General features: G+C 39.0%; 18 protein-coding genes and 2 non-coding genes across 48 annotated transcripts; 12 read left to right on the forward strand and 8 right to left on the reverse strand.

Annotated features, from left to right (window-relative positions):
- Window positions 1-10,919: 10,919 nt before the first annotated feature.
- swap70b (switching B cell complex subunit SWAP70b) lies at window positions 10,920-44,105 on the reverse strand. Its single transcript, XM_006642494.3, has 12 exons — window positions 43,876-44,105; window positions 36,270-36,410; window positions 31,485-31,658; window positions 28,911-29,138; window positions 25,057-25,203; window positions 24,348-24,456; window positions 23,597-23,778; window positions 18,483-18,590; window positions 17,019-17,185; window positions 14,178-14,376; window positions 12,956-13,052; window positions 10,920-12,345 (listed from the first exon to the last, which is right to left on the reverse strand). The coding sequence occupies exons 1-12, from the start codon at window positions 43,969-43,971 to the stop codon at window positions 12,227-12,229; spliced, it is 1,767 nt and encodes a 588-aa protein (XP_006642557.1). The 5' UTR covers window positions 43,972-44,105; the 3' UTR covers window positions 10,920-12,226.
- Window positions 44,106-46,743: 2,638 nt separating this feature from the next.
- Window positions 46,744-53,103, reverse strand: wee1 (WEE1 G2 checkpoint kinase). The gene is made up of 10 exons (XM_006642610.3): window positions 51,990-53,103; window positions 50,988-51,199; window positions 50,575-50,641; window positions 50,317-50,489; window positions 49,957-50,225; window positions 49,761-49,850; window positions 49,448-49,533; window positions 48,414-48,584; window positions 48,051-48,196; window positions 46,744-47,612 (listed from the first exon to the last, which is right to left on the reverse strand). The coding sequence occupies exons 1-10, from the start codon at window positions 52,452-52,454 to the stop codon at window positions 47,453-47,455; spliced, it is 1,839 nt and encodes a 612-aa protein (XP_006642673.3). The 5' UTR covers window positions 52,455-53,103; the 3' UTR covers window positions 46,744-47,452.
- A 2,283-nt stretch (window positions 53,104-55,386) lies between these two features.
- znf143b (zinc finger protein 143b) lies at window positions 55,387-69,544 on the reverse strand. Of its 4 annotated transcripts, none has more exons than XM_006642609.3 (16): window positions 69,455-69,544; window positions 66,292-66,410; window positions 65,951-66,043; window positions 65,455-65,538; window positions 64,957-65,040; window positions 64,546-64,739; window positions 64,053-64,127; window positions 62,841-62,963; window positions 62,316-62,391; window positions 61,715-61,840; window positions 60,956-61,135; window positions 59,826-60,053; window positions 58,543-58,691; window positions 57,712-57,870; window positions 57,151-57,297; window positions 55,387-55,605 (listed from the first exon to the last, which is right to left on the reverse strand). In XM_006642609.3, the coding sequence occupies exons 2-16, from the start codon at window positions 66,401-66,403 to the stop codon at window positions 55,522-55,524; spliced, it is 1,914 nt and encodes a 637-aa protein (XP_006642672.1). In that variant the 5' UTR covers window positions 66,404-66,410; window positions 69,455-69,544; the 3' UTR covers window positions 55,387-55,521. The 4 variants fall into 4 exon arrangements, with proteins under 4 accessions (XP_006642672.1, XP_015193502.1, XP_015193503.1 ...); XM_015338016.2 differs by having other exon boundaries at window positions 64,957-65,064; XM_015338017.2 differs by having other exon boundaries at window positions 65,455-65,550.
- Window positions 69,545-71,921: 2,377 nt separating this feature from the next.
- On the reverse strand, window positions 71,922-95,797 carry ipo7 (importin 7). 3 transcript variants are annotated; one of them, XM_006642493.3, is made up of 25 exons: window positions 95,510-95,797; window positions 91,521-91,602; window positions 88,556-88,709; window positions 87,807-87,962; window positions 87,360-87,516; window positions 86,739-86,828; window positions 86,447-86,541; window positions 86,151-86,235; window positions 85,932-86,066; window positions 84,882-84,981; window positions 84,393-84,469; window positions 83,363-83,479; window positions 83,143-83,232; window positions 82,370-82,535; window positions 81,266-81,426; window positions 80,635-80,763; window positions 79,536-79,602; window positions 79,252-79,377; window positions 78,497-78,594; window positions 78,292-78,387; window positions 77,607-77,827; window positions 76,798-77,003; window positions 76,198-76,401; window positions 75,010-75,126; window positions 71,922-74,499 (listed from the first exon to the last, which is right to left on the reverse strand). In XM_006642493.3, the coding sequence occupies exons 1-25, from the start codon at window positions 95,591-95,593 to the stop codon at window positions 74,402-74,404; spliced, it is 3,111 nt and encodes a 1,036-aa protein (XP_006642556.1). In that variant the 5' UTR covers window positions 95,594-95,797; the 3' UTR covers window positions 71,922-74,401. The 3 variants fall into 3 exon arrangements, with proteins under 3 accessions (XP_006642556.1, XP_006642555.1, XP_069037868.1); XM_006642492.3 differs by having other exon boundaries at window positions 76,198-76,404; XM_069181767.1 differs by lacking the exons at window positions 83,363-83,479; window positions 84,393-84,469; window positions 84,882-84,981 and having other exon boundaries at window positions 76,198-76,404; window positions 86,055-86,066.
- LOC138224469 (small nucleolar RNA SNORA23) lies at window positions 83,696-83,876 on the reverse strand. The gene has a single exon (XR_011182956.1). It is a non-coding gene; the product is annotated as a small nucleolar RNA SNORA23 (small nucleolar RNA).
- Window positions 85,077-85,257, reverse strand: LOC138224468 (small nucleolar RNA SNORA23). Its single transcript, XR_011182955.1, has one exon. It is a non-coding gene; the product is annotated as a small nucleolar RNA SNORA23 (small nucleolar RNA).
- A 598-nt stretch (window positions 95,798-96,395) lies between the features above and the next one.
- On the forward strand, window positions 96,396-111,788 carry tmem41b (transmembrane protein 41B). Of its 2 annotated transcripts, none has more exons than XM_006642608.3 (7): window positions 96,396-96,659; window positions 98,751-98,868; window positions 99,314-99,442; window positions 105,507-105,600; window positions 106,356-106,460; window positions 106,986-107,124; window positions 108,539-111,788. In XM_006642608.3, the coding sequence occupies exons 1-7, from the start codon at window positions 96,560-96,562 to the stop codon at window positions 108,706-108,708; spliced, it is 855 nt and encodes a 284-aa protein (XP_006642671.2). In that variant the 5' UTR covers window positions 96,396-96,559; the 3' UTR covers window positions 108,709-111,788. The 2 variants fall into 2 exon arrangements, with proteins under 2 accessions (XP_006642671.2, XP_015193683.1); XM_015338197.2 differs by lacking the exon at window positions 96,396-96,659 and adding an exon at window positions 96,718-97,090.
- A 2,039-nt stretch (window positions 111,789-113,827) lies between these two features.
- dennd5a (DENN/MADD domain containing 5A) lies at window positions 113,828-172,408 on the forward strand. 4 transcript variants are annotated; one of them, XM_069181881.1, is made up of 24 exons: window positions 113,828-114,135; window positions 135,552-135,623; window positions 136,459-136,568; window positions 137,308-137,983; window positions 142,447-142,634; window positions 145,489-145,806; window positions 149,021-149,236; window positions 149,788-150,022; window positions 150,567-150,656; window positions 152,549-152,699; window positions 153,842-153,935; window positions 155,070-155,201; window positions 155,620-155,772; window positions 157,203-157,290; window positions 158,084-158,168; window positions 161,019-161,147; window positions 162,876-162,997; window positions 163,552-163,697; window positions 163,793-163,911; window positions 164,729-164,910; window positions 165,531-165,613; window positions 166,365-166,488; window positions 167,007-167,175; window positions 169,275-172,408. In XM_069181881.1, exons 1-24 carry the CDS (start codon window positions 114,036-114,038, stop codon window positions 169,456-169,458), a joined length of 3,966 nt encoding a protein of 1,321 aa, XP_069037982.1. In that variant the 5' UTR covers window positions 113,828-114,035; the 3' UTR covers window positions 169,459-172,408. The 4 variants fall into 4 exon arrangements, with proteins under 4 accessions (XP_069037982.1, XP_069037984.1, XP_069037983.1 ...); XM_069181883.1 differs by lacking the exon at window positions 150,567-150,656; XM_069181882.1 differs by lacking the exon at window positions 135,552-135,623.
- A 1,448-nt stretch (window positions 172,409-173,856) lies between these two features.
- On the forward strand, window positions 173,857-181,618 carry sinhcafl (SIN3-HDAC complex associated factor, like). Of its 2 annotated transcripts, none has more exons than XM_015338482.2 (6): window positions 173,857-174,008; window positions 175,377-175,524; window positions 176,146-176,245; window positions 176,455-176,566; window positions 176,908-177,058; window positions 177,490-181,618. In XM_015338482.2, the coding sequence occupies exons 2-6, from the start codon at window positions 175,397-175,399 to the stop codon at window positions 177,650-177,652; spliced, it is 654 nt and encodes a 217-aa protein (XP_015193968.1). In that variant the 5' UTR covers window positions 173,857-174,008; window positions 175,377-175,396; the 3' UTR covers window positions 177,653-181,618. The 2 variants fall into 2 exon arrangements, with proteins under 2 accessions (XP_015193968.1, XP_015193967.1); XM_015338481.2 differs by lacking the exon at window positions 173,857-174,008 and adding an exon at window positions 174,052-174,787.
- A 2,778-nt stretch (window positions 181,619-184,396) lies between these two features.
- scube2 (signal peptide, CUB domain, EGF-like 2) lies at window positions 184,397-211,234 on the forward strand. 2 transcript variants are annotated; one of them, XM_015338018.2, is made up of 23 exons: window positions 184,397-184,725; window positions 185,495-185,617; window positions 186,601-186,726; window positions 188,125-188,259; window positions 191,198-191,323; window positions 191,481-191,597; window positions 192,985-193,074; window positions 194,576-194,692; window positions 194,964-195,086; window positions 195,935-196,051; window positions 196,537-196,659; window positions 197,032-197,148; window positions 197,253-197,342; window positions 197,605-197,727; window positions 198,935-199,102; window positions 199,384-199,587; window positions 203,629-203,799; window positions 205,537-205,704; window positions 206,616-206,777; window positions 207,004-207,201; window positions 207,719-207,871; window positions 207,983-208,062; window positions 208,316-211,234. In XM_015338018.2, exons 1-23 carry the CDS (start codon window positions 184,638-184,640, stop codon window positions 208,460-208,462), a joined length of 3,066 nt encoding a protein of 1,021 aa, XP_015193504.2. In that variant the 5' UTR covers window positions 184,397-184,637; the 3' UTR covers window positions 208,463-211,234. The 2 variants fall into 2 exon arrangements, with proteins under 2 accessions (XP_015193504.2, XP_006642554.3); XM_006642491.3 differs by lacking the exons at window positions 197,032-197,148; window positions 197,253-197,342; window positions 197,605-197,727; window positions 198,935-199,102 and having other exon boundaries at window positions 184,398-184,725.
- Window positions 211,235-211,334: 100 nt separating this feature from the next.
- On the forward strand, window positions 211,335-219,207 carry LOC138224441 (forkhead box protein M1-like). Its single transcript, XM_069181759.1, has 8 exons — window positions 211,335-212,126; window positions 212,818-213,078; window positions 213,308-213,420; window positions 213,785-213,958; window positions 214,635-214,763; window positions 215,329-215,365; window positions 216,252-216,412; window positions 217,117-219,207. Exons 2-8 carry the CDS (start codon window positions 213,057-213,059, stop codon window positions 217,819-217,821), a joined length of 1,341 nt encoding a protein of 446 aa, XP_069037860.1. The 5' UTR covers window positions 211,335-212,126; window positions 212,818-213,056; the 3' UTR covers window positions 217,822-219,207.
- A 945-nt stretch (window positions 219,208-220,152) lies between these two features.
- On the forward strand, window positions 220,153-228,552 carry LOC102696810 (nuclear receptor-interacting protein 3). Its single transcript, XM_015338087.2, has 7 exons — window positions 220,153-220,654; window positions 224,013-224,195; window positions 224,969-225,051; window positions 226,000-226,139; window positions 226,374-226,426; window positions 226,977-227,074; window positions 227,386-228,552. Exons 1-7 carry the CDS (start codon window positions 220,481-220,483, stop codon window positions 227,399-227,401), a joined length of 747 nt encoding a protein of 248 aa, XP_015193573.1. The 5' UTR covers window positions 220,153-220,480; the 3' UTR covers window positions 227,402-228,552.
- A 6,831-nt stretch (window positions 228,553-235,383) lies between these two features.
- On the forward strand, window positions 235,384-240,159 carry tmem9b (TMEM9 domain family, member B). 3 transcript variants are annotated; one of them, XM_015338023.2, is made up of 5 exons: window positions 235,384-235,637; window positions 236,399-236,490; window positions 236,705-236,813; window positions 237,582-237,710; window positions 238,311-240,159. In XM_015338023.2, exons 1-5 carry the CDS (start codon window positions 235,542-235,544, stop codon window positions 238,464-238,466), a joined length of 582 nt encoding a protein of 193 aa, XP_015193509.1. In that variant the 5' UTR covers window positions 235,384-235,541; the 3' UTR covers window positions 238,467-240,159. The 3 variants fall into 3 exon arrangements, with proteins under 3 accessions (XP_015193509.1, XP_006642667.1, XP_015193510.1); XM_006642604.3 differs by having other exon boundaries at window positions 235,386-235,637; window positions 237,582-237,716; XM_015338024.2 differs by lacking the exon at window positions 236,399-236,490 and having other exon boundaries at window positions 235,550-235,637; window positions 237,582-237,716.
- A 911-nt stretch (window positions 240,160-241,070) lies between these two features.
- lg27h11orf16 (linkage group 27 C11orf16 homolog) lies at window positions 241,071-246,843 on the forward strand. Its single transcript, XM_015338490.2, has 9 exons — window positions 241,071-241,175; window positions 241,564-241,794; window positions 242,094-242,450; window positions 243,193-243,371; window positions 243,768-243,936; window positions 244,091-244,319; window positions 244,616-245,272; window positions 245,828-246,009; window positions 246,246-246,843. Exons 2-9 carry the CDS (start codon window positions 241,588-241,590, stop codon window positions 246,327-246,329), a joined length of 2,064 nt encoding a protein of 687 aa, XP_015193976.2. The 5' UTR covers window positions 241,071-241,175; window positions 241,564-241,587; the 3' UTR covers window positions 246,330-246,843.
- A 411-nt stretch (window positions 246,844-247,254) lies between these two features.
- akip1 (A kinase (PRKA) interacting protein 1) lies at window positions 247,255-250,715 on the reverse strand. 7 transcript variants are annotated; one of them, XM_015338492.2, is made up of 5 exons: window positions 250,620-250,715; window positions 248,605-248,844; window positions 248,369-248,449; window positions 247,987-248,100; window positions 247,255-247,694 (listed from the first exon to the last, which is right to left on the reverse strand). In XM_015338492.2, exons 1-5 carry the CDS (start codon window positions 250,677-250,679, stop codon window positions 247,551-247,553), a joined length of 639 nt encoding a protein of 212 aa, XP_015193978.2. In that variant the 5' UTR covers window positions 250,680-250,715; the 3' UTR covers window positions 247,255-247,550. The 7 variants fall into 7 exon arrangements, with proteins under 7 accessions (XP_015193978.2, XP_015193986.2, XP_015193981.2 ...); XM_015338500.2 differs by lacking the exon at window positions 250,620-250,715 and adding an exon at window positions 249,810-249,835; XM_015338495.2 differs by lacking the exon at window positions 250,620-250,715 and adding an exon at window positions 249,667-249,803.
- Window positions 250,716-252,086: 1,371 nt separating this feature from the next.
- On the forward strand, window positions 252,087-328,942 carry dennd2b (DENN domain containing 2B). Of its 4 annotated transcripts, none has more exons than XM_069181756.1 (20): window positions 252,087-252,457; window positions 278,722-278,826; window positions 289,036-290,280; window positions 293,590-293,735; window positions 301,196-301,338; window positions 301,941-302,135; window positions 304,937-305,033; window positions 305,522-305,566; window positions 306,658-306,842; window positions 307,874-307,983; window positions 308,691-308,760; window positions 311,058-311,135; window positions 312,477-312,617; window positions 313,240-313,388; window positions 321,561-321,738; window positions 323,752-323,793; window positions 324,680-324,791; window positions 325,937-326,176; window positions 327,752-327,838; window positions 328,268-328,942. In XM_069181756.1, exons 2-20 carry the CDS (start codon window positions 278,753-278,755, stop codon window positions 328,300-328,302), a joined length of 3,372 nt encoding a protein of 1,123 aa, XP_069037857.1. In that variant the 5' UTR covers window positions 252,087-252,457; window positions 278,722-278,752; the 3' UTR covers window positions 328,303-328,942. The 4 variants fall into 4 exon arrangements, with proteins under 4 accessions (XP_069037857.1, XP_015193730.1, XP_015193731.1 ...); XM_015338244.2 differs by lacking the exon at window positions 252,087-252,457 and adding an exon at window positions 252,472-252,578; XM_015338245.2 differs by lacking the exon at window positions 252,087-252,457 and adding an exon at window positions 263,545-263,772 and having other exon boundaries at window positions 293,590-293,657.
- A 272-nt stretch (window positions 328,943-329,214) lies between these two features.
- On the reverse strand, window positions 329,215-334,111 carry rpl27a (ribosomal protein L27a). The gene is made up of 5 exons (XM_015338246.2): window positions 334,069-334,111; window positions 333,177-333,240; window positions 332,989-333,064; window positions 331,699-331,873; window positions 329,215-329,386 (listed from the first exon to the last, which is right to left on the reverse strand). The coding sequence occupies exons 1-5, from the start codon at window positions 334,069-334,071 to the stop codon at window positions 329,258-329,260; spliced, it is 447 nt and encodes a 148-aa protein (XP_015193732.1). The 5' UTR covers window positions 334,072-334,111; the 3' UTR covers window positions 329,215-329,257.
- On the forward strand, window positions 333,121-356,955 carry trim66 (tripartite motif containing 66). 4 transcript variants are annotated; one of them, XM_015338243.2, is made up of 18 exons: window positions 333,121-333,474; window positions 337,552-337,677; window positions 339,809-339,959; window positions 341,492-341,621; window positions 341,821-341,937; window positions 343,061-343,175; window positions 343,480-343,626; window positions 345,187-345,304; window positions 346,058-346,962; window positions 348,592-348,849; window positions 350,864-351,008; window positions 351,640-351,700; window positions 352,386-352,575; window positions 352,994-353,352; window positions 354,152-354,284; window positions 354,744-354,818; window positions 355,052-355,204; window positions 355,916-356,955. In XM_015338243.2, exons 2-18 carry the CDS (start codon window positions 337,669-337,671, stop codon window positions 356,153-356,155), a joined length of 3,306 nt encoding a protein of 1,101 aa, XP_015193729.2. In that variant the 5' UTR covers window positions 333,121-333,474; window positions 337,552-337,668; the 3' UTR covers window positions 356,156-356,955. The 4 variants fall into 4 exon arrangements, with proteins under 4 accessions (XP_015193729.2, XP_015193728.2, XP_069037859.1 ...); XM_015338242.2 differs by lacking the exon at window positions 333,121-333,474 and adding an exon at window positions 336,105-336,350; XM_069181758.1 differs by lacking the exon at window positions 333,121-333,474 and adding an exon at window positions 336,105-336,350 and having other exon boundaries at window positions 346,058-346,791.
- Window positions 356,956-364,743: 7,788 nt separating this feature from the next.
- On the forward strand, window positions 364,744-370,192 carry rerglb (RERG/RAS-like b). The gene is made up of 5 exons (XM_006642490.3): window positions 364,744-365,004; window positions 366,415-366,471; window positions 367,254-367,327; window positions 367,748-367,896; window positions 369,002-370,192. Exons 1-5 carry the CDS (start codon window positions 364,953-364,955, stop codon window positions 369,285-369,287), a joined length of 618 nt encoding a protein of 205 aa, XP_006642553.1. The 5' UTR covers window positions 364,744-364,952; the 3' UTR covers window positions 369,288-370,192.
- Window positions 370,193-378,052: 7,860 nt separating this feature from the next.
- Window positions 378,053-401,060, forward strand: stk33 (serine/threonine kinase 33). 4 transcript variants are annotated; one of them, XM_015338043.2, is made up of 14 exons: window positions 378,054-378,195; window positions 386,345-386,394; window positions 389,404-389,517; window positions 389,794-389,907; window positions 390,183-390,287; window positions 390,713-390,851; window positions 393,079-393,167; window positions 393,856-393,943; window positions 394,691-394,766; window positions 395,059-395,171; window positions 396,635-396,720; window positions 397,049-397,312; window positions 398,250-398,333; window positions 399,562-401,060. In XM_015338043.2, exons 3-14 carry the CDS (start codon window positions 389,437-389,439, stop codon window positions 399,778-399,780), a joined length of 1,458 nt encoding a protein of 485 aa, XP_015193529.1. In that variant the 5' UTR covers window positions 378,054-378,195; window positions 386,345-386,394; window positions 389,404-389,436; the 3' UTR covers window positions 399,781-401,060. The 4 variants fall into 4 exon arrangements, with proteins under 4 accessions (XP_015193532.1, XP_015193529.1, XP_015193530.1 ...); XM_015338044.2 differs by lacking the exon at window positions 378,054-378,195 and adding an exon at window positions 378,323-378,503; XM_015338045.2 differs by lacking the exon at window positions 378,054-378,195 and adding an exon at window positions 378,898-378,986.
- The last annotated feature ends 106,036 nt before the right edge of the window (window positions 401,061-507,096 follow it).

Below are 507,096 nucleotides of genomic sequence, written 5' to 3' on the forward strand. Positions count from 1 at the left end.
CATGCCTGTGATCTTTCCCCACAATAGCGTCACAGAAGTATTTCTGAAACGTCACAAACTTGAGAGATTTGAAGTCCCGCAGAGTTAAATAGCTGCTGCAGCTACCTTGATTAAGGAATTCCAAAATTACAATTACAAAAATTGCAAAAGCACTTTTTTCTTTTTACTTGTTTTTTCTTTGTTTTGTTTTTTTTTTTTGCAAAAGATTGTTTTGCAAATCTCCTTTTGCATGGATCCCTACCTGGAAGGTGATCTTTTTGGAATCTTTGCATCTCTCTTCCTGTTTACAGCTAATGATCCTTCACGGTGCATGTCACTGCAATTTTCTTTCCTGAAACTAACTCAGAGCGCTCCTGGAACATTACTGAATCCAGAAATGTAAACTAATAATAATGAGAATTAATTACATTTTTTCATCCCAAAGGATCCCAAAAGGTTTCATATTTAGGACGTCACCACTGACGTGTAGCCCTTATCTCAGTAGAAGCCATTCTCAACCACTACAGTCCCACTCCACAACACATCTGGGGAGGAGTAAGAAAGAGTGCGCTACTACTAAGATTAAGGATGAATTTTCTAGACGGCCAGACTGTATAAGCCTGATGCAGGTTTATATGTGTGGAAATTGGCCAGCTCGTTGGAATTAATGCCCTTGCTCTAAAGGTATCTTTTCATAAACAAGCACTCAGGATCTTGGTTATCATCTCATCTGGTGTTGAACACCTACACCCTACTCCTGTTACCATACAGGAGCCACATACAGCAGCAGCTTGGATACTGACCAGGGCCTGCTTTGCTTAGCTTTGGACATGTAAGAGAACTATTTTATTCCCCATAGAGTTTTCTTAATTAAGTCAAGTGAACCTTTAATTTCACTGCAAAGGAACAAGTAATAGGTTTATTCCATGCTGAAAAAAAAAGAAGAAAGAGAACACAACGTTTCGGCCGTGGAGCCTTCTTCAGGTCTCACTGTTTTTTAATTTCACTGTTTAGAAAGGGTCATGAAATCCAGTGCCACATGCTGAATTTAGAACTTTGCCTCTTTTTTTAAATGATTGACGGAGTTTCATTTAACCAATGAGTCTGAGTCCATTGACACATTGTGTTGACAACAGAAGGAGCCCACTTCCTTTGTTGCTAAAGGATGGACAGTCTGACCACGGCAAATCAGGCGAAGAGGTGAGAAATGTTATGCTTCTATATATCATAAATTGACAATTAAAAGTAGTTGCTTTGAAAGCGGTAGAAAAGGAATAATTCTAACCATTTGCTGGCTAAATATTTGTTTTGTACGAAAAAGAGATGTTAGTATGTTTTAAGAATGCTTCCTTTGATAAATAAATAATTCACATAATTTTTCATTATTGTATCATAATATTTCAAGGCAGTGGGACCTAGAAGTTCCAACATGTCTTTTTGAACCATGTTGAATATTGTGATGTTATAAGGTGGTCAAATGATGGTGTGTTTATATTATGACACCACAAAATCAGTTTTACACATTTTTATTGGATATTTTAATGGTCCAGTAATTTAAAAAATATTTAAAACTAATATGTTTTAAAACTTATTAAAAACTCAGTTGGAACAGAAACCAGAAGACGGAGAGATACTCTGAGACCAGGGTCTGGGAACACTTATTAAGAACATGGACTCTGGACCTGAATTGATACAATTCAAATATTTTCGCACAACCACCACTGTGATATCTTCACGGTAAAAGTACCGTCAAAACCCAAATCCATGCGTCAATGTGGAGCCACATTCTGGTATGGAAGACAGCAGCAAACTGAAGTTCCACCTGTCTTAAAGAATAAGGAAAAGCTTTAGATGAAATTCCGGTGTCAGAAACATGTGGTTTTCCTCATGTTCAGCTTGCTGGTATAGGGAGCAGGTGCAATGCTATACTGACATCTGGAAAGTTTGTGGCTAGCAGTCATTTCCAAATTTAGCTGGCTTTCCAAGCTGTGGATTAGCACCCACCCCCAGGAGGGAAGGTGCAGAGGAAGTGGGATTCCTGATGGATTTACTGGGGTTGCACTGGAAGGCACGCCACCAGCCGTGTGTGGAGTTCTCCTGAGGAGAACTGGAGCTTTCAGCCTGCAACAAAAATGAGGAAAACAAAAAGCCCTAGTACTGACACAAAGCAAAACCTACAACAGCTGTAAATGCATGGAATAAAAGTTGATGTTTAAAGCACTGCTCTTCACCAGTCCTTTCGGAAGACCTCTTGAGAGATAAAGTGTCTGTCTGTCCCTACAGAAACTCCGACTGTTCCAGCACCTTGAAGACTTTATTAATTATCTAAAACAAGAAACTTCTTAGCATTGCTGCCTAGCAGTGCTGGAGCCCTGCGTTCAGTTCCAGACCTGAAGAGGATGCTGTCTGCGTGGAGTTTGTATATTCTCCCCATGTTTGCATAGGTTTTCTCCAGGTGCTCCAGTTTCCTTCCACAGTCCAAAGACATACTGGTGGGTTAATTGGCTTCTGGGAAAATTGACCCTGGTGTGTCCGTGTCCGTGTCCGTGTCAGTGTCCCGGCAGTGGATTGGCCTCTCATCCAGGGAGTATCATGCCTTGTGCCCGTTGCTTGCTGGGATAGGCTCCAGCTCCCCCCGTGACCCTGTATTGGATAAAGCAGTAAAAAATGGATGAAGAGAAGTCTTTTGCTTTCCACCTTTGCTTATCCCATGGCTCTTTGCACTAAATAGTTGTCAGTTTTATTAATCAAGATCCTAGAAAACTGGCTGCATGGTGAACACTGGATGTGCACTACTGAACCAGGGCAATTCTGCGTAAAAACAGTATTACTTGATCAGCTCATTGTGGTTCATTTGATTTCACAATATTAGATCTCTCATCTATTTTTAATTTATATTTCCTGGAAATCTAGAATCTAGAGAACCTTAGGGAATAGCACATCATGATGTGTTTGCTTTTGTTAGTTCACTGGAACATCTGTGATGATCAGTTTATTGTTAATACTGGACAATTCAAGCACTCTGTTCCAAATTGCACTCATTCTAAACAGGAGATTCTTTAACCATGATCTAAAAATATTCTTTAAGGTCCCTCTGGTAGATTTGTTTTGACTTGTTTGTACCTTGTTTTATCTCTGGAGAAAATCAGCCTTTTCTCTGAATGTGTTCCTTCTTTTGTCCATCCCACTAAAAATGCTTTCCCACTGACTGCGTCCACTGATACAGCCCAGAAACAATCCAGGCAATGTCCCCCATGATACTCTGATTCACATTTCAGCTAGCATCTGTGAGCCTGTTTGTGCCCTCCAAAAAGCCACCTCTTACAGCAGAGATGAGTGTAGTTCCTATATTTTCAATACTCACAACTGGCAAACTGCAGTCTATTTCAGTTTCAGTGAATGAAATGCCTTTTAAACAAAACACTTCACTGTAGTCCACGATTTTACAGTTTCCTAAAGTAAAATCACATAAAAGAAGATCGTCTTCTCTTTTCTGCTTTTCAAATCTTTCAATTCAATCACTCAATTCATATTTTTCCCCAGAATTAATGTTACTGACATGTTGTGACAGAGAGCTTTAGAAAAATCATAGCATTCATTTTTGTCTTTACTCACTCATTTAATAAATATGGCTCCATAAAGCGAAAATACTCCTTGCAGCAATATATTTGACAGGATCAAGAACCAGAACTTTACAAATGAGAATGTCAGGAATTCCAATCAGAAATTGGAAGGACATCATATTATTGGCCGTTATTATTGCATCATGTCTAGAAGAAATAAAAAAAGCTGTCACTATTCTGAATCATATAGGATGGGTGACTTCAGAGTTAACTACGTGCACCAATCTGAATGTCCTCCACAGGACTGCCTTAGAAGGACTACATCAGCCAGGAAGATTTCAATATATATAACATATTAATAGCCATTTTTAACATCATGCCACTCTAGATACTAAACGAAGTTATTTTGCGAGATGCTGTTTCCAAGGTAACAGTAAACAAAACAAAAGTTGCTTGCTATACTGTGCTGTACAGACCAAAAGAAGTGGTTGCCATAGTTACTTGTGTCATATTTGATGTAATTCATACCAGGCTATTCTGCACTTGTCATCACGCAAGTATAGTCTGCCACCTTTACCACAGGATTTTAATCGGGAGTGCTATAGACAATGCTATGAAGTCACCTCGGGAAGATATTTTGGCCAGAAACATGGCCAACTAAAACCACAGCTGTGAGAGATTTATTCATTATCAGACAGTCAGAAAGAATGTTCCCGATCCAAATCTGTTTAAATGAAAATCTCCTGGAGAAGATTCAAATAAACTGGTCACGGACATTAAGAAGCCTAGACCACATGTGGCCACAGGCAGAGGAGAAGGTATTTTTGCCTTATTATGGAATGTTAGAGTTTGTGCAATTAATTCCTGGAGACGTGACCTTGATACATTAACGATTAGGACTCAGAAGAGTTTAAATCAAACTTTGCGAAAATGCGTTTGAGATATTAATGCCTCCTTTGAGGGGCAGGCGGATGAGCTTACGTTCAAATCTTCTGCTTCTTTGCCGTGGAATTCTTTGCAGGAGGGAACCTGTGTCCATTAGGACCAATAAGGGGACTGATCCTTACAGACAGAAATTGAGATTTGATTTTAAATATTGAGTTTAGCTGGTGAAAGTATATTTTTAAAAGTGTTATTTTGAAAGAAATGGTATTTGTGACTTAACACAATCTCATATGAAAATATATGAAAATGTAGTGAGGAGTAGACAAGTTTATGCCTGGAAAGATATTGGTAATGCCTCTTGGTCCAATTAATAATGGGTAGGGCTGCTTTTCTTTAATAGTTTCCATGAGTCACTCAGGTGGGAGCTGTGCCTTATTGTTGATGAGGTGGGTCCCTCCCATATGTATTTTGAGATCATTTGGGATGACACGTCTGTATTACAGTAAGTATCACATTAGAAAAACAGTGTGTGTTGCATGAAAGGAAGTATTTTGCATAAACAGTACATTATTTACACAAAGTAAGTATTTAAATGCATTTTTTGTGTTCTTTTCATTATGCACATTTTGTCTTAACCTGTTGAATTTCGCTGCTGTTAACTAATCAGAACAAAATTGTCGACTGTACACAATTGGAGCAGGTATGGAAGAAGCAGGCAAACCATGACTTCATTATTGTGCAAGTAGATGCCGTGAGGTACAGTCGAACAGTTGGGCTACGTCCAGCTGAGCAAACAAACAACGCCATAAAAGGAATGTATTTTTGATTTGTCACATTATTTTGGATGTGCCACATTCCAATCCGATGCTGACATGTTGATCACGTTTAGAGCACTTGCAAGAATTTCACAACAGTCATTGCACACAGTTGACGGTATTGCTAAGCTTTCTGTTTGTCTAACAGCTCTTATTAGCCATGACAATAAAGCTGCCAGCTGAAACAGGTTAGCGCATGTAATTTAATGTTATCTCAAATGGCACTCTTTTGGCCTTGGGTTGAACTGTAAATTCTACACTGTCTCTGCCCCATCCTAATTTGGTTAACACTGGCTCTGCTTGCTCGTGATGTAATGGCCCGCATGACTTTGCAGTGTTTTTTTTCATGCCCATAGATTCTAATTTGGGGTTGCTAAAAACCCCTTTTGTTCTTTTTTGGGGGCGTTTGCTGAAATAAGAGGGACAGCAGGAAGGGCAGATATGCAAAGTCTCTCGGCCTGTTGCACTGAACACGGAGGCATTGTTAAAAGATTATTACTCACTGTCCCGTCTTGTCTTCACTCTGTGCTGAGGCTGGATTTCACCTGCTCCAGCGTGCCTTAAGTAATGCACAAACAATGTGTTTTAAAAAATATACTGTTTCATAATTCTTAGTGGCAAAGGTTCCAGCTGAGGGCACCAGTTTGACAGCCCTTCTTGTTTCTATGTCCATGAAATTGCAGGCCCGGTTACAGCGACTATTAATTTTGTACTTATTATAGCATAGATCACATTTTAACCATAAAGGTAGCAAGCTTATGCAGTCTCATTTTCATAATGTTTTTTCAGGTCGTGACTTGCACAGATGGGCATCTATGTAACACGTTTTTCTTTTACATGAACAAAATTGCCTACAAAACTAAACGAATTTGCATAATCAAAGATGAATGTTGCACTTCTGTAATGGCAGGAAGAGAACAAGGCAATTTATTGTGTTGAGAGATATCGGAAATTTGTGTATTGGAGGACACAGAGACCCTGTGATGCTTAGATGTTACCTAATTTCATACTTATCTTTGAAATTCATTTGCATGGATCCTGGCAGTTATCAACCCTGATAAATGAGTTTCACAATCAAAATCAGCAACAGTGAAATTGCTAGAAAAATGTAATTATCAAGCCCAGCTAAATGGAGTTTGTGCCAGACGTTTGGGAAGAAGGTTAGATCCTGCTCTCACCCACTTCCTCCCTCTTAAGTGTCTACACACATCTCACATCCAGTGCTTCCCTTCACACATCTTTCCTTCCTCTCCCACCACCTCATCTATACCTCTGCAGCAGCTCTCTAGCTTTTTCCTTGCAGTCATGAGGGGAAATTCAGGCAGCCTCCTCCTGGGGGCTAGTCAGCCATTCCCTCGGCCGGGATAGTTAAACCAAACGTGCGCTATACATTTCCCCTCCCTGTTGCTTTCCTCAGCATCTGACCCGGCTGCTGAAATGAAGACAGGTTGCTGTGGGACAGGGATTCTGCAACAGACCAAGAGGCCGAAAATGAGCAGGCGCTAAAAGATCGAGCAGTTTAGCCTCTACGTGTTGCAGGGCCTGACGCAGACACCTGGCCTTTATTTCATGGATACAGAGGTACTGTGGAAACGTGGGGCATTTTTGTACTCTTGTTTAAGTTATGATAGGGGCTTCACAGCAAAAAGGTTCATCAATGGGAAGTCTAAGATTAAACTGAGTTATTTTGCGAAAAACTCACACAACGGTCCGTGTGTGTCCATAGTGATGCTGCTCTGGATTCCTTTAAAAGCAGTGGTTAATTCCAAGAATAAGAAAGCTGCAAAGCTCCCAGATGCAGGGAGGGGAGAGAACACAAAGACCTGGGATTCCTCCAGGGCAGAGTGAAAGATTTACATTTCTGGTTGGGAAAGTAAGAATTGCACTTGATGAGCTAGAGTGAATTCAAGGGTGTGGAAGCAAATAATGTCAGTCAGTGTTTAATAATCGCTGGGGTTTCAAATTCCTAGCTGGATGACTCAAAGAACGAAAATAACTTGCTCAGTGCATTCTTTAATTCATCCTTAACTAACTTTGGATTTCTAAAGAAAATAAAAGGCTTTTGTAACTTAAACTTCAAGCCAGAAACTGAAGGAAAAAAAATCTTAAATCTCTCAAGCAGAGGTTGGAAAAGTACCTTCTGGCATTTTTGAACATTGCACAGATTTGTGCAGTACAGCCAGCAGGATGGAATATCAAGTGTATTCCAGCAATTACACAAGCTATGTAGCTCTGAAATTAAATTAAGCAAATACATTATTATGTTAATTGCGTCCGGTATTTGAGTCCCAATAACACTAGATAAGTAATCTTACAGAAATTATTTCATCACTCTATGGAAGACAATACTACAGTAATGCAGGACAAAGGGTTGTCTTTACACATCCTTTTTTATTTGAATGGCATAAAAGACTTGTAACAAAAAAAACACTACTTTTGGTCATGCTGTAGAGATTTGTTGTTTTAGCTCATAGTATAACAAAAATAAGGTGCTTCAATACAGTCTCAGAGAACATGTTCGGGGGGAAAGTGTTAACTAAAGATTATTTCATTTTTCTCTGACATTCAGAAGCTGCATTGACACCATTGAAACTTTATGTGAGTAGAAACTGTAGCAGGTGTGAAGCTTTGAACCTACCACAAATTAAGAAGTTACTAATTTTCATTATAAAATTAGATGCGTGCTAGTATTTACATGCAACATGTGGGGAATGAGAGAAAAACATGGATCTGAAAAATCAGTAGAATGATTTCAAGGACTGATCAGATTTCCTACAACCAGGATCTTCCTGGTTAAAACTCAAGCCTGTGGTTCTGACAAATGTGTCCCTGCAACTATCCTGACTTTATAAGGTTGTCTCTGCAAAAATTAATAGTGGGAGGCAGAGTGGGAGTGTGAGATCTTGGCATTTAATTGTCAGCACTAAGAGCAGAACTTGAAGACCCTGGTTAGGGGAGTGCAGGTGCCATGCTAGGAAACTGGGTTTCTACAGACTCATCGAGATGCAAAGTCACTCTGAACAAGGGCACAACAGCTCTGTGGCGCTCGACAGCAGAGGAAGAGAAGATCTTCTGGGGTCGTTATCTTCTCTGTAGGTATCTGTGCAGAAGACCTTCCTCCTTTCAGCCTAAAAGAAGGTATTCTGGAGGGCTTAGATGAATCTATAATTTTAGAATTTATGTAACAGTGAATTGACCCATGAGAAGTAGATATTAGAACAATAATAGTAAACCCCTTTTTTCCGTAAAACACCTAGAATGTGCATTAATACTATTACTTTACTTTAGATTAATATATTGGAGAATCTTAATATAGAGAACTACTTCAGTGTGCAAAAGGGGAGGAACAGATTGTAGTTTTTAAATGCAGCCCTGCCACCTAGTGTCCATACATTCCCCTACCATTTTTAATTCCACTGCAACGGAATTCTAAACCTTTTTTATTTTGCAAAAATATAAACAGGAAGTCATGGGGGGAAAAAATGTAACTTGAGCACCCCTAAAAACATTAATTGGGCTCATGTCCTAGTTGCATGAAAATAATATTTATACTTTACCCTTAATTAGGTTACCAGCATCAGTGTGTTTGACTTCTGTGTGCAAAGTCTTTAAACTTAAATTAAAACAAAGCAGAGGTCTTGCATTAAACCTTTTCACTTATTCACAGGGAGAGTATTATTATCAAACTACTATTAAATTAAAATATTATGAACTTTGAGCTATTGAAAGGCACAAAAATCTCCCAATCATTGTAAAGAAGTAGATTTTGTTAATTTATAAAAATGTTATAAAATTTGTAGAGGGGTTGTGTTTAATGAGACTTTTTTGCACCCCTTACTGTGTAGCTGACCTCACGACTAATTCTCAGTGGAAATAAATACCTGACCTTTGAATTTCAGCAGTGTATATTAAAGATGTGAATTCCTTACAGGCCCGGTCAGTTTCTCTGTGAACAATTTGCCTGACATCTAACCCCAAAGAACTGAAAAAGTAATGCCAAAGAAATACAAACTACAGATCTGGTCCTGAAAGGGGATTTTCATTCTGTTGATAGTCCAGTGATAGGAGTCCTCTGCAAGTACAAATTTGATCTATTTATGCAGAAATGCCAGCAGCAAAGGTTGTCCTATATTGTCTATGCATATGGTCACCAGAAGCCTCATTCTTTGTGAAGTTGCTCTGGTTTGTTGCAAGCCCTTCATCTGCTATGTGCTGAAAAACAAGACAAGCGAAACAAAAAGAAATAAATGACACTAAATTAAAACAAACAAATGGAACTGTACTATGAACTAAAGTGATTCTGGAGTGAGGAAGGATGAAGAAACTACAAATGGCAAGTATACAGCTGACAAAAAAATTAACAAAACCTGACATAATTCTGTTTTTTCTGGCTTGGACAGCACAAGTTATGGAAAGAATGTTTTTGTGCCAAAGCCTTGAAGCACAAGTGCTGGCCCATTTTGGCAAAACTCGAAGCTACTGATGGCTTCCAGGTTTCTAGAGTCCCTGTAACTTAGTATGTGAGCATTTCAATTGTAAACTAGTTACATATAACAAGTGCAATTGCCTTTTGAATATGTGCTGATTAATCTGGGGAATGTTAAGTTCACAGATCAGAGCTCTTCTACAGCAAAATTAAAGGTGCATACTGTTAAGGGTGAGCTTGACAAATATGATAATTAGAGCTAACTCTTTGTTCTGTCACTCAAGTACAAACTATGTGTTTCATTTCAAATTCTCAGTTTGAGGGTATACCGCCAAAAAGCTGGATACCATTAAAAATGTCACGGCAATGTTAGTTTTTTTAACTGGAAAATTTTTTAGATCTGTTTTTTTCCCCTCTGGAAATGACTTGTTAAATGATGTATTGATGGTGACAGAGAGGGCGACTAGATTTAAAACACCTATGATACTAGAGATTGCAGCACCAACCTGATCCTTGAGAGCTATCATCCAGCTAAGACCTGCTTCAGCCCTGCAAATCACAAGTGGCAGGGCCACTTTTCATACCCACTTGGCGAGACACACCCCTCGCCACCAGCTGCTCCTCTTCGAAGACAGTTTTGCAGAGGAATTCCCCACCTGGTAGGGATCCAGCTGAGTCAGTGTAGGTGCATAATGTAACATGGCTTTGCTGTGAGTTGCAATCCTGAGTATCCAGAGCTTCAAGCTAACTGGTGCAGCAGTTTGCAGAATAGAAATAAAATCTGAACAACTCCATCTGAACTGAAGTAAAAACAGATTTCTAAATTTGCATTCTACTTAAGACTGGGGTATTGTCCAGGTGCCTTGGAATAAAGTGTTAACATTTTCATTTTGCTACTGATTTAAATAATCTTTACACTTATATAGCTTTCTGGACACTCCAATCAAAGCTCTTTTCAGGTAATGGGAAGATGCGTCAACAGCAATAGTGCGCCAGAACGCTCAGCACACATCAGTTGATGGAGATTATTAGGAGGACATGGTTGATTAAGGCCAGGGGGAAATTGTTGAGCTCCAGGTGAATTCAGAACCCAGTCCTGTCTTATGGTGACCAGTAATTATAGGGCTTGGTAGGACCCATAACCAGGGGTCTCAAATGCTGTTCAATGATCCTATAGCCACACTACACTGCTGTAAATTGTCTGGTTGTATCCCTTAACCTAATTTTACTGCAATAAAAAAATACAATATGTATAGTCATTTCATTAACGTCTTTATTAAAGTACAGTTTCAGTTGTTTTTTTTAACCTACACTAAAACTTCCTAAATATTAAATACTGTTCAAGATGTTTGATAAACAGTAAACAAAATAGGAAGGAAGAATAACTTCAGGCTGAAATTGTACCTGAAGAAACTGTTAATAAAAATGACTTAATTAGGTCACATAACTACTGTAATTCACAGAACAGTAATCACTATGAAATTCCATGTTCCCATTTTAAGTGAAAACTGTTTAAATCTGAAAGTCAATGGATTCCATTGTTCTGGTATAAAAATTAATGATTTACTGCACATAACATGGAGCCTAAAAAAGTAGTTATTTCTAATTTGATAAAAAAATGGTAAAATAAATTTGTAGCAATGTCTTTTTTTTATCAAAACTTCAGTCTTTAGCTCTTTTTCATAGCCACGGAAATGCACACCGGTACATTCTTAAAACTCACACATTTATATTAAACAACTAACTTTTGTCTTCAATTTCAAAAAGTTTTTTTCAGGCTTTACATGGAAATGTTCAGTTAAAAATAAATACAAAAAGCTCTTTTTTTTTCAAATGTTCTCCCAGTGTCTTTTGGTTAATACATAGCATGAAAGTTTTAAAGTAAAACACTAATTTTCCTCAAAAGCAGTAACCATTATTAGAGAAATTATTGTTAATTATTGTTAAAAAACAGGCTTCATTATATAAAATATCCTAGAAAACATCTTCACAACAAAAGAACAAGATATTACTCTGTGTGATTGATTTTTTTAGCGAAGGTAATATAACTTCTGGGGTTTTATATCTAATACTACAGAAACAGCCAAAGATTTTTTGCAGGAAAAATTGTCATCTATTGTCAACAAAAACATGTTAATATTCTTTCATCCACACTTTTAGTAAATAAAAGATTTGAACTAATGCAGATTTACTCCACGTAAACAAAATAAAAAAAAACATTTGGATAATGCATGCAGTGTTTATCAAATTAAAACTGTACACTCAACAAAAAACTGGAATTCCAGGCAGACAGGTTCAACTGAAGTGATATCAAGTGCAGCAGAAAAAGTAACAGGCTACTCTAGCTGATCAGGTGCAGTTTTAGTTAAGAAACAGGAATGCTATTGAACATCACGTTCCCTTCAGATGGGACTGTAAGCTTGTTCTGCACTAGCAGCTGCAGGTGTGGTCAAGAATGTTCCAGAACCTTCTCCACATCTGTGCCAATGCCCAGGATGTCTGAGCACAGGGCTGATCAGCCCGAGATGTACGCTCTCCATGGGGTATGTCAGTCTGTTCTATTGGGCCTCAGTGGTTCTGTTCTTCTTCTCCTGCCAGCTTTTCTCTCTCAGGCTCAGCTCTGCCTCAGTGAAAGCAGCTGCTCCCCAGTTAGTGATCAGCTGCGGACCCTTGGATCCTGGAAATCGCATGTAAAAAAAATATATTAATAACCCTCTCGGAATGGAGGGATAAGTGCCTTGTCTGTAGCCTTGACCCAAGTTTGTAACCTTTTCTGGGGTTGAAGATTAGACCTTGCAAGTCTCTTTTAAGATTAAAACTGTTGTAAATGGTCTTTCTTTTTCCTGATTTTACAGAATTAGAAATGATCCTTATAATGTTTGCTAGATCACCAGTTTAACAACTTGAAGATCCATAGATAAAACACAAACATGTTTCCACTCTTTGCTGCCAGTAGAATGTATTCCAACTCTGACCAATAGATCTAAAATGATCCTAAACCAAGGGCACCTTGGTTTCTTGGCTTCTTGTTCTTTTCTTTCCATCTGAGCTGTTAAGCCCAAAGGTTTCAGATTGAACAGGCTCTTTCACCAAAAGGTCTGAAGGACTTACCATAAGCTACCCATAAACAATAAATACAAAAAGGTTGAAGGTTGAAGATGATATATTGGCTTCTTACAAGAAAAATCTGGAAAGATCATAAGCCCCCTTTAGCTACCATCATTTCAGCAAGATGGTGTGAATGGCCTCCTCTCATTTGTGACTTGCATTCTTATAGATTACACTACCTGGCTGAATTAAGCGGATCAGGCCTTCATGTTGAGCTACTTTGTCCTTCCAGCTCCTGGTCTTATTTGCTGCCTTCTCCAGTTTCTTCATCACCTCCTGTCACACAGAGAACTCAAGGGATGAGCAAGGTGGCAGGCACTCTGATGTGAAACCACAGTCCCCCGATACTCCCAATTACAACCAGAATCCACCGTCCACTACAATCTAAACCACTATGTCAGTGGGAATACTCTTGCTTCTTTAAAAAAAGCACATCCATTATATTTTGTTAGGTTTTATTTAAACTGTCCCCTATACATTCAATGGAATAATAATAAAGTTAAACTAGTTTGTAAGGTATAATCAGAGGCCAGTATATGGCAGCACCACATAAGTCCCCCAGCAGGTGGTGCTGCATAACAACATTTCACAAAGCAGAACCAAACATGACTAAAATCCTCCCAGAGGAAAAGAGAAAAAAAGCTAGCAATCACTCAGCTGAATTACATAAGCCTGACTTCTTTATGTACAAGCTTAAAGAGTATAATTTAAAATTTTCAGTGCAAAATGACTTTTTTTTAGAAATTACTTTCAAAAGAGCTAACTCAAACTCAAGAGTGCTGCTGTTACAAAATCCTTAGCGTGGCAGTGAGTGGTTGTCAGTCTTAATAATGGGTCACAGAGCACAGGAATTTGAGGGTCAAAATGCCAGTTCATTCCAGACTCCTTCACAAAAATGTGTTCAGTTTTTCAAGGAGTGGCTATCCACTATGACACAATCCGGTCTTGCAGTCCCGGGGGGGCTGTGACTCAGCTTTTTTCCCCAAGATGTCCTCTTAGATCTTTCTTTCATAAGTGTATTACAACAGAAACTGAAAATAATTGCACAGACGGCGGATAGCCAGGAAAAAAGGGAAGCCAAGTTAAGTTATCCTTTCACTTAACTGAAGTCTAAGGAAACAGTAATATGGCGCTAACCAGTTCATAGTAAGCCTGTTTCTTTTTAAAAATCCCAGAAACCTTCATATGCTAGTATGTACCACATGTATAGTACTAAAAAAAGGGATTGATTGTCTACGTAATCCCACCAAAGGTTTTCAAATGCAGGGCAGGTTGTTAACCATAATAAAACTAAATCAGGTGGTTTATTAATACAGAAACAAGCAGTTGATTTCCATTTCCTCCTGAATGAACGTCGTCACACCCATGACTCCCCCTGGTGTGCCAGAGCTCCGCGCTCACCTCATACTGCTCCAGCGCTCCTCTGCGCTCGCTCTCCAGCTGTTCCAGCTGCTGCATGGCAGCTTCCAGAGCCTGCTCCTTGGCCAGGCGCTCGTTCTCCAGCTCCTGCTTCTCCGCCTCCGTCTGGGAGATGGCCCTCTGCTGCTGCAGGTGGATCTGCTCCAGCTCGGCGCGCTTCATGGCCTCCTCTTCCAGCAGCCTGCGGGGCAAGCACAGAAGCCAGGCTTTGGAGAGCCATGCTGGGGAAGACATCCTGCGAGAACATCCATACGTTCTGCCAGCACCTCCTCACAAACAATTGTATTCTATCCTCATTTGGGTCAAGAATGTATCAGCTTAAAGCTCAAGGATCTGGCTGTGTAAAATTATTTCATATGTGTAATCTCTTATAACCAGTGATATGACAGAGATACAGCATATGACAATATGCAGTTTCTTGTGCCTTTTAAGTACAGCAGGTTCACACTCCATTATGTGCTCTTGACCAAGGCTGCAATCCGGTGTAATAAAATTACTGTCCAGCTGAAGTGACTTCTCACAGGCGGTATTAGCAAAATGCTTCTTCAAACAGAAAATCATTCATTCACAGGTGCATGAAAATACTGAGGCATTCAGAGGACTTTCCCGCTATGACTGCAAGCAATTAATGTCCAAAATAACAAACATTTGCTAAATCTTAATATATTGCTAACCTAGCATATTCAAAATAAATTACAGCCCCCCTGGTCAAGTATTAACAAAAAATCATTTTAACATTTTACAACATATAATTTACATAAAATATATATTCAAAAGGGCAAAATTACATTTGCTGTGTGTGTATATACACATCTGTGATTACATTATAATCTTGATTGTATTCTGAATCAGATTGCCTATGACAATACATATCTGATCTCGTTGGCTATTAAATGTTTTTGCCCTTGACCTATTGAACTTCCCTGTGGACAAACACTTTGAAAAGCTGTCGAAATAAAATTTCAAGCAAGGGAACGCTGGACATGTGTAAACCAGGGTGGGCCTCAATAACAGACTGGTGAGGAGGAAAGTGACTGCGTGGGTGAGTTGGCATCTATATTATAGAAAATGTCTGGACTCCATGTCTTTGTGGGGACAAGATACAGTATAGGGACATCCTCCTCACCAAGTTAATAACTTATTGGATCCATTTATTTCCAGCCTTATTTTACAAAATGAACTGTATTTTCTGGCAAATGTCAAAAGCCAGAAACCTGTTTGGGGTCATTTTCCACTCTGTGTGGAAAATGCATTGCAATGGAGTATAGAGTAGTAAATTAAAACAGGTTGAGAGGCAATGGGAAGTCCCCACAGATACAGGAATCCAAATGTGTCTGTGTGTTTGGCTGTGTGTGTCACAGTGCATCCTGTTTCTGCAAGTCTCCTGTGTGCCGCATCTCTCTGCTACAGCAGAAACAGGACCACCCAGTAGCTACTGGTACAGTATCTCTAATGTATACATATCATATTGGTTTCTCTGTCTACACTTTCACACGGAAATGTCTGCACCTGCACATCACATCAGATCTTGGTTGTTCTGCACACCCTTATGTAATCCTTTGCTTCCGTAGTGTTGTGATCATGCTAGCCTTGATGACCTTTGCTGTGAAACCTTTAAAAAAAAAAATGTAGCTTTCAGCTACACGTTAGTTCTGCTCCTGTTTTACCAACATGACAAAAGAGGAGCTGAGGCTCTGAAAGGTGTGAATAGAGGGTTAACAAGTTAAACTGGCCTCTGTCAGGGGGAGCACTTGCTCTAGATTAGCCTTTCACAATATTAAAGCCACCGATCTGATGGCAATAACTGTTTTCACTCTATTAATCTGCCCTGCTTCAGAGACATGCAATTAACCTACAGCACCCTACTGCAGAGCTTGGTTATTGTCACATTTATATTATTAAATGTTTCTATAAATGTAGTTTATATAAAGTTTATAAATGGCATTTGCAACCCCAATCTAAAGTGTTACTGAAATATCAGCTGTACAAATGTATCACAATGTATCCCTGGCATCCTGAAAAAAACATCTGGATGAGATACTTTGAATCTTGATCCTTTTTCTCATAAAGCGATGAAGAACCACATGGCTGCCTCTCCTTTGTCACCTTTTCTTGCGTTCTTATTGTAACTGTGTACAAGTGAATATCCTGCTATCGAAAACGCCATTAACCCCTACCAAGTATACAAACTCAAAGGCTGACCTGCAGCTTTTTGTCTCCGACAATACTTCGCATTAATTGCGAATTAAATGTAATGCAGAAATAAGAAAGTCTTTAAATTAAGTTCATAGAAGTTGTACCACTCACTCACTCAAAATGAAAGTTTAATGCTCTTATGCGTCAGTGTTTTCCATGTGTGTATGATATGTAATTAAAAAATGGTTGACACAGAGATGAGGGGTGTCGATACTGCGAGTATACCATTCTCATGGAAAGCAAAATAAATCTAAGAAATATTATATGGACATTAAGACACAGTGCCACCGGACAAGTCTTTACACATCATGCTTGTCCCCTTTCTACTTTAATAGCTCAGATTTTTATTTGCAGCTCACTGCCGCACAGGCACGTTAGCGCTCTGGTGCAAAAACAACCCAGCGCTACAACTCAGGACTCTCGATTAACGCCATGCCTGCTGCGTTCTTCATTACACAAAGGCTGGGGATGAAAGTGCAGTCAGAGGCGTTTCGAGGTTCCCTCCTCGTGGCGGACGCCTCGACTGTACGTGGCGTTTCAGCAGCCCTCTCTCTGGGTGGGCGGGTGTGTGTGTGCGCGCGTGTGCGTTCGGTGCCCGGCTGCGTGTCCCCCCGCTGTGCTGCTGACCTGGCCTGCAGCTTCCGGACGGCCTCTTCGTCCTGCCGGGCCTGCCTCTCGTCCTCCAGGGCCTCCTCCAGCCGCCGGTACATGTCCTCCAGCTCGTGCACCCGCTGCAGGTACTGCTCCACCTCTGAGGACTTCTGAGCCACCTCCTCCTCCATCTGCTGCCTGACCTGGCAACGGCACCCACACACACACGCTACTCACTGGCACACAGGCTGCCTGCTGGCGATTCTCCTCTACGATGAATGACACTGTCCAACGTGGACAACCCCCTTCTAAATGCTGATCCACATTTCTGCTACCTGAGGAAGACTTACATATTATAAAATGGGGAATATATATATATAAATGCAGAGGACTAAAGGCATTTAGAAATACAATTTACAGGCAACATCACACCATTCAATTCCCTCATGTAAAAGGAAGAAGTGCTCAAACCAGTTCTGGGGTAAATGGTACAGCATACCACTGTACATCATGTTTGACATGTGCAAGATAAAACTATACTGGAAAAACAGCTCTGATACAAGCTAAGTTCCTTTTTGAATGAGATGCAACGAATCACATTCCTAACACAGGGCAGTTCTGTTTATTTTCAGTACATAGAGAAGGTTCCTGACTTTGACAAGTGTGTGCAAACTTGCATGGTCTTGCTACATTATTACTACATTGCAATAAGGAATTAATCTCAATTAAGATTAAAATAAAGAATACTGGTGATGGTGGTCACGGACCTTAATACCAGGGATCTTAAATAACTCAGGATTCAGTATAGATGTACAAATTGTAACAAAAGATTCAGTTTTGTAGTTCACTGTTCAGTAGACACACCAGTGCCCAAATCATGTGGTAGATTAAATCAAACTGTTTCTTTTCCAAGAATTATAATAGCAGAAGTAGGTATCTCAAAAGTCCCTCCCCTGCTTCCTAAAAATACATTGAATTAAAAAAAAAGAGAACAAACAATTCTATTTGCTTTTCACCTTCCACTTCAGGAAAACCTTCTGTTGAAATTGAGATTTCTTTGCTAGTGTGTTAATGAAGTTGGTGCGTAAACAGCATTAGTCCGTGAAGGTTCCACAGGTCAACAATGAAAACAGATTAAACAAACAGAATTGTGAAGACATACGTGTTGAATTTTGCACATTCCCATAACCTGTTCCCTGCAGGTTTTTTCCCGTGTAGAAGTTCGTCAAGAACTTATCTTTTCTGAGTTTACTGAAATGATGTTTTCCTTATTTATTAATTGTGACTTCTAGGAGCAGCAATTCAAAACTGGTTATATGAAGCAAATGCAAAAAAAAAAAAGAACAAGTTACAGCTCAACAGTCTAAACTAACATCTTTTGGAAGATGCAACGCAAAAATTATTGGGTTGAGTCTGGAGCTCTGACTGCGACTCAGGGATTCCTGTGGTGACGGAGCTGCCCTACGAGGAAGAAAGGAAAGTGCCCGGCTAGGCAGTTACCATTTTTTCCCTTTCCAGGTCCATCCGGTAGCGGTCCTGCAGTTCCCTCTGCGTCTGAAGCCGTCTCCTCTCCTCTTCGGCAGCGTCGGCTGCTGCTTCCGCCAGTTTCTATGCGCGTCCGGGGAGGAAAGAGCACGTTAACCAAGAGCTGCCAGGCCGCCGCCACTCCTGGAGAAAAACCGCTCTCTCACGTCTTCTCACACAGACCAAGCAGGCCTGCGTTCACAGACAGTTCGCCCTTGCGCCGAGACAGAAAAACTCTTCTGTTGATAAAGCTGGCCGAGAGCTTTACACTTCCAACAAAGCTGCTCAAGAGGCCAAGTTCAGGGGTCTCATAACCTTTACAAAACAAAATGTCAGAAACCTTACCCCTCATGATACATTCAGGATTAGCTTGATTAATGTATTCCCGGCCAACGCATCGCCAAGCGCTTTAGGGGCGGTGCAGTGACCCTGTGGCTAAAGATCTGCACCTGTGGCTGGAAGGTTGCCGGTTCGTATCCCGCGGCCGGCAGGGGAATCCTACTCTGTTGGGCCCCTGAGCAAGGCCCTTAACCCCAGCTGCTCCAGGAGCGCTGTATAAATGGCTGACCCTGCGCTCTGACCCCCAGCTTCTCTCCCTGTCTGTGTGTCTCATGGAGAGCAAGCTGGGGTATGGGAAAAATACAAATTCCTAATCAAATTGTATATGGCCAATAAAGCGAAAAAGTATTTGTCAAACTTTACATTCTGACATAGCTTATGATGAATGTTATATTATTTAAAAGGGGAAACACGATGTTTTCCTGCAGACACACACCTTGTTTTTTTCAATGCAAAGACAGTTTATGATGTTTTTATCTGTGTCTTTATTGAGCAGCAGAAGGTACTGTACAAAAGCAGCTTTTACCTCATGCAATACATTCCCTGCTTATTTTGGAAAAGAAAAATGAAAAGATTTAAAGTCGGAATCACAAAAGTGTGGCTGTTCTGTAGCTAGTCTTTGATGAATGTGGCTCAAAGTGATATCTGTTCTAAATAAAAATATTCTTTATAGAAATTGCATCTATACCTGGAGGCTTCATAGACCAATTACAAATAACTGTTTTTGAAGTTTATTTCCCATTAGTCTTTACACACACTACATAGTAATGCAATGCTTTCATAAAAGCGCTCTTGTGGAGCAATGTTTGCCAGACAAGAGATGAAGAACAGGAACTGAAAGTACAGCAATAAATGCCTGATATAACATTGCAACAAGATGGCTACAACAGAGGCCCTGTTAACTCAGAGGAAACCCACCTGCATAAACTTCCTTTGTCACAGATGGCCCATTATTTTCTTTTTCTCATGTTTGAAAAACTTACCAAGGACTACCCAAAAATGTATGACCATAGTGTCATTCTCAATTGACAGTTTCTAAAGTATACAAAGGGTGCCTTCGCACATTCACGCTAAAACTCCCCCCAACTCAATTGAAGTGTGAGGACTTTGTGATGCAGGTATTTTGTCAGTGCTGTTGAGAATTGTAGCGGGTTACTGTTTTATTATGTATTATTATAAAAATAAACTTTAAAAAGCAGCTGCTGTTACTCTGATACACAATATTTATAAATCACCCATGCAGCACTTTTCAAGGACATGTTAAAGTAAACAAATCCTGTTTCCCAGTGCAAATGTGCCAATAACCTACAGCAAGTCCTGAACACTACCCAGCTCCAAATCTTTCGTGGCTTTCTAAAACTTCTGTCGGTGCCCGATTCAATTTCTGTTGTTCAATGTATTGTACAGAACAGAAAATATTTTCAAATGCACATATTAAAACCAGAATGACTATGAATGATTGTGTCACTGTTCAGCTGTCCACAGTGCTGTGTATTTAACCTCTCCAGCCTTCTGTACCACAGGGGTAAATGCAAGCCTCTTGATTTCCAATACATGAAGAAAGAGACTCTCATTCATGGAGGAACTGAAACCTACGTGAAAAAGTACATTTTCTCCAACAACCAACCAAACCACTACAGCTGTGTCCATCCCTTGCAACTTTAATAAACACCCATAGATCACAATGCATTACTATCACTGAAAAGCACTGGCCCAGTTTAAAATAAGCCCACAAAAAATATATAAAAAGAACCTCTTATTAGAACCTCTTATTACTATACTTGCCTACTATATAATGCTGAAACTGTATAAAAATTTCTAAGCTGCCACAGCAGAATCAACAGAAACATTGATCATATTGCTCTTTCCACTAATTACATCATTACAGGTGTGTGCCGTTCCCCAACCTCCAGACAATAAAGAGCTGCAAGAGGTAGTTTTTCTGCTAAGTGGTTTCAAAACTCAGAGCTTTCAATATATCCAGGAAAGTGCAACAAAGTAAGTCAGTCTGACACAAGAGGTCTCTTTTATCATGAAAAATACACAATTTATGAAGGCTTTATAAAATACAAGGTTATTATGCTATCAAAATGCTGAAATTACATTATAAAGCTAAAGACAAGGAGAATGTTTTAACCCTTTGTGTTTACATTACTTGGTGTGAAAGAGTGCATATTTTTTCATTAGACACCAAATGTTGCAATACAGAAACATGACATCAGACTGACAGCAACATGAGTCCTTCCTCAGTGTCCAAAAGTCACCTAACAAGTTGGTTAAAAAACAAAGAAAATCAGGTAATTTAGCAAGACCGGACTTCTATAGTCAGGAACAGGAAACATGGTAGAAGACTTGGCTTTATTCTTGACAACAGAGAGCACTGAAAGACTGAAAAAAGGTGTCCTGTATGTAAGTGTTCTCTCTTATCACAGAAAGCAACATTTGCATCTCCATGAACCAGAGTAGATCCGAGCCTTGATATCTGACATGTTCTATGGGAAATACAGTTCAATGAGAACTTTTAAATGTGACCTTTAAAGATAATCTGTACCAGCCGGTATTTAAAACTGGCAATAGATTTTGAATTTGAATGTACTCAAGACAAAAACTGAATATAAAAGGAATTTTGCTATTTCCTGTTTGTGATTCTTAATACCTTAAAGTTCATCCCTTTCAAACTATTTCAGAGTGACTCATGCAACATACAATTGGTTCAATGCATCAGAACACTGATAACAGATATCAGCCAAGAGAAAGTTTTTGTCAGAAAATGTGGAACAAACGCTAATTTATTTGATAAATACGCCACCCATTCAATTCAGTAGAACTCAACAGGTGAGTAAATGACTACTGGCTATTGGATTAGCAAGTCTCACTTTAACAGGGATGAAGACAATCCTGAAACCAACTGAACAGTGTTTGCAAGACCATTTTTATTATCAAAGAGACTTTTCTGCCATACAAATTAATATCAGATTACTAGGATTAAATATTTTCAAATCCGTGTGAATAAAAAATAAATTTCCACAGAAAAGATTAGAATTTTGGATGTAAAAAAATACCTATAGAAAACTGCCTTCTTATGTAGGGTAGCAATAGTCAACTTTTAAACCTTCTTACAATGAGGATGGCCTTTGGGGGTTTGTTATCTGTTATCATTCACATTGGTAAGAGATTATTTATAATCTATTGCTATTGTTTTATCATTTTCAGACAAATACTGTACTACAAATAGGTAACTATCCTTCATTTTGCAGAAACTTCACTGCCACAATAGAGCTGTATCTCTATCATACATTCAAGAGCTTTACTGGCAGTTTAACAGACCTTGATCAGCACTCATTTTGAACTGCCTAATGTGCTGTAAAACAAATGAGTGTGCAGCTAATCTTGATCTGCGAAACCAGCCCTTAATGCCTTGGTTGGGCACAGCACACTGCACACTGCTTATTCCTGGTAAAGGTTGTAGCACAGGACAGGCAGGACTGTACCGTGGAAAAGACACCAGTCCATCATAGAGCACAATTTACAGACACCAAAAAACCTAGCAAGCAGGCCTCAACACCCAGCAAAAATCCCCACGAATGTCCACCTGGTTTACATACTACACAGATATGTATATGGACTACATTGTTACACTCCCAAGAAAAAAAGCAGTGTGAAACTGGGCAGCCATATTTCCTGGTAAGGTAAGGAAAATGCATCACAATGCCATCGTTCCTGTCGAGCCCCTCTATGTCTAAGGGGTGTCTGTTCAACACATGAAGGAAGGGTCTTTGCAAATGAGGGATTGCATAAAAAACCAGGGGAAAACATCTGCGGACTGATTAACTGGTTCTGACCCACATTCGGTCAAAATGTAACCCATGGGAACTCAGCTACCACTAGATGGTAGCTTTCTAGTTTTACAGAAGCTCTGTTAGCACCTGGTGGAACTATACCATGATGCGCAGGGGCTTGAAATTTCATATCAGTGGCTGGTTCAAAGTCTGGTTTTATCTGGGTCTCAGCTATCTACGCCATAAAGACACGTCGCTTCCTTCATGTAACTTGTGTAAATCAGGATAAGTATGGCCAGCAAAAAAATAATTTAAAAGAATGAACATAGGCAGACATTTTTGTAAAGAATGGTAGACAAATTTCTGTCAGGTTCCAGAAGAGGATAGGGTCTCCTTTTGAACAAAAGGTTAAAGACCCTGTGAACCAAAAGCACAACCCGCATCCTAATGACGTTAGCATTCCATTAACAAACATGTGTGATGCAAATGAACATTTCTACCTTATTACATGACCTGTTCATTAGCCTGTGAAAACCTATACAGTAGAAAATGACATAGCACTTCAGATATACTCTCTTTTTTTGTTCAGAGCCATGGGGCACAGATTTCTTTGTGTATTGCAAACTGCTGTCAGCACCGGACATGCTTAAAGTTTTCCCTAAAAGGTCGTTTGACCCCAGAAAGGGCTTTACGGTGAACTGTGTCTTATCCCATAGATGTACACAGTGTTCATTTTACAGGATATAAGGTGGAATACTGTGGACTGAGGGGGGGCATTTATTTTATGTCTGGAAAATGCACTCCCATATGTGTGAAACATTTGCCAAACTCTGTTCACCACTCAGCCCTTCTTGGCCATTCCAAATAAGAAAGGCTGATTATACAACAATATAAATACTGCCACAGATGCCACAAAACGTCGAATGGCTGTGTCCTGTGGAGAGCCTGACACAAGACAGTGGCTGCATGTACCTTCCTCATGGTCTCCAGCTCCCTCTGCTTGTTCTCGTTAGCGGTCTGCAGATCCTTCATCCTCTGCTCCAGCTCCTCCTGCTCCGCCAGCAGTTTCTGCCTCAGTTCCTTCCGTTTCTGCCGGGCTTCCTTGTGCGGGGCCGGTAGGCCCAGCTTCAGCAGGCTGATGCAGGTCTGAATGGCTGGGAGGGAAACCGAGAGGACGTCAGGGCACAGCGACCCACTCCATGACTCACAGCAGCCCCCTCGACCACCCCGCCTCCTCCCCTGCCCTAAAAGTGCCCCAGACAGAACGGTGGGACAGCTCGACACATCTTTTCGCTGCACAGGCATGACAAGTCTGCCTTGTTGCCTGGATCGTGATGGACAGTTCATTCACCACATAAAAATAAAACAGTAACATTTTTTGAGCCATGGCTGTGAGGTCAATAGCTTGGCTCAGTAGTTGCACACATGCTATTCCTGTGACTCATTTATATATCCTGATACATCGTGTTAATTCTTCAAGAGCTTAGAGACCTTCCTACATTTATCTTAACACCAGCAGCCTGACAGCAACGATCTCCCTTTATAACAACTGTCACATGCCTATTCCAGACTTCGCGTGATACGGATATAACAGAATGATTTATGACATGCTGCTTCGCACTGCAACAGAAATACTACAGAATATTTAGTCAAGCCCAGGAAATGTGGCTCAATGTTAAAGATAAATGTTCAAGCTTCTATTACAAAATGTCCTGTTTCCTACCTTGAATCCATTCCTGCTTCTTCTTTTTATCAGATGCACTGATCTCAAAACTTTTGTCAGTGCATTTTATAATAAAGAGGCATTTCTTTCCCTCCTTGTCCGGTAATGACTGCAACAAGAAAATTATTGTATGTTTATTTACACCAGATTTCCTTTGGCTTAGGCCAATAAGGAATGAACAATGGTTAAAGGAAGCTGATGAACAAAGGGTGGGCAAGAATTTCAAAAACTCTGTTGATTAAGGATTGCTTATTATGAAGAAATGTAAGGGTATTACACAATGAGTAAGACCACTCCTACTTCAAATGTGCCCCAACTTCCCATAATTTATGGTCTTGTGGGAAAGAAAAGAGACCAAAGCGATTCTTAGAATACAAAAGCTGATTACTGTTTCTGATGCAATTCCTTGTGCTGAGCAAAAATATATCTCTGTTGAAGTATACCGCAGGGATGTAGTGATGTTTTTTTGTGTAAGATTCTGTGAATTAGTAAAATCACAAAGTACAGATTTGGAAGGGGAGGTCAAGAACAACAAATCCCCCAGATCGATTCCAGTCTTAATATCTCACCTGAAATCACTGAATGTTCATTAATACAGAATTTTTATATCTAGTTCTTTCGAGCTTTTTGAAGATCACTACAACTGGCCAGGCAGAAAAATGAAAAGATGGTTGTTGTTGCTCTTAGGAAAGACAAGTGAACCTCTGACCTCCACACAGCAGTTCCCATCCAGGGTAATATCCCCCTTCTTCTCCGTTAAATCTTCGCTCACGTAGTACGAAATAGCACTGGGGCGCAGCAGGAACCAGCGCTCTGTCCAGTTTTTCCGTTTGTGCCCTTTCTTCATCATGTAACCCTGCCGTGAAGAAAAAAAAAGTTTCTGGAAATATGCTCTCACCAGATTCCATCGACAGCCAATCAAAACTTCCTACTCAATGACATCCAATCCGTTGCCTATGTCAATAGATCAGCACAGGACCACTGGCAAGGTGGGGGGGATCAAAATCAATAACGATCATGTATTGGAGAGGAGAGGTGCAACTAAAAGCTGGTTTCTTCTCTGTACTGTTTCTTACATCCAAAAAATAAAATGTACTCATGTAACAGCTGCTGTCAGGTCTTGATCTGGCAGTTACAAATTGAATAATCAAGTTTGTAGCTGAGTAGGGTTAAGTCTGTACAGGTAGCTTGGCTAGCTAGAGTTTGTAAAGAGAGATTAAGATAAAAAATAGTTTTGCTACTTTAGAGATTTAGAGGGAAAACCAAACAACTAGCATTTTGCAAGCACGGAGAAGTGTCAACTGACCAGCTGTAGATTCCCAACTTGCCATAGAGTATATTACTGACAATTTCATACAGTGTCAGCTAGAACGAAAGTGCCCCACACCCAGGGGACAGGGGGTTTATCTGTGGAAGGCCACTAAAGAAAGGCTAGAGCAAGCCAAACGCATTAATGACTATATATATAGATATTAAACAGAAAAATACAGGAAGACATTCAACATGTTCTTCACGTCTGTGATTCGTGTAACACGTGAGTATCCCAAAAGAGACCTGACAGGTAAACTACAACTGTGAAAACTGCCCAAGAATCCAGTCACTCTATAAAAAACTCAAGACAATGGCGGTGGAGCAGCAGAAACCAAGAGAGCAACATGAGGCAGAGGAATGTGCAAATCCCACATTCAGGGGGAGATGCACCCTTATCAGAGCAGCAACACAGAGGAGCTGGTGGCATTTTGCTCTACTCCAGGACCTCAAAACTAACAACCAAGACTTGGAAGCTGAAGGCAGCAGCTCCCAGGACACCACCATTGTAGATACTGAAATTCAGACACCAGCCACCACGATGTCAGGCAGTGCCAGTGACAGCAAAAACACAAGAACACATGTGGTGGTTGAGAGAGACTCAAGAACAGTGCAAGTGAGTTATATAGAGAGGACCCCAAGTAAACAACATCACACTGTCCCCCAGGAGACAAGGTGGATAACATTGTCCAAGGAGTAAGCAAGAGTCTAGCACAGGCAGGAATGACCTTGTGGTTTATGTTCTGATGCGCGGTGAATCACAAACCAGAGGATGTAGTGGAAACCAGTGAGACAATGCATTTCAAACTGAGAACATGCTGCACAAAGTTGTGGGAGTCTAAGGCAAGTGACTCAGTCATGTTGTAGAAGCTGTTTTTTTTCAAGAAATATCTCATCTTGTCTAAATTAGATCCTCACACCAATTAGCTACTGCCTTCTAAAGTGGATTGATGAGCTGAATGACTTCCCCACATTTGTAACGGTTATTGTATTTTTAAATCATTAAAGAGGAAGCACTCACTGAAGGCTGTTCTGTAAAGCCTTTTTTCTTGTCTCCCATACAAAGGACCTTATTCATATTTCATTGTTCAGAGGTTAGCATTAAGGGATTGATTGAGAGGCACTATTTGAGTTTGTCTTGCCCCTCCTTCTGCAAAATAAGGTGTGGACTTTTAATTAATGCAGTAATTAGCTAGAATGTCCCAATAGTCAAAAGATATTGCATCACATCTTTATCACAAAAACAAAAATAATCAAGAGCACCTTCTAGTACGCAGTGAAATGTATGATTTTTCATCTTGAGAAAAAGCTGTGGTGAGTGGTAAAGTCCAGGAACGGTCTCTCCCTATTTGTTTCATCTAACATAGGAAACAAGTCCTGTAATTTTCTCTTTAGCCGTCTTATCTTACTACAGATTATTAGTACAGATTATTCTCCTTTGTGTTAACATTATGTACATCCAATGCATCAATACTACTATCCACCAAACAAGCATTTTATGCCACACTTTCACGGGAAGGTAATTTGTGAAAATCAACCACTAACGGAGCACCTCAAACCAAACTACATTAAATAGCATCTGCCAGGTGCTTTCTCAGTCTTGAACACTCTCGCTTGTCTAAATCTGAACTGGACATGTAAAGGGCAGAAAAATGCTGAGGGCGAGAGTCTGCAACCAACTGTGAAAGAATTATCCTGGGCCACTCTCTGGAAGTGCTTCTAACACATAGTTACTCTGCCCGCCAGATTTTCACAAAGTAGTTACTATTCCCATTATGTGAAAGTAAAGCAAGTTTTTGGAAAAGCAAACTGAAACAAGTGAGTTACTGAGCAGCTGCTCCAGGATAATAATTGACAGAAATATTAACATATCAGGTTCTTGAAACAAAATCACAGTATGTACATTTCACAGAGAAATAAAAACTATTTTTATTTTTTATGAAGAATAACCAATAGTGTCTGTGCTATGATTTACGCCAAAGAACAAATGACACTGAGCCAATCAAGATTTGTTCTTTCACTCCTCAATACGGGCCAAACGTAACCAGACCAAAGAGAAAATAATGAAGTCTGCAAATCATAAGAACCACCACATTAGTAACAGTTGTCTAATTTATACAGAGAGAATTGTGAGATTATGATGCACAACATGGACAGAATGATTCAGTTGCGTAACAACCCTGAAGTGAAGTCTAGCTGTGAATCTTTGATTATTCTGTCTGCAAATCTGCAGCTGGCAGTGTCTGGCACTGCGAACACGGGACCATTTCAACCCATCCTATTCAATCGTGGCCAAAGAAATTGAATGAAGAAGGTCTAAATGCATGCCATTCATCCAGTGTGCAGCCACAAAATCAACAGCATTGATCATACCGACATACCTCTGAAGACTTGACTGTTGCTGTGATATTCTAAATTTGACAGCGACTTCTGCTCATTAATGTTTTAAAGTGAAAGGAAGGCTACTTTTGGAGTGCAGATTTTTTGTAGAAAATGGAATTTTGAGTATTAATAAAACAGCCATATTAAAAATGAAATGGTACAGAATTCAGTGAACTGATACAGGAAAACATTTCTGTCTAGTTTTTTTTTTTCTTTGCATTCTTTTGAAATGTCCATATGCTATTAGCTGACAAGTCCTACATATCACTTGAAGGACAGCTATCACAGTTTCAATTTAATGTAACATCTCCCTGATCTTGTTAGGGGAGTATAAGTAAAGGACCTATAATTTTTCATCTTATGTTTATCATGTTAGCAACTGTGAATGACTACAAATCTGGCTTCCGTGCATCATAGTCAATAGTAACATCTCAGGCCATTATCATCGCAGTGACATCAATATTCCTCCTGAACAGTCTGAATGAACTGAACCTTCAGAAATTATTACGAGAGGACCTGTTCCAAGCTTTTCCAGCTTTCAACAGCATTACTGCTAAAAGACCGACTGGCACTTAAAAGAATATTTCTCAATCCTATGGGACTTTTTCTGGGGATAGAAATGTGTTGATGTCGAAGTGTGAACTGTACAGCTGTTCCTATGGATCCAGAAGTTAATCCATTTTAAGTCATGTAAAGAGAAATGAACAGCCCACTCTTCTAAAAACTAAGAAGCATATATGCTTCTTATATATATTCAACTTATATATATTCAATTATATATATATATTCAACTCTAATGCAACCCAAAAGCAATAGAAACATTGCTTCTAAGATAATGTTATCATTCTTGCCATGTAAAATCAAAAGACTCACTTGTTTGAGCACATCCATAATGAGCTCCTGGAAGACCTCAGTGATGCCCATGGAGAGGGTCTGCCTGTCCATTCCCTTACTGAATTGCCCTGTCCCAATCAGGTCGATCAGCTCCCAGGCCGTCAGGCACTGCTCCTTGCTGTTTAGCTGGGTCTTGTAGTCCTCAAACTTCTCCTCGATCCAACTCCCACCCATGGCATCCGTGAGCTTCCGTAGAAAGTACTCAATCTGTGTGAAGCAATGATGACAAAACACACACACACACACGTTCAAGCTTGGGAACTGTTTCAGGATCCATACTTGACTAGGCTAGAAGCTGTCTTGCCCATCTCTGCTGTCCCATTATGCACACAGCTACAGCAGGAAAGCTGCAGGTCCCAAGATCTGTCTCAAGAGCCTTTTTACTGCTAGGCTGCTAAAACCTGAACTGATTCACAGACAAATCCTGACATGCAGACTCAACCTCCTCTTGTCCCCTGTTACCAAATCCTCTTAGCCCACTCAGTGATGTTTGCACATGTAAATGCAATTAATAAAAATGAATAATTGATTGACAGATTAACTGTCCTACTGAGTAATCCCCAGGTACAGTTTATGTGGGGCAATATCTTAAAAATGGAACAGAACTACAATAGTACATGAGTATGATTAAACTCCAGGCTTGAATACAGTCTTAGGAAGGTACAAAGGAGGCTATATTAACATCTGATTTCAAAGAAGTGTTAGCAAGTGCTTCAGGAATATTTATTTTTAAATTACCATTGGTTTCTAATTAAAGGTCAGATTTCTAGATATGACTGATGTTTTTAGCTGTTGATCCCTGTGGTTGTAATGCAGAAATACAGGTCTATATATCCCCAGGGGTCACAAAACAGCAGGAAGAAGCAAACTTCCTGTTCTATTACTATTACTGAACAAAATAGCAGATTCCAGAGTGTCATTGTTGGAAACCAAAGAGCAGAACACAGGCAACGTTTAGACGTTTCTACTACATAAAAATTGTAACAAGGCTAACTGTTAAAATGTTTAAAAATAAAGCACATAGCAAATGAAAATAAATAACTCAAAACAAAACTTTTGGTACAACAGAAAGTGACTGCAGGAGCAAAATAAATACAAGCTTAATTTGTGTAGGTACTAAATTCAAAATTTCACTTCAAATTATTTCTTTCAGATATAATTTTCTTTTGAGATAAAATGAATCAACTATGCAGTGCAAACTGACAAACATTGGAGATGTTGGGTTTCAGAAACTCTGCTGCATCAGAAACAAGTATGTTTTTAAGTTGTATTTTTTTCTTGTCTGCTGCAAACTTTATGTCCCCTATTACTTGAAAGGCTCTGAGCAACTACTGTGTCCGCCATTTTGTCAACAAAAATGTCATGTGACCCATTGCATTCACAGTCCCAATCTTGTCTCCTAGCAACCTGAGTCACTTACCTCTTCTTCAGAAGACTGGGACAATGAAGGCTATTCCTGGGAGAGCCAACAAGGGGAGACCTTGTCCCTTTAAAATGGTTTTGTGTCAACACAGCTGACTGCTCTGTATCTCCCACCAGTTTATAACCCCTGCATGTTTTCCAGTTTTCAGCATTCATTCTACAATTTAGTAGGCCTATACCTGTTGTCATACTAAACCATACCAAGTTTCCTTCAGGTTTACAAAAGAATCTGATTAATGTCTTTATTTCATTATGAATCATGTTTGTCACCTGTCTCCTTGTTTTTCTAGTTGTAATGCATACTGCTGTATTGTCTAAAGCCTGAATAGTTTCAGATACAAGGAACAGTTACAAATTAACTATTTTGAGGAAGCTATTCATGAACTGGGCATCCCCCTGGAATTTCTTTACACTGACTAGAACAGTTCAGTTGCCCTTATGCGAGCAGAAGGAACAAAAATGAAAGATTAACGAGCAGATAAAGCACAGATAAAAATAGCAATACTTAATGAACATATGAGATTGTGAACAACAAAGCTGTGGAAGTGAAAATCAGATTCCAGTCAAAGGAGAACAAAATGGACTTTGTACAATGGCCTATCACCAGTAAAGAGTTTGTCATCTTTAAAACAGAATGCTGTAATCAATTGATACTTTAACATAATATAATCAGCAATAATTTTCATCTCTAGAATTTGACCCTTTATTAGAATTTATTTTAGGACAAAAACACTGCTGACATTTTTTAGATTTCACAAAGGTTTGGTAACTTTGTAAATTTACAGGAAATACACATAAACTATACAAAATAACACACACACACTTGGGGGTCTCCAATCCTAATACTGGAGGTCTCTAAAGCAGCAGCACCTGAAGAGCTGTGAAAAGCTGTTAAACTGGACCAATTAACCCAATAATGACCAAATTACCCAAGTCTGGGACCAATATTATGTATACATACCAAATAGAAAAAAACAAAGAACTGCTGTGCTTTTGGGACAATGAAGTATTTGATATTGAGTTAATCAAATATCCTGTAGGGAATGGCTCTCCTGTCGGTATTGTTCTCAGCTGTAGGTGGGTCTGTGGCTGAAAAAGGTCATTTAAGTATATACCTGCAAGAAATCTCACCTCTTCAGTGACAATAACCAGAGGGTACTTGTCTTCAGAGAGAAAGTTAAAGATGCACCAGATTTTGAAGGCATCCTCATCTGTGATAAGCAAGTAGTTTTTAATGAGGTTTTTTCTTGCGCACAGAGTCCAGCACATCTTGTTGAAATCCAAACGATCAAAATTGTCCTGGACCTAAAGAAAAGACAGAGGCATCCAAAATTCAAACAAAGAAAGCATACTAATTACTAATATTACTCAGTGTACTGGAAAGATGATCAAATCCCTGTGGCCTTCATTCTTCTTAAAAATGTATCCCTAGTCGTGATGTGGACTTAAATATTTTACTAAATACAAAAATTAAAAAAAACTTTGCTCTTTATCATTGTGGTATAACATTTACACACAGAACACACGTTTACAGTTTATACCAGCTATTCAAAATATAATGCAAATCAAAAACCTGCTGCTTTAATGGTTTAAAGAACTCTTCCATTGTAGGTTATTCTTAAAATCCAAATGGCAGGTAACAAGGTCACAATTTATTGCCCTTCTATTATATGTGAAAGCCATATAATTTCTGCCCAATGTGTATATGAAAAAAAAAACATAAAAAGGCTACTGCGTTTCGCTATTCACAAAATACAACCACTAAACCAAGTTACACTCAGCTAAAAAGGATTAAGGAGACGGATAACTCTCTATGCACAATACAATGTTTTTTTATTAGGAAAGGTGGACTCTCTATAAATAAATCACCATCTTAAAAAGCATAGTGGATTACAAACACAAGACATAGTATAGCCAAAATGCCTATTTTAAGCTTTTTTGTTTCAACCAAATTACTAGTAAGAGACTAGTAATCCCAATAATATACAGCAGACACCAACTATTACATATTTTTCTGAAATGGCAGTTTGTTGTGATCAAACTTATAGTATAATAATACAAAACAAGCACATCGAAATGCAAGGTAACTCTGGTGAAATGTGCTTAGAGTCATTCATAACAGAGTGGTCAATGGAATTCAAAACAGCTTGAACCCATGGCGGAGCATGCATAAAAGCAAGCTAAATGAAAGTGCAAGGAGGAATGTAAACACTCAGTGTTGTTATAGCTTGTTGTAGCAGGGTATAACAAAGCATGGGGGCTCTGCATGGAGATTTAACATTCATCATAAATTCCTAGATGTGTCTGGCATACAAATTTCTTTACCACATTAACGGAGGCTACTACCATGAGACAGAAACATTCTCTGCAAACAGTAAACTAATTAACATTGGTGTTTGTTATATTACCATGGAAACTCCTGGCACATTTACTGTAAAAATCCCTACAGATTAGTGGCACATCTAATGCCAAGCCAGCAGGGTGGTGAAGAAAGAACAGAAATAGCTATTGATGTTGTGATATTCAATTTAAAGTGAACTGCACTGAGACACACTCAACAGTGAGTCATTGGTTTTATCCAAAAATAACAGTATTAGGTCATTTTAGTTTGGAAACCAATGATCAGGCTGGTCCATCCTCCTCTGAGCTCAGTGAGATACTTACTTCCTTTATTCTCCCAAATGGAAAATGTACTTTGCAGGCAGGTAAAAGACAACACAATGCGAAATCAATTTAACACAACATAAACCCATTAACAAATAAGAAACATAATGCACATGCATACATTTAGAACAACACGGAGCATAACAAATCAAAACAAAAGTGAATACAAACAGGGCCAGAGTTATTTCTGTCCAGAGAATCACCTCATTGAAGCCTAAACAAAAATCTACTACACAGACTGACAGGTCTTTCTATTTTATGTTTCACAATCATTTTCTGATTATTATTTTTGGCCTGAAAATGGTGAAAAGCATGTTCAACAACCCAAAGGCCTTTTCACTGGCTTCATGTAAAGCAGGTTTTACAACTTTAAAGAAAAACACAAGAGAGAGACTCGCATACCTTTAAACCCTTAAAAACACAATCACTCTGAAAAGTGCATGTGATGCTATTCTTTACCAGAGAATTATGCAACATATACTGATGACCATAACAACTTGGAAAAGAAAGGTACTTGGTTTAAAAAAATACCACAATAAAAAAAAAACTGTGCTTGAAATTCCCGGAATAATATTCCATGTATTAGGAGACTAGGTTACATACTGATTCCACCCTTGACACCTGCTACACGTGCTGGCTCAATGAACTGAGCATTCCCCACTGCACTCCTCAACGGGGAGACAAAGAAAAAGAAATTAGGGCTACCTCTTCCTAAACGCTGGTACACAAAATAATGCAGAAATCCTAAAACGCCTTGCCTGAAATATGCAAAGATTCATATTTCACCTAATTATCGCTAGGGACAGAGAACACAACTTAAAATGCAGAAGATAGCCATAGACGTGACCATAAAAGGCTATTCTTATCTGTCTAAACCTAACAAGCTGTCCCACGAATGTTAGAAGACTGACACAGTGGTCTATTTGGACACACAAGCGCTGAGAACTAGTCGTTTACACACATACTGTGGACTGGAGAGTCTGAAAGGTGTAGAACAGTCATCTTCAGCAGTAAGGGGAGTGCGTGGGGAAGGTATAGCTGATGGGATATCCCATGTTTGTGTGAAATAATTTTTCTCACTTTTATTTTTGCAGCTTCCGTCAGCCACAAAAGCTTATCCCCCCCGCCACCACACACACACACACTCCCCTTGCTGTCCATCTGGGACTCTCTCCATCTTTCTGCACTTAAACAATGGTGGCCTTGTTAAAGACCAAGGAGTACTTTCCTGCTTTAAAGAAATATTCAGTGCCATTCACAAGAGTAATGAGAGGAGGTGCAGTATAGATGGACCCTATCAAAGCTACTAGCTGAATAAATGAGACTGATCTAGAAACCTAGGCCCTTCTTTAAGTGCAGTGAAAAATAGAAACCAGAAACCAAAAGAAGCCGAGTTCTGAATGACTAACTCACAACTCACGCCCTGGAGTTTTTTAAATATACCGGCAGACCTCAGGGGACTTGTCACAGTTTTCATATGCTAAATCAGAGGAAACAAAGGCCAAGCTCTAAACTGATTTTTCAGCAACCAAAAGAACAGTAAATGGAGTTCACAACAAACGTTCAGGAGGGGTTAGCAGCAGCCAAGTTCAGATGACCTCAGATGTGCTAAATCGTTAATCATCCCAGACGTCATTTCCTCTGTTAAACAAAACAATAAATACGACATGCAAGACCCTGTCCTCCGCCCCATCTCCACCTGCACAGCTCCCCCTTGGCCACTCAGCAGTAGAGACCCATCCTGCTCCTCCTCCAGCCAGGGGGATGGACCTCAGCAAAGCAGGTTAAACCAAATGAGATTCCTGGATGCTGTTATTCCAAGTGAATACAACATTTACTGACTATAGAAAAAAATTGAATTACTTATACATCAAGTACTACGAACCTAAATTGCTTAATAAAACGGCTTCATAAGTACCCCGCTTAAATATTATAGATCATAAAACAGTAATCTCTTAATTTCATTCACAACACTAAACAGTATTTTACAAAGTTAAATGTGTTGAGAGTGCCTGAACTTTCAATTGCTAGGTTATTAAGAGAAATCCTGCCGAACTTTAAGGGAAACAGAAATCCAAATATGTTAATGGGAATAGTATAAGGAGATATTTGATAGCTCCAAGCTGACACCATCCATAACTCAACACTGAATTACATCTTACGTCACATGGAGAACAAGGCATAGTGCATAGCAAAATAAGTTTCAAATCTTAATACATTAACCATTTCTGTTGTAAATTTAAAAAAAAAATCTAAAATAAGAATCTCAGCTCAACTAAAGCAAGAAATCCATGCTTTTCAGGCTACTGATTGGTAGGACAGGCAAACACAGGAATTCACATTCTCCTGCAGACGATTCTCAGAAATGAGAATTCTTAAAAACCAGCAGAGTATTAAAAATCGACAGACCCGGTAGTTTGTATTCTTTGCATATCACTTTCTTCTGACATGGAACCAAGAGAGGCCAGGAAGGTTGTATGTGGACAGCAATGTCCCCACATGGTCTTATCTCTAGGTACACATTTTCAGGAACTTCCTTTTTTTAAGCTGACACAGCTGCACAGCTGCCAGGCTCAAACGAGAAGGTGGCAGGCTGGGTGGTGTGTGACAATGAAGGCCCTCTTGTAAGATGTGCTGCAAGGGTATCTTCAAGAGCTGCATGGCCACCAGTTCCCACGCTCACATAAATTGCCTTTTCAAAATCTTTAGGTAATTGGAGTATTCATAACACCGACACCAAACTCTTGAGACACAAATTATAGAAAAAGAGACACAGCAGGAAATAACTGCCTCATTGGTGCTGGGAAATACATAATGCATTCCTAATGCAGAACAATAAACGACTGAAGAGATCCCTACAGAGCCAGAATTATAATGAGGTTTTGCTAAAAGAAATACAGTTACCGGACAGAGCTGCACTTATTTCTAGACACATATAGAGGAAGCCAGACATTCCTTTAAAATCCACATGGAGGTAACACCAGTTGAATTCTGGAGGTATTTTTGTTCAAGTAACTGACGATCATTTAGGGTGACTGGATGAGAAGGTTCTGCACTTGCTGACTGAACAAACAGCCAGGAAAGTCCTGTGAAGGCCAGGTGCTGTACCAAATTCTTTTAGTGCAAACTGCAAAAGCCACAGAGGTTCCTGAAAAGCGATTTTTTTATGGGCTTGCAGAAGCTATGGCAGCGCTGAGCGACAAGAAGAAGAAAGCTTCAAAAGAGCGTGTGGGTGGGGAGCTGGAACTTTACCTTATCTAGAATGAACTTATTCAGGTAGGGCATGTACCCCTGATTGGAAACAGGCCCTTCGTCATCGTCCTTGAAATGCTCCTCCAGTGCCACGGGATCATGAGGGATCTTCATCACTGTGCACAGATTGTGAGAGAGAACCTGGGAAGGAAAGAAACACAGTCAGAGAAACATCGTACCTGCAGCACCTTCAGAGTAAAGCCACTCCCACCCAGAAACGCTTCTAGCCTAGCATGCGCTCTAATGATGGCTGACCTGTCTCGATCTTCGTTACAGCACAGTAAAGAACAGCATGGCACACAAAGGGAGGCGTGGTAAGGCATGACTCCAGCTGGGAAAGCAGTCTAGCTCCAGGTTATGCCGCTGGGTAGCAGCCGAAGGACAGTTGTGGTCATTTGCGGCGCTCCTGCTCACTTCCCAGACATTCATAGGACCTCTGGGAAGGGGAGTGCCTCGTGTCGAGCATGTCTCTTTGGTAAAGAATGAATTTAAAAACTGACACCTACACTGAACCAATAAGGGGAATAAAACTCCAGGCAGACCATTAGAAAAATAATTGTATATCTGCTTTTTAAAATCTAGCTGTATTAACCATTTCTAACCATTTATGCTATCACTTCAGAAAGAGTCTATAATGAAGTGGACAATTTTAATCGGTGGATGTCCAGAATAGGACGAGTGCAAGGTTCAGCTAAAACCAGCAGTCTTGTTGCTTTAAATCCATCAATTTTGCTAAAAGCAAAAAAAAACAATGCTAAGTTCTATTCTTGAGCTAAATTTTAAATATCCAAATATGTGTGCGTGAAAAAGAAGTGTGATTTATGGATTGTAAAAAGGCTTTTTCTTATTTATTCATCATCTTTCATATTGTAGAGTAGTAGAAAGTTTTAATTAGGCTAAGTGCACTGCAGTTTCAAACTCCCCTCCTAAATGTGTGCTTGTCATCAGAGTTTAGTCATGTCCCAGAACTATTTCACGCCTGGCTTGGCAGTTCTCCTTACTGCAGAAAAGGGTCTCAACCTGATCAGTGTTGGTGCAATCAGGTGCAGCTGCCTTCAATGTATTAAATCGCAACACCATTTGCAATAATAAAACTTACAGTGACATAACAAACCAGCACCTCCGCAGCTAACAAAATAAGATTTTCACCTTCAAATTCAAACTACAGCTACCTCTTTTTTTCTTCCAGTTTCAACAATATTCACCTTTAGTGGTGCAACATTCAATTCATCCCCACAACATCGTTCCTTCAAATTGCTGAAACAAAAGCATGTTTCACAACAATTAAGACGACGCTAAGGAGACACAGCCCAGTTATTCCTTACCCTTGTGGGGAGCAGAAGACAAAAACAGACCTATAACTCCACTACTTGACTCATACAATTTTTTTTGTATGTAGATTGAATCCAAATGCAGTACACATTGTGAACGCTATTCCAAGCATGCCGTGTTGTGTGAGAGTTACGAGAAAGCTGACGAAGCAAGCTGTCTGCCCACCCCACTGCCACAGACAGCCCCTTCCTGTTTGCAGCTTTATCAAGGCTGAGCACACAGATTGCTGCGGTTCAGACTGGTGCCAGTCAGTCAGGAAAACAACTCCTATCCTCTGAAAATAAGCCCTGCTCTGCTAGTCTGACACAGGGTAAGACAGCCTTAGCGGGTCTCCATGGAGATGTAGAACATATGTTTTTTCATACTGGTGTACCATCATCACAGAGGCAAGAAAGCCTTTTAGTGTTTCTTGCTTATTTTTTAGGCATTACATAATATTGCACATTTTGAATGTTCATGTCCAACAAAGAGACACTGAAATGTCTCTAGTTATTCTAAGAGAAAATACAAACAAAATTTGGGGCTACCAGTCTGCGAAACTCCAGTCTCTCTGCCTATGTGGCTATGTGGATCATCTGTCTTCTGTGGATCCTAGCAGATCCAAGGATCTTCATCCAATAGTTTCAACAAAATATTTGGACAGCTTCTTCAAAATATAGGAGCTATGTTATCGTGTCATTATAGAAATTTACAATACATTACTGGTTTCTGTGATAATACAGGGTATAAAGGTAGCTGAAACCCTCACCTTGCGACAGCACTGAGGCTGTTTTTTGATTAAATATACTGCATATGTAACTTCAGAGTTTAGTTAATGGGAATGTTACGAAAAACATCTGCAGATCGGCAAAGCCAAGACAATAACAGCACACCAAAGCATCTATGAACGTGTAAGAAAAACCCATAAAAAATACAAAGATCAGAATTCCCATGTGTAACTACGTAATTTTTAAGGGGAAAGTGTAATGATAAAGAAATCTCATACAGTATATCAAAACTGCCAGCTACAAGCTTAGCATGTGAATTTCACTTTGAAGGTCTACTATTTACTGTGCCAGCATACTCTTTCCACAAGCCAAAGATAGTTTTCACATTACCGCAGACAAGACGCTGACACACATCTGTGTGAGAAAAGGAGAACAGCACCATAGTTTCTACGCTTTATGCACCAGCACATTACATCTATGGTTCTGCACTGTCAATAAAGATAAGAGAAACCTCAGGTTTTGCAGATATGAAGATGGACACATCAATGCATGTAGCACAAAAACAAAAGTGATTAATTTAATCAGACCTCATCTGGTTCTTAAAGGCACTGTCTATACCTAAATAAGTAGAACTATAAATTGTAGTTTCCATCTGTAAATTGAAATACACCTCTTGCTTGTGTTTTGATTAATGACGCACAAATAATGAAGCAGTGAAAACTTATCTTCGATGGATAACAGAGACAAGTATACCTATACAGCGCACATATACAGATAAAGACCATCACCCATACAGCCAAGGAAATGATGGTCTTCACATGATGCAGTTCCCTGAATCAGAACAATACCATCTCTTGCAGGCAGGCTCAACCAGCAACAGCACATGACAGATGCGACATGTGACAAAGACATCAGCACACAGTACTGTCTGTACCAAGGCACTGATCTTGGCTCAGGGGTGGATGGGAGCTCAAAGGCATTCACACTGTCTGCTGGATGTTAATGGAACTCAATGTGGGGAACTGAGCAAACACCCGATAAAGTGAGGGGAGAGGCCTGACCAACAGAACTGTATACAGTATTCCTGTATGTTCAGCTGAGGAGATCCACCTGGTCAGAAGAGCTAGTCCATCCACCCATTTTCTTAGTGCTAAAAACAGGCCCAGAACAGGGCCGCGGGTGAGACAGAGCCTATCCCAGCAAGCAACAGGCACAAGGCAGGAAACAAGTTAAACGGGACGCACGCAGATACAAACATTCACACACTAATTTCCCCAAAGCCAATTTACCTACCAGTATGTCTTTGGATTGTGGGAAAAAAACAGAGCACCCAGAGAAAACCCACATAAACAGGGACGAACATATAAACTCCATGCAGACAGCACCTCAGGAACTGATCCCAGGGCCCTGGCACTGCAAGGCAGCAATGCAGATAACTGTACCACTGCACTACACAAAAACAGCTATTATGCTACCATACACTACTCTCTTCCTGTCAGAAACTGTAGCACTAATAGACACCTGGCTCTAAATAAAATCTACACTTAGCAAAATAACACAGTTCATGAGGAACTTAATAAAGATAAATAAAGGGGGGTCAGGGAAGGGCTGGTCAGCCAGGCAGGATAGATCGCACTGAAGGGGAGCAGGCTGGACACAGGGGTGGACACAGGGGTGGACACAGGGGTGGACACAGGGGTGGAGTGCAGGCAGGGGAGCAGGCTGGACACAGGGGTGGACACAGGGGTGGACACAGGGGTGGAGTACAGGGGTGGAGTACAGGCAGGGGTGCAGGCTGGACACAGGGCTGGAGTGCAGGCAGGGGAGGACAGGGAGGACCACCAGGACCAGTAGCGGCGCTGGACTCCAGTGCTGCTGGGCCCCCGAAGCATCAACACCACAAAAGGACTGCAGGTCCGACGCAGCAGCAAACCTCACTGCCAGCACACACACACCTACAGGGCCACAGGGACGGGGGTATGCCCCCAGCGGAGTCAGGCGACAGGGAAAACCCAGGCAGGCAGGGAAACGGGATCACTGGCTGGCAGGTCCTTTGAGTGATGCGATGCTGGATTGCAAAACAGGAGCTACGCAGAGCTTCAATGAGCCGTAGCGCCCGACGCAGTGCGACGTCTCGTCACAGCCAGCTGCTCTGGGTATCTCGTGCCCTCGGCAATCTGTGCAGAGCAGGCAGGAGGGTGGAGATGTGGTCTGCAGCCACTACAGCTGGGCCCGCCCCGCCACTTCACGGCAAGGCCGAAATTACAAACAACCCCACGCAGATGGCGGCAAAATCCCTAACCCCACAGTCACCAGAGCAAAAAAAGATCAGGCCATAAACCTCTCCCCCTGCTGAAGGAAACCAAAGCCAACTAATTGTGCAGCAGCAGATTCTGCTTAAAATGACCACCAACTCAGAACCCAATCTTATTGCTATCACATGGGAGCGTAGCTCACTCGACTTGAAGACTACTGGATTTTAAAATTAGGTCTGGTTGCTCAGACTCAGAGGTCTTGAATCTAGAATCTCCAGAAGTGAGCTCAGTGCCAGTTTACCTCCATACATCAGGTCTGAAGTATTTAAGTACAGAGGGATTGTCTTTGGAAAAAACATACACACTGGCCATCAGCCTCTTTTGTGTAAACTAGCTCTTTCTGTAGACGTAGTATGCAAGATCATTATGCAAGCCTTATTTTACAGTGGTTTGTGAGGTGGTTTTTAACTCACTTCTGAGTCTGACTACACTACAGAAATGCTAAACTTAGCACAGCATGCAGAAAAGGCGAACATGATTCTTGTGTAGGTGGTCTGTGACCCACATTTTTTCATGAACAAAGAACATTGCTTTGTGTAAATCAGAGAAGACAATACGCTTCATACTAAAAAGCGTGTCTTTCCAAAATAAAAGTCTTTATGTTTTATCTGAACAGCATTACAGAATGACCTTTGATGCAAAGCTCTGCTGAAACAGCTCTCAACTGGAAGGTCAAGTATTTTTAGCCAGATCTCGCTTCCTCTTTTGTATTTTGTACTACAGCTGTATGCTGAAAGATAGGTAGCACATGCTACAAATGTGATACATTTCAAATAATTTTGAAAGTATTTTTTTATTTGTATTTGCATCTTACATTAAGTAACACATACATAGCACATCCATCTTTCCAAATAAAAGCAGATAAAACACACAATAATGTCAAGGCATGTAGGGAGAGGACTGTACAGCACCCCCATACACAGCCAATGATAAATTATTTCAGAGGGGGAACCTTCAATGTACATCCAGAGGGCTTTGCAGATCTTCCAGATTGATAAAGTTTTTAATGGTTTTAAGTCCATGCCATTACATTGAGGTTTTGTCACTGAAATTGTAGTAGGAGGACAGCTGTAAACTCGCCTCTTTCTATCCCAATAAGCCTAAACATCAGGTAGAAGTAGTTCAGGTGGAGAGCTGCATCAGCATGCGTAGGCTGCAAAGGAACAGGTAAGGTTTATTCCTAGCTGAAAAGAGAAGAGAGAAAACACAACGTTTTGGCCGTGGAGCCTTCTTCAAGTGTCACACAGGTGTCTTTTCAGCATGGAATAAACCTATTACTTGTTCCTAAACATCAGGTATCCTCACATCTTCCCCTCTCCTCACCTCACTGAGTGGACGGGCCTTTCCTTACGCCTCAGCCAGGCTGGGTAAACCAACAACACGGGTCTCATTTCATCACGTCCAGCATTCTGCCTTAATTAAACTGTTCTAGCCTTTATGCTCCATCCAACGTTTCGTTCCTTTGCTTCCTGGTATTGTAACGCATAGCACTACAGTATGTTTGTTTTTTAATTGATGTCAATTCACTGTGTGCAGTAAGTAATGAACTTTTTGGCTTAAGGTACTGCCTGTCTTGCAAGCACAAAATTAATTAAATGGAAATCTGCCTTCAATGGTGTTTGGAAAGAAATCACCATTGATTTCATCATTACTATCCACTTGATACTGTTGAGAGGTCCGTATGTATTTTTTTTTTTACAGTGTATGGCAACATGTCTTCATTTTGTCAACCAATGCAGTTCTGCTTAGAGAAGAAAGAGCCAAAATATGAATATAAGCAGTTTCCCCACCACTGGTCATGTGAAAAGCTGATGACAGTGAGAAAGGATATCTAACGAGACGTCCAGTGTACTTTATTAAAGGTACAGCACCCACATCAACTCCGACAAAACCAGTTCGTGCCTTAAGGGAGTCAATTAAGAATTCAAGAAACGTTAATATATACAGTAGCAAGAGAGGCTAATACATTTATCCCAGGCTTCTCTCCCCGTCTGTGTCTATGTGTCTCATAGAGAGCAAGCTGAGGTATGCGAGAAGACGAATTCCTAATCCAAGAAATAGTATAGGGTTAATAAAGTGATATTGTGTTATGATGTTATTTCAAAAGACTGGATTTTGTAGTCCTGTAAATCCTACACTTGCTGTAGTTTGGCATTTTAGCATAAAATGATTCCCAATTACCGTGTTACCAACACTAAGTCTGCACGATCTAACATTTTTCTTGGTAATGCAAGCAACGCAAAGACAATTTGACACGGTGCTGTAATTTCGGGTTTTATGCACATGTGCAGGCCCAGTATAGAATGTAGAAGGAAATGGATCTCGTTTAAAAAACAGGCAATTGCGTCACTCGGACCAGTAATCTCAAGAATCTCTTTCCTTTCTGAATAAATTAAAGAGGGATTATGAAATGCTCTCCGAACGGGTAGCTGGCAAACATAATTTTTAGAAGTAGTATCAGATAAAACCATATAATAAAACAGTATGTGTAAAACATGGGAAACGCTGTAAGCACTACCTTTTAATTTAAAATTGCCACAAATTGTGAGACTGGGTATCAGATGTTACTGTGAACACAATTCAAAACGTTTTCTTCCACTTCGGAGCTTCGTTTATTTACATGTACCCGACGTCAATAGTATGATGTCAAATACGTCTATAACACACTTTTATTAAATGTTTTAGTAAAAGACATGGTTGCTGTCAACTAATTATTACAACTCCGATACTGGGCAACCCGACACATCTGACTCCTTATTTTTGTTATTGGATTTACAATACGTCACCAAAGCAATCGCGACTTTAACCATTTAGGATCTGGAAAGCAATAAAGCGCAGATGGATTACGTTAACTACACCTCCCATCACTGAAAATTCGTATAGGGTTAACCATTAGTGTACAACTACTGCTTTCTTTACCCGATAAGATTTGCTCTGTCTAAAGCTTGGTGCATGTCATTTAACATTGCAAAATACATAAGATCACTTTATTGGCCATATATAATTTATTGTATTAGGAATTACAATTAGTCGAACATAAAAACGGAGCTTGTAAAACAGTTTATTTTCTTACTTGGGCTAAACCCACGTTGATTTGTTTTTTAAAAGGCAGCGACTTCACTTTAAGTAGCGTCTGATTAGTGCGCATTAGCCTGACTTCAGGTCTCTAGGAGGAAAAAAATAACTCGCCTGGAAAGGTACAAGCACGATTTCCAGCACGAACAAAAGTAACGAACTGCTTCACAACCTTACCTTTAACTGCGATTTAGATACTTTCCCGCTCCTGTCCACGTCCAAAGCCGTAAAAGCGTGCCAAATGGACTTTAAAAGCTCTTCCCGAAGTCCCATTTTGAACCGTTTTACCCAGCAGTATCAAAACACTCGCAGATCTGTGCGCCCGTAACAAAGTTTCTGTTATCTCTGCAGAGGTGCTGTACAATGGGAGCCGGTCACATGACCGACACTCCGCCGGCTCTGAGTGAAATCACTGAGCCACTGGCGCAAGCACCTCAGCGCTGCCTAGGGACGGGAGACTATTGAACATTTTCACCGTTAAAGAGCTTTTATTTTTATGTCAATAACAGTCTGATGGCTCGCTCCTGGTGACAAGTCACTGTGGTATGTGTGGATCGATATTAAAAGTCGATTCAAAGGAAACGACCCGTGAATTCACGTGTTTAGATTAATTCAATTATAATTTTCTTAGTACTCCCACGACAAATGCTATCACTTCCTTTCGTGTTTAAAATGTTTAAATGAAATGGGCATCCCCTGATCGCAATTATAATTTTTCCAATTCAGGTGTGCAAACAGTCTTAATTCACATTGAGTTGATATATATCATAATCATATGCACCCTTACGTCTTTCGAGACCCCAGATATCACTGGGTTTTGGACTAAAAGGTCATCCCGCCCTTTCAGGAAGCGAGCAGGTGTGATGTGAGCAAACGGCACAAGGCTTGCTTACTAATACTTCATTTTTCCCGCACAGAGCCTGGAGTCACTCATGCATGTCTTTTGAATGGCATGTGAGAACAGTTCTGTAAGTTTTTAATGTTTTCAATATTTTCCCAAATAAAATACATAAAATTGCAAATGTCGAGTTTTTTTTCTTCAGAACTAATATAATTTTAAATACTTAATATAAATCAATTACATTAAGTCAGAAAGACTACAGAAACCAAAATTATCCTGCGGCTAGGATCACAACTTCCCCCTTCTCTTAAAGACAGACTACTTTTCTTCTAAGTTTTCTCCATTCATTGGAGGTTTCATTTCACACCTCCCTACACCTATCCTGACTTCACACCTCTTGATTGGCCTCTCTGTCCCCTGCTCCCGCCTCTCGCTCCTCCTCTCTCCCAGCCTGTTCTCCCTTCGCTCACTGCATTGTCTTCCTCACACCCGAAGAAGGCCCCACGGCCAAAACGTTTTTATTTTCAGCATGGAATAAACCTATTACTTGTTCCTTTGCAGCCTACGCATGCTGACGCAGCTCCCCACCTGAACTAAGATCAATAGTATAAGCCTGTAGTATCAGAGCATTCATCAAGCAAAACAAGAAAATAGCATAAGAAAGGTCATAACTGAGACGATGCCGTCGATTTCATTTGGCTGCTCAATGTAGCCTGTAAATACAAGGACCTCTCTCAGATATTTCTTCCAAGATCTCAGGAAACATGAACAGCAGTTCCAATTTCATTCCTTAATGTTAGATAGCCTCAAGACACCATCCGTGTCAGCCCTCTCCTGGGATGTCTCCTACTCATGTTAAATCCCATCATCATCTCTCCTCTGTATAAGACGGCATAGGATAAGATCACTTTAATGGCCATATACAATTTCTAGCATTAGGAATTTGTCTTTTTCGCATACCCCGGTTTCCTCTCCATGAGACGCACAGACAGGTAGAAAAGCTTACGGTCAGACATTTTATAGCACCCCTGGAGCAGTTGGGGTTAAGGGCCTTGCTCAGGAGCCCGCCGGAGTAGGATTCCTCTGCCAGCTGCAGGATTTGAACCGGCAACCTTCTAGCCACAGGTGCAGATCCATCCATTGGGGATGGAATAAAATGGCTCTGGCTAAGGATTTGAGCACATAGGCTCTCTAATCCATCCCTTCATTTCCTAACCAATACATGGTATCGGGGCAGCCAGAGCCTATCCTAGCAAGCAAAAAATGCAAGTCAAAGACACCCTGGATGGGACGCCAGCCCATCACACAGCAGACAGCCACACGCTGAGGCAAGTGTTACAAACCCACAGGGACTGACGGTGGTACCTAAATCCACTGCCCAACATCCTCACGGGTCATTTTACAGAGATGAACAGAGCACAAGATGTGGAACTGAAAAAGAAACATGCACCTGCAACTCAACTCAAGATCTTCAACAGTTATTCAAGGTTAAATGGAACTGCTTAGTTGGAACAATCAGGCAAGAATACTGAAAAAAAAAAGTGAAAAGATGTGGAACATCACAGCTGTGGGGTAGTTTAACTTGGCAATCTAGTTATGCATTTGGTATTCACAGTAGAACCGAGTGTTTTGTACAGCATTTCTTTTTTTGTATGTGAAAACATCCAAAATTAAACATGCACATAACTAAAACATAATACAGATCACAATCCCCTGGCTACCATCCCTCAATTTGAACAGCATTTGGAGTGTATAGCAGCAGAAGGTAAAGACTGGCTGGTTTCCATAAAGAAAACTATCAAGACGTTCTTAAACAGCATATTCTCTTTGGAACAGATTAAAATATTTTGACAGTTGTAACTATTGACAACAGCAATTTTGAATACAATCTGCCATCTTCTGGTTCTATCCGAAACTACAAGCTTACACAGTGCACAACACAGGTATTTCATCAGTCAAAATAACATCAGCTACTTCAGAAGTGGAGATCGAAAACCTACACCATTCTCTCTGAATTGAGAAGCCATTCCATCAATTTGCTACTCATTCACTAAACTATTGGAATAGCACCCTCCATTTAAAACACTCAGCAATTAACATACTGCAGCTCTATTAAGGCATCTTTGGAACAGAGGGTAGTAGATTCAGCTCACATCCGGGTTTTCACAGGAAAAGGAGGGGAGAGAAGACCTCAGGACCACAGCTTTGAAAATCTTTATATTTACTGGATTTAGGACAGTTTGTACAAAGCTGAAAAAACTATTATACACTAGTTTAGACAGTATGATACACTGAGAAAGTATGAAACTACAGAGTATACTGCAACAAAGACAAAAATAAAATCTTATAAAAACAGCTAAAAGACAGTTGCATTATTCACATACTTAAGAAAGCCTAATAACCTGGAAGTGATTGTTTTTAATGCTACAGTTACAAACAAAACACTAATAGCAGCAGGTTTCATATGGCAAGGTCACCAAGAAAATAAATTCCAAGGCTTCATCATTGCCTACAAAGTGCTCAATTTGATATTTTTTCATAAAAACTGGTTTATCAAATATATTACCCGAGGTCAGGTATTTTCACAGGCTGTAAAAGGTGCAAATATCTACTGTTAACTTTTAATTCCCTCACAATGAGAACAAAAAGCTTCTAGTACATTATTTTGATAGTGAAGGTTTGAAGAGCACCCACATATGCTGGGGATGTTACATCCCTAAACTCTCAAGGGCAGCAATGACCGAGTGTTGAGTTTTAGTTCTAGATTCACTTAACTGCAGTTTACACGTACCCAATAGTAAGCACTACCAAAGAAAGTACAGCAGTTTTATCAAACGTACTCTGCCTTCATCCTAAGGCATTGCAGACCTTGGTCCAACACAAACTTTCCCTTTGCGGGGATTTCAGTCCACTTCAATAAATCGTAAGGCTAACCGAACGATTCATTTTCTTTCCAATTAGCCTTGAGGTCCTGTTACTAGTTGTCTGTGCTGTCGACCTGGTCATCATTCTGTCTGTGAACAACACCCGCTCTTCTGCTGCAGCTTTAGCCATCTGTGCCTTCTTCAGCTCTCTGCGAATCAAAACAAGCACATGGTACCAGTCACCACCAAATTAAGAAAACTATTCTATAGAGAATTTGCATTCAAATTGCTCCAAACAAGTACAGACTTGTGAATATTTAAATTAGAAAAGTAGTTTTAATATAAATTAAAAACTTCTTTTAAACATTAGTTATCAGTTAGCAATCTACAGCTCCATATGGACTGATATGCTTTCATAGCACTGATTAAGCGATACATCATCTTTGGAGCACAGAGTAAAAAAACAGTGCCCCCACCCTTAAGCATATTTCTGCAGAACATACATATCAAATTACTTTTAAAAGATACATTCTGCCATTAACTTCAAATAAAGTGTGAACTAATTATAATATAGAATTATGTATAATATGGAATCACACTTCTAAATTCTTCATTTCCAAACATGTTTAACATTTCCAATTACTTACTTCTGCAAAAGTGCATTTTTGAACTTTTCAGCATTGAGTTCAACTCGGAGCTGGTCTGCACTCATTCGAGCAGCAGTGAGCAGCACTGGGTGTTTGATCAGGGCTGAAGCAGAGGGTCTCCGCTCTGGATCCGGGTGGATCATCAACTGCAAGTATTAAAACAAGGAAATCACAGAATCCATTAATTGTACTGTAAGTGCTACCTACTTGTGCAGAAACACAAACATAAGTAGTTCAAAAACTAAAATAGTACAAAGTCCCACTGCAAAGAACTTAAAGCAAATTGCTAAACCCAGAGCTTCCTAAAATCATCCGCTCTGGCCAGGTGTGATCTAGCTTAGAAGAAAAGTGGCACTTTCATACCTTTAATAACTCCAAGAATTCCAAAGACAGAACTTGAGGCATTCTCGGGAGTTTTCCTTGCCGTATTTCATGCCACTTGTCACCATTAGAAGGCATTGGTTCAGCTCCTGCAGCACTTATTACAGTCAATGCCAGGGCAAAAATATCAGCTTTTGTTAAGTTGCGGTAGTCCTGAAAAAAAAGAACAAGAAAGTTCCGACACCACGATAAAAACACTGGGAGTTGCAGTTTTCAAAAAGTAAATTAGTGTTGGTAAAATGTAGCTTATGCTTTAACCTTGCATGCAAAATATTATTTTGATTTTTTCAAAATTCATTAATACCATAAATCAAATAATTGTAGAATAAACATACAATACTTGGATGAACTTGCAATATTGGAATGAAACATAGGCTTGTTACAGTTTTGAAAGGGTTGTAGCAGAACCATGCATTGTTTCCCATCCACGGCCATGAGGAATTGCAGGTGTCTAACCTGTGAAGTTTTCTGCTGAGGTCTCTTATGCAAACCAATAGGTATGTGACCCAGCTTAAAGAGATGGTTCTGTTTAAACATATGCATTCCTTAGCTGCCTGCAACCAAGATACTCTAAGTAGGACCTTAAGCAATAAACCGAATTCCCAAAGGAAAGACATGCAAATTAAAAAAAAAACTACAACAACAAAACCTATTGTAAGAACAGTTTCAACTCACACCAATCCGCATATTGTGAAAAAAAAACCTTTCAGAGAATGTGTAGTCAATATCTGTATTTCACTGGGATGAAGGTCATACAGCTAAGTATGACCCGAAGCCTAGGGGTTCACAAAATGAAATCTGATCCATGTCACTGGCTGTCCAGGGCTGGGGGAGTCCCAGAGGTAGAGCAGATCACAACCCCTTCAGTACAGGGATCAGATTAACTGGGAAGACTTCAGACTTATCATTGGTCATGGCAGCATGGTAAAGTATCACTCCACTTCCCTAAGGCTGATGCACGTTTGTAGCAGTGAGTTGATTTGAACAACACTATTTAAACATCTACAAATGGTCACCTCTTGTAGAACTTCATTCGCCAAAAATCGGCTGTCTCCCTCCTCAACCTGTGGATTGCTTATCCGTGTCACATGGCCAAGATCTCCTGAAGGATGGGATAAAAAAAAGGTTAGTATTACCCCGGTGGTGTTAAGCTGACAAGCACTAGGACCACATGAACATGTCAGATCTGACAGATCACATGGTTTAATATCTCAGAGGATATAATTGCACTGACAATGCCTGACTTAGTTAAATCAAAGCATTAACTGTGAATTAACCAGTAGTAAGGTAAATGTCAGGAAAAACCTTCCCAAAAAATAAAGTGCTTACCTATTTTGTACACAACACTTGTGGATAAACCATCATCATCATCACAGTCATCCACACATGGTACAGTCTTCCTGGATATGAAGATATTACCTGGCAAAGTTACAAAAGTAAATGATGAATTTGTTATGCAATTAACCAACAGAAAAAGATGTGGAAAAATTGGCAGGGAAATGAGCAATTCTAACGGGACACTTACTAGGTTTAATATCCATGTGTACCAGTGCTGTTGAGTGAATATATTTCAGTCCCCGGGCCACTTGCAGAAGTAAATCCTTCAAATCCATTTCAGTGAAATAGCGCATACTTCTGTAGTTCTCCATGAGGACGTCAGACAGGCTACCACCATTGCAGTATTCATTCTGGATTAGCATGTGGTCATCTTCTGCCCAGGCAGAGTAGTACCTGACCACGTGGGGATGCTGTCCAAGCACTGCATGAGCATAGACCTCCCGGAGAGCATTCTGCCTGGAAACAGAACCCAAAACTTTCTCACACTGCAATCAGAGATCTCTGCTTATTTTCAAAACACTTAACAAAAAAAAACATTTGCACTTACTCGTCAACAGAACCGGCCAGTGGCTTCTTGGAGCGTTTTATGGCATAGATACAGCCGTCCAGTCTTTTCACGCACTTGAACACCGAACCAAACTCTCCAGACCCAATCTTCTCCAGCTCATGGAACTCCGTTGCATATCTGGACTTCATGTTGCTTTCAGTTATAGTAATCCTCTGTTAAAACAAAAACTTTAAGTACCACATTCTTTTACCCCAAAGGCTAATCTGGATAATCGGTTGCTCAGGTGTATGTACCTACCTTAGACGGGGGAAAGAGCTCATCTTCAAATTCTCCATCGCTTGCTTCCATATCCTCCCCGCAGGAACTAAACCGAAAAAAAAACTCGCAGTTAGTGAGAGCAGACGGCACTAGAGGGCAGCACTTCCGCTCTGGAGAGCACGTGGTGACTCAGGCGACACGTGCTCCGGTCGTGTATTTGCCAACCGATTATAACGAAGCCCGGTACACAAAACTAACCCATGAGTCATGTTCCACACACCCCTTCAAATGGGAGACCAAGTAACTGTAAAAGCAATGATTTTCTTCCAAGTTGCAATGCACAGTGCAACTACCAGTTAACTTTTAGAGCCAAGTTTCCAAATCAAAGGCCATCGATTTCAGAATGGGCTGATGTCCGGTGAAGCTCTGTGCAGGCGCCCGGGGAGTCTTACTCGTTCCAGTGGGTCCGCTTCCTGCTGTTCTTCTGCAGGGCGGCGGACTGGATGAGCAGGGAGTCCGGCGTGAAGGGGTTGATGTTGATGTGCGGCGGCTGCTGGCTCTTGCCCCCGGAGGCGCCCTTGCTGGGGGGCTCCGCGGTCCTGAAGAGAGCCCCTCGGCGGCGCACGGACGCCGAGCCCAGGGCGCTGGCTTTGGACAGCAGGCTCTGCGAGTACAGGATAAATACAGCCAGGACATGAAACAGACCATCCCGGGGACTCGTTTCAAGACGCCCCCAAAATACAGCCCCCCGTTCACTCCTACAGACCTATCTCGTTTCTGCCCCTAAGACATGCGCTAGCCTATTAGCAGCAACCATCAAATTCCAACAGCAGTGGGTGAAAGGGGCGATTTAATAAGTCTGCAGACAGCTGTGTATTTACACTTGCTGAGACATGCCTGGGATCGCATGAATCACGCGATCGAGACCAATTTCAGCCTTTAACCGCAGATATTTATGGAGCTTTTATAACTCGCTTAAGTAGGTCACCTGGACAAGGCTGACTCGGCAAAAAAAAAACTGCAACAAAGCGAGCCTTTCACAAATGTCTGCTAGAGCTTGAATCGCGCTGGGATTCCTGAACTAACTGATGAGACCCGTGTTTGGTGCTGGTGTTAAAAACCGTCTAGCAAAAAAAAAAAAGACGACTTTAGCGAAGTAATTTCCCCCTGATGTGCCGCAGCTAGATTTTGCAGCCCCGGTCCGACACATGAAACTCTCTCGTTAGTACCCAAGTGAACAAGTCTGACTTTAAAAAAAAAAGGAGACTGAGATGTCCAAAAAAGAAAGCGTCCGACCGCTGTTAGCCAACACAGCGCGGAGCTGTGTAATCTGGGAAGTCGTCTCTCTACAGGCTGCGGGGGTCTCTTCCCGAGCCCGGGCGAGCGACAAGCCGGCCGCTCGAATCAAAACAACCGGAGCCCCCGGCCCGGCCGCTCCGCCCGAGAGCGCTCACCTTGGGCGTGTGCGGCGTGTCGAAGAGCCGCAGCTTCCTGAAGGTTTTGTGGGGAGGCGTGTCGGGACAGTCCGGGACGGGAGAGCTGGAGCCCTCTCGCTCCTCCCGGCCGTAGGCGCCCCCCGGGGAAGACCCCCGGCAGGCCGAGGAGCTCTTCCTGGGGGACGGGGACTCCATCAGGAAGGAGCCGGGGGACTTCACGGGAGACGGCGATCCCAGCCCCTCCTCGTCCCAGAAATCCTCCTCCTCCCCGTGGAGGCGTCGGGGGCTGTCCCCCGGCTCCTCGCTCCTCTTCTTCGCCGCTCTCTGCCGGGGCTGCACCGGCGAGTCCAGCTCCTGGAAAGCCGAGTCCGCCCCCGTGCTGTTGCCGTCCTCCTCCACGGGGTCGTCTTCCCCGTCGCTGGGCGAAAACTGCAGCTTCTGCCGGATGGGCCCCATCTTCGGAGAGGCAGCGCGCAAGCTCATCTCCCCCTGCACCGCGCAAAAAGGCCCGGTGGGTCTCAGCCAGGCACACAGGAGTTAAGACAAACACACAGCTGGCCGCCGATCCGAGCCGGAATGCATATGGTGGCTCACAAGAACACCGGGCCCGAGGAGACCCTCCCCGGGCGATCAGAGTCCGCGGCGCGGCTGGAAGGGGGTCTCAGCGGCGGCGCCGGGTCACCGAGCTTCCCCACACAACCGGAGCCCTGTCACCCCGAGGCACCCAGCGGACTCGGACGCGTCAGCGCGGCGCTGGTCCAGTCCCTCTTCCCCTGGGTCTCCCACCGGCGAGCCCGCAGGCGGAGCTTCGCTACCCTGCCTGGGCCGGACACGGCTAGTGGAAAATGGCTGCACGCACGGCTCCCACTCCTGCTCGCTGCGCTACACCAGGCTGTTCGAGGAAGCCTCCTCTTTTCCCTTTCGTTCTCCTCTGGAAGATAGTAAGCTGATCAGCTTTCCGGAGAACAGTCACTTGTCAAACAAAACCCCCCAAAAAAGTTGTGTGTTTTTTTTTTTGCCGCTACCCCGACATGCGTTTGTTTACTGAATTAATTCGAATCACTCCTCTCCGCAGCCCACTACGCGGCTTCCCGCGACCGTTGGTCAAATGACTCCCGTCCCAGCCAATCAGCGCCCGAGCTGCAAGTTTGAAATCTGGGCGGTGCAGCGCTTGGACACGGGCAGTTACGTCACCGACCCAGGGGCTGGACACTGCACGTCATTTTGGCGCGAACATTTCGCGATCTTGTTGGTATGTAGGGGGAGGGGGTTATTCTTGTAGTTTTGCGCAGGGTGGTTTTATTGAAGGCTGCATTTCCGATTGTAATGATGAGGATGTCCGAGCCAACGAGCCGTTGTTTCGGTTACAAGAACTGCTCTAAAATAAATTATTGAATTTATGATGTATCTGGATACTGTCTTTTAGAGCGTCATCGAAGGCTCTTCAAATCAGTCCCTTTAGGAAGTGTTAAGGAAATATTTGTAGCAGATTATATAGTTGTTGCTGGACTGGAGCAAGCTTTAAATCGATGTAGGATGTTTATTATTGATCTAATGTTCTTGCTCTTGATAGAATCACTACAGTCAATAAGAATGATCATTAGGAGTAATGTACATGAGGAGACTAATCTTGTCTCGGTGTGTAAGGACGATGAGCGTTCAAAACCTTTTCGTATGTTTTATGAGTCTAACCCTGTATGGGACTTCGTGATATGACACAAGGAAAGGTGCAATTTAAAAGAGAAAAAAAGTATTCAAACAACAACTCCCATGGAGGTTTAAATATTAATTGAAAAATATTTCAATATACTCTTGTAGTCCTCAAATTAAAATTTAAGCGTGATACGAGCAACTGCCGTAGAGCCAGATTCTTAAGACAAACGTGAAGTCATGTTACAGGAGGCTGTAAATGGAGATTTCTTTTTCAGGGACCGCCTTTTTATAAATTACTCTTGTTTTATCCTAAACGTTTTAAGATTAATTGGTAATTATCTAAAAATAACGAAACACTTAATACAATTAACCAAAGTGTAAATTTGGAAACATTTCGCGAACGTCCTTAAAAAAAAGTTCTGGGGCAATACGATGACTGGCAACTGTTTTAGTTTTTTCACAGTATAAAATACTACATTGTGTTCTGAATATTTAATTCAAATAATTGTAACTATTAAAAAAATACACAAATGAAGAGACTACTGAAAAGGGTAATTGAAGATAAAAGTCTTCTATTCACACGCCCTAATTTAGGCATTTACATTTAAGTTTCGGAAGGGCGTTGTGATTGAAATGTCTTTTGTACCTTTTTTCCGCCACAGGTGGCTCTTTAAACTATGATGTCACCGCATTACATCATCGGGCGTTTCTGCCTTGTGTCTGGCTTTCGAGCGTTCAGTTTGCTAAGGCGTTTGTTTCGACATTTATGGCCGTCTTGCCTGTGAGCGAGATAACTCGGATAAGCAGTGTTGATCTTACTATCTACTTCACTTGATTAGCTCCAACTTTTAATCGGATTTGACTTCTTAAACCCGTGTTAAATCGTATCTTCGATTCTTCTGATATTGCGCAAGTTGCGCTTAGGGAAGCCTTTTATGGTGGTGAATATGATTTAAAGGAGAGCAAAGGTAAATTCTAGTTTAAAAATTGTCGTTTTTGTAGAAGCAATTCATTTTCACAGTTTTTGAGAGGTTATTCTTACTCTCTGAAGTACAGCACAAATGTTACCAACATGTTCTCTGTTCAACCTCAAACTTTTGATTGTAAAAATGGTCAATTGCTTCCTGCCCAGCAGAAATTTAATCAAATATTAAACTTCTATACACATAATGATTTTTTAAACACACTGCAGTTTTTAACATAAATATACACACAAATGGAACAAATTATACATAAAGTGCTGCAGTGAAAAATCTAAAAAACCTGAGTTATCACAAAAAGTATAGCAAGTGCCTCTTTAGGTTTGATCTGACTTTGTGGTTTAGGGTGTTCAATTATAGTTCTCTTCTTAAGGACAATAATTCTATAAGAATTATTATTCAAACAACCTTAACTAGGAACTGACCCAAAGCAAGGTTTCAGATGGATTGTACTGCTTTAATATTGCACAACCAAGAATTTATACATAATCAAATGTAAAATAGAGAAATTTAAACCATTAGCAGGTTATATATACACAGTACAGTGACTATAACTCCCAAAACATGTAATTGAAAGAAAGTGGAAATCTGTAGCTCCAAACGCATTCATGTCCTGAGTACAATGTGGCATACAAAAGAGCACGATTTTCATAAAGAACTTCTGGGATTTAATCCATCCTTCTAGATTAGAGAATTGAACATTTCCGATCGACAGGAAAGTGATCAATTATGCCCCCCCCCCCCCTATTTAAAATATATATACACAAAATCTACAAGAGAAATTCATGGTTTTGACCTTTAATATTAATAGCGGTGAGCAAGCTAGTTGCATTTTTTGCTTTTTTAATTTTCTTCTTCCTGAACAGTCTCTGATAGCATTTTTTGTGGAAGCATTGGAAGGCAATGCAAGTTGTGTATTAATCATCCATTCCGGGATTTTCTCCTTGCTGTATTCTTGAGGCTATTCTAATGGCTTCTTCCAGTGATGGTTGTTCACTCAGCTAAAAGATAAAAAGGGTAATCATATACAAATGCTGACTTCTGAAAAGAAAGATTTCAAGTCTTATATACAAGACAGTTTGATTAAGGCTATACTTGTACTTTAGTCATTTGTTATACTTAACAAGTTTTTAAAAAATAACAAAGAAAACTAAAATATGAGCATTTTAAATATGACTGATAAGGTATAGTAGGTTTAATCTAAACTACAAAGGAACAAGTAATAGGTTTATTCCGTGCTGAAAAAAAAGAAGAAGAAAGAAAACACAACGTTTCGGCCATGGAGCCTTCTTCGGGTGTAGTTAATTTAAACTAGAAATACTGATTGTTAGGAGACAAAATATCGACACAGAAGCATCAAATAAAAAACGCAGATCACCCCTTATCTGTAAAACTTAAATTTGATAATGATAAACTGCAGCAGACTAATCTGTCTCTAGCTGAATGATCTGAATGTAACAAGACTCCATAAACAAATCTCCCCTAGGGGACAATAAAGCTTTAATTGAATTGAATAATAATCAAGTCTAGTCCTACAAGGTTTATTTACACAGGCTATTGTGTAACAGACTTCATTTGCATCAAAGAGTGATAAGTGAAAAGCTTGTAATATAGAAAAAAAATCTTTAAATTTGGTGAAACTTAATTTGATATACGTTTGGCACATTTCTTTGCAAAATGTGTTCAAAACCAGTAATATTCATAATTAGTGTTTATAAAGAAATAGTTTCTGCGCTTTACATTGGATACAGTGGAAAATGTATTCACAGATTTATACCAAAAGCAAATAATGTATCCTGTTTCCTTCATCTTCCAGCCTTTTCACTACTTTAAGATATAGCAACATCTTGTCCTGTGTGAAAACGTATTAAATGAATACATATTTTAATTCCTGTTTTTATTCGTACTGGAGACAAGAAGTTAAAAATAAGGAGATGAGTTTTCCCAGAATCTGCAAGTAACAATTAAGAAAACAACTTTAAGACTTTTCTGAAAAGTCTGCATCCGTTAAGTGTTAGTTCTTGGGCCAAGTTTAAGGGCGCATATTTCTGGGTAATGTGATAAGCTTTCCAACTTCTTGTTTGTCAGTTTTAATGTGAAGCCATGTGTTATAAATCAGTTTAATGCAAGCCATCTTGGCAAGCAGAAGGCTGTGTTGAGACCTGAACACTATCCACATGCCAGTCTGCAGGCTGTTAGAATTATGGGCCACCATAACAGTTCGGAAAACACAGGCAATTATCCTGCTTCCTCCAGACTCTTCCTGCGACAGTAGAATTGTGTGGTCTGAGCAAAGTGAAAATCATGCGCACCGTGCTTTCACACCAGAGATGAAGAGTTTAAAATCCTACTTTATTTCTCAGCAGAACAAGAATCTGTGAATTCAGTCACTCGAACTGAATGAAGTAATAATGACACCACACATTCAGGGAACAAGCTAGTTCTTCAACGTCTTGAAAATGGCATGGAATGAACAGTTGCCTGCAGTCAGGGTGCGCTCCCTTGTGGGGAGTGTTGCTGGGATGTTTTCAGTCTCTTTCTAGTACCTGAACTGCGATCTGAGTGCCGTTCGATGTTGCCAGAAGTGTGACTGGGTGAGGGCTGCCCGATACCAGATGATGCTCATGATGTTCCTGGGTCATATCAGTCTGGGACGTTTGGAATGTGGCTAAATCTGGAGTCACTATAGCAACCTGAAAATAAAAGAAAAGCTCTGAGTCGGAAAGAAATGACTAAAATACACTCCTTATCCCTCTCCCAGAAAACGATGTGGACTGCAGTATTTTGAAAACACGGAGCCAGTCAGTCCTGTTATCTCTTTCCTTCTACTGAACAATCAACCTTCTATCAGAAGAGTACACAGAGACAATGAATTTGCTCTGAAAGACACCATTGTCCATTGTCAATGGCCAATCTATTGCCCGTCTGTGTATCACATGACACTCCAAATAAGATTGTTAATGTAAGCTTAGGGTTCACAATCTGAATTCTTTCTGTATCTGCCAACTAAATATAGAACTCTGGACATGTTTCTTAGCCATATTATGTTTTTTGAGGAATACTGAAAAGTTGGAAATACGTGATAACATTAGAAAAAGAAAACTTACTTGTCCTTCTGTCCCGTCTGCAGTTACCATAGTGACAGAATGTGTGCCTCCTGAAGCCAGCACTGCTTCGTGCGCTGGGACAGTGATGGTGGTGCCATCTTGTGTTACCATTGTGATAGTGTTCCCCAGGGCCTGCATGTCTGCCTGGGAGATACTGACCTGAGAACGGTGACAGGGGGGAGAGAGGATGAAGCACAATACATGTACACCAACTGCTTTCATAGTGCATGCAGTTAAAATACTGAAGAAGGCTCCACGGCCAAAACGTTGTGTTTTCTTTCTTCTCTTTTCAGCATGGAATAAACCTATTACTTTTTCCCATACTGAGAGACAGTCTTTGCAACAAAATTGCTTCCAATACTCATCTGTTTCATTTTTAAGGCTTCTTGCTATATTGATAACATTTACTTAAAATATACTGTGGATTCAGGCTTTTAACTATTTTAATATATGATTGTAGTCCTGAAATATGCTATATCCTATTCTGCAGACATAGCAATATTTGTTTTTATTTTAAAACACAAAGACTGCTAACTATCTCCACTGTGGTCTTCTTAATACAATTTGGAATTTACCCATCTTCAATAGCAAATATTTTTTTTTCTCCATTAGTAGTTTTCATGGGGTTTGGGATTTAATTTGGTGTAGTAAAGTAGGTTAAACTGCAGGACCATTTATAAACATGGATAAACTACAAACAAAAGCAGCTGACTCACACATGCAAAAATGGGGTGGAGACGGTTTTTTAGGATAAAATCAACTCTTTACTTCCCAAGATCATGCAAAATGGAATTTCATAATAGTTATTTTTGGCTTTTTCATGATACAAACCTGTTGGGTACCATCTTGTGTGATAAGAGCCACGTGCTGCTGTCCAATTGCTTCCTGGTTCCCAGAAGTAACTTGTGCTGTCCCCGCATCCTCTCCTTCGATCCCTGGCACATAGGTTACCTGTGACTTGATCACATCTTCAATAGGCCCTAGTTGAAATAAAAACAAAGCTCACTAAACATATGTTCTCAGCTCTACCCTTTTCATACCAGTCATATTACACGGACTCATACCTTCCATGAGCTGACAAACAGAGTAAAAACATCACCCGACTACTGAAAAGGGCCGAAATGTCTTCTTTTTGCTACTCACACCTGGCAGCCCATTGAAGTTCATCAAGTGTGAGCCTGGTCAATGCCTGGATGGGAGACCTCCTGAGAAAAACTAAGTTGCTTCCAGTTGCTTCTGGAAGTGGTGTTAGTGGGGCCAGTAGGGGGGGCGCTCACCCTGTCACCTGTGTGGGTCCCAATACCCCAGTATAGGTGACACTATGCTGTAAAAAAGACATTGTCCTTCGGACTTAAAACTGAGGTCCTGATTCTCTGTGGTCATTAAAAATCCCAGGGTGCATCTCGGAAAGAGGAGGAGTGTCCCCAGTGTCATGGCTAAATTTCACTTTGACCTTTACCACTCACAGCCCCTAATAATTCTTAACTGGGGATCACTCTGTTCTCCTCCTCACTGAGAGCTGGTGTGTGGGGAGTGTACTGGTGCACTATGACTGTTGTCGCATCATCCAGGTGGGGCTGCACACTGGTGGTGGTGGAGGAGTGTCCTCATTACCTGTAAAGCGCTTTGAGTGGAGTGTCCAGAAAAGTGCTATGCAAGTGAAAGGAATAATTACTATTATTTTGTGTAATTGTTTATTTATTCCTGAGTAAAAATAATTTCACACACACTAGTCCCCCAGATACATGGTAGTAGAGTAAGCAGAAAGTGACACCAAAGAGAATATGCCATATTCATATTGAATATGAATACATGAATACTGCCATAAAGAATTAAAATGATCAACTGCCTTATAGAATTTGCATTTTTTTTCAACATAGGTTAAAAACTGCTTTTTGTATTGCACTATTTTGTATATAGAGTGTAACAGCAGAATTGATGGAACGGACTCCATGTGGTTCCACTGTTGTAATATCTAATGGCTAAGAAGTCTGGTTCCATGATGTATAAACTATTATTCATCGTCTCTGACTTTGTCCTGTGGAATGTAGGTCCAGTAGTGATGAACGCTAGAAACCGGCGCATGCAAACAACACGCAGGGGCACTGACTGACCTGCCGGGGGCTCAAAGTAGGCCTCCTGCTCCTCCTCGATGGGCTCTGTGTCGTTGTGCGCTGTGCGCTTGTGCATGGCCAGTGTGGAGATCTGCTTGTAGGTCTTCCCGCAGTGGTTGCAGTTGTAGGGTTTGGATGGCGTGTGGACCACGTGGTGCTTGTACAGACTGGAGTATTCTGTGAAGCGCTTGTCACAGCCGGGCACAGTGCACACGTAGGGCTTCTCCCCTACAGACAGAAGCAAATAAAGGAAATGATCCTGCTTCAGCATTCGACTGCCTCAATCAGGGCTTGCTGTAGGTACAGTAAGTGTTGCTCTCCTGTTTTAATACCACAAACACTTTCAGCCAAAGGATACAAACTGAAGATGAAACTGCTTACTACTTTTTAGTCTTCTCAGTGTCTTAGTGTACAGTACACGACCACTGGTTTGTTATATCCCCAGTATGTTTACAGTGCCCTCTAGGTTTTTTCATATCCCCTATGAAATGGAAACCCACAGCATAATAAAACAGAAAACTAGGTTTTATAATTTACAACAAATATTAAATCAAATGTTATATTATGATCTTAACTGTTGTTTACTGAGTCCAGAAACCTCTGGGGTCACATTCAGTGACTGAAAAGTTGACAGACTTTGCTTATTACTTCGAGTTCAAATAAACTTGTCTCCATGAGGTGTGATGTAACACTAGTAGCAAAATCCACAACATTTCATTGTCATCTCAGTTACAAATGACCTGGGCATCTCCTAAAGTAATTAAACTGGTTCTAAAAACAAAACATTGCCCAGCAAGAGCAAATAGAATTTCAAATTCAATCTCTGATCAGACCACTGAGGAAGAAAATGAAATGTTCCTGTATGTGATCATTCATTTATACTCCAGCTCCATAAAAAACACACATGAACCAAAATTAGTGAAACTTCAGGTGAATCTCACATTTATTTACCTGTACCTTTATACTCCTAATGGCAAAAACTAGCAAAGAGTGCTGATACAGACTCCTTGGTACAAATCAGCAGAGCTCACTAAACCGCTGATGGAAATTCTTGGTTTCTGTAACGTGTGCAGGGAGCGTCCTGCCAGCATGGCGTTTGTAAAGCTGTGCTGATCTGCAAGTGCTCTTGCCTGTATGGATCCTCATGTGGTTCTTGTAGTTGGTGGCGCTGGCGAAAGCTCTCCCACAGCCCGGCTCGGAGCAGTAATAGGGCCTCTCTCCAGTGTGGGTGCGGATGTGAACCTTGCGGATATTGGATGTTGTGAAGGATCGGCCACAGCCTTCGAAAGGACATTTGAATGGCCTTTCTCCTGCAAGCGAGAAGAAAGATACAGCCTCAATGCCCAATAGTAAGTAGACGTTTATTCATGACCAGATAAGATTTCACCCTGGTAAAAGCAACACAACTTGCTGCTTCAAAGCAACAGCTCCCAATAAAAGAAGTAGTGATTTTACTTGGTTTATACACTGTGTGAATAAAAAACTAAATACATTAAATAAGTTTTTATCTTAAGGAAAACAATAAAATGCACTCCGTGTCACTCCATTTATAACAGACTATTGGGCAAATCTCTTTGAAATACACCTGAAGAGAAAAATAATAAGTGTTCCTTTTCTGTCAAGCAGTCTTATACTCACAATAATGGCAAGAGTGCCTTAAGAGTATAACAAGAGGACACTGACATGCTGCGACTAGTGAATGTCTGACATTTATTCTAGTTCCTCACAAACACCGGGGCAGTTACGTGATAAAATCGTACTATTTACATATACTTTTCAAAAGAAAAAATATTTTCCCCTGCTTTAGTATACATAAACTGGGTTTAAGACTTGCTTTCTTAGCTTTCTCCAGACGGCTGAAACAGGGCAGTCAAATGCTGTGGCCGTACCTGTGTGAGTTCTGATGTGCTTCTGCAGGTCCCCCGACGTCTTGAATGACTTGTTACAGTTCATCTCCTGGCACCTGTATGGTTTCTCCCCTGTATGGGTCCGGATATGACTCTTTAACCCATAGCCTGCCAAAACAGAAGCACACCAAAACACAGACACTAGCTGTTACCTACACTGACAAAAATAATGAAACAGGAAAAAAACTGATCTTTTTCCATCTTCGGAACGAATAAAAAAAAAAAAGAGACAGAATCTCTAGGCATCAGCCGAATGACTCAGTGAAGGCCTATATACAGTAGGCTTTCACCTTGCAGTAATAGTGAGGAAATGATTATGAACATTTTTTGACAGACGACCTGAAAGAATGTAAATTCTGAATTCAATGCTGCTTTACTCCATGCTTCCGAGTAAAATTGTCCAAGGAAAAAAAAACGTGGTCTAAAATATTTGTATATATTATTCTGGATAGATACTGCAAGCAAAAATACAGGGTCAACTGAGAATACTAACTTCCAAAGGAATCTGTGCTGGACTACTGCTGCAGCTCTTCACATTGCACAGGCCCGGACGTTCCCAGCCCTGACAGGAAAGGGTCATTACCTGTGGCGAACGCCTTCCCACAGCCCAGGTGATCACACTGGTAGGGTCTGTCGCCTGTGTGGGATCGCTCATGTACCTGCGCACGAAACACAGCGTCACTGAAAGTACACCAGGGGTCTCCGCATTGGACAGGCCACTCCAAATACAAGAATCATTTCCCCCAGATTAATGAACCATAATGAACGTGTGGCAAAGCCTTTTAATAGCTTTATTAACATTAAAATACACAGCACGTCTAGAAAAGGTGCATTTTGATTTTTCGCTGTATTTGGGGATTTGTGCTTGATTTAAGGATGTTGTCATCTTTTTTTTTTAATCGACCGTCTCCCTGTCGAGACAATAGAAAAAACTGTTGTCTCCTCAGTAACAATATTATCGAAATACTCAGATCTCCGAGAAGCAGAATTTCTAAGACAGGACTATATCGACTTCCACATTTTCATTATTTTGACGTCTTTTTTATCTCAGCGCCCTGCACGGCCTGCAGAGCTCTGTGCGAGTAGCCCAAGAGTACAAGGCCCTTGCCTTCAGATGGTGGGCTGTAGTGTAGAGTTTCCCACAGCCCTCATAGTCACAGCGGAATGACTTCTCTCCAGTCTGCTGGGGCTTTGTCCCATTGCGGTTCACTGGGGCACTCTGTAGAACAATCTGGGAGGAGAAACAGACACCTGTCATGAAGACATCAAAGACTTCTCCGTTGGACTGAAAACAGCAGTCAAATAATTACTACAATAAAAAACTGCAAGATAAAGAGCACCTAAACAAGCAGAATTTAATTCCAGAGTGAAAAGTGGAACGAGGAAACACAACTTGTGGAGCCTAGAGTTGCAAGGGCACATCTTCAAAGTCCCATGAATTTGAAATGTTTATTTGAGTGTAACAGGAAAAATACACTATGAAGAATAAAATCTGGTCTTTTCATAAAGTAAGTTTTTTTATGAAATACAAATTATTTAAAGCCTTTAGCACATATTAACTCAAAAGGCAAAGCACCAGATAATGTTTTCCATTCCCAAAAATGCTGCTTTAGAAATAAAAACGTGTGCAGGCAGGCTCTAACATTTTTGTGTCAGAGCACAGCCAGACACACTGCACTCAGCCCCGAAGCTTGCTTTCTGCCTCGTGTTCCTGAATGGGAGCTGCTCGTCATCATCTGAGCCTCCTTCTTTACAGGAACTGACAGAGGTTTGCAAACACAGTTTCAGAAACTTTTGCAGCCGAGGGAATTCATGCTGCACAATCGCCCTCCATAAGAAAAAAAAGTTTTAGGAAAGGAAGGACAAGTGCGCTGTGTGTCCAGAGGTCCTTGTACTAGATTTGTGAACATACTGTACTGTTTTTTCCACTCTGACTGATGAGCAACAGTAGCTAACCCTAGTATCCCTAAACATTATGAGATCATAATGCTTAAGGGGATAAATTCACACATTTTCAAATCATTAAAAATGTGACAAGGTAAAGACAACAAAGTGGAACAGAAAAGAGAGAAATGCAAGTAACACTATTTTTTATAAATATCACTCATTATCGATAATGATCCAGCAAACCCTAAGACACCCTGATACATCTTTGTGACCTTAAATGTTTCTTAAAAAACTTCTTTCTGTTTTTTTTCTGTTTTTTTTCCAGAAGCATATTTGATCAATTTCACTATGGAAGAAAGAACTTTGAGAACGCACATATAATATATATTCCACACTTTACTTCCCAAGGTCTTTTCCGTAAAAAGCAGATTACCTGCATCGGCATGCTGGCATCGCTCTCACTTCTGCTGATCAGCCCCGTGCTGGTTACACAGTCAGAGCTTTCCACCTGAGAAAAGAGCACACTGCCTGTGACAGGGCTTCTACTGCACAGCGGCTAGAAACAGCCCCAGCGGACAGACTGCTCGGCACAGAAAGGGATCTTGAGCGTATTTTCCAATCATGAACTTCATAAATTCAACAGGTTGTACCAAATATTTATTGAAACGCCTCTAACATTTCTCTTCTCTTTTTAGATATAAAGTTTTGGCTGAAACTCATGGAACAGCCAGGGGCTTGTGGGCCACGTATCCCCCAAAGCCAAACAGGTTAGAAAGGAAAAACAAGTAAGAAGTTCAAATAAAGGGATCAGTTAGCCTTAGTGATTAAGGATCAGTTCAGGAATACAAAACAGCAGACATAGGGGTATTCCAGAAAAGCAATGTCCTGCTGGCTTCAAAAAACAATGTGTCCTTTCCTCACTTTACCTTAGTTGTGTACTGCTCTAGCACGCTGATGGTTTCAGGGTCTATGGTGCCCTCTGTGTGGATATCGGACACGGTACCATCAGCCTGGATGGCCAATATAGTGTCCGACTGCGGCACCTGTACTGTGTGCTGGATGTATGCTGTGGTGCCATCTTCTAACTGCACAGCCTGCAGTGTGCTCTGGTCATATGTTTCTAAAAACATTGCAACGAAAAAAGGTGATTAGGAATCATGCCACTGCAGTTTTGAATGAACAGATTACAATTTATACTTGATATGCTCATTTATATTTAGAAAAACTGTACATGTAAGTATGAATATATAGTTCTTCACCGATTGTACTTTAGTATCACAAACAACAGATTTAGGAGTTGCAAAATCATCGTCTGAGTTAATGCTTGAGGAAAATACCCTTTGGAGCATGGTGAATGTAGGCCGTTGTTCCATCTTCCAGTTGGACAGCCTGACCATCTTCAAGTCGCAGACTTTCTCCTCCTAAGAAATATGAGGAATTTGATCCTCAACAATGCAATTATAAAGTGAAAACATCTGCTGTGGACACAAAAATGCTTTCTTAAAGTCACCTCACAAATACATTAACTTTCAAAGGTGTAACAGCTTTGTCAGTTAAAGTGTTAAAATTTCAAAAGTCAAAATAGAACAGAGGCTTAGGCTAGGAGGCTTGAGTTAACATTAAGTAGCCCCAAATAACTATTAATTAATTCAATGTTATTTATGCTGTTAGGTGTCATCTGGGTGCACAGGTATTTATTTTATTTTTTTAAATGATAGGAAAGGCTGTGTTATCAGAATTTGAGACAACTGATTTTCAGATTTGCCTGCCATGTGCTATTGGAACACAACAGGAATCAATCACAGTTAAGACCCAAGAGATGGGAGGTAGCACACCTGTTTTTGGCACAGATACGTGCTGGACATATGCTGCAGAGCCATCTTCCAGCTGAATCACCTGGCCATCCATGAGCTTTCCATCTGAAAGAGAAACTGCATTTTTCATTACACTCTGCATCTCACACAACCAACACAAAATACTCATTATACTCTTTCAATCAACTACTAAGAGTGGACACTAACATACTGTTTAAATTCTCAGCTACCTTGAACATTCAAACAAACATCAGTCAAACGACCATTTTTAACACTAATATCTCAAATGAAGTTACTGGTATATTTAGGTTGCAAATGTAAAAAGCTTAGCAAGATAAAAAATACTAGTCAACATGATTACTGTGACTGCATAAGAAGAAACTTTCCACCAAAATATATCTAATATATAACTATTATGGGCATATGTTTGTGGGTGGCAACTTGATACATTCTAACAACTTAAACACACTGTATCTCATACTTCTTGCAGTCTGTCAGCAGGAACAAATGTCACTACCTTTGGGGTTGTGCTGTATATATGCAGTAGAGCCATCCACAAGAGTCACAGCTTGTAAACTCACAGTGTCCATGTTTTCCAACTGGTCACCATCTAAAAAAGCAGAACAGCAGTCAACATGAGAGAGAAAGGTTTCTCATTTTACTTACCTAGGCACTTCTTTGAGAAGGCACATCTAAACTAAGGGAGTGTGACCTTGAGGTGGCTTACAGGTAATTTTACTAAGTCTGAATTTTGAGTACATACAACAACAACAATAAAAAAAAGGAAATGTATCCTAAAAACAGGATTTTCCAGAACAACCCCTCCTTCACACCCAGTTTGATGCCACTTGAACACACCTGCAACAGCAACTGCCTCAGCCAGGCAGAGGGTGACGTGTTGGGCATCTCCTGCTCCGCCCTGGAACTCCGCCATGCCCTGCGAGTCTCGGTTAATCTGAGCCAACAGCATGATAGTCCTGGACATGAACACAGACTCTAATTCATCATAGTGCTGGACATGAACACAGACTCTAATTCATCATAGTGCTGGACATGAACACAGATTTAAATTCATGATAGTCCTGGACATGAACACAGACTCTAATTCATCATAGTGCTGGACATGAACACAGACTCAAATTCATGATAGTCCTGGACATGAACATCAACTCTAATTCATGATAGTGCTGGACATGAACACAGACTCTAATTCATCATACTGCTGGACATGAACACAGACTCTAATTCATGATAGCGCTGGACATGAACACAGACTCTAATTCATGATAGCGCTGGACATGAACACAGACTCTAATTCATCATAATCCTGGACATGAATGTTGACCTAATTCATGATATTTCTGGATGTGAACACAGACTCTAACTCATCATACTGCTGGACATGAACATCGACTCTAATTCATGATAGCGCTGGACATGAACACAGACTCTAATTCATCATAATCCTGGACATGAATGTTGACTCTAATTCATGATAGTGCTGGACGTGAACACCGATTCAAATTCATGATGGTCAAGTGTACACAGACTCTAATGCTGATGACAGACCTGGACATAAAAGCTTTCAGTTCTAATGCACGCAGCAGTGGTGGTGGTAGGGTATGGCTTTGGTGTACAAGAGTCCACTACCCTTGACACTAAATGGTCTGCAGCTGTATGGCAAATTCGCTAGAACTTTCTGAATATGACCCCAAGAGGTCACCAGTTACCCATTTTGAAATGAACAAGCTCATTTGAGGCTGACACAGATTTACCTTCTTGCCAGTTCAAGATGCTATCCTAAAATGCTACAAGCATTTGTGACATTTGTGAAATGTTCAGATGTTCAAAAATTGGCTCTATGCAGATTTTCAGTAATTCTGAAATCTTGTTGCTGTTTCGAGCTGATACTTGACCTGAAACCTCAGTAAGATGTAAAACCTTTAAGATCTTAAAAGCAACTGGATGGCTGAAGAGAATGACTGGCTCCAAAGCTTTCTGGCTCAATTCAAATGAAGTCAGCCTAACCTTTAATACAAATGCACTATGACTAATATAGTGTAAGCTTCATTAATAAATAAATCCTAAAACGGGTAGTGAAGAGCCGAGACAAAATAAATCCCAAAACATAAAACTTTATTGTGATATACTGTGCAAGATAATAGTTTTTTTTAAGTCAGGGCTCTGCAGTCCTGGTCCTTATGATACCAGTGGCTATTGATCTTAATTCCATTTGTACTAGAGTTTAGCTCCTAATTGAACACATAATTGTTTTCATTTTCAGGTACATAGGACACATTCCTAATAAAATGTAAGTTGATATCTTCCATCATTTTACAATTGGAAGATAGTACAATATATTGGAATTAAGCAAACCAGTAGCTCAAGAAAGGATTCAATTAAATCCTAAAGATCAGGACTGGGAAACCCAGGATAAAGGGCTCCCAACTGCAGCACAAAAAGGGGTTGAACTTTCTCTATGACATCATTGGAGTTTTTATTTCAGGAATGTTTCAATTCCAGATGAACACAGAGTTTACAGCTGCTCCTGTAAGAGGACTGATTCATCATGAAAGAAAATCATTCATCAGTAGCTCAGTCTTTACTGTTAACAAATAAAAAAGTTCACTTGTATCCCAAATGCATACAGGAAATACTGTAATACAACACAGTGGATAAGCCTGAAGGCTGTTGCAGAGAAGTGTTGATGCAATTAAAGCAAAAGACAACATTAGCTCTCTCCACTTAAATTATGCCATCATACTGTTTGGTACTGGCATATTCTGAGTCTCTTCTACTGATTAATTATACTGATGGAATCTGGAATCACCTCCATAAACCATTTTCTCTATGTAATTCTAAGGTTATTGTATATAGTATGTAGTTCCAAGAAGGGTTATTAGCTTCAAAGCGACTTTCCATTATTGGACCCTGTCTTGATTAAATTATCCTGAAAATTCAAAACGGACCTTGAAAAGTGTTAAACCGCAAACCCAAGTACCGCGCTGCTCAACGGGGCTGTACTCACACGTGGAATAAAAGCAAAGAAATACACAACGCAGGAGTAACTTTTTTTATTGACCCAATGCAGCCTTGTGGCAATTTCGTGTGTTGTTTAGGGACCTAGCACCTAATAAATGACAACCTTGCACGGGAACTGTCCAGAAAGAAAAGGGAAAACAAAATCGTGAAGACAGGCGAGAGGAAAGGGATAGGCGATAGCTAGAGAAAAAAATAAAATAAAGATGGCTGTGTGAACAAGTGATTACGAGGGCTGGACTGGTGATCAAGGGGTGTGGGTTCCCAGCCTTTCAAACTGCAAAGGCCACAGAGAAGCGGTGCAGCGATCTGTATCGCCAGCATAAGCCCTGTGCCGACTCCCCCGGCACACGTCAACTCCTAATACACATCCCCGACCTCCACATTCAAACATCCTCTCTCTCTCTGGTCACTTTCGACACAAGCCGAGCGATGCAAGAACGAGAAACATTACTTTTTAAAAAAAAAAAAAAAAAACGAACCGCGATAAAACTTAATTACCCCCGTCCCCAACAAATATGTGTAGCGTTAAGCGAAAAGGACAAAATGGGGTGTAGGGACTTCATGAAAACGACGTTGTAAACGGCTGGGTGCACATACACACCATCATACACAAATCGTGTTTTTTTTTTGTTTTACAGAAAAAAAAACCCACATGATCACGACTGAGGGAGCCTGGCGCTATTTCGAGGTAAGATTATAAACGTTTTTTGATATTCCGCAACGGTTGGCGATTACGCAGCAGGCAAATTCGGAATCGTACAAAGGAGCAAAGCAGGACCGTAGACCAGTGAGCACAAGAACGCGGAATCCATTAATTAATAATAAAACACTTTCAGGCTTCTGTCCTTAGGATGTGTTTTAATTCGGTATATTTCCCTCTCGGTTCCCCCCCTCTCCGGTCTCCAGCCGAAAGTTTTCCCCGCTGGAGATGGCTGTTTGAAATAAGGCACACTGGGTAAAAACACATTTATATACTAACCTCGAAAATTTTCCAACAATTCCTTCGTCCGACCACCATGCATCAGGGCAGGAAACGGACTACAGTAGCGCCTGCGTCCGCCGAGCCCCGGCATCTGAATGGAAACAAAAGACACGGAGGATGGGCTAAACGTGGGCTGGCCCAACCCAGGGTAAGGACGCTGATTGGTCAGCGGAACGCTCACTTCCAGCCACCCGCCCCGTGTTTGGCCCGTGGTCCCATCAATCATTATTCGCGGACGCCCCACCCCCCCGTCATACAGATTGAGGGGTGAAGACGACTGGAAGCCATTCTGGTACGCTTAGTTTTGGCAGACGCTTGATGAAACGCTTAGGGAAACATGGCGGGGTTGGCCTCGCAGCTGAAAACAGAAATGTATGTTATGCTGTGTTGCTGCGGGGGTGAATTAATGTTGTTCACAGTCTATCTCACCTCCGTTGACCTCCACGTGTAGAAATATTCTAGCATTTCCCCTTCCTCTGATGTATATTGGCAAACAGGCTGAGTTTATGGCCCTAGACGTACGGAAGTCTGCAGCAAATTTAGCCGAGTTCAGCGTATAAGTGAACTCGACCGGAAAGAAAAAACGTCACAAGTGCACGCATCCAAGAACTGAAATCCTACACGGGCAATTGCTCTTCTAGTTCTAGTATTTGTAAATTCTTTATACATTTAATATTTATTTTTTAAATCCTACACGGGCAATGTTTATTTCTTGGTCTGCTGTTTTCATGTACTGTATACGTCTTGCATTTTCTTAAATAAAATGCTAGATCTGAACTGTATAGTCGTCTATTTTGATACATTTGAGGGACTCGTGAGTTTTTTTTAGTTTTGTGTAACATTACACTTATATTTTAATATTTTCTTTTTTCTTATTCTTTTCTCCTTCGTCTATCCATTTTATTAATGATCTCTCATGTTCATTTAGCCGTATCTTTATTGTATTTGGTCTTGGTTGCTAATAATTTGAGTAGTTGTTTTTATTTTGTCTTCTTTCATTTAAGTTCCTTTAAGGGGAGACAAACACCTATTTTATGGAGTGATCATCGAAAAATGTGACATTTCAGAACAATTTGAAGGCAAGGTTAAGCTTGGTCTAAATTCCATTGTACTATATGTGCAAATTTGGATGTTGAACCTAAATATGAATCTTAAATATATGCTGATCTAAAATATTTACTTAAAAGGTATCTCTTAAGTGACATGGTAATAGAGAGAACTAAAGCAGTGATACGTAACCTGTACTGTAGTCTGCACCCTTTTGATGATCAAAATATGTTCTTGCACCCCTTACCAAATCATTTAAATTGGTTTATTCTTTACACCTAAAATATCCTAAATATAGAATGAAAGAGCTAAAATTTAGTATAGTAAAATTAAGAATGCATGAAAAGTTACTTTTCATGTTAACCTTAATTATTTTTGGATGAAACAAAGTAGTTCTTACATGCATGAAAATATATATTGCAATCATTTACATACTTTAAAAAAAAAACTGTCATTCTCATAGCCCAAGAGAGGGCAAATCGGGTTAATGTTTGGGTCCAGAGCAAAATGGTAAAACATACTTGTGTTCCCGTTTGTTCTCCGAAAATGGACTTTTCATAACCGATTACAAGTCTTTTCAAGACTTCACTCAAGTGCACGGTGACTTCTTGCTGCTCTGTACCAATGGTGCTGTGTCCCCCAGAAGTATGGAATAAGGTCACATATCCTCACCAAGTGGCAATATATACAACACCAAGGCAAAGAATCACCTTAGAAAAGTTGTACCTACATGGAAACAAATGGTCTATGTCACTGGCGTGAAAAGCGATATTAAGACTCCTTGGAGACAGAGAGGGGTGAGTGAAGACAATCAGAGGGACCATACAAACACAAAATGTAATTGCATGCAGATGAAGCATGTGAATAAAGCAGGAGGGATTCAATTACCAACAATCAAGACGGACAGTTTTTCACAAACATAAGCCCTGTCCGTCGTACATTCTGTGAATATAAGGGTGTGGTCTCACCTGATTGGATTGACAGACGACCTCTAGCTTTAGGATGAAATAGTGATAACTCAATGTGTACTTGGCTGGGCCTGAACAAGTGGCGTGTTGAGTTTAAATGTGCGTCTGGGTTCCGCGTTAACTCTTGGGAAACAAGTACTTGGCCGTGTTATAGTTACAAGTTGTTGGATGTTTAGCAGTTGTGAATAGCAGGTACAAAAGCAGGAGGAAAAAACTGACTCTTTGAAGCTGCCGTTCAATTAAGCACTTATAATTTTCACCATACTTTGAGATTGGTGGCATTTTTTTTTAACCATCAATGTCACAACCACATGGGCATTCTTACATCAGGGCACCTACATCAATTTTATGTTTTAAGTATAAAATACATTCTGTGATGGTGAAGCCTTCAAACAATGGGAAAACCCAGCATGTGCCAAAATACTAGAGAACACAAACTTACACATGACTTGGCTACACCTTGCTGCCTCTGGTTTTATTTTTCTGGGACACAAAAGAACCAAATACCACTTTGAACATTTGTCAATAGTACCCGTTTTAAACACTTGACTTCAGATTGTCTTGCATGTGGAGGAAAATATTTTCCACTGGTAAATTCAGATGAAGTAGAAAGATCTTTGAAATACCAAAGGGTACACTCCCACTGTAATACAGTAACAAAACAAGTTATTTTATTGTAGCTTTGAATAAATAATGCTAGTAACTTAAATCCATATCTTCAGTGGGTTCAGAACACTTAATGATCTTCCATCAGGTGTTTGAAGGGGGAAAGCTAGTGAAGTCCATACACCCCTTGTATGGAGTAGGGCCCACACATCAATTCCTTTCTTATTGATTAGGTTACTAGTTCATAGGTTTACTCCATTGAACCCTCATCCTCACAAGGGAAGGGGGTGGGGTATCTTCACAGACCCACAAACTACATTAACAGACGTACTTAAGTATTTGTTGTTCTATTTGAGAAGTAATCTTTTAAGCCAGCCCAAGACTGAGTCTTAATAATAATAATAATAATAATAATAATAATAATACAACAACAATAATTATAATGAGCTTAAAGACACCTAGATAGGCATCAGCTCCACAGACAGTTATACTCACAGAATAACTGAAAATAAAAGAGTAGTGAATTTGTTACCGGTATGAGGAGAGCCATGATCATGAAGAAATACAGAGAACAAACTAGAGCAATAGGCTCCACACTAGCTTCTAGAGAATCCCAACTCCAGTTAATCCTGCATCCTACTCTGTAAAGATTCAGAACACCTATTGACTAAATTGGTTGCTTAATTAAAGAATCTCTGTCATTAAGGGCTAAAGGGTATTTAGATGTTTGTTTTAAATATAAAAATGTATCCACCTTTTTAATTAATTAGGGTTCCAGTAATGACTACTAATAAAACCTGTTAGGTAAGTTCTGAGTCTCCATGAGCTGGGCTGGGCTTGTTCCTAGAGGATTTTTTCGATGATGAAACGGTCAGAAATTCAACAGATGAGAACCTAAAGCATAAGCCAATAAACATAATAAGGACAATGTGAATGAGTCCTTTAATATTAGTTTAACAGATCTCCTGATTAAGATGGCCCCCCATTAAAAATATTAGGCATCAACCCTTATGAGGATCAGTTATCAAGACCTACTTCAACATACTTATGCTTCTGCATTAAAACTGCAGGTTTTTTAAAGACATAACTTTGAGGGGGGAATATGAAGTTTTACTATTTCTCATCTTTGTGTAAGCAATGTAAACACAGATCAGAAGATATTTTTGATTACTACTTTCATGAACAGCTACACATTTCCCTCTTTCTGCACTTCCTCAGACTAAAAGATGGTTCAGCAGACCTTGAATTTCTGACACTGCTCAGTGTGCAGAGAAGTTCCTTTTTGGGATCGTATTTTAAAAAGGTACAACTAACATGTAACCCAATTTTTGTTGTTTTAATATTTTGTTGTATATAGAGATGGTTCACCCATACATCAACCAAGCGCTTGAGATAATTTCAACCCAAGAACTTCAATATCAAGTCCGATTATACATGCTTCAATGAAGTATCCAATGTACTTTCAAGTGCGTACAACACAATGTCTTGTATCCAAATTTAACACCGTTTTTTTTAAAAAAGGAAAAAAAACCCAGAGGGAGTTGCTTTTTTAGCAGCAACGAAATGCCACTGATTATTCAGCACAGTAACCATATTCATGAGACAAGCAGCCATAATCAGGTCAGAAAAGTTGCCTGCTTGTGCGAGAATGTTACAGTTTTCATTTGCCTTTTTAAATATTCTCCATTGATTTTACAAATTTGCAGTCTGATACAGAAGGCTAGGAGACCTGAACAATATGAAAGTGCTATTAATTAATTTACAGATAATCAGGCATCACATAGTGCTATAACAAGTATCCAATATGCTACATATGAATACACTTGCTTACACCTGTCAAATGCCGAAGGTTATTCTCCAAGGCTACTATAGTACCTTGGCTTATATACATTACAAACATGGGAATTTGATAATGCAAAAATCTAGACAAACACTACTGCCACAGGTATAATTTAAAGGTGGCCTTCTAGCCTATACTGTGAATTTCATGAGATACTTAGTCCTATTGTCAATGATTTTTATTTCATTTTTGTGGAAGAAAAAAAAAGCTGCCGTCTTGACATCCCCTCCCACATTCGGACTTCTTTAAGAATGTAGTTCGGAGCTTAATTTCTTCTTTTGCTTTTTCAAGTTCTTGGTTAGTTTTCCCCAGCCATAGGTGGCATTTGGTTGCTTTCCCACATCTTCTGGTGCCAAGTCCAATTCAGTACAGTCAGATTGAAGAGTGAGTGAGAAGAACCAGCTCTGGAACCACTACTTGAGGGAACAACACAAGCTTTTTTTCACTACAACCAGTCACAGAGTAAGAGAGGGAAAGGGCGACTCAATTCATTCCTGGAGCGTTGCCACCAAAGTTGAAGTTAGATGGTACCACCGGAGCTGTGAACTTGTATCCGCCATGCTTCTCAATCATTTTTGATTCTGAAAGGAAAAAAAAAGCTAGCGTTAACTTCAACGTGTTCATCAGCTGTGCTGGTAATGTTCTAGATGCCCCAGTAATTCTAAGTGCATCTACATAGGGTGGGAAGGTTTACATGCACAACTAACTCCCTTCCCTCTGTCTTATTTTCCATAAAGATACAGATCGAACATAGTGGGCTTCAATCAGATTCCCTATATTGTGTGAAACACTAAAAAGTTTAAATTGTACAAAAAGTTCCTCCTCTGGTGCTACGGGCACTGCCCAGGCTAAAAAGTGCACAGGACTCACTCTACATTTGCAGCAGAGACAAGCAATTAATAGACCATAAGTATAAATACACTTATTAAATAAGTATCACTGTATATATAAAAAATTAAAAACTATAAATATTAAACAGCTTGTTTTGGATACCAGAAAAAAACAACTAAGAGCACTAGAGATTATGCTGGAGAACTTCACTGGGAACATTCAAATCCCTCCTCTGCCGGAAAGTGAAATGTTGAACGCACCATGGGCTGCCCTTCTCTGATCGGCGAGGGTGGCGATGTCTTGAAGCTGTTTCGCCTGTTCCTCATCTAGGCCCTGTGTGAGTGCCTGGTACCACGCAGGCTCACGCGTCTGGACATCTGCCATCACACACAGAAAGGAGAACCTCAGCCACATCACCATACTCCCTTACCACACTTCCTGCCTGCTTACAAAAGGAATGTTGTATAAAAAACAATACTCCTTTGTAAACAGATTAAAAATTGGACAGAACCCCTCCTGGTTTCCACTTTAATTTGCATGTCTGCATTTAGGCACAACATATTTAAAAAACAAATAAAGGTCACACTGCATGGGTTTTGTGATCTTTCCCCATGTTCCCATTAACGCTGCAGTCCTGGAAATGTATAGGGTAGGAAATTCCATCCATTTGAAAACACTAGCTATGCAAGTAGTTCAAACATCAACATCTTCAATGCCATTGATTGCATGCCCAAAGCATGTGTAAAGAACAGGAATTAAATAAACTAAGATCTTCCATGAAGAACTGTTTTACAGTAGTTTTGTTTACTCAAGAGAAGTTGGAATAGGGTCCACGCCAGGTTCCGACAATCTCACGTTGGCAGTGTGTGAAAGAACAGGAGTGCAGTTCTAAAGATTCTCATGCACCAGAGCAACAAACAGCACTAATGAAAGTGTTAACTGTGTATGAGAGTTTGGGCACTACATTTACAGTACTCACAAAGGGGAAAAAATATTAAGAGCAAGAACTAAGTTGTTCAAAGATGACTAATACCAATATTAACACTACAAGGCCAACAGTGCATAGTTCACAAAGAAGTCATAACATATCAACATGTAAAAAGCAACATGTTTTTGCATGTAACTGGCTTGTTGTTTTAGAAGATAAGAGCCACAGATATGTTACCCCCCCTACGCTTTCCCCATGCTATTTATAAGCATGCCTGCAGAGCACAACCTGGAGCAGCTTAACTTGCATTTCCACATGTATAAACAAAATCACTGAAAAAATATCCCAACTCTAAAATAACCTCTGTTTATCACACCCCTCTGAACAGATGCAATTAATCGCTTTCTTTCTGGAACATGGAAACCTCAGACCCGCAGGCTATATTTATCCATGGCCCAAGGAAATGCTTCTGTGCCCAGGGCATAATGTGCAAAGTCATTTTACAGCAGTGAGTCCTTACTCTGCAGGATGACTTTGAAGATCTGGTACTCGTCCACAGGGTTGTCCTCATCATCCACAGCCGTGGTGTACCCCTCCAGGGCTGTCTCCTCTGCATCGTCCTCCTCCCAGTCCTCATCGTCCCCGTCCTCGCCAGCCTGCTTGGCCAACATCTCCAGATACTCCTGTCCCTCCTCATCGATGTCATCTTCATCGCTACCCAGCTCTTCTGCCAATGAAACCCCAGCCCCGTCAGGCTAAATGCCCCTCTGACACCCAGCAAGCACTTTTCTTATTGACCACAAAGATGACTACACCACCTATTATTCAAAGTATTGCTACGGTGGGCAGTTATTTTAGGTTAAGAACAATTAAACCTATAAAAGGAAGAGTTGGGGAAAAAAATAATTGATATTACTGTAGAAAAAAATGTAAGCTATCCAGTGGACATGTGTTAGGGCAGTATTTAGCATCTAGAAACTGTACAACAGAGTGATGTTGACTGATGGGTCCTCCAGTCCAAGTCTGCCTAGTGCCCTTGTGGGGTTACAGGTGAAGAGCCAATCAAGGCTAATTTTATGGTTTTAGCCGCAGCAGCTCTTGTGGCCAGTCCAGCTCTTACCGTTCTCGTCATCATCTTCCGCTTCGTCATCCTCATCTTCGTCGTTCTCGTGCTCGGCCCGGCAGGCGTACGCCCTCTTCAACCCGTTGAAGAGCAGGATGACTGCGGGGAGCAGCTGTGTGGCCACCTGGTTCACCACCTGCGGTCTCTGTTCCAAGTCCATCAGGGCACACAGGCCCAGAACACACATCTTCCGGTCATGCAGTCTGCACGCACACACAACACAGAGGATCAGCTTTACCAAGGTCACTGCCGTTTGCCCAAATCCTGAGCATCATGGGGTCCAATACGGGGAGAAATTAGGTCTCTTTTTTTTGTTAAATTCACCTAAAAACATTGAACAGCATAAGGAGTACAGACGCTCCCTGACTTGCATAAATCCGATTTTCCACAAAAAAGTTTCCAGAGTAATAAAGATTGATGTGAAATGTATTTTAGGCCTTAACGTGAGAAACTAGTCCTGTTTCTCGGGAGGTAAGAGGCAGTCATGCTGCACTTTGTGCATCACTTCCATGTGCGATGTCAGGAATAATTTCCGCCATGTTTTCGTATTGTTTTAAGTCGCGGCTGAAGAATATTTGAGTGATGCAAGAGGTGTAAATCTGTATTATTACTATAATAACAGCGCTAAATGAAAACATACCGTGTAAGAGTTTGTTCTGACATATGGAAGCTTTTGTAGAATGTAACCCATACATAATTTGGAGAGTGTCTGTTTACCTAAAACAGACACCTTCTAACGCCAATAAAATAACATTTCCCCTTTACACTCTTAAGTTGCAAACCACCGACAGGAGATCCGGGCTTACCCAAGGAAGCAGTCGATGTCGTTGAGCCACTGCGTGATGAAGTGGTTTGTGATGGGCTCGGTGTTGTTGGGGAAGCGCAGGTTCTCCAGCGTGTTCAGGAGGAGAGCAGGGCTGTAGTACAAGGCCGCGATGGCCACCTGCAGGCACATGGTCCGCAGCTCGCTCGTCTTCACCTCCCGCGTCAACCTCTCCAGTGCCGCCGCCACGAACAGGGGCACCACCTGCCAGAGCAGCACACACCGGCCTGTTACCAAGCGCCCCCAAAACTGGGACGCCCCACTTCCCTTTCACTCATTCAGTACACCACTCTTCAACAGGACAGCAGAGATGGAGCAGATTTGCAAGAACAAGTGAAAACAGCCCCATAAAACCATCCTGCCACTTGCTGCCAGGGATTATATTGCAGAATATAATTAATATACTTTTCAAAATGATGAGTCTTCCTCCAAAAGCCTGCACTTTGCCAGATGCACACTTGAGCTGATTACATTCTGCAACGATTTTGAGGTTAAAAGTGGCACTTAATACAATCTGCACCTCCTTGGGGTTTATAAATCAAGGTCCGTCGTGACCAATATACCAAAACAGGAAGAGTGAGGCGGTGCAAGTGAACGATGGTGGACTAGCCGTTAGGGGTCGCCTGTGAACACAACACCAGCCCTGCTCTGAGAGTGGCTGTACTGACCTGGTCGATGCCACGCCCTTTGCACTGCAGAATGATGACTTCTAACAGCTTTGCTGCGTGACACTCGGCATCCTCACCCGCATCTCCTGTCAGGACCTGAGACAGGAAAAACTGCCATGCTTAGCAAAAGCTACACTAAACGGAGAACTATGGGTATTCAGATTTTGCTAACACACAGGACTGTGGCTGTTCTAGAGGGCTTTACCTTTTTGCACATGCTGTAGATCATTTCAAGGTATTTGGTGTCTGACAGAAGCATATCTGTATCTACCGTGACATAGTTATGCAAAAGAGGCATCATATCTGTGGGGGGGAGAAAAAAATTTGTGACCATTGTTCATTGACCAGTTCCAGGAGGAAACTGGTTATAATCTTACACATTTCACTGCTGCAAAAAAATGAACACTTTTTGTTACATAAACCACAGAAGATAACTCCACTTAACAAGTTCTAGTTTTGTTATCTTACAAAATGTGACTCAGCATTTGATTGCAAATACACATACATGCACAACAGCACACAACAGCAATATGATTGACAGGTAGGTAGACATGACAGCTTAAGACAATCCTTTATACTTTAACGGATTACATTTAAATTGTTCCAGGTCTTTAGATCTTGATTTAGTGGCTACCTGCTGGACAGGGCTTCTACAGGAGCAGGGTGAGACCCTCCTGATCCGGACTGAGAGCTTAAATTTAGTCCTGGAAGAAGATTCTGCACAGTTTACAGCTTTGCCTACTCCTACATTTGCCCTTTTAAATTAATAAAAGATCTGCCAGCATTGTAGACAAACCTAAATAGAATTTTTACAGTACTGAAAGAGGAAAGTGAAATGGTACAAGAGGTGGTTCAAATTTACCAGAGAAAATGACAAAACAATAACATGTTTAAATGTGCAGACTCCCACGAACTCATTTCCCATTTTAAATCGCGACTCAGAGACCAGCAGTTTGGTACCTGTGAAGTAATCGAACCCATCCTGCTGGAAGACCTCAAAGACTAGTGGTAACAGCTGCCACATCTGTGGGGACACCTGCTGACACGTCAGACTGTGAGCCAGAGACAGGATCTCCTCGTAAAACTCTGAACACCAGACACAACAACAGAAACAATTCATGTTAACTTCTACTGTCAATATGGAGCTCATCCAATTTTCTGCATTATCAATTACATAACTTAATGAACAATGATAAAAAAAGCTTATTGAAAAAACACTGCACCACATGAATCTAATCACTCACCCAAAACATGCTGCTGCAGAACTGTTCCAATCACCTGCAGACAGATACCTTCTAACTGCTGAGTGATCTGAAACAGGCATCATCATAAATTTAAAAACTTTAAAATCCTGAACGAAAGGAAGAATAATCTTAGGAGAGAACAGGCATAAACACATTTAGGAAAATAAGATTTGTAAGGATTTTAACAATAAACGCACATCACTCTTCATCCATTTCAGTAACGTTAGATTCCATGATCTAGGAATATCTATCTCATGCCTTTCAAAGAAAATCAGCAAGATGAATTACACAATTACAGATTAGTGACACTGCTCCATTGCCTATTACAAACTCTAATGTATATGGTAAATACCAAAACTTATTCCAACTAAAATATGATAAATAATTTCAGATGTTTTAAGTAGGTCAAATGCAAACATGATGGACTACCTCTGTTGTCTGGGGAACAAACATTTTAAAAAATCAGCTTGTTGTAAAAAAACACTGTTAAAGAAGACCAACATAGAAAAAGCTTACATGCTAAAGAAATGATCAAATGCACATTTAACATGCTGCAGAATAAACGATTTTAAAAAGAAGGTATTACATCCCGCTCAAGAGCATTTATAAGAATTATTTCAAGTCTAGAGAATGCAAAAGCAGCTGTTCTGATGAGTAAACCCCTGTTCCTTTTATCTCAGTTTAATATAAGCAGAGCATAAGGGCTGTCTGTGCCTGTAATCTGGAGGAGGCTGTGCAGCATGTGTTGTAGACAAAAACTAAAAATAAAAACTGAGAAAATGACACAGAATTGCCTTTTTGGAAAGATGGGGGCTTTTGCTTACCTAATGCTCATTAGGTTACTCCCCCAAGAAAAAAAAAAATTGTCTTTGGCTGCCTCCGACACTCGGATACTCACAGAAATGTACACTGTTTATTCCCCTCCTTAAATGTACACAGATAATTCTCTTAAATTTCAAAGCTCTAGCCTAAGGGAGGAAATATCTATTTTCCTTTGATGTCTTTACTCCCCTTCCTCATGGATTTGTCTGGCCCAGCACTTGAGCAGGGCTGAAACCCAAGCACTGAAGCCACCTGTACGGGAAAGAGCAGCACTGACCTCCTTGTGGTCCTCCACCACACTGAGCAGAGTGTCGATTGTGTTCAGGATGCCCATGGCCGTCACCGCCTTGTCGTCACCGCCTTCCTCATCCGGACCCGTCTGGATTACCTGGTTAAATGTCATCGCCTGGTGGGCACAAGAAGAGAGAGAAGATTTGAGTCCTCAGGACATCTCCCATGGGATCTCACCACAAGAGCCACTGTGTGGCTCATTAACTGCACTGTAAGCATGGCAGATAATGAAAATGCAACTTTCTTCAAAATGTGAAGTCTCTGAATAGCCTGTTTTTTTACTCAGCCTTTCAGCTACTAACAACGCAATGAACAAATATGCTGAAGAGCCTCCTTTCATCAATCCTTCTGTGTTTAAAACCAACCACAGCACAACCACCAATCTCATACCGCACCTTTTCCCAATTTGACACCAGGGCTGAAAATCTACCAAATTTGTGGGGTTAAAAATTGCAAGGAAGTTCAGAGGAAGACAATGCCTTCGTTGAAAAACGTGCATATCTGAATAGACCAGCAACACAGGCAAATTTGTACTCATTAGGCTTCAAGGCACACCAGTTCAGTCATAAAGGAAAAGGAACAGCAGCAAGAGCAGCTGCTTCTTATTGGACACTCACCAAGTGCTGGGTCATCTCCACGGCGATGGGCGTGACCTCCTCGCTGTACTCGCAGATCATCTTCTGGATGACGTTTGTGAGGTCATCGTTCTCAGTCTCCCGCACAATGTGCAGAAGCGCCTGCATCACCGGCCTGATGAAGGGAGTGATGTACTCTTTTGCTGAAAGCACAGGGGGGGGGGGAGATGAGCTTTCACTTATCCTGTCAGGCAGCTCCCTGCTCAAGCATGCTGGAAGAGTAAAGCTGTTCTACACCACTCAGCTCAAGGCAAAGCTTATGGCAGAGACAGAACTTTTACCTTATTTAAAAAAAGCTTAATAGAATCTCCCAATATTTTGCCAGCATTTTCAATGAATGATTTCCATACAACTACAATAACAATAATAGAGTCTTCTGAACTGATGTGGGAGATCAGCAGTGAAGCACAAACCCGATGACAGAAGCAGATCCCATGTGATAATTCATTTAGAACTGAAAATAGGAAGCACTTTTAGTTTGGACAAAATGTTCCAGACCCCCCCCAGAACAAGCTATCCCTTATGTAGCTAAAGCCATTACCCTGCCTTCCTTCAAGAAACAGCTGGATAAGATACTTGGATCAACTGGCTACAAGCAATTAAATGAGCCACATGGGAGATTCCTTTGCATACATTTGTTCTGTACAAGATCTAATCAGGAAGTACAAAGAAACATTACCAGCCTCTCCGATTACATAGTTCAAAGCTGTAAATAAGGTGCAATACCTACATGTATAACCTGTTGCCAACATCACGTATACAAATCAGGAGGGTTATACGATCACCCAGTGTTCCTTGCTTTAACCGTTTGATTTATCCCTAAATCCAGTAAACTGGATATCTACATGAGAAGCACTCGAACGTGAGTGCTTTCCAATGTGTGATAAAATTAGAAACACCACCTCGCAGACTTTGAAAGAGCAACCTTCTTGATGAAGTGCACTTAAAGATCAGTTTTACCCAAACATTATCCACGTTCCTTATACTGTCAGTAGTTTTACCTTCCCTGTCCATCAACTGCAGCTCAGAATGGGTTGTTAATTAAGACAGACCAAAGCTCAGGAGGGGAATAAGCAAAAGTGACACCTTTCTCCTGGTTGCTGATGAGAACCTGCAGGGCAATAGCAGCTTCAACTTTCACCGGCATTTCATTATCATTGATCAGACAGCGTCTCGTCAGCTCAAGCGCCGTCTGCAGGTTCTGGTCGCTCTTGAACTTCACTTCACAGAAATAATGAAGAACCCAGCATGCCTGAAAAAGGGGCAGAGATCAGGAAATGTGTTACTGATATCATGCACTTCGACTACACACACTTCACATTCCCCCCCAGCACGCCATCAAGCTCATTCTGGACTGGATTCACTCCCAAAAGCAGCCTACACAAAGCCAGAGAACAAAGAACGTCAAGAACCATGAGCTCATACAGCTTGCTGAAGATGGGTGGGAGCAGAGGCCCTCAAAGAACAAACCTTTCAGAAAAAAACACCACCCCACCATCCAGAAAATAACTACAATCGATAAAGCCTCTTACCAATTAAATCAACAAGATGCACCTTTAAAAGGTGTACTCACAAATCACAGACGGTATATACATAACTGATGCTCCTTAATATAGAGTAATCATGGAGATAAAGATGTTCTGAGACCAAGTCGCGTGAATCTGAGAATTTTATGGTAAACTACATACACACAAAGCCCAGGCAGAAGTACCTCCAAGTGAGAAAAAACAACTGGAAAAACTACACTGGAGGGGTGTAGTTTGTATACTACTGTACAAATCAATGTGTCAGCTTATGCAGCTGTACTCTAAGGGGCAGATCCTGCCTGAGGACGGCATGATGAGCAGCTGCAGTCTTACCCTAGCTCTCATGTACCCCAGCTCACTGCTGAACAATGGGAAGACGTGGTTCTGCAGCATGAACTCCATCTGGTCTTTGTAGATCTTTTTCTGTTAAGAGGAAATGTGTAGAGTCTAACAGATTTTTCTGTCCTTTATGGCAGAAGGATAAAGTCATTTTTTTTAAATCGAATTAAAAGACGCTGTTAAAAACAAAGCTTCCAAGACAGAAAAAAAATACCTTCAATAAAACTTCAGCCAGGGAGCCGATCATGTGTAGAGCCCCATCCTTTTTGCGTGGGTCCACCGTGGGATCTGTGAGCATCTGGTAGCAGAAGCCCATGGTTTTCTGAAGCACCTGTTGCCGAAAAGAGCCCTTCACATGAGCACTGCTAAAAATACTTTTATCACCCTGTGAACCTCACAGTTATAAGCCGGAATTCGCCTGAATTACTAAAACATGTAGAAACACTTGAATCTTCACCAACTCAAAAGTTCAACAGTGCATCTGCATTGCAACATGACTAGTTCAGTACTATTACACAATATAAGTGTTCGAAGTGTTTACGGTAAACCATGTGGGAGAGTATGGAGGCTGGCCAGTGCTGGCGTTGTCTTGGAGACGTCACTAGACCAGTACTATGACCTCCAGTTTCTCTGTGGCTGCAGGCATTGTGTGAGCACTGCTGTCAGACTGCAGGACACAGGCGAACAGCAACACTTAACATGGACTGTCACCACGCACACAGGCTGCCCCCAGCCAGGACACCTCAGCTTTTAGAAACTGTCACCAGTTCAGTCTGTGGTGAGAGGAAAACACCACATGTAAAGCGTAAAACATTTAACCGACAACGTTATACGAGCCAATCCCAGCAATTCTGTAAGGACTTCTTTTGCCCTTTGTGACAAAGGTAACCAAGGAGAAAAGGCAATTTGAGTCACCTCGCGTGTTGAATAACTAGTGTTTAATTCACACAGAAATCTCTGACAGTTTGAGCGATTCCAAAAAGTAACATCCTTGACCAAAGCAACGCTTCTATATGTCCCGTGTCACGGCCGTGAAATAATTTAAAGTAACTTTTCAGAGAACTGACAGGTGACTCGGGTTCCAAACTATTCAGTAAACAGGCAGCCCACAGATGAAGTGACGAATGATCAACGAGCTGCACTACAGAGAAAAAGGAGGGCCTTGAAATGTGACACGATCAAAGAGGGAACATTGCAGAAAACACAAGAGGAACTGTGTTAAAACATGTTGACTAAGCACTCACTTCTTTCCTCTTGCTACACGCTGTGAAGAGAAGCGTCTGCGCAGCTGTTGTTGGGGAGATGAAATCTTCAAACACGTCTGTTCAAGAGAAACATATTGCATGCCAGTCTTGGTTACCAACAATCAACAGAGGTGCAGCAGCAACAGCCTGGGAAAGTCTCATTACATCTGCTTGATCCAATTACTTGCTATCGAGTCTTCAACTATTTCGGAATAATCAGTCCACGGTACTGGCACTGCATCCAGATGACACCATGTGGCCGAGCTACATTTTGGCTCTATTCTAAAGGAATAAGATGGCTGAAAATTTTCAGAATAATACAAGAAAAGTAGGAGAGTGACCTTCAATTAACCATGTTGATTACAGCCTATCACCTAGAGCCATTCATTCCAAAAGGCCATTCTTTACTCATGGCTCATCATACAATTCTGATTCTTCATTCACGGCTCTGATGTATTCATTAACAGGGGTGTAGAAGGGCCTTCTTACCAAACTTCATGCGGATGTACTCATAAGGATCTTCCTGCCACAGCTCTTCATCAGTGTCTGTGTAACACATCAGGGGGAAGACCACATCCTGAATGATCCCCTGTGTTATGTTAAAAATAAAAAAAGCACATGACCCTGAGCAAAAACAAATCTGAGTCAGGTAATCGCATACAGCCAGCAGAGGTAATGCACGTGAGCTGTGGGAGAGTATGGAGGCTGGCCAGTGCTGGCGCTGTCTTGGAGACGTCACTAGACCAGTACTATGATCTCCAGTTTCTCTGTGGCTGCAGGCATTGTGTGAGCACTGCTGTCAGACTGCAGGACACAGGCAAACAGCAACACTTAACATGGACTGTCACCACGCACACAGGCTGCCCCCAGCCAGGGTTCCTTAATCCCCTCACAACAGCAGCGCTGGGGTTAGTCAAATTACAGAGGTAATTAGTGTTCAGTGTCACTAACTTGTACTTTCATGCGCTGCTTAAAATACGATTACTAACGGCTGAGGTTATTAATTTGGATTTATTCAGATCAAACCAATTATGCATGGTTAAATCTGTTACAAAAAAAACAAGACTAGAGTTGATAAAAAAATCATACTACTTGGAAAAAATATTGGAATGAACCTTCTTGTGGGGGAAAAAGGCTACATTTGTATGGCACAGCTGAAGAATCATGACAAACAGCAGCACGTGAACTCGAGTGTCTGGATTTAAACAAGCCTCCCACTGCAAGCTGCAAGCAACACACTCATCACATGAGTGGCTTTTCACCCGTTAGACAAGAGGCCTCCAGCACACAGGCTGGTTTTGTTACTTGGTAAGCAGGTCCAAAATGTGATTTAATCTTAAATAAAACAATGGTCAGAAACTGCATAATAAAAGAAGAAGAATGCTGTTCAGTAGAGAATAATGTTTGTCCTGGATTATAGAATCAACATTCTGAAGAGAATCAGACAACCACCAATCCCTGGTATGTCTGACAGAACACACTGAGATAGAGAAATCTCACCTTTATGTCTCTGCAGCTACAGGTGAATTCATTACATACCTGGATATGTGGTTTGAGGTTCTTCCAAGTAAGCGCGTGTCCAACGCCCTGGTTGATGTAGTTCAGCGTCTGCTGGAGCACCCTGGGAGCTACATACTGCTTTTCCTTAAACTGATATAAGACCTTCAATAAAACCTGTAAGACAGCACAGAACAGGGTTCAGTCGGGAACAGTGGAGAGGGACGTCATGCACAACAGAGCAACGGCTCACACTACTACCTGCTGAGCAGAAACAGCATAGCCCTTGAGGAACAGCTCGGCAAACTCGGTGTACTCTTTGGAGATGTTACCTGGGCTGCCATACCTGCAAAAGCGAAAGGTTGGGTCAAAGTGGGAACCAGGGGGTGGGCAGTCTCTCCAACAGAGACCATGAGCACACAATTCCTCCCCCGAAACTAGTGTTAAACTAGCAGCTTAAAAGTGTGCATCATCTAGCAGTCAAGTGAAAAGGGGTCCTATGCTCTCCCCCTGTGAGGGGGGGGGGGATGGTACACAAAGGAGAAGAGCTGGCATGCCTTTCAAAAAGCCGAGCCAGGATGTGCAGAGCCCACTTCTTGCACTTCCACCAGGGGAGCTCAGGTCGGTCGTCCTCGTCCACCTGCAGGGTCTCCTGTGTGGGTCAGAGGTAAAGAAATAACAGAGGAGTATGGATTTTTGTGCCCTCAAACATCACTGATTAATCTCATACTTTAACATCTTCTTTCTATATTTCTATCACTTTGACGATTTGAATAGAAGGTACATTTTACATAAAGATCTAAATGTTCTTAACATTAAACAGTACAGTGGTCTCTGTGCTGTACTCACTGCAGGCACATCTCTGTCCACCACCGTCTTGAGGATTTCCATCCACTCCGTCAGGTTCTGCTGGTTAATCAGCTCCAAGGGCAGGTTGTACTGGGGGCACACGGAACCGAAGCAATCATCCTACAGAACCGTTCTGATCTCGCCTAACTGGGGCAAGCTCCACGGATGAACAGCTAAATCAAGATCCGTGGGAGTAAAATATGTCTGAACTTGAAATAAGGAAGATCTAAATCTCCCTTTGTAACAGAAATGTAAACTCTGCTTCTCTGTTGCTTTATTCACCCACGTGAGACACAGCCCATCCTCGTGATGCACAGAACAGTTTTAACAGTGAAACAGTGCTGTGCAAGACAACTTAACAGATTCCCTCCCTTTACTCAGCTCAACAGATGGCCACTCTTCATCTGCTGGCACAAGCCCCTGGTTCATAGCACAGAGATGTGCGACTCAGATATTTTCAGAGTGAAAATGATTTTAATTTTAACGTACGTCAAGCAAAAATAAACCCCCCTACACATCTGGTACAGCCTCTAACACTTCTTCTCCGATATCATCACTCAGGAAACAACTGTTGACTCCCAAGTGTCCACACTCTTCCAGAGCAAAGTACAGTATCAGTACCTGGAAAAGTGCATACAGGATCTTAAAGATCTGTTTCTGGATGAGCACAGATTGGCTGGAGGGGTCAGGGAGGAGCTGGATAAAGCGATCCTTCAGCATGGGCATGAAAATCTGCATTGCAGCTACCAGTGGACTCCGCTCATCCGGCTTCTTATACCTGAAAAACAGACACTCTTAACTCAAAGGAACTGAAAAGACCAGCAGTAAATGATTTCAGATTCAAAATGGCTTAACATACAATACAGGGGATTCTTTATTTTTAAACCCGCTGTATTTTACAACAGGGGAACGAGAAGAAGGAATTTGGAGAAAAAAAAGTAGCTAATGTATAAGTAATGTATAAACTGCTGATTAGATGACCTCAAATGCACAATATAATAAGATTTAATTAAAACTTTCATTTCCCCGCTGGTTTCTTCCAGCTGCATTACAGAAAGGACCTCTTACTCGTAGTTCTTCACCAGCTGATAGAGGCACAGGAGGATTCCCAGCCAAGCATTGCTGTCGGACTGAAGGTAGAAACCGATCTTATCCACGATCGCAGTCCACTTGCCAGGGTAGTCGTGCTTGATCATGTGATGAATGCAAGTAGTGAGCTGCACCCTGCGTGATAAACCGCAGAACAATCTTTCAGGACAAGGGCAGTTGTTTAGAGTGGCAAGGCGAGATTCATCCATCCAGTTCACTCGAAGTCAAAAACGTTTGCAAATGCAAATCTGTGCCACACCATTAACCACCAACGAATTCAATTATGATTAACAAACTTATATACACTTTAAGCTGTTCAGGGCAGGAGGGGCTCTGGAGTAGTAATAATGATACTGCTGTGGAAATACACACCTAAGCACTGCCATCACCCTCAGCCTGCTGCACAACACGAGGGTTGTTTGATTAACCATTTCAGATTTTACATGTGATGAAGACCAATATAAAAAAACTCAAACGTGATCACAGGGGACAAATATATTCTACTCTCATCCATTTAATCACTCATTCAGCGTCTCCCACAAAACAATGGTTAATCAATACAAAAGCTTACATCTGCATGTTAAGCTAAAAACTTAAAAAAATAGATCTCCCGAGTCAGGATCAGCCTTCATTCTACCCAGGAGGCACCACCTGAATAATGTTCTGCCTTATGCTGCTCAGCTGCCACTTGAGGAACGCGAGGCCGGTCAGGAACAGGACAGGCTGACCTTATGCGCTCAGGCGAGTGGATGATGGCCTCCACGATGTTGTCCCGGATGAACTGGCGGTCCTCCTCGGGGATGGTGGTGGCGGGGGCCTCTCCGCTGGTGCCCTCCCCCTCGCTCCAGTACTGCGTCACCATGTTCTTCAGGTAGATCACCCCTGAAACAGAGCGAGCTCTCGGTCAGCCCGGGGGAGCCCCTGCCCCGGCAGACCCCGCTGGTGGAAAGAGCCGCGAGGCGTGCCCCCCCATCACCCTGAAGCCCCACTTCTGTCTTTCCACACCCGGGAACCACCGAAGAGAAGCAGGCGACGTGCCTTACATCTCATTATAAAAAACGGTTGCAGTTGTTCACGAGAGGAAAAATACCTCCAACAAAAGATACAAATTTACTTTTGGCCCCTTTTAGCCTGTTTACCAACGCGCTTTTGCTCTGCAGTGCGCCAGGGAAAAGTAACACAGAATCATCGGCGCAGTGATGAGCATGCTTTCGCTGACCCTGGCTGCGCATCTCTAATTACTGTCGCTGCATGTCTGAATGATATCACCAGACAAGTCTGGGTCTTTACACACAGCAGAAGAATCCAACGTTGCGACACTAAATGTAACGGAGCCAATTACTCTGCCTCTCAAACCCACGGTTCATACAGAGTTTCAGAAATTTTATGTCACAGTCTGAGATCCGGGTCCAACGTTTTTTTTTTTTTAAACTTTCACCAGCAGTTCAGTCTCACAAATTCACAGCTATTCTCATAAGGGTGACAGCAAGCCCATTCCCCATCAGAACCAGAAGATGTTAGTGGTAAAAGCTGATGTTATCAACTCAAACCATGCTTTCTTTGAAAAATAAGTGCTGAACCACATTGAACTGGCTTCGCATGTGACCATGTCCTCCATCCTAGTAGCTGTGATCGTGGCAGGGGAGTGTAAATTGTTCAGTGGGACCACAATGAAGAGCCTCACAGATCATTGGGCCTAACAGCAGACATTAGACTGCTGACACAGATCTACATCATGGCTCCAATAATCCAGACTCAAACTACTGAGACAGCACAAACCTAGAATACAAAGCTCCACGCTTAACCGATCTGCTTCAATTGAAATAAATGAGGAAAAAAAAAGACATGTCAGTTTTATCCCCATATCCAATCAGCAACTCTAAAAGCCCTGGCATCCTTTTCTCTTCTCTAAGCTATAGATCTGAAATTTGTCATGGCAGTAAAATCTCACCCACACAGGTGATCAGAAATCTTTCCTGGACTCCAAATAATTCACTTGGCTGCGGTATGCAGTAGGGATACACTTAAAAAATAAGGCGTTTTGACCTTTCAAATGAAAGAAACAAACAATAGCTACGTCAAATTCACCATTCATTTGTTTAAAATTCTTTCAATTATATGTAACCACGGACGTCAGGAATGTCCCCTACATGGACAATGAAATGACCCCACAATCATGGTTTAGCCATAAAGGGGGCTTTTGCAATCAACATTTTGCCGATTAGGAACATGTGAAGCACAAAACACCCGAGTTCAGATCAAACCTACATCCTGAAGTGTCATTCCACTGCTGAGTCAGGGTCCACCTAAATACAGGCAGCACCTTCAACACATGATTGTTTGATGTGACCAAGCCTCATTCACAGAGGACCACCACTGACAGAGCGGCCTGCACACTCAAGGCTTGAGACAGGCCTACATAGACGCCAGCAGTACTGATGCCTACGAAGAGATTCTGCAGAGAACTCTATATGTATACAATCAATGTGAAGCAAGGATTGCTCCATTCCTGTAGAGAGAAGATATGCAAGCAATTCTGCCACAATCTGCTGTGTCACAACTTTGCGCATCATGAGGCTTAAATGCACCTGGTAAGTGCTGCTACACCAGAAGGTCAATACAAGCTTTTTTAATGCTTTGTAAAATGAAACGAGATGCACTGCTCAATAAATAGCTGTAATTGACAGAAGAGGGGAATCATAGGATTTGTACTTCTGACTCCATTGCCTACAAGGCAACTAATTTTTACACGCAAATCCATTTTTTTGTGATTTATTTATTGTTTTGGCTTTTTTGTTTAATGTTTAAATTTATTATGAATGCTTTGGAACATCAGATTGAGATAATGCATCTGATTTTTTATTTGCAATAAAGCGAATTCGGATGATCTCAGCCATCCTGTTTAGATCTTTAGCTGAAATTGTTTTCAAAAAGTATGCAACTTTAAAAACTCACAGCCTAGAGCCATGTTAAACAGTCAACAATTCACTGACAATACAGGTCTGCAATAAAGAACTCCAGACAGCACATTATCTCTTAATCCTCATGCAGGACATACAATGGAGAGTTAAAAAAATAGCATACTGAAAACAAACAAAAAAAATCAAAAATAGAAGTCCTGTTTCTAAAAGACCTGAAGCTGTTGGTCTGACTAAGCTAGCAATTCCAGAGTGCACTTCTTACCATCCTACTGTGCTGTTTGTTACAGCCACTTCCTGCATTACGGAATTTCAACAGCAGACATAAAAGGGTATCGGAACAGCTACATGCAGTGGAGCTTTCACTTTGTGAGAAACAACTGTCTTTAATAAGGTATTTTCTTAAGCATTAATTATAACACAGTTAACACGGGTTAATTCAGTCTGAAATTCAGAAATTCGGCTCAGAACCAACACCAATCACTTTTGGAGCGGTCCGGAGTTCTGCATTAGGAACTAGCAGAAACAAACCCAAGTCTGTATGAGGCTCAAAGTGTGACAGGACTTGCCCCTCTATAGCGAGAATCGTACATGGGATTGTCCCGGAGGTGTAGCGTGGTAAGGAGAAGGGTTTAAAGGAAGCAGTGCTGTGTTTCTTACTACCAGCAGCTTCCTGGAAAAGCCCATTTTGCAGGGTTTTGGAGAGGACTGCAGATTCGCACCGCAAGGCATTCAAGTCCATCAGACAGACAACAATCTAGGGCATGAAACTCACCTGCTTGTCTGACGGGCAGGTCCAGCTGTTCGGACATGGTGACCTGGAGCAGCGTGGAGACGAAATTCACCTGGCTGTGACCCTGCCGATCGAAACGAGAAGAATAAAGGTCAAGCTACTGGCCAGATGCAAGAGGCCAAGATTCATTTTCTTCTTACACAAGAGAATCGAGATGACAGACAACACACTACTTCAAAATGCAAAACAAGATCAGGTACCTATATGAGGCATTATTGCAGAGCAAGTCCCTTTACATTAACTAAAAAGACAATCTAGAGTGCCTGTGTTTTGAATGACAATGGTGGATAATGCACCAATACTCCCAACTGTCTACCTTAGAAGAACTACTGAAGAGCGGCTGTATGGAAATTAGTCACACATCATACTTTAAATATTACAGCAGCTTATGAAATAGCAATGAAATTCATTTTCATATGCCCTTCTACTGAATGTGTATAAAAGTTAAATTGAACCTTTTGATGTTGTCTCACAACACATTAAACCTGGCTGCCAATATAACAAGCTGTTTAGTTTTCATACGTGACTCAACGCTCCATAATTAATTTATGCAGAAAAGTTAAGTGACAAGGAGTCAGAAAGGGGTCAAACTGTTACATTTTATTTTAGGTTTGTGGCTGTAGAAAAGGGTTTCCTGTACTAAACCGTACACTAGTGGAGCTCTTCAACGCAATACCAGTTTTTACATCTCATTTGGACATTTTCATGCGGTATTACTGTAATCTTTAACAAAACAGCTCTCTCGGAGGACTTAAGTGTCACATTCCACATGATCTGTGTCACAGCTGCACTCTGCTCTGCTGGGACGAGACAGATGTTTGAAATAGAAAGGATTTTCTCCTACCCTGGAAGCGCCTATTTAGAATACAGGCAAAGCTGACAAATGGCTTTACATAGGTTTGTCTTTATTGCTGAAGTGCTATGTAAACCCAATCACTTATATCCTCAGAATTTAAGAACCTGAAAACACTGCTTTTCCTCTATAGAACACAAATCAAATTCTCAAAGGTGTGTTGTTTTTTTTTTTAAACAGGCCACTGCCAGACTGGTTCCTATTTGAATTCCTCACTGATTGGGATACAAATGCTTCATTCTCTTGCACGCGCCTCAGCAGAGAAAGCATGTCTAGAGAAACGTGACTTTAAAACCCAGCAGGTAGGGGCACTCAAAGTCACGTGCCAAGCCTGACAAAACCTTCAATCTTAACTATGGGTGCTTTAAAAAAAACTGAAACAATTAGAGAAAAACATCCAGTGTGAGCATTGACAGAAACCTTTTCCTTACAACATCTAACCACTGGGACTACATGAGTAAAAGCCTTCAGATGTCTTCAGGTTTTAAGGGCAGCCCGAGATTATGCAGCGTCACTGGTGTAGCTTTCCTAGGGAGAGTGTCAGCACTGAAGAATTCAGGCCTCCAGCCCCCCCGCCCCCCTGGCTGGAGGCCCGCCAGCCCCCTCTCTCGCACTTGTGTGTCCTCTCTGTTAGCATCAATCAACTGGCACGCAGTTCCCTCATGGCCTTAATGGAGTTTCCCCTCGGCGACAGAAACCACTGCCACTTGTCTTTCAGGCAGATTTCTCCATGCGGCTCCCAGCGCAGAGAGACGAGGCGAACGAAAAGGAGCACCTGTCACAGAAAGCAGTGTGTGACAAACCTTCTGACATGCATTTAGAAAAGCAAAAGGTTTGGACCGCTGACACCTGAAGAGAAGGTGTTCTTATGACTTTGGCGGTTGAAGATGTTCTGGTCATTTTAAAACAGATGCAGGCTGGCCCTTCATCTGTCAAAGGAGCAGTGATCCATGCAACTTGGCGTGAACCATTTTGTTCCGTGTAGTTACAGGTGGACTCATCTTAAGTCAGCTATTCCCTGGATACCCAAAGGCCATGAATCTTATTGTCCTTCCTGGCCCAGAAAAGCTGATCTAAAAAAGAAAAGCTATAATTCATCGAAGACAAAGTCTGTATCATTCCACTGACTTATAGAATGAATGCTGTAAATCTACCACAACATAATGCTTCCTCTGTTCTCTTTACACTGCACGTCCTGTGACTGCAGGCGGTCCAGGAGAAAAAATGATCACAAGTGTCAGTTTATCTAAAATTAAAAAACACTTAATTTTCACCATTCTGCAGAGACTAAAAACATCCATTGATCTCTCATATACACCCCCCATGTTCTACTGTTAGAATGTATTCATAAACCCTATTTATTAGTTAAACAGCCACACTACTTAGCATGCTAACATTCTTATTAATTATAGTTTGCAGTTCAATACACAGCCACGCGCAAAGATATTTTAATAAAGTCAGTCCCAACAGCTGTGCATTGAGGAGCTGTCTGGAGTTTTGCACGAGACAGTTGCTACACCATGCCCCTGTACAGTAAAGGACTAACAGTTTTCATAGGGAGAGATCAGAATGCATTTTCAGAATTTCATTTGGTCAGCATTAATGTCTGTCATTCTGATCCAACCAAAATCCAGGAAAACCAAAGTATAACAGCCACTTGAATGTCTGCTCCTTGCAAAGAACTGAAACAAAAGCAAAAACCCACCTTATCGAACCCCTGTTTACTCAGTTCTTGCAGTTAATGTTTGTGGTAACCAGGCCTCAGATCTGGAGGTGGAACTCTTAGCCTCTCTGAAGTCTATGCTCAGAAAGTCTCAGATCTATAATCACAAGCGGTGGTTACAAGCTTGTAAATCTATGAAAGCTTTCTGTGGAAGAGGTCCTTCAGGACTGCAGTTTATACTGGCAGCCTGAGCTCATCAATGGACAGAAAAAAGTGGAAGTATGTTAGCCAACCTCAGCTAAGCAAGTGAAACAGAAGACACTGTTTGTACAAGGGCTGCAGCCTGACCTATCCATAGTTTGATGCCTGGTCTTTCCAAGAGTTTTACAACTGTCTCAACAGCAACCACACGCAATATTTCTAAAGCTAGTGGTGGTATAAAGTAGTTTTTCAACATAGGGCATTTGCATCCTTTCAACAATCTGAAATGTCTCCAACATCCACCTACCTTACACGTTTGGCTAAATTAAACCAGCACCCTCATATAAACGAACGATTTGATCCTCCACAGAGGATTGCAAGTATTGATCTCCAGGTGCCCAGCTGTTAAATGGAGTTGTTTTTATTCTTTTAAACAGAATCCCGTGGATTTGCGCACCAAGCGCTGTGACTAACTGTTGGACGTTATGACCTTTCAGGCGTCCGACGCACTAAAACAGTTGTGATTCATACGTGCTGTTAAAAATATGAACGCGTTATTCTGAGCCTGAGCCCCGGGGGTCGGGAAGCTGGTAACCACGATACAGTCGAAATCAACTATCAACCGCGTCCACGACCTCTGTCCGGGGGGGGTGGGTGGAAATCAGGTCCTATGGGGGAAAAGATCCCGGTGTTGCTCAACGGATTTCCTTCAGGGACCACTGCGTTCTTCCCAGAATATTGCCACCATTCCCACTTCAACGTCACAGGGAGAAAAGTTGGGATGTTCCGACTAGATCGGGAATAAAGCCATCGAAAACGGCGAACGCAGGGCTCCGTTTCACTTTCGGCAACTTTAGTAACATCTGTCTAAAATAGGCGACGCCATCGTCAACAATCAAAGTTACGACCACACAAGAAACAGATCAGAGATGGAAACACTGCAGCTTTGTTTTTTTTTAAAAAAAAACCCGTTCAAGCAAGCGGGAGGGGTGAAAGCGAAGAATCCAGTCAATCATGCCGTGACCTGGCATTACACTAGGACGTGAAGCGTAAATGGTGTCAGCGGTGACGTTTTCAGATAACAGATTGTATTTCTAAAATGATTTGTGGTGGCTACGCCAGAAAACTCGTTCGGCCTTTCAGCCGGCGGCCAATCCCTCCCTGTCCCGTCCGCCCGGACCCTCTCCTCCCTCACAGGCAGGTCCCCGTACCGATCTCACCGTGAGGCCCGCTCCGCCGGCCCCACCGCCTTACCTCGCTCAACTGCCTCTCGGCGGCCTCCCGCAAGTTGGGGTCCATGGTACCCCGCAGGGCCTCAATCAGCGAGTTCGGATCCATGTCTAAGTTCGGTTATGGCTCGGTTTCGGTGGGTTCTGTGAACTATGAAGTCCCAATCGATGCGCACATGGACGCGCTGTTCTTCAGCTACCGGCGCGAAAGGAAGAGACGAACGTAGGACCCGGATAGATCAGCGCCAATTTGAGCACAGGACACTTCCGCTTCTGGCGCCGTGCATCCTGGGAGTTGGAGTTTTACTGCCAGCTATGGTGACGGAATAGCACATAACACTCTGGTCGGTTACACTTTTAACAAATGTCACCAACATTGAGATGTCAAGAAACTTTTAAGTCCATATTAAACGTATAAAAACCAACTGTAAATCATCGCATGACAAATCCTATTATGGATGAATACAAAACGACTTATTAAGGTACTGCACCTAAATATCACGACACAGACACCACGATTTCGTGTTCTTGAAAAACTATAACTTATCGTAGTGTTCAGAAGTTATTGTAAGATCTGAGATTGCTTACGCTTCGTTAGACAAGCCATGCGTACAATATATCATATTTTATGTTTTCCTTAATATTACCAATAATGCGACTATTAATACATGTTTTCATGATCAATCGTATAAAAATAGTATGAATGGTAGATACATTCACTAAGTTATTGATTATCTCAGTGTTTTCCTTAATGATTAACGACCGACCGCGAACCTCACCGGGAAAAGCGAGTGGAATTGGACGAGGGGATGGAGACGGGCCGGCTGGCACCTGCAGGGGGCGCTGTGTGAATTCGGCGGGGTGATTTCCGGGGGGGACTCTCTTGCCTCGATCTGAAAGATTGCTGATGACAGTGCGAAAGGTAAAAGGTCACTGATCTGTCACCGGTCAGGAGCCGGGCTGAACTTCATAGAGAGAAATTGGTTTTTTTTTTAACACGCCTCGCTGGAAACCTGATTTAGAAAAGAAAATTCAAAGCTTCCTAAGTCGTAGTGTGCTTTTTCCTTAGCCGAAAATGGCCAAGAAGCGAAGAGACAAGCCAGAGATGGACGGCAATTCGCCAGAATCATCATTGGATGAAGAAAGAAAAGAAAAACAGGGAGAAACCATTAAAGGTAGTGAAATAGAGAGGGACAGTTCACAGTGTAATTCGGTTAGCATTTGAAAATGCGCGTTTTCAAAGTCATTTCTGTATAGTGTTACGATATTCACATTTCGGACATAAGGCGATTAACATTTATCAAATCCTAATCAATTTCCATATGCTGCATGTCTTATGTTTTTTCAACTTCATGGTTTACACTGTAGAACCCAAGGGAAACGTGGGATTTTGTATTTATTTATCTGGGCGCTTAACCAGACGTTTTCAGCGTAAATCGAGAGGTTGCGAGATTACATCATAGTCCTAAATCGAGTTTTTTGTAGTAACAGATATTTGTTCTAGTATAGTGTTGAATAGAAAAATGCTTACTGCTCTGTATTTATTCACTTCTGGCAAAATGTACACCAAGACCGAAAAAAGTCACTCGTTTTTCACGTCAAGCAGGTGAGCTTTCATCTCCCAGTAACCGATGATATTGTTTAATGGTTATGTCGTGAAGGAACTGTTGGTTTAGATGACGGTAGTTACTGTAGTTGAGTTAGATATCTGGTAGGGGGCAAAGGCTCTGTTGGGAAACGCACGCTGTTATAATTTAAAGAAATGTTCGAGTATAAACCTTTATAGTTATATGCTGAGAAAACTGATAAGAGTTAGGTCTAAACGTCGGACTCACATGCAGTAGATAAATGTATCATTATCAGCACGAAAAGGAAATAATGTAATAACGTAATTAATGAATGTGGTAATAGGAAATGAAGCAACACAGCTTTGATTCCATTGGTCTGCAGTCATCCTAAACATGTGATATAACAGAAGTGTAGGAGATATCCATTAGCTGCAGCTGACGATAAAGGGTATTTTGTCTTGTGATAGTATAGAGGGAAACTATTTTTGAATGTCTGTTTTTTGTTAAATCTATAAAGGACATATTACTTGTGGAACCTGCCGGCTGGGGCAGACACAAACAGTCAGAAGCACAGTTGTTCTACAGTGGTCCCAAATTGTGCTTTTAAATAACTTCACTCATTTACTGTACCATTAATGCTGGAGTGAGCTGTTGGTGTCCTCTGGTGACAACATGTTAATGACTCCCAAAGGTGAGAGCAGGTGATGCAAAGCTCAGTAAGCTGTTGCGTTTCTATACAGCGCGCTGTGCAGAAGCACACATGCAATTATTTGGTTCAAGGTTCTTTACAGTTTTTATCTGAAGGGCACTGTGTTTATTCTTGTAATACATGTTTACCATTTATATTGTTTTATTTTAAATAACTCTAGAAAACACAAAGTATAAGCCTGCTGAAATACTTTCGGAGCGCCGCCCCAAAACAAACGTTACATTAAAATTATTCTGGAAGTTGTGGCTGTCCAGGATGATTTCAGCATGTGTAAACAATTGGGCTCGTCTGAGAACATCATCCTTTTTCAGCATCTGTATTACTATAATTGCTTTCGAAGTCACTGCAGTCACAAAGTACAGTGATGTTGAGTCATGGCCATTCCATTGTGGGTGAGCTTGGTTGCTATAATCATGTCTCTGATGCCCAGTTTTGTCAGAAAATGTAGTTGTTGTTGCTATTTGGAAGCAACCTGTCAGGCCACCCCTTAAAACTGGACAGTCCTGTTTTTGGGTCTCTGCATATGTTTGCCAAGATCTGGATAAATCGTTAGTGCTTCCCAACAGTCAACACATCACTGTGTATGCAACAAGCTTTTAATCACTGCAAAGTCACAAGATGATTTTTCGTACAATGTAGCGTATCCGTTTGGCTCAGGATGTTCTCCTATGCTGGGAAAATCGCACAGTGATAAGAAAAAGTGAAGGGACAGGATGTTGTTGTTGTGGGTATTTTATGAATTCATTGTAATATTCCCCTGAGTGTTGTGCTTCTGAAGTTGAAGAAAGCATAATGCTTTTAAGATGAGATTTGGAACAAATTCTTCAGGTGTGGAAGAAGGCTGAAGAGGGCTCCACGGCCGAAACGTTGTGTTCTCTTTCTTCTTTTTTTCAGCATGGAATAAACCAATTACTTGTTCCTTTACAGCCTACGCATGCTGACGCAGCTACCCACCTGAACTACTTCTAATAAGGTCTCTTTCTCTCCAGGACAATTGTCTTCTAAAGGGGGGTCAGCCCGCATGTCCCTCCTTATCTTAGTGTCCATCTTCCTGTGTGCTGCCTCAGTCATGTACATGGTGTACCAGAATTTCCCGGAACTGAGCGAGTAAGATTCTTTCCTTCCTCTTTTTAATGGATGACTTTCTGCATAGTCTAAAGTTCCATGTGTTGAATGTCTTTTTTTACACTATTAAAATTAAATAAATTCAGTGTGAGCATGGGACAGATCTTTGGAGAACAGATATCAAAAAGCAGTATTAAAAAAAATCTAATTTAGAGTATATGCAGCAACATACATCATTAAAATTCTGGTAGATTGTTACAGAATCACTTTTCAGCAAGTTGCCTTTTCTCATGAGGCTGTAATTTAACGTGTGTTGATGTCCTGTTGGATTATTTTGGCTCTGACACCTGTGTGTTATCCTGCTTATGCACCAAAAAGGGTTTAGGAGCAAGGCAAACAATACCAATGTTTTGTGCTCATTTGAAAATCCTTTTTACATGGTTATTGTGAGCTGCAGAGGCAGATTTCTTTTCTCTTTCCTCAACAGTGATGAGCGGGAGAAGATGAAAATCCCCAAAGACATGGATGACGCTAAAGCACTAGGAACAGTGCTGTCAAAATACAAAGACACCTACTACACTCAAGTGCTGGTAGCATATTTCGCCACTTATGTCTTGTATCCTTTGTCAGAAAGTTAACAATAAAGTAAGAGGCCCCTTAGACAAGTGGTTAGGTCTTTGAGCTTCAGCTCAGTCCCCGTTTCTTAAACCCTTGACCAACCTGCTTTCTCCTAGTTGCTCCAATTTAATAATAATAATAATAATAATAATAATTGCTTACACTTATATAGCGCTTTTTCTGGACACTCCACTCAAAGCGCTTTACAGGTAATGGGGACTCCCCTCCACCACCACCAATGTGCAGCATCCACCTGGATGATGCGACGGCAGCCATAGTGCGCCAGAACGCTCACCACACATCAGCTATCAGTGGGGAGGAGAGCAGAGTAATGAAGCCAATTCACAGAGGGGGATTGTTAGGAGGCCATGATTGATAACAGCCGATGGGGAAATTTGGCCACGATGCCGGGGTTACACCCCTACTCTTTTCAAGAAACACCCTGGGATTTTTAATGACCACAGAGAGTCAGGACCTCGGTTTTACGTCTCATCCGAAGGACGGCGCCTGTTTACAGTATAGTGTCCCCGTCACTACACTGGGGCATTAGGACCCACATGAGCAGCAGGGTGAGCGCCCCCTGTTGGCCCCACTAACACCTCTTCCAGCAGCAACCTTAGTTTTTCCCAGCAATTTTCAGCAATTTATCCAGGTAAATTGCTGAGGGGAACTTTGTGATGGACCAGCATCCCATTCCTTAGGGGGTCATGTATTCTTGGCCGGTTTAAAGCAGCAGAACCCAGGAAAAACTCTGACCCAATGAGTCACTAGCCTCAGAGATGGACTTTACCTGCCTGAGTTAAAAAGCTGTTTTAAAGTCTGTTAGATCAATCATCTAGTTTATCTGGCTAAACATTTACAGGGTGGTTACTAAGATATGCAGTGCCACTGTTCCACAACTAACAGGAAGGCAGTGAGATACCATCTGAGGCTCTACTCGAAGAAACAAGTTGTTCTCAGCCTGGCTGCCCGTGTGTAGGAGTGCAGCGTGGCCTTGACTCCCACTGTAATAAGGACACTAGTGGACACAATAGAAACGCAGTACAGAGTGTGACTTAGAGGTTGCAGCATTTGTACTTGTTGTTTCAGTACGAGATTGTTTCTGAATAGAAAGTGAGACTTTTTAAATTGTGTGATTATGGATTCTCTGCTGAATTAGCTTAATTTCTGAATGTATAAATTCACGGCACTATGACTTAATCTCAGACACCCAGCAAATGGAGATGGTTGTGTGTATTAGTGGGTTGCACTCTGGAGTAAATGAGCACCAGAGAAAGTTGTTTTTAATAAAATGCCAGACAGATGATAATAATAATAATAATAATTCAGGTGGGTAGCTGCGTCAGCATGCGTAGGCTGCAAAGGAACAAGTAATAGGTTTATTCCATGCTGAAAAAAAGAAGAAAGAGAAAACAACGTTTCGGCCGTGGAGCCTTCTTCTGCCCACTGAAGCTAAGCAGGGTTGATCCTGGTCAGTACCCAGATGTGTGACCTCCTGAGAAGCTATGGTTGCTGCTGGAAGTGGTGTTAGTGGGACCAGTGGGGGGCGCCCACCCTGCGGTCTGTGTGTGCCCTAGTGCCCTGGTATAGTGGTGGGGACACTATACTGTAGTGGGCGGTGTCTTTCAGATGAGACGTTAAACCGAGGTCCTGACTCTCTGTGGTCATTAAAGATCCCCGGGCGTTTCTCGGTAGGGAGAGTAGGGAGTTACCCCGCTGTCAGGGCCAAATTTCCCCCCTCGGCCTTTACAGTGACCTCCAAATTGTCCCCATGTATGAGTGGCTTGCACTGGCCCTGTGATGGACTGGCGCCCTGTCCAGGGTGTACCCTGCCTTGTGCTCGTTGCTTGCCGGGTAGGCTCCGGCTTCCTGCAACACCATGTGGTATAGAGCGGTTTGGCAAATGACATGACATTTAAACATATTGTTTTTTTATCTTAATTCTCTACTTAAGGGGAGATTTCTTCCTCTTAATAAAAAAAGATGATTTTCACATCTTTGAGCAAATATTTTTTTCTTCAGATTTTAGCTTCTTTATCTTTATATAACATTGTTGTCCATCCAAAAGGGTGGAAATTTGTCTTTGGCATCATTATAAAAACTTAAAAAAAAACACAACTCAACATAAAATAAATACACGTTTAAAAACAAACAATATTTCTAGCCATGCAACAAGACATGTACACATGCACACATCTCATTCTGCCCATATTGCATTATCTTTGCATTAATCTGATAACCTTGTACAGGAAACAGTCACTTAGCTGTGTTTGTTTTCACCAGTGTTCTCCTCTAATAGAAGTCCATTTACTGCAGGATGCACAATGAAAGCTATAACTAAACCGAACATTTTCTGACTAGGATTTACAAAGGAAGTGAAGATTTTAGGATTTATGAAGACTTATGAAGAAGAGGGAAGGCAGGATTTGATTTGAGTTGAGTACTGTGACAGACGAAGAAGTAGCTGGAAGATTGGCTGATGTTAGCAGTGGACGACAAGACAAGAGGCTGTGACTTCGTGAAGTGGGGAGATGCTAGCCTTGGGGCCATTAGTGAGAAGAGCAGCTCAGCAGGAGATGTGATTTAAGAAAGGCTGGGGGGAGCACTGTGGGGGATGGGTAAAGCTCAGAGCCTTTTGTTCTTTTGTGAATGCCAGTGTGGTGCTGAGTTAACCAATTGCATGATGCAAAGAGAAGATTAGTGGAACCCCCTTTCGTTGTGAGATAATCTCTTTGCAAAGAGCTACTGAACCGAAAATTAACTTCAGAGGTTCATCAGTAGTTTTTGTAACTGAGGGATTTAGTGCAGTTTCTAGAACTCTCCCCACAAAACTGTAGATGGAGGCTGAAAAAAATTCCGTTCCAAAAGGAGGGCCTTGGGGACATGTTGGTAACTAGTAGATTTGGTTTTGGTATCTGGCCTGCTTAAAAAAAACACATCCTTGTTAAAAATGTAATCATGGGTAATTCTGTGCACACGAGACAGCAGAAAGATGTTTTTGTTAAGGCTAAGATCAATTGAATTAAAAAAGACATTTTAAAATGATTTCAGTTTATTGCAGTTTAACTGCGCATTTTGAACCTTAATTTAAATGAATCATAAAAATCAATGTGATAAAGCCATGAAGCAAGCGGTTTATATGTGCAGTGCAGTTATGCATCAAAATGGATGTGTAACTAAATCTATTATTGGCAAAGATCATTTGCATTAAGCAGAATAATTTGAAATGATAATAAATTCATTGAACATCGCTCCGTAAAAGTGCATCCAGGTATATTGAACCAGGAACTGGTAAATGAAATTGTGAACACGATTTGCAGATTCACAATCACTGGCAGCACTTCTGAGAAGCATGCACATTATCTTTAAGAGGTCGGGAGAACATTGTTTCTGCACTTCACACCTTTATCACATTTTGGATAGCGTCTGCTCTTGATAATACATCATGACATGCTGCTTTGAAATTAAGAGCTGGATCCGGGGTGGTTTTTCCACAGAATGTAATGGAAAGCACTGTGGAGATGACTGCTGCATAGCCGTGTTCCATAGCTGTAAATTCTGGATCAGAAAAGTAGTCCCTTTTTGGGGTGTTAAATGTTCAGTCAAAGATTGAAGTGAGGAAGCCTGTGATTGGAATTACGAGGAAGTCTTTATTTCCCATTCCCCATGACCTGCCCTTTCTCATGAGAGGCCAATGGGATGAATGAATGAGACTGACCCTGCTGGCAAAGCCTGCAGTGACCAGCTCAATTTAAAGAAGTCAAAAGATTGTGCTGTAACCTCACAATCTGTGACACGACCAGAGGCTGCAGCAAACAGGCTATGAAAAAAACTGGGCCTGATTTCTGCTAAAATGGGACCTGTATCACAAAAGAACACAGTATATCTCTGCAGAGTACTGTGTACTACAGTTGGTTGTAGTTGATTAATTGTGGGCAGACTTGTGACTGTAGCTGTGATTGCCTGTTTTGTGTGACAGTCTCAAGGTTGGTATTGGGGATGTACTCACTCATCTTTCCTGTGTAATGCTAGTTAGTTCAAAATAAGTCGATAAATGACAACTGTACCCCTTGATCATCAGCACAGAAGTCTGTTGAAAATAACTGAACCACATTATTCAAATACAGTAAATGTAGTTTAGTCCCAAATGACGTTGTCTGAATGTGATCTGATTTTTTACACTAGATATGAACTTCTTGAAGGCAGCCTGTTCCATCATGTTTAGAAAAAATGGAAATCGGTAATTATTGTGAGAGCATTTGCCTCTCAATTATTTTATCGGAAGGTTTTATTTTCTTAGTGGTGACCATTTCAATTCCTGCAGGATGATGTCAAATTGATCTTTGGTATGTTTGTTTTAAGTTATTGCATTTGAATTATTAAAATATGATAAAATATTTAGCTGAGAACAGGCCACTTTTCTTTTTATAAAAGCCCAGAAGATGTGCATCTAATTCCAGTAATCACACTTTTTATCTCAGTCTTAAATAACCTAGCACACCAAGTTGAAGATAAAAAATATTTTTTGAAAGGGATTTTTTAAAAGAAGAAATAAATTAATCATGATTGTTTCCTAATAGTTTTATTCTGTTGCGTTTTCCATCAGAACAGGCGTGCTTCCTTTCTTCAGCTACATAGTGCCACCTGGTGATGACAATTCTCACATGTTCAGCTAACGGTGTTAAGTATAGTACTTTGGCTATATAACAGTCTTATTTTATATCCCATTTCAATATTCTTCTTTCTGTCCCCAGTCTTTAATTATATGCTTCCAAACTGTGGTATTTTCAATTGCGATAATATATTTTCATTTGGTGACAGACATCCTGTAGTCGTATTGAAGGTGTAATTCAAGTGCTTGGCTAGTCTTTTTTTTTCTGGTTGATTAGTTGTAGACAACCAAATTTATTCTTCGCGTGAATTACGCTTTCATTAATTCTGATTGTTACACCCTTGGCTGAGATGCTTAGCCTGGGAGTTGCTGGAAGTTGTTTCTCACTGTTAATCTAATTGCATTTCCCAGTAGCTTATTTGTTAATTTTATACTAACGACCTGCCCATTGTGTCTGAAGAAGGGCTTGGAGTCAGTCTAATGAATTTCCATTCGAAGCACAGAGTCTATATTTTGTATAGGTCTACAGGTGCATTGCTGAATTTTTTAAAACTTCTTTGACGTTTAAAACAGAAGTCATATAGTTGACCTCTGAATCTGACACTATTAAGTGTTGAAGTGACCAATGAAGCACGTTAAAATATATTGTTAAAAATATACTGTCTATATAACAATAGCTCATGGCATTTTTAATCACAGTTGTCCAAAATAATCATACAGCCCACAGCTGACAAACAAATCTTAGAGAGTTCTGAATTACTATGATATCTGTAGTTAGTAGTTATTTAATAATACAAGTAGGGAGCTGCATCAGCATGTGTAGGCTGCAAAGGAACAAGTGAAGACTCCACAGGCGAAACGTTGTTTCTTTTCTTCACTTTTCAGCATGGAATAAACCTTTGCTTGTTCCTTTATTAATAATAGTTCTGAGTACTGTATTTGTGAAGTGCTTTACATGTAGGAGAGGACCTTCTTCATACACAACCTACAAAGCGAGTTTTGTTCACAAGGTAAAATGTCACCTGCCACAGTTATAAAACGGGGTAATTGCTCTCGAGCTGTTTAAGAGCTGTTTAGGGGTAATGAGCTTGTGATGTTTGTTTGATTAGGGAGCCAGACCTAAGCTGAGAAATGATGTGTGAAGCGGGGTGAGACAGGAGACGGAGACCGATGGCCGCGGGGGTGGAGACGGGCCCTGGGAGTAAGTAGTGAGAGAGTGAGAATGCTTCTCAACAGGCAGGCGCTGAGCCCGTTACAGACGGAGCCGCCTGAGACTTGCCCTTTTAGTTCACGCCTCAGGGGTGGCGCTGTGACACGAAGTCACGCTCGAGTCCTGGTGTGGGCCGAGCTGCATTCATGGCACGAACGCTTTCCTTCTGTTGCAAGCAGTTGTCCAGGAATCATGCATTTCTGCTGTTTTTGAGCTGTTGCCTTGACTTTGCTGCCTCAGCCTCCAGACATTTGCTATTCCAGGATCTATTTTCCTGAGCATCCTGTCGGGATACCTCTACCCATTCCCACTGGCTCTGTTTCTGGTTTGCCTGGTAAGTGGCGCAGCAGGCATTAAACCCCCTTCACCTGCTTTTTAAATCTCAGTTATGGATGTCTGCAGATGTTCACTTGTGTGCAGTTTTGTGAAAGGCCAGTGATTTATAAACACTGTTTATACAAATAATCCAGTGGGTGAGTCAAATGTAAATTGTGTTCTTCTAATGCTTATAGCTGTTTTGTTTAAAACATTAAAGGGTAAGTATATAACGATTCTGAACTGACCATCTTTACACAGAATTTCTCGGTGAAAGAAGGGTTAAACCTAAGGGAACTCTCAAGTGGCCTAGCTGGTAAAAGCACTGGCCTGAGAGCTGGATGAGCTATTATTAGTTATTGGCTACTCCCAATCAGTAACTGGCAATTCTAAATTTTTAAAAAAGTAATGTGCAAAATTGAGTGTCCTAGCATTTTAAGCTTGTTTATTAAGATATACAAGGGATAGTGTATGCAGTGAATATTAATGTACTATTTGATTTGGGGTCTCTGAAGAACAAATACTTCCATCAAAACCCACGTATTGGAGATGTTGGTTTTCATTGAAATTAATTACAGTGAAGCTCGTAAAGTAGTGATTAAGCTTATGTCGAGGTGCAGTGGAGTCGTTTCCTTCAACCACTCCCGCTTCTGAAGCGATTTCAGGTCGGCACATGAAATTCTTGCAGCTGATTTCTGTGTTCAGTGATTTACATGATTAACAGTAATTAATACCTTGTCTGTGCGTCTGTGGCCCTGACTCTTCTCTTCCTAGTGCTCAGGCCTCGGAGCCTCTTTCTGTTACATGCTGTCGTATCTGGTGGGCAGACCGGTGGTCTACAAATATTTAACGGAAAAGGCAACTAAATGGTCCCAGCAGGTAACATTTTCTGGAATTGTTGGTTTTTTTCCCAGTTATTTTCCCAGTTGAAATGTTACAAAACAGATGTGCTTTCTAAAGCTTTGGATAAAGACTGAAAGGCTAGAGCTTCTTGCCAGGAAATCTTGGCTGCTCCTGAATCTGTGATTTCAGTGGATGAGTCAGCTAAGAGCAGGTTAATGGGGGTCGGAGCAGAAGGAGAGCATCATGCTTTCAGATGACATGGGATCATGCAGGGGCCCAGCAGAGCAGCACTGCACACACTGAGCAGCCTGCATCTGTTTACTGAGGTTTTTATTATACAGAAACGGCTTCCAAATTCCAGCGTTAGGGTAAATTATGTCAAAATGTATTGAAATGTTAAAACTTTAGATTTTCAATTTAAACTAGTAGCCTAAGGTGAAAAAACTTTGCATTAGACCCGTAATGTTGCAAGAATATAAAACATGTGACTGACAACACTTTGTTAGTTGCCAATTTTGCATCTGCAATTGCTTATTTGGGTACTTATTCTCTTTGTTGCAGGTTGACAAGCACAGAGAACATCTTATTAATTACATCATCTTCCTGAGAATCACTCCTTTCCTTCCTAACTGGTTTATTAACATCACTTCACCTGTCATCAATGTTCCTTTGGGAGTCTTTTTTGTGGGGACATTTGTTGGTAAGAGCTGAGTGCATGTTGCTTAATCTGAGCTTTATTGTGACTTAAATTAATCAACTTTTAGTTCTGTGCTCTAGGCCAATGGGTCCCAAGGAGAGACAGGGGGACTTCTGTACCAGGGCTGAGAACCACCGCTGTACTAAGGGTCCACTGTAGACTTCAGCCTGGGTCCTGGAGGCCAATGTCTCTGCAGGTTTTAAAGCACCAGTACTATAACTGGTCCAGTGAAGAATTAAGTGCTGAGTTGTATTGAAAACCAGAACAAACACTAGCCCTCCAGGACTGCTGTATCAAATTAGAAACCACAGCTTTTGTTCCCGTTGATTGAAACAGTAACTATAATAAGGGTGGGTTTATATTAAAAAGAACAAATGGTGTAACATTCCAGCTTTATCAGTACTGTAGTGTTTTTTCTCGGATGCTCGGATTCATTTGGAAAGTTAGGCTATATTCTTAGACACTGAAGACAGGGAGTGTTTTGAACAAAACCAAAAAAAGTAAGATCTTTATTTTTACATGTTTAACTCCCAGATTTATAGTCTGCTAATTTGTGTTTCATTTTGTCAATGCAAGACATGAATATTTAGAAACAGTTTGCTCAGGTTGTAGCTACTGTAGTTTTTTACAGTAATGCATGGCTCCATCTAGTGGACACTGGGGGAATCCAGCATATTGGATTAAAGTAGTAATCAAATCTTAAAATATTTATATTTATCAAGACAAAGGTGACCATCGTTCTTTTCGTGGCAGTAAATGCCTTTTAATAAGTTTTAGCTTGATTATTTAATCATTCAGGTTACGGCAACGCGTGTTGTTACTAAATTCTCTTAGCTGATTTGATTAACATTTCCCACAGAAGAGCAAGTACTCACGGGTTGGACCTGTCAGTTGTTGCACATAAAGAACTAAACAAACCTCAAGTCCATCCTGTTTGATCGATTTAAAAATGGGCTATTCTGTCACATTTCCAGAAATTCTGTCGACTCTGGGTTGCTCTGTATTTCTGAGATAAGACTGTGCTCCGTTAAACAGCATGCATTCTGTTGCAATGCACCAAGATTATGCAGTTCTCTTCCAAGGTTATACAGAGACCCTGACTTTAATGTTTGGTTTTTAAATCATGTTAAATCGTGACTCAGTTGTTATCCAAACATTCTGTCTTATTCTAGTATTTACTCTCCACTTATTTCTAATGATTGGAACTGATCACTCAATTAAGCAAGCAATCTGTTTAAGGAAACTCTGGGCCTTGAGGGCACTCTGTGGAGAGATCTGCAGGCCATCCTGCAGGGAAGGGTATTCAAATATTTACTCAATTTAACAAGCCTCCCAGGAACACAGTGCTTGGTGAGATGGTTCTGAAAGGCAGTGCGTGAAATAAAATGTTAATTATCTGCCCTCTGTTTCGCTCCAGGAGTGGCTCCTCCATCGTTCGTGGCGATAAACGCCGGGACGACTCTGTACAAGCTCACCACTGCCGGGGAGGCTGTGTCCTGGAACTCCCTGGCTGTGCTGGGGGTCCTGGCTGTCCTCTCCATCCTTCCGGTCTGCTTCCAGAAGAAGCTGCAGCAGAAGCTGGAGTAGCCCGGCCCTGGATCACCCTGTCCGTCAGCTCTCGGCTCACCTCTCAGGTCCCTCTGGAGCTTCCTGGCCGGCAGTGAGGCAAACCCGTCTCCACCGCCGCCACGAGCCGCGCAGTTCTGAAACCTCGCGTTCACCCAAAGGACGGGGCTGCTCTCTCGGTGACTCCAGACCTGTTCTTTTTTTAAAGTCTTGCTTTATTGACTCTGCGTTTAGAAGCTGCTGGGGAGGAAAAGAAAACCTCCGCCAAGCGCACGGTGAATAAAGAAAGTCAGACAGTTTAGTGGCTTGAATAAAACTCATGTTTTTATTTTTGCCGGTTAAACAGACACTCACCCCTCCGCTGCCTCCTCTTGTCTTTTCACAAAGCATTGGTCTCTCTGAAGACCTTTTGTATGTGATTTTTTTTAAATGGGATATTTTTAAATATTTATTTCAGAGACTTTTTGTCCATACTTGATTGTAAAAAAAACAACAAATTTGAGTAAACGGAAGCAATATCTTTAAAATTAGTCGTTTTACCATCATCAGTCTGTGGCAAGCACTCGTTTGCTTAATCGACAGCTGTGTGTGAAACACTGGTAGAACAAAAGGAAGATCGGTATTCATTTTTGGTGAACCTTCTTTTATTCATACTGTTGTTCTTAAATCCATACTTTCATTCAAATCTTTCCTATACTAAAGATGTAATTATACATCTCATAATTGGAAAATTAAAATCTATCTCTCTTCCCAAGCACCCTAGTAAGTCTTAGTTTTTGAAGGTGGACTAGAATTAACAGACAGACTGCTCAAGCCTCCTCAGAAATCTGTTATCATAGCAACAGGCAAGCTGGTAAAAGATCTGATCATTATTGCTGTGGCAAGAAGGTCAAAGTGGCTTACATGTGCAGAGTATGTTCTGATTTAGTATAGAAGAGCACGAATATGGGCCTCTCCCTGGATATGACTGGATTCCATCACAGGTTACCGCCTGAACAGCACAGGGGAAGTAACTGACTGGAGCCTTGAGCCTGCGAGGCTCTGAATGAGTCTAGGACCCTAACAGCTAACCCATGCTCTGGGGTTTACTCTGGGAACAAGCCATATCTTGAAATGGATTTGTCTGGGCATTATGGAAATGGTTTTGGATGTTGTTACCCCAGTCTGACATAATGTGCTACTGAGAAGAAAGAGGGAATTGAGGAGAGAGTTAATCTCCTTTGTTTCTCCTAGTATTCGATCTCTGATTGTTTTCTTCTGTTTCTTCTTTGAGTCCTTTGCAGGTGTCTGTTAAAGTCCTTTTTGACATACTGGTACTTTAAAATGAGCTGCGGGTTCGTCTCGCACACGGAAGTGTTTCCCAAGGCCTCCTTCTCCAATATTTCTCAAGTCGTTTCGTGACCAGGGGTGCTGGTCTGTTTTCCTGTTGGGGCGTCACTGTGTTCGCAGAAGCATCTTCTTGCTCGCTCCCCCGAGCTTTGTGTCCAGTAACCCGCTCTGAGAGAATTCAGAACCAAGTGCTTCAGCTCTTGGCACTTCCTGCTTCTCAGCCCTGTATCATTCAGAGGGCCTGCACACTGCTCTTGGAAACCCCATTGTCAACGTTTCATCTCTTGCTATTTTGTGCTCTGCCATGATGTGACGTACTGTATTATTTACCAGATTAGTCAAATTGATGGTCGGGTGTTTAAGTGCGCTCCATGTGTTATGATTTCAAAGACCTTTGTGGGGTTTTTTTTTTAAACATTGGCTGTCACGCTTCTTGCCAGATTCAAATTCATGGGGTGGAGGTCTATTCAAATGTTAATGTGGAACTAAAGTGAATTCTCTGGGTTTCAACAAGTGTTTTAGATTGTCTGCTGAAACTGCCCCCTTCCTGAAAGTAACAAAGAATCCACAAGAGGTGGTTTCAATTAGCACATACCTGGGGTGTTACTGTTGCTTCCTCAAACCTGACAGGCCAGGTTCTAATTATACCAAGATAAGATCTCTGTGCTGAATTGCCTTTTTCCCAGCAATGTGGTCTGGTTTCATTTTCCACTGCTGTCCCCCAGACCACTTTTTTGAAAGTTTTTCTTACAGAGTTTATTTTCTGGTCTTTGTCAACGTAAAGGAGAGTTTGTTTCAAAGATTTACATCAAAGGACAGAAATTTTGGTAAAATGTAATAGAAATATTATCTGGTAAACACAGTTACTCTTCAGTTTTACGTGTTTGTTGCAGGACTATTAAAAAACATTTTTTTTTTGCTGTAGGTATTAACCTGATAAGAGTATCATGTAGTTTATAGCTTATATATGGAATCCAAATTTAATTTAAAATTATTTTATAATTTAGTTGGAGATTCTTCTAAGGAGTTATGATATTCAGACTTTATTGTGTTGTCTTAAACTACCACACAATATTAAATTGTAGTAGATGTTGGAAAGAAACAGTCGAGGCTGTTTAGGTGGTGCTTGTTCATGTTAGAAGAGAAACTGCCTTTTCATGGAGTAACAAATATTTGCCAACATTTTAAATGTCAAAGCTGTACTATAAAAGGGAAACCTTTCCGATTTACTCGTAAACTGTTGGAACTCTTAGGGTCTGGATCATTTAGCTGGTTACCTAGAACTTATACAATTTGTTGACATTTTACACCCAACTGTATCAGTATCTGCATAGTATCTTTGTCCTCTACGTACTCTTGTAGATTTTGAAAAAACATTTTTCAAACCTTCTGAGCTTGATCTCTATCAATTAAAATGGGATACTTCATAACACATATTTGTACTATTAGAAAAATGTTTGCAGGTCAGGAATAGTAAAACACACCAGGTGAATATATCTCTAAATAGTGGTTGCAATATTCAGTTTATATTCAGTTCGTTTCCTGTACAGGCGTGTGGTGAGCAAGATGATTGAATATGTCCACTGTTCTGTTCATGTGTAAAAAGGTCCATCGGTAAACTACAGTATTAAATTGTGCTCCTGAAATATGTAATGCAGTATGATCCATATTTATAAATGCTTTCATTAAGTCTTTTTCCCCAACGTCACAAAAAAGTTTTATTATTCATATATTTATTAAAAAAACTAATAAAAATCACATTTGGAATTTAAGCTGTTGTCTTCATTGAGTCAATACTTAAATACTTTTATTACAAGAGACCCGGGATTGTGACACAGGGCACCTACATCTGTGTTAAAGAGGATGAACAAGTTCCCTTGTGTTCTTCTATATAAAAAGAAACCTCCTCCCCACTGTTTTTTTTTCACGAATCATCTGGGGAAAGTAGCCAAAGTGTGATTAACTGAATGGATATGTGGGGCTGGAGTCACGACTGAAGTTGTTTTTTCACTTCTAACTCTGAGTGCAGGCTGTGTTCCACTGAGCCGTTTTCTCAGTCTCTCCTCAATCGGAGGGAAAACTGCCGGTCTCTTCTTCCTCACTCTGCTCTTCGTGAGCGGCTCTGAATGGAGACTCGTGCACAATGCCCGACAATGCAGCTCTGCACTTGCCATTTTCCCACTAGGCTGAAACAAACTTGGTAAAACAAAGTCATTTGAAGGGAAGTATTAAATGTTGAAGTTTGCATTGCCTGCATGGCAAGTAGTTCAGACAGAAATGAAAGAAGAATGCCAGATTCTGATCTTTCATAAAACAGAAATACAGGTGTTGAGAAGAATTCATCTGAATGTTACATTTGTATTCACCTTTCAAAGATGGTAACAAGGTGAGTGTGAATTAAGGCATTTTGCAATTTATGAAGGGCAGGCTGCAAACATGGATTACAGTGCAGGGCCTTGGGAACTTGCCAAAGATAAAATGAATTCTTCCAAAAGCCTGTTTACTTCTATTTTTTCCTTCGAGTGCTTATTGAAGTACATTTATCATGGATTTTGTGGGAATGGGGGATCAAGGCAATTCATTTCCACCGGCAGTAGGAAGGCGGTGAGACATATTTTTATGGATAACATTTCATACATTTTCTGCTTTGCCAAGAACAGGGGCTCCCAGTCCAACCCGGCTCTGTTACACACGTGGACCCTTAACTGACTAAATTACAGTATTCATTTTGACTGGCTTTTAAATACGTTGAAGGTTGTCTTTTAACTGTTGCATTTCATAAAGGCATATAAAATATCAATCTTTATAGTACAAAAAACTTGCAAACATTTGAAATCAAGCAACTTACTAGTTCAATTAAAGCTGCAATTAACTTAGCCTGGCAGGAATAAATATTAGGATTGGGAACCCTTGGCTTAAAGAACTAGCTGCTTTTTCTAGTTGTCCACATTTCACGGCCCCTGGGCTTTGTACAGAACATACTGTACTGCATATTTCACATTTAATGGACTACATTAATAAAAACCTCAGTACTGTGACCTCGGTGGACTTTATCCTACAGTGCTGTGCTGGGGGGGAGTTTTTTTTGCCCTATTTTGTGTAATGTGTTTCTTCTTGTCAACTTTGAACAAGAAACAACTGTTAAATGTTTTATATTTTTTTAATGCATGGTCTTTGTAGCATGTGAGTGTTATCAGTGCATGTATTTTCTGCATACAACATCACGTCTGCCCAATTTAAAAAAACAGAACACTTCATCGTTAATGGAAAGATTTACACATCTTTTTGCTGTGTGGATATTGCGTTAGGGGTGCATGGATATTGCCAGCATCACTAACGTTTTTATTCATTAATGGCGACCTGTGTTTCTAAGGTTGGAAGGTGTGCACACCACTAAATATATTTTTACTACAACACCACAAAGATCCACGTTCTTCAATGTACTTTAAAAAGAGTTTAAAATTGTATTTCTTCTAATTCTACAGTTGTGCTCTGCTAGATTTCAAAGCATTCTAGAAGTCCCATTAGAAAATAACCTAAAGGTTTCAAGATAAATGTTTCAATTTATTTAGGAGTCCCCGGCTATTAGTCAGCTGTACTTTTTTGTAATAGTGCTGTGACACCATCACTCAGTTGCAGCACATATAGTAATTATTAGGAGAAAAAAATGACATTGGCGTATATGCATGCGGCGAAAGCTGAACTGAACCAGTGAATTGTAAACCAGTGCATGACCGCATGCACCCGAAGGGTTAAGACCATAACGTCATCCTTTTCTTCAGCATTCGGCGCAGGCGCAGTCCCACCTCGGTGGCAGCAGGGGTAGGAGGCACTCTGGCAGCTGAAAACAGCTGGATGGGGCCCCACAATGCACTGCGTCTGCGCCTCCCGGCTCTCGATTCTGGGTTTTGGGGGTTTAGTGGTGAATCCATAATGGCAGCGCGAGGTGATTCCCCAGTCCCCTGATATGCAATCAGCTGAAAAGGCGAGGAAAAGCGCACCACCGGACCAGTCTCAAAATGACCACCGGCTTCAGCTCGAACTCCTGCCGATTCGCAGACTACTTTGTCATCTGCGGACTCGACACCGAAACCGGGCTGGAACCAGACGAACTGTCCGGTAAGTGTCGTAGCCCTGTGCCGTACAGGGAGGTAATATAATGACCATTTTTATTATTGGGAGAAAAAGCCGAGTTGGATGTAGATCTAAATTATTCGATATCAGTCATAGACAAGACCAATGGATCCCCCTAACAGTAGCAGTGTGAAGATGTTTGTGAGATACAAACACGCAACAAATAAATCAGGATTTCTTTAAAGCATCACAACAGTGCAGAGTTGTGAAAACACAAGGGTACAAAGTAGAGACATCGGTTCCTTACGATCTATTAAGGGTGATTTCGTTAGAATCTTTAATCACACACCTTATAGAGTAAATTATTAGTTGAGAAACAATTTGAGTGTTTTTCGACTAGATTTACATCAGATCTTTACATCGCGTTTTAAATCTGTGTACTACTGGGCATTCACACAACGAGAACAAGCGAAATAGACAATCACGCCGACTCCTCTGTGAGATGATGTACGATAACCACAGTTCGGGTTTTTGTATTTCGGAAGATCCCCAGAATAACAAACATCTCTTGGCGCACATTATCTAAATTAAACTGCCAGAAGAATGATGCTACCAACAGGCCACCCTGTATTTACGTGCTGCTAAAATTGAATGCAGACTTGCGCTCTGAGTGGTGTTGTAATGACCGTTTGCCCATCTGTGGTAATTCTGTACATTCCGAGAGGTTTCTCCAATTTCATTCTCCAACATCTTATTTCATACACGGTGCGTGCATAATCTTGGAAAAGGCGCATTTAGGCAATGTCTGTCCACGCTTTACACAAGTAACCTCGAATCAATCATTGCAAAAGTAGCTAATAGCAGCATCGCAAATAATGTTTGTTTTATCGTATGTCATGTTACTGAAATAAAAGAGAAAATAACTGATTAAAAAGGCATGTGTATTATCATTTTGAGGTGTATCTGTGCAACGCCTGTGCAGCTGAAGAATCTTTCACGTTTTTCATTTTATGCTATCTCAAGCTGCAGTTTGAAAGAAAATGCAGAGTTCCTGTGGTTAAAGCATTTCCTCTTGTACCTTGTGCAGAGTAAATGTTTTCTTGTCGGTACAGCCGGCCTCTGTTTGACAATACCAGCCAATGTAGCGAAGGACTCAGCTTCTCTCTCTGTTCTACAGTATTGCAGATCAGCTTATGACGGCTTCATAAAAGTAAATGTTGAAATCGTATCTGCCAACGGTTTTAAAGGGTCATTAAAAATAACAAAAATATTTCCTTCCCGTTCTGTTGCAATCTTCCCAACATAACAGTTGACATGTGGTACTGTTTTGTTACTTCTCTAAGGGTTGTCTATCTCCAATCCAACAGATTTAGGTAACCATTATATCATCAGTTTCTAAAGAAATGTTATATATTGACTCAGTTTCATACATTGACACAGTTAACTTGTGAACTTTAATTTGGAGTTAAATAAAGTGATTTTGAGTTCATTTGGTATATGAAAGTTCCAAATATCTTTTAGCTCTCAAGGATCAAAGATTGTTTAGGAGCCTGGGGAAGAGATCTATGCTTTAGAATCCTAAAATATGTTATAAGGGAGTAATAATTTGCAATGACTTTTTGTAGACTTTAAGACAAGCAGTTATATCATTTAGGGATACTTTCTTCTGAATGTTGGTGTGGAGGGCTTTATCTGGTTATTTGAGTCAAATCACTGCCTGCCATTGATAGCTTCTGCTTAGATAGTGGCATCTGGTACTGCACTGTGGGCAAGAAGGGGTAGGTATGATAGACCTTGTACTCACTGTTTATCAAGAATTGAGAAAGACCTTTTTAATGTGATTCTGTTGCTCTAAGTTGACATAAATATACTGTAGGAAATGCATTTTGTAAAGGTGTTTAGTTTGAGTTTGGAATAGATGAACAGTGTGGTGTAGATCACTTTGACAAATACTGAACAGAGCCAAACTGTGCACACAGGAGTCTGCTAATTCTGTCTTCATAGGCTGTAGCCTAGGCGTTGTTTTCATAGCTTTTTAATGAAACAATTAAAGAGACCCAGAGCCGATAGTGATGAAGGGTAAAAAATCTTAATCCGCTAGAGGAGAGACTGTTATAAATCAGCATTCTGAAACTTTAATGTGTGGTGCTCCTGATGGAACCTGTTGTTCCCTTTCCCCCCTTCGCTTCGGGTTTAATTTTTGTAAATAATGCATTGCTATGGTTGGGTTGGGAACAGATTGCGCAGGAAGTATTGGAAAACAAAAGGAGGCTAGGAGCTGTCTGCCATGAGGCGGTCTCTAGGGGGCTCACACGTAGAGCACACTGAGGCTTCAGGCTCCAGGAGCAGGGTGATGTCATCGCATCTCCGGCGCGCTCCAGGAAGTCTGCGAGTGCTTTTCCAAGCCCCGGGGGAAGAGGGGAGGCCAGACCTATTGAGTGTTATTTAATAGCTAATGTAGTTACAGAGCAAGGTTTGCAGGTAGCCTGTGCTCAGTGCAATTCAGATCTCTGAATGGGGAGCCTGTTTCATTCATCTTGGCCTGGCGCTCATGCTAATGCGCGAAGAGACTGCATTGTGCCAGAGTCCTCCCACAGTCTCCGCATTGGGAAAGCTCTGAGGCTGAGGGCGGCAGTGCCGAGAGCTGGGCCTGTGTCTCTTCTCCAACACCTGCTGATCCTGAGCGGAGAGAACAGGGCTCCATTCCCTTGCAGACGAACCTTGCAGTACCCGCCCAAGGGCCACAGAAGGGCATTCTGTGCTTTATTTTTCTTTCTCACAAAAGCAGGACAGCTCTCTTTAGTTCTCCGTTGTGCTGAATCAAACATGCGTCGGTGGATGTATATGAAAGAGCCTGCACACGTCACCCACTGATGAGCCATTGCAAAGGCAGAACGAGGCGCTGTACTGTTACCTTTTATTACCTGGGCTTTGTCACTTGCAGTAGGTTCAGGAAACAAAATGAAATTGCTCATGTGTTTCTGCCAAATCACTGCCTGCCACTGAAAGCAACTTTTGATAGCTAATCTATTCTGAATTACTGAGGTTACATGAGAGGGGTAAGTGGGAAAGGCCTTGTACTCACTGTTTATCAAGAACTGAGAAAAGGCTCGTCCATCCGAATGAGTACCTAGATAATGAAAATCTCCCTGAAGCAGCTGCAAAGCGAATCAAGTCTGTGGATGTTTACATTATCTTTAATCTACGTTATAGTGTAAAACTAATCTTTTACATTGTATTCTGGGACGACTAATTGTGCACACTTAAATATACCCTGGTCTTGGATGTCCGCAGAATGTGGTTGTACTCGTATCTGTCCAGTGGCCAGATGTGTCTCTGAGCAAAACGCCAGCCCTGTGATGTATCATTCTGGATAGATGCGGGGGAATGCATTTTTCCATTTCTGTGAATATTGCATAGATCAGAAAGTATCCGCCTCGTAGACAAAGATTACTGTAGAATTAGAAAACAGAAATTTTGTGAATGCACATGGAGCTGAGCAAACAGCTGTGGGCCAGACTCGTTTCTTGATTGCGCCAGGAGTCCTGCTCAGAGGACCGAAGGTGGGTGTGCCCCACTACAGAAGCTGTCCAGAACACTGCACTTGGATAGATTGTGAACTTGCAGAAACATGCAAATGACACAGGAGTTCCCCTCTGTATTCGAAAGGTCACGCGAGGTTAATGACAGCATCTGTTAATAGGATTTTGTTGAGTCGTGTCTGCACTCCTGTGTAATTATTCATCAATTAATTTCCAGTAACTGTATGTGGATTAAAGGATTTGATAATCTGTAATCTATTTAATTTATTAGTCTAACTACCAGTTCCCTGCAATTTACTAAGTTAAAGGTAACAAGAGATAGAGCTTTTCTCTGAATCGCCCCCAAGAGTTGTTCATATTTACTCATCTCCACCAGCTAGAGCTGTCTGATGATGTCTAGACAGTCAGACGGTACACTGAGAGTCTTCTGGGTGGCTTACTGTATTAATCAATCCTGCCAGTAGTACAGTATATATTTGAGTTTTTCAGGGAAATCAAATACTTCTTATAATGCATTTATTATGCTGAAAATTGTGTTCTTCTCTTCTGCACAGTCATCGCTGTACAGTCTGTTTGCAGGACCTTTTTTATCTTAAAGCCAAACTGAAAGAAATGCATGTTGACATGTGAGGGTACCGAAAAGCCTAAAACAACTACATAAAAGAAAAAGGAAGAAAGACAGATGATAATACACTTCTGTGCTTGTGACATTACTGGTAAAAAAAAAAGTTAGTTTCACTGAATTGCAGAAACTCATTTTGAAGTGTGGGAATTTTCCTTTCTTATCTTGGTGTGTGAAAGCTTGGCAAATTCCCACAACAACAAAGTCAAACAGATACAATGTTCATTAGGCTTCGGGCAAATGCTTATGTCAGTCTGAAGCAGGGACCGGAGATTTACAAGAACTCATTGCCATTCCAGAGATTGTTTATAGGGACTGAGTGTGCTGCACTGACTTGTAACAGATGATGTCTTTTTTGAGTGTGACGCCATAATGTTGTACTCTTAAACCTGACTCACAACCTGGAATACTGAGGATTTAAAGCGATCTATTTACGCCAATATGCGAGAGACGTCAGTCTCCAAGTGTTTTAGTTAAGTGCGTGTTTGGTTGTGTGTAGTGTGTTTGCAAAGAAACTGTTACACATATTGAACAGGCTTCAAGAAAAAATCAGAAACAGGCAGAATGTTTGCCCAGTATTTTTCTTGGCATGTAGTTCTGTAGTTTAAAATACAGCAGCTGGTACGACAGGGCCTTGCACAAATCATTTCATCTCAATACGTATATTAAGTATTCTTCAGGAAGTAGAATAGTCTTTTCATGGCGTATTTTCACCAGAAAAGATAAAATATGGTTTTCTGGTGTGGAACCCCAAGCTTGCCTCCACATTGATGAAAGTTTGGAAACATGAATGAAAGTGCTAAGTAGAAAAAAATGGAAATTGTATATCGAGAACAAACTGCAATCCAAACATGTAAGAAAACTACTTATGAGCAAGTGTACACTAAATATAACTGATCTGAGGATTTCTGAAAATGACTGTGAGCACTTTTTCTGGAGCTGGCCAAACTAACTCGACCCCACGATGGGGGGAAAAAAAAGAAAACAATCTTCATCCACATACAATCCAAGAGAATTCTGCATCCAGGCTTCTCTTGTTCTTTTGTTGCGGTTTTATACAAGTGAAGCACAGAAAGGAATGGCTAAAAAATGTGAGCCCTGAACTTTCCACAAATTGCTTTCAGGCACTACCAGGGAAATGCACAGCACTGTAGATAAGTCCCTGTATGTCTTTCAGCGTTTGACCTAGGCTGCTTCTGTCGTGAAGCAAAGGGATCTGTGAAAAAGCCAAGGTAATTACTAGCATCTCTGACACATGAGCAGCCTATCTGAGGGACTTCGCGTCGACTCCCGGCCGGTCCAGGGCACCTCCTCTCGCACAGACCCGTTAGCTGCTGTAGCCACTGAGGGCAGCGTTGAAATCGGAGGCCTCTTGTGTTTTGGTGCTGGTGTTGTTCGTTCTGCATCGGCTCAGGCGTCATGGCCACCGGATCTGTGCTTCCTGTCCTCTGAAGCTGCGGATGCTGTTTGTTATTATCGGCAGGGCTGAGCGCTGAGCCCAGTGGTGTGTGTTTCTGAGACACGTTTGCCTTCTCCCCTGACTGTTAACATGCCGGTAGGTGTAGGGATGTGTGTCTCTAGGAACTGTCCAGTAGCAAAGACTGGGGAAGACAATAGTGCCTTTTTTGATATCTCAGTGGCTGTGCTGAAATGCTGTTATTTGCATACAGACAGCTGCTGGGTTTGGTATGCAGTCAAGGCATGTGCAGTATCCTGCTGCCTGAAGTTGACTGGACTCTCTGTCTCTCTTCTTTTCCATTGAAATTTTGGAGACCGGCATCACTGTTTAAATAAAAGCAGATTGTTCTTTAAGGGTAGTGCACAGAATAACTTACTACTAGCTCACAGACATCCTTTAAAGTATCATTTCTCTTCAAATGAACAGTGACACATTACACTTGATCTTAAGCTGATCCAGCTTTTACTTTATTAAGCACAGCGGTGCTGTCTGATCTCATAATTTCACACCAAAACACTTTAAAATCTCATGGGGCATCAAGTTTACTTTTGTTTTTCCAGGCAAAAGAGCTTTTGAGGGATTTTTTCACTTACTAGACATGTCAGGTTCAGTCGAGAAGGGGATTTTTGTGGTTTTTCTATGAAAAATCTGGTCTCTCAAAGGCTTTGTGGTCAGAAGGTAACTTCAGGACTCATGGGTGTGAAAGTGTGGCATGAATCAATGCTTCTTTCATGCCGTTTTTTTTTCCTAGATACATTAAGCTCGTGTTTGGCTCTTGAGCAATTTGGAGAGCAAGAGCATGGTTAGGGCGAGACTGCCAAAAAAACGGTTTGAACTTAGATCAAATTTGCCATTGGAGTATTGCTAACAAGTTGTGAGAAGGAGGCATGACTGAAACTTTCAGGTCTGATAGATAGATTGATTGATCAGATTGATAGATTGGTTTAGAAGGCTGTTATTACTGTATGCAGTACTACCGTACGAGGCAGCTTGGTAAATCCTGGCCACAGTAGACTGTTGCTACCGGGGGTCAAACCCAGAGCAGAGCTCAGTTTAGGCTCAGGCACCTTTACTGGTTGCGCCAATCGGGAATCTCTTGAGCTTCTGGCACGTTTAGCTGGTGCTTTTTGTTGTACCTCCGGGTCCTGAGGCATTCAGTAGCAGCACTAGTTCAGCAGTGATACCTTTACTTACTTCACCGCTCAGTCTGCGGATGGCTCCCCTCAAGTGCAGTGCTAAGTTTGCATCTTTATAGTCCAAATCAAGAGGGTTCCCTGTGGTCTACTCTGGGTTTGTCGTGTGTAATGGGATCCGTCATGGTGCGTAGCTGAGGAAGCTGGCGAGAACAGGTTTCCTACTGTTTGTAATCTCAGGGGCTGTGTTGCAAGTTCAAAGTGAGACGGCACCACTTCACAGAAAGCCTCCGGTAAACTTGAACATGAAAAGGCAAAGGCAAGCGTGAAAAATTCCCTGTGAGAGTGCCGTTCCACGGCAACCAGCTGATTTCATCTCTGTCTCCCTCGATTAGTTTTGCTCTTGATTATGAGTGGCAGGGCCTAGGATAGTTAGCCTAAAGCATAGAGCTCCTTTATCCAAGAGTACAATGCATTTCCTTTTGTTCTCTTACAAAGAACAAAGATAGCTATCGTCCACTGATGCTTCTTTGCCTTTTTTTGTTTTTGTACAGTTCTACAGTGCTACGATGTTATTTTTGATAACACAATTGCTTGAGTGATTATGTACTTATTTCAGCTACAATGGTACAAAGGATACCTTGAAATGAATGTATAGTTTCAACAAACAATAAACACGCCTTGGCTAGGCAGGCAACAATACTGCTTATTTTTGTAAAAGAAAAACATTGGATTTCTACTTATAATTAATTTTTAAGAATTAATTATAAGAAGGTCATTATAATAGGATTCTCTAACGCTACATTAAAAAATACAATATATTCAGAATTTGGCAGCTAGAATCATGACTAGGCTGCACAAGTGATCACATCACTCCTGTCTTGGAGTCCTTGCACTGGCTTCCAGTCAGGTTTTGAGCTGATTCTAAAAATCCTTCTGATTATGTTTCAGGCTCTACAAGGCATGACATAGCTCCCTAGTATACAGACAATAAGATGTCTGTTTTTGCCTATCCATGTGATCTCAGTCTGGTTTGCTGTGTGTTCTTTCTGTTCGCCTGCACTCTGTGGATGATGGTATCTTCTGTTGCTTCTGAAACCCATCTGAAAAGACGTTGGGGTGCCACATTTGGTGTTGTTGAGACTAACCTAATCCAGAATCAAATCCAGACCTGAGGTGCTTGTACTTTGTATGTTCTCCCTTTGTGTGTGTGGGTTTTCCCTGGGTGCTTCAGTTTCCTCAAGAAGACATACCGGTGGGTGAATTGGCTTGTGGGAAAACTGGACCTGGTGTGAGTGTGGGCGTCAGTGCGTCGGCCCTGCCTGCACCCACCCAGCGTGTACCCTGCCTTGTACTTGTTGCTTAGTGGGATAGTCTCTGGCATACCCCAACCCTGAATTGGAAGAAGCAGTTAGAAAATTGATGGAAATAAAGCAGTTAATGCAGAAACCAGAAGAGCTTCCATTTCTCTATTACACATCTTGAATAATCTCTCTCTGATCCTGCCTGTTATGTCTCATGCAGCAAATCTGGAACCTTTAGGCTTGCCTGACTCATTGTTTTTTTTTTGTGGACAGGTCCACTAATCTTGAGCGCTTCAGCTCAATTAGACCGAGCAACCACCACTGTTACGGTTATTACCGATAAACGTTTCATCAAAAACCCCCGCGCCCCTGAGGAAAGTCAGTCAGTCAGTCACTCGGTGCAGAAGCGCCTTCCTTGTGTGTTCCAGGGCTCTCTCAATGGTTGGCACAGCTGAAGGTAAATGTCAGAAAGCGACTGCGGCCCCAGCACACAGAAACCCCCAGATCGAAACGCTGACCCGTCTGGGTTTTCCCAGAGCGCAGTTCGGTGGCGTCTCACTCCACCTTTTTGTTCTCGCGATTTCTGTGCGCTTATAATGTGTGAAAATGGTAAGTGTGCTAAGCCCTGAGGTCTTGTGGTTTCCTGAAAGCTTCATACTGTTCTGATCTCAGATATTTCCTCTCACTGGCATGGGGCTATTATATTATATATTTTTTTTACATTTTACTGTTATTATACTACCAAGTAAAAAAAAAACATAATGTTGGAATTCTATAGTGATGCACACAACACATTTTATTGCACCCATCAAGGTGCAGACAACAATTTGGAACATTGTGAATGTTTTCCTTTCTGAAATAATTTCATAATTATTTAATAATTATGTTTTACAGAATTTCTCTTTGAAATGCTCCCCTACCCTTAAGTAACTCTCTGCATCCAATTCCTTTATGCACATTTTAGGTCTTGGATTTCCGAGATCCATTTGTTAGGTTTTAGTGTGCATCATTTTATCACGGTGTGTTTGAAAATAGTATTTGATGTGTTGTAAAGCTATGAAAAGACCAGAATTTGCAGGATAAGCAAAGCCTTAAATTATAAATTCATCCAGTTACATTCATGCTCTCCATTTTATGGAAGGTTTTATATTTAAAATGTTCTCCCTCAAAATCACTATTCTTACAGTATGTAAAGTGATAATCAAATAACCTATCTTGCAGTATGCCACAAATCACTTATTGCACACAAAAAAATGGTTAATTATTCAAGTAACATCTGTCTTCGCATACGTGATGAATTTAATTTCAATAGTGACTCTCAGCCAACATTCAAGAGCTCTGAGTTTGTCTCATACTATTTAAAGAGGAGATGCAAGGAAGTCTAATCCAATGTTTTGATTTTAGTACTCACTGTACATTCTAAGAGGTGCAGAAATGGAGTTCTTTAGGGACTAAAGTGACTTCAAATATACACTTTCTGTTGCAGCAGATTTTTGTTCAACTTTGGTTTAGCTTTAGTCTGCCAGATGTCAACTGAATTTCTGTGTATTTTTTCTATTGTGAGACTGTTCTAAAGCCCAAAGTATTTTGTGTCAAAATGTGATTACAGTTTTCGATTTTAAATGAATGACATAGTGTGAACTAATCGGGAAAGTTAATCACCCTGATGGGCCATGGCTTATATATGACAGTCTACGAGATATAAGACTGATTGACTCCCAGCAGTGTATTAAAGTAGTATGGAGCAATTCAAATAATGAAACCTTAAGTTGATGGGAAGTATTATGGTCTAGAAATAGAGCTGCTCAGAATTAGTATAAATGGCAGCATCACTCCAAGATCATGTCTGCTTTACATTCAAAGAGGCAATTTGCGTTGTGATCATGATAGTTATGATCAAAATAAGAATTTCTAACATCTGAAGAAGTCTTCATTTAGTAAGCTTACAGTCTTTTGCTTGATTTTGACGAAGATATGTATTCTGTGAACAACTTTTCTTTCAGTTGCAAAACTTGTACTATTTGTCATTTTTGTGAAGCCAGCAGTCCCAGCGCAGGTGTATATAATCTGGAAAATCAGCCAGTGGAGCACAAAAATAAACGATAACCAGCTCAAATGTCCAGCTGCAAGGGAAGTCAGTCAAATCATGTGGGGTGATCGGACAAAAAAACGAATTTCTGAAATTACTGTAATAACTGTATTTGAGAGATTTTAATTCCATTCTCCAAAGCTAAAAAAACAGATGAGGACATATTTGTCATCCTGTTAAGTACAGAAATTCTTTATTCCCCATCTTGGATCCTGGAAAGATACATTTATGAGTGTCATCGGTCACTATGTTCTCATATTACACTTTACATAGATCTTCAAGGAAGATCCTCAGCAGAAATAAAATGGCTCATTCCATGATAAATGAAAAGGTGACGAATGAAATATGCAAGTACATTCTTAGTACTGTCAGTACTTTTTTAATTGCATAAAGTGATAGTCTGTATATCGCAAAATACAGTGATAGTCTGTATTTTCTAAAACCACAATCTCGTAGACGAAGAGAAAAATCAGTAAATGATTAGTCTTTATTTAAAATGCCATGACTGCGTCAGTTTTTGTATGCATTATACAGTTATTTCTTCAAACATCTGTCTGTAGGATAAGAAGAAACCCAAAAGTGTTCCATCTATGAAGTGAAAGTTAACTATCTTTGGAATCTCTGAGCTTTGGAATTTCTTCTAAGTGTGGTGCACAGCTGAGCATATTTTCTCATATTTAGAGGAATCTCTTGGCGTGTGTTGGAGCCATCTGTAGTCATGGAAAGATGTGTTGGAGAATTGCTGCTGTGGCCTTTGTGTATTTCCACATTTGTTTCTAGAATTGTTGCGATGGATCAAGATTACAACATTCCCCCTGGGTAAACTGGCTGCTGTTCTGCACAAGCCAGACATGTCCATGGGCCCTAAAACTCTGTCAGAGATACAAACGATCATATTTTTTTTATTTTGAAGTAACACACGTTTGTCATAGTAGTACTCTCAACCTATCGTCTGTTGTCCTTAAGTTTTGTTTGTAAGAAAGCACGTTTAAGTGAACTTGTAATTGAACATGTAAGTTAAATTATGCTTCTGTCTTCCTGTTTGGAGATCTTTATTCACAGTTGTTCCATCATAATTCACCTAATTAATTTTATTTCAGAATTGTTAGCTTTTTATAGAAAAATATGTATTCAAGCCATTAAATATGCTTTAGCTTCTTTTATATTAGCTTCCTGTTGAAAGAACAAACAATCCTGAAAAAAGACTATTTTAAGGAGTTTGATTATTATAGAATAACTAGAAATAAACATGTCCAGAGAGAATTGGTAAATCATATCTAATACTTATCCTCGATGGTATCAGTAAAAGGTTAACAATATCATTTTATTCAGGGAGTTTGAAGTGCTGAGTCAAAGGCTGCAGGTACGTACTGTTCTATGTCTCTCATCATCAGGTTCGATAATTCTGTGTTGTGCGCAGTTCACTGACAGCCTCCTCAGCTCACTGTGTTCCCAGGCGTCCTGTAGCATGACTAAGACCAAAAAAATCGCAGGAGTGCTCATTCACCAAGCTGACATGATTCCCAAAAAGAAAGCAGATGATGTTCATTTCGGAATTGGCAGATCAACACTTTTCTCCCCCCTCTTTTTCTTCCTCTTTATACAAAGCTGTGTCCCAGAAGATGCCTCATGCAAAGTCCTCGATTTTCCAGGGAGAGAGAGAGCGGCTGTGAATTTGTTTAAAGTGGCACTTTGCATGTTGGTGACAAAAGGCCGTTTGTGAATGGGGGACCGTTCACAGCTGTTGCCTGCCATTTGCGTCGCGGCCACTCTTGCTCAAGGAGCTGTCAGCATTGGGGACGTTGCTCATCTGCTGCTTCAGCAGAAAGGACTCTATTTTCACAACTACACGCAGCGTTTCCACTGACGTGTGGCAGCAGAGAAAACACACACTCTCCACGACGTGTCACCCAATGAGTTCAACAGATCGTGACAATGTAAGCACACAGGAGAATGCACAAAAATAGCTAGAATGATGATTAGGCGCAGTAATAATCTTGAGTGTCCTGGTGAAATAAAGATGGGACAGGTGAAAATGTCATAAGCACCTGTAGTCTTTGGAAGGCTTGCAGTCTGCTGTTGGTGACAGGTTTCTTTTTATGAATGCAAGGAACTCATTTGTACAGAAAAGGATGGCCCTTTAATTGTGAATGCTCAACATTTTTGAGAATGCAAGGAGGTGTCAACTAAATGCGCCTATAATTAAAGCTCGCCAGTTCTCAGGGTTACTGAGTGATTGTCAGCTGATGCTGTTTCAGGAAGTGGTTTAGGGCCAGTGTTTACAGTACGATGAAGTGGTCTACGGCCAGTCAACATCCAGCACGAAAAACAAAGCAGTCTGCTCCAGTGCTACAGCAGAGGAGCCTCTCTTGGTGGCCTCAGACAAAGGGCTAGACTCAACCACTTTAATTGGGTTTTTCATGCGTGGGTGCAAATTCTGGGCTAGTGTAGAGACAGAGGTTTCCCACCTGGTCTGATTTCTTATTGATTACGCTGGTGTCTCCACGTTCGCTGTGACAGGTATGTTAATCACTGCCACTAATTCACTTTGACTCTAGCTCAGGCTATGGGCCACGGAGTATTGAGGTAAAGTGAAGGAAAATGGACTAGGCTCCCAGTTGTGTAGAAATTTCCCTTCGTTTTATCATGTAATTGGTCATTATTATTCTCATCATTGTTGCTAGAGCAGCGTCATTACCAACACGTTTCAGTTCATAGTGGCGCAATTCCTCCCAGTAAAGGCTTCTTTCAGAAGGAGATTACATCCAGAGATGAGAAAATATGAGGAATGTGCTCAACGGAATTATATTTGAATGTCAAATGAGGCAAGACTGCCAAACACACTCCAGCTTTGTTTCAGCATTTATGACAGGTTTGTGTGGTAAATTGTGCTCTTGTGCTGTGTTTTGTCTCAGTTGACTGTGGTAGCATTCCCAGTGTAATTTATAAAAATCCAAGAGCTGGAGGGTATTTCATTTTTCCTGACAGTAAGTGACTGTTGCAGTCAGTCCTTTAAAAACCCTGCAGCTTTAATCCACCCCCCTGGTATTGAACATCTGCAAAGATATCTTTTTTTTTTTTGAGAAGTCATATTGGTTGTCTGAAGCCGGCACTGGCTTCAGATTGGTTTCATTCTACAAAATGCTATGCATGAATTTCCAGCGAGTTTCTAAAAGAAACTGCCAGTCGGCTTTGCATTTTTTAAAAATGTTTCTCTTGGAGGTAAGAAAAAAAATTCCATCATCTTCTTACACTGCAGCGTTTACAGATAAGGCTAAGCTCGTAGCGGCCCAGTTAAAATACATTTGATTTCAAGTAATACAGCATCCTTGTTTAATTTTGTGGGGGACTGTGTCTTTAGAATATCAGGACAGAAAAAAACAGGGCTGTTGTTTCCACTTAAATCCGCATGTAGGCCAAACAGCTTAAAGGCGACGTGATTGAAGTCATTCTTCATGTTGTGTGCACCTGCTTTCCAAGGAATATGTCAGGGGTTTGTTCCTGCAAACAGTGACTGATGATAAGAGCCTTTAGCACATTTTGAGAGGACTCATCGGACGTATCCCAGCTGGCGATAGTAAATGATATATTTAACATCAAGGAGTGCCCAAGGGAAACCACAGGTTTAGTGAGGTGTGCATTTAATCAGAAAGGCCTTTTTTCTGACAAATACCATATTATCCAGAGACTCCTCCTAATTGATGCATTCTTCCAAGGCCTATAGATTTTAGTTTACCGTTCAAAGGCAGTTTCTTTCACCCTAGTGGAATGCAAACTTCATTTAAACATGTTCCACTACATGCATGGTGCCAAACTCTTCTCTTTTTTGTGAATGTAATATATCTGAGATGATTCATTTTACAGGTGCTATTATATATGTAATTATGTATTATATGCATGGTGGCACTGTCTTGCAGCTCTGGGACCCAGGGGTTCAGTTCCTGGGGTGCTGTCTGTGGGGAGTTTGCATGTTCTTCTTCATGTTCACATAGAATTCTTCCAGGAGCTCTGGTTTTCTCATTCAGTGCAAAGTCATACAGGTAGGTTAATTGGCCTCTGGGAAATGTGGCCCTGGTGTGAGTGTGTTTGTGTCCGCCTGTCTCCTGCAGTGGGCTGATGTCCTGTCCAGGGTGTACCCCTACTTTGCGCCCGTTCCTTGTCTGGATAGACTCCAGCTCCCCCGCAACCCTGCTTTGGATAGAGTGGTTAGAAACTGGATGGCTGTATAACAGTTGTTGGCTTATTGCTGGAGTCATAAAGACACACATCTCCCCCTGATGTAGACTTTTTGTTTACATTGTTCGTGAGTTTTAACTCCTTACAGCTCCTGAGGTTGGAGGAACCACACCGGATAATTGAGGTGTAATTGAGGTGGGAAGGCCTGGCAGTGCGTCTGGAAAGCCTGGCTGCAGTTGAATCTCTGTTGTCAGTCACGGTCCCCTCCCCCTTCTGCCCACAGGTGTCTGTGGGGCTGCAGCACGAAAAGGTCTTTTAGATCACTTTGGGCCGGTTGTCTCCCGCTGCGGTGTTTCGCAGTGCCGTGTTCTCCTGTCCTGGCCATGGAGGCACTGCACTGCTGGTGCTGTCAAATGATCTCTGGCTTTTTGGGTTGCCTACGAATGGAATATCTAACAAAAAGGAGGATATATTTGGTCCAGAAGATGAGAGGGACAATATGGCTCTTCTCTGTTAGTTAGAAACACTACGGCTCAGGCTGAAGTGATGACTCTACAAGTATTTGCCTGTCCTTTGATATCACCTCAGATCTGCTTACTCCGATTGACCGCGTGACGTTTTCCGCAGTGAAGTCACTGAAGATGCGTGAAGAGACATCGTGCTTGGAGACCTCGACTCAGTGTGCCGTTTACTCTTCAAGCGTCAAAGCGGACTAGTCTGCCTAGTTGCTTCTCAGTTTGCCGGTGTGTTTTTCCAGAACAGTATCCAGCGCAGTGCCACGCGTGTTTTAAGGCTTTTACCAATGGGCTTGTTAAGTAATTCTGGTTGGGCTGTCAGTTTGAATCCCGTATCTTCGCTGGCAGCAGCTAGTGCGATCAGAGGGTTGCGAATGCATGAACAGACCTCCCCCCTCTCCAGTGCGGCGGAGCTCCCTCTGAGCCACTGCGGACATCACAGACATCCCTGCGTCAAGCCAGCTCCTCATTGTTCCGCTTCTGGCTGCGGCTGGTCTCGTGTGTCCTATTGGCAAAGCCGTTACCGAAGGAGATGAGCCTGACTGAAGCCCCTTCACTGACAAAGGCTAGTTAGACAGAGCGTGTTAATTTGTTTCTTTTGAACGAAGCCCAGGTGGTTTACCAAGCACTTCTTCTGAGCCTGTTTGCTTGTAGAGTCTGTTGCGGTTATCCCCCAAGCTCTTGTACTGTACACTTGTGTCCTGAATGCACATCAGCAGCCGTGATTCTTCTCATTGTAGTTTGTTGGTGGATTTTCTGACTGTTTTACTTTTTGTCTCGATCGCCGTACTCTTGTCATTTTATTAAACGTGTGGCTAAATATCCAAAGTTAGATCTGTGTCATCTGGCCATTTGACTTTTCTGGAAAATCAGTTCGAAACGTTCACTTTCATATTGGCTTGGATATGTTAATAAATTCTCAAATCAATGTCCGTTCACGGAAGAAGCATTTGTGCGAATTTGCTAAACAGGACTCGGGTTTGGCTGCAGTTAATAACAACAAGGCCTTCAAAATGAAAGAACGTGTTGCTTTTTCCAAATACTGGTTCAATAGGGAGGAACTTTGTCAAAACACATAACATGACAACGATAGACTGGAATTGTCAACTGAGGGGGAAGAAATTCCTGCAGCTCCACTCCACAGGCTGGAGTGCCACAGCTGAGCATTTAGGAATGAGTTCCCTGGCTAGGGTGAGTAGCTGCTCATTCTTTTGAAATAACTCGAGAAAGTCATTTTCCTCTCATGGTGTCAGTGACTGAAGAATGGCAGGCATGCTTGGCTGTAGCTCTTGACTCCTGAAACCCAGGGTTTGAGGACAGCAGACCTGGTGACTGGTTTCAGTTGTGTTCTTGTTTTCCGCTTCTGGTCACAAGCTTTCAGCATGAGTGCTTGTAGTCTGGAAATACAGCTTTCTTGGTCTAGTTAAAGGAGTTGTTTAAGCTGCCTAATCAATTTCTAGAGAGACATCTCTCTTGTTCTTCCAGTTTTAACAAGTATAATAGTAGATTAGCTACTTTCCCCAAAGCACAAACGCCCTGATGCATTTACAGTAAAACCTTTTTAAAAGAGTAGACAAATCAGAGCAGCACCATAGTGTTTTTAGTTTACATAACCTTGCTATAATTTTTCCTTTTTTATCCCACATGCACAAGTACATTTAAGGATTTTCATTTTTGCTTTGCTAACTCTTTTAAGCTCTGAACGTGAAGGGGCTGATGTTTGAAAATTTTATCTTGAAAATATACTGTAAAGCCAACCAGATGAATTATATTCGTGTTCTAAACTGTGTTAACTAACTGTACAGCAAACATTTTTTGCAGTCTTTGATATTGATTTTGTGACTTGATTATAGTACCTGTTATAGTACAGTTCATATTATAAGGGATTTGTTTCTGTGAGAAAGAATCGGTACAGACATTCCTCTGGGTGATGCTGTTTCAGAAGCTGTCCTAATGATGGATAGTTTCTTGTTTTCTAAGTGCGTGCTGTCATCATTGACTTCTGGAACGCATAATCTAGTGTATCAGTCTCTGAGGTCACCATGTTGGATCCAGTCTGAAAGTCACAGTACTGCTGTAGCCAAATTAAAGTTACTTTCACATGTGCTGTGGGCCAGTCTGGACATTAGTGAAGAGACACACATCAGCTGCCATTAGGGCTATATTGTAAAGTGGAGAGCAGAATTTTTCAATTAAAAAATAAAGCAGCATAAAACAAGAGACATAAAGGCATCCTGTTTTTCCTGTGGGGCATGTCATTGTGGATTTTACCAGTGTCACTACACACTGGCATCAAAATAGCAGTTACAAAATGATATGTAAGTTTGGCACGTTGTGTGACATGATCTGTTTGTTATACTAGCTCCACAGTTAGGCAACGTGGGTACTAATGATGAAATAAATCCAAAATTTGTGTATTCAGAAGTATCTGTGTCCCAGGCTTTCCTGTCAGTTTGTAAGATAATGAGAAAGGGGTCTTTTTGTGTGTGGTAGGCTCTTGACAAATGCATATCATTGACATATAAAACAAGTTTAATTTAAAGTGCGTTGCAATGTGACCCATCCCTTGATAGCATTGATTTTTCCTCCGGAACAAACATGCATTAAGAGGGGAAGAAGAGCATCTGTTCCATTTGGCCACTTTGAATGTCAAGCCTGTCGGAGTTAGCACACTCATTGCGTTAGCCATAATGCAAGAGCTCTAACACATACACAAAATAACAAGATTAGCAGTCAGTGTTCAGGTGTTTTTTTATTTCTTTGTTTGCATGCGTCCTTGTGTTTTATAGATCAAGAAGTTTTAGCCTTAAGTTTCTGGCCAGAACAGTCAGGGATGCAAACATATACCCACTTGCAAAACACACACAATAAATGCGCATTCTGTCACAGCCTGCAATGGCATTGGATGGCTCACTGTTCTTGGCTTTGTACCTGCGAGGCCTGAAGGGGTGTTTGTTCTTTTACACCAGATGCTGACAGGTTTTGGTGGTTCTGTTGGTTCTGCTCCCTGATCTGCAGTTGCTGACTGCCCTTTAACAATACGTCCCTCTCACTGCCCCTGCTAACAGATCCATTCCTGCCTGGCCGCTGCAGGCAAGGAGTGAGACGACCTTCTCTGACTCACAGCCTCTACTTGTTCTCCTGCAGCTCTACAGTGCCAGTTAAAACTTGTCCTTTCTCAGCTTGCAGGAGTGCTACAGGCGCCGTGTGGTATTGGTGTGTTCACTCGGGCTGCAGTTCATTCCCAAGATGCTTTCAGGCGAGAGGTCAGAGTTCAGACAGACTGGGCTCTTACTCCAATAGTGAGAACTTGTGAGGCAATGCTGCTGTGTTAGGGCAGTTAATAGCAAAGGGACCCATATCCTTTAATGAAATGCGCAGTGTATTCATGCTGGGAAGTGTTTCAACAAACAGGCGAAGGTGGTTAGAAACTTTCCTTTTCCACTGTCATTGTAACAATGTCGTTTTCATGGCTTGAAGGTTGATGAAGATGTCACGTCTTTGAAGAGCTATGATGCAGTTACTGCTGTCTTTGTGTTCTGTACCCTAAGTAAGAAAAGTATAGAAGTGTATTAGCTACTACACAGAGTTACTTAAGCAATTATGAAAACTGTGTTTTTGAATAAAATTGTGCATTTTGAAACTCTCAAAATGCTTCCAGCTCTAATTTTGACTTAAAAACAGAGGCATATTTAATTTGCTGCATTTCGTTTTCATGGAATCTGACACATTAGTGGAACAGAAAAATCACAGTAATTAACAGAGGGCAGGTTCAGCAAGCGGAGATGCTATTCCTGGAATGTGCTGTCTCCAGGTTGACTTCTGCTCGGGATCGTACCTGGTAAACATGGTGAATGACATGATTTTCAGGTGCGGTATGTAAGCACACTGGAATGTTTGTGGTGGACACGTGATGGATGAGTCAGATTTGTGTCTGTGTCAGTGTTTGGTACTGAGATAGGTGATTGTATTTTTTGGTAAGGAACTTGAAGTTGACTGATGGAGCTAATTGCTTCAAGAGTGCACTGCAGAAGAAACGAAGTAATGAAGTGGCGCATGTGTCATGATATTGTTTTCATTTTGTACTATGGTTGTACCCACATTTGACATGTTGTTGCATGCTTTTACTCGACTTCACAGCACTAGGGTGCGGGAACACTTTGATTGTACCACAGTAGAAGTTTGTTTATACATGGTCCTGTATAGTAAATCCATTTGAACACGCAAATGCCTCTAGAAAGGCATTTCAAAAGCAAGGTAATGTGGAACAAGCTGCCCAGATGTGTTGTTTATGACGAAACAGAATAGAATATATGCAGTGTGTCGATATTGTTGCTTAGCAGAGATCTGTAAATCTGTACACAACAGACAAACAACACCTCAGAGACGCACAGAGGCGGCTCTGAAACCCTGCCCTCCTTACATCTCTTGCCTTGATTGCCAAGTTTCCTTGGTGGCCTGCAAAGTGGTGATTCCATTTATCCAGAAATGTACACAAAATGTCATCTATGTCACACAAAAGCTGCCGAAAAGAGACGTCCACTTCATCCTTGCTTAAAGTATTTTTTTTTTAATGCAAGAATGGCAACAGCAAATGAGCGCTTTACAGTTTGTCCAGGCTTGTTTCCTCAACTGCATTCAAATCAAGCTAGTTCTGTCTCCTGGTGTAGGAAGGAGACAGAAGGATTCCTATTGTTCTGCATATTCTTCCAGGGCAAATGGGAAAAAAAAAAACACAACTAAACCACCATATGTTGAGATGTTGTTTAAGAGTCATCGGATCTGTTTTTCTTTTGTGTCCACACTAACATTCTCATCCTGTGACTTGCATATGTCTTACCACGTGACTCCTAACACAAAGAAGCCTCTGTATTTTGCAATGTCTTACCAGATATTTGGTTTTAACCACCAAAAAGCCCAAAGCAATACTACCCATGTTACATCTAAAACCAGAGCTGAACTGATAAAGGAGCAAGTAATAGGTTTATTCCATGCTGAAAAGAGAAGAAAGAAAACACAACATTTCGGCCTTGGCACCTGAACTGAAAAATGCTTTAATGAAGGTTTGACTAAGCCTAAGAGCCAATCTTCTTTAGAAATGGTATTAATTTCATAGTTCTGTGATACTTGGGTATGCAAAGCTCTTTCTATCTCTCTTGTCTTCGGCAGGTTTCCTTTCTACCTTATGGTCATTTTATTGACTGCACGACAAAAGGAATTGACTCATTTTTTTAGCCTTTCATCATCGTGGCTCATCATCAGTCACAAATAGTGAGCCAGCAATAGCAGATATTTAAGTAGATGAGAAGCTGCAACAGTTAGTATTTTAGAGTCATTCCTAAAAATGAATATACACTTTGCCAGTGTCATTTGCCTTATTCTGCATTAGGGCCGTGTTAATTGTATTGGATTTTTGTTTGTCTTTTGCTTGTGATGTTCTGAAGCATATCAGATAACCCAGATTTTTTTTCCTTCATTACATATCGTTGACAAGGTAGATGGGTGTATTTGTTTAGGATTTGCTTTGAGGGCCGGGGTGTAGCTCTTGGCGTAAACTCCACACAAGCAGCAGTTCATTTTCAAAACAATGGACGAGAAGCCCCACAGCCCCGTTGTGCATGATTCTGGCAGAGTAGTGAGCGCACAGAGCACCTCACTCTTCCAGAGCTGGCAGGCATGTATGTGAAGCTTAAAGAACTGTGTTTCAAACCCTCACCGGTTCTGATGCATGAACATTTCTCCAACCAGATTCCTTACACTTTAGTTAACCTTCCATTTAATGTGGAGGTTAAAGCTCCATCAGAATACTGTAAATTGGACATTAATTGCTCAGCCAGTTGGGATGTTTATAACTCATTATTAATCTCCAGACTTCACTATCTCAAAATTGTTAACCAGCTGGAGCATTATATTCCTGCAACAATATTTTTATTAATGCAGTGAATTTCAGTTGAAGCATAAAGAATCCAACCTAATATAAAAATGCCAAATTAGGTATTGCTGGTTGGTGTGATTCAGGGATTAAAGTGTCTCTACTCTTTAGAATAAATATTCTTTATGAACCTCTACAAAAGCATCTCTTGGGGATATCTTTTAATGAAGCACATGGACATGATTCTTTTTGTTCACAGGTTAATGCAAATTCCAATTCCAGTAGAGATCAATTTTCCCAGATTTGGGACAGTTTTTAATCTCCCACACCTGTCAGGGCTGGCCTGTATTTTATGAACATGCAAATTTAAAGCTCCTTCACTCCTGAAATATGTCAAATGTGTGTAAGCCTGTAAATATAGTGACGCGCATTAGTTCTTAAGATTCTTTTGTCTTCCTGGTAAAAAAAAAAAGATTGTGCAACAGGTGCTTAAAATATCTGTTAGTTCTTGGAAATTCCACAGATGATCGTCAGATGATCAATTGACTGTTATGCTTACTGTCCATTTAAGAAGGAAGAAAAATGTTGGGGTGTTTTTGTAGTTCAGAAAAGTTCAAAAGTTAAATCTGGTTTCAGTGGCTGAACCCCCTTTGCTTGTGAGACCCTTCGTCGTGCTTTTTTGTTGTTGTCTTTGAAATTGAGGCAGTATTACCGCCTTGTGATTAACTGTTGTTTTATTTGTTGTATAGCATTATGCCAGTTTATACAGGCTTCTAAAATCAGAGATGGGGCCGGACGGTGCTCAGCGAGTGCGGATGAAGGTAAACCCCCCCTTCTGATGGTCCTTCTGATGTCACATCTTCTCAATACCGCTTGTGCCCCTTTAACCTTTAACCTTTAACCTGACAGGCCCTTCTTTCACAGCACTCTCGTTTTGTTTCAAAGCTGACTCTTCTGCTGCGCCGGTGGAGGGAATCTCTGGGAGTCCTCTCTTACTGCCTTCTCCTCTAAACGCCTAATGAGAGAGAGAAAGTCTGTTCTTGCAAACAATGCTGTACCTCACATGTCCAGTGCTGCTACTGATGTTGCTTGGTCAATGTTGTTTCTTCCCCTCCACGACAAATGGTTACCAGCAGATTTTTCATGCGTGTGTCACCTGTGCTACCACTGTTGTCTTTTTACATTTTTTTTTTTACTGTATTGCAATAAGGGCAGCCAGCTGCTTTAATGTTGCATACTGACATCTTCCATGTACGTGTAGGTGTTTGTATTTAACAAAAGCATTATTTGTACTATGATCTGTGTTAGCAAGGCTTTAATTCTTTTATATTGGAAGAACAAAGCAATAAATAATAGAGAATGCAGTATTAGCAAAAACATTGTCAAACTTCAGAGATGGACTCTAGGTTCGCCTTTGGAGCTAATCTCTGATATTACTAATCAGGTAACATAAATATGCAACATTAAAAGCAGCAGTGCCTTATGCAGTACACCTTTTGCCTTTCAAGACGACTGTGCCCATTGCCTTGTTTCCTGTGCAGGGCGTCTTGTGCCTCAGTCTGTTTCTGAAAGGGTGTTCCCATTCGTGTGCTCATGCTCGTGCCCAGCCCGTTGGGCAGGAACTCTCTCATTGACCCCTCTCTCTTGTGCTTCCAGGTGAGAATTTTGAGCAGAGTCCGTTACGGAGAACGTTCAAGTCCAAAGTGCTGGCCCATTACCCCGAGAACGTGGAGTGGAGCCCATTTGACCAGGATGCTGTGGGAATGGTTAGTGTCCACAGGCCGGGTCCCTGCGGCGGTTCCGCGCAGAGTGTAGGGGTCCCTAGGCTTCCTGACAGGGCTGCCTGATCTCTTGCCAGTCACACACGCTTCTGAAAACAGCGCTGCGCTTGTGACCACGGCTGTGTCGTATCAGCCACACTGCTGCGTGCCATCTTTCTGAAAGAGAGAGAGGTGACACCAGAAGAGCATGTAGGCATATAGTCTTGCCAAGGTAATCTAAAAAACTAAAAAAATATTCACTTTGCTTTTTTTTTAATTTCGGCCTGCAGTTGTCATTGGGATATTTCTCTTTCAACCTGTTTCCATGCTAAATGTTTAAATGATATCAGTCATGTTGGCAGACAAGGGGTTGGGGCGGGGGAACTACGTTATACGTGGAAACATCTTATTTACTTTTACAAAAGAACACGTTGTCCTTTGTTACCATCTGCATTTTTTTGTTTGTTGGTGTCGCTCTCAGTCTGCCAGTGCAGTATATATGGGAGCAGTTTATCGGAGAACACATAACGGTTAATCAGACATAAAACAAACTGGGAACACGGGAGGGGTGACGAACACGAGCAGGCTGTTCGGCCCGTCTCGTCGCTCCAGCTGGCTGCTAGTCCCAGCGGTCGGGTCTCGTCGGGTCCGCCCCCTTCACTTCGTGCCGGCTGGTGTCCCCACGCGGTGGTGGGGTGCCGGAGTGAACACCTAACGCCCGCCCTCTCTCCTCTTGTGTCGGAAGCTCTGCATGCCCAAGGGGCTGACGTTCAGGACGCAGGCGGACAGCCGGGAGCCACTGTTCCACTCCTTCATCATCACCCGGGAGGACGGCTCCCGCACCTACGGCTTCACCCTGACCTTCTACGAGGAGGTGACCAGCAAGCAGATCTGCAGCGCCATGCAGACCCTGTACCACATGCACAACGCCGAGCAGTACGACATCCTGCACACCACCTCCTCCTCCTCCTCCACCAACGGCAGGGACTGCGGGGGCAGCCAGGAGGAGCTCGGCGGCACCGCGCTGTCCAAGCTGCAGCGCTTCAACTCCTACGACATCAGCAGGGACACGCTGTACGTCTCCAAGTGCATCTGCCTGATCACGCCCATGGCCTTCATCCAGGCCTGCAGGAAGGTGCTGCAGCAGCTCCACCAGGCCGTGACGTCCCCCCAGCCCCCACCACTGCCCCTGGAGAGCTACATCTTCAACATCCTGTACGAGGTGCCCCTGCCGCCCTCCGGGAGGTCCCTGAAGTTCTCGGGGGTGTACGGCCCCATCGTGTGTCAGCGGCCCAGCCACAGCGAGCTGCCGCTCTTCGACTTCCCCGTCGGCGAGCTGTTCGAGCTCCTGGGCTTGGAGAACGTCATCCAGCTCTTCACCTGCGCCCTACTGGAGATCCAGATCCTGCTGTACTCCCAGCGTAAGTTCCCCTCCCTGGCGCTGTGGGTCGGCTGCTCTCGGCTCGTTCTCTATGACAGTAAGTGACAGAGAAGGCGCGGTTCGTCAGCCAAAACAGCGCCGAACTTCTGTGACGGACCCTAGATTGTGGTTTCTGTGCTTATCTCCGACACCACTAGTCAAATAAAATAAATACAACAGCCTATCCACAGAGATGCAGCAGTGCCTTATGCAGTACACCTGCATAAGGTGTTTTTCCTTTAGAGACAACGGTGCTGATCGCTCGTTTCCTGTGCAGGGTGTCTAGTCTGATTCTGAATGGGCGTTTCCACTCGTGCACTCGGGCTCATGCCTCATTGACTGCTCTCTCTTGCACGAGGACCTTCGTGACGGCTCTGACCTTGATGAAACCGTTGACTTTGTGTCGCTGCATTGCTCCAATTATGTCTCATGTAGAGATCATGACAGTCCTGCAGGGAAATATAATAAGATTGCTTACAGAGACTTCTCCATGTGCATCGTGCCCTGACACACAGAAGGTGTGGAGGACAGGTATCCCATAGGATTCTGTTTCATCCTTCTCTGCAATTGTAGACATTTTTCCCATTTAACGTAAATGCCTTCCAACAGTGAGCTGATTTTCAGTCTTCCAAGTCTTTTCAGTATCACTTCATAACAAGTGCCCTTAATTACAGTGAAATTATACATGAAGGAGCACATGGGTAGTGCAGATTATTCCCATGGTGTCTTGTATCCAGCATGAGGGGATGATGAAAGTGTGGTCAGTCTTTTTCCTGTTAGTAACACAATGCAAGGATATTATGTAAGGTTCCATAAACCTTTTAGATCGTTTAAAACAGTTTTATTTTTTTCTAAAACAGTAGGAGCTTGTTTTCCCCTATTTTATAAAGAGCAGTGTGTTGATCTTGGTGGAGTAGAAAACACTTTATTGTGGCCTCGACGATTCAAGAGGTGTGATCCATTATTAAATCATGTCGTTTCCGTGGTGCTAGACATTATCCTGTATGTTTTCCTATTTTAGTACTTTCTGTTGGCATGTGCTCATTATAAAAAGATGCAAAATGTGGTACTGCCAATCCTAATTAAAAGTGTTCAAAAATATGATTTTGACCATTTTTTAACTAAAATGAAAGGCAGGTGAGAAGGATGACACAGGATGTCTTTGAGTCCTCTCTTCGCAGTGGGGAATTTAACCCTCTTAAGTTGAGCTTTTTATAGGCGCTGCAGCCTGACAGAGCCCTTATTGTCAAGCTGGTTGAGATCTAGATGGTATTTATAGGAGACAAATCCAGGTTAATTCCGGTGAATTTGGAGACCCAATAACTGCAGTCTGAAAACATGGAAGGGCAGCGAAATAGAACTGGTGAAGAAGCTTTGACCCAGAGCAGCAAAGAAAGAGGTTTTGAGATGAATATGTCCTGAAGACTGGGTGAATGTCGTGACAAAAAGATGTAAACATCTCAGAAGTATTTTGAGAATTATTATGCATTAAAATCTTTCCATTAAATAAAGTCATGCTTGTTCCTAACCTTAGGGTGAGTGAAAGCTGGGTTGTGCAGTGCCTATTGCAGAGTTCAGGCAGTTGGTCTCCTATAGTAGCATCAAGTAATCGTCAGATTGAAAGTGGCATGCTTGTCTGGGTGAATTCCGCTGTGGAAATTGAATAAACAACCCTACTGCTTTGTAAAACCGTCTCCTTGGGTGTTCAGAAACCACGTCTTGCATAGCTTTCTTATTCCCCCTGTCAATACACATCTCCTGACTGAAAAAGGCATGAAATACAGGCCAGGTTCAGGGCTTGGATAAGTATTATCTGTTTCCTGTCAGTGGCACAAATGTTTATTTTATGGCACAATTTACTGAAATTGATTTTAAATACAGTACTATAGTAATTGCTTATCAGTATTTTTCTAACACTTACACCAAAAAAGCACAAAACATTAAACATAATTGTACTTGTACTTGTAATTGTAGAAATAGGCATTTGAGAATTTACTTTGAAGAGAACTGTCTTTTATGATCAATGACAACACCACTGCAACTTGAAAGAAATCAGAGTAATTTTTTTCTGCTTTCAGTTTGGGAATACTATTTTCTCACAAGTCTGAATTTTAGCTAAAAGTGTAAACTAAGCCTTTATTTGTGCTATATGTGAACAGAAGAAAGTAAAAAGCAGAATTAAATACTGAAGCTCTTATTAAGGCAGTTTAAAGTAAATCAGTCTACAGCAGCAGTTTGTAGCGAAAGTAGTCATTTATTTTCCTAATGCAGGAATGCAGGTGAATGTTTTGTGCCTACAGTATTATTGGAAAATGTGATATTTATTGATAATTCTAATTTTAATTGGATAATCCAAGAGTATTCTTTATTCTGTGCATGTCTAGTAATTTTTTACATTTATTGTTCAGTTAGCACTTTAAAAATTATAGGGTCTTGCCTCTGATGATGTTAAAGAATTAAATAAAGAACAAAATGTGTCAGTGTTGGGTTCCAAGGAGATATTTATTCATTAGAATTACAATAAATGCCAAATTATTAGTGGAAAACAGCAAAGCCTGTCAGGTGCATTGCTGAGGTGTTGCTAAGCAACGAGTCTCTGAAAAGGAGGATGTCAGTGATGCAGAGAAAATATGATTGGCTAGAAATTACATCATCGTTTTTTTTCTTCAGAAGTCTTAACACTGCAGATTTTTTTTTTTGCAAAGCTTTCCCAAGAATTAAGCCAACTAAATCTGAAAGGAAAAGTACTGTAATGCCATTAGATGAAGTGTCGAACGATGCTAAAATAGCCACCCTTGGTGAGCGAAAAAAATTCAACTGGCGGTTGTCTAGAAATAGTACCGTAATTCTAGTCTCTCAGACAGATGAACCCAAGGTGATGGCTTTTAGATGATGGTTTTCTTGGTAACACTTTAAATATCAACTGCAATTAAGTAATTATGTGTCTTCCGGATATATTACTCACCTCTTCACTTGACTATAATTGTAGTTCAAATGGTACCTTCATCTGTGTAGAAAGCCCTTGCAGAAAATATGCTGCACTGTGACAGGGGTGGTTATTGTATTTACACCGTACTAAATTGAAAGAAATAGTTGTCTCTTGATCTCTGTTTCAAGTGATTTACCTTTGTCAATCACTTTTATCACTTGTTTCTCAGTCTTGACAAAAGAAAATGCCAGCCTGGAACCTGCTTCTGTTTGTTTGTAGTTTAAAAATGTATTTTTGAAAAGGCCTGTTTTCTTTTTTTTCTCTGGGATGATGTGGCCAAGATGAATTTGCACTCCTGCCCCTGAGTCATCGCCCTTTTACTGGGTGATGAATTCATAACAGGAGAAGATCTGGGAAGAGCAGGAAGGGCAGGAAGAAAGGGTTTCTTTGTGTCATACAGATTGAAAAGAACATAGGCATCCTCATTCTTTTAACTGTGTAGTGAACTGTGATGAGCTAGGTAAGAGGACACTTGAAATAGAAAATAAAACTGTATCTTATATAATCTTCCATGGACATCTGAGCTGAAGTAGCAGTCGAATAATGCACATCACAAGCATTTGGAAAACAAAGAGGTCTTATTAATGTAAAATATTCAACCACAGAGCGCTGGCTTCTGTTTTGGAATCTGCATATCCATTCGATTCAGAAATGATTAAGCCGTGGGAAATAGCCTAGCTAGGCTATCTAGGAGCTTAGCTGGTTTGCTGTGTGTACATGTTACACAGGAAATAGTCTCAATTGTCTCTAAATGCTCCTGCAGGAATTTTAGAGCATTTTGCTCCCTGATGCACTGGCTGATTACATTGTCCTGATACTCAGGGATTGGTTTATCAGGTGCAGCTACAAATTACCACTGTGATTTGCAAGATGTTCTGTGTCTTAACCCACCACAGTGCTATACAGTTTGTTACAAAAACCCTTTTTACCATGTCTGGTATATAATTGGGTTGCTTTAGTGCATTATAAGTAAGGAACATAAAGGAAGACTTTGATGTTTTGATGGGTAGATGTAGGATAGAAATCTAAATCATGTTAACTCTTTATTCTTATTCCTGCAGAAATCGCAGCATCCAGCGTCCTCCAGTGTTGCTACCAAAATCTCGCTGGCTGTTGCATATTGATTCGTAAAAGTGTTTCTTGTAGGGTGGTGTCATTTAAAAAAAAAAAACCTGAGAGGAACAGCAACCACTCTGACGGTTATTTATTGTTTTCTTCTGACTTGTGTTGAAGTGCCAAAGCGAAATTAGCTTCCGTCTTCGGCAGAACCAGAAAGTCCCTCTTCATGAACACGAGTGCCAGATTAAGCCGCAGGGGGTAGATTATGCTGTCTGTTTTGAGAATAGGTTATATCTTGGGAAATGGAGTATGCGGTATTTTAGGAATGGCTTTCTTTCATTGAGCGCCTCTTCCCTGGAGCTGTTGTTTCTCTGCGCGTGTGGGCGGCGGTGACGGTGTCGGGTGATGTCTTTCAGATTACCAGAGACTGATGACGGTGGCAGAGAGCATCACGGCCTTGATGTTCCCCTTCCAGTGGCAGCACGTGTACGTGCCCATCCTGCCCGCATCCCTGCTGCACTTCCTGGACGCGCCCGTGCCGTACCTGATGGGCCTGCACTCCAACGGGCAGGACGACCGCTCCAAGCTGGAGCTTCCACAGGAGGTGAGGCGTCCCGTTGGCCCCCGCGTCGCCCCGAATCGCGCTGTCGATTTCCGCCCCGAAGGAGCCGCTGTTCCCCGTCCTGCACGTTGTACACACAGTCGGTCCGCTCGTCCATTTTCTCTCTGCTTCTTCCAGTGCAGGGTGGCAGGGGAGCCAGTGCCTATCCCAGCAAGCAATGGGCCCAAAGCAGGGTACACCCTGGATGGGACGCCAGTCCGTCACAGGGCTTCTAGCACAATGCTGACAGCCCCCATTTGCAGATTATTATATTTATGATATAGAGCCGTTTGCCAGTTTTGGTCTCGTAGATGTCGATTCATTATAGTTCAGACAGTCGCTTTAGTGTCAGAGGGAGCTGTGACATGCAGGCACTTTGATTTAAAGGTCTGAAGTATTTTGTCACATCGTTGTACCCGGAGGAAACTCACGTGAACATGGGGAGAAGATACAAGCTACCCTCAGACTGCACCCCTGGTCTGTAATTGAACCCAGGGCCCCAGCACTGCCAGGCAGCAATGCTGGCCACTGCGCCACTGTGTCACCCCCTGAACACACAGTCGAGTGTCTTAAAATATGACAGATCCCGGCAGTAGTCTGTAGTTCTGATCAGTATTAACAGCAGAATTATTGCTGCTGTTTTCTTTTTAAAAATGCCAGGATCCTCAGTGGACTGTTAAAGAGGATTATAAAAACGCTAGTCTACCATATCCACAGGAGTCCTAACCCTGAAGAGGAGATTAGACAGTTTATATAATTATCCTGATTGTTCTGGGAGTTTCTTTCTCCTTCTCTGTTTAAGTGAATGTTTGTCTTTCTTATTTTGCACTGCGTAGGCTGGGTAAAACTACTCTCGTACATCTCTGTTGCGTTTAGCAAAGGCCTATAAGTCTGATAGCAAATAATTTTTAATCTGTTTATCATCTGTTCAGTGTCTCTGCTTTGCATCTATCCTTTCTATGTATTTGCAATGCCGTTGTCTTATGCTACACATGTGATCAGTAAAAGTAAAACTAACATCCAGGTGGGGCTGCACATTGGTGGTGGTGGAGGGGAGTCCCCATTACCTGTAAAGTGCTTTGAGTGGAGTGTCCAGAAAAGCGCTATATAAGTGTAAGCAATTATTAATTAATTATGACCATGTGCTGAAGTTTTGATAAGATATACTGAAGATGAGAAATTGTTTTCACTTGCCTGACATTGGCATATGATTCTCCCAAGTTTGATTTTGATTTTTAAATTCCTCAAAATATTATACTTGAATGCTTATTTTCCAAAGTAATCTGCCTGAATGGGAGCAGTCCATATTGTATGGCACTCCTATCTGAACCATTAGATCCATCCTGTCTTGGGAGCATGTGACGAAATCTTGGAAGTTCTCAACAGTGCTAGAAATGTAGTGCTCCATGGTTCTGGGTTGTCAGTCACTGATCTATAGGATGAATTCTGAGATCTAGGCAAAGGTTTGCACCAGATCCCTACCATTCCAGGTACCCTCTGTCCAGGGGACGGCAATTCCTTGTTCGCCTATGACTCTAACCTGCCTTGCTCCTTAATCAGGCCTGCCTGCTTTCTATAATGAGCTGGATCCCACATAAAAGGGACAAGTTTGACAATTGAATGGGCATACAAGTTCTCAATTTCATTCTGTGATTGGTTTTATAATGTAACTTAACTGGGATGAATCTGCAACCCTCTCATAAGCAATATTTAGTCTTATTAAGGCCACATTTTCCAGGACAAGGGTCAGTGGAGGTAACTTGCTGGAACAGCAGAAGTGATTCATGAAACCTCAGCCTTCACTGTCCAAATTGCCCCACGCAGAAACCTTTATTTTTATATGTGTTTGCGACATACTGTTCCAAAAGCAAGCTCTTTGAGATGATGTCTTTAGTAAGAAATATATTTTTTTAGATATAAAAAGCTCATTATAGAGAGAAAATCTCAGAAATTCACATTTTGGGAGGGATTTTCTACATTTTACAGCAAAAGTGAAAAGTTAGGATTTGTGTTTAAAATCACATATCAGGGTGGAACTCATTTCTTTGACAATCCGTCCTGGTACAATTTCAGCTTTAGGGTTTTTCACCTCTCTGTTATCTCCATGGATCAAGAACAGTAATTTGTTTTGGCCTTCTGGCAGAAAATTTTAGTGAAATGCTGACAGCCCCCATCTGTGTGTTATTATATTTATGACATAGAGCTGTTTGCCAGATTTGGTCTCACAGATGTCGGTTCGTTACAGTTCAGATAGTCACTCTTGTGTCAGAGTGAGCTCTGATATGCAGGCAGGTTGATTAAATGGCCTGAAGTATTTTGTCTTTCTTTCGGCTCCATCAAACTAAATGCTGGACTGTTATCCTTAATATTGTAATGAGGCCACCTTACGTATTGTGCTTATTGTATACCTTATTGTGTTGTACTGGGATTTTAGATTTTTGTACTGATATGTACATAATAATAACAATAATTTGAGCATAAGGAAAGAAAAATTGAGAGAATTGTATGTACCTTTCCTCTGTGTGTTGCAGTGTGGCGACACCTACTGGGCAGAACTGATTTTCAGATGTGTTTTGAGCGCGAGGCTCTTTATTTTTGGTATTTGTTTGCAAACGATAGTAACTTAGTTTCTGTTGTATAAGTATATTTTTATTATTCACTTTGCAAGCTTCCACAGGCAGAAGTCAGTAAAGAGAAGGAATGTGTTGTGTTGTGGAATGTGTTGTGATCTGGCATGCGACATGATGGAGATATTGTACAAAAAACCTTTGTAGTGACGTTGAAATTGCAGCGCTGTGATTGTGGGACGTCAGTTGTCAACATCTCCAGCATAATATCGTCTTGCTCCTCCTTTCAGGCCAACCTGTGTTTTGTGGACATTGATAACCACTTCATAGAGCTGCCCGAAGACCTGCCCCAGTTCCCTAACAAGCTGGAGTTCATCCAGGAGGTGTCGGAGGTGCTGATGACGTTCGGGATCCCTCCGGAGGGCAGCCTGCACTGCAGCGAGAGCGTGTCCAAACTGAAGGGCTTCCGGGCCTGCGACGTGGCCTCCGACAAGCGCAACGGCAACCTGGCGGGCTCGCCGCTGAACTCCTACCACCTCCTGAAGGAGAACGAGACCATCGCCCGCCTGCAGGCCCTGGTCAAGAGGACAGGGGTCAGCCTGGAGAAGGTGGGTGTCTGGGGGGCTGCTTGCAGAGCTCTGCGTCTTGACCCCATTTAAGCTCAGGGTGGTCTAGAGTGGAGCAGAACCTTCTGCTTTCCAGCCAAAGCCGAATTGCGAACCTAGTTCTCCACATAAATTTCAACATAAGCCGACGAGAAGAAAACTTTCTCCCAGCAAACAAAAGGGCCTCCAGCAGGACCTGAGATTTTGAGTTTGCAGCTGGCGTGTGGATTCAGGTTTTGATTTAAATAAAATCCATATTCAGTCTGTTCTTTTCTTACAGTATGTGCCTCCATTGCAGCTGGCTAGACTTAGGCCTCAAGACCGTTTATGGGAAATTAGAATTTGTTTCCTTATAGAAAAAAGCCCTGGAAATCACCCTTTGTAAACAGAATTTTTAAAACTCCAAAGTCCTTTTATCATATAGCTTTGTATAAAGCTATTCTTAATACAGAAACAGAAAACACAGTTACTGTTGAAAGTTTCTGAATACATCCGACCCCAGTGATCGTTAGATATGACTTGACCAAGCTACCCACTCATGCGCTGTTCCTTCAGTGCCAGCGGTAAAAGGCATGAACCTGGGTTACTGTATAACGCATCCTTTAGTGTGTCACTTTGCCTGGAGTCAAGTCCAGATTATTTAAGGAAGTTGTTTTTTTTATCAGATTTTGTAAATATTTAATTTGGTTTCTGAAGCTAAAAATCAAAGTTATTGTTGCAAAAAAACCTAAATTATTAAATACCCATTTACCCGAATTACCTTTTAATGTAGGTTAATAGTTTGTTGTGTTCAGCTGTTTTGGGCAAGACCTTTGAAATCCAGGTGCTCTTCAGAGCAGTGCTGTAGGGAATTCAGGGAAATCGTGCAGAGTAAGAAACAGAGGACCTCACTGAAGGCTTTGTTTCTGCGTGTGTTTTTTACCCAAATGGCACTTTGTGAAGAAATATTTAATTGGTGTGCTGCTCAATGCCAGTCCTACAGCCTAATGGAGTGCTTGCAGCCACCTGCAGCCATAAAACACGTCTTCCTGTCTCAACCTTGGCTAATTTGTTGTTGTTTTTTTTTAAAATAATTAATCAGCCAAATTGGCAGCCACCCTTTTTTGGAAAACTGTAATCCAGCCAAGTTAAGACAGCTGTCCTAAGAACCTACAGGCACAGCCACGTCTCCGTTGCGCTGTTCCTTGCTTATTGATATAAGCATCCAGATAGTAGTGCAAATTTGTCAGGTTCTGTAGATATCATGTACTGTGTATGTTGTATAGCTGGAGTTCTAATAGGCATTGAGCCATATGCTTTATTCATACCAGTTGTGAGCTTCATTTTAAGACTTCATTTAAGCATCATTTAAAATTTTTAAATTGTGTTTAAAGATTAAGATATAACAAACTAAAAATAAAAAATGTTTTTTTTTTCATGAAATGGAAATGTGGAGTAGGACATATTACTATGGAAAAGGGTGTTCTAAAGTATGAAATGCCAAACCTTCTTCAATTCTTCAATTATTTTCTTGGATTTGATTCAGTGAAACAGGAGAGAAAATGTTCCTAGTCAGCAGAAATGTTTTCAAAGAGATGTTTTCCAGACGACATACATTTCTGTTTAAGTTTTTTTCATTGTCAGGAAAGTGCCCATGGTATTAATTTCCACAGACTAGACCAAAACACTGGACAGATTATTGCCAGATTGACAGATTAGTAATGAGTACAGTTTAGACATCCGTGGTGACCCAGAAATATAGTGTCTGTGTCCGGTTTTTGCTGGGACAGTCCTGTAATCCACCAGGAAAGCTTTGAGAGCCCCACCCAGAAATCTAGGAGCCCTGTTTTCACCTTAGGAAAACAGAGTCACATTACCTAGAAATGGACTGCTTTTCATTCTGGTTTAGTTTACATGCTTGGTGTCTTTTTTTTTTTTTTTAGTTCAGTTAGTCACTTCACAGAGAAGAAAAGGCAGAAGAGTGATCAACAGAGCTGCCCTTTTAAAGAGTGTAAACAGCTTGATCTGCGTGTTGAGGGGTGGTTTGTTTTTTCTTTCCAAAAAGGTTCGATAACAATAGCCTTGCCATCTTAAAATAGCTATGCTGTCAGCAGCCTCCGCTATAAATGGCAGCCTCCCTATATTTGTCTTTCGAATGGGTAAGGCTAGAAGGAACAGAAAGCTTAGGGTTATTGAAAAGTCAAAGCCCCACGGGGAAAGGGATTGTTTGAGGCAGAGCTGGGTTTACTGAGTCAGGAAACTCACCCAAGGGGCAATGCAGGACAGCCTGTCAAATACCTCTGCCCTCTCTTATCACACCCCCTTGGGTGATTAACTGCTTCTACCTTCCTCTCCTCCCCTTTCCCATTGTCATTGTTTGGCATTGTTCAGGGTTTCTCCTTTTCACCCTGTAAGCCCTAGGGGCCTAGTTCTCTGGTGGCTGTTCTATGAGCTCAAGCACCCTCAATCTTTTTCTATGTCATTGTTAAATGAGGAGTGAATACATATTTGTACATTGAGGATACCGCAAATGTCTTAGCAGGAGTGCAACCGGAAGGAGTACGTCGTATTTAACCAAAGTATAAATCCTTGTAAATGAGAGAAATTTTGAACAGATTTCTGTTACAGTGTGGGGGTTGTTTGTGTTATAATTTAAAATGAACGGCCCATAATTGTCTTGTTTTTTAAATGTACGCTTATGCTATAGGTTCAGGAGACTTTAAGGAAACATTTTTTTTTAAAAAGAAGTGTCTGTTCTGAGAGGGCGAAGGGCTTTGTGTTTCTTCACATGGGGATAAAAAAATCTGCCCCCAATCAAATGCGTGAAGCTCTGACTGAAGTAATCCGTCCTTCAGATGAGACATAAAACCGAGGTCCTGACTCTCTGTGTTCATTACAAATCCCAGGGCGTTTCTCAAAAAAAGTAGGGGTGTAACCCTGGCGTTCTGGCCAAACATACCATTGGCCTTTACCAATCATGGCCTCCTAATAATCCCCACCTATGAACTGGCTTCATTTCTCTGTTCTCCTCCTAATAGTTGATGTGTGGTGAGAGTACTGGTGCACTATGGCTGCTGTCACATCATCCAGGTGGGGCTGCACACTGGTGGTGGTGGAGGGGAGTCCCCATTACCTGTAAAGCGCTTTGAGTGGAGTGTCCAGAAAAGCGCTATATAAGTGTGAGGAATTATTATTATTGTTAATGTGAGGTCCCAGTCACACTTTGCCCCCCCCCCAGCTGGAAGTGAGAGATGAGGCCAGCAGCAATAAAGACCTGAAGGTGCAGTGTGAGGAGGAGGAGCTGAAGATGCACCAGCTCAACATCCGGGTGCGGGAGGTCTTCGCCAACCGCTTCACGCAGATGTTCGCCGACTATGAGGTCTTCGTCATCCAGCCCAGCCAGGACAAGGAGTCCTGGTTCAGCAACAGGGAGCAGATGCAAAACTTCGATAAAGTGAGTCCCGGAATGAAGCGGACCAGGGAACTAAAACTCCCATTAACGCCGCTCTGTCGGATCAAAAGCTCGTGGGCGTCGGGCTTGAACGGGATATTCCTCGGTGCCTGTTCTGGTTTTCTTGTTTTTCTCTTTCGTCAGGGATGTATCACAATTAACTCTCTACCATGAATTTTAAGTGCCTGTAAGAAGGGAGACCGCTATGATTTTGGGGGGAATTACTCGGCGTAAACAGTGGAGTTTGGGTTGCCTGTAGAAATGCGTCCAAGTCTCTTTCCAGATGACAATGTAAACTAATCGCATGCATTTATGTAGATTTACTTCCGTGAAGTTTTTCATCTCATTTGCCGTGTCAGAAAATAAACCAAATTGACTACAGCCCAGGCGCTGCCAGTCTCCTGCAGCCCATTTTGAAAATCCATCTGGGAAGCACTGTTCTTGTGGGACCAGTTTCCTTTTAAAGACCTGTGTGGTGAGACCTGCCTCGGTTGAGCGTTGGCTTCTTGGGGGGCCTTCGTTCCTCACGGCGTCCCCTGCCGCTCTGCCTGCAGGCCTCCTTCCTGTCCGACCAGCCCGAGCCGTACCTCCCCTTCCTGTCCCGCTTCCTGGAGACGCAGATGTTCGCCTCCTTCATCGACAACAAGATCCTGTGCCACGACGACGAGGACAAAGAGCCCACTCTCAGGGTCTTCGACTCCAGGGTGGACAAGATCCGCATGCTGAACGTGAGGACGCCCACGCTCCGCACGTCGATGTACCAGAAGTGCACGATGATTGACGAAGCAGGTTAGGCCCCTTCCGCGCGACACTGGCCACCTTTTGACAAGGCCCAGAAAGGCACTGTGCCCAGATCGCTGGATTCTTTTTTCTTTTATCTGTTTTCATCCAATGTCATTTGATATGAAACTGAGCACTCAGAGATGCCTGTTCATGCATATATTTAAAAATTAGAATAATTTATACCATAGTTAAAATCTACAGGGAGAAAGATTACAGACAATAATAGTAAAACATATGGATGTACAACAGAATGATATAGAAATTGTGAGAAGCCACAGTCAATCAAATTAATGCTTAGTTTAAGAACAGAAAGGCTGAAAAATACTGTACAAATTTCCAAGGATAAGCTTGCACTTAGAAGGGAAGGACTGAGTCACTACTGGCAGAGTAGTGCCTTTCCTTGAAGACATGGTAGCACAAGAAACACAAGTCTGAACACTGATAAAGGTATTAATGCAGTGTTTTTTTTTTAATGGGTGCCCCTACCTACTTTGTAATCTGACATGTTTGTGATGAAAGACTTACCTTTGTGTTCCCTTGCTGTTTTCAGATGCACATCTAAAAAAGCGGTTTGAGAAAATCGATCTGGTAGCCCCTGTACCACATTCCATTGGACTGGAGAACTATAAGGCTCACATTAGTAATTACATGCTGTTTTATTTGATCCGCACAATTCATGGGTGGTGGTGTCTGTGTGTGCCTGCAGTACATTATGACAATTAGAGGAGGGCTGAGTTTGATCCATTCCCTCATAACATGAGTTCATTGCTTTGTATATGATCTGCTTGAAAATTAGGGTACTGAGATATACAAAACTGTTGTTTGCCTAAATGACTCCTGACTTGCAAGTTACTGTGTTTTTTCATAGGCATCGTAGTTCATCAGATGTTTTAAATGCTTTAAGTTATGAGTACTTTGAGAAGCCACGTTTGAAGGTGCTATATAAAACAAACTTTATTACTATTGCGTTGTGGTTGGAAAAGGAATCCTTTAATGCGTTTGCAGTATTTTTAGATCTGTAAACATCACAGCAAATCAAACATCAGTGAATGTTTTAACTATTACATCTCAATAACCTCCTGGTTTTCTTGGTTTCATTGTGTTGGTATAAAATAATAAAGTTTTTCAGAATGACATGCTGCCTTAAACCAAATACCACAAATATTGAAATCCAAGGATAATGAATTTTGTCATTGCATTTTTGTGCAATGCATTGAAAATAGAAAGGAAGGAGTCATTATTAATAATGTACTGTATGCATGCACATTACTAACCATTTCAAAGTTCTTATAGAAACAACAAATTACTTATCTCTACTAACATCCCAGTTATCTCAGTGGGTTTATTGGGCTTTGTTGTCATGTATGTTTTCCAAAGCAGTGTTCCTGAAGAAGCCTGTAGAAAGACTCACAGCACAGTTCAGACCATATCACTCAGGTCTTTATTTTTGTAATTTAGCATCGCCAGTTATTTTTGTGACAGACCCCATGATTTGGAATGGCTGATTGTGTGTTTTTCACATCTCGGCTCTCGGCAACGATCCCTGCAGGAGATTGTAGCAAAGAGCCTCGACATGAGAATCGCACTGTCGGTCTGTTCCTAATCATGAGGCTGTGACAAAAATAGTCCTCCTTTCTTATCAAGCTGGGCTGGCTCTCGCCGACAGTGCCGTGACCGTATTCAGGTGATGAGGAAGAGTGGGTGGATTCCAGGTGGGAGCCTGGCTTGAGTCTCTCATTTTTTAAGAGACGCTGAGAGAGACGCTTCTGCCAGCAGCAGTGAAAGTCTGCAGGTGCCCAGGATGTGACAGGGGTCACTGTGTCACTGAGAGCTGAGAGACCCCCGGCCGACTAGCTAGTGACATGACACAGGCTCCAACCCGTGTTCCTGAAGCTCAGCTGAGCCTCTCGAGGGATTCCTGACCCAGGTCCTAGAGTTAGCAGAGCTCCCAAGCGAAGGGTGTGTTTTGAGATTTTAAATTGTTCTAAACCAGGTTTCCGAACTGTAAAATGTGCATAACATTTCAATCCTAAAATCTTAAAATTACTGATCTTAATGCAATATTGACAGTTTTTTCGTGAGTCCTTAAATCTGTGAAGATGCACTTTCCCCTCATAGGGCAATGAGTCAAACTGTTGTTTTAAGACAATTATCACCAAAATGTTGAATTCAATTATAATTATCCTAGAATTTGTCTCATGCAGGTTTTCTTTAAAAGGGCATCAAGCTAGTTTGGTGTGAGGGCTGCATGGGGAGAATCTGCATCTCGATACGAATTACTAACGGGGTGATGCATGGGTGTGATAAAGCCATGAAGATCATATAATCTCCCGGGTGTGAAATTGGTCATTAATGGCTTGACTTTTTCAGCGCAGTGGCTCACAGAGACATGGGCTGGTGTATACTCCTAAAAGTGATTCTTGCTGTGGGGATGATCATGCAAAGGATTTTTTTTTTACTTCTTTTTTTTTTTCCTGTTCCAACACCATCAGCTGCTGAGAGAGGTAACGGTTCTCCCTGTGTGTTGTACAGAAAAGGCGATAGAGATGAGGCTGGTTAAGATCGATCACACTGCTCTGCACCCGCACCTGCTGGACATGAAGATTGGCCAGGGCCGCTACGAGCCCGGCTTCTTCCCCAGGCTGCAGTCCGACGTGCTGTCCACAGGGCCCATCAGCAACAAGTGAGCAGGCGGCAGGGGAAGGTCACCTGTCTTTCTCCAGCAAGCTCCAGCCAGCCGGGCAACCCCTGGTGCTACACTGAAATCGTTCTCAGCAATGAAGGAGTGCAAGCTGTCTTAGCAGACTGAGAAAAAAGAAGGAAATCCTCTGCATGCATAGTACTTGAGGTTTTTACATTCGGTAAAAAGCAGCACCAACAAGCATGTATAAGTTAAATATTTGAGCTTAAACGAATATCAGGTTTATGTAAAGACATCAGCTGCCAAGTTTGTTTGTTGGTATGTAGTGGGACATAGGCCACCGCCTTATCATGTGATTGGGGGTTTTATTTTGAGTTTAATAGCTATAGATATCTGTAGTGCCCTGTCCCCCCCCAGCACACACACCCACACCTCAAAAGACTTGCACAGCATCTGAAAGTGCTGGACGGGGGAACAAAAGTGACACTGTGTGTGTGTGTGTGTGTGTGTGTGTGTGAGAGCGACAGGCGATGGCTGTGACACTGGTGTGTGTGTGTGTGTGTGAGAGCGACAGGCGATGGCTGTGACACTGGTGTGTGTGTGTGTGTGAGCGACAGGCGATGGCTGTGACACTGGTGTGTGTGTGAGCGACAGGCGATGGCTGTGACACTGGTGTGTGTGTGAGCGACAGGCGATGGCTGTGACACTGGTGTGTGTGTGTGAGCGACAGGCGATGGCTGTGACACTGGTGTGTGTGTGTGTGTGTGAGAGGGACAGGCGATGGCTGTGACACTGGTGTGTGTGTGTGTGAGAGGGACAGGCGATGGCTGTGACACTGGTGTGTGTGTGTGTGTGTGTGAGAGGGACAGGCGATGGCTGTGACACTGGTGTGTGTGTGTGTGAGAGGGACAGGCGATGGCTGTGACACTGGTGTGTGTGTGTGTGTGAGAGGGACAGGCGATGGCTGTGACACTGGTGTGTGTGTGTGTGAGAGGGACAGGCGATGGCTGTGACACTGGTGTGTGTGTGTGTGAGAGGGACAGGCGATGGCTGTGACACTGGTGTGTGTGTGTGTGAGAGGGACAGGCGATGGCTGTGACACTGGTGTGTGTGTGTGTATGTGTGTGTGTGTGAGCGACAGGTGATGGCTGTGACACTGGTGTGTGCTGTCCTGTGTATCTCAGGTGGGCGAAGAGGAGTGCCCCAGCGCAGTGGCGGAGGAAGGACAGGCAAAAACAGCATGCAGAGCACCTGTACTTGGACAACGACCAAAGAGAGGTGAGCTCCCCCCTCCTCTGTCGTCACACCTGTAGCTCTCGTGTCTTTCACAAAATCTCTTTTCTTTAAATCTGGTTCAGGCCGTCTGAAGACACAGTGAATCATTGCAAAAAAAAAAAGAAGGAAAAAAATATTTGTCTCACCTGCACTAATCGTTTTGGTTTCTTGGCATGTTTTTCTCTCCTTGCATGTATGGGTACAAGCGCAGCTTTTCTTGAGTGACATTTTTTTGTTTCTCATATTGTCCTTTTTTTTTTGTCCTTTTCTATCACGCTGGCTTTGTTTCTTCTGTCTCCTAACATCAGCATGTGGACTGGCTCTGGCCAGAAGTGCAGTGCCTGTTGTCTCTAGACTGGGGCTGGCACGAGCCGTCCCACAGGCCCTCTGTAAAGTCTGTGTCAGAGGTTGATCTGGTATGTCTTGAGAAGGACATGCATTGTTGATGAGCCCGAATCAAAACTGCATGTTCCCGTCGTCTCCCTATATTTCCCTTCGTTTTCCTGCGCCTTGGCAAACGGTACTTTAGTTACAAAATTAACTTTCCTTATAGATTCTCTTTTACCACACCTCAAAATGTTAAGATATTGAGAAATGCTAGTCATTTTTCAAAACAACAGTGTTTTTCTCAAGATGTAAGATAACATAGCTTTTGTATTTAGACAAATGTAGAATGATACTTTAAAACATTTTTAGTTAAACCATGGTCAGTTGTTGAGCATTAGCAAACAAAACACTAAAATTTAAGTTTATTAGTGTTTTTTGTTTTGGTCTATTGGAGATATTTTTTACTTTGGCTCTTCTGTTCTTGAACTTGACAGAAAGTTGTCTGGTTGCCCCTTTGTTTTGTTGATTATTTAGCGTGATTATCTACAACTAACCCATAAAATCCTGTCAGGTTTTAATTTTATATGTTTGTTATGCTTTTAAAGGACTCCAGATCTCTAAAAAAGACTCCCAGTTTCACACACATGTCCAAAACATATCCTTTCTGGTCTGGGTACTTGTCCAAGGCTGTAGCTCTGATCCTTCATGTGTTACTGTCTTGAGTTAGCAAGCTCCTGTAGCTACACGTCCGTGTTGAATAGCAGTGTTCACACCGAAGCCTGCGCTCTCTGTGTAACTCCCTTACTGCAGAAGTACATTCAGGAGGCCAGGAACCTAGGCACGACGATTCGCCAGCCCAAGCTGTCCAATCTCTCTCCGTCTGTGATCGCCCAGACGAACTGGAAATTTGTGGAGGGGCTGCTGAAGGAATGTAGAAACAAGGTATTGGAAAGGGGAATTTTTATTTTTATAACAAAAGTACTTCAGAACACAACTCTTGTTAAAAATAGTCCAATTTAAGGTCAACGAGTGGCAATTGTAGTTTATATATGGGATTTGGGATAATAAAACCCCCATTTCCATATGTAGGTGTAATAAATAGCCTGTGTGAAAGAACTGTAAATCTACAGTACTGTTACTGTAATGACGTACTTCCTTAAAGATCAGAGTTGCTCTCTGAGGAGAATATCAACAACCCTACAAAAACAAAACTACAGCGCACGTGTGAGTTTCTTCTTTTGCACCTTTTCGGGACAGTTTGAAGCGGGGGCTTGGGGGGTGGGGGGGTGTCGCGTGGTTCTGGGGAGGCCCGCGGGCCCCGGCCCGTGCCGCTGTGTGAAGCCCCGGCCCTGTGTCGCAGACCAAGCGGATGCTGGTGGAGAAGATGGGCCGCGAGGCGGTGGAGCTGGGCCACGGGGAGGTCAGCATCACCGGCGTGGAGGAGAACACGCTCATCGCCAGCCTGTGCGACCTGCTGGAGAGGATCTGGAGCCACGGCCTGCAGGTCAAGCAGGTAAGGCAAGCGGGGGCCCCGGGGGGGGCGGGGGCGGGGTCCGCGGCCGCTCCTGCCGCTTGTGCAGCGCTGCCCGGCCCGGTTCCCCGGGGAGAACTTCAGACCCGGGAGGAGGTGCCCCTCATCCACCTGTAGAGGAGCTGATCCCACCTTGGTGCCCAGAGGCAGCCATGACACAGCCTGATGGGGGGTCAGATGGGCAAGGGAGAAATCATTTTGTCAGTGGCGTGAAGAGGGAATTTATGGAGGGCATATTGAGCAAGCCCAAAGTCCTATTTAATTAACCAAGACACATAAGGAAAAGACCCCTGCTCTTGCGAGTGGTGTCATGGGATCTTCAACAACCAGTAACGAGGACCTCACCTTACTGCCTCATCCAAAGAATGACACCCCAGTACAGTATAGGTTCCCCATCACTACGCTGGGGGATCGGGCTTGAGAAGAGAGGCACTTACTGGTCCAATGGCACCACCTGCATTAGAAACCTGGCAATACTTACAGGTCTCCCATCCCAGTACTGACCAGGCCCCCATCTTGCTTAGCTTCGAGGATCAGGCTCTAGTGCTGTAATGCTGTTGTCAGTACATGTCATGTATCTTTTAAGTGGTATGGCCATCTCCTGTGTCCTTTCTCAAAAATACAATACTATAGAGCATACTATAGTAATCGCTTGTCCTATAGTATACTTCAGTATCACACTACGCTATTTAACAGTATGTGATACTAGGTTGTGCCACTGTGAGATGCAGCACAACAGGATATTCTAATGTGCTACAGAATACAGCGCTATAGCAAAATGTTTAAGACTTAGATTTTGCAATAATATCAGTATACCACACTGATTGCAATAGAATATTTTTATATTTTAAGTTTTGTATATAGCGTGCTTTTAACAGGATTGTCTCTGAGTGAATGAAAGGTGGCAGTTTGGAGGAGTGGATAGGGCTTTGGCCTTTAGACTTCAGGGTCTTAAACTGTAAGGTTGGGCTCTAAGAAATTAATAATAATAAAAAAAGCAGTTTTCTGAGACAGCTAAGTAGACCATGGTGGAAAAATTATCGTGCAGTCAAGTTGAGAACGACATTTGAAAAGATATCTTTAGAAGTGATGACAGCATCCCACTACATCAATGGGATTCCCACACGTGCTTTGTTTCTGTTAACGTGAATGGCGTGTAACACAAGGAGTCATATAATTACTAATTATGATTTGAATGCGGTGAGTTTTTAAAACCTTTTATGACTTCAATGGGATTCTGCAAGTTCATTCAGGTTTACCCTAAGCTGCCTTTTCTGTGAACTAATTCCTTGAAGCCAATTAGTCAGATTGGTACATCATAGTGTCTCAGATCTCAATTGCTTGGTAAGTGTTTTAAAAAGATTATATACTTTCTGAGAGAAGTTATTGATCTATATTTTTTTTTCTCCTAGGGTAAATCTGCATTGTGGTCTCACATGTTACACTATCAAGAGAGCAAGGAGAAAAAAGATGCTACACCTGGAAGTTTGGGTGCTCCAGGTAAGACAAGCCTAGTCCTCCATTTGTACTCCAAATAGGCTTTTGACACTTTGTTGAGAATGGCAGTAATGATCCTAACAAACCAGTTGAACAGAAGCGAGGTAATTACGCCAGAAGAATGAGGAAAATACAATAAGTTTTGAATGTTTTTTTTTTATATGCAGTACATAATGAATTTACTCCAAATTCTAAAAAAGCCTCTTTGTATTAATAAGGTTAAGCCAGAAAAATGCCGCACATATGAATTACGTCTGATCTGTGGTTAAGTATTGCTAAAAGTTTGTTTAAAAAATGAAAGCTCACATTTAATAGGTTAAGAGTCCAGTAAATTCTAATTATGTAGTGTTAGATTTCGTCCTGTGGAATTTTTATGTGTTGGGTTTAAGTGAACTTAACAGAAGCCATTTGCATTGAAAGGACTGTGTTTTAGCAAATGTCATTTTGTACTAGTTAAAAAAAAACGATGAAAAAGTGTGAAATCTCTGTAAGTGATGACGAAACATCTTTTCTGCTCTATTTATTAGTAATAGTATGTCTGCAACATCAAAGCGATGGTTTTTCAGTTGTTCTTTGAAAAAGTACAAGACATCTTTTAAACTGTGTTTTACGATCCTCCAAGCAGAAGTCATTTGCTGACTCATGTTACAGATGCAGCAGTACTTCCAAGGTGCTTTTGACCTTGTGAGCCCAGTGTAATGGTAACTCGCTCTTGTGAAAGTGTAAAATGGCTGTCTGCCTTGTTGAACCCTGGCAGATGCTCCTGTCACATAGCTCCTGCTGTTGTGTTTTACAGGCTTCATCCAGGACACAGAGAGAAGGAAGTCGGACACCGGGCCTGTCATGCCTCCTCTGAAAGTTTCGCTCATCCAGGACATGAGGTGAATTTTCTCAGTTGGCCACTGGCGGGTAGAATGTTGGGAACGTTCTGGAACAAAGATTGATCCATGATGAGATGCCTCATCAATTCACTTTTCAGACTTAAAATTCAAGATCTACTGGAGAATATTGTTGGGGGTAGAGACTAAATGGATACTGATACCATAACAATAGCTATAAGTGCTAAAGACCTATATATTTATTTAAATATTGAAGTCATTTAAGCTGCTTATTTGTGCTATGATAGTGTAGAAACACTCACAGACCCAATCTTAAAGGGAAATCTATATACCAACCCCAATAATAAAATTAATCTTTATTGTTTCCTTTTGAAATTAAATAAAACAAAATATTTTTTTCTTCCAGCTATTTCACCATCTTCTGAACATGATGTGATTATTACAGTGTCGTTTACACATTACACGTTCAAGGCAAAAATGGTGTCAAGGAATTGGATGTTGAATGCAATAGAATATTTTTGCACCACAACCAATTTAATATTATGTTTTATTAATTATTTTATCAATAAGTTGTTTAATGACATGAGAAGAATAGGTTAAATTTCAATGTAATGTATAGTTCAATAGAAGCTCTATTTTATAGTTGTTTTATTGTAGAAAACAACTTAGCTGCATCCCTGCAATATGTACTCTTTACTGCCATCTTCTGACAAGTTTAAGATAATAAAATGGACTTTTATAGCTTTTTGGCTTTTTCCCCATCTTGAAGAGTTGACGCAGATGGTTTTTAGCAGGACAGTCAAATTGCTGGAAGTATATTTTTAGTGTTGGGCTTATTGTTGAAAGTATTTGGCCAATTGCAATGAAACTTGCTTTGGAAAATTGGAAGGTGATCTAGGACACATTCCCTCACAAGATAACACTCACTACACTAGATCCAGAAGTCCTTACATTAAACGGTTACAAGGGACCACAAATAGAATCCCTTATGTGCTCTAGCAAAAATCTACATTACCCATGACCCCTGACCTTTCCTAAAGGTCAGAGGCGAATTTGTCTTATAATTTAAAAAGTGCACGTAGAGTCAGGGTTATTTTGGAACATATACAGGAAGTCATGCATGTTCTAACTAAACCTGTGCTTGCCCACTAAAATAGGTAAGTCAGCTAGGTCACTGCTGGTCTTTGCTGGTTGCAGCTGTATTTCTTTCTTGCTGTTATAGTTGCTCTGCGATTATATGAGAAATTTGTGTGTTGCTCTCAGATATAGCACTTCAGCCATTTTGACCTCAAGTTGCCTTCATTGTGTAAATGAAAAGCCATTGATCATGTACCGTTCCGTAATCTAATTTTTACAAATTCTTAAACTCCATTTTCAATTATTTTAATGTGTCATCTCCAATTTTGTCCATTTTAAGATTGCTGTGTTTTATTAGACTGATACTGTTTCATGTATTTACCAGAAATGTAAAATATTAAGAAAAAAGCAAGAAAAAAAGCTATTTCGATTGCAGTCCAGCACTACTTCCAAACACATTACAAAGTAATCAAGTGCAGAGGATTGATTCTAAATTAATTCCCCAAAGCGGATTCTTTAGAAAAATTCTGCTGATCTTACAAAAAGAAAGAAAAGATTTGTATTCTGATTGTGTAGTGTAGAGGAGAAGTTGACCTGTTCCTGAACGCTGGAGCCTTGCTAGAAAAAGGACATTAAACAAGAAGAGACAGGCATGATGAAGGTTGGAGGAGGCACTGTTGAGTCAAGGGTGAATTTCCTCACTTGCATGAAGGAAGTAAAAAGCCAAGTCATCTGACTCTGTTACTTCCAGCCTAATTAACCAGCTCCCCGCAGGGTTTAGTGAGCAGTGCCTGTAAGTGTCTGTCTCAGTCGGGGCTGGGCTGTAATATTCCCACCCAATCCATAGCTCTCGGAGGTCCTCCACAGCCTAACATGACCGTGCTGTAAAGGATGTTATGGAGACGGTGAGTCAGACAGTAGTAGTCGCTTCTCAGTCTCCAGATTATGCAGTGATAAAAATGTCTCCCAGCGAAAGCAATGTGGGTAATATAGATCTCACTGGACACGGAGAGTGTTGACCAGTTCTTCACCAATTCCAGCATCTGCTCTAAGCAGATATTTGCTTATCACTATTTCTATTGATAACTTACACGCTCATTTAAGAGCTACATTTTTTTTCTTTCCCTGTAGTTTAGTGCTGAAAAGCAGTTAAACAGTGTTCAGTGTAGAGGAATGTTTTTTTTTTTGCTCCATCTTCATCATTCAGCGTGTTTAGCATGTGAATTATGACATTCCTCTCAGTAGGTTCAGTAAATATTCAAGTGATAAATGTGCATACAAAGAAATACTCAGGGGGTTGACATAAATCTGTGCTGATAACTTGACGTTGTGTCGCGTATACAGTATGTCATTTTTTTCCCTTTTTATTTGGACGAATGGAAAGCCTCTGGGGAAAGCACTTTCAGGAAATGGGTTGAGTTCTGTGACAGTGGATTAGGCGTGGCACTTAGGCAGTCAACAGGAAAATGTTTACGGACAGAGAAGTAAAGCAGAGTCTGTCTGACCACTGAAGGGGGGTTAATGTTGTTGTGAATTCTCTACTAACCTGATTTTTTACCATTCTTTTGTCAACAAAATACTAACTCCAAATAGGTGTTGGAAATCACTAGCCTAGTATATAGCTAGCTGGTGTCTCTCCTGCTCCGTTAGCACCTGTGTGTAAAAGCCCTTGTCAGAGCTGGGCTGAGCCCACTGTTCTCTGTGAGTGACCTAGATTTCAGCATGAATGCCCTACAAGGCCCAGCCAGAGCTGACAGTTGTATTAAGCAGACTCTGATGGATTAGCTCCTGTCTGAATGCCTTTCCCCCTCCCAGGCACATCCAGAATATCGGCGAGATCAAAACCGATGTGGGCAAGGCCAGGGCCTGGGTGCGACTCTCTATGGAGAAGAAGCTGCTCTCGAGGCACCTCAAGCAGCTGCTGTCAGACCACGAACTGACCAAGTGAGCCCCCCCCGTTCTCGGGCACAGCCTCCGTGTTTTCCCGGAATACAGGAGTCATTTCTGCAGCAGAATAGGAACGGAAAAACGGGGAAACTGCTTGAATTCTCCCGCTTGATCCATTCTTTTGACAAAGGTCAGGAGACCGCGAGTGATAAGTTAGAGCAGAAGCATTCCTGCTAAGCTTTGCAGTTCTTTCTACGGCCAGTGTAGCTTTCTCCCGGGAGGGCTGAGATGTTAGATATTTTTTCAGTAAGGTTAGATTTGCAAAGCACAGTGAGCAGGAGGGCTTCTATTATTATATGTCAGGAATCTGGTAAAGATTTAGAGTTTCGGGGAGGTTGGTCTGTGGTTTTTCCCATTCACCCCGTTCGGCTCCTGTTCTGTACGATGCTGAAATGACACCCGTATTCCTGAATTTAATCTGATTCCCAGCTTGAACTTTCTAGTTTTCCCTTTTAGGTGCACATCACAGCAATAGCAAAGTGTGTCAGTCTTTTGATTCATCTATAATATATTATCCCTTTTGAAATATCAAGGCTTCGCAATCTGTCATTAAAAATGAATTATGGAGTCCCTGCCAGCTTTTATTTATTTATGACCTGAGATATCTGTGGTGTTCTGGGTCACACTGTGGGTTCTTATGCTTTGAAGTGTGCAATCTTCCTAAAAGGCTCCCCGACCCGATTTTTGTACCTTTTAATTTGCCATAGCAGATTGTGTCAGATGCCCTAAGGGTCATGCTTTCCGTTGTCTTTGTTATTACAGTTTTAAATATTAATAACGAAGCAAGACGGGTTTCTGGGGGTGGAGATATATTATGAGGGATGATGATGACATGCATTTGGATTTGTGTGCATGCGGAGGATTCATGTTTGAATAGTGAGATTCAAATACACATTTATTGGAATTTATTTCTTACCAGGTTCATGATGTTAGCTTTTCTGGACCACCCAAAAAAAAAAGTTCTCTCAAGGAGCCCCATTATAGTTGTGTAGTTGTCAATTTTAACCCCAGCCAGTCTTTCAAATGTACAGTTGCTGGACGGTGGGCAGTAGTGTCCAAGTCTAGCAGCACCAGTGCAGTAAGTTTTTTACATTTCAGCCTAAGTCACCTGTTCATAAAGACTGGGAATACTTGGACGTTATTCATCAAGTGAATAACAATGTGCTGGATTAAGAGACCTCTGGTCCATGAGGGTTGATATTTTCAATTGTTTCACTGTTTTTGTGGGGGGTTTCCTCTGGGTGCTCTGGCTTCTTCCCACTGTCCAAAGACAAACTGGGCTTCTGGGACAGCTGGCCCTGTCTGTGTGGGTCTGTGTGGGTCTGTGTGGGTCTGTGTGGGTCTGTGTGGGTCTGTGTGGGTCTGTGTGGGTCTGTGTGGGTCTGTGTGGGTCTGTGTGGGTCTGTGTGGGTCTGTGTGGGTCTGTGTGGGTCTGTGTGGGTCTGTGTGGGTCTGGGTGTGTGTCCTGTTGTAGACCAGCTTCCCATCCAGAGTGTATCCGGCCTTGTTCTTTGCCGAGATAGTTGGGCAAAGAACAACTCGTTCTTTGCCGAGAGTTGGGAGGAGGGGTTAGAAAGTGGATGGATGGAATGATTTAGTGGTTGCTAATAAAACCTTCATAACTGGGGCTGCCCAGGAGCAGAGTTCAAGATGTCTGCTGTGGAGAAGTAGTTCCCTGTAGAAGGAAAGTCTGAAGTGTGCCTTGTTCTATTCTGTGCGGCTCAGGAAACTGTACAAGCGCTATGCCTTCCTGCGCTGTGATGATGAGAAGGAACAATTCCTGTACCACCTACTGTCTTTCAACGCTGTGGACTACTTCTGTTTCACCAATGTCTTCACAACAGTCAGTAAGTACCCCACACAGCAACACCCGTGAATTAACGTTTGCATGTGTAGTAAACCTACATTGTGTACAAGACCAAAGCTCACAACCGAAAAGCCATTTAAAAATTCTGTGAGACCACATCAAATTTAGCATGCTCACTGCTGTATCAGATTTAATTTGCTCTTAATATTGTGCTGAGCTGAACCATTTTGGCTGAAGTATAATAGCCCTGATAAGTCTTAGCTTTGACAGCTGCATTACAATCACACTCGTTATAAAAACAGATCGTAAATCTTTTTTTTTTTATGCACTCTTGGTTAGATTAGCCTGGGTTGTGGCGACCACTAAAGTGAACATTTGTTCAGAAGACCAGACATAATGATAAAGTATCATTTTATTGAGAGGATTAGTTTCCCTTGTAATAAATTTGTTTTGCATGTTAAGGCACTGTAATCTTTCAAGTGATGAACAGCTTTTAACTGAATTTCTTGTGGTTTTTAAATGTCATTTGTTGTAGACCTAAAGATTATTTTGTGTGCGGCTCTCACCCGTGTCTTTTTTGTTTACCCCCCACAGTGATTCCATATCATGTATTAGTCATTCCAAGCAAGAAGCTGGGGGGCTCTATGTTCACAGCCAACCCGTGGATCTGTATCTCAGGGGAGCTGTCTGAGACGGGGGTGTTACAGGTCCCCAAAAATACCCTGGAAATCACCTTTGAGGTGGGTCTAAGATTTGAGAATTCAGAGAAAAGGAGGGCTAGAAATGTCTCATGTCTTTTAAAGTCTTGTATATCTTCTGTTTGTTTTCCTTCTAGTGCCAAAATCTTGGAAAACTGACCACAGTGCAGATTGGACATGATAACTCAGGACTTTACGCTAAGTGGCTGGTGGAGTGTGTCATGGTCAGAAATGAAATTACTGGCCATGCTTACAAGTGAGTACCACAGTAAAAAATAACATCAGAAGAATGTATTGCTATATATTAGTAACAAAAGTATTAATTAGGAATTTATGGATTTGGTTTTTGCTAGTGGACACTTTGACAGCAGAACAATACAATGTCAAAAAAGGCTGAGAACTGGTACTGTTAGCCTAAATTCCAGGCAATTGCGACAGTATAGTGAGAACAGATGCAGCCCTTCAGATGAGATGTGTTTCTTGCGAAATTGTAGTTATTAAAGATCCTTTGGCACTCTTTGGATGAATAGGGGTGCTCATTCCAGAGTCCTGGGTAAATAGGACTTTAGGCTGTGAAAATATACTCCTTCTTCAAGTCCAGGAACTTCAAGGGAAGACCACATTGCTGGTACAGGTGACACTGGTCCAGAGTTTCCTGTCTAATGTACCAGTACTTTGACTGCCTGAGGAGTTGCTGTCCCTCGGATGAAATGTTAAAGCGATGTCCTGACTACTTTGTTAATAGAAGTCCCAGGGCACTGTTCAGGAGAGTAAGGCTGTTGCCCTGGCTATATTCCCCTCTGGGCTTTCCAGAACAGGGCGTTTCTGTGGTGGAGGAACATGCACCCCTGCCCCATGTACAGCACCTCCTTGAGATGCAAGAAAGTTTTTATTATAAGGCACAGATCACGGAGATATGAAAAATATCAAACCCAAGGTCTCCTGTGCGGACGTTCGTCTGGGAAGGGTTTTAAGAAACAGATCTCCTTCAGGGACATGCGAACGGGGAGGGTTTTACCTGGGGACAGTGCCAGTGAACAGGGGCTCCTTTAACGCTCTCCGGCGCGGCGCAGGTTCCCCTGCGGGAGGTGGCTGGGCAAGGGCGTGGACGATGGCAGTCTGGAGCGGATCCTGGTGGGCGAGCTGGTGACCCCCAGCACGGAGAGCGAGGAGCGCTTCTGCAGGACCCCGCCCATGCAGCAGTCCCCCAGCATGATCCGGAGGTTCGTCACCATCTCGCCAAACAGCAAACCAAGTGAGTGCCGCCCGGTCAGGAGCGCCAGCTCTGAGGGACAAGAGCGCACAGCAGTGAGGGGGGGTCATAGTCATTCAAAGTGTTATTAGGAAGAGGAACAGCGGAGTCAACAGCTTTATACATCTATCTCTTCAGGCTGGATTACAGCGGAAGAAATTGGAACAGTTTATTAAAGAGAAAGGTTTCTTTTTATTTTTTTATTTTCCTTACAAACTGTGTGCTATCATTTCTACCAACAGTGCTCTGGTTCAAATACATTTCTCCTTTCTATATGGGCTGCATAACGTTTCTGCTGGTGAGATGTCATTTGCCGTTCGACCTACATAGGGACCTTGTCACACTGGAGTTAGTCTGTCTCCTGTTATAAATTGACATTTTTTTGTTATCTGACTTAAGTAAACCTAATTTCAGCTGTTCTGTAAAGATCACCAAGCTTATTGGTCTGGGAGTTTTTCCTTAAGCCATAAAAATTCAAGGTCTTCCATTGGAGTCTTTTTGCTGTGTTTTGGAGTGAATGGTTAATTCGGAGGCCTGCTGATTAGGCTAAATGGCTCTTTTGGGTTGTAAATTGAACTGGATGACAACAAAGGCCTGAAAGCATTTGTCCTGCTCTCTTCCAGAGTTAAACACAGGCCAGATACAGGAGGGTGTTGGCGAGGCCATCAATGGGATTGTAAAGCATTTCCACAAACCAGAGAAAGAGGTGAGTCCTCTGCCTGTGTTCTGTAACCAGTCTTGAGCAGTCTTGCCTTATCTTTTCAAGCTCAGCAGTGGAGTGCACCGCAGGCACTGTCCAGTGTGACTTTCTGCTTACGAATGTTTTCTAAACATGGTGACGGCATGTATGCTTGAACCGTTTAACAGAAGTATGTATGCTTATATTCCACTGTATTTTTATTTTTTAAAAACATTTTCATGTACACTTGTTTCTGTGTGCCTTAGTATTTTTAAGAAGCACATTATGTTTGAGGGGTTTCAGCCTGTTCCCCAATTCATTGTTTGTCCTATAGAAATAGAGAGGATTTAACAAATGGTGTTGTGTTTTACTGGGTGTATGAAAACAGGAGCCTGCATTGGGAGTTTGAGCATGTCTTATTTACCCTTTATTGACATTACTTAATAGTAAACATTGAGCCAGACATGAATTAATAAGACATGGTGCAGTGGTGCATTAGCACTGCTGTTCAATTCCAAACCTGGGCTGCTGTCTGCATGGAGTTTGTCTGTTCGTGTGGGTTTCCTCTGGGTGCTCCGGTTTCTCCCACTGTCTGTTGACATGCGTCTTGGTAGACGGGCCCTGGGGTGAGTGTGTGTGTGTGTGTGTGCCTGCCAGGATAGGGTCTGGCTGCCCCACAGCCCTGAACTGGGTGAAGCTGCTAGAAAATGGATGGATGAATTTATATGTTTTACTGTCCACTGAGGGACAAGTTTGATGCCTTTGCTTCTTTTTACAGAGGGGCAGCCTGACGCTCTTGTTATGTGGGGAGTATGGTCTGGTCTCCGCCTTGGAACAGGTGTTCCTGCATGGCTTCAAGTCTCCCCGGCTCTTTAAAAACGTCTTCATCTGGGATTTCCTAGGTAAGTGTTTTGCCTGATTCCTGCCTTCAGGCTGAACAAAAGCTCAGTTTAGGCTTTTTCCCTCAGAATTGCCAGTTATTTAATAGTACCTCAGCACCTGGGCAGGGAGTCAGTGCCAGTTAGAGAAGTGGAACATCTTTCCCTGCCATCACCGCAGCTGATGAAAGTTTGACTTGAGGCAGAACCGTCTCGCCTGGCTTCTCATTTGCAGTTTGTTTGCATGTAGTCAAAGAAAACTTTCTACAACGCTTGAGGAGTTTATATGGTTCTTCCTCCAAGCTTTGAGAAATGGAGAGAGCTCATTAACATTCATTAATAAACACACACCATAACCCCGAAAGGTGACTTGATACAATATATTTTATAACTTGCTATAGAGGTGTGAAAACAAGCTGTGTAAGACGCCTGTGCCATATCTGCTGTGTGTTTTGCCTCTTATTATTTGCTTCAGCATTTCAGCAATGGCTAGGAGCTGCTGTGTTGCCCTGTGGGTGAAATGTGATTTTTCCTTGCTCCAGAAAAGGCGCAGATGTATTTCGAAAGCCCCGAGCAAAGGGAGATGGTGCAGGATGAGAACTGGCAGACGAGAGTGAGGAACTTCTGTCGCTTCATGAACGCGATCAACAGCACCCCGCGGAGTATCGGCAAGGATGGCAAGTTCCAGCTGCTGGTGTGCCTGGGGGCCAGGTCAGTCCGACTCCAGGGACCCCCGACTTTCTTGAGGGACACTGACACCCACAGGCAGTAGTGCAGCGCAGCACGTAGTTGTGCTGGTGGGAGTCTCTCAGCGCTACGCTGGAACACCAGGAAGTTGCAAAATGGTTTCCATTTGTGCTGTCCAGAAACCTATGTTTCAGAACCCCAGAAATGACATGTCATTATTTTGTATTATTCGTACACAGCTTAATTGTTTTAGTTGTAGAATTAAAAAAATATATTTCTTGCACGTTTCCTGTGGTGGTACATGTTAAATAACACAATCTCCTATAATTTAAATTATTTTGGAATTTCCTGGTATGGTTACTATTTTTACTGTGCCAGAATTAGCAGGGAGAGCTGCTCTTGTGAAGACTCTGCCTGGCTGCTTTTGAGGAATTGCAAACCATATGTACTTAATAGAATCTGTATCCCCCCCCCCCAACAGTGAATGGTAACCTGCTATAATTCTGTCCCTTTAAAGTTTGGACTATCAATGTAGGCAGATCACTTATCACCAGGGGCTGCCTTCCGCTTGTTCAAGGATATTAAAATAATGTGACTTCCTGTTATTCCATCCAGCTGTTGTTTTCAAACAGAGGATTCTCGGGAAAACAAACAAATATGTTTCATTACCTGCCTATCAGAGCTTGCCAGTCAATGGACAGTCATTTCCTGTGTTGTCTTTATTACGAGCCGGTCTGTGTCGGACTTGCATGCTGTATCCTCCATTTTGTTGTGGCAGTTCTGCTGCGGTGACAATTTTCACCTGTGAAATACACCTCCATCACAGCACTTTTTTTCCCAGTGTTAACACTGTGAGTCCTCTTTGTGAACAAGAACAACAAACAACCCCCTTTCACGTTGCTCATTGGAGGACATGTGGTCTTCTCAGTCTTGAATATATGTACATGTATGCATACAGGACACCTGCAGAAGTAGCTGGCATGTTCAGACAAATGTTCACCAGACTTCAGCGCTCAGTTTTTCACACATGGATCATGGGGAACGCATTGTCTTGCTCAAAGACAGCTGACAGCGCTGTCTGAATGCTGGCAGCTGTGCTTGCAGTGGTATTCCCCAGTAAGGCCCTGTTTGTGTTCCCTGGTGTGCAGTGCCGTTGTCCCGAACATCTTGCCCTGGGTCCTGTGTGCATGTGCTCAGGATGTCATTGGCCCGCTGTGCGCAGGGTTCACCACACTGGTGTCTGCATTCAAAACTACGATATACGTACACAAATCTCTAAACCTAACCTAAAGCTTAGGATTTTTTTCCCCTCAGAAAAGCCTTTGTTCATCCTTGAAAGCATGCCTTAATAAAGCAGACTCTGGGCACTGTAATGCATACAAGTAATCCATTGCATAATATCATTTTATTATCAATATCAATATTATCATTTCCTGGTTGGACCACTCTGGTGTCGTTTTAATCTTCCCGTAGTGGGCTACATTTCCTGTGAAGGGGTGTCTGGGCACAGCCTGGTATAGGCAGCTCACTCTCAGGGCAGCCAGGGCTCTGTGAGCCACATACATGACCAGATTCAGCCTGGGTCATGTCAACCAGGTGGTTGGCACCACGTCACCCACAGCAGGAGTGGCATCGCCGCTGCTAGCCAACACGTAAAGACACAGTTGAATATTCCGTCTTGGGGGGGTACCTCACAAAAGAATTGGCAATTCTAAAATAATTGAAAATAATATGTATACTGCTGATACATATTTGTACACTTTCAATCAAGGTCAGCTTAATTTAACTATGCCTCAGGCTTAACATTTAGCATCTGTGAAGTCTGTTCTTCCTCAGATCAAACTGTCACAAAAGCAGTTACATAGAATATCTCTGGCCTGCTGTATGGTATCAGTTATGCCTTTGGAAGTTCTAGTGAATTTTGACTGCGCTAGGCAGCACAAGATTGTGCAGCATTGTTAATTGATTCAGCTTCATCCTATTGAATTGTACTGCTGGATAATTAGCTGGGAGCAGCTGTTGTGTAAACACATTAAAGAAACAAAATGCCCTCGCTGTACCAGCCCTGCCTGTGCTAGGGCCTTATTAACCACTGCTGACTGTGTGCCATGTCTCCTCCCCAGGGATCATCTGTTGCACCACTGGATAGCTCTCCTCGCGGACTGCCCAATCACTGTGCAGATGTATGAGGACATGGCGCTGATAAAGGACCACACGCTCGTGAACTCTCTGATCAGAGTGCTGCAGACGCTGCAGGAGTTCAACATTACACTGGAGACCTCTCTAGTCAAAGGAATAGGTATTTAGGCACACAAGGACACAAGCAGCACCCGATACTGCAAGCGCAAGGCGGAGCTTCGAAGGACTATTCTAACACATTTTTTTACTTGGAAAAGAGAATTGAGGAAAGGACATTTTTGGCTTATTTTAAAGCTGCAGTTATTTTGCCATATATTAAGTGCAATGAGCCTTTTACAGTGTGTCATTATGTTTGTTCTCAAAATGTGCTGTTGACCCATTTTTACTCTCTGTTGTTTTTTATTTTAGTAACAGAAACAACCTGTGCTATACTGTATTCAAGAATTTAGATCTTTTGTTGTTGTTGTGTACTGCTGATAATAGCTATATTTAAAAGGAAGCAAACAAAAATAACTTAATATATTTTCAAAAAGGAACAGTATTATTTTGATATGTCTGTTGAGTTGCTTGCTCTGTTATTGAAATTTAGGTTTCACAGAGGCCAAACTTGAGCTCAAAACAAATGTTGTAGAAGTATACTTTATAAGTACTAACCCTTACAACAATGACATGTAAATGACCGAAAGGTTTCTATAGAAAGTTGTTCTCTGCAGAAATGTACTGCTACGTGTCTATAGAAAACTTTGGGTTATTTTTGTAAGGGAACGATGGGAGAGAATACGATTTTTAATATGAAATATGAAAAATGAACTGAAATTAGTTTTTATATCTTCTATAATAGATGTACACATTTAATTTTTTTCCCCAAAATGTAGTGTCAGCGTTCATTATATACTGCTTCTGCACGTTTTGATTTCTCAGATCATACATTCAGTTGTGCTGGAGAAGAGTTCACCCTGTCTATTTTTCTAAATTATAAATCAGGCTTTGGAGCTTCTGTCTAGTGCATGTTGTCCTTTTTGTATAAGCGACCGTCGAGTATAATCTCGGCAATAATCGGCAAGTTTGAAAAACCATTAACCTCCATTCTACTTTAAAAGTTGACTTGTTTTTCTGTCTGTGCTTTTACTTGTTCATGCTTTCACATTTATTATTATTATTTTTTAACCTGTTCAGACTTCACTGAGACTGAGTATAAGTAACATTCCTTCTAAGCTCTTTCTCTGAATCTCCTTGTCATTCCAAGAACAGGATTGTGGGAATCATTCTGTTTTCATGGAGGTTTGTGCTGAGCCAGACATCCTCTCCGTTACTGACAGGACACTTTCTCCATCTGCCCACCACCTGGCATGTGAATTACTGAATTGTCCGCAAAAAAATATCCTCTTGCACTTCTCGAGATATATACAGTGTATGTTTTTAGTTACCCATCCGCTGAAAAACAGGCATTATCAAATAAGCCAGTGACCAGGTTTGGGAGTTTCACATTTGGATGTAGGTCGCAGTGGAGGATGTAGGATCTAGGTTTGATTGTGTTTAGTTTGCTGCCATTTTTAACAAGCGTGTGTGGATTTGGAGTAGACTTCAGTACATCCTCCTGTGGCACTTACAAGTTCATAGGTTGTAATCTGATAGGATCTGAAGGTCCACTTCAAGGCTTTCTTCCTGGGTTTAGAACGTGGCGGATGATAGTACAATTTCCAGTTAGCTTTGCTGCCTCACACCTCCAGGGTCTTGGACTGATTCCTGGTTCGAAACAGTCCTCTGTTTTGGGGGTATTTCATTTTTGCCCCCCCCCCGTTCTTGTGGATTTTCGTGGGCTGCTGTGGTTTCCCCCCTCTTCCCAAAGACACGTAGGTTTAAGTTCTGAATTGCCCCCTTTTTGGGAGTTTGTTCCCAGTGCGGCCAGTGCTGATAATGTGATTGAAACAGAACAAAATCAGCTTGACGAGATTAATGGGATGGGGTTGCGTTTTCATTCTGGTGGTTCGGACCCTCAACTCGCAACGTTTTTCCAACTACGTCCGAGAATGAAGCTACTTCTCACCTCTGGTACCGGATCCTCTTTGATTAACAAACTGTGACGAGGGTCTTTCTGAGGAAGTATTTTCCCAGCTCAGTAAATTTGGAGGGCATCTGCTTGGCACTTTGGGCTAGAGGATTTTTTTCTTGTATATTATTCTCCCAAATGAAAACATTGACAATTTTTAACGTCATCAAATTCATTGACACTTTCACTTTTTAGTCCACATTCCTGTAGAGTAATCTCAGTTTTTGACATGATCTGGGGTATTCTGCAATTTGCTTGTTTCGCAAGACACTACAAGGACACGGTGAATCTTTTAACACTGGGGAAAAATAAGAAATTGTATTTGTGAATACAGTTCTATCCAAGTATACAGACATGCATTTGTATTCCTGAGCCATGTGAATCCATGGAGAATAGTGGAAGTTTACAGTGTTATATTTCACTTAAAGACAGTGGCTGTATTTCTCAGCTCCAGTAGCCATCTCCCATAGAGTTAAGATTGCTGCTGTTAATATGCTATGCAATATTCACTACACAGAGCAAAAGTAAAAAACAAGAAAAATTAAGGGTTATATGGTTCAGACTTTTGTCCCATTGTACTTGGCAGCAGAGTTTGAAGGCATAATAGCTTCATGGAAACATTAAATTTGACCATTTCATCCCCAAAATGCTTGGCTAGTGCTGATATTTCATCCGCCTTCAGTCTGAAACCATATACAGGCTGAGCTTCTTGGGACAGATACTACTTTTTTAAAAAAGGTTAATAAAGCAGTGTTGTGTAGTGTAAAATAAGAAGTGGTTAACTGTACAGTGTATAAAATGTAATAAAACAAAAGGATAATGTCTCCATGTAAAAGTGTATTGTATATTTTTACATAAACCATGAACTTGCTCTGTAGTATGTAGATTGCAATTAATAATGTATCTGGGAAGTGGTTTTATAGAAGGCATCCTTTTTATCTTTGTAACTGCTCTGGTTGTATCTATTCTGTATAGGAAATGTAGCTCTGAACTAGAGAAATGGCCCTGAGTAGTTACACTTGTATTTTACACATGTCCTGATGAATAAATGGTAAACATTTCCTAACAGTAAGGCTTCTTATTTATTTCCACTTGGTGTTGACCTTTTAAGAGTAGAGCAGTTTCATTAAAACACTTCATTTGGTTCATAAGAACGATATTTGCCACAGAAATTGGCTGTATTTCCAGATATTCTTTCGACACTTAAAGCAATTTTGAAATTATTAAACAAATTAAATGTGTGTTGTCTAAATACTAAATAAAGTAATAGGGTGCATTAACACGTTATGCCTGTTTCAAGGTACAATTGCAATTTAAAACACCTTGAAAACCTTGAATTTACAGAACGCTGTAAATGTTAAAAGACCAGTCCTTCAAATAACAACCGAAACGGTTACTATTACACTGACTTTCTAGGTCCTTTTAAAGCATTTAAGATCTCTAATAACATACAAAATTGTGAATTCTCACAATTAATGCATTGATCTGCGTTCCCGTTTTTGTGATTTTCTACAGCTCGCTCTGTATTTTATATTTCATAAAGACCTGCATGGTCTGTCTAGTTTTGCAGCAATCTGCAAACTAATATGCAGTATAGACCGTATACACAGCAAATTTGATTAGACAATAGCAGGTACAGTTCCACTGAAAATACGGTATTTCTATCACTGCTCAGTGACCCAGTTAATCGAACAAGGGCTTGCTATTTTCATCGAGGGCTCCAAAATAAACGCGACTGCGTAGGTAACGCTAAAAATAAGATTTACAGTACTAAGCCCAGGTGCGTTTTATGCAAGGACTCGGGGTGCTTGGTCGCATTATATGAAGCGCATGTAGCGAGCGGGACCTCGCAGGCGAAACAAAACTCCTGCGAGCCCGCGAACGACAGCAAAAAAACAAAACAAAACAAAACGGGAAAACAGGGTTTGCTTTTAACCGCCCTCGATGGGACTTTGCGGGTGTGTGTGTGTTTTTTAAAAAGTGCGTGACACGTGGGAACGAGGTGAACGGGGCTCCTCGCGCGCAGCAGGAGCTCGCGGGGCGCCGCCGCTTTTGTCCGCCCCGCGCGCGCAGCCCAAGTTGTGAATGAAACTGCCCGGGACGCACGTACACCGCCCGGGCTCGCGCCGGGGTGGGAGGAGCCCCCGCGTGAACAATGTCAACACTGCGGGGCGGCCGAGCGGCGCGAACCGGCACGGCAGCGCAGGGGCAGCATCGGGATCGCAGCCCCGCAGCTGAACCGCGCTGTAGGAGCTGCGCCCGACCCCGGGCGGCTGTCGTGCTACCGAAAACCCATTCGCGCCATTTCAGTGCCCCCAGCCTAACAATAGTTTTTTTGTTTCATTCCTTCAGTCCCCTGCGGCTTGTGGGAAGTGCAGTCTTTTTAGCCAGCCCGAGCCGTAGGAGTGGCTGGAGGGGGGCGTGTAAGCGAACTACATTTCCCAGGATGCAACATGCTTAAATGCCTGTCCGGGGCTCCTCCGATTGGTTACATTTGTGTTCAAACGAGTACGTTGGACTCCTTATATGGTGTTTCTGTGATGCTACGTTTGGGGCCAATGTTTTCATGCTAATGATATTCTAATATCCAGCTGTATGCAGGAGTAGCGTAGTAAGGCATGCGCAGTCGTCCCCCTCAGAAAACAGCGAGGTTTCAAAGTTTTTGTTGGTAAGTCCTGTTCTTTTTGCAATTTCGCGGGCGGTTTTGCTACAGATTTTAAGAAAACGCACACGAAGCATGGCGGCCGGGATTCCCGAGACTCGGAGGTGTCTGTCGGTGACGAAAAGCAGATAGATGCTTGTCTGCAAGGTGGTCATTAGCGCACAACAATGGGAGAACGTGGACGGGGAGCGTGGCGTGGTAGTATCAAAAACTAAAATCAAGGACATCAAACTGTTTCGCGCTTTCCTCCCCCCCCACCTCCTCTCTCTTTAAAATAAAAAGAGCAGACGCCGTGAAAGTTACACATTTGCGACCGCTGGCGTGCAGACGACGGGGGAGTGGAGGGGACTTGTTGTTGTGAAAATGAGGATTTGTCTTTTAAGTGTTGCACGGTTCAGTGCTGGTAACGTTCCTTTTAAAATAAAGCGCCTCCCCACTATCTGTGAGAGGGATCCAAGCTCGACTCTGCCGAGCTGGATGCCTGGCATCGCAGTGGAAATCGCAATATTGTTACGGGAAAGTACGCTGGCATTTCGGGGGACTTTCTTTTTTACCAAAGTGTTTTAAACAGACGAGGATCTTTGATTCTCGCGTGGTGACGTCAGGGCGAGAGGTTTGATGGATACAGTTACCCTGAACCGTCTCGGCTATCGATGGTAGCGTGCGCGGCACCTTTGAGGCTGAAACGTGTAGGTTTTGCCGTTTGTGCATTCATCCATTGAGCTCCGGGGAGATGAAAGAATATGCCAGCCGAACGCCGCGACGCATTGTCTTTGTTTTCTAAAGTAAGTTTCGGTTTCGACGCAATTTAAAAACGTGCCGTTTGGAAAGCACGATGCGACGAGAAGGAATTGGGGAGACAAAAAAAACAATTCCTCGCCTTCCCAGGTGAAGGGATTGTTGGATTTTTTTTAAAAAAAGTTTTGTTTTTGTTCCACGAATGTTGTTTTTGCACGCAGTATGATCGAATCGCGTTGCTTGCTTGCGAGAGAAAATGGGTTATGTTGTGTCTGGCGCTACAGCTCAGTAGTACCAACGTAGCACGGCATTTAGGTCAAATAAGTGGCTAGTTACGGTTAAATATGCACTCTTAAAAGACCGCGATGGTACATCGTGGTCTTTCAAAGTTTGTCTTCGCGTATTTTGCTGTCTACTCAGAATTTAACATTAAAAAGAAAACATTTCTTTGCCCGCAATGCACGTTGCGGTGTCCGCCCCCTTTATAGTAATAACCGCGGAAACAAACATGGAGCAGGGGCATGTCTGAGGCACTACCATATTCACGTGTGTTGTGTCGATCCGTTTTATTCTTCTGCTATCAAAAGGTCAAATTGATTTCGCTTGTGTTTGACACCCATGATTTCGCCTTCTCAGTGTTGCACGAACCTTTGGAGATGTTTGGTTTTCATAAATCGAAGATCTATCGCAGCCACGAAGGCTGTTGCATTTGTAAGACGAAGTCGTCCAGCTCTCGCTTCACAGACAGCGGTCGGTACGAAGAAAACTTCAGACTCTGCTTTGGGTAAGTTTTATTTGTATTCTGCGTTAAAATGCACTTGATCGCAGCTGCATGTTTCAGCCACAAAATAAGAGCTAGACACTCCTATGTCGTTTTCATTTATTGTTACCACTCGTTTATCTTTCAAACAAGAAGAGCGACTTAGTAGCTGTTCCGCTGACCTTACTGAGAAGTTCCCAGTCTCCAGCCGCTCTTTGGTTAGCTGGGGGAAGAGCTGGTAACCAGTTTTGGCGACATGTCCCCTCTGCGTGACACTACCGCACCACGAATCACATCTCTAATCAATCTGCCTCTCACGTCAGTGAGCACGATTTTAAACGTGTAGAAATACGGGACTCCGGGGGGGGATAAAACAATCTGGACCACAAAGGTGATTTATCACATCATTCAAGATCCCTAAACGTAGTTTTGCCGTTCATCAGCGGTCTCCGATTAAATAACCGGTACCAGTACCACTTGGTACTCTTTGCTTGGCAGCGCAGTTAAGAGTGCAGTGTGGTATTCAGCAAAGCAATTAGATTTGATAGAAGATTCATCAAATGTTTCGGAAGTCTTTCCAGATCTCCACCACTTTTCTAAACGTATCGCTAGCAAACGGGGCGGAAACATTTTTTGTTGTTCTAGGCTGATGGAAGATCGGACGGGAGATATATGTAATGCTTGCGTCCTGTTAGTGAAGCGCTGGAAGAAACTTCCCCTGGGCTCCAAAAAGAACTGGAATCACGTAAGTATCCACTGTGCAGAAAACACTTCTTTTTTTTTTTTTGCAAGGTCGTGGTGAAAAGTTTTGGGCTGATTTTTTTTTACTTATAAAGAAGTGAAGCTTCCTTGTATTTCTAGTACATGCCGGCAAAAAAAAATAAAAATAATCGGGGGTGGCTTTGAGTTTTCCTGTGCCTGTCTGGCACTGATTTGTGAAGCGTCTCTCCTCAGGTGGTCGATGCGAGAGCAGGGCCTGGCTTCAAGATGACCAAACCCAAGAAGATGAAAAGCGGCGACGGCAGCAAAAAGAAACTCAAGAAGCTTCACAAGTTCAAGAGGCAAAGTGAGTAGCAGGCTGGATGTTGGATCTGTTTGTGTCTGTGTTTGTAGTGGCCTGGATGGGCCGTGCGTGCCCTACAGGCTGCTGCTGCTGCGGCCCAGCTGCAGAAGATGACAAGGCAGGTGTGTTTGTAGTGTTAAATCGCCTTAAGTCCCAGCAGGTGAGGCTACGGTTTCAAGAAGGTGTCTCGCAAAGAGACCTGATCCGTGGAGTTCCAACTTCCCCCTGCATGCCTCACCTGCCTGGATCTCGGCATCGCCCTCCACCCGCGCGGGAGCCAGACTCCTGCCGCCGCTGGGAGTTCCCGGGAAGTTTTTCGACCAAGCCTTGTCCTTCCTTTCCAGATTCGGATGCTCACAGCACCACGTCCAGTGCCTCGCCCTCCCAGTCGCCCAGTTACAGCAACCAGTCCGACGAGGGCTCCGACATCGAGTCCAAACAGAGGCACTCCTCCCCATCCGTGTTCTCGTTCATCGACCTCTCTTACTGGAAAAGGTGCGATCCAGTTTTTTTTTTTAGCCCGCTTTCCTCATGATTCAGGCTCTTTTTAAGTATCCGTGGCCCAGATCGTTTACTCGCTAGGGGGCGCTGCTTCAAGTGGCAGGGCACTGTGCTCTAGGGGGAGTATGGTTTTTTAGTATCGTTGGTGAAGACGATCACTGATTAGCAGATGGCTGGTCAGAAGAAGTCATGCGCACACGATCTGATCCAGGGCCCTTCGGCTGTCAAGACCTTGCGAGTTCCTGGTCTCCTCTGAGCTAGTTGGGTTGATGTTCTTCAGGAGCGGGGCTGCTGAGCCCTGCGGTACTGTCAGGAAAGTGGGATGGGTAGTAAGACCTGCGCGGACTGATCCGTGTGGAAGCACGTTTTGCCAGTGAAAACGTTTAACCTTTAAAGGGCTGTTTTTCTGCTGCTGCTGCTTCTAGGCAAAAGGTGTGCTGTGGCATCATTTACAAGGGGCGCTTCGGCGAAGTCATGATCGACCCCCGCCTCTTCAAGCCCTGCTGCAGCTCCAAGAAGCCGGAGCCGCCGGCGGCGCCGGAGGAGACCGGGCCGGGCCTGAAAGAGGAAGACGAGGAAAGGTGGTGATGAGGGCCCGGTGTGGCTCGGCCCAGCTGTCCGGTCCTGACCTCAGTTCTCGTCTCCGGTGACCCCTTTCCTCCCCCCGTCCCCGTCCCCATTATTTAGTTAAGTGTATATCAGTTACCCAGGTAAATTGTTTCTTTATTGTCTTTTGTACATGAGTTTTCTGATGTATCTTTTTTTAAAAAAAGAAAAAAAAAGCCAAAAAAAGGCCGTTTTTTAAACTATGGGCATTAGTAAAATATTTATAGGATCAGGAGGCGTGATTATATAAGGCCTTAACAGCCAGATTATTCGGTTTTTCTTTTTTATGTATTTCATTCAAAGACTGTAAAAAATCATTTTTTTATTGCTAGTATCTGCATATGTAAATAGTGTTCAGATTTTATACTGGCATCTTGACTGCCCTTTTCTAGTCTTGTTTGGTTTCTTAAGTGCAGTCTGGATTAAAAAAAAAAAACAAACATTTACTTTATATTTTGATATGCAAAATAAAACACAAGGTCTTTCGAACCAGTGCAGTAAAGTGGTGGAATACGTCTGCGTTCACAGGATGCTGTGTGGCATGTTGTGAGAACCCCTTTCTCTATTCCTCATTGAACTGAAACATTAATTTTGGACAGCTGGTTGACTCAAGATGTTTCTTGAAATGTATGGAACGGCAGTCCTGAAATGGTATACTTCTTGGGAAGCCCGAATAATGTGTCTTTTATCAGGAGATCTAATCAGAGTCATTGTTTGAGCTGTACCTACCTGATTTGGAACAGCCACGACCCAAGCTCGACCCCGCGATCACAGACCTCAGCCTGGGTTCAGGGGAGCGCCTTTTACCCACTGAGCCACTCTGGAGACCTAAGAGTGTTTTAGCTGGAAAAGAGATGTTGGCGCCTCAGTTTAGCAGCTAATGGGCACAATAGTGTGGCCTCTTACACTTGTGCCCAACAAACAATATAAAGAGGTGACAGTGGTCTGTGGCTGATGCACACTTCACGTCACTGCCTTGATCAGGAGGGAGGTCAACCCATGTTCATGTCAAATGGTTTTGCTAGCATAAACAGGCATAAAAGCGAATTGAGGTATTTCCAGTAAAACCCAGTCCATTAATGTATGGATGCATCTCCATTACATTGAATTGCAGGCTGGCACATTCATTTACTAGTTTACATTGAATAAAGGAATACTTTTTTTCCTTCTGCTTTTCAGCACACAATATGGTGCTGTATTCGCAGGTGTACAGTTATTTTTGACCCACTGGGTTCTAATATGCAATGAACTATTTTGTAACTCAGTACAGGAAATAAACATCTCAGAATGAGTATCGTCTTCCATGAGCTCTATTAAGTATAGGTTCTAGGGCAGAAATTATGAACTTGTACTGTAAAGCAAGTGAACTTTTTTGTTTTGCAAATCACAAAACTTTATATGCAATTGAGCTTAACCATAGTCAAGTAAATGCTGGGTTGTTTCCCAACAAAAAATGGGAAAGTTTTTTTTCCCTGAAAAGATTACATTTCCACATTGGTGTGAAAGGCCTTATCTGTAGGTAAGACGGAGCAGTTCCAAAGCTCAGAATTATGCCACCAAACCATACTTGTAGGGTTGCATCTTGAACTGTTAATTTCCGGTTGCTTTGTAGCCTTTAACTAGGAGTATTGAAAGGACAGCTTTGTGCTGAGGACTAGTCTTCCAAGTAGTTCAGCTCTCAGTGGACTTCTGTTCTGCAACAGATAACAGGAGCAATACGATATCCTAGGATATACTGGCAACGTATGTGACTGGTACTGTTGCAAACACTTTGGTCTTTTATACTACTGATCTTTTAAGACCTTGGTGCATTTGCTGCTTGTGCTGTAGAAGAAAAAGAACTGCCTAACTGAAATTGTGGATTGCAGTTTAATTTCTAGTCTGGCTCAGAATTCTGCATGTTTACAGAAACCTGATTTCTTTGCATCTTTGTCTTCCGCCTGGTTTGTGTTAATGCACCATTTGGGTATTTCAGTGAAAATAGTTTGCTTGAGATAAAGTTGACCACCTTTTTTGGTGTTGTTTTTTTTCCAGATTTTTAAAAACAGCAAGTTTGTGTAGCTGCGTGTGAAGCAGAATGTTTCCAAATGTCACAGCTGTCCTTTTGATGTGTGAAACCATTTTTTTAAATAAGTTGTACTGTGGCCAAGAAAATGCACCTGTTAACAGGGAAGTATTTGAAAGGTCAGGGTGTTGTACATCTTAAAGAGTCAAGTATTTCACAAGTAACATGACATTGGTTTTACCACATGGAAACATCATTTTAGAAGAACTATAACACCAAAAGATGAAAACCAAAAATGTACTATAATTCAGTTTCAGATTTTTAGTAAATCCAGATTAAAACATTAAGACATGTATGTAGTTCAGCTGTTTTGCATTATATGCATCTTAACTGACATTTAAAATATCTACTGTGCTTTTAACCATTCATTATTCACATTTTCAAAGTCATGAATTGTACTGAATGTTTGTTGTACTGTCCGTGTAAAGTAAAATGTGCTGAAGTTTTTTTTTTCCAACTTGAGAGGTGGTTCACTAAATGTGCTCCCCCCCACTACCAATACATCTCGTGTTCATTTCCAACAGATTCTTGAGAATCTGTAATATTTCCCAGGTTTTCACTGAAGTGCAGGAAACCACTTTACCTGAAGATGGCGCCTTTGAGTTCCCGTAGTACTTGTTTCGTACTGAATGAAATAGGGGACTTAACCGCAGACATCCTTCAACGACGAGAGAGAGCTATGTAAATAAATTAGGATGGGGTGCCCCCTCTGCTTTTAATTAACAACAAAGCCCTGTTGGTTTCATTAAGTGTAGAATTGGATTTATCCTGGACCGACTGAATCCTAATAAAATGATTGAAGAGCAATTGCTTTCTTAAAGCCTATTCCCTCTAAATTTGCGTGCTACTGTGTAAACCCACTGAGGTGGTTGGGACTGCTGCCTCAACACTCTTGGCTCCCGCGTTTGATTTTGGACGAGGATGCTGTCTGTGTGGAGTTTGCGCATTCTTCCCGTGTTTGTGTAGATGTTCTCCTGGTGCTGCAGTTTCCTTCCACCTCACAAAAACATGCTTGAGGTTAGTTTGGTGTGTCTCTTTGTGGGTGCCCTGTGAGGGACACCCCTATTTGGTTCGGCCATGTGCCCTGTGCTTCTGGGGCAGATTCTGGGTTGAGATGAACCTTGCCAGGAATAATGGGCTTTCAGATATTGGACGTATCCAGTGAAGTTGTATTTCCAAGACTTGCCACAGCTGGCCATGTTTTTTGTCACTCGGACATCTTAAAAAATCGCCTTGTATTGATCATCTACCAAACAGATTTTCTATAAAGATTCTCTTCAGGCTGATTTTTCTCTCATCTTGGTTAAGGTCATTTATTTATTTGTTTTGCATTTCAGCAGTGCATAAAACACTATTTTTGTTTCTCTTTCTTGTGTTCTGCAATGTCAGAGAACTGTGTCCTTTATTCAGTATCATCATGTATCCGTGATAAGATTAAAGAACTTTTCAGATTTTTTTTATTTTCATTAAAACGTTTGAAGTAGGATAATTGTTGAACGATGTCAAACAAGTGATGGAATGATCTGTTTTTGCTTACTACATGGGAAAAAATACCAAATCAAAAATCACAATTTAGTATTTGTAAGTCGAGGAAACTGCTATTTTTATGAAAAGGGTACATAATCATTTGAAGTGTGCCTTTGTAAGAACTGGTGAAATTCTGCAAGGGAATTTAGGTTTAATTAAGCGTCTAAGTCTCCAGTCTAATTTATTTAATTTATTTTGCATAAGCTTTCTGTATTCACCTGATGCTGTAAAATGACTGTTTGAAAATCATTTTATTTTTGTGCACTTTTTGGATTTTTTTACCAACTGTTAAATTGAATGCTATTTTATATATCTCTACTGTATTACTTCTGTATTTTAATAAAATATTAAAAATGGTTCTGTCTGAGTTCTGAAAGATGAAGCACATTTTTTGTTTTTATATTGTAGTATATCTAATATTTGAATTTAGATGAGGTTTTTCTATCCCGAAAAATGATTTTTCGGAAATTTAATTTTAAATTTACAGAAAATGCAAATTTTCCCGTGAAACTCCACACAGTTGCACTAGATCTATCGATACATTTGATGACAAATTTGAAATAAGAAATCCATAAGAATATTTTTAAATGTATTTGTAACATTTAATCGTTTCCTGCTTGCAGCCTGTTGTGATAAATTTTGTACACCTTTTCACAGTTCTCGGTTTTCTAAATGTGCCTTCCAGTAAAAATATTTTACTAGTACAGCAGTATGGATTTGTGAATGCTGGCTTGATCTCCATTTTACTCGTTAATTCCAATATTATACCACTAGATGGAGACTGGTCCTATTTTGTAACATCATTCCGCTCTATTTCGTAATGCTTTTTAAATCTTCACCAATTTCGAGGACGACAATACATTTTCTGGCATATATGGCCCAATAATTTCTTTCTCCTACAGTTTGCTTTTTTAATTCATAGTCTTAAAGGAATGGAAAGCAATCTGCTTTGTCAGATCAGTCAAACTTAAATACCAGTTATGAAGAAGTTTGACTGGGATCCACAAAATAAATGCTTTTAGGGGTATTACCTCTTGTAAAAACTATTTGCGTTTGTTTCAGACTTGGTACGTGCATATTAAACATTTGAGTGGATGTTTTGAACATAAATATCAATTAAAATACGTAAATATGGAGCGAAAACAACGTGCCAATACGTTTTTCGCGACAATTCTCTACTCGACTTCTTGTAAGGTTACGAATCGATTGGTCTGTGACTTGGGAACATACCAAAAGTACTTAACGACATGTATATATGCGCAACTACCTGGAGTGGTACTTCAGGAATCACTTTTGTATTCGTTTTTATGAATAATTTCTCTTTTCGGGTAAAAACAAGCACCTTTAGATACACGGTTTAATTAGTGTTGATAATCTGCACATAATTAACATTTGTATGGTTGTTCTCATTTTATTCGACTGTTTTAAGGTTTTAATATGTGGATTAGGAGATCTGTAAACACCTAAATTTATCAGCAAAAGACGCGAATAAATTGAAATTGCAGTTTTTACCCGAATGAAAATCGCTTGCTCTTGATTCTGTTGTGAGTGAAATGGGGAAACCATGCGCTCATGTACCACTTTTCAACTCATCTTGAACAACAGGTACGCAAAACTTGATATTTTCCCGGAGATCACCGAGGAAGGGTATTATTAAAACTCGAATAACTGGTGTCAGAGTAAGATTCTGCAGTGAAGTCTATCGTATACTTGACAGAAGTTGGTCTCTTGTTTTAGCCATTTTAGGTAAGAAATAATTTGGTTTATTAGCTATTGTATATTCTACTGATACTACCTCTCCCCTGTCTCCGACCAAATTACATTGCAGCGCTAGTGTATCCACAGTTACTGAGAATTGTGAACTGCCTTTATATGTGAAGGTAAGCCATATACTATACTACGTAATGAAGACTTCGACAAAGGAGCTTCAATAATTTGCTAATAACGCAAAAGCTATTAACAGTGAAGTGTAAAAGAGAATAAAATAATCCTAGGATACCATTAACTTCTTTTAACTATGCGTTTAAAAAAGATAGAATGTTTATGAACAAAACCAGTTTTGGGAGGTATGTCATATTTATTCGTTTCCAGCTTGCAGTGTGATCTCATTAGACCCCAGACGGTAAGAAAATGTAGGGCTGGTTTCAGTACTGTACTGCGGCGATGGATCTTCAATGTAAACCGGGTTTACTAGTGCAAGGGGTGTTGGTGGACCAGTAGGTGACACTGTTCCTTCTTGGCTGGAGGTTTCAGATCAATACCCCAGCATGGTGGCTGGGGACATTGTACCGTGTGCGCCTGCGACTTCAGACGAGGTCTTGACTGCCTGGTCATTAAAGACCCCATGACACTGTTCGCAATAGAAGCGGGTGTTAACTTTGATGTCCTGGCTAAATTCCACTCTATAATTTGACACCCCTGAAGTCGACCCTTCATCAGCTACTGAATTAACTTCTCTAGCAGATCTGTTTTGCAGTGTACTACGGGTGCGCAGTGGCTGCCGCGCATCACAATTAGTGCGCACTGTGCTTAAGTGGTGAAGTGGATCCACTCTACGTGAAGTGTCTTTGTAATCAATTGTGATGATTGCTTTATAAACGCAAGGAATTATGGAATTGTTGTTGTTAAGAGTGCTAATAAAGAATCCGGTATTTGGGTTGTGAAAGAGATAGGAACAGGAGTTAATTGCTGAGATTAACGCATCAGTCTTTTACGGAGACGAACTGCTTTAATCCTTCTTTTGCTCTTGAGGCTGAATTCCTTCCATGAAGTTTTTGTTTATCCACATTAATAAACGGATACTCAAAGCAGAGCGTGTCGTGTCGCACTGACAAAAACCTCGACGCAAGAAATTTTGATTGCGCACATTCCAGATTTTAAAACTACCTAATCTCGGTTTTCTCTTTCTTGTTTTGCTGTTTCGGGTCAATATCGTCGTTCATACACAATTTTAAACTGGGATTTGGTTACACACTTAATTGCCTCTACATAAAAGGAAAACCAAAAATCGCCTACCATAATATTATAATTTAAAAAATTTGTTAACTGCCCAATAGGATTGATCCTTATTTTTTAGCTGTCCTGAAACTCCAGTCAGATTATCACTCCCGATCTCATGCCATTCTTTGTGAAGTGGTCCAAGAAACGTTTATCACGCCTCTGACTGAACAGGGGGGTGAACTGGCGAACAGTCACTTTCGCCTGTTCGTCTCCTCTCTCTCCGAGTCACACACACACGCACCCTCACACACTTTTTTTTAAAAGAATCCCTCAAATCGGCTGACAGGATAGAATGAAAATGAGGCTGACACTTGGTCATTTTGTTAGTACAAGCGCGTCCTTGCAAAGAGACACCTAGCTTTGGATCATATCACTATGGGAGCTGTTTGTTTTGCACGGGACTTCTGTTTGTTTTTCCTCTTGTTAAATACTCGTCAAGGCACTGCGAGTGCCAGGAATCAAGGTAGGTTCCTCGCTGTCTGGGACCGATTTTGTTGCACACATGTCCTTAACGGTGTTTAGGTTATGCACGCCTTTTCTCCTTTCCTAGTCCAGAAGAAATTCCAGTTTGTATAAACCCTAATATTTTATACAAATAAGAATAAAGTTTTATTAGGAATTAAAACATGTAACCCTCTATTACTTAAACGTATACTTTTTCGTAATATTTACTCATTTACGTTTTACCGTCCTGTTCTGTCCAATACAGCTTTATGTATATTAAATTTAGACGTGTAACTATAAGGGATGACCTCCTGTTTTGAAATATAGCTCTTTAGTTTTCTAGTAAAATGCATATATATTATATTCATGTACATTTACATTGGATCAGTTCTCGGACAGAGGCTGTTACTTTAAACTTGCTTTAGTTTGGTTACACTATATCAGTACGTTGTTTTGAACAAAATTCTGTCAAACAATGTCTTTGAATAATCTCAGTTCGCCTCTCTGTAGTGATCCTGTAAAGCTCTTGGAATATTTGCATTGCGCTTATCAAAACGTTTAGTTTCTGATGACTTTTGAAGACATGCTCTGAAAGAAATGGCTATAACGTTTAAAGACGCAAATGATGAAAATGAATACACGGGATACGACAATTTTTTTAACACTATAAATATCATTCTGAAACTTTATGGAGAGAGCGAGCCTGTAAAGAATTCTGCACAGACACAAAGAGGTGAAAAAAGAAAGACTTGCATTAAGTTTTTTTTTTTGCATTCCGTTAACTGCAGATGTGGATCATTGCTCTGGAGGAAGTGATGGCTGTCATGTAGATGCGATTTGTCAAAGTACCCCAACATCTTACAAATGTACATGTAAACCGGGTTACAAGGGAGATGGAAAATACTGTGAAGGTAATCTTTAATTTTAAAATGCCAATCCAAATGTATTTGATTGGTCTTTCCCTTCTAAGGCTACAATGATACCACATTTTCTTGGATACATTCAACAAACAGTTGTCTCCCACTTTCTAAAAGTCTAGTGTTAACAGTAACCTTGCCGCTGTTAATGTGTAAATTGTGTTTCTTTTAGTCCTTTTAGAGTGTGGAAAAGTTAAAAAAAATATTGTCACTTAATGGACAGCTTTCTAACGTCAACATTCTTAAACTGTTTTAACAACGATTAAGCCTGAGTTCCTATTAAGTGTAAAATAAAAGTTTTGTAGGCTGTTTAATAGCCAGCTGTATAATAGCTTAGTGAAAATGATTATTTTATTGTTTGTGATAATTACTGTGTGTGAGCATACCATCCTGTGTTCAGAAGTAATGTTGTACAGGCATGCACAGGCTCCTGTATTGGATTATTATGTTTATTATTGCTTTTCTGACTTCAGACACTGTATTGTTTGTGTGTGAGATCTGAAGTAGTGTTTTAAAGAAGTTTATACTGAATGATGTATAAGCCAATCCACAAGGTCTGTAGGTATGTGTTAGTCTCCTCTTTTCTCCTGATGTCTGGGAGTCAGTCCCGTATCATCAGCTAAACCGGTATCAGGAGAGTGTGTTGGCCATGTGGAGTGGATAGATAGCCTACCGTCCACTTTGCTTCCCAACTATATTTTGCTGTGTTTGAATCTGCTATCCTGGGCTGATCAAATTAAAAAGAACTCCTACAGTTGATCAGTACTGTGTGTTTTCACATCGGATCACCTTTATGCCAGGTGTATAAACAGGTCTGTTCTACACAGTAGATAAGGGGATTTATTTATTGTGGATATTTTATTCCAAATGAGAAAACCCCAAACGTTTTTTTCCATGTGTTGTCATGGATCTGCCATTTCCCCTCTTCTCTGGAGAAGCAAACATTCATCAACCCTGACTTGTGTCCCATTTCTTAGACATTGATGAATGTGATATTGAGTACAATGGAGGCTGCGTACATGAATGTAACAACATTCCAGGCAATTATCGCTGCACTTGCTATGATGGATTCAAGCTAGCACATGACGGACATAATTGTCTAGGTAAGTGTTTTATATATCTCTACACACCGATCTGTGGAATGGGGCTTTTTTGCTCCCTGGAGTTAGTGTCATTACCGTAAATATGCTGATACAAATTTGAATTGGACTTTATTTTGAGAATGGCGTATACTGTTTACATGTTACTTGCCTGTAGTAAAATGCTTGGAATGAATGGTTTGGTTTTTTCTCAACGCAACGTCTTTTACAAAATCCAGTATTGACTAAAACTAAGAAGCTTGGGATATAGCATTTACTCTTTCCACACAGAATATTGGCTTCTGCCGTATGTTAAGTGCTCTATTAAATAGGATTATCTGAAGATACATTGCGCATATCATTTGTATTGAGAGGCCTGAGGAAAAGCAAAGCTCACAGGGACATTTTACTAATAAAATCCTCCCTCCTCCCTTTGCAAGGGCAGTTATCTGTGGACACCAAATGAACGGGCTTTTAAGAAAATGACAAAAAATTGAATTATAGTGCTTGTGTTGATTGAGCCACACCAGCAGTTGGATTCTTTGTCATTTCTGTTTTCTTATAATCTGTTTTAATTAGTGAGCACATATAAAAGAACAGTGTGATCCCTGTCTTCAGTGTTTTTTTAACTCAAAACAGCGTTTTATGTAAATATTAGTATTACAAACCAAGATTATTGCAAATAATGATTTGACTAAGATGACATTTTGAATATGCCCTGCAAAGTTTGATGTATCGATTTGATCAGGGGGAAACGGTTCCCTTCCTTAGCAAAACAACCATGAACTGAGCCACTACCACCTCTCCTTAAGAAATAAACCTGTAATTATCCTTTTTGATTTCCTTCACTTTAAATTTCTACCTTTTCATTTAAAAGGATGCTAGACTAGTCTGAGATTAAATTATAGGTATGGAGCAAATGTAATGAACAAAAATGTAATTAAACGGACCTTTCTTCAGGAAGGCTTATATCTCAGGATTATTTTTTGAGCTACCTGTAATCCTTAACTACTACTTCACGAGCAATGAAAGCATTGCTGGTTGTGTACATTAATTTGTTTTGACAGGTTTGCAATGTTAATATTTTTATTATTGCTGCAATCTGTCTAAATAAAGTCCGCATTTTAATTGTAAATGTCATGCTGAGTTTGTTACGATTATTGTTACTATACCTAAAATGAGCCTCGCGTGATATTCATGAAATATATGTATGAAAAGTAATGAACTTTTGCAGGTGTGCATTTGTACATCAATTGAGGTTTAGGAAAGTACTGATAAGTAACACTGTACTATTATAAGTCCTATGTGGTCAAACATGGCGATATGTTTTACAGACGTTCCAATGATTTGAAAATGATCTGCCCGTGAGTTTTAAATGGGTATCATGACACTAGGAACAAGGTTTTAATTACCTCTTTTCAGATGTGGATGAATGTATGTTCAACAATGGAGGGTGCCAGCAGATTTGTGTCAATACCATGGGCAGCTATGAATGTCGCTGTAAGCAAGGCTTTTTCCTCAGTGACAACCAGCACACCTGTATTCACCAAACTGTGGGTAAGGCCTGCGTGTCTGTTTAACTGTCTTCACAAACAGTATCTTTCTTTCCACTATATTCCGAAGTTTGAGAGGCTGTCTCAATGCACACAATTACAGGTTGCCATCTGTTTTGTCTGTCTTTGATATTTGCCAGTGAATTTGCACGAGCACGGTGTAAGGAAATCGAGTGACGATGTCTTGGTTTGAACCCAAACTTCTTTGTCCTTTTTTAACCATTTTACAACGTGACACAGTTGGAAAGCTGAAAGACTCCAACATCAGAATGGGTATCCTTTACAGATGCAGCCCTAGCCCATTTGCTGGTGTGTAGATTTCCTCAAAATAAAAATCAATTTTCTTATAAGCTTCTCTTTTGCCCTGAGAAGGATATGTAGATTGTCAAAGCGCCTGGGAAATCAAAGAGGGCTCCTACTTGAAAGGTGTATGGCAGAAGGGTGGAGCTTAGCCGTGACACAGGCACAGCGGAAAGTTAGGGAGCTAATTTGTAAGTGTTCATGTAGAAGTCTGTGATTGACAGCACAATAGTGGATGATAGCTTTTAAGTTGGGTTCTTTTTCTCTCGTATTGTCTCTAGGATTTTGGTTCTAAAGACCTCATGCTGTGGGAAAGGAGCCCCATGTCTCTCTGAACAAAACAAGTTAATAATTGCAGCACATGATCCTTTGTCCTCTGCATCATAGATGAGAATAAAGCATCTATTTTATGTGTCAGTAACTTTTCAACCAGAAGTATTGTATTTTGTTTTCAATAAATTGACTTTAAAGATACTTTTCCACACTACTGACTTTTCCGGGGTAAAAGTACCAGGGGCTAACGGACACATTGCTTAACTTATGAATGTGAAGGATAAATTGGTTCGGTATTCTGGAAGATCCACGGGCAGCAGAGTGGCAATTTGTAACAGTGGAGGTGTCCTAGGTTTTGGGACATTGCAGTCAAACGGCAGTATCAACTGCACCCAATCTGAACTCAATAAGGAGGCAATACTCCCAACCACAAACCACTGCAAAAATCTTATAACTGCTGCTTCGCCTAAAATAGCTTCGAATTGAACAGAGGAAACTTGTCCCCAAGGTAGCAAAACAAACACTGCTGAAAGACTGCTTACAAAATAAAGCTCTTAAACATGTAAGGTAATATTATTTGAAGGCCACTTGAAGTAATGCATCCTCCCTGTGTTGTTTCTTTACTTTCACACAGCATGCCTTTGAGGAAAACCTTCTGCTTGCACTGCAAATGGTCCCTGTCTTTTGTCTTTCTGTTTGGCTTTTTCCTTTGATTTGCCTGAATCAAGGTCTACAGGCCTTTACATTTGAGCTGTGCAGCTGATGGACCTACAGGCACTTATGAGTGGTACAAAGCACATGTCCTAAGGCTCTGGCTTTGTGTGGGCCAGCTCAGATACATTGTCCGAGAACTCGTGCTGAAATGTGTGTCCAAACAAATTTGCGGCTCAAAGCACTTTCAGTGTAATATTTTGAATATAAAATATATTCAATAAAAATTGAACTTTAGGGAAAAGCTTGTGTACAGATAAACAGTTTTCCGAGGTAGCAGTCATATTCTGAAAAATAAAAATAGTTTTTAATTTAATTACACCATTTTTGGCTTCGCTCTGTGTGCTACTATGATGCAATGAAATTTCGTGAGCCAGAGAGAGATGTAACGAGGCTGTAAAAACTCACCATAAGAGCCTTATTTTTCTGCTTGCTTGAACTGAAACATATCGAGATAGTTTTGCTAAATCTAAAAACTGGATTAAGAATCTATATTGTAGTCATTGTCTCACTTTTTCAAAGTACTATTAATTGGTTCTGCATTCCTTTATCAATGGCAGTAGAGCATACAGCTGTCATGTTACGACTTTATTATTTTCATCTTGAAGGATTGTGGGCCAGATATTTAACTAGAGAAGCGGCAGTAATTGTGAAAAATTGTTCTGTTTGTAACTTTTCATACACAAGTTAAAATATTTTAATGAACAATTGTCCTTCACTAAGGTTAGCACATTAGTTTTAGGGAAAGGATCGTTTTCCTTAAAGAAATATCTGTTCTTCAGTGGCTCCTTTTCCACACCTACTCACTCAGAGTCGAAAATGAGAGCATGTAACGTTGGGAAAATATGTAACAACATTTGCAACAATTTCAGCTTCAAATGAATACCTTCCAATCCCAGTCATCACAGGTCATTTTGTTTGGTAGATAGACTATCTTTTAACAACCCGCTGGACTGTATGAACTTAAATTATTGTGACTTAAAAAAATAAATGGGTAGTTAATCAGGTGCATATCTTTCTCATATCTTTTTGGTAAATGTGTTCTAAACACAGTATAAGTGAGAAAGTGGAATTAATTTTATGAATAAATATATAGTTAAATATATTATCTGTTTATACACATAAATGTGTTACTTGTAAGTATGGGGAAATATAAAATATGATTATTAAAGAGCTATTCTTGTTGGGCATTTCTTTCAACATCTTAGGGTGCTTAGGTATTTTTGGTTCATGCCTGTTGTTCACCTTATGTGCCATGTGTCATAATACATAACTGCTGTGGGATCTGCTTGTAAAGATTGTTGTACGTTGGCTTTGTCTGGACTGCAGTTTAGTACAAAAACATCTCAATTAATGCTCATCGACTGTCAATCCTCTTCTTGTTGCTGCTGCTGTAGGCGTGCATGGGAGAGCCATTTGAGGCTTATTTACTGGTATCAGTGCTTAAAAACACTCTTGGAGAAACATGGAGATTTTCTCCAACACAACTGGCAGCATTTCAAATAAGAAAGCAAGATGAATTAATGCTTACGTTTTAAAATTGCTTGGCTATAATGAAAAACGAAATGCCAGCTGCTGTTATTAACTTGTCTGTATATTGCTGATTCTGTACTATGCTGAGGAGAGGGATGATTCTGTGTTCCGATTCTCCTTTCCAGAGGGGCTGAGCTGTATGAACAAGGAGCATGGCTGCACACACATTTGCAAGGAGACGCCGAAAGGAGGAGTTGCCTGCGAATGCAGACCCGGGTTTGAACTCGCCAAAAACCAGAGGGGCTGCATCTGTATGTCAATCCAGCTCTTTATGTTTTTGACATTAAGTCCCAACAGAAACAAAAAAAACACATACTGTCTAATCAAAATCTTTGTCCACAAAGAATTGTTGCACATTGAACTTGCTCTGCTGTTTAGAGATGAATGCGTTTTGGGGATTTTGTGTAGTGACCTGCAACCATGGGAATGGAGGCTGCCAACACTCCTGTGAGGACACAGATCTGGGACTGATCTGTCGATGTCACCAGAGGTTCGTCCTGCACTCAGATGGGAAATCATGTGTAGGTAAGAGGTGCCTGTCAGAATATGTCATGATTGACGGTCATGATGCACACGAAATAATTCAGGGCATTCCCTGAGCCACATGCCAACTCAAAAGTTACACTACAACAATTCAAGTCATTTTGTTGTCATTTTGTGACTTCTCAAAGGTTTTGCAGCAGTATAATCATAATCAGACAATTGAAATTTGACAAATGTTGTCTATATCTTCATTTCTTTCCCACTGGAAATCTGAGATTGCATTTTGGCCTAACCTCGGTCCGTGTATTCTCTGATATTTTGGGGGAATTTTAAAAATCTAAGGATAGTCATTTAAACATAAAAGGAAACTGCTGTCCTTCCTTATTTACTGTAATAATAAAGGTCTGCTGTGTTTTACTGCAAAGAAGTAACCTGCAGTAAAAGCAACCAAAAAAGAACTAAATTGTTTTGTCTCTTAGATTTAAGCAAGAAGGTTAAAAAAAATGCTCTCATTGTCCGAAATGTGTACTTGTGGTTGAGAAATAAAGCAGTTTTCCTGCTCCCTACTCTGAAACTCCTTTCGCAGATTATTGCCTCTATTGCCTGCAAGTGAAAGAATGATCTTGATATCTCAACTTTTGAAAATGTTTGTCTCCCTGTTGCAGTCAACTTCCCCTTCACTTCATACACTGACTTTCTTCTAGATAAAATGACACAGTGTGAGTTTTATCATGATGCCTTTATCTGTAGATGTCTGTGAGGTCTTGATATATCATAATCGTTCCAGTCTAAATTCCACATCATTCAAAAAACATTTTTGCAGCTATCAGGATAGTTGTATTTGATCTTTAACAAGTGCCTGCTACACTCAAGAATAGAAATTACACCATGGGTATCATAGAAATACATCTGAGAGGACACACAAGAAAACAAGCTTTAAGTCTAACTTCTCTATACATAAAGTATGTATCTATGGCAAAGTTTGCATCATTTAACTGAGGTGAGAAGGCAACTAGTTCTGCTGCTGACCTTTTCCATCAAGCATGTTCTATTCTGACTGGTCTGCACTCATCTTAAAATGTTTTTTTTGTGTGTGTTTTGCATAGATTGCTGAATAGAATCAAAACAAAAATGTGGTATTGAAATTTGCAATGCTTTGTTTAACCTACCAGTTTAAAATCTGTGGTACATTTAGCATGAAAAGCATAACAAAATAACTCTGCAATACTCTTATTTTCACAACTTCCTCGCTTATTATTATGTCACAAATTCTGCAAGTGTGCCTCTGTGTGTTTGTGCGTTTTTGTGCATGAGTGGGCACATGAAAACGTGCTCTGACCATCTCAGATCTGCCACCTGAGGACGTGTCCCACAGGTGGGGACTCAGGTTCGGCTGACAGCGGCTGTCCTGTTCTCTCCCGTGCTGTAGAGAGAAGTGAGGCTGGAGCAGAGACCTCAGACCACAATGCCACTTCGCTTGCTGACGTGGACAAGCGAGTGAAACGCCGACTGCTCATGGGTATTGCCGTTCTTTCCATTGCATTACCTATTTTCCTGGGCCCTGGACACAGTGTTCCCAGATTCCGCCCTGGCAGTCACTGGGTGCCGCACTCACATCATAATCCTGTCACCAAATAGCCTAGATTATACTACGCCTTTTGTCTTAATCTTCTACTTCCTGTGGGCTCAAAGAGAATGCATAACAATGCAAATGTTTAAGCATTTCCATTTGCAAAGTAAGAACTAGATGTGTTGCAAGGGCTCGATAGTCTTAATAATTTCTGGTTGTATTCAGTGTTTTCTTTATTGCTCCAGCTAAATCTTTCTGTTGTAGGAGGGAAGAGGGCATTCCTAAGTGTTTTTTGAAGCAAACTGCGAAATGGCAGAGAGCCACCTCTAACTCCACTAAGTTTTTTTTGTGTGAATATTTGGACTATGACATGGGGCCAGTGTGGCAAATTTCACATGTTTTTGTACAAATCACATGGGGTGAAGTGGTGGCTTTTCGGCACAACACTGTCAGTCTTGTGGTTATAGGAACCCTTAGCGAAAAGAAAAATAAACTTAATTTCTCACTTGAACTGTTTCTGTACAGTATCAAATATAAGTCTCTTTGCACAGTAGTTTAATAGTGTGCTATTTTCCTCAAAAGATTAAAAAGTAGTAATAATCTGTTAATTAATTGATCACATGTGACTGATGTATTAAGTTTATGTTAACTTGCAGCACAGGCAGGGTGTGAACTGGAAATCTCCTTAGAGCAATTCCTAACAATCTCTATATTTAAATGGAAACAGCAATACTATTTTTATATTTTGGGGTTAGAAAGAAACAGCATTGATAAGTGCATTTCAAACCACAATAAATGTAAAATGTACACAGTAACTTGTAAAACCTCCAATTCACATCACAAAATAGACAAAGGTTCCAGGAATGCATATCGCCACATTGCATGTTCTGTGATTAAGAATGAGGCAGCAAAACGTCTGGTGAGATGAAGTAGCCCTATTACATTGTAAGAGCAGGCTTGTGAATACATCTCTTGAAATCCAATATAAATATTCCTCTCAACTTTGAGACGGTTTTGCAGACAAATACCACTCACTTGTCATCTCTGCATACAGATCATGTTGAAACATTTCTGCAATGAGCTGCTGCACAACCTGTACTGATTTGCTTGCATTACATTAGTCATTACAGTGACTAGTGAGCAGGAAGGGCCGTTTCACGTCACAATTCATGTGAACTGTCGACAACATGGCGACTATCCAGTACGTTTCACAAAGTCGATTTTTTGTGTAACTTGGAATTTGTCAAATATAGCGACACCATCAATTAATTTGTTTTGTTACCAAGATTTAATAATAGGTCTGAGAAATCAGGACTGCAGTTCCCCTTTGACAAATGCCACTAAGAGCAAGAAAAAAATCCCCCTGTTGATTTCGCTCTTGTCCAATGAAGCAGTGCCTTCCCTGGTGGGGACTCAGAGTCCAATGGCAGGTGTCCCGTGTTGTTTTCAGAAACCTGTGCTGTGAACAATGGGGGCTGCGATCGCACTTGCAAAGATACGTCCACTGGCGTCCGCTGTAGTTGTCCCGTCGGATTCACGTTGCAGCCGGATGGGAAGACCTGCAAAGGTAAGATCGTAACTTCCAGCAAATCGCTCTCACACGTAAACCTTCCTGGCAAGAGTACCAGAAGCCTCATTGGGCATCTGATCTCCATATCGTACCGGTTGTGTAAATTTCCAAGTCTGTAGTGGACTGGAATTGAAAATAACCCAATCTTGTCCAGACTAAAAACCTTAAAGGAGAATTTGGTAATATTATTTTATAGTATAACACGACCTAATGACACAGTTCTGTCCCCGAGTTTCACTGTCTAAAACAGGCTTGACATTTCTTTCAGACATCGACGAGTGTGAGTTCAGTAATGGAGGCTGTGACCAGTTCTGTAGAAACACAATTGGCAGTTTTGAGTGCAACTGCAAGAAAGGATTTAAGCTGCTAACAGACGAGAGGTCTTGCCAAGGTAAATGAAAGTGTTGTTTTCTGTTTTGTTTATGAAAAATAAAAATTGTTGTCCACCTTCCTGAAAGGGCTCTGCTGTAAGATCGTTTTACAAAAGTACAAATCCTACACATACAAAGGGTTGTTTAGGTTGTCTATACCATGTTATCCACACTGGGATGTGGATAACATAGGATGGACTTTGAGCAGGACCAGTACTGACTTGTAGGATTCCTTTGTAGATCTTTAACTTGCAGTTTTATAAAGCTCAACTTTAAATCTGAAAAGAATTTCCTTAAAACACAGATGTGTCCCCTGATAGGAGGATGAACACAATGCAAAACAGATTGCAGTCCTATCTGTTGTTCTCCACTGGGAATGGAAGTGACTCATAATTCGCTTTCTTTCCAGATCAAAAAGATAATATCGCAACCTAACAGGCCAAGTGAAAGAATTACACCCCTGATTAGTGAGACTTCTGAAGCCAGATGTTGTCTGTCCTGGAGGGTGAACAGGTTCTTTAAAAAGCCCCAGAACTGTCAATCTTAAAGAGTCAGACTTCAATAGGGGCATATTTATTATGGGGAATAAAATGCTTACTTTTTTCAAAATACTGTTCACTTTGCCTTAACCATTCCTTTTACAGCTTGTAATTCTGCCTTAGAGGCACAAAATTGGAAAGACTTTACAACTTTGCGTGGCCAAGGAAAATCTTTTAACTTTTTGAACATTGAGACGTTCAAATATTAATTTAAAACAAAAATGAAATGGAGACCTTATGTCTGAAAAAATGTCAATACCTGCTGAATCTAGTGCTTTTTGATACTTTAGGAAAGAAAATTCTGTGACGCCCCTCTTTTTGAATTGCAGATATCGACGAATGCTTTTTTGAAAGGACATGTGATCACACTTGTGTGAATTATCCAGGAAGCTTTGAATGCGTGTGTAACAAAGGCCACATGCTTTATGGCTTGGCTCATTGTGGAGGTAATCGCAAAAATCACCAGAACTGACAAGATAAACAAGCTTTCGCACCTGGTAAAACTGTACCGTCGAGGTCTCAGCAGCCAAAAAATCACTCATTTACATATGAACATCCTCATCATTTCTAATGGACAGAATTTTTTTAGGAAATATCAACTTAAACTGTAAAGTGACATATTATCACATAACATGTGATACCTATTTTACCAGTACCTATTTTTCAAATGAAGGCTCCAGAAATGCATTTCATCTTAAGGATAAAGCAACTGCCAACTTCTAAAGCAGTGCCTAAGCATGATTTCTAAGTGTGATATCCAATTTATGAAGTTGGACCAATAACCAATTTCTTATGCTGTGAATGGTATCTAAAAATCCCAAGGCGTTTCAGTAGAACTTAAATGTTGCTCCGAAAGCGGCACGATGCACGATGCACAACCTTAAAGGAACAGGAGTGACAGAAAATCAAATGCAGATCTGTTTCTTCTCAGATATTGACGAATGCAGTGTGAACCATGGGGGTTGTCAGCATTCCTGTGAGAATACCATTGGAGGATACGAGTGCCATTGCAACCCAGGCTACAGGCTTCACTGGAACAAGAAGGACTGCATTGGTAAGATTTGGTAGAGCTGTCCGGTTCTGGCTAGGCTGGGTGTTGTGTTTTTATCGATCTGCACATGGGCAAATTGCTTTTATTTTTTTTAAAAAAGCCTTTTTTTCTGAATCTGGGGGGGGTTTAAAACAGGAGATACTTTGGCGGTCTTTCGCTTTCCCCTTTCTCCCTTGTGCTTTTGCTCAACGGAAATGGATCCCCTGTCTTCTTGATGTGTCTGCTTCATGGGTACGTGGGATTTTGGGATGAATCTCAGCATATCCCTGAGCTGCCTGTGATGCACTGCAGCGCTTTCCAAGTCTCCTTCCTCTCCTGTCTTGGCATTAATGTTCGGTGCCTCTTGAGTTTGTTGTATTTTTTTATCCCGTTTAGAAGCAGAAGGTTTTCCAGCAGCTAAAGCGCCTTCTAAACCCATATTAAACTGCAGCAAACAGGAAGGCAGTGATTGCTGTTTTTTGACATGCCAGTCTCAAGTGCACATCTCCTCTGGTAAGATGCACCTTTCTGTTCTCCTAGTATTTTTACCTGGAGCCAGTTACCTTATAGCTGTATAAATGACTGGCCTTTTTTTCATGCCTCTTTGTGTTTTTCAGGTCCAGAAGATTCCTATACACTGACCTGCGGAACACCTTTATCTTGTGTCAGCAGAGGGCAAGGAAATGGAAATCACTATAATTGTGTGGGCAAGTACATTTCTACATCATGAGTTCTTCTGTGTTCATACACATACATGTATAATTTAATTTGTGTTAACCAACGGAACAATCATTTAGTTTTTGTCCTTCCTGGTGTGTTTTTTCAGTGATTCGGTTTATGGTGGTATTGAGTATTCTGTCATATATAAACTACAGATTTTACAATGCATCCAGAATACAATGTTTTCATTAATCTTTTATCATATACCGATTAGCAGGACTTGTTTATTTAGTTTAATTGTTTCTCCAGGAATAGATTCTACAAGCATTCCACGAATTAAGACAACTGCCACTTTTAAATCCAGTTCTGGAAAGTGCACTTTAAACAGAAGTCAAGAGAAGCTTCAGGAGGGCTTGAGTGCTTCTCTCTCAGGTATGAAGGACTTTGCAATAATTTCCTTTTTGATATGGCCTGAACACAGCTCCAGAATTGAGCAGAACATAGAGATTTCATGGAGGCTCTCTGAAAATCAGCTAGAAATGAGCAGAAAATGAGAGAGGAATAGTGTTTAAAACTGGGATACTTTGGATGTTGCACACCTGTGACATTAGAAAATGAAATTAGCCATGGTGTGCCTTTCATTGAGACCCTGCCCAACCATCAATCAAATCAGCTTCCAATCATGGGATTATATTGGTGTCTCAAACACCTGGGCATTGTGCTACATCATTTTTAATGTTATTTCAAAGGACATAGAAGTTTGACCCCCCAAAAAAGGAAGCTCATGTTGGTCACACTGCTTTTTTCTCAAAGCTGTCGACAATAAACAGGGAAAAGAAGGAAGCACTGGAGGTTTCTCAAAGTTGAAATAGATCAAATCTGTTTCTCCATCAGTTAGAAAAAATGACATAGTCTTAAGTGTGCTGAAGTAAAGAATTGAGTTTTCTGAACTGCCTGTTAATGGCATGTGGTCACAGCAGTGCCTCTCTAGGACTTGTAACTGGGAATTGTCCTTATATTATCATTGCTTTGAAAGAATGCTATTGCAGGTCTGCTTGCATTCCATTTTCCCAGATCATGGAGTTGTCATGTATGACGTGTAAAACCTGGTTTCTCTTAGGGACATACAGGCACCTAGCCTAGTGAGCTTGGAAACTGAAAATCTTTAAATAATCTTTAAAGACCATGCTCTTCACACTGAAGAGGGGTTTTGAAAGTAAATCTTTAAAAACATTTGTATAAGATTAACAATATTCTGCTCACAAACCAAAGCCCCTTTAGAATGAATTGCAAGGTATATTTGTATAGAACTCACATCAATTTGTCTAATTTACTGGGTCTCAGTCATACTTACAGGTACTTATACAGTATATATGTTTACAATTTGTGATATGTCTTATCACCCTGTAACAGAAACAAGGCTATTAACTCCTTCTATTGCAAGATATTGTCATATTTGTTCAATACCACATTTAGTGTAAAACATCATTTAACAAAAGTTACTCACCAGTGCTCCCCTTTCTAAATGTATTGAATACTTATTCATCTTAGCCCCTGGTAGTTAAAATGTCCTTGGGCGTGAGCTATTCCTACATAAAATTCTGACGCTGCATGTGTGTATATTGTTTAACCCGCACAGACAGAAAAGCCCCCTACACCGAAAACGTGCAGTTCAGCTTCGTCAGCCTGCAGTGTCATTCTGTGAGCAAAAAGTCACAGAACCGCCAGGGGAGGAAGGCCGGAGAGGAGGAAGGGTCGTCCATTACTGCGGAGTTTGAGCTGGAAATGAACCTAGAGGAGGTAACAGGTTGGTTTGCCTCTGTTCCTGAGGTGGCACCTGCTTCCTTTCTCAGCTCTCGGTTCTCGTGTTGCTCCTGCTTCTCTTCTTCTCTCAGAGCCAAACTAGCAACAAAAAGTATCTCCTGTTTTGGTGTGGTTGTGCCCCGAGCGTGACGGCACCAGGTCGGCTTTGCCAGGGAGTGGCGTCGGGCCTGATGGGCTTGTTGACGTCCGCGGGGCCTCGTAGGGAGGGTGTCTCGCTCGTTCTTTGGGGTGGCTGTTTGTTATCGGGAGCTCTTCTCTCCGCAGAATCGTGCGACCTGGGCTGCGTGCGCAGGCGGTCGGAGAAGAGGCTCCGGAAAACCATCCGGACTCTGAGGAAATCCATCAACCGGGAACAGTTCCACCTGCACTTCTCTGGGATGGAATACGAGCTGTCAAAGAAGCTGACCAAGCCCTTGGGTTTGCCCGAGCAATGTGGGACTGGCCAGGTGCTGGTGGACAAGAAATGTGGTAGGAGACCCACTGTACTCTCAATAACCATGCATGACAATCTCGTTTTCCACCTGCTATGTACAGTAGTAGTGTAGTTTTCCAGTCAAAATGAGATGACTTGTTTATTTCTTCTTGCTTCACAGTGTTGTGTGGTATTTCATTCACATCTTATATTGAATTGATTTGGTTTAGTTATTCATATATAGGGTGATAGGATGTTTCGAAGCGTGCCCTAAGGCTAAAATGAAGAAAAAGGTAAAAAGATATTTATGGAATTTTGACAGTCATGGTGAGACAAGCATAGTTAGATTTTAAAAATGATTGAGAAATTCCTAGGGTGATAGGTCACCATTTTGGGGTTTAAATCCACTTTACTGAAAACTTTAAACAATTTATTGAGTGGGTTTTGCATGAGTTTCTGAATAATAATGAAGAAAACCAAGACATTTGTCAAACCTGCTCTGTCTAGTTTGACAATGCACAGTTGTCCATTTTATTTAGCAAGAGAGTGAGGTCTTTAAAAGACATAAAAAGTGTCTGAGAGGCCTAGACTGACCTGCTGTTTAAAGAACTGTCCTTAACCTCAAGACACCCTCATCCGAACCTGACTTTGGCCACAATATTTAAAGAAATCTGCTGTTCAGACTTGCAGTGGACTATTGTCTGTTTTACAAAGCTCCACCCTTGAGTGGGAACAATTAGTGTCTGTAGTGAATAAGGGGGTCCTGTTATCACGATGACAGTGAGGGGCTGGGAGATGGCCATGAGTTGTTTTTGAGGAGGGGGTAGTCGAAGAAAGTCCCAGCTCTCCTTGATTTTTGTTCAGTATTCAGAAATGATCATTGATTCTCTTGGCTAGAAAATGTCTTTCAGTCACTGCGCTCAAATCAGAAACCTACACACCTTTGAGAGGCCTAGTTTTGCTATTAGTATTAATTAATTGACTTTAAAAATGTAAGATCATTTGAAAATGAAGATAATACACCTACATGAATGTAAAACCCATTTTGTAAGTCCATTTTGTTACCAAATAATGTTAAAAGTCCCCGGATTGGAGAACACTGCTAAACGCTCACTTAGCTTATAGAGCTTCAGCTTTTTGTCATTATGAAGGGTTTTACACATCTATTAACTTTAATGATTTTGTTTTGTTTCCCAGACTTGAATTAGGAGGTGTGAACAGTTTTCCCTTCAAATAACCCGTATCTACCAAGTATTAAATTACAGAAAACCCAAACAGAAATTCCTGGCTTCAGACTGCTGTCATCTGAGTAACTGCTTCTCGGTATTTGCAATATGATTACGTAGAAACAATAGTGTGGCAGGAGCAGTTTAAGAGGAGCGCACTATGAGTAACCCCCTGCCTAAAAAAAGAGACGCCATGTTTTGTCTTTCCTACCACCACCTCCCCCTCTCTCCCCTGACAGAGTGCTGTTTAATCTTTTCAGTTTACCCAGTCTACTGTAAATCACATCGGGGAGTGTTCTCATTCCTAATGTCATGGCTGAACCCTTTCGTCAAGCCGGTAAACTTTTAACAGTCCCGTAGCTTTAGATAAGACTTCCTTGAGGCACAAAATATCTCCTTCTATAATTATAATCTCATAGAAGTTGAAAATTGAGAGATAAGAGGGCTATTTTGTATAATTACTGCCACTAAAATGAACGTCTTGAGCTATAATGCTGTAAAAATGACTCAAACTGTGTCCCACGTACAGTTGATACTGTTCTGTGAAAGGAAGGCCCAGAATGCCCCAAGGGCATGTTGTTGGAAGAAAATTATCTTGTGTTTGAGATCTGACCATTACGAAATAGCTAAGGTTGGCATTTTATAACCGGAGGTTTCAATCTTGTGCCACTCTGAGCTTTGGGCGAAATGTATTGACTCAACAGGAAAACATCACAGTTTCAAATCGACAAAAACAGCGTGAAAATTTAAGACCTTTTTCATAATTTGGTTTAGATGTTTGTTTTTGTATGGGAGACATTTACACCACTGTTGATACAACCAGGCTCTTTAAGAGGTAAATTCCTTCTACACATGTCTACACAGCATGACCCCAGCCAGTGAACTGTTCAGAAGAATTGACTTCGGCGACACCATGGGAATCAATTTGCATCAGCTGTTTGTAGCTCTTCTTGAGAAGTGGAGAAGCGATTCTGATGGAGAAAATGAGGGAAAATCAGAAACCTGGCCTCTTTTATTGGGTTCACCTCCTTACCACTGTGATACCATAGTGTTTGTCCATGTCATCAAATAGGCAAGAGCTAAGGAGCTGAATGGAGGTGAAAGGTCCTTTAAACTTCTTTGTGGCCATCAATTCGAAGACTCTATAGGATCTCCTTTTTGCATTTGAAAGGCTTCAAGGTTTTTTTTTCCAGCAAATAAAAACGGTTGGAGACAATACGATGGTGGCTCTTAACGGTCATTCATGATAAACAAAAGACCCCAAAAATGAACTCCTCTTGAGAGAATTACATTTTCTTTCTTCTGAGGTAAATCAAGCAATTTGCGGAGGCACAAATGATGGCTGTTCGGTTAACCCTTTGTGAGACTCTCATCATTTCCATGTGCTTTCACTGAAATGGCACATTATTGGTGGCACTGGCCATAATTTATTGAACTGTGTAAAGTCTTCTCCAATGTGTGGCTATGTGCATAGCACAGCAATTACGCTTCTGATTAAATTAAACTTAGATTATGTTGTAAGTCCTATTTTCAAAGAAATATTTCTCTTATGTTGACAATGTAATAATAGTTACAACTATTTACATCAGTTTTTTATCTGGAGATGTTTACAAGATTCCCAATAGTCTTCCTTTCTTAATAGTGATTATTATTACTTTAATTAGAGCAGTAGTAGTGTATACTTTTATTTATTCATATTTCATATTAATGAAGTTCCAGCTCTTGAGGACAAATGAAATCCTTTTTCCATATTACCTTCTAAAAGTGGTGGTCTCCATTTAGCAGGCAAATCAAAATGATTTTTCTTTTATTTTTTTATGATTGTCATGATCATTAAACATCTTCCAAAGTGAAGTCAAATAGAAAAGATGACAGATCCACAATGCTGTGCTGCTTGAAGGATATTCAAGCTGTCCTTCAAATGAGAAATTCTATGTCCTTTTAAATGAGAAGTTATTAGATATTTTCTGCTGCTACTGTGTTGGGGAAAATAATTTCTTAAGGTGAACTTAACACTCCATGGAAATGAGTACTAATGTGATTTACACAGTCCATTTGAAAGTCTTGTATTTAATTTATCAATTTATGATCTGATCTTGTTAGAAATCAGTAGCAAATCCAGGCTGCACTGGGTCAGTATAGTGAGTCCAGGGATGTGATACTGTCATTGAAAACCAGGCTCCAATCTGAAGTGGTGTTTGTGGACCAGTGTGTAGTGCTCTGTCCTCTGTGCCACAATTTACTAAACTATTTCCTGAATATTATGACTGGGGACACTGCCGCAGGAGGTGACATCCTCTAGTTGTAACATTAAATCAGGATAACCCTAGTGTTCCAAACAAATTCCAGTCTGACTTTCCTTGAGTAACCCTTTAATCCAGTGGGTAAAGGAATTTCTCATCTCTCTGCATGATCTGCTCTTTAGTGGATCTGTTGGTGCATAGAATCAGGAGGATGAAGGTCTCCTATATATAACGTCTCTGTGGGACAAATCAAAGAAAAGCGCTATATAAATCTTGGGGATCATTCATTATTATGATTGTGCAGTGCAAGAGCAAGTTCTGTCAGAATAAACACACTTTGATTTCACTGTTCTTTTACAGGTTCATTGCTTATTATGGTAAAAAGACTTACACATTTATGTGACGACACATCATGTTTTTTAATTGTTAAAATGAAAAAGTTGTTGGATGTTGATCATGGAAGTGTCTTTGAAAAAGCCTGGGTTCCTTATCTTTTTAGCATTTGTTTATTTATATATATATACAGTATATCCCGCTACCAGTCTTACAAACATGCTTGTTTGTCAAATGAGAGTGCCTGTTTCTCATCTTTCACCCCATTCAACACAAGTCTCTTTGCCCCTGCCAGTCAGCTGCAGTGTTGGGTCGTACTATGATGTTGAGCAGGGGAGGTGTGTTCCGTGTCCTCCTGGCATGTACCAAGATGAGGAAGGGCAGCTCTCATGTGAAGTGTGTCCAGGTCCTGAGATGACAGGGCACTCGCGGCCTGTGGGGGCTCGTAACATCTCCGAATGTGGAGGTGAGGTACTGTTTGGAAACATGAGGGAAATTTCCAAATCTGAATCGGATTAGACCACCAAGATGCTTCCCTGCTTTTAAAGTAAATGGTATTTTAGATATGTTTAGGAAGCTTCGATGTTCTGATAAGGAGCTCAGAAACAGATGTTTGTAAAGATTAAAAACCTGAAGGCGCTGCAATGCAGGCACGGTTTTATAATGGCACAATTCAGACTGAAATGTGCCAAAGTGATATGTTTTTTTAAACACTCTTATCTGTGCTCTGTTAGTTCTTAAACAGATTGAATCACTTCCTCACGATAGACTAAACACAACAGTAACGGAGAATGTCACTTTTTAAACAAACCCACACAGAGTAGCGAGTAAAAGAAACTGATTTAGAGTGTGATCTGCAAAGGAACGAGTTGAATTTAATTCCATGCTGAGCTGTAAAAGGAAGCAACTGGTGTGTTTCACTGTATTTCACTGGATTTGCCTTGTCCTTGTTCCTTTCCAGAGCACACTCTGATGCTGTTCCCTGTTCAAACTCCTAGGAGGGTTAACATCACTGCCATTGCTATCTCACAGTTTTGTTTGAAATAGCTTCTGAATTTAATCAGTTCTGTCAGATTCTTGAAAGAAAGATGGATTTCACTTGGGTTAGAAGTTAAAGCTTTGCCAGACTCTTCTGTGCTGTGCTGTTCAAGGCAGATTAAAACAATGTGCAGTTTTGTCTCTGTACAATTGTATCACGTTTTGATGATAGATAAATCATCAAAATACACGCCTTAAAGATTATGTGGATAGTCCTTAAATTTTGTTTTATGAAGTAATTCTTAATGTTAAGATTTAGTTTTTTGTATTTAACTGCACTATAAGAATGACATTGAACCTATTCAGTTTCTAAGTTAACCGATGCGTGACAGGTTAGTTAAGGGTCAATTAACGGTAATTTGTATTGATATGAAATCAATCTTTGACTGGATTGTAAAAGTATTCAAAAATATTAAATCTGGATATTTTATAGTTATGAATTAGTTCAGTATTACCTAGTTCCATACTAATTTTGAAAATGTATTACTGCCCTTTAAACTACAGTATATCTAGGCTTACTTAAATAAACTCACACTCCTTTGTGACATTGGTATGACTCACAACTGAGACATTAAAAGTCATCCAATAAGCAGGGAGAAGTGACACACAGAGAATTGCAAAATATACTTCAGGTTTGGTAATGGTACCAAACAAGTGCTCAAGTACATTTTCAAATCTATGCAATAAAAAATGCCTGACAATGACATACTGTAAGTCAATCTAATAATTTCACAGGAAATACTCCACTAAAGCAGTTGTTCCCAGTCCTGGTGCTCATGACCCACGCACCTGTTGGTTTTCCAGCCGAGCTGGAACACAAGTTACACAATCAGTTTCATGATCAACCCCTTCATTGACTTAATATTAAGGTGAATTTTGAACTGTTTGCTCCCTCCTCTTAAACGTGTTGGAGCTTTGACCCTTGTGCTCGTGACTAGAAACAAAACGCAAATATTCAACTAAGGCAACTTCTTAGATCCTTTAAGGTGTGTGGGTCACCAGGACCAGGGTTTTGAACCACTGCACTGAAGTATAACTTGATATAATGAGCCCCTTCCTATAACTACACATCGTGTCTGTTCGTAAAATTCCTGAGATCTGACTCACTGCTGCCCTCACCCTGCGAGTCCTTGTTTAATTTGACCTGCCTGATCTTCCGCTCCAGGGCAGTGTCCTCCTGGCCAATATTCTTACGACGGATTCCTGCCGTGCCAGCCCTGCCCACTGGGCACCTACCAACCCGACGTGGGGCGCACTTCCTGTTTCCCTTGTGGAGGAAGCCTAGTCACCAAGCATGATGGAGCAGAGTCCTTCCAGGACTGTGAAACAAAAGGTCTGTTGGTCAAGCAACTGCAGTGGGGTTTTTTTTTCTCCTCTTCACATTTTCCGTCACGACTCTGAAGCTTGAGGTAATATTTTAAGCGTCAAACCCGAGTGTAATCCGATATCCCTTGGTGGGATGCTCCCAGATTTGATTGGATTCGGCACTTCACTGCAGCTTGTGCTATTTCTCATCTCCTTCAATAAAATCACAGACATTATGTTGGAGTGCAGTGCTGCCGTGAATAGCTTCCGGTCTTCTCATTTAAGTCCTCCAGCTGTCCATTCCACATATTACTGTGGGAGCAGTGCTGGCCCCTGGATGAACAAATGATCAACGGCACGTGAGGCTAAGAATTCAAAACAAGACCACAGAACAGGAGCGCTTTGTTTGCAGAGTTACACCTTGGAATTTGTGGAAAGGCATAAATCAGTTTTATGTTTTGAACAGAAAAGAAATGGACAAAGTAAGGCTGCACTTTCGCCCTTGAATGGTACCAGATGGTACCAGGGCAGGGGTGCACAGCTCCTACCTTTAGAAGATCTTGAATAACTAATTAAGTAATTCGTTGCTAAGTTGAACAAATGTAAAACTTTCTCTTTTTTAAAACATTTCGTCATACAAAAGCAAAGCATTTCATTTCAGGATGCCAATACAATGTAGAGTAATCCCTTCATAAGGTTTGTTATTCTGGCTTATCGAAATGATTAAACGTTTCCACACAAAAACAAGGTTAAAACCTTTAATTATGTTCTGTGAAGTCTGGTTTAAACTGCAGCCACTTTCTGTTTGACAAAGGTTCCTGCATCTATCAATGACTTAGCTGAGGATTTTCATCCTGTGTGTGGGCCAGAATTTAGGCCTTGGGCTGTGCTGAGAAACCTCCATTTCCTTACTGTTGCCACCGTCTCCTGTTTCAACAGTTCAGTGCTCACCGGGCCACTTCTATAACAGCACCACACACAGGTGCATCCGTTGCCCGATAGGGACGTACCAGCTGGAGTTTGGGCAGAATTACTGTGTGGCCTGTCCAGGAAACACCACCACCGATTTTGATGGATCAACCAATATAACACAGTGCAAAAGTAAGGGGGATGTTCTTTTGTATTCAAGCATGACCTGTGGCGTAATGTACAGAAACTAAGCAAGTACTAACCAGTAGCAATTTAAAAACATCAACTAACCCTTCTTAAATACATTTGAGCAAGCCTGAGCATACAACAAAGCTTGCTGTGTATTCTGGAGTTGTCAGAAGTTAGCAGCACCCTGTAGAAGGTCAGTATTTGAAAGAATTTTTACTGCATTTCACAGACAGGCACTGTGGTGGAGAACTGGGAGATTTTACTGGCTACATTGAGTCACCAAATTACCCTGGCAACTACCCAGCAAATATTGAATGTACGTGGACTATAAACCCCCCACCAAAGAGAAGAATTCTTCTTGTTGTTCCTGAGATCTTTCTCCCCATTGAGGATGAATGTGGAGACTATTTAGTTATGAGGAAAAGCCGTAAGTATTGTCCTGTCCACATTGCAAGCTTAAAAATGCGTACAACTGCAAAGCAGCATTAAAATAATTTCAGAATGCCCCCAGCAAGGGTGTTAGTTTACATTTTTCTAGGGAAAGCTGTCAATATAATATTAAGAAACATCAATGACAAATTTTTAGATTGTTGTACCTCATTACTTCCTTCAAAGTAAGAAATGTGTTTCCAAAAAATGGTCTCACCACAATTTCACAAACACAGTCACAAATGTTTTTCCTTTTTGTTCTCCTTCACCAGAGCAGTGTACACATTTAGACAGCAGAGACATGACTCTTCTACAATGTGGCCTTGGAGCACAGCAGTAAAACAACACAAAATACAAATTGGGATATCTCCATTACACTCTAACACTAATTTAGTCACACAGAGGTGTGACCTGAAGATGTGTGCATCCATAAAAAATATTCGTTCACAATATTTTAGCAAAAAAAAAAGCTGAAATGTACGTATTTTATTATTTTATTATTATGTTTTTTACAGCTTCCTCAAACTCTGTGACAACGTACGAGACCTGTCAGACATACGAGCGCCCTATAGCTTTCACTTCTCGGTCCAAGCGATTATGGATCCAGTTTAAATCCAATGAAGGAAACAGTGGAAAAGGCTTTCAGGTGCCCTATGTTACGTATGATGGTAAGAATACTTTTCTAATGACAGAAGCTATGTTAATTTTGTTGCCTATTGAAGATAATAATCAATAGCAGTGTGGAGTTCTAACATGGTATCAACTGCTTTTGCTCACAGAGGACTACCAAGAACTCATTGAAGATATTGTCCGAGATGGTAGATTATATGCATCAGAAAATCACCAAGAAATACTGAAGGTATTGATTTATTTTACATGTATATTCTCCTATATTAAGCTCTTTTTATGGTGTCTTTATTGTTTTATGTAAGGTAAAATAGAAATATACTTATTCTATTTTTATAGTAATTTAAAGTAAGACCGACTTCATGTTGGTCTCTGAAAATGCCTTTCAGGTGGAGACAGTGCCACATCCTGGACGATGCTTTGTAACTGCGGACATTTGCTCTGGTACTGAGGTGCCTTGATGTTTGGTTTGTTTTTCTTTTCAGGACAAGAAGCTAATGAGGGCTCTGTTTGATGTACTGGCACACCCTCAAAACTATTTCAAGTACACAGCTCAAGAGTCGAGAGAGATGTTTCCAAAGTCATTCATTCGGTTCCTGCGCTCCAAAGTTTTGAGGTTTCTTCGGCCATAGAAGCAACTCAGAAGGGCCTCATTCTTGAGACACTTCTTGTTTTTAATTTGTTCACCTTCTGACAGACAAAAGAATTAAAAGCCACAAGAAAACTGTCACAAGACGCCCATAGGACTAATTTGCGAACTGAGCTTCAGGGGAAGACTGATGCCATATGGATAATTTATACTAATCCTTGTGTGGAGCTTATTGTGGACTCAAGAAGCAAGAAAAGACCATAGTCACCCTAAAAGGCCCGCTGGGAGTTTACAGCTTTTTAAATTGGGAATTTAAACACTTAGTATTTATCACAGACCAGCTTAAGGGCAGTGTTCCAAAACAGACTTGTAAATTGTTCATCTATCACCTATCTACTATGTTTTTAAAATAGTTTTATTTTCTAATTAGGATTTAACATTGGCAGAAAAGAGTATGTATCCTGGATCAGAGTTTTTAACATAAAGACATCATTGTTTTTTAGTTGGGTTTGTTTCTGAGAATTAAGTCCACTTTGGAAAACTGCTCTTGCAATAGGGAAGCCTAGTGGTTATTAGTGCTCTAGCTGGATATAGTTTAAAAATGTTACAAACCCAATTATATCATTAGGGTTCTTTATGACTTAATTATTTAGGGGTGCTGTGGTGTGTACTAAACCACATGAGTTACAGGAGGTGTTTCTTAATGGTTCTTTTAAAAATTGCTTTTTTTATAAAATGAAAAAAAAATTGTAAAAGAAATCTCAACACTGTCAAACTCATGGCTTCACAGATAGATGCAGGAATCATGACAGTTAGACATTTAGGACCGAGGGGAGAAGATTTACCTCTTAAGCAAAAAACACAAACAACAAGCAGTAATAAACAGAAAGGAACATGCTGTCCCTTTTGTGGGAAATAATATTTCACTTTTACACAAATTTATGTTTAGCTACAAAATAACATTGTTTTATTCATTTTCACATTCAAAACAGGATTATTATTTGATATGTTAAAGGCAGTTACTGCATCGTATACAAATATAATCCAGTTCCAAGCAGGAAATTCTTTAACATGGAAACAAAACATCACACCGGGGGCTGTTTGACTATTCATTTTATAGCTGTCTATTTGAAAGAGCTCTCAGATAACCCTAATGATTATGTAATGAAAATTGGAAGAGCTGGCCATGTAGGTTTGAAGTTTTATTACCAAAAGCCTTCTAGTACAAATAACAAAATGGAAAAACAGTAAGTGTTCAATTCTGTTTAGAAAAGTCTAGAGTAGCATACACTTTGTCTCGTGAATAAAAGTGACTATTTCTTTAACATACTTAGTTTTAAATGTAGCATATATTTTTGCACATGTACTTTTTACTAGAAAATGTTTTAACCCCCCTTTTAAACAGAGAAGATGTGTTTACATTTGGATTACATTAAGTCCTGTCATTTTGTGCATGATTGCCAAGTAAAAAAATAAGTGAAGCTTGATTTGTTTTCACAACTTTGAATACTCAAGAAAGTAATATTCCAATATTCATATGTGTCTGATATGCCTCAAGTATTTTCTTGTATAAATTGGGGAATTATTCTAGAAACATTTCAGAAAATGTGTGCTTGGAGACTTTAAGAGTTAACCAACTACAGTTGATTGGCTGAGACAGTGTCGGTGAGACAGTATTATCACAAAAGGTTTCCCAACTTGCTCATTGCTTATTGCAAGTTTTCCTAAAACTTATTTTTTCCTTAAAAGTTGAACATGACATGTACATCTTGTATAAAAGTGATTGAAATTTGGAAGTGTACATTTTTTGGAAAGCAGTGCAGGGGACAATTTAGCTAAAGGAATGACTTCTACTTCAGAAAACCTGTAACAGTTGTAGTCTTCATTTTTTTTAGTACCACATGGGAAGGAGGGATTTTCTTAGACTTATTTTCTCTGAATGGCTATTGTAAATTATGTAAAAAGGTTGTAGGAACAGTAGTAATGATGATGTATTTGAGTAAGTTACATTCTTAAAACTGTATGATCTGTTAAGGTATATAATTGTGTGAAACATCTTTTTTGTATTGAGGTTCTTATATCCCAAACATTTCCTACCAAAACAGAACTGAATGGTACAGATAAAGCAAGATTCAGGTAAAACATATTCATGTTGTTAGATGCTTGTACAAGCAGGGCCAGAATAGCAGCTGGTGTTTGGTGGGGTTAGTCTGTAACTTTACTTGTTAGGTTTCCAGTCAAACTGTGCTTTTCCATTTTTAGACATAATACATAACTTGGTCTAGTATAATATGGCACCGGTGGAAAAGTGGTTTAGTGTGTCAAGATACACCTGTGACACTGAACAAAATTCATTTCACAGTCTTAAATTCTGTGTTGCTATGTCAACCCCAGTTTTAGTTTTTAGTTATATGCAAAAGTAAACTGACAATTTGTTTTGTTTTTATGATGGGTTTTATATTAGTCTGTGAACTTGTAGCATAAATTGATACTTATCTTGCAGGCTATTACATTGGCTGCTTTTGCAAGGGAATTTCCACAACTAGTATGGAACGGTCAATCTGAATTCAGCCAACACCCTCCTCACACTGTGTCCTAGTGATTGGTATGACGGCTAATCTGAAATATGAAGATCCAACCAGTGTACAAACTTGTCAAGGTACAGTTAAATGACGTCAGCTGTGATGTTGACATCCCAGGTTGGTTAGCAGTGGTTACTAAAATAAAATGGCTAGATTTCCTAGGAAATACATTCCTGTCCATATTTTGTATATGTATGCCAGATGTTATTGTAAATAAAGGTAAATAAATAATGTGTATTTTTCCATCCATTCATCAGTACACTGCTTATTCCTAGTAAGGACTGCAGCAGTCTGGAGCCTATTGTGGCAGTTTAGGGCCTGAAGCTGGATTGTACACTGGACGAGACAGCAGCCCATTGCAGGACTCGTGTACAAAGGGGGCAGTGCCTCTTCAGGAGGTGAGAGCGATTTGGAGCACCCAGCAATAACCCAGGCAAGCTCCAAACAGAATACACGCTACCCTGGACCCGAGAGCAAGCACTAATCACCATGCCACGCTTCTTCAATTTGACTTTCTTCACGCAATGCAAGGTGTTGCACTTTGTCCTGTAAAAATTCTATAAAAGGAGCTTTCAACATTTTTTTTTCAACATTTGTCTGGAGTCACCCAAAGTAAGACGTCCATTGATACATGAATATTGAATTTGTCTGTTATTACTAAAGGTGGAGCTACACAGAGTTAAAATCATTTTAAAGTCAACAGATCCTGAGAAAGTGTCCTGCAGCGGAGATGCTTGTGACTTCATGTCCACGCTACGACGTGGGCTCAGGTTTCCCTGTGTGTGAGGACCGAGGATTCACAGCGGACCGGGAGCAGTGGCTGAATAACCATCGTCAATCATAATAAACAACGCATACTCTGAATCGTTGTACAGTATACCCATTGTGCACAGGCGCCATGTCTGCGGTACCACCCATCGTGATCATTCCACTTGCGGAACGCAAGGTGGCGCTAGAGTACTCACCACCGTGCGGAGTCTTCGCAGTTACAAATTATCGCGATATCTGACTCTTGGCAGCGATTGGACGGGAGAGTTAAAGCCTCCAGTTTCAAAAGGGTGTTGGGTGGACATTTGCGATAAAGACTCGGAGGGGTTTTCCAAATGGCATTTCATCTTTTGTGAAGTAGGTGTAAATGTACGACATGTTTAGTTATGTGTAATAGAATCGACGACATCTTGTATAAAACGGGCGTTTCTAATGACTCTTAATTGGTATTTCTCGGGCGCTGTCATCATTTTATCTAAATTGTTTCGTGATAAATCATGTCTGTCATCATGGTGTGTTGTTGTGGTTCGGAATTAATACGGAAAGAAAATAAAATTGTGATCGAGCTGCAAAACCCGGGTATTATTGTGGTGAAAAGCTGAGTAGTTATACGGTCAGTTTAGGAAACAGCCGCTGTTTTATAGTTTTGAACTGTGTTGGATACGAAGCAATCGGAGATGTTTTTAAATGTAACGGGACGTTGTGGACTCGACTCCCAGGTGGGACACTTGGTGTTACTTTGCTCAAGGTTACAATATTTCACTCGCATTATTTCTCAGTAAAATGCATGTCTACGCACAGCAAATGGATATGGATGTAACTCGCTCTGCATTGAAGTGTCTCCCAACTTGGCACTGTACTTAATAAAAATATTAACTGATGCCTGTTGTTTTGTCTTACGGTCTTGCATCAACGCGCCCAGTTTACAAACAAGCTACTGACAGCCTGTGTTTATTTTGTGTTTTCATACAACACAACAACGTCAGCAAAACTGATAGATTGTTGAAGTTATGGTTTTAAGTAACGAAATAATGTCCTTGTTTTGCAGCGTAAAAACCGAAAAAGGAGCTACTATAAGTATGTAAAGCTGCCTTTCAAACCATTTTTGCCTGCCAAGCTGACAGAACACATTCCCAAATCTTTAGATGCTATGAGAAGAAAGGATCTAACCAAAGGAGGTCAATTCATCTGCTCAAAGGAGAGAGGGGGGGATATTTTTTAATTTAGGGGAACCTGATATTTTTGTGCTTTGGAAAATTGCCGGATCGTACAGAATTGTCAAATAGCATGGAAAATGAAGAAAATGAAGGTAAGCTGCACCAGTTACTATAGCAGTTTGTATACTCTTTCCCAGTCATAGATAATTTTTTTTGCTGTTCTTTGAAACAATGTTTTCAGATTTAACAGAATGAACATGTTTAAATATTGTACAGATTTATCAGATGCATGATAGAGCCTTCTTTTTGTGTTATTATCTAGCTTGCTTTTTTTGTCACCATCGGTCTACAAGTTGTTGTTTTTTCTGTGAAACTGTACAGCACAAAATGGGTCAGAACTGGATGACAGCCTGACTAACATTAATTGGCTGGGAAGGTTCTCTTGTGCTGGAATGATCCCAGAACAAAAGAAGAAAGTTACTACAAGAACCAAGGTAAGACTTAGTACGAAGGCTCATTTACACTGCTGTCATGAAGCAAAGGTGGTAATTAAATGCATATTTTTATTTTTATATTTAAACATACACCATACCATAGAGGGTTAATAAAAATAAAGATGTCTCCTATACAAGTGAAGGACAAATTTGTACTTTAACTGTGTAATAGTTATTTTTTTGTGAAGTTCCTGTTAAGGAATCCCCTTTAAATGCTTTTTATGTGCCATAGGCCAAGATGTTTTTTTTTCTTTTAACTTCTTGTTTTCACACATTCGTAGTAAATTTGAAGGATCAGATCTGCAGACTGTGAAGCCTTTGTTCTAATAGGACCTGTTCTCTTTTTCCTCCCTCTTTCCTTCAGTTCGTGAAACCACCAAAATGTCCTTTGGTTAAGCGTCCCCCACACTCTTATTCTGAACTTATAAAGCTAGCCCTGAACAGCACTCCAGGAAAAAGGCTGACACTCCAGCAGATCTATGCCTGGGTGGAGGAGCATTTTCCTTATTACAAAAACTATGCCAACCCTGGGTGGAAGGTAATTGCACTTGCTATCCATATCAGCTGAACCTGATCATTAAGATTATCATGATAGACTTGCAACAACATGCATTCCTGAGCAATAAATACTCAGTTTCTGGTTTCCATGGCATTGTTTCTGTCCAAACAGTGACCTTTGCAACATAATACAACATGTAAAATACCAGTAGGTCTTTGGGTTTAATTAGTCTGTAAATCTCTACTTAAATACTTTAAAGTCAATTAGGACATTGACACTGCATACAAGTGCAAACTGCACAAACCCTCTGGCTTCATACTGGAGGTGTTCTGCTGAGGTCAGTGATATCTGGGAACACACTGGAGCTCTTGCAAAGATGGATTGCCAGTTCCCAGAGTGAGTGTGCTGTCGAACAGAAAGACTTGAGTTTCTGAAAACATCAGTCTTGAGAGAGTTCTTGGCTTGCAACGCTTAGGTCTCCACATCTACAGTATACAGAAATATGTATATTTAGGAAATGCAGATGGACACGGTAGACCATCCAAATGATGTGTGGATTGTACACGTCTGTAAGTGGAAACGGCAGTTTTCCCACGTTTACTCAGCCTTTCACTGGTGCACACTGAAGGCCAGTCCGTGTCAAAGCTGATCACTAGTCTCCGTGTGGATTCCATCTCTTGGAAGAAAACCGTTCTAAAAATCTTATCTTTTGCAGAATTCTATCCGACACAGCCTGTCAATCCGGGATATTTTCATACGGGAGACAGAAGGAAACGGCAGGAGCTCCTTTTGGACAGTGAAAGCCCAACCGGAACCCAGCATCTTTCCATCATTAGAGTCAAGTGTAAGCATCAGTAAGGACAGCACTGGGGTGTTCATGTGAGGCAAGGCTAACGTCTGGAGAAATATAAAGGCCATCTCAAATGCTTTTCTTTATGAAGGAAGTTTGGCGGGTTCTTATTATTGCCATAATAAAAATAAAGATGTCTCCTATACAAGTGAAAGACAAATTTGTAGTTTAACTGTGTAATAGTTATTTCCTAGTAAGTTCCTGTTAAGGAATCCCCTTTAAATGCCTTTTATGTGCTATAGGCCAGAATGTCAAAAAGATGTTTTTTTTTTCTTTTAACTTCTTGTTTTCGCACATTCATAGTAAACCTATTTGAAGGAGCAGATCTGCAGACTGTGAAGCCTTTGTTCTAATAGGACCTGTTCCCTCTTGCAGTCTAGCACCTTGTTTAAAACCGAGAGCTTTTTAATAGCCTTTCTTTTTAACAGGAGTAGATTACTCTTCCAGGATTGTACTCCTTACTTTTCAGTCAAGTAATTGATGTGGCAAGCAATGAAGACATGTTATAAAGTGTATGTCTAGTTAATTTTTTGTCCTCGTTTGTAATTGTCTTTTTCAGAATATCGGAGTCCCAAGTGTGTCAGTAGGAAAAAAAGGTATTTTATTATTCAATCTTTTTATTTTGGCATGGCTGAATAAGTGTATACTAAAGGGATATATCCATAAAATAGTCACCACAAAGTGTGAAATGTATTTTTCCTTATATCCCAGCTCCCAAAGTTGTGAAGTGTCCTTGAAACCTTTCAGAATATTAATTTAAGGGAACTGCAACGCTATTTTTATATTTCTGGGTTAGGACGAATCAACATTGATGAGTGCATTTCAAACCGCATTAAGAGTAAAATGTATACTGTAACATGTAAATCCTCCATTTTACATCACAAAATAAACAAAAGTTCCAGGTATGCATATTGTCACGTTGCTATCATTGTCTGCGATTCAGAACGAGGCAACAAACCTTCCAGTGACGTGAAGAGGCCTTATTACATTGTACACAAGCATCTCTTTCAATCCAGTAGAAATATTGCACTTGATTTCGAGACGGTTCTGCCGACAAATAGTAGTTATTGGTTAGCTCTGCATGCAGATGAAGTGGGAACATTTCTGTGGTGAAATGTCTGCCGCACACCCTGTACTTATTCACTTGTACATCACAGTGACTAGTGAGCAGGAAGGGCCGCTTCATGTCGCCATTCGCTCAACTTCTCCCTTTCGCGGGGGTTTGTGACAACATGGCGACTTGCGGTACTTTCTCAAATTTCGCGATTTTGTGCTTAATTAAAAATGTGTAAAATTGGTCATTTCTTGCATTTCTTTCGTTACCAAGGTTTAACAACCGGTCTGAGAAACGGACCGCAGTTCCCCTTTAAGAGTCTTCATTTTGTACCCGTTATATGTGGAAATGTGATAAAAGTAGCAGGGTTAAAAATTCTTTATGAATGTGGCCCTTAAAGTCTCCATGTCTCTGTTAATAACGGCTAGGTGCTGTGAAGAAAATGCAGCCTTTGTTGCCCCATGGCATTGTGCCCTGCCTGGTCCCCGTTCCAGTCTTCATAAACCCCTCAGCTCTCTGCCAGGTGGCGCCACACGAGCCTCCTCACAGCACCCAGACTGTCACTGCACAGAGAGCGATTGCTCCGAAGGTAATGGAGTACATCCGTCTGATGTTTGTCTGAATCTGCCAGGGGCTGTAGTAAAATGGATAACATGACATAGCAACATACAAATTGCACCCGCTGAATGTAGGTGATTTGCGTTGGTAATGAAGCCTTTTCCCAGGACATGAGATCAGTAAATAGTCAGTCATCAGCTTCCATCAGCTGGACTGTTCTTATGAGACCTAGCTGACGTAAGAGGGCCTCGCACTGAGGCAGAAGACTTTAAACTGCTAGCCTTTCCCAAGATCAGTAAGTAATAGATGTTTAGTTCTTAAAAATCTTTGCAGAATTGTGTATTGTAATTTTTGTTTTTAAAATATCCCTAACTTATCTCGGAATATAATATCAGAATTGCACAAGAAGGTTTCATTTTAAGAAACACATTTATAGAGAATATAAACTTCCCACAAAGCGCACTTGAGATTAGAGATGTATGGTTCATGGAAAATGCACAATTAAAAAAAAATAATTTAATTATAAACTTTTGCAACATTAAGATCCCTTTCACTTTTGACCATTTCTATTGGAAACATGCTTCCTGATGGCAGCGTGTTTTCATAAACTATGCTGTTTAAGAAATACAACCCAAACACATGGCTGATTCTTTTGATATTCTGTCCTTGAGTTCTCTGCTTTCATAAAGTGATTGCTTTTTGAGCTTCAAAACATCGTTTCTCTCTTTTCTCTAGATTTCTATCACCATAAGTGCCCACACTGCATTTAGTCCTCAAGTACCTGATATAAGCCAAGCATTACGGGAGCCCATCATAACCAATAGCAGGAATAAATGCACCCAGCAGAGGCTTCATCAGAAACGGAAGCAAAAACTTCAGCCCTTAAAGGATCCAGGACTGCTTTCGCAGGACCAACCTGGCTTCGCAAATGACTCGGGGTTAGACAGTGAGAATAACGTGTCTTTGGAACCTAAGGTGGACAGTGAAATATTCGCAACATCTCCTTTTAAAACACCTAAAAAGAAAAACATGGAATGTTTGGCCACATCAACACCAGGCGCAGATCCTGCTCTGTTTTTGCGGAGTGTCCCACTGCCAGGAGGAGAGACACCAACTAAATCTCTGGATAGCTTACTTGGTGACAGTTTCTTTAAGTCTCCCGGTGGTGAGAGTCTAGAGTATGAAAGCCTTGGGTTTACACCCCTCGCAGAAAATGCTAGGTCCAGCCTTGAGGGTAATAACAGTGAGAAGGATCTGTCCGAGTTCGCTTTCCTTGGCTTGACTCCCATTAAAGCAACTATGGCTTCCGAGGAGCCAGGGCTGGACCACAAGAATGAGGGCCTGGCGCGAGTCTTTGCTGACTTCACTCTTCCAGACATCGACGAGGACACAGACCTGGCCACTATCAGCTGGGCAGCATTTACGTCGGATGGTAGCTAATTCTGTGCTGCATCATTGGGTATAATTTAATTGTGAACAATGTCATGTGACAGGATTGCTGTAGTGTACAGTAAATCCGGGCTTGAAAAGTCATTAAGCTGCTAAAACAGTATGTGAAGATAAAGTCTAGCAGGGATGTGTAATATACTGGTGAAGATTATTTTATGGAAATGTATTTAGGCAAAACTGTAATTTATAGTTGTGGAAAGAACTGCCTTCTGTGATAAAGTCCATGGTGTCAGCTTTTTTTGGTTTGCATTTGTCTCGGTTCCAGGTCTTGAACACCTTATTCAAAATGGAAGGCTTTCATTATGTGATTTAAAAAATAAACACTTTGAGAACATAATTTACAACTCATCTAGCTCACTTGATTAATCCCAATATCCCATCCAGGTCTTCCTTAATATAAGCTTGTTCAAAAAACCCTTATTCAAGATCTCGTTTCTAAATTTCCTGTCTAATTAGGCTGTCTGTTAGAATACTAAATCTGTATATATGACTAATTTAGTTAGAATTGTCAGCTCCATATGTGTGACTGTAATTACAGACCAACAGTTACTCCTATGACATGATTCTCTTTTGTCACCATGTTATGGAAGGATGCTGCTTCAGCGGTTTTCCAGTCAGTGTATGTTATCCATGTCTTGAGTGACATTGAAATGAGGTAGTTAATAAGAACCCTCATTTCCGTTAGTGCAATTGGTAGTATATCATCTGGCCCTGGAGATTTATCTGACATGTAGCTAGTAGCAGGGAAACTTCCGCCACTTCTGTGTTACTACAATTTTATACTCTTTCCTGGGCAGGAGGCAATTTTCTTCATCCTTTACAGTTCTTTTGTTGTTGCAGTGTTTTGGGGGGAAAACCTTTCCTTTTCATTGTGATATTCTTTCATTTCTCTGTTGGCTTTTCTAACATTTTTTTTAAACTTGTTTGCAACTTATTGTGCTGATTTGTAAATCATTCTATAAAGTGCTTTCTTTCTCATTTTTCTTGAATGACTAACTAATTGGGCCACTGCTTTCTAGACTTTGACTTCAGGGATTGACCTGTACATGTAAGCAGAATTTGCTCTCATTCAATGGTAGTGACTCGTATCTCATGTTACGTCTCAGTTTTGTAACAATCCTGTCTCACTTCCTTTATAACCCACTTTGTATACTACCTTTACAGTTTCAGAATATACTTCAAAGCATGTCATATTTTGATGTAATGGTTATATCACCTCTATTTTCCTCATAGTCTCCTGATTGTTCAAAAAGACCAGTATGTGCCTTGACAAACTAAGAAAGCTAGCAATGTGTCATTTCAATCTCATCTTCCAGTGTCCCTGATGGTTTTCCTCAGTCTTTGTTGGGGAAAATTAAAATCTTTCATGAAAGCCAACTTTATCTTTTTATTTCATTATAATTGATTTTTGAATTTGGTTGTCATTAGCATCCTCCTAACATTATGCCTCTTGAACCCTCAAGTCTGATCCATGCAGACAATACCTCAGTCCTCTCTCTAAGACACCAAAGTTTTGCCATTGTTGTGTGATTCCTGTTAAATCATAATCGTGTTAATGTAGTAGCCTCTACTTCTTGCATTTTTGCTTGACATTAAGACAGAAGTATTTTGCCAGGTCTTTAGAAGTTTGGTTTTCCATTGGAACCTCTTTTTTTTTTACTTCCTGCACATCTTCCTTGCAGTTTGTCTGTGAATTTTTTCCATTCTAGTTTAAAGTTGTAGATTATTGTTCTAAGTTGACTGGTATCCTTGCGTGATGGAATCAAATGGAGGATAAAAGAGAGCCCTTGACAAAGAACAACTTCCACTGGCTGACGAAAAAAACTGAAGTCTTCTTCAAACCTGCTATGGGTTCACTTTGCAAGGTGCAGAGAGAGCCTGAAATCACCCCTGCATTCAGCAGCTTCTCCATCATTCACTTTTTCAAGCAGCAACTGGAGTTTTTAAAGGAACCATTTGGCTGTACAAGGTCTACAATGATGGTCCACATGCTATACATTGAAAATAATAAGTCTGGAGACGTTCTGTGTTGGGTGTTGTAGCATTATTTTTTCACACCCGAAGAAGGCTCAATAGCTGAACGGTTATGATATTTCAAGCTTTCCTGCTTTTCTAGAGGTTTCACAACCTCTACTTGTTCTGTACCAGAGAAGCCTTCAGTGAGAGAAGAATACTGACTTTTCACTTCGGATTTAACCTGAAGTTAATATTTTCGTGGAAAAGATGGGTGTGTGGGTTAATTTCTAAACTATTCCCTCAGTATTACTTGTCTTATCTGAAATGATTGAACCTAACGTGCCGGTGACTGTTAATACCGCCGTATGAAGATATTTCCTTCAGATGAGTGTTAGACAAGTGTTCTTGTCTGTAAACGAACAACAGGTCGTTAAACAAACGACTTAGATTTATTTTTTCTCTAAAGACAGCCTCCTCCGTATTCGTACGGATTCTCTTGGTGGTAATCTCTCTCTGAACGGTGCCCCGAGTCCTGTCATTGCTGAATGTCACAGTCGGCGCTCGGCTCTGCGGTCACCAAACAGGCGGCGTCCGACGCGTCACCGCGCTTCACCTGTATATAAAGCCGCAGACCGTGCTCTGCCACCTTCTGGCTCTTTTAAACGGAGCCTAAAGAAGTTGCCTTTCGCCGGAGATGTTTTATTCTGGTGTGCTGACCGACGGCAGCAGGAAGGAGATGGAGATCAGAGAGGCTGCTGCGCTGAGGCAGCAGCGGAGGATGAAGCAGGCGGTCCAGTTCCTACACAAGGACTCCGCGGACCTGCTCCCGTTAGACGGCCTGAAGAAATTAGGCACCTCAAAAGAAATGGTAAGAGTTTTCCTTCGTGTTTAAAACGTGTTAATTGACTATCTTTTTTATATGCCCATCTTAAAATGTGTCGTTATTGAATGTGTTTACGTACTGTATTCAGAACATGTTTATTGTCTTGGAAGTTAATGATTCGGATAATAATATAGTGTTATAGCTACGAGTATTGACATTTCGTTTAGAGGGACATTCCAAAGACATATAAGCTTTTCTAAAAGTTTTAATATAGCCACATTTCCTGTTTTCAGTTAAAATGCGATGCTTTGTTGTTGGGAAGACGATGTTGTCTCCCTAAAACTTAATAGGTTTGATGGCACATAATATTATCCCTACTAATAATAACGGTAACAGACTAGGCTTATGGTCGAGCGACAGCTTTTATTTTTTATGCTGCTCCATCGTTAAGGAGAATCTGTTTGTGAAGGCCTCTTCAGGGAAAATGAACTTGAACAGACTGCTGATGAACCCGGTTGTCTAATAAGCTATTAAAATAACCATTTGAAATAATAATTTGCCGGTGTCTAAAAGGACCCTGTACTACCATATATAGCCTTTTCAACCTTTGCTACGAATTGTAAATTAACTAACCACTACGTTAAGGTAGATTGACGTAAAATATTAAAACATATTGTTTTGGTTGTGGTTGATCACATATACACAGATGATCAAATAGCTGTCGCAACAAGGTTTTATGCTATACAGTATATAGACTGCTTTTCTTAAAGTAGTGTTTACTAGCAGCTGTCAGAGAGCCACCTATACAAGTTGCATTATGAACTATACAGTATTTACATTATGAATTATGATGTTTGTATTTATGTTATATGCTGTTTATTATACAATTTCAATCCTAGTTGTTCTGCAGTTTCATAGTGAATTTATAGAAAATATTAACAAATAAGTTGTTATGTAGCTACTTAACCCCACTTTTGTATTTCCAACTATGCTTAAAAATTCTCAGTTGAGATCTTCCAAGCCAGTTAGTTTTACTGGTGCCCTTGTATTGGTCTGATATGGAAAGGATCATTTTAATATCTGTACAAATCGATGCTTAATTCAGGAGGCCTTTGACTGAAATTGTGTTCTGTGGCAAAACAAAACACAGAGTGTAAATGTCTGGAACTTCTGGAGGTGACTCTGCTGAGAGGTTTTATAATATTACAGACAAACTAGTGACTTGCTAGAATCTAGCCCTCTTTTGGGTAGCTGTATACTACTTGATTCCCCTATCTAATACTAGTGAGCAAGATATAAATCCTTCGCAGAACAAGAGATAATATGTGTTTTGGGAAAGTTCTTCCTTGCCCGTGCTAGATTCCTCGTTATGGATGCTAGTGTCTTGTGTATAATTAATTTGGATGTCACTGCTGTGGAGCCAGCGAGGACAGATCCTCCAGGGTTCCACAGGTACGCAGGTGCCACACATCCCACAATGACCTACATGCTGCAGCAGAGGTTCTCTGGCAGTGTATGGGGGATCTGGCTGGGCTGTCTCCCGAGAGGAAGGATTGTGATTCACTCAATGAGGCAGGGGCATGATGTAAGTGCTGCTCAACATTGCAAGTGGCAGACATCGGGCACATAAATGTGGGAGAGTCTAAAGCCTCCTCTGATTAGCCTGAGGTGAACCCGAAATTGCTGACCAAAAAAAGTGAAAGATTTATTTACTAATCCTTGCCTTTCTGCTCAATCCTCCATAACATTTCCTTAAACTATCCATTCTTCATTAGAAAGTCGTTTACTCCATGTAAATGTGGAGGCAACCCGGAGATGATTCCTGGTGCACGTCAGGGTTACACACTGGACAGGTGTGCATGCAGAGACAAAAAGACAACAGTTAATTAGCATGTCTTTGGAAGGAAGAAGTCAGAGCACGCATAGATGAAAAAAATCCAAGATCCAGTCAGGAATCAAACCTGGGACACAAGAGCTCACTGCATCGACACCATGCTGCTCTCCTTGCAACAACTTTTTCCAGATTTGTTTGTTGCAGGTGTTTCACCAAGGGGTTATGATGCAGATCACTGCAGGACATTTTTTAGTGCTTTCTGGGAGAGCAGCAGATGTGGCTTTTTAAAGGAAGAGAACACTTAAGCCCAAAGTTAACAGTTAGGGCCCAGTATTTTCTTTGTTGGCAGTTTGGTTTAAGCCGCCAAGCAGAGCAAGCTGTTCATACCCTGAGTTCTTGCATATTCCTGCTTGGCTTCTGAAAGGCAAACATTGTAGCTGTGCAATTTCAAGATGAAGGGTGTTGTTGTTTTCATCAACGGCAAAGAAAGCTCTGTTATGCATTTAAGCACTTTTCTTGTGATGGGTATGTTTAATTCAGAACGAGCAACACAAGCACAGATAAGGGGCATCTGGGTGTCTCAAGACATAAAACCGTGCACACAGATCACAGATCTGAATCTTAATCTGGGTGATCACAGGGTGATATCACCAGTCTAGCTAGTGATAAGATTCCCAGCTGGCTGAGCTCTTCCAGTGTTGGGTAGGTTTGAAAGTGGCCAGGAATGCCTCAGCTTCCTATCTGACAGTGATGCTTTCAGCTTGTCTGGTGCATGTGAACTTGCTGTGTTAAAGGGAGAGTTGCATCTGTCCTCCCTCTGATGCCTGTGCCCTGCTGATGTCACTGTGCTCAAGGAGGGAGAGTTAGATGATGGCTTGGCAGCGCATGTTTCACATTGACATGGATTCTGCCTTCCTCTCTCCTGGGCTAATATGAGAGGTATAGTTTCAGTGACCTGACTTGCTTTAAAAAAATAAAAAACAGAATTGAAAAAGAGGATATTAAAATGTTCAGTAAGAATGTCTGCAAATGAAAAAACAACAATCAATCAACACAATATACAGTACAGTAACTATACAAAGATATGCCTGTGCCCTGCTGATGTCACTGTGCTCAAGGAGGGAGAGTTAGATGATGGCTTGGCAGCGCATGTTTCACATTGACATGGATTCTGCCTTCCTCTCTCCTGGGCTAATATGAGAGGTATAGTTTCAGTGACCTGACTTGCTTTAAAAAAATAAAAAACAGAATTGAAAAAGAGGATATTAAAATGTTCAGTAAGAATGTCTGCAAATGAAAAAACAACAATCAATCAACACAATATACAGTACAGTAACTATACAAAGATATATACAGTTAATACTCTTACATAAGTTTACCAGAATTTTGCACATTACTCTGTTATACCTCAAATAAAGTGCATATGAAGGTAAGTGAGCCTTGTTAATTTGGGTGTTATATCCAACTGCTTTCATTATGTTTGTGATTGGTTAATTTTGATGACAGCATCTCTGTGTAGAGACAAAGCAAAGAATTGCTAGTATTAAAGGCAGTTATTCATTTTTACAGCAGCCACACAACATCCTTCAGAGACGACTACTGGAAACAAACCTGTCGAGATTTCGAATGAACAACCGTGGAACAAGGCTCCCAAACAATGCAATACATGCACAGAGCAATGGTTTTCATCACAGCAAACCAGAGGGCATAACAGTACCAGAGGAAGAGGACCTCATATTTGTGTGTTGCAAGGTAACAACACATTTTAAGAACTCAGTCAGAGTAGATATAAGCAGTGTTGACTGCTAAACAAGGTAATACAGCAGCATTGTTGTATTTTTTCAGAAGCCTATCTTAAAAAGATTGGGAAACTTGTAGAGAAGGTAAACAAGCAATATGAAATAAAACCTTGTAATTTATTTGGGTAATTTTTTTAATCTTAAGTGCAGCACCTCCGTATTTGAAGATTCATGGTACACGTGGTGTCCTGTACCTCCTGTTTGTTTTGAAAGTGTAAGCAAGTGACTCTAAAGCTTTATGTTTACCTATATCATATTTTTCCCTTAATATTGCTTTTATCTGACCTTTTATTCAAAGTATGCAGGGGTTCTTGGGTTGTTTTTATGGTGTCCAACAAATGCTGGCTGCTCTAATCGGACATTCTGTGTAACCCACGGTAAAGTTTGAATGAATACATTCCAGTCAACCTTGGGACATTAGGATATCCTACTTTTCCTGTGACCTTCAGAGATTCTGAGTGAGGATTATTACACCAGCTGTCTTGGGCATTTACTGGCAAATATGAAAAAAGACCAGGCGTTTGTTGCTGCTAAAGGTGAAAATGCTGGTATCTCTGTTTTTATTAGCTAATGTGAAAAATAATAATGTAGTGGTAGTGCAGTTTCTGCTATTTAATGCAGCTTTAATGTAATTTTAATAGTCCCGTTCTGCTGATTTATGGTTTCATTAAATCAATAGAGAAATGTTCTCTATTTAACTAATCTCATTTCCCCTGCTCCCAACAGTGCTCTGGGAGGGAGATTAAGGTCCTGATTGACACTGGCTGCAAGTATAACTTCATTTCCACTGCGTGTCTGGACAGACTCGGGTATGCATCGCAAACAATTGGATAAGAAAAAAATCATCACCAATTCTTTTGTGTCAGCTCACCTGGTGGAATAGCCCGTTGTGTGATTGTTTTATCTGGGCACCTATTTGCAAACCGATGGAGGTTCAGCACCAATTGGAGAAGCAGCACATCCCTCACACACTCTGTCGCTGTGACCAGAGAGGGCCCTGGCCAACTTCTCCCAGCCTCCCCCTCGGTGGCACTCAGACACTCATGTGCCATCTACTCAGGGAATCCCAGTTGGCTAATGACAAGACTCAGGCTCGAACCTGCAGCTCCTGGACTACAGAGCTCTACCTGTGCACGAGCAAGCATCTATACTGGTTGAGTCACTTGGGAGCCAGGGTTTTCCTTATTATACACTCCCTTTACCTCTCTGCAAAATATTTGTTCTCCAAAACAATCTGTTAGTATTCTGCTCATAGAATGGTCTTTGTGCTACACATCTAGTGGCTTGTCACCATTATGTAGTACGATGTTTACTGTTTTTTTAAATTCAGCAACAGTTTTGATGGCAGTAAAGTGTCTGAAAACCACGGGTTGAATTTGTTTCACTGAAAGATCAATGCAACTACTACTTATATAATTTTATTTACAAATTGCAAGATTTCAGACTTCATTGAGAGTGCTTTTCTGGCTCAGACTCAAAGGGGATTAGGTGGATCATTTAATAAAAAAAGGATAAAAAGTTCCTTTAAGAAAATTGGCAATTATTTTTACAATGATATCACCCAATCTAGAATTGCAAACTGTGTCTTTACGTCTGAACAATTACCTCTGGATCACCTCTGCACCCACATTGAGAGATAGAGGAATAGCAAACCAATATTTACTATTGAGATAATGATGGGTAATTGGTCCTGTATATCTAAGGCTTGTGTTTCCATCCATAAAACAAGTAGCTAATGTGTATTTTTACCTTTTCAGTTTAAAGGAATCTGTCAATGCGAACAAAATTGAAACAGACAACCTCCTGTTTTCACATCGTTTCCAAGCCATGGGACAGATTGAGAAAGTGTCTCTGATGATTGGGCATGTGAAGGTCGACTGCTCAGTAATTGTTGTAGGTGAGTTTAAAAAGTACCAAAGTCTGTAATATTATATGTTAAATCATGACTGCTGAGAATTATTAAGTGTAGGCAAAAAGACTACACTTAATGTTCAATCTCTCTGAACTTTCATGCAGTGATCTGAATATTGACTGCAAGTGTGGTGGAATCCTGTAATTTAGAAATGTATTGATACAATATACATGATGACTGTGGCAGTTCTGATACAGTTTAAATTAATTCATTTTACAGAAAATGACAGGAACTTTATGTCACTGGGCAGTAAAACTCTGAAGTCATTGAAGGTAAGAAAGCTGTTCATATTTCCAATTACAGATAACTAATGGTCTCTGGAGAGCTAAACCCCCAAAACTGTAGTAGTATGGTTTACATTGCTGTCTGAAGGCAGAATGTATTGCCTTCTAATAAGGAATTTGATGCCATAACAACTACAGCATATGTTTTTTTATTTTGCTACATTACACTTAATGCAGTTGTGTTCTGTCATGTGTGCTTTACTTATTTTTTACAGCTTTATTAGAGTTAAACCTGTAGCAGCTTCCTATATTATGATGTTATACTGCTCTGTAAATAAACTTGATTTCATCTTCATCACAGCCCAAAAAACTATTTTTTGTTACTTAATTAATTTTGTTATGATTTCCACTAGAAAAACACTAGATAAAATAGTTTTCTTAACTTTTTTTTTTCTGTTCACTATGGTTTATTTTAATTATGTTTTACAGGCTGTCCAGCATTAACAGTGCCTATATGAGTGATTTATCCATTTATCTCTTTTATGTTTTTCTCTGAATATACAAAACCTTTTATAGATGTTTTGACATCTTCTTTCAGTGTGTGATTGACACAGAAAAGCGAGTCTTAGTTCTGGGCAGAGTGGAAAAGGATCAAGTTCAGTTTGTTGATGGTAAAGACGAATCGCAAGGAGACAGGTTAGTACATGTCAACTTCAGCTGATGTCAGGATTGCTTTAATTTTTCTACTGTTCTATTTTATGATCTTCTCAGCTCCTGTTTCGTAGATTTTGTAATAGTCTGATACACAAAGAAAGTTCTACATTGTCTTTTTAACATTATTTATTTAGATTTTATTTTAAAATATTTTTAAGTCCCATAAATGCATTTTGGAACTGTTTTCTTTCAAGGCCCATGATGAATGTTTAGAGACATTTGTATTCTGGAGAATACATAAAGAAGTACTTTAATAAATCAATTTTGTTCTTTTTTCTCTCTCTACTAATCAGCTCTCCTGGAATTTGAAACACAGTTTTCTCAGCACATGACTGCCAGCACTAACATATACAATCTGTGCACAGTTGCTTAATTAGAATTCACACAAACATTCACAAAGCCTGCAGTCTGCCATCACAGTTCCTCCATTTTTCCATTGCAAATCAGTCCCTTATTTTCTTATCTGCTTGTGGCCATGATGAATTACATATAATAGCAAGTGTCATGTTAATGATGTCATCTTCATGCATTGTAGTACATACTGGTTTACTATATATATGGACCACAAAAAAACCAATGGAGCACATTTACAGTATTTATGAAGTTTATCATGCTGTAACATAGAATTGTAATATTGCTTAAGGTTTCTTATATGAAAAGCTGCTTTGGCTTTTAGCAACAATTTTAAAGACGTTTTTTAAAATTAAGCCAGATGTATCACATTCTTGTATTTCCAAGTACAGAAAATTCAAAAAATGTTCCGTAAATGTAACTGGCTTATCAAAGACATTGTGTTTTTATATAGCAGGATGAAGAAGGCTAGTGGTTATTTTAAACTGCTTTGACTGAGCTCCTGTTACTGCACGAACAGGTTCACAAAGAACCAAAGTTATAATTTTCAATATTGATAGAACCGTTTCTACATTCTGTTCGTAGGAAGACTGTGGATAAAAAATATATAAAGCAGAGTTATATCACAGACTGTAACCACACTTTAAAGCTTTTTTAACAGTTTTGATTTATTTACACCAGCTCTACCTTTCAGCTTAGTGCCTGTATTTTCACATTTGTAGAGAGAGGTATTTACTTCTATATTAGGAGCTGTATTTCTAGTCCTATTTAAGCAACTATTGGTTTGTATTAGTTTATAAAAGCCACATATAGATGAATTTTTGTGAATGTATTTTGATAACTTGAGATTTATAGCACAGATAACACATATGGTGTAATGTTGTTAATATGATTAATTGTTATTGTATCAACCAAAGTGAAAAATTTAAGGTGACTTTCTGAGTATTTTTATGTGTTCAAATAAATAGAGTTTTGGTGCAGCAGTCATTGAGAGTTAACGTTAGCTTTTTGATCTGGACATAGCTGCCTAAGTTAAAAGTGGACTCTGTTGTTTGTCTTTAAAGTATGATTAGCTCTTATGCTTGAAATAAAAATCATATTAAGTGCAATTCTGCTTTATTGCGTCTTCATTATTAGAAAGCATTTTGTGATTAGTAGATTATAAAAATAATTATACTGTAAGATTTCATGTACTACACCTTGCCTCATTTGATATAATGTTTAATAACACCAAAGCACACATTTTAAACACTGATTCTTTAGGGACAATACATTAAAATAACATCAAGTAAACAGTATACAGGTATCATGTAAATAGGTATAGTTTTCTGAATGATTAATTAAGTTATTTAATGATTAAAAAGGAATATTCATTTATTGTTACAAATGTATTTTGGTGGTAACATTAGTCATAGTTATCAATAGGCTACTGAACCTCTCTTACAGTGTCCATACAAAAAAAAAACTAATGACCATCTTCAGACACCATTAATTCCAGCGATGAGCTAACTCTTGCCTTAATGTGTCTATAGCAGTGCATTACAGATAATTTTCAAGTAACAATGTGTTTTTAATAGAAATAAATCTTAAATTTTTAGAGAAAAATGTCAAGTTTTGAGACCAATAACAGTGTTTCTGCAGGGCTATTATTTGCAATGCTTTGGAGTGAAATATGCTCAGCCTTCTTTTATTAAATTGCATTGATTAGAGCTTTTGTTGGGTAATGAAAGCTAGCACTGTTACTTTTGACTAAGGTAGAAGAAGTATTGATAGTCATGAAACACAGACCCATGTAGCAAAGGCACTCTGAGCTCTTCATTCAGCTGCTGAAGAGGCAATCTAGGGGAACACTATGAAAGATGCACTAAGGACAGTAATGGACAACAGCATTACAACGTAATTAACCAGAGTGTGGCACAAAAGCAGGTCTAACATTTACAATGCTCCATCATATCAAAAATGGACAGGCCCACATGGCTCCTGACAGTAAAAGTACTGGCAACATAACAATACAACAACCAAAAGAAGAAAGGGAAAGGGATAATTATGATGTATTGCTTTTTGTGTATCACATATAATATAGACAACTCTATACATTTAGAAATGCTCAATTAATCTAAATTTAGAAACACCTCTTTAAGATTAAGAAGCTCGAGGATGGGATGGGAAGAACTGAATCCCTGCTGCCGGTTTGCCTGATGTTGATTTCCGGAGGTGACACTGACGGTCTGGCCATGGGAGTGGCCAGCTGATTTCCCTCTTGTTCCGTGGTCCCGGCTCTGAGTCTCCACAGGCCGACAGGTCCCAGGAAACTCGCTGCCGACTCCAGAGCTGGCAGCACTGAGAACACGAGCGGACAAGATGAACAGGTCACAGACAGGGGTCTAAAGCAATAAATATTCAATATGATGGGTTGTTACTGAAGAATTGGTGCTTAGTTAAAAGCAGAATTAATACATTGATTTACGAGTATAGTTCTTGTTTTTCATCCAGAAGTACACCGTGGCCTGCACCAATATTGGGGATGATAATAGCTTTATTTCTTCTTGTCCCCATGAGGGTGATTTTCTCTATATCTTAGTTATGTAAAATAAATTAGACATTTTTGTTACAGTCTGTTAAAGTTTGCTTTTAATGTAGTGCAACATAGTCCTTTAAGGTCTCTAAAAAAAAAGTTGAGTGTTATGGACATATTCCCTACTGTATTTTCTAACTTTCATTGCCAAAAGAAAGGGAACCATTTTTATATGTGACATCAATGTCAATGTCACATTGTAGCGATGAATGGTCAATTACCTAAGCACGTTTCCTTAAAGGTTCACTTGTTGGGAGCAGGTACATAAAATATCAAACATCATTTGGTGCTTTTAAGTAAAAACTAAAAAAAACATTTTGCTTACAAGCACCCACACACTCATACTTTGTTACTTGGATTATTACATCGTATTGCATACTTCAGTTTTGTGACTGGGATTTTTAAGTGCTGAGAAGTTGTATATTATATGTATTTTAGCTGTTTCCTGCTTTACCCCTGGTTAATAAAATTACTATGTGATCTTACAGTGCCAAGAAAAATAAAGAAAAGAAAATATGTAGAAACAATTTAAAGACACAAAGATGCCATATCTGCTTTTTTGCCCAGAATAAAGTAAAAGAACTCTTAACCAAAACATGGGAAGAGTTTTGGTCAAGTTGAATCATTGGGCATGAAGTTGAAACATCAGCAACAGTGAGGAAAGGTGTTTAATAAGTGTGAACAAGCCTGGGGTCTGATATCTGCTTTTGTTATGACTTTACAAGTCTAAGATTATTCTGTCACAGCTGCAGGGGGCTGATATTGCCACTACTATACATGATGAGTGAATTCTTCTATCATATCCTAATTGCCAAATGTACTGTTATTTAAAATAAAAAGTCATTATGGGTTCTGAATTATCTGATAGCAGAAAAAACAATGCTAAAAGGGATATTGCAAAACCGTAACAACAGTAAAATCATAAAGAATTAGAACATTATGAATGTCTCATGGTTATCTGCATTTTTTGGGGGGGATATCTAATGGAAATGAGATTATTTTCCAGGTGGACATCCACATGACTGAAATGTACATGATGTTAGATCAAAATGAGCATGTATTACATTGCTTTAATAGCTCTGGTAATAACACGAGGATGAGACATTAGAAATTAAACAAAACAATAGCTTGGTGAAGAAAAATAAAGTATTTTTTTCAGTACTGTGCTTTATATCTTTCCTTATCATTTTGAGACAATGTCACCATCCCTCCAAGGACTGTTGAGTGTTATGAGTATAAGAAAGGAGATCATTCTCTGACCATCTCTCTCATTTGGCTGCAAGTACTGTACCTATTTTGAACTGAGAATCTTACCCAGCCATTTCATGAAAGCAGCCAGGGTATTAGCTTCAGAAAATGGCTGGCGAGCTTGTTCCAGACTCCTAAAACCCTTCATAAAATAAGAAAGTGTCTCCGGTTCGCACGTTCACAGGCACTTCTCCATAGTTTCGACTCAGGCCCCACGATTTGACTTTGTCAGCGCCTTTGTGAATTTTGAATATTTGAATCCGGCGCCCTTTGTCTAATCTTCTGTATTCAAAACTAAACAGATTGAGTTAATTTCCTGAAATTGTAAACTCCTGATTTGGGCTCTGCCTGTACTGTACCCTACTATAATTACAGTTCTCTAAAGATATTAGAAACTTCCCTTGACTGCTGCCTGTGTTCTTCACACCCTGACACCTGCCCACACTGTTGCAATGTCAGAAGCAAATACCTCTGCTGAGTGTATTTATAATTAAAAAGCATACACTGTCTTCCTGTTAGCCGGAGCCATCTGATTAAATACCCAGAAGTAGGCCTGGGGAGCAAAACACCATGAAATTAAGTTTCCAGTGCAGAACACAACAGGTGAGAAAAATGGACAACTTCATTCAGACAGCTCCTCCCTCCCTTTTTAGAAATTGTATTGCAAACACCAATTTCTCCAAATTGAGCTCTTTTTTGGACTGAGAATGGATGCCGCATTTGCTACATAAATGTAGGAAGTGGTTCAAGATCGCCCAGTAGCTATTGACTGCAGCAGCTTGCAATACGTAACAAAGAAGGTCTAAGTTGAGCATTCCATTACAAAGGCTCCCAATAAAGTGAAGAGCAGCTGCTGATGGTTCTGTTAACTGGGGGTTGGAATGGGCTGTGCTCTGAAAGGTTAGGTCAGTGCTCTTTTGCAGATTCCTAGTCAGTCTGAAAGAGCAGTAACAAAATACTAATTTAAATGCCTCTGTGCCGGTCTAAAATCCCACTCTATACTACAGTAATATGTTTGCTGTTTAGACATAAAAGAATATAATGCATTCAAAAGATCATTCTCAAGTTACATATTTAAAGTCCTTTTTTTGTTTTATTTTTTTAAACTAAATTCAAAGAGGACTGAGACATTCTGTTTTTATGCATATTTTAAACAAAATGCAAATAACAGGTAAAACACTCTTGAATGTAGACAGATTCTGATTAAGTGATTTTCAATACAGTATTGTCATTATATACAGTATAGATTTGGAAGAACACAGTGGGGACTAAGTGGATTATTGTTCCTTTCTTTCCAAGACTAAATTATATAAATAGAATTGCATAGTCACTTATTGTACTATAGTCATTTTTCAGGTGTCTCGATATTGTTACTATTGCCATTGTTAACCCCAGATCAGTCTTGAATGAAAACGTAACAGATTGATGACTGTATGGAAGCTGCTATACATGGCTGGTGTGCTGACTAACTAGGGAATAATGCTAAATGAGACCTCCTTTTAAAACAGATTTTCTAACTGGGTCTAAATGAAAATTGATTTAGAAAGCCCCTTTCAACTACAATATTTAACTTCAAAATGATGACATGGAAAAAGAATATATTATGAAATGTGTAAGTCGTTTAACATAATACTTCTGTAAAGCATTATTACACATTTCCTATCTTCTGAATTTTCAAAGCTCCCTTATTTTATACCTTATTTTCCTGATGCCTCTTGACCTGATGAAATGTCTCCCTTCAAAATAATGACTCACAACTCTACACTTCACACACATTAAGGCTGATCTCTCATGCCTGCTTAGACAGTCCAACCAATTTAATACACTTGAAGCAAGGCATGGGCACTTAAGAGCTACTGAACCCATCTGGTCATAAAAACGAGACAATTAGAAATCTGCAAGGAGCTCTTCAAGAAGTTTAATTGTTTAATAGTAAAATGCTAATTAGCATTCAATCAAATTATTTTGAAACTAAGAGGTTATATTAATGAGTTATTCAGTTTAAAATACAAACAAAACACCATAAACAACTCTACAGTACATACTGTAAAAGGGCACCTAGTACCTGTTTAAAAGTAATTGATATTGTTCAGCCAAAGTTTTATTTATTGCCAAAAGTTCTAAAGCCTTTGGTGATAGTTAATTGCAAATCATTTTTATTTTGTTGTTGGAGGGAGGGCTAAGTTATGTGGATGACATACATGGAATATATTCACGTACGTACCATATACAGAAAAGAAACATGTTAAGAAACTCTGGAATAATGTGAACCAAGTTATGATTAATAAAATCTGATAGTTCTCAAAATACTGGGTACTGGCTGTGGAGGACAGTCATTGTTCTTTTGAATTATTTGCATTCTGCTTGATCCATTGTTTGTTTTTAATTAAGACAGCCTGAAAGCATAACTAATGCTGCAGCTGTCTGTATTTATGAATACATTGGTAGGAAATTCTGAGGGATCGGTTTCATGGAAGGTTGCTATGGAAACAGTACACCTGGGTCCCCTGGAGCTGCTATTCTAGTCTTTTTTCCACAACTGTTAGGCCTACAACTCCAACTCAATCAATAAAGACGTCAGCTCCCCGAGTACATGAACAGACACCTGTAATGAAGGACGTTACTTATTACATGTGCCAGTAGTAGTTCATAGACTACATATAAATAACTTCACACAGTATAGGGTGTAGTCACCTGGGTTAACAGTTGTACCACATGTCTTATAATTTTCGATTAACAGATGTTTTTCTAAAACCTGGACTTTAACAACATCAAGCTTAAGTGCCAAAATGTTTATTATTCAGCGAGACGGCGTTATTTTCTTTGATTATTTTTTAAAATAAATATCGGATAAAGAACATATCCGATATCTGAAAAGTTATTTTATTTGTAAGAATTGAAGATACCTGAAAATCCACCGCAATGACGGGGATTTAAGGAGCAAAAGGAAGGCCATGTCCGTTAAAAACATAGTAATCCTGCTCTACAATTAAAAGCAATGTATACTTTCACAGGCTTCCCGCTACCGAATATAACCTATAGAATAACAGGGGAGTCTTATTGTGTAACACCCAACAAGCAGACGGATTATTCGTGGGACACTGTTTCAAACTCCTGAGACGTAATAAGGTACATGTAATTATATTTACTCAACCCACTGTGTCAACGTTGATTTAATTAAATGCAATTCGAAACATGACTGACATGTTTCCAGAAGGAATGATATTTCTCCGGACTTGTGTGGACGACCGCGATGCAAGCTACATTCAGCTTGGCAGCACCTTTCAAAATAAAAGTACCCGAAACCCTGCGTCAGAAAAAATCATCCTGAACCAGGTAAAGTCACATTTATAGCACAACAACAATTTGTACATCCTCAAAACTAGGTGGAATGTGATAAATACACCCACAGGTAATAAGAAATGGCCGTTCTTCATTATATATTTTTGCTTTCTTGGAATCTTATTGGTGTTTTTATATCACTTCCTCCTTGCAAATTGACACAGAGCTGTGCACTGCTAGACAGAAAAAAGTCTCATTCCTGACAAAAAACAAATTGTGCCTCTCTAAAAGTAGCTCAGATCTATTCTACAGACCCACAGCTAATAGAAAATCACCTTGTTTTTGTCACATACGTTTCTCTGTCAAAACTGCTGATAAGGTTGATAAGACCACCTGCTGTTCCCAGACTGGGACACTGCAGTGATGGACAGGGAGTAGTCTCATTCCCCTCCCGACCAAACAAAAATTTGTGCCTCTCCAAAAGTGACTCAGATCTGTTCTACAGACCCCCAGCTCATAGTATATAACCATGGTTTTGCCAGATGAGCGTCCTTTGCCAATGTTGCTGGGGTTTATAGGGGTCTTTTAGCGGCCGATACTAGATTTGTCTCGAAGGCATGTTATCGCAATGTGGGCATTGTTAACACTTCACCGGTGGATCATCCATTCTGGTTTGAAATAAAGTTTCAATTTCACACTATTTTCCTTACCGTCTATGGGATAATTGTTTGTATAATAAATGTAAGACAAATTTTGACGTATCATACGATACTGTGGTAGTTGAAAGGCTTTTATTTTGATTGAAATTCGGCTATTTACATACACTTCCGGATCATTCCTGTCGCATAATGTAGCTTCACGCTACTAGGAAAATGGAGTAAAGAGGAAATGTTTATTGACAACCGCTGATTTTCGGGTTTATATGCGCGTGTTTTGTTTTAATCTATAATTAGTATAATTGAACACCGATAATATAATTTAAACTCTGGGAGAATGGCACCCCCCACTGTCTACAACATCAGAGTCTATTTCCAGTTGTTTTTTATAATCTGCTGTATGTTATTGTCTACACAGTCAACGGAAGCAAAGGTAAAGTATCGCCCATATTTAACGTTTTTCTAGGTTATTTGTATCTGCTTTCATAAACAAACAAATGTGTAACATAAATAGTACACTTTGTAACACGTATGTTTATTAACCAGTTTTCCTTCGTGGGCGTTTGACCTGCCAGTTCATACATTGCCACAGGTATATTTATGTTGAAAGTATAATTTTGAAGAGACTGAATTCGAGCTTCCCTGGATTTTTAAGTGCCGTGTTTGCCTTTCTTATGTAAAGCTGTATCTCCATTTAAACACAATGTTTTTCAGTTCGTTTTCCACATTCTATACTGACTAGAATGTTTAATATTCCTTAATTAAGCCTTAATTGCCAGTAACTCATATAGACATAGCAATGCAGTCACAACAAAATGTAACCCTTAAATATTCCTTACAAAGATAATAATTGAAAATTGCTTTTGCTTCGTGTATAGTGTACTTCTATTTAGATGTCATGCTTGTAAAAGTTAGTCATTCAGATGTTTGTGTGTAGAAAGAGGTCTGTAGTAGGCCTAGATCAGTCTTTCATAACTGGAATCTCCTTTTACTTAAACTGTCAAAAGCGCACTTGTAATGTTGGCTGAAACCACCAGCTTTTCACGGTGAATGTATGATTGAAATGGCATAAATGAACACCATCTAGTGTGACCTTGCAATACAGTTTAATAAGGATTGAAAAAGAACTAAGCCATATTACAAATATTACACGTCATTTATTGAAGAGAACCTTTTCTCTCTTTTTCTTTATAGAATTCAGAAGACATCAGATGCAAATGCATTTGCCCACCGTATAAAGAACTTCCTGGGAAGATATACAACCAGAATGTGTCACAAAAAGACTGGTGTGTGTTTTAAAGTTAACCTAGCTTTCCTCTACTTGATGTCTAAAATTCCCCTTGCAGTAGTCATTTTGAAGTTTTGCAAAAGAGTGGTCACCTATAGATAGAAACTTTGTTTACAATCAACATTGACCTTGTTTTTGTAGATGTCGTGTTCCTGTTTTGGTGAAATGTTTGCTACTAGAGTATTTTTTCCTTGTTTTCTTACTTTGTCTAGCAACTGCCTGCATGTGGTGGAGCCGATGCCAGTGCCTGGGAAAGATGTGGAGGCTTATTGTTTGCGATGTGAATGTAAATATGAAGAGAGAAGTTCAGTCACTATAAAAGTAAGAGCGAGATGCTGTCCCATATGCAACCAATGTTTTTTTAATAATCATTCAGATTTTATATCTTCTTTCTATATGAATTCATGGATGTGCTTCATCTTAACAGTTTATTTTCCTCTAAGAAAGGTTTAAATGTTGTTTCTTGTTAGATGCTGAGTCAAGATGTGTTTTCTCTGTTGATACATTGATAGCGCTGAAAGATTGAGCCCCTTGTGCAGAATTTCATTTTTTTAAAATTGGAATAGAAAAAAAGTCTTCAGTGCTTTCAAGTAGTGTATCTGATCTATAATGGGATTCAATCAGTTCTTTTCCAGAGGTGTAGTTACTGTCGCATATCTTTTTCTAATATATAGTGAACTTACTTGGGCTGGCACAATTGAAAAGGGAAATATGCAAAGCAGTGCTGCACAAAGATCTGGGTGCAATAGGTCTTGTGATCTTAAAAACACAAGTGGGTTGTGTTTGTAGCTTTACTCCACCATATGTTCAGGCACAGTAGCAGGTGCTGCACCAATGTGCCATAACCCAGCTCTCTTTAATAAGAGGACAACATGGCTGATTCTGGCATAAAAACAGGAACTGATATCGGCGGAAGAGGAACAAATTCTTATTAGTCCATGTCTGCAGTGTGTTATGCTCTGAATTAGGAGTTTGCATCTAAAGAATAATTAATTTCAGCATTATTTCAGGATGTCAGAAAATAGCAAACACAAGAAAAAAACTGCTCTGGGATAATTCTGGATGTGTTGCCTCCACTGTTCCTCACAGGCAACAATCATTATTTACCTGTCCATCTTGGGTCTGCTGCTTCTCTACATGGTGTACCTGACATTGTTGGAGCCCGTCCTGAAGAGACGTCTGTTTGGGCACTCCCAGCTGATACAGAGTGACGATGAGGTGGGGGTATGTTATCCGTTTTCTTTGTTTTTTTTTTTTATTGAGAATCCCCAATTATTATTGTCATAGCCACTCAATATGGAATAGCCAGTAGTATGTTTTCTGTGTATGAGCTTCCAGTTGCAAGCTCTGTGACTGTTCCCCTCTTAACATGTCGCAGGCAATACAACCCAGATTTCGATAGAGGCTCAGTGCCGATTTGAGAAGAGGGATGTTCCTCACCAGGGAAATCCCACTTACAGTTGGCTAGTGACGTGATCTAGGCGAAACCCATGATCATAGAGCTCTTCTTGTGAGTGCTCTTCATTACTCCTTACACTCCAGGTCTTTGATGGGTCACTTTCAAACTGGTTCTCTAAGTCTTTGTGTATTACCTTTTTGCTGGCTAGGGTTACTGATAATGTTAATAATAAGTTTACATGTGAATCACTACCCAAAGATTTTCCTCCACATTCTCCTTCATATAATGATGACTTGAACATCCGAAGTAGATGTTTTACCCTATTAATCACTTTGCAGTTGCAAAAAAATAAAAGACTTTGACGTTTACAGCATGTAGCCTCTTCGTTTGATTTGCCACCTTGTTTTGTTTTCCCCAAGGACCACCAGCCCTTTGCTAATGCTCACGATGTGCTGTCTCGCTCTCGCTCTCGGACCAACGTGCTGAACAAAGTGGAGTACGCTCAGCAGCGGTGGAAGAGGCAGGTCCAGGAGCAGCGCAAATCTGTCTTTGATCGGCATGTGGTTCTGAGCTAAAACCTGCTGCTCCCTTTTAACATCATGTCCTCCATGAAATTGTGACTGGAGAAGTGCGATCACTGTGACTGGGTCTTCCAAACCACTCCAGCTGCTCATAAGCCTCTCCTCCCTGCCCACCTGTCTAGGGGTTAGCTCTGATGACTGCATCTTCCATCTTGTGTATATTCCTGTAATTCCTATGATTCCTGTAATGTTAAAATGAATAATCTTGATTTTGAGGTCCCGTGACAAAAGTACAAGCACAAAATAGAGCAGCCACAAACACAATATTTGAAACTTTTGCCATCACAAAAGGCCAAAAGGCCTTGGACAAAAAAGAAATTGGACTGTTCTAGTGGGGCTTAGTGTTTGATAAAAATGTAGAATTGCACATTACTTTTTATTGTTTGCCCAGCACAGACTCGTTGACTCACCAACTCATTCAGCCATTCATATTTTGACACATGTGCTGGACGTTCAGTGCCGACTGGAGTAGAGGCATGTCTCACTGATGTTATCACATCACTCAGCCTGCAGAGGCCTGGGAAATTGCAGAGGTTGTGGTTTTGCCAGACTCCCGAGAGAGCCTTGGCCAGCTAATCCCAACTCTACCCCTGGCAGCACAGTTGTGCTCCACTGCTTGAGGAATCCTGGTTATTGTTGGCTAGTAACATTATCCAGGGTTCAGCTCTATGGGTGTTCTTTTTAATATAGCAAGGACCCACATATAAAAGTGATTGTAAGGATGTATAATGTAGTTGATCATGATGCGTGTTTGGTATTTTTCTTTGGGTTCATGTGGGAGCCAAATGGTCCTTAAAAAAATGAATGAATAACCTTAGTTACATGTATTACACCTGTCTTATGCAGAAATTAATGCATGAACTCTTGCAATTTTAAAAAGATAATGTATAAAACTAATACTGCATTCCTAATACTGATCAAAATATGCAGCATTAAGAATAATTACCAACTATAAATTGTGAAATTTCCATGATGACTGATCTTGCTTTTTCATAGATATTAAAATCCAGTTTGAAAGACTTTTTTTAAAAAAAACTGAAGAGCAAGCAATTATTTCTGCTTACTCATGCTAATGATGCAGTATCTAAACAATTACACAGGTATAATAAATGTTAGTTCCATAGTTATACTTGAGTGTTAATTCTGCTATTATTTTTTCATAGTGATGAATTTCCTTTGCTAAAAACTGATATGAAGGCAGTTTTGGAACAATAGTTGCTGTCTTATCCAGTTGATTAAACCCCTTTTCTCCTTTGTTTGGACCTGCCTTTTAGTGTCCAGAGTGTTGTATATGATATGACAATCTTTCTTCCTGTTATTTGTCAGAAGGAAGTTTTTTGATTTCAAGTTTTAAAAAACTATTCAAATCAATAATTCTTCAATATAAATCATATTTAAAAATCAATTTTTGTAACATTAATTGAGCTTCTAATGAACAATGTACATAGTAAATATATTCACCATTAAGATGTAAGTATTGCCAATTCTTGTTAAAACATGCTTGATGAAAATCGGTTCTCTTCAAAATAATTTAAAAAAATGTAATTTACCTTGGCACCTAAATGTATAGTGCTTAATGGCAGTCAGAATATAATTGTCTTAATGCTAAAACATACAATGTTTCTAATCTCTTGTACAATTTGTGTTATAACTTCTGCATTAAAGTTAAATTCCTTATCATGTACAATCCATCTTGAGTGTTTAACTCATTCAGTTGTTTTTGTAGATATCAATGAATGTAATTATGCATAAGGCAATGCAACAAATTCTGCCACAACACAATTCTGTTCTCATTTTTTAACCATATAATAATTTTGCAGTAAATGATGCAGCTTCTAGATTTGTTTTCGTGTACTTACCCAAACTTGTGATTTAATTAATTGGATTTCATATAGCACCTTTCATCCCAAAGTGCTTCATGTATAGGACTAACATCATCCACCACTGAAGTATTGCACTCACCATCAACCAGCAACTCTGTCACAGAGCACCCGAGGCAGAGAAATGACAAGCTCTGGGTAATCTTTTAGGGAAGCCGAATCGGACATATACACAGAACATTTTGTAATCGGAACACTTTGCTGTTATTAACGGTCTCAGATCTGAATTTAGACAGGGCGCCAGGGTTAACACTTCTACACATTATGAACAGGTTTGTGGCCAAACACTCAGCAGGATCCGAATCGGACGGTAATTTGGCAGCAGAGTCCCAAAGCGCCATTCTGGGCCGTTTTGAAATTATTGTCCAGTGAGGAGAGCGCCACCTACTGATCTGACACCAGTAGCAAGAACCAGTTTTTATCAAAGGTTCCGGTGTCCTAATAAAATCACAACCAGCCTTGCTAAACTTCCAGGATCGGACAAGATCTAAGTAAAGACGATATCAATATGCTATCATGTATATTATGAAGATTTAAAAACAAAAACACGGCAAATTACACAATACTAGAAATATTTTAGATAAGCATTTTCTTTAATTATTGGAACGTATTTAAATTATACTATTACTATTTGTGATAATAATGTATTCTTTTTAAATGAGATATGTGTTAAATGGGCCACCGTAGGTTATTAGCTAGCAATGGCCCGTAGCAACGTTTGTTCGACCCATGGAGACCTGTGTCAACAAAGAGTCCTGTGTTTCCAGTGCGCTTCGATGCACTTTCCGCACCACAGGAGCCAAACAGGGTCCGGATTCAACAGGTTTGTCATAATGCGATCATGCGATATGAAATATTGTGTATTTTAATGGATTATCAAAGGGGAAATATGTTATCTTGCCCTGAAAAATTCACGCTGAGACACCTTTCTTTTGTTGTTGACAGCGTTAAAAGCGGTGCAGGTGGACATTAAGTTTCTATGGTTTCCTCTGCCGCTCGTAGTGTAGTAAGGTCGCAATGAACACGACGCCAGTGAATATTGTTAGACTAAAAGCGACTTAGGTTGATAAAGATGCTGTCTTCTTCAGGCTGATTGACTCTTGAACACTTACCCGTTCTTGTAAAACTTACTCTGCATTTTGGGTCCACTACTTCCGTGAGAAAATAAATGTGTAGATTTTAAATGTTCCCTTCGATTCTGCTGTTTTTAGGGGCTGCTCAGTGCGAAGACGGAAATGCCTGTGATCAACCCGTTAGCTCACTCCCTGGGCTCTCTTCCCCTGTTCGGGGAGATTAGAGACCGAAATATCACGTTTGTCATTGACACCTCTGACAGCATGTACACCTGTCTTGAGATGGTGAAACATCATCTCATTGAGGCACTGCTGGCTAAATCTCGGGCCGGAGACTCTCTGTTCAACGTCGTGGAGTTCTCATATAAGGTATTCCAAATGATTCTTTTAACCTTTATTTTTTTTACACATAACCTGAGTTTTTATTCCACCACAATTCTTGAAAAGAACCGCATGAAGAAACGATACAATGTCTTTATAATGACTAAACTTAAGTCAGTTCATGTAACGTTGATGCTCACGTACTGACTCTTTCGTTTGCGTCTTCGTCTGCACACCAGGTATGTTGTGCATTTTGGTAAGACTGATTATATGTGTAAGCTTGTGTCAGTTTCTGTCAGGGCGGTGACACAAATTGTATGTTCACGTGTACTCTTGTTCACAAACAGGTTACAAAATGGTGTGACCGAATGGTGACCTGCTCTCCCAACACTGTCTATGGGGCCCTGGACTGGATCCGTTCTCTGTGCTGTAAACCCGGTAGAGATCTACTTGGTGCTCTGATAGCTGCCTTTGATGACCTAGCTTGCCAAGCTGTCTATCTGGTAACAAATGGCTTCCCCCACACAAAAGCGCAAGAGGTTTTGCAAGTGGTGTCGCGCGTATCGCGGGAGCGCCCTGTTCATGTTTTCTATGTGGCTGACAAGTGGACGGACAGCGAAGAGCTGAGGTTTCTCCAGAAGCTTGCTCAGTGCACTAGAGGGAGCTGTCACCTCATCGTTCTCGGTGCTGCCGACGTGAAACAGGTAATCACGCAGAATGTGCTAAGCAAAGCATTTCACTTTCTTTTCCACCTCGGAGAAAGTCCTAGCCTGTAAGGCACAGCTGCATTGTTACTTTAAAAAATGGTAAGTGTATCTGTAATAAATATGCAAAAGAACTAAAATTACGCTTCTTTAGTTTTTCATGCTTAACTCTAGCTTAGTCGAAAATATTATTGCCACTCTTGTGACAGCAATGATGGGCATGTGCTGTTAATATAAGCTTAATGTAATGATCAGTTATCATGTTTTCTATATACAGTACAGCTGGAATAGGGAAGGGTTTCTGAATATAACTTGTGCATCCATTTTCTAACTGCTTCATCCAATTCAGGGTCAGGGGGGAGCTGGACCTTATCCTGGCAAGCATCAAGCACAAGGCAGGATACGCCTGGATGGGACACCAGACAATTGCAGAACAGACACACACAGTCACACCAGGGGCACTTTTCCCATGTCTATGGACTATGGGAGGACTCAAGAGCGCTTAGGCAAAACCCATGTAGACATTAACTAACACTACCACTAGATGAAATATTATCAATGTCACTCAAAATCATTTTTTGTTCTAAGCATAACGAATAAGAGCCGTTTATGCAGTGAGTAGATAGTCTATCTGTATATCTTAAATCAAACTAATGGAGTAATAGAACTGATACCTGCTGTGATTTGCTTGTATTCACTTTTGCTTAATTTGTCTCATTTGTAACTGTAACCTCATCCATAGGTGGTTCCAGTTTACAAAACAGAATGCTGGACTACTGGGCCGTTCTACTGGGATGTGAAATACTGCAGTGCAGGGACGAATCTGGACAGACCTGTAACAGCTGTGACGGATTTATCCTTGTGCGCCTCCCCCCTGGGACACACTCACTGCTGTCACCCAGCTGTCACAGTACCTGCGAGGTACATATTTGTTCACGCCTATCTGATTATTTACTGTCATTATTCACTGTATACGTTTGTATTTCAGGGTACTTTTTATTTTCAACTCATCCCGCCCAATTCGTTTTTTTATTTGCCTTTTCTCTCCCGTTTGGAATGGCCAGCTAAGACTTTAAGACAGTGCAGGCCGTGCCCCAAAAGGACCTACCCTGAAGTTAACATGGAGCTCCGTTACGAAGGTCCTCCGATTTGGGAACTTCAGCCACAAAGCCACTTTATAGTTCACAATACGTGTATTGTTTTCATCAATGTTAAGAACCGTCAGCCCAAATCAATCAAAAATGTTATGGTCACAGGTTGTGTACAAAATGAAAGTGCGTACGTTAAAGTCATGTCCCTGAATATTTTTCATTGCAGGCACAATTTGGTCAGTTTGGTTCCCACGTGTCCCCTTAGCACCTGTGAGATCGCTGAAATGCTGGAGTCACCCCTGGGCTCCTCTCTGTTAACAGTAGGCACTCGTGTCTTAGCAAGAAGAGAGCCGGATGGGTATTACTATCTTGGGAGCATTAAACAAGAAGTTGAGGTAGATTGGGACCAGATTCTGATTAATCTTTTAGTGCTGAGGACTCATTTTTCTCAGTGATTCTGTTAATTGTATTGTGCATGTTTTATTTATTAAAACATTCTTAAAACTGAATGCTTAAACTTAAACAGTGCCATGTTTGAACTGTCTCTAGAGAAGAAGGGGGATATTCCTGGTTAATTTTGATAAACCAGCTCTCATCGGTGGAAAGTATCAGACGTCAGTGCAAAAGACCAGCATAATGGATGTTTTACACTACACAGAGGCTCTCCGACACAGTGTTGTGCCAGGGGATAAGGTTCTGGCACCATGGGAGACAGATCTGGTGAGATACGGGCCTGGAAGTGTACTCTCTGGAGTTGAGATAAGGGACCCACTAAGTGGTATGTAATCTCATTTTCTTTTCTCAAGTCAATCAAAATTCTGATTTAATGAAATTCTGTGGCTATGAAATTCATTTGGAAATCTTCTGCAAAATTGTTTAGTTCTGTTCTGGGTTGTGTCCTGCTCCTGATGGGCAATGAAATGAAAGTGTTCATTGTGCTCATCAATTTGCATTTTATATCTGTGCCAACAAAATAGTCTATCACATCCCAAAGCTGATTAAGATATGAAATTAGTCAATGTGCTCTTGCGTCTAAGCTTTTCAGTTTTAATTTTTATTTCCTTTTTATTCCAGCCAAAGATGGAGAGGAGATCAGAGTATCCTTCTGGAATGGAAAAGAAGCTAAAGTGCCAAGAGGAGTAGCTGTGTGGATCTCACCACCTTTATATGAGCAAATCGTAAAGGAGATTCACCAGCCCCTCACTGCAAGAGGAGCCCTTGTACAAAATGAATCGATTTGGCCAGAAATATGTGCTTGCAGATCTGTACCGCTCCCCTTGTGTCATCGCTCTTTGTGTAAGTGCCACAGTATGTCCTCTCCATATTGCTCTTATTACAGTCCCTGGAGAAGCACCTGCTGTGTTCCAGCCCACCATTTAGGCAGCTGTCTTCACAAATTGCACACGTGGTGGCCTTTAACGACGGGGAACCCACACTACACGAGAGACCCCCGGAATGAAGATCTGGATAAAAAGATTAACCTGCAGCTTCAAGAGCTCCGGGAGTCCAACAGGCCCCTTTCTGTCTCTTCCTCTTCGCTGTCAGAAGAGAAAAACTCTGATTCGGAGGGAGAAGCAGAGCCCACCAGTAAAACAGCAGTACGTGTTAGTATTGACCGGGCAGTCAACACAGACTCCAGTCTCTTTAACAGGCCAAGATCAACGTCTCCAGACAGACCAGCCTGGAAGTACTGGAGGAGAAGCCACCCTGAGCCACTGCATAAGACACCAGGTATTAGTGTACAGCAACATGAATGTGAATGAGGTTATGTGAGCTAAAAGCTTTATTCTTTTGCTTTTGCAGTGTAAAGGTACAATTATTTTACTTAATAGTGTTCATATCCTTAATGTAGGAACAACGTTTTTAGCAGATAAGAAAAGTTCAGATGGGAATTTAAAAAGCTCATACTCCATTTTACCCAATATTCCAAAACTGCTGTCTGGAAATTACATTTCCAAGAGTCAGCAACAGTCATTGCTTTCTTTTTACTTATGTGTACAGTGTGTAATTACTATTTTTTAGCTTTTTGCTTCTTAATTTGTACTTTTAGAGTACATTTATAACCTCAAAAACTCATAAAAGATTAGAACCCTGCCCCATCCTGTTAAAATTATTTTACTTAATTATGAGCAAGAGATTTTCCCACTGAATTCCCTCGTAAATTATTTTACTCATGTAGTCAGATATACAACAGGTTCGATCTCCCTTATACCAGTACTAAAACTGAGAATGAAGTAACAGTCACTGTGAATATATATCTAATGCTTGTTTTTTGATGGTACTCAGGGAACCAAGTCAGGAGTGTAGGGAAATGCACTTTTAGTTCAGCAGACGTGAACTCTCCAGAGTTTTGCTTTGCTGGTCCAACCAATCGCAGCGCAATGTTTGAAACAATTCCATATTCTTCAAGAAGAAGTATTGGCATGAAGGATGTGTTAGCCCAGCATGATATCCAACCTCCACTCAGGGTAATTTTATAAGTCGTGGCTTTTTAAAAAAATATACCTGTAAGCTTCATAGTAGTTTGTTAACAATTTTGGTGCATTCTGTTACCTGCAGTAAATTTGTCTACTTAAAATGAGTAGTATTTGCAAAAATATTGTCCTTAAGTGTCAATGGATATATTTGAGTTATGTATATCTGGCTTTTTATTTTTAGAAATACAGAACTGGATAGAATTTACCAATTTGCCCTTTTTTTACAGGAAAGTACTTGTGAAAAGCATTTGAAAACAAAGGTGATGAGAAGTTACCTGACAAGGCAAGCAGAGAAACGGAGAGCAAAGTGACTCACCAGGAAGTCTTATAGCAGTTTAGTTTGGGCCTGTTCCAGTCCATTAGATTTGCACGGACATCCTGAAGTTAATCCATTTGAAATGATTACAGAAATACAAAGCAAAAAAAAAAAGTTGCTCAGAGATCTACTAGCATATGTTGAAGAAGCATCTTTGCAACCTGCATTGTAATTGACTGAAGTGGACAACATTTCTTGCAAGAAGAACTTTAAATTACAGGAGGACTTAAATCTCTCAAAAGAACTGAACAACTTGGTTCAGATTTTATGTGATTTTAAGTCATGATTTATTGGGACTGTAATAGTGCCTGTATGTTTTTTTCTGCCTCATATTCTGTTTATTCTCTAGTGAATTTAAGTATTTTAAAGAATTTTTGGGGACAATTTCTTCAGGAGGCCTGTTTAAGCATTTAAATGATGCACAATGTTGTATTTATCTCTGACATAAAACCTACATATATGTATATCAATTTCCCAAAAAGTAAAATAAAGGAATAATAATATGTTCATTTTTGTACCACTGTGGTGGCCTTGAAAAGATTAAATGAGCACTTTTGAATAAATAAAACAAACCCTTTGAGACGAAAACTTGGCAACCTTTAGACCTCCAACAACGTAGGATCCCAAATGGCAAGAAGTACTGAAAACAAGCAAGACTGCTTTGTACCCGACAACTCTGATGAACTATCACAGAAAGGTATGTATAAACAGAGCAACTTCACTTTGAATTTATCTGGATTAAGTTTTTACTAAAAGTGACTTAAATTTGTATCCTTTGTTTTTTTTACAGCTGGCCATTGTACTGATGCACTCTGGATGACGTATGCAACAGAGGTGCCACTCCTGGGCTTGGAACCCACACCCTTCCAGGTACAAGTTCCCAGTACAAACTACAGTGTACGAGGTGGACTGCTGACAGATCTTGATAAAAATAACACTTTAATGACACAAATATGTATAGGATGCATACAACTTAATAAGACAAAATTAAACTATATTCACACCTCTGAAATAAAAATAATTGCACGATTAGAAAAGGACAGTATACTGAGAACTGGCAGCAGTTCAATGGTTCAGCTCAAGTTCATAAAGAAGCCCTGATCCACAAATACAGTTCGCCCTCCCTCTTCACAAATGAACAGGACAGCATTGCACGCTTTAAAACACAGGAGTATGTTATTGCACTTGCCCCTGCTCCAGCACCGGTTGGGACAGGTCAGAGAGTAAATGTGAGATTCACGCTTTCTCCTGCACCGATCTGCACCAGCCGGGTCTGTTTCTCAGTGTCTTGAGCTCCCGCTGTGATGGCATATGTTCCTGGAGCCACTTCAATGTGAAAATCCTCAGAGGACCTTTGTTCCTAAAAGCCACAATCAGTAGCACTGTAAATAATACATACGAGTGGAATGAAAGTAAATGGAAACAACAAGAAAAAAAACTGAATATACAATATAAAGCTGTCAAGGGCACAGTGTTGTTGTTCTGGTTGCTGTAGAAAGTGAACTACTAACTTGATTTCAGGAGAACCAGTCAAATGCATGAACGCTTTTCACCATAAACTGTGAATATCATCAAGGTTTCTGTAACAGCAGTGACATCCTGCTCTTCAAACACACTGGAAATGCATGTACTGTATTAGAGTTTTCACTTACCTGCCTACTGGAATCTCGTGCCTTTGAGGCAGAGTTACGCTGAGCGTGGTACCTGTGTACATGGTTTACTTCAGTCTGACTGGACTCAGCTGCCGACACAGATCTGTAAAAATACTGTAAAATAATTCATACCACAGTTTTATGCATGTTTACATACCATGTAAGACAACTCAGGCCAAACTCACTGTGTAACTTAAGACACTTGCTCTCTGCTTCACAAGAAGAAAAACAATTAAGTGTATTTTAATAACATATAAGTATCTATCAGATCATCTCCAATATTTTATTTTAATGTTTCTTAAGACGATAGGTCTTTAAAGACTTAAACTTTCCTTTTTTTGTGAAAATTAGCAAGAAGAGAGTATACATAATGCATGTTTACCTTACATTGGTGGGTAGTGTGAGCCATAAACTCCATTATGGTTTCAAAGGCATCATCCAGTTTTGTGTGTCTCTGTTCTTCCTATTGATAAGGAACAGACATATGTATGTTTCACAGTAATTCTCTTGCCCCTGAATTCAGGGGAGGGCTTCACCTGAATGACAGCAATGGTAAGACTGAACTCTTATTTGCTGCCGAAAGCTGTCTAACGTGATGGGTACCTAAACTGAGCCTACCTCACCAGCCTCCTCCTTTCCTGATGGGCTGTCCTCCTTCAGCCTCAGCTGTCGGGAAGGGCGTAGCCTGGGCCACTCAATGCGTCTTCTCTGAGCGCGGGCCAACACTTCACGGCCAAGCCTGGTGGAACGGTCCAGGGATGATTCCAGCCAAGTAGGTCTCCTCTCCATTGCGCAAATACCGAAGACAAAAACTGAGCCCCGCACTGAGGAGTGTGCGTGCGCGCACTTATTGAAGTGCTGAGGAAGTAAAAAAGGTTTAGCTGTAGAGCTATCTCTACAGGGATAGATTTGATAAAGCTGTAAAATAATGTAATTAGGCACAGAACAAGTTTACAGCACAGTACAATAATAAATGCTGACCATGACTTTAGAAGCATAAATTACCTTACACTCAATTTAAACACAAGCTGTCTTTAGCCCTCTAAGCTGGTTCATACAGAAATGTAGAGAACCAGACTTAGAACAAACAGCTTAATTAGCGAATACATATGCAGGACAACTGGAGAAGACGTTTTACAGTGGATGGATTTTTAGAAACATCCCATCAGTGACATCACTGAAGTCAACTCCTAGGTAACTGCCGTGTGGATAGTTTCACAAGAATCAGACAAAGGTTTATGCATCGCTTGTTCTAGATAAAACTGCAAAAAAAAACAAAACAACAACCCATAACGTACTTCTTTGCGGCTCTGTTTACCCAAATCATATATTCACAACGTGAAATTAGAAAATAATATTACGTAACCAAAATCCGCAATATGGAAACAGAACCTGTGTAATTGTTGACAGATGATGTACTCGTAACATTTTTACAAGACGAACTACAACATTTAAAAAATGACTTGTATGTACTTGATATCTCTAATCAATCCACGGCGATACAGTTAAAGCAGAGTCCCCGCACTGCATTAAAACAAAACGAAACTAAAACGCCCTGGGCATACCGTTTCGCGCTTCTTATCAGTTGCTCAAAAGTAATTTGACCGTATGAAATGCATAATATAAACCTACAAACATATACGTGAGCAGTATTTACGTAGTATCGGTGTCAAGAAATACCTCTCAAATACTGTAAATCAAGTTAAAAATATCTCAAGACCGATTCTGGTCATAATGAAACCACTACCGTCTGAAAGTTAGCTACTTTGTAACACATCCTTTAAACACTTAAAACTATCACTTTTCGAGTGATGAAACCCCACCTAATAATCTAAAGAGGAAACGCGTTGTACGCCGGGAAATGTAGTTTACACCACTCTTGCTACATACAATAAGTGCTTATCGGTGTGAGCGTTTTTGGTTTGCTTGTTTTTCCTTTAAATAGGAATGTGGCTTTTTTGTAAATACCATCTCATAAAGATCGTGTAATATGAAATGGTAACACAAATATAAACGTATAACTTCCCTTAACCTGCTTTCTGCGTAGCAACTTTGCCCCTTTTCGGCAATTAAGGTGGAGTACAGCAGCCCTCGATGATCAATTAAAACGGTCTTGATTCATTTCAGTTTACACAAGTGATGGGGGCCTGGAAGCTTAGTGCTAGTGCATCTTTGTCCATAGGTTTTGAAGTCGATTCGATACTGGGGCTCCTATATTATGGGACCTGTATGAATCCTCTTTTATCCGAGGGCTCAATTTACCTGCTAAACTGATCATAAAACCATGCTCACCGGATTAATTGGTGTCCCAGAATTCTCCCTCATGGATGTGCCCTACAATGGATTGGCGTCCCGGCGAGGGTGTGTCCTTCAGTGGATAGGGAATTGGACACATCACCCGCTCATCGCGACAATGCATTGAGTTGAACACGAGTGGGTGACCACAAAGTGCTACTTTTTATTATTTCACGTTTAAAAAAATTCCCAGGCTCTCCGTTGTGGATATTACATGTAATAATGATTTACAATTGCATTTTAATAGCACATTTCATCCCAAATAAATCACAAAGCACTACATCGACATTTAGGATGGTACCTACTGTATTTCATCCAACCCTCGAAGCAGACCTTACCTGGGTCACGCGAGACACCAGCAACTCTCCCAGTGCAGAACACGCAATTAATCGCTTCATTAATCGAATTAAGGGGGGAATTCAGGACGATATGCGTGAAATTAATCCCGAACACCGGCTTTAACACCCCCACTCTGCCGACTAGTGCCGTGGGATCTTTAAATCGGTTTAACGCAGTGGTCGCCAACCCTGCTCCTGGTGACCCACCCCCTTGTCGGTTCTCATTCCATCCCGCCTTCATTAGATAAGGGAAGCCTTTCTTGATCTTAGAAGATGCTTCATTGGAATATGCGCATTTTCTTTCTTGTCACAGGTGTGAAATTTGATTCCACTCACAAGTGTTTCGGAACTGGAAACAAACCGTTCAAATACCTCTTTATTAATGAAGTCGGTGGAGGGTTTGGTTGTATAATTGAGGGCTTGGGTGGAACACAAACCGACAGGTGCCAGGACTGGGAAGTACTGTTTTAACGTATCCGAAAGGTGTAGGCACCTCCCACGCCACACTGGTGCATCAGTCACGCCATAATTATAAATCGCTTAATCGCGATGGAGTTTATACGTCTAGCAGAACTACACCCGGAATGAACGGCTGTCCATTGCAGGTGCGTCAGATACACACGCACAATTTACAGACACCAGTTAAAATAGTCAGCGTGCCCTCCGCTAGTTAGTCTTTTCGTTTTGAAAATTCATCTTCGGAGTGAAGAGCACAGTCTGTCGGTCCACAAACACCACTTACAGCAGCACCCACCCCTTCTTTAAAGGTCTTACGTCCCCGTACTGATCAGACCCAAACGTTTGAAACATCTAGTGAATCAAGGCTTCTGTCATTGTACCTATCCATATATAGGGAAAAAAGCTTTTTGTACACACACGAATGGGGTATATATAGTAATATGCATAAAGAAAGCTAAATGGATTTGAAAAAATGATCCCATAAAAATGACACAATACGTTCTACTGTATGAGAAATCTGCGGTTTTATACCTGTAATGCTAAGATTGTCCCCCCCCCTCAGCGCCAGTTTATAAAAAGAGGTTTTGCTATGTACACGCAGGTTCTTGTCTTCTGGAACTGGTCCCAAATAGTTTATGACGGCAACTGGAGTCCAGCGCTTTTACTTTCTGGTCCAGCTTTTGGTTCACTTAGGCAGAACTGAACTCCTGTTCAGCTGAACTGCACGAACAGTTCACTTATCTCAACTAAATAGCTATAATTTTATGTTTAAGTGAGCTAAAAAGTGAAATTTAATTTATTTTATTTCATGGTATGAGACGGGTGGCTGATTCACGACGAGGTGAAACGTCAATACAGAATAAAAATGCTCACGCGTCAGAGTATTTCATTTCCATGTAACGTGTTTCTTACTTGCATTGCATTCGCGCTCAGCATAGGCTTTTCTTGCTTTAATAGAAACCATATGGTGAGAAGTCACGGATCAGATCCCAGACACCAGAAGCAGTTGCTGCCGCCGTCACGATGTAGGACGGAGTATTTACCCCTCCGAGAGTTCGTTTCAGATACACCACAAAGAGAGATGAAATTCAGAACAGTGAAATAGCGTTTAAATCACCGTGTTTTTCGTTTTTTATCATGAGATGAGTGAAATGTAAATAATTGCTAGTGCCTTGGGACAGCTAAAAAAACAAAACAACATTGCAGGATGTGAAGCGATTATAAGTAATTTGCTGATGTTTTGATCCCCGAGGGAGTTCTAGAGAATCCGTTCTCCTAAAAAAAAAAGTGGACTGCACAGCTATTCTTCCAATAGCTCTTCTAAAACTCGCATTAGTTTACCAGACTGATCGTCACCGCTTCCTGTTCCTTTCCTTTTCGTAAGTATCCAAAAGCCAAAAGAGCGTTTCAGGCGCAGCTCGGTCAGAACTTGAGCAGAGAAGGGAGCTGGAGCTGCAAAGCTATGGATTTCTAAAGCCGAGAAAGAGTTTTGATAAAACGGTACGGACTTGCCTGTTTTATATCTTTTCTTATTTCAGTTTCAGATCGGTCATGCAAACAATTGTCACTTCTAGAAGCAGTTTAATGCATTCGGTGTTTCTGTTATTGCTGGCGTGAGCGGTAGTAATGATGATCTAAACGTACTGTATTTCAGAATACAGGATATTTTGAAGTTCACGTAATGAGGACAATAAATAAAAACATCCAATAACAAATATCTGACGGATATGTACAAAAATAGGTAAACATTACCCGGTTATATATTCTTTTTTTTAACTAGGATATTGTTTTTTTAATATGATAAATATTAAAACGTTAAAATCGAAACGCTTGGATGGGAAATCTGTCGAAGTGTGTGTGTTTCTTTAATGCGTTTCAACTGTTAATAAAAAGGATGTCAGTAAGTCAATGCCTGATGAACCAAACTTAATTTTAAAAACAGTTGGGTCTGTGCAGGAATACATCGATAATTTAGGATTTTACCCATTCTGTATTCAGATACAAGGTGGCGCTATTTATCTTATTTAGGCATTGTTTACGAATATGAAAATAAATATTACGTTAGAGGGAGCAGATCATTTTATATGAAATCGGTTCATATACAAATACAATAAATAACATTCACAGGTACAGTAGGCTAGGTTGCTAGTTACACTCTACATACTTCTATTGACACACATTTAGGATTGCCAGAATGGGTTAGCTATAGGATAGAAAACACTGCTTTTGTGTGTATGAGAAAAGTTACACAAACATAAAAATGTATTGAGAAATTGTAACTGTTTGCAGGTACTTTACCGAACATTTCTTCCCGTGTAAGTGAAGGTGTTTCTCTCTCAGTCAAAATAATGAAATTAACAAAATGTCCTATCACTGTAACCAGCACATGTTCCTAAGTAGAACTGAAGTCTTGAAAATCTGTAACAGAAAAGGGGATTGTGAGAGCAATAATATGGGGAAAAAAGCTTTTTGTACAAGCTGTGTTTCTGGTAATGTGAGCTTTAGGATAATAGTCCTGCTACAAATCCACAGGTAAGAGTAAATACATGGATGGATTAAAGAGCAGCCACTTCAGTTACAGTTAGTATTAAATAAAGGCGGATCCCTGTTTAATTGCTGTTTCTCTTTCTTACTCCAGACCTGTAACTTATACAAGTCTGCAGTAATGAGCTGAAAAATGAGTCTGAAAATCTGTTTGCCCCAGGAGTGTTTCGATAGGTTAATGGAAGTTGCATCACAGTCAAAGGGAATGGGGATGCATCAGAGATTCCAAGTCTACATTTCAAGGCCCCTTCGGCCATGTTTATGTTGTTATTATGACTGTGCTGGATGACATCCTGCGAATGTCATAAGAGATCATTAGTTATCTATGTTCTCCTGGGTTGTTTAGAGACCTGCTATTGTAGTGCAGTGGGAGAATAGCAGGTTGTGTTCCACAGCTCCACTTAATTATAGTATAAAGTGAAAATGGATGGCTTGATTATTATTTACACTTTATTTTATCAGTGTTTGGTTGTAGAATTGATTGGATTTTTTCAAATGTGTATTTTTTTATTGGTTATTTCACATAACAGCTTGACTGCACTTGAATTTGCAAATATGTATTTGTTTATTTTTAGGGGCTTATCTGCGCAACATGATATTGAATTATTCTCTGTTCGGCTTTTCTTTTTTTGCTGGTTTGTGTGGTTTTTAAGTCCAAGTAATTCTGCTCTTTTACAGCCAGTACTTTCGTCCAAAAATTGTGGAAAAAAAAACAGTTTTGAAAAATATCTTAACTGAATCAAAATGACATCCCCTGTGGCTGAATGGAGGCCAGGATCTGTTTCTCCCCTTTCTGTGTTAAAATGAACAGTCAGTCCAAAAGACAGCTTATTAACACGTGGAACTAATCATGCTACAGCATGCAGATTAATGGTGGAGCCTGCTGCCAATTCCTTTATTTATTATATCTGTCAAGTGGAATACTGTACTGTGTGCTAGTTTCAAAAGGTCTGTTAGTGCACCTTTGAGCAATCCTCAATGTATATATCATGGATATGACTGTAGCATTTTTTTTTTTCGCTCCATGAAACTGTGGTTGAAAAAGTGGTAAGAGCTGTGAAATGTATTCTAAACTGTTCCTTTGCTGGAATTTGTTTTGTACTCCATACTGTATGTAGTGGTATTCAATGCTTCATGTTGCTCTGTGCTAGCAGTATACATTTTGGGACGAGGGCTTGGAAAATTATGTTTAAGGTTTTGAAATGTGCCTATATGCAGCCAGTATGCAAAGTATATTGTACATGTTTTCATTATTAACTTGTGTCAAAATTGAAAAACATATCACATAAAATATCACACCTTAATAGAAAGTTATTGCATGTTCTCTGAGGCAAGAACAATGAGCTAGACATGAGCTTCCTTCTACTAATAAAGAGTGGAGTAGAGCAGGAGTTTCCAGAACTCCAGAACTTCCAGAAGTAAATTTATTCATGACCATAGGTTCCTTGAGTAATCCATCCGATTTCATTGTAGAGTATTTCCTTTACGAGACAGATGTCTAACCGGTAATAACTGAGCTAAATTACTAAGCTGTTTTATGTTCATATAAGCCTTGCAGATACTTCTGTATTTTTCAGTCTCCTCATTTCCATAACTCCCTTGACTTATTGACCTGTAGTGTTTTAAAAATCTCCAGATGTTTGAAGGAATGATCCCATAGGAATATTTTATGTTGAAGCATACAGGAAAGGTTTAAATTGCTCCTGTATAGAAGACTGTGGTGTTGTAGATCGCACTATACATGAACGATGGAGGCCTTATAACTCAGATGATGTTAACATATTTGACCCAATCATTTTGAAATATTTGCATTTAATTACTTTAGCAGTTTTTCCACTGAGCAGTCTCATGGGTGATTTCAAATTTCAAAATGTTATAAAGCTTTTGGCATTTTATTATAGAGGAAAAAAACATTACATAAAAGCTAATAATACAGAGCAATATATAACATTGTGTACAATCAAAGCTATAGACCAATAGTTTATATATGCTATGGTTAGGACATTTGGGCAATGAATTTCTAGCAACCAAATAAGGAAATAAGGCTTCAGCTGTTGAAAGATTACATTAAAAAACGATAGTTTTTTCTTTATAATGGAAGATCTCAGTGTTTCCTCTTATAAATACAGTATGTAGAGTCTTATACGTATATAAGGAAACATACACTATATGTGCAGAAAAGAGAAGATTGTAGATAAATATATGTTGACCAACATTTTTGGGCAAAATCATGAAGGTTACATTAATAATACTAATATGGTATATTTGTTCTATGCATCCACAATATAACCTGAGCTTTTTTTTCCTTGAGAATTTTCTGAAATTAAGAATGAAAGCTATCTCAGAATCAAACCTTTGCCTTCCCACAAATAATGTAGGACACTGTGTTGAAATAGCAGTACAGAAGTAACATGTCATTTTATTCAGACAGAATGCCCAAGAGCAATGTGTGAGAGATGCAGGTTTGAGGAGGCTAACTCTTCATAAGTGCTCTGTTAGGAATAAAAATCAGTTTATTAAAAATGCACAGAAAAGCCCTCGGAATTACAGAACGCCATTACTTTGTCTGTCACATTCTTTTGGATTTTGCACATTTGTGGAATAATATTCATATAACTAAAAGTTAAAAAGTTAAAAAAGTTTAAAAAAGTTAAAAAAAATCTTACACTAAAATCACATTCTGCATTTGAATTTTTTAAAACATTTTATTCCTTCATGCACAGTTAAAGAGGTAAATTGCAGTTGGAGGTGTTATTATGGTGAAAATGGAAAATAGTGTTTTATTTAAATCCTTTTGAAAAAGATTAGTGTTTGTATATAGTTCTATTTAATAACACAATGCTTCCTCATTATTGTAATGCTTTGCTTCAATGTCTCAGTGTTAGATTGTTAGATGTTAGTTTTCCATGTGGGAACTTTTTCCAAATCACTTAATCCTTCATGCATTAGTTTCTCCCCCAATGTGTTAGATATGTTATTGAAGACTTGCAATGTAAAATGAAATTGAAGGACAGACTGCGCATGCCTTCATCTCCTTACACTTGCAAGTGTTAATTTGGAGATTGGGAGTGATTCTGTACTAGAAAAGAAAGCAAGCAGAGTTCAAGTCAGGCTCTTCAGAACACAGTGCCTGTACTATTGTACTAGGATCTAGTCCTTATTATTCCATCAATGAAATATTAAAAACAGCTCTTAAAAATTAGCAAATTTTCTTAGTTTCTTTAATCATCAGTATTTGAATGTGTGTCCCTATACCTTTATATAAAGGCATTCCTGAATACCTTCCTTCCTGAACGCTTATCTGTATATATACTGAATATATATCTATATATATTCTGACATATGTGCCTATATATGTGTGTGAGTGAAGGAACAAAGTTTAAGAGTTTAATTCAGTGGTGAAAAGTAAAAGAAAAAATCAACACACCTAAAGAAAGCTTCGTAGCCTGAAAGTTTTCTTTATGTGTTTTACTTTTCAGTGTGGAATTAACATCTTGTTTCTTTCCAGCTCGCACACTGGCACACTGGCACACTCCTCACTCTAACTTACATATTTATCTGTGTACATATGGTGCATACTTCATGTAGAATATTCTGAGCTTCTGGCTTTAATTCCACCTCAGCTGGACTATCAATTTAGCCTGAAGGATTGCTGCAGTTCTGAGTGGATCTACAGGGAGCTGCGGTTGAGGTGGACATGCACAGCTGCTTTCAGGAAAGAAAGCAGATCATTTAAACCAATTTCAAGATGTATAATTGAGTTCCTGTTGGACACTGCATATTTTCCCAAACTGTGTGCTGGTTAGCTGGAGCTTAAAACATGCACTGGGCACAAGGTGGGGTGGGACACCAGTTCATCACAGAGTACAAGGGAAACAGGAGGGCAATTTAGAGACTCCAGTTAACCTGGACAGGATGTAATTGCATTGTGGGAGGAAACGGGAGATTCCAGAGACGATCCACACGGACATGGAGGGAACATGCAAACTTCCCCAGGACCAACCAGCCCAGGACCCTAACGCTGTTTGGCAGCAGCCATGCCACCATGCATGTATGTACACAAATACATTTTGTTGCCATGTTAATGTTAGAATGTTATGTATAGGAGTGAATGCATGAGAGCTCGTACCATGCCATGGAATGGCATTCTTCCCAGGGTGTAGTGCAGCCCTACAGAATAGGATTAGGTTCTGGTGCACCACAAACCAATGAGGCTGAAGAGATTTCCGAAAGTGGATGGGTAGGATACGTAGTACATATATACAACTACGGACATAAGCATCAACATTCTCCATCAGCAGCTGTATTCTTTAGGTTATGTAATAGAATGTGGAGTTGCAGAAACAGGTATTCACATCCTGTGCCTTAAATGAGTTTATGCCTAGAAACCGTAATTTTTACTTCCTAAAAGAATGTGTTTTCAGTCCACTGAAATGTGATATCATAAGCAAATAAAACGAGTATAAGACATTGTAAAAGTAGTATATTGCAGAAACTGGGTATAAGCTTCACCCGGATGAGCCTCTAGGTTTAAGCATTGAATTTGCTTTAAACATGAATAATTAGTCTGAACTGAACATTACAAAATGCTTGAATTATTTTCCTTTCATTTGATTTAAAACATAAACGATACGCAGGATGTTTCTGAAGCCATACCCCAAATAACAATGAGACTGCAGAAGCTGAAAATAAGCACGAAATTGCTGTGGACACAATGAAGGTCTACATTTTTTAGTGACACCTGGTGCTTCTCTCCGGCTCACTGAAGAAATTATTTTTCCTTTAGTTTGAAGCCCTTGGGCACTGAATTAATAAGATGAAGTTGCCCCCAACTCCCCAAAAAAATATGCAGCGCTCAAAAAAGAGAGTGTATTAGCCCCAAGCGTCTGCATCGTTGGAAGTCTACAGCCTGCACAGCAGGAGCATAGCCACCCTGATTGATCCTAGGCCTACCCGCTCAGTCCAAAGTAATTAAAAATGTTCCTCCTTTGTTTGCGATACATGATTTGCTAAAAAGTTACTAAATTTGCTAAACATGTTACGTGTTTGTGTGTGTGTGTGTGTGTGTTTTTGCATCGTACGTGATTTGCTATTGGCCCGATGTATCTTTTGTGACCAATTCGAAAATTATGTGAATGTAGTGGGGCGGTGCATACCTAGCCGTAGCCTAATTGTCTATCGCTGTCGTCGGAGGCTCTTGGAGCTCTCTAGCGCTGTGCCCAGACCTGCGTCTTCAGAGGGCAGGTGTGCGCTCACGCTGTATTCTACACCAAGAACCGTGAGCTCATCGCTTCGTGTTCGCGCATAAGACATCTGTAAATACGAACACACTGATAATGACAGTTTGTTAAATAAGTAGGATATATGTTCACTTCTGTTATGTGAAAATAATAATAAAAAAATGTTTCCAATATTGCCGCGGTCCGCAGGTGCGAGACGATGGACTTCCCTATGTTGCTTCTCGGTCGTTTTATTCACTACCCGCGACAACCTTGTACGTAGTGCCCCTTGAAAAACACCCTGGTTCTTTTTCACGTTAACGGATGTGCTTTGTATAAGAAGTGCGACAGCGATCTTTTTCGTAAAGTGGCCTTTTTCAAGCCTTTTTGAACACGTGGCTCGACTGACGCGTCGAATCTTTACACGTCCCCTGGTGCGCGTGTTCAAGAAGGAGACAGTGAGAAACTTCACGGAGCTCAAGGTAAACCGTGCATGGCATTTTAAATAGAATATTTTGGACAGATTTGGAAAATATTGCATTTTGCGTTGTGTTCATTGTGTTTTGCAGTAAAATATGAACTTCAGAGTAACTCGTTAAACTACTGAACAATCTAAAAGCAGGCATACGAAATACTTAGAACTGTTACAAGCAACAAGTGAAAATGAGCTCTTGCAGCTTTTCTTTAGCTAAAGACAAAGTCCTCACATGACAGACCTTTGCAAACTAGCTGTGATTTGAACGGGAATTTGCCGACTCTCTAGACAGTGACGAGATTATCGCCATATTCAATTCCAAACCCCGAAGCCTGAGTCTGGCCTAGAAGGCCAAAACCAAAACAGAGGCAGGCACTGATTGTTTTTGTGTGTGTCCGCCGTGGGACAGCAGCGTTCGGCAGCCTAGGTAATTGTTGCTTGAGCTGTGTGTATGAGAGACAATGTATATATACAGTATATAAGGTTCCGCTAGTTCTGCCGTTGGATTATGCCGCTCGTGGATTGCATCAGGCCACCCATTTCTGCACAGGCCCACCCAAAAATCAATTCCTGACTACGCCCCTGCTGCACAGTAATGGGATCTACATTTAAATGATAACTTAAAACAAAGTTTAGCCGTGTCTCTGTTGGTACCCTGTCTCCATAAACTCAAATATCAACATTTTTATTAATAGCAGGAGTATATTAGGTGTGTACATTGCTGCCTCCCCCAGAACTGGGTTCCTGTGTTCAATTGTGGACCTGGAGTGTGATCTGCGTGGAGTTTTTATGTTTTCACCAGGTGCTCCACTTTCCTCCCGCAGTCCAAAGACATACTAGAAGGTTAATGGGCTTCTGGGAAAACCGACCCTGGTGTGAGCATGTGTGTGTTTGTGTTGCTTGAAGGCTAGGCTCCGGCTGCCCTGCGACCCTGTATCGGATCAGGCGGTTAGAAAATGAACGAATGGATGAATAAAGTATCATTTTACAGTACGTTTCGATGACCCACTTTTGGGGTTTACCATCCTAATTTCCATATAGGCTTAAGCTGATAGTTTGCAATACCTCAAATTATGTATTATTTTAGCTTTTTTTTTCCCTGTACAGGATATTTTGTGGAGCTGATGAAGCTGCTTGTAATTGCAGAATTTCAGTACTAATTGGAATGACTTGAGGAAGTTCTTCTCTGGTTGTATCTTCAGAGGTTGAAAATTACAGATTTGTTTAGGATGCCACATCTCTTAGCAGAAAGGCAGTGGTTTCTCATCTCTTGGCAGCCAGATAGCTGTGGCTTCCTGTGCGAAACACTGGAGGGTTTAAAGCATTATTTTAATGATTACATTTTAATGTTATAACACCACCTTCAGCACAGAAGAAGAGTTTCGCCATTAATGTTTAAACAAAAACAACTCTGTAATTATCATATATGTTTCCTCCGTAAAGTGATGAATAGTGTAAGGAAATTCTTTAGTTTGTCTAAACAACTTGGATTTTCCCACATTTATGAAAATCTTATTCACCACGCATATTTATTTCTATGAATCCATAATCAACATGTGTGCTATCGTGGAAGATCTTAGACCTATGAAAAAACACCACTACTAGTAAAAATGTTTTACAGTGATGTCATAATTTGAAGTCAATTGGTTATAAATAGTTGTTTTTGTACACAATATTTATCTATGATAATACATAATGTTGGTGGTATGGTGACACAGTGGTGAGCATTGCAGCCTCAGCACTGGGCCATAGATTCAATCTGTACCTGGGGTGCTATCTGTGTGGAGTTTGCATGTTTCCCCCGTGCTCTTTTGGGTTTCCTCTGGGCACCCCAGAGGTTTCCTTGCACAGTCCAAAGCTTTACTGTTTGGTTAATTGGCTTCTGGGAGAAATTGGCCCTGGTGTGAGTGTGTGTGTCTTTGTGTGTCAACCTTGTGTTCGGAGCTGATAAGCTCCAGCTGCACCGCAACCCTGAAATGTGTAGTGCAATAAGTAAATGCATGCAATAAACAGCAGTAACTCGCTTTGTACTGGAGGGAAAAGAAATGCAAGTGTTATCATGTTATAAGGATCTCATCAATTAGTGGTATGCACAAGATGCTTATGCGTTAGATTCGGAGAACAAGAACTCTTTCCTTTTGTTTAATGGGAGAAAAAGTCAGTGGTAAAGCTTGTGTCTGGTGCAGGATTATCCACTCCATCTCCAATAATGTTTTCAGATGTTCCTGATTGAAGAGTTCCCTTGTGGATTTCTTGCTATGACTCAAAAGCATAGTTAAAGCGCATGACCCACTCATTGGCCTCATGGGTAGATGCATGACATATCCCCTGCTTCTACCACAAAACCACTCCACACAGCCAACTTAAGGCACCACCATGCTGAATGTTTGTGCAATCATGCCTTCCTGTTGACTGGATATGTGGCCTTCTTCTTTTCTATCTTCTGGAAAAGCATCTGTCTTTTTGGAATAAGATAGTAAAATGTCGGTAAATAAAAATATTGTTTTAGTTGCACCCACACATTATTAATTAAAACATTTTTCTTACAATCCCAACAATTTTTTAAATGGTGCCTCAGGGTCATGGTTTACATTCTTGTCTCAACATATCAAAGCGATATTTGTGTATTCGAGAATTTTTTTATGAGGCCGAAAGAGTAGTTCAAATAAATAACATGATGATAAGCTATTCAGAAAGTCTCATTTGCTCAGGTGTAGCGCATACAGTGATAATAACAGAATTACCTCAGTTTACAGCTTGGTAGAAACAAATGTGACCTTGTATGACAAGGCTTTGTAAAAGTAGTATCCTTCATAATTTGTTTTACTTATTTTTTTTACCTTTCACATAAATTGAAAAGTTATCAAAACTTGAAAAAATAAAAAGGCAAATATGTTTTGGAAGAGGAGTGTCTGAATCGTTCAGGGGTTTCTGTATGACTGTCTCCTTGGACAGCTTAAATTATCTGAAAAAAGCCTTGACATTCTTTAGGTCTGAAAGAAAAAAAAACACTTGACTCAGTGTTAATTGATCTTTTATGCTGAATTCTACAATCACATTTGTTCTTAATTCTTGTTACCATGGATCATTTTTTAGTTTTTCTCATTGTACTTAAAGAACTGGATAAAAATGAGCAAGCATTATTATTTAAAGAAAAGAGGGCAAATGTACTGAAATATCAGGAAATGAGGTAAACATTAACTGTTATCAGAAGTGACTAGTGTTGCTTCTCTCACTGTCTTCAAGACAGAGATGTATTTCAAGAGACTGAAGTATTTTTGTGCCAAGCTGCCTTCCAGATTTCAGTAAAGCTGGAGCATGTTTTTTGTGTCAACCAAATGTGTTAATCTTTTTTGTGCAGTTTTACTAAAAACCACACTCAGAGCAAACTTGAACAGCTGAACATTTCCATTGAAGCATTTTAAATATGCAGCAGGCTGTTTTGTATTTATACTTATTTCATTGTGTCTAAAGAAAATCCTGAAATACCAGCCATTGGTGCAGTGTAGTCCTGTAGATCTGTCTCTGAAGAAGGCTAAATTCTGGATTCCAAGGTTACATCACCAAATCTGGCGTGTACTTCTGCAGCAGATTAAAGTAATTGCCCACATTCCAAAAGAGGGGGAAAACCTGCAGGACTGCACATGAAACCCTACCTGGCTATCATGAATACCTACACAAATTATGCCATTGAGTGCAGTTTCTGAGAAAGAGGGTGGGTCAGACGTCTCTAAGAGGCTCTGATCTGGCATCGCTCATTATGTTCCCTCAACAAGGAAAATGAACAAAGAAAATGAACGAGAAAACGAAAAGCAAAACTTCAAACAAAAGAGTCGTAATAGTTCCAGATTAACGCTGTGTATCAGCTTTCGATGCGGTTGGCGCATCTTAAAACAGTCTGTACATTACATCAACAGTATTCCTGGTTCTTGTATTTTATTGAAATTCTGCTCCGCTGGATGTATGAATTGGTATTTGTTATATAAGTTTCCGCTGTATAACAAACCTTTGGAGGCTCTATGAAAGAATAGTCCGATAAGAAAAGAACAAAACAAAGCTTAGACGACCAGACGACTTAGTTATAGTGGATACGTTTAGCAGTGTTGAAACAAATAAAAAAGTTAGAAGCGTACGTCTGTTTTTAAAGCGATGTTCAAATTGTACCCCTTCTCTGTGCGGCTGTGAGTGTGTGTGTGTGCGCAAGAGAGAGAGGGAGAGAAAAAGGCGAGTTGGGGGAGAAACAACAGATCTCCATGGAAACTAGCCCAGCCTGCACTCTGCATTCCCCGGGTGGGTTCAGTTTGCTTGGAAGGTCATGCCTGGGAGTTGTGGGAAGATCAGCAGGTATCACAGGCGAAACTGCTGGCTTTGCTACAGTCTAGCTAATAGGGCAGATGTTTGTCTGGGAAATACAAAAATGAGAATGGCGAGGAAAGTGAAACTCCACGACTACAAGGTAATCAAGCGTGTTTATGTTGCTTCGTTTGTGTTTGTTGTGAAAACAAGAACAAAGTAGCAATAAAAGTGTCCCTTTGAACGCAACACCGGTGCATTTTTTCAGGAATAACTTTGGCATATCTCGGTGGGGTGATGTCATGCTGAAGCATTTGGGTTTTATTAGGCAAAAACAGAAAACTTTAAACATTTGTTACACACAAAAATGTGACCATATTTGGTCATTTGCTGTGCAAGCCGTTCTCTTTAAGTGTTTTAAAGGTTCTGCATGTTGCTTTCTTTGCAAAATCTTTGTTACTATTTTGAGCATATCACCACATTGCTTTTGATTTTATTGTTATCGGTTAAACGGGTTGTCGGACGAGATGAAAATCGTGTCTCCTTATCTCTTTTAGTAGGAGATGTTTGGTCCTAAACAAAGCAAAGAGCAACATCCGTTTCTGTAATAAACCGGGGAGCGGGTTCAACTGAAATCAGACCGAAATCTATGTCAAGATTGTATAATTTATACAGACATTAGACTGGGTATACATTTGGAAAGTTGTTCTTGATGTTTTTTACACACCTGTATAGTGTTTTTCGATCTACGTTGTTAGGATAATAAAACTGTTGTGCTTTTGTAGACATTTGTTCCGTGTGTATTTTCCCAGTTGCAGGATTAATGCTTAGATGAACATGGATTCTCGGGGAAACTGCGAATTGGTGGCATTTTACAAAATGGATTTGGTATCTGTCACAGGGTTACCATGCCTAGAATTAGGTCTAAATATCAAATTATCCATAAACGATTTTATTTATATAACGTTTGATAACTCTGAAGTACAACATGCTGAAATATGTTCATCTCGAGCTGAATTTTTACGGATTATGTCCTCGCTTTTGATAGGGAAGAACTGTCCCTTTCCCAGAATTGAGGAAAGTCCCGGGTTTTAAAGGGAATCTTATCTTCTTTCGGTCAAGGGTGTGTTGGTGCGTAGAAGATGCCGAGGAATAAAGGGAAAAAAATCTATAACAACTGTCTACTTTCTACTTTTCTGCCTACCGCCTGCTATCCGTGCAACTCACACTGACTCCTCTGAACAGAGTGTCTATTGTGCTGATATAACAATGACCTTTACTTGTGATTGGCTTGAATTGTCGGCTCAAAGTCAGGGAAAGCTGCGGGCTGTGGTTTTTGTCCAGTCCTTGACTAATAGGAGTAAGGGTGGAAAGATACCAGGAGAAGCCACAGTACCTAAGGTATCTGTCTGCACAGGCTGTAGCATGTATCTTAAAAGATAAAATGGATGCTCTCAGCATTTTCTAGTGTTTTTTTAGTGAACCTGAATGGCACACTGCTCTAAGTTTGCTTCAGGGCGTATAGATTTTGGATAGGGTTCCAGACGCTCACTTCTTTAATGTTTTATCTGTTGTGTATGCAGTATATATACTGCAGTGTCATGGGCCGCGTTTTCTCAAACCGTGTGACTTCACACATGGATAGGAGACCTGCGCAGTTTTGGAAAAGGACCAAATGAGAATTAAAAAAAAAGGAATACCTTAAATATTGGTTTAAAAGACACGCGTGTTTTTCAGGTCTGACGGGTTTAAAAAAACAAAAACGGAACGCCCGATAGCTGTTGAGCAAGAGCTCCGAGTTTTCATGTAACCCAGTTCCTGACAATATAAGACGACTGGTCTTCGAGGAAAACTGATTAAAATACATTTTATTCGTAGTAATATGTACCAACAATAATACTAGCGTCAAAATTCTTTTTTTTAAGTGTCCCGTAAAATGAAAAAGGTTGGGAAATACTAGTCTTGAGTAACTTAGTGTTAAGCCGCTCTCTATCCTGTAAGTAGCAAACTAATTACTTCAATTAGTTTACCGCGGTTGCTAATGAAGTTGTCTGCTTGACTAAAAAAAGGTCAGCTCAACGAAACTAATGTTTAGAAAAACAGTCTCGTAAAAATATCAGAGCCAAGTATTCTCATCCTTGCAACTGAGGAATTCATTTCATGTGTCATCAAAAAGTATCAGCAGCTTTCATGGGAAATGCAAATTAAACAAGTACCGTTATCCATTAAAAATGAATTTCCTTTTCATTTCTGTGTTCTTAGCTGGCTAAAATTGTTTGTGGAGCAGTGTTTATAACAGCTGTAAGACTTTATCAAGTGATTGAGGCAGGAGTCCAGTTGTTTCCAGACAGCTTTACAAATAACATCATTAATGTGATTAATAACTAGAGTTTGAAGAGCTGCTGCAAGTCTTTTGAACCATGCTTGTTAAGTATCAGGTGGAACAGTATCTATAGTACTGAAAGGTAAATCTGGCAGGTCAAGCGGACCTTGTTAAATGGGTAATATTATTCCATTTACAAATGAATGGCAAAAGCCATTAGGCAAAGGAGAGAGAGTACAGTATACAGTATAATACATGTCTTCACACAAGTGTGTTACAAATTCCAGAAGAGCTGGGGGAATTTCTGACTTGGATCTGAAATTTCCCATCCTTTCATTTGAGGTAAATTGTCAATTCATTATTATATAGCATATCCAATTTGGCATTTTTTTTGTACCTTTTGTTTTGCTTTCCTCAGCAGTTTGAGATGACTGGTTAAAATGTCTCGGCTTAAATAGTGGAATGGGACTGACCTAGCAAATGACTGTCCCCTTGTCTCTGAATCTCTGTAGCTCTTCTTCACTGCTGAAAGGCAGTTTTAACCAGCGGATTCTCCCCAGCCTGCGAAGCCCTGGAGGGCACAGCTTTGTGAGTCACAGGGGCTGTTCATGATCTCTAGTGAGGGTCAGTCCCTTTCCTTGTCCCAGATTGGCTACTGATTGACCAAGGATCCCTTGCAGTGGATCTTAGGCCAGCTGGTAGCTTGGCTTGGCTAGCATGTATTCTTCTAATGTGAATACTAGGGAAAGTTTGATGAGAAGAAGCCATTAAGACCAATGACACTCCCAGTTTTTTAAACACTGAATTTTTCTGTTGTACTACTGTATGCCTTAAATTTATCGTGGTCACAGCTGATTAGTTTCCACACACTTTGGTATTATTTTATGCAGTAATAATTATTCTTATAAATAGAGTTGTTTTAGAAATGCTTTTAATAAACTACTCATTTATTTCCTGGTATTTGGCTTGCTGATCTTTTGTAGTAGAGACAAGAGCTACAAGGAGATGTTCCCAACATGCTCTAATGTTGAGATACTTGCCTTCATTACCTTTTTTAGCTGTTAATATATTCCTGTCTTAACCTTCAACATCCTTAAGGCATAGAGCAGTTTAGTTGACAAACTTTGCAGGTAAAATTGCAAACTGTCATATTCAATGTTAATTGTGATACGACTTATGATTTGTCTATAGTGATATGAACTTGTGCAATATTTACCTCTCTATGAAGTTTGAATATTTTTTTCATTTCAGCAACACTGCATTAATTTGATAAAGAGGAGAGAAATAATGTCTAATGTTAAAATAGTACTGAAATTGCCTGAACAAGCACTTTCTGACACAGTTTTCTGGTTTGGGGCCAGGCTGAGATTGGTAGAGCTGAGCTCCATTCTCTGGGTTCAGTAACTCAGTAATAAAGACTCGGGTCAGTAAAAGATGTGTCCTTTGAATTCTTTATCAAGCCATGTGTTGATTTTTATTGGCCACTTTTTTTTTGGCTTCAGGTTTTGGGAACAAATTAGATCAAAATAGAAAAATGCAAAATACTCAAACTGAACACAGCTGAACCTCAGAGATATATGCGGTACCATGAGAAATATGTGTATGTACTGTATGCCATTATGTTTTAGCATCCAATTTAAGTGCACAGGGGAGAACAAACTAATTCCACATGCTTGTATTGGCAGCAGGGCACGCTCATGTTCAGATCGTAGACCAGTGCTCGTCAGCTCAGATGGAATCGGTTCATTTAGTTACAGCCTTCTTTCTCTCAAGCAAAAAGCAAAAAAAAAAATCATAGATTATTTCCCTTTAAAAATGTAAACAGTTAAGAAAAAGAATGGAAGGGGCTTACACAATTAGTTCCATCTGGGCTGTGAAATGAATGAGCTGTGAGGGCATTGTGCAGAGAGTGTGCAGCTGCCGAGAGAGATGACTCTCTGAGAGAGCTGTGCTGTCATTGGGCCTGTGCGCCACAAATGAGTCTCCATGGGAACAGCAGTGAGGAGCTTACAGGCCTATTTAACACTCCCATCGTGGTGAGCATCCACTGTGTGATTCTTTTAAACGAATGTTTCTGAAAACACCGAAGGGCAAGCTAGTTTTTATAATATCCGTTCTATCTGTATTATTTGAAGATTTCTCAAGATATATTGTACATATTTATTTAGGAGTAGAATATCAATCTAGTTTAATTCAGATATACCCTCAGGTGGTAGATTATCAATGGCAACTTGATTTTTAAAAGTTTTTTACACAGATTAGGGAAAGTGTACTGGGTGTTTTTGTGATTTGTTTTAATCTCCATGTCTGTGTATTTGTTATAAACTAGTCAGAAAAAATACTGTAAGTATGTTTTGTTGGAAGTATACTTCATCTTATATTTTCTATCAATTGTGTTGTTTGCTTATAACATATTTCATCCAGTGAGCATTCAAATTAAAGTTGAAGGCTCCTTTTTATCTTGTTACGAATTGGACATACAACATCTGCTTCATAGCGCAACCCAGTTGAAACTGAACAAGAGGTGCCCCACCCAATGACAAGAGGGCTACGAGGCAAAAACAACAGTAAGAACCCCATATTGGTGATTTGAGACCTCTCTCAGCTCCAGTTTCCTCAGTCAAAAGAGGTAATGGTAGGTTAAGTGGCTCCTGGGAAAACTGGCCTTGTGTGCCCTGCAGTGGACTGGCGTCCCATCCAGGTTGTGTCCCGTCTTGTGTCCATTGCTTGCCAGGATAGGCTCGGGCTCCTTCAGCCATGAATTGAAAGAACCAATTGGAAAATGGATGGAAATGGATGTTGACCTCTTTCAATTTCCATATTATTTTATACTATCTAGTTTTTTTTCTATTTCTGTTATGTTATCAGAAGTAGTTTTTCTCCTGGGAAACCCCAGTGGCTTCATTTTCATTCTAGATCACTCATTTTACCCAGCTGGCAGCTTAACTGAAGCAATAATGTGCTGAAGCTGCCTTTTCAGCGAAAAGAAATAACAATTATGACAAATCCTGGTCAAGATAAGTAAGGTAACAATGAAGTAACTGAGAATTGGGTTTGAATGAAAACCTGAAAACATGCTAGGCCTCTGTTTCTAAGGTTTACTGTTCAAAGTTTCTGGAATTCCTGTTTCAAAACAGAAGGGTAATAATTTGGTTATAAAAACACACTGCAGTAGCCCTGTGTCTGGGAAAAGATTGTCCCACTGAGAACACTGTAAAGTAATGGATCTTTTTAAAAATTTTTTTGAATCAATAGTAATTATTATATTCCGACTCAATAAGGAATTGTGTGTTTGTTTCAAGTCTTGTAGCTGTGAAGAGAGAATTAGGGTTGGCAGAGATGTTCCTCTGACATGCTCTCTTGTAAGGACCATTCATCTGTTGACACATTGGAAGCTTCACAATGCCTAATGGGCATTGGCACTAAGGTAAGGAGCAGCACATGTTTTTACTGCTGTCACTACTTTAGCCCTGTATGTTTTAAGAGTTGCTGTTTCACTGAAGGCTAGGACCGTCTCTATGCTGGTGGTACTCTTCTTTTTGTTGCCCTCACCACTTGGAGTACTCTGGCCCCAGTCAGCTAGTGACATGTCCTAGGTTTGCATCTATGTCAGAGAGTTACTCCACATTTCTGGGAGAGCCAGAGGGTGATGTCACTGGACCAGGAGCAATTGTACAATCTGAGCACATCTTTCCCTCCATAAGTAATTTCTTATCTAGAGGGATTTGAGAGGTAAAAAATAATCAATTTTGACTGTAATATAACATCTTGTAGAAAATACCTACCAGTTATAGTTATATTTTTCTACAACAATAGTAAAAGATTACTGCATACTGAACTGTTAGTGTAACATACCAGTATATATCATATGCAAATATGTACTGCATATACTGTACAGTAGTTATCTGTTCCATGTGATATTATGTTAGAACAGTATTTTGGGGTGGATATTTTCCACTCTGCAGTAACCCCATTCCCATTACTGAAAATGCATATCTGACACATACGAGTTCTAACAGTAATCTGACTGCACGTGCAGTATAATGGGGAAAAAAAAACATTGTTAAAAACAAAAGTGTCAGATCTTGTCTGAATGTATATGCTATGCAGTAATGTCTCTTGGTCTGGAAAGTGTTGAGAATTTGCAGAGGTTTCAGTCTTTTCTTTGCTTTTGGCTGTAAAGGAGCTCCATAGTGGTTTTAAAACATTTACTGTTCTGCTTCATTCATGCTGATCAGCAGAAAACAAGCTGATCTACCTGCCAGTAGAGGGTCCAACCATAGACCAAAATTAACACTGTGTATGTGTAGTATATATATATATTGGATATACTCTCTGTTTTTTATTTCCTGCCCATGATGTTAAATGTAGATAAATATCTTATTTTATTAAGTAACTGGCTAGATCTTGTTGTTGGTTCTTTTTTTACACCTTTGGGGATGGTTTCTTTATAAGAATCAGAAAAAAAGAAGAATTGAAAGGCAAACAACTTTGTATACAAACTCTATATAAAGGTATTTCCATATTTTACTAAAAGAAACTAAACACCTGATAATGTTCCACATGTTAGTACAAGTAACTTATATATACATATATGAAGTGTTGTGGTGCATATCTAATTTATGTACTTACTGCTGGCCTAATATCCCTGTGGGTATGGTTGGTGAAATTTAGGAACACTGCTCACTTGTGCTAGAAAGTTGCAAAGAAAATGTAAAGAGCAGTCAGTTAAAGTAGGCTTGTTTTTAATAGAGTATTAAGAGTTAGTAAATATCTGGTAGCTATAAGCTACATAATGGTAGTTTTTGCTAGATCCTTAGCATTTTAATTACATCAAATTGACTTTGGATGAAAATGTATTCAAAACTTCAATGCTCCCTATAATCGCAAATTGTAGAAGCATTCCAATGACCTCCAACAACCTTCCACTGACTAGAGTGAGAAGCCTCTGTCTTACCAAAAGCTTCAGGATTTGTTGGTTGTGAATGAATGTGTCAGTTTTAAGGGTTCGATATGATCTGTGCCTCACTGGGATTAGAAAATCTTGCTAAGTGGTAAATTAGGTTTATATTAACTCATTCTTGCATGCTCCTCGGCAGTTAGCCATTGTATTTTAAGGTCAGGGATCTCAAACATGTTTTTGACCTGCAAACATTCCATACTGAGTCAGACGTACTGTATGTAGGCTTACAGATAATGACACTCTTTCTTAGGTTAAAGTATTTTCTTTTTAAATCACTTTTCAAGGACAAACTACAAAAAACATTCCACTTTCCTTCATCAAGAAGGTGAACTATATCACTGTAGGTATAAGAAAAACCCTCTACATGTATCACATGTTTCATACTAACAGATTATGATCCTAAAGATTTAGCCTAAATTTTGCTCAAAATATAATTATCCAACGAATCCCTGCCTTCCGGTAAGGAATAAAAAAACTCAAAAATAATTTAGTTTTTTAAAAAAATAATATTGATATTTTACACTCACATGAACAAAATAGGATGGGTGCAGCTTCCTGTTGACTAAGATATTTGGTGAAAACTGAAAGCCAGAGACTCAAGAGGATACAGTGATTTCCAAGACCGCGTCTTGGAAAGATGCATGGTTTGAAAAATGCTCTTTTTTATGTTTAATCTACCAAAGTATAATTATATATAACCCAAGTGAAACCCAGGATTGTCGAATGGAGATTTTATTTCCCCATGTTCCATAGAGAAGTATGCTCAAAATTCCTTTAATTGATCTGGAGATGGAACTGGGCCATTCAGAGCTGACTGACTTTAGGTTGGGCCAGGTTGAATCTTGGAAATGGGCCCTCTCTGGATTTAACTGGAGAGCAACCCAAATCATACATTGCCTTCTGAAAAGCTGGTATATCTCTATCTGTGTTGACATTTCTTTCGTGCTGTCCTCTTTGATTTTTTCAAATTTTGATTAGCCTGTTATTTTTGTTATTTCCACCTGAATAAAAGGGTGCAGGGCAGAGCGGTGGCTCTGTGGCTCAGGATCTGCGCCTGTGGCTGGAAGGTTGCTGGTTCAAATCCCGTAGCCGGCAGAGGAATCCTACTCCGTTGGGCCACTGAGCAAGGCCCTTAACCTCATCTGCTCCAGGGGCGCTGTGCAATGGCTGACCCTGCGCTCTGACCCCAAGCTTCTCTCCTCGTCTGTGTATCTCATGGAGAGCAAGCTGGGGTATGCGAAAAGACAAATTCCTAATGCAAGAAATTGTATAGGGCTGATAAAGTGATGTTATGTTATGATTTGGATTCGGTAGTTGAATGTGTTCCCACACCCAAGATTGCAGTTACAAGCTCCCCAACCACACACAGGGGAAAATGGGGAAGTTTGGACCTGACCCCCCCTACCTTCAAGGCACTCATCTTCTAACACATCACAGATTTCACAGCCCCCTTCGCCTGAGGTCCAGTGCTAGGGTTTGGAGAGATACAGCCCATACAAACAGCATGCTAATCACACCCCACCCTTGGTGGTCCTCAGCCAGTTGTACAGTGCCGCTTGGGCAATCCTGGGCACCATCAACTTGTGACAAGACCCAGACCCGTTACACATGATCATAGAGCTCAACATTTAGATAGAGCAACTTCACAGGTGGGACCCTCTGATAGGCACTGTAAGATTTACATCATAAAGGAAAAGCAGTATAGTGTTGGCAAGGTGCAGCAACTTTTAAGGGTCCAAAAAGGAATTCTGAGTGGGAAATGAAAAAGAAACTGCTGTGGACTAAGGAGGACTAGAACCTATGTAGGCCAGAACAAGCACCAGATTTTCCTCTCAAAAATTACCTTGTGACCCTGTGCAAAGTAGGTGTTCATTTATTAAACAGTACCTCATCACATAAACCAGCAGGGTTTGTGTTCTTCAAACAAAACAAATGAAAAGCCTCAGTTTGTTCCTGGCTCCAGTTTCCTGTCTTGAAAGCTGTGAGACTACAGACAGGGCTCTTGTTCTAAATAGCGGATGCATTTTGCATAGTTGCTTGAGTGGCAAAATGTTTTTACTTGGGTAATGCTTTTTCTGTGGTAAAATAGTTTGTCAAAGCAAACCAGAGAGCATGTTTTTGCTTGCATAATGAAACGGCCAAACATTAGATGCTTGTTGCAGGCGTCCTATGAAGAATGGAAGTTTTGCTTCAGTGATCACTGTAGCTGCTTTTAAAAGGCTTTAATGAGTTTAAAAGGCTTTCAGTTTGGCCCATGTGCCTTCAACATGTATTTTCACTCTAGTATGTCCTGAGTACTGAGTTACTTCAGTGGGTACCTGTTGCATTCAATTAGTGGAAGTGGGCTGAAAGTTTGTGAGATACTGTATGAATTCTCAATTTTGAATCTGCCTGCAGGCTGTCATGCAGTGTGGGTATGAACCACTTTTTGCCTGAGCTCTGCATTCCAGACTTTCAGACCTTTGGAATAAGAACGTTTTTTTGAGGAGCTGCATGTGGCTTCTCAGAGGGGGTGAGAGCCAAACTAGAGAAACCGACTGGCTCAAGGGCTGCCTAGTGGTTTATATCAGAATCGGCCCTCAGGACGTCTAAACCAGGGGTCTGCAACGCTGGTCCTGGTGAAGCAGTGTTTTCTGTTTCTTGTCCCAGCTGAGGTCTGATTGACTTAATTGGATCAATTAGTTGCTTAATTAGGGCTTAACATGCTTTCCAGATCTCTGTTCATTGACGGTTTCAAACGTGTGGGACTGTAGCCCAGAAGGAGCAGTGTAGCAGAATCCTGTTCTAATCCTGCCCCGTAATGTTTCTATACCACTACTGGCTTTTCCCTGCTGGGGTCAGTATGATGCAAAACAGGAGTGAATCACCATTTACACACCAATTGTTCTGTGTAAGTGTAAACTCAATTTTGTTTGTCCTTAAAGTGACAATTAAATCTCAGGAATGTAAAGTGTAACACGAGCAATGTTCTCCTAGCTGTAGTAGTGCCTTTCTTGTTATTGGACATGGTTTTGTTGTTAATAAAACATGAGGTATTTTACATAGCTGTAAGCTGATCGCTACAAAGCACCTTTAACCAGTGCGCTGTAGTATCCTGAAGTATTTTGCTTAATGGTACACTGGCATGTCTCAGTGCCTTTGTTGAGTACCATTGACAGGAGTATTTATGTGCTGACACATTATATATTCAAGAAGCAGATGAAAAAATGTAGTGGTTGTAGTCTGGTCGACAATCCTTGTCTGCTAATCTACCCAGAATGTGCATTGAAAATCCTTATGCACTGCCTTGTGAAATTGTGTTTTGTTTCTTTAAGAAGTAATGATAAAATTGTGTTGAGTTTTAAAGCAATTCTTCTTTTTATACTTCCTATTATAGAATTACTTCAAAACATCTAGGAGTACAATACTGAGAATCTGTATGGCATTGTGCAATTTAAATGCTTTTTATTAAACTTATCATTAGAATGTAGCACTTCATCTGTTTTAGCAATTATATAGTTCTGATTTAGGAATGTACAGTATAAAGATGCAACACACCATTGTGGTGCTAAAGGTCATGATCGGTAATGCAAGACTGTGCTTCAGTTCCTACTTACTTGTGCTGAACTGCTTTGGGCGTCAGTTTTGCCTGTGTACACTGATATAAACTCCACACAACTGAATGGGAATGGAGGTTTTCAGCAGGGGGCAAATGCCAATCATGTTTAGTAACCATGCCAAGTGGCTATTCTAGCTTTTGTGCACATATTGAATCAATATTTAGATTCCAGTTAGTGCCTTAGGTTTCTGGTATTTATAGTCCATTGAGAGTTAAGGCATTTTCTGCCAAAAAATTTCTGGGGGTCCTTCTTCCAATCTGCACTTAGGTTAGTTAGAACTGTTTTGTGGAACTACAGCTTTGCCTTAGAGAAACAGTGTCACATAAATCTTTGACTGTGTAAAAATGGCTTTTTTAGAGATGCGGCATAGTCACCCTTTATTGCACACTAATGTTGTAGCCAATGTATTTGCTTGCTAACATAAAATAGCTGGTTAACTTCCTACACACAAGGCAGAAGAATAACATAGGATTCTGAAATCATAAAAACAGAAAAAAGGCCCCACTCAAACTAATAAACAAGATCATATAGCAGCAAAAGCGCAGACGTGTAGTTTTAAAATGTTCTTGCTAATATTATTTTTTAACACAAGTTAATAAAATAATCATCATAATATTATTATGCTCAATTTGATTTGGTGGTTTATTTTAAAAGTTTCACAGCAGTGTAGCTTTCAATGATTAAATGAAATATGTTAACCTATTCTGAAAAAAAATGCCTGATTTCTTCATTCAGAAATATTGATATTCTTCAGATAATCCCCATGTATTGCTTCTTCTTTTGTTTATTGGTCTATTTTAAATGAAAATCTTGCTAGTTGATTTCTGCCAAGAGGTTTAAGTGCACTGAATTATGGTAACATGTCTTGCTTTTCATTTCATTAATTTAGGTGGACTGAAAACAAATGATGTTACCTGTGATGTAACACTTTTTTACCTCTGGAATGTGATATATTGCAGTATTTCAGCATCTTTAGTTACTCTGATTACTCTACAGACACAGAATTGCAATACATCATAACACTGTATCAGTATAAATGCTGTAGCTATTTTGCACTTCTTTCTAAGGAGGAGTAAATGTTTCAGAGGGTTTGAATGGACAGTTATGAGCTACAGAAGGTCAGTGGGTTCAGTGTGCTTATGAATGTTAGTTTCCTGACTCAAGAGCCTCCCCCACCACCCCAGCCATTTCTGGGAAATAAGAATTCACAACAAGGTCTCCAGCCCTCAGAGCTCTCTTGCACTCACCTGTGATATCCACACTGTCCCAGATGGGACTCTCATCTATGGCAGAGCCATGGAGAAAGGGAAAACAGGGAGTCAAGTTTAGTTAGCATGTCTTTGGAAGTGGGAGGAAACCAACTCCCTTGACAAAAACCAATGTGAAGATGGGAAGACCAAGGCACACAGTTAGCCAACGTGGAGCCCTGGGCCTGGAGCTGTGATAAAGCAGCCCAAACCTCTGCTAACTGCAGTACTGTTGGTGTTTTTATCTCAGAACAATTTAACCCTGACCTGACCAAGCCTCAGCTTGACTCCTGACGTCTCAGAAGAGAGTGAAGTTAGGGTTGGAAGTTGAGGTGGAAAAGAGTTTTAGGACAAAGCGGGTAGGGCAGCAATCTCCCGGCTTTCGATTAAAATGAAGATCTATGTTCTCAGAGTCATCTGAAACAGGAAATTGCTGACAGAAGGAATGCAGTCTCCCTCCTCCATCTGTCTTAGAAGCAGTCCAAAGGCAGTTCAGTGCACCACTCTCTTGCCTGCTCTTTCAGACAACAACTTCCTGTAAACAAGCAGCTTTTGCCATGTGCCCTCCTCTCCTTGTGAGCTTAATTGTTTCACACTAACCCCTAAATAAATCAGAAAACTGCTATGCAGTAAAAAAAAAAGATGAATAAAATGAAGTGACAGCAGGGCTGTTGTTTAAATCTTGACGTCTTGGTTTTCCCACATTTTTGCTGCCCTTTTGGCTTTGTGGGGGAAGGCAAAGAAATTAGCAAAATGTTGATGAAGTCTTAAACTGTTTAAGACGTCACTAGGACTTCTTAAAGCAGCAGAGATAATTATAGAGTGTCGGGATCTTTTCTTAAAAACACTTTTTGAAATGTCCTTCAGTGCACAGCAGAAGCTTGAGGATTCGGAAGGATTCTTTCATTTGATCACTGTGGAAATATTTCGGAATGTAACCTATTAAAACTTGTAATCTTGTTTTGTAAGAAAACCCTACATGCTGGGAGTAGGGCAGAACGTGATGATAGAGCTTACGGTATAATCGCGATGCAGTTTTAGATTATCTTTACAACAGGAATTTGTTTTGAGAATATAAATCATGATTACTAACAATAATTTAATAAAAGCTTTAAAGAAGGGGTGCTTCCCAACCTTTATACCAAAGGTGTGGGAGTGTGGAACAAGCTGCCCACATTGAGGAAGCCAATATGCTTTCAAGAAACATTACATGAGATCCACAGATCAATTCATTTGATAACTGTAAAAATAGGTTACTTGGGTCAAATGTCTTTCCCGCATTTCTTGTAGACATAATAATAGTAAAATCTTTATTAAACACGTAATTCCTAAATAACATTAATGGTGTGTTTGTGTAAAACAGTGGTCTATAACACGTGAAAAATGGTCTGTTCAGAGGAGCTGTCTTTATTTGTAATGGCCAGGACAGATGATGGAAGGGAAAGGCTCTCATAATATTTAGTTTAAGCCTTATGGGTTCTGAACATCGAAACCACAATTCTCCAACGCAGCTTGTAAAACTAATATCTGCAATAAAATCACAGCGAGCCAATTTAATGATTTTCTAGGTGTGCACATTCATGGGAAAAAGCAATCATTCTTTAATGAGCCAAGAGACTAACCCTCTTTCTGTTAATCTTGGCCCTTCCTTTCAAACAGACTAGGATATGCACAAACATTTTTATTCTAAAAGTACCACGTTTCTCCTTTTTTTGGCCCATATAGTATATGCAAAACAGCTGGCCTACATTCAGGTTTACAGCATCTCATGAAATGAGCAAAGATTTAAAGCCACAGAGCTATTGGGTAACTATAAGACATTATTTATTTTATTATTTCTGTGAAAACCTATTCATTCCACTTCATTTATTTAGCTAGTGAAGTTGATTTTTCACAGTAAGGTATGCAACATTAGCAAGTTCAAAAGTACATTGGGATTGTTGAAAAAAGCAGGACTTTATTGACTTTTTAGGTGACCTTACTGACACACTTCTTTTGTATGTTTGCTTGCGCTGTGTGGAACCGAATGGTTTAGTCATGTTAACCTTGCAATATCTGATATGGAGCATTTTGCTTGTAAGGTTTAAGGTCCATATTTATCATGGACAAGTCTAAAATCTAATCCAAATCCAACTCTATTTATTGAACCACAGTGACATTTATTTGTTTAAATGATGTCATCCTAAAACGTAATTTATATTATGGGATGTATTCGTGTAAATACATTAAACATGCCATATTGTAGTTAAGATATCCACAGATGCATGTGTGTTTGATATTTAATAATGTATCACAAGATGTTTTAGAGAGGAACATCTGTCTCATAAATCTGCAAGATGGTTTAATTGCTTTTTGTTTTTTACATACATATAATACCAATTGTACTGGAGCATTGCTGAAAGATTTTGGTCTTATCCATCCAGTTTACTTTTAGAGTCTTAAATTAAAAAAACATTATCTGCCTGTCACAGCTGAAAACAGATCAGATGAACCTCTATTCTGTACTGTGCTAGTTTTAACGATCATTTCTGAACTTCAATCGATATGACATATACACTGAGGAAAAGAATGCTCGGATGTCAGTCTGAGCCTGTAGGACGTCTGTGTTAGACTAATACAGAACACCTTTGTTTTTTTATAGTGACAGATAAACCTTTATAAAGAAGAAGCAAAGCTTCTTTGAAATTTTCTTTGTTATTTTTAATGTTGTTTAAAAATGGGCTGCTGATAAAGAAAGAAAAATGCACAATAGGACCGTTGGCCAGAAGAATGCTTGAGCAGGCATCAGCCAGGAACTTATTCAAGGAGCTCCTATTGCAATCCTGATGGATCAGCCTGAATCTGGACTGATGGCGTTTATTTTTGGTTAACAGAGGGGTTTTGCGCTTGATGCATTGCATTGACTAGAGGGAAAATAGGGGGATAAAAGAACTGGAGGCAACTAGGAGGTAAAAATCCTTGTTTGTGTCTTTTCTTCCAGGTGAGCAGGAAGTCCGTGGGCAGAGGCAACGATGACTGCCAACAAGAATGCCAAAGCTGCCCCCCGAGCTGGAGGGAATAAAGTGTCCCGGGATATTCCTGAAAGGTTAGGAATTTGAGAGTTATCCAGAGTGGCACCGTAAGGTTTAATGGGAATGATGAGGTCAAGATGATGCCCATGATGTGCTTCAGTAAAACACTTAGCCGGGTAAATAGCTATACTGTAAAAGGAATTACCTTTGGATGAAAGAAACAACAAAGTAAATTAATAACAATAACATATTGACAAGCATGTGTAAACAGAAAGTTGTGCTTCTAATGAACTGGATAACTTCTATAAGTGAAATTGTTGACCTGTGTATCTTTTTTTTTTACTCATCTATGAATGAAAGTACGTTGAATCGCAACTGCCAAGGCTGGTATTGAGGAGTGAGAGAAGGAAGCTTAAGAGATAGAAAGCTAAGACAGAATTAACATAAACCTATAATTTTAATTATTTTTTTTCTGTTGGAAGAAATTTGGCAAGAAGCCTGATTCATGCAGCACTTATTACTTTCTTTGTATATAATGGGTTATCTGGGTTTTTGAATGTCCAGAAAGGCCTGTGACGTTCACCAGAAATGTCTTAACAAGGACTCGCAATTTAATAGCATTAAATGGGAAAGTATAATTCTATTAAACATTCTTACATTTTTAAGTAGATTATTAAAACAGAAATGCAGGTAAAATTATATGCTTTGGACTGCTATGGTTTCCCTGGCGTTGGGTGGAAAAGTTTCATTTTTAGTTTCAGTTTCAAAGAATTGCAAGTGTTTGTATCTCCAGGTATTGTCAAACACATTCAGCAGAAGACAACTGCAGAAGAGCAGCAGTTTGAAATTAGGTACAGGTAATGTGGACATGACAATAGCAATTTTGCAGACAGTTGCAAATGTAAAAGCAAAGACAAATTTAAAAATCAAGGGTCCAGGATCCTCTGTTTGATCTCGGATAACCTTTGTTTGAGAACCATGGCCTTAAAAACCAATAAGAAAAGAAAACAGTGAAGCAAAAACGCGCAACAGGAGGAGGAAGTTGTAACATTTCAATAAAGAATTCATTGGCACTATCTTTTTCCATTGTGGTTTCAGACTGCATTGTGTCTGAGACAGTAAAAATGACTAAAACCCCAATTTGACAGATTATGTTTGTGTATGTACTGTAAGTTTAGAATCAGACATTCTAAATCACATTTGCTACATGTATAGCTAATGCAGTAGAATGCTGGAAAAAAAAAAAAACTTGTTTAGAGCCTATGAATAATTATAAATGAGGGGTAGGCATCTGGCCCATCTAGATTATTTGATTTTTATGAGCTAAATGATCTTAGGATCTCACCCAGTCAGGGTAGCTACTTTAACAGCACAGCAGTTGGGGAGTTGCCCCAAATTCACAGTTTTAAAGGCACCATAATTTCCTTCCAGAGTCTTGGTTTGACTGCAATTATCTCTTCTAAACTGTTGAACTTGCATATGATTGCTATCTGCCTCCTGCTTTGAAGCTCAAAAAAACATTTGCGCAATTTGGCTTTTCTTGGTTAGGACAGGAAGCTTTTATTTTAACTATACTATTCCTCACTGAAATTGTGAGACATACTTCACTAACTTATGTTGACATAAAAGCTACTGTACGTAATTCACAGGGTTAGACATGTTTCTACGGTATCTAGTATGTGATGTCATTCGGGCGTCTTCAATATTCACAACATGAATCACAGAGACTTGCATCACACAAAAAAACCTGATTTAAGCTACAGACATTTATTAAATTTAAATGGTTTGCAGTGCATTATGTTTTTCTGTATAATATCATTGCGTCTTTCCATAATTACTCTATTTGCTATTCAGACTTAATTCTGTTTGCTGTGTACCATTAGCCTGTTATTTGAACTGAATTGATACTGTTTTATATCATTTTAATTTAATTCATTTTTTCTAATAAAACAGCTATCAGGGACCATTCACTTGCAAAGATCCTGAGCCCTAAAAAAATCAAAAATCTAGAATGACTCTCTTATATACCTCTGACAGGGGACACAGGTCAAACATTCACCAAACATGCAGTTCCAAAACAGTCTGTAGCCTAACAAAGGGGGTTATACCCCCCTTCTGAACCCAGAGAAGTGATACCACCATACCATGCTCATTCTGTACTGCCAGCCCTTTTGCAGTAGCACAACATTACCAGCACTCAAGTATAAGTGATAAAAAGCAACATCTCTGTGACTCTGTGAAGCAGATGGAAGCGTTTCTATTCTCCATTCCACACTTCAGATTCTGTTGTATGGGTCCTTACACCCGGAGAAGACTTCACAGCTGTAACATTGTGTTTCCTTTCTTCTCTTTTCAGCATGGAATAAATCTTTACTTGTTCCTTCGCAACATACGCATGCTGACGCAGCTCCCCACCTAAAGTACTTTAGATTCTGCTGTCAAGCACGATTTTCAGTTTTGTTCCAGAGCCCCCTGCCTCTCCAGATAACCAGAAACAAGGCTGACAAAAACAGAAATGGCTTTTCAATTGTCACTTGTTTTAAGACTAGAGTCCTGTTGATACATAAACTCTTTTATTCCCATTAACCTGTGAGCTGAGGTTCTGCCTCTGAAGTAAGGGGCCAAATACCGTACATGAGAGAACTGTTTTGGACTGTGGAGGAATATTCCCCGATCTGTCGTGTTCTCATACAAGACAAGAGGTGTCATTTTGGTTCCACTGGCCCTGTGAGATTTCCAAGCAGAACATGTCTGATGCTGCTGGCATGGTTAAATTAAATGGCTGGGGGAAAAGAATGAGAATAATTAGTGTCTCTTTTTGGAAATCAAGCAGGTGGGAACTCTGGTGTTGTTTAAGTTGTAAGACTAATGGTTGAAATCTGTTGCTGCTTTGCCTCGAGCTGCTTCTTCGCATACTCTAGTTAAGAGCGCTTCACAAATTCAGATTTTTTTTTCAGGGGGAATATTCTTGGTTTCAGGCTCTGTTGATTTAAAAGTCTGCTAACATGGAAAAGTGAAGGCAGTCCAAGTCTGAGAGCCATTTGCAGGCTGAAATTGTATATATAAAGTGAAAACAAATCACAATGGAATTTTAAGTTGTCTTTTTCGAAAGACACAAATGCAGTACGGTTTAGTCAGCTGGGTGCCCTTGGAAACCTAGTGACAGTCAGCCATTGGGGATGTTTCGAGCGTCGATTTATGCCCTGGAAAGTCTTGACTTCTTTTCATGTCTGATTTTTTTAAATAACAAAGCAATTGGAATTCCAGTACATCATTATAACATGAATTGTCTCTGCAAAGGCCAACTTGCTTAATAAGGATGTAAAATTCTCTGCTGTCACAGTATCAAGCATTTCCTTTTATATATGTTACGAAAACATTCTCTCACTCCCAGACATCAATCCAAGGGCCAACATCTATATTACACACTGTAAAAAGGTTGGAGGGGGAGTAGAGTAGGTAGGTGTTCCTTCCCAAGTGGCTCTGTCCTAAAACTGCTTGTTTGGAGTGCAAGCTGAGCCCCACACTGACATCGGCACTGACACTGCTGGGTCACTCCTATAGGTGAGACCTGCATCACCCCAATTGATGCCAACTGCCTGCAAAGCAGACGGAAAATTAATTTTTGACAAAACACACCTGGTTCTTGTTCCCAATGACATAAGCGTGGCTGTGGTATGCTCAGCTGATTAATAATAGTCCATTGCTTAATGATATTAAAGTCATGTTATGCAAATCTTTGCAAAATCTTGACATTTTATAACCTTATAAAATGATAAAGCAATCTAAAAAAAACATCAGCATTGTTTCTCTCTATATGAATCACACCGAGTTGTACAGTAGGTGGACTATACAAAATTCACTTTGCTCCACCGGCTTTGGCGAAACACCGAGGTTTAGGTGCACACAAACTGATTTTCATGACACAGTAACTCCTAATAAATGTTACTCTTCTAAAGGATTGTAAAAACACATCTTTCTTTAAAAGGACAGAGTACGAAATGACTGTCCGCAGTCAAGGGGCCTAAGTTTCGCTGTCTGTGCTTTAAATGTGGCTGGATGAGTCTGTCCCACAGTGGAATAGCAGAGCTGGGGGTGTGTTAATTGGGCCTCTTTAGGGGATGTATCTTTTGATGTCGGTAACTTGAATCTCTTCCTCCCAGTCTGTTATCGGATTCTGCAAACAGGAAATGGCCTGTGGCTGACATACCCACAGACCTCTGTGAGAGTCTGTGTCTCAGTTGGCACCCTGTGCAGTCAATGTGTGGCCCGTTACAATTTAAGCCAAACTTTTGAAATCCACGATCACTAGACCACGCTCTCTGAGCTTGTTTGTACTGGCTTCAACTTGAGGCTTTTCCAGAGAAATTTTGCAGAGCTGTTAGCCCATTAACTGAAACCTGACTTGGCATTAGATGTAGGCCTAGATCCTCTTTCAGAGAGGAAAACTTTGTATTTTATTCTTTTGTTCTTTTTTGTTCGTGAGATAAATATTGAAGGTCAGCGCCAGGGGCGTATCCAGTAAGCTGTCTTTTAGGTGTAATAAATGCTTCCCACCCCTCTTGTCAAAATGAGATGGTTAGAAATTGCAGACCAGCTGTATTCATTACATCAATTCGTTACATCAATTGAAGAACAAACATACTTGTAAAAACTAGTTTTAGGAGAGTTAATATCCATTTCAGGAGAATTAGAGTTATGTAACTGTACAGGGAGTGAGAATCTTCTTAATTTGTAAGGTTTATCATTGTATCTCATGTTTTATTTTTAACGTATTTGGATGATACTTTTATCCTTATACACTGTGTTATTATTTGAAGGCATCTCTTTTTTTGTACAGAGAGCTATTTATTGTTCATTGGGCTGGAATAATTTGGGCAATTCTGCAAGTGTACAGCAGCACTGCCACCTGGGACTTCATAGCTCTAACCACTGCTCCACACTGCTCCCACACACCACCTCATCCATCTGACCCTCTTTCCCTTTATTCCTTCCTCTCCTGCACCACTGTCCAGCAAAAGAGAATCACTTTTAATAGTTTTTCCTTACATTTGATTGAAAAACCCCTAAAAAGTAATGGCAAATTCTCTAATGTTCCAGTTTTATCATGTTTTCCCTGTGTTTTTTCCATATGTTCAATTTCAAGTTGATTCAGTGTGTTATTTTTGAGGTTTACAATGTTTTTCATGTTTGAACCAACCCCTCATAAACCTCCTCCTGCTTTTTATACAATATTATTATAGTGCCACAGATTTCCTTAGTAAACATTCATAGTCTTATCTTTGTAGGATGTTGTCCGTAATAATAATTGTTGTTTCCAAATTGCTGAGTAAGAGGAGCCACTGGAAAAGTTAAGTATCTAAGAAGGAACAACAGATTGTTACACAGAGAAAAACAGATAAGCAAAAAGGAAGAAATAAAAGGAACAAATCAGTTCAGTTCATAGTCATTGTTACCGTCCACAGGAAATAGTTGCTCATTTTTAGAGTATCCTGAAGGAGTAGAAAAAAGGATGCTCTGATGTTTTTCTCATGAGTCCTCCCCAGGTAACGGTATTGGCAGCTGCTTGTAGATTGTAGTGTGAAACGGCAAGAACAGAGAGATAGCAGAGAGATAACAGACAGAATTAGAAGGTGAAAGCTCGTGTTGGGGTGACATAATTTGTGGTCTACCACAGGAATCAGATGTTCTTCATTTATATCAATTATCTGTGTTCTGGGTAGTTGGTAAGCTAGTTATGATTGCAGACAATATTAAAATAGGAGGACTAGCAGAATATTACACGCAGGTAGTACAAATATAAACTAGATAAATATACAATATTGGAAACTCTCAGCTTGAGGAAGCTACCTATAAAAAGATTTCATTATAGTTGACACATCATTTTAATTTCCTTGACAATGTGGGGAAGCAATAAAAAGGCACACAGAATGTTATAATATATACAGTATCAGAGTTTAAATCAAAGGATGCTTTGTTAAATATTTAATAAGTAAACAGTCATTAATAATACCGCATACAATTTTGATCACAACTTTCCAAAAGTATATTGCTAGAAATGAAACTAATCTGTTTGGTTTTGAGCAGTGAAGACTTCGGGAAGACGTGAATTCACGTCTTCAAAATCCTCAAAACCATTGAAGACGACCCAATGTCTTCAGAGCCAACAGTACAACTTGAAAACTCAATTTAAAATTGAGATCAGGAAGCACTTCTTTACACAAAGGGTTGTCTGGAACAAACGTACCCATCCAAGTTGTTAAAACATACAGCCAATTGACTGCAAGGAACCAAACAAGCTAGATGGGGTAATGGCTTCCTCTCATTTACTGACTCTGTTATGTTCCTGTCTCCTTTTCTAAAGAACTTCAGTCATTGGTGGAAAAAAGGCTTAATGGCATTTTAAAATGGCTGAGCTATACTGTAACATTTAATAGTCGCTCGAGCGATTAATACATGGGTAGAGTAAATGTTTTCTGAAGTATAATTCAAGCAAAAGCACAAACACTGTAATTGGAATCCTGTTTATGAGAACTTTTGCTATTTTATTTTCAGAAACTCTCAAGGAGAGAATTCTTACCTGGAAAATTCTTGTAGCCTTCCGTTACAGTAACCATCTCATTGCCAAAGTGAAGGAACCTGTTCGGAGTTCCGGCTGTATCTGTGCCATCTGACCATGACAAAGTGCTCACAATGAGCCTCTTAGTTCAATGTAACTGGATTCAATTGCTTTCAAATCTTTATCTGCATGACTGTGTTTTGTGATTGGCTTTGCATCAGCCCGATTCATTTTTACTAGCCGACTAGGGCGCCTCGTGGTTAAAGTTTTGGTAAGCGTGGATAGGTGTCCATGTCTATTAATTTTATTTCAGTAGGAGGAATCAAATTCCAGTTTCACTCAACTGCATCAGGTGCATTGACAATCCTTGTATGCTGTACGCTCTCCCTCATCCCTTAGTGTACACTAATCACAAAGCTGGAGCTCTTTTTGTCTTAAAAAGAAGTACTTATAACACTTTATAAAGTGCTACCTCCTCTTTTAGCTACAATTTATTTAAATAAATGTGAAAACCAAGCAACTGTCTTGAATGAATGCACTAAGGAAATTCAGATGGATAACATGTACAGTAGCTTCATCATTATTTCAATCAGCTATTATACTCTGAGGGATTAATAGAAAACTTCATTACAGTGACCTCAGGTTCCATCACAGAAGCAAAGCCAGCTAGGTCTTTTTTAGATAGGCTTAATTTTTAGAACCTTTCTTAAAGTATTTCCTGCAAAGTTGCACACTGTGCACAGGAATTCAGCATTATGAGTCTGAATCATGAGGCTGGCCCGTTTCCTGCACAAACACACAAAAAAAACATTTTTCCTTTGCTTTAATTATTTGAAGTATCATCAAAAGCCGTAAAGGAGGAAATTAATCATTAGCCCTAGTCCAATTTGATTATTTTTTTGCCATTTTGTGAACATTTCAAGAGAATTTCATTATTACATATCTGATTACAGCCATCGCTTGAATGGAACTTGGATGGAATGTAACACATTGCATCAACTGGTCTAAAGGCATAAAACTGCAGTGTATTATGTTTAACCACAATCAATAGGTCACAGAACAAGTATATAAGGACCAAATAAATCATAGGGGATAAAGTTTAATGATCCTGTAAATAAAGATTAATCAATGCACATTCTCATTCTGTAAGCATAATTTAGGTTTGTCTGGAGAACAAAGATAATTAAGGTGAATTCAGGAAACTTCAATCACTACACAATACGGGCTGTGACCATTTTTTCTCTGTTAAAATGGTTGTATCCTCTTTTCTTTTTGTTTAACAAAATGTCAAACTATATTTCATGTGTTTCTATTTAAATGTAATTGAGTTTTACAATTTATAACCACAGCCTATTGGAAATTGACTTCATGTTGAGCTATATAACATGATATAAGTGTACTTTCATCTTTTTTCTTCAGTGGAACTATGGTTACTATTAAGGTTAAAAAGCCATTGTGCTCTAATGCAGACAGGCCTCTAGTTTTCTTGTCACATTTGTAGTGGTGTTGCATTTATTATTATCTCTTAGTCCTTACTTTCTGGATATGCAACGACTGAACTATAAAATGAAAAACATTTTCTTTTTTAAGTTCTCTGAATAATTGTCTTCTTAATATATTGCTTTAAAATGTTTAATTTTGCAACAAGCATAGACGTCTCTTGGTGTCTGCACTGACTTGATGAAAGCATGCCTTTCTTTTTTTGCTCATGCTTAATTCAGCCATCATAAATCAGTGCTGATTTATTGTTGAATGGGTATAGTTCTGTTAATGACATAGTGCTGGTGCCATTTGTTTCCTTAATAGCTGATTTATAATAGCAAAATCTGTGTACTTTAGTTAATTATATAGTACTATACCTTCCAGCTGTGCTGTTTATAATTAGTTGTTGAGTTCAACAACTAGTTGATCTTAATTTAAAATGTATTTATGCATACAGTACTGTCATTTAAAAAAACATTCTTTAATTTGGCAAAGCTCCAATTTTTACTTTTACTTTGAGAATTATATACTAGAAGTAAACATCACTATTCTCAGTTACATGCAGTTGCATGGGTATACATTTCTCAGATTTCATAATTTCCAAATGCATTGCTTCCAAATATTATATTTATTTTGTCTTCCAAATAATATGTCTTGGTTTATAACACTTATGTACAAGAGTTGCTCATTTATGGTAGTACTGTAGACACCTTTTTTGAGTGTCAATATTTTAAAGAGCATTAAATAAAGTATAACTGGAGACATATTGTACAATACATGGAACAAATCTGTACTTGAATTTAATAAAATACATAGGGGAGAACATCTGCTATTCAGCGTAATATACTTATGTAAGTAAAAGGAAATTTGTAATCAATTCGTGTTTCCTTACTTTCTGAAAGGTATAAAACATCCAATTCCATTTTACTCTAAAAAGGGATTTCTGTATTAAAATATGCAAAAACCTAGGTTGGCTTATTTCAGAAAGAAATCATTACAAAATGAAACAGAGAAAGGGTTTTTCATTATCAGTAATTTTATGTGGTTCTTGGCTTTAACTCTAGTAGCTATGATCAGATAAATGGTGCGCTGTTTTGAAGCTTTTCGGAGAGAGTGTCCAAGAAATACTTTAGACAGTGTAGTTCCTTCTGAAGAAGCGGTTTGGAAATACCATGTCCCTTCTTAAAGACACCCTGAAGGTTTTCAGGTGCAAGTCCGTGTGTGGCTTCTGGGAATGTCAGGAGTCTGAGGGCATCGGAAGGTGGAGTGTTATCTGTTCAAACTTGTCATCCCTTTCTCCCAGCCGGCCTTTATTGTTCAGACAAACTCTGTGACATCAGATTACTGTGAATCAATGAGTCGTGGGTTTAAATTTCAAAACAGGAGCATGCTTCTTGGAACAGCAGTAGAGATTGTGTCTGTTGAGAAAGTTTTTTTACTTTATATTTCAGAGGCGTGAAGCTGAAATGAGGTCAGCAAGGTTTATAATCCTGTTGCTCAGCGCGCTGGTTGCAGAAAACTACGTCATTTGGAAGTGAACAATAGGGTTGTAGTCCTGGTTCAAAGTTTTCAATGTACAGTGAAGCTGTTAGCACAAGACAGCAGAGAAGACAAGGCCCTCTGCTCTCTGTCTTAGGGAATAATGAAGTCTAAGATTGTTGCCCGATTCAGCTGGGTGGTTTAAGGTATGGCTTTTAAATGTCTCAGTCCGGTTCGGTGTGTGTGAGGTCTGCTTAAGTTTTACCGGCATAATGCTAATAATGTGGAAAAGTCCACACATGCATTTTATGCTGTTCTTTTCAATTTATTTTGGCCTTCTGTACAATTATATACTGCCAACATCTTGTCAAATTACTGCAGTAGTTTCCATAGATTATTTTACTACGGTGGCCAACTATTTCATTTTAACTTCTATCTTAAAGGAAGTCTGTGTTTTTTTAATACTCTGCTTTTTTTGTACTTAAGAAAGTGTGTGCTTTCCAAATCCTGTGAGCTTGGGCAATGATTAATCAACTGGCAGGCACAGCACACCTGAGCTAACTCCCTTTATCCACGCCTAGTTTCCTGCATTATGCAGTCAACAAAGGTGAAAGACATTGTTGGTAAATGCTTTACAGTTGATTGGCTTTCTGGCTGTCTTTTTTTTCTAAGGGCTTCTTTTAGGAAAAGTACAGGGAACAAAAAAAGCCCAATAACAATAACACAGAGACGTTTCTAATTTCCCTCCCTGCTCTCATTGCAGGTGCCAGTCTGCATCTCCACCTCCCATTCTCTCTCCGGTGAAAGGGCCAGCGCACCCTCTGAGTGACAGTGAAGATTCCTACCAGCAGAGCAGGTATGCCAAGGCTGCAGGGAACAAACTCCTCCATCTGAGGAACTGGAGCAACAGAGCGTCAACTTTGAGGAGCTGCTCCACACTGCCTTCTGACATCGAATCACAGAGCAGACTCCTGAAATCCGTGAGCATCGGCTGCCTGGACAACAAGTTATCGATCTACAAACCTCCGGGGGTGGGAGGTCAGGACCAGAAGGAGAACCTGCAGGAAGGCTCAGCTGGGGCTGGAATAAGCACCAGCCAGCTGGGCTGGAGCACGCTTTCCCTGGGACCGGCCTCCAGCCACAGGAGCCTTTCCCTCAGCAGGAGCAGCGTCTGTTCCCAGGCAGTCGGCATCCGCAAAAAGATTTCCGAATGGGAGTGCAGGAAGGCCGCTCCGTCTAGGATGAGTCTCTGCCTGGACAAGAGACCACTGGGCGAGCGAGTGGGGGGCAGTGAGGGCTGCCCGAGCCTTCTGTCATCGCCGTGCAGTGAGAAGACCTTTGACTTCAAGGGCATAAGGAGAATGAGCACAACGTTTTCTGAGTGCTCCTACCCTGAAACCGAAGAGGAGGAGGCCTTGGACAGAGAGACCCCCAAAAGGTTTGAAAAGAGACTGAGCAAGACAGAGACGTTGGGGCTTTTCTCCCGCTCCTCCACGAGGAAGGAGACATCTGCTGTCCTGAACCGGATACAAAAGATTGAGCAGGCCCTCAAAGAGAGCCCAGGCCGGGGCCCGCCGCAATACCCCAGCAGCTGCTATGCACCGGACAAGACACGGAAAAAAAGCTTCACAATCGGCCCCCCTGAGGACTCAGACAGCACTTGCACTAGCAAAAGGGGCAGCATCAGTTCTGTGGTAACAGAACCAGACTGCACCCCTGGGACTGACAAGCTGGCGAAAGTAAAGCAGAGGTTCAGTATGAGTTCGGGACGCTCCTGTAGCCCAGAGCTACTTCCCGATATCCCAGGAAGCACTCCCGTGAATCCTGTGCCAAAACCCAAGCGCACCTTCGAGTACGAGGCAAACGGAAACCATAAGAGTATGCCAAGCAATGGTCTACCTCCCACCCCACCCTCTGCCTCTCCTCCCCCTCTCCCCTCAACCCCTGCTCCCCCTATCACACAGAGGCAGAAGAAAGAGGGCAGCTTCAGTAAGAAGCTCCAGAACAGGTGAGACACATTTTCCTGTTGCGTTTCTCTTTTATCATTTCTGCGAGGTGGACTCATAGTTTCTTTCCTTGAGCACTTTGTCATTCAAGTCAACCCTAAATGGTTTTTCAGGCATGGTGTCCAGCTGCTACAGTATATCAGAAAAGACAAACCACCCATTAATTTGTGTAGTACAAGTTTCAGTATTTTGTTTTTGGCAGATTTCTGCAGGCAAATAGTTGAATGTATGGATATAAATTAGGAAAGAAAAACAATGCATCTATGTTTTCTTTTGGAAATGGATGTTACAACAGCATGTATAAAAAAATCAATGTTTTAAAACTAATAGGAAGCTGGTGAGGAATATGATTGACTTAATTCTGCAGTTTTTTATTTTTCATTGTAAAAGAGCAATTTTACCTCAGTAATTGAGAGCAATTGAAGAAAATAGGTTGTATAAATAAAAAGTATGAAGATGTATTCATATTCTATCTTTCTGTGCAAAATTTCAGGGGGCAGTGTCTTTTTGGGGTGTAACAGCAAGGAATTTCAACAAAAATGTTTTCGAAAACATAATTGAAAGTATTGCTTATTAATGATGCATGACTTCAATCTAGTTTTCCTTGGAAGGAGACCTGTTATTGGCATAACATTAATATTGTTCTGTAAATTGAATTCTCAGACCATGAAAGAATTTGTGTATCTGGTCTGTTGAACGTGCTGCACAGAAACCGCGCTGCTGGAAAATCACAAAAGGACAGAAGAAATAAAAAGATTTATGAAGTTACAAGAAAGAGGAATGTTTATTTATTTAATATGAGAAAAAATCAGGAGTAGTGTGAATTCTTTTACTCCCATGTGAGATTTTCAGTGACAGTACATTTATTTAGCTTGAAGTGCTTAGCATATCAAACACATACTGAGAATTTATCAGGGGGCAAAGGCTTCAGGTCAATGTTTTGCTGTTTACCATACTTTTTGTTTATGTTGATTTAGTGTGTGAATTATGACTGCTGTATTGCTGAGCTCATACCGTATTACTGAGAGACGAATATGAACCATGAGTATAATGTATTAACTTTGGTCATCTTTGTGTTCAGTTTTTTCTAGTCTGCTTTCATTTGATGACATAAAGACGGAAAATTTTTACTGAAATATTCACTCATTTTGGTTTCCTACTAACAAGTGGCTCCTTTTTATATATTTGCACAACTAAGACTTGTAGTTGTAAATATGATTATTTGCCAGGACTTCTAAAAATCAATTGTTAATATAAATAGAGGAATAAGGCATTCATTAACACCAATGTTATGGATCTTAGAAAACAATAATTTTGAAATAAAAGCTCCTCTATTAACTAAAAATCACTCTTAACAGTATGTATGGAGAGATCATTAAGTGTAATATTGTAATAAGATCCTGTTAAAAATGTTTAGTTTAAAAAGAGTCTTCTCTGAAACAAAGCTGAAAACTTGATAATCTTTTCAAGAAGTTCAAAATAGATTGGTAGAGAGTGGAAATGCCATTATATAAAACAAAATACATATATGCTATGAATTTCTGTGGAAAGTTTAACCCTTTGATGTACTTATTCTAAATCTGAAACTAAAGAATAATACCCCCAAAATTCAGAACTTAGTTAAAGTGTATTAAGTGTATTAATTTCTCTTTTCCCTATTGCTTCCTGTGATATAAATGCAGATGCTAGTCAAAAAAGATTTCACTCTGGCACTTCTGCATTATAGTAGTGTGTTTTGTTTTTTAGTTTCATGTGTTTTAGGCCTGAGAGCTTCTACAGGCCTGAAATAGTTACAATTTACTTTGAATGTGGTGACTTGCCTAATATCGTCAAAGTAATAAGAGGGAAAAATGTACTGCCGTTGGTACATAAGACTTTTTAGGATATGCCGTTTTCACAAATGAAACATGCATATGCAAGCTTTACTTGTCACTGCAGGTTAGCAATCAAACAAGTTTAGCATTGAATAAGGCATGCAGGCTCTTAGAGTCGTAACTAGAGACTTTATGTTGTAAAAATCTGTATAAATTAGGCTTGTAAGTACTGGAAGCCTGCCCTGCAGTGGACTGGCATCCTATTTAGGGTGTGTCCTGCCTTGTGCCCTGTCTTGCTGGGATGGACTGGCTCCCCCACGACCCCAAATTGGATGAAGTGGCTTTTGAAAATTGATGGAATGAAACGGCGGAAGTCTATTGCATTTGTAAAGTTATTTTTCTGTCCAATTTTGAAATTGCTCGTCTGCAAAGACCATGCAGCACGGAGCTTCACACTGGGACAGATACTGTATGCCATTAAATTCACAACAAAAACTGGGGACCTGCATTAGGGTGCCTCACTCCCGTATTTACAGACCATTGCGAAAATGCTTATGAAATGAGAAGGACCAATTGAACTGCAGCATGGCAGATTGAATCAACAATCAAAGCCTTTTGTAGTTTGCCCCTGAAATATTGTTGGGATCATTTCTATGCCTGCAATATGTCATAAATGAATAGCCCATTGTGCAAACTGCTGGCTTCGTAATTACCTCCTTAGAGACAAAGTTATAGGTCAAGTGTAGGTATAATTCAGATATCAATTGATGAATATAGGTGATCCATATTGAGATGTGCACAAACCTAAATGATTGCCTGACATTTCTTTTTCTGCTGCACCTATTGACTTCACACCTGCACTGGTTGCAGAGATCCCTCATACGGCCACACCAGACCGTCACGTGCTTGACAAAACATGATTTGTAACACTGACTCCTCTTCTGCTGTTTGTCCAATTAAGTGCTAACTTGGTATGTATCATTCTAGTGACAGTACCGTTACAATAAGGTGCTAAAACTAGAATGCCTGCCTGATTACAATGTTATTTTCTTGTTGACATGCATCCCATTCTGCAAACTGCTCTTGAGCAAAAGCTTTTTGGCCAATTAATTCCAAACTTGGTTGGTCTTGTTCTCATTACATGTGTTCTCACTTTAAATAATCAGGTAATCATTTTACAAGTCCAGTGAATTTGTCCCACAATATGATCGTACTACTACTTTCAAAAACAAGCTTAATTTGTTTTGTTTTTTGTTTGTTTTTTTAACGGAAATTCTAAATGAATGTAGTTGAGACATCAATGATCACAGCTCTCTTTATAGCGCAAGATTTGGTTTAATCTATTATGGGGATTGGTTGTTATCAAAGAGTTGAGAGTGCATGAAATGAGTTATACCTGTAAAGCATTAAAGATTTCTTCGGTGCATGCTGACAGATTCAAATGTATTCCGAGAGTCTTGGTTTTAAATGTTTGTTGTTTCCTGTTTTGCTGACCAGAAAGTCCTTTGAGTCTGAAGATGCGGCAAGTCTCCAGTCTTCATATCCGTCTTCACCCACGGAAAATGGTACGCCCCCGTTAGAGACCCATAATCACCTAAGCTCCAAAAGCACCTCAGAAGAAAATGCTTATGAAGACATTGTAGGTAAGACCATAATTACCATAGTGATCTGAAAGAGTCAAAACGTTTCTCAAAGCCCAATGTGTGGTGCGTCAGTGAAGATTTTCCGTGTGTGAAGGTACATCTTGTATCTTAGGGTAATATGTTTATTATTTCTGGTTCTGTAGGTTTAAAAACAGAATCTTTGTGGGCATGCTATTACACACATGAGATGAAGAGCCAGATAGAAAGGAATACAGGGGATAGTAAATTAATAAGAAAACAATTTGTATCCCACCAGAAACGTTGCTTAAATCCGAAAGAGGCTTAAATTTATAATAATATAATTTGTACTATTCTCACAAGTTGATTCACATTCAAAAATGTCTCTTAATAAAATATTTATATTTGTTTGAGTATTAAATAAGTGTTATTTATTGCTTAAAATTATATTTTTATTTTCACTGGATAAACAGGATCCAGTGAAATAGGATACTCTTTTTTCAGCAGAGAAAATAACATTTCTGTGGCACTTTATTTCAAACGTATTTATTGACATTATTTTTCTGCTTCTGAAATGCCTTAAATTTCAATATTTAAAGTTTTTTTTTAAATGTTACATTTTATGTGTATCCAGCAGTCCTTTATGATTAGTTTTTTAGTTACCTCTTATTAAACAGATATCTGACATGCTAATGCTGTTTACATTAGATTGAATGCATTTGATAATTTGTCATATATTTTAATTAATAGATGTATTGCGTATTTGTTAAAGTATTTAAAAGCCATATCACACTAAACAATTTATCTGTCATGCAGAATGTCCAGAAGAAATCGGGAAATTAATGAGTCACAAAAGCAGCATCCTGTACATTTATTTCTGTGAACACACTGTTCTTTATATGTGCATATACAATTACAAAGTTTGTTATGAAAAATGTAAATTAAAAAAAAATTCTTATACTTGTTTTTAACACATGGAACAGAATTTTCTTTCTTAAAATCAGCTAAATGTGCTATGCTGAAGTTGGCGTGGACAATGTGAATTTGAAAGCCAGCAATCACATGTGGGTTGTATAATGTGTGCCTCCCCCTGGCTCAGTGGAATTTGACAGTCATGGCTCAGATTTATATCGTATCCCTTTATACGTGTAGACTGGGGCCTAAATTTGCTGCCCTAAATAGTTTGGGGTTTTGTAAATCATTTTTTATTTGACTCATATTGTTAGTTGTTCTAAAGAAAACAAAATATAAACGATCAATGTTTGATAAAAGTGAACTGGGATTGCATTAACATAGTTTGGCAATTATTTTTTTCTTTTTTCCTTCCCTGAAAAATAAGAAAAAATTCAATTTTTGTCAACATCCTTGATATGGTTACCTGTTGTTCCTGTAAGAGTTACACTCAATAGACTGGTATCCCAGTAGTGGAAGATGAAGCAATAGATTTTAAGTTCAAAGTGGTGAGCTAAGATGTCCTGGTGCTTGCTGCTTATTGTGAACTCATTGTCAAGCAGAATAGACAATATACAGAAATGATGTTTCTGAGAGCTGCTATTCAGATGACAGATTTTGGTTATTTCAATGATATATTCTGTTCTCACCTTTTAGGTGTGACTTTCAAAGGGAGCTTTTTTCTCGCTTTTTTATGGTATTTGAACTAAATGCACTTGCATAGAAGTGAAATAGTGAATTGTTTAATTTTAATTAGATTTCGATAGTGTGCTCAAAAGAAAGAGTATCCTGTTTGGAAATAGTTGACCTGTAGCAAGAAATTTCAGGTCCTGCTGTTCACAGTGACACTTAAACCTTTTCTGTATTCTCAGAATAGTTCACATTTCTGTCCGCTGAGTGTGACCAAGTACTGGCATGTCGTGCACTGAGTTTTATTAGCTGGATTCCTTTCTGCTAGGAAATGAAGTGAGACTAGTGAAATATACAGCACCCTGAAGGCCCCTCATGTGGCAGATCTCTCTGAGCAGCTTGGTCAAAGCCAAACGTCAGGCTTATTCATTCCGGTACAGATTTGGTCACCAAATGGAATTCCATTCTAAAGTCTTCTCCAAGATAAAATACTTTTGGAATTGTAAGGCTAACAAAGGAAACAAGGAAAAATGTTCATCTGTTTACTGAGTGATGAGTTCATTTGTCTCTGAAAGTCTTTTAGTGTTTGAGAATTCGCTTTCATGACTTATGTTTTTAGGTCTGTGGTGTATCACCAATTTTAAAACCACTTTTTTTCCTATACATCTTAACAATGGAAATGCAAATGAGAAATTTCTCCTGAAAAATAAATCACCTTGTATTCAAAATGGATTTTTAAATGTTTTTTAAGTCTCTTTATAGGCAATAATTGAAATAATTGATTTAAATGATTTTAATGTCTTCTGAATTCTTTACTTTGAATTTAAAACAGATAAATGCCATGTGCACATGCTAACAAATCTCTTGTCTCTTCAGTACCTTTAGTGCAGTTCAGAGAGTTTGATTAATGATCTTGAGAGAACCGATCACCCTCTCAGAGCAGGGTGCTGAGAAAGCAAAGTCTGTGTGTGGTTTATAAATTAATTTCACTTATGGTTGATAATATAAGCTCTAAAAGACACACACTCAAAGGCAGAAGTGTTGGCACTGTATATTAAATTGCTTAATTCAACTACCCAGCTCCCACCTGCAAGAATGAATGTGATCAATAAAGTGAAAGACAAGCAATTTAACTGAATAAATTAGAAATCTTGTTTCAGATACAAGGTATAAACAGATACATACACACATACATTTCAATTGACATCTCATTGTACTGCCATTTACAATCTAGATATTCTGTGATTGAACAAAGATTTCTGACTTATTCCATAACTCCAGTAGGAGTCCTATAACTTTCTATTCCAAACTAGAAGGTATCGAGCATGTTTTTGATTTGACCTGAAAGGTTTGTTTAATCCCTTCCAGACCTGCCGTCCATATTCTGATTGACTTTTTTTACTTGTTTACTGCCCCAAGCCCCGCTGATGTCCCATGCTATACCTTGTGTTTAAAAGTATTGTACTAGTGTGTCGTTTGACTGAATAATACACATACTCTAGTTTTCCTGGAGAAATATTCTGCAGTGGCTACTGACAAGGATTTTTAATTAGACCAAAGCAGACATAATCAGATCTCTGTTTCATATGACTTAAGGGACATTCTTGCATTGATTTAAAGATGTCAGATTCCCTTTTCAGGTTTATGAATTACATAACGTCTAGCAGATAACTTCTATTGAATAGAATAAAAGTGCTCTTTGTTCATATATGGTAAACATCATGCTGCAATTCTGCTTTTTGATAAATGTCTGAAATTATTGCTCATGTTAGTGTTTAGGGATTTCATAGGCATCTAGAGAAGCAATATTGTCCTCAATCCTTTCTGTTTTTAAAGACTGAAGTGTATATAGACCATATAAATAAACTAATAGTGCAGCACATATGGACTTTTTTTTTACATATCTTCTGCATATATTTTCTAACTGCATAAATCCCTTTAAAAGGTACTTAGAAATCCTTGGATCAGTAGATCACTAGATCCAAATTTAGCAAACATCTTTATTGTCCTCTGGGAATATGATGAATTATTTAGCATTATTAAACAATTATTTTTAATGTTGTAGTTGTGATAATTGAACACTCTGCGAAATCTGTTTAAAATGCATAATTAGGGTGCTATTTTCACAACTGGCAAAAACAGAATGTCTGTAGTACATAATTGGTTAAAAGCCGGACTGAAATGTGAATTAAACAAGCTCTGGGATTAGTGATCAGTGCATGAAGGAAGGATTGAGACAAAATGCTCAGCAGCCAATAGGTTCAGTGAAAAGCAGATTTTGTAATTAGCAGATTTTTAGTGGTTTAATTGAGAAACACACCAGGCCAAAGGTAAGTTTAAAGGGATGTCAACTAAGAAAACTACAGAAAGAAAAAACACTACTTGTGTCAGACTAGAAATTTAAAGCTGCTCCTAATGTGCAAGTAATCAGACGATCAATCAATACGTAAATTGAGTGCTTGAGTTTTACTGGATGTGCATTGTTAATGTGTCAACATGATATCAGATGTTTTCCAAAATTTAGAAACTACTGTAAGATACATCTTTAAATAATTTCCTTTCAGCTGCCATCATTTATTATCTGCTGAATTGTTGTGTCTAGCTGTAATTTGCACTGACCCTACAGATCTAACTGAACAGCTGGTCTTAGTCTGATCAGTAGAAGCTGAAAACAGCTGATAATGGAAGGTGACATGATTATGCAATAAAAATGTAAAAGAAATGTGAAATGTACAAAATAATTTAATGCATTTAAGAAATAAGAAGGGGTCTGTTATTTCTGTAGCACAAAAAACACCCTAAACTCTAATAATAGTTAATTATTTTAGCACTGAGGCATGTACTATGTGTATTGTGTGGAAAGATAATAATCTTAGTTGATTATGGCTGTACTGTAGTAAACTTGTACTGAAGTAATTTGTACAGTAATTAAAATTAGAACACAGTTGTATGTTATTCTAGTATGTAACAATTCTGGATGGATTTGTTGCACTAATTATCCCAAGTTTTTAATTAAAATTTTAATTACATATTACAGAATACAGATTTAAATTGATATTAATATACTGAACTTTTCTACTTCATGTATTGTATTAAATTGCATTAAAATGCCTGTTTTAGCCTAAGGTGTACATTGTTTGATGGGCTTAAAATAGCTTTATCACAATTCTGAGGGACAATTTTAAATGATTAAACCACACTTCAGTTTATAGATTTTGTGCATTTGCACATGCAGCATATTTTAATGCATCTGTTTTCCTTAGCAGTTTAATTATGATCCAGCTATTGCCCTACTTGTTTGAGAAGTCGATTTCTCTAGGCAGAAAGGCATTCTTGAAGTGGAAGTGCACACTTGTGAGGTGTGCCCTGTCTCCAACGATTATTTGGAATGTGGTAACAAGAGCAGTTAATAAGCACTTTCTGCTCCATCAGCAGTGAAGGAAACGCATCATTTCTCTAGACCACTGTTATTATGCAGTTATATTACAAAGCGTGTATAGAGCACACATGGCTCATTAGTATGCTTTTTACACTAATGATATACAGTTTGATAGGCTACTTAAATCCTGTTGAGTTTCCAACCAAATAGTGGAATTTTGTCAAGTAAGATTCAAAAAACATTTTGCACTCTGGATACCAGAATGGAAAACCTACAGAAAATGTTGTAGCAAAATATTGTAACAATAGCAAAAATATCGTAATCTTTTTTAAACAGGGAAGGGAGAAAGCTACTGGAAGATGGCCTCCCTACAGACGGCACAGTCAGTGAGACCCACCGCGTTCGTTACTGCTCTGTTTGTGCCCTACCGTTTCTGCTGCCTTCGTTGCCTTATTTTTTCGGGGACTCACTTGACTCTTGTTGCTGTTGTTGGGGAGCTGAGTGACATCATGCTTCGAAAACAGATGGCGCTATATCTTGGGGGCAAAAGCAGCACAAATGCCCCTTTCTGCACAAACCAGCACAAACGGAGCACAAGCAGAAATGAGTGAGACTGCTTTTGTTCTGCTGCACCGTCCTGATGGGAATATTAATGCCCTGTGCGCGCTATACATGCATCCTCACACCCCCAAAGAAATAAGGCGCTATATCTTGGAAACGAAAGCAACACAAACCTGCACAAACAGTGCACTAAGGAAGGCATTGAGTTTCATTATGCTGCAGTTTAAATTCCATTTACAGTTTTAAACCCACTAAACTTACTGCCTGCAAAATTTTGATAATAGTCTGATTGCAAATTTAATTTATAGTCATCCATGATGATAATCCCTGTTGGCAGTCACGATAAAAAAGTCAATTTCAGTTGTGCTTTATAACAGTAATGCTGGTCAAACATTTTTAACACATTTTGGAGTTATTATTTCTATGTAAATCAAAGAAACTTTGACATATTGTAGCAATTTATTTTTAAAAAATGTATACTTAATGTTCTTTTCTTCATTAGAAGACCCTGTTGTATATATGCAGAAATTATACTTAAAGTGAGTTAATGACATACAATTCCATATCCATGCCATCTTGGAAATGACCCATAGTTTATGATTAAAGAGCAGATTTTCCCTTTTTTCATATTTGCATCACAATAATGCATAGTCCTTAAATTATTCTGTGAGAGAACATTTGAATTATGATGTAATTAAAAACTTCAGTAAGCCTAACCGATATCAAAGTGCCCCACAGGAAAATGTATTGCTTAGTTGGCGGGTAGCATATTAGTCTCTGTTTTGGAAGCACCGCGTGCTGCAGAGAAATACAGTGATCCCCAGATAAGGAGGCTGCTGAATCTCCGTGTGAAAACAATGGAGAAAGCTGTAGTGTTCCAGCACTTTAACTATAAATTCCTCCAAGTTGCATAGATCTCTTTGTGTCAATACGGACAGAAAGAACTGGAAGCAGATCAGCAGAGTGCACTGGGAGTTATGAGAGTTTAGCAAGACAAATGACTTTCAGTTTTATGAGGGGAAAAAGCAAATAAAATATGAGGCTGTGACTTTAAATGAAGAAATGAGAACAGTGCCTCCTTAAACCCTCAGTAATTTCTCCCAGGAAGCTATATTTTCTACTGGCAAGCTGGCTCAAATGCTGTTTTGAAGTTCGTATGCTATTTCTGGAAACACACTGAATTACACATACTAAAATCTAGTAACTTGTGGACAACATTGGGAGCACTCTGTCATTTAATCATTGCAAGTATCTTATTTGTTGTGCACAAATTGGTTGATTTCAAGAAAATGCTGACTTTTTTTGTGCATGGGGGTATTGCTTATAATGCGTTTCTTGTAAACGATTTCTGATGCTGCCAGTACCTAAACATGTAGGAATCGGGCAGCGAGAAAAACAAATGTACGGGGAGGAATACAGTTCCACGCAGGTTGATTGTCTTCCAAGTGAGCCCACCGTGTGAAATCCCCTTTGTTTTCGTGTCATTAGCAGCAGGCTCACAGAGAGAGCCTGCTCATTCAGGGTCCTTGGCCTTGACCTGTCTGCTTTAGAGTGTGTTGACAGGTGGAGAGCACGGTGCACCAGAACTCAGTGGCTGTTTGCATAGAGCTGTCTGGTGAAAAGCCCTTGAATTTGTCCAAATAAAGAAACGGGAGTGCGTAACGAGAAGGCCTCCTTCAGACAGTCAGCATCTTAGTGTGTTGACTCATGATCATCCCAGTATCCTGTAAATACAGTTCAGCCTTCAAGCTTTTGCCCAACAGTAACTGTTTTCAAAGACAACACAAATGAGGGTCAAAGCAGCCAGCAATCTGTTCCAAAACCTTCCCGCATGACTCATAGAACTGTAAACCAAGGAGATTCCACTCCAGGGTGCTTGTTTTTTTTTTCCTTCTTTCTTAAAGTTCTCCTTTCTTCCTCTTAAAACAAGTTTTCTGCAGGCTGTTTTCTTTTAAAGTTGTGTCTTCCAAACTCCCCACAGAGTCCCCAAAGGAGAACCCATACGAGGACGTGGACTTGAAGGGCCGAGGTGCAGGCCGAAAATCCAAGGTATCTGAGAACTCTCTCGACCCGCTGAACAGGATGTGGACCCCACAGGACAGGAAGTACACTACTCCTCCCCAGGTAATTAATGCCTAGCCGAATAATCATCTAATTTTCTCCTTTTTAAAAACAGTAAAACTGAAAAAAAAATATCTTGCAGCTGTAAGGGCTAAGGTTTCTGAAGCATTTTTTTTACAATGTTTAAAATGCATTAGTTTGCTGCTGAAGGAAATCTTTTAAAATCTGACATTTGACCCCTTCCATCTTAAGTACCGAATCTGGGTAAGTCATGTTCATGTTTAGTGTCTGCTTGTTCTTTTACAAAATGAGTGGTATGAATTTAAGTTTTTATTTAAACTTGATAAATTAATGGCCCATGGAAGAGTTCTTAAAAAATGATACTGGTATGAATAAAGTGTTCAGTGACTAAAGCTAAAAATGGTGTTCGGCTTAGTCATGTGAAATTTGCATTTGTACTCCACGGATTCTATATCATGTGAGGATCATTTGAAAAAACGGAGCACGCATCAGACCTTGAGACTTCAATATTTATAGGCCTGAGTTTACATTGCTTTCATGCAGGCATGTGCGTGCATTGGCATACATTAACAAGAGAAATAGTTGCATTTTCAAAGTGAAATCTTGAGTTGCAATTATATTGGGACAAATGTGTTCCCTTCAAGCTTCCTTCCAAACCTAGCAGCCAGTCCCTGCGCCTGCCTGGCCCATCGGACAGGAAGAGCCACCGGATGTCCCGCCTGCCGAAGAGGCACAGCCATGATGACATGCTGCTCCTGCCACAGCTCAGCCTGCTGGACGACAGCCTGAGCACTGCTAGTGACACTCTCGCCACACGACGTCATAGGAGAGTTCCCAAGGTAAGAACCTCCACTCCTGCATCTCGCAGGGCTCCATTTTCAAGACCAGGGCTCTCGGTTAATACTGTGATGACGTTCAGGACATTCACAGGCTTTAGTTGCAGTGGATGCAGACTATTGTTTTCTGTGTGAAGAGCAAATATTAAAAGGAAATACACTTTCCTGCTGTTTAGGGTTTTTATCTCCTTGCATTGCTGTCTGTGTGCAGTAAAGCAGGACATTAAAGGCTGAGAATAGGAGATGTTTCTTTACTGAAAGAGTGGTGGGAATCTGGAACAAGCTGGCAGTATTCAGAAAAGAAATGGAAGTTCTTAACTGATGTTCGGGAGAGATAGCGGCAGGCAAAACAGATTTCTTCTACCTGTTTTAAAAAACATTCATTGCCGAATTTTGCTACTTACAGATCTCTTGCATTTTGGTTGCATTTATCTAAATGTGGACCATGCTCCAAACTACAAAAAATGTAAAGAAATGTATTCTTCCAATCTCTCATTTTGTCTTCTGCTTAATTTAACACATTGACCATGCTTCTTATGATTGAATGATATGATTGGTTGAACTAAACAACCAAAAATATGGAAGAAAAAGGCAACTTCTACACATCTCTGTGCACTTTTTAAACTGAACAAGAAAACAGTGTCGAGATAGAAGGAAAGAAACTTGTGTCCTTTTCCAAACATATTCCTCTTCACCATGGATTTGCAGATCAGCACAAAAATGTTTGGGCTCAACCAAGAATCTCCTGCTTCTCGTAATCATCCTGCTGTTTTGTCTTCCTCTGTTCCTGCAACATTTTCTCCGCGTTTCCTAATCCTGTAGTCCCTGACATCAAAGGACTCCCTACAATCACAGCATTCCCTTCAAAAGCGAATGCACCAAATTTTTGTTTTTTCTTTCTGCCTCTCCGAGTTCCATAACAAGTAAACTCTGTCATCCAGTATACTTTTGCCTCCTACAGTCACATCACCCAGCATGCAGCTAGATGCCAGTTATCAAAAGGAACACTGGATTGCCCCTGCTACCACCCCAGGACCTTCCATTCAACCTCGCCCCCCTCTTTGTTTATCCTAACATTCCCTTTTCACAGTCTGGCTCTGTTCATCCTGTTATTTGTCATCTATCTCTGCTGTCCCTTCTCCCACTTGATTACTCATCCTCCTGTTCATTCATTTAATCTCTGTCTGCTGCTTTCTCTTCAGTTTCTGTCCGTCTGTCTTTCAGACGTCCTACCTTCAGCTTAGTCAGATGCCGTCCTACACATTAATGTCTGCCTTTCCTCCTCCTGACACTCAGCAAGGCCCCAGTCTCCTCCCTCTCAGCCCCTACTTCTCCTGATGCTATCTCCTTGGGCCTGGATCTGTTCAGCACCCTAACTCAGACTCAGCCAGCAGGGGTCCTACTGCTTTTCTCTATTTAATGTAATGTTTCCATGTCATAGTGTTATTTCTGTTTTTTTTTTTACCTTGGTGATTTTTGGGGTTCACTGGTTTGTTTTGGGGGTTCTCAGCCTCGTTGTCCTGTGGTCAGGAGGCTACTCCTTAACTAAACAGGTTAAGCCAAAACTTATTATCCTTAAATATTTAATAAATATTCACACAGCATCTGATTATTGGATGTCCTTGTTCCTTGTGAAACATTGGTCGGTTTCAGTTCTCTCATTTGTAACCTTTTTAAAGTTTGTGTAGTCTTACACATCCTCAAGAAGATGTAAGGAAAGTGCTTCTTAAGTCGATTTCTAATTCTTAAAGAAAAACATTTCAGGTGCTTAACTTTTCTAAAAAATACCAACATGAATAAAGCCAATGAACACATTCCCCTTTAGATTAAATAATGAAAACACCAGCAGGCATTATACCACAAAGATATTAAATCAAGATCTTATCGTCTTGTGTTCTATCTAATCCTGCAGTGGTGAGATCATTGTTTGAGTTACAGTTTTCCCAAAATGTATCTTCTTTGATTATCTGTAAGTGCTATTTGTCTGTAGAGGAGGGAACCTGCATTTAAGTACATCATATGATAATGATAATGATAATGTTTCTTTATTAGCCCTATACAATTTCTTGCATTAGGAATTCGTCTTTTCGCATACCCCAGCTGCAGTCTGACTTCTTTTTTGCACAACTGCCTATGTGGTTCAGAGTCTTCTTATGTAAAAACTATTTGTATAATCAGTGAATGTATTAAAAAAAATGGAATTCAGTGCTGTGCAGAAGAAAGATTAGTTAAAATAATTCTGATATTTTCATTTGAGTCCTGATCCTTTCATTTGGCCCAAGTTGTTTTCTAAAACCTAGTTCTGTACAGTATGCCATTGGTGTTTTTGTTCAGATCTACAGAATAAAAAGCTTCAGTCCCTGCTATGCTAGAAATGTTTTTTTCCCCTCTGACCTGTTCTCGTAATTTGTACCTGAGGTTTTCTTGTGGGTGCTTCCTACTATTAACAATGTCTCATTATGATATTCATAAATACATTAAAATGAAACACCATACACATTTCTGTGTGTGAACAAAAATGTCTGCTACTTGGAAGTATTTGGCATGAAAGTCTGTTTTCTGTTGAATTTGCATGTAATCCAAAGTAAATTTGTATAGGACTCCTGCTGGTCTCAGTATCTACAAAATATACATAAGTATATATTTTTTTACTCTGGAAATGTAATTCTGGTGAAATTGTAAAAACAAAATATTACAAACTAGAAGACTAATCATTTATCATATTAACACATTGTCTATACAATTAAGAATATACTTTTTTATTGCCTTTAAAGATGCTTAATAACTGAAACTTTACTCTTTAGCTCGTCTGCAGGATTAACTCCATCTACAATACAAAAAGAGGGAAGAAGAGACTCAAGAAACTTTCATTATCAAATATTGAAGTTTCGTCATTGAGAGGTATGGTTTAAGATGCTTATTTTGTACTGAACCCACCTCGTTTCTTGATCTTACATTTTTTTTAAAGTTCTACACATTACTTAAATTCTGTTTGCCATTTTCAAATGTATAATTGTAGCAACTTTGTGTGTCTAATATTCCATCTCTGAGATTAAAACAAAACTGTCACTGTTAAATGTTAAATGAAAATGAACTGGCAGACACTGTCCATAATATCAAGGATAATGAGGATTTTCTTGGTGATGTTGTCTTGTGTTTGAATGTTATGTACTATATCATGTGTGTAAATAACCTAAAAGTCAGAATACTACAGTTGGAAAAATGACTGAATTAATTAAAGGAGTGTATAGATGATACAGTACATAACATTAAAACATAAGACAACACCACCTAGAAAATTTTCTATTATAAAAACATACAGTAGAATTTCATTGTTTGATGAGGCTTTTTGAGTTAATATTAGCACCCTTCCTATCTGTATTTTACAGATGACAACAGTGAGAGTGAGAGTGACTCTGATGACAGGTTCAAAGGTGAGAGGTCATTGGACACGAACTGTAAGCCCTCAGGGACGTGGCTGTTTGCCTCTGACAAAGTTTCTCTGTCTTTAGCAGACTGGAATTGTTGTTCTGTCTCTAAAATATGCAAACCACAAATACTCTTGTGATCATTTGCCGTGTCTGATGTTGGGAAAGAATCGTTTAACAAGAGCAGATGGATTGCATTTCACTCTCGACAACTTAAAACACAATACACGAATGTTTTGTAACCATAAACGTGGAAAATATGTGATGTTTTCAAAATTGGAGAAAAATACTGTTTTTGTTTCCTCCAAACAGAATGTACGGAGCAATTAAAAACTAGATCATTTATAAAATGCAGAAGTTTCAGAAACTGATTATTTTGATCTTTCTATCCATGCAGAGATTATACCACATAATTGTCTTTTATCATAGTACAGTATAGTAAACATTTTACATTTTCATATTAAATTGTAAAAACATAGCATTATGACATGATTACTGGCTAATCGCCTTATTTTTTCCCACTGTATCCAAAAAGTATAGATACACTACAGTCCGTATTTCAGCTAAATAATTTTGGTGTGTTGTGCAGAAACGGTAACCTCTTAAGGGTTATTGATAAATGTTACAGAACAACAATCCATTAAAAAATGTGTGAAAAATCTAGATTTGGGATTAATGGTGGTCAAAGTACAACAGCACGAAACGATGTCACCATTATATTTCACACAAAATATATATGATATAATATAATCCATGCAACAGTTCTATGTATGTTTTTATGACCTTCATACAGAAGAAAGAGGCTCTTAATTTAGAAGATTCAGTTCTTCATTCTGTAAAATTTATTTTTGGAGATATCTGGATTTTATAAGGCTCTGTCAGCAGAAGGCATAAAATATTATTAGATCTTTCTGCTTAGATTTATAACTATATATAGAATTAAACTCAAAAGAGCCTGGGTCAGGGTTAAAAAGGCGTATTCTTTGTGAGAATGCATTATATGCTTTACCACACACTGTAAGAGCCCGAACCTTGTATTTCAGAGCTGTGAGAAGCTCTTGCTTGTCGTGCCCTTAGTCCTGTGTTTCTCCTCACAGCGCACACACAGCGTCTGCTCCAGCTGCAGTCTATGCTGAGACGAGCGCCCAGCTACCGCACTCTGGAACTCCAGCTCATTGAGTGGCAGGAGCGCGAACTCTTCGAATACTTTGTTGTTGTATCTTTGAAGAAAAAGCCCACCAAGAACTCCTACACCCCTGAAGTCACATACCAGTTCCCAAAGGTGAATCTCTAGGGACTGTCAGGGAAGGAATCCATTTTTATTCAAATCCTGCCACTACCATGGTTGCATTGTAATTTCTTTGTAGGGGTATTGGATTAGAAGTGATTTCTCTTGTCTAACTGTCCTTGAGAAACTGTGCAGTGTGGTTAACCTCCACCCATATTTTAAGAATAAAAAAGAGATTTAATAACTTCTGTATTTGTCTTTAGATGTTTGCCCCAAGACTGGCAGTGTAAGTTTCCTAAAAGGAAAAAAAAAATGAAGCCAATTTTTCTCTGAAGTTTTAATAAATCTGTCTTTACATGATCAAGAATCTAAATAGCAAATTCAGAACCTTTTTAAAACCAACTTATGTAACCTAAAGTGTATTTACAAATGGATAATGAGCATTTTTGCCCTCCAAGCTTCATTTAATTTTGGTCTGTTAAAGGAAAATTGGCGTGCAATGTTCATTTTTTAAATTTTTTATTTTTTTTTTGTTCTGAGGTAAGTTCAATTAAGGAAGTATAGATTACTCTGAGTTCGGAATACTGAGATTCAGTCCTTTTAGTCTAGTCCTTCAAAGTGCTGCAGTAGTGGAGGTGGGTTCTTGCAGTTAAGCATGGACTAAAGTTCAGAAGGCTTTATTGACAGTAAGTATTCTAACCAGGAAACTGTTGCTATGGTAGGTAATTATGTAGTTAACTCAAAGAAAATTGAGTTCTTTTTGTTTTACACAACAGTACTCTCCCTTTGGGAATTGAAACATGTTCAGTTTCTTGCCAGGGAATGGCCTGAAACAATTTAGAACTGGGCTGAAACAGGAATGCAGGGAGATAAGATGATGAATGACACAGTGACTGATCCTAAGTGGTATAAGAATACTAACATTTCAAACTACTGGTCACCAAAGAGTTATGAACTAATTCCCAGATCCCACAAAATCTTGCCGCTGAGTTTCTCCCCACAGGTCAAGACACACGATTCTCGAACTTTGTGGTATTGTAACTGAACAGGAGGTCTTGACTGACAGACACATCCTCTTCTTACAGCTAGAGAGGCCCACCAAACAGATGAGAGAGGCAGAGCAGCGTCTTAAAGCCATCCCTCAGTTCTGCTTTCCCGATGCCAAGGACTGGAACCCAGTGTCAGAATACAACAGGTAGGTGGAGCGGGTCTTGGAGTGTAAGACAGGGTTTAATATGATCACTTCACTTCCCAGGTCTCTCCAGAAAGTCGAAACCACACAGGCCAAGAGGCAGGTGTCCTGGCACCCTGTGCTTGTCCACAGCTCTTGTGTGGTGTCAGGCACTCAGAGGCACCAGAGAGATGGCCGTTCAAATCACCCATGTGACCACACGTGCTGTGACACATGCCTGTCGGTTCTCTAGGACTGCCACGGGATTTGGCAAGGAAAGATGTACTCATTGTGTAAGATGAGACAATTTCAGTGATGTCATTCCTGATGTAATCGGTGTGGGGTATTTGTCAGTTTTCCTTGTGTGACCTGTGTGAGTCAGGTGCTTAAATATACCTGAGAGAATTCAGATCTGAAGTCCAGCTGCACATAATACATACAGTACAGTACAGTACACGCAGGGCCACACAAACACTATTAATACGGTTCTCCTGCTGGAAACTGTACATTCTTCTATGTTCTTCTGTGGTGTTCTGTTGTTCTGCTGTTAGGTTTGATGTTTTTTATCTTTATAATGCTTATGTTGAAAACAAAAAAGAAAATAGCTTTTTACATAAATCGTTTTGTAGACTATCAAGGTTATGTAGTCATTTTATTAGAAACAGGGACTCTTTATAAAAAAGATGTGAAAATAATTAGGCTACCTATGGATTTCATTATTTCTAATCCAGTGAGACTTTCTCCTTCATGCTAACTGGAGAAGATGGCAGCAGAAGATTTGGGTATTGTAGAAGACTACTGGTAAGTTGTATTTTTATTCTGTTTTGTCTATTATTCTTAATTAGATTAATGTCTTTCTATTAATTTTGCTGTGTAGGTATACTAAAATGCATCAGTGTTTTTGTGTGAAGGCTTTCTTTGGATAGAAATTTCAACAGGAAAGATGCAGGGGTCTATTTCACTGAAAGAAGAGGTAAATTCAGTCTGTTTTAAGGTCAGTCAGTCTTTCACTGCTTGTATAATTTAAGTGCTTTCTTTTTTTGCCTCTGTTGTCATAAAATTGATGACTTGAACTTAATGGGCATTTCTCATGGAAGCATTAAAATCACAATGAAACATCCAAATTTGTCACTGACAAGCATAATCCAAAATATTTTAAGATCTCTTGTCAAATGTGATCCTGTATTTGGCAAGCCCTTGTCAGTATGTACTGTGCAGTTTATGTTTGATGGCAACATTCTTTTTGAAGAAAGTTGCACTCCAAACCTGTAATCCAGAGTGTGATCTTATAAAGTAGCTGTTAATTCAGAACTTGCAGATGCCCCAGGAGTGGTGTGTGTGTGTTTTTCCTGTTAACTCAGCTCTCTGCCTGGTGAAAATCCAACAGCTGGCATATTCACAGCATTCCTTAGGATTCAGCACTGTGATTTTAACCAAACCCCACATACTTTGTTTAATCACTGTGCTTTTTGAAAGATTTTCATACCTAATATGGACAAAAGGATTCAGATTCAACTTTTTTCTTGTCAAGATGGAGAGATACACAAGTTTAATCCAGAAATAGACTCATCTGGGTTCATTTAGCGAAAAATCTTTTCCTGCACATGAATACAAGGCATGCACCTGTGGAGGTTTCATAATGGGAAGAATATTTCACTAGATTAAAGGCTTCCCATGTCTGAATATGTGATTAACAATCTGCAATATAAATAGAGGTGGAAAATTTGTTTTTTTCTATGTGGGTTTGCCATTTTTTAATATATTTAAATCCACCTAATTTGGAGTCGCCAATTTCAGATGACTTGGCTTTAAGGCTCAAATTCCTGTACTCATCAGGAGAAAATGAGACAATTAGGCATGGTCTTCTGGTAAAGGTTGAGAACGCATAACAGGAGACCAGAGCCTACGAGATGGACTGCACACTCCTCACTGTGGTCACTGCAAGTCAGCATTTACCCAGCAAGTCACAGGAATGGATCTCTGTAGGGGAGACCCTAGAGTGGCCATTCTGGTGGAGCTCGTCCAAGTTTGCGTTGCCACTTGGAAAAGTGCCTTCACAGTCAACTAGTGACATGGCACAGACGTGAGTGCACAACATCAGGACCATAGGTTTCACAGGTGATCTGAGTCAGTGGCTTTGTCAAATGGGTCTCATAACAGTTCCTTTATAAGGAAAAGGTTTATCTGTTAATCACATGAATTATGTACTTATATTCCTTTGTTTTATGCAAGTGGGATTAATACCCTAAACATAAATACTTTATACTGTTATCTTCATTTGAAAAAGTAGACATACTGTAGAGCTTCCAAAGTGGCTCAGATACTTCTTGTTTACAAACCTTTCTCACGTTCTAACTAGTGAAAGCACTTGCTTGGAGCTCACTTGCTTGTAATCATAATGCTGTTTTTCAAGTGAGGTCACTGTTTATTCTCCTAGTTTCAGTGGTACAAAAGAGGAAAGTGTACAGCAAAACTGTCCCACCCTGGTCCTGGAAGGTCTTGTGTCTGCAGGTTTTATAGGTCTGTATCAAGTACCAGTATGTGAAGAACTGGAAGAAGCTGTTAATTTAGTCCAATTAAGTCAGACAGCAGCCAATTTAGCTCGGTAATAACTGAGCTTGAATGCAAACTGGCAGAAACATGGGCCCTCCAGGACTGTCCTCGCAATCATGGTCTTCACCCTCCCCTCAGGACATACATGTAGAAGTAAGACCAATTGCAGTTGAGTAACAAACAGCAAATTCAGATTGCAGGTCTAAACAGAAGAAGATTTAAGTGTGATTCCACATTTTTAAACTGAAGAACATAAAATTAAAACATGACGCTCTTTGGATAAGATTTAGCTTTCTCCAATAAACTTCAGATGTTTGCTCTAGCATAATGAGTGTTTTTCTCTGACTTTATGTACTTATAAAATGTTTCAGTTCAATTAGTGCTTTATATCTCTACGGATATTGGAAACGCAGTTTGGCATCTCTGTTCTGTCTTTCATTTCCAAATTTGTCACTGTTGATACACGCACTGTGCTGGCTCTTCACTAAACCTATTACAGGGACGCTGTTCCAGGTAATGGTGAGATTTTGTTTTTCTTTTCTCAGCCTAGTGGGAAGGGCCCTCGCTTACCTGAAGTTTACTGTGTCATCAGCAGGCTTGGGTGTTTCGACTTGTTCTCGAAGGTGAGGTCATGGCTCCTCTCCGCTTTATGTCAAGAAACATTCCAAACAACCTGTGCAAATCTCACAGCAGATAAAAACCACTGATAGATTGAAGGTTAAATATTTTTCTTTTAGCAGGGCATCTAGGAAGGATCAAGAGCTTTGCAATGAATGCCTTGAAAGTACCAGTGCCTTTAATCAGTTATAAAGGTTTTAGGAATAATATGTCGCTTTGGCATGAAACAAGATCTTCCGATGATTGGCTACTCTCATCTTGTCAATAACACAGCATGTAAGGCTCATTGCTTTGTTTGTTAAACTACCTTATGAAGCAAGTGCCATTGCCTTGCTGCAGTAGGTTATTCACATGAGGTCCAGTACAGTAAATTAATAGGAAATAAGTCTTATGTGCTCCACTGTATGTAGGCTTTGTAATGTATAGAGACTATTATTAAAATAGCTTGAAATCTATTTCTGATTGACCTGGGGTGTGGGGGGCGTGCTGTATTCCAGAAGGAGTGGTAGCGAGCCGCTGGTTGATTAAGATAGTCCCACAAAGTTGTGTACTGACCTTTGATGTGAATGTCTAGATAAAGAAGCTCTTACGTCATCACAGCGAATGATGAAGCACTCGGAGCGGTATGTCCGGGAACTTTCTTGCCTCTTTAGAGCTTGAGATCAGAGAGGCAATAACTTTCAGAATGACGGAGACACTTGCTCCCAGATCCATGTGTGCTGCCCTGGGCTCTTGTGGCTGGTACTGAAAACTAAGTGAAGGTGTACAAAGTCTAAACAAAAACTCGTTTTCTTGGTGAAATGAAATGTTTGCTCCTGGTTTGCCTGAGAGTGTATCACATACATTTTAATGCACCATTTTGACTGGCGGTGTTGCCGAAAAAAAGGTTTCCTACAGCATTTAGAAATGATGCTGCACAATCCTCCAGTATTTAATTTCTAACTGAGTCAGTATATAGAAAGTTTTTAAACATGCGTATTCCAGAGAGGCTAATGTTTTGGTTAAATGACAGTTGGTTTTTGGAACATCAGAAGGTTAGACAGATTTACTACAATTTCATGAGTTAAACCAGAAAGTTGTAATCTTTCTGAAAAAGGATAATCATGCCAAGAAAGTTTGTACATTGTGATTATGCCCTTCTTCTGGGTAGCTACAGAAATGATTACACTTCTCTTGTCGTTACTGTGCTCTGGTCTAGATGCAATGAAGATGACAATGATTTATTTATTTATATATTCAACAGCAGCATTTAAAGTCGGACCAGACAGATTTGAAAAACTTTGGCATGCTGGGTTGACCTGGATTTTCCAGGAAGAGTTGTGACTGTGCTCTTTGTTTTGCATTAGATCCTGGATGAGGTGGAGAGGCGAAGGGGGATTTCTGCCGCCCTGGTGTATCCCTTCATGAGGAGTCTGATGGAGTCCCCTTTCCCTGCACCCGGGAAGACTATCAAAGTCCGGACCTTCCTGCCAGGAGCAGGGAATGAGGTTAGTGTGTATTTGTCTCCGGGATCTGGAAACCAGGTGGCTTTGGCCTGTTGTATATCCAGTTGTGTATTAATTTGAGATTTACACACTTAGAATACATGTTAATCACTGCTGTTGCAAGGCCCTAGAGAGACAGGAGATAAGATAAGCGCAAGGATAATAATCACAATACCAAACGGTTAATACTTCAAACCACAGCACATTCAATACCAGAAGAAAAATAGTTCAAGACTCTAAATAGATGTATGGTGCTTAGTTCTGCTTCCTCACAGCCAGGTCCTGGTTTTTACTTCTGGCATTGAGCATCTGTTTTCTGTTGATATTTTTAAGGACATACAGGACAGGTGTGGTTTGCTACTTTAAATTGTCCTTCCCAGGGTGTGATCTCTGGCCAGCCTTGAGATAGACAACTGGGCACTGTCTTATTATTCTGCTCTGCTGAGAGTGGCTCTGCCCTTCGACTGGCATCAATCACATGAGGGTTGTAGACTGAAGCAGTCCCATCGCGAAGAGGAGCTACGGCTCGGAGCCTTTTCTAGTAGGACTTGGCTGGGCCGCACTGAGCTCAGTGTGAATGTGGCCTGTGCCTGGGTGCTGACTAGGCAGGACGCTGTCGTTGCAGGTGATTGAGCTGCGTCGACCCATGGACTCGCGGCTGGAGCACGTGGACTTTGACAGCCTCTTCAGCTGCCTGAGTGTGCGGCAGGTCATCAGGGTTTTTGCCTCTCTGCTGCTGGAGCGCAGAGTCATCTTTGTGGCAGATAAGCTCAGGTGACTAGTTCATAAATTTCACCATTTTATGGTGCTGCTACACAGCTGAAATTAATTTCCTTCATAAAAAGGGGCAAAAATACAGAGTGCTATTTACAGTATGTTACGTACATCTATTTGTAAATACGTATGAAATCACCTAGTTTGCAAGAACTAGACAGACAAAGGCAGAAGAATGTGGGAGAGGACTTGACTCAGCAGTGAGTTGAAAGAGACGGACATACTGTGTATATCAGTGATTTCTTTCAAAAATGTCATATTGGCCAGAGAAGCCAACACTTGAAACTGAGCTTCATACACACCTTCAAACAGAAATAGGATTTTTTGGCATTTGGATTCCGAACACGTTAGCAACAGGAACAGTTTCTAGTCCGGACCATCCACAGCAAAACCAGCAGCATTCATCACAGCTGCACAGGGCGACCACCCTTTAAGCTCCAAAGTATAGGGTTTCAGCAGATGTAACCAGTAATTTTTTTTGAGCTAGGCTGTCGTGGACGTGTAATGTCATTTTGGTTAGTGGGCATAGATATTCAAACCCACGTGATTCACATCTGTGTTAAATAACGAAGAAGTTCTTTCAGTGTTCTTTAAGAGCTTATGCGTTTTGAATTGATGAAGCAATTCACCAAGAGGATTTTTTAATGAGTATCATGAATTAGATGTTGCTGTCTTATGTGGTTTTGAGCCACATGAGTCATGACTGCTAATCAATGGACTCAAGCAGCTCTTCTTTTTGTCCTAATATGGGTTTGTCTTGTCTGATTAGAACATGTCAAGTTAGTGCCCTGTTGGATAAACCTGACATCTGTCCTCTGTCAGAATGTGCTTATCAGTGACTTTAAAATGTAAAACATGAGTATGATTGTAGTTTTGAATACCTGCAAAGCTCGTACACTTTATTGTTTGAAATATATGTACTGTAACTTACCATGACTGTTTCCGTGCTTGATCCAAGCTGCTTTTAATCTCATTAGTTCATTCCTTTAAGGACATGCGGCCTTGTGGCTTTACTTAGTGGAGGCTTCATGATTTCAAATGCGGGCACTGGAAGATAACTTTTTTAAAAGGACTCAGACCGCACTGCTGTGAACACTTGACAGTGGTCAAAAATAAACTCTTCATGAACTGCATTTGGATCTCTTTTTAGAAAGCATGAAGTAGATTACTTCAATAAGCAGCCAGCAGCACTGGACACCAGCTCCAGCCGGAATGAAACAAGGCCCCTCCGGGACGCTTGAGTCAGTTCAGTCTGGCCTAGTCATGGCTGTTAGGGACTTTGTGTGTGTATTTGTGAAACAGCAATCTTTACATTGCTGAGGACAGATTAAATAAACATTTACACAGAGTTCTCTGGTGGTTTTTGACGTTACATGGAAAGAATGTACTTCCTTTCAGTTTGTTTTACCCCTCTGGTAGCGAAGGCCTTGCCTGATCTCAGCAGTTTGTCACTTTTGTGCCCCTAACTGATAACGTAATTTTTACTTCTGATGCCTTTAATCACAAGACATGAATTCTGCCAATAAGTTTTGGCTGTTTTTTTTCCTGAAGAAAATACAGACATATTTTTATGTATGTGGTTAACTGTAATGGAATCTATTTACTCAATAACATTCTTTTGTGGTATCACAGGCCATACTTTATCTGTTGAAATAGAACAAATTAAAAATTCTACTTCCAGTTAATCAGAATTCTAGCTACCTTTACCTGAAATGTATTTAGAACACCATTATGCTGTATTTGTATATGTCAGCATTGCATTTGATAAATATACTTCCAGTTTTTAGCTTAATAGATGGTACTTTAAAACAACACTGAATCGTAGTGTGCAACTGAATTTGATCTACTTTCACTAGGATAAAAAGTTGTAAACTTGAGAAATGTATTGGACCTGAGGCTAAGTTGCAAAACTTGATCTGCCTGATGGGCATGATATCCTGTCTGGGCATGATTTGAAGTATAAAGGGCCCATTAATTTTAATCTACATTTTATTTGTATGGTAATGTAAATAGGTATACTGAACATCAAGAAAGGATTGAGATATAGTGATTATTTAGAGTACCTAAATAAAAAAGAACTCCACATTTTCCTCTCTCCTTGCTTCACTTGATTTATTATTTCTTATTTTTCTGGACCATGTGTTAACTGAGAAACACTGAATGAATATCACAGCTAGTAGAATAATAAACAAAAGACTTGCTGAACTGGTTACCAATGTGTGAGTAACTGGAACCACAGTAGCACAAAAAAAACAGGTTTACTTGCTCCTTGATTTTTTTAGCAGACCTCCTGTGGGGAAGCTCCCATTTAAAAAGAAGGAAATAAGAGATGGAAAATGTACAGTCACAAAAAATGGGGCACCCATCTTCTACCTGGGTGGGTTCTGTATTTAGAGCACCTTACGCTCAGAGGAAGATGCACAAAAACGGAAATTGTTGTGCGTCCCTGGAGATAATACTGTGCAACCCAATCCCAACATACTCTGCCAGCATAAAATGATGTATGACTCAGATGTCTGCAGCTTATATCCACTGGTGAAAATACAAAGGAAAGGTCTAGTGTAGGAAGCCTTTCCTACTTTTATGCCTGCAAGGTTAATGCTTAACCCTTCAATTGCAAATCCTAGACAAAAGATGATAGAAATTATTAAGGATATCTGTTCCTTGTGGTTGGATAGAATCTTGGCTTTGTATTTCAAACGATGTAGTTTCCTTCAAATTGTCAAGTGACAAGGAAGAGTTTGTCAAGAAGAAGCACTTAACAGTTTATCAAATGCCTTCTAGCCTTATAGTGTGCAATGTTTCCAGAGCATAGCTTCCTCAATGCTGTGTAATTAACATGAGAAAACAAAAGGAAACTATGCAGTTGGGAACAGAAACATGATTTATTTCAGCAGTTAGTGAAATATACAGTATGAAACTATTTTGTCATTCTCTTTGTTGACTAAACCAGAAAACCTGTATTTAACCTCAGGTGACGTGAGTATCTTGTTAATGTAAACTCAGCAGAACGGAAGGACTTTGTTCTGAGATATTAAGAAACCCAGTTCTTTTCCCCCCACATATTCTATAGAGTACTGCTGCCTTATTGTATCTCATTGTGACTGAATGACTTTCCCTGCCGGCAGAAGTAACTGCTAGTGCAGATAATTGAATTGCCTTCCCTTGTCCGTAAACAGATTTTTGTTGAGCCTGAGCCCTTGGAAAAAGTATTCTGTTTCAGCAGTGCTCTAATATGTGAATGTATCCATTGTCCTTAGAAAATGCAGGGTGAGAGAACGTTCCATGACTGCATGCCTTTTCTCACGGCCATGGTGAATTAATCAAGAATTTTTTCAAGTCGAGCAAGCCTTTTTTTTTCTTGCAATCAGAAATGCTTGACTTGTAGAACTTTGGTTATTTACCGAGTCTAAAAGAAAGATGAGCGAGGTAACAATTAAATTAAACAGAATTAAACCAAGGGGGGAGGTACTCTAGTGCACTTGTAGAACTTGGTGTCACAAGCTATAAAAAAGCCTACAGCTGTTCAAAACACTCAGATACATTCAAGGTTACATTAGAAAGAGGTGATGTGATAGATTGTGAAGGATTTTGTTTGCTTTAGCTGTCCCTTTATTGACCAGAAATATTTGATATAGGCTTGTTTGCTTTAGTTGAGTGCCTTTATTTTCCAGAAATGTTTTATATGACCTCTAGCTGGCATCATGTGAAATGTTACAAAAATCTACTTTATAACTAATCCGGTTGTCCTAGAAGGAAAAAAAACAATTGAAAAATATATTAAACCAATAAAATACATTTTTTTGTACATGCATGGATCCACAAGCAAATTTGCACCGGCTGACATCTCCTATATTTCTATCAAATATAATTTTATTGTCATGCCAAGCAAAATGCCTAATTATTTAAATTAAATAAGAACATATGGGCTCTGGCTCAGAAAGGGAACATAGTGTTTCTGGCCTATGAGAGCTGGTCAAAGTAAGATTATATGTAATCCAAAAACAGTCAACATGCCAGAGTGGCGTGATCCAAACTGAAAAGGAAGAGTCGGTCTTGGACAATAGATAATTCACCACCAAAAAACACCCAGTCATAACTAATCTAAGGACATAAACTTCATTGTGCCAAATGCATACCCATGATACAATTTAACTGTAACTTGGTTTTAGCAAGTGTAGAGAAAAATAAGCAACTGCTCTAGACAGATTTGTCTATTATGGTACCTTAACAGATAATCTTACTGTTTTTTATTTATTTCTAAAACAAATACACTCACATTTTTCTCTAAAACCACCTTGATTTCCATGTACCTGAATCTGAATCAATTTGGAGGCAGCTGTACAGCAGAGATAAAGCTGTAGTAGTACTGTATAGCTTCGCATGTATTAGATTGAATACTTTTTCAATAGTGCAAGCCAGTATGATGAGTGGTGATTACACACAGAACAAAAACATTACATATTTACATAGGAATCCTCTTTATTCCTCCGTGCTGTTTTGGGTCACACCTTAACATCATGCTGGTTCAATTTACCTTCCTTATTTTATTTCTCATGGCTCATACATCTTTAGGATTTTGACTTTGTTTTTCTGTGTCTGTTTTGTTGTTATATAGAACTGATCTATCTCCTAAATGAGGTTGTCCTGGAAATGAAAGCCACTGAAGCATCTCCATCTCAATTCTTTTCTGTTAATTTTCTCATTTTTTCCAAATTGTACTAATTGCATTCTGCAGCTGAGTCGGTTCACAAAGCAGGCAGTGGGAGAGAACACATTAATACTTCTCAGTAAACGTCCAGCTGGGACACGAACCTAACAGGAAGGTCTAATCTATTAAAATAGCACATTCACACTGTTCACACACTCCTCCGCTGCCTTCTAGCTTTGACCTCTGTTGCCACTAACTTAGCCCTTCTCGTCATCCCTGACACCATGTCAAAAAACTTTTCTGATTTTAGCAGAATGGATAGGCTGTTGAAGTGCCTTCCTGTACTTCCTGTCCATATCATAGCTCTGTGTGTGGGTCTTGTCTGCAGCTCCGTCTCCACAGATTGTTTAGATACATGATCCCTGTTGTCAGCGGTGATGCTGATGGGAGTTTTTCTCTCCCTGCTCCTACATCTCTATTTTATAAGCATGAGAGTTGGGTCTGTAGTAGGGGATTAATTTTAATTAATTAGTGTAACTGTTTATACAAATCATTTCCTACTCTGCATTCTAAAAATTCAAAACCGTTGTCCTTCATTTTCATTAAAAATGAAATGATACATAAGGGAAGAATTAATAATTCTTTATTTCCTGGGAATCTGTAAAGACTTCCACATCCCTTAAACCCACTGATGCACACTGTCATTCCCAATCTGTCATGCCTCCGAAGTTCCCACTTGTTATTTGTTCTTGCCAGCACTAAAAACGGCTTCTGAATAGTAGGTTCATTTAAAAAAAAAAAAACACTAACTTGTCTACAACTTCACATTATTTCATAGCACTAAAAGTGTTCTTTTGGGTCTGTCCTTTTGGTTTTGTTACACCAGAATGATATGTTCCCATGGGAGTTTTTTGTTTGACAGCTAAAGTGTAGTGTTTCCTTAATCACAGTAATCTGCATAGTTTTATTCAGCCTGCAGCAAAGATTTCGAACCATGCAGCCCACGTTCCATGTTCTAGCATGTTAATGTCGAGTCGGGAAGCCATTCAAACACTTTGTATGCTGTTTAATTAAATACTAATGAAAGGTAGATCACTACACTTGATTTCTTGGTCAGACTCATTCAAAACATACTCTAGTGTTAGGATTTTTTTTCAAAGTATTTCCTTACTCACAATTAAACCTTTGTTAAATTAACAAGTCTTATCGTATTTAACCCTCTGCAGCTTGATTTTGTCATCATTGATTGACATTTATCATTGAAAACAATTATTGAGAAATAAAATATGTGGTTTGCAGGTGTTTTTGTGACAATTTCAAGAGTTTTGCATCACCTTAGCGAGAATAAACATACTGTATGTTATTTTGAAAATGCCAGAGCTTTTGTGTTTAAAACGACAGATAACCACTATGTGTGTGCTTTGACTTGGCTCATTTGCGCTCAGTGTTGTGCTTCATCACTGTAAGTGTTTTCGAGAAGGAAGACAGTGTTAGACATGGATCAACTGATCCACTTTCTGAGTAACTGTCCATGTCATCGTTGAGTTGACAGAAGTCCAAGGCCACAGGCCAAAGCCGGATGAAGGAGACCAGTGGTTATTACTGCCTTTGAACTTCTGGACAAGAACTATTTATATAAACTGTGCATGACCCAGTGGAGTACAGATTATAGAGAGATACAGGATTTGGTAAGAAAACAGCAGTGCTCCTCAAACGTGGGAACAGCTCTGTAAAAAAGTACAAACACATATCATATAGAGGTTTGGTTTCATCAAGACCTCTGTAAAGTATGCAGAGTTAAAAGAGTCATTCTTTTATGTGGAGTAGCTGGTGTACAGTGCTTGATCATGTTTGATCATGAATCTGCACAAATGTTAATAACCTCTTTAAAATGTTTTTTCAAATAGCTTTACAGTTTATTTTGGTTCGTCTATGTAATTATACACTGTGGGGAAATAAGGCAGTGTCAGTGTTCACAAACTCGTGAGAGTGAACATGTTGCTGGTGATTGTGTATTAACTTAAGCTATAAAGCTTTACCATCAATCTGCCTTCCAGGATGCCAATTCCAAATCAAAGGAGGTTTTGACCTTTTATAGTGGGAATAAGACCAAAAAAAGGACAAGACCCAAATGACACATAAATAAATGTTTTTGCACAGAGCATTGAAAAACATCTGATTGTTGCTGTTTTTTTATTGTGGAGAACAAAATCTGAATTAAGCCATGGCTATTCGTGAGAGCTGTCCCATTTCCAATGACTATTTCTGATTCATGTTATAAGAGGGTGCAGTAGAATATGGGATGGGGTATTAAGCAGGACGGAACGCAATCCTAATCAGAGAGAGAAAATAAAGGGGTAAAGGTTATAATGAACATAGCAGAAAGAACAAATTCCAGACAAAGACAATGTGTCCTTATCGTATCTGAACAGTAGATGCTAACAGTGATGGGATATACTGTAGTTTTTCCCAAGTTAAACTCTTTGATGTCCAAGAGTTACAGCTTGTAGAGGCCTGAGCAGGTTAGGAGGAGAGTCGTCAAAGTGACTCCAAGTTTGATATGTAACTAGTTTAGACACGCCAGGGCTGGATAAATGTAGTAAAAGAAAGATTTTTCTCCCAGGTAATAACACTAAACTGAAGAGCGAGGGAGCCATTTTGTTGAAGGAGTGTGCAACTCACCAGTAACAGCTCAGTCCTATTGGCATACTGTACTACTGAATCAGGACACATTCTCTTCCTCAGGAACAATTGTAAAACAAGGTTTATCTATTTGACTCCTTGCATAGTTTATAGGCTGAAGGATCCAGTCAAACCTTCTGAGAAGAATCTTTGAATTACTCAGAGTAAGATTTCATTTCAGCAACAGAGACAGCCTGAGTTATTTTCTGGTTTGAGACAAAGAATATCTTGCTGTGTGTTTGGCTGTCAGCATTGATGTCAGCCAAAGAGGGATTGAAATCTGAATTAGCCATGTAGCTATTTGGACAGACTGTCATCTTGGTTTTGCACTCTAACAGTAGATGTCACAGTAAAAATATCTTGTTTTTTTTCGTATCTTGTAAACAAAGCGACCTTAAACTGACAAATGAAATCACTTTGCATCACCTAGGCTATGTGATGTATAATATGCAATCAAGTAAAGACTCTGTTCACACCCAATCACATTTACAGCATATTTAACATGCAGTCAGTGAACGCATAACATTCTTATCTGCAGAACACCCATTGTGTTCTCTTTACGAAGATTTGCAAAACCTAGTGAAAAGCAATGAAGGGACTTTGGAACTCGGCCCAAGTGATTGCTCTTGCCACACACTGAAGCTTGCCTTCCCCTTGGCAGTGTTCGATGGGTCTGAAGCAGACGTGAAAGTGTCCTTTCCACCAGCCCAAGGTCTGCCACTGGCTGGGACAGAGAAACGTTGAGGGTTATATGGAAGGCCAAGCAGTAATGCACAGTTGCGCTTCTCATCTGATCGGCGCTGTCTGACTGACCTTGTGTCGCTGGGCTTTCTCTGCAGCACCCTGTCCAGCTGTGTGCATGCAGTGGTGGCCCTGCTCTACCCCTTCTCCTGGCAGCACACCTTCATCCCCGTCCTGCCTGCCTCCATGGTGGACATCGTCTGCTGCCCAACCCCCTTCCTGGTGGGCCTGCTGTCCACATCCCTCCCCAAGCTGAAGGAACTTCCTGTGGAGGAGGTGAGACGCTTCCTCCCAGTCACAAAGACACTACGTTCAAGTGCTGGTGAAATACCTATTTTACAGCTCTAAGCTTCATCACAAAGCTGTACAGTTAGCCTAGTGTAATGGATTCATTATTTCTGACAATTAAAGATATTTAGAAAAGTACTTTAATTAGATTAATTTTAAATCAGGTACAAATACTTCTATATATATGTAAATATATTCTATATAGAAACAAGATTTAGAAGAAGCTAAATTAGCATCTAAATTTATACCCAATGGCCCGTGGGAGGTTTGTTTTAAAATATATTTGTCGACGTGTCTGAATTTAGTACTTGGCTTTTCAAAAAGAAGGTTGGGCCTGTGTGGCTTTTGGTGTATCATTGTGGAGTACAGTGTATTGTTTTTATTCACAGATATGACAGGGGTTGAAAATGCTGTGTTACAGTCTCTCTTGAAATGTTTGATCTATTAACCTTTGGAGGCCTTTGTTCAGTGTCCAACAAAGATCTTGTTGGATTTTCCACGTCTCACAACAGAGTCATGAGCCAGTTGTCCTGTCTCATTTTGTATGTTTAGGACGTAACTGGGGTCATTTTTATCTTTTGCATATTAGCTTGAAGTGCCGACAGTCTTGGTAGGCTGAGCAAATCTTGAGGCATCCAAATCATAAGAAAACCTGGGAGAAAACTCACGAGATGCTAATTAGAGCCATTGCCTTGGGGACCTAGTTTAGCAACAAGGAAACCGACCCATTTGAAAGCTTGCACAGCATCCAAAAACTCCAATCTGGCATCCTGTCAAGATAGCTACAAAGGTTTTCATTGCGGAAATTAATTTTGCTACAGCAACAAATGCCCTTTGGGGGCATCGAATGTTTGATTTCTTGGTCTAATAAACAATCTGCGGATCAGAGGAAGAATTCTTCTACTGATATCTTCTGGAGGCTTTGTTTTTGTGCTTTTAACTTGGTGGAGAAGGGACTTAAAGAGCGCTGCAACATTTAACTACTGAAAAACTGATGTGATCTTGTTAGAGGCTGTGATTAAGGTGACATCAGCTCTTCATCATATACACTACATACAGCTGCCATTAAGTACGTTCTGTGAAATAAAATGTTTAAGAACTGTTACCGAGGTAATAATGTTATGAACTATATGCCAAATAATTGTATTCACCTGAGAGAATTCACAATATGTTCATTTTTGTTATCAAAGTGTTCTCAAGTGTCCATTATCAGGATGCTATTTATTTTACACAGCAGAATAAGCAATTCTATTGGATCATTTTTTCCCTGGGTCACAACTATAAAAGATGAGCAGAGAGCAGCTTTCAACTTTTTTATTAAGTAGAGCTGGTAATGGTTCCAGCTGAAATTACTCAGATTGATGTACTTTCATTTAAACACACTGGAAGGTTAGCATTCATTGCAGAACATGCTTTCTAAAAAATATGTTCATGTTTTCTGATTTAATACTAAATGGATGTATTCATACTAAAACTGGAAAACAAATCATTAAGGAAGAATCACATGCTACTGGAGCACATGGCCTGCTTTCCTCACACGGCCCGGCAGCCCCAGCTGCAGCTCATCTGGTTCCAGTGCAGTCTCAGTAGTTGGGTCTTGCCCTTGTGGGTTTGGCACCAGATTGCTGGGGAGGAGAAGCCGCCAGTCGTGTTTATACACAGAGCCTGGCTGTTGGTGACCTTGTGTAGTATGTTTGGATCTGCCCTTGCATGTGCACAACACAAAAATGATATAACCAGATGTCTGTTGCTTCAGAAGCAATGAAATAGAGGCTGGCTGACCGAACGTAATGGAAAAATTATGGAAGGAACAATTGATTTTTACATGTGCTGACCCCTGATGCTTTTCTTAAAGTCTGAATTATGGTTAGCTTGTCACTCGGCATCAGGCCCGGTACAATTGACAGATTATTACACGGGGTGTTTAGCCTGGGTGCTTGCCTGTTGGGTATTCCAGAAACATTTTGGTAACCATTTTTTTCTCCCCTTTCTGTAATTTAGGCTTTAATGGTGGACTTGGGAACAGATCGTTTCATTCGACAGGTAAGCATCAACCTTAACATAATTGAAAGATGGCGGTCGGGACACAATACAGTTTCTTTCCCTGTCCTCTTGCTGCTAAAGACATAGTCCCCTTCTTGCTGACATTACATCTCCCTGATTACGATGTGCTCTGCAAAGATCTTTGCAATTACCGTCAGCCTTCATACATCTCGTATTCATATTTTAAGACCTCGTTTGCACAAATTCCACCCCCGTTTAGTGACTTCTTACAGGAATTCCCAGAATTAAATGTCCACCCATGGCTTAACGGCACAGTCAAACAGTTTCTGCTATAAACCTCACAAACACCACTGTGCTGCTTTAGCACATCACACGATGCTTCCCACATGTTTGCAACAAGCAGACATAGTCCTCCACTCCATGTGGCCTTCAGTGAATCACAAACAGAGCCACAAGACTATTGTTCTCTGTCAATTCCAGGCGCTCATGTCATTTTGATTAATAGGATGCCAGCCTGGCTTGTACCCAATCCAGAAACAACCCTACAATTTCACAGTCCATGGCTGACTCTGTGGCAGGAAGCTAACACTGTGTTAGTGTGGTAATAAAGCCAGAGGTCTCAGTATTGCCTCTTTGAGATGTTAACACTGCTCAAGTGGCCCTTCGTTTATTTTAGAATTTGTAAGATGAATGTTAAAGAATAATATCTTCTTTTCCAAAGAACCCTGTGGAAAGTTAATGAAAATTCCCTTTCGTTTAGAAGTTGTATTTTCAAATCCTCATCATCTTCTTAACTTGTTTTCTAGACTTTCTAGAAAAAAAAACTTTCTATTATGAACAAGTAACTTGAACTGCACAAAATGTTTGGTTTTGGAGCCTTTTATCCACATTTGTTACTGATTATGATTTTCATTCTGCTCTTTAGATGGATGATGAGGCCACATTGTTGCCACGGAAACTACAGGCTGCTCTGGAGCAAGCACTGGAACAGAGAAATGACCTAATCAGTCAGGACTCAGACAGCGAATCAGACGAAGGTAAAGACACTCGTCATAACTATCAGAAAATGTCATTGTTATCCCAGGATACTGTACTGCCCTTACTAAAATAGCAACACTGCAAAACATTTTGTGCAAGGCTATACTGTGATACACATTGTTATGTATTGTAGGACATATGCACACACAAGGATTTCCAGTAAGGGTACACTGTGTAAGTATTGAAGTATTTAAAGGCATTAGAGCCTTATAACACTGAATGTTTGTGGGACACTTCAGAATAGGGAAATGTGAATGAAAATCACAAGTAAGATTTGATATCCAGTTTCCTAAATATTAAGATTATTGAAATTAGATATGTTAGCTCAATTTATCATGAAATTCAGTTGAAGTGCATCAGATTGGAAACCAAATTGTGGTAAAAGGTTCATAAGGAAATAAACCCGATACCTTTTAAGACAGATCTTTCCTAATCCAGCTTTGGTTTTGTGTTGTTCGGAACAATTGTTTTCTAAGAAGGAACAATAAACTTCAGCTTCCACAATAGAATAATTCACACAAAAAAGAATGGATAATTCCTGGCAGAGAATGATGAGCCTGACATCAAGTATTTCTGCTATGCTCACATCGTTGTGTGTTGGCAGGAAAAGTGAAAACGTTCCTCTGCCTTTTCCTCTACAGGAAAATAGATTTGCTCAGTCCCCTTCTCTTTTAACTTTTAACTTTTAACTTTTAACCAGAGCCACATGATACAGAGCCATTTAATAAGACTAAGAATAACAGTTGCACTTTAATTATGCCTTCTTTCTGAAGTGCTAGATTTCTGTGTATATTTCTGTTTCTGAGTGCAATACATGAAAATAATCTCCGTTATCCACCCATTTTCTATCTGATTGATCAGTACAGGGACAATGGGGAGGCAGAGCCTATCCCAGCAAGCAATGGGTGAAGGCAGGATACACCCTGGACAGGACACTAGTCCATCGCAGGGCACACAGACACGCACACACTCGGACCAGGGCCAGGTTTTCCTGGAGTTAATTAACCTGCCAGTCGATATATCTTTGGTCTGTGAGAGGAACCCCATGCAAATACAGGGAGAACATACAAACGCCCCAGAGACGGCACCCCAGTGCTAACCACTGCACCGGCCTCAATTCTTTTACGTTCTCTTTAAATCTTAGAAAGCAACACCTTGAACAGTGTGGTGTCGGAGGCCTTCATCCGCTTCTTCCTGGAGACCATCGGACACTATTCCCTCTTCCTCACCCAGAACGAGAGAGGGGAGCGGGTGTTTCAGAGGGAGGCCTTCCGGAAGTCTGTGGCTTCCAAGAGTATCCGTCGCTTCCTGGGAGTCTTCATGGAGTCCCAGATGTTTGCTGGGTTCATCCAGGACCGGGAGCTGAGGAAATGCAGGGCCAAAGGTACAGTAGCTCCTATCACTGCAGGAGGTGCCTTCAGTATGATGACATGGTAAACTGAGACTCCTGCTTATTTGTTATTAAAAACCTACCTGGCGCTGTTCATAAGAGGTGTTAATTACAGAGGCATTCCTAAAATCCTTGTTTTAATTTATGTGCTGAAGCCGTTTCTCATTTCTCTTCTTGATCTGCTGTGTTGGTGTAGAAAGGTTTTTGCAAAAAAAAAAACAAGGTTCCCCTCCTGTACACAGCTCACTTTGGGATGGAAAAGCACCATGAAATCCCAGGAGCGACTAATTTGTATAAAAACATTGTAAGAAATTACACCTTGTCATATGGTAGTTGCCATGTTGTTTTTTTCCCTCAAAGGTAGTTTGTCGATCTGGAAAATACCAGGGTAGAAGATGTTATTGATAATGACAAACCTTGCTAGTTTCTTGGTTTGATTTCCTTTTCCACCACTTTCTCTGTCTACTGGGGTCGCAAAAATATTTATCTTAAAAAGGATTTTAGTGCCCCCTTATGGTATATTGGAACACTATCAGCTTTACTGACAGCAGTGTTTTAGAGTAGTGGTTCCTATGTGAAGGTTTATGGCAGAATATTAGGGAGTTAGCACTGTTTCATTAACAATATTAAAACCAACATTTTTTGTTATTCGGTGACATTAAATATATACCCATCAGATTAAAAAAAAAACCTTCACCACATATTTTTTTAATCTTCCAATATTGAGTGGTAGAGAACATTTTAATAGGATTCAGCTGTGCATCATTGGTGGAAAATGGCAGTTTTGAACATGTGGTTTCTTTTTTAACCATATTTCATTCCACCTCTATAAAACAAGTACTCTGAAAAAGAAATACACGTTTAATGCACATTTTTACATTTAACTGATGGAATATGATTTTGTTCTTAAAGACTATAGGCCATTGTGCTTTTGTGTATGTGCAGAAGTTCAGTGCTCAAGGCTTTTATTACCATCAACAATTTACTTCCACATTTGTCAACTGCCATTGCTGTCTTCTGCAGTCTTTGTTACTCCAGTTGTTCATGATGAATAGCCCACACGAAAAGCCATGCAAGATTGCTGTTTTAGGATGACCATGTTCTGAAACTAAAAAGCATCTTATTCAATCAACCCTGAAGGCCCGTTTTCTAAGGGCGAATTAAACACTTAACTATGGCATATATTAACTAATAGTCTATCATGAATCACAGATTTACATTTCTTTTGAGAAATTTCTTTTGACCACTGAACTCTTTTCTGTTGACACTTTACAACTCTATAGCAGAACCAGGCAGCAATTAGGGTTCTGTACAAATTTTGGATAAGACACTGCTGGCGTGCTCATGAGCACGGTAGTATATCAAGCAGACTGAATATGTGAAACGTATAGTAAGAGCTTCTAGATGTTAATACGCTTTTATAAAAAAACTGACACTTGTATTAACCAGTGAACACTGCATGTGAAAATGAACAATGCAGTAAAAAGTATTAGCCCTGCTTTACCCAGAAATGTGAATTGCATGTATGCAGATGTTATTGTGAAGACCGATTTTTTATTTCCCTACCAGGTCTCTTTGAACAGAGGGTAGAGCAGTATTTAGAAGAGCTGCCCGACACTGAGCAGAGTGGTGTGAATAAATTTCTGAAAGGACTTGGTGAGTATTATTGCACTATAGGGACATGCATCTAACAGCACTTTCTCAGTATTATGGCTGCTTTAGATGGAAAGACGAAAACAGAGCAGCGTCACAGGAAGCTGTTGTGGTAGTAAGGGTCACATATGCCAAGCTGTTCTCAAGGACAGAACACAGTGATGGAAATATTTATGCAAAACTTATTCCAGCTTTCAAGTTCTATTAGAATACAAGGATACAAATTTAACTCAATACATCTCATTCTAAATATCAAGAAAGCTGATACAATATACAAAGATTTCCCATAAATATTAATCTTCAGAATAGTCCTGAATGACACTCAAGATTTTATTTACAGGAGGTCAAATCAATAATTTAAACTTACAGTCTGCTTAGTGTCATTCTCCTTGTGCATATTTTAAGATGACTCCAATGCATTTTATTTTTCAGGAAGTAAAATGAAGTTCCTTCACAAGAAGAACTAAAGAAGCCACATTCTACTGTACTTTTGAACCAAATGTCAAGACCAAGGAGCCTTGTACAAATGTCTATTGCAAAGCGTGCACATTTGAAAACTTAAATTTATTCAAAAATCAATTTCTTGTACAGCAAAGTTTTCAAGCTGCAAGACATTATGTAAATAGTTCACTGTAAGCTGGCTGCCATACTATTTTAAATGATTTTACTTAGGCCTGTGGTAATTATTTTGTATATGACCGAATAAAACAGGTGCTCGTTATAATAGGATGAGTTGGTAGTGTATGCATGGATGGTACAATTAAATGTGCATTTGACTGTTGCAGAATAACCACTGATTTAACAGAATGCTTGAGGAGAATCCAGTCTGTTCAGTGAAAATGAAACAAATGAGCGCAAGCCTACATGCTATATTATTGCTTTATTAGTTTGAGAAGCTTTCCTCATCACAAACGAGGTACTCTGCAAGTCAGAAATCCCCCTGTAATTTCAATAGCTATCAGTCAGTAAACCGTTTTGTACATGTAATGCACTACTTAAAACATATGAAGAAAATTATCTGCTATTTGTCTCATGTCTGATCAATTTTACAACTGGTAACTGTCAAATATGTAAAATTTACAGAAAATAAAGTATGTGTAAGAATAATTGTATTGTAGCTCAGTATTAGTTGTTTGATGCACTCACTGGTCTACAGTGCGGACAATATGAAACCTGCTGACCACTTATGAATAATTAAGTTATAAAATACCCTGCTTTTTCAAAAATTATATCAAATTCCAGATGGTGTTTGAAGGAGAAAATATGATATAGCACTGAGATAAAAGTGAACACTTGAGTCTAACAAATGCCAAACCACTTCAACATCCTCAACCCTTGTGCTTAGCTCTAAATTAAAAAAAAGAAAGGACACAGACAACTTTTACAGAACATTTTATTCTTGCAAAAGATGGTAAAAAGCACTTATGCCATCAGTACACAAGCTCCACCTGCTCCCTTGATTTTTTCTTCAGCCTTTCTGCTAAAGAACTTGGCCTTCACAATGACAGGTTGCTTAGGGAGTTTGCCTTTGCCCAACACTTTGAAGTAGCCCTGACAAAAAAATAAATAAACCGCCATTAAAAAAAAAAAATACAATAACGCGGTCAACTTTTAGTTTCTCTCTATAAAGATTTTACTTTGGAGCTGTTTATTGGAGAAAACCGGAAATCACACACAGTTTTTGAAATTACGTTTCAGCAATACTTGTTTGCATTTGTAAAAAGCGTCAGTAACTGCCAGAACATATGATCATATATTTATCAAATTTGGCCAGTGATCATTTCATGCAGAAAATGGTTTACATCACTTGTGACAGTAGCTATAAACACGTTTTTGGCTAACTCGATCAGCAAATGAGTATATGATACAATGTGTATCACTGAATTAAGTATGTATTGTTCCTTTAAAACACTTGAAAATCCTTTGATACCGTTATATTAGACAGCAGACCTAACACTAAACAATTCCACCATTATGTCAATACAAATCTAGTAAATCTGTAAAATAGGTAATGACATTTAAATCACAATTTCTTAACACCTGAAACAATCATTTTTACCACATATGAAGGCAATTTAAGCAAATGACTTGCACATGTTCTGTAGCTCTCAAGAACCACAGGTAGCCACTCTTAAACGAACCAATTCACACACTTAAATCGATAAAACCCCACGTTCCAAACCATTATTTGTTGATAATTTAATGGTGACTTAAGACCTGCTGAACTGTGGCTCTCCAGGGGCTAGGGTGGCCACCTCAGGGTATACAGAAAAGTCAACTTCTGCATCCGATATTAAATGAGACCAGTAATCATTTTCCAAGACCAGTAGTTAACTATAACAACTGCAGGACTAAATCCTAGCCTTGGTACTTGAAGCAATTAGTACCTATTACCACTAGCCGACAAGTTACACCCCACCCAATACTTCAGGTAAATGTACTTCCTTTGAGGTGCACTTGAAAATGCCACTATGCCATTAACAGGTCTGATGCAGGAGTTTGAAAGAATAGACCCAACGAATCACAGACAATGTATTGGATGGATATGGATAATAGTTGTATTTTGGATTTTTAACAGCAGCAACAGTCGGTGCAAGCAAAGCAAGAAATAAAGTGTTCATCACAGTGAAGATACGAACAGCTCAGTCTAATATGTCCATTGTCACAGAGGGACAATCACTGGTCTTTGTTTAAAGTCTGAAAGTATTGCAAAAGTCCTGCACTAATATCTTTTTTCTGAAAGTACTTGGTTAGTAGTGAAATGTATTAAATATACCTGCTGCAGGGCTGGTTAAAATAGCACCAGCACATGATTTATTCCTGGGGTCTGGGAAAGCAGTTGTAAAACTTATACATTTACATCTTTGGTTCTGCACAGTCCTGACACCATTGATTGAAAATATTTTGTTCAGTGCAGTTCTGCCTTTTACAGGTGATTCTTGTGCACTCAATTTTAACAATTTTTAGCACAATCATTAAGAAGCCCAATTCAAATTTTAAAGCATGGTCTAAAAAAAAAGATATATAATCAGTGGCTTTATCAGTGGAGTGACAAGTAAAATGATAAAAAGCTATATTCAACCACAAAACATGGAGCTGAAGTACTCATGCATTTTACATCTTGTTAAACACAGAATGACAAAAGGCTATGCTGCATGAACCTTAAACAGCTAAAAGGGAGGCCTATTATTAAATTTGTTTTACAGTAAGCTTATAAGAGCTTCATAATAGATTTTTGCCATTAAGGGAAGTATTTATCCCACAAAAGAAAAGGCATGTTTTTATAATAATAGCAAGAAAGCGATCCATAATTGTTAATAAATCGTGGGTGCAAATTTTACTCAGTGATTACTGTATCATGATAGTAAATGGCAAATTTTAAATATTAGTATCCTGAAAATGTGATGGTACAGTAAAAAAAAAACGTCTCAAGAGGGGGTGTAACATGAATGCACATAAAACAAAAAGTTTGCCTACATTAAAATAACTGCAGGGACTCAAGTTATATATCCCAGCTTTTGGATTTTACTTAATACTGCTGTGCAGCAACCAGGATTACAGTTTATTACTTCTGTGCTAACAGCATCCACACAGATGATTACAATTCCACATATCCAAGACCAGTTACAGTTGTAAATAAAATGTCTTTACAACTCCTTTCAAGCTCTTGCAGTCTAGCTCAGGCAAAAGTCAACATTGTCAGTGTGGACTGTTTAACTACACCGTAGAAGTAATTCACAAATCCCTATCTAAAGAGTTCGAGTAACTAGACTGCTAAATTGTCCATTATTTTGATACAAACTGAAAAAAAATCAGCCTATTATTAAAAACTGATGTTAAACTTGAACAGAAAATGTACTCACAGCGCGGACAACATCTATGATGGGCGCAGGACCTTCTGGCTTCTTGGCATAGTTGAGTCTGGTCTGCTCACTGACCAATGTCCAGAGCTTGTCCAAGTTGATAGTTGGACAGAACATGGTGTTTCTTTTCAGATGGTAATGTCTCATACCCACCTTACCAAAGTAGCCTGGGTGGCTGAAATGAAAGAAGAATTTCTTGAAGTTTATGCAGTAGAGTGCAGTATTACAGGAAGCTGTAAGGAATGACAGCCACCGTGACTAGGGCAGTGATCACTCATTGATGTGCAATGCTCTTAAGAGGCAGCCAGCTAGTTTTCCCACAGAGCCAACTAGATCAATGTTGCACGTGTGCAAATCAGGACTAATGCTGAATTTCACTTGAACCTTTAAGGCTATACTTTGTTTTAGTGCAAAAAAGGAACTGCTAATGCTGTACAAGTTCTTCCTTTGATAGAAAAACAACTCCAAAGGTTTTTTTATATAATATTCATAGACCAGCAGAAATTACAAGTCCCAACATGTTTTTCAGCATATCTGTTGAATGTATACATGCTAAAAGTTAAATAGGATTGTCTTCTCGGACACATGCAATTATTCAGTTTTATACATTTTGAGAGATTGAGAGATATACCCCCACAAAAAAATATTTAGCTACAATGAAGAGTTCAATGTATAAAACCGTTGAGCCTAAAAAATATTCAGATAAAGGGTGTACAGAATGTACACCTTGGAGGTGGTCAAGGTTCAGTTTAGTGGAACACACTTCACATCTAGCGAACAGGGAAAACTGGCCAGCGTCCATCTCATTGCCATTAATGTCTTTTGACATGGCTTAGCAGTCTGAAACTCAGGTTACTTGTCATGTTCTACCAAAAGGACTCGTCTGTCCTGACAAAAGGATAATATAATTCTTTAGCTGAGTAGGCAACAGCACGAACTATTCCAAGTTAAAGTATTTCTCAACTGATGAAAAACTTCAGATGACCCACATACTATGTACCATAACTATAGCACATGAAGCAGAAGCTACAGGAAAACATCTCAACAGTTAACCTGCAAATAATATTTGCTTACAAATTCATTGTGTCTCATTTATTCTAGTACATGTATATAGTATAAATGTATTCTAGTACATGTATAGAATACATCTAGTGTATTCTAATATAACAGCTAACTGTGCACACTGTTAGACAATGAGCTGTAATTCCATAGGCCATGATTAATACTGATTTTAGACTACCTCAACTCATTTCAGGAGTTTATGAACAAGTTTCAGTGGCGTTTACTTACTATTTGTCGAAGTTGATTCTGTGGTGATGCATACCACCAGCATTACCACGACCTCCAGGATGCTTTCTGTGCTTGCCTGTCCCAGACAAGAACACACCACGATCAGCAACACAGAGGCCAATCAATCCGGACATCTCCCTATGTACGACCCGGCAAGCCCAGGGCAGCCCTTCAGACAGTTCACTCACCGATACGGCCGTGGCCGTGGCTGACGTGCCCTCGGAGCTTTCTGGTCTTCCTAGTTCTGGTCGGCTGCAGATGGAAGTTAACATGTTTTCAATCGGGGAAGAAACTAGCACCTTTTACTAACGCTGTGACTACCCGAAGGAGAGAACGCATCACATCCTGAACCTGATCACCAGTATAAGAACATAACAGCGGCTTCCGAGCTTGATGAGCGATTCAACGGCATGATGCATCAACCGCACACGGCCGGACTAGTGAACGACACCGCACTAGGAGCCGCAGAGCGACCTCGTATGCAATGTAAGAGTCCAGATTTTTTACATCAATAACAGCCCATCTTACACCAGGGGGCCTTTTACCAGGCCCCGCAGAAACCGCCGGTATGCGAATCTAGCAAGTAGGACGGAAACTGTAAAAACCTTCCCGGCGCACAGCTACTGCAAGACGGGCCGACAGTCTCGGAGCCCATCAGAGCCTCCTGCTCGATACTGCCCGAGCCCTTCAGAAGACACCCCGACAACTACCTAGACACACACGGCTCAAAACAAGACACTCCGTCCGCTTCTGCAGCACACATCCAATAGCCTGACGGAGATCGAAAACATTCCAGTAATAATCGTCAGTTTAATTCAAACACTCAACTGAGCCGCATCCGCTAAATACCACCTTCCATAGAAGGCCCCAAGACATTTTGGGACACGACTATAGCCAAAGGAGAAGTCATCTTATGTTTGATGGCAAGATATTTTTCCCCCAATTCGGTTTAAGCAATGCCAATAAACCTCTTTTATGTAACATATCTTAGTCAGTCTAACATCATTTGAACCTAAAAGACGGGATGGTTTGTGATTTAATTCAACACTTCCAGCGGACCAAGGCGTACATGTAACCTACCATCTTGGAGGGTGACGCAAAGAGGAGAGAGAATTGCAACTCTCGCGACTATATGCGAGATTTTGTGGCTCAAAACTGTCGGGCGTCGCAAGTTACAGCGACACCTGCTGGAGCGGAGAGCAAAGTGAATGAGGGACGCAAAAGGCAGACTTGGGAGGCTTTGTGCAGTATGAAACAGTTCTGCCTTCGGCTAGGTGCATGACTATACTGTAACTGTTCGGTTTATTGAGCAAATATTTGCACATCATACTATTTTTGTTTAAATAAAAAAATGCGTTAGCTAAATGTTAATGTTAAATGTGGGGAGGTTTTGTATTTAATTTAATTATTATTTAATATAAAAATTCTCAGCACTATTTACACATTTCAGATAACTAATTATTGTGATTTAAATTATAAAAAGTAAAAGTTGTGAAGAGAGAACGTGAAAACGTATTTTTCAAATAAAAGTATAGACTTGGACAAGACATTTTTCAAAAGTTGATTTTCTTTCATTCAAAATTAGGTTTCAAGATTTTAAATTGCGTAACTTGCATATCAAGGGTCGGGAGATCAATAACACACCGTTTTACACCATGAAGTAATAATTCACCGAGAAATAAAAAAATGCGCTTGAAAATATTTCTGTAGAAAAGCGGTGAAGAATATTGCACAACCAGGATAATGGTTATGTAACTCAAAAAGTCGAGGGTTTGGTTGAGTTAATGTTACATCATTTTCTTAGCAGCTTAATTAGAACGCGCCTCATGGGGTCATTGGTTTATAACGAGTGTAGGTATGACCCAGAAAAAGGATAGACTACAGAAGAAAAAAGGAGTTTTGAGATGAAAATCTTATTTTACATAATATTATTCACACAGAAGACTAGTGCTAAACGGCGCTAAAGATGAGTTACATAGTACGTTGTCTTCAAGAATGAAGTTATGCTAAGAAAATCTGAACCATATTTTGCTGAGCTTTGACGCTCACATAGTTTTATGATACGATTTTCCTTACCAACATTGATTTGAAAACGGATTTTAATTGCGGGCTGTCCTTAGTGAAAGCTTATGCAAAGAACTACTATAATTCAAGCATTGTTGTATAACATCTTAGCTCCTCTGCAGTAATTGTTATTTTTAAGCATCATGAAAAAAAAAACACTCGTTAGGTTTGATCATATTGTCACATCTGCTGCCAGATTCATACAGTAGGTCTCAGAACTTGTCACATTCTCCTCGACACCCGCCTATGAAACATCGCTTCTACCTGCACTAACAGATGGGTGTATATCATTACAATATGGAGGTGTATTATTACAATACAATGTAACACTGTCCTCTCAGTTATATCTTAAACCAAAGCAGCATAAAAATTAAGGTAAACAGCAATGTAATCATGCACAGAATTTCAGGTGTTGTGATAGAGTGTTTTATGGTGCAGGCTTTTGCTGAAGCTATGCTGAAATACACAACATATTCCACGCCACAGGTCTGACTATGCAAATGTATCCAAAATAAGGTACCAAACCTGAAATGTCCACCACATGGTGCTGATGATCCAGGTAGTAAAATCTGAAATGAACTGAATTACAAAAATATCTACAGAAATCAAGCCAGTCCCATGCAAGGGCTATGTATTTGGTGTATCTGTATAATTTTCTTTTCAAGCTACAGTACAGTGTTCTGCAAAGTAGACTCAGTTTCGTAAAACATTAGTTTATCTCTAAACGTTTCCAGTTAAAGGTCACCCATACACAACGTGCCGTTGGTGGGCTGTTAGGTTAAAGCAGATACAGGTTAGACCTGAGAGGATTCTGATCAGATTTTACTTCAGAAAAGGGTGACAAGTTACATTTATCTCTTGGCCATTACAGAGAGAAAGTCTGAGGCTCCCTTGAATAACGGACAGTTGTACAGCACGTGCTAAGGAGTGGCACGATGAAAGTAAACCTGGCAAAGGCAGGAGATGACATCTGTACAGGGGCTACATCAGCTCGCAATTATTTATAGAGCAGCCAGAGTGGCTTCTGACTAATTTGCATTCTCACAGGAAACTGAAAGCTGAGTTTCTCAGCTGGCTGCTTCACAGCCCCAATCCCTCTTTAAACGTAAAGCATTTTACAGTGTCCTCTGCTGCAGTCATGTGTTTTCTATTGAAACCACAATCAAATAGAACGCGCCTAGAAGAAAATGATCTTTCTTTGCAGTGATAGCCAGAAGACAATTTTAGTTTCTCAAAAAATGAACTGAGTTTCAGATGGGGTGGTGCTTTTGAAGGTCTATGACTGGAGCTTGAGTGATGTGAGTAGACTGCTGTTTAAAATGGTTTATTTGTTTCTTGTGCTATCCTGGTTCCTGTGCATTGAATTTTGTATTGCCTAGATTCATTTTGGAGAAAGTAGAAGGATGTTCTGTAATGCTTTTCAATGACAACAGCTTATATTAATAAAATAATTAGTAATTTTGTGCACATTAACTGAAGCATTATAATAATGCTTTTGAAACTCTTAGAGAGCTGTTATTTGATGTTACAAGGGTGCCATTTCAAGGGAGCAAACTACATGCTACTTATTTATTACAGTGAAATCTCTGGAGTGGTGTCCCTAATGTATGCCACATACTGTACGAGTACGCCGTGCTACAGAAAGTGCCATTTCTTTAACAGTAACAGGCAACAATTTATTTTTAAAGTTACTCAGCAGAGGCCCTGGAATTAAGGTAAGTGAAGAAGCCAATCATAAAAAAATGTGGAACACTTATCTAGTTAGTTGTTGGGATGTAGACATTTTTTTCTTTGGTTTTGTTTGTACTTTGGAAAATGACATTGCTGTTGTTAATCTGCCTGCAGTATACGGAGGCAGATTAGCAATCATCATTTTTATTAGTCTAGTTATCATTTTTATTTAATCAGGATTAGGAGGCAGATTAACAAGTATCATTATCATTTCTATATCAAGCCTAATGTCAGACTGGAGCAGGTTTTGTGGCTTTAGTTCTGATTTCTCTTTTTCTTGTGCTTGAGAGCTTTTTATCTGGGCAGTATTTATGCACCTTTCCTCATTTTGAAACATTTGCATGTTTTTTAAAATCATGAATAACTGGATCACTGGATCTTAATATTAACAAAGCCCGCTCACTCCCTGACCCTGCTGACATTCTCCAGTGTGAGTGTATCTGAAGGGGCCTGTTCCTTTCTGCATGAGGCTCGTACAGTCTTGTGCACGCCTTCGTTGCTTCCGAACGTTTAAATATAGTTCATTTGGCCTTTGCTTCCATTTCTGGAAAGGCTTTAGGGGATCTATTGTCCTAGAAAAAAATTAATTATCTTTTGTTTCTAGCTCCAAATTAGAATGAAGGGGCTTCTTTTTAAACAGATAGATTTCATAGGTTATAGTAGACCCTAATATTTGCATCTGAAATTCTTAGTAAGGTCAAAGTCTGCTTAACTCCATAAAAGATAAAGCACTTATTTATTATTCTGATGATTCTGTCTCTGCTACAGGTCAACCCATATGTTTTGCCACTAGCTCTGCTGCATTTCCCATCCCACAGTAGGGGACACCCTGTAAGATATGAACTTTTCCAGATCTTGAAAGACTTTCTGGGCAAAAGTATCGACATGGACAAGGTAAGGATGTCTTCAAACATACTAGTTAATGTTCAGGTGTCCAATTTAATGTTTTATTTGAAAGAGGCTGTTTTATTTATAAATTGCTGTACTACCAGTAGTAGCTGTGTTCTTCCAGTATTCAAAAGTAGCACAGACTACAGGTACAGGAGAGTTGCATTCATCCAGTAAGTCTAACTCTCCTGTAAATTAAATTGTTTTTACATGTTTTCTTTTAAGACAGTATAGAGGCTTGAGAGGTGAGTGGCATCAGTGTGTGGACTGCAAAGAAACAAGCAGAGGTGATTACAAGCGGTATTTGGACAGTATAATGGAGTATGACAATTAGATTTGCAACTTACACAAAAATTCTTTGTTGTGTTCTGCCCTGAATAATTATGGGCAATAGTTTTCTTGGAAGTCATATTAATTCTGTATGTCAGTAAACTCTTCGTTGTAAAATTAATGTACTTAATATCAGCAGTACTTTTTCAAGACCTACAGATAATGTTTTGTTTCCTGATAGATATTTACAGTATTGACAGTGTAAAAATCACAAACCTCTTTTCAATTGTTATTTTTAATTGCTCAGTATTAGACAGTTCCACTGAGATAATACGACATCTAAATCAACAGGATCAGTTAGCAATTAGCATACAAACTTGCATTTATTACAAATGTGATCTAGCATGTCATAGGCTCCAAAGGTTGATTTAGACATGTTTTCACAGTCGTCTCACAAATTCAACAGATGCCGAGCCTTATTCTTCTACACAGAACTTTAACAATCTGATTGCATCTCTTAAGGTTCTAAGAGTGGCTTTGTGGCAGGAAGTAATTGCAGATTTTGCATCAGCAGATCTAGCTTTGTACACAAGCTGGTTTCTTGCTGCTTGATGTCCAGTGGCATCTCACAGCTTTATTATTTTATCTGCTATTATCAGACCAAAAGGTGTTTGCTTTTTAAATGAAATGCAGAAAATGGGGAAGTGAAGGTGCTAGTGAGATGTTGAGGTATATACAGTAAAGTGCTGAAGGTACTGTATATACACTAACAGTAAACACTAGGTGTATATCAGTACAGTTTAGACAAAAACAGGATTGCACCTACCACAGAACAGGTCATCTTTTTGTTAAACAAGCATATATCTTAGCAGCACTAAAATTAATAAGTGGTGGACAACGACCCTGGAGAAACGTTAAAGCACTTATACCCATTGCCGGGAACAGAAATTCAGATCTATATGTCCTTAACACATGCTGTGAAATACACCTGTTGTTGCAACTGTTGTTACATAAGAACTCACATTTTATTTCAATCAGGACTTACATTGCTTCTTCTATATATAGTCATAGTTATATTTTCACAACTCTGTTCCCCAAAAACAAGATCAGTGGGTTTGTAGGACTGTCTGAATTACTGCATGTCCTGTTACATGTTACCTAACACCTGTTACCTAACCATGTCCTGGTACCTAATCAGTGTTCCCTCTAATTTTTAATTGCCTGTGTGTGCAAATATTTCAAGTTGTGCAATTTTTTTTCCCTCAGTGACAAAAACTTGTGCGCACTAAATTGAGTGTATGTAAGATTGTAAACCTAAAATTATTTTTTGTTAATATAGTCATTCTCATAGAAGCATAGATCCAAAAGACCAGGACAGTGATTCAGCGAGCCCAGTCAGAGAGAGTGTGGAGCGAGCATGAGCTGTGTGTGTGCACACAACGGGCACCTTGTACCTAACATCTGCTTGAAAAGCTTGGACATGTGAAAAATTAATGCAGTTAACATACCCAGTTGTACACCCTAAAAGAGTACCATTGTTTTTACATGGGTTGCAAATTTAGACATTTGCTTTTTATCAAACATTTAGCCGATAGAGTGTAAAGCTCTGGGCTCCAGAATAGATGATTGTGGTTAAGATGAAACTGAATAAGGTGCTTTACCCAACCTGTAACCTCAGGATAAAAGAGTCAGACAAGTGAGTGAATAACATAAATTCTAGAGAACAGGAGGGAGTTATTTCTTGTTGTGTTATGTGTGCAGATGTGTGCAGGTGAACACCTTAAAATCTTCAATATTCCAGAAGGAAGCAAGATCATTTTCACCGGCCAGTGTATTTGTTCACAATTTTTTCAACTATTTTCTGCAGCTCTGTACCGATTGTCAAGAACAGAGAGAAGCTCAGGGCCTCTGCACTTTCTGCAATAAGTGGTTATGTTTTCGGTGTACTGATATACACCAGCACAGAAATACCACTTCACTCTTCATATCCGAAGCAGAGAAGATGCCTTCTCATGCTGGTAAGTTTCTTTCATATGCTTAGCATCCACAAAGAGCTGAACGTTTTAATATTACACTGCTGCTCTGCTGTACTTGTTCTGAAAAAATGTTGCTCTCCTTTTGATTCATGTAACATTCTGCCACACATTTATTTATTAAGGCAAATTATACTTGGAGACTTTTGACATGTCAAAATTAAGATCATGAAATATCATAAGGCTGTACAAAAGGACTGGCAGTCGTTATGTACAGTAATAATGTGCAATAAACGTTAAATAGAGAATATTACTGTAACTTCCCTGGTTTGATTGGGTTACCTTGATAACAATGACACATGTTGATGGAAATAGGTTAGTTTCTCCTATTATGTGGTAGTGATGATATCCAACAAGCTGCACAAAGACTCATCGCTACATCTGAACCTCTGGTGAATAAGCACAAACCAAACTAGCCTGCACACTTTGATTTAAGTATCTACACCCTTTCCCGTCTACAGGTTCCTGCTTTGAGTGCATTTGAGGTACTGCAGGAATTTGCCACAGTGGTATCACTTTACAGTCTTATCGTTTTAAGAACAGAAGTGAAAACAGAAACCAAGTCAACAGGATGTGGCCAATGAATAATCTGCAGGCTAGATGCCTGGCACTTCAGCAGTGGAGATTGTGGTCTGTTTCATACACACAGTAAAGACCACTCCTGGATTCAGAACGTTTTACAGTAATCTTTTCTAGCACGATTCGTCTGCACATGAATACCCCTTTCCTCCACTAGTCAGCTAAAACTGACAATTGGCAAATTTATCTTTAAATAACTCATTTTCCTAGCTGTATATATTATGTAAATATCTTTTTTCTGAGGTTTCAGTTTCCAAAGTACCATGACCCCTACCTCTTTGTGTATTCTACTAATTTTATATTTGTAACGGATATCACCTGTCCCTTATCAGAGATCTGCCTGTTCCTGGTTAGGGTTGTGGCAATAAAATACCTTAAATTACAAAAACTGTTTTCTAAAGTCCTCTAAAAAGTAATTGTAAGAAAACCTTCTGCAAGTGGTGTAGAGTTCTGACAACCAGTTTTATAATAATAGATCAGAATTTTCTTGTTGTTGAGCCTTGCTTATTATAACAGCTAATTATCCACAGGATAATTACAATAATATACTTACTAGAAATACACAAATGACAACGTTAAACTCAGTAAAACGATAAATACATACAAACTGTCTCGTTTAGATTCTATTAAGTTGAACATAGACAAAGACTACAATAAAATGCAGCTCAGGTATACTGTATTTTTATGTGGACTTAAAATATGTTGTCATGTAAATGTTTCAGGATATAATTGCAGGGTATAACAAGATATAATAATCTTAATGAGGGCACAGTGAAGATTTACTGTACTTATATTCTTAATAAATGGATTTTTCATTTACTGTGCAATGTTTCAGGTGTATGTATTGCCCTTTTCCATGTAGAAAACAAGTCCGTGGGTTCTCTCTCTCTCTATTTTAATTGTGTATTAAGTCAGTTTTAAATATTCATTTCTTTAAGGTCCTAATTTCCAATCCAAAGGATTCCTGTTCTGCCACTTTCATAATCAGGAGCTGCTGGATTTGTTTTGTGAAACATGTGACATGCTCACCTGCAAAAGCTGCCATTTCTCAGCACACAAAGATCACAGGTAAATGATCTGGTGCTGCAGGGATTTGTCTGACTGGGTTGATGGAGTCACGAGATAATTCCCAGGTTTAGCAGCCACAGTAGATAAGTTGTTACATGGTCGCCTGTTTGTTGTTGATCTCTCATTTTGTAATTCTATTTTTGTTATGACGTGCAAAAAATATATTTGGTGCAGCTTCCCTCCTTATTTCTTTCTTTAGGTTAATCCTTGTTGGCAAAGCACTTCATAATCAGCAGTGGCTCTTTGAGAGCTTGATGGCACAACTGGATGACAAGCGATCTGTTGTAGAGAACTCTGCAAAGCAAATAGAAGCCAGGTAAAGAAGTGTGATTTGTGTGTTGCACCTCCTATGTGTAAAAATGGACTTGAAGACTTAATTACTTGTTCTGTTCATGGAAAAAAATATTTTATTTTATTGGAATTACAAGGGAAAGGCATATGGACTGAAAAGGAAATCTTCTCATTTATTTTTTTTAAACGGTGAGAAACCAAAGTTTTTTTAAAACATAAGCACTAGTTGCAGACATGTTTCACTGTTTTACATGCCACTGCCTAGTCTGCAATATGTTCTGATGAAGCAGAAACGTTGTAGTTCACAAAATGTAAACTACTCATCTGCCTGAGTACACACATTTACACAAGGAAAGGGTAAAATATCCAGGATCAGGAGCTAGCTTACTTATGCAATTCATAAAACCTGAAAAGAATAAGGCTGCTTTCAATGGGAATCTGGCTTTTTCGATGAGGATACCTTCTATGGATTCTATAAATTGCTGGTTTGAATCCCAGCTGTCCAGAAATAATGGATTCAAACAGTATAAAAGCAGCACTCCTAGGCTGTTTCCACCCACACATGCTCTCATTGAGTCCTACAGTCCTGACACAGTCTGAGCCGTGACGAGCACGCAGCTAGCTGAGTGAACACAGGAGTGGTCAGGGGTTCTCTCACGACAGAGAGCTTTTGCTTCTTGTGTGTCTTCATTGCCAGTGAAAGTTCCACCTCTCCCTTTAACTGATTTACATTTTGCTGTGGTGTGAAATGATGTAAGGCTCTGATGATGCACATGGCTGCATTCCAAATGTGGAGAAATACAAAGGAAATAATTTTGTTCTTCTATTTTTAAAAAAGGGAAATTAAACAGAGCTGTTAGTGTAAACATTTTACATTTCCATTATAATTAATTGGGCACATTTTGAAACCAGAGTAAGTTTTAAAAATGTAAATAATAGTATACTCATTTCTAAAACATTGACTAAACTGAATTGAAACTTTAAATTTCTTTAAAGTCTGTGTTCAGAAGAGATTAGATGAAAGTGACATTGTTACACGAAAATGAAAAGAAATTATTAAAATCTAATTTTTATTCCTTCATTTTAAGCAACTGTGTTTTGGTTAAATATTGTAACAATCGTATTGTCATTACCTCTGTGTTGCACAGGATACATGGCATAAAGATTGCACAAAAGAAGACAGAGAACCAGATTAAAATGGCAAAGATGATTATGATTAATGAACTGAACAAACGAGCCAGCCATTTAATAGAACAACTTGAGGTAATTATGCCACGAAAAAATCTAAAAGCATTAATTTGCGTAGAGGTTCATAAGCTACACAATCCTAAATTTGAATATTCTGTATCACAAATGAACTAGTCAGCCCTTCACGACAGCACTAAACAATACCTTCTCAAGTTCTGAACCTTCCGAACCCTGAACATGTTCATGAAGAGTTTAGTTCAATTTCAAAACATATTTTTTGTATGATTTCATGAAGCACAGTTTAACCTCACCTGCTTTTCGCTGACCAGTTGACCTAAATGTTCACATGAATGTCATTTTTCTGTTCCTGTGTTGACAGAAGATCACAAATGATTTACAGCAGAAAACTGTCAGCCAGCTGAATGGAGTGATAGATTTGTGTAGCCAGCTCAGCCATGTGCAGAACTTTGTGAACTGGGCGACGGTGAACCAGAGAAGGAGTCCTCTGCTCTTCAGCAAAGAACTGGTGGGTAATAATACTGACAGTAATTAATATCTGCTTGCATTTAGATAGAGCCTTTCACCCCAGAGTGCTTTGCTTATATGAGGGACCCACTTTATCCACCACTGAAGGGCAGTCCCACTACACAGCGGATGAGGTGGAGAAGGGAGACATTTCTTTACTAGTTCAGTTAAGGGGGGGGAATTTAGGGAGAACAAAAAGAGTAAAAACCAATGTGGAATTTGGCCAGGAGGCTGGGATTGACTGCCTACGCTTATGAACAATGCCATGAGATCTTTAATGACCAAGCAGTCAGGTCCTCAGTTTAATGCAGGGGTAGGGAATTCTAGTTCTTGAGGGCCTTAGGTCCTCTGGTCTTCCTTCCAGTCCTCATCTTCAGACATAACAGAACTACCCATTTGACTAAAAAGTCAAATCTGTGCTGGTTTAGATCTTAATCGTTTGCTGATACCTGCATAAAATTAAAAACTCCAGCCCTCAAGTAGCGGAGTTCACCATCGCTGTTTCTTAATACTTTCATATCACGATCCCTGGTTTAACATCTGATCTGTATGATAGCGCCTTCTACAACACCATGTCCCCTATCACTATTGTATCAATACTGGGTATTGGTTTACAAAACGTGGTCTGGAAGGAGAGCTCCACCTAACACCCTTGCATTAGCAACCTTGTTTTACTTCGAGGTCTCCCATCGTAATCCTGACCAGCCCCCAGCCTCACTTTGTTTCTGAGTTCTGACAAGGGAGATGGGAGCCTCCTGTGTCGTCCTGCCCTCTCTAACAGTACTGTATTCTGCTGGATAAATATTTGATGTCTCATAAAAGGAACAAAGGATAAAAAAAAACCACTCTCCATTCCTCCTCTTGGATGATTATGGATGATTGGGTTTTTTTTGGACAATTTGAACTTTAGTTTATACAGTGCTCTAATGAATAGCCTTCAACATGTACAGTATGAAGAGCCAAGCCAGGCTGCCAGATTTTTTGCTGTGTTTGTACCTATTCAGTTTTCTGCTTGGTATTTTGTGTCATCTGTATATTATCTATAATTCAAGGATGCCTGCATTAATATGGAAGAGCCCCATATCAAACAAATGCACTGTGTAATCTTACAATCTTATAATTGACCAAACAGGCAAGATGGGCAGAATGATCTCCTCTCATTTGTAACCATTCTTATATTCTAATAAAATCAGAGGAAAGAAATGTGGTATAAATAATGATATTACCAATGAATGAGTGATGATTCAATTATAGAAAAGACTCAATAAAAAGCTTATTTTATTCTTCTTGTTAAACTGTGGAATTCTGCATTTCTATTAGATTCATAACTTAGAGGTACCTTATAACACTATTCTATTTATTATTAAAAACATTAAAGTACTAATTTCTGTGTGCCAACAGTATGTACTGTTCAAGTATGAAGGTATGTCCTATAGCTAGTTTAGGTCATTGGCAACACAGCTACTGTACCTGAGCCACTTTTCAAGGCCAAGTGATGAAATGGAGTGTCCTTGGGAAATCTGTATCACTGTCACTGTTGGAATGACCCACTTGTTTTCAGATTACATTTCAGATGCAACGCCTGCTTGAATCTCAGCTTCCCCCTGACATTGGCCCACCTGTTAAGATTAAATTCAACTGGGACGCCAGTTTCTGGACCAAGCAGATCTCCACTTTAGGTACAGTAGATGTCAATTGCATTGCTCACTAATCTTGTTAAGGTTGCTCAGAGTCTGAACAATAAATATACATTAATTATCCACATTATTATTGGATTTCTAAACACCAGATGTTTGGAAATAAATTGCTGAAAGTGAAGTGAACTGGCTGTCACCTCCATCCCTTAGTGCTGCTTGGCTTAAAGGACATTATTAGCTTTGACATATGACAGTTTCTGACTGCTGGTAAATTCTGTTTCAATCTGCTGTACGTACTTGACATTGGGGTTCTGTGCAAATCAAAGGCATCTCATCTCAAACTTTAATTGAGTTGAGCTTTCATGACAGGAGCTTCATTTTTCCAGACAGGGTAGCAGTGCTGCTTCTGCGTCTTTTGACCAAAATCAAGTGTAGTGTAGGGTCACCTCAAATAAGCATTCATCCAGTATATCAAATAGTAGGGTGATGCAGTGGGTAGCATGGCTGTCTCTCGGCACTGGGGTCCTGGGTTCAATTCCAAACCTTCTTCGCAGGGGTTTCCTCCTGCAGTCCAAAAACATACTGGTAGGCTAATTGGTTTCTGGGAAAACTGGTCCTTGAGGTTAACATCGGAGTGCCTGCCCTGTGTTGGGCTGGTATCCCGTTGCAGGCTGGGATAGGCTCTGGCTCCCCTACAAACCTGACTTGGAAGAAGTGGTCAGAAAATGGATGGATATCAAGTAATAATGCGGGATCCTATAGTTTTCTTTCTTGGCGTTTCGTGTGTTTTTTCAGGCGAGCTGACGACAGAGGGAGGAAGCAGCCCTCACACCGAAGGTGGCGCCTCTCCAAGCGTTCTGAAGCCTCAGCCAATCACGTGCCCAGCCATGCCAGCCTCCCTGTGCCACCAGCCCCAAGACCAAAGCTGTGGCTTCCCCACCTGCCTTCAGTCCCGCGTGTGCTGTCCGCACTGCCTGAATTTTTCCCAGGCACCCAAGCAGCATGCCGACCTACAGAGCGAGCTCCTCGCAGGACAGAGCAGGGGGCCTTCTGCCACGCAGCAGTTCGGCGCCTTGGGACGAGGCAGAAAGCTCCGCCCGATCCGACCCTACCCTGATAAATCCTGGCGCCACGGTCACCAGGGCGCTGTTGGTCTGGAAACGCAGGCCTCGAGATGGCTTCTTGACAAGAAGCAGCTGGAGCTCAGCCCCTATCCCCTTAGCCTCACCCTGCCAAACCAAACTACTCCATCCCTGCAGCTGCCAATGCCGGGCCAATGGGTGCCCAAAAGCCCTCTGGCTTCAGCACCTCAGATGATCCACCTGCCTTCGCAGTCCCTGATGCAGCACAGGTACTTCCAGCAGTCTTTGTTGCCCAGCTCAGGCAGACCGCTGCAGGGGCGGGCAGTGGAGAATGGCTTGCGGATCTTGGCGCCCTGTCGATTAGAACCACTGCAACCACAGGAGGCCGAGCTGGACCTGCCGCTGCAGGGAGCTGAGCAAGCCAGAGCCGGGCCGACCAGTGACACGGTGAGGCAACAGCAGCGGCGGCAGATCTGTCTGCAGCAGCTCAGCACCTCACCAACAGCGGCTCATGGTCAGGACCACCCTGCACTGTGTCAGGCATCAGAATTAGAGCTGAAGCAGCAGACTGGGACGAGTAGCAGGATGAGTCAGTCACACGTGGTTGACCAAACCATTGTAAGTTTTACATACTGGGCTGTCTTTCACATGTATTTAGAATGACCACAATTTTCATACCTTGCGCTTACTGCTTGCTTCAAAGCTCCACATATTTAGGTACAATAACACAGTGCAGCAATGGAAAGGTGCTTTGCAAAACTGATTTTTGTAGAAGCTTCAGTGGTCAATCCCAGCTTCGTTTGAGGACAAAAGTTTTATGGACAGTATTTTAATCTCCTTTTTATATGCATGTACAACTTACTTTAGCTTATGGTACCACACAATGGCTATGATGTCACAGAGCTTGCTTGGCAGTTAAATAAAAAACACTTTTCCAAAGAAATAATAGCCAGGTATAATTTCCATACACACCTTTATTGACACGAGTTGCAGCCTCCAGACAGGAAATTATCTTTTCAGTTGCTGACGATAGCAATGAATGTGATACCACTTGTGTCTTAAGCCATGGTGTCACACTGGACGGATTAAATTAAGTCAATTTCTTTTAGAAGTCTTTGTAAACTAAAATCTAAATAACTTGTATATAAACAGAGTGCATAAAGCCAACAGCTGGTGTCAGCTTTCATCAACAGGTAAATTATGATGTAACAAAACAAACAAACCCCCCCTCCCACACCAAGACAGTAATCTTCCACAATGCTCTAGGAACTGAGGATACAAAGCAGCATACAGAACAATGCGATATTTTCAACAGATGAAAAGAGAGAATGTTTCCAGGTAAATGTGAATTCAAGTTAGGTGTTCATTACTGTTTACCTTTACTTAGTAACAGTGAGTTAAATGAGTGGGAAGCACTGGGGTGAAGCCATATATTTACTTATCCTCACATTAATGAGTTGCCCTGGGAATAGTTGAGCTCATGGTTAGATTTCATTTCTCAGAGCACATCCCTGCCTGTTACCTCGAATCACCGCATTTCTCATCCATCATCTGAGAAGTGGATACCTTTTCAGGGCTTTCCACTTTTAGTCTTATTCACGTTTCAACCACAGAAACCGCCACTGGACTCCTTAGGGAGGTATTATAGGTAAGGATTTTTAATTGCACAGTAATTAAAGGAAAACCGTGCATGTCAGCTGGGCCGCGTCTCCTCGCTGCTCCGTGCACAGATGTGGAAAGAGGCAAGCAGCGAATAAACATGCATCGCTTTTTATTTGTGAACAATTTATTGCTGGTAGTGCAGAACTGAGCTGCAGTGCTGGGGCGACCACTGCTACCTTTCTTAACAAATTTGTACATTGGACAAGCCGGCACCCCCAAAAAATGGGATTATCTGCTGTATTTAAAGTGATACAGCTTGTTCAAAGAAGCCTTAAGGGCCTTGCTTTAACATTTACATAATTGTTCTAATAAGTAAGGGTTTAATTTTAAATTTGCTAATTCATGCAAATCATTGGAAGAAGGTACATCAGTGTGAATTTCAAATGCTCTTTACCTATAGAATAGTGCCAGCATCTGATCTGCCTGTTTCTGTGTTATTTCAGTGTGTTTTTTAGTCTGCATTATTAAGATGATTTAAATCTAAATGTCTTTTGTAAGCTCTATCTGATCTCTTCTGACCCACTTTAATTCTGCATCTTTAATTTGCCTGCAGAGTGGGAAGTTAACTGTCTGATTCTCTCGCAGGGCTCTGCACCGCTCCGTGCCATTTCCATTGCTCCTGCCTTGCTGAAGATGTCTGAGCCGACCAACGGACTCCTGAGCAGCACACGCCGAACGCCCGACCCGAAAAGAGGGAAGAGGACACATCCCAGAGACTCTCCGTCAGAACCTGTGATGCCTTCCTCCAGGTCTGCAGCACACCTTCTCTCTGAACACCAGCCCCTAGGGGCTGCACATAGCTTAGCAACAAGACACAGGAACCATGGGAGCAAGGACTGCAAGGTAAGATTCAAGGCAACTGCTTCACAGCAGCAAAACAATCATGGCCACTGTTCCTCAAGTGGAAATGAGCTAGTGACCAGTGCAAGTCATGCTACAAGCACAGGTACAGACAGACGTTGAACAGAACAGCATTTGTATGTTTTTAGGATACTGTTCCACCCAAACTTAAAGACATTCCTAAAACAAATCAGTCAAGCATTTTATAATGAATAATCATTAAATTTCTAAAAATATGACTAAGGGCACAGCAGTGGTAGGTTGTTGTTCCAGGCAGCTGACAAAAGTTTCAGTGCCTGCCTTGCTTTATGTGTTTGCAATGGATTCAATGGAGGTAAGCCAGAAAAGAAATGCAATGAGTTAGGTACATTAATACAGCCTTTGTGCATGGCTGTGGTTTGCAGTGCATTGTTGTGCAAGTGATTCTCTTAGTTCTTGTTCTTGCAGTGTTGTCAAAGAAATGCCTTTACCCGTGCATAATTATGAGTTGACAAATGGAACAGCTATTGTTTCTTAGATATTTTGACTTTGTGTGGGTGTGTAGGCGGAGTAACACCTTTGTATTCTGAACAGCTCTGTAGCTAGTAACACCGCGTAGCTAATCTACTGTACTGTACTGAACTCTCTTGTATTACAACAATGTACAGTCCAAATAAAAGGTTGTTTTTATAACCCATTATAGTTTACATGTAGACAAACACTGACTCTGGTTTCTCAGGTAACAGATGTTTCCAGCTTCGTATGTTTTGGTTACAGCATGACGCAGTGGCTTTTATCTGGAATAATTACATCCATCTTGTTAGCAGTGTAAAAAGCACAACAAAATAAATGTTGTAGAGTGCTTATTTCCTGACTCTTTTACTCTGATTGATATATTCTAGTAACTTAACTATGCTCCTTATGGTGTCGTTTTATTTATTTATTTATTTATTTATTTATTTATTTATTAGATTAGACTTGTTTTAAAGGATTTATCAACAGGATATATATCAAATGCTTGGAGTGCTCTTCATTGCATTTGGCTTCAGAACATTTGTGTAAAATCTGTCCTATTTCATAGTAAGCCAAAGGAATTACCTTACCGAGGTCCTGACTCTCTGTGGTCATTAAAAATCCCAGGGCATTTCTCGAAAAGAGTAGGGGTGTAACCCCGGCGTCCTGGCCAAATTTCCCATTGGCCCTTACCAATCATGGCCTCCTAATAATCCCCATATATTAATTGGCTATATTACTCTGCTCTCCTCCCCACGGAGAGCTGATGTGTGGTGAGTGTTCTGGCGCACTATGGCTGCCGTTGCATCATCCAGGTGGGGCTGCACACTGGTGGTGGTGGAGGGGAGTCCCCATTACCTGTCAAGCGCTTTGAGTGGAGTGTCCAGAAAAGCGCTATATAAGTGTAAGCAATTATTATTATTATTATTAATTTTACATTTTCCTTGATGTCCCAAGGAATTATAATTGCAATTAACTAAATTAAATTTATTTCTAATATAGTTTATTAAAGGTATTTTACTGGTACCACACAACAAAGTTCTGTATGCATATATTAAACAGAAATGTAAGTTTTACTTTAAAAAGATCTTCAAGTGGGAAAGGAATGGGTAAATTTTATTTTGCAATAATTTCACCGGGGTGAATGCATTACGGTAGTGTGCCTTTGCCTTGATTGACAAGGTTACCTGTGGTTTTAACATGTTCATTGTGTCATCCGAAAATAGTCACATTGCCCTGTGTAGTAAAGAACAGTGAAGACATATTAAAGCCTTCAGAAAAAAATGTCAAATGTCAAATGGAACACAAAATAAATGTGTTTGAAAATATCACATAATAGTTCACAATGCTGAAGTCCCAGGAATGGACCACCACTGTGTTTGTAGTAACTGGCTGTTCGGTTATACGTTTGATTTAAAATGGACCCACGAGTGTATTCACTGCGCGTTTTCTTCTTGCTTCAGGACACGCGGTGTTATGATTCTTACCAAGGTTATTGTATTTTCAACGTTGTTTTCGCTGGCAGGGAGGCCTTATCCGACCCGGCGGAGGTGATGGAGTCGCAGACAGGAGCTCTCCTGCACAGCCCATGAATCTGTCCTTCAGCAGGGCAGCTATGAGCCCCCCCATCGTGCTCCTCACTCCTCTGACTGTCCTCAAGACAGAGCCAGGTGAGGCAGCGTCGCGCCCCGATTGAGTGTGTGGGCCATCATCAATAGTGCTTTCACTTTCACCGCCTGCCTCTGTGTCACTCCTGCTTTGGTTAATTTTCTCTTTAGTAACCTTAAAAAGATGCTGCCATTTATCATTACCTGTCCTGTGCATTTCATGTAAATACGTACGATATCAGACTTTATTTATGAGGCAGCACAAAATACTGGACCTGTTATTTGCGAGCTGTGGTCTCAAGCCATCAGCAGACAATGCTGTTATATCTTTATGTCCAGTATTGTATCCTAAGTGCTTTAGTTAATCCAGAGCGTCCCAGTTAGGGGGAGTCTCATACTCTCAGTTTCATTATCACTATAGAAACCCAGATAAGCTCCAGCGCTATCATCCACTTACATTCATGCAAAACGTTTAATATTTTTGAACTGTTGCGTTCGGGAGTGTGGAAATTTATGCATTATTAAGGTGACCTTGTCTGAAGGGGATAATGATACTGCAGCTATATGAGAAAGTAAAGTAAGAAAAAAACTTGCTTTGGAAAAAATGGCAATGAGTAAAATGGAGATAAAAAAGGGCTGTGTTATTGTTTACCCAGGTGTCGATTGCTTTTCACCCTTTCTTCTTCTTCACTAGGTCACAGCACTTACGAAGGAGATGATGCTAAAGGTGAACACTCTTCACAGAATACTGTCAGGTATAGTATACTGTGTGTGTGAGCCTTAATTGAAGGACAGGCACTTCTTTCATGTGAAAAACATATTGATTTGTGTCAGAGTTATACATACAGAAATGAGCAGTATACAGGGTGCTGAATTTAACTAATCTTCTGCCATTCCTTCTAAGTTTTGTAACTAAAAAGGGAAATTAGTAAACCTAGTGATAACTGCATGCAGGAAAAAAAAGGGTGTGAAATTCCTGTTTGCAAAAAATTATATCTGCAAAAATGCATGCATTGCACCAATGTTTGTGTATGGACACAACATTTATGAACTAAAAGGATAACAAAAAAAACATCCAGCTTCTTGTGCATGTAATGACAACCCAAAGCCAATTCTAGAAGCACAGACTACAAGATGGGATTGCTAGATCGTGACATGACTGCTCTCACCCTGGATGAGATGGATACATTCTTATTCATCTCAGGGCCAAGAAAAATAACATTCTTTAGCCCTCTGTGCAGCAGAACGTAACACGTGATATCCCTGTCTGCATCTGTTCTGCGAAAACCGTTGTGTGAAAACTGGGCAGTCAAACCCAGTGTGGTAAATCACAGTGACGTTTACTGCAATGTACAAAAGTGACCTAACCTGACGTGGCACAACGTGATCATAGCATATGGCCTGCATTTAAACCACTTTGTTCCTTTGTTCACTTTTCAGGGTTCCCAGTGAAATCTCAAACTTCCCAGTAAAACCTATGGTTCCATTTGTACGCCTGGAGCGCCTGAAGATCTGCCCTATTTCTGGCCAGCTTCCAGCACTCAAGCTACCCTCAGAGAGCAGGGAGAACGATGCCCCCCCTCCTGCAGGCACAGACCTGGACACGGAAACAGGAGCTAGATCTGAGCAAGTAGGGACCGTACTGAAGCTTACCAACATATTCTAGCTACAAAAAGGCAAAAAACACAGATTCTTACATAAACCTTGTATCCTTTTGGAGATTCAAAGCCCAGTGTTGTATTGCTGACATGGAGACATTGTGTTCACCAATAAATAGCATTTGCATTAATTGTACTAGATAGATTTGTTTCTTTTTCCTCCACAAAACTGTTATTGTAAATATAAACAATACAATGCACAAACAAAAAGGAATAATATTTTGAATTTTACACCTTATACTTGTTTGACTCAGATCTACCAAATAAATATTATTGAGGTGGTCAACTAAAACGTGCTAAGCCATAAGAAGCATTATTCTAAAACATTACAAGAGCAGGTTAAGCTTTTCTTAAAACTAATCTCTGCATGCAACTCTGATCTGTTTGCAGGACAAAGGCAGCTGTGGGACAGAGTATACCGGAGAGGACTGTCTGTCACTCCCAGCAGTGGACGGTGTTGTTGAGCCATCATCGGGCGATGACTCGGACTCTCCCAGCCCTTCGGGGAACTTGCAGTGTCCAGAGGTGGGGAGGCCAGCCGAGCCCCCTCAGATGGAGCCAGACCTGGGAACCGAGGAGCTGGGAGAGGCCTGTGGGGAGAATGAGGCAGAACCCTCCGCTGAGAACACTATGGAGAACGAGGACTTCTGTGCAGTCTGCTTGAACGGAGGCGATTTGCTGTGTTGCGATCGATGTCCCAAAGTCTTCCATCTCTCCTGTCACATCCCCCCACTCCTCAGCTTTCCTGTGTAAGGATGGAGCTAGGGCTTAATTCTCACTATTTTACATTCAGTGTATTTGTTGTCATGATCTGGAAAGCAGGCTAAGTCAGATGACTGTGTAAATTATTTACAAGCAATAAATTTGTTCTATTTTGTTGACTTTAAAGGCCTAATACACAGGGAATCAGCTGTATTTCATGAGAAATTGACTGGGATATTATGCAGCTTAAAAGAACACATTATGGTAAAGAAATAATTAAATTGGCTAGTTTCTGGGAATAACATGCTTGTGGAGAAGACATAAAAATTGCAATGACATAAATCCCCTCAATGATTTTAGTGACCTTTTTTACTTGTATTTTATTGTTTTTTATAAACATACAATCAAAAATAAAGTTGTCAGTCATCCACAACACCAAGCACCACAAATACAAATTAGCACAAAGTCTGGTACCCATCACCCCCCTCCACTCTGACAGAGGGTGCAGCGCGGGGGATCTGAAAATCATAGTTTGCTTTCCCAGATGGAGAAGAATTTTCATCAAAGCATACCAAAACGTTTCTGCTTACGTTTCATTTCACTGAGCTTTCAAATAGACCAGTGTGCACATTGCTAAAGTTTAGCATTTTGGAAATGTAAAACTGAAGATAATTTTTTCATCTCTCTTGTGCTGATGTCGTTTTCGATTTAGTTGAGTAAATTCTACAGGTGGCATGGCATTGCAGCTTTTAAAAATGCAGAAACAGTAATCCAGCTGATTTCTCCTGCTTCAACGCTCTGCAGAGCTCCTGTGTTGATAGCGAACCCCTTCGTTTTGTTTTGCAGGGGTGACTGGGTTTGCACACTGTGCCGTAATCTCATTGATCCAGAGATGGAGTACGACTGTGAAAACACACGTCTGACTGCAGAACACAAGGGAACAACACCTCAGTACGGACTGTCCGTCTTAGACCAGCGGGTAAGCCAGAATGCATACTAGAGCTATACAATTACTCTCTGCGTAACCGTTATTTATTGGGTAGCAGCAAATGTCTGATTGCAGAGTTCTTTAGGGAATAAAGAAGGACAGTAAAGTATGTCAGTTGTGTACAGTACATACTGTACTGTCTAAGAGTCACAAAGCAGCAAAAGATGTTTTAAAGAACAAATACCCATTATTTCCTCAGTAATGCAGTAGAGAATAGCGTTTTCTAAACACAGGGAGGCAGATGACACAGATGCAACACTTCTTTTTTCCTATTCTGACGTACAGTATAAGTTTGTAACTGTGACACAAACACTGAATCTGAATCCAATAATTGATAACATTCTACCGCTGGGATGTATATTGATGTTAGTATGATGATGATTTCATACACTTTCGCATTTTCTTTACTTTTCATGAAAACGATAAATTGTTTCACCTTCTCTTCCACAGAAATGTGAGAAACTGACGCTGTTTATTTACTGCAGTGTCCTCAGTGCCCCATTCCATGAGCCTGTGAGTCCACTGGTAAGAGCCACAGCTGACTAAACAGAATAAGGAGTGCTGAGACATACTGTAAATAGTGCAACATTTGTAAGAAGCCAGTTGCGAGTTATTACACTAATTGTTATGTTGTTCTTAGCGTGTGCTGTTGTTTTATTTTTGTCTGTTCAGTGTAATAAGATAATAAACAAATCAGCTGAAGAATAGCAGCTGTAAAGAGGAAAAGAGTTTTTCATTTTTGCTTTTGTTTAATACAGGCACGTCATTACTACCAAATAATCAAGAAACCAATGGACCTCTCTGTCATAAGAAGTAAACTGAATAAGAGGAGCCCTCTTCACTACTACACACCTGAGGAGTTTGTTTCAGATGTCTTTCTTATGTTTAGGAACTGTGCAAAGTTCAATTACGTAAGTAAAGTTACTTATTTTTTTTGACACAATAGTCCTGAAAAAGACACATGCTTGAACATTCCTTTTGAGACTCGTAATCTACAAATAGTCCTTTTGTATGTTTACATGTCAGGACAGAGTCAGAACCTTATGTAAAAAAGCTGAAAAACTGGACTTGGTATATGTTTTGTTGCATTGCACCTTCAAGCTCTCATCTTGGCTAGTTTCAGACAAGAAGAAAATTCAAGCATGGATGTGTTAAATCAGAAGCAAATGGAATTTAAAGAAAAAGAAGTGAAAAGCATAGACAAGCACAATATTGACAAGAATGAAAACCATGGTAAAGTGTCAATTTAAAAAAAAACTGCTGTAAAAAATCCAAATGTGCTTAAATCAGTGTAGGATGTATTATATAGTATATCCAGATCTTTGGTCATTGAGAGGTTGTTTTAGAGGAGCTCTGCTTATGTTAGGCTGATCAACTCTGTAAGACAGAGTGGAATAGTTGAGCGATACAGACATTTGGTGAAGGGTCTTTCATACTACAGGCATATTGTTACGAATTCTGCAGTGGCATAGCATGTTCCTACGTCTTTTCTCCCAGCAAGCTTAAACGCTACACAGAACCCTATCACAGAGGTAATTCGATATTCCTGAAGGTAAGGCGTCCTGTGAGAAGTGAATTTCAAACAGCAGACAGCTTCAGCGAGTGTGACTTGTGGTTTGCAGCCAGATTCGGAGGTGGCCCAGGCAGGAAGAAACCTTGAGGCGCTGTTCAACGCCAAGCTGAAGGAGGAATTTCCGGATAACGTCTTTCCAGAAGTGACGGACGATTCGGACACAGAGGAGTTTGATGGCACATATAAAGTGGGTGACAACGGCTTCCCCTGGCCCGCAGAGGGGAAGGAACACTTTCACAGGAAAAGGAAACGAAGGCACTCTCTCAGCTGGAGGAAACACCACTTTTAGCGTCCTTATTTTTGAAGAAGCCGTCCAACATGCAAAGCTCTAGAATCTCTCATTTTTTAAAAAAAAGGTCTTTCAGTTATATTGCAGGCAGAAATCAGATATATTTTTTTTCAAAAATGTGAGATTGATTCCATCCAGGATAGGGGACAGAGGGACATGGTCTTTATTTTATCTTGCATTGTCTCTTCTTTTTTCAGCTTCCAAAGGTGAGCAGTTGTAACCATCACACCTGATTGAATTAGTATTGTTGGGAGGTTGGGCTTTAACATGGACCTTTTACTAAACAGATTTAAATGGCCATTTAAAAAAAAATAGAATACTTAATTTTCTTTAAAGGCATCCAAATTCTACCGGCCGGTAATGCTCACTAGTTTATAATCAAGGAATTTTCTGACATTCCTGATAAATTTCTTTTTATCATGCTTGTCCATTATTAATATTGGCAGCTGAGGACAGTATGTAACTTTTAGTTTGTGAATAAGGACTAACAAAGACTGTACCGGATTTTAAGGTCAAGAACAAACAACTCTTATTGATCTAATGCATTGAACTAATTTTTTTAACATTCTTTTCTACTCTTACAAGATAAAGATATTTTCTAGGTAGTTATTTTCTACTCTGTATGTTTTCCAAGGACCTCCTATTAATGCCTTTGAGTGAATTGTAGAGAATCTTGTCAGATTTGCTGTCATTTCCGATTTGTCAACAAGAGGGAGACCTTACTGCAGGAGTTCTGAGGGGTTACAGAGGTTGTAAGGTTCGCATTGCATCAAGACTAATAAAGAGACCATCAAAAAGCATTCTCACTTTGTTGAGTGTCAAATAAAAGTGATTTAAATTGCCCTTTCGATGAAAACAAAAAAGTTAAACATTTTCTACATTCCAACATACGAAGGCTGAAGAGTGTTACTAGGTGACAGCCATGCATTTTCATCGAAGGAATGTCATTAGATTATTGAAGCTGGGATAAGCAGTTTTACGTGACAACTATAATTTAGACAACGCACACTACTGCTATTATGCTGAAGGGCTTTAATGGAAAGTGAACAGAATCCTAACTGGTGTAGATGAGATCAGGTGCTGTTTTAGACTTCGCACACAGAGTGATGCCAAGACATGAACAGAAAGAGGAGCCTGAGAGAAAACAATCCGAGAAATGATTTAGAATCTGTCCACTGCAGCAAATAACAGAGCCAGGTTGTTTATTTATTATTTATAGATTTTGTAACATTAAGGTTACAAACAAACACATTAATTTGCTTTTACACTAGTACAGTAGGTGCATTTATTCCTCTCAGTCCCAACTGCCATGTCTATACCACTTTTGGTTTAAGCTGCAGCTAGAGGTTGCTCTCCTAACTATTTTTATGCCTTCATATAGAATTCTGAACTCAAGAAGGACATTTCAGTCATTTTATTCCACAGAGACAGTCAAAATACTGTTATTATTTCCATGTAAGGAGAAATAATAACTCAACATATCAACAAACTTAAAAAGGGCAAACACAGTATTTTTCCTTTATGCCTTGCTATTCATATTACATGCTATTGTTAAATTTCTCCATTTGCTATTTTTGAAAAAATGTGTATGAGTTCTCAGTGTTTGTTGAAATAAAATTACCTTAAATTATGGCAGCTTGGCATCTCACATCCAAGTATATACTAAAGATTTATTTAAAAAAAACTCTATAACAGGACTTAGTCTTTCATCACTGATTTCAAGCATGACACGATTTGACTGTGATGCATAACAGATGCAGAACAGTTCAAATAAGCATAGTGTGTCATTCCACAGTTCAGTCCATGTGATTTTCATTGCTGAAGTTGCTTTGGACTTCTGTTTACTTGACAAAACACAGAACACTTAAATGCAGTGAGAATTTAAATAGTTCTTGAAAACTAAAGGGGTGGTGAAAAAGTGAAGAAAAAATAATCACAATTCTGGGTTGTAATTGTGTTATTATTTATTTGAGCTTTTCAAATTTTGTAAATGACCTTGTTTTCTTCATTTCTTCCAATTCTCACATTGTCTTGGTGAATATGATAGAAGCCATTCAAGCACTACGTTCATTTTGGGATGGCAATACTTAAATGTGGATTTAGGAGAACAATTTATGGGTCCATAGGGCACGTGAGTACAGTATATTGTATAACATACAGTATATTGTTATTTACTTTAAAAAGGATTAATTAAATGTATTCATATCAAGAGTACCACATTGTCTATTGAATTCACATTACACCACCTAATTAAATCTTAAATGAATAGAGCGGAGTTCTTTAGAAATAAGTTTGAATTTTGTCTGTCTGCTAAACCAAGTTGTTGAGATTGGGTGGCATTGTCTCATATAAGATGTTTGATATTTTCTCAACTTTTGCTCAGGGAAGTATCTGCTGAAGGAGTCTGCAGTCCTTTTTTTTCGAAATTCTATTTTAATGACTTATGGTACAATTAAAGGGTTAATCTTGACTGCTTCACAACGCTATCTTTGTTCATTAGTCACAGAATCAGAATCGTGCAGTCTCCTCAGTCCTGTGGTGGTTTTCATGACAACAGGGTTGACTGATCTTTGTACTTAATTGTCTACAGTTTCACACAAAGGTGAGGTTATAATATAAGGATACTTCTTACATTTTCATTGGAGTCTGCACTTTATCATTTTAAAACTACTGTTCTGCTGATGCCAGGCGCACATCAGTACCTGGAGTAAGACCAAAACTCTCCTACATTACATCACACCCTGTTTTACACAGGGATAGTCTCTCTCACAGTGTGCAAAGCCAAGTGAGCTGCAGCTCTTAGCCTACATACAGTATATTCAAACAATTAGGTGGTTCATTTAAGGCTAATCTTTTGTCACAGGCTTGTTGACTAGCATCTTAAATGCGGTGGCAGAGGAGGCAGCTCGTGTCCAGGCTCTTCGAGGGCCACTGAGGCCTTACTAGTGCAGATCGTTTCCCCATCCAATTACATTTTTCAGCTACGATAAAAAAAAACAACATTTAAAAAAAAATATTGGTTCTTGAGTGGCTGCATCACAGAAGAGGAAGAAGCAACAGAGCGCACAGGTTTCACAGGTTCACTTCATTAACTGAAGCCAGCACAATCTAGATACGGTGTCAAAATAACTCTCTCTTTCTTCCTTCTTGCTCTCTCGAAACCTACAGCGGAAGGCTCAGCAGACTGTGGACTGGGAGTACACCCTGCAGCTTAATAAACCAAGGCCCTGTCTACTCTTGTCTACTCTTTAGATGGTAAAGGGTTCCAAGAACAGTCCTGGTTAATTTCATTATAAGTAAAAAACCTGCACTGAGTATATCAATCTGCTGCAGTAAATTAGCACAGGGCTCTCTGTGTCTGTAGATCTAAAATGCATAAAGTACCTGGCCTTACAAATCATACTCAGGCCAAGGCTGTATCAAAATACCAAATGCTCAGTGCACTATAAATCATCCAGGGAGCACTGGATTTCATTTTCCCATAACTTCCCTTACTGGGATACTTTGGTGATAAGTGTAACTGTTAATGGTTATTATCCCACTGTTAAGATGAAGATGCTATTGTAATTAAATCTCACCATTCGGTGTCTGATGAGCATTCATTCAGGGCATCCAAAGTTTAAATAGCCTGCATAAGTATTAAGTTTTAATGCTTCAATAATTACAATGCTAGCATTATGGTTCAGCTTTAGGGGGTATTTTGGTCTGTTGAACATTTGGACTAGTAAACGTTCAGAATACAGCTAACTTTCTTTAGCTCATCAATGAAAACACACTCCTCCTATTGCCCCCAGGCACAGGCAATTTCCTGATGGATAGTTTAATTATATCTGTTCAAAGCCCTACAAACTTCTAGAGCACCTTCAAAGTTAAGTAAAAAGACATCAAAACCACATCTGGTTATAGGACCAGACATGATGTAATAAAAACAATGTTTTGTGTGTCACATTTGGCATGTTTACATTGGAGACCCAGTTGTCTAAAAGATTGCCTTCATGTTCTTCTAAACACAACACATTTCTCATTGTCAATTAGAAAAGGTTATATTTTAGGGAGCAATTTGCTTCTCTGCTTCATCTGTAAACTATTATTGGTTTATACAATGTAAAACATTAATTGCTATAATCCATGTTCCCCTAACTTTCCTAATTCAGAGTGTTTCTGTTTCTTCCGTTTTTTATTCTGGGCCTCCCTCAACAGTAGATTAATTGCATTTACTGTGGTTCAGAGTCTCACTCTATGTTACTACTCTGGCTTTTTGGCTACATCTAAGGTAGAAGTTGAGTGTGAATAAAGAACTGTATGAACCTTTGTAATTGTGTATCTCATCATAAATTAGAGCAATATAATAACCACACATAAATAAAACAATGGCACTTGACTAAAACCTCTTTTAAAATCAGAAAGAAAATCCACATTATGTTTACATTGTTCAAGCTTTTTAAGTTAGACTAATAAATACATTTAATTGGTTTAATTATTACCCAGCTTGTAAAGTACTATACATCTTAAAGTCTAGAAGTAGTCTGTTGCCTGGTTTTAATAAGGTGATGAGGCACCTAAAGCATGTAATATATATTGACATGGACTCAGCTCTATATTCTTTAACTAAACATTAAAAGCCTGAAGTATACTGCTCAATTAACTTCCTAAGAATTTGTTTCTCCTTGGAAAAGGCTATTGAAACACGTATTTAAAGCTGGCAAATGAAGTAATTTACTCCAAACAAAGTAACTTGTTTCAAAAGTGTTAAAAGATATTTCACACTTCAGGCAGTGAAGAGCTTGGTTATGCTGACAAGTGTGTTGGGCTGCTGTTGGAAAGGGAGACATGAATACTGAAGACTGAAAACTTTGTAAACAGAAAGTAATCCCCCTACTTAGCATTTACCCATAAAAAGGATGGATAAACTGCGATAAATTCCTCCAAGTCACTTCGTGTTGCAAAACACATTGAAACTAATTCCATCAATCCAAACATTCTCAAGGGGCAGATTTGCTTTGAGCTGTAGTGCTGCCATAGGTAGCTTAAACCTAGATCCCTTAAAAATTACGTCAGGTGGGCTGTGGGAGTATGGAACAAGCAATCCAGTCATGCTGATGAAGCCAGTACTTTGGTTTCTTTCCAGAAAAGTTCAGAGATCTCTGGATTGTTTAGTTACTGACTACTGGAAAGGACCAGAAGCGTTGAATGGTCTCTTTTCATCTGAAACCTTTCTTATGTTCTAAATATATTATTGGAGCAGTACATCAACTGTAACTGATCACCAAACTCTTTGTCTTACTTCCCACACAGTAAATTTAATAAACATGTGTTTCAGTGACAGCATAGATCAGTTTGTATTTGTGTATATCTTCCTTATCTTCCAGAGCAAGAAACAAAGTTATCTGCAATACAAGCAGTTTTTTGTCACACTCCTGAAGAAATTACACCTTTAATAAGAGACCCACTGTCTCTGCAGTATGACTCTGAAGGCTGACTATTCATTTTCTGCTTCACAAAGCTCAAATGTGAGATAATTAGCATATAATTAATCCACTCTAATGGGGCTCAAATCACCTTTTTTAACATCAGGTTATTAAAAACTTGTGATAATTGAAAATACAAACTGGGGGAAAGATTTGATCTAATGATTTTTTCAAATTGATCTGGTATTGAAAATCTAGATGGAAGATTTTAAAGGCTGAAAACAGTTTATTGTGCTTAATGTATCTGTCATTTAACATTGTATATCTTGTATTGATTATATTTTAACCAGTTAACATTTTTCCAGTAAATATTTTAAATTCAGATTATCTCTACTATTCCTAATAAAAATCAGTTTGGTTCACAGTTTCCAAGTGTCTTTTACATTATTTATATTGTGACCTTATGATGCAATGGACAGACACTGGATATTTGCTTGCATTGGTATGTTAGCAGCTATGCTAATAATCTGATTACATTGGTTAAAGTCAGATTCACATTTATCCAGAGTTCTTCCACAAATGAGGAGCTGGCTTGTACATCATGTTTCAAAACATGGGCACAGCTTGTACCTTTGGTCTTGAATCAGGTCAATGAGTTTTCTGTCATCAGAAATGTACAATATTGGAATGGGACAAGAACAGAGCTCGCTCAGCTTTGGGCACTAAAGGGCAATTTTAGAGAATAAGCAAAATAAAGAAATAACTGTCTGCAAATAAACACAGAAAAAAAGTTTTCTAACAAATTGCCCAAGAAAGTGGAACAGAAATGTTAAATTACAGTTTAGATCTTGTACACAAAAAAGACTGATGGAAACGTTTATTGTATTGTCTCACTTGGAAATTAACTGGAGTTTACATTTTAAGTATACTGTATATACAGTATATACTGTATGTGTAATTAAGGAAATATGAAGTGTGAAGCCTTAAAATGATGATGTTCTTCACCATGGCTGTGCACATAATCCTATATTTTATATGTGGAATTGCAGGCTCATAGGCTCATGTGCTTTAGGGTAAGTCTCTACCAACTTCGCACACGAGCCTGGTGTAATTATTGTCTATTCTTCTTGTCGGATTTGTTTGAGCTCTCTCAAATTGCTAGGGAATTGCTTATGGTACAGTATATACTGTAGCTACCTGATGAGTGTTGATTATTAGCCATAGGGGGAGAGTAGATATTTCCATTAGTCACTTGATTGAAGAATTTCAAATAAAAAATGAAACTAGAGATGTGAATAAAGATGAAAGAAGACTTCTAACGCCTAGACCTCCAGTTTCAGCAGGGCGTCATCTAATGAGATTATCTGTCATAATGCTTTTTATTTGCTGTGTTATGGACAAGTGGCTTTTCTTGAACAATTTGAATTATTAGAAAAAAATATTATATATATTTCATAAACATATTTCTTGATGTTCTCAGCCTGTGCACATCTTGAATAATAGTAAGAAAAAATGTATTTGAAAGTTTTGTATTTGAAGATGGGGACTTGCTTTCTTTTAACTACCTACTGTCAAAGTGCAATTCATATGTAATGGAACTCTTGGTTTTTCATAGTAGCCTCTTCAAGGCAGGTTGAACTTGCCTTGGTATTGCTGCTTTGGAATAAGCACAGTGAGCACCCAGATACAGTACATGTCAGTGTTCACAAAACAAAGTCCTACACTGACAGGCTTAAAGAACTAAAGCTTTTCAGTCCTGAACAGAGCTGATCCACTTATTCAAAAATCTCAGAGACATTGACAAACACAACCCAGCTGCCTTCGGCAGAATCAATAGTGAAACAAAGCAGAGGATACAAGAGGAAACTATGTGGAAGTGTCTTTAGACCGAGAACAGGGGGCAGCTCTTTCTGCAGGTTTGTGTGAGTATGGAACCAGTTATGCAGCCAAGTTGTTGAAGCTAATTCACAGAAGAAACTGCTGGAACAGATCCTAATATCTGTATTAGCCACTAATTACCAAACACCTTGATGAGCCGAATGGCCTTACATATTTCTCTCATTTGTAAACTTTCTCATGTTCTGATGCTCATGAGTTATTAAAAGGTATCTGCAATTAAAGTGTTTGGTCTTTATAAATACTTCAAAGGATTTTCAATGTGCATTATTGTGCATTATTTGAAACTCATAAAAGACTATTATTTTACCCTGTACACCCTATATAAAAGAATATGGCTAGATAACATTTTGTCACTCACACATAGTTTTTTTTTCTTTTATGGTATTGCATTATGAATCAGAAGTATAATAATAAGAAAAAAAACGACTGCACTCATGCACAATAGTAATCTTTTTCACAGGTTTGGATATAAATAATGTGTGCTCAAGAACAAGACTTGTGACGTTTACAGAACTTGACAAATCAATTGTTAAAAAATGAAGACTTCTGAGAATCACCCCCTAGTGTCACTTAATTTGGTTTCTAATTGAATATAGCCCAGTTCTAACATAAAGGTTTGCTAAACTGTATTAGTCAAGCCCTAGTTTTATGCATCTTTTGTAGTGATATGCATGAATATTTTTTCTAAATTCTGATAGTACATTTTTTATCACTGCCTTTTTTATTTCAAATAAATGAAAAGATTTTAAATTTAAATGTATCTCTGTTTACTTAAGTGCCATGAGTGACTAATGCATTTATAGAAAAGAATTTGGACACTTGGATTTACAGAAAATTGTGTTCAAGACCTCTGTTCTTGACCTTTTTAAGTCCCTTTCAATTAGCTCATTCTTTTGGTCTTTATCCACTTAAACCTCTTCAAATCTGTATGTGCCTAAACTTATGAATGAAAGAAAAATATGAAGAAAATTCCACACAACAAAACTTCCCTTTGCACAATTGTTGCAAAGAAAACAGTCATATTGCAATAAATTGCTTAAAGAAACAGATGCCTTCATTCCATAACAAAAAGAAACAAAAAAGCAAAAATATGAAGACTTGAAGAAGACTGACTATCTAATGGAACACACTCTGTCAAACACTTACTGCAGCCACCTGGATATGTTCTACTTTCAGTAGCCTTGGGATAAAAGAGAAAAGAAAAGAAACAAAAAAAAGAAGACTCAACTTACGTGATCCTAACTTGGAAGCTTTCCTCCTTTAGTGGGAGGAGAGCTCATACGCTGTGTTTTTCTTTTGTTGGAGAGAGGTGGTGGTGGGGGGGATCTGTAGTAAGAGAGTTGGTCTCATAAGTAGCATTAATTCGAAGTTCTTCCTGCGCTAACCTTCCTGCAGTCCAGCTTCAAGAGACAGCTTATTATTTCTGACTGAAAGTGACTAAAACCTAAAGCAAATTTAACAGGACCGCTGACAGTTTAGACACTGCAAGCATGAATGACATAAAACTCGCTCTTCTGGGAAGCGAAGGTGCAGGAAAATCAGGTAAGCTCTTTGATGCCTTGTGGTGTTAACTCTGATTTAGATGTATTCTGTGCTTTCAGCTTCTTTGTGATCTTATATCTCTTGTGTAAAGTTAGGAGACAAAGCTAGAGAATAGCAGGGAAACTTTAGAGCCTGAAAAACTCCTGAGTGACAACACAGACTGGAGTTGCTGCCTTTGGGGTTCATTTCTTACTTAAGTAGAAAGCAGATGTGAAAATGGTCAGCGTAACACATTTGTGTTGTGCAGGCATTCTCCACCATGTGAGAGATGGCTGCTGCCTCTTTTTTCTCTTCTCTTACATTACTGTATATGCAAAAGCAAAACAATGGGAGATGAAGACAAATGGCAGTGGGGTGAAAAATGAAACTGTCCTGAAACAACAAACGAGGGAAATTTTGCAAAACAGCCACTGGTGCTCCCCCACGTCTGTGTTTGCTCTTCTCTGTGTATTGTTACTGGCAGAAACGAATTACTTTGGACACATGAAGAAAACCCTGCACACGTATAGGACACCCCGTCTTTTGGGTTCTTCTGCACTTTTGCGGAGACCAGCAGTAGACACGAGTAAATAAAACAGTAGGATGCCCCATTTGTCCAGCCGGATTTTAATGTGGTTTCCGTGGAAATGTACAAACCTCTGCTTATGCATTTCCCCTGCTTCTGGCACATTTTCTTTTTACTTTGCTATAGTCTAATGTTGAAATGTCTTAACTGAAGAAGACGTGTTGCAAGCAAATATTTCTCTCAAACACTTTGGTTTGATTTTATATTTCATACAGCTTATGCTCTTCAACATTAACGTTTTTTAATGTGCCAGAACACATTCTGAATAACAAATTACATAGGACCCAAAACAGCAACTGTGCTCCATAAAGCACATTCACTGTATTGTTTTATTCGGGTTATTCACATTAAGAGATATTTAATTGTTGTATATCAATCATTTTAATCATTTGAAAAATTGAACATCACAATTAATACAAAATACAAGGTAAGTTCTAATGTCTTTTCCTAAGAGCTGCTGCCTTATTTTTCAAGCCTGCTCAAAAAAGTGCCGCTACACAATTCTATCAAGCAAAAGATTCAGTCCTACTGTATGTCCAAAGGAAGAGAGTATGACTGCTTTCTTCTTTTTTAGGGGTGCAGGCAATTTTGAATGAAATATGAAAGACAAAAATCTAATTGTGCAATTATGTTACCCATAAATCAAACAGATAGAAGCCATATACTGAATGAATACAATTTAATACAAATGTAATAATGATTGTAATTATAATAATGCTTTATAATAATAAAGATAAACTGATTAGCTTTTTTTCAAGTTTCACAAATGCTTGAAAAAAAATAAAACCCAAACTTCAATTTATTTCACCATACTGCAAAATGTTCATGTTTCTGATTTTTTTTAGCTGTTCTTGTGAGATTCTTAACCAAAAGATTTATTGGAGAATATGCTTCAAATGCTAGTAAGTATCCGTTTTTCAAAAATATTTCATTAAGTGTTAATGAACTGTGAACTCCTAATCAGAATAATGGACATTTAAACTGCTAACAAGGTGATATCTATATTCTTTAATTTATATATATATTTTAATATGCTCCATTGATTACACTAATTGCGATCCAGTTATTAAGGATCAGTCTTTCTTAGCTTTCACTGGTCTGAATTTTGTTTTCTTCTGAAGTTTGGTTATTGTATAAATATGATTAAGAGATTAAAAGAACTGGACTTCAAAAGCTTTGTTTTGGGCTATGGCCAAATAACAAAATCAAACCATATGTGTTTTTTGGGAATGATAAAATTGTTTTGCCAGGTGACTATTGTTTGTTTAATTCTTATAAATAACTAAATTAATCTAACCAGCAACATTCTGAACCTTCCAAAAATAAAGAATAATTCTACACCATTATGTACAGAGTATTTTGCCAATTTTTTATTAACATCATGCTTCTATTGAGATAAAGGCCCCGACTGACTCTGTTGGTAGAGCAGGGTTGCGGGTTTGTCAAATGACTAACAAATGACTTGCCAAACATAAAGTCACAGGTACATCAAACTGTTTTTGAACCTTAAGGATTTTTGATGCAATCAATCTCAAAAAGATATGCTATTCTTTCTGAAATTGTCTTTATTCTATCAATTTATCTCATAGAACAAAAACAGCATATATATGCTATGTTTATCAAACTGCATTTCCATGAAATGATCCATTAATGAACAATTACAATTGCAATGAAAATTTTGCAGATTCCTTATACCGTAAAAGGATCTCAATCGATGGCCGCCAATTGAATCTGGAAGTGTTTGATCCCTGCTCCCAGGTACGTAATGAGACACATTTGAGAATCACATGCAGTCTGTCGGTTTTTATACATAATCAGGAACCTCATAAAAATACCTTTCAAATGTGCTTTTGAGTATGATGTGTAGTATTACAGTATGCAAGATGTATGACATCAGAACGGTTTGACTTTTAACATTGGAGGCCAACAATAATAACTGTACCTACATTAACTAAAAGAAAATCCTATTTACAATACAGAATACTTGGCACACACCATTGTACAATTAAATGTTGCACTTGTAGCACTGTTAAATGAGCGTGTGTTCCCTAAATCTCAGTGATTAGCTCATAATTATTTTAAAAAGATACCCCCCCTCCCAGGACCTTCTGTGTAAGGTTCCTAGAAGAGCAGAGGTAGAAACATTGTACAGCTGATAACACTACTCATCCCTCACAGAGCGGCGAGAGCAGATGCATTCTGGAAGAACCCCAGGAATGGGCGGATGGCTTCATTGTGGTTTATAACATCAGTGATCGGACTTCCTTCCTCAATGCCAAAAACATTGTGCGCCAGATCAAAGAAGCCCGCATCGAAAACTGCAAAGGGTGAGTTACTGTATGTCCATTAGTTGTGTCCTTAGAGGGATGCAAGTTAAAGATGGGATTATAATGAATTAATGAATAGCATTCCTTGTACTGTAACAGGAAACTATCCATTTAAATCGGAGTATTGAGTTAATGTAACAGACTGAGAAATGCTCCTTTAATACAGAATAGTTATATTTGTACAAGGAAAATAACCCAGGTTTCAATTATTAAGGAGCCAGCTGTCTCTGATGGAGACATTGCCTTATAAAGCCTAATACACAGATCTTAAGGCCTCTGGGCTCTCTTAAGTTAATTATGCAGTTAAATTAATTCTTCAGCTCAATTGACTATTGCAAGGCAATCCTATAACTGCTTGTATCCAATTTTGCAACTCATATTAATTAAAATATTACAAAGTATTACCAGAAATGGATTTTAGGACGATATTCAACAAGAAAGCAATTTAAAATTACCAGATGGAAGTGTGAAGTTCTGCAACTTGACCTAATTATAGATCTTTTATATAACAAATGAAACCACCCGGGTGGTCAGATCTGAGAGTTAAATTTCTGTGTCAGGTTTTATTTCAAACAAATCCTTAACTGACATTTCAAAATAGCTAGCTAGTTCATTATTCTTTTAGTGTATATAATTAGCAGCATGGTTCGGTTTTAAAATATAAATATCACCTTAGTCTTCTAAGGTGGTAGAATATACAGTAGATTTACATTATGTTATTGTCTGTGGCTGTGTAAAGCAATCTATTGAGCTGTCAGGTTATCAGAATCAAAAGGTTCTTTCATTTGATGTAACCAGCAAATGTCTGGAAAACATACACTAGTTTCTGGATGGATAACTAAACTACAAAGGTTTGGTAAAACCTTGAAATATCTCTTACTAGCAGATTCTGTATTTCAAAAAGCTTTACTGTGGGTCCTATAAATTCACAGTTATCCAAGAAAGGCTTCCAGGAGACAAAAGCAGACAATCTAAAGTTGTGTATTTTTTTCCCAGGGTGTTATGAACCTTGCTTATAGTACTGTATGTAACACACAATACAGTAAAGGCCGCGGCCCTTCTCCTAACCCTCTTTGTTTTACATATTGGCATTTCCTGGGTACAGGGAGGTGGAGGTGCCCATTTACCTAGTCGGGAACAAGCAAGACCTGTGCCACGCCCGGCAGGTCTGTGAGGATGAGGCCCGTTCCCTGGCCCTGGAAAACAAGTGTTGCTTCCAGGAGGTGTCCGCCGCGGAGAACTACCAGGAGATTTTCAACCTGTTTATCAAGCTCATCCGCAATGTGATGGACCATCTGAAGTACCGGGCTGACCGGCGGAGGTACAGTGGCTCCAAGTCCATGGCCAAGCTCATAAACAACGTCTTTGGCAAGAGAAGAAAGTCTGTGTGAAGCATGCTGGGATGCTCCTGAAAGGATGCTGTCAGAATTCGGCCTTCCCTCGTGTTTACACAGGGAGAGGAACGGCCTGTTCTTTGATCCTTCTGCTACTAAAACATCTATCTTGCTGCAAGGACATTTTTGTATGGGTGCTGTGCTATTTCTTTGAGGAGAGAATTGTGAAACCTATCAGCCCCCTTTAAAATATAAGTGCTATAATTCTTTTTCAGACTTTGTCTTTCTCATATCTGTATTACCTTCAAGGCAGACCATTTGAAAACATTGTGAAGACAGCAATAAGCTATTGAATCTAGCTTATTGTGAGGTCACATTAGTGAGGTCAGGACTTCTCAAATTGTCTCGAATACTGCCTTCATTTGCACATTATCAGTCTCCTAATATGTTTTACATAAAACTTGTATTTCACGTGTGATGATAGTATTTTATTTAGCTATATGTAAATTTTTAATATATGGCACTTCAAATACTTTTAATCTTAATCGGGCTCACAAATGTTATTTATTCACATTTTAAGTACAATTCAAGGCTATATATTTTTTGTGATGCAGCTATTCTACTAGAAAATACTGAGATGTTACTAAAGAATTACTAGCATTTAATACATCCAATGTCAGTGATAAGGGTAGCAACAATTTGTATCCTGTCCAGGAATCCATCACAGGAGATCTTCACGCAAAAAACAGACAAATAAAATTAACCAATTTAGCACATCTCTGGAAGGTGGGAGGACACCAGAGCACCTGGAGATACACACCTTAACATTGGGAGAGCATGAAAACTCCATACAGAAGTTAAGTCAAATGTTAAACATACCTTTTCAGAGATCAGCTGAATTATTCTGCTTCAGAAAAGATTGTATATAAAAAAAGGCAATAAACCTTCTAATCTTGCAAAAATGTCTCGGTGATTTTCTGTTGAACTTTGGATCATCTTTCCAGCACACAGTGAAGAACACAACACAGTAAACTTTCTGTAAGCAACTAGCAGAGTATCGACAAACTAAAAGTATATGATGTACAGTACGTACAGTATATTAGCAGTACAAGTCAGAGGAGCTTATCTGGGTTTCTTTAGCACTACAGCAGACTGAGAGAACATGAACTCTCTTGCATGGGCTGCCGTTTCATCACAGGGATACTACCAACAGTACTGGTGCCCATTTATACAAGCTGGAGGACAGGCACAAAGAGGGTAAAGTACAGTATGTTGCTCAAAAATACAACAGTACTCACAGTAAGGATTTGAACCCCCCAAGCTTCCAGTTAGGAGCTTACAACCCTAAACTTTACACTATTCTGCCTCTAAAACTAATTTTCTTGCATTTCTTAATGTTTTACTCACAGCACATTGCCAATTATATCACTGGGATTCAGGGGACCTTTTACAAAGGACTGTTTTCAACACTGCTCCTCACAGACGTGTCATAAGAAAAGCATTAAACACTTCACGCTGTTGAAATATACTGTATTGATGTCCTTTAAAAAAAACGGGTTCAATTACCTGGCAGAGCAAGCCAGATGAACGGCTGTTTTAAAGTATATGGAAATTGCATGAGCAGTCATATTTCTCCATCCAGGAAACATGGTGTTAATTACATTTTTTAAGTGATTTCCCTAAAAGTGACATTTCAATTTATGGGTTAAATGACATATTTAAGAGAATGCTGACAAAACAATGCCAGCTGTGCTGCTAAATTGCAATGGCAATTAGCTGAGAATTATATTGGAAGATCATACAGCTTGAGGTAACAACAGTATTTGAAAAACAGCGACTTATATGCCTTTATCCAGTCTCTACAGCTGCATTCTTTGACCGACTGTTTCTAATTTTGTGCTGTACCTTTGGGGACTATTGAATTTCTGTAGCAAGTAAACAACAGCAGTAATAGTTCATAAATATGGAACAGAACATACTAAAAATATTATAATTGCATGCAGATGTGATCATGTTAATCTGAATGAGAAACATTCAGTTCTGATCTATACATCTTCATCAGAGTTTGTTATGTCTAATAGGAAATAGTGCATTATTAATGACAGTTATTTTTGAATGAGTGTGTTGCTATAGTTGCTTGGCAGTAAGCCGGAGTTAATTTATTATTGTCTATTAGGAGGAAATTTAAAAAATGTTAAAAGGAAAGGAGGTTATTGTACAAATACAAATGTTTTTACATCAATTTTAAAATTAAAATGCTACAATTTTTTAAAAGCACTGTGTAACGTGATTTGAAAGAGCTTTACAGAATATGAATGGTTTCTCACCTTCCCAGAGCATTTTAATCGCTTTTCAATGGATATGCCTTGCTTATAAAAACAATTTTTGGATAAGACGCATTTGTAAATTTAGCTCGCAGTCACCTTGGTAAGACAAGCCACAAGACAATAACATTTCTATTATTTTTCATGGTCCACTGTGTTAGATCAAACTCATGTTTGCTTATATTTGCCATTTTAGTAGATGAACAAAATGTCTGGTGCCATTTTCTAAACATCCCGACACAGCATATACTGTGAGAACCTGAATCTGGTTGAATTACCATGTCCAAGTGATCTACATTTTCTTTTTTGATGCACGACTTTGGTCTTTACAGTGCTGCTCTTGAATAACACTACATGCCTCTTGTTGGTTAACACTTTCCTCATAGCTCTCCGTAAGAATGATAAATACTGAAGCAATAAAGGAATTGCTGGATTTTGCTTTGCTGCAATTTGATTTTATAGGCAATTTCGTAATGCACATGCTATTAACTGCATCATCTGGAGCTTGTTAACCAACTAATAGCAGCAGCTAAGGGTAAGAACTTAAAATATGGCTCTAGAGTATGGCTGTTGCTGAAATCTGCAAATTATTTTCACAAGAAATTATTTTAATCAGCAGAAAATATGGATCTAATGATGGAATGTCATTGTTCTACAAAGCAGCATTTCAGTACATAACAAATGAACACACTAACAGCCCAACCATGTCCTCTGTGTCTGTAGGGCTAATTTCTGGCTCACTGTAACCCTCCAACGATTCAGCTGTTACTGAAAATGAATGGATAGATTAACCCACTAATAAACAGAATTGAATAAAGGATCCTATGGGATGAAAAGCTCTATATAAATACAAGTACCTAATAATTCTTATTACAGAAGCACAAATCACATACTGTACAATACAGCATTTGTGTGCCTGAATACATGTGTGTGGGTGTACAGTACCTAAGCAGATGTTGCCCATTTAAATTGCGTGCAATGCTGGAATGCAAGGCTTTGGTACGCTGTTTGGAGACTGCTCAGTTTACCAAGAAAGGATCACTGTTTTCCCCTCAATTGACTGTATCTTATTAAGAAATGGAAGTGTGCTTTACACTGTATACTGTGTAGCTAATTGAAACCCAGTATTGACCTGGGTTATTGTAAATGTTTTACTATATGTTGCACAGTGAACATCATAACCAATGGAAGAACCCCAGCCTCAGTGTTTACAAATTCTGCTTAAGAAGGTAAAATACTGTATATGAATAGTCAATATGAATATGATTTTGAAAAATTGTGCATGCTAGTTACCTGAACAAGGTGAATTTCTAAAACAATATTATAACAAGTTTGTTACTAACCAGCCATAAAGAATATTACAAGTGTCTTTGCTATTATGGCTTGAGAGTATATTAAAAAGTGCTCAACTCCACTGTTATGCTGCATGATTGTTTATGGATTTATTGAATATTTCCAACCATCAAAAGCAAATAGATCTTCAAGGCCCTTAAAGACTCCACTGCTGTCTAATTTAATGCAATCTGTTCTCATTTCTGACATTGCAGTTAATTAACTTGATAATTACAATTACCAAGATATTGTAAAACTTTACCTCAGATACAGTATATTATATAACCCCATGAAATAACTTTTCTATGTTTCTGTATACAGACAATCTCACGTTTCTTTTTTTCTTATCAGCATTATAACCAATAGCACAGTCACATCACCCCTGAGCTACATGTTTTAGAAAAAATGTTTTACAGCGTAAAATAGCTTGTTGTTTACAATAATGGAAACCTTAAACCAGTCCTGTTTATCTTTTTTCAACGTTTTTTCCCCCCACTTTCAGTTAAACTCGGTAATAGAAACAAACCACGGAATCATTTGAAAGCAATTTCAGAGCCTCACAGAATGGCACAGAATCAAAGATGGAAAAAGTCTGCTGGTGTCTGACCTTCTGCGTTGTTTGGCTGTTTTTCAGAATTCAAATGGAGGAAACGTGTTACAAAGATCATTAAAACAGATTACACTCACTGTAAACATTTCAGTATGACCAGATTTTAGGAAAACAGCTGTAAAGGAAGAAATGACGGAAACTGAGGACAGTTATTGAATAAATATTCTGGTATTAAAAGTAGATGCCTTAGGGTCTCTGGAGTGGCTTAACCAGTAAACGTGCTTGAGCCAGACCAGGCCTGTTGAAGATTGGACTGTCCCACTAGCCAACTGTGACTGGGAATTCCCCCCTCACTCAGGGCTTGTGGTGATGTCAGCACGGGACCTGCTAGCCCTGCAATCACTGCTAGACTCTCCTGCAAGGCCCTGTACAGCGCATCCTGCTGCATGTCAAGACAAATGGCTCTAACAAGAGGACTGACTGGAGGAGCATGTTTGCCTGGCCTTTTTCTCCACACTCAGTACAGGAGCTGAAATTAAAACAAGTAGCTGTTTTTTATTTTTTATTCGGGTGGGCATATAATGAATGAACAGTAAGCAAATTTGACAAAAAAAATAAAACAGCTAATTTTCTCAGCTTTTCTAAGTGCAATTTTTTTTTTATGATAGCTTTTGCTATTGCAATAAATAAAGCTGAATATTTAAACAGCCTTTACATGAACATAAATGTATGTATTATCAGAATCCAAGGCTAATTTCAGGCTTCCTTTGAAAGATTCTTATATTTTACTCTCTGCGTTCATTTTGTTTCCACACACTTCTTAATATCATTAAAAAGTCATCCATCACAGCTGGTCCTTGAGAGACCCAGTTCAATTAGTCTTACTGGTCACCTGTTTTGAAAGATTGGCAACACCTGTAAGCTGTTGATGAATCAGGCACATAATCTGTTCAATTAAGACAACTCTGGTCCCTGAGGGCTGAAGAGTGCTTAGATTTGAGTATTAAATGATCTCTAAATTAATTCAACAAATTATCTGTTTAATTGATCACAGTGGAATTATATCATGTCTTCCGACATGAACATTTAATGGTAACCTACAAAACCTGATGGACTGAGGCTCTTCAAGACCAATGCTCATGATCCCTGGTCTATTTTTTTTCTCTTAGACTCCAGTTTTGAATTTTGAGCTTCCTTGCTAGAAGTCCAACTCATAGTCAGTATTGTGTTTAATCTTCCAAACATGCTTCAGTTGTAATTCACACATCTACAGTGCCAAGAAAAAGTTTGTGAACCCGTGGGTGGTCCATTTTCTCCGGTATTTTAGAATTAAAATGAAGAATATGAAGATAACCTGATGAATCGTATAAGACATAAATATTGTACATAAGATATATTTGGATGATTTAATTATCAAAATAATCCTGTGTAAAGATCCTTGGGTATGTGAATTATTAGATTCAGTAACTGGTGCACCTCTGTGAGCTGCAATGACATGTTTCTTGTTACTGTTTATCAATCTCTTGCATCAGGTTTTATGACTTCTGGCTCAGTGTTCCTTACAGAGCTGCTTCTACTCTGTGACATTTGAGAGTTTTCTTGCGTGAACAGCTTGCTTCAGGTCTTGCATTTCAATGTCATTTAGGTCCAGACTTTGACTTTTCCAATTCAAAATATTAAATTTCTTCTTCTTCAGACATTCTGTTGTACAGTACATCTGCTTGTACAGTAATTTGTCTTGCTGAATAACACCAAATTCTTGATTTTGTCAATGGTGGTAAACTGTCTGGATCCTGGGACAGCAAAAACACCCCAGGCAATAATACTCCCACCACCATGCTTGACAGTCCGGGTGAGGTTCTTGTGTTGAAAGGCAGTCCTTGGCTTATGCCTTGCAAAATGTTTCTCACTGCATCCACAAAGTTCAACTTTTGACGTCTGTCCAGTGAATATTCTTCCAACAGTTATGTGGTGAATATAAACACTTTTGGAAAGATTGCATGGGATATTCTGAGCCTTTTCACTATCCTCATCACTGAAATTGGAACTGACACACAAAACAGCACATACAGCACACTCTGGCAGTATACAGAAAATCTCACATTCTTTCACAAACAGCTGCCAACTGTGAAGCCAAAAGGTGCAATACACAGTGTGAAAGATCATGAAAGAATACCTTTATTTATCTTGAAGTGTCAAACAATAAGCATTTCTGACATCAGAATAAGCTTAAAATAAAAGCTTTGATTAGAGAGTGAACACACTCTCTTTGAAAATAATCTTTCTAATTGTGGTGCAATTACATTTCCTTTCCTTAGAACAATAGTCACCACATTTAAAAAAAGAGACTCCTTTTAATAAGTGACAGTACTGAAAATAATTATCAGACCATATTAATAAAAGGTTTACTATTACGGCATTTTACAAATATACTGCTGTAAAGGGGAATATTTTAAATCCACAGTAAAACAGTTTTATGCCAGAGAAACATGATCTTATAAATTGTCTACCTCAAATGCATTTGCTACTGTATGTTACATGGTTTTGTGAAATATGGCTTTATCTATATTTCTTTGCCATTTTTATTGTTATCTTTTGCATACCACTGTAAAATGTAAGGTATACTAAAACAGCAGACACCTTTAACAAGTTGATGATATGGCTTAGCTAAAAAAAGTATTATCAAGTTTTGAAAACATGATAATCCATGTGAGTTTGTTTTAATCCTTTGAAATATAACCTGAATTGCAGTATTTAAGTTTTTATTATTTTCGAGTACAGCGTAGTAAGTAGTCAGTTAGAAGAAACACTGTGAACGTGAAGAACACATCCCCCAAAGCTGGATACTCTATTACTGCTCCCCGCCTCACAATCATCGTTCATCTGACTCCTGTTCATCCCCCAAGCTCGTCTCCATAGGTGACAGGGTGACAAGGTCTTCATTTCTTACACTTATGTAGCACTTTTCTGGACACTTGAAGTGCAACAGTATATCAGCAGATATTAGAATGTCACCTTCCTAGTGCTTTCAACTCCACATTAAAAACCTTCTAGTTCAGAAAAGCTTTTACTTAATTGATGTCTGTCTGCCCCTTCACTCTTCTACCACACTCACAACTGTCTTCTATGATTGTTTTTTCTTATCGTAAAAGCACAAAGAAGCTACTTTTAATTATGCTACTGTACATACATACAAGGCTTTATTATTATTATTATTATTAGTAGTAGTAGTAGTAGTAGTTGTACAAGGACAGGATAAGAGGTTATTCTCTCAGGTAAAGTTACTAAGGGAAGAAGTGACTAACACACTGCATCTTCCATCCTCTGGGTCTGAGAATAAAAAATGCTTTTGTTCTCCTTTGGTAATTGTAATTGGCTTCCAGTGCAGCAGATTTTCAGGACTGACACTAGAGGTCACTGTGTACCTCATGCAAATGAAATTGTCTGCCAAAGCTGAGAGAGACTACAGGAGGCAAGTACTGTAACTGGCTGTTTCCAACCTTGGAGGGGTGTTCTACTGATACCTCACTGAAGTGCATAGAAATAACAGTATAATATTTTTAAAAGTTTTATTAGGAAAAAGACAACACGCATCTAGCCACCCAGACAATATTGTGCTCCTAATCCTGTGCAAAGGCAATATAAAGGAAACGAAGCAGTTTATTCTTTGGAGACGTCTGCATCACAAAATATCTTGAGAAACGCAATGTTTTTCTAAAATGCTTTCTTTGATAACCGTATAAGAATAGTGTGATAACTTTTATTTTTAGAAATTAAAATAGAAAGAGAAAACCTTGAGATTCAATGTTTTCAAGTGGTGATTATTTTGTCTGAAATTATATTTTCCACAACCTCAAACAATAGTTTTTAATCCCGTATTCAAAATAAATAAATTTGTGAAAATGTCAACCTAACAATTTGCAATTTCGTAGATAAAATTCAATTTGCTTGCGAGAAAACTACTCTTCCAGATAACAGAACAATTGTTATTTATATTTGTTCCCCCCCCATATCAGTAGACTGCAAAATAACAGGAATAAAAATGCTTCTCAGAATAAAATATGCCACAGTTAATACCTGGGACTGACAATAGAAATATAAGTCTTAGCACGAGAAAAGTGTCTACATCAGTGGGCGAAAAACACTGCTGTTCAAAATGAAAACATTTTTTCAAAACAAACGTTTTGATGACTGGCGTAATTACTGTTTGTTACCGGTCCAAAAAGTCTGGTACTATCGTCTTAGCTTCTGTCCTATTTATATACTGCACCTGAGTGACTAATGAGAAACACTTTTCATTATACTATGCACCTGTGTAAGTTTAATGACAATAAAGTTGAATTGAATAATTGAAGGGGTTATACATAAAAGCTGGTACCAAAAAGGTTAAATACCTATTGTAATTAAAACATTTTCTTTATACAAAGTATATTTAATCAAATGTACATAGCAGACGTATAAAGGCATTTCAAAATACTCCAAGATAAATATTTTTGTATCCATATGTATTTATATTCTTGCTACAGATGGCTTCAAAATGTCTTTAATGTTACTGTAAAGGCATAGACCTTCGCTTTCACTTAATTGTAAAGGTGTCTTGTCACTTTGCGGCTACCGTAGTTCATTCATCTACTCTTTTCGCAAGTTAATACTTTCTGAAAGTGTCTGGTTTGGAAGACCAGTCTGAACGGTCAACAGATATCAAAGGATATAGCACAAGGACCCGAATTTTGAAATTCTGGTATATTTTACAATTAAGGTACGTGTATATATATATATTTGAAAGAACAAACACGTTTATTGTACATAGAAATAGTTATTCTAGTGAAAACTTCACTGTTACCATAGCAACAAACGCTATAGGCGTATTACAGTTTCCATTAGAATACAACCAGCTGAACAGTTCGTGTTTTATTTTTTGTTTTTATTAGCGCAAAAAATAGAAGTTAGATAACAGAAGTTAGTGTTTTTTATGATTCCGATGTTAAGCTGACTATAAAGTTAGACACTTCTTGCTATGCAAGTGGTAAATTATACAGTGTTATTTTTATCCCTTCGTTTTACCGGGTAAGTCAGTTGTGACCAAATTTCCATTTGCAAGGAATATTTTACTTTTATTTTTTTCTTTCCTAAAAATAACATCCGAGAGAGCACTCAGAAATGACAGTAATGGGTCTTGCAACTATACTTTTCCTCTGTGCACTGAAAGCATATAGCCAAGATTTTCGTTGAAGAGAAGAGCTTACTGCTACAGTCGTTTTTCAGTCAGTTAAATGGTAATGCAACACCGGGAAGGAAAACAGATCGTCACAGGGTTTTAAACGCTAAAAAACGTGTTTTAATGTCACAAAGGTGGTTTTAATCTTGTTAAGAGGGATCAGTCAGTGTTGGCAGTGTTGTTTACTTCACCAGGATTGGGAATTCTGCAGTGTAGCTCCTCTGGGGACAGTGCACTGTGTTTGTTTGTTGCTTAGAGTGATTTAAAAACAACAACAGTGACGGCTACAAGTAGCAAAAGATACACAGTATGCTGTATTTCGATTAAAAGTAGTAAGTTATTAAAGTTATTACAAATTTTTAAGGATTCAATAGATTTTTAATTTTAGATTGTTTATAAAGGACAACGATCCCCAGACGTTTTCGCGGTGTTATGGCTGACTGACAAATCTTTGTCACTTTTTGCTTTTGTCAACTTTCAAGAGGAAAGTTATATCAATAGTTGGATATCATTTCCTATTTAGATACTCTCGGTTCTGTTCTAAAATTAATTTTGGGGAGAAAGTTAATATGGAGCACAACTGAACCGTTTGGTTTAAAAGACTGTTTATTTTTGAACATGTTAATATCTTATTCATTTGATAATGGCTTTTTGTTCCTACCCTCTTTCATTCACTTCATGACCAGCTACTGTTGAAGGTGGTTAGACTACATTTGTGGAATCATACAGCACACTTTCCGCGTCTTGATGATCAATCTCCTCTTCTATTTAATTTCTCGAATAGTCTTCTGTGGACAGTGTATTTTGTTCTTTCTGGTTTTATAACCAAATAATATATGTACTTATATACTGTAATACCAGGAAAGTTAGCCCTCTTGTCTACCCATCTACTGTACAAATGTGGTGTCAGAAAGCACCAGTTTAGTGCTACTGTACATGCTACATCATGTTTATGAAGACTGGGAAAACTTTAAAGTTATTGATCAATTGAGCAAGGTAATAATTTCAATTAAGGGAACTCTTCTCCCCAAGAGCTGTCAGTTTCTATACCTAATGATTTTGAAATGACTTGTTTTAACATTTTACTGCCTTTTGATCACAATTACATTGTTTTAGGACTTTCTAAATTGGTAATACAATGATTAACTACAAACCCTGCTGGATTGTGGCACTCAAGGAGCTTGGTCAGAGATGCTAGCTCAAGTCCATTCAGTCTAATCTGTATTCCGAACAATCTAGACAATTATACCATTTAATGTACATAATTTATATTAAAATGTGATAGTTAATGAAATTATTTGTGTACTTATAGACACTGGCTGTTGTTTATGTGCTGATTTTATTGTGAGGCTTATATTGCTGGATTGTTATAATGTGAGTTTCTCTCACAAAATAGCAAATGGATGACCCTGATTTCAGTCTTCATGTCTGAGATGAAACATGTTTTGTCCACAAGTGGGGTTTTGAACCCAAACATCAAACATCAGTTGTGCATAAATTGTAAACTGCCTTTCTGTATTGTTGAGCTTTTTTACATGATGAGTTAGTGTTTCTATCACAACTGCCAATTATGAGACTAAATATTTATGCATGAAATTAAAGCTTTGAATTCTACTACAAAACCTTATGTTTTACACATTTTGACTGGAAGATTTTTCATTGCCATGTTGTTTTTTTAAAGAATGATGTTTTAATGAAGTCATCACTTTCTAAAGTCTAGCCTCTAACACATCTCTAAAAGAGGTTGTAGTTACAGTTTATAGTTTCTAATTTAGGAGAAAGTATTAAAATTGTCAAAATAATAATCCTCTTGTTGAAATATTGTGGCTATTTAAACCAATCTGTACAGAATTAATGAAATTATTTGAAAAGCTAATCCATAGCTAAAGTGGCGCATTAGTCAAAGTTAATGAAATGATCACACTTTGTGCTTTCAAGCCCAATTCCCAAAACAACCAGTATTTCTCTCAAAGCATTTCTGCATAAAGTAAAAATGTCATTAAAATAGTATCCAGTGTTTATCTTTTCCCTACAAATTAGAAGATGCCTTGATTAGATATACTGTAGTTTATGAATGTTAGATCAAAATTGCAGACAAATCAGAGAATCATATGACTTCAGTTTTCTCTGTGCTGCACCATTCAAATGAAAAACTGGAAATGCAAAAAAGTGTGACTTCAGGTGATTAATCTTTTATTCCATTTCATGCTGTTTTAAAACTCATCATATTATGGGCTTTACTGAGTACTTGATCAATTCCAGAACTCAATTCCCTATCAATTCAATCAAAAGCACAATTATACTGCGATATAGATAATGTCTAGTTTATTAAATGTTGTGAATGTTTTTGATTCTTTGGTATAAAATTCTAAAACTAACTAAAGTTTAGTTTCACTGTAATTGTGTCATCTGATCATCAGCTTTGATAGAAATATAAATGTAAGGTGCTTTGGCTAGACTAAACTATAAGCTGTGTTTGGATAGCTTCTATAAAGAAATGAACAGATTGAGCAATTAATGTGAGATTAGTCATTAAAACAAATGAGCTTCATAGCTCATAGTGAAATAAAATTAATTGCTCTTGGCACCTTGATACTTTTAAAAACTACACGACTCTTCTTGAATACTTTCATACTTTCTGCATCTCTTAACAAATGTACAGAGGATGTTTGATTAACACTGATATGTTTTAGATAATATACACCATACTTTTCAAAGTAATGATTTTGTTTGTTAGAATGATCAATCTAAGGAGGTTGTAATATTAGCTTGTATATTAATGAAGTAATTAAAAGAATAAATGTTCCCCTAACATGGTCCTACAGATTACTCGTCTTTAAAACAACTGATTGTTTTAAAGTGGATACCAACACCATTGTATTTGCAATGTAATGCTGAAGGAATATCTCAAAACTATGGCACAAACTCCAGTGTCACTGTTATGTCATTGCACTTGACCTTAATTCTCTAAATGGCTTAATTCAGAGCCTAAATGTCTTACTTGAAAACAACACTTTAAAATTACAACTACAGTATGTATTATAGAACAAGCAAATGGTTAATACACTGATTGAGCCCCCAGCAATGTTGGTTTTCCTAAGCAGTGCTCACGTTTGATCTCCTGATTCCCATTCAGTGTGATAAGCCTCAGGCTTTTGTTTTGATGTTCTGTGCAGCCTTGTTGTAAAATTTCATTATCGTGTGTGTTTATTATTGATTGGCATCAGGTGAGTTTGCCATTGGCACAGTACTATTGGTAAAATGAAGGAACAGTGTAGTGAAATTAAAAGTAATGTCATATACATTACCCTGAATAACAGAATATGTTCTGCTGAACCTAATCAGTTTGAGTGTGGGGGCTGTAACATGTAACATATCACAATATCACAATTTAGTGGTGGATCTGTGTAGTCCAAGGCAGGGTGAAAGACTACAAGATGATAACGATGAAATATAATTTGGTATTCCAGCAAATTTTGTTTTTATATTATTCCTGTATTGAACATTTTACTTTTTTTAACTCATCCAGATGTGAAGGTGAACCTTAAAGTAGATCTAATGATATCTCTTTATGTGCATTGAAAATAAACACATTAAAATAATTTCAGCATACAATTTAAGGAGTAGATAAACTGAATTAAAGAAAGTAGAGTATTAAACACAAAAATATGCAAATGGAAACTTGCCCATGCTCTGATTGAGATGTTTATAAAATAATATAGTTTTTTTCTTCATGCTTAACTTGTCTATAAGCATAAATGTTCATTTTGGATAAGAGTTGAGCCTCTGAAGAAAAACTTATTTGTTAAACCCTCTAAAATACATTCCATTGACATACTTCAATTCTGAGAGCGTATTCAATTTTTTAAACATCAGTGAGCATTAAAACACCTATTATTATGCAGGTTTCATGCCAGATAATTATATTTAGCTGGAACAGGTCGCTGGAAGTTAATTGCTGCTTGTATGAGGCTTAAATAATTATATGAGTTTCAAGCAGCTGTGTATTTCAGACAAAAGAAATAATTTCTTTGGCTTTTGGAATTTCAAAGTTAGTCTTTGTGGCTGCAAAACACTGCTAGTTTCATTTTGTCTTTGCTATTTTCCCCCAGTGACCTACTGTATACACTCCTGTCCTTTTACAAATATACAGTAGCAGTTGATAGAAATATTAAGTATAATGCCACATACTAAGAAATTATTCACCATGAATTGATATTTGTTTTGCATTTATAAAATTCAAAATTGTTGATCTTTTACATACTTATACTGTACATATTATTCTATTTTGAATGTTTAAAAATGTTTTCAAAATGCACACATGAAGGTGGTCTAAAGGATCTGTTTTTCTTTAGCTGAATAGTTGAATTACTAACATGTTTCTATACCGGACTTGATATGCAACCAGTAAAAAACCTGTAACGTGTAATCTCACATCACGGTGTTGTTTTGTTTAACAATCTGAGTTGAACTCTCTGATGGGAATCATGTTTCTATTAGAAGCTGGGGTGAGTGCACACTGTTCTGTGTTCTGAGCTGAGTTTTGTACTGTGAATATAAACATAAAATATCAGGAGAAACTGAGACATTGAATCATTTCTGTCCCTCATGTAATAAAATACCTTTAATGAAATGATACCAGACAGGTATTCGTAAGATCAATATAATCCTAGTAAGCAGATACTTCTTCATTCTGAAAAAAATAGCTTACTGTAAAGCAGCAGTATAGAATTATTTGTTAACATTGTATAGAGATAGAGCCCTAACTGACATCTTTGTAGTATCAATTTCCTTGACTTATGACTTTCCTTTACTCATATTAAGTGTATTTATATACACTGTATGTTATTGTTTTGTATTTGTAAGATTTACAAATCTTAGAAAGATAAGGTATTCTGTATGATTTTTATCAGACATTACATTAAAATACTTTTTTAAAGTGTATTACAAATGTGGCTTTTAAAATTGAAACAAATTGTAAACAATGCATTTTTGCAATTGCTAAAGCTTTAAAAAGGACATTCTACAGGATTTAGCCAGGAACTTGATTAATTCAATATAAACATACTTTCTAATTTGTTGAGTCTTATCTCCTAGCAACATGTTGAGGTCTATACTAAGCAAGTACTTGACATTCAGTTTCTCAGAAAAAGTGTTTCTCAAACCTGTAGAAACTCATTAGTCAAAGTGGAATGGACAGAAATGCTGTAATAAATGCTTTCCAAAACGTTCATGTTAGTTCTGTTCACACCTGTGTTTTCCTGGAGACAAACATAGGAGTACTTCCATTTATAGAAACTTGCAGCAATTCCCTTTTGTAAAAGGAACAACACGGTGTTGTATACTTAGCTCTTTTTTAAAGGCCGCCTTTTTGAATTCAGTGTTTTGCAGAACAATTCCTCCTTTTGAACAAAAAAAAATCTGTTAAAAAAATCTGTTTATAAATATTTAATATGGCTGTAGTTTCCAGATTTATTTTCTGATTTGTGTGTGCATGAAATCATATGCAAGCAACACATGAAAGAAATTAATAATGTCTAGGTGTAAAGTTAGCTTACTCATCATGGAAAACAAACCAGACAGAAGCAACACTGGATATTTTGACTGCTCTGTCTAGTATAAAACAGCAATTAGTAAATGCGATGATAAGGATAAAAAAATGTAATATTTTAACCAGAAATAATTAACCATGTTCCTTTGCAGTGCTTCTGATTTTTAGTCTTAGCATTCCTCATTTCTTTGGTAATGTAATTGCACGCTTCATTAATGCTCTACAGTTTATAATTTGTCATCACAGCCTGATGTCAATGAATAATTAAGCTGCAGATCAAGTGGATGAAACAGTCTGGTTGATGGAAGGAAACCTGTAGACACTTTAACTGTATAGGTATCAGGAAGTTATAAAGAGGCTTTAAATTATTTCCATTGTAAAGTGATTTGGGTCAGCTTTGCCCTAGCTGTTCTAGTTAGTGAAATCGCCCCCTGGTGGCGGTGTTATGAAAATTGTATCTAAGGAAGAATTTAAATGAAATGTGAGGCTTTATTAAAAAATGTACATGTTAGAAAACCTGTGCCTTCCAGTACTGTATGTCTGAAAAAGAAACAGACAAGTTAAACTCTAACAAATGCTGTCAAGTAAAGCACAGAAAAAGGCAGCAGCTGAAAGTACATTTGCTCAACAGAGAAGAAAGATAGTTTAATGGAAGGATGATTGCCAGTCCCTCCTACTATGTAAATTGACATCCAGCAAAGATTAATGTTTTATCTCTCTGTCTGTAAATTTCAGATGACTGCAGTCCTACCACTGCAGCCAGCCTTTTTTTCAGTGGACCAAACGTTGCCACCCCTCTAGTTGTTTTATTGCATACCTCCAGGCAAAAGAATTACTGTGTGGTTCTGCCTACATTGCTCTGGTCCTTCATTTTAATTAGCACTTAAAAATGTAAATCTATAAGCACACACTGTTCTGCTAGATTGAAAACGATAAGGCTCTTACTGTTTCATTATGGGCAGGATAATAATGGAAGTAATAAAGTTAATGTACCATATGGCAGGAAACGTTGTTTACACTTCACTGTTGCTACAAAGACAGACAGCCAATGTCAGAGGCGCGTGCACAGGAGAAGAAAAGGGAACTACCCACAGCTAGAATTATCTCTGTGTGTCCAGGCATCACTCCAGTGCCACATTTGATTTGTGTTTCAACTAAAACACGGCATCTCTTTTGCAGTCAAGGGAAACAATGTGTGTTTCCCTTTGCAAACAATCAGTAAATAAACACTAATGGGCTTTTGACAGTTTTGTTAGTGAAACGACAAATACTGGGGATCGATTACTGACATACAATCTGCTATAATTACTTGCTGCTGGCTGCTCTGAGATCTGTAAAGGCTGAGGAAGAACAATGGATTCTATCTTAGTTTTGCTCCATTTTTCCATTATTTATAAGGACACACAGTAACATGTCTTACTGTATGATATTCCACACAGTAAAATGTGGAATATGGGCATAGTAAACATTTTTTAAACTCTTACATTTTATTTGATATCAATATCAGAAAATACTAATATAATGCAAACAACTGATTCAAGTTGTAACACTTCATGAAAACTGGATCATAGAAATGTAGCAGACATTTAGTATCAGAAAACCTAATATTGCTGTAGAATTAGAGTATTTAAAGATATATACTATACCAAATCATTGCTAACATAAATTTGACTAATTCTGAGTGTTACAGTACAAGTCTCTGAAGGCATTTAATTTAACAGTCCGTGTTTTTAGTTTTCAATAATGTGATACATTGTCATCGGCAAATGTAATTAAGGGTTTCTTTTAACTGTCAGTAGAAGTATAATGGAATGCATTTAAAGCACTTTGAAGAATGCTTCTATTTAAACTGACAACACACACTACTGTACATTTGAATTATTAAAGCAGGAAATATAAAAGTAAAACACTAACTAAAAAAGAAATGCTCGGCTTTGGTATGATAAAAGAGTGCTGTTCAGCAACTGCTGTTTGTCTTCATTGTACTTTTTCTTTTACCTTTCGTGACATAAAATGCATCTTAAAACATTCAGTCACCAATATTGAGTACATCAGCAAAATATAATAAAAAGTAAAGATATGTTTAATTATTCATTGATATGAACCAATGATGAAATGATTCTTTTTTCTGTCTTACAGGTTTTAAAGGCAGTGATTGGCATGGAATCCTCCATTTGTTGCACACCTTGGTAAGTCTGTGTTTCCATCCTGCACTGTTGTGTCTTGACTTATCACTTCCACGATGTTTTATCCTGAGAGGAGCAGGATGAAACACTCCCGCAAGGTCCAGTGTATAGATGGACAGCAGATTACATTACTGTTCACTTTGGGACATCTCCAGAATACATTTAAATTCGGATTTCATAACCTGTAGTTTCCTAATGCTTTGTAGACTTTTGCAATCTTTTACCTGTGCGATCTGTGTGATTCATTGCTGTCATTTTTTCTTATATTCACATTTTAAATAGTTCTTTTACTATATCAATGATAGCTGTGCTTTGGAAAACAGGTTAGAAAAGTAATAAAAGGACTAAAGGACATATACTGTGCATGGGAAATAAATAAGTGTCAATTAAGCCAGTTGATGAAGCATTATACAGTATAATAGAGCCCACTCTTGTGTGTGAAACACCTGTGAATCCTGTGGCATTTCCTCTTTCAGTTTTGACTTGCCTTTTATGAGGCTATTTTTTGCTTTGCCTCCTCCCTTAGTTAGCATGGCTAAATGGAAGACACAACAGGGAACCAGAATATACATAATAGGAAATGCAGGTAAACTAATTCTGTAAGGTACATTAACATGAACCGCACAAGCAACACAGTTGATACAACTGCACAGCAGTGTACTAGTAAGCATGCTGCACAGTATAATGATAATATACAGTACATTTTCTTCATTCCAAACAGACATAAAAGGGTCTGAGATAACAGAGTGGAACCCCTACAGTGAAATGGCATTTTGAAAGGGCAGGAAACAGACGTTGCTTTCAGGTTACAGTAAAACTAAATTCAGCTTCATGGACATCATTGTTGGTAAACTTTAAACCCAACAATAAATGGTCTCCTGCCTCTTCTAAGGCTAGACCTTCTCTCTCCTCACTTCCCTGGCTCATCTGTCTGTTCGCTCTCCCTGTGAAACAGCCTATCCAATGCGAGCCTTCCGTCTGAAGACTACAGCAGAGCAAAGTATCGGGATGCAAGCTGTCTGGCACAAATTAACTTTGATTGAGGGTATTTTGATTTTCAGAGACCGTCACAATAATTTTGATTTGCGAACAGATGTGCCATAATTTAAAAGACAGGCTTGGTATTAATGTCTTGTCAGTGATAAGATAACATGCGAGAAAAAAGAGGTTAAAGACACCGTTGAATTGCTGATAATTGCTTTATATGTGGTAGATCCACTCTGGTGCTTTCACTCATCACTTGTTAATTTCTATACAATGAATTTGACTTTTGTGCTTTTTCCAGCGTTAAGTAAATTGTACTTAAAATAATATGTGCCATTTAGACTCTAGACCTAACACACACAACTTGTGGACCCTTTGAATAAAGCAAATCTATTGAAACAGGAAAAAAGAGAGGATGGAAATTTTAACAGCACATCTTGTAAAAAAGGGTATTGAACACCATCATGGAAAGTTGCTTAATTCATGTTACCTTAGAATTCTTTACTTTGGATCAAATTCCTTTTTAAACTTAATCTTTTATACCTGATAGTACTGTAGAGTTCTGTCAGTCTTCACTTTCAAACCCATTCCTGTTAATCAGATATTGTAATGAGACAATTAACTATTGTTTTATTTGCATTCATTTGGGCATTATTAACAAAAATCAAAGTCTGAAGACAAATTCTGTAGTGTATATAAAACTTAACCCCCATATTCAAAATTATATATTGAGAGTTAAATAATTATCTGAAACTAAGATAACCTGGGACTTTTTGTTCATGTATGTATTTGGTGGATTTCTTTTATCGAAGTTATATTATTGTACATGCACATAGATACATTACCTTGATATGACTACAATAAATGTTCTATTTTATTTTTTATGGCACAGCTGTTTATATGTTTATATTTTAAAATCATCACAGTTTTTGTCCTGTGCACACAATTATTGAAAGCTGTATTGTCTCTGAGAATTTGCCTTGAGTCAAGAGATCCAAATTACTCGACATGCAGTGTAATAGTGTCACAATGGCTTATATTGTAGAAGTGGTTGTTATTGATTTTCAAGCAAGGTCATTTAAGTTAAATTACTGTAAAAGAAATCCTGTGAAATGTTTTTTTTTTTACATTTTGAGCTTGAACACAAATCACATTTCTAAAATGATGTATGTTTTTGATGGATAAAGTTAGTTAATTTAATATTTAAATACTTGTACTAAGTGTACTAAGCATTTTGAATAATGTCTTAGTCATGATTATCACTTACTTGTAATATTAAAAATTAAAATGTTATAAGAATTAAATTTCTGTGCTGTGCACAACAACTCTGTGCACAGTTGTCTTTTATATCATAATCCTTTAATTAAAATTAATATTCATAATTTGTCATTATATCATACGTCTTACTTCATGTAGGTCAATAATATTAATAAATTATACTGTTTAATGTACAGAACTGTGCAGTTCTGGATTATTATATCTAATAAACGTTCTAAACTAAACTTTGATTCGCATGCAAGTTTTACTCCCTTGTGATGCAGTTCATTTTGATGCTTTTTTAAAGTAATGATTGGTTGAGTTCACCTCTTATAATTCACTGCTGGCTGATTTTCTGATTTGTTATCCAAGGCTCTTGCTGTCTTCACATATATCAGCCCATTCATGGTTTTAGAATTGCTGCATCCATGGTGGTTTTTACTGCTAGTCTGGTCTGACATTACAGGCCTCATCATTTGCATGAATATTTGCTTTTGCCTCTGGGTCTGCAAATGCGTCATGTGGGTTGTGGGTGTACTATTGTGTGAGTGCTTCATTTTGTGAAAGTCCCTTATTAGTACTTACAAGATTAAAGTGCAGTGAAAAAAGCTTTAAATCAATTACATTGAACAATGAAACAAATTTTGTTTTAAAAGATAACCTTATTTGGAGGTTTCCGTTAGTGTGTTTAAGGAAAGTGTGCGGCGATTCTATTTGTTGATTATGTTTTGTATGTGTGTTTTACTTACCAGTGTTGTGTTTCATCCTTAGATGCAGAATATACATGTTTCTAAAGCTTAGAAAATGGCCTCCCAGTGGACACGTTCTAACAGTGCAGAGAACAAGGTGCCACACACTCGAATGGAGGATGAAGCTGCTATCCAGGTACAGTACAATGACATTTACAGTAATTATCATGGGCACCATATACCTAAGGGAGCTCATTTAGCCAGACACTTAGACTGAATGCATTTAAGTGCAAATAATCTTGCACTTCTAGAGAACAGAAACTGTTTTTAAAATGGCAAGTGTGAACTTTGAAATCCAGTGCTACCTTTACTGACTGAAGGTGCTTATACAGATAATGTATATTGTATCTCTGTTTCAAAGTTAATTTATTTGCTGTGAAGTACCTTTATTGTTTCTGTTTTACTTCTTTAGCAAATATACACATTTGGGAGGAAATTAGGTCAGGGTAGCTTTGGAGTAGTCCATGAAGCCAGTCACATTGAAACACAGAGGAAATGGGCAATCAAGAAGGTGAACAGAGAAAAGGTAAGTGCCCGCATGTCACAACCTGACATAATCATAATATGTTTTCACTATAGTAGTATTACATTCTGCTACTCAAATCAGTTATGCACTGTGCAGCTTTTGTTTTAAAAAAGCTGTAATGTTGTTGCAGAGATTAGTTATGAGTAATGAATCACTTGACATACCGTGTTCTGCATTCAGTTGTGTTAAAAACTGAAAGTACACTCAGATATTCTTCAATTCAGACACTTTAAAACGAGACACAGAAGCACAGTGAAGTGTGTTCTCTAACGCAGGCTGGGAGCTCTGCTGTCAAAATGCTGGAGCGAGAAGTTACCATACTAAAGCGCGTTAACCATGAACATATCATACATCTAGAAGAAGTGTTTGAAACACCAAAGGTAAGTATCAGGAAACAGCTGTGTTTACAGAACCCTAAAAAGTTCATTTTAAGGCAAATGCAAAAATACAACATAAAAGAATTAATGCAATCTTTGCACCCTACCCTACCCCCCCATCCCCCAAAATCCCCACTTACCCCCTCATAAATATTTCCCACCTGCTAGTTTCCCACCAGAGAAAATGAGAAAGTGACATTCTTTTAACCTCAGAATAACCAAACCACACTCAATATTTCCAATTCAGTTTTTTTTTTATTTTAAAATGAATGCTTTTAAAAGAGACTTAAAAACATTATGACATCTTAATAAAATATATTGCAAATCCATAAAACAATGTCTTAGGTAAATACATAGGTGTTTTAAAATAGACGTCTGAAAACATCAATAGCTACTAAATCCCTTCCGATTCTTTATTCTGATTACAGAGGATGTACCTGGTGACAGAACTCTGCGAGGGAGGTGAACTGAAAGAAATTCTGCAGAAAAATAAACGCTTTACTGAAAATGAGACAAGACACATAATTTGCAGTTTAGCAGGAGCTATAGCATATCTGCATAAAAAGGGTAATTATTTCTGGGGGCGGGGGGATCTAATAAAGTATTTTATAATGGCAGTAAAACTGATTTGTTGAAAAGTTACACATTCTGTACATAAAGAATAAGATGTAAGAGTGTAGTTGTAACAATATACAATTTTTTAAAAAAGTCTGAAAGACAGAACAAGGAAGATAATGTTGTTGTGAAGTGAAAACCAAGGTATATGAACAGAAATTTAAAAAATCTAATTTATTATTTTTTTATAAAAATAGGAATTTCAGGTTGTATTTTCAGTACTCGAGGGTAGACTAAAATAAGACTTTAAGTGCTGCTACAGCTACAGTACCACACTACAATAGCTCTTACATTAGGTCATGGTAATAATTCTTCAATTATAGATTTATGTTTCACAGTCTGCTGTAGTAAAAAAACTTGAACACACTTTACAACAAAATCTATTGAGAACATGAAACTACAGTATGGAGCTTTCTTCCTGCAGTGCAATATGCAGAAATATTTTTTTTTGCTTTTTCATTTTTTCTAATTGTGCAGGATGGAATCACTAATACAGCTCATATTTTCTCATTAAAGTGAACAAATGTTAACAATGACAGTATAGTTATACATCAATAACTAAAGCGAGATGTTCTTATCTATTATGTAGTGTTAAAACAGATTTGAGAAGGAACTCTAAAAATGTAGTGCTGTAATGCTAATAGGTAACACTATGTACGGAGCCCTCGAGATTTGTATTCATTGACATCTCATAATAAGAAAGCTGATGCTACATTATGACTTAAAGTTATTACAGTACCTCACTGGTTTTAATAATGAGCTAATTATGAGCAACAGCCTGCCACGAAAAATGTTGCAGTCAATTTTAATTGAGTGTGATGAGTTTATTTAAAGATGATATGCCTTTTTTTCTTTTTCATTTTTAAAACTCCAGTTCAGCAAAACTGTTAGCATACACTTTAGAAGTAATTTAGGACACTGCTTGAAAATGAGATACTATTACATGCAGCTAATGAGTCATTTACTGCTGGAAGGGGAAGAATACTGATTAATAGGTGCATTTTCATACTAAAAGTCCCCATGAGGTTGTAGGCCTTATTTGTAAATTAACAGTAAATGAAACCACCAGCTGAGCATTGTTAGGATGAATGTTTGCTTTGCTAATGCCTGAGTAATAAAATATTTAAATAAGAAATGGCATATTAATTATGTCTCGTCCAAATATACAGTTAATTTCCATTGCTTTGTGATGTTAATAGAAGGCCTTGTAAAAGCACATGCACTTTTACTTGGATTTTTTATATTGATAACACACAAGCAGCTCGTGACTATCTACCACTAAGGTTCCATCTTTCCAAAGTTATAAAATGCTCATTTTTTACAGGTAATAACTGGCCTATTAGCTCTGCTCATATCTCATTATCTCAAGAGGAATATCTAAACTGCATCTAGGGTAATCCTGAATTTTGCAGCAATCAGTGTAAAAAACCTGAAATATCTTATTTTGCTTTCCACTAGCACAGATGAAAACCAAGGTCTCAATATTTGTTTGTCTTTTAACATTTTTTAATCTTCATTTCTATTTAGGTAGATAGTCTTTCAGACAGCCTTTGCCTTGAAATGCTCTTCACTACCTAGTAATTCTTAAAATCACAGATTCAGACACACATTTCATGGACTACATACACTTCGATACTTATTTTCCAGTGCCAGCATCCATTGTAGCATTTTAACTCTTACAGTTTGTATTCACTGATCATGTCATAAAATACATATTTTTCGGCGTTCTACACATAAACAAGTTCAAGCCTTCTCTACAATACTGAATTATACATTTGTGAAAAGAAAGGAAAAAATTGTTTTGCTGAAGAAAATTTCTGTTCCATTTGCTCACATTAATGTTAATGGTTTTGTGGGAGAAAGATTGTTGCTTAAATTCTTAAGCTTCCGACTCTCATATACTAAATGTTTACTTTAGACTAATGTGACAAGCTTTCAGTTGCCTCATAGTGAAGACTGTATTTTATATTTATATGCAGTCATATTATACATCTATTCTGCAAATGTTAGTAGTAGAGAAACTTTAGTATCTCAACCATTAAGCATGCTTATTTAAAGAACACATTGAGCTTGATAGATCAGATATTGCCGGTTTGAATCTGGGCTATGTCACTTGTTGACTATGACAAGAATTCTTGGAGCAACAGTATTTAGCCAAGAATCTGTTCTTCTTTTTCAGATATTGTACACCGGGACCTAAAACTGGAGAACATTTTAGTTAAAAGTAATCATAATGATAACGGGAATGAAATGATGCTTAACATTAAGGTGAGAAATGAATAAAAGCAATGGGGCAACTGTTGTTATTAACATCTTCTTCATACAGTACTTTATGAGAATTTATCTAGATCACCTTTAAGGATAAAATATATATGTAGTACCTTCTGTCTTAGGTACTGCTCTACAGTATATCTGGAGCACAGGGTAACATATAAATCAAATGCAACTGCAGTGCTTTAAGACACCAGCTTTGTGACCTGCAATAAAAACTTCTTATCTGCAAGAGATTGGTCATTTCTAGAACATATTTGCTATACTTTTATTTATAATACCTGCCACAAATCACTGTATGTTGTACCTATAGCATAAATTATGGAGTGAACAAAAGGGTTTGTCACCCAACCAATATTATGCTTTCAAAGCGTTTGCTTTTATCTTATCTGATAGTCAAACAACACTGAATAGAAACCATCCATGAAAAGTAACAGTGAAATTTTGAAAAAGTACAACAAAAAGAGCAGTACCATTATCTGAAGCGAGCTTTCATGAACAGTTAATTAGCAAATAATATATAACAGGGCAGCCAAAATAAAAACTAAAATATCTACAGGCCAGAAGTCAGAACTGTAGGGCCCAAATATGGAGTTTGATTCATGTTTTATAAAAAAAAAAGTCAGATTATTTTAGTACTTTAGTTTTCTGCTACATTTTCCTGATTGGCCTTTTGTGTTTTCAGGTGACAGATTTTGGTTTAGCGGTGCAGAAAGGTGGGGTTGGCAGTGAAAACATGTTGCAGGCAACATGCGGTACGCCTGTTTATATGGGTAAGACACGTAGTTCATTCACTGCATTACAGTAGTTTCATGTGGACTAGTTTAACAGCCTAGCATCAGCGTAGCAAATGTTTTTTTTATTTAGATGCTAGGGTGTAAGTACATGCAAATTGTTTAAAAATACTTTTGAGTTTGTATTCAGTGTGTTGGAGTTGAAACAACAGATGGTATAATGATGCTGCAGAGGAAAATTCTCGTAAGTGTGATTTCAAGATTCCTGCCTAGAAAATAAGGAGTCTATTCAGTTTTATTATTTATTATAAGTTATAGCTTTGACTTGGAATTTCATTGCAGTTAGGCAATGCCTTGCCTAAGTGAAAGTTTCAGACTCTTGATTTTCTCCATCAATAATTTTCTTGCCTTGATGATTATAAACTAATGTTGTGCTATGGAAACAGATCCTTGAGTAAGTGTGATTTCATATAAGTTATTTTCTTTAATGGAGAAAAAAATCACATGTGAGTTGAAGAAATGAGAAAAAACAACAACAACCCTGCAGCCTAATCAAGTGTATGCAAAAACTCAAGCAAGGAAAATGCTGTTAACTTGTAATTGATCCAATTAATCTAAATTGCCTCTCTCTTCATTCACCCTCTTGGAATATAATTTCCAACAGGGAAATTCTTAGAGTATTAGTCAAGTTTGGGATAGAATGGATTGGAATCATTTAACATTCTTTAAAAGCTTATAATTAATTAATCTTTGATTAATTGTTGTCTCTTCTTTTTCTGCCAACAGCTCCAGAAGTTATCAATGCTCATGACTACAGTCAGCAGTGTGATGTGTGGAGTATAGGTGTCATCATGTACATGCTGTACGCACTTGTTCCTCATCACAGAGCATAAGTGCTTGGTGCATACGTTTGGTTTGTGATATGGGGTTGTGACTTATACACATCTGAAAAAATGAAAAAAACTTCCAATACGTGATATGTGGATCTCTATTCAATTGCTTTGATGTAGTAAAATTCAATACAAGTAAAAATAAAAAACAAGCAGAGCTTTATCTAATATTCTTTATAATAATATTTTATGTCTGTACTGTAAATAACATGATTGGATCTATTATTGTTATGGTTTACCATATGCCAAAAACCTCGCCCTCAGACTCTGTGGTGATCCACCTTTCATGGCGACTTCCGAAGAGAGGCTTTTTGAACTCATCAAAAAGGGAGGCTTACACTTCACTGATCCAGTCTGGAAGACAATAAGTGATGGAGGTGTGCTTAACCATAAGAGAAAACAGTTTTCTTTTGTTTCCTTTGTTGTAGTTGGATATTGCTAAATATATTGTTTGAAAGTACATATCATGCTGTTCTCCAGCACATCGATCCTTATTAGAAACTTAGAAACCTATTTTAAAAATCCCATATTGTATGTTATACAGTACGTCGTTGTGACTGAACATGTTTATGCATACACAACATCACAAGAAACACAACCCCAGATTCAATGAAAATATTTGATCAGGTAACACTGGGTTTATTTGTATGTTTCTATCATGCAATTACAGTACTTTCAATTGTGAAGTTTTGCCTTACATAAGTATATGTTTATTAGCATTATTAACTCAAACATAGCGACAGTGTGACATATACAGTAGTTGTACAAAGTGATGTTCCCACATTCATTTTTTTGAGAAAATGTCAGACCTGGAAGTGACTGATATTGATGTACACATCTATCTTAATTGTCCCGTAGGTGTGCTGCTGGGTTATAGAGCTAGGTATCACTATTTCATTATTATACATCTTTAAATATTAACACTGACCAGTCTATTGTAGTCTACTTTTTGGACATTGGTAATAAGATTCATTAGTTATTAAAAACTGAGCTGCAGAATGTGATAAAGGGAACAGGATGTTAATACAAGTTTGAGTGATCATTGGCACACATTATCTTCTTAAAAGATAAAGGAATAATGTTGCTGTTGTTGCTGTAACAACATGGTCAACATAACATTATTTTTCACAACAAGAAACCAGAACCTTATATTGGCATGGCAATTAACATTGCTACATTGCAGCTCTGGACACTAGGTTAAATTATAGCCTCAGGCTGTGTGTACAGATTCTGAATGCTCTCTCCTTGCTTGAGTTTTTGACAGAAGCATGCTGGATAGGTTTGATTGGCTATTCTATGCCCTTTCTGTGAGGCTCAGTAATAGACTGGTGTCCCATCACATTCAACATGGTTGAGTCCTACTGTAAATTGTGCCATATACTTCTGGGACAGCCATCACCTTGGGGTAATGGAAGGAACTTAAACCACAAGCCGGCTCACAAAACTGGACTTCCAACACCAAACTGTGGCCTTCTCTCATTTGTAACCTTATGTTCTCAGTGCTTTTGACCTAAGTAAACATAGAAGTTTTGTGGTTTCTCCATTTTAAAATACATTCACATCTTTGACTATGCAAGCACACACTTTCTACCAATATGTATTGTCCTTTCATTCTCAAAAAAGTGTCATATACCTGTACAAAACATGAGAGTTTAGCTTATTCATTTAGAATTTTCAATTATTATTAATAATTAGGCTAAGCTATGTGTTGCATTTCCAAACTAATAAGTGAAGTCAGCCGAGTCCATTTGATCATAAGGCAATTCATTCTTCTCAGATTCTGATTTTTTTAAATAAGGTACATTTTGTTTATGAATATTGTTTCTCCATCCTCCTTTAGCCAAAAATGTGTTGCAGTGTCTAATGAAAGTCGATCCTGCTCACCGCCTCACAGCCAATGAACTTTTGGATAACCCTTGGATCACGGTAAGTGCATTTGCTCATCTGATTTTCAATACTGTACACATAAATAAAAAATAACACAGAACTGAATTAATGTTATTATTACATAGTGTAGCGAAGTTACTTTTTTTTTCCTTAAGCCAAAAAACGTATTTTTTACCGCAAATTAATTTTTGAATTAAAGTAGTTAATAATAAGAACTGTAGTTTAAATCCAGGTAAATGTAGCCTTTTATTATACAGTATATTCAAAGATGGCTAGCTACTTTAATTTGTACAGTTGTAAGTGACTGAAATCCCAATGTGTGTGAATCGTAATGTAATCTAATGATTTGGATGGATTATTATAATAGGGTGACACATCCACCCCAGCTAGGCCTTCTAATGTACTGGAGATGATGAAACAGTTCAGAGATGACCCTGATGACATAGACAATGGCAGTCTTGAAGATGACCTCAATGGATTATCACTGAAGTCGTCCCAGGAAGATGCCTTTCAGCCCAGGGATGTGATAGATCAGAGGTGTAGTTCAGCTGGCAGTAATGGTGCTTCAGATCTCAACGTAGAGATGGATACTGACAGTGGAAGTAGCAAACCATCTACTCCCACTAAACAGGTAAAATAAAAGCCTTAAAAACATTTCACATAGGCATATTTGAGAACAGAGCCTGGATCACAGTTCTGTAATAACAGTGCATGTCAGACATACAGACCCCTTGCTCTTTTAAGAGAATGCTTAAAATTAAGCTTTTAGGGTGCTTATGAAAAAGCCACACTACACAGTAGATCAAATAGGGAAGTGAGAAAAATGTTTTACCATCTGAATTAAGTATTATCTTTAGGGGTTGTGTAAATCCAGATTAGAATTTAGCTTAGACCCTATTCTTACAAATAATGCCATGGAATCTTTAATAACCAAGGTGTCAAGGCATTTCTTTAGTATTTAATCAGATGCATGTTCTTCCATTAGCACAAAGCTCCCACTCACAACTTTTGTATTTAGGGAAGAGTGTCACCTGTACCCACATAACAACACCTACAGTATTATACAGTAGTTGCAACCTCGTTTTCTTTAGAGGTCTCCAGTTTCTGTACTGACCAGGTCAAGCCTTGTGTGGCTTCTGAGATTTAATGAGAGGGTAGAAGGGAGTAACACTTCTTAGCTTACTGAAACAACTTTATGGTAAACTGCACCAATGGCTACATGGTGAACACATTTCAATGGACAAACAACAGTGCCTAATGTCTGAATTTGTATTTACAATAAATCATATTGCTCTACTGTGCACTTTTCATACTACAGTAAAGTGCATTACCACATTGTTGCATGATCTCACCAATTAGTTGCTTCTCTGTCTGATCTTCTGGTGCAGAGTAGCTGTCATGCATCACCAAAGTAGGTATGTAGTAGGTGATGTTTAGTTTGTTTATTTTAGTGTTCCTTAAACAGTCAAGAATGCAAAATCTCTTACAAAATAATAAACCTGAATGTACATTTTACTGCTCTTTTACTGATTATTATATAAACAATTTTCTTTGTTCACCCTGAACAGATACAGAAAAAGAAGACTCTTACAAGTTCATTACCCAATGGCATTGTGAAAAAGAATGGATCAACTCTAAAAACTTGTAGCACTGTGAGTACCTTTTTTCCTTCTTTGAAAACAGCTTTCAAAACACGGTATATTGACATACTATAAAGATTATGAAATGGAATGTTAATAAATAAGGTTTCTGTCCATCAACATATTTATATTATTAAAACTTATTAAAACTTTATCTTAGAATCTGAAGCAGAGACACTTTTTTTTGTCTTCATCTTTGAACTTCTAAACAAATCAGGCCTCAAATTCTTTTTTTTTCCATGCTGCTTTCCCCCATTTGATTATACCGTATTTGCCTCTTTGTTTGCTACAAACCATACAGTATATCAACCTGTGTGTGTTATAACAGGTAAATATTGTGTGTGAAACTATGGAGCTGTTTGTCTTACTTTCCTGGCACTTAAGAGCCCACACCCCTTTGAACTCTTATTGTTCAGAGTTTTCACAGAAAGAATTATATAAACACAGCTAAGGAGTTGGAAAATATTTCTATCTTCGAACAATTAATTAACATACAAATTGTGGCTTTTCTAAGATTTACATACAATAATGTTATAATAATGACACCCGAAGAAAGCTCCACAGCTGAAACGTTGTGTTTTCTTGATCTTTTCAGCATGGAATAAAGCTTTACTTGTTCCTTTACAATAAAGTTATCCGATGTAAAAAGTGAAACTATTTGGTTTTACAGAATAACACATAGGTAGACTTTTAATTTCTGTATAATGTGTTTCCGAACAGAATGGCTTTTCATCCTAAAATATGAAGCAAAAAAGCACAAAGAAAAAAAGATTCCTTTGTTATCTATCTTTGTTAATATTTTTTTAACGTGAAGCAGTTTCCTTTGTTTCACCACTAGATGGAACCAGTATTACCAATGAAGAACTAAATCTTCAAATACCTGCACAGAGATGGTAGAACTGTTTGTTTAGATTCCTTTAACCCTTCAAGACCTGAGTTTTTATTTTTGTGCAGAAGAATAGTAAAAAGTGCTCATATTCTATAGGATCATGTATTCACATCTGAGAGGTGACCTCGGACCAGTATGCTCTTTGAATATGCAGCCTAATGTAATTTCTCACTGAAAATCTTAGTTTTCTAGTAATAGTAATCCAGCTCCTCTTAAAATCCCAGATTCAGACTTTTTCTACTAGGAGGAATTTCAGGTCCTGACAGGGCATAAATGGTTAAAAAGAGTACAGTGTAAATTCAGTTTTTATGAGGTAAGTACTGGTGGAATTTATTCATTTCCCTTTTCCAGCCCTCCACAGGTGGAAAAGTTTCCAACTTGGCAAATACAAAGCGGACAACACAGCAGGACAAATGGGAGTCCAGTCCTCATAGCCTTGGACCTGCAGTAAGGCTGGCTTCCTTTTCAGTGAAGGGGGAACTGCACAAGGCGCCCATCCCTACAAGCCACAGTTCTGGACACAAACACTCCAAACATACTGCCATTGCAAAGTCAAAAAAGACAGCATAGAGCCCACAGAGAAAGTAGCATCAGTTGATAATGTAAAGCAAGTGCCAAAGGAGACAATACTGTAAAAGAAAAAAAACACAATACAATATAACCAGAAAAATAATAAATGCACAAAACACAAGAAACAGCCCAGAACATGTTTGACTGTTAAGCAGAAGGTCTCTAGTTCTGCTCTCTAAAATACAAGTCATGTGAAGATTGAAATAAAATGATGGATGTTAGAGTATTTTACTTCTAATGTAACAATGGATTGTATTTTCTGATGTGTATAACATAATGCAAAAGAACGATTCCTTTGGGGTGCTCATAAGGAAAACTGGTGTGCATCACGTGGTAAATTGATTTTTCACATTGTTGATTGTCTTGCAAATGTGGTTTAATTTCAGTATTGTTAACGTGTGGAAACTAGAGTGATTTTTTTATATTCTCTATGCTTTGACTTACTTGTAAGCCAATATTCTGGAGGAAAAATGTGCTGTATGCACCTGCCACATGTACCAAACTACTTTTTTTCTATGAACCATATTTGTAGATAGCTTTATTCTTGAACGGACTACATGTAATAATTTACTGGAGCTTTAAAGTGTCTTTGCTTAGGTTAAATATTGACACTACCTTAAGTAACACCATTTTAAAGCAAAAGAATTAAGCTGCATATTTTTCAAACTCTTGAATAATTTAGCAAAATGAATTCCCTGCGCACTGGAGGAGTAACTTATCATTAGTGGAATCTTTGATACAAATAATTACCACATGGGTCTTTGCATTCAGAAATGGAGTTTACTATATGTATCTTATTGTATTATACTGTATGAGATTGTACATGCTGTATCTTTGGTTACATTTTTAACATCCTGTTCAGGCATTCTTTTAGTTTTTGTAATTAAATATCTTGTTTAAAAAAGAATAAGCAGAGCTTAAAGAAAGGGTTCACATCTCGTTTGCAAATTTTTGGTGTTGAATTGACCAGTAATACACATTTTTTGTAATACAGGGATGGATTACTATTGGTAGATATTTCTTTCTGTAAAGGTAAACTCTATGTAACAGACATATTATGTAAAAATGTGTACACCTGATAATTAAAAACAGCTGGATTTAACTTTGCAATTACTGAATGTACTGTAAAAGCCTTAATACTCATACAGAGTTGTGGCTCAATCCTACTCTGCCAAACTAAAAAAACCCTGTATCGTATCTGCTGTTTGCACATCTGTAAAGGCTGTTGGATTAACTGTACAAAATTCTGAAGTGAAATTAAACTTGTTACTTAGAAGTAATTCTGTATTTGCTCCTGCTGAAGAGTCGTCTGTGTTTGCGTTTGATCTGATTTATAGCTGATACATTGCTTAACATCATGAAATTGGACTCTGTAGTACAGACATGAGCATGATCACTTCAGTTGAAAAAATATTCAATAATAAAGAATGAATGGTCTCTTAGTTAATAAATAAAGTCTTCAATAAAGTTTGCTATAAGCGTAAATAAACCATTTAATGAAAATAATTTAGGAATGCAGCAAAATGAAAAAAAAAATTCTCAGTTTCATTCAAGCAAACGTATAATATGTATTAAAAAGTATGACCTATAGGTAAACAGGGCTACCAAACTAATGGTAATCTGCGTATAGCCCCGTGAACACTGTACTCCGTTTACTTAAATGTCAAGGTTTTAACTTCCAAATTACTTTATGGGCTAAAATAGAAGAAAACTATTTTGTAGATAAACAATTTGATATTTTAAGCTTTATACTTTTGCATAGCTTTACACCTTCAATATACTGCAGATTCTAATAATAAAATAATTTTTCAAGGTTTATTTTAAACAATCAGAAAAATAAAAAAACCTTATATATAACAAACATTTGTCTAGAAGGGCACAGTAAAAATGAGTACAATAAAAATCTTTTTAACAGTGAGCCGTCAATGTTGAATTATGTTTTTTTTTAATTTTCAACACTTCAGTTAACTATTCTGACTTGAGTAAAACGTTGATCATTTTGATTCTTGGAATGAATTAAACGTCCTTAAAGAGCTATTGCACTCAAGCAAAGGTCTATGCCCTTTAGAGAGCTTTGGCAGAATAATCCTGAGCATAAATACAATATTTAAGTACTCAAGCGTGCCCCTAAAAGTCAGTGTCAATATAATAAAATCCATCCTTTATGCATCTAGATGCAAATCCATGCAGACAAAATCAGCCTTGTGTGCTGCTATACTTGGAAGAGCTGTGGCAACAACACAGGCAAACTAGGGAATAGAGTTGCATTAGCCTATTTAAGCAAATTGCACACTGCATTTTTCCATTTGCAGGATTCACCCCATCATTTTAAAACTGTGTAATGTGTCCATAATAACTTCAAAGGCTGGCTATGCACATCTTTAGAAAATAGTTGTTTTCCATGGTGTTTAAGCAGTGTATGATGGTGCTTCTCAAAGATGAAAGTGAGGCAGCACTTATCAGGTGTCTACAGTATAAGACACCAAGTGTGGTAATGCAGACTTAATGTCTGTGATAGAAGAAATAATGTACAATCTTCAAATTGTATAAGATGCATTATGTGCAATACTGTTTTTGTTTTTATTTAATATATATTTTAATACATAAAATAAGAGATTACTGGTATAGGAATGATTTAAGTATTACATTGTGGTTTAGCTGATGTGATTTAAGACCATTTATTTTGCATTTTGAGTAAGAGTAATATTTGAGTGAAAATTAAGAGTAATATGTATTACAAAACCTGTTGATGTACATAGCAAGCAGTCATAAACTGTCCTTTGATTCTATTTTTGTTTTGTGCACATTCAAAACAATGATTGTTCTCTGATCAACCAAAACAATTTATAAAGAAATATTAGAGTGTACACTATAAAGGATGCATCTTCTTTAAAATACTGTACAAGTCTAGTACAATAAATTGTGCTATGCAACAATTCACATGTACAGTATAGTCACACACTACTGCATATTCCTTGGAACCAAGTTTGGATTTTAATTACTGAAAAACTCCACTAGATGGAGCTAAAAGGGGAAGTAAGAACAATTCAGAGCTGTGTTTGTTCCAGGAATAATCCTATAGATAACTGCAATGTTCATCTCGGAATCCACTGCCTATTGTGCCTATCGCACAGAACAATCGTCAATCCCAGGTCCTGATGCAACACTTCAAGATAGCTAGCTGAGACAGACACAGGGATTTGTATTGTTTTCACAATGTGCTAATGATACAACATTTGAAAACAAAAAATATTAAAGAAAATATGTGAAAAGAACTGCTCACACAAATTTAAATAAGCCCTAATTCATCCTTGACTTTTTTGTTCTTAGAAATTAATTTGCATAAGGTCAGTCTGAGACAAGCCCCTCGCGATGTCAGTGGCAGAGATGAGATTTTGCAGTCAAGTCATCTTCATGTCTCAATCTTTTCATCCATACATATATTTTAAATTCCAAAATTTAGTTGTGAGGGATGAAAGTAACCTACCACAGATTACATCAAGGGTCCTAGAAACTTCAGGGAACAATACATCGCTTAAAATGAATAGATGGAGAGCTTGTGTCTCAGAAAGGCCATTTTTAGAAACATCTTTAGCGTTCATCACACGACCAGACTTGCTCTATAAAAGCCCCTTGCCAAAAACACCATGGTTGCTGCAAATGTTGCCTGTGCTTGGGATGGGAAATTTAGGTAGAATAAATTAGAAAGGCGCTGATATGGAACCTCGGATCGCCCCCTTCCCTTGCAAGCTGTAGCCCTGACAGATGGGGAGAGGAGGTCCATGGAACCTCTTTGGAGGACCAGCAGGACCAGAAGGACCAGCGGAGGAAGTAAAATATATGCCCTGTGTTTCACTATTGCTTCGTAGGCGGGGGGGGGTGATGGAGAAATATGGGCCTCTGCAAGTCTCTGCAATTGGCCGTAGCATGATACCAGCATGCAGTTAAACTGGTTGGTATCGATACGAGAGAATAATAATAACAAGCACAATGATGACCCCTACTCTGCATGATCCAAGCAAGGGGGACATTTTAAGCAGGCCGAGTAGGAGATCACTAGGAGATATATAACCTTAATAGAGGTGCCTCAATTAATCAGATCATTTGGATGCTGTTGTAGGTGTTGGCATTAATCTGATTAGCAGCTGTGCAGGTCTTTTGCTCACACTTCCACAGTTCAGCATTTGTAATTTTGCTGTGATATCCCATCTCGGTACAGCTGATAGTGGTTAAGAGGTGACCACAGTATAGTTGTGTGAATGCACATTTGTGTGCATGTGTGCGTGTCTGTGACTGACCAATAGTTGAAGCCTTTTCTTTAGATTCTTCAATTTACTCGCAAATGGAACAATTGCCCCCAAATTGTGAAGCCTGGAAACGGTTTAGAAGAAGAAAAACAGTGTTGCTTTAGTTAAGCAGTCTATTTCTTAAGGAAAAAAAATCCCCTCCTCAAGTCAACATTGGAAACAGATGGCATTTTCAAAGCAAGCCTCATCAATCTTTGTTGACACTATTCCTTTTTTTAACTACTCTTATTTAGGATATTTGCAATTATAATACATCAGCTCATTTAAATATCAAATTAATTAGTGAGTACACTAGAGTAAATGCTTTTTTTATAAGTCCTTGTTAAAAGTGAAAAGTTCTCTACTACGGTCTGATGCCATGTTAATTTACAGTGATATCTAATCCCAAGTTACCGCACATAAAAGGCATTACTATACATATTTTATTGGGGAGGTGGTTGTTTTCCAAGCAATTTTCTGGTAGAGTACATTTTTAATTTATTCATATTTAATTTATTGGTCTCTGCATACTCACTCAGTAAAACTAATCAACACCATATATAGGCCTCTTAAAGTCACAGTTCTTTTTTCATCTTTATTTAACTCAATTAGTCAGTTGAGAACTAATTCTCACAATGACAACCTAGAAAGTACCAATTCATACAACAAGGCATTTACTGGAGCACTTTAAGTGAAGTAGCTCAAGGATACAACAACATCCCAACAAGGATTTCACCCAATGATGGTCTAGTCAGAAGTCCAGAGTCCTAACAACTACTCTGCACTACTAATTTCTATCAAACAACAAATAGAAATTAAAATTTGGCCTTCCCTTGAAAGCTCATTCAGCCTACTGCCTACTATATTACAAACTTACATTTTAAAGGGAAAGGAAGTTTTATCAAAAACTTCTTAAAAATTTAAGAAGTGCTAATGGATTTTTCCCCGCCTTTCGGGGAGCATTTTTCTGTCTACTTGCAAATGTAACAATATCTACAGCCATAGAAAATTCACTTTCAAAAGGATAGCTTTTGTTTCCTCAAAAATTTCACCCTTGAATCTGCTTTTTTGAAAGAACCCTAACAATCGTTATTTAACACAGTGTGACTGGAGTTCTTATCACCTGCATCTACTGTATGCTCCAAATACTTATCGACCCATTGACACAGCACATGAAGAGACTTAAACTACCTTACACATGGAAATGATTTTAATTACCAGCTGTAGTGAAGAAGAAGAAAAAAAGCCCCAAACAACAAGAACATTCTTAGTGTGTGATGTACACAGTGTGTAATGAGCTTTGTAAAGGTCATTTGACACATTCCTACTGGTATGAATCAATTTATTTCAAGCACTTAATGCTGTTGTCAGCTTACTAATATTGTAGTTCAGCAATGCATTTAGAGGTTACATTACAAAAAGTGGGAGGTCAGTTAGTCACAATAGCCAGAGCTATCCACACCACAGAAGTGCTTGGAAGCATAAAGATAATGAAATGAAGTGTGTAAAACCTAATCAGTTGCACTATCTTAGGCAAATAGCTTCCAACACCTTCATTGTAATTGAAACATTTATTACAACACGGTGAAATACAGAACACCATTAAGCTGCTACTTTCATAACAGAGGCGTACAACATGAAAGACTTCTGGGATACAATGAGCAAGGGGTTGGCAATAATTGCAAGTTCTCATGGGAGGCTTTACAAAGTGTGATTCAATAGCATTCTGGGAACCGAACCTCAAGTTTGAACGACATTCAAGTAGTCCGCACAGAACGAGCACCGATGTATTTCAACGGTTTTGGCTAACACATCAAAGTAAATCAAGCAGGGTTAGAAACAGTTTAATTGGAGCTCCTCACAAAAGTTCAGGAGAGAGGCAGATCCCAGTTCCTGTCATTCAGGGTATAAATTTAGGCCCCAAGACATTTGTTTCCCAATGTTCATTATATTTACACCCTTCCACCACCCTCAGCACTACCACTGGAGCTCCCTTAGGTTCATTGTAAGTGGGTTTGTCCATATGACCAGACAGTCATCCCTCTAGCCATGTGGGTTGAAGTGAATTAATGCATTTTTACTTTTGCAGTTACATTACTGCGGGATTTCCTCAGTATCTCCTGTATTTAGATTAAAATTGTTTGGGGAAACAAATTCTTTTTTATTTCAAGATTTTAAAGTGTGATCACTACAGGTAAGTCATTCTCCACAATGACTAACATGGAGATTTGACTTTATCCAGTGTTTGGCAGGATGGAGAATTTGTGTCAGCCTCACTAATCAGTAACATTAAAGGGCAGTAACATGAAAGTCCCTATAGTACCATGAATGTACAGTGCAGAGATGAATTCCGCGCTGAAAAACAAAAGGAAAGAAGACAAAACACCATGTTCTGTCTGTGGAGCCTCTTCAGGTGTGCGAGGGAATGGAGATGGGGTAAGGGGAAAGGAAGAATGGGTAAGGGGATCTAGAAAGAGAAAAGATGGAAATTGGGTTGGAGCTGTGAAAGACAGAAATCAAACAAATGGTGAGATCTGGAAAGAAATGTATGTTGGCCTGCTGCAAGAATACTTTAAGAATAGGTTTGGCCCTGGCAACACTAGCTTTGTTGAATAAATAGGAAATGAGAAAACACACCAAGCACCTTGCCAGTCCCAATAATATGTATTACGTACAGGAACATACAACAGTCTGAAATCACCTTCCACAGTGTGCAAGATAATCCAGTTTCGATTGGAACAATTCTCTGATAGCAGTCCTGTAACCCTGTTATTAAGGCTACTCTCTAATTTTGTGTCCGACTGACATAAAAGATACCCGAGTAAATTTTTAAGTAATCAGCACTCTATACCGTGCTGCAGGTGTACACTGCACTGTTTCTGCTTGTCTGAATTTTGCTTTGTGATAATCATGGTAATCTGTGTGGGTCATTGTAAAGAGCCCAATTTACACGGGTGTTTCTAAAATAGGTCCCCTCCAGTTGTTACATTTTAATTGCAATCTATAACACTATTCATGCACTTGAGGTGTTTTTTTAAGGCTGGAATATCCTTCAGTTTTTGAAGATTCAGTCTAACAAACCACCAAGGGAAGAAAACTAAAAACATTATTCAGTGCTAAATAAATCCAAAGGGGAAACTATTTAACTACTAAAAAAGCATTTGTTCAATCAAGGACAGAATAATGTGGATGTTTGTTTTTTTCTAAATATACAATTATTGGTACTATATGTATGAAAAAATGGATAGAAAGCAGCATATTAAAAATACAAACATTGCTGACATAGCACTCAATTTTTACTAATTGTTTGAATGATTGGCTTTTTTTTTGTCTATAGCCCTTTACATTATTTACTAAAATGAGCACAACCACAAACACAATTGCACACTATATTTTATTTACTGAACTATTGTTAGAGTGTTTGGTTAGACACTGCAAAGATATGATCTCTCCTTAGTCTTTCAAGTATTTTGTGTTGTAAAACACTTAAATGTCAGTCACCCATGAATTGTTCAGATTTGGTATGATCAATTCTATTGATGCATCATAGATCAAACAAGTCAACAAGGCTGACACTATTAGGATGAAATAATTGTATGGGAAAGTCAACATTAAAATTTCATTATAACTGGACAAAATGAGTTATATTTAATCAATACCACAATCATGATTATTGACCACAGGAGTAAAAAAAATCTAAACTTTTTTGTTCAGACCAGCAGTATGATTGTCTATTAATGAACTACTTACATTTTCTAGATGAGTTGTATTTTCAATAAAATATGAATAAAAAGATTTCAAATTAATCATCAAAATGTGAAGGGCTTTAAACTGAAGATTATATGGAAATAAACAGCAGTGTTTCACTGTTAAGGTTGTGAATAGTTGTGATGAATATGATGTAGTGCAACAAGCTACTGGAAAAGCAGTCCTACAGTATATTGGAACTTTTGCCACTTCATCAACTCTTCTGAATGAAGTAATTGTAGGAGGATTTCTTGTAACGTAGTACAATATCTATGAAATCCTACAAGCCAGTGGCATTTCATTCTGTCCTTTGGTGAACCCAGAAATATTGGCTGGATTTCCAGGGGTTGAGCTCACAGTAGGCACGTTTCTGACTTATGTTATAACACATTAGTGGCATCTAATAATGGGAGAAGCCAAAATCAATATAAATAATTGAAAAAAAACTCAAATCTTATTTTTGTAATGCACTCTTTTTTCTCCCTCTGCAGCATCATACAATGATGCGCAAATGGCAAATATAATTACCTTATCGGAATGAGAAACTGCATTTTTACTTTAGAGTTCAGGAATAAAGCCTCAGCACATTGAAAGAACTGCGGTATAAAAGTAAAAGCTGTCAGAAATACCTTGCCCCTTATAAGGGGGTTTCTGAATTTCCCCATGTCCTGGGATAAGTAAATGTGTGGCTATTTTGGCAAAATAAATTAGAACTCAGTGGAAATTAATATTTTTCAAGAAAAAGCTGGAGGAACTGTATTGAATAAAGGCACAAACCTTCCATCACACGTGTGAGGAACTCAGGTGTAAAGTCACTAAAGTTCCCTCTGTATTATCATACAAGTGTGCACTCTGGTGAGGGTGTAAGAAAATCATGCAACAGCTTTTTTTGTGGAAAACAATTGCATAAAGTACATTTGGAGATGTATGGATCTGATTAAAAACACATGCTCACCCTGAAAAAAAAAGAGCCTGGAGTCTAAATCTATTACCTCTGGATGAGGTTTTATGTACAGTTGTTGAATTAAAAATTGATCAGAAAGTAAAAAGTGCACATTATTGAACCAACTGCGGATGATTTATCGGATCCTTTGCAGGAGGTTCAAATATTAGCTTAAACAAAGAGTAATACGTTGTAAAAACCATTGAGCTTTAATATTAAGCTTGGGCAAGTCACGATAAAGCAATCTGTGTAAATGAGAAAAATATGCAATCAGTCAGAATTGATAATGCCATCTGTTCTTAATAGGCTTCCAGTTCAAATAAAAAGGTGACAAATTATATCTGGCTGAATGCATTACAACAGAGCACTTTCCTTTTAATTTGCCTGTGTCTGGAGGTCAAGTTCAAAAGTAGAAATGCAGAAGTATGAATGGAGTGTTATTTTCATATAAATAAATGATAACATTTGATGTGTATGGATGGATGGGGAGTTTGTATTCTAAGGGCAGCCACAAACGACTTGATACAAAAACTCTTTCCTTAATTGAACCGCAGTGGTGTTTGTGGGTGTTAATGGCACTATTCAGTACCAGTGAGTACCATATGCTGCTATCATTCCTAATTAAAATGCCACTAAAACAGAAGAGGGCTAAGTCAGCTTGGCTCTGATCCAACCATATTTGGACCCTAGATAAGTGGACCCTTTCGAACAAAACCAGATTTTCTGGCAGCTTCTCCTATTTTTGCTGCGGTTTCTCTTTTCTACAGCTCAGCTCAGGAGGACTGTTCCCTGTCGCCAGTTGTTGAAAAGTTAGGAGTGGGAATTTTCTCCCTATCACTGACCCTTAAATCATCTTTAAAAAGGAGGAAATAATCGCCATAGTGCTATAGCTGTAGCACTGGGTCTCGTATTTTTAGGAGAATGTTAAAAATGTGATCTTCTGGCTAAAACAAATTACATTTTTTTGGTAAAGTAATTGTGACTGATTTGTACATTTTCAAATAGAAGTCCATCAATGAAACATTAATCCTTTTCTTTAAATGTTATTTTTAAAATAAAAATAACAAAGCTACAGAGCTTTGCGACACAGTTGTTTGAATATGTTTTTTGATTTCATCTGCTCTGGATCCAGAGCCACGTTTAAAGCTTTGCAGGGCAATTACTGATAGCCTGTGTACTGACTAATAACCTTTCTCTGCCCATTTCCTTGCTGCCAACTTGGGAATTATAAAACAGGATTTTATTGTTTTAGTGTCCTGTGCTGACAAACAGTTATATAAAACAGTTCAGTGACTCTATCCATCTTTTCCTATGAAGAAACACCTCTGCATGCCACCAAATGCTTTTGGAAAAACTACGTAGAATTGACCAGGAATCGGAATGTCTTTACATAAAATATTTAGCGACCTTGTGCTCAGATTTCAAAATTTCAAAAAGTTGGCCTACTGTAGTTCCTGAAAAAAATTTGAGCAATTTGAGAAAATGTATATTTTCCATACTTTTATCTTTTCTGAAATAGTATCCTTTTGTATGTAGTCTACAATCTGTGTTCCAATTTTGGTTCAGCAATGTGAAGTTAATATGTACAAAATGCGATTTGCTTTCTTAGTTCAACAAATTTTAGTAATGGGCAGCTTTTCTCCACTCACTTAGTTGTTCTGAGGCACAGACAGCATTCTGCTTCTTTGCCTCTGGTCTCCTGAATTCCACAGCAGGCCATTTGATTACCTCAGTTTGTTACGGTCCCTAAATCCCAGCTGAAGGGCTGAGTTTTCAAAAGGAAGGTTTAGCAAGCTGAAAGGCACTATGAAGAGAAAGCGGATACACCTGTACTGGAGGATTTCTCGCTGTGCAAATGTGGGACAGTTTAACAAACAACTATTTACATTATGTTTTTCCTGCATTTAAGAGCAAAAAGAGTTCAAATACAACACCTGATTTCTAAATAGAAATTATACCACCTACTGTATAGCAGTAGCTTGGAATAAAAAAGCATAATCGCAAATTATCATCAATAAATATCTGGCTCAAAAAATCCTCGAATATGTATGTTTTTATTAAGCTTCATTAGAATTAATTTAAAAGAGAGATCAGATGTGGACTGGCCCTGGCATTTATCTTCCCCCTAAAACATGTTGATGATTGAGAACTGGCCTAAGAAAGTTGTTGTTTTTTTGCATGTTTAGAAGAAATTACAGAGCCACTGGGTAAATCAATTATGAGGAACAGCCTCATTATCACACTATAGTGCAAATGGAGCAGTATGCATGTGCTATTCCTGATTGCAAAGCTGCCATTTCTATCAGAGCACTTTTTGCCTTTGGGATCTCAATTTTAAAACCAATACAAATGTTTAGGCATTCATATGCCCCCGCGATGAGAGCTTCGGTAATGAACAGCATGCACCCTTTTAATATAATGGAATGCACATTTACAGCTTTATCGAGGACTGGATGTGAAAGCACAGCACCGCCTGGTTGAAATCGGCTCAATATTTTTTAACCTTTCACTCTTTTGTTTTTATTGAATAGTCAAAGAGGCTTTTTTGATATATAATTAAACCTAATCATAAAGTCCAAGGACGGTTTCTTTTTAGCACCAGAAGAACGAAAACAGCCTACTTCCATGTAGATGCAAGGGTCAGTGCGAATCAGATCACAGAGCTTTCTTGTACCGATAAGCAGACACTTTCAAATGTTAATGGATCGAGCGCACAAAAGCAAAAAGTGGTCTGAAAATGCTAATTTCCCCTAATTCATGTAAATAGCTTTTATAATGGAGGAATTAAGCATTTTAAATATGTAATTCAAAGCATTCACTCCTTTCATTTTTTAGCACTACACAGGTGTATTAGATTTAATTTTATCTTTCACGTGGATACAGTAATTCATTTGTCACCTCAGTGCTGCTAATACAAATAGAAGACAAAAAGATGGGACACATTGATACATGTACTGTATATTAATTACTTGTTAGCAGGCATATTTATGGAGACTTTTAGGGTATTTCTCTCTTTATACTCACTGAATTAATGTTTCCTATAAATATTTTCGAAGTAATATGTTGATCATTGTTGGCTATTTTCCTTTTCCTAAGAAGGCATCAATTCATGTTGTTGCTAAGCAGTTACTAGCAATTCTGGTACTGGCAAATTACAGCGAACCCACAGTCTGTCCAGTCTGTTTGTGTTTCATTATACAATTTAATTAAATCAATTATATTCCCTGACTTGTACACCTCCTAAACTTTAACCTCTGGATTTGTACGTTTACAACTGTCTCACTTTGTCTCTGTGAAGTGAGTCAGCTATTCGGAGTGTAATCCCCATGCACATTCAGTCAATCGAATGAAAGTATAAATAAATTCAGCGTTTTGAGAGCCTGTGTGAGAGGCTTTGAGAACCAGAAGAACGAAAAAGACAGCTGTCTGCCAAATTAACAACAGGAGGAAGGCTGCAGTACAACCTTTACCTGTATTGAAGTATAATTTCTATCACACATTTTGTGTTTCTTTTATGATCAACATCAATTGTCTCACCTAGAAAGACAGAGGGGCAACACTTGAATTCATGCTGCTCCCCCAACATGAGTGATCAAAGACAATATTTGAGCATCTTCCTTGTGGTCCCCCGAGACACGGTAATCAGGATCCCAGATTAGCTGACATGCCCTGACAGTTACAGTATCTCACCTGCTTGATCTACGGCTTAAATGACGGGAGGAATGAACCCCACCAGAACACCCCAGACCACCACCCAGAGACCATCCCTTCTTTACACCCACCTGGGCTGGGCAGGGACAGACACAGCTTCATATTTTACAGTCTTGTAAAGTGTTGGATAACATTTCAAATCATACATATTTATGGGATTAAAAGATGTATATGCACAATGTATGGCAAGAGCCCTGCAGATCTTCATATCCCTTAACTTTATAGGATATCTAAACAGTGTGAACTTGCTTGGGGCACAATGTGCTGAAAACTCATTGTACAGTAGGCGCAGTGTTGGCCTGAATCTAATGTCTATATTTCAACAACCTGGGACTGTGAGAGTTCACTATGGTGATATGTAGAATGTGTGCCCCCTTCTCTAATATTGATCTCACCATGGCATCCCAAATTATTTATCTTCCACTTCCATTCCTTTCTACAAGACAGATGAGAGTTCAAAATATCCCATGATGTTCGATACCTCCACTGCAAGATGGAACAACACCAGTTGTAACATAATGTGCACTGTGATTTAATGGTTTGTGGGTGGCCCAGAGTAAAAACAATATCAACAGTTTGGATTCAGGCAATACAGCTCAGTGGCAGGACTGAGACTAGCAGCATCATCTCAGACCAGCCTGTCCAGTCTGATATAAAAGCAATGTGAGCAATATTGGAGGGAAACCTCTCTACCTGTCCAATCTAGACCCATTTCAGAGCTGCTTGGGTTGAATTTGAAGCCAGTCGATGTTCCTTTATCATACTCTGCTGCTCAGTTGCAAGCAGCCTTGGGCATTTTTTCCTAGTGGGAGATGCATCAGTCCTCAATCTGATGACTTATCTCTGCTGTCAGCATTGTGGGCTCACAATGGGAAAAGCAGTGGAGGGCCAGACGGGACATGTTTTGAAGGAAGTGTTCATATTGCATCCCTCCTGAACTAATATCAGGGTTTTAGTGGTGAGACAATTAAGGCTGCAGCATGGGAGAGACCTTATTTTCTTTTGCTATACTGTATATGCTCATGGTATATTGTTATCATTGCTATTATTAACTACAAATAAATACAAACAGTACATATAGAGCAATGGGGTCAGTAACTTGCAATCTGCATCCATTCATCCATTCACACAGGTCTAGTTGAGACGTGTCAGAACAAAAGCCTGAAATATGTTTAGTGCTGGAGTGTCTGCGATGTTGGAAGTCTATTAGGGAATGTTTGTCTTCCTCAGCTTTATATACAGGACTACTTGGTAGAAAGATCAAAAGCACCTTGACCGCCAGAGGATGAATCCCAGAGGACATAGACTTAGATCCAGAGATCAGTCTGGAGGACATTACCTCCGGCTGACACAGCCGACAAAGACTGCCTGAAAAATATTGAAATCTTTTGTGCAGTTAAATTGCCCTATCATGTATCAGGGACAGCATGCATCCAATATGCCTTCAGTTATTTTCACTGAAACTCTTATGTTGCCCACCAACAAATAAAAGCAGTCCACATTTTTAAAGTATCTATGCAAATAGATCTGTAAGTGTACCACTACACACCTGTACTGTACATTGTTGTTTTATATTAGACACTGTACTCAAAACACCACATAATGGTGGAAAGTCAGATTGTTCTCTTCATGGGTGGGAGCAATGCTGATATGAAATTCAATAGATGTTAAGCATGCTTTTACCTTCTTGAGTGCTTCACATTCTGTAAGATCTCCCAGTTATACTGCCTCTAACCGAGGGGCTACAGAGGCTGAATCACAGGCTTCTTCCACCTGTCCAATACCAACATCTTAATACTGCTGACAACCCATGGGATTTGTTTGGCTCCTTGGCTACCATGTATGTAGCGATTATCTGGCAAGTGAAAGGTCATAACTAAGTCAAAATCTATATGTAATTCTTTGTATTGGTATTACCTTACAACTTCAGCACAGTCCTGTTTTGACTGCTTTCTAAAAAAACGCAGTACAAAATACAATTACCACTCCTAAACTAGTTTTTATTTTTATTGTTCCTTTGCAGAGATTTGAGTAAAATGAGGGACAAAGCTGAAATATTACACTGAAATATTTTGCCAGAGGATACAGCATAAAGCAACTAGAGATGCGAAGCCTGCTAACTTCATAAAAGCTGTAATGTATGAACCGTAGTGTATATACAAGCTCTTTCTGCCACTTGTTTGCTAAAGTAAGAGCAATACCCCTGAACTCAGGACTGAAGTTAAGTACCTTATTAGCCTTTAGACAGAATGGAAAAGCACCTCAATCCATAAACATCTCAAGCCCTGCAATCCATCACACCAAGTGGTTAAATTTCGCATTAAGCCTCAAAACTGGTTGCACCTCGTCCAAAACTGATGAATAAACAAGCATTTTAGTCAGGAAAAAAAAACAAGAGTGGGTTCAGCAGATTTGGACGCTACTGCTTTCCCTGAATAAACTCCAAAGAGGACAGAATGATACCCCGTTTTTATTGTCTCGGCCTTGGTTCTGCCACTTCAGGACGTCTGCGACACATTTAAAACGAGAGTGGAAATAAACACACTGAGGCTGTGCCCTGTGCTCTCAGACCACACAGTACAGTAATGAAAATCTCTGTTTACAAGGAAGATTGTGTACCACTGTAGGCAAACGTCTTTATGTGTCTAAGTATGGGGGAATACATCTGCAACTTTGCACGGAACTTTTTTTTTCTTAGTCATCGTCTGAAGAGCTTATTCTGATTGTACACAGTATGTGCAGAGAAAGAGGAAATCATATATTAAAACATTCAGATGATTAATTAAAAAAGATAAATATAATTATATAAATTCATTAGTTTTGACACACAAGACATACTGTATAATAATAATAATAGATATTCCCTTGAACAACAGTGTGCTACAGTGTGGGATAAACCATTCCCCATCAAAGAACAGTTCATTTTCTCCGTAACCTTCAGTGCTTGAGGCAGGTGGACAAGGGTACAAACAGATTGAGAATTAATTGGCGCAATTAACATTTTGTGATTATAAGGACCCCAGATCAATACACTATGCAAATAGCAGTATTGATGTGCTGCAGAAACCTTGTTAATTGTGTTTGGAGAACAAACAGCTTTATGTTTCTATTCCATAATGGAACACAAGACACAGAGGCTGTTCAAACTGCTGACCACTTTAGATTTGCAAGGAGGGCTGGCACTTCTGCTTGGCCTGTTTCAAAGTGAGTTCAAGGAAAGTAAGAGTTTGATGGTTTTCTTTTCTTTCAAGTTATAGCTCTGCTTGGGCTAAAATATAGCCTGACTTTCAAGTTGCCTGCTTTGACAGTCATTGCAGGAATGATAGAGACTTGTGTTGATGCAGCTGTTTTGAAAACGCTCTGATCTCTCCACTATGACATTGAAATTTCGGGTTGCTGGAGCTTGTATGGGTGGATTAATTTTATTTTTCTGTTTCAATGTTGGAGACGAGAATAGCTATATGAAACAGAACTGAAATACTCAACACAGGCAGCAATTTTAATGAATTAGTTTCAGCTTTATTGCTATGGACTGGATTTTCCACTTCCCCTTATTAAACTGTGTTGAAAACCGCACTTTCATTTAAGATAAGTACTAGTAATCCTGTTTGCGGAGCGCAGTATATGATGTTAAATGTAATTTAAGCATAAATGGGAAAAATAGGAACAATGTAATTATAGAAAACATGATTGAAGTGATGCTGTTATTATTATTAGCAGCAGCAGATGTGGTAGGAGAATCAGCAGTGGTAATAGAAGTATTTTTAAAAATCATACTTCATTTACTTTAGTATGTAGTTACTAGAGTTATTAAATCCTTGGTACATTTTCATTAATGTTGGTGTTTAGACATAACACACAGTCAGCAGTTTTGGTTCTATATGTTTAACTAGGACGCACAGTGTCAGTAAGAAAATGGTAAGGGGACCACTGGGAAATAAGGATTAGAAAATGGACATTATTTGAGGTGTATTTAAAAAACAAATCTGTATTTAAAAAAAAATCAGACTGCAAATGTGAATCTTAACGTAATCTTTAGTGCTTTTTGGAACAGATTTGTGGGTGTCTGGAGCAACAGAGTCCTCTCACTTTGTTGAAACTGACTCCTTAGATGGTCCTACTATTTGAGCAACTAATGGCTTCTGCTTGATTGTAGCCTTTGCTGTGTTCTTATTATAACCAAAACAGTATAGTTAAGTAGGCCCCACAGTATAGTAGAGTAAACAGTGTAGTAAAATAAACCCCACTTACATAATTATGTAGGATTTCACTGTATGGAGCTGCTGGTATTTCTTCTCTAACCTAGAGAGCACATGGTGCTGCTGAGTGTTTTGCAAAGAATCTGAGAACAAGAGGAAATAAAATGAAACTCCCCTGTGACAATTTTGCAGAACACTGATAAAAAGAGGTACAAATATTAATCCTGAGATGCTTTTATATTAGTCAAAGTCCTGAATAAATAGGAATTATTAATATTAAAGACCGTTACCAAGTAATGTTAAATAATGTACATTTTTTCATTCATAACGCTGGGGAATTTCATTTGCTTAGCACAGATTACAGGTAATACCATAAAACAGAGAAAATGAAAGGTTATTACCCATTTGTTACCATGCTAATTGCTCTTAATACCCTTTCGTTATGGGCTTGTTAATTTTAAAGCATTAGTCTTAATCCCCATGACAATAAGGAAGTTGGTATTTGAAACAAGAATCTCCCTAAGAGAATGAGCATAATATTACTCCAATACCATGGGCCATATTCATCTTGGCCATTTTAATAGAATGCTATTTGGAACTTTTTTACAAAAAAAAGAAATTAAATGCAATTGAAGAATTAGTTCATCTGTGTTTTTAGGCAGAATATGGCAAAAAGAAGTTGACGCAAACTCCATATATCAGCAAAAACCTGATATGACCTTGAATTCTCTCCAAAACCCTGAGAGAATAACATGAATTGAAATTATAGGAATAGAAATACTCTACTACAGAGGCTTAGCGGTATTACTGTGGCCTATATTAAAACAAGAGTTATTGTGCTGTGTTGACTATACTTCATAATGGTTATCACAGCCAGATAACCCTAATTTAATCTGGCCCGATGTTTGCTCACTTGCTTTTCAATGACACAGAGGAAAATGTATGAAATGGAATCTCTGTGATTCTTTGTCTGGTGCAATTTTACCACATCAAACTAGAAGACTCCCAGAGCAGAAAAAAAAACTTCTTCTTGAAGCCCATGATGAAATCAATAGCCCAGAGATTGCAGACTCAAATCCAAGCTATGCCACTTAACCAACGTTTGCTGGGACGCTCACTGATGGCAGAGATAGCTGGGAATTGGGAGAGTGGAGTTGCTCAGGGAGCACCTACTACCTTCAGTCAAACGTTAGGCAAGGCTAGCTGACCTGCTTGGGGGACTGAAAAGAGACCTAAATCATTCTCTTAAGGGCTGGAGATGGAAAAACAGAAGACACAAGACATAAAAAAGGTGAAAATGACCAGCTACCATTTGGCCCACCTAGTCTGTTTGGTAATTAGAAGTTAATATATCCAAGGATCTCATCCAGCTCGTTCTTGAAAAAAACTGGGTTACTGGCTTCACAATGAGGCTCCGCAGTTTGTTCCATACACCCATAGCCCTGTGGGTAAAGAGGTTCTTAGGCACAGACAGAGACCTGCTTGACAAAATGTGTTTCTCTTTTTGTTTTCTTGGGTCTGTACCAAAGTGTAGGAGTGAGTTGAATTTTATAACATTTAACAAATCCATATTGGGGCATAAAGCAGATTGAAATAAATCCCAGGTTTAACGTCTGCTTGTGCAAGAAAAGGTATTGCCTTTTCTCATCTAATAAACTAGAAACCCCCTGAGGACTTACACTTGCAGAAGTCTTGGTAAACTGATGCCTAGAAAACAGTGAGCAGCATCTTTGGATTCATAAGTCCTGCATATTACATATCTATTTAAGAATATTGAAACCAATTCAAGTTATTACTTATTTTTCTGAAAGCAGAGACTTTCAAAAATTAATTTTACTTTATAAATGTTCATTCAGTCATTCAGGTGGCCAACATGTATTTGTTAATCTATAGTTGTTAGTTGTTGTACTATCAGTTATTATTCTTCTAGTGTCATTTAAGAAAGGAGTGATGTGTCCTGTATAAATAAAATGTAATCACATAATTCATGAAAATAAACATTTTAGAAATTTTCATCTTTTCACAAGTTACACCTCAGCTACTCAATTTGGGCCTTTAACACCCACACTACTCCTGTATGAAAACATATAAAACTTGCTACTTTATTAAATCCAGAGGCAAAAACACTATTTACAAAACTCTGGGTTGTAGCGATTTCAGATACAGTGAAATGGTGTTTGACCTCAACAACCAGCAGCCACCACAACAGCAATAGTTCTTTTTCTTAATCGATTTAAAGCCAAATGGGAATGTTTGTCAGAAAAGTCTTATATTCACTTGTGGAATATTTTACATGACATTTGGGATAATGGTTCTTAAAATAATAATAATAATAATAATAATAATAATAATAATAATAATAGCTTACACTTATATAGCGCTTTTCTGGACACTCCACTCAAAGCGCTTTACAGGTAATGGGGACTCCCCTCCACCACCACCAATGTGCAGCCCCACCTGGATGATGCGACGGCAGCCATATTGCGCCAGAACACTCACCACACATCAGCGATCAGTGGGGAGGAGAGCAGAGTAATTAAGCCAATTTATAGAGGGGGATTGTTAGGAGGCCTTGATTGATAAAGGCCAATGGGAAATTTGGCCAGGATGCCAAATTAGGGGTTACACCCCTACTCTTTTCGAGAAACACCCTGGGATTTTTAATGAATCCACAGAGAGTCAGGACCTCGTCTCATCCGAAGGACAGCGCCCGTTTACAGTATAGTGTCCCCGTCACTACACTGGGGCATTAGGACCCACATGAGCTGCAGGGTTAGCGCCCCCTGCTGGTCCCACTAACACCTCTTCCAGCAGCAACCTTAGTTTTTCCCAGGAGGTCTCCTATCCAGGTACTGACCAGGCTCACACCTGCTTGGCTTCAGTGGGTTGCCAGTTGTGAGTCGCAGGGTGATATGGCTGCTGAAAATCGTATTTCCAGCCTTACACTACACATAGGGCACTCGGAACACCATAAAGTCAACATGCATACTGTAGTACTGTGCAAGACATTCTTATTTGCTGAGTAGCCATATCACCCTGCAATTCACAACTGGCAGCCCACTGAAGCTAGCAGGTGTGAGCCTGGTCAGTACCTGGAGGGGAGACCTCCTGGGAAAAAGGTTGCTGCTGGAAGAGGTGTTAGTGGGGCCAGCAGGGGGCGCTCACCCTGTGGTCCATGTGGGTCCTAATGCCCCAGTATAGTGACGGGAACACTTTAGTGTAAATAGGGCGCCGTCCTTCGGATGAGACATAAAACTGAGGTCCTGACTCTCTGTGGTCATTAAAAATCCCAGGGCTCTTCTCAAAAAGAGTAGGGGTGTAACCCCGGCATCCTGGCCAAATTTCCCATTGGCCCTTACCAATCATGGCCTCCTAATAATCCCCATCTTTGAATTGGCTTCATTACTCTGCTCTCCTCCCCACTGATAGCTGATGTGTGGGGAGCTTTCTGGCACACTATGGCTGTCGTCGCATCATCGGGTGGTGGAGGGGAGTCCCCATTACCTGTAAAGCGCTTTGAGTGGAGTGTCCAGAAAAGCGCTATATAAGTGTAAGCAACTATTATTATTATTATTGTTATTATTATTATTATTATTATTATTATTATTATTATTATTCCATTTACTAATATAATATTTAAATGCAGTTTGTGGTCATTAAGACCTTCAATTAATGAACTAGGATGCTAGGAATACACAAACTTTAAACACCTTTGCACAGCACTGTATCTATATTTGTATATTTAAATCTACATTCACACACATACAATAGATAACATACAGTTAAATATAATGACTTGAATTACATTTTAAAATGAGCCTCAAAAAGACCTTGTCAAGATTTATGTCTTCCCTGTAGCACTTGAAGTCTCTAGTTAATAGTAGGGGAAGACTCTTGAAATTAGAATCCACTTCTTGCTAAAAGCACCACCCGTGAATTGAGGGCATTCAAAAAAAAAAGTACATGTCATTTCTATAGGTGGTAAGATACAAAGAGAACAGAGTAGCCAATCTGTACTGTGTAATGGATATGTCAAGAGTTGCTAAATCATAGGTGTCCAGGACATGAAAGACAAGAAAAGCCAAACATAGTGTCATCTTCTTCAGAGAGAGAAGGGAGCTTCTAAAATGGTTGAGAGAGGGAAAAAACTGAAGCATAATGTAACAACCGAAGCATAATGTGTGCATTTCATACAGGATGAAATAATATAAACTATTTACGAGCATTTTTTATTACTTTCATCACTTGTTCAATGTGTATTATGGAAATTAAGCAACAGTACTTTACTTAACAATAACATACTGACTTTGAATCCTCTTACTTAAGGTTTGATTGCTTCTTGACGGTGGTTTTAAATGAATTGTGTTCAGGAGTGATAAAGAGCTTATTGTCAAGAATAAAAGCCCAAAGCAATGAAGAGAGCTACACATGGAGTGTCCAGATGATACAGGCTATTACGGTGAGGGAATGCTGTCCTTGAATGCCAGAACAGCTTGAAATTTTATTTCATCTTGTTTTGCCTGCTCCTGACTACAGCCCATGACTGCACCAGGGCTGAATAAGAAATATTTTTGGTGTAGTGTAATATACGAGAACAAGCCTGTGCTGTTTATTTTGCATTTTGTGTTTAGTGTATGCATCAGGTTAATGCCAAGTAAGAAATTATTTGCGTGGTTAATATTATAGCAAGTTGACATCAATCGTGTTCATTCTGCTGGTTCTTCCCCATGGCTGGTTTGGTTCTGACCCTCAGGGAACTATCTAGGGGGTAAACGGGACTTCTGTTTTTCTTACACTAAATGGTTGAATTGCAATAACTCTTCTGTGCTTCCAAATACATTACTAAAGCTTATCTACAGTATCTATTCTGTGACAATTTGTTGTTATTTTGCCTTTGTTTATTTGCTGTTATATTCCTGCTTGTGATGGGCTGGGTTTTGTCCAGTATTTGTTATTAAACAAGATCCATCCATGGCTCTAGGAACAACTGAAAAGCAAAGTTGACTGACAGGTTATTAGTGCTTGAGTGAGGCAAATACATATTTCTTCCATATTTCATTTAACCTGTGCTTTTCCTATTCAAAACATGGTTTTCAAGTGCCACAATATATACAATATGCATATGCATGACACACAATAATGACGTCATTTTATGAACACAGTTAACTGGAGTTAAAAGAACTAAATGAATTGTATGGGAAATAACGTGTGGAAAACATCACAGAAAAGCACTATAGGCTTTATTATTAAGGGCAACATTCCAATGAATTATGCAAAGCCTAAAATATAAGAAAAAAAAAAGGAATCTGGCTGCCACACTGATACACAAATGCCAAAATCAATTATTTTGCAAGCAAAGTCTATATCTAATAATTAGCCTGTGTGGTAATGAGAGTTTGAGTGCTTATATAAATACTGATCCCTTATGAGAAAAAAAAGCTACTGAAAATGTGAAAGTCTGAAACCTATCGATTTGATGGCTTAAGGCTTTTTAGGGCTTTTTAAACCCTTTGTCATATACCGTCTGATCCCATAGCTTTTCTTTGCCTTTCTTCATCATGAATTGGAGGTAATGAAGACACATCATGACAATCTTCAAAAACTGAACTACTTCTGGACAAGGAATAAGGCATTGGGGTTTTAAAATACATCATCCACATTGTTTCCCTAGCCCTGAGACGATACTCTAACCTCTTCCCTTCCAGCTAAAACTTTATTTAACGATTGGAGTTTTGTAGTGGAAATGCTCAGTCCCACATCAGCACAAGTGTAGCAGAGGAAAGCTTTCATAAAACATTGCTAACAAATGGGATTTAACACACAGGAGGCTCTGATGGCCTATTAATTCTGGGTTGGCTTTCTTCCAAAATGATCCAGCTTCTCTCCTAATTCATGGCTAATTTCTATCAGAGGTATCAGGAGACTTTTTTTTTTTCAGGCAGGATGCATCCGCATAACTTTAATGGATTCATTCAAGGGCTACAGCACGAAGACATTGATTGGCTTGCCTCTGAGGCCCGGCTGGTAGTGGCTTGACATAGGCAGCAAATGAAATGTGACCTCTGGTAAACAGGCGTGAGCTTCCAGGCCCTAGTGTAATCCATTAGCTCAGAACCTTTTCCAATCCCATTTAATTAATGAAGTGATTTGAAAAAGGGCTGCAATTACCAATGAAAAAAGAGAAAATGTAAGGGGTAGGGAAAAAAAAACAGTGAAACATAAAAAGAAGGTTGATTAGAAAGATAGCTATGGCTTTCATACTTTTTATAGGTTAAGTGGTTCAAAGAGTATGACGGGAACGTTGCCGTCGATCAGTCAAATGCCCGCAGACGCTGAAGTTGGGCTTTCCTTTTGGTTCGACTGAGACAGCAGTCAAACACGGCCAGAGACATTCCATCCAGCACATGACCCCATTCCAGAATGTTCCTGACAAAGTTAATGAATTGACAAACGCAATGCGCTTAGGAAAACTGGAGTCTCGATCTGGTACAGGATTGTGTATTGTTTCCAAAAAGTGTTGTCTGTACGAAAAGTGTGAAAGAGAATTCATCGTTCTTACTTTAACCACATATATATATAATATAATAAATCACGAAAGCTCAAATATGGCTTTTCCAAATAATAATTCAATGGTATTTTCCGAACAACATACTATTAAGTTAATGCACAATGTAAGCCACTTACAGTAGTTATTGGCTTTACTGAACAGAAACTCTAGATTGAGTGATACTTTTGCAGGATTTTGAAGGCTGCAATGTACTGTATATAAGCAAAGAGGCTCAAATTAATCCAGAGAGCTAGTGAACAGCTCCAGACTCTACTGCAAATGTCAGATGGCTAGGACACAGGACTGCTTCCAAGACAGGAAACTATCTAACAGCAATACCACATCAGAACATTGTCAGAAAGAACACTAAATGCTGTTAAAATGTGTAGTTATTGCCACTGGTTGCACATGAATAACACTGATTTTTCCATAAAATGTTTAAGTGAAGAAAACAACATATACATAGACAGAACCTCAGTTAAGAGAGGCCAAGATAGATAGTTTGAAATGGAAACAATAATATGGAGATTGTTATATGGTACAAGACATTCACTTTTCTCAATCAGTGGATTTCTGTCTAATTTATTCAGGATACTTGCTTCTCTATTATCTTCTGTGTCCATAATCAGTAATGGTTTATCTACAATTTATAATAATCATCAGTATTGTTAAACATGCTGATCTATTTTTATTTAATTTTGTCTCAAAAAGAAATTCAAAAAGACACATACTGAGCACTTTACAGGCATCTAAAAAAGTGAAAGAGAAAATCTGCATTTGAAGTTCTGAGTATAATGATTGCCATTTTTAAAAAATTACATATTCTTATATTAAGCCCTAGCTAATTTCAATTAAGCATGATTTTTTATCAATTAATAATGTGCCATACTGTAGGATGCAAATTAGCAATAGAATTTTAATGAGATCCTCATTATGATGGACAAAGATTTTGCACTGAGCGTGATTTGCAAATCAGATGCAGATCAAGCCTATTAAGCACACAAAATAGAAATTTGGGATTTAGAAAGTTTTTTTTTCAAATTAACCTCTTCTTAATAAGAAGTTCACATAGACAGCTCGGTTTTGTCCAAATGAGCTGCAAAATGCCCTTTTATTTTTAACTCAGTTGGCCAACACTTACTGTACACTTACAAAGTGACTTACATTTAAATCCACTTCTACAGTACATCAGGAACTTTTGCTGAAATTATTTGTGTGACAACAGTTGTGCACAACCCAGGATTCAAACCCACAACCTTCCAGTGACTCTCTGCACTCTACCTCTGTTACTGTTTACATGAGTTCTCAAATAACCCAGAGCAAAGCTATCTCAGTTAGCCAGAAATCTCAGTCCCCACCCATCACCTCCCTGCATTGTGATCATATAACAAAATAGAGCTCCCCTTTAAAATGATTCGAAGCAATACTTTTCCAACAATAAAAACCTCCCTGTCCTACACACTCTAATGATTTCCATTGCTCTGGGAAAAAAAGGAGAACTGGAGCTCTCCGCTGTTGGACCCAAATGGCATTTTGTAATGACTTTTTTGAGCAAACCCAAAAGACATTGTTAAGATTTACATTTTCAAATATATGCTGACCTTTTTTTTCCTCCTCTTCTCAGTTCACTTGTCATCAGCATGTAATTGAATCAATATATTTTCTGATCAGCCCAAAGATTGAATAAGGTCACAGGAAACCATGTGTGGACATTAAAAATCATTATTCTACTCAAATTGAGCAGAGATGGCATAGACCATTCAGAGTTCAAAATGAAATTCTATTAGAGTCTATTACACTTTTACAATTATAGAGACGTTCCAATATTACAACGGGAAATGAAGTCATAATAAAAAGCCCAAGGGTGTATTACAAAGAAATGACCATACTATTTTTCTACTTTGAATCCTTATTAAATTGATGAAGAGAACTTGGTGACTTTCCGGTCACTGATAAGTGACCTTGTTCATAAAAAATCTAGGAAGAGTACATTTCAACAGTTCTCTTTTTATTTTACATTTCCAAAAGCTTCTGAATGCTTCTGCCTTCATGGAAAGTATCCAGAATTGACAAACGTCCTAACAGTTAAATAGCACATCTACCCTTAAATCAATTCCCCTTCCACATACTTTTCAGTGATTGCATTATTAGCTGTTAAAAACAATTATGGGTTTAATTACATTTAATTAATTTTTTGCTGAGAAATGCTCTACTAGTGCTCACTGCCCACCAACTCTTGGAATTAAAAGTACAGCTATAATTGAATAGTTCTACAGCATCATGCAATTTGTAGACAAAGTGTAAATTGCGAGGGGTCATCAGGATGACAGCAGCTCCAAAAAAAAAAAAGAAAAAGAAAATCTTAACAGGCAGATAACTTGTGTGCTGAAGGTTCAAACTGTTGCAAATTAGGTCTAACTATCAAAGCCTGAATTAGATAAAAGTTCAAATTTTAATTAACAAAGTTATTAAATTTAATAATACTTATCAGCAATCATGATTAAATTCCACAAGAATAGTACTAAAAAATAAACGTTCTTTCTCAGTCTTGGTGTTTGTTAGGGGAAGATTTAGAAATCTGTTTTTCTGCTTGCTTCGTATGTAGATTAAATATGGATTTACCAATCAGAATGTCCAGTCAATGAAAACAACTTCATAAGATTCTTTGGTGGCCCACAAAGAGTTAATGATTGTTAACATTTAAGATTTTTCCTTTCAGATGGTCTAGGTTTTTAGGCTTTATTTTTATCATAGTATATGTGGACGCCCATACACCTATATGTAACGCCTACAACAGCTGCATAGTTCTAATGCCCCTTAAATCAGATTAAATTACATTGAACAAGAAAATATGAGCACTGCAAAAGGAAGCAGGACTTTAAACTACCAGCAGTGGAGGAAATAGGATTTTATAGCAGGTGGAACATTACCATTGTGAAGCTATATCATCAACCATCCTAGTTTAACTTCACATAAAAAGGGATGTTAATGAAAAGAACGTTTATAACTCACATATTCCCTTTTTTATTCAGAAACATAAAATCTCAAACTGGAACATTTATGAAACATATAATGACAGTCTAAATCAGTGGGTGGCTACAATCTACAAGGATTAGTGGTTTTGATGTAGTTCAATACGTACATACTTGTCGCCTTATTAAAAGCTTTAGAAAAAATGGAGGAGGAAGTGTATAGCTAGGACTGCATTATATAAAATTATACTGCAAATAAAGGATTCATTGATTAAATAGAAAACCATAAATAGATATTTGGTCTATCAAAAAAATATTTAAAATAAGTTTTATATTCAAACAGGATTTTCACTTTAAGTACTTGAGGTTTCTTGTATGCCTTTTCACAGTTTCACAACAACAGCCTTCGTACAATAAATGTCTCAGTTGCCAATCTCACTGCATCTCTTTTCCTTTAATTAATAGGCCAATTACTCCATACTGAAGTTACCAAAAATGTACAGTTACATTAAGTTTTCCTGCATGTTTTTGATTTTGTTTTATCCTCCCTGAGTCTTTACCTAGAGACAACTCCTAATCTATAGAGAGTACAAAAAAACCAAACCAACTATTTCCAGGTGTAAAAGGGATGTCGTACACAGACGTTTAAGGGAATGGAATCTTATTAGCCCGGAACAGAGAAAGATATACTGTAAGGGGACTGGCTTGATTCAGGGACTCCAAATTCTGAAAGGAACTGACCCATGTCAAACCAGGGGACTTCTTCAATCTATCAATATAAACATACAAAAACCTGGTGACACAAGTGGAAATGACGTAAAATTAGAAGAATTCAGGGAAGAGATAAAAAAACACTTCTTTATACAAAGAGAGACTGTATAAAGACAAGTCACCCTCTTCAAAGAAGTTTAAAGTATCACCTGCGTCACCTCCCAAACCATGACGGTGAAACTGGTGTCACACAGCTCACAGCATGATGAATCCTGCCCCTTTATAACAAAATGTGTTACCATTGTGTTTTTCCTTTGGGAAGCACTAACACTTTAAAAAAATTGTAATGGATTGTTGATTTCTCCTCTTGTGTCTAAATGGTATGTAGTCTAGAATTTTATGATAAAATCTTACACAGATTTGTTTCTTGGGCAACTGTGATTAATGTTTTTATATTTTTGGAGCTTCTGCATGGCAGTATAAGACAGAATGAAAAACAGATTAACAGCGCAGTGTTAGGCTGGTGGCTATTGAGCTATCGGTTTGCAAACCTAATGAAATGAGATTTAGCATTGCAACTTGTTAAATCACTCAAGTCACTGAACTGAGTACTCCAGGTGCCAGTGCTGAAAACTCAATGTTTGGTCAATAACTCGATAAAAAAGGGACAAATAACGGAAGTCTTATTCCCAGAAAAAAATAATTCAGGATAGATGTAAATTTTCAAAATGTGTCTGTAGTGTCTGTGTGATGAACAGTGTGACCAGTTATAGTAACATGACAATGAAAAACATCTTGATCCCTGTCACAGATTTTCTGTGTCATGCTGAAGAAAATAACTAATTGCCATTTTAACTTGGAACCTTGTGCTGTGTCTGGAATGAGTCTTCTGAGCTACAGAAACCTACAGTAACTCTTTTATAGATTGTGTGCTCAGTTTGGTCATTTGCCCTGATAGCAAGCTTGAGTTTGTCCAGCGCTTGGCTCTGTGCTGGTATGCAATTGAAAGAATGTGAAATATGGGTTTATAGAATAACGTCAGGCCTCACAGTTGTGTTTGTAAAAGGAACACATAGCTCTACATGTTGTAACCTAGCAATAAAGGGGGTGTCGGTTCAGTTATTTCTACTGGTGGCAATGAACTGTGGTTATTTCTGAATACTAGTGTAATCAGGTTGTCAGGAGAGCCTTTTAATTCTGAATTCTCTAAGTCACATAGCTCTTTCTCATTGTTATTATGTATAAAGAAAAACAAGTATCAAGACATTAACCTATGAGACCGACAAAGCATGGAAATGTGTCTTGAATGGTATGAAAACATCACTGGATTGTTTCTTGAATGTACAATTAACTTTTCTGATATCCTTTCACAAGGCACTCCTTGATTGCAAACTACACAAATGCTGAAACGTGCAGTTCAGACTAACATATATGACTTTACTTGGCCACAGGAAATTCTTCTGCTTCGGGGTTAATCTAACTTTATTTTCAGTGCAAATAATGTTAGAAGGAAATGAAAATAAATCATCAACACAGAGAAGAGTATAAGTAAATGAATACTGCTTTGAGTGCTCACAAGACTGTTAAGACTGCAATGCTATATTTTATTAATATTGACGACTAATTCAAGCGTTTGATCCTTTACAGTCAGACAAAAATCATAAATGCAACCAGTCTTTCTTACAAATTATATTGGAATCGGGCAAAACCGTTTTAATTTTCTCTGTTCAATTTAATCACAATGGATTTATTTCAAGGCAAAACATGTCCTTTCAGGTGTAAATTGTTCTCTTAGATGTTCTATCATTAACCGATGTGTTCTCATGAGACACAATTCTTTAAATAGCAATATAATCAGCAAAGAAGCTCATTATGTGTGTCCCTGTTTATAATGATGTCTCCAGAAATCTATCCATCCTTCCACATTGTAATTAATCTTCCCACAGAAATGCTTTGGTTCAACAGCTTTATCCTTACTGATGCCAATTTCTTATCACTGCCTATGTTCTTGACCTTCTGTTGGCCTTATCATTAGTATATCTTTAATAGTCAACGCTTTTTAAATTGAAACAATCACCCGTGATCCTGAATACACTGAACAGAAAGCAAATGCTTTTGGATTTCAGTTTCAAACAGAACCTGGGAAAAGGCTGGTATGCCAGACATTATGTACAGTATGCCTGATCCTTCAAGATGTGTGGCCCACATATTTCACATTTCTTATTTTTTAAAAGAGAGTGTTAAAGTGTAAGTACAGTTACAGATTTTACTACATACTCAGATCATGCACACACATGTACTGTAGTATAGTATATGTAGAAAAAAAAACAGTCCACAGTGGCTTTATTTAGTTAACAGTAAAAAAACAGTCTGTTAAAAAGATCCTGAGAAAGGCCTGAAAACATCTACCAGTGGAACCGATCCCTGTATATTCAAGAAAGCCGAATCAATTTAAATTGTCACTTCCTACGGCTTTTCAGCAAACCTTGTTTTTTCAAACCCCAGCTCGCTTAACTGCACACACTGCCTTCCTTGTTCCTTTAATTTGACGTGACCTCTGCTTTCCTTACTTCCGAATGCGCTTCATTAAATGCCTCTCCAGCTCTTTCAGCGCCCCTTTTCTTTCTTGCTAAGTGGAAGAAATGTTACAAAAGGTAAGTTTCCTGCGCACAATTCTCCGTGGAGTGGATGACCCTAACACTACAAGAAAGAACATGAGAATAATAGGAAATGAATTGAGAGTCACATTATGCCAGACACAACTGAATAAGTTCTGAATTGTTTAACTGACAGACATGTATATTAATAGTCAGCACTTTATTGAACGAAATATGAATATTCATCCTCATTTATATTTCAAGGCATTTCCATTCCTTGAGGACCAAAGTGGTTTTGACCAATTTCCATCCCCATTACAGAAATGACAGCTTTCACTCCTGGGTCCTGACAGAGGTCTACAAAATGCACTGGAGGTCCAGAGAGAAGGGAGCCAGCCCCTGCTCCCAGCTGTCCACAAACACTCATTAACAGAGGCAAATATCCAATGGAATCTCTGTGAGAATTTTTAATCACACAAAGGCTCTGCTAATTAGGCAGCTGATGGGGCATGGAGAGCACAAGGACAAATTCTTTAAACAAAGGACTGGAAACTTTAGGAGCTTTAATTACTTGGGCAAAGAGTTCATTCCAGAACTCGAGAGCACATTATTCTGGTAATGAGACCAAGTGGCAGCACATATTAGTGAGAAATAATGTGGAAAGTTCAATTATATTGTGCGTTTGGAGCCTTTCTCTTCTTCCTGCTTCTTATGCCCATGCATGTGAGGGAAAGCACAGCCATGGGGGACAGGGGTGGGAGGAATAATAAATCTGGCACCAAACTTCTGTTCTTCACGTGCAGTTTGGCTGGCTTGATCGTCTTAATTGCCCATTAGAATGTTCCCCTGTTTGAAAATGAATATCATTATAGCCCCTTATTTGGCCTCAGCAGAATGTCTTATTGCAATTTTGTCATTCAATACTGTGTGCCTGGAATTCCGATTGTACAATGAATGACTAATTTGCAGCAACATAACCGCAAAAAGTTAGAAAAATAATAGAGGGGGACAGGGACGCAGTCTTAATTGCTCAGTTCTTTATGAATTCTAGAATCTTAAAAAGATGTTCCTAATGAAACTGAGAACTAGTTCCTTCCTGATTCATTTGTACTAAAACAAATCGTTAAGGGTAAGTATCTGATACCTGTAATTATTGAAAGGTGGGGTCTTCATTTCGGGATTTATATCACTTTCGAAAATTATTCACCCATACATACTGTGCAAGCAATCAAAACTGCCTTCCTTTTTCACAGAGAGATTAACCATTTCCAAATGTCTGGGCTGTTAATCTCGTTTTAAGCCACCATCAAGCCTGGTAAAACATGGAACTATCCTGCTGTTTGCTAAACGGAAAACAGGACATAAAGTGAACCAATGGTCATTATCCTGTAGAGCACCTATCCTGTTTTACAAATAAGATAAAAAGTGCTTCGTAAATTTGTAAAGAATTATCAACCTAATAGGAGGTATTTAAAACAGAATGAAAATTTTAAATGAGGTATTTAAATTAGACATTTTGGAAAATAGTTTAATCAAACATTATTTGCAAGAAGGCATGTAGGTTTTAATAGGCCTCCTTTAATTGACTGTATCTGAGATTTCTTTTAGCAACTCTGCAATCTTTTCATCACTTCTATCCTTGAACATAATGGAAGCAAAACCTATCACAGTGGTAAAAACACTTAGGACACCGCCTGTTGGTACTTCTGTGCTGCTGAATAAATAAGAACAAGAACAAAACAGAAGAACAAGTAAAAATATAAGATATACACTGCAGATCCCAGATCTCATTATTACAAGAAGGTCTTGAGAAATGCATTTAGAAAAAGTTTTTCTCCTGTCTAATGGAATTAGATACAATCCCTGGTTGTAAAGGCACTCAAGTGTTCAGCAGAATGTTTGCAGTAAATAATAGGGAATTACAATCAAATAATGAATGGTTTAAAGGGTAATTTATGGATATTTTGTCCTCATAAAATTTTGTTTTTAACCTCCTAATGCAATACAGCATTAAAAGGTGCATACACACCAATTACACCATGCAGCGAGCAAATTCTCCATGAAATAAAAGCCTAATGAAAAATAGAGGGCGATGAATGCATTCCTCCTGCTAGTTACCACTGCAGTGGAAGAAAGCAACTAGCGCTGTACTCCAACCCAAGCTGGATGCAATCTCTTAATCACAAATGAAGGTGGTTGTTAAGCCTATTTGAACAGATCAATGAATCGTATTGTAACCTTTTTTTTGTGTATGAAACAATTATGTGTTAAATGCCCTTTTGTATAATATTCTCAATTCAGTTTCAGAGCATCTTAATTCAGCTTTAAAGCTGAAATGATTCTAATAATAACACAGCTCTGCTCACCCAACTTACTAGCTCTACACAAGTTGTGTTGTACACAACCAATTATGACATTTTTTTCCTATTGAAATCTAAGGAAAAGGTTAGAAGCCTTTTGCCTTCCTTATAAATGTACAAAACAAAACTACAGGGAGAGAAGAACTACAGTATAGAGGATTAATATAATTTAGACTAGGTACCTCCTGAATGAGGCAGGTTTCTTTAAGTGCTAGGGCATTTTTTCTCTTTATGTGGTTATAAAAGTGTGGCTGAACCCACATATCATATTAATTCAAGCTAGTGACTGCAGACACTTAGAATAACCCATGTTTCTAACCCATCTTTAGTGAGAGGCATGAAAAACAAAAATGAGTATTGGAACCATTTGTTAAATTTTAATGTCTCTGAGTATATTTTATCTACAATCACAAAATAGTACCATTCAATTGTTTGCTTACTTTTTTAAACATTCAATTTTTCATGTCTTCTTTACTACAGAGTATTTTTTTATTTTCATAATGTGATCTTTTTTTAATGAGACAATAGGATAAATTAAATAATAATTCTAAATTATTTAAAATTTTCTATTTGCCCCTGAATTTCTCTTCATCCCCATTACATTGTTATACTTCTGTTAAACACCCTGGGAAAATAGAAATTATTTTAGTGGGCAGTGGGTTAATTCAGAGGAATACAAATAATTCTGCAGACGTCTGAGTGAAGTTCACAAGAATGATGAGTTTTACAGTCTGAGCAAAGAGTGTCCAGGTGTCTGAGAAGCACAAAAAAGTTCTGTCAAAACTGTGACCTTCTTCTGCAAAGCAGTCTAGATGTTTTTATGCTGATACAGTTTATATAGTGCTGTATATGCTTGTGTAAAGTATTTGTGAGTTTACTTTTATTTATACTTTGGTTACAATCCACATGTGTTCTCTTCACATGCTCTTTTGTTCAGCCTAAAATGCAGTGGGAAATCAGGGTAGATGGATTGTGCTCCTCCGTCAGGCACATCTTCAAACATCCGAACCTACAGAGAATATTCTCACCAGAACACACCACCAAGTTAGGAAAATGCTATTGATTTTCTTCCCAAGGTACTGTCTACCACTTGTGTTTGTTACTCCTCACCCATCGCACTCATTTTATTTACAAGGAAAAGGATCAATAGAAATGGTTCTTCAATTGCATGTACAGGCTTTATAAAAACACATATTTTCCCCTTAAGCATTTTAGCCGATCTACATCATTTCTCCAGTGGTTCAAATAATTTTGTTTCAAATGATTGACAAGTGTAATTGTGAGCACGGGTGCTTGAGAAAACGAAGACTGGCTTCCTTTTGCATGCTCTTCTGTAAACTCTTAATGCGCATATTTGTAAAGTGCTCATAAAACTGTCATGAAGTTTTGGAAATCTATCCTTCACTATCGACCTATACGACCGTCACATTTTTTGACAAGCCATTTTAATGCAGATTTGTGTTTTTTTTTGTGAGGCTTGTTTCTGTGGCTTTTGAGACTTTGCATTAATCTATATTCTCCCTCCTAAACTGCAAGATCTTTATATACAATTTTATGTCATTATCAGGTAATTAGGCACAATAAAGCTTTCATGAGTGACTATGCAGAGGTGTTTCATTAACGCTCAATCCAGGACAGGTATGCAGAACATGTCTTTTCACCACAGAGCAGTTTCATTTTATTCTGTGTCGTTTAATGCTACTGATTTTAATGTCTTTGTACTCTAATTGCGATATTCATTGATAAAGATTGGTTCATGCAATCAAAAAGTAACCTTTTAACTGCTTCATGGGCTACAGGAAAAATTTCTTTTTTGTCAATCTGCCACTGCAGAATGTTTTTTCTTTTGTTTTTGAAATACAACACATGACCTCTCCTGGCTACCCTGCTGATTCCAGTAGCCAGTCCCTTGTTGGTGACACAATGCTGATACACTCCTTTTGTGACAGAAGGTGTTACACTTTGAATTAAAGGGCCCTGATTGATAAGGCAGTTGAAGGCAAACCTGCTCCTACTAATTGTCTTTCAAATGCCCTCATTAATCAAAATGGAGACTGGCTCTGACGGGCGGCCTGTCACTGTTTTTTGCGATATTCTTTTTTTTCCCTGCTCACCTCACAGCGTGACGCCTGGATCTCTCCCTTGAAGCATGGCCTTTAGAAGCACAGAAAGCTGCCTTGTTGGCTCTGCAGTGCACCTGCCTTCTATGGGACACAAGCTGACCGGCTCTGTGGCACAAGCTGGCCCTAGAGACCAATTTAGCAGAAACTTAATGATTCATAACTTGATGTCTTGGAAATGAGGACAGGACATGGTAACCAGAATCAACACATTTAATTAGTTCCTTGCATATATAGTTTAGTATTATTTTTGGTTATTGAGTTCCTGCTCTACAGGTGGGCCCTCGGGACTATTTGCTATACATTAAAACCTTAAAGAGGTGCTCGGTCTTAGGCTGGCTGCTACCTCTATCGTGGGAATAGTAACAGCCTATTGGGAATGGTAAATGAAAGGGGGTATTGAAGACTTTGCAATTCCCTGAAAATTAGAGAGAGAATTATGCTTTAAAATATGCAGTTTACTGTGCTTTAGGTAGCCTTGTTTATTAATTTCCAGTTTTCTCAGAGAACAGGGCATACATTTTCATGGAAGAGCTAATCACGCCAGGCTTGTGACAAACTGTGCCTTTCCAGCCAGTCCAATCTTAGTCAGTTCTGACCCTTTCACATACTGTAGTTGACTGACTGTGTTCATGATGGTGGCAAGACAGGCAGCCCAGTTCCAAAGATGGTGGTACTGAACTGAGAGAAATGATCAGTCAAGACTAACTATTTCAGGCCTTTTAAAAAAAAAGTCAGGAATACAATACAATGAAACTCTGTAGGAAAGTTAGTAAACCTGGTCAATGGCAGCCTGATTCATACTGTATAATCAGGCCATATAATGGCTGGATTCATATAAGGGCTCAATTGCACACAGCAGGTAGTGCTGAAATGATACAAACTACATTCCAAAGCTTGGGCTAAGTGTGTCTTATTAATGGTTATGGGTTATGGAAAATAATCATGGAGATGTTGACATTTCACTGAGATTAATCAATTGGTCTCTTTTCTCTTTCATATATCCTGTAAGCGATTTTCACAGCATCTGATAACTAGTTACTCTTTTAGAGCATGAGGGGGATCCTGGAATTATCTGCATTGGAATATTTTACACCCCTTCCTTCTTTCTAATAAATTGATCAATTAAAAAAAAAAATTTAAGAACTAGTATCCTAATATACAGTACCGTCAAGGCAGGGAGGAAGACGGTTCAGATCTTGAAAAACTCAGCTTGGTGGATTACTTTGGCCGAGAAATGAATTGGTTAATTTACAGATCTAAGTATTCAGATTGAGTTGTATAGCCACAGGTTCAGCCTTTCAAGAGGCTGCCTTGAGTGAGCCATTGTCCCTGTGGCACTCGGAGTTAGGGAAAATGACACTCCAGACAGTCTGTAGTGATGAATCCACTTCCTCGATAGGTACAGAGGGATTCAGTTTGCTGCTTGGAAAAGAAAAAGAGAATCTACCCTCAATGACATAACTATGGTATCTTCTTGACTGCCATTTTGCACCATCTGGGGGCTGTCAGCATCATGGTTAGAGCTGTTAGTACCTTCACTGACAGCTCCCTGGAACTTGTCTGCCAATGTCTCAAAAGTGCTTTCGTCCAAAGCGAAGGATCCACATGCACTTTCCAGACCTTGTCTCCATCTCGAACAGAATAAACCAGCTGACCACACTTTTTTTAACAATCGCAGCTTCACATCCCCCCCTCTTTAATTTTTGATGTGGACTCTTGCTTTGGACATTGAAAGTCCGCTTAATTCACCCCTTGTCATGCTGGAGCTTTTGAAAGTACTGAACCTACGCTCCAGCTACGCTGGGTCTCAGCAAACTGAGACAAGTGTGTAGCTGACAGCTCAAAACTACTTGGGCTACTGTAGGATAGGTAAGCATCAATTATGTCAAGCAGTGCAGTAAAGTCATCTTTGTCCACTTCTTTTCCACCTCAAGCACATTCCTACAGTGTTTGTTTAAAAATGGTGTTCAGGTGTATCATCGGAATCCAGATAGTATAGAATCAGGTTAAAATTAAAAGCATAAGGTTAAAATTATTTGTTGATTTCTGCCTTCAAAACCTCTATAGTGTAGTATTAACCTAGAATAGTCAGTCCTTCAGGCCACTCTATAAACACCGTGTAAAAATCCTACAGATTCAGATTAGATGATATGGGTGGCCACAGATATCAGAAAACCAATTCAAAATCACCTGTTCCACTGGCCTCTGGGATACCAGGTTCAGGAGATATATTTTTCAATATTCTTATACTGTACCTTCACAAAAAAATCTATTGGTGCTCTTCACTTCTTTCTTAACAATAAGTTCAATGTGTACAGTGGCCAGATTAATACAAAGTAGGTCAGATGATATATGGATATTAATGAATGTTATAGTGGTAACTAAACTGTGAGATTAAAAACAAAGCTATTTCTAGTGGGTAGGTGTTTGGATGCCCTTGCAATGCCCTAGCCTTTCTTAGGTTCACCATCCCAGATTGCTTCTTGAAAATGAAGTGTCCACTTCCACCCCCATCGTTCCCCTGGTTTCCACAACACAGAAAACTCAGATACAATGAATGTTTCTGTGCCACTCATATTAGAAAAAAAAATCAAAAGCACTTTTTAAACACTGATTGAAGTACATGCTCAGAGAAAACACATATGTTTGCTTCAAAGTAAAATGTTGTTACAGCCAAGAAGAAACTTTCAACAAAGGATTGTAGGCTGCGCCATTGAAGCTAAAGTACGATCTGCTCCCATATTATTGAACACATTCTCTAAAGTCATTCATGTTACAAATCACGCAAGAAAAATAATAAAAAAACAAAATTAATAAATGTAATTAATTCTCAAAAATGTCTGTACTATACAAATTTTATACACAGTCCTAATTGTACAATGACGAGCAATGTTTTTCAAGAGCAAGCCAACAAAAAGTAAATGTTTATTTAAAAATGGAATATTGCAGAAATGCTGAATATGTTTAGCATTTGGCCAATTGTGTGCCGCAGCAAATCTAAGAGATTTGATTTTAGTATCAGGGAGACAGGAATCTTGATGTCAAGCCCACGAAACCCCTCAGGACTTGGGGGACTTGGTGAATCTGTTAATGATGTTCCTGTGAAACGATAAGCAGTCATTTTTCATCCTGCAACGAAAGAGACTTGAGAAACACTCCACTGACAGGAGAGGGCAATGGCTTTGTTAGTCCTGTGACTTTTATCAATACTTGGAGAACAAATGCTTGAATTTTTATTGGTGACTTGGCCCTCACATATTCATTAGGTCTGGCTTCAAATGGTGTCTTTTGAAATGTGTGCCACTAACTTCTTACCTTCATCTTGTCAGATTGAAAGATAGAGGTGGGATTTATTATTGTTCACTAAGGATGAAATTTCACACTATTTTCTGCATATTTAGTGGGGTCCCTTTGCTTAAGGTTTAGTGTTATAAGTCCTTTAGTACTTTTCCTTCTCATTTTTGTATGATTTCTAATACACTTTTTTCTTTTTAACTTAAACTAACTTCTTGATCACAAGAGCTAGGATAGTAGCATAGCATGAGTACACCTCGTATTTTGGATCTTAGATACTTTATGCCTATTATTTTGAGGAATGAACTGAAAAGGGGATTCATGTAGCCAGGGTGCATTCATACACGATGTTGTGTATTGCGAGATCTCTTTTCTGACTAAGACATAAAAAGTATAATGATGTGAAAATTTATGAGTTGATGGAACATAATGTGTCAAACCAGTCAAACAGACACATCTGTGCTGTTACTGACTGACAGAGTCGGCATCATTGCAGGGAAGCAGAACATCCTGGTAGCAGTAAATGACACTGGACAGATGTCTTCAGAATTTTTCTAATAAACGCAAAAAGGTTTTGGATACACCCTTTAAAAATGATGCCAGTATGATAATTCAGAAAAGAATTGATCAGTTGGGATCTTTTCAGAGACTTCTCCATTCTGAATATATGCTTTGCAGTTAACTACGCCTCTTTTACTGCTCAGAAAAAGGTTTTGTATCCGAGACCATGTACTAAACCTCTTTGATTCACTTGTCTGACCTAAAGAAAGTTATGCCACCTCTTTAAGCCTTCTACAGTTTGAGAATTCCCAGGGCTGAGACTGTCGCATTTACTACAGTTGTGGAATTTAATAACCTGCTTGTAACCTCTGCAGCCTTTTAAATTTACAGTGCTACAGAACATGGCTGTAATTTCTGTTAAAGTGTTGCTCTACACAACATGGGAATAATTTCAAAGAAAAAAAACAATATGAAATTTCGATGGACAACATTGCGTCTAGGTAGTTACACGACAATCAAATCCCACAACTCTCTGATAAGATACGACAAAAATCAGAGGCTGATATTGCTTCAAAGAAAATCACAGACTTTTAAGCATACATGGATAATAATTTAAATAATCTAAACACACTGGCATGTTCTTTATTGCTTACTATCATGTGCCCCAATTCTTTTTTCTTTCTTTAAATATCAGAGATTTAAATTAAGCTTTAAATAGTTTCCAATGACTTTTAAAAAGTTGCACACAATGGACTTTATTAGTCTGCCTTCAGTCCAGGCATTTAAAGGAAACAGATCTCCCCATCTGTAGCCAAGACCACTGTTCACATTAATTTAGTGATGCTTACAGCATAATCCATTGGTTTCTTACAAAGAGTCCAAAGCAGCACAGATTTTAGATGTTACAGGGTTCTGACAGTGTATTAATCCAATCACTGAACATTTAACATCTGAGGTTAATCAGCTTTTAACTTTCAGCACAAAGATATGAATTATCAGTTTCATGAATGTTAAAAATGTAGGGATGCAAGGAGTCACAGAGCTGTCCAGTGAAGGTTTGAGATTAGTTTAATTGTGTCGAAAAACACACACAAGGTGTATTTCCTACACTGGCCTGAATTACAAGTGCTAGAAAGGGTTTTATAGTCTGTGTCCAGTTATGGGCACCCTATTTAACTACAGTACCATGAATGGATGTTTGAGTGACCATTACCAAAATGCTTCCACATATGGCCCAGTGCCTATTCCTGATGATTTCATTCCCGCCTTTCAGCTATTCCTGAGATGTTGTATACAACAATAGGTGTCTGTTTAAAATTCACTCACGTCAGGTCAGGAGTAATGACCCCAGCAGAGTCAGGTTTCTACAAAAGGCTAGGCCACTAAAGACACTTGTCTGGAGCACAGGGTGAGTCCTGTCGTACAGGAAACCTCAGGCCCAAGCTCAAGCTGTGTTATTAGCCTGCTTAAACCACAATTACCACATGTCCACTGGGTTTGGGAGGCTGAGTTTGATCTAAGATTCTTCAGATTCTCACACAACAATCTCTTGTGAGGGGTCTGTCAGCACGCAAGGTTTCCTGGGTGAATGCCCTTATCCCTTCAATGCAAACTCACTTGTATGCACTGTGGGATACAGAAGGAAGAGCCCGTTTAAGAGCGGTTTACATAATTAAATTAACAATTGGAGATCCCCAATCCGAGCAGAGCAAAAACAAATAGAATTTGTACTTCCAAAATTTAAAAACTATACAATGAAAGTTGAGCTTCTGTCTAAACTACTTTACAGACCTGTTACACAAGTGAAGCAGCCAGGCCAGCAAACAAAAGCTGTTTGAGGCATCTTGGCATAAACACCTGCTCATCCTTTGTTCCATATTTCATGCCTGCCTCATTCAAATTCCAGAAGTGCTAAAGAATGTAGAACAATTTGAGTTGCAAAGGGCTCATATATTTTTTAGTTGCATTTTAGCTCCAGTAGGATACAGGGGGAAGTATACACTCTAGAGCTGAAGTGACAATTAGAAATGTGTTGTTAGACAACAACATTGGAATTTGCCAACTCACAAATTAGCTTCAGTCTATGAGAGCCAGAGAGGAGTTATTCTGCCCAGGAGTATTTAATGAGATCCTTTTGCAGTACCTGAGTACCTCCACAATTTTGGGAGCTACTGTATATCTCAATCGATTGTAAACCTCAGATTCTGCCTGGATGGCAAATTCAAGTCCATGACGATGCATTGATCAGAGTTTCTTTGCCAAAAAAGACCCGCCGTATGCTTCTTATTTTAGCATGTAAGAATGAATCGGCATACAGCAATTACAGCTTATTGAGAAAGGCTCCTCCATGAAGTCTATTAGATTTGCTTCAAAGATGTATTATGAAAAATATTTCACTGATTTTCAGCCTCTCACTAACATGTGCAACATAATCCCACGTTATAGAATTGTATTGAGCAACTGTCAAATTAATTTTGCTGATGTAAATTCAAAGTGCATTCTGTCAGTAGTAATTGCTCACTTGCCAGCTGTTAGCCAATCTCTTTTAGTTCCGCCACACAGAACGGGAGTTCTACACTTTAAATGAGTGGTTTGCCTGCCAGTTGCCCATGAAATATTTTTGACAGTGCAGCCCTGCATAACAGGTTTTATTTCACTTAAACAACTATGCAGTCAGACACTGGTAATTCAGTATTAAACTTTTAAAGCTCTTACACCCAGTGCTTGAGAATTCATTTAATTGGTTCTTCAGTTACTCATTTTAAAACTCCTAAACTAATTTGCAGACGGTCAGCTCCAGCCTGGTCCCGAATCCTGTCTAGTCAATATTGGCTTATCAAAGATAGTATTGATTTCCATAGGCTTTTAATTTAAAACTTTCACTTAAGGGTGGAGAGAATAAGTCGACTGCATATTCAGCTGTTAATGCTGCAATCACATCCAATTAAAAATGCATGAAACTGTCTCCTGCACAGAGCAGAGTGTTCTCAGATGTGGAGAAAAGCCTTTAACAGTCCGGTATTGGTCATTAGATAATAAGGATTGATAAAAGTTACAGGGCACAATGTTAAAAATGCTTCTATTGATTAGAGAGCACCTTAATAATGAAAGCATGGGCCTAGGGACGAAAGCCATGGATCATTTTGACAATTGGGCCTCAGATCATGGATGAGACAGAGCGGGGACAATTAATCCCTCAGAGCCTCCAATCGCAAATAAAGTAGTTGCAGCTCATTACTATCTGACCTTGCTAAACGGCCTTGAAAGCACAGGTGACCTTCTGGGACTTGAGAAGTTTACTGGGCCTTGCTTTGGGAAAAGTGGCCATCTCTAGCTCTGAAATATTCTCTCAGTTTCAAAGAGAAAACGCACTGGGGTCAAGCAGTTTTTAACCCCTTTCCAGAGGCCATTTAAAAAGGCTTTTTTCCCTTCTGATTGCAGTTCAGGTATCAGTCTATATATACTTTGGAACAACAGTTGGAACTATGAATACCAAGCCTTATTGGGGTGCACTCCTTCAGTCATATCAGACCCTTAATCTAACCCTCTCAGCCAGTTTCTGAGTGAAATCCCTATGCTCTTCTTCAGAACTGTTTTTCCTGAAATGCCTGTGATATTTATTGTGACACAACAACCTTACTGCAATCAACTTCCCTGACTACTTTACTTACTAAGCAACTTAGTACTTATCTTGTAATCATGCTCAGACATTTAATCATATTGTAAATTTGAAAGCCTCATTTAAGAACTAGAAACTTTAAGATGGGTTATATATGGTTTCTTCCCTTCAAGTAATTTACAAAACCTGATTGAACTCCGTAAATATGTTGTAACTCCTTCACTGAATTAAGATGTCCTTTCTCACCGTAGTGCTCTGAGATGGTGTTCAATGTGGAAACTAAAAAATGCATTTTAGTATCGTCATGGTGTGTGATTCCTAACTACAGACATGCAATACAAAATCTGGGCAATTCAGTTCTACCTGAAAATTGTTTGCAGAACTGCTTTGCATGCAAATATAAACCAGGCAGAAAACATGACTGTAACATACAGTATGTGTATTTCTGGAAGAAAACAGATAAGGTATTGAATGTTTACCATATCACATTTGCGAGCCATTTATATTTTTCCCACTGTATTATCAGGTACTGTGTTTGTCTCCCATTTTTTGCATCTTACTTTTTCATTATTCTACCATGTTTTTACTTTACTATCTTTATGTCAAAAACTGTAAAATACAGTAACAGGCCTCTTCGCGTTACCCAAAGAAATCCATCATCACACAACAGGTTTGTAAAGTGGAAAGGCAAAGAGGTCAAAGTTCTTTAGTCCAGGTCTTGCTCCTGTGTCTTCTGTTAACTGGACCATTTTTAAACAGTTGATTGAAATGGACAGGATATGACTACAGTGAAACATTTCTGACGATTGCTTTAAAGTAAAGGAAGGGGTTTACAGGACCTATTTATTGAAAAAGAGAATCTTCCTTTATTTTCATGACTTCCTGTTTGGCTTGTCCGAAGATTGCTTAACCATATCTTTTGCTTCTAGTGCCCAGCTGTCACGTACAGTATTTACATTGCCACCCTATTGATTTCTTCATGCTCCGCCAACCAGTACCTCACAGGGCAGGGCTTTTGGGGGTTTGAACACAGAAGACTATGAAGGTATCTGATTCTAAATTTTCTAGCAAACGTTCAGAACCAAAGTCAAACTGGACTCGATGGACTTCAGAATCCACAGTGAAACATGAACCACAAGTTCATGAGGACACAAGTTGAAACTATGTGGAGGTGCACTTCAAACTGAATACACGAGGCTTTGTTTCACACACCGTAAAAGCCTGGAACAGACTACTCAGTCATATTGGTGAAACTGATACCCTGGTTTCTTTCGAGACACATTTGGAAGAGATCCACCTGATCAGCTGATCAGAAGAGTTAGATGGGGTGGCTGGGCTCCTCTCATTTGTAGCATGTCTTAGGTCCTTGAAAGGGGACGTTGGCATACAAAAACCAAGGAAGTCTGAGAGAGACTCACATCCGTCATTGTCCAGTGGCATCAAGCCCCGCGGCAGCCGCACACTACAGCCAAGGAGGGGCACAGTATGAATTTGATCTGGCAACCACTAGGCTAGAGGGCCCAGCCTACAATCCCAGTGCAAACTGCTAAAATAATGAATCACAAAGGTGCAGAAGAGTCATATACTGTATACAGTACAGCGCATTCTTAACAGAGGAGTCTGCCTGCTCTCTCAGTCAGGCTGACATTGCAATACACATTTTATGCTAAGATTAGTAAAATACAAAAATAGCATATGAATGATCGAGATAGAAGTAGAAAAACTGGCTGTTGCACGCTTTCCCCCATATATTCATTTGCTATTTTGAGACACCTCTTTTTTTCCTTGCATGCCCTTTCTAAGGCTATTTATCACAACATTTATGAATAGGTAAATACACCTATCTTGCCTATTAATCAGGTCACCCAGCTGTACCATATGACAGGAGCACTCTCACTATCAAAGCATCCAAGCCTTTAGTTAAGGACACAGATTCAGGGCATTTTAATTCTTTCCATTTCTGGATTTAATTGTTTATTCCAATGACTACAGCTCCCTCTAAACTGCCATGGAGGGTCACTTTAAAAGCAGGGGGCTCTCCAGTATTTCCTTTGGTGGGGACAAATCAGCTTTCTGGTGTCATGCTAGTAGCCGGTGCTAGGCAGTGCCTTAGGTACCACTGTCAAATCATGAAGTGCTTCTGATGTTTCCACACTGAGCAGCGCCACGCAGTGGCTGGAGAACTACTGTTAAATGGCTGCAAAACCAATTGTCTGAGCTGGAAAGCAGGTTTAACTTGTTATTAATAAATAACAGCGTCTTTACATTAAGACATGGAGAAAGAGGACATGGAAATGATAACAACCCATAAAATACAGATCAATTGAAGTCTATTGATAATAAAGGTCAAGATCTATTAATGGATCTTCATTTTTTCACATTATTATTCTTGGTATTTTTCCAGCAGTAATGATTAACATTAATGTACAGTAAGGCAGCACTTTCTGTACAATACTATAATTGTACATCATACAAAAACAATAAGTAGCTGGGGCCCATATTCAAAAGTTTTAGCTGCTTAATTTCGCACTGCTTCCTAAAAGAATGTATTGCTCAAGTGTTTTTGAAAATAGAACCATTTATTGTATGTACTGTATGCTTGCAATAAATCCTTTTCTGTAGATCTTATTTAATACAATAGGAACACAGACTTTATTCTAGATTGAATTCAATCAATTTTGATAAAATACAACAGGATATCCCATGGCTTTGAACATCAAGGAGTTAATAATTTTTTCCAAGTACTGTAATGCTACAGTACATGTGTCGAGAGTGAAGGAAACTATTAATGAAGGAAACTGATTAGAATTTGTTAAAACTCAATGAAGTTCTAAAATACTAAAGGTCACAGTGCCTTCCAAACATCAGAGGATGAAAATGTTTTTACTTTTTGGGAATGTCATGATTTGAATTAAGATTGTCAGATTGGATATAAGCTCATATCACCAAGTAGGTGTCTTGTATGACCTTTTCAAGAAATTGTCATTTTTTAGCATACAATACAAGATTTTTACAGAAGTCGAAAGTGGGTATTGTAGTTTTCCTCCCTGTGTAATTTACTATACTGTAAGTGTTCAATTATATACAGTACAACACACAACACACAACACACAACCCAGCCAAAGAACAAAGTAATAAAAAGAAAAGAACAACTATTGAGTGTCTCACAAGGTATGAGACTAATTTGGCTACATGTTTTTAAGCATATCATTAAAATTTGTTTTAACTAAAATAAGTTGTTAGTACCTGTTTTGAAACACACGTTTCTTTCCTTCCTGACTTGCAAAGAGATGGGTCTAAATAGTCTTATTTAAAATTTGAATTGCTAAAGCAGTAACAAGGACAAAAAAGGACAGAGGAAATATAACATTTACTATATACATATATATTTAAAGCCATGATTTATTTGCCAAAGTTTTGTCAGATGTCTTATATAATTCACAGTCTATCTTACATGTCCCCTCTTTATTTGTTATTTATTTAATGTTTTTTCTGTTACCCCACTGAGACACATAGCTTATTAAACAGAAAAGGTATCGATCCTCTGTTCTCCATGTGGTGTAATACTGGGGGTGTTAGTGACTTCTGAGTCGCACAACAGATTTTAATCAGTCAGTGTGGGGATTAAACACTCATTAGCATATAGTTTTCATTAAATCATCTGTTTTAATGATGATTGCTTCAGCCATATGGCAGGGTTATGGCTTCTACCTCATAGTAAAACACATACTGGTATCAAAACACATTTAAAAAATCTGTTTAGCCAACACCCACTTGGTCAGAGTAATATTGCTTTCAAAATAATACCTTTACAATAACTCAAATAGCCACTGTATTTGCATAATGAGTCAGGAAATTCTATAACCTAGAACATCACACAAGAAGACAAGAAGACTAACTAGAAACCAGTCTATAAATACGGGTTATTAAGCAAAAATCATCACTTGTTTTCTCAACATGACAAATATAGAAATGGGACATTGATTTTAATTACCGTAAATAAGGAGAGAGTTGTTTTTTCATTAGTTATATCTTATTATATATTACAATGACACTGTCAAAGTGCTGTGACATGCGAATTATCTAACTGAAAAAATACTGAATTTGAAGGACAACAAGTCTTGTTGTTTTCTTTTTTATTTTAAATATGTAAAATGATGTTTTTAGAGTCCAAAAGCCACCACTGTGCATGATAGTACATTTACAGTATATGGATTCCTGTTTTCTCCGGAGTTCAGTGCCACCATCCAATGAATTGTCTACAGTATATCTCTGGGACTGTTGCAATAATACCATGGACTATAAGCAACAACACATACACTCAGGGACTTTTTCGAATGACCTTCACCTTGATCTCTTTAGCACTCGCCATCTTCCGAGATTTTCTGCCGATAACGAAATCCCAAATGTGAACAAACAGATTTTGAAACTTCAGTGGTTAATTATCTTTCATATCAAGCTGGGTCTAATTATTTTATGTTTGCTGATAATAACTGTACTCTGCTGTGCACTCCTGCTGCTGACATATAGTCTATTATGTAAGCTAGGTGCTTTATTTCGTCCAGAAGCAATTCAGCACCATGGACAGTTATCTTTAGAAAACTGCCATATATAATATCCCAAATACTGCTCCATGCTGTGTCTGGAGGTGTGTAAAATATGAACACACCCTGAATCCTGTCACAGTTTCTGATGCTAATAAGTCATGAACTTAGAAACAGAGTGTAGTAGTATGAGAATTTAATTCTCTAATCCAATTCCACTCCTGGAGAGCCCGTCAAGCAGGTGCTATTTGTAGCCATTAAATAATCTATTTCTTAAGACCTAGAACCACGTGTCTTTGATCTGTTAAATGGGCGGCTTTTTAATTACTTAATTTTGAGATAATTTGGCACTTATGTCAAAAGACACTTTAGGCCTTAAGGCCTGGAGATCTCTGAACAAAATACTTGCTTGAGTGTTCAATAACCTACAAGTGTTCCTAATCTTAAAAAAAAAACAGACGATTCAGAGTGAACTATAAACACTGAATTGGGGCTGTCTGAGGGAGACCCCTACTCTAAGCCATGCTCATAGAAATACAAACATATAGCACAGATAAAAAAGGAATACAGGAGGCACAGAATGACAGTCAATGGAAGAGTTATGCTTTAACATTGTTTTCAAGCACATAATTGCCTAGTTTTCCTTAATCACTTGGTTATCTGCCTTTCCATTGCCTGCTGGTGTACTGAACCTGGAAATGCTTGTGTCACAAGCCGATGGGTCTATAATTAAAAGCTGTCATCCAGAACCACAGTCTCCTCTCCACAACCCCAGATCAGATGGCAGGCCTCAGATAAACTATTTTAAGAAAAAGGTGTGTGTGTGTATTCATAGAAATGTTCCCTTGTAAGTGTGTAAGGCAGTGTGGGTGGTGGAGGGCACCGAGTTAATGATGAGGCTAAGATTTTTTGAGAGTTCCATAATGTCATAGCTGTTCATATTTCTTCCACTTTATACTGTGAAATGTTGTGAATGTTTTCATGTCAATCAGAAAAAAGAAAAAAATACCTTAGACTCAAGGTACTTCCGTGAGATTTCATTCATTATAAATGAGCTATACTGTTAGAGTCTAGTGTAATTAATTAGAAGCAAATCCCTTCATCACCTTACTTACTATGGAAGTATAACATTTAAGAAATTGCTGGTGGTGGTAACACTATAACACCCATTTCATTGGTGATTCTCTGTGCTATACGTGTTGGATAATGAAGTCTAATCCATGCAATGGATCACTACAGGCTCTCTTTTCCACAAGCATCAATTTATAATCGCATGACATTATTAGCCACTTTGCTTGTAAATTTGGAAAAGAGGAACATCACTCTTCTGCATCCAAGCAGTAAATTATCCAATTTCACTTCATTTCAAATGAATGTGCTTTTTTACACAGGCTGATTAGAGCATTAAAATTTTACCATTAAAAATCTTTTTTATACGATAAACAACAGAAAATCAATACAAACATTTCTGATGTAAATATTCCATGAAAACAGAAATATTGCATTTAATCTCTCAATAGGCCCAGAAGACTAAAAAATGCCATCAATAATGCAAGATCAGTGGATACTACATTCAATGTCTATTATTATGTTCATTTTAAATATGTGAAGAATTCCAACAATAAACCACAAGAGTTTCTGTTCCATTAACAATAGAAGAGATTACCTGAGTGAAAATACAAACAATGCCCTTGAAATATTTATTCAGAATGTAAGTGGACTGCCAACTTAGCTGGACACATTCATGAATCTGCAACAATGTTTTGCAGGTTTTTTAGCCATTTAAAATATTATTTGCTATAAAATAAACCTGTATCATTTCTCTGACATTTCTCTGATCACAAGACCAAACAAAAAACTAAAATAAGCTGGGTTTGCTTTTGGCACATATCTTCACATATGTAAAAAGTTATCATCCTGGATTTATTTTTCTCTTTGTTAGATAGAATGTAATAATCGTGACTTTGATTTCATAAGGCCTCATTCTCATTCTGACTCCCTGGGCTGACATGACTAGATATTGGAGGTTTTCATCAGCCTGTTTTTGCAATTCTCTATTATTCCAGGCTTAACTAGGCCAGCAGGCCTGTCACAGTTTGTTGGCACTTTGCTGGCCAAGATAAATGAAATGCAGACGATTGGTAAAATGATACAATATAGAAAAGCAAGTGTCATAAAGCCTTCAAGATTCTTGTTCCTTTAGTTGTCTTATGGCATGCCTTGGGCCAGAATTTCAGAGCTGTGCACTGTGCTTATTATTTTTACATGCATTGTATGACAGCTGACAACTGACAGACAACTGTGGTTGTGGCTGGGCAGGCATGACAGCATTGTTCATCTGTGTGCATGGTTACTTTAAGAAGAAATAAAATAATTAAAGATGCGCAGCACAGAATATTCTCATTTGTTACAGGGTGCTCACCAAATGTACATTAGTACAGTCATTACAAGAAGAAAAATGCTATTAGCACTGAGTTCAAATGCACCTTGGGCCACCGTCTAAGCCAGGGATTGGACAGCTTTGATATATACAATCTCTTAAAACTGAGGCTTAAAACTGAGATCTCTTACTAAAAGCTGAGTATTTACAAAAGAGAACTGTTTGGCCCTCAGGACACATTGAGTCACACTTTTCTTCTAATGTTTATGCAGAATGGTTGCAACCACTGTGTCCTTGTCCTTTAATAAATGTAGTTTAGCAATTAAGGAAATTATATGCATTAGAGAGCAAAGTCTTTGTTTTATCAAAGATTTTTTGGGGGATTTTAACACAGAGATATCTATCCATTTGCATAAATTCTAGAATGAATAAGTAAAAGGTTTCCAATTAATGCTATTTCATCATAAATTATCTTTGATGACAGGCTTAATCAATAATGAAGTCTGCAGAAGTGCTAAGAGATTTGCAGAATATATAATTCACAATTTATACTGTTTTTTCAATCTTGATCTTTTATCAGTGCCTTTCCTGGGTAAAATCTAACCACCAGTGTGTACATGAATATGTACAGAATAACATAGGCACAGATTTACAAGAAAGTGGGTTCATTTTAATACTTTTGTTTCAATAAATATTAAACATATCCTCAAGCAGTCTGCACAAAATGAAAAAATAATATGTTGTTTTTGACACCTCATGCTTCTGTTGAAAGACATGCTTTGAACTTTTCAAATGCAAACTAAATTGGAAAATGTTTAAAGTGGGCCAAATTGCTTTTTGTGACTTACTACACAGCATGTTCCAGGAAATAGTTTACTAAAAGGCTTTATTAGCATCAAGCTGAGTAAGTACTGAATGAACCCAAGAACCAAACTATTTCAGTGTTTCAGCAAGTTAGACAAAAATGTTTTTGCTATAGTCTGAATACAAAATTGCATGAATTTCCTATATACTATACATGTGATTACTGTAGGTCCAGTAACACCTTAAATCATAAAGGAATCAAAAATGGATACTCCTGTATTTTGAATTTGCTTACGTAGGAAAATAATTCTGCCAAGTAGAGACCCAGGTGTATCCATTATTTGCATAATAGTTCATATATTTATAGCAATAATTTATTTTAGAAGGACTGCTTGAAATTTTCTAACTGCTACATTAACTGACACAACCAACAGACTATAAACACAATCCACTTTCAGTGTCTTCCACTGGGAATTGTGCATAGCTGAAAGATCATCAATAGGCAACTCCATTGTGTGTTGATACTCAAGTAATGGTACCAAACAATCACTGTGGATTAAGTGGTAAAGAATAATGAAGAAATGCAATAAAAGTTTAATATACATCCAAACAGAAAAACGTGAAGATTTTTACTTAAAAAGAAGCTATTACAAAAAAGGGACATACTGTATTTTACACTTTATGGCTGGAATAGGCTTAACATACGTAAATGGAGAATGAGGAAATAAAATGTTTACCCTAATGGAAACAATAACGAATGTATATGGAGCAAAGCTCTGGCATGAGCCTTGTTTTCTCTAAGCCAGAATAGAAAGAACTGCACTGAGGCCCTGGGCACTTGGCACACCAGTTACTTGCAATCTCAGAACAAATACTGAAGCACGATGAAGGCTTGATGATAACAGAGCATGAAATTTCACATCACATTGCTCTCGTTGCTTTTCCTTATGTACCCCTTTAACCAAAAGCCTCCCTTCTTCCAGAATATTTCCCCAATACATGTCGTGTGGCTGTTGTGAAGTTCATAATGTTCTGAATAAATGTGTTTTTCTTGTATAACCCCTAAACCCTTGAGCTCTTTCAAAATCTGGGAGAAGATAATCATCAAATGTCTAATTGTTTGGCCATTTCCTGGCATAAATTAAAACCCATATCCCCATCTTTCAGGCCCAATGCAAGAGGCAGCTTTATTAAAATTAAGAAAATGCATTCAATTTGAATTTCCCAGATGCTGTCGGTTACTTCTTGAAACATGAAGCCGATGAAATTGCTTAACAGTTATTTAAAAGCAGTTGTAATCCATCTGAAAAGGCTCAGATTTAATCCATTTAATTTCTTATTCCTTGCAGCAATAACACTGAATAACAAAAAATCTATCAAAGCAATGTAGCCTAGTGATTTAGTAATTATCTTTATTTTTCATTACAGCAATTCAGCTTGGATTAATTTAAGTCTTATCTGCACCAAACGGCAGGTCACTTACCTCAGTACTACAATACAGTTTATCTTAATCATCACCTACCACAACCTCAGCTGTGACCTGAAAGTGACAAAAAAGAGATTCTTTTCAGACGTTTAATCAGAGGCATAAACAGTCGAGTATAGCAAATTCACCAATTATAACATCTCATTTAATTGGCTATGAAGATAAACTTTCCAGAAAAATGATCATATACAGTACTGCAAGCAGGGATTTAAAATCCTTAATCTTAAATACCTAAAACACTGATAAGAACTGTGTAAAGGCCTCTATAAAGTGCATTTCCGCTGTAGGGTATTTTTCCATGATGTGCATAAAAAGGAAAATAAAAGTAATATATAGAATTAGAAAATATACACTTAAAAACCACAAGATAAAAATCTTAAGAAATGTAAACAAAGCATGTTTCCAAATTGCTTTGGCAAATAATCTGCCTCAATAGTTGTAATACTTCATAAAACATCATCAAGGGGACAAAACCCCCAAAAGATAACTGTTAAGTCCTCCATACCCTTAAAACATCCACCATCTCTAATGAATTGTGAAGGTTAACACTTCACCATATGGGAATGTTAGGTGTATGACTTTATGTTAATGAACAGGTGCTAAGTTTTATCTCAGCTGGGTAAGCATTTTTTGAGTTGCATGCATTGCAGTCCCACTTTCAGATGTCTATTAGCCATATGAGAGCTACTTGGTACAACGTAAAATGCATTTTGAAACAATAGGAAAAACTGAACTCATATGAATTCCTCACAGCTAGATCTTAATTTTTAAGTACTGTGTGGGAGAACATGTTCATCAAGCAATTGTATTTTTGTATTCCCACCTCGGTGAAGTAAGTTTTTTACTGTATTAATTTTATTGTATTTTTGCAAACCCAAATTATTGTTTTGCACATTAAATGATAAAATCTTGATTTGTCTAAAATTAGTTTTTTCACTTTTTAATTGGAATTTAAGGTTGTTTTAATTTCTTAAGAATTCTTTTGTACAAACAAGTTGCAATGCCTTTTCTATTTCAAATATTTGTGCATGCAATTTTAATAAGTGCATTTAACTTAACATGGTTTTTATTTTTGAGAAATGGAGAAAAAATGGATTGTCATCAGTGGGTTTCCCTAGAGACGTCATGCATATTAAACTGGTTTTAAGTTGTTTTTTGAAAGCATTTTAAAAGGTAATGCTACCAGGTGCATTTGCAAAAGCCCAGAAGCATAAAGATGAAATGTACAACTTTATATCAGATGAAAAGGAAAGTGTTGTTGCATTTGAACTCTTAATTAGTGCATCATTCATTCATCCAAGTGCAAGTAGAATTAAATTACCAACTGTTTCGATAGAGAATGATCCCAAATATCTCTCCATCCCTCCCATCACATCACTGGAATAAAAGTTGTATTGCAGCAGACAGCTATAACTTAAAAATATTCAAGCTTAACCAATGTGCAATTTATTATGCTTTTAGCATATATTAGATACCCTATATAAGAATCTGCAATATTTAATATTACAAGGTCTCTTGTAATTTGTTCTCTACATACATCTCAGCTCTTCTCCATTTTGTTACACTAGAGAGATGCTCTCTTAAGTTCTCAGCAGGCTGTTCGCAAATCCCTCATATCTGAATTGGTGCAAAGTGTCACCGCTTCACACTGAACGTGTGCGGACCTTTGTTTTGAGTCACGGCATATTGCAAAACACACGGCACAATTCCTGAAGCGCTTAACCCTCCTGCACGTGTGTTTCTGAAAGGGAACACCCTCGCGCACACACAAACCACTGAAGTTGCATTTATCAAGTGGAGTTTAAGCTCACTCTGCCTGGCTAATTTGCGAACCTAACCGTGTGACGGGCCTGGCACAGCTGCAGCACATCTCTGGCTGTCCAAGGCCATTTTCTCTGATCGTCCTGACTGAGCAAAGGAGAAGCAGATAAAATCATCAGCGGGGAGAAGCGAGCGGAAATGCTTCGCGGCCGTTTGTTCTCTGCAGCCAGCTCTCATGTAGTGCTGCTGATTGGGAGGAAAGCTGAAATTGCTTTTACCAGGCTATGGCTCTCTGCAGCAGTAGGCAATGATAACTAACAATGCCCCCGAGGACCTAGTTAAAACTGCATCACACACTCTGGAAAAGCACTTTAATGTAACTGCATTAGAAAACTGTCAGCTGGTTTGTGGGCAAAACAGACTTTAACTCAACGAGGATTATGAAAACATTTGTTACACTCACTTCAAAAAAAATATATAATCAAGCAGGAATTTTTAATTTTGTTTCCCACAGCATACTATTAAGGAGAAAGCTTTTAAAGATGATCAAAGCAAAAGACATATTTGGATTTTTTTTTCTCCCTCAGCTGCTCTATTCTAGGCCCTCTAATTTGAGAAAACCTGTGGCATAAATTCGGTGTTGTGTACACAGGGTGTGTGGTAGTATAGATATCTAGATTATGCACCTATTTCCATTGGGATGATTGTAACAGTCCTGAACCTAAAGCAGAAGGCGATGCCAGAGGCCATGGCTGATGCAGCTGCTGGCAAATCTAGTTGAATATCCTTAAAGCAAGAAACAAGGTAATATATGGCTTTGCTCCTTCAGACACCATGCCGTTATCAATTTGTTGCCACAAAAAAGCACCCAACCAAAAGAAATTTATTAAAGCATGTCAAAAACATTCTCCCGCACCAAAACTTTTACTGCAGCACGAGCCTTGATTTCTTTTTATTGCTCGATTCTCAAGCTGTTTTGATGACTATCAATACTGTAAAACACAGAGGCAGGAACAATTGAAACATACCAAGCCTTTCTTCATTCTGTAGATTTTTAGTCCTGTGCTGTAGGGTCTGTTCAGATTAAGGCATATGAAGCTGACAAGTTCTCATGAAACTCATGAAATGGTTTGTGAAGACTTACACTTGTGACACCATGAAATTATCTGTAGCTTTCATGTCTAACTTCTTCAAACTGTAGAATCGTGGGGTTTTTTTTAGGTTTGGTGTGTTCGAAATCATAAGTAGTTTTGCCACTGTACTGTATATTCAATCAGCATTACTGCTGTATCAGGAATATGATAGATTATTTGAGGGAATTATCATTGAACCAACCGTCTGTTAAGATGATACATGGGCATGTACAGTAATCAAAGATCATTAAGCAAGTTCTCCAATTCCACCTAGAAGACACATTTAAGGTACATAGCTCGACAGACAGATAGGCACATATAGTACAGACAGATGAATGAATATTGCCAGGTATACTGTAGGTATAGTCAGTGTGAGTGAGAAAGTGAGCTCTTTTTGAAGTAGCTGTCGGGCAGTTTCAGGTTATTACCTCAATCCTCTCCCCTCCCACAGCTGGTAAAAGAGGAAATCCCCAGCCAGTCCACCATCGGAGAGAGGGCTGAAGTAATAACCTGAATGCCCTGGAAGCCTTTTCAAACATGCACTGGAACACAATAATATCACAGGATATGAAAAAATGAAAGTCACAAAGTTTGACAGTGACAGAATTTGATGTATTGTTTGTTACATTAAAAGGTGCACAAACATTATTTTAGTCCTAAGCAATTACTCACCTATGTTACGGTGTCTGTTTTATAAACACAGCATAACAGTTAATCATCCCTACTATAGTAGGAAGTGGTGTATAGCATAAAAGCTGTGCAAAGGCTACTTGACACTAAGGCCTCATGGCAGGAAACGGGAACTGAAGAATCAACCATTGTAGCACTAAATCAACATTTATTCAGAAAATGTACCTCTTTATTTTTCTCTAAATGTGTAATTTAGATTGTTGGGAAAAATAATGGTCACTGTAAAACTTTATTTAAATTAATAATTGATAAATGAATTCTAAATAGAACTTCTAAAGAAGAACTATACAATACACATATAAATTATTGTTACTCAGGATATGAATGGACCATAACACATACAAAACCATTCCTTGATCCTGTCACCTTTAATCTGACAGCAGCTGTAACCTGCTAAAGCACTATAGTGAAAAGATTATTCAATAATCTTGTAAAACATATTGTTTTTAGCACAGGCAACACCAAACAGTTTAAAATATTATTAGTCAGGCTATTACCTAAACAGATTAAGAGATTTTGGATTCCCTATCACTTTAAAAGATGCTCAGCAATTCATTTTCTTGGTTCGAAACGTCTCATATTCATCTCAGTGGTAGAGGACACAGTGGCTTTACAGCTGCTCACTTGTCTTTCAAAGATCAGATCCAAATGTGAAAACTGCTCTGTGCCGCAGACTACTCCATTTTGTTAAGCGTTCTCCATGTTTTTATACCCATGTTGTGAGGCTGATCCTACATGCTGTAAGGCTGCCCTTCTTTCTGTCTGGACATATGCCATCCAGTGGTGAGACTTCCTGAGCTTATCTGCCTGAGGACCACGTTTGGCAGGCAGGCATCCACCATCTGAATCACATGTCCAACGCACAGACACTGAGCCCTGATAAACATACTCTCAAGAACTTTGCCCTGACACCTGATGTTGCAGGTGGGTTTTAAACAGTGATTTATGTGGCATCAGCAGAGTATCTATGTTTCATAGTCAAAGAACTGATGTGAAAATAACAGCCTGATATACTTATTGGTAAGCCTTCTAAATGATGAGCTTGTGTATGAATGGATACACACAGCCACACAATATACTGTATATAGTGCAATATAAAATTGAGTTAAAATATTTCATTGATAGTGACCTACTGTATAAGACACTACAACTTCTCAAGTACATTAAATCCTTAGGCTTCTAATGTGGCAATTTGATAATTTTCTGTTCTAAACATGAAAATTCTTTGCCCCACATGTACTAAGCACTTGCAAAACAAGAGAAAATGCAAAATGTTACGTTCATTATGAAATCTCATCTTTCACTTTGAAGGCAAAGTATAATTAAAAAGAAAAAGCTTTGGAAACAGTTCTGCACATGCTGCCAGCTCATTCAGCCAAGGGAAATAATGATAAAGCACACTTATTATTTTCACAACATAGTGCAAATAGAAAATAAAGAAGAAAAAAAACACATGGTCTCCCAAAAGAGAAAACAGTCCCAATAGAATACCCATAACTCAAGCCACACTACAAATTAGACAAGCATACCTGGTAAATGTTTTTTTCCTTCTTTTGAAATGCTTCACCAGGTAAAATGTGCTTATCCACTTAATGCATAATTTGAAAGTATCCTGTCAAATATAGATCCAAATCAATAGCACTCTACTGGTGCTCATTAAACGTAAATCAGCTGGAATCTCATGTGAGGGGATGCATGCCTGCTTCACAGTTGCCGTCATTAAAGACTGTCCTACAAATTATTGGACAAATGTCCTTGTGTGATGAGATTTCACTTCACTACTTGAAACTAGGCCTTTGTTGCCAATTGTTTAAGATACTCAAGGGAAAGGAAGCAGTCACACAAGCTCCTGTTCTTGGCTTATTGTTCTTCTTCTACAAACAGAACATTTATCAGTCCTCAACAGGGTGAAAACTTATTGAATCTATCTGCTCCCAAATAATGTTCTGTCTGTTTTTTAAGAGATCCCCATAATGAAGTAGTTTGGGCCTCTAAACTGGATTATCATTTCTGGAGTATAGCACATTGGGGTCAAATTCACATTCTACCAGTACGTGCTGGGCATTGCTGAAGTGTTCATCAATGGAAATTACAGATGTCACCACCGCCTCCTCACTGTTCAACCCAATTACGTGCTTATTCAAAGGTCCATGACTTTCTACTGTCATTCCTTTAATCACACTCCTTTATGTACTGAGGCTCCATTCTAATTTTGCACACAAGCACCTAGGTGTGGTCAATATCACTCACTTTTAAGGGGAACCAGTTGCTCACTGTCCTGTCTTGCTCACAACAACATGAAAGGTCAGTTCCACAAAAATAAATGCTGTGACAGAGCAAAAGTAAGAAGCCTATTTGGAGTAACATTTGTGCTATAGTCAGTATGTCTTATTTCTAATGCTTACCAGGTAAAATGCTGTACAGTATGTTTCATCGATTTACATACTACTCCACTCGTGAAGATTGTTTTAACAAGGGTACAGCGATCAGAAATGTTCTTCTGATCTTCTGACGTGTGAGGTAAAGAGGTTTTATTTCCGAAGAGCAAAACTGAAAATATGCAACCTGGGGCAGATCAGAAAGTAAAAGTTGGACAGAAAAAAAAAACAAGAACGGAATGGCACTGTATCCACGAGATCAAAACAGAAAGGAGTCACAATGCCTGTGATACCGCCTTGGCCAATATAAGACAAGGAGGCAAGCTGTGCTGGGGGAACTGCTTTAAGAATCATGCCAGGCTGAGATTGAAAGACCCTTAGGTACAGCAAATCATGAAAAATGAGAAACAATATGTTCTGAGTTAAAGAATACTCCAGAGGAGTGCCGACTTCGCTATCAGTATCTGATAGAATTCTGCTGTACAGAATCCATATCTGCCAATGCAGGGGAGAGAATTTTGTTTAAAGGACATATGTATTATATGCTCAGTGAGAGAGGCCTACCTGTCCAAGCCGAAGCCTCTCTTGACTACCTTGTGCTGTTCTCAGCCACAGTAAAAATTCATCATCATGGACATTTTGTCCTTACATTGACTTGTGAATATCACCCAAGGTAATGCAAAGTAGTAATGTAATAGCAATGCACAATTTGTATTTCATTAACTTGCTCTGGTTACAAAAAACATCAGATTGCACTGTTATATACTGTTACCCACAAAATTTCATTTTATTGACTACACTTCAGCCAAGTATTAGAAAATACCTTTCTGCCAGCACTGTGTACACATAAGAATAAAAATATCTAGTACAATATAGGAGGCTGAAAATAAGGCAAAGCAGTAATTATTTCATTATGCTATGACAGCATTTATATTATAGTTTGTTTTAAGCAGTTATCTTTGGAACAAATGAGCACTTTCCCAATGAGACTGGTCTGTAGTGCAAGGGGCAGGCAGGCATGTATTATTCTTCTTGGAAAACCTACCTTTTTTTAAATATTGTTATTCACAGTGTATGCAATTATTTTGAAAATAAATTTACCAAAGATAAAAATTGTGCCTCTTGGGTCAGGTAAATGACTTCCTTGTTTTTATTGAGAAGACAAGGTGTTTATTAAGGGCCTCAGTGGCTTATTGCTGAAGGTTTTTCAGTTTGAGTAATTGTCCAATTAGATGTAATTTCAAAATGCGTGCTAACCCAGGCAATCGTATTGTAAAAGTAAGACTAACACCGGGATGCACATTAATAAATCCCACTGAGCCTTGTCTACCTCTTTTTAAAAAAAAAAAGAAAAGAAAAAAGATGTCTACTTTTGGTTAGTTTTTCCAAATCTTTTTAACAAGGCATTATAACTGGGACTCACAATTGGTAGCTCCCCCCTTCTCTCCCTCTCTTTATTCTCCCTCCTACAAAAAATAATTTATCATTCATGTAATTTCAGTTCTTGGAGAAATCACTTCTTATGCAAACACAAAGGTTACCTTAATTGTTATGTAGCTACGCTATTTATGTGATGCCATAAAAATGCATGTATGCTGCTTTGTAAAAAGGTCACCCATTACAACCTTACTTTTTTGTGTGTGGGTTTTGATTATGTGTGTTCCACACTTCACACTGAGAGATGGAACAAGGTGTCAGAAAGGCCCCTGGAGAATTGAGGCTGTAGTATCCTCTTTGCCACGTTGCCCTCCTTTAGTCTCTGCTGCAGCTTATTTGGAGTTAACCAACCCAGATGCAGTGCGCCTGTTGTATACTGGGATTCTAATTCTCACCAAGGAATCCTTCATTGCTTTGATCCTACTGTCACAGGCAAGTCACGGAATCCAGCATGTACTGTTTGATTAATAGCCAGACCTGTTTTCTTGAAATTACAAAGTGAAACAAAAAGAAAAAGGAAACCAAATGAGTAGGGGAAAATAAAATAAAATGCATTTACTTTGAGATGTCATGAGACCTGAGATTATTGTTTCAAGCGAAGATCCGTATTTACTGAAAGTATCTTAAGGATGCCGAATTAATGATCAATGGGACCATGTTTTTTAAATCCCTTAACAATGTTGCCTTGTGTTTGTAGATATGTTGTTTAAAGAAATAAGAGCTGAAATGTTCTTTTAAAAAATTTAATAAGGTCTGTGATGCAAAACAAAGTCCCAGCATGGAGCCATGCAACATTTGAACACATGCTACAGAGAATATATAATAATAAAGTAATGAGCAACATGGTGCAGTTTTTATATTACATTTATATATATATATTTTATATTACTTACAGTATAGTGGTCTTCTTCTAAGAACAGAAAAATCCCAAATATCATAGCAACAAGGTGAAAGGCAACATTTTCTGCAATAAATGGCACTGTTCTCAATACAACTTTTAAAACCTATATTTCTAATATAGGTTTAGAATCATTTATATTTGACTAACTGGAGAATTATTCAAAGACAGAAATGACATCTCAATGTCGAGTTCTCATATGATGCCTTTTTAAAAAAAGGCATCTCTCTCTATTGAGTCTCTTAATAAATTAAGCTCTCAAAGTAAAGTAGTTGTTACTTCATCCGGACTCCTATAGGGAGGATAGCGAGTTCAATATAACAGCGTATAATGCTGTTCTATGCTTGAGCAAGGTACTTTGTCCTGGCTACTTTGTACCAAGCCACTCTGCTTTACTGATCCCACAACTGTAATGCAGGGAGAGGATGACCTACTGAAACATTGCTCTGATATGATTGCAGTCAGAGATGATTGTGAAACCTCTGGCTGACTGAAGTCCATCTAATCCCAGATGTGCTCGTCTTCTAACTGAAACTTGGCCACATACAGCTAACGGCAAGGCCTGTGATCGAAGAGGGGATGTCTGGACCATAAGGATCAGCTTCCTTCCCTTTCTTGTACAAACCGAAGCGGTTTCATTAAACGGTAGAAAAGGATTATTTTTATTGTTCTTACCTTTTTCCTCCTCTCGTTCGTTAACAGCCCCATGTTCTTATTAGGTACTGAAAAACAAACTTCATGGGCCATATAACCTCATCTCATTTCCAACTACCACTATGTTTTTTTACATTCCCTCTCTCACAATGCAACCTTGAAGCTTGCAATGATGCTTATTTATCTTTAAAACGTTCATATGAGAACTGTATCTACAGTACTATAGTTCTTTAAAATGGATTTGAAAATGAAAGCCTAAAACACAAACTAACAAAGTAAAGGGCTATAGATCATACAGAGTTAGACACAGGTTGTTTCCTTAACAAAGGTTTACAGCTGTAGTATGGCTTTCATACAGAAATGTTACTGTTTCTTTGTTATTGTTACTTCCCCCAGCCAAGCTGTCCTCCTGTTGTTATCGCTTGGCTGTGACTGGCCCTTTTCCACCACATTACCCACAATGCAACATTTCAAGCAGGTGCCAACCAAAATTCTAAAAGAAATTTGCATTTTAAAATTACAAATATCCTCACAGATACGACTGCTTATACCCATAGCTGCAGCTATTGAATTGGGGATCTAGCCATGTCCCAATTCACTTGAGCTTTTGTTTTTATTTTGTTTCTAAAGCCTAAAGACGTCAGCCATAAGTTGTTCCAATACGACGGCCGATGTTCATGTCCGCAGCTATTTAGACTCATCTTGAATTGCTTTTCAATTGCCTTCAATGAAGAGCCAACTGTTCATAATGCAAAGTCTGAAACAAATGTACACAAAATCCTGGGTAGCTTTTTAATCTAAAACCTAGAGGATGCTCTCATTAGGGCTACAACTTTCCTCTAAGTCCAATGAAATTTGAAAAATGGGGTAAAAGACTTCTTACTTGGCTTCAGTAGTCTCTCAAAATGTTCAGAACGCTTCTTAAAGCTGAAATTGTCATTTCAGGGCTTAGATAAACGCTGCTTTGAAATAAGGTATTTTATAGGATTAATAAATATGAAATGCTCATGTTGCTGAAACATCAAGAGACTCTTTTGACAAAGACTTCGTCAAAACAGACAATTATACAGACTCCCCCCAAATAAAAGTGTCTTGCTGTCGGAGGTGTTTCACTAAGACCCTGATATGCTGATTGGACTTTCTGCTTGAAATGTATGATGAGCACGTAAAAAAGCTGTTAATGCTCTTTTTTTTAAAAAAACAAACGTGTTCCATGATACATCTGAAAGGTTTTAAAACCATACACTGGTATTTTCCTGTCATAAGTGTATACATCTTGAAATGTTGTTACAATAAATTTATTTATTTATAATCCATGTGTTTGGGCCATCATATTGTTTTGAATAGGATTATCCCCAGCACCTTGATCTGATTTGAATTTGAATAGGTGAGAATTTATTTTGTGGTGTTCAATACCCAATACAAATAAGTCCCTTTAATCCAATTCCACAACCACCGGGGAAGATGAAGTTAAAAAGAAATTCACTGTCGACTTCATCCTGGCTTGTCCTTCTCAGAAAAATAATTCATCATAAACGTACAGTCAACTTTTAATATTTTGGTTTTATTAAATTGAATTAACATTTTATTATAGAGCGCATGTCATCTACCATAATTGTAATGTAGGATCACTACATTAAGTGCTTTTTACATTGCTTTTCGTTAAATAACTTTTTTACTGCACATCTTCTTATACTGTATGTTATTAGATATTCTCAGGTGTTATTTCCACATTATCTCTTGGACTTCCTGCCACCTAACCATACATGGAAACAAAGGATCTTCTCAAAACCAAACTTAAGAAAGAGTGATAAGGAACTACAGGTTTTCCAGTTTTATGCAATATTAAATTTAACCTCGGTCTATCCTAAAGAGGAACTTCACAGTAATGGAAATCATCTTGTACAACTATTTGTAAAAATGTTATCAAACACAGTTAACACTGCCACCTCACACAAGTGCCATTTCTCTATAGGGTGCACTCCTTACATGAAAAGGTCTCATTTTCAGTAGGATGAAATGAAGGTGCCACCAGAAGACAGAAGCTTATAGAGCTCTAGTAGAGAAAGCTGATTAAAGTTGCGGGATGAGCTGACCTCCTACCAGTGTGATCCAGCTTTGTTTCAGACCCAGATGTGTTTCCACATTTAGTCACTGCCCTCTGCAGAAAACTCATAAACCTCCCTAGACTGCCTCACCCCCCTCTGAAATCATTTCATTGCTGTCACTATCATCCTACCAAATAAAAATAATTGGGTTTTAAAACTAACGTTTAAATGGTTAAGATTAGAATCAATGTCGGCGAGTCTATTGACTGAGGTCTGATCTCATTATCTTTAAAAACCATTCACACTGATTGATCCAGTACCAGCAATGCTATTGATAAATAATTAAAAAGCTCTCAGTTTAATTCAGGGGAAGGGACCGGACAGAAGAGGGGGAATCGAGATTGCAGGCAGTTAGGCCTAGATTTGTGTAATGACTATGGCATTCCTGCTGTGAGAAGACTATCCCTGGCTCCTCGTCTGCCTCCTTTTGCACTCCCAGTGGAAAAAGCGAGCCGGATTTGTCTGCCATATTCACAGAAATCGATGCAATCCGGCTTGAAAGAAAATCAATAAGATGTGTCCATTTATGCTTCAGAGTGTACATGAAGGGCCTAAAGAAGGGGCCTAGACTGTGATACAAACACAAGAGATTTAATAAGAATGTTCTGTCTTCTTCTGCTTTTTTCATACGTGTATCAGGGGGTACTTCCAATTTATTTTCGCTCTCAACATTTTTTCCCTGTTTTGTGTGGAATCATCCTCACACTGACCATCAAGACAAAGCCGGAAAAAGAAGATTTGATGACCTTCACTGTTCTTAAAGGAATGGGCTAGACAAGCATCGGCAGTAAATCTAGGCAGAGATAAACCTGTAGCATGTTCTCTGTGTGGAATCGATGGAGTATGCCCAGGGCTCTCAGGGGTATGACTCAGGAGTGGTTTATATCATTAAAACTCAAGATGTTTGGATGAGACTCCTGTCTACGGACCCTGGTAGGAGATGGAAGCTCACTTCATCCTGACTGGACCTTCTGTCAATCCCCTGAGATTTACTCAATAGGGTGAGCACTTGCGCATTACCGCTGTTTGGTTGAACAAGTCACTAAAAATCTTGCATGACATTATTGTACCTTTTTAAGATGTAGAGCATGCTCTCCTTAGATTTCATCCTTTTTAAAATGAATGATATGCAGATTTTTTCAAGAAAGTTTAATTATACTATATATACTATATCAGTGCTTGTGATTTAAATAGAAAATTAAATTACATTTCAATGGCCCGGTACTGTTCTTTTCAGATTTCAGCTATTAGAAATATTATTACACATTTTTAGTGTGCATGATGTATTTTGTAAAACGGAACAGCTCTTTTTTGTACTAGAAAGATCTCTTATTTAATCATAATGACAAAGCCATTTGGAGGTGTGTTATTTAACTTTTATAAGTGAATTAGACTATAGCATCAAGAACATTAAATATAAGAATATAAACTCTCTGAAGAAAGATAAGAGAAGCAAATTCTCTACCAGAGTTGAACAGCAAGTTTAAACAGTACTGCCACCCAGCCATTATTGTGTGCAAGAAATAGTGACATATGTCACATGAGAGGTGTGATTCAAATGTGCTGTAATGCGTGTCCAACATGGATATAGACAAGGTGTTAATACACAAAGTCAGCTGTGAGGCTGAACCTCATACAAGGAGGTTTGGAGGAGGTCTCAAGACAGTGCGGGATTTGCAAAGCAAAAAATGTAAGAAGACGGAGCTCTTGATGTCCCCAGAGGATATTGAACAAATGATTATTGTTGTCTTTTTATTACAATTTTAGATTTAAAATGGCTGACCAAGATAGAAACATATCCACAACTTAGGTGATCTTAATCAAAAATCTTTTCTGTTAATTCTTACCTTGAACAAAAATATACGTCTGATTTTATTAGAATGCCACAAAATGTTTCTTACTTTTTGTAAAGTGTATGCAAACTTTGGTTAATTATGGTACGTGCTCTCTCTCGGCATACACCCGCATATCTGAGGTATATGCATATATATGCATTTATATACAGTATAAATGCATATATATATATACACAAACATATAGTGTATATGAATTAGTCTGGAATGCAAAGGGTTACAGCCCTGTGCTTGAATGCTGCAGTTTGCAATCACTAAGCAGCTTTAGTGTCTCCTACCACACTCCTGATTTAAAATTCATAAATGCTAATCCTTCATAATTTACAGTTTAAAAAGCAGCCCTGCTCACAGGCCCTGTGGCTACAGCTCTGTCAGAGTAATTATACCACGGAGCTGGGAATGGACTACTAACTGAGACTTTCAACGTGGAAGGAAATCCCCTTCACTGGCACCAGACCCAATTACTCCAAATAACTAAACAGATTAGCAAATAATTTTCCAGTTAAATCTGGACAAAGGTGCCAAATCTTGGTGTTACATAGTCAGGTGGGTAAACCGATTTAAAGTTCTACTGCCTGTTACTTATTAACTAGATGATCTGCCAAGTGTTTTTTATGAACAAAATAGTTTCTTTCATCTGGACTCTAGCAATTGCCTCTACAAGGTTACTCAGCTCCTTAAAGTGGACTTCAGTGGGTTGAGAGAGCTTTCTTGCACTTACCTGCTTCGGTTACATCACTTCTTTTAAAGAAGGGAACAAAAAAACTAAGATTTCTTGTTGCTGAGCAGAATTTTGTTTCTTCTAGATGCCAACGATTCAAGAACATTTTCCACGGTAAAAAGGAGCCAGTTGTAATATACTCTTTGGACAACATGCTCAAGTTCTTTCTCTGAGTAATATCTAAACTCTAGATGTCTCCAGCGTTTTCAGAAAGTCACGCAATTCTAAATTCAGTGACTGTAACAACAGCAAATGACACAGAAAGAGGCCCACAGCCAATGTTGTTTTCTACTGTATGTAGGCTTTCGTAACTCAAACCATTTCTTGAAGAGGATTTCTTGAATCATATGACAGTGCCTCTCTTAAAGCAATTACAAGAATCACACATCAACCACTGCTACTGCGGACTATAGGAAGTCGTCAACATGCAGAATGAATATACAACATTTTAGCATAAAAACCACACAAAACCATTTGGAAATGATGTCAAATTGCAATTGATGAAATGTCAATAGCTATTTGGGGACCACATTATTATGTGGGCTGCTGTCATATTTGAAAATGTGTTGCAATTATGTTTATCCATTTGGTATTGCTGAACTGATTGCCTTCCCTGACCATAATGGGTTTTTCAATATGGCTTAGAAAAAAATAATAATTAAAAAGATATAAAAATAAATTTGGCTTAAGTGAAATTCACATAAGTGGGCTTTTAATGTTTTTTTTAATATCAGGGTTTTCCACAAAAAACAAAATAACACACACCAAAAATTATTCTCTTCTAATAGGCTGAAATGGTGTATTTTTTCTCTTTGTTACATTAGCCCTTTGGTTTAATTCAGAATGCATGCTATGAAAATAAACCATTAAGAACAGGGCATACATGACCTCACACTAGTACTTCAGTATATTTCAGATGGAAACTATCAGAGTGCTATTAAAGTGGATTTGCCAGTAGCCTACTTTTGTTAGAAGTCTTGTTACATTTTTCCCCACTTCATTTCTGACACAGTGAACAGACTATGTTTAATTTCTTGACCTCACATCTTCATGCCACAGGTTAGGCACAGACTTTCTTTTGAAAATAACTTAAATCCTGTACTCTTCTATGCTCTTATCTGTGGTATAGTTAGGATGAAGGGGTTAGTATGCGAGACAGACAATAAACCAGTGTTAATCAGACCTAAGGCTGAGCAATTTGAATTGCTATATTTCACATTGCCTGTTGCTTTCCTTCACTATGTATCAGAGTAATGGATTAAAACAGATACAATCTTGGAAATCAGCTTGAGGTAAGAAGATGAATCCATCAATATGAGATTCATAAACAGAATCTTTTGTTTCCTCTCCGATCAATGGGAGATGACAAGCTCTGTAAACAGGCTGGCATGGGAAATGAGATATTTGTTGGTGAGATGACTAAATGAAAACAAATTCTATAAAAGCAAAGAAGGACACCATTCTTCTCTGCTAGCAAAGAGGTCCATTACAAATCTCAATTAATGCATTTCAAGTGCAGGTTAAACATTTTGGTTATGGTATTTTGCTAGCTGACCTGGCTTGGTTTCAAATAAAATGTCTGGATTTTCTTTCCTGTTATGCAAAGATCATGTTATTATGTATATAAGTCTGTGTAACATCATGTAATCAGAACAAGGCCAAAAATATATATCTTCTAAAACAACATACTCACAGATATTATAGATGTTTATGTGTCAGATAATACTGTAATTTAATTTAAGCAATAGATTACTGAGTGATAGCTGTCCCATTATTACATGAACAAATCAAATACAATGAGCCACAGTGTACTTTACGGTGCTGTACATAAGAGTCATATTTCACAATTATAATTTGAGTGTTGTGCACACAGTGAGGAAAATGAATTCTCTATCAGAGTAATTGGAAATTAATGAATTTCTACAAATGTGGAACACCACTGAAGTCTTTGTGATCGATTGCTAGAATTGTGGATAAATGTAGCCACGGTTTGTTTTGCAATTGAGTCTTGTGCTACAGCAGTGCTTTTCTGTGTTCTTTATTAAAATTATGTTTAAAGAACAGAAAACTAAATATGAGGTACAGAAAATAGTCCTTTTGACATTTCAAAAGGGGAGAAGCAAAGACAGAAGCATACAGAGACTTTTAATTTAAAAAAAGGACATTCTGACTTATAAACAATGACACAGATAAAAGTAATTCTGGTTCTCTTTAATGCCTTTTATGAAATTAAAGGTTGCACAGGATTAATGCTATAAACTGGGGTATTATACCATTAATACACTGCCAGAGAAAACAGTAAAATAACTGTTGCTATACTGTATGAAGAAGAACCACCATACATCACAAATTTCTTGTGCAAATCCCATAACCTGTTGTAGCTGAATGTGAAGACATCATTACATTAAATGAATGTATCCAAACTATAGAATGTCTTTCTGGCACAAAAAAAACATTTTTTTTATTTTATAAGACTATTAACATAATTGTGCTGTGCATAAATGACCATGTAATTTCTACTGAACCAGAATATGTATCTCTGGTTGCTTACTGAGTATTAATAATTACTGTGTTACAAAATACATAATCAGAGTAATAGCAGCTGGCTACCCCATAATCCCATCCATCCATTTTCTAACCACTTAATCCAACTTGTGGACACCAATCCATTGCAGGGCATGCACAGACACAAACACACACACACACTCAATTTTCTCCACATATAAACTCCATGCAGGTCCTGAATTGAACCCAATGCCCCAGTGCTCTGAGGCACAATGCTAACCATTGCTCCACCATGCCTCCCTTCCAGTAATCCAAATACCTTCAAAGAAATGCTTAGCACTTCCTCAACAGTATAGCAATATTAATTTCGGCCTTACACTTATAACTATGCTATAACAATGCTATATACAGTACTGTTTAATAGAAAGATAGAACAATTTGTAAGTGAAGCATCTAAACAAAAGAGAGGACAGAATAAAGTCTTAAAATAAAAGCAAACCTCACTGCTTTGTAATAAAGAGTGAATCCCAACATTTGAAACATGTCATCTCATCTTTCAGCTGATTTATTGTATCTTTCTTGAATTCATAATCATCCTCTGGATTAAACAAGGAAATTGAGATACATTTCAATAAAAGCGATTGGTTCCTGCTATTTAGACAATTCAGGACTACATGCATTTCTTACACTGAGCGGAGTATAATTATTGTGCCTCCAAGGCAACGTCTCATTCTTATTTTATATTTTATTCTGTCATTGTTATCTGTGAATGATGTGTGTTACAGCTCAGAAGGCATTGACAATTAAAGTACTTTTGTAATATATTTGCAAATCACTTGTTTCAGATCTGAGCTGTGAGACTCAAACACTTTCCCAAGATGAAGATGCCAACGTCTGGATATTCAGTATCTAGTGATGCTTTTCTGTGCTCTTAAAGCACCATGGCCTTCTATTCTCAGCTACACCCATTATATTCCTCCCCCTCTTCTACTGTTTTCTAGTATGTTCACCACAAATTGCTACGGGTGCTATTTTACAAAGTCAAACTGACTAACCATTTCACCTCTGGCCTTCAAGGCTTACTGTGCAGTGGTTGACATGACTTGTACCATTATGTATTTTCCAAATCTAAAGTACATGAGTGAACCAGTACATGAAATAGTAAACTGATGAAGAAATATTGTAGGTTTGTCTTTGACATTCCTAGTATACAATGCTTGGTTACCGTGTCCTTTCTTGTAAACATGTGCGACTTGTTTTGCCAGGCCAGTTCTCATAGATTTTACCACACTAACATTTGTTTTTACGTTAAACAATGCGTTAAACAAAAAAGGCTCCTTGCAAATACTTGGGTAGAGCCAGCTGTGAAGCAGAACAGGACAAACAAAGACATGTTTGCAGACATGCCAACATTTTGAAAAACTGGTAGGCCCACACAGCTGCATTGTGTATTTCAGGGAGTCTAGGGTTGGGTTGCTATCCTGGCATTCAATTCTGAATTTATTTTTTGGGGAGGGGGTTCTTTTGAGCGTGGCTTTTGCTTTCTGGAATGGGAGGGGGAGGTTGGTCTCCTTTAAATCTTTTGAGTCCTTTTGGGGTTTTGTGTCTTTTTGCGAGTGTCTGCTGTTTTTCAGCAAATAGCCCGCTCTCCTTTCTCTCCTGAACACTGACAACATTTGGGAAATTTATCCAGACAGGGGTTTATAGATTTATAGATTAAAAAGCACACACATGAGATAGGGATTATGTTTAAAACTCGGTAAAGAGCATCACTCTGCTGTCTGCTGTGTAGTGTCTTTTTCATGTGATCAAGTTATGATGACATTAAAACTGAGAAAATCCCAATATTGGCCTGCCATCGAATCTGTTAATTCAATTTATTTAATACTTAGAAGCGACAAGCCTTTAGCACAGTCACTGCGCGCTGGGGAATTTAAACAGAATTTCATAGCCATCCCTACCCATCTGACCAGTTAAAAAAAACATCTTTTCACTCTGATCGGTGTACTAGGTCATAGTGTGAATAAGGTCAAATGGTCTCATTTAGCTTTTATGACTTTGTATTGTTGCTGTGTTCTCTCGCTGCAACACACACTGTTGATTAAGCTTGTACAAACACTACAGCTTGTCTCAAGTAACATGGCACAGTTGGACCTACTTTAACATATGGCAAGATTACATAATATGTCACATGTTCAAAATAAATTAGAGTGCAGCACAATCCTTGAAATTCCTCTCTGTGTGAAGCACTTATCATCAGAAAGGGAAATAAGAAGTTCATTCTTACAGTTGTGCAATCATTTGCAGTTTCCAAATGCAGTGCCAAAGGCAGAGCCTAATAAACTATATGGTAGATTTATAAATGATTCATTAATGGGACTCCCACAAGATCATGGCAGCTATAAGAAAAAATATTAATTAGCCAAGTCTCGACTTCAACTAATAAAAACACACTACACTGATAAGAGCACAACAAGAGCAAGTAATTTAACCTCTAATGTCAAAAAAGCCAAAGGAATTTAAGTTGTTCAGTGGTAGATTTTGAAGCAGGAGCTTCAAAAACTGGTGACTACTTAAGAGGTGTACAGAGTTTGCTAACCTACAATCTCCAGGCACAGTGACTTTAACTGGTGCATCTAACTGCAGCAAACAAAACTCTTTTAAGAGGTTGCATTGAAACTGTGATGCTCTCAAATAGCTCTTGCTGATGTTTATTTGCAGAAACTGTTCTTAGAAAAAGGAGAAGAAATGGATTACATTTCTCTAGTTCAAAAACAGTCACAGTATGGTCAAGTACTTTCGTTTCTTCAAACGAGCTTCCCTTGCTTTTTGTGTTCATTGTATTTTGGAAATTAAATAAAAATGTTAAAAAAGATGTTTAAAAAACAGATTTTTGAATTGCTTATGTCACTTAGCCTAATCAGACATTACATTGGAATAACAGAAACCTAGTTCAAAGGTAAAAGACAGCTGGGTTTCACAAAGGGGACATTTTCACTGCACAGTGCAAAACCTTTTTTTCTCTTTTAAATATGCAAGGTGACGTATCCTTATCTAAGCTCCTCTGAAGCAGCTTTTCCTTTTCGCACTTTTCAAATGTCAAGATGTTGATTCTAAATTCCACCAGATTAAATGAGAAGCGTTTAATGTGTCCTTTTCCTAATGAACATAACAATATAATTATCACTGCAAGCCTCTTACAAATGGAATCCCACAAGCATTTGATAATTACTGTTGGACAGTGGATGGATAACATCATTTCACTCGCCTGGCTGAAGCAGTTAGAGAAACTTTGGAAAAGCCATAAGTCTACATACTGTATATTCACTTCTCCATTTCATCAGGAAACCCACTTAATTACTTTTTGTTCCTAGTCTACAATTACCCGACCACTTACACTGTGGGAAGTGTATCTGATGACTGACTCTTTCTACAGATAAAATGCTGTATCTGTTCAAGGTCAACCTATTAGCAGGTATGATTTTATCCAAGATTCTCCTTCTATAACTTCACTATATGTTTTCATAAACTACTGATAAAAACCTCAGTGCTGGATGCCCTCCTAATCTGGAAGGCTACTGTACTTTTTGGCTTACATGTACTATATATTCTATTGGCAGTACCCAATATATTGACATCACCACTACTTCCATTGCTAGATGGCTTTGTCAGGATGGAACAAATGAGAAACAAGCTCTTCAAAGAGAAAATACTGTATTTATTTCGGGGTGCTGCCAAGGCACACAGTAAGCTCTCTGGAAATTCAACACCCCCCAATTTTAAATAATATATTACCCTGACATCTTCCCAAAGCATGTTTTAAGTGTTTGAACAAAGAGTATAAAAATGATTGATAAAAATATAAAATAAAAATAATATGACAACTATTAATCTACCCTCCTTAAATGATAAACGAATACAATTATATGTAATAATGTGGTTTCCCACATAAGTCCTGTGATTAAGTCAGAGAGACATTTTTAGTAAGACTGAATTTATTCCAAAGGCCATATATTCTACAAGTAGTTGATTTTCAAGCAGGTCCACATCACCAAGCTCACATAAACACACTTGTCAGATATATGTTGTGTTCTGTTAAAATAGGATAAGGAATGTGGGATTTATAAAAACAGCCAAGTGCTTTTTACAAGGTAACCTATAGCGAAGGTAGCTTTTTGTTCTTATGAGCAAATACATCAAATACATCTAATGAAGTAGACAATACTGGAATTGCTTTTGGGTTTTGCCTGGTATGTGAAGAAATGGATGCAAACAGATTTAAATATGTTTCTCTTTGTGTATATATGTGAACGGTATTAAAAATATAAGCTTCCTTGTATTGATTTTAATGGTGACCAAGGTACTGGGCTCTCTCTCACAGCCAAGTGAATTGTGAGCTTTTACTCTAATTATTACTTAAAGATTAAAAATTATATACATTGGCTTATTCACTTCTATTAACAACACATAACCTTGTAGTTTCACTAAAAAGCCTGAATTAAAATAGGAACCTTTCAAAATACTTTCTCTGGAACTCTAGGTCTATACCACAAAAGACCACAACAAAAACTGCAGCAATACGTTACACAGTACTAAGGTCACTGTCAATCACTGTAGTATAAGCCGAGAAGATTCTCAAATACCAGGCCAAAAAGGTTTGTGTGTCTGATATGAAATATAAGATGTTCACCTTCTAAATGACTACAGAACACACAACACTTGAGGCGGTAAAAAGAAGACTGGACATGTCCTCAAAGAAATGCTAGAAAGAGGTAGAAGACATTTATTAGCCCTACTAATAGGCTCACTTGAGGCAATCTATACTGGAGGACAGCCATTTCAGAAGACTGCAGTCTTGGTAACTAGCGCAGAAGATGAATATATGTTTTTAGATACCTAAAATAAATATTTCATTAAACTGTCACTGGCATTTTAAACTACTCTGACTTGAAAGAAGGCTTTAAAAAGCCTGTCTAAATGAACGAGGCTCATGGAGAACTGAAAAGGTTCAATTCAGATGTAGCACTCATGGTGTTTTTATTAGATACATCGTGAAATATGTTGACACGGTTTTGCAACTGTCCAACATGATGGCTGTGAATCTGACAACAATTATATTTTGAGCTTTGGCCCTTGGGGTATGGCTTAACTTCTTAACTAATGCTAGCTTTGTGCTAGACTGAGTCCACTCTGGATATGAACACTGGAGTTGTTCAGCTTTCTTTTGCAGCTACTGTATTTCCATCATCTGCTGAGTCTGCATGCTGAAGTACTTCAGATAATTATATATACATTTTCTCTTCCATCCAACTCATTGAAAAGTTATTTGAAGTAATTAATTGCAAAGCATCTCTCTTTATCTTCCTTTTTCTTTTCTTCCCCTACGTTGATCACTTTCCTTTGTAAACCCATTTACAGTACCAAGCAGCGCTTCCCTGCGAGATACTAAAGAACTTCACATTTTGGAAGGAGGACGATTCCAGTGAGGATTCAAAATACAACTTTTTAAATGTATCACGGGAGATGCAATTTACCTACAAAATTTCTCATGCTGTAAAAAATGGAAAAAGTTTAGCTGTATCATTCCAGTTCCCGAGTCACTAAGCTTTAAAAAAAGAATGTTAAAATAATAGACTATTAAATAGAATGAGGACACAACACTTGCAAACATAATCCCATTAATCCCTTATAACACTGTAACACAGTATAGTTCCCATGGGTGATGGGAAACAATTTGTGTCAATTGTGCCATACCACTGTATAGCACAATAGAAACAAATGAGTTTCCAAAGCCCAGTGTAATAATTACCTGTGTATACCTTTGTCTTTTTCGAAAACGAATGATAGCTTGACTTGTGGATAAAACAATGAAGAACTAATTTCCAAAGCCAGATGACACAGGGCTCACAGTTCACAGAAACAGCGTGTCAGGGATAATTAAGACATATGAAGTAGAATCCTCTAATATAAAGACACCAGGGGATTAAAGAGCCAAATTTGTTCTATTCATTTTACAACAGTTTTACTAAAATAACTACCATTCTATCACACCATCACCTTTTCACCCCATGTGTGGTCTGGATCATACTTCCTCCTTTTTCATTAATAAACATGTTAATAACATGTTAATTATTTTAACTAATAACAACAAATGATTAAGATAGTAAAGACTTAATCTTGAAAATAAATCTACACCTGATATATGCAACCTGCAGTCAAGTGTGGGTTTGATTAGTTTGAGAAGGCAATGCTGCATGCTTTGTATAAAGCAAGAGGTTAGTAAATTGGTCCCATTGCTAAACTCCTAAGAGCTTAAGGGTTAAATCTACTGCTCAGGCATTAATTGACTTCAGCAATTTCCACTACTGTATTTCATTAAGTGAAGGCTATAGCACACTGCAGTAAGTCACGAATAAGTTCTACTACTGAGCCAAGAGAAGAGACTGATTATGTTTTTTTTTTTAAAAGTCAATTGTAGGTAGATGCATTGGCTTTGAGGAGCTAAAACAATTCTAGGCAATAATTGAAATGTACCATGAAATTACCGCTGTACACAACCGCCAGTCATTACCCAAACACTTTCTTTTTCTGCGAGAGAGAGAGACAGACGCGCGCGCACACACACAGAGACGCATTTTCACATGCAAGAGAAAGAGGGTCTATGAGGGTTACACAATCACACATTTGTTCTCAAAATTAAAATTGTTGATTGATCCGTGGAATATTAACGGTCAACACTTTTTTCATTAAATTCTGAAGGGGAGCGGAGGAGGCATATTGGAAAAAAAAAAGAGAAAAAAGGAGCCCTATTTAATGTTGATACCGTATAGTGAATAACCCCTGAGAGAAATGTAAATACCAGACTCCAATAACATGACAGCACACTAATCATATTTACAAACTATATTAAATCTGTCCATTGTGTTTGCCGTACTAAGGATTGGCTCCCATGTAATTGTCATTGTAACCAATGTTGGCTTATGGGAAAATTTAACTGCAGTGATATAAGGTGACTGGTAGGCTTATTATTACTTTATTATTACCCAGTATATGTTTATTAAAACAATTTGTCATGCAGAACAGGAATGAGGGAATGGAAACATTAAATCCTGCTGTACTCTGGCCACAGAAATGAGTTACAATAAAATTAATGGCACAGAGGTTTCGGCTGACACTGTAGTAGTGCATAATAACCTGCTGCTTCGTTTCATTTACTGATCATTTCCTGTTGGGGCCATGCCATTAAACATACATGCTGAAGATTATTGAAATAGCTGTGCAATGACTACAATGCTTAAGTAGCCAAAAGCAAAATGTGGAGTGGTTGTGGTATCGCTGAAGTTGTTGCTTTACTTAACTTCACCATAGTGCTTTTGCACAATAAAAATAAATTTGTTTTGGAACTGGCATTAAAAACTTTGCATTTAAGAAAGGCAGAGGTGACATACTCTCAGGTTTATGATGCTATGTCCTCTAAAGCTGCCTGCTTATGCTGAACTGAAAGGAGATTCAGCTGAAACCTTATGAGACTTTCACAAATTCATACATCCTTTTCGTTATACAGTAGTTCAGCCACAAGACAACACAATGATAATGCACTTGTAGAGGTCAAAATTCAAATGAAACAACTGAAATGGTTATTTTTTATGTTTAACTGTCATTTATTTGACCTTAGAGGAGGCAATATTTTGGAGATGATGTTTTGCAGTGGTCCATCTGGAATTTATTCTGTTTTCAAGAACACTAATAAAAAACGGTTCACAAAAGTGAAAAGGTCATATTGTTTTCTTCTCCACAGAGATGGATAGACGCCTTGTGTTTTATCATGGGTAATTTTGTGGAAATTTTGTGGATTTTTAAACCCAGTATTAAACCCAAAGAAGTACAGATCACAAAAAAGGGGGCTTTGTCCTAAAGAAATTATTACAAACTTTATCTGAAACAATACAGCATACAGCTCATGTAATGGGCACTGTTGTGCCCTGATGGGCTTGAAGATGTCTACCACACTCTTAACATACTGCACCTTACATCTTTTAGGTTTCCCACATCATATGGCTCTCAATTTGGTTAATGTAACTTACTCAGCCTATACTCTGCACTCTGCTCACACTATACACTCTGGCTTTGAGTGTATAGAGAATATGTAGGCTTAAATAATAGCTGAAAGGATTGTGTTTTTCACTCTTGGGGTCAGTTTTAATGATCTGTACATCAGTGGGTCTAAATACTGCCACCTTTCCATTGACTGTTAACCCCAGTGGTGCTTCTATCTAATGCTGATTTATGGCTTACCTTATTAATATCACTATATGCGTTAAAATACTGTGGCAGGAGATCAATGTTGGAGGTGATTTACAAGTTTAAAGGTATTATTTTCATCTTTGAAAACTGTTCCATCTTGGCTGAAAGTGTCCTTTATCATTCTACAGGCCCTGAGCACGCTTTAAGCTTCCATAAAAAATCACCATTTCAAAATAACTAGTAAAGCAACCTTACCAAAAAAAAAAAAAACAGATCCCACAGAGACAGAAGTACTTGACTTGGCAGATGTACTGAGAAAACTGTTCAATTCTGCTGTTTAATTTTAAGGCAGTTGTCTCAACCAAGGGATCCATAGAATGGAATTCACTATACCCTTTTTTTACTTTTAATTTTTTAATCAATTTTGAAACCAACAAGTAAAAAGTATAAACAAAAAGTAAACACAACACAAAAAAAGAATCTGTTTGATTTACCCCGTTTTCCTAAGACAAGAGAAGGTGCCTGTTCACCTACACAGGTATTGCACTAGCCAAACAATCTATCTGTATCACTTTCCATAAGAACAATTTCTTCAACTGAAAGAAAGCACCAGTTGGCTTTAAAAGAACCTTTGGCTGCTGTTAGGGCTGCTAGCAAAATACACAGAGGCTAAAGTAACTTAGGAGTTGTTTGAGAAGGGTAGTGTAGCGCATTATTTAGTGGTGAAACTGTTGCCATCAAACAATTTCTTGAATCCTTTTTCATTTCTTCAGTAATGGCCATGATTTTGTAAAGACTGTGAAGGAGCTTGTCACCAAACATTTCTAGTAAACAGACAATTTACAGTATAAGATCCACTGCCCATCTGACCATTAGATCTTAACTAAATGCACACACCCTGGGCGTTTATTATTTGTGGCACCTTTGCTTTGATACATAAATAAGTTATTGGTTTCAATTAGCCGAGTTTGGAATTTTGGAAAGATCAGAACGCTGTTCAAGATTATTAAAAAGTACATGTTAATCGAAAATGTTAAATTCAGGATGACTTATTTTTTTAAGCTGAGGGACACAATATTTGCCGCACATACTGTACAGCTGAGACAAAATTATTCAGAAATGAAAATAATGTCCCCTTTCTATAGTACAATCCTGAAAAAATGTGTTTTGAGGCTTTTCTGCTCACTAAGCACTTTTGATGTGGAGTGCATTTCTTCATTATTCTTTTTCAATCCTGTTGGCTATATTTTTGGTATATTTTGGTAATAATTCAGTTGATATAAAATAACTCATTATGAGTTTTTCAATCTAGGGGAATAAGACTGATAAGGGACATACTGTAGGTAGATTGTAAATGCTAAGAGCACAGCAAGGTCTGAAATTTAATCTACTGCAAAGATTTCATTTCTAAATTTAAAGGTGCAAAACACTGTTGAAATACATTTCTTCTAGAAAGGAATACAATAAGAATGGAAGTGTTTGGAGAAGTTTAAAAAACAAAAGGGCAGTCCAGTTTACAGTTGCTGTGCTGGATTACAAATCCAGATTTAGGTAACAGACTGTCACTTTGGGTTTCTTGCTTAGTGTTTCCTGCTGCATTATATCACAAGCTCACAGAGTACATTTTAAACCAAGATGGATCTTCACAAGAAAATATCTACCCTCCCTCAGATTTCTACTAGAATATTAGTGGTGACCAAATTGATCTTCAGCTAAAAAGAATAAGCAAATTATGGCAACAAAATCACGTTAATTTATATAGATTGCATATACATTCATTACGCATGCTGTAGGTATTGACTGTACACATACAGTATATATTGATTCAATAGGAAAATAAATAGGATTAATTGTTTTTTAAACGCACATATATATTTTCTTGTACAGTAAAAATGATGTATAAAATACATATGCTTGTGTGTTCTTTTGGACTGCAACAGTGCACCACATTGTTTTCATTTGTTAGAATTAAAGTATTTAAAAACGGTACTGCTTTTTTATTAAGCTGGCCTTATGTTTAAGAAAATAAAAGCATGTCGATTGTCTGCAAGGCATTGTTAGTTTGTGAAAACAAGAGTGCAAACTAAAGAATCCTGAACAGCCACTGTGTAAGAACAGCACACTCATTTGGACTGACACCATTTTAGGAACACGGCCAAATAAAGCTAATCAGGCAGATGACTGGGAGTAAAACTGCCAAAAGGGGGTGATTTTGAATTGAACCTCAGAGCTCTGCACCCCCCAACTTTAAAGCTCCCCATCTTACCTCACAAACATTGCAGTCCTGCTGCTAAATGAACCCAAAACAACTAATTACTGTGACTATGAGAAGGTAGATTTATTAATGACCGAAAAATCAATAATTATTTTAAGCTTTTTAAAAGATTGACTGCAAAGACCGTTATTTATGGATGGAAACTATATCAACACCACTTATGGCATTAGTCAATCTGCTGTCCAGATGTCTTCCACAGGTGACAGCTGCAGTTGCCTAACAAGCAAATTAATCACAGGGCTTTCGTGATGCTCCTTTATTGGAAACTCATTTTGCTTCATAAAAGACTTCATCTTGTGTGAAAAATGACAAATCGCATGCTTGACTTTAAACGCAGACCAAAACTTGAACTCTATTTGAATCTGTGGCTAGTTAGTCTACAAGGAGCTACAAAGCTTCAAGGCGGTTGTTTTTACTTTAAGGATTCCTACCAGTGAAAGGAAAGTCAAAGAACTGAAAACAGGTGTCGAATCCAGATTCTCAAACTGAAGCACTTGATTATAGTCATGGTGTGAACACAGGACTTACCTACAGGACGTGAGTGGTTGTGTTGTGGTATGCTAATCGCACACAGAGAGTCACTTACTGTTTTGTGTCTAAAAAAGGTAGACCGACTTAATTATTATATGTTCAGACTGGACTGAGAAAACAGAGTGGGGGCGATATCTGCCTGTAATGGGGTAATAGTGTTTTCTCACTGCTGCTGGTGAACATATAAAGATTTTTAAAAAGCGCAACATTTGAGGAGCATCCCTGGGTTTCTAAAGGCACTTAAGAAATAAAAGTTCTATATATTCACCAGCGGCAGGCACATACTGCAAGAAGGCAGGGTGAAAAGAAATAAATTGCTGCTTTTTCGTGAATGAGATTTGACTGCAGGTGGAATTAAATGTGTAGTAAACTACAGTTGTGCCAGAGTCATAGTCAAGAACAACAGAAAAACAGAAAAAAGGAGTGTGTTTATTTCATATAATGGTCTGAACTTTCAATTGCAAACAAAGAGTAAGCAATTGAAAACAAAACCAATGACAAGGGGAATTGCAACCTTTGTGATAAAGCATAAAGCTCACAACACAAAAGTAAAATACATGCCTCTTTGAAAGTCATCCAGCATAATATATGTAATTACTTTAGCTGCAAAAAAGAAAGCATCATGTAGAGTCTTCCACTTCTTATAGAGGGATAAGCTAATTCATAAGAAAGTGGACGTTTTCAGCCTGCTAAGAGCTCTAGTTGGAAAACAGCTGCAAACTCGTAGCACTTTTCTGCAGCAAAACTGCAACATTTTGTAAAAGTATTCCTTGATACCTTCTCACATACAGTACAACATGGATCTTTTTTCTCTTAGCTAACAGACCTCACCAGGATATACAGTACAGTAGCACTGTAAATGGAACCCTCCTCCACATACTGTACATGCAATGGAAAAACTTTTGTGTTCCAGAGATGAGTTTTTCAAAAAATAATTAATACATGAAAATATTATTAGCTTATAGCTGTAGTGTTAAGTCAGACACTTCTTGTTATACACAGCACTCTCTGGAACACTGTAAAACTGGATGAATAAAAAAAACAGCTAGGCATTTGAGGTCTCGGTAAACACTTCAATCATGGCTATAGATTTTGTTTAATTTTCTATGTAATTAATGTCAGAGGGCACTGACTTTTCACCGATTTTTACAGACAACAGTGGTTATGGGCAACAAACATGACTGATGATTTCATTTATAGATCCTGGTCCATCACAATGACAAAGACACAGCGATGAACATTCTGCTTCTCAGTCAAGGATAGGCAAACCCTTTGACTTTCTATCAAATCTAGTAAGATATCTTCTTATCTGCTGGGGCTTTACAATATATCTTCCAAGAAAGGAATGCTATGACGCTATTGTGCTATGGATAATTACTTTTCTATAAGTTGTAAGTACTATTTTACATCTTTTTTTTAGTCCATCAATGCTTTTTTCCCCCAAAGGCACAGGGAAATTGCACGATGGCAGTAACAAACAATCTGTCATTCTTTTTTTTTTCTTTCTTAGGTTTTCATAATATTGTGCCTTTTTCAAAATGATTAAGAAGGCATCAGGATGGGGACAGCACGGTCAGAAAAACATGTTTATAGACTGGAAATGGAAACACATGTCACAGAAAAAGAAATATGCAGTCTTTATATTCCATTGTTGAAATAATCTGTCAATATGGCACAATTCACATCCTCGACCCCATTCGCCCTGTGTACAGCACTGGGCCCTCACCCATGAGGCATAGTAAAGGCTTATATTGCCCATTACAAGCTGGCTGTATATAGTCTCTGGTCCAGATACTGCTTTGTAAAAATGAAGTAAATCTTACAGCAGGACCATTCGTGAATAGCTTGCTGATTGTTCCCTGGAACAAAAACGTATTACAAATTTTATGATCTCGCATGATCAATATTAATTATTAGTATTCAGTGCAATCACATGACTACAAGATAATGTCTAGGACTTCACACCATCACGGTGTACAGATACTACATTGAAAGATCTGAATTTTGCAGGTATTTAAACGAATATTTAATGTTTTCACACATTATGTACTCCATAGTACATAGAACATCCGATTTCAGTAGCACACAGCAAGTTATGCAAATAATGTATATGTACCCTACTGTTAAGCGGAAGGCACAATTAATGCAAAATATTGGCTTTTTTATTGCCAGTTATCATTATTTTTCTTCTCTGTAGAAACTCATCTACTTACAGTACTTTGCCGCTCACACTTTGTCTATGAAAAATTCTAAAATTTCTGATTAATAAGACCTCAAAAACACTATTAAATTCGGGGATTTCAAGCATTTTTTAAATATAAAAAGCAAAAGGGGTTTGCAGGCCGTGCAAGCCCCCATCTCCTTAAGTTAAACAAAAAGCACCAGTTTCAAGTATAACACAAACCAAATGCAGATGTTGTATTCAATCATGTATAGTTATCAGGTGTTATTCTGGAGAAGTCTGAGTGAGGAACAAGGTTACTTCCACACTGAAATGTGGAAATACAAAACAACATATTGGCTGTTGGGCTTTCTTCATATCATTCTGGATCACAATGAGGAAAACAAACTGTGGATTTCAAAGGTAAGAGTTTGAAGCAAAACATTTTCTCTGCAAAATATAGTACATGCCCCAGAATGTCATTAAAATACTTTTGCTTTGCAACACAGCATCCCCACAACCTGTCTTAATTGCTTTAATCTGATTTTTTGCTTCTTTTTCACCTTTGCAGGTGTTTTACACCACTTTCAAAGTCTGAGATTTGCTTCTTTAACCAGGTCAGTCATTTGGGTCGACACTCTTTCTTTACTAAGCCCAAAGCTGCAAGATGCAGTCCTGAATGGGAGACTAGATTAAGGAGGAATTTGCATAACAAGTAAGAGGGCAGCAGGGGGCAGAAAACAGGCTTGTGCATGGCTCTCCTGGGCAACAAGGGAGTGGGCACCCTACCATTCTTCCCTAGAGTGGAAAAAGCTAATTAGTTCGGTATTCTGTATTTGTTTATCTTAGATACAAATACACTTGGAGTCAAATTGTTTGACAGGTAAGTGCCAGATAAAAAATGCTCATTAGTTTGTTCAATTAAGCTTTCTTCTTCTCTTCTAGTTCTTTCTAAACTTGCTGTCTTTTGCATTTTTTCAATGACACTTGAGTGAAGACCCGAGAGTCAATTGTACATCTTTACAAAAGCCAGGCTCCTGAAGCAAAGGAGACATATTAGTGTCAGAGGGAAACATTAAATATATTATTGTTGGGGCCCCCTGGTGACCAATAAAGACTTATTGTGATTCTGTGTGAGGCTGTGCTATTAAAAAAACATCTGTTTTGGATTTTATTAACAAGGCTAAAAGCAAATCTTAATTGGGTGGGGGCATATGGACATTATATATTATTCAAACCTGGATCAAACTATGTATTAACACACAGAAATCGTATTGCACAAAAAGCCATATAATACAACACAAATATATTTACTAATGCTTTTTTTGTGCTCCATGATGTGATGCTTTTGTTTCGCTCCCCTTCTGTTTAGCTGATTTTCCTTTTCTAAGGCAGCATGCAAGCCAGACCAGCTCCCTGCTCATTGCCAAGGCCACAGTCATTTATCATTTGAAATTCTCATAATTCCCCAGCAGGAGGCACTCCATATAGCATCATGTGCAGCAGCTTTGGCTTGGCTGGGCTATATCTGGAACCATGGGAAGCCTCTTCACTGCAGGCACCTGCCAACTGCACCTGGGTTTAGCACTCAACACCTGTCTCCATGGCAGCCTGGTCTGCAGCCCTGATCTACGGGCTCAGCTCACACTGCAGTCTGGACGAACTAGAGCAAGATCACAGGACCAGGCACACTGACCTGTGACATCCACTACTCCATACTGCTGTCTCGCTGTGTGTGACAGGCAGTCACTCACTGATTATTCTCTTAATCAATAACAGAACACGCATTTAACAATCTTGAAAACTTAATGTTTCCAAAAATGTCAACATCCCAAGGGCAATTAAAAGGAATTGCCACATATTGCTTTTTAATCCCTTTAAAGCAAACAAGTCAACAAGCAACATTTAGAAACCCATGGCCTTGTTAAATAGATTCTCATGGGGATAAATACTATTCCTTATTTCAACAAATGTCTTCCAAGTTTATGACTTTGTGGGAAAAAAATAAGATTTACCTTATTTCAACGTATTTAATCAGAAGTAATCATATATTATGCATTTTACATTATTATCACATTACATGCTAATGCATGTACCCACCAGGCTTGTAGCTTTAAAAAAAAACGTTTCCTTTGCTTATAATAAATGATTATATTTAATATAAATAATCCCTTTACTTATACTTGTTTATTTTGAACCACACAACATACCAAAACACTGGTTGGAGAAAATGTGCAGTACATTTTTCAGGAACAGGAAATTTACTTTTGAAGTTCATGAGTATAAAATATACTCATAATTAGATCTCTCGCTATGACAATATAGTCCCTAAGTAACTGGTTTGTTTCTAAATCATAGAATTCATCATCACTAAAAAGTGATACAGGTCCCTTTTAGGTACATGATAAATGCACTGAGCTTTTAAAATGTGTTCAGTTCATATTTGTCTGAGTGCCTACAACCCCTAGACAATATTGTCCAGCGCCAACGAGGCAATATTCAGGCCATTCCATCACTCTAATTCATTCTCTTCCCATTCATATTTCATTCATCCAAGGCTTAATGAAAGCCATGGCAACTTTACCATTGGATCCTGACAGAAAAACACATTGGCCTTTGTACAAAATAATATAAAAGCAATCCTGGCCCAGAAGTTTGCCTACTAACAACAGAAGAGAGTTCACAAAGTCCTCTGAAGCACCACGACTCAGGAGAGAACACAAGAGTCTTGAAGAGCTTGGCTAACTCTTATCCCCAGTTACTGGCAAAATCCCTGGCCCTCAACAGAAGACAAGTGGTTGTTTATTTGAACGCCCTTCAGTTGACATTAAGAGTGGTCTCCTGTGTAATGCAGTTATCCTGCAATGGCCTGAATATTGTACATTTTAAGTAATGGTTACAGCATTAAGCATTTCCCTGAGAACCCAACATGACAGTGTTACTAAAGGCAGCGCCGCACCACAATCCCACCACAGGCTTGTTACCTGTAAGTACAGATTTCGTTTACATGGGCAAATCCTTAAAGCGGCACTGCTGCAGAGGAAGGCAGAGCGCCATGCTTATTCCCCTTGGATGCTGCAGAACGGTGTTCAGGTTATTGAAAATCTGTGTACCTCATTTCTCCCATTTGTCTTACTAAAAGCGAAAAGCTCATAGGCTGGGCTGAAACAATAATCCCTTATTGTCGGAGCTCTCCAATATTAAAGCTCAACCTTCAGGGACCGGCCAGTAGTAATTTAGTACAACAAAGTTCTCTGCTTTTCGTTTTATTTACCTTTTTATGACCTCAGCAAACGAAGGACCAAAAAAGCCAGAACTTTTACATGGTCAGCTCTGACATTTGTCTTTATTTACATTAACCGGTAGATGATCAAAGAAAACAGATCCTCTTCCAGCGGACAGATTCTTAATTATTTTGCCTCGCAGGACAATATTATGTACTCTTCTGGTAATTCATTCAAAAACTTAAAATGTGAATGAACTACTAGATGAGCAGATTTCTTTAATACCACTCTTCCATCCTATGAATATTACAATATGAGTTAATAGTTCAATACATGCAAGACCATCAAATAAAACTTTCATTTCATTTAATTTGAATCTAGAAACAAAATGCTAATTTACAGCATCAGTCATCTTTTTTTCTGGTTGCTTTTTTAGAATAAATTAACCATATTTTTATTATTTTCTCATATTTTTTGCAGACATTGTGTGTGGTCTATCAGGGCATATTGTTTCTTCTCTACCTTGTTCACACAACAAACAGACAAAATAGAACTATGGGCACACCAAAAAGTTCTGATGGTATCTATATTTTCACATTTGAAACCATTTGAATTGGGGAGAAACCAATGTCATTGGAGAAAACCCATGCAAACCCAGGTAGAACATCAAAACTGAACACAGCAGATTCCCCAGTACAAACTGAACCCAGGACCAACGAGCTGCCATGCCACCATGCCTCTTGTTATAATCCTGTGCTGTTGGGAAAGCCTCTCATGACCCAAGAGAGTCCAAGAGAGACTGAAGTCTGTTACATACAACACTGCTCTTGAATGTCAGTTTACAGCTTGGGGCTAAGATGAATATCATTTTGATTGGTGTAATATTCTTTACAAATCCTTTTACTGTAATTCAGCAGGTTTCCAGGCAGAGTAAATTCATTTTGGGGTAACGTTAAAATAATGACTACAAATTCATACTAGAACAGCACTGGAAGAATGTTCATGCGGGAGGAAATAACATGAAGAGGACTGAATTTAACATGAAACTATGCAGAACTCAAAGGAATTGCAAAAGTAATTCAAAGGAATTGCTAAGATATTCATGCATTATTCCTGCAGTATTCATTTGGGCTTAGGAATTTGTGACCATAATTAAAAAGAGCGTTATCCGTCTTTGATTAATAAGGAATGTATAACAGATATGCATTCATATCAGAGAGATGTCCATTTTATTCCACTTTATTTTGAAGGAAAGATGGTCGATTATGTTTTTATTATTTACTATGTTGTTCATACAAATATAAAGAACAAACTTTAAGTAAAGAAAGACTCAAATAATGTATTTGAGATGGGAAAGATTCTTCATCAATTCTTTTTATAAGAGCTAAACAAACAACAAGATGAACTGTAGAGGCTAATGCGTCCTCCTGTTTGTAACCTTTCTTATGCTGATGCCTTCATGTCAGCAGTGTTATTTATGAATGCCACAACCCTTGTGTATTCTTGTTTGACACACTCCTGAGGTGCACAGGGTCTAAGCAGGGGAGAGAAGGAGTCTGAATGCATGGACAAGATGGAGCTGTAAGTACAGAAATTCCATTCAGTCTGCAATTATCAAACAAGATCAGAAGATCATTATAATTGTACCCATAAATTAAAACTTTGGAGGATAGTATGTTTCTTGACTTGCGAGACAACTTGAATATTTGAAATATTTTATCAATGTCCTGAAATGGCAGATGGGGCACCAATGTGTGACTGAGAAGATCCCTTTTCATAGTCTTTTATAAGTTGCTCCAAGATACTGGGGTGACTTTAATTAAATGGATTAATTCACCAAGCAAAAATGTCAAGAGCTTTCTCTTAACAAAATCAACCTCAGGGGATCATAAAAACAAGTTCCCTCTCTCCTCTGGAGCCAATGCATATTTTGCTTTATCTCCAATGACAAGCCTTTAGCAGTTTACAGGGGGCCATTCTTCATTCTCTGAGGAAGTTTGAAACCAAAAAAAAGCTCACATATCTACAGTTCTAGCAATCTTATAAAAACGTACAAAATCTAAAAATGCACGATTTAATGTATCAATTCACCTTAATTCATGTAGCACATACTCTTTATGATAACCATCTCAAGGAATGTGCATCGTAGTAAATATACAGGGTGGTCAAAGTGAAGTTCTGAGCCCTCCCTTCTGGCCAAAGCATAAGCAATAATCTTCTTGACAGATCAAGATTTCTAAGGAAATTAACAGTTGAATGTTTACTACCACTGGTGAACAAACTGAGAAATTTAGCAGTGTACAGCTCTCATTAAGTATGCAGAATCCAGATTTTACCTCTTGTCTGATTAACACAGCAAGTCCCCAGATTAATGAGTGTTGTAAATTACAACATCATTAGTCAATTGATTATTTCTAAATAATTATACCCAAAGGACCTAATGAAATAGGTGCAGCCATTATAAATTTCAGGTTAACTTCAGAAGTGACTTCCATATTTGAACTAAAAAACATGACATGTGTTATGCCGTTACATTAAACTCTTCATGGTGTAATGATAAGGATGCTGAATAAACATCTATTTCTTCTGCCCATGTACAGTATGTGTTTATGTCTTCATGCATGGGTATGTTGGGCAATACAAATCGTTTTCATGGTCATGAATTAGCAACACGCAGACATTCAGTAAACTGCATCACTGTAACTAGCGAGTTCATATAATTGTTTTCTAATAGGACATCTGGGCAAAAGAAACCGTGTAACCTTGCACACTAATACATAACTACTATTACTGAATACCAAAGCAAATACAGTTTATTCTCTGAACTACACAGATTCCTCTACGGCTACATAAAACAGCAGAATTTACCCACAGCAAAAGAGGGCTAGAGACCAAAATTGCTACACAGGAGGCCAGTGGCTTGACAGGCTTTTATTTGTAAGCACTAGTCAATCATTAAGTGCAGATGGCTCCTTTTCACTCTCTTTCTGGCAGCACTGAATGAGTCCAAGGCTCTCCACACTGACTGCTGTGGCGACTGGGCCAAAGCAAATCAGACTGGGAGGGATCAGCCAAGGCCCCATCAACAGCAAGCTGAGCAAGCATGATTTTTATTATGCAGATTATGTAAATAAACTGTTACCAAATAAAGCTATTTCACCATATGTGTGTGTTAGAATTCAATATCGTCTCCAAGCACGGACAAGTGATCCCTTCATTTTTTAAACGCACATTTCTATTTTATTAGAAAGAGCCTTAAGGAAAAACCTCCCCAGCATTTCTAAGCGATTTAACTTCTCTGTATGTTTGCAGCCTGTAAATATCCATCTCTGAGAATTCGGTGCGCTCGCTGTTCTCTGGCGCTCTCTACTTTGCAATGTATGAAGAGAAAGAAGAGAGTCAAATCTTCTCGGAAAATACCCGTCAGCCACTTGGTAGGGCATTGGCCTGTATCCGTAGAACTCTGACTTCCTCTGCTCACACAGCTGTCAACCCTGTGGTCTAATGAGCATGCCCTTGGGACAATGTTCTTCTTCCTGAGATTCTTGGGCAGCGCTACACTGAGAACGAGGGATCGCAGGCTCATGATTATGCCATATCATTTCTCCTCATGAAGAAATATTAGCCATGGCAAGGCCGCATTTTGTTATTCTTTGTTGTTGCTTTCGCAGAGTGATAGCAACCGTCCTTTGGAGCTTGACCACAGGGGGCTGAAAAGATCTCATGTTTATCATACTGAGCTTATTCTAGTATTACACGATCTTAGGATGTATTCAATGCATTTTACATCCTGCATGCAGTTCATATCTTTTACCACATCCACCGTGGCAAAAGGAAAGCTCTATTCAGCCACATTTTCAGGGGCGACCTTCCTCCTGAAGATCTGAGATGACCTGAGTGATGAAAGATGGAAAGTGGCCAGGCCAGTGTGACGCCTCCAAGGAGTGCTGGACACTCTAATACAATTAGGGAGCTCCTACCAGGCATATGTTTGCACAACTATTGTCTGGGTTTTGTTTGTGGGAAAAAAATGGCAGCGCTATCGTGCTGTGCCTTGAAACAGCCAAAGTGATCATCAACGTAAGTACTGCAAGACAGAGCCAGAGAGCCCGAATACGTATCAAGCAACGCCAAAGCCAGCTGGATAAACCACTGAAAGTCCATTATGTGCTGGGAGGGAAAAAAAGCAATCTATGGTTACATATGGTCCTTACTGTGAAGTGTCCGGTGTCTCTAGAAATTACATTGCTTTCACTGTGATTTATTTCACTCTGCTACTCCTACAGTCTTAGGAATCTTCAGGCTCCTTGAAAGGGTATAAAAGCAGTGAGAGAGATTCTTCTATAACCAGGAGCAAATTTATTTGGGATAATGCCGGATTTAATAAATTAGAACCCCACTAACATAAAAAAGGAAAAAAAAACATTTTCCATATACTGGGAGGTGGTGGCAGTGGGGGTGGAGGGTGATGAGAGACTCTGTTGTGACCCCCCTGCAGCTTACCCTTAATAGAAGCAGCATCAGCAGAAGGTATTCTCTTTGCAGATAAAAAGCCCTTTTACCCATAATCAACATATAATGCATCATTTTTGTAGATAACAAGAGAAGAATTAATTCAAATTATTTTAAGTTTTTGTTAATTGCTTTTCATGCCTGAAGCTGCTCAATGCAGCTGCTCATGGCTTGAAACTCATTAAGTTACTGGAGAGTTTACATTAGACTGTATTAACTATATCCTAATTCATGTACTTATCTCAAACTCTAAAGTAATGGTTTATGAAGCATTCAGGTCTTTATCTGTATGTACACCTCCAATGTGATCATAAGGCTAAATGATATTTCCACTAACACTCATCCTTTAAATTAAAAAAAGCAGTAGGCGTGCATTCCTGTGGACAATCTAATATCCCAAATCCCAATGGGGCATTTACAGGGGCTTTATAACTCTAATTATCTTACACAATTACAGTATATCAACTTTTAGTAGCCCATTGTACTTTTGTAATATATCATACAGACAGGTGCTTCAACCATGGAATGTTTGTCTCGCACTAGATGGAAAAGAAACAAAAGTTCAGTAAGATGCAATATCCTTCCCCTCAGTGATTATAAAGACTGCATATTGAATTTTTAATAGAGTGGCAGTAGGAGCATTAGAGCAGATCTGCACTTGTAATGCAGTTACAACAAGTCGGCGCGGCTTGACCAAGCTTCAGTTATCACATTAGACGCTACAGCACTAGTTTCTGTCTGAACGACAAGAGCTGATTTTTTGGGGAAAAAAAAAGTATTCCCACTTCTAAACACTAAGGCTATGTGAAAAATGATTCAGTCAAAGTATGAAAATCCTGGTCATACTTTGTTTTTCAATGCAATTACAGCAAGCTACAACAACCTAGGGATTTGACACATCTGTGATGAAGCCGGTACAAAGTATCCCCTGTGATAATCTAGGTACAGCAAAGCTACATTCTGCCACAATTGGAAAACTGTGGTAGCATTGTGTCAGTTTCTCCATGTCAGTTTCTCATCTCAGAGCATACAGCCATAGGGGTGCATGAAATTTTATATACTCAATGTCTAGTTTTACCATTTTTAGATCCTATTAAGGAAGCCAGTTCTCAGATACTGCAATTGAATGTGAAAACTTTTCTTTCACTTGCTTTGGATGTCTCTAGTCCGTTCATGCAAATGACACTAAGAAATCCCCTTGTAATGCCCTTGAGCCACTTTTGCACTGCTCTGGTCACAGGCCACGAGAAAACCCCTAAAAACCGCACTCCATGACGTGTTACTCTTTCGGTATTTATTAACCTCAAAATGAAAACATTATGAACCATTCTAACAAAGACAAAAAGGATAAAGGTGATTGTAAAGGGTCTTCCCACAGCGCCAGTGCACTGTATTCTGAAAACCAAAAAGAACTAAACACAAGCTATATGGGTGAGACCTGGGACATTCTTCTAACATATCAGTAAGCCTCCTGTAAGAAGAGCAACTCACAGTCAGAGTCTGCAGGAGTCTAAGCTCTTGGAAAAGCCATTAATATTCTGCAAAGAATGTGCAAATAGCAGAAACAAGTGAAAGTGCTGAGAGAACACACTTCTGGTATTTAGAACCAGCGATGGAACAAATTTGGTCAGATTGGTGAAGTGCCCAAAGGGAGAGAGGAGATGTTCCACAAAAAACCAATCCCAAGCTTGGGTGAGCCTGGGATTGTTGGAAACACTCCAATCTGAGCTCAAACGGCCCTGTACAGTGCTCAATGTCAGAAAGAGCCTGTTTAATAAGATTCAAATAATGACTAAGAGAAGGCAACAAGAACGGAGCAAAACCGCTGAAGCACTTCTCCTTTATTTTGATTTTAATGCATTTTGTTTTCAAAAGCTTTCAGATTCCTGTTTAGACGTATCAAGGCAGATTCATGGGACCGCCCATTTAGCAAACATGGAGCCTGGAAAAAAATAATGAAGGGCTGAAGTATCTGTCATGGAACTGAATGATCAAAGTGCTTTTTTAAAAACATGTCACTCAATTCCATATTCATTAGCACTTCAAGAAGGTTGTACCACATTACGTAGCCAATTGGAAGGCATCTTAAATAATAAAAACATAATGGTGTCCTCAAAACAGCCTCTCCCCCAAAGATTTCCAACCATTTTATCATCCTTGTGTCCTCTTTAGGTAATGGGAAGGAGTTTCAAGCACGAACTTTTAGTAACCCCTGAATTCGTTTTATAAGAACGACTGGAAGCAGATTCAGCTCTATAAAATCATTAAATTCCTGGGTTGTGCCACATGCCTCTGGCTTTTAAAAAATGCATTTTTAAGCATTGATAAGCCAGGAAAAAAAATCTTTCCATATAAAGTGACACTGGAAGCATGCAAATTATTTAGCTGCACGTCATGGATATTTCATAAGCTTCAAAAAAATGTTATACCACTGTGGTCCTCTTAAAACATCTCAGGTTGAACTACTGTTACAGTTAGTGCTTCTACAATTACCATCGCTAATTATAATGAAAAAATACAGAGGGGGTGGCAGGGTGGAGCAATTTTTAGCATTCTTGCCTCACAGCACAGGGGTCCGTGATTCAATTCCTGGGGCACTTCTGTATCTGCATGGAGTCTGAATGGTCTCCTTGCCTTTGTTTGAGTCTCCTCCAGGTGCTCTGGTTTCCTCCCACAGTCCAAAGACATACTGGTAGGTTAAATGGGTTTCTAGGAAATTGTGTGCTAATTGGCCCTGGAGTGAGTGTCCGTGAGATTGACATGCAACGGACTGGCGTCCCATCCAGGGTGTATCCTGCATGGTGCCTGTTGCGTGCTAGGATAGGCTCTGACTCCCCCACTCCTATATTTGGAGAAATCTGTTGGAAAATAGATGGGATGGATATATCGTACAATGGGAGATATAAAAGCCCACAATCACAGAACACGACAACGGGTACATTTTTATTTTACTTTACAATTTCATTGTCATTTTTTCCACAAAGTGAACTTGGGGATGATGCTGCCATCTTAAATTGGGGATCTATAAAGAGCAGCAGATTGATGTCTTTCTAAAACACCAGACAGAACTGAGATCAAGCAGCTTTGCTTTATACCAGAGATCCTGTCACAGAGTAAAGACATGCAACCTAATACCGAATACACATTGTTTAGCACATTGCTTGTGGTGATTGTTTCTCCCTGAAGTCTATTGTGCAGATGATAATCATTCGGAAACAACACATTTTGGCTTGTTAAATTGCATAAAAAGAGGCCACAATCCAATCCCAAAAAATAATAGGTTTGCCTTCATATTTGTCAGCTTATTGCAGAGCTATTTTGCTTAGACAAATTCTCCCTTCCTGCATGATATCCACTGCTAAGTCTACATGCATGCTGCATAAACTAACGTTAGGTTTATATCTTGCTCTGGTACAGTACATCTTTCCCAGGTTAAGTATAGTGGCTGTGATTCTCTCTAAATCTGAATGTTCCCTTTCAGGTTTACAAAGACTTTACTGGAAAGCTCTGCAACACATTCCCAGAAAGATGTGACATTCAGACCAGATGCAAGCAAATGCTGATGTACGAAGAAAAAGAAATAATGTGTTAAAAATAATGTAGGTCAGCTTCTTCTGTCACTGGGCCTTTCAACAGGCCTAATTCTGTTTTGCTAAGACAGATGGAAAAGGTAAATCAAGGCAGCTGAGTAGAGAACCCTTATGAGAGAACATTAAGGGCGCTCTGAATAAACTGCCACAAGAGCGTAGTGAAAGAAAAGTTTGATCATATGTGGTCTGCAATCTAGCAGACATTCCTAAAAGCAAATGGGTCTAAGTGTGGCATTGTTCAAATGCTTTTAGGATGACAAGCTGACAGAGGGTTATTTGTCATCTTTACTTTATAAGGAGAATCAACAATGCAACAAGTAAAAGAGCATTCCGATACCATTCACCTTAAAAAAAGAAATTTGGCAGAAAAGTGTAATTTAAATCATTAAGATGCTGACTGCAGTTGGAATTATACAAGATAAAAAAGGCTTGAGAGGTCTCACAAAAACCTTTTTTGTACAATCTTGAACACCTCCATTTCTGTGTATTAGGTTAAAATAAGGCACTCTTAGCAGAAATGAGCTAGAGGGAGGTGACCAAAGATGCCTACATGCAATAGTTTAGCCACATGAAAATTGACTAATTTCAAGTCGCTGGCAAGATACTCAGACCAGAGGATGCTCATCAGCCTCAAGCAGCTGTTGGACACAAAACCAAAACCCAGCCATCTAAATAAAATACAGACAAAAAAACATTCCACTATTTCAAACAGTATTGCATTGTGCATTGTCAATGCTTTTTTAGGGAAAAAAGCAAAAGGCAGGTTATATCAAGGTGACAAAAATGAATCTGAATGAAGTTGCCCAGAGTCTACACAACATGAAATTGAAAGTTAGATACAGTACATAACAACCAGACAGACTCGATGGGCAGCATGGCCTGCTCTCCTGTGTATCCTTTCTCATGTTCTTACAAGAAAATGCAAAACCTGCAAAGTGAGGCTAATAAATGTTTACCTTCTGAAATGTCTCCCAATCGTTTTACAGAACACTAAAATGAAGCTCCAAGGGACTCCCAGCTTCTGTCTTCCATTTAGTGCTTTAAGCAGTCTGCTTTACCCACTGTTTAGATTCCCGGAAGGTTGGTTTCGCTGTAGGAAGTCAATCTACTCTTGCCCTCAAAGCTCCTTTACCTATCCCCCCGTGAGCCAATGTTCTCTCCATAACATGCAAAGGAAGTTTTTTTTCTTAAGGTCTTTAGGAGGTAAAGCACAAAAAAGATTTCATATAGTTCAATTCTATTTGTACATGTATTTGTTTGTTTGCTGAGGAGATTGTATTTCCTATGTTTTTTTTTACAATACAGAAAATACCACAAGCCTGTGCAATTATCAAGTGTAGCCCAAAAACAAGAAACATCAAAATATTAGAGATGTTTGAGAAAATGTTAATTGACATACATACAGTATATATCATTTGCATTTACTGTATGTGGTGCTGACCATATTCAGGTTGGCCTTACATATCAGATGTCATTATATTGCTGTTGCATATTGATGGGAAACCAAATCAATGCTTTGCATAATGTCTATCAATTATTATTTTAATAAGATTAGCTCTGTTCTTGTGGTTGTGCAGTGGTTCTCATTACAAGACAATCCCATTTATCATGATTCCATGGTTAGTCCTGTAGTTGCTACACATACAGGTATATAAAAAGGTGTTACTTGCTGCGCTGTACTGTACATGAAGTAGTTGACACACCTTTTTCATGTTCCACTGATGTCAATTTTGGACCATTATGTAAGATTATCATTAGTTTTTGGGTGATTTGCTTCCAAATTGTATTCTTTCTTCAATAGATGACCTTAAGAAACCTCTCATAGAAACATTTTGTGATTTTTTTTAATGTGAAATCACAAAATAATTAGGGGAGATAACATATTCCTACAGAACGTAGAATGTGCCATTTAAAACAAAAAATCTTTGCAATGTCAGGCTTCTTTTTTATCAATATGCACCAGAGAAACCACGTACCTACTGAAGTTAAAAATAAATAAAACATACTTGTGGGATGGGAGCTGACTCTCTCTAAGGTGCTTACATCTGCTCTAGGGTTGAATCGACCCAAGTTTAATAGTACATCTGAACAACCATGAACAGCCATTAAAAATAATCCACTTGGACAGAAAAACAGTTGACAGGTCCAGTCTTGGTGACAGATATCATTATAAGCTATAAAAATATGATACCTACAGTTTAAAGTTATATCACCTTACCTTTTATTGTGCTAGTGTGTAGCCCATCTGGTGGCTTGATATTAAAATCACACTATTATTGTTTTAGCAGAGATTGTCAGCACTTTTGCTTAAAGGGCCATTCTGAGCTAAGACCGATAAAAGATACAAAATATATACATGAAATAGTACATAATACACCGCATCATTAAAAAGTGATCTAAAAACAGAACTACGTAGCTGACCAGACTTGCTTTGACTCTGGCACATCTAAACTGAAGCAAGGGGATCAGATTATTTTTCTCAGAATAATAGACCGTGTCTATCTTTGAATCTATTTGATATACTCGTATGCGTTTATTAGTTGCCAAACACTCGACTGCCACTCGATTGCCTAAGCCCTCAAAAGTCCTTGAAACGAGGAGCTGTTAAAAAACAGACTTTAAGTTTCGTCATCGCCGCGGTTCAGATGACAATTACGGCAGTCCAGGTTTAATCGTAGCATCGGGCAGTTCATTTTCTCAATGTCAACATGAAGCACTGTCAAAAATGAATTCCTTTTTTCTTTCTGCTGATAAGCTGGCTCCAGTGCACCAGGCTCATTCAGAAGTAAAAACTCTCCTTCACCAGGCAGCGACTTGCATGTTTTCTTATTTTTTTCCCTCTTTTCTGAAAGCCACCCAAGAAGAGATTAATCATGAAGGGGAAACTCAACTTCACCCTCTAGCTGCAGGTCACAGTTCTTATTTTTTATGGAATTGGCTTTCGGAAAGCAGAAGGCCTGCCTGGGGGCAGGGACCTGATATGAGAGGAATTTGAGAATGAAGCAGAGGGGATTGATTAGCCTACTTCATATCCCACACTCCATAAGCACACTCCAGCCGCAATCTAACACACCGCTGAGCTGAATAGACAAGAGAAATTGGATTCCTTCCTAATATTTAACCTTCAAGTCAGCTCTAACAGCTGTTGATGTGTTGCTCTCCCAGGTAGTTACAGACTGACTCCTTTTTTCCATAAGAAAGAATATTCTATGCCAGTTCTATATGTTATTCAATTACAATGAACGAAAGGGGTTAAAAGCCATAAAGCACAACACTGGGGCACCTGTATTTCAGCAGCTAACTAAAGGGCATCCAAATTTGATACTTCCCACATCCATCTCATGTTAACTCACCCACTTCTGACAGGGATTAATGTCAGCAGAATTAGTCAAATGAACAGCTACCATGGTGATAATTAGTAGTATTTAGGTTCTTCAAGTACATATGCTTGAGACATCATGGGATAGAGCAAATAGCCTTGCACCTTTCAAGTTTCATTGACAGAGGCCGTAAAGAAAGACATTTCTTATTGTTTCTTAATTCTAATGAGTTGGTTTCATTTCCAACATTAATTCTAACATGTAAGTTTTAGTGTTTTTTAAGGCAATCAAACCTCTTACAGAAAGCTCCCATGCAGGCAATATTTTCCAGAACAAAAAACCTTTTTCATGGAGTGGGTTTCATGAAACAGTCAGCTGCTTTTCGACAAGGCCTCCAATGAAAAAAACATTTTCAAAATTCAAAACATGGTCTGGACTGATGTTTAGAATAAAAGTCAGTGAAAGTGAATATATACATATTTTTCCACTGCTGAAGCTGTTCAAATAATAATAATAATAATAATAATAATAATAATAATAACAATAAAGTGATTTAGCCTTGAAGTAACAGGCCATGCCAAATGGACTTCAGTCATTTGGGATATTTCTTCATTGGTTTCTTTATGGATAAAAAGCTTCAGCACATACACTGTACAGCACAATACATTGTTTAGTTTTATTTGTATGGTTGCCATTTACTGCAGGAATAATATATGAAATACAGTACGTAAAAAATCAATATGTAAGAAAGATACCTCATTTAAACACTAAAAGAACAGTTTGTTCCTATTTCCATAATTCCAAGGCAACAAGCCTTCTACAAACCTAGCCTTCAGTGAGGGAAGTAATTATGCTTTTTTTTCTGAACTCATTAGGTTCCGCAGTTTATTCAAAGTAAATTGTTTCATTTTAATTGCCAAAATATTGAAAGTTTAATGATAATTTAATGCTTAGAACTGCAGAATATTTAAATTGATTCATTAGAGCAGCAACACGTTTTACATTAGCACCTTTTTAAGTTTTTAGTCCATTATTGCAGCAGAGCCTACAGATCACAAGGCAAAACTTCACTCAAGCTCAGACTGGAAACATAGTAACAGGCCAATATAAACTCCCTATAGCACCCTTCATACTCAAGGTTCAAGGGACCTACAAATATTAAAACCCCAAAAGAAAAAAAAAACACTCAAACGATTTGAAAACAAAATATTTGAAACATTGCAAACTATTATTAAAAAAACAGAAATCTAATGAATAAAAATGAGTCTTAAATTCTGAACTCCACAGCCACAGAGCCTTAATTCAAAAACAGACTTTTCCTTCCTTTGTGAACCTCATCCTAAGAATACCACAAAGGCTGCTATCACCCAACATCAAAGCATGCCAAGGCTGATAGTTCGACACCATCTGAAGAGTTAATTGACCAATTTAGTTGCCTGACATGGGTCACAGTGGTAGGTACTGCCGCCTTGTAGTGCTGGGACCCTAGCTTCAATTCCGGACCTGGGGAACAGCATCTGCGTGCAGTTTGTAGGTTTGGCCTGCGTACATGTGGGTTTCCTCCAGGTACTCTGGTTTCCTCCCACAGTCCAAAACCAGGTTAACTGGCCACCGGTACTAGGTGTGGGTGTGAGTGCGTCTGTGCGTTCGGCTGGCGTGCCGTCCAGGGAGTTTTCTGCCGTCACAAACTCCTGTCACGTACCAGGATAGGCTCTGGCTCCCTTACGACCCTGAACCAGACGAAGTGGTTAGAAAATAGAACATCGGATTCACCTGGCACTTTAGGACATTGGCACCCATGAGTATTGCTGGGTAATTTACCGGACCAGCTGGGTGATGTATCATGTTCAATGTACAACAGCAGCGTCTCACCTTACAAGTAACTGGACACAGCAGCTCCACACTGCTGTTCACATACTGTACACCAGTCCCATTCCATGTATTACTGTAAACACAAACAGTGTTTTAAAACCAGTATCTTACTGGATCTTATTGCAGTAAGGTCTAGTAAGGACCTTGTGACTGAATTTCGTATAGGTTGGAGTTGTGATAAAGCTTGACTTATAAATCTAGCATAAAGAGCGCTGCAGCAGACCAATCCGGATTAAATACATTCATAGACAACTTCCTCGGCACCAGATAAAGAAACAAAGACAGAATTGTGACTATTTCTTAAATCATATAAGTATACTTATATAAGAATTTAAAATTGTGACTCTAAACTTAGGTTAGACTCAAAAATAACACCCAGATTTCTCACTTTGAATTTTAAATTAGACATGGTCACTTCGGTAAACTTCAATCACATTGTTGGTGAAAACAATGCTTTCTGTCTTATCAAATTTGGTGTTCAGCTGCAGAAAATTGTCGCACATCCAAATATTAAAGTTAGTAATACACTTAGGTAAGACTGGTGTTGTGATTAGGATCTACAGAGATGCCGAAGTGGTTATAATCAGAAAAGCTATAAAAATTAAAACCTTACAAATGATAAGATCTTGAACGTACCGTATAAAGGGGATAAAACTGGACCAAGAATGAACCTTTAAGGGACACTACAAGCAATATTTTATACTTCTGATCTCGACTCCCTAAGTGAAACAAAGTCCTTTCTGTTTGAAGTATAGGATCTAAACAAGTTTAAAATACTGTATTACATGCCATCAGTCAGCCATCCCATAGGAATGTCAATTTAGATCGACTGATTTACTGCATCAAAAGCACTACTAAGGTGCAAGAGATATAAAGTAAATAAGTTTTAAATCTGCAATCATAAATGTATTGCTCATCAGGGAACAAGTTTATGTTGTCTTGTATTTGATCTATATACTGTATAGTATTTTTAATTGCATAATGTGAATATGGTATACATTTTCAACAAACTGTTTAGCATGGTCTACTTTTTAGATTAATTTGTCTTTGTTTTACAAACTATATATATGAAAGTGTGTGAAAGCAATTCAATAAAGTACTTTGGTACAAGTCTATATTTAGATTAGAATCCATTAGATTTCTGCTTTTAACTTATTTTCCTTGTAATTTAATTGATATTCACAATTAATCAGGGCCCATTATTCTTTCTTAATGTGGTTATGTGTAATTTATACTGTAGAGCTGATTTACAAGAGGAGTTTGCATTATCTCTGTTTTCATATTTCTTAATTCCTTGTAGGTTTTAGAGTATATTGGATACATTCTGTGCCATCATCTGCTTCACCTTAGGTTGTAGCTAATACAAACCAGGCTGATCAGCAGGAAACATAATAGGGGAAACAAATTATTGTTGCACACCCGTTGGGAAAGAGCAGGTTGCATTTTAAATTACATAATATTACAGCAGAAATCATGAGAGTCATGTTCATAGTTACATGGGTCCTGACTCACTTACATTGAACCCTGAATGTTAGAACACTGAATAGATTTAGCTTGAGATTGACTTATTTTTTAGATGTAAATGTGAAATTAAAAGAAAAATGACTAGAACTAAGACATATGAGAAGGACTATAAGTAAAGAAAGACTTCACAGCAATAAAGAACCAAGCTCAAACCAACATTTTTTTTAACACCTCAAGAAATGCCATCTGATTTGTCTATGAACAAATATCATCCTTATAAGCAAACTGCAGCAAGACTGCTGGTATTCAAAAGCACACTTTAATTGGAAGAAATAACTAATTCTGCTGTTCCCTAAAGAAATGCTTTCATCTTATAAATAGTGGCTGGAAAGTTTTTAAATAACACAGTATTCAAGATGATGAGACATTTTGTCAGTCCCAGGGGTTCTCAGTGCAAAGCTTTATGGTACTGAATGGATAAGCAAAGAATCCAAAACATGTTTTCCACCGCTTTGTACCTTCCCCACAAATCCGCTTGTATATATTAGCTATATTATAATCCATCGTAAAATGAAAGCATTCAAAAACATTAATGACCTTTTCACTATGATATTAATTTATAATCTGGGACACCCAGAATACATAGTCATACAAGTTCATAGTACACTGATGGTGAACTAAAATTTTAACTTTTTGAAATTGGAATACTGATAAATTGGATAGACACTAAGACATTCACATCAAAACTTTTTGACTGTACCATTAAGAAAACAAGCAAGGATATAAGTTTGAAGTCATTTGGACCAACTTGTTTACTGGGTTGATATTAGCTAATTGATCCAATGAACTTGTCCAGACAATTATTATTGAGGTATTGCAGGCACTCTGCTTCAACAGCATGGCTGAGCAGTTTTTTTCCAGACCCTCAAAACCTTTTGTGTGAAGACATGCTCCTTGATTTCAAACTTAAATGCATTCTTTCTTCGTTTCAACTTGGATCGTTTTTTATTCCTCACAGCTGTCCTTGAAATATTTTCAGGGTTTCCTCCATTTACACCTCTGGATTTAAAATTCCCGGTTCAACCTCCACCATTGTCTCATCTAAGTCTACAGACATTCAGCTCTTGAAGGCTGAACTGTATTCATTCTTGCTCATCTTTCTGCCTCTGTACTTTAGTTGCTTCTAGTTGTGTTTGCCATGTTTTTGTTTGTGTCCTTTATTTTTTTCTGGATTTGTGGAAAATTGTCTTTTTTGCCAGGTTAGCGTTACATTCATACATATTCTGCAGGTGATCATTTTCCATGTATACAGATTAAATGTAAAACTTAGTAATAGAAAATGAAACAAAACAGGTAAAACACTACTACAATTTTTGTCACTAAATGAACAATTGAACTGTTCTAGTGCATTTTGCCTTCTATAGCAAAATGTTGTCTTCAAAGCTTACAAAATCGTGGGATCTTCTAGTTATTCCAAAGACAATCCAGAAACGTTCATATGACCACACCCTTTATTTGCTCTAACACATAATGCCCTCATTTATACTCTACTGAAACCTCCATATGAATAGATTTTTTTCAAAACCTCCTTTTTTCTTTTCTAATTAAATATAATATCCCAGCTCTTAAAGCCAGTTTCATTCAAATATACAATCTAATTTTTCATTTACTTTCGTACGATATACGACATCAACTCAATAATTTATTAAATTACTTTTCCCATTTATTTCCTTCTATCTATAATTGATCTCTTCAGTTTAAATTCTGTTGTTCCTCTTATTCAGTCTGACTCCAGCGTAGCTGCGTGACATCATTGTGAAGCTAGCAGCACCTATTTAAAGCCCCACGCTATAGGAACACCCCTATGCTGCTTTCTGCTTTATGCCCCTGTTTTACCACCAGCTTGGGTGGACAGCTGACAGCTGACATTCCTGTGCAAAAATGTGCCCTCTTTCTTTTGATTTGAGAACACTACATCTGGACTCCAAATATCACTGATCATGCCGTAAAGAAATACTGTTCTGGCTTCAGAAAGGATGTAATTATCATCAAGGATCTGTACGCTTCACCAGCTTGGCTGAACCACAAGCCCATCACATCTCAAAACAGATTGTGAGTGGATTTCTTAGTGAAATAAGGACCACAGGATGAACAGCATCCTCCTTCAAGCAATCATATGAATCTTAATTTGCACAAAACACATTCCTACAGTTGATGAAGTTCAAAGTTTATTTGGCAACATGATTTAATTTTAAAAAGAGAGGAAACCATTTATTGAAGTCATTTAAAAAAATATTAACAGAATCTTTTCACTGTCTATTCATACGTTTTGCAGCTAAATGATGCTTTACTGCCTCTCTTGTGTCCTGAGAATCCCACTGTAAGACCTCATATTGCAGTAAAGAAATGTAATCAGGGAAATTTAGAGCCAGAATTATGAGCAGGGATTGCTTGTTATACAGCTGAAAACATTAAATAGTGTATGACATTATTTGCAATTCAAACATAGATTATAAAATTAAAATTTCAAATAAAAAATACTGTAATTTTCACTTAAAAACAAAAGGACAATTTCACTCTAGATATGCTGCAATTGTTTGCATTTAATGAAGAAGCACTGACTTTATGTCTACTAGAAAACTTGAACTTGTATACATAACCTACAGTCCCCCATGTACTGTACATACCATAGCTACACTTAATTGCCTATACAAATAAATTACTTGCTAGGATTACATCAAAATACCTTGTTGTGTTTTCACTGAATATAGATCAAGGAAAATATCCTTACTAAGGCTTCAGGAAGGACAATTGTTCTGAAATTACCACTGGTTTGAGGAAGATGCATTGATTTGTAAGCTGTAGTTTGAACAGGGGATGATAAAGGATCACTTGAAACTGATTTCAATTTTTCAGATGTTTTTTTTTTCATTTGGTGTAATGCCACAAAGATACTTATTAATACAATGTAAATGCAACATTTGAGCTCCATTTATTATAAAATGGATCAAATTCCGCATTTAAAAAAGAAAATGAATATTTATAAGGTGTTTAGGGTTAATGCACAAAGTTAGGGTTAAAATAAAGTTTTTCAGCAGATTATCCCAAGAGTGCAGCTTTTATGGTAGGATTTTGCAATGTTAATGTGGAGACTAATTGCCTCTACAATTCCATGTGCACACACCTTCACCTAAAGACTCTTAACACAAAGCAAGCATAAGAACAAAAGAGAAAAAAATCATTAATAAGCTTATTTTTTACCAGGAGTAACGGTGATGAGAATTAAGCTCTGTCCTGTTCTAAGAGATCCTCTCATTCATTTGAACGGTACTTTCCTGCATAGCAGCTGTGTAGAAGAAGGAATTACAATAAGACTCTAAGCCTAGCAGAGAAAAAAAAAAACTAAACAGTCTGCACAAATTGGAGCATAATTAAATGCTTACAAAATTCTGTGCTTAGCTCATTTTAAAATCAAGTGCTTCTTTGAAGCAATTTCCTTTCTTTAATTACAATTTCCTGTCTAGTTTGACATTTACAATGCAATCTTCTGGGACGTGTTTGTGATTTATTATTCTTGCTTCTATCACGATGTCAGTCTGCAGAAATGAGTTTATAAAATAAGAGCTCAAATTATTATGGCCTTTGACCAATAAAGCTGGCTCATAATTTCAGGCCTGCGAAAAGATTAACATTTTTGACAACCAAATATAAAGAGATCAGTAGAGAAAAGTGATTGTTTCAATTTTCTGAAATAAAGTACATTTTTAATACGGAAAAAATGGAAGTGTTTATAGCATTGAAATTAAAGGGAGATTAAAAGATCTTTTCGGGGGAAAAACCAATTTTAACATGAACAACTTTTTGTCGGTTTCCAAGGTTTTCACTAGCTTTCTGAGCAAGACCTTTCACACTACAGCTGCTGGCTATACATGGTGAATATTCATGGCCTTCACCGAAATAATCTTAGTTTGACTTGACAATAGTACGTTGTCACGGGGATTCGGACGGCTGGCATGCTGAGGACTTACTCCAAAACCAGAAACCATCCTTTCCATCAAATGGAAAAACAACAGAAGGTTATGATGATGCAAAATGTATTTTTTTTTTGCCCTGGGCACAATCTCATTAAGACAAACATAGTCTATATGGTTCAAGCTGAAGCCAAGACGAGAACACAATAACATAAGAAAGGTTACAAATGAGCAGAGGACATTCAGCATGTCCAGCCGGTTTCGTTGCTAGTAGTTAGCTGATCTAAGAACATAATGCTTTATCTGAAACTTAGCCCCTTTACAACCACAGCATGGGACTCAGTGTAAACCCTGAGTCAAGGAAGGAAAGATTAGTCTTAGTCTTTAGTCTATCAGCATTCACCCTCAAACGGATGTCTCTAGTTTAGACCTTAAAGAGTGGATTCTCTAGGGCCAGTGTCCTAAAAGGCTCATCGAAGTGTGACTCCTCTAAGAGGATGTTCAGGTTAAGTCTTAAGAACAAGGATGGGAGAGATTTGTTGAACCAACTCTACCTCTGAATTCCTTTGTGCTGAGCAGGGAAAATTGACCAGGATTTGGAACCACAGTTTTGCCTGTCAAATACTGCGAGACAAGGTGGCAAATAATAGAGAGACAGTATGCTATGATGAGGTCTGCTAGGTGGAATAGACTGGATTTACCATTCTTCAGAAGATAAAAATCACAGAGAATTGGTACTCAGCCTGATCCATCCACCCAGGAGTGTACTAATCCTTAACTACCTTTAATTACCTGCACAAGTGAGATTCAAGAGAATGGTTGAAAGTCTCCATGAGCTCTGTCCAGTCAGATGGGCACTCGCAGCACACGCTGGTCACAGTCTAATAGCCCAATCATGTCATAATTTTCATACCATTTCAGATGCAATTCAGATTCAGAAATCTTGAAAACAAATTCTTAATGGCTGTCAGAAAATAGTAAAGTCACACTGATTTGGAAAGAAAAAAGTCACTTACAGATGAATCTTTTTGGACTGAAAGGCACAGATACAGTATCTTAACAAAAAAAGCTGAGATGAGCTTGTTTAATATGGAATTACTGTTCTTTCACTTTCTTTTGTACAGCAATAGAGAATCATATTAACATGAAAATAAAGATAAATAACTAAACAAGCTAAAGCTCACAATGTTTTAAAATATTGTGCTTAGAATCCTACACCTCAATTGTAGCAATGCAGAACACTCAGTGACCTTTATGCAAACAACAAAAACAAGACAGTCAACTTTATACTACAAATACTAATACTTAAGTATTAGAGCTGCTACACAACTGTATACACAATGTCTGTTCCCTGTACATGAATTACGTAGTATACAGAGACTTTCACCATGTGTCCAATACTTAAAGCAATGCAAGAACTCTGTGATGTTTTCATTATCCATTGAGTCATGTACAGTTGAAATTGCTATTCTAAGTTACTGAAACTTTTTTTCTCTATATTAATTGGTGATTTTTCTTCTATTCGTATGCATTCAATTGACCTAATAGGATGGCATTCTGTATTGCTGTCAGCAATCCAAATGTCCCTCAGTGGGTTGGACTGCAGTGCAGCTTGGAATCCATCAAGATTTTCAGAATCGTATCAATATTCTCCATTTACCTATTTGTGCAAAGCTGAGTACATCATCAATTAATTTATTGGAAATGGAATTTAATGGAAAGCAGAAGGTTCAATAAGTCAATGGAACCTCTAATCAAAGTGGAGATCTCAAGCAGTGCTGACAGTAGTTTCAAGCATACAACTGTGAACATTCTTTCTCTTGTCTGCAAAATGAAATATAGTTACACTTACAGTAATTACAATGTGAAAGAAGGTGTTGTAAATACTGCAGAAAACAAAACATGGCAAGCATGAATGAATTTTCAAAATCAGGACTTCATTGTGTATTCTTTCTGTTCAGTAGGGAACATATTTCTTTGTCACTTGTCTGCAATAGTTACATCTTATATCAAATTAAGTTATTTAATATTATACTGTATCTTGTCTGTTATGGTGACTGTCATGCATGTTTTGTGTATTTGAAACCTAATCCTGGTGTCCTGGTCCTGTAGAATCTTTGTGTCAAGAGCCTTTCTACTGTAGGTCTCCTTAAAGCACCAGATCCTGAAGAGCCAGGAAGCTGCTCTTCATCCAGCTGAGCTTAATAATGTACAACCAAGCCAATAATGAGCTGTTTCAAGTCATTTCAAGTCCAGCTAGACTGAAAACCTTTAGACCCATCAGCCTTGACATTGAGGATCCCAGCTCTAATTGAACTGCACTACCTACTGCACCATCTATGATGACCATTTCTTTCACCAGGTGGTGCCATCCATAATGTTGACTGTATATGGCTCCCTTTCCCTCTGCGTCTATTTTCATTCCAAAAAAAAAGTATTGCTCCCAAAGAAATTCCACAACATGTCAACCTTAATGAAATTGTGTCCTCAAATTTTATACATGCCCAAATGTGAGTTTCATCACAGAGATAAACCTCTAATTGATCTTTAAATGTCCTCTGATCACATGATGTAGTTAACACTAAGCTTTTTTTTTCCTGCAAGGAAACTAATCAGTGGATGTTACTATTGTCCCAGGGGGACGGGCTTTAGCCTCATTGATCTTTAGTTGACTTCACCGGGTGCATCTTCAGAACCGCACTGGATCACACTGAGACCGCTTTCCAACCCAGTTCATGTCCGACATAGGCGTCCCGGCTTTGCTGAGCACTTAAAAAAGGAATCCCACAATTCTACGGCTCAACTCACTCACAATACAAAGTGTCACGTGAGAAGAGAAGTGAACTACCAGAGATTCCATCATTGTAAATGCTGAACTAATTAATGAATGATCAAAAGAGAAATTGATTCCACATGACGCAAGTGAGCTTACCAGCACTGACACATGCTCGCATGAAAGCAAGGGTAACTTCTTTTAATCTTAACCTTCTGTAGGACAGAGAACAAAACTATCAAAGAATGGTAACTTTAGATCATGTGTAATGAAATAATGGTTTCCAATATGTGCAGGAAACCAATCAGACTAAATTGTATTCAAATAAAAAGTCACCATAACACTCTATTCTTGTCTGATTTTATCTCCCTTTTTTACAGAAGAGATTATATACTGATGAATTTTTACCATTAACATAGAAAACCATGTGTATCCAATATCAACTTGTTATAATAGAGACAACTGGAAAAAAAAATTATCCAGGCATTGGATTTAACATAGTGAGTAAAAAGAACATTCCATACATGATTTGCTATATGTTCTCAGTTTAAAGACGGCTTAATTTCGACTTTAGATGGGAAGATGTCTCCAATTCCCCTTCCATGGTCTCATTTTTGAAAATTCAAGTGGATGCTTGGTATACAAGAGGCGCATCACTGCCTAGCACCACTAACCTAGCTGAAGCTCTGAAAAGCTATTTAATCTGCACAACCTTTTTTTTAACCGTGTTCAGAAGTCAGAGGTTAAGCAGAGGCAAGGGAGACAGAGTCACAGTTAGATAACGGCTGGTAGTTGAAAACCATAATCATGAAAGGCTTCTTCGTATACCTCCACGTTTTTTTAGGCTTTTTTTTTATAAAGAAAATGACATACAGTACAAAAAATGAATTCTGCCCTTGAATTAAAAAGAATGTTAATCTTAAAATGTTAAAAAGGTGTAATTGCATTCAAAGAACATGTCAGATACATAAAATAGAAACCACAAAATAAAATAATTTTAATAAAAATCTAAAACACCAATCCTCCATGATCTCACCACCAGTTCTGCACTCAATATTGGCCTGTTCTTTAAGTAAAAAGAGCAACCTAGATGAGAATTTTGTGCTTCAGTGGATATTGAAAGATGAGGCAATAAACTGCTAAACTTGAGTAATCACACACTCCCAGAGGAATGCCTCAAATGGGGATGGTCAAAACCCTTGAAATTCTAGCCCTTTGCACAGTGCCTGGGCTTTAACATTTGATGAGATTCATTATTGTAGGGAGCTGAATACAAGTGTCTTCTGATTACAGCCCTTCCATTAAAAGTTCCCACCAGTGTGCATTTCCATGGTGGAACGTCAATGGGATTAAAATCTCAATTCACCCCAGTCAATTCTCCAGTAACAAGATTTCATTAAAAGCAGGCAGGGAGGAAAATGGACTAGAAAGCACTGAAACAGCTGGTGTATAAATTATAAAATGTGCTTTCTGCTAACTGAACACACCTTCAGCTCACATACACATTATTATTTAATGTTGAGAGTAGCTGATTTTATGTAAATTGCAGACTTTCTCTGTAGCTGTACTCAATGCCAGGTACTCTTAAACCATGCAAAGAGAAAGATTATGCGAACCAATTAACATATGAAAATAACGTATTAATATACTGTCTGTGAACTGTATCCAATCAGTTCCTTTTCACTGGCGTGTGTACAAAACAATTAAAATTAAATTTATACTGCACTTCTTTAACATATTCCACAGCAAATGTAATCAGTAACCAAGTGCTAACAAAAGTTTTACGAGCCTCCATTTCTCCTTAAAGGGACACGGACATTTCGAATATTTACAAGGGTTCTATGCTAATAAATTCATGCCTTTGTACCCTCTAATGGCACATGTATCTAAAACAAAGAGCGATAATCTTTACCAGTAGGTACCCAGGTGCTAATGAATGGATTACAATATATTGCCCACTAATCATCGGCACTTCATAAATAAATCAGAAGGCCTATTAATTAACAGAGAACTTATCTTTTAGTTACCCAAGGACAGAAAAATCCTTCAGGCTAAACTATAGAATGGTCTCTTTGGAGTGTAATTTTAAAATGGGATGGAAGTGCAGACACATTATATTTAAAATGTTACTACAAAAAAAAACATCTTTAGACAGGCAGTTATTACTCACTGAAATTACAAGTAAATTAATACCTTAGCATTTCCTTCCAAGAGGAGTAAAATATTAATAAAGAGCAGAAATTGGTTTTCCATGTGCAAATGTCAGAAATGAAACAGATATGCAATTATCAATACCTTTTAGAGGGGTGGTGAACAACACTCGTTCTTTCAAACGAGCACAACTCATTCCTCCGGTTTTTTAACACAGCAAATTACTGAAACACATTTAGCTAGCAGGGACCTGGATAAGTCACATT

Source organism: Lepisosteus oculatus, chromosome 21 (assembly GCF_040954835.1).
Source record: "Lepisosteus oculatus isolate fLepOcu1 chromosome 21, fLepOcu1.hap2, whole genome shotgun sequence".
Lineage (NCBI taxonomy): Eukaryota > Metazoa > Chordata > Actinopteri > Semionotiformes > Lepisosteidae > Lepisosteus > Lepisosteus oculatus.

Bases quoted from the DNA above. Each gene is read 5' to 3' on its own strand.
- swap70b (XM_006642494.3), bottom strand. From the start codon at position 43,971: ATGGGACTTCGGGAAGAGCTTTTAAAGTCCATTTGGCACGCTTTTACG. The intron at 29,139-31,484 runs GTGAGATTTCTT...TGCTTCACACAG, and splicing joins TGGTTATTGTCACTGAAGAG to ATTGAGTACTTTCTACGGAA. The intron at 17,186-18,482 runs GTAACTGCCTAG...TGCCGTTGCCAG, and splicing joins ACCTGGAAAGGGAAAAAATG to GTCAGGCAGCAGATGGAGGA.
- wee1 (XM_006642610.3), bottom strand. From the start codon at position 52,454: ATGAGCTTGCGCGCTGCCTCTCCGAAGATGGGGCCCATCCGGCAGAAG. The intron at 50,642-50,987 runs GTAAGACTCCCC...TTTTCGGTTTAG, and splicing joins AAGCGGACCCACTGGAACGA to TTCCTGCGGGGAGGATATGG. The intron at 48,585-49,447 runs GTGACCATTTGT...CTTTTTTTTCAG, and splicing joins CGAATGAAGTTCTACAAGAG to GACTACCGCAACTTAACAAA.
- znf143b (XM_015338015.2), bottom strand. From the start codon at position 66,403: ATGCTGTTGGCTCAGATTAACCGAGACTCGCAGGGCATGGCGGAGTTC. The intron at 64,128-64,545 runs GTAAAGTGAGGA...CTCTTTTCTCAG, and splicing joins TAGAGCAGTACACAACTAAG to GTGGAAAGCTCTGACTGTGT. The intron at 55,606-57,150 runs GTACTAGAAAGA...TTTATCTTTTAG, and splicing joins GCACTCAGATCGCAGTTCAG to CTGAGTGAACAACCATCACT.
- ipo7 (XM_006642492.3), bottom strand. From the start codon at position 95,593: ATGGATCCGAACTCGCTGATTGAGGCCCTGCGGGGTACCATGGACCCC. The intron at 77,828-78,291 runs GTCAGTACAGCC...CTGCTCTGGCAG, and splicing joins AAGGGCGTGGCATCGACCAG to GTGGTGCCCCTGTTCGTGGC. The intron at 74,500-75,009 runs GTGCGTTCAACA...TTTTCCTTTCAG, and splicing joins TCAGAGAAGGGCAGCCCATG to AATCAAAAATGATTGAGAAG.
- tmem41b (XM_006642608.3), top strand. From the start codon at position 96,560: ATGGCCAAGAAGCGAAGAGACAAGCCAGAGATGGACGGCAATTCGCCA. The intron at 96,660-98,750 runs GTAGTGAAATAG...CTTTCTCTCCAG, and splicing joins ACAGGGAGAAACCATTAAAG to GACAATTGTCTTCTAAAGGG. The intron at 99,443-105,506 runs GTATCCTTTGTC...TTGCTGCCTCAG, and splicing joins TATTTCGCCACTTATGTCTT to CCTCCAGACATTTGCTATTC.
- dennd5a (XM_069181881.1), top strand. From the start codon at position 114,036: ATGACCACCGGCTTCAGCTCGAACTCCTGCCGATTCGCAGACTACTTT. The intron at 155,773-157,202 runs GTAAGGCAAGCG...TTTTTCTCCTAG, and splicing joins ACGGCCTGCAGGTCAAGCAG to GGTAAATCTGCATTGTGGTC. The intron at 158,169-161,018 runs GTGAATTTTCTC...TCCCCCTCCCAG, and splicing joins TCGCTCATCCAGGACATGAG to GCACATCCAGAATATCGGCG.
- sinhcafl (XM_015338481.2), top strand. The intron at 175,525-176,145 runs GTAAGTTTTATT...TTGTTGTTCTAG, and splicing joins AACTTCAGACTCTGCTTTGG to GCTGATGGAAGATCGGACGG. The intron at 177,059-177,489 runs GTGCGATCCAGT...TGCTGCTTCTAG, and splicing joins GACCTCTCTTACTGGAAAAG to GCAAAAGGTGTGCTGTGGCA.
- scube2 (XM_015338018.2), top strand. From the start codon at position 184,638: ATGGGAGCTGTTTGTTTTGCACGGGACTTCTGTTTGTTTTTCCTCTTG. The intron at 186,727-188,124 runs GTAAGTGTTTTA...ACCTCTTTTCAG, and splicing joins TGACGGACATAATTGTCTAG to ATGTGGATGAATGTATGTTC. The intron at 191,324-191,480 runs GTATGTCAATCC...GATTTTGTGTAG, and splicing joins AAACCAGAGGGGCTGCATCT to TGACCTGCAACCATGGGAAT.
- LOC138224441 (XM_069181759.1), top strand. From the start codon at position 213,057: ATGGAAAATGAAGAAAATGAAG. The intron at 213,959-214,634 runs GTAATTGCACTT...TATCTTTTGCAG, and splicing joins ATGCCAACCCTGGGTGGAAG to AATTCTATCCGACACAGCCT. The intron at 215,366-216,251 runs GTATTTTATTAT...AATAACGGCTAG, and splicing joins TGTGTCAGTAGGAAAAAAAG to GTGCTGTGAAGAAAATGCAG.
- LOC102696810 (XM_015338087.2), top strand. From the start codon at position 220,481: ATGTTTTATTCTGGTGTGCTGACCGACGGCAGCAGGAAGGAGATGGAG. The intron at 225,052-225,999 runs GTATGCATCGCA...TTACCTTTTCAG, and splicing joins GCGTGTCTGGACAGACTCGG to TTTAAAGGAATCTGTCAATG. The intron at 226,427-226,976 runs GTAAGAAAGCTG...ATCTTCTTTCAG, and splicing joins AAACTCTGAAGTCATTGAAG to TGTGTGATTGACACAGAAAA.
- tmem9b (XM_006642604.3), top strand. From the start codon at position 235,542: ATGGCACCCCCCACTGTCTACAACATCAGAGTCTATTTCCAGTTGTTT. The intron at 235,638-236,398 runs GTAAAGTATCGC...TTTTCTTTATAG, and splicing joins CACAGTCAACGGAAGCAAAG to AATTCAGAAGACATCAGATG. The intron at 236,491-236,704 runs GTGTGTGTTTTA...TACTTTGTCTAG, and splicing joins AATGTGTCACAAAAAGACTG to CAACTGCCTGCATGTGGTGG.
- lg27h11orf16 (XM_015338490.2), top strand. From the start codon at position 241,588: ATGCCTGTGATCAACCCGTTAGCTCACTCCCTGGGCTCTCTTCCCCTG. The intron at 242,451-243,192 runs GTAATCACGCAG...CCTCATCCATAG, and splicing joins GTGCTGCCGACGTGAAACAG to GTGGTTCCAGTTTACAAAAC. The intron at 244,320-244,615 runs GTATGTAATCTC...TTTTTATTCCAG, and splicing joins GATAAGGGACCCACTAAGTG to CCAAAGATGGAGAGGAGATC.
- akip1 (XM_015338492.2), bottom strand. From the start codon at position 250,679: ATGAAGCGATTAATTGCGTGTTCTGCACTGGGAGAGTTGCTGGTGTCT. The intron at 248,450-248,604 runs GTAGGCTCAGTT...CCTTATCAATAG, and splicing joins GAAAGGAGGAGGCTGGTGAG to GAAGAACAGAGACACACAAA. The intron at 248,101-248,368 runs GTAAACATGCAT...ATTATTTTACAG, and splicing joins ACACTACCCACCAATGTAAG to TATTTTTACAGATCTGTGTC.
- dennd2b (XM_069181756.1), top strand. From the start codon at position 278,753: ATGACTGCCAACAAGAATGCCAAAGCTGCCCCCCGAGCTGGAGGGAAT. The intron at 305,567-306,657 runs GTGAGAGGTCAT...TTCTCCTCACAG, and splicing joins CTCTGATGACAGGTTCAAAG to CGCACACACAGCGTCTGCTC. The intron at 312,618-313,239 runs GTTAGTGTGTAT...CTGTCGTTGCAG, and splicing joins TGCCAGGAGCAGGGAATGAG to GTGATTGAGCTGCGTCGACC.
- rpl27a (XM_015338246.2), bottom strand. The intron at 333,065-333,176 runs GTGAGTGAACTG...TGTCTGGGACAG, and splicing joins CCACGGCCACGGCCGTATCG to GCAAGCACAGAAAGCATCCT. The intron at 331,874-332,988 runs GTAAGTAAACGC...CTTTCATTTCAG, and splicing joins AGAATCAACTTCGACAAATA to CCACCCAGGCTACTTTGGTA.
- trim66 (XM_015338243.2), top strand. The intron at 348,850-350,863 runs GTAAGATTCAAG...TTTCGCTGGCAG, and splicing joins ATGGGAGCAAGGACTGCAAG to GGAGGCCTTATCCGACCCGG. The intron at 354,819-355,051 runs GTAAGAGCCACA...TGTTTAATACAG, and splicing joins ATGAGCCTGTGAGTCCACTG to GCACGTCATTACTACCAAAT.
- rerglb (XM_006642490.3), top strand. From the start codon at position 364,953: ATGAATGACATAAAACTCGCTCTTCTGGGAAGCGAAGGTGCAGGAAAA. The intron at 365,005-366,414 runs GTAAGCTCTTTG...GATTTTTTTTAG, and splicing joins CGAAGGTGCAGGAAAATCAG to CTGTTCTTGTGAGATTCTTA. The intron at 367,328-367,747 runs GTACGTAATGAG...CATCCCTCACAG, and splicing joins TGTTTGATCCCTGCTCCCAG to AGCGGCGAGAGCAGATGCAT.
- stk33 (XM_015338043.2), top strand. From the start codon at position 389,437: ATGGCCTCCCAGTGGACACGTTCTAACAGTGCAGAGAACAAGGTGCCA. The intron at 390,852-393,078 runs GTAATTATTTCT...CTTCTTTTTCAG, and splicing joins AGCATATCTGCATAAAAAGG to ATATTGTACACCGGGACCTA. The intron at 393,944-394,690 runs GTAAGACACGTA...TTCTGCCAACAG, and splicing joins CGGTACGCCTGTTTATATGG to CTCCAGAAGTTATCAATGCT.